Consider the following 576,716-nt stretch of genomic DNA (forward strand, 5'->3'; position numbering starts at 1 on the left):
TATTGATGTTACACGCCTATGCCTGGGGAGCATTTTAAGCTGTTGCCCCCGGTCATTATGATAGAGATTGTTAAATAGAACATTATTACCCACCCACCAACCCCGTTGGAGCTGCGTGGTGACTTTAAGCACTATATCCTCTCTCTTATAAAGAGGTAGGTCTGGCCCCGGAGTGTTAGAATAGACTGATGATGAAGAAACATTATTGACCTTAATTTTTTTGTATGTTTAGGGGGAGGAGGGGCACATAGATACACGGGGCACATTTGTACAGTATCTATATCTCAAAACCAATAAATGCTACACAGTCCGGCATATCACTAGAACGCACAAGGACATTCACAAGAACACAGTTGACACACAATTCACAAGAAGACAGTTGTGACACCGTTCGCCGTCAGTTAGCCGTTGGGCTTCAGCAGTCAAATATAATACTTTAAGGTCTTTAGAAAAAGAGAAACGACCAAAGTGCCCCCCCCCCTTTCCCCCTATTGTTTAGGTTCGCGTTCTCACTTTTTAAGAAAATGTACTTTTGCGACAGACGTCTATGTGATTCTCAAATAGACATTTACAGATTTATTGTGGCCAATTTAGGTTTACCGTGTTCTCGGCGGAGCACAAAGAGTGATAAGGGAATTACAATTAACAATTACCATAATCCCAGCGGGCGCAGGACAGATAGCAGTAAGATGCTTAGTTAAATTAACTGGCGTTTCGTAAGGAGTGCTACGAATCGTAGAGCTTGACGGCAGGTCTACGGATAGCGTAGCATTTTTAGATTTTAATTGCTGGTATATTATAATTATTATTTATGAATTTATAAGAGACTAGCGGACGCCCGCGACTTCGTCCGCGTTAATTTCGATGTCAACTTTACTACTACCCCTACCCAACCCCTACATCTACCCTACCCCTACCCTACCCTACCCCTACCCTACCCCTACCCCTACCCTACCCCTACCTTACCTACACACTACCCCTACCCTCCCCGTACCCTATCCCTTTCCTACCCCTATCCCACCCGTACCCCTATCCTACCCGTACCTCTACCCTACAACTACCCTACCACTACCCCTACCCTACCACTACCCTAAACCCGGCCCTAAACCTACCCTACCCGTACACTACCCCTACGCTTCCCTACCCGTACCCTACCCTATCCTGTAACTTTTCTATCTTACTCCTACCCTTAGCAAAATCTGTCCAGTGCTTCGAGAGTGGTGGTATGACCAAGAGAAATAGAGACTTCTATGCTAATAATATAAAGAGGTATAGTTCGTGTGGTTGTAGGAGGTAATCTCTGGATCTACTGGACCGATTTGGAAAATTGTTTTACCAATAGAAAGCTACGTTATTTGCGAGTGTCATAGGCTATGTTTGATCCCCATATTCACACGGGAACAGGAACTACGTAAATGAAAGCGCCGGGCGTCATATAGCGGAATTTCTGCGTCTTTTAGAAATTTTGTATTATCTCCGAAACTATTTAAGTAATTAACATATTGTAAAGGGCAAATCTTATCTCCATAATATCCTTGTGATTATTAAATAATTTATTTTAATAAGGATTGAAGTTTAGTTGTATAAATAATGACGTATACCTAAGTATATAAAATTAATAATTTTTAAAACACAAAAGGTACTATAACTGCTAATATATAGAAGATAGATATATGGTGTCGTGGACTTTTTTGTAGAACTTTTAAAGATACATAAAGTCTCCATACATTAATTTCAATTTTACACAATAGTTAAGGCAGCGCATGCGAATAAGTCTGTTTAAAAGGATTTTCAGTCCGACCTGTATGACAAAAACTGTGATAACTCGGCTAATATATATGATACCAATATAAAATATAGCCTATAGCACTCCCCGATAATGTAGCATTCTACTTGTGAAAGAATTTTTAAAATCGGACCAGTAGTTCCGAAGATTACCCCATTTAAAAAATGTGACAAACTTACAAACTTACAAACTTTACCTCTTTATAATATTAGTATAGATATAGATATAGATTATTTATTGATAATATATGAACAAGTATAAATATCATATTGTAAAATGATGTACAAAGTAAGTATCTAAACTGTTTTCTTCTTTTTTTTATTCTTTACAAATTAGTCCTTGACTACAATCTCACCTGATGGTAAGTGATGATGCAATCTAAGATGGAAACGGGCTAACTTGTTAGGAGGAGGATGAAAATCCACACTCTTTTCGGTTTCTACACGACATCGTACCGGAACGCTAAATCGTTTATTTAAGATAAAGTGTTTATTTAAGATATTAAAAGCTAAATCGACTAAAGTTCAAAAATTGGCTACACTAGCTAGATTATATAGATTTCAGCCTTATTTCACTGATTGACTTTGCTAAAAAATATAAATGTCACAGAATTATTATGTAATTAAGATTTGTGTGATGGTAATAATTATGATACCTAATGATAATTGTGATTTATTATTATTGATATAACTTCTTAATGTTCAAAGGGTTTTATTTGTGTTTAACTTAACAGTTTATTAATTTAACTTTAAAATTGAGGCATACGTATTTATGTATTTTTAATTTGCATCTAAGTTTTTAATGGCGAAATCTGATTACTATAGTACAAAACATAGGTAGCAAAATACTCAACCATCAGATTATAAATTACTTGAATTTGATTTAGTATTCGCGTAGTTCCAGTAAGAATATGGGAATAAAATATAGCCTATAGCACCCGGGGATAGTGTAGCTTCACAATAATGAAAGAATTTTTCAAATCAGTTCAGTACTTTCGGAACTTATTCAATGCAAACAGACGATCGAATCTATCCTCTTATAACATTAGTATAGATGAAACAAAATTACTCATAGCTATAGATCAGGTGTTCCCAGTTTTCGTCTAAGTATAGAAGGCAATGTAGGCGTGCAAGGAGACCAATAGCCGTGATTGGATTAGGTTCGCCGGCGTTGACGAGTCCCTTGAGAGTATCCCTAGCCCAAAGCGATGCAATGACAGGACATCTCAGCCACTGCAAAAAATGTCCTAATAAATGTTATTAGCTATTTGAACAGGCAACACTGTTTAGGATCGTATCGATTTTATACTTACAACTACTTATACTGATACTCGTAGTAGATATTTGAAATATACTTTGATTTACTTACTTTGTGTTGGATTTGCCTATCGTTATATTTTAATGTTAAGTTGTCTTTCAAATATCTCATCACATCACACTAATATATAAATGAGAAAGTTTGTGTGTAAGTGTGTATGTTTGTTACTCCTTTGTGCAGCGGTACTGAAGCAATTTGGCTGAAATTTGGAATGGAAATAGATTTTACTCACGATTAACACATAGGCTATTTTTCATCCCAGAAAAATCCATGGTTCCCGCGGGATTTGTGAAAAACTGAATACCATGCGGACGAAGTCACGGGCGTCCGATAGCTAAATATATTTGTTATTATTCATCATCGTTTGCATATTTTAAAGGAGTTTACCTTCATATACTTAGTCCCATAAATCCATCTTGAATCGATCCACCACTTCAATGCAGTCCAATGCAAAAAAATATTTCTTGAATGGAATTGGTCTTCCTAAAAGAAGTCGAACTTTCATAGAGTACTAGCGGACACCGCGACTTCGTCCGCGTGAAATTCAGTTTTTCACAAATCCCTCGGGTACCAGGGATTTTTCCGGGATGAAAACAGTGTTAATTCAGAGTAAAATCTATTTTCATTTCAAATTTCAGCCAAATCACTTCATTAGTAGCGGCGTTAAAGCGTAATAAATATCCATACAAACTTTTGCGTTTATAATTATCAAATTACATATTTGAAAAATGTAGGTAGATGAAATTAGATGAAAATGCAGTACTAGAAATGAAGCACTTCATTTAGTCTTTAGCGAGCAGGACTCAGGAGCTATTTAAAGAAATTATTAGCGTCAATTACGGAGCTTGTAGCGCGTGATTGGAATCCAAGACTGGTGTAGGGCGAGGGTCCGACGACAAATTCTTACAAATTAATACATCTATTTGGCCACCGCCTCGCGACCGATCGCGATACGTGCTGAATTCTTTATTTTTGTCTTAACAAAGTCCTCCGATACTCGAAATATTGACATAGAGTGCTTTTGCTCGAAGGAACGTAATTTCAGCCCGGAAGGATATAAGGATATACATTTTCATACCACGCTCCTGTACCTACAGATCTAATGGTGATGTTTGATAATGTGTTTGAAATTGAATTCCATCTTTCATTATCATATCATACTTATAGATACGTCTACTACGTTTTACCTTCTTCGTCTTAAAACCTGATGCTTTTTGAATGTTCAAGCATCTAGGGCAAACTATTTGATGTAATATCACATAAAACATATGTGATATTACATGGAAAGGATCAGCCTGGTTGTCCAGCGCGGAAATGCAGCCAGTATTCTTGCCACCATTCCACGTGGGCATGATTTGTATAGTTATTAGGATAAGTTAGCTTAAGTTCCATATTGTATTCTTTCTCAATAAAAAAAAAAACATATGTACAAGTATATATTCTAAATAGCGGACCCGCGACTGTGTCCGCGTAGAATTCATTTTCTGGGATGAAAAGTAGTCTGTGTTAATCCAGAGTAAAATCTATTTTCATTCTAAAATTCCACCAAATCGGTTTAGTAGTTGCGGCGTTAAAGAGTAACAAACATCCATACAAACTTTCGCGTTTTTAATATTAGTAATATATCAGTAAAAGTATGATTTAAAATTAGATAAAAGTTATTTTAGAATACTTTTTATGATTTGATGAATCATGCATGAAATGGATTTTCATTCGACATTCTCTGGATAGACTTCAAATGAAAGTTCCTTTATTTTGACGGCCTCCGTGGCGCAGTGGTATGCGCGGTGGATTTACAAGACGGAGGTCCTGGGTTCGATCCCCGGCTGGGCAGATTGAGATTTTCTTAATTTGTTCAGGTCTGGCTGGTGGGTGGGGAGGCTTCGGCCGTGACTAGTTACCACCCTACCGGCAAAGACGTACCGCCTTTTTAAGCGATTTAGCGTTCCGGTACGATGCCGTGTAGAAACCGAAAGGGGTGTGGATTTTCATTCTCCTACTAACAAGTTAGCCCGCTTCCATCTTAGACTGCATCATCACTTACCATCAGGTGAGATTGTAGTCAAGGGCTAACTTGTAAAGAATAAAAAAAAAACTGACATATTATTATCATTTTATGATAAGTTCAAATGAAAACTCCTTTAGTTTAACTGACGTATTATTAGCTTCATTTTATGATATGTTGTACATATTTGTCGAGATGCACAGGAGCGCTTGTTGATAATACACAGCGGGGAATTCGTTCTCTAATCTGTCGGTATAATCTGCGACATCAGCGTTGCAGCTCGCTTTACACTCGGCGTGTGGAGAGCAATCGAGGCGACAATAAAAAAGGCGATCGTCGCCCCGCGCGCCCCGGCGCGGCACCGACTACCGCCTTATTTACAGAACACCCCGCCGTCGCTATTTATTTTATTGACTGCCATTTGCTCTGACTTCTATAGCTACCTATTTTACGGATAAAAAAACATCAGGTAAAGATCACTGTCCAATAGCCATACCTGAAAATTAATCTCGAGAGCCTTCTAGATTGGATCGCTTTGTTTTGTAGCTATTGCCATCTGTGATGTAATGTTTGGAAGTAGTTATAAAAAGAGGCAGAGTCCAGTACTGGACGTCCATTGACTGGAAATGAGAGCTCGTCCGTAGAATTTAACTATCTAGATCGCTTTGTTAGACATTTGTTTTTTTAGCTTTTGCCATATTACGTTGCGGTTGAAAGTCCTATGCTCAGCAGTTGACGTCCTGCGACTGATATTGATGATGAAAATGATAAAATCTCTTTGTGACAGAACTCGTCCGGAGAAATCATGCACATTTCTGTTACCAAACAGCATTGCTGTTTCCACTCTGAAGAGTATAAGTTCACAAAACTATTTTTTTTTAAGAATATTTTCCATATGTTTAATTCGACCTTTTTTCTTTTCTTTCTTTTTTCCTCTTTTTTTTAATATGACCAGTATTCCCATTCCCCTCCAATTAGTCGGGAAGACTGTGTTAGGAGTGGGTACGACAATAGACGAATGGGGCGGGGATCGAACCACCACCCCTCGGTGATGGGTGCGACCGCTCTTACCGTTGAGCTATTGAGGGTATTGTAACGTAAAAGTATGAATTTATAAAAAAAAGAAGGAAAATCAAAGCTACCGCAGCGCTACTTAACACTTTTCACCAAATCCTGTCAACAAGATATAAATTTGCGAATTACAAATTAGTAAAGCTACGTTTTTTGTGTCCAATGCCACACAATAGATATCTAATAGTACAGGTAATACACAAGTCACCCCACACAGGTGAACAAGTCGGGTACGGGGCCAGCGCACCGGCAGCGATAGTACGCGGCAGACCCCATTCTCTACACATCATTGCATCGGTCCGCAGATTTATTTGCATGCGGGCCGCTGACCAGGATCCATTATTGCCATTACGGCTATATCAGATCAAGCGGCAAGATTTATTGCCTCTTTGTTTTTCTAACTACAAAAATGCCAACAAAGAAAAAAAACAATATTAGGAAGCAAGAGGACTGTGGGACGGGTTATGATTTCCGGGCTATAATTCTTTTTATTTGTTGGTATTAGGATAGCCGATACAATGACTGCCGACAGGCCATTTTTTAGGGAGGAACTAATAGACAATAGCTATAACATGGTAGGGAAATACTCGTAGAATATTATTTTTTTTAGGAATATTTCGGGAGGGATCCCCATGACCTCTTATTGCGTGTGTCCAGCCCCTTTACCGTGAAGTTAATTATACTTAAATTGATTTAAGCTTATCAATTTAAGTAGTCTCTCTTTTATGATCTATGCTATAAGCTATAGTTAATTACTTATAATATAAAGCATAGCTGATAAAAGAGAGACCTAAACAAGAATAACATAAACAAGATAGAAAAATAAATTACATAATTTAAAAATGGAATGTTAGGTTTTTGGGTTCCGGGAAAAGTAGTGCCCATTTTCTCCAATTTGGCACATTTATCACTCTCAGTGTGAAGTCAAACGGCGCGAAGTTCTGAAACTTATGTCAGAGTGGAGGAAAGTTTTCTCGGCGGGCTATTTATTAGTTGCATTCAGATTTATGCCACGCGTTTGGACGCCATCGCATGTAGTTCAATACCGATAATGAATGGGGCGGAAACTATAAATCTACTTAGTAGCAAAAGTTAGGCAATGGAGAATCAAACAAAGTGAAATAGCTATTGTTGACTATTAGCTCGTTTCCCAGTCGCTATTCACCCGTATTACGTAGCCGGTCTTCCGTGCCATTTGAACCTGCTTAGTGAGGTTTCCGCTTAAGCGTATTAATCTGAAATTAGGTCACAGTTTAACACCGGAGTGTTAAGTAAGGGTCAGTGCACGCTTTTGTGACGTTTTAAATGTCACGCTACGGTCGCCTGTGCTTTGTCTTCTTTAATCTACATGATATAGGAACGTCGCATGGACTTTGATTTGATAATTGTTTTGATAGTATAATTCCTTTTATCAAAGATTATCTCATAATTACTCTAGCAAATAAGACGCCCTTGCATATTTTAGCATTATTATTAACAATCCATATTCGGCTCACGTTTGCCCACGAGTCACCTCTCAGAATGAAAGGGTTTAGGCTAATAGTCCACCACGCTGGCCTAATGCGGATAGGCAGACTTCACACATGTAGAGAATTAAGAAAAATCTCCGGTATTCAGGTTTACTCACGAAGTTTTCCTTCAACGTTTGAAACACGTGATTAATTGAAAATGCACATAACGGAAAAGTTGGAGGTCAAGATTTGAACCTACGCCCTCTGAATTGAAGTCACAGATCATACGCACTGGGCAATCACGGCTCTCTGTTTTGTATATCTACTTTTGATGATAATTGATTAAACAAAACAAAATATTGTTAGAAATTGAATCGAAATAAATCGCAATGGCAAATGTTTTCATGTCACAAAACGATGTGATTATGCATGCGGACCTCAATAATAGTTAGAGATATTCTTGACCGTGTGGGGACAACTTTACTGAGCGACGCTTTATTGCTTGGCAATAAACGCCAATTTAGTGATGCGGGGCAACATCGTCGATGAATTTTTGTTAAGCTATTTTTAACATAGACCACAAGAAAAACAAGGTTTTAACACCCTTATTAATAGCAAAGTGTCCAAGCTTAAGGCATAGCTTTTAAATGTAGATAGTGCAACGTATTATTTAAGTAACCGTTTACATGCGTTTCGACTATTCTAACGTTTTTAATCTTTTATCTCCTTAAATATATCTGAACCAACAGATTTTATTACATTATTTACGAGTAGAGTGCAATTTTAAAAGTGATTAAAATAATAGAATACCGATATTGATGGAATTGATGCCTCGTTGGTCCAGTGATAGCCGTGATAGCCCAGTGGATATAACCTCTGCCTCTGATTCCGGACCGGATTGTGTGGATTCGAATCCGGTCCGAGGCATGCAGCTCCAACTTTTCAGTTGTGTGCATTTTAAGAAATTAAATATCATGTGTCTCAAACGGTGAAGGGAAAACATCGTGAGGAAACAATAGAATTTTCTTAATTTTCTGAATGTGTGAAGTCTGCCAATCCACATTGGGCCAGCATGGTGGACTATTGGCCTAGCCCCTGTCATTCTGAAAGGAGACTCGAGCTCAGCAGTGAGCCGAATATGGGTTGACAATGATGATGATGATGGCTCTGTGGTTAGCCTACGGGACTTCGCTTCTCTAGGTCCAGGGATCGAGTTCTGGGCTACGTAATATTGAGCTTTTCTTCAAAGAATTTTTTGTTAAGAAATTTGTACACACTCTCAAACTCTACAATCTCGTGTCTCGGAGAGCACATCATTAACGGTCATTATCAGTAGTCAGTCAGTCAGTGTAGTCAAGGGCTAACTTATAAATAATAAAAAAAACTGATAGGTTGTGGCAATTAAAGAATTTACCAATTATAAGCTCGATTTGGAGCAGTGTGGCATAAGCTCCATATCCCTCCCCTATAAGGAGGGAGGCCTTGTCCTGGGTCGTGTAAATAGGCTGATAACGATGATATCGATAGAAAAGTAACCTCACTAGTGGTTCATACATTGGCATAATGTGGACGCGACAAATCAGGCCGCGAGCTGCAATAGGGCGGCCCCACATCGACAGACCACTGATTTATAGCGGAGTCGCGTTATCGCACCCATGGCTATTTATTCTATTCTATAGTATTGTTGGGGATTATCCCTTAAGCAAATAATTACAGTTTACTTAAGTTTCTTATAAGATAGTTTGGTCAATTTAAGACAAAATATAGGGTTACTTAGTTCACAATTTTAGAATAATAGCTTAGTTCAGATTGACTCACTATAACCTTAAATTAATCAAGGTTTTTTACGCAGACGAAGACGCAGTCTTCCGCTAGTGTGTAGTTATACACTCACTGTGTGGGTTAGCCGATGACGGTTTTTATCAAACTTAACCTAAGAATGTTACTTGAAGTTACAATGGATTAAAACTACGTAAATGGATATTAGAAGAGCTAGTGGTGCCACAATTCTATCTGTCTGCACTCTGCAGACACACGCATTAGGTTGATGGATACTGGGCAGCAATTTGTACGACCTGAGCCTGTAGCCAAGCGGCACGTCGATTCTCTTTCTACGATCGCAAACGCTTCAAAAACTCTAAAATGTATAGGAATGACATTTGCTATCGACAGGTCACGTGATCAAGTTGTCGATCGGATCTGTCATTCCCATACATGTTTCTAGTTTTCGATAGCGTTAGCGTTTGTAGAAAGGGAATCGACGTGCCACTTGGCTACAGGCCATGTTCTTTGCATAGCCTGTGAAACGATGGCTTACACTTACCATCAGTTGTGCCATCTGTTTAATCCGTTTACAATGATATACTAAAAATGTCTTGCTCTGAAGAATGACATGCAAAACATCTCTCATCATTATCATAATAAACAAAATATTTGACTCACTTTTGAGCACGGGTCTCCTGACATAATGAGAGGGGTTAGGCTAATAGCCCTACGTGGATTAGCAGACTTGACACACTAAGAGAATCAAAAAAAATCTCAGGTAGATTTCCTCATGATGTTCTTCCTTCACCGTTTAAAGCTCGTGATATTTCATTTCTTAAAATGCACATAACTATAAGGTGCAGGCGCTTGCCCCGGACTGGATTCGAACCTACGCCCTCCGATATAATGGCTGAGGCCTCATATCTACTGGGCTATCACAGTACTTCTCTCACTATATCACTATCTTACACTAGGTACCTGTATATAATATGAACAGGGAAATAATTGTTTTGACGGCCTGCAATCTGTAATTACACGGAAACACGTGATAGAGGTTTATAAAGGTCACCAGCACATTAAATTTAAGTTCTCTTTACACAGGCTGCTAATCGGCAGTTAATGCGGCGTGACCGTGGTAAATCTCTAGTAATCCGGTGCAGAACAAATATCGTTGAGAGGTAGATAAGGTGCGTCCGGCCGCGGGGCTAATGCGCCATTTGTATGGTGATGCGAATGTCCCTCGGGAGCGCTCTGATACTTACAACCGCACTGCGATTGAAGGAGCGTTATTATACTATGTGCGCTGTAGTATGGTGCGGGTGACAGTTGCCTTATGACGTTCATAATACGTAATAATATCGGGAAACGCATCAAATTTTCAAGAGTGAAACGAACTGTCAATTGCACTATGCTATAGCGCATAAACTGTGAACAGAATAGGTATATGCTGGCAATTTTTTGATATATTTTTTAAATTCAATGACAAGTTAGCTCTTAACTGTGATCTCACCTGGGCCTGTAGCCAAGCGGCACGTCGATTCTCTTTCTACAAACGCTAACGCTTCGAAAATTAAAAAATGTATGGGTATGACATTCACTATCGACAGGTCACGTCATTCCCATACATTTTGTTACTTTTCGAAGCGTTAGCGTTTGTAGAAAGAGAATCGACGTGCCACTTGGTTAAGGCCCCAATTATTACATAAGTGATGATGATGTCTAAGATGGAAGCGGGCTAACTAGGAAGAGGTACAAGTTTATTAAACCAATACCTTTGACGGTTTCTAAGTGGCTTCGTACCGGGACGCTAAATCGTTTGGCAGTACGTCTTTGCCGGTAGGATTGTAGCCACGGCCGAAGCCTTCCATCAGACCTGAGCCATTTTAGAAAATATAAAATCCTAAATTGACCCGTGCTAGAAATCGAACGCTGGTCGTTCCTGTTGAGAACCACAGCACTACCAACTGTGCCAGAGATTTCATCAAAGGCCAAGGTCAAAATAAAGTATTTATTTTGAATATAAGGCCTTAATAGCTAGAGCGGTCTGACTGACGTACCCACTCCTAATACAGTCTTTTCCGACTAGTTGGGGAAGAATGGGAATGTTGGTTATATCTAACAAATATGACAAATTAAAAAAAATAATAATACTTAAATGCAACTGATAAAGAAAATTTTACAGAAAAAGGGATAACATACGTAAAATGTCAACAAACGCGCGTCCGAACTCTGGTTTCAGGCAGACAGTGCAAACAGCGGGCGCGATATGTGGTGTTTGTGCTAAAAAACGAGCGCGAACGTTCATTTATATGGTAAACGACTGGACGCTTAGAATGGACAGGCACGCGCCGTCACAAGACTGGGCTGAAAGACACGAATGTGGCATGTTTTGACTTGGGAACATTTATTTATTTTTATAGGGTACCAACAGGTTATAACAATTAAAATTGAGTTTTACAAAACATGGATTAGTCAAGTTGTTGTGTCATAGACCCACTTATAGGTTACTTCATCATGCGTAATTTAGTACTCGAATAGATACACTAAAAGAATAGTGTGTAAGTAGACAGTAGTCTGAGTGAAGACTCTAGGCCAACAGTGAACCGAATATGGATTAATGTTTTTTATAATGTGATATGAAATTAATATCTTCCCTACTTAATACCAAGTAGCGAAAAAAAAATGTTCCATTGATATCTATAGCTTGGAATGTTCGTAGCACTCTCAAAGGGCCACGCGCGAGGGGATAGCGATGTCCCGCGCGCACGACTTCATACCCGCGCAGTCCTTCCCTCTGCCCCGCACGTACGACTTCCCATCCGCGCAGTTCTTCCCCCCATCATCAACGAACTTGCCAAGCTTTAATATAACTTGATGTGTAGCAGCGACAGTGATTGTATCGTCTTGTGGTGGAAACACCTCGAGCAGGTCCCAGGACTTGTGACCTTGGGTTAGGTTTAAAGGATCCTTTGAAAATGCATTAACAGGACAACATGTCCTCCATGTCCACACTAAATAATTTATCAATAAATATCAATAACTACGACACAAAAACTATCGCACAATATCCAAACGCAACTAGCAGCGTGACGGCATTCACACAGCTTGACAAAGTTTACAATGCATCAAATATGATATATCATCTTATTTGTAACAAATTAATACAAATACCTCCTTTTTACAATAGTATATTTAATTAATGGATAAACCACCCGCGAGGAATGTGTAACACTAGGCAGTCCACTCTGAAGGGATAAGCCAGTCTGTCAATATCATTAAACCTGAGGCAGGCGAGTTCATTATACATGTTCTGTATTAAGGAGGTGAGAATTAATAAATCATTAATGCGCAAGCGAGTGGAGCCGGGGCTGTTGAAGATTTTTCACGCGGAATGAAGTGATAACCGCTAATGACGCCTGAAGCGCTAACTCATCCACTAATACCACTTCAATTTTATTAACATACAAGGTTTAGGTACGTACCTATTTACATTTTATAACCGCACTTCCTTTAAAAATTATGATGTATTTTTTCTTTTCCAATTGTTTTATACCACTGAATCACTAAAATTAAGAAGTCAAAAGCACTTACAACTAATCGAAGTCGTTTTTGATAAAAATTGCTTTTTATTTGTACTACTACGACTTACGAGTCATCGATATAAATCGTTAGATAGGCCCTTCCATATTAAAAAACGCAGAATGTTATGTCATATCTCATTTTAGTATACAACGAAACAGGCGCATGTGAGTGGTGAAAAATATTTTACTGTGTTTTCTTTCTTGTTTTTATTAATTATTATTATAATTCGTGTTCATTTTGGGAGTGTAAAAACACAAGCCGCAACACGAATAAAGATAAAGGTGTTACTTTCCATGCGTAAGTAATTGCGAAACCAATGACAATTCCGCGACTCTTCAGGGCCCATCTAACGAGATAAGATCGATGCTACGAGTATCTACTGCGACCTCGTATTGACCACGACTCGAGATAAACTTAAAAGTATTATGTAAGTAAGTTTAAAAAGAATATTTTAAACAAATGTATCTAGGTGATTTGAATATAAATTCTTAGTGTTTGAAACAGAATTTTCCACGTTTATAATGGACGACAATAGATGGCGTTACGTTTAGTTAAACTCGCGCTTCGCTTTCGCTTTGGTCAAAGGAACGAGTATGAAGTAAAGCTCCAAAGGAATTTACCATTTAGAATAATACATCATTTATTGCTAAGTTGAATTTTTGAAGACATCTCTTTCTAGAGATGTACTTAGAATAATAAAATATTTAAAGTAGGTACTAGGTAGTTAGGTACAATAAAATTGCTGCTTATAGTTTTAATCTATGCTAATATTATAAAGAGGTAAAGTTTGTAAGTTTGTAAGTTTGTCACATTTTTTAAATGGGGTAATCTTCGGAACTACTGGTCCGATTTCAAAAATTCTTTCACCAGTAGAATGCTACATTATCGGGGAGTGCTATAGGCTATTTTATATTAGTATGATATATATTCGCTGAGTTAACACAGTTTTTGTCATACAGGTCGGACCGAAAATCCTCTTAAGCAGACTTATTCGCATGCGCTGCCTTAACCATTGTGTAAAATTGAAATTAATGTATGGAGGCTTTATGTATCTTTAAAAGTTCTACAAAAAAGTCCGCGACACCATATATCTATCTTCTATATATTAGCAGATATAGTACCTTTTGTGTTTTAAAAACTATAAATTTTATATACTTAGGTTTGCGTCATTATTTATGCTACTTAACTTGAATCCTTATCAAAATAAATTATTTAATAATCACAAGCATATTATGGAGATAAGATTTGCCATTTATAGTATGTTAATTAGTTAAATAGTTTCGGAGATAATACAAAATTTCTAAAAGACGCAGAAATTCCGCTACATGACGCCCCGCGCTTTCAATTACGCAGTTCCCGTTCCTGTGTGAATATGGGAATCAAACATAGCCTATGACACTCGCAAATAACGTAGCTTTCTATTGGTAAAACAATCTTTCACATCGGTCCATTAGATCCAAAGATTATAATTTTAGCATAGAAGTCTCTATTTTCCTTTGTCATCGCACTACGCTCATAGGGCTGGACCGATTTTGCTAAGGGTAGGGGTAAGGTAGGGAAGGTATAGGGTAGGGTAGGGTAGGATACAGGTAGGGTAGGCGTTGTGTAAGGGTAGGGTAGGGGTAAAGGTAGGGTAGGGGTTGGGTGGGGTTGGGCAGGGTAGGGGAGTGTATGCCAAGGTTAGGGGTAGGGTAGGGGTAGGGAAAGGGAAGATTACGGGTACGGTAGGGTACGGGTAGGGTAGGGGTAGGATACAGTTAGGGTACGGGTAGGGTAGGAGTAGGGTAGAGGTAGGAGATCGATACTGAAGCCTATTTTCTATTTTTTGTCTGTCTGTTTGCCTTTTTTTTGAATCACGCTGAAACTACAGAATGAATTCAAATGATACTTAAAACGATTTGAGACCATAATAAGTAGAAGGATAATAGGATACTTTTTGTCGCGAAAACAAAATCAGAAATGGGTGAAGTAGTTGTAGGAAGTTTGTACGGAAAGTCCTTAATTTTAATAGGTTCATTTGTAAATGTAAAATGATAAGTGGACTATTTATTAGGTATAAGTTATAAAACTTGCAAAATAGAATGTGAAATAGGGGTTGAAAGTTGACATCGATTTTTACGCGGACGAAGTCGCGGGCGTCCGCTAGTATAATTATATAATATATAGTATAATCATTGGCGTATCTAGGATTATTTCCTGGGGTGCCCCTACATATCACTGAACAGAGTCGACATTCAATATAAAAATTTAGTTAGCAATATTTGTAGATGCCGACCTCTGAAACGGCTCGACTTATTTATTATTTTTTCTTTGTATCTATGGTAGGTATCAGAAAAGGTCTTAATATATTTTCAAAATATTTATTACTTATATATTTTCTTTATTATAAGTTGTAATTGTTATTGTTTGATATTTTTAAATGATATTTTCTGTAAAAATATTAGTATTTCGGCGTTCATCATAGAATTTCAAATCGGTAGCCCAGTATCTTAGGATGGACACTGGACTACTCTAGGGTGGGCCCGGCCCACCCGACCCACCCGCTATAATATACGCCCATGAGTATAATATATCATCATCATCAATATACTTATATTGATATAATAGCATAGAGAAATCAAGATGAAAGTAGAAGTCAGATCAAGCGACAATTGGGAAGTAGGTACCAGAAGTTTAGTTTAGTTTAATCTAGATTCTAGATGGTAAGCGCGCTTTATAATATTTTATTGTAAGAACCAAACCTAGGTCTTTTCAACAATAAATATATATTTTTATATGAAAGGGGTAGGTATATTATAACAGTTACTGTATAATTATAGAGACAAGTTGAAATTCTTACAAACTTTTATTTAAATACTATACATTATCTACCTGTTTTAAACCCCAACGCAAAAAGCGGGTTGTTATAAGTTTGATGTGTCTGTCTGTGAGTTTGTCTGTCTGTGGCACCATAGCTCCTGAACGGATAAAGCGATTTCATTTTTTTTTTTTAATGAAAGGTGATTTACGTGCGTGTTTTCTTAGATATGTTTGACGAAATCGGTTGAGCCGTTTAAAAGTTCTGGGGGTTGAAAGTGGGGAAGAATAACCGAACGTCTTCAAATATACTCGAGTGGGGTCTCAAATGAAAGCGCACTGAAAGAGAATATTGATGACTTGATCGAGAGTGTAATTAATAATTTCATGACCTACGAAGTTTTTTCAAACTTTTCAATTTTATTTTATCAATAAAGCGTACAATTAAGTTTGAAAATCGTATACATCAACAGTTTTCTTCCGTGACATTCGAAAACTTAAAATATACAGATAATATATTGAAATATATGTATAAAAATGTATCTAATATATAACATTCTATAAGTTTGTTACTAAACTCCTCCGAAATGTCTGGACCGATTTTCATGTGTGTCCATATCGGGTATCATATCTGAAAATCGGTCAACATCTATTTTTCATTTCCTTAAGTGAATAATTTGTAGACAAAACAACGTTTGCTACGAGTAAGTCTGCAACATATGTTAGGTATAGAGAATAGTAGATTGTTATACAAGGGGCTAAAAAGACCCATTATATACGAGGTATTTTTAGGGCCCGAGACGAAGGCGAGGGCCGCCTAAATAGAAACCGAGTTTATAATGGGTTTAGCCCCACGTGTTACACTCTGCTTTTCACTACGATTGCGATAAAATAAAATAATTTAGTACAATATTCAATGATTTATTTTAATTGAAAATTAAATGTACAAAGTCTACAATTTTGGATATTAAGGGAGATGCTTTTACCCGGTAACATAATTTCCGACTACTTTGAAGATGAATAATGAATATATGAGGTAAATGTAGGAGATAATAGTTTAAAAAACTCCTTTCGTAAGTGAATCCATTCGTTGTTGTTTTCTTCACTTATTAAATTTTTCGTAGGTATCGTAGGTAAGTATTTAAGTAAATGCGTCTCGACTTTGATGGTAACAGATTAAAAATTTCATCCATCTCCAAATTAGGATCACCATTCTTACTAGACGAAGACAACAATAACAAGTTGAAAAATATGTAAGTTACGGTCACAAATTTACAATGAATTTCGGAAAAAAATCAAGTGTGTATTATTCACGCCAATTGTTTTTTTAATTCTCGCTTTTAAATTTTATTTTTTTCACATGAGAAAAAGGCAAAGGTATTACACCGTAAAGGATGTCCCATGTCTTCAAATCTCGTTCTATTCTCAACTCAACAAAAATTAAATAAAAAAATAAACGCATTCCACAGACAAGAACGCTACATTTCATTACAATTTAAAGTTTTTTATTTATTTTTCAAAACAATCAGGGCCTTACTTATAATGATTCTATTTTCGAATAAAACCTCCTCCGTTTTATAGTAGGCTAGTACTTGGCTAGTACTCGTAACAGACAAGAATTAAAAAAAACAAAATTACTTTAGCCCCTAGAGGCTAATATGCTTGTTTAGCCCCGCTGTGGAGTGGTAATATAACAGTGTTTTTGAGCAAGAGTAGTGAAAAAATATTTTGTGCATACAAAATATATTCAATTTCAAACATAGGTATAGACCGGTGCGTATTTCACTCCCCGCCATAGTGAAGTGCGACTGCCGACTCAGCAACGATTCGATCGATACTCATCTCCGCTTACAGAATGCCTTTTGTCCTCACAAATTACTGACTTAACCACCAGACACCCCAGAGTTTGTTCATTTTCAAATTGTAACTATATACTTACAAATTATTAATTTAGCACAAAATAATGGATTTTATTAATGACTAGTCTACGCCTGTGAATTCGTCTGCGGAAAATCGGTTTAAACATTCATTTTACGTGACGATTGTTTTCAAAAGATGTAATGACTAACTGTTAGTAATTGTCTTTAAAACAAAGTTCTACGACGACTATATTATATTAATCTATCTTTAAACGTACATCGGCTGATGCCTCCGATTCCGGAGGGTGTGGGTTCAAATCCGGTCCGGGGCATGCACCTCCAACTTTTCTGTTGTGTGCATTTTAAGAAATTAAATATCACGTGTCTCAAACGGTGAAGGAAAACATAGTGATGAAACCTGCATACCAGAGAATTTTCTAATTCTCTGCGTGTGTCAGGTCTGCCAATCCACATTGGACCAGCGTGGTTGACTATTGGCCTAAACCAATCTGAGAGGAGACTCGAGCTCAGCAGTGAGCCGAATATGTATTGATAATGATGATGATGATGACATCGGCTGATAATTTGATGATTATGATGAGACGAAACATGCCAAATCACTTTATTTATTGGTGAAAACCGCGTGGAAATCCATTTAGTATTTATTGAGTTTATCGCGAACAGACAGACAGAGAGAAGTATTATTTGTGTCTACTGCCAATTTAATTATAAAAAATATTTTTTTAACTTAGCAAAGACAGAGGATTGTAGCAGCAAATAATAACAAATTAAAAACAATAGGCCAACAAAGGATGCGCCGAAATGCAGTCACCATTCTACGTGGGCACATAATTTGTATATATTATGTATAGTTCTTAGGAAAAGTCAGCTTAAGTTTTATATTGTATTCTATCTCAATAAAACAAATCCTACTATACGAAAAGAAGAAAGTATTATCATATGAACTCGGTGGGGTGGAAACTAATTTTTCATTTCTCATACTCGGAAAGTAGGTAGAGTTTAAAGTTTAAAGTAAATAACTCATACAAATTGCTTCTCACCCAAGGGCCGGAATGAACTTTAAAATTAGAACTGCTATCATCAGAGATCATCAGATGTGAAGAGTTTTATGTTTTTTTTTAATTTGTCCCCAACTAAATTCGGGGACAGGTAAAGATCGTTGACCATACAGCCTGTTCAGACGTCAATGAAGTTCTTGAGGAAAGTTTCATGTAAAAAATAAAGTAATTTAAAAAAAATGCTACGGCCTACGGCCACATGACTTTCTAAGCAGCCAGTGTAAACTTAGCGCAAACTTCTTAATCGGAATACGTCGCATCAATAACGTGTTGAGTTCCATAAATAAAATTTGAAAAGTCGACATAAATTGGCGGAATACCAATCTGTCACTTAACAGTGACGGAATTTAAAACAAAAATAGGTAATGACTAATATAACCAGTAGTTCCTGAGATTAACGCGTTCAATCAAACAAACTCTTCAGCTTTATAATATTAGTATAGATAAGATTATGATGGATGAAATTAATAAAATACCCCTTTTCTGCACTAAGGAATATATAATGTATCTAAGATAGGTAGTAACATTAAATTTCAATCTTAGCGCTTCAGAACTATTAGGAATTTTCCTCACGCCGCCAAAATAATAGTGGCGCCATCTTACAATATGATTTGTACTTCTCTAGTACACATAGACAGACCACAAACGGCTTTCGAGTAGTTCGTATAATTATGTTTTCTTACAAAGTAATTCAAATAATTCCGACTATTAATAGTCGGAATTATTTGAATTACTTTGTGTAACACACGCCTTTATCCTTGCGTTTTAAAATTTGTCAAACTTGGCTACGTCATAATTATAAGGATGTGCTAAGGGACACAGTGATCTATTTACTCCTAAAATCTTAATTTTAGAACACATGTTCCTTGAACATTTTGAATTAATTTTCGGTAACAAATATAACTCCAGAGATACGGGAAATACTCCCGAGTACCCTGTATAGTGCGACATAAATATAAGAGTAGAAATTATTAAAAATGAAACTAAAATTTTCGTGGCAACAACACATTTACTGTCATTATCAGAAGATCTGTCATTATAGAGAAACCAATCATTATTGATAGTTCTATTAGATTATTAAAATCATAGTGGAAATTCGGATAATTACCAGACGAATTTCAGTAAATATAACTTATTTATATGAGATTACTTGAATATATTGAAATTTAATAAATATAACACATTAAATCACCTATCTTAGTACCCATAACTCATAATGCTGACTTCCTGCCTAGATAGTAAGTATTTTAAACGTATATATTAATTTATTTATATTAGATAATAATATTATTTTCAAACCGATCATCTTAAAAAATAAGAACATAACATAATATTACCTACGTATAGAAAAAATGTCAAGTATCAAGGTAATTGCAATACCAAGTGGGTGTCAATACACACCCTATGAACGACAATAAGTGACTACAGCGCCCTCATTTATTTTCTACTTCTTTTGTGTCGCACTATATCTTTATTTGAGATCTGTGCATTGTATTCTTAATTTCTTACATAATCTGTGGTTTTAAATTTTTTGTCGCAAAATGTCAAAATACTGTGATGGACTTGATTGATTGTTTGTTTGTGGAAAACTCGTTAGAAAGTATTAATATGTCACTATTATTAGGGCTTTAAATATATTTTAAACAAATACATTATCATATAAAAGAGTCCAAGTCTTTACCGAGTCACTGTGGCAGTATCCACATTTTATAGTTGTTAGCCTTGAAGTAGATGTCATTTAAATGAGTGTTGTTTATTTAACATTTTAGTGATATTAGTCGTAATTTCATGATTATATGGCTCTGACGTTTGACTTATGTTTTGCGACAAACTGGAAGAGGCATGTTTCACCCACGCATTCGGGAGAAAGGCGCAAGTTTAGTAGTAGTCAGCTGGACTTGCCTGGCTGTGCTGTGCGCCGCGTCCACGGCCCCCTGCGACAAGACCCGCAGGGTGTTCACGGACCCGAGTGGCATCATTACCGACGGGCCTAGTAGTTCCAACTACACACAAGTTAGTGCAGTCAACACTGAGTATGTTTCCAATCAGATTGTATGGAAGTAACAACCTCATCTTTTTTAGGACTCACACTGTGAATGGCTAATTAAAGCAGCTAATACAAGTCAATACATAACCTTAAGTTTCCTTCGTATGGGCACAGAATGTTCATACGACTATGTTTTTGTGTATGACGGTGATTCTTTTCATGCACCACTGTTAGGAAGCTTTAGTGGCAAAACAGAGCCACAGAATGTCACAGCGTCTAGTGGATATGTATGTATAAATTTTGTTTATTTACTGCACTCATTCATTTTTACAATTGTTATCTCTCATACCTCATCTTTGTGTTGAAATGTTCTACTTCATTAACAGAAAATACTACAAAAGAGAACTTACAAAAGAGTCTTTTGGCCTCAATACACAGACCTATTATTATCATTATTACATTATCATATTATTAACAGTTTATTTATATTATGAATATAAATTGAGTTTGTCTGTCTGTGGCACCATAGCTCCTGAACGGATAAAGCGATTTCATTTTTTTTTTTAATGAAAGGTGATTTACGTGCGTGTGTTCTTAGATATGTTTGACGAAATCGGTTGAGCCGTTTAAAAGTTCTGGGGGTTGAAAGTGGGGAAGAATAACCGAACGTCTTCAAATATACTCGAGTGGGGTCTCAAATGAAAGCGCACTGAAAGAGAATATTGATGACTTGATCGAGAGTGTAATTAATAATTTCATGACCTACGAAGTTTTTTCAAACTTTTCAATTTTATTTTATCAATAAAGCGTACAATTAAGTTTGAAAATCGTATACATCAACAGTTTTCTTCCGTGACATTCGAAAACTTAAAATATACAGATAATATATTGAAATATATGTATAAAAATGTATCTAATATATAACATTCTATAAGTTTGTTACTAAACTCCTCCGAAATGTCTGGACCGATTTTCATGTGTGTCCATATCGGGTATCATATCTGAAAATCGGTCAACATCTATTTTTCATTTCCTTAAGTGAATAATTTGTAGACAAAACAACGTTTGCTACGAGTAAGTCTGCAACATATGTTAGGTATAGAGAATAGTAGATTGTTATACAAGGGGCTAAAAAGACCCATTATATACGAGGTATTTTTAGGGCCCGAGACGAAGGCGAGGGCCGCCTAAATAGAAACCGAGTTTATAATGGGTTTAGCCCCACGTGTTACACTCTGCTTTTCACTACGATTGCGATAAAATAAAATAATTTAGTACAATATTCAATGATTTATTTTAATTGAAAATTAAATGTACAAAGTCTACAATTTTGGATATTAAGGGAGATGCTTTTACCCGGTAACATAATTTCCGACTACTTTGAAGATGAATAATGAATATATGAGGTAAATGTAGGAGATAATAGTTTAAAAAACTCCTTTCGTAAGTGAATCCATTCGTTGTTGTTTTCTTCACTTATTAAATTTTTCGTAGGTATCGTAGGTAAGTATTTAAGTAAATGCGTCTCGACTTTGATGGTAACAGATTAAAAATTTCATCCATCTCCAAATTAGGATCACCATTCTTACTAGACGAAGACAACAATAACAAGTTGAAAAATATGTAAGTTACGGTCACAAATTTACAATGAATTTCGGAAAAAAATCAAGTGTGTATTATTCACGCCAATTGTTTTTTTAATTCTCGCTTTTAAATTTTATTTTTTTCACATGAGAAAAAGGCAAAGGTATTACACCGTAAAGGATGTCCCATGTCTTCAAATCTCGTTCTATTCTCAACTCAACAAAAATTAAATAAAAAAATAAACGCATTCCACAGACAAGAACGCTACATTTCATTACAATTTAAAGTTTTTTATTTATTTTTCAAAACAATCAGGGCCTTACTTATAATGATTCTATTTTCGAATAAAACCTCCTCCGTTTTATAGTAGGCTAGTACTTGGCTAGTACTCGTAACAGACAAGAATTAAAAAAAACAAAATTACTTTAGCCCCTAGAGGCTAATATGCTTGTTTAGCCCCGCTGTGGAGTGGTAATATGACAGTGTTTTTGAGCAAGAGTAGTGAAAAAATATTTTGTGCATACAAAATATATTCAATTTCAAACATAGGTATAGACCGGTGCGTATTTCACTCCCCGCCATAGTGAAGTGCGACTGCCGACTCAGCAACGATTCGATCGATACTCATCTCCGCTTACAGAATGCCTTTTGTCCTCACAAATTACTGACTTAACCACCAGACACCCCAGAGTTTGTTCATTTTCAAATTGTAACTATATACTTACAAATTATTAATTTAGCACAAAATAATGGATTTTATTAATGACTAGTCTACGCCTGTGAATTCGTCTGCGGAAAATCGGTTTAAACATTCATTTTACGTGACGATTGTTTTCAAAAGATGTAATGACTAACTGTTAGTAATTGTCTTTAAAACAAAGTTCTACGACGACTATATTATATTAATCTATCTTTAAACGTACATCGGCTGATGCCTCCGATTCCGGAGGGTGTGGGTTCAAATCCGGTCCGGGGCATGCACCTCCAACTTTTCTGTTGTGTGCATTTTAAGAAATTAAATATCACGTGTCTCAAACGGTGAAGGAAAACATAGTGATGAAACCTGCATACCAGAGAATTTTCTAATTCTCTGCGTGTGTCAGGTCTGCCAATCCACATTGGACCAGCGTGGTTGACTATTGGCCTAAACCAATCTGAGAGGAGACTCGAGCTCAGCAGTGAGCCGAATATGTATTGATAATGATGATGATGATGACATCGGCTGATAATTTGATGATTATGATGAGACGAAACATGCCAAATCACTTTATTTATTGGTGAAAACCGCGTGGAAATCCATTTAGTATTTATTGAGTTTATCGCGAACAGACAGACAGAGAGAAGTATTATTTGTGTCTACTGCCAATTTAATTATAAAAAATATTTTTTTAACTTAGCAAAGACAGAGGATTGTAGCAGCAAATAATAACAAATTAAAAACAATAGGCCAACAAAGGATGCGCCGAAATGCAGTCACCATTCTACGTGGGCACATAATTTGTATATATTATGTATAGTTCTTAGGAAAAGTCAGCTTAAGTTTTATATTGTATTCTATCTCAATAAAACAAATCCTACTATACGAAAAGAAGAAAGTATTATCATATGAACTCGGTGGGGTGGAAACTAATTTTTCATTTCTCATACTCGGAAAGTAGGTAGAGTTTAAAGTTTAAAGTAAATAACTCATACAAATTGCTTCTCACCCAAGGGCCGGAATGAACTTTAAAATTAGAACTGCTATCATCAGAGATCATCAGATGTGAAGAGTTTTATGTTTTTTTTTAATTTGTCCCCAACTAAATTCGGGGACAGGTAAAGATCGTTGACCATACAGCCTGTTCAGACGTCAATGAAGTTCTTGAGGAAAGTTTCATGTAAAAAATAAAGTAATTTAAAAAAAATGCTACGGCCTACGGCCACATGACTTTCTAAGCAGCCAGTGTAAACTTAGCGCAAACTTCTTAATCGGAATAAGTCGCATCAATAACGTGTTGAGTTCCATAAATAAAATTTGAAAAGTCGACATAAATTGGCGGAATACCAATCTGTCACTTAACAGTGACGGAATTTAAAACAAAAATAGGTAATGACTAATATAACCAGTAGTTCCTGAGATTAACGCGTTCAATCAAACAAACTCTTCAGCTTTATAATATTAGTATAGATAAGATTATGATGGATGAAATTAATAAAATACCCCTTTTCTGCACTAAGGAATATATAATGTATCTAAGATAGGTAGTAACATTAAATTTCAATCTTAGCGCTTCAGAACTATTAGGAATTTTCCTCACGCCGCCAAAATAATAGTGGCGCCATCTTACAATATGATTTGTACTTCTCTAGTACACATAGACAGACCACAAACGGCTTTCGAGTAGTTCGTATAATTATGTTTTCTTACAAAGTAATTCAAATAATTCCGACTATTAATAGTCGGAATTATTTGAATTACTTTGTGTAACACACGCCTTTATCCTTGCGTTTTAAAATTTGTCAAACTTGGCTACGTCATAATTATAAGGATGTGCTAAGGGACACAGTGATCTATTTACTCCTAAAATCTTAATTTTAGAACACATGTTCCTTGAACATTTTGAATTAATTTTCGGTAACAAATATAACTCCAGAGATACGGGAAATACTCCCGAGTACCCTGTATAGTGCGACATAAATATAAGAGTAGAAATTATTAAAAATGAAACTAAAATTTTCGTGGCAACAACACATTTACTGTCATTATCAGAAGATCTGTCATTATAGAGAAACCAATCATTATTGATTGAGGTGTAAATCGAACGAAGTTAGTGGAAGTTTGACAGCAGTATGCGATGACGATTTTACGTTAGTAAGAAATAAAAAACGCAAACACAAAATTAATAACATGCGAGGGACCCTGGAAAGTATGGGAAAGATACAGGTGGTGGAATCGCAATGTTCAATGTATGTCTCGAGATTATCGAAATCTGTCACTGAATCGGATATATTAGAGCATATTGCGGACAGAGGTGAAACATGTTCTAGCGTCGAATTACTTAAGCAGTTCAAAGAAACGTCGTTTAACTCATTTAAGGTTACTATACCGACGAGTAAAATAGAAAAATTTCTTGACTCGAACTTCTGGCCAGCGGGCCTTGTTTTCAGACGTTATCGAGAACGTAGATATCCAACAGTCGCTAGTCAACCCTTAAATGGACGGAGTCAATAAAAGATTAGTTAATATGGTGACGTTCAACTGTAGGAGTGTTAAAAAGTCTGTAGAACACGTAAGATCCCTATGTCGCTTTGCAGATATTGTAGCACTTCAGGAAACGTGGCTTCTACCTCACGACCTTGACTTCGTCAATGAAATTGATGACGACTTTGGATGTTACGCCAAATCTTCGGTCGATACGTCCCAACGCATTTTAAAAGGACGACCATACGGTGGTTTGGCGTTGCTGTGGAGGAAATCAGTGTTTCCAAATGTCACTTTCATAGATTGCCCAGGTGACAGATTGATTGCGGTTCAAATAAATATGGACTGTCGCCAATTTTTAATCCTGAGCGTCTATCTACCTACGGACTCTGTAGAGAATCTGGTCGCTTTCACAGACTGTCTGGCCAGTATGTCGGCATTAATAGATGATAGCAATGCAGAGGCCGTGTATATTCTTGGGGACTTCAACGCGCATCCTGGTGCCAGTTTTGGAGACGAACTCGAATCTTTTTGCGAAGAGCATTCTTTGCTATGGGTGGATAAGGAAATACTTCCTGCTGACACGTACACGTACGTCAGTGATGCTCATGGAACTAGGAGATGGCTTGATCATTGTGTGGTAACTAAAGCTGCTCGGCACACGGTTCATTCTGGGCATGTGGAGTATGGTGTTTACTGGTCGGACCATTTTCCAATGGTGATTACTTGTCAAATGGAATTAGTATTAAGTAAAGTTACCCTTACGAGTATGGACCCCTTACAGGGGATCAGGTGGGGTCATAGGAGTGACGAACAAATTGAACTATATGCTATGCACTGCTGTGATAAATTAAATTCATTATGTTTGAATGAATCTAGTCATTGTGATAATTGTTTAGTGTATAACTGTAAACAACATTTATATTTTATTGACGACTTTTACAGTAATATTGTAAATATTTTACAAACTAGCGCTAAGAAGAGCGCCGCTACTCCGAAAGGTGCACTGAAGAAGCCCAAAAAAGTATTTGGTTGGAACTATCACGTGAGGGACAGTTATGACACAGCTAAATTCTATTACGGGTGGTGGAGTTCATATGGCAAGCCAAGTTCAGGTGAACTTCATGACAATATGTTAGAAAGTCGTAAGATATTTAAAAATAAATTGAAGTGGTGTCAAAATAACGAAGAGAAAATAAAACTAGATGCGATGGCAATGCACAGGTCCGATAAAAACTTTGTAAAATTTTGGCAAACTACAAAATCTTTAAACCATAAAACGAGTGTTCCTCTTAGTGTGGAAGGTGTTAATGATAGAATAAAAATTGCAGAGTTATTTTCATACCACTTCAAGGTCAACCCCTTACCAGCTCGTACTACATGTATGCCTACTACAAAACCTATAGATAATACTGACAAGGTTTGTTATACTGCTGATGACGTGGCTGCTGTGGTTCATCAAATGAAAAAAGGCAAATCTCCAGGATTTGACGGATTAAGTTTAGAGCATATAATTTATGCTGGATATCCTATATTTCAGACTCTGGCTACTTTTTTTAATGCCTGCTTAAATTTTGGTTATTTGCCTAAAGAGCTTATGAATACCGTGGTAGTTCCAATACCAAAAATAAAAACAGGTGATCTTTCCAGTCTTAAAAACTATAGACCGATTTCTTTAGGGACTGTTTTAGGAAAAATACTGGAAAGGTTGTTACATCCAACCCTAAAACGTAGCATTAAAATAAGTGATGCACAGTTTGGTTTCCGTCCTGGTCTCTCGACGGATTCAGCGATTTTCAGCTTAAAAGCAACCGTAGACTACTATGTCAGACGAGATACATCGGTTTACGCGTGTTTCCTCGATTTGAGTCGTGCCTTCGATCTCGTAAATTATAATTTACTGTGGGAGAAATTACACGATTCGAACGTTCCTGTGAAAACGGTGAATCTGTTGAGATATTGGTATGGAAACCAAACAAACAGTGTGAGATGGGGCGACGCGACATCTAGCGAATACAAGCTAAAATGCGGTGTACGCCAAGGAGGGCTGACCTCTCCTGACCTCTTCAGCCTGTATGTGAATGATCTGATCGAGGAACTGAGAAGAGCCAAGGTGGGTTGTCATATCGGGCCCATCTGCATGAATAATTTTAGCTATGCGGACGATATGGTTCTTCTCAGTCCCTCAATCAGTGGACTTCGTAAACTAGTTGCAATCTGCGAACGTTACGCCTTAGATCATGGCTTAAAATATAACGTCAAGAAAACAGTTACGATGGTGTTCCGTGCAGGCAGAGGTCCAGAGAGTATCCCTGGGGTGTTCCTTGAAGGAAATTTACTTGAAAGGGTTGAGCGGTTCAGATATCTCGGACACGTTGTAACTGAGGATCTCAATGACAATGAAGATATAGAGAGGGAGCGACGTGCTCTGTCTGTCAGATGCAACATGCTCGCACGTCGGTTTGCAAAGTGCAGCGAACAGGTCAAAGTGACATTGTTTAGAGCATACTGTCTATGCTTCTACTCATGTCAACTTTGGACCAAGTACACCAGACGCGCAATCAACAACATCAGGGTACAATACAATGATGCGTATCGTATCCTGATGAAGTTGCCGCGGTACTGCAGCGCGTCGGGCATGTTCGCGATGGCCAGAGTACCAGACTTCTTCGCGATCATCCGATCGCGAATCGCAAATTTTTGGTACCGTTTGCGATCCTCAAAAAATGAGATTCTCACCACGCTGGCTGAGTGTCTGAACTGCTCAATCTATAAACATTGGCTTTCAGTGCACCAAGAGCCTAATAGAAAGTAGCAGAACATACGAATATGTATAGATAATACCTATACTAGTTAGACAATTAAATTAGTGTAATGTCAATTTTAATTACTATTTTTACTATTTTTGTATTGTTATTATTATTGTTTGTTTTACACTGGGTTTTTACCTTTAAATAAACTATTATTATTATTATTATTATTATTGATAGTTCTATTAGATTATTAAAATCATAGTGGAAATTCGGATAATTACCAGACGAATTTCAGTAAATATAACTTATTTATATGAGATTACTTGAATATATTGAAATTTAATAAATATAACACATTAAATCACCTATCTTAGTACCCATAACTCATAATGCTTACTTCCTGCCTAGATAGTAAGTATTTTAAACGTATATATTAATTTATTTATATTAGATAATAATATTATTTTCAAACCGATCATCTTAAAAAATAAGAACATAACATAATATTACCTACGTATAGAAAAAATGTCAAGTATCAAGGTAATTGCAATACCAAGTGGGTGTCAATACACACCCTATGAACGACAATAAGTGACTACAGCGCCCTCATTTATTTTCTACTTCTTTTGTGTCGCACTATATCTTTATTTGAGATCTGTGCATTGTATTCTTAATTTCTTACATAATCTGTGGTTTTAAATTTTTTGTCGCAAAATGTCAAAATACTGTGATGGACTTGATTGATTGTTTGTTTGTGGAAAACTCGTTAGAAAGTATTAATATGTCACTATTATTAGGGCTTTAAATATATTTTAAACAAATACATTATCATATAAAAGAGTCCAAGTCTTTACCGAGTCACTGTGGCAGTATCCACATTTTATAGTTGTTAGCCTTGAAGTAGATGTCATTTAAATGAGTGTTGTTTATTTAACATTTTAGTGATATTAGTCGTAATTTCATGATTATATGGCTCTGACGTTTGACTTATGTTTTGCGACAAACTGGAAGAGGCATGTTTCACCCACGCATTCGGGAGAAAGGCGCAAGTTTAGTAGTAGTCAGCTGGACTTGCCTGGCTGTGCTGTGCGCCGCGTCCACGGCCCCCTGCGACAAGACCCGCAGGGTGTTCACGGACCCGAGTGGCATCATTACCGACGGGCCTAGTAGTTCCAACTACACACAAGTTAGTGCAGTCAACACTGAGTATGTTTCCAATCAGATTGTATGGAAGTAACAACCTCATCTTTTTTAGGACTCACACTGTGAATGGCTAATTAAAGCAGCTAATACAAGTCAATACATAACCTTAAGTTTCCTTCGTATGGGCACAGAATGTTCATACGACTATGTTTTTGTGTATGACGGTGATTCTTTTCATGCACCACTGTTAGGAAGCTTTAGTGGCAAAACAGAGCCACAGAATGTCACAGCGTCTAGTGGATATGTATGTATAAATTTTGTTTATTTACTGCACTCATTCATTTTTACAATTGTTATCTCTCATACCTCATCTTTGTGTTGAAATGTTCTACTTCATTAACAGAAAATACTACAAAAGAGAACTTACAAAAGAGTCTTTTGGCCTCAATACACAGACCTATTATTATCATTATTACATTATCATATTATTAACAGTTTATTTATATTATGAATATAAATTGTACACTGTTGTTCATTACTTACTTTGCATATCTTGATAGTTTTTGTACCATGAAATTTTTCTAAAGTTCTATTCTAAGTTTATCAAATATTTAAATATTTCGTATTATTTTGAACTTGTTATGTACTTGAAAATTAACATTTTAGTGTGCCTTGCATGTTATGCTAGCTTAAACATATGATAAATTAATAAAACTAGAAAAAAAATTTGGTTTCTTGCTGAAAATCAAAATATTTACATGAATCTCCTAAATTTTCTGACTCTAAACAAGATTTGAATATCAAATCTAAATACATCATTATTTTAGAAATTCTTGTCAATATTGAATTTATTTTCAGATGCTCATATTACTATACAGTGACACAAACTATGTATTAGATGGGTTCAGAGCAACATATGCTATTCATAATTGCCCCAACAACTGCACAGGGCGAGGACTGTGTATGTCTAACAAATGTTTCTGCGGAGGCACTTGGGGAGGACCCGATTGTAGTGTGAAACTCTGCCCCAGTGGATGTTCAGGGAATGGGCAATGTGTGGGTGACAGGTGTATTTGTAAAAAGGGGTAAGTTTGATTCAATCAACAGTATATATTAAATTACTTTCATATTAATTCAGTTTCAAATTGCAAACAAACACTTTAACTTTATTTCATTGTTTAGATAGTATTAGCCTACAGCGGATCAAGCTTGCCTAAAAATTGCCTATTCATTGGTATGAAAAACAGAAGCTTATAAACATGAGCCTTTACCTCCTTAAAAAGGTCATCAAACTATTGTAAAATTACAGAAACCTCTAATATGATAAGAGAGGGTATCTTGGTATCCTGATTAACTTTAGACCACCTACAATTTGATTTGATTGTTAATTATTTTGACAACCTCTCTGACACTGTTAGTAAGATTGTATTTTTTAACAGATTTTGTCATATATATATACTATAGGGTTGGATTCTCTCTTGATCCATTAAGAAAATCAATGTAAACTTGCCCATATGGAAGTATGGTTGGATGTTTGTTACTGAAATGTGGATCTGAATGAAATTTGACACAGATATAAACATATTCTTTTAATCTTGATATTCCTACAGAAATAGAGTCTATATTTTGTTTATTACGTAAATAGATGTCAAAGAAAGTGGCACAATGTTAGCATATCACACACTCTTTCTTACAACTCTTGATATGACATAGACTCTGTACACATTTTACATTGACTCGACTTCATGCCAGTGCCATTACTTTAGCATACCACACAGTCTCTTTCGTTACATGTCAGTAACACAATGTTAATGTGCTTCATAAGTACATTATAACCCCACCATCAAAGAAAGCGGCACACATATCAGGACTCCACTCCCTTTGCTCATTACAGCTTGGTCAATTCTGAGCTTAACCAACAATTAGATGTAAATTATTTAAAACTGTTTATTTTTTTGTTATTTATATGTGGGCAAATACATTCTTTATCCCACTTCTGATATCATTACTAGCGGATTTAAAGAGAAAACACGATTATTGAAAGGAAGCCATCAGATCTAACAATTCCCACCAAGAATGTTACCAATAAACCCTTGAGTAGCAAAGAATAACCTTGAGTCCTGGACTTGTGATCAATGGGTACAGAGTTAAGAACCTCCATTAAAACTAGTTAACACTCTTCTTCTTCGGTTACGTTATTCTCTCAGGGAAGATCCCACCAGAACAGCCCTGGACACCCACTCTAATATAGAACTAAGCCATGTTATATAGCCAAACAACTTTTCTCTGAGAGATGTACATAAAATAAAAGTGTAATAATGCTTCAGATACTCAGGGGAGGCATGCTCCTTAAAAAATAATGACAAAGAAGGCAATAGCTGGCACTGGCTCTCTCACACAGAAAGTGGCATGACAAAGCGAGCTGCCCACACCGCAATATATGTTAACCAAACAGACTCTTTATATGTATTCGGAGGATATGATCTGAACAGGGTTTTAGGTTTATTGGAGATTTACAAGTAAGTATTATCAACATTTACATTAAAAATAATAATAAAAAGATTAATATAATTCCAAAATACAAGTCAGAATAAAAATATTTATAACTCACTATATTAATTTATAAATTGTTTCAAAGAGATGCATAAATAACTTAAATCATCATGAATTTGAATATATGAATAATTATATCAAATTATAATGAGAATTTTTGGTTAACAACACAGTAAAGATAGGTATTTTTTACCTGTTTTCATAAAAACAATACAATGCTATGATAAATACCTAATAAAATAAAACAATCAAATGGGGAAATATTCACTTATTGTAATAAATGGATTTGTTAATCACAATCAATTTAACTTTGTTACCACTTCCTTTTATATTTTTTTCCTATAGTTTTTCAACTAGTCAATGGTATGACGAAAACGGAAAAGTGTTACGTCGTTATCCTACCAATGAAGAGAATGATAAGTCTCTATTGACACTATTCACTAAGGTAAGTAAGTATAGTACAATATATACACTATTATATTGTACTTGTGACGTGTGTGCACATCTTCAAAATCCCTACCCTACCCTTACCCTACTCCTATTTTTGAGGGACTGAATGAGATTTAATGGGACTTTCACTGAAATATAGATTTATTGAGCAACCTGTATATCAGAAAAAGGAAACAAAGTGGATTAGATTCAAATCAGTTTTTGCAAAAATCGCGGATGATATACAAACATAGATACGTAATGATTTATTATTTTAGTGTTAGATAGCACATTTGAGAAAGACACAGCTAAAAATGCTGGAATGCAGTAATTAAAATAAATATGTAAAATATTAAATTACAAAGACCTTAACATAATTTGAGATGAATGCCAGCTTCCGATACGTTATCAAATCTAGGGTATGATTACTAAGTAACAAGTAGGTATGTTTGACTATACAATTACATAGTATATGAATTAAGTCATTGTAGCAAAAATTTACCGGATTTCAATTTACGTGCCTACATACATACATACACACTTTATCGACAATGTAAAATATTCTACAAGGGACTTAAGAAACGATTCCGCAAACATGTTGCGTGATGTATTATACATATCACATATATAACATATATCATATATGCAGTATTAAGATATAACACATGCTTGTAAATAAATAACTAAATGAAAAAATGTATGTAATTAACAAAATTCTTGAGTGAAGACGCCCCCCCGGTGACGCCGTAGTGGTTCCGCAGGGAGCTATCGGCACCTACTCAGACAGAAAAAAAAATGATGATTCATAATTAACAGAAATCTATAAGATATTTTACATGCCCTTACATATTTAACTACATTTCCAAGTAAGAACATGCATTCTAAACAGGCTTAATATGCGATGTAAGTATTTTTTGTTACTGTCACCTACCATCTACCTTGTACTACTGTTGATCAAAACTACTCATATAAATTACACCTGGAAATACAGGCCCAAGCCACGCGGACTATAATGGCAACTAGCCGGCGCCACCGTCCCCCCGCCCCGGTATTACCCACGTAGATCCTGTTCCCATGAGAATATGGGGTTATAAGCTTATAAGTTATAACACTCACAAATAACGTGGCTTCCTAATGCTTATAGAATTTTCCAAATCGGTTCAGTGGATCTAGAGATTACCCTCCCTACAACACCACAAACTTTTCCTCTTTATAATCTAGAAAATTTTCCTCTTTATAATGAAAGATATACGAGTGGGTAATGTATAAATACATAATATTGGATCCTGCACAATAGTCTGTATAATGTATTGTACATACATCTAAATGCGCTCTAAGTACGATCATCAAGTAAATAACTTTACAGGATAAATTGAGGACATTATGATACCTAACTCGAACTATTGTAAAGTTTAAAATATTAGGAAACATATTCAGTAGGTATATTTGGTTGGGTTTAATGAGCTTAATGGATTTCTGTGTCCACATATCAAGAATATCGCGGCATGAGTATTTTTAGCTTTGATTATTAATTTCGTCAGTTTACGTTCATCTTGTCGATTAGCGTCAGTCATTTCCAATGCTTCCGAAAAAAAATGCTTCCGATAAATGTCACAGCTTTTATTGTATGTAATGGCAAATGTTTTATATGATGTGCAAGTAGATAGACTTTAAGCGAGTCAAACATATAAAACCCGAACATTATCTAATGACCTACTTTATTTTACAGGGCAACACCGATGGCAACTGGCCAATAGGCAATCGGAGTTCACTCTTCAATTTACTTTTAACATCGTTCACACACCATGACAGAACCGCATTACCTCTCATGTATTCCCACCCCTCCACACCATACTCTGAAAGCTATTTACAATTTACTGATAGACCAGAATTTCTTAGTACGAATCTCAAGTCCAATAACACTCAACCTGAACCGCGATATGGACATTCGGCGTGTGCCTTTAACAATGGTTTCATATTGTACGGTGGAAAGCTGTCAGACGGAAGCTTATCTTCAGAATTGTGGTATTATGACGCGGTAGCTAAAATATGGACGCTAAGAGCAGCTAATTCCAGCTTTAACCCACCTGGGCTAACTCGCCATACATTGACGGCAGTCAAAGATGAATTGTATTTGTTTGGTGGCAGCACTGTAGACGGAGAGTTTTCTTCAAGGTCAGTATTTTTTTGCATATATTCATCGCTTGTCGTATATCATGACTTTAATTACACAGTAAACTACTTATATAATAGCGTAAAATTTGCTTAGCGTACCTTAAGCTATTAAATAACCTTGATCATTTGCTATGTACCTAGATAAGTAATAATTATAGTAGACTTGTAAACAGATTTCTGTGGAACAACTATGGTATGCAGAGCTATAGTCTTACAATTATGTAATTTCCCTTTCAGCCTTTACAGAATAAAATTGAGAGAGCCGGATACAGAAATTTGGGAGAAAGTCCAAGTACGAGGCGGCAAAGAGTTAGATGTGCGAGTGGTTGCACACACTGCAGTGTATCACGACCATTCCAACTCTATTTTAGTGTACGGTGGTGTCGTTGCTAGTGTAGCGAGGTAAGTTATTGTTATTCATATTTAGTTTTGAATTTATTGAATACTAAATATAGAGATTACGCGGTACAACCTCACAAACATTAATATTCAATGTTCAAGCTTCCTAATTTATTTGTCGAAACTTTTTGCCAAGACCAATGACTAAAACAACTATCGGAACAATAACAAAGAACAATAACATTAATAGATTTATACTACATATACCTACTAAACGACGCCCAGGATTTCATTCGCCTTTAGAGCTCCTTAATCTGGCCCTCTTACAAAGTCCATGCTTAACTAACTAAAAACTATCTCCCTGCCTAATTTTAACTTTGTACGTCAAATGGTTTCGATATTTTGTGATGTGTGACCTTTTGCTTTTATATATTTGGATAATAATATACTAAAACAATTTTTTACTTGAAGGTTTTCGAAGTTATCGGATCGTATGTTTGCGTTCGACCTAGACTACAAGCACTGGAGTGAAATCCACTATCCTCGGGCTCACTTGCGTGACACTTACGTTCCGCGCGAGCGAGCCTTTCACACTGCGACGATCATCGGTAATAACTAATTATTTATTAGCTGATACCCTCGACTATCCCTCCCCTTAAAGGTGAATTGAGTGAAAATCCAATTGATTATTTTTAATTTTATTAATAACTAGCGGACGCCCGCGACTTCGTCCGCGTGAAACTCGATGTAAACTTTCAACTACCCCTACCCTACCCCCTACCCTACCCCACCCTACCATACCCTACCTCACAATAAAGCTCAAATTGACTACGTTTTAGTTAGAAAACAATGGTATGGGAAAAAGAAAAGGGCTTATTTTTATGGTTTTTCCAGCAATTATTCGAATTTTCCTCGCCGTAATAACCATCCTAGAACTTCAACAAACATTTTAAAAAAAGAATTGACCAAATTGGTCCAGGCGTTGTTGAGTTATGCGCTTACCAAAGCATTTTGCGATTCATTTTTATATTATAGATTAATTTCACTTTTGTGCTCAGCTGGTTTTAAATAAAATTCTCTATATTTGAAATGAAATATTAAATAGTGGACGATCGGTCTCTCGGGACTTCATCTGCGTGTATTTAAAAGATCCTGCGGAAACCCTGTTTTTGGAAGGGAAAGTATCCTATGCCCTTCCATTTCCAGGATGCACTCTATCTTTGCAAATTTTTGTCAAGATGGGTTCATTGGTTCAGCCATAAATCTTAAACCAAAGAGTCAGGTTCAGTAATAATAGACTATGTATATATATATGTATATTATCTTTGCAAATTTTTGTCAAGATGGGTTCATTGGTTCAGCCATAAATCTTAAACCAAAGAGTCAGGTTCAGTAATAATAGACTATGTATATATATATGTATATGTACTACCGCTAAGCATTTTTTGTCACCAAGCAGTATTATCTGTGTTCCGGTCTAAAAGGCATGGTATTTGAGGCTTGATGGACACAGGCGGCGCCAGGACGTTTTCCTTGCATGACCAGTGAAGTGATGCGCTGTATGTTGCTGTAGTCAATGGTTTACACTGATCATCAGGTCATATGCTTCTGTCAATTTAATGGCCTATGGATAGGCACAGAGACAGAATATATAATTGTCATCAAACTTACTCACTTTCGCATTTTATAATATTAGTGATAACTGTTTTCAGGAAACTATTTAGTTGTGTTTGGTGGATATTCGCACAGACATAACCGGGAAGAAATATGCTACGACGGCCAAATGTATCTGTACCATCTAGGATGTCACTCCTGGATACCGTTGGACGTGTTGGGGAAAACTCGCAAGTTTTATCCAAAGAAGCAGGGAGTGTTTGCGCACGCCGCGTCCTTGAGACCGCCATCCACATTACTCATTGCTGGAGGATACCACGGAAATGTTAATGGTAAGACTAAGACATTGTATTTCTACTCAATACAATCTTATGCTTTTAAACATTATATCCGAAACCCTAAAGCGCTTGACCAATTTCAACATAATAGTGATGATGACGGTTTTTTAAATTGTATATAAATTAAGAGTATACTAATAGTAAAGCAATTTTGTAAAAGGAACAGGGTATCTGCGATCATTACTTTCGGAGCTACAGGGATTTAAAGAGTCAGATTTGCGGCGCTGCTGCGGATCCCTGAAAAACGCCCCATACAAAATGGCTCAAACTAATGACGTCATAGGCAATGTAATGATCATTAGATTTGTATGCGCGTTCAAACAAAATTACCAATATCTTTGTTATTTGTGCGTTTATGCTTATAGTTCATATATTAAAAAATGTCACATTTAACGTAAGTAAGCTAAAACTGTATGAATTTTCATCTAATTACGATAAAATATTTTTAATAGATTTTGAAATTTTATAATCTCATTTATTTTGCAAATATCCAGACAATTTTTGCTTTTTATGTATAAATTAATTAACATTGACCTTATTTACCCGAATGTATCATAAAAATCAATATATTCAAACCTAGTCATCATCCCCATTATGGATGTCATTAGATTTGTCTGTGGTAGTGACATACTGCTAGGTTTGCACCTGGACTTCCTGTTACTTTATATGCTGTTAAGCTTTTGGTTTTTATTACAGTACTTTTATATATTAATGTTGTTAGAATATCTCAACTTATACACTTTTAAGCTTGTAATAAATATGCATACCTAATATGAATCAGAAAAATACTGTTATATATGAAAAAGAAAACTATAATTATATCGTGGTCATAGTTGTTTTTATAACGTTTTCTTACTGAAGCCTCATTACATACACATAGGTTTACAATAATTACGTGAATTGTTTACATCTTTATCTTTTCAATAATTACAGTAAAAGCTCCATATTCGCGTTTCCTTTAATCGCGTTTTCACTATTCGCCAATTAAAAAATTGCGATACAATATCTTTTTTCGCGGCTCAAGATTTCGTTATTCGCTGATCTGACTGCCGTAAGCGACGCTTTTAAAAACTGTCCAGCAAGAATTACAAAATTTGGTTACAAACTTTAATTTTAATTGATTTTTTTCCATATCCATATTTGTTTTTAATTTTGTCACCCAAAAACATATCCCCTATATAATTCTATATACAATACCACGTTCTGTATTCACGGTTTCACACTTTTTATCATAAGTCGCCGGCGAATAAGCAATATTTCAGTTGATACATAGAATAGATCCAGGTGGTTTGCTTTGTGAAAAAATAATCAATGCAAACGTAATTGAAATAATTATTGGACGATCTAAGGTAAACATTGTCTATAAGCATATATTAAATTCATGCGACTCGCGGTGCGATGCATTTTGATGGACTTGAAGTAGAATATTTTAAATTATCCATTATAAGGCACAATAATGCTATTATGACAAAATTTTTACCTTTAAATGAGATTCAAATAAATTCAAGAATGGGATAGTAAGCCTTATATTATAATAGTCATTTATATACGCATTGAACTTAAGTAATACATTGTCAGATAGTGTAACATTTTATCGCATGGAAACGAATAAGGAAAGAATAATGAATATTGCACGACTGTTTCAAGGTTCGCATATTATGTCGCAATTTACTACGGAAATAGTTAATGTTGCACACCAGTTGTAAACTTATAACTAAATTACTCGTTTGCGCTAACGAATTCGCTTTTTTAGTTACTTTTTGACGTTCGATCTCAAGAATACAAAGCTAACGAACAAAAACAAAAAATATTTTTCTTGTGAAAACTATCTCCGCTTTTTCCTGATTCCTTGCTTAAAATTTTAAAATCAAGAACCCGGAAGTAAATCCATTAATGGTAGTTATAACTGATGATTATCGTAACACGCCTGAAAATAAATATTCTTAAAATTGATTTTATTATTTCTGTGTTAATTTTATTGTGCTGACAACCGATTTGAGGTTACACCTGTAGAGCAGAGATGATTTTTTTTTCATTTGGAACTGTTCCGAATAAAATATATCGTTAAGTTGGTTTTAAAATTTGTTGTCATAGAACATTATTGTAAACTATTAATGGTGAAAAGTAGCCGTAAAATTTAAACTAAATCTAAAGGCTTGCAAATGCATCTGTATTTGTTAATGTTAACACCATCACTATCTCACAATATTATTTAGAACAAAATGTGTCCAGCAAATAACTCAGATCCTTTACATAGGTAAAGTTTACACATAATATACATAGGCATATATAGTATAGGTACATATATTCTAGATATTATACCTAGGTAAAGTTTGTAAAGTTGTAGGGGATAATCTATTGAACGATTTTGCAATTTCTTTTATAGAAATCCATATTATTGGTGTCATAGGCTATATTATGTTATCCCCGTATTCCCTCGGAAACGGTAAGTACGCGAGCGAATCCACGGAGCGTCTGATATTCCTTTATAACGTGAATGTGTTTCTATTGTAGGCGATTTATTAGCGTATGTAGTTCCGAGTTGGCACGCTGGAATCACTGACAAGGACCCCGAGACTGCTTGCCCGCGACATCGCACGCAGCCGGAGTGTCTCGCTGACCCAGAGTGCGGATGGTGTTCGGCTGATGACGTATGTACAGCTCTATATCTTGTCAATAGGGAATTTGAATGTTTTTTTTTTTATTTTTCATCGATTTCTTACATAGGAAGACTATGACAAAAGTAAAATCCCGAGATAGAACATTAATCTATTGTACGAAATAAATACTTTTTTTTTTTTTTTTGGCGACCAGAGTTTATGCGCTTTGTATATTTTATATAATCTAAAACCTGTTTAACTTATTAATTATGCCATGCCTTAAAGGTCAAATTGTGTATAGGTTTTTTTTTCTCTTATAGGTATGCTACGGAAGAACGGGGTCAAATTGTACTACAAATTTACAATCAATCAGATGTGGTGGAATTTGCCCAGCTCTTGGTGACTGTCACTCGTGTCTTATCCACGGCCCTCCGCTTGGTAACAATAGTTCCCGCACACCGCTAACTTCGGTCAGCACGAAATTGGGCTTATACCAGTGCAATTGGTGCGTTCAAAATGCTCGATGCCACCTTAAGGATGGTAAGTGTAGTCTAGCTGCTAGCTGATTAGAGTTTAGCGTTTACAGCATTCAAATCTATTATATAAAATATTGAAGTTTTACTTTATTTTTAGACAGTTACGGTGTATGTGGTGAAGATACACCGTCTGAGAATCCCGGTTGGTGGGGCACAACTGGCACAGAAGTGACAATCCCAGATGAATGTAAAATTTTGGATAAACGCCCTGGACTAACGTTCCTGAGATACCAACAACCAGCAGATTGGAACCACCCAGACGGCGTTTCGGTCGTTAACGCAACGACCGTAGACTGGGGCACCGGTGGGGGGAGTAACCACATATTCAGTGGCGCGAGTGAAGCTAGGCTCAGGGGCTGGTTGCACATACCTCAATATTGGAACGGCTCAGGAGAAACGTTACACATGTGTGCGGGGTACTCCAATTTGTCGTTGAGCCTGGGGACCGGCACTGAACCGATCTCCAATCTAACGGCTCAGCCGTCTTCCTGTATGCTGATAGACTGGCCTGCCCTGCTCCCCGGTCGGCTCGCGATCGACATGCACGCTAACGATTCCTTGCACACGGGGCTGTATCCCTCTCATCATCACGCCAAAATGGAACTTCTGCACAACAAATCGCAAGAAAGCGCTAAGGTATAATATCCACGGATGTTGAAAATAATTCGCTTAAATACTTATATTTCCGACAATGATTCATTTTTTAACTGTTCTCTTACAGGTATTCACATTTGAGTTTTTAGAACCGTATTCGGACGGTCAATGTTCAAACTACGATAACTGTCTGTTGTGTCTGTCGGACGCGGCGTGCGGGTGGTGCGAAGTGACAAATCGCTGCGAACAGAGAAACGTAGACGAAAAAATGACGTGCGCAACCGACGGCGAATGGAGATATCTCACTTTGCAGCCGGCCGCTTGTCCGAACTGTTCCAACTACATCAGCTGTGAGCGCTGCGTGTCCGGAAACTACTGCGAGTGGTGGGCGGACGAGGCGCGCTGCGCTCGGCGCGGAAGGGCCAGCGGGGCCACAGTCGACGCGGCCGCGTGCCCGCAGCCTTGTAGCATGCGTCACGATTGCGAAAGTTGTCTCGACGAGCGCGGCCGGTGCGTCTGGTGCGAAGCGACTGGGCAGTGCTTCAGTTTCAGTGTCTACACGAGCGAGTACCAGTTCGGCTTGTGCCGCGAATGGCTCGATCGCGCTTCCACACCAGCCGAGGAAGCTAACAGAAAATCTAGTCAATGTAAATCTTGCAAGGCGCACACGCAGTGCTCGTCGTGTCTGCGGAGCATGGGCTGCGGTTGGTGCCATTCTCACGAAAACCCGATCAACGGTTTGTGCACGAAGGGCGATTTCACGCGGTCTCAGGCAGACTGTGCTACTCTTTTGAACGTCAGCTCGACGGACGCGGGGTGGGCGTACGCGCAGTGTCCCGATGTCGACGAGTGCGGCCTTCGCCTCCACGACTGTCACGAGAACGCCGTGTGCAACAACACGCACGGCTCTTACACGTGCAAGTGTAAACAGGGTTACATAGGAGATGGGAAGAAGAGCTGTGTGCGGACTTGTTACAACATTTGTGTACACGGATACTGCTTAGGCGCCCCACAGTACAAATGCCACTGTGATCTCGGTTGGACCGGAGCTGATTGTTCGATTAACTGTGGCTGTCATAATCACTCGACGTGTAGAACGGGCGTCGGTAGGTGTGACGAGTGTCAGGATTGGACGGAAGGTGAGTTCTGCGAGTCCTGTAAGCCCGGAAGCCATGGAAACGCGACTACGGGCCAAGGTTGTCGGCGCTGCGATTGTAACGACCACGGAGATGAAACGCAAGGCGTATGTGATGTCTCAACCGGTGAATGTATTTGCAAAGATAACACAGAGGGGCAGAATTGCGAACGCTGTAAACCCAAATTTTATGGAGATCCTCGACACGGAGGCAGATGTTACTATCAATGCGAACCCAGAGGAATGTTAAATGCGTCACAGACTGAAGGTATAGGTTCCTATAAGACCGATCCTGACATAAAAAGCATTGGGCCTATAAAGGAGTGTTTGTGGATTATATCGTCAGAAAATATCAAAGATGCAATTATACAGTTTACTGTGAACTCTTCTACCTTTAACGTGCCCTGCGATGAAAATGCTGTTTACGTGTATGATGGGTTGGGCGGTGTGCCCGATTTAACAAATAACCAACAGAGTCAACTTTTGGGTGTCTTTTGTAACGGTGCTAACTCAGGAGTTGTGGAAGCTCGAAGTGGCAATTTGACTGTTCATTACAAACAAAGTCAGCCGGAGCAAGGATTTGAAGGCGTATACAATGTTCTTGCCTGTGATGGATTTTGTTCTTCGCCAAGAGTGTGCAATAATAGGCATTGCGTATGCAAAGAGGGTTATGGAGGGTTCGATTGCTCTGTTGAAATTTGCCGTAACAATTGCAGTATACATCTCAAAGGTGGAGTTTGTGACACGAGCTACGGAAGATGTCTCTGTAACGACGGCTTCGGTGGCGATGACTGCTCACTAAAACTTGACAAATCGCAACTCGTTTTCACAGAGCTATTTAACTCCGATTTTCTTTCTGATGATCTCGACCATCTGAGAAAAACTCTACCGAGGTTTGGACATAGCTTGGTTGCCGACAGACGAGGTTTATGGATGTTCGGCGGATACTCGCTCTCGCATGGTCCATTAAATGACATAAGATATTATGATACAAAAAACAATACTTGGATGCTAGTTACGCTCGACGCTACGCCAGATCCAAAAATGCCAGACGGACGATACTTCCATGCTGCGGAGATTTACCATTCTAAACAAAATATCTACATATACGGCGGCTTAAGTTTGCAAGATAAAAGTGGCCAAAATAAAACATTAACTGATTTTTGGCAGTTTAGTTTGAAAGAAAAACGTTGGAGTCTCATTAAAAACAAGGAAGAGTATCCACCTCCGCTTGCTGGACACACATTGACATTTCAAAAATATCAAGACTATGAGAGTTTAGTCCTAATAGGAGGGTTTTCGCTGGAGGAAGGCTTCATGACAGATGTGTGGGAGTTTGACTTGGACAATGACAAATGGATAAAGTTGACGTGCGCCGGTGCAAAGCCAGTCGGTATAATTGGTCACAGCACAGTATATCATGCTCCTTCACAGAGTCTCTACGTATTTGGTGGAATATTGTACATTTACAATGGAACTATAATATCTAACAAATTGTTTTCATTCCACTATCCCACTAAAACTTGGAGCGAGCTGCCAACTTTCCCGAGTCTGAACAACGCTCACGATAACTTACCTCGGCCTACGTATCTCCATTCGGCGGTCACGACAAATGATTACATGATAGTATTCGGAGGGCGAACAGTTGATAACGATAAACGTTCCAACTCTCTCATCGCGTACATTTACAACTGCAATCAATGGGTGAAGCTTTCCAAAGGTTTGTTGAACTAATCCCAGGAAGTGTTGTTATATTTAAGTTGATAAAATTTGTAACTGACACTGACATATTTTTCAGGTTCAAGTGTACTAGATCACCCTCCACCTCGGACTATAGCTCACGCTATGACGATAGATATGGAATCTGAAAACGATTGGAACATATACATAGTGGGTGGTTGGACGGGCAGTGCGAATTGTCAGGTGACACGCATCACTTTGCCGGACGATTTGTGCTCGCTCTGGAGTGCGACTAAATTCGAATGTAGGAGCCACATGGGCTGCAGTTTCTGTAGTACTGGGGAGTATACCAAGTGTTATTCTGTGGATAACCCGGGGTGCGAGAGGAGTGACAGGATATCGACCAACGCGGGTGCAGCTTGTGACGCTGACTTGATAGCGCGGCGCCCGTGCGACAACTTTACGTCGTGCACTTCGTGCTTAGCGGCGTGGCCGTTGTATCCGGAGGAGAAACCCGTTTGCCGATGGTGCGAAACTTGTGCTGCTGGCGTTGGTAAGATATTTTTTGCCATACATTATTAATATGACCAATATTCCCGTTCCCCTCCAATCAGAGTTAAATAAAACTGTGCAAGGAGCGAGTCACTTTCTACAACCCTTATTTTCTTTTATCCTAAACACTGACATTTCGACATTTTGTAGAAACTCTAAAGTTCTAAACAATAGCGAAAGCAATACACCAATGTGGAGATCAAAACTCTAAAAAAATTGACATACATTTTTAAGATAATAACAAAACGTGCAACTTATTCCATTGTGTCATCTCACTTTTGGTGATATTTAATATAAATAATATTTGTATTTTAGGTGAATGCGTGCCGACAGATGAGTCTTGCACCAGCATGAAGTGCAACGCCGGCACCACGTACCTGACCGACTCGACCCAGTGCCCAGAGCTGCGGTGTGTAGCGCCCGATTGCGACAAATGTGTTTCTAATCAGTGCTCCTGGACACGACTCGCCAACAGAGGAGGTACTTATACAGTTTCTAACTTATTTGTATGTTAATAGGCTACTTGCCTCTTTTTTAAACAGTGTTTAAACTGAATTATGGATGTATTATAAGCTATGTTTTATTTTGTCCCGTCAATAATAACCAGTAAAAAAAATAATATAATTGAAAAAGTATCGACGTAAAATTTTAGCCGCTGAAACTGAACATTAGCAAGTGACGTCATTCATAGAGATAACAGCGTGATTGGCGTTTGCATCGATGTGATTATATCACGTCACCGCAAGCGCCAATCAGAAATCGATGCCTTGTAGCGAATGACGTTACAGTTTATGATTACTGTACTGCGGCGTCTGATAAAAATACAACTTTGTTTTATAAAAATATTACAATTACGAGATTATTTTCACAAATAAAAATGTGATTAAAGTTTCTAGGCATCTAAACTGCCTCTATGCAAAAAATCTTCGTAGTTTTCTACAGCAGGCGAGTAGCCTATTCGATCAGAAGACCGTGGTTTGACTTGCTTAGTTTCCATTTTCTTGTGAATACGGGGATAAAATATAGCATATGTACTGGCTGGTAACGTAGCTTTCCACACCCGACTGCTACAAATGTGTTTCTAATCGGTGCTCCTGGACACGAATTGCCAACAATTTCTAACTTACGAGTATACTTTTATTGGACAGACCCCCGTTGTTAGCTTAGTTTCCATTCCCGTGGGAATATTGGGATAAAATATAGCCTATTTTACTTTGGTGATTATGGAGCTTTCCATTTGTGAAACTATTTTTAAAATCGGTACAATAGTTTTAGAGCCTTTTTGTAACAAATAAAAACTTACCGAGGCATTAAAATTTAATTCTGTCATTGCTTTGTTCTGTTTCTGATGCTAAGTATATTATTAACTGTATTTATGTTCTTAAGAACATAAATTTAACTTCTGACTTGATACTTTAATAAATGACACGTACAATCTACAATGTTTACGTTTCAGCCCAAATAACAAGAATAACGGATGATCCAGCAGAGCTGTACAATTGGACATGCGCCACCACGGACGAACCCGGCCGCTCAAGTCTACGCGCTCTCTCCATTAAATTGGGCCACTCGTATTTCGGTGTCAATAAAGACGAATGTCCGAGCAGTTGTCACCTATACGACGACTGTCAATCTTGCTTAAGCTCGGAGGGCGCTGAGGGAGGCTTTTCAGAGTGTCACTGGGCGAGTTACCTCGGCACGTGCATATCTCCCGCCTACCAACCAGTGTACTGTGCAGGCGGAGTCTGTGGATTAGTTCTCACTAAAGCAGATAAGAACAAGTGTCCAGCCCCTTGTGGCACTTTCGAACAGTGTACCGAGTGTTTGCATCATTCTCACTGTGGATGGTGCGCTGTAGAGGGTGAGAATGGCGAAGGCGTGTGTACTGAAGGCTCTATAGATTCCCCGCTGGAGTACTCGACGCGTACCACGTGTGCGGCTGTGTATATGAACATGCATCAAAGCAACAACACTAATGACACATTCTCGTGGCACTACACGCGTTGTCCGCCGGAGAACGAGTGCGAGAATAACCACCATCAATGTAAAGCTGAATCTGAGGTGAGTGCTTCATATAAACCTCCACACCTTTGTTCATGTAAAATGCTTTAATAATCATTGTCATCATATCATCATATCGGCCGATGGACGCCCACTGCAGGACATAGGCCTTTTGTAGGGACTTCCAAAAATTTGTTTTTGCCGTTGATACAAAATTTTGTACAGTACTGACCACGCAGGGCATGCGGATTGGTCAGCGCAGAGCTAAATTACTCCCGCCGGTGTCTGTGCCTATGGGAATGGATATACCGTCATTGGTCGGGCGACAGAGCCTCGTCGTAACGTACAGTTTTTGTTAACATCGCAGGTGTGCCGCGACCTGCCCGAGGGCTACGAGTGCGCGTGCGGCGCGGGCCACAAGCGCGTGGGCGGCGCGTGCGCGGCCGTGTGCTCGCAGGGCTGCGTGCGCGGCGCGTGCGTGCAGCCCGACCGCTGCCGCTGCGACTTCGGCTACGTGGGCGCCAACTGCACCATCCAGTGTCAGTGCAACGGCCACTCGCACTGCGAGGGGCCCGACAAGCTGGACGTGTGCACCGAGTGCCACAACAACACTATGGTGAGTGCGCGTGCGCGGCCGTGTGCTCGCAGGGCTGCGTGCGCGGCGCGTGAAAATTTTATAAAAACAATCCATAAAGTAGTATTACATATCTCTCATTAAAATTATCTCGGTAATAGTGTAATTTGTACTTAATTATTGAATATTGTACTCTGAACATTACATAGAACATTTAGTATTAGTTCAAATTTTTGGTTGGTTGGTCCTCTGCCATTCGATTAGCTGTTGTAAATGGGAGGCTTTTGAGGCTAGGAGATCGGTCGCGCGATCGTTATCCTTCCAACTTGCCCACAAATAACTTAGACAACTAAAGTAATAGTTGTCGACAAATTGGAGTAAACATTAACAAAACATAATTTTTTTTTTTTTTCCCTCCAGGGTAGTCAATGTGAGAAATGTAAGCCTAATTTCGTGGGCGACCCCACTGACAACGGACAATGCATACCCTGCTCGGTGTACTGCCACGGCCACACGTCCGTGTGCACGAACGAGGCGGACGCGGCGCTCATAGCGCGCGACATTAGCAACGCGGACCTGGAGGAGTACTACCGGGAGGGCGGGGCCAAGGCGCGGTGCGTGCGCTGTGCGAACTTCACGGACGGGCCGCGCTGCGAGCGGTGCATTGAGGGATACTTCAGAGGATCGGAGGACTTCCGGGATCCATGTCGACCGTACGTACTGTATATAGTCGTTGGTCGTATGTAGATTATAGAGCAATAGTATTTAGAGCATAGTTGCATTTATTGATTAAGTAATAATGGTAAAGTAAGCAGCCTGCAAGTAGAACCAGTATTACATTTTCGTACGGTAAGATGTTCCACAAGTAACCATAGCAACACGTTGATGCCATTACAATAGCGAACTAAATTTTCAATTATTTGCCATCTTTAATGTACTGGGCATCCACGGTCCACTTTAATATTTACGGTATATGGTTTCAACCGTTATTTTGGTTCAACTTACTTACCGGTCTATACATATATTTGTTTTGATCAATAGTATAGGGAGAGCAAACAGAGAAGCTATATATTTTTTATTTTTGTAGCCAGTTAAAGTTAGCTTTGTACGTTACAATGACGGCCAGTGACACCAAATGCGTTGTGTTTGCAGTTGCGAGTGTCACGGCCACGGCGACACGTGCGACCCGGTGACGGGCGAGAAGTGCAACTGCGGCAACAACACGGAGAGCGACGCGTCGTGCCAGACGGCGTCCTCCAGCAAGAACTCGGCGCAGGAGTGCTGGCGGCACCAGTGCGTCAAGTGCCGCGACCTGTACATGGGCGACCCGCGCAACGGGCACCAGTGCTACAAGACCATCAACATCGAGAACAAACTCTGCTTCGACGGCAAGTCTATAGGTACGTGACCCACTCGCACTCGCTTGTAATACAGTTATTTATGCTATGATGGCCATTAGACATGATTTTTGACAATAGACAGCGTGAGTGCTACAGTGGCTATTAACATGACCATGATGGCGGTTTCTATTGGAGCATTCTAGACAAGACCGTAATAGCCAAGTTTGTATTTTCCAGGAATACCTAACAAACTAAAAATGAGTTTGTGGTCAGTCTATATGCCGTAGAAATAGGTGTGAGAAGTCCAGCAAAATCTCTCTTTATCTTGCTTAAAGACTATATGTTTTCCAGGGATACCTAACAAACTAAAAATGACATTGTGGTTAGTCTATATGCTGTAGAAGTAGGTGTGAGAAGTCCAGCAAAATCTCTCTTTATCTTGCTTAAAGACTTTGGCCGTTAAGCAAGATAAAGACGAAGAAGATGCAGCAAGTACTATATTAGAACGGGTATATAAAGCTACTCTAGTAGAATTTTTACCATATTTGGCTAGGCAGGGAGAAAAACACGAGCGGAGAAGGGAAGTGTTAATTGATTGTCAAGAAATTAACTTAACTTAACCCTACATACATTGGTCACAAGTCCAGGATCCCGCTCGGAATTTTTCTCTCTGCCAAGTGGTGTAATCGAAAAATATTTATTTCAAAACGTCTTTTCTCTTCAATAACATACTAAATGAGGTCATTTCAATTTCAGATGAGTGCAAAATCAAACCTCGCCCTTTGTACCCGGGCCAGACAGTATTCGTCGCAGTCAATCCGAGATACATGAACGTGGACATAAGAGTTATTGTGGATGTGACACAGGGCGCGGTGGATCTCTACATGAGTCCCAACGACAGCTCGTACGTGGTCTCTGTGAACTCCAGCACAGGATCCCACGCTGTAGCGATAGACCCGACTCATTACAAACATGACCCTTACCGAAAAATGCCCTCATTCGAAGACCACGGGACGGATGAGCCAGGAAAAGTTCTATGGTACTACGATAAGACGGGGTACGCTCTCGCAGATTACACAGCCAAAGACTTGGCCACTTACGTGACGGTCGACAAGAGGAATGTGTTGTTGAGAGTGAAGAATCTCCGCAATCGTCTGGTTTTAACGTTACCGCAGAACGTACACGACCTGACTCACACGAAGTTCTTTATAATAATTCGTGCGCGGCACACCGAAGACGGCTCCGCTGGTTTCGGCGTGACGTTCTTCAGACAGGATCAGCTGCACATAGATCTGTTTGTGTTCTTCTCCGTGTTCTTTTCGTGCTTCTTCCTGTTCCTGGCGGCGTGCGTCGTTGCGTGGAAGGCGAAGCAAGCGGCGGATGTGCGGAGGGCAAGAAGAAGACACGTCGTTGAGGTAAGAGATCATATTATAGTGTCTTTATAAATTAATGTGTTTGTTTGGATTACATCGATGGATTTAGAATTTAGAAATATAGATAAAGTATTTTCGGCGCGAGTAAGTTATTTGATCGGTCGGCTCGTGTCGTCATGAGTCGAGATAGTTCAAAGCTAGGTGGGGAGTAGTGGGAGGCCGAGTGCTGGCGATATACACCTTTGTTGGATAATAATCCTGGGTTGTTGTGGAATAGGCGGGGAGAGTGACTTGAGTGGAAAAGGGGAGTATTAGATATCCTTTATACCCTACACACATCGTTCACAAGTGCGTGACTCCACTCAAGGTCATTCTCTGCCACACAGGGTTTACTGGTCACATTCTTAGTGGGAATTGTTAGACCTTTTCTTATGACTGGGGAGGTGGGCAGTTTTCCAGGTAAAAGGGAATGCCCATCCCCGGCCCACGCCAGGCACAACCACACGGCTATTTACTTTTATCTAAAAATTCTTGATCATTCTACTTATCTAATGAAATCATCACTTTATCAAAAAAAGTTTGCTACGACATTTTTAATTTTGATTTTAAATTTTCTTGTTTTGTAAGCTTGTTGGTAACAGAAAACAATAATACAGCTTCAAATGTTTCTTTGCCACTTTGTTACACCGGCAAACATTTTGCCATGTTTCATTTTGATGAAAAAAAAATATTTTTCTTCAAGAAACATACTTTTATTAAAAGATAATACCTATACACTTTGACAAGGTTTAATTGCGACTGTCCTATTACAGCCATGAACGATACTAATAACTGTGCGTTTAAGCACTATATTAGACGAATGTTGGTCTTGTGACAGATTGAAGTATGAATGTTTTGTACATAATGATTTGTATAAGACACACCATATATTTGATTATATTTGATTATATGACCACATATAATCAAATATAATCTCAATTTCGTATATGTTACTAAACTAACATAAGTCTTGGTTAGTGAATTAGCCTGCTGAGCTAATTTAAAGATTATTAAATCCTAAAGAGAAATGTCCACAACACTAGCCCATACAACGTCAAAGGAACAAATGGAACCCAGGTGTAACCCCTGTTAAAAGTGTTTAGAGATAATAATATGATGTATAAATAGGGATCTGGTTGAAGAATTGGCTTAACCTCTCCACTGGTGGAATTCAAACTCAAAGCATTAATTAATTACATTATTTCGATTGTATGGGCAGATGCTGCACATGGCGAAGCGGCCGTTCGCCTGCGTGCGCGTGGTGCTGAACCCGGGCGCGTGGGTGCGGCGCCGGCGCGCCGAGCTGCGCCCCGTCGCCATCGAGCCCACGGCCGACACGCGCGCCGCTGTCACCACGCTACTCGTCAGGTATGCATTTTGATTTAGTATAATCAAGAAAGAGGTAGTTCGAAGAGCCGATGGGCGTTGGGGTCCCAAGGTGCAGGAATGGCGACCCCGCACCGGACAGCGCAGCGTTGATCGACCCCCCACTAGGTGGACCGAAGACATCAAGCTGGTTGCAGAGAGCCGTTGGATGCTGGCGGCTCGAGGCCGTTTTGTTTGGAAGTCCATGCAAGAGGCCTATGTCCAGCAGTGGACGTCCATCAGCTGACAATGACGATGATATCTAGGAGAATCCGTGATAGCCCAATGGATATGACCTCTGCCTTTGATTCCGGAGGATATGGGTTCGAACCCGGTCCAGGGCATTCCAACTTTTCAGTTGTGTGCATTTTAAGAAGTTAAATATCACGTCTCAAACGGTGAAGGAAAAACATCGTGAGGAAACCTCCATACCTGATCATTTTCTTAATTCACTTCGTGTGTGAAGTCTGCCAATCCGCATTGGGCCAGCGTGGTGGACTGTGACCTAACCCCTCTCATTCTGAGAGGAGACTTGAGCTCAGCAGTGAGCCGAATATGGATTGATAATAAATAATGATATCACGGAAGTTTACACAAACACAATAAAAGACAGTGAGTGTATGGGGATGGTACACTCACTGTCTTTTTATGTTTGAATATATTGATTTATATGATACATTCGGTAAATAAGGTTAATTTTAACTAATTTATGCATAAAACGCAAAAATTGTCTAGATATTTACCTCCAAGCACCGGATCAAACTGCACATGGTGTGCAAATTTGATCAAAAATTGGCTCAGTAGTTTATGAGTCCATCGACGACCAACAACGTGACACTTAATTTATATATATTAGTTTATTTATAGCCCATGGAAATGGGCAGGTCATATTGCACGCATGGACAATGAAAAATGGGCAAAGAGAGAGAGAAACTACATGGCACGGACCATCATACAAAAAAAGGAAAAGAGGTAGACCAAAAGATAAATGGAGGAGGCCTTCACCCGTCGAGGGGTCCGTAATGAATAACAAAGAAAAAAAAACAACTTTTGTAAATTCATTTTGTTATTGCATGCACATTATTTGTAACATTATTCTTTATGGAAATAAAAAGGCTATTATTATTATTATTTATTTATAGTTCATTGTTGGTTCAGGTTACCGGGCGGCTCCCGCGCGCCCGTCCGCATGGCGCTCGCGTCGGCGCTGGTGCTGGTGACGCGCGCGCAGGCGCAGAGGCCGCGCGCGCGCCGCGTCGTCACCTAGCAGCGCCGCCCGCCATACTACGGCATACGCTACGTGCCCGCCATGCCGCTCGAGGTACGACTCAACCAAAACTTCTTGCAACTCCAGTGAACATAGTGTTCGATATTGACAACCTATTCTAAAAGTGTAAATAATAATTAATTATTCAATAGAAAATACAGCTTTTTCGGTCTTGAAAATCAATATGTACATAAAAAACGGTAATTCAGAACTGTTACTGTTTAAAAATGCGCACTTTGGAGACTTTGAAAGGAATGTAAAACTGTCGCGGAATCTCAGCACTTATTGAAGTAAAACTTCTTTACGCTTGACTTGGGGAGTGAGTTGGTAAATGCGTTACGAAAAGTGTAATCAGGTGAGGCTTTTAAGATGGAAGCTGCTATCTAGTGGCATGGTGAAACAGTTGTTATTTTAAACTACCAGTAGATGACGTTCCTAGAAACCTTTAAAACAATCCCTTTTTGTTCAATTCAAGAACCTGTTGCCCTAGACTAATAGATGGCGCTTTGTTTTTTTTGTTTTGAAAGAAGTTTTACTTCAGTTGTGTGGTCTTCACCCCCTTTTTTATTTCACTCAATGTTAATAAATAAGGCAGCTCTATCCCATAGTTTGTAATAAATCTATATGTTTTTACATGAAAATGAACGTAAAGTACCAGAGAAACGTACAAACGCAGCTATATATCGTGAAAACACTAGTCTAAATTTGTTCGTACATATTCTAAGAACTGCTGTTGAATAATAACTTTAACATATGGCAGTCTTATTGAAAAGTATTATCTTTAACGTAACCATCCATGTTATACTGTTTATTTTAAATTTTAGTTATTTTGCCAAGATCTGATCTAAGTATATTGTATTTCACTCAACTGGAAGGTGAAGGTTTATTTATAAAAAAAAGATAATATTTAATAAATAATTATATAGTAGATATCAAAATTTATATACATTTAGTTAAACGGAGTTGGATTTACATAATGCACATTAGTATGGTTTTATTTAGTGTTAAGTTTGATAAATAAGTTAAAAAGCACAACTTGTAAGGTGAAAAAAAACATATTTGAAAATGAAAATGAATTTGAAAATGAATGAATTTTTTGTAATTTGGTTGGTGTTGCATTGCCATTTTATGAATTTGATTATGTTAAATTCTAATTTTGAACTTATGAATATTTAAAAAATAGCCTGTTCAGAAAAATAATGGAAAAACCGTGTTATGTTGCAAAAAAGGAACTAATTCCCTCCATTTTTTTAATGGCCTTACGTCTCTGAGTCCCCCTTTAGCCCTTTTGAGCCTATAATACCTTTTATTAGCATATTAGCATAGGCTGCTAAAAATACAAATCCAGGGTTTTATATTTCTGGTCAGGCTGTCTATACTCGTACATACCATAGCAGTGACTTTTAACCATAGACACTATTTAAAATAGTCTTATCTTATATTCGTATATCTATGCCATATCGATTCGAAGAGAGCCAAAGGAATCAAAATTAGCGTGAATTGACCACGGGTTGTGAATAGCCAATAGTCATTGAAGCTGTTGTGTTATTTATTTCCAAATTTTATTATGTGATGTTGTAAAGCAGAGTTATGTTATGGCTTGTTATTTATAAGACGAAGGCCACACCAACACGTCGAAACTTATCATGGTGACGTTTATTCTTCCGTCCGCGGTTCGACCATTTAGTATCAATAGTTTAACGAAAATATCTTAAAAACACGAGTATTTCTGATTATATATGAATCAATATCAGGTTAAAATATACTAATTTAAGGAACTGCTGTTTTAATTTTATAATTACTTCATGTGTAATTTCAAAAACTTGTTGCGGGATTGCGCATACTAGGTATAAAGCAGTGATATGGAGGAGGGGGCGCAGTTAAAAAATCATGAAATTCGTGTGACGTAATTTATAGATAATGAAACATAGGCCTGCCTCTCTACCTCCCCTTTGTCATGCTTATTCATCATCAATATTATCAGCCGATGGACGTCCACTGCTGGCCTCTTGGACTTCCGAGCACAACGGTCTCGAGCCGCCAGCATCCAGCAGCTTCCTGCAAACCGCTTGATGTCATTGGTCCAACTAGTGGGGGGGTCGACCAACATTGCGCTTTCCGGTGCGGGGTCGCTATTCCAGCACCTTTTGATACCAACGTCCATCGGCTCTTCGAACTATATGGCCTGCCCATTGCCACTTCAGCTTGGCGACTCCTTGAGCTATATCAGTGACTTTGGTTTGTCTGCGGAATTCCTCATTTCTGATTCGATCAAGCAGAGAAACTCTAAACATAGCTGTTTCCATCGCCCGCTCAGTGACTTAGAGCCTTCTAATAAGTCATACTTATGCACTTGAGAAAGTGTGAATAATTGTTGACACTTTCTCAACTTTGTATGACGCAATTGAGGACTGGTCATGGGTTTTTTTATAAATAAATAAGTATTAAGTACCTAAGTGTAAGTAAGTGATAATAGGTAGGTCTGAGGACGCAAATTTAAACGTCATCAGCGATCATTTTCGCTTAGATTTGGCCTTCGCTTAAATATGATTAGCAATCGATCGTTTTTTAAGATATATTATTTAGATAGATTAATATAATATGTTATTAAGCTACCGTAATAGTATTTCTCCTGAAAATACTAAATCATAATCTCATAAAATAGGCTATTCGCATTGTAATACTTAACTTGTTAATACTAAATCTTTTAAATTAAAAAGAAAATTATAAAACTTGGAATTTGCAAAATTATTGCCAACATTATTGACTTTCATGATTTGATTGATCAGAAACTTTTCTTTAATTTATATTTAAATATGTATTTGCAATGTGAAAAGGCCTGCTAACCTGAACGCTTATTATGGAATCTCTTCAAAGGTATAATTTATTATTATCATGATCTAAACAAATGATTTATTTGGAATCCGTAATTCCGTGAAAATATTTTTCATCCGTTTACTATCGTTTTTTTTATTTTATATTTTATTTTAGTTTTTTTAAATATCTTTAATGTGTGACCATTGAGGACCATTTCCCCATAGTACAAAATATTGAAACCGTTCAACGTTTTCTAGTCCGCTTTTACCTGTTTTTAGTTACATAGCTGCATAATTTGATGATATCTTGAAAGATAAATAAATGAACCAGTGAATAAATGTAAGTCTTGGTTGGTTTCTATAGATACTCATCATTGTACTAGATGTTTTATGTCCACTATTTCGCCGTATTTTCTTATCTTTAGTAGGTATTTTTTACATCAGTCTTTGAACTCAGTGAAATGAAATATCGACATTGAGAAAATTAAATTTAAGAAAATGCATAAATGAGCCTTCGCCTGCGCAGTATAGTAGGCCTAAGGTGCGCGCCAAGCTCAGACCAAATACTTTTCACGACGAAAACGGTTACAACAATTAAACAGAAACACATTCTATAGAAACAGTTTTTATAAACGTGTTAGATCGTTGATCTTGTACTTTGACAAAAGGGTATGTCTAGCGTCCCTACATAATTCGTCCGAGGCGCCAGGAGATAACGAAATAATTTTGTCTATATACATCATCGCTCTCTCTTTCGTTGCCATGAAACGAAAGAGAGATAGATATGTAATTGATTATCTTTTTATCTTTTGGTTACAAATTTTGGGCCAGGAGTGTAAGCTGTGGCTTGTACAAGGTTGGACAGCCAGAGTTAGCACGCTATAAATGAATGATGAATGAGCTTTCCGTCATGTTTCGTCATTCAAAAGTATGATAATTGTAATACTTATTATAAAGAGTTGGGCATTATAAAGAGTTTAATGCAATCTGTTACCTTGACTAAACTAAAAAATATTTTATTCTTAACCTATCATTCCTGATACTTATTCTGTTCTTAGGAACTTCCTTGCAATTTGCATTTCATAAAATGGTCCTAAATGGTATCGCGTCTCGTGGTATTATGGGTTTTATTAATCTTTTTTTATTATTGTAAGTTTTAACGTTTCTTGTACACTTATAAACGATTTCTTGATTATTATCATAAAATGCTCAAACAGTGATTTAAGCTGATTACTTGCATAATATTATGTTGTATACGTGTAATATTGTTGCCAAAATTTAAGAATGAAGTTATAACAATATTTTATATTGGTAGTTTTAGTACAAAACTTTGTGAAATTATTCGGCATATTTTATTATGATAGGGAAGCTTATGACTTGAAACTAAACCTAGGGTTTTGAAAAATTTGAATGCTTTCAGTTTTAAAGAACTCTCACAGAGTTCTTGCGTGAATGGATTGCTTTATATTCGTGATGTTTTGGGTTCGATTCCCAACTCAGATCAATTAAGATTTTTTTTTCTTAAAACTTGCTTAGTAAACAGATGTAATGCCAAGTGGTGTAGGCGCATGTTATACGTTCCCGTAAAATTTTTTATACCTAGAGTCCTAGAGGGCAATGAAGAGTATCAGTTGAATAAACTGAATAACCTCTTCAAAGTCAAAGCAGCTTACCACTTTGGCATATCATAAATTGTCACAGCATCAATTCAATTTAAATAAATCACTATATGTTAAGTATATAAGTACATATACTAAAATAAGTGATCAGTGAGGGTGTCTGTCATAGAGCTTTGTTGTAAATGTCAATCTCAGCTATTAGCCTATTAATGTCTTTGGCTATGTTGCTGCTCTTAACTTCAAGTAATATTCTCAAAACTACTAATTGCTCATTTTAATAATCAGCAGTATTGTGTAAAATTAATAATCAATTAGTCGACCTATAAGTAGAATCATGTTACGGTTTTAGTTGTAAGGAAAAAAATATAACTATTAGATATAACTAAATATATAAGAGAGTACTGATATTGTTATAAATACTTTATATAAGAGGATATATTGTGATCAAATACACCTTACCTGTGAAAGGTATAACAAGTCCATAAAAACATTCCATTTGTGTATTATGTTGTACATACAAAATTGAATTAAGCATACAAACTATGTATGAAATATAAGTCGAGCATCTAAGAGCTTTAAAGGATGTTATTCTAGGTAAACTGATTGCTCATTATCTCAACTAGGTAACTATGAAATTTCTTTGAAAATTGCATTTATTTATTCCCATATTATAATAATTGGTGTTAAATTTTGAAATTTAAGATAATTAATTAGCGTTTTTCTCCAGAAATCTAGAACTGGAGATATCAAGTTTCATGCCCATGTATGCACATTGCACATCTTATGCATTTTTTGTAATAAACACATCTATTTATCATTCCCAAAGATACTCTTGCTCAAGAGTATTTTTCGAATTAATACAATATCTTTTTAATTCCATATAATTTCTATTACCCGAATGTGTGTATTGTGTGTGAGTATAACTATTTATTTGCAATGTTTCAACAGAGATTATATTTTTAAGCATAAAATGTACATTGCATCTTGCTCAAATTTTTTTAATCAAAATTATTATAGATATTAGATAAAATATACCATGTAGAAAATTATGTAAAAATGTAAACTAAAAAGAATCTTAGAAACTGTCACTTTACCTTTGATATGGAATAGTATAAATACATATTTAATTATAATGGTTATAAATAAATATTTATAACATAATTTCAGCTATGTCTTTTTAGATGTTCATGTCCAAAAATCTAAAAACACAGCATAGAGTCATGACAGTCAGGTTAAATAGCATCTGAAGGCAGTATTATGTGTAAGTAAGCAATATATATATTATGTATTTTTGGTTAATGTAAATGTTTATAAATAAAATATACTGTTGGTTTAAACAAATTCATTTTATTTTATCCTTAACATAGTTTAAAAATGCATAATTTAGTAAATCAAAAGTAATTATCACAAAGTACTCAATTATTGAATGTCTAACCAAAAAACAAAAAAAAATATCATAATTTAGACATTCATAAAATGTATCAAACAATTTACAAGTTTTTCTGGGTTAAAAGGTGAGTTTTAATTTTCTGTAGCAATTCTTTCTTGACTGGATCTGGGACTAAAGCTCTAGCTCGAGGAGTTACTCTCGCCACCAACATATCAAGAGTAATAGAGTTTGAATCATGCTCCTTTACAATTTCACGACACACCATCCTGATTTGGTCCCTCCATCCACATTCAATTAGTCTCCTCCTGAGAAGTTCCTTGAACCTGCAAGTGCAATGTTCATAATTATAAATGTACAGCACCAAAGAAAATAATTTTCAAGTTGGTTTAGTTTGTTCTCCTATGTTTTAGGAACAATATTCTCTTCTAGATGGTATAGCACCAATGATGTTAGAAGAAAAAAGATGTAGATAGATTATACACAGACCGCAAGTGGCACATTAAAACTATGCTAATTAGCAAACCTGAGCTCTGTCGCCTAACTGTCATCTCACCATTGACAATGTCACTTAAATAATTTTTGTGTGCTAGTTGTAAATATTGAATGAGGTTTATATAACCTATCTACCTCTTTTTTTCTTCTAACATCTTTGTATAGCAAGCATCCTCTTTTCTTTTCTGACAACATAATCATGCTAATAGATGGTCAACAAAGATGTGAAAGTATAACAAAGTCATTAGGGCATTCAAGCATAACTAACTGACATTCACATTACTAGCAAACTGCATGACTATGTTTGATCTCTTTAGTGGTAAGCAAAAGGCTTGGGGGGCAGAATGTGGTACTTCCTCCATTCAGTTGATTGCCCCAGCACACCATGTTCACATCATACTGACTTATATAATTTATATGATAATGTTCATAGATGTTATTGTTTAGAATCTTTTACAGACTTCAAATAAAAATTCAAGTTCTTAATTCACATTTTTTTCATTTGAAAGAGTATCTATCACCTTCATTACTGATTTAGTTCATAGGTTTGGTGTTATTTTTTTTTCTTTTAGTGTAGAATTGTTTTATGATGTTGCCTAGCATTCGCTGGAACAACATTGATAAAGGGATAGGGGTTTATATAGGGATAGTGATATAGTAACTAGCTTTAGCTAGTGAATGGGGAAAATTATACCAAAACATTTAAACGGTTGAGGTTCAGTACATTGTCTCTATTAATTCATGGTAATTGCTAAGGATGAGACTGATGATGAATAATGATGAATAAACATAGAAGCGATGAGTAACATCAGTTTTACTTTTGCTAAACACTAAAGAATTAAGGATCAGAGTTCCTGGGCCTGATTAAGACGATCTGTTTTTTAAAAATACCTACGAATGTTGTACAGCTATGCAAGTATTCCTTTTTTTGCATGGTATCTATTTAAAGCTTGAAGTTTGCTGGCACCTGTGTTTAATATAATATACAAAAGCACGAATAAAGTAGTGTAAGTTATTCAACCGTTTGCACTGGAAAAGGCCCGGTTTAATCACAACAAACATTTATATATTTACCTTTCGCGATCTCCACTGAGGATCAAACGCTGATGAGCAATAGTATTATTTACAGTCATAATTGCTTAGATATACTTTTGCTTCAAAAAATATTAATCAAGATGTTAACTTTTAAATCGTTTTGTTTTGTAAATGTAAAGCAAACAAAACATAAATTTTTTAGAAAATTTTTAGTTGTTTGACAGTGATACTTGACATTGACTGACAGCTGACAGTTATTATCATATTAACATAGACAGAAAATAAAGCGTTAAGATTGCCACAGAGGGAAAAAATCACGATTCCCCTCAGACCAAATACTTATTCGTCTGAGCAGTTTCCCAAATGTAGAAAGAAAGAAATATTTTTATTATAACTATTAACTAATTACGTAATAACGTAAGATGGAAAGGCCCGTAAGTACCAATTGAATAAAGGATTAAGGAACAGCCTTGGTACTACAAGGATCTCACAACTTTTTACGGTAGAAGAACTGCGATAATTAATATATTTTTACTAGCTTTGTTTTTTGATATCATATTCTTAACTCTTTCATACACCTAATTGTATAACTTGTTAAAAAGTAAGAGAATCACAAAATAAACAGCTGTCCTTGACATTGTTACATTAGGATGCACTTGTATGTTTTCCTTAGGCCACAATTTTTTATCTAATTAAGTAACTCTTACAACGAAGTTTTTCAGACATACCTTTATAAGCGCTTAGGCTGGTGTTCTATTTGTTTAGTGATATAATATCAATATTTAAACAATCATGAATTTCTTTTTGTTCTTAGTAATATTTTCGCAGTTTGTGTTAAACCTTTCCGTGAGTATTTTCAGAAATATTGAAAGTGGTACGAGTATTTATTACTCAACAGTTAAGTTTAACACATAAAGTGCATTTGCTATAATATTTTTTCAGGCGCGTCAGTTTAGGGTCACGGATCAAGTTTACTTGGATGTTCATAGACAAGACAAGCCTTTGGGGCGAATCATTATTGGGCTTTTCGGAGATTTGGCACCAAAAGCTGTAAAAAATTTCAAAGTGTTAGCCACAAAAGGAGTGAAGGGAAAGTCGTACAAAGGGACTAGGTTCAGTCGCGTTATCAAACGGTTTATGATACAAGGTAGGTACTTTTGGGTTTGAGTTCCCCCTCCTTTTTCGTCGGGTTGATGTTTCCACTCTTAGCACTTAGCAGACTTCCCTTAGTTTGAAAAACAGGGAGATTATGTCTTTAGATTTGATATGAAATTAATTATATTCTGTGACATGACAAAAAAAAATATTCTTAGTGTGTATCTCGTGTAGCTAATAGCTATCACGTAAAAGCCCACTTCCATTAGAACGTAACTTATCAAGCCCATTAATAAGGCGATATCTACAATTCTGGGGATGTAAGAATTGTTATTACAGGTGGAGATGTCGTCGCAGATGATGGCTCAGGCTCGATCAGTATTTATGGGGAAACGTTCGCTGATGAAAACTTAGATACACATCACAGTGGTGCTGGTTTTGTATCTATGGCAAACAAAGGTAAGTACTTACCTTCCTACCTGCACCTGCTTACCTACTACAACTAAGTAGGTAGGTACTACTGTAGATTTAGAAGGGATAATTTTCACGGTACAACGTACTCGTAAACCCCGACAGTAAAAAATGGTATCGTCGTAAATCGGAACAGAAAGAATCGAAACCGCGACGGATTGTTGCGTGACTGCAACGGCTCCGTAAGTAGTTGATTACCTGCACTGAAGGGGTTCGAATTTCGAAACGTATAGACCAATAGGTACTCGGCTGTGATCAGCACAACTTCGTCGCTCGATGTCCATTCGTTGACGACAGGCAACGGCATCCGGCATACTGGTATTGTCAACCAGTGAACAAAAGGTGGTCTACGGGTGAACCCAGTGTTGATGTGGGTTCGTTCGTTAATCACGATATATTTTCTGAAACTTTTTAACCCACTCCCTTCATACGTGTAATTTTCGGAACAAAGTACCTAATTATCTGAATATTATCTTTCAATAGAATAAAAAATTTCAGACCAGAAATCGATAAATGTCATTGATGCATCGTCCTCGTCGTTTTTAAATAACTCGCGGACAGCGCGCGATCCATTCAAGTTTTCTCCGTGGGCAACGCAATGCAAGCAACGGGTGGTCACCGAATGATCTACTCGCCCGCCCGGTCAGCCAAAGAGTCTCGATTCGACGCTCCGAAGTTGATAGGTGTAGTGAGCGTACGCTTCTACTCCAATACAAAGTATACAAAGGATGCTTACCTCATTGATCGAGGCGAGGAGGTGCTGGTCAGACGCTGGGTTGGTCCAATGTGCTACTTTATGTTGATCTAGATTCAAGATTCATTCAATGGAGATTGGACCCATAGAGCATAACGATTATTATTATTAACAAATTGATATGTTGGTATCGCGAGATTATCGCGGCGTTCATTTCGTCCGTGGAGATGACGCCTTATTATTTAATCCATTGTTTCAGTAATTTTTAATACCAAAGTGACCAAAGTCGGTAGTTTTATTAGAGTGCAATCACACAGTAGGGCTGTCTCTTTGACGAGTAGGTAACTTTAGATTTATTATTTCAGGGAAGGATACGAATGGTTGTCAATTTATAATAACAACCAAGGGGACTCCGTGGTTGGATGGTCTACACACTGTTATAGGAAAGGTGGGTATAACAATGCAATCCTGGCCAAAATCTCAAGTCAACAATAGTAGATTGTTAACCGAGGGTGGAAAGAATCAATTCCCGAGGTATTTATATATCGGCTCGGCTATAGTCCGAGTAGGAATTGATTCTTTTACCCGTGTTAAACACTCTACTTTTCATTTCGAATATGAGGAAATAATTTCATTTCGATTACGAGGAAATTATAATTATGCTCTATTTATTTGGCCCGCTCTTGGAACGTCGGTAAAGCAGTCGACAAATTGGACGACTGCTTTACCGACGTTGTGACTACTCCCCGCTAGGCTCTCTCTAAGGAGAATGACTTACGTAAAAATCTCGTTACATCCTACTCGAAGAATCACTAATGCTATAGAATTCACTTTTCCTTTGGTGGAATACCTATATTGCTTATTGCAAGATAAAATTACTTGTTCACATTTATATGGTTTTTAAAATAAACCTTCAGATTGCAATATGCACCTTAAAAACGTCTTGTCTACTTCAACACTAAGTACTCCACCGTCTTGGGGAGAGAGAAAGAGGGAAAGCGCGAGAAGAAGTGAGTCGGCAAATAGTCGTTCGGTAATGAATATAACTTTAGACAAAATTCAGTTTAGATTTTTTTTTATATTAAATACTATATAATATTTAAAATTAATTGTCATTATATCTTTTAATCATTATCTATTTTTTTTTAAACTCCGTCACTGTTTATGTCGACGATTAAGTAACAGATTTATGTCGACTTTTCAAATTTAATTTAGGGAACTCAACACGTTATTGTTGCGGCTTATTCCGATTATGAAGTTTGCGCTAAATTTACACTGGCTCACATGGCCTTAACATTTTTTTTATAATTACTTTACTTTTTACTTTAGTTTTCCTCTAGAACTTCATTGACGTCTGAACAGGCTGTATGTCCAACGATCTTTGCCTGTCCCCGAATTTAGTTGGGGACAAATAAAAAAAAAACATAAAACTCTTCACAGCTAATGACAGCAGTTCTATTTTTAAATTTCATTTCGGCCCTTAGGTGGGAAGTAATTTGTATGAGTTATTCCCTCCCTGTGTAGGGAAGCAGCATTTTCCACCCAATACTCAGATTAAAACAACACTACTTTCCGAGTATGAGAAATGAAAAGTATAATTACATACTTGCCCCTGCATTCTGTAAAGTTACAGAGATGTGACATCGCTCAATTCCATGGCAATATTCTAATAAAACTTGTAGAAGTCGTAAAATACATCGATGAGTATTAAAATAGCGGAATCACACCCGTAAGAGCAAGGTAGGCTATGTAGCAGAAGCGTGAAATTCGGTTTTAAATAATACTTTCAAAATAGAGGAGGTTCTATGTTCAGGTGGTATATGTATACATATATGGTGGTGATGTATGTATATTTTTTTGTAGGTGCATCATGTTTCAAGCTTAAAGCCGTCAAACCTACCTACATAACCAAACACATCTCTTTATTAATACTAGCGGACGTCCGCGACTTCGTCCGCGTGAAAGTCGTTGTAAACTTTCAACTACCCCTATTCTACCCTACATCTACCCTACCCTATCCCAACCCTACCCATACCCTACCCTACCCCTACCCTAGGTACTCATTAAGGCTGCACTTCTTTATGTATTCCCCCCCCCCCCCCGCGAGTCGCATCGAGCGCGGTAACCGTTACACAAAAATAATCCATATAGCATGAATTAGTATTCACGCGCGATGGCTTAGCGTATTTCTTGTATAACTTTGGTGTTTCTTTGCCGATTTTTATGATTCTTTTTTTATTGAATAGGTAATAATGTTAACTTTTTTAGTTAGTGATGAGTGATGAGTGTTATAAACATAAGAGTAGATAAATATAATTAGAAAGCTTCGAACTGCTAAGCTATCGGGAGTTACACGTGTTATTGTGAGTCAACCATAAAAGATAGACATATATATGCTGTTGTGTTTTTATAGATAATTTTAAGGAAAACATTTCCGTCATACATGATTTCCATGTAGCTTTAACCATTAAGGCTGTACACGCGACGGAAGCTTAAACAATCGAGTAACATCTCCCGTTTTCTCAACATATCTCTTCACTGCTCTGCTCCTATTGATCGTAGCGTAATGAAAAGTATACTATAACCTGCCCAGGAGTATGGAGAATAATTGTATCAAGTTTCGTTAAATTCCGTCCAGTAGTTTTTGTTTCTATAAAGAACATACAGACAGACAGACAGACAGACAGACAGACAGACAGACAGACAGACAGACAGACAGACAGACAGACAGACAAAAATTTTACTGATTGCATTTTTGGCATCAGTATCGATCACTAATCACCCCCTGATAGTTATTTTGGAAATATATTTCATGTACAGAATTGACCTCTCTACAGATTTATTATAAGTATAGAAGATAAATTTAACTTTCTGATGTATTATCTACAGATTAAATGAAATATATTTTCTCTAAATTACCTAGATATTAAATCATCTAAGTAATTTAGATACACTATCAATATTTGATATTCATTCTAATTAATGCATAATAAAATTCATCCTTGTTTTACAGGTAGTTGAAGGCCAAAAGTTTGTTCATATGGTGGAGCAAACCCCAACAGACTCAGAAGACCGTCCATTAGAACACGTCTTCATCTTCAGAAGTGGCCTGCTTCCGACTGAGCCCTATTATATTTCTGACGAACTATACGAGTAATTATTCACTTACTTTAATTATAGCTAATCTATATTGGGAAGTTCGTTTGGCGTATCGGATTCACTTTAGTAGGTGTTGTGCCACGCGGTTTCACCCGCGTATAATTCTCAAATAACTTAGCGTTCTTTTGGTAAAAGTATTTTGAAAATTGAAATCTAATGGACCCAGAGATTACAAACTAAACCTCTTTATAATATTACTCGTAGTATATAGAAGTACTTATTAGGTATAACTTAACGACAATTGTCGCGCCGTTGAATGCCTAATAGTCCAGGGTCTGACTCTATATTGATGAGATTGATTAAACATCATAATTTCATTTGTTCCTTTGATTTTTCTTTAAACACTAAATGTAAACCATCATCATTATTATCGACTCATATTCGTCTCACTGTTAAGCACGAGTCTCCTCCCAGACAGAAAGAGGTTAGGCCTTAGTCTCCTTTATGCTGGCCAAATGCGGATTGGCAGACTTCACACACGCAGAGAATTAAGAAAATTCTCTGGTATGCAGGTTTCCTCACGATGTTTTTCCTTCACAGTTTGAGACACGTGATATTTAATTTCTTAAAATGCACACAACTGAAAAGTTGGAGGTGCATGCCCCGGACCGGGTTCGAATCTAATCCCTCCGAATCACGTCTCATTATTTTTCTATTATTAAACCCTAATTACCTACATAATAGGTACGTATTATTGTTTGTTTTCAGTTTATGGGGTTGGATCAAGGCTTCAGCAGTACCACTCACGATGTCTTTCTCTGTGCTGGGGTTCTTTCAGTGGATGATTAGTAAGATGAAAATTCAAGAAAACTATTGATTAATTTCGGTATTTATTTATTTTTATTATTGTGTTATTATTGTGAAATTTTTACTAAAGAAAGATAACAAGTAGGTAAACCTTCTTAATATATATAATATTTCAATGTTTGTGATGCTTTTCTTTGGACAATAATAGGTAATTCGGAATTTGGGTTACTTCGCTTCCGAAGTTCCCCAACTACCTTCCGAAAGTACCTACTAGACTTACCTATAGGTGTAGTTGTTCCTCGCGCTTAAGAGCGCGCAACGCGTCGGTACGATATGGATAAAATTCGAAGCGCAAACGAGACGCTGAATTATGACTTTTGACGTGAGTGAAAAGCACGGAGCGATTGACGCGCGACGCAAATTTTATGACGTGAGCGCCAAAACCATTTTTCCTAATTGCAAGTAAATTAAACAACATAACGAAAAACAAAATGGCCATGTTCAAGATATATACCAAATTACTATACAAAACAAAAATTTAAGAAAATAAGTTTGCTTTTCCTGAGATTGAAAGCAAAATGTGAGCAAAACATGTATTTTTCAAAAAAATAAACTATCGAGAAAAGTTTTACAAATTGTATATTTTGTATAGTCATAACGAAGCTGACACTTTGAAATTTCATTTACCCAAATATCAGGCTCCTAACTTTTCCAGAATCTGAGATCCAGAACCATTTGTAACCACCAAATTACATATTGCACACTCTTAAAGAATTGACAGGCAATGTGTTACAGCACATCTAGTATAATTTATTATCCGTATAAATAAATAATTTTACAATGGGTACCTAATTAAGTTTCTTTTATCGTATTAACAATATCACGATCATAGTTAATTAATATAAGCGCCAATTATCTTTGTTATTATTTTAATGTAATATGTCAAAAATATAGCTAAATATAATTTATTAATTCATTTAACAAAATTATTTTACAATGTACATAAGTTACAAAATTAAAGTTTATCGTATTAACAATATAACGGCGATAGTGAACATAAGGGCCAACGTAAACTGCGGGGCGGCGGCGTCGTTGGGTGGCTTGCGCGTGGTGGGGCTGAGCTGTCGCTCGGACGAGCCGCACGCGCCGGCGCACGACGGCCACTCGCGGCACACGTCGCACGCCGTGCTCGGCGGCACTTGGTAGAACACGCGCGCGCGGTGACCTATAGACAATATATTTTTTTTTATAGCAGCGGTTCTCAATTTTTTTTACACTACACTAGCTCATTGAGTAACGTGAAACTCCACGTCTCTTTTACTAACACAAATAATCCAAAAAATCTACTTTTTGAGAAGGCAGTGCTTTGTTACAGGCCTGTAACACTGTTGTCTGTTTACCTACTAACGAAAAAAAATAGTTCAATGTTTGAAAGATAGTCGTCTTATGATATATCCGGATTAGCCTTAGACCAATTATAGAAGGACCTGTATCGCGCTCATAGTCACGAACAAAATTGTCTGTCATTTTCTGAGGAAAACGAGCTTAGATTTGGTATATATCTTATACTAAATTGGAAGTTTTTGCCCGTTTTTTACACCATTAAATTACACAAAAAGGTATTTTTACGGAGCTCTAACACGATTACAACTATTTAACATCGATTATATAGAGACAGTTTTTATAATCGCATTAGATCGTTGATAATATACTTTGAAAGAAAAGTAACGTCTAGCGAGGCAGGTCCTATATAATAATGGGGATGATGACTAGGTTTGAATATATTGATTTTTATGATACATTCGGGTAAATAGGGTCAATGTTAACTAATTTATACATAAAAAGCAAAGATTGTCTGGATATTTGCAAAATAAATGAGATTATAAAACTTCAAAAACTACTAAATTTTTTTTATCGTAATTAGATGAAAATTCATACAGTTTTAGCTTCCTTTCATTAAATGTGACATTTTTTAATATATGAACTATAAAGATAAACGCACAAATAACAAAGATATTAGTAATTTTGTTTGAACGCGCATACAAATCTAACGATCATTACATGCCTATGACGTCATTTTTTCGAGCCATTTTGTATGGGGCGTTTTTCAGGGATCCGCGGCAGCGCCGCAAATCTGACTCTTTAAATCCCTGTAGCTCCGAAAGTAATGATCGCAGATACCCTGTTCCTTTTACAAAATTACTTTACTATTAGTATACTCTTAATTTATATACAATTTAAAAAACTGTCATCATCCCTATTGGTCTGAGGCATCAACCAAATTATTAAAATGAAAAGAAAAAAACTTTAAAACGTTAAGTAAGGAATTCCGCTTTGTATACTTAATACATAGCCGAGTTACAGTTTTCAACTTTTCAAAAATCAAACATAACATTGATTGTTGCTTAATCACTATCCTGCGGAACGGTGGCAAAACTGGTGGTGACGTCACGTAGTTTCGTTGCCGTAGGCGTCTAAAAATTCGAACTGAAGGAGCTCGCTTTTAACCCATAATTTTATGGGTTATTACATAAAAAAATTAAAATGCCGTGGTAAAAGAAAATTACCAGAGTATCGTGCCTACAATAACAATAAATTAGGAAACCCTGTATAAAATATACTGATAGACACAATTTGGGGGTAAATAAATATACTCACTAGAGTCGTAGAGGTCGACGAGTGTGACCCACGCAGGTCGCTGGCGGGCCACGGGCAGCGCGCGCGGCGCCGCTAGCGTGGCGCACCGCTCGGAGACGCTGGAGCGCAGCCACGCCGTCACTTGCGTGCCGCCCGCCATCACTCTAGCGCCCACCACGTGTCGCGCCGCCTGGTTTTAATTAAAACAATATTAGCGTGTTTTCTAATAGACTAAGAGCCCGTGAACGCCAAACCTTCGTCATTTTATAACAGCTGAAAGTTTGTCAGATCATGCTCCTATCTTATGTAAGTATGGTAGCCAATTATGTTTTAAGTATCCAGACCCTCAACCGTCTAAGTATAAAGTGTAATTTGATCATGTTTTCCTCGGCATAATTTGAGAAATTATATTTCTAGTCGCCAGTCCCTCAGCTTCGCAGCAACTCTTCGAAAAACACTATTTAATTTGAAGCTCCAAGGGTCTCTAGCGAAGGGTTGCCATGAAGCCAAGTGTCTGGCGAATGGGGATATCATATTTTCTCATATTATGCGCATAAAAATATCTGCGTCTATAAGGTTGTTATCGAGTTGTAATGTGAAGCCGTGATAGTCCTGGGGACCTCTGCCTTTGATTTGGTAGGTGTAGGTTCAAACGGTCCGGGGCATGCACTTCTAACTTTTTAGTTACGTGCATTTTAAGAAATTAAAAATCATCCGAACGCTGAATGCTACTTTAGCTTAATTTTCTGCACGTGTGATATCTACTCGTACCAATTCGCATAGGGCATTGAGGGCTATTAAGGTTATTATTAACTGAAGAATTGTATACAATCTTTAAAATGCGAAATGTACTCAAAGTTATAAAACAATTTTGTCAGGTAAATACATCGAGACTTTTCTCTAAACTATTGGCTTACATATCACGATAAGAGGCAATTAAGTGATTCACAAAAATATTATGGCATCCAACATATCTTCTATTTTGTCCGTGAAACGTGGATATTAGATGTCTAATTGTCTAAAAACCAACAACTTGTTCTTTATTAATATTGTACCTACTCACCGTTAATTCAGTGATCGTGTTCAAGTCTGCTAAATATCCTGATGGCAGTTGAACGGTGAGGAGTGCTAATCCACTTTCTGTTTCATTGGCAATTGGAACAAACCTAGAAGAGACCAGTAAAAATATTCAACTAAAGAAGACTTGATAAAAATTAAAGTGGTGACCACAGACCGTCATTGTTTGTGGTTACTAACTTTCGCTAAAGAAAGAACTCTTTCTAAAAAAAATTCCCGAAAAAAAAACACAGAATTATAGGTATAGAGTTTCGCTTCAGAAATGAAAAGTCAAACAATCCATCTCAATTTTCCTGGGATAAACGTGCGCCCAACAGTTGGAAACATCCTACATAGGTTAATTCACTTTCATATTTATTTTAAGTTGTGTTGTTGTTGTGTTAAGTATTTATTTCTATTATAAGGGTTATCTTAATTCCTTCATGGAAGAAACAGTCGAGCACTCGCTCGAGGTGCGGCAACCTATAACCTGGTTTATAATTTGGGCGAGTGTGTTATTTCTTTTGTAATACTAGGACTAGGGCTTACCCGATGCAAATGGAAAGTTGAAGTCTGTCTCTAGTGGACACCTGGTCGACCCTCGGGTCGAGCGTGTACCGCGGCCAGGCGGCTGTCACATTGGTACTGCCCTTTGCTGATAGCCCGAACATTGCGACTCCTCGACCCTCGGTTACTGCACTAGCGTTAATTGCATTGCGGACCTGCAAAGTCATCTTTTAACATCCCATTTTTAACTTGATAACTTTTAGTTACAACAAACAAGTCCTTGTTCAGACTACCTTTGTATGAATTCACTAATTACTAGGGAATGTTTTGTCTCGCCTTATTATTTATTTCTTGTTGTTCTATTTTAGTAAACATGCCGAGACCAATTTGATTCGGTCTGCATACTCTTGAGTTAAGGTAGGGAATGCTGTAAGTATTCGATGGATTCTGTTGTGTTTAGTAATTGAGATTTGAGATATGCATTATAAAATCATTATTTTCTATACTTATAATAAATCTTTAGAGAGGTCAATTCTGTACATGAAACATATTTCCAAAATAACTATCAGGGGGTGATTAGTGGTCGATACTGATGCCAAAAATGCAATCAGTAAAATTTTTGTCTGTCTGTCTGTCTGTCTGTCTGTCTGTCTGTATGTTCTTTATAGAAACAAAAACTACTCGACGGATTTTAACGAAACTTGGTACAATTATTCTTCATACTCCTGGGCAGGTTATAGTATACTTTTCATCACGCTACGATGAATAGGAGCAGAGTAGTGAAGGGAAATGTTGGGAAAACGGGAGAAGTTACTCAATTTTTTAAGCTTTCGCCGCGTGGTATGTTCGTTTTTGGAACAAAAACTACTCGACGGATTTTAACGAAACTTGGTACAATTATTTTTCACACTCCTGGGCAGGTTAAAGTATACTTTTCATCACGCTACGATCAAGCAGAAGCAGAGCAGTGAAGGGAAGTTTACAACTACCTTCACGCGGACGAAGTCGCGGGCGTCCGCTAGTTGTTTAATAAAGTTACTTACCAATTGCGTCTGTATAATGAGAGCGTTGTCGTTGTCAATATTAAACTGGCGTGGTTCTTCAAAGGTCGCTACTGTTACCGACACTCTCAGCTTATTTGTAGTCTTCAACATTTGAGCGAATTGCGCCAGTGCATCCAACTGTAACGAAAATAAAACTATTTTGGAAAATCGTTGCTTCTTTTAAGCTACCTTGGACATTTTATATTTAATTTTCATCTGTTTTGTCTATTCTCTAGAATAAAATTCTTACCACGTCAGGATCTTGATCTTTAGGGCCAAGAGCTTGAATTAGGTAACGAGCTACAGGAACAGCCTCCTCTAATAGACTGGAGGCCAACATAGAGCGAAGACCCCACGCTGCAGTGGAAGCTTCTAGGCTGTTTGCTTTTAACCATGGGTTTTTCCATTCTGCACCAGGAACTTTTCGAGACCAGTACAATGTAGAGACATCTGAGACAAAGCATTCGTTAAAACATAGATAAAGCCGATTCATTTTTGGGAGAGGGAGTTGAATTTTAAGCATTCATTATGTACTAAAGTATGTATGGAGTTTGCCTGTTTGACGGGAAAATCGTAAGAATTACACTCTTGTTTTATTTTCATTGATTTGCTATATATTAGAGGTTTATTGTTAACAGTAGAATGCATTATATTCAATCAAATCAAAATCAAAGTTCTGTAAAGGTGTACAAGTGAAGTGAAGTTGGATGATTAATTCACTGGACTCTAACAAAAGTTGGTAAGGATGCCTTCGCACTACTAAAACATGACATGACTAATTAACTACCTAATTGACGGACAGTGATGGACGATGGATGAATATAATATTTGACCGCTATCGTCCAAATAGGGCAAATTGTTTAATAAAAAAAAATACAAAAAACGAAACTATACGTAAATAAATTGTTGAATGTTTTTCCGACGCCAAATGACATCGCTATTACTCATCATTATATTACTTACCCGAAGTATTAGCATATTTGTCCATAATCTGCAAGGCCAGCGTGGCCTGTGGATGCCTGGCCGCGGCCAATGCGCTGCTTGTCAAGGCCAGGGAATATGCATCCAATTCAGGAGACAGATTCTTTGCGAGGAAGTCCAGAGCTTTGTTCATTGCGTTCTTGTATAGGATTTCGTTGCTCTGTTAGAAATAAGTTATATTATTGTTATTTTAGGTGGCTCATGGGTTACAGCAGTTAAAAATAGTAATCAATCTAACAATACGTATAAATAATATACGATTGAATTGAAAAACCTCCTCCTTTTTTTGAAGTCGGTTAAAAATAGAAATGTTTGTATGTGTCATTTAAAAATATGTAACAAGTGCATATAATTATTTACATAACATCAAAACAAATACAAGCTTTTTAAAATTTTCGTCTGTCTGTCTGGAAAAGGCTAGTCCGATTTTTAAGGGACTTTTACTTTAAAATAAAGGAGTTTATGGGCAACATACGAGTATTTTACAAGCTTTTTATCCCGAAAAATCCATAACTCTGGCGCGTAAATGTAATTCACTTAAACGACAAAGACATACAAGCATCCGTATTACAATAATGACTGCTCGAAAACATGATATTGATATCGGACGTTGAATCGCTAACAGTCACGGTTGATTGAATGTTTTAAAACCAAACTACTTACTATGAATGCCATACAATTTACTAGTAATACCTTGGTCTCCTGCAAGGCCAGTAAGGCGTAGGCAGTCAATGGAACAACAGATTGTGCTCGTGGATCATTTTTCTGCGAAGGGGACGGAGGTTGCCAACTGCCGTCGGACTTTTGGGCATTGATCAACCATCTTGCAGCAGCCATGGTGGCTTCGGGAGATACTTCCACATAGCGGGATGAGCGACTCAACCAACGTGCCGCCATTGATGTCATCCTGAACGAAGTAAAATTCGATCATATTATTTTGTGGAATTCGGATGTTTTACAATCTTATACCTATAGTATTGTTTTAGGAGATCTATATACTGGCCTTTATGTAAAATGTAAAAACAGGCACTCCTTGACGACTTTTGGATTGGTTTTACATATGAGTTACCTTCTAAGTATTCCGATACGATTTACATAGCATCCTGAAAGGGTATCTAAAAGTTGAAACACCCACCGCGCTAGCACCACTGTTTACTTCAAGTAAAGGTAGAAAAATTAGTTGAAGTAAGTTTTAGTTATAACATTTGCGGAAGATTATTTTTTGTTCCCGGAACTCAGGCATCAGGCGAGGCGATGGAACCTTGCTGGGTTTTAGTGAGTATTCTGGCTGACTCGCAGACCTTGAGTCCCACATACTCCCTCGAAAATAGTGCCAGCGTATGCCGCTCTATTTCCGAGGGAGATGCGTAAAAGCATTTTCCAGCGTGAAACAAAAAAGGTTTTAATTATAACATAAATATTTCGATCAACTCACCACACATCCGACACAGCATCATCACCGAATTCCGCTACAAAAGAACCATCTGGTCGACGGAAGGCCATCAGACGCTGATAACCCGTAGAAGCTTGTAGTCGCGCATCCTTTACTATCGACACTTCGTCGTCTTGATTTGTTGCCTGGAAAATATATGTATTCCTTTTGAGATCTAACTTATCTCTCAGCTCTATTTGAATAAAGCCAAGAAGAAACTGTGAAAGAAACTGATTAAGGAACAAAATGTCAATCCTACCAACTATTAAAAATTAAGGCGAAAATTAAATAACAACATTACTCTGACAGGCGACGAAGACATCGTAGCTAATAAATGTAAAACATGCAGCAACGCAATTGCTCGAGCAAGCGTGCATCCTCTATTGTATCCAATCTGTCAGTTGTGCAGAAATAAATTACCTGAAGATAGTCCAGTAAGATGCAAGCACGAGCCAATGGTCGCAATGCATATGTAGCATCTGCAGCGACAGTGGACGGCGATTTCATTGCTCTTAATGCGTTTGCTAATAAATCACCAGTAGCTTCTAAAGAAACTGCTCCAAGTTTAGTACCAGCTGCAGGGGTTAGGGTCACATTGGTTCGTGCCACGCCACGACGCGCATCTAGAAGAGCCCATGACCAAATCTTTTCTGTGTAACCATCCTATGAAGAAATATTAGTCAGAATTAACAAATTTGCATGAGTAAGTACCAAATTTTGTTGTAGTCACTTAAACCTAATAGCAGTTTTACTAAAATCGGTATATCACCGAATTCTTGTCATTATCATGACTAAGATGATAAATACACATTGATGAATCATTAAATGGATTGACATACAAAATACTAATATGTTTAGCAATTTAGAAGCAATCGATAAAACATGGATAAATTGATGAACGGGTATTCACTAACTGCAAAAGCAATGATCTTACTAAAATCGATAATTATGATTATATTAGTGGTAATACCTTAACATCAATAGTACGGAATAGAGATGCAGAGACGCCATTGCCGTTAGCTTCGATAATAATAGACGCTTCGCCACTTCGTACTGAAGTTACCAAGAATGCTGTACTACTGGAGCCTCGAGCTGGCACATTTACACGCAATCGACGGAATAATTCGATTTCTACAAGATATATTTTCATTAGAATAAAGATCATGCATAGGAAAAATCAATATTAGTAAAATTGTCGAAAACAACAACTGCTTATGTATTTGGAAAATAAAAAATACAAGTGAATTACTTGTAAAAACTCACTTTTAGCTGATTCGATGTTATTTTCCAGAGGTTCAAATTCGTAGTATTGATCAGAATTGTGGAAAGTCACTTCAACTGATGTGTCAACTGTAAGGGTGCTTTTCAATGTAACGACCACCGCTAGAGTTTCTCCTCTCTGTAAACTTTCTGGTAGTTCAGCGGTGAGGGACAGGGGAAGGGCGGTGGTCACTTTACGGGGTTCAGCAATACCCAATCCCAAGGTTGGATGTACAGCAAAAGCTCCCACAGTCCATTCTCCTGGTGTGACTGGTGACCAGCGCTCCCGAGTTCCAACACCATCATCACTGTTGGTATGATAATCAGGTTTATTAGGATTTGTAACGTCTGAGTTTGCGTAAGTTTTTTTTTTAAACTTTCTACTTTTATTGTGTAATTTAAAAAGCAGCAAATTTACTAACAGCTACTGAACAATTTAGCTTTAAAAATATCAATCAGGAAAATTTGCTTTAACATAACGGGCACCAAACTATGAAGACTATACTCAGGCCGATAATAAGGGTTGCATTATTGTAGATATTGTCATATTTTCCAGTTGTGGGAATCAAAACCTTGGATGCACTATGCCACTAAGGTCATCATAATTATAATAGTTCCCGTAATCGTTCAATTCGTAAATTTAAAGCTGGCGTATTAAATTGCATATAATCACAGCTATGTCATATCAAAGCCGTACCCAATGGTCAGATTGGTGAACATCCAGGTAGTATGCGGCGACATCGTGCGCGTGAGATAGTACCGTGGCGTTGGTGGCGGTGGTACTCTGCTGAATGCATATGGACCTGCTTCCGGTGCTCTAGTGCCTGTTTCTGGCTCTTCTAACACTGCTGTAGATAAAGAAATAAAATATTTAAAAAAGGTAGAAGCAGAAACAAATACTATAGATATAAAACATTACACTATGGTCAAGTAACCAAATGCCTTTAATATCAATTTTAAAAATGATCAAATACTAAATATTACAAAAGTTTTATTGTTGTCACTGCTGAAACTTGAATTTAATAAGAATGGTTAAAATGTGTGTTATTTACCTGGTTTATTACTTGCAATGACCAGACCATCTGTTAAAAGTACCATTCCTGCGTTCTGAAATGAAATGAAATGATGATTATCAAACTTCTCCAACTTTACCAATCAATCATAAAAATAAGCATGTACTTACACTGAACACATCTGAAGAATTGCGCCCTCCTAAATCAAGACCTAAGCTCGGTAGATGATCTTCGTTTTTAAACAACGAATATTTTAATCCAATAAAACTTTCCACTTCACGTTCGATCTAAAACATTATTAAACTTATAATTGCTTTTTTGAGGTCTCAAATAATATTTAATAGGTTATTTAATATATTTTCGTACCGTACGCATATCAAGTCCGCTGCCGAGTCCATTTTTTCTTGCTAGTCCTGTAAGGATAGCGTTTTGGTCACCGCCGAGCAAACCAGCCTGTGAACCTGCTTCGCCAGAAACCCGAAATTCCACTAAACCATTAGGCCGAAGAAGTGATCCTGATGAAGCTGAAGTGACTGATACCTAAGAGGTTATATTTTTAACTGAATGAAAACGAAAACAGAAGAGATAAACGAAAACAGTAGTATGATTAAAACATTTCTACAAATAATTTATTAAGATATTATAAGATCAAAAATACAGAAGACTAAGTTTTGTAGAAATAGTTACCTTGTGTTGCAATAAGTCTCTTTGGGGAGCATACACTGCAGCAGAAAGAACTGAGTCTCCAGCCAGCCGCGGGTACCATGCCAGTAATATACAACCCGGTGCCATCCCTGCCGTTACTGGTACTGATACATCTACCCTGCGACGCGCTGGACTCAACTGTAAATGTTAAATTTAGTTTAAGGATTTATGAAATCAAACTAGTATATTTTTCTAGTCTTTTAAATAATTACGAGTAGGTATATCTTTCTGGAGGGACATTGTCCGATTATATTATTATTAAAATTGTTATAATTTTTAATTAAAATTGTGTAAACATCATTTTAACTCGCAAGGCAGCTTAGTTTAAGTGAGGTATTTTTTTCTAAGATTCAAATTTTAAAAAATATCATCTGCGTTATTATTCTCTTTTACTTCTATAATATTATTTAGTAAGTACAAAACTAGGATAATTAACAGGTCATTGCTACATGAACTTACATGATACTTACTTCTAAAGTTTTCGCGATTAGTATGTCACCTCTTCCGATAACAACATAGTGAACAATGTCCATAGCCTCAGTTGCGGTAATCTGTGCACGCATTTCATCTCCAATACCAGTGTTACGAGTCAGCACTTCTATTGATAAGAATTGCTCACCCTTTTCCAAGCTTTTTTGTATATTCACGATCCTTTCTGATATTTCTTTATATTTCACCTGCGAAATTAAAGATTTGAAGACATATCTTGTTGTATATTTTTATGGCTATCCACTGGTAAAATTACTTACTACAAAATTAAGGGTGGAGTTTGTGTGAGCCACATCTGGTGTATAAGTATATTTTGCTATGCCTTTAATTAATTTTACTGTTGTTGTATTAACTGGAGCTCCGTCATCCCACAGTCTTTCGACAACAACATCACCAGCCGCATCAATTGTGTGTCCCGTTGAGTTTACTAATTCTATCTGAAAGAAAATAACAACAGTTTATCAATTGTGTAAATACATCGCGTGCAAGTTGAAATATATTATCTTGTTTATATTTAGTATAAAGTGCATAAATGTTGTGAATATTGATGAGATTGTTAGATTTTCTTGCATGATTTAAATAAATGCATAATTTATTAGTAAACTAGATTAAAATAAAGAGCGTGTGACGACATTGCTTCAATACATGATGTTTTCTGAGTCACGAGTATTTTACCTGGACATTGTAAGGCAAGGTGGGTTTGAATCGATCCGGAGCTGTGACCTTAAGTCTGTACGGTGTCCGTAGAAGTAAAATTCTAGATGAAATATTTTGTTTTATAAGCGTATTTTTTTCTTCTAACACAGCTTCCACAACCAATGGTCTCGCAGCGTCTTCGGCTAGATCTAGGTCTGTTTTGAGATCATATAATACATTCGCTTGTCCATTGAAGTCAACCACTTTTCGGGCGGGAGTAGAAAACACAGGTTGTAACAGTCCAGAGAAGAACACAGCGTACGCTGATATAGTCAGTTCACCTTTCACCGGGAGGCCATTAAAATGTCTGCAGATAAAATGATAATCGCGTAAAAAAACGCAGAATATTTTATTCTTAAGCTTTATTAGTACTATCCGCTTAGCATTGTAAAAGCGAAGTTATCAATGACGTGAACCTTCAAAGAAATCTATTTGAAAATTTTCCATCATTCAATGTAAATAGAAATACCACGCAATATTAGAAAGTTATTATTACTAGAATTAGGGATTTTCTTATCAAGGCTTTGTTTTCAATTGGAGCAATAACAAAAAGAATTTTCACAATCAAATTATTGTCGGCTTGTGTACGGTGAGTCGGTAATTATGTTCGACATTTGTGTTGAGATTAAATTATAGCTTTCTTTGTCTACTTTCTGAACATAAAGTGATGAGGAAAGGAAAGAATGCTTTATTAAAATATTGGATTAGATTTTCTGTTACTGATTAAAGTTTTTTTATATAGTTTTAAGAATATAAATTGAAAAATATTTATTGTGCCTTTTATTTGTTATTGTAGAGTTTATAGTTTACTTATTAGGTTTCTGAGGTTGGGTTATACGTTGAATGTTTATAAACAGGTTTAGCTATAATAATATCTATAACAGGTTATATCATGAAAAATAGAAATTAATTTAACTTATCTCATTCTAAATCTACCCGTCGTTCGTAACTCGATTTCCTCTAGTCAGATATTATCGCGATTCGCAGTTAGATATATAACGAAGTAGACCAGTTATACTCGTACACCGGGAACTAGAAATAGTTCTTACACATTCGTCACAGTTATTGCCTTTTGCGGTAACAGCTTAATGTTCTATTTCTTAATCAAAATTATGGTATCCTGGACATATTACGGCATCAACCCATATTCGTCTCACTGCTGAGCTCGAGTCTCCTCTCAGAATGAGAGGGGTTAGGCCAGTAGTCCACCACGCTGGCCCAATGCGGATTGGCAGACTTCACACACGCAGAGAGTTAAGATAATTCTCTAGTATGCAGGTTTCCTCACGATGTTTTCCTTCGCCGATTGAGACACGTGATATTTAATTTCTTAAAATGCACACAACTGAAAAGTTGGAGGTGCATGCCCCGGACCGGATTCGAACGCACACTCTCCGGAATCGGAGGCAGAGGTCATATCCACTGGGCTATCACAGCTCATCACAAAACATCACATCTTACCTGGCAGTAACATTTATGGAAAACCGTCCTTCGCTGAATAGTATCTCTTTTGGCATCTGAATGTCCATTTGAAACTTTGGTAACACATAATCAGCCACCGTTATTTCCCTGGAATACTTTTGACCACGGACCTCCACCTGCACCGAAAAAGGTTCATAGTTACCTAACTTAGGTATTTTTAATTTATCGTAAGGCCATCTGGTAAATAAAAATTCTTATTAACAGAGTTTAAATGAATGCTTCTGGTAATCCGGTTTAAAATTACAAACAGACCTTTCAACGGACATTCTCATCTTTCTGTTAAAGATTTTTGCATATCAATAATATAGAAATGCGCAGTCTTGATTGAACTTATTGCTTTTGATATTGAATTTTATTGTCTGATTTTTAATTTACTTTAATTTATACGTGTTGATATATTTAATGTTTTACATATTGGTCTACATTCATTAAAGATGGATGGTTAAATAAGAAATTTGCAACATTTTGTGCATTTCCTTCTTTAATTATAGCAATACTTGTAAGATTTACTTGAATAGTCCATTGGCCAAGCGCAGGTTCATCGGCCAGTAATAGCTCTTCAGCGAATAGACCTCTGTCCAGTGGAACGGATGCCCATTGCCGGACCGGAGATCCGCCGGTATCCAAGATGCTTATATCCACCGTCCCTGACAACGGTAGCAGGTATCTAAAAGGTTACCATATCATAAAAATAAAAACAAGGCTAAGCTTTTCCGCTGTGCAATACTTAAGTAAATTAGGAATGTTGTAGTTTGTTATGAATGTGTTGAACTTTATGAATCAACTAAAAAAACATTATATCTAATTTATTGTTAGGTTATAAGTGTTTTGTGATGCCAATACAACACGATTAGTCCAAATAAATCATCATCATAATCATCATTTTAAGCCGATGGACCTCCTCTGCTGGACATAGACCTCTTGCATGGACTTCAACAACGGTCTCGGGCCGCCGGCATCCAATATCAGGTAAGTTTAAATTATCTGATGATGAGTTATTGATTGAAGACATTTGTTTTATGATATAATGCAGCAAGTAAGTACTTATTTTAATGTAAGTACAGACAACAACAACAAGAAGAAAAATGGTTACGTATTTCTGTTTTAATAGCCTGAAGTATCGAGAATTTATTATGAACCCAATCATCGCAGGTCGACGAACTCGTCATCTCACGTAATCTCAGCGTGCGAACACTTTGTATTGCCACGCTTGTGGTGTTACAATCGAAAGTGTTTACAATGTGTGTTAATGTTCTAACTACGAGTAATAACTTTTATTTCTATGGACACGGATGCGGGTCTGATGGACAGTATTATACAGTGCGTTGTAAGTAAGAATTAAATGAATACATAATAATTATTATGTTATCTACAATTACAAGCAGGTAGGTAGGTTCGTATCATCTTTAGAATATAATTTTAATTGATTCGCAAAGCTATTAAGGACTGGGTTTTTCCATAGACCTTTAATGGACATATAATATTGAACGCAATATGAGAGGAATTTCAGTCTTTTTAGCCCACATTGTCTACACTGCCTAGTTAGTAGGTACTATATGTCAAAAGTAAATAATCTAAGCTTTACGTAAGCTGCATTTTAGTGATATATACTTAGCCAAATTTAGCTATTATATCATCATCAGCTTTATAGCATCTTCATTAGGATTTGAATCCTAATGAATTTCCTTACAGGACGCAAAGGCCTGGAATTGCAAACTCCACGATCTCGAGTCACCAGCATCCAGCAGTTCCCTGCAATCCGCTTCTCATCGGTCCATTTAGCCCATACGTACCTCGTATGTATAGGTAATATGTAAACATAAAGGCTAGACCGAAGAGACCTAGAGCTAGTAAAAAATCCTTCACTGCAATTTTGTTCTAATGACGTCATCCTTTGACGAAATCGATTTTAAACATTTTTCGCGTGTGATTTTCCTCAACTGTTAAGTGGCATCGATAAAGCAGCTAAGATTGAGCATTTGAATAACCACTAGATCTTGGAATAAAAGGGGTGATAACGAGTCATTAACTTACTTGTCTAAAGCTATCACTCTAAAGTTAACAGTATCACCAGGTTGGTACACTCGCTTGTCTGTCTGAACGAAGATGCAGAAACTCCTCGGCTGGTAGATAAGTGGAGCTGATGAAGCGAATAGCGGACCCGACGTTGACCGGGCAACCAGTTTATATTGACCAGGCCCTGGGTCGCCTATCTAGATAAAACATATTTTTAAAGATTAATATCCATTTTGGCAGAAACAACTAGTACATAAAAATACATAATTAGGCCAGACTGTTTGCAAGAAGGAGAGACAGAATTTTTATGGTAAAATTGTGCTATACTACATTACAATGCCTTTACGCTTTAGTCTCTGAGTCTCAACTTCTTGGTCAAATCAAAATTAAAACCCAAGAAGCAGAAGCATCAAAACACCAGTCTGTTGTTACACGCAGTTTATGCCTCACAAAGCCTTTTTTTATTATTTACAAGTTAGCCCTGACTACAATCTCACCTGATGGTAAGTGATGATGCAATCTAAGATGGAAGCGGGGTAACTTGTTAGGAGGAGGAATCCACACCCCTTTCGGTTTGTACACAACATCGTACCGGAAGCTAAATCGCTTGGCGGTACGTCTTTGTCGGTAGGGTGGTAACTAGCCATGGCCGAAGTCTCCTACCAGCCAGACCTGATCCAAATAAGAAAATCTCAATCGCCCGATTCTTCCTGAAAATGGTTCCTCATGATCCGTAACCAGACAAAATAACCAATGTACCGATAAGGCAGTATTGGTGGAGTACATAGAACTAAGTGATTCATTCAACATGATTCATGTGGCAGTTTAGTAAATGAGCAAAATATTTTTCTATTAGGTAAATCTTTTAAAACGTTTAGGTACCTACCTACCTGAGCTATTGTCTGTAAATACCAGTGAAATTTTATTTTATAGGAATTTTAATTATCAGTAGAGCACTTTCTAGTACATACTCGTACAGATATTCTATTTTAACTACCGTAATGCGACAATCTAATAAACTTTTCTTCATTTCCATTGCATTTCTGCCTTTGCAAATATTTTGAGAAACACACGTCGTTTCTTAAAATATTTGCAACAGATGTTGATAAGGTTTCTGTATGCTTTTAAACAAAGAAGTAGAAAGAAAAACTAAACATACCTCGAGGTCTACCACCCTAGAGGCGGCTGCTGGAACTTGCGCTACTCTTCCTTGAGAAAACTGTTCTCCCGTAGATCTTTTCCCCTCTATTGCTACGTACAAGTTGTACGCACGGGACCCTCCTGCTATGGATATTTTATAGTTTCCGTATGGCCTCAACAATTTTGGACCTAATATAGATACACTAAAACAATACATAATTGATTTTTTTAATTGTTTAATACAAAATGTTTTCTTGAGGATCGACTCGAATTATTTTGGGAAATATTGAGAAAATTTATTTTATAACCGGTTTTTGCAGAATAGATAAAGAATGATGAAAGCGCAAATGGTAACCTTGACAGACCGTTTTTGGGGTGCATATTGTTATTGGAGGCAGAGGTCATATCCACTGGGTTATCACGGCTTTTTTTTTTACCTCTACCTCCAATTCCGGAGGACGTGGGTTCGAATCCGGTACGGGGCATGCACCTCCAACTTTTCAGTTGTGTGCATTTTAAGAAATTAAATACCACGTGTCTCAATCGGTGAAGGAAAACATCGTGAGGAAACCTGCATACCAAAGAATTATCTTAATTCTCTGCGTGTGTGAAGTCTGCCAATCCGAATTGGGCCAGCGTGGTAGACTATTGGCCTAACCCCTCTCATTCTGAGAGGAGACTCGAGCTCAGCAGTGAGCCGAATATGGGTTGATGACGACGATATTGTTATTCGGAAATTTTGACTTTTGACGGAATTTGATTTTTTACCAAATTTTTAAAGATGGCGTAGAAGGAAAACGCCCGACCACCATGCTCCGCCTCGTCCATAGTTAGTCCGACTCAGTATCACACACAGTTCACAAAGTTTGAGCAGTAAGTATGTATGATCATTTGTTTCTGGACTTAAGCTTCGATATAATTCTTATTGTCAAAATAAAATGGTGATCTATATATCTAATTTCTTTAACAGGTATCTTGTTGACCTAGCCGCAAATTAGATCTGAACAAATTAAGAAAATTTAAATTTACCAAGCTATCCATCAAATATACCAGAGAGATAGTCATGGTCAGGATCAACGCAATATTTCGAAAAAATAGTAACTTACCTTTGTACAATGTCGGAAGCAATAAGAATGGCTACGCAGCATGTTAGTCCTATTTTGTGCATCATTTTACTGAAATGAAAAAATACTTTATGCAAAAAAAAATAGTATAAATACGCGAGAAGTGGTAAGAACTTTATCCGAGAATGTGCCTTCAGATTGAACTTTTTATTTTTATCGTAATTTTTTTCTACATCGTATATTATTAACACTACTGTTGTTAGTCAAACAGTATACAAATTAATATAGTTAAGCTACCTACTTACAGATAGATTAGAGATAAGCAATTAACTATTTAAGATTCTTATATGATTTATGTAATTAAGACTTTTATCGTTAATAATTTTGTGTATATTTTGTATGCTATAAGAATATCTTGTAAAGTATATTTCCCCTCTTACAATTAAAAAAAAAAGCCGTTTTAGCCCAGTGGATATGACCTCTGCCTCCGATTCCGGAGGGTGTGGGTTCGAATCCGGTCCGGGGCATGCACCTCCGACTTTTCAGTTGTGTGCATTTTAAGAAATTAAATATCACGTGTCTCAATCGGTGAAGGAAAACATCGTGAGGAAACCTGCATACCAGAGAATTGCCTTAATTCTCTGCGTGTGTGAAGTCTGCCAATCCGCATTGGGCTAGCGTGGTGGACTATCGGCCTAACCCCTCTCATTCTGAGAGGAGACTCGAGCTCAGCAGTGAGCCGAATATGGGTTGATGACGTATATTTCCCCTCTTACCCCAGCCTTCAACAGGGAATCGGTATTTTTAAAAGAAAATATGGCAAAAACCTATTTGCCGGATAAGCTAGTCTAAGTATAGAATTTTCCTTAAGTAATTGTGTTACAGTTGACACAACAGGCTTATTACGTAGGACGTTGTTTGTTCTGTAAAGGTAGATCTGTAATGATAATGAGCTCCACATGAAGACTCCATTGTCAATAGGAATGTTAATAGCACAGATGACAGGTGTCGTGGGTGAATTATTTTAATGTTGCTATTGAATTCACATGCTAACTGTTTCCACACGTTGAGCTCACCGTCCTTGTATCTCCTGGCTTCTGACTCACTGTTACAACACTGACTATACTGAGATATTCTATTTATTTGCGTTGGCGGAATCGGTTTTGACTTAATATGGATATGTTTCATCGATTATTTTTACTTCATTATTTGTTTTATGAAAAACAGATGTGCTAAGTACTACCATACTTTGTGCTACGAATTATTTCAGTTCAATTTTAATAATTAATATGAATGTATGCAAAGATTTTCTAGTTTTAATATATAATATGAATGTATGCAAAGATTTTCTAGATATGTTACGTGCCTACAAAATAATTGCAAAAATTTATCCGAAATTAACTATTCCACTGATTGTACACATGCACAATTTTGTGTTTATTAAAACATAGTTTTTACACTTATAAAACAAAAGTTAAATTAAGACAATTAGTTACTTTTGACCGCCCTAGTTTCTAGTTTTTCGCTAGTTTTTCGCTAGTGACATATCTATACACAGTAGCGTGCAAAGTTTTCAACTATATGAAATGTATGAACTGTAAAAATTGGATAACATGGAAAATTCCTCCAATACAGGTATCTAATGAATCCTCAGGGTATGCATTGCATTTATGCACCTATGATTGATATGCATTTACGCACGCCACTGTGTATACATAGTATCTTTGATTATATGGGAACTATACTTGTAAACTTACACTTACTTGAAGCAGAAAGTTCGTTATGATCTAACATAGTATTGTTATAAGCTTTAGTAGCTCATAACAAACTTTCTCTGTTTATTATATCTCTTACAAGACTGAATAATTGCTGGAATGCGATGTCACTTATTAGAAACACAATACAATTTATTAAGCCGAAGTGTTGCGTTGTATTCAGCATCGAAGAATTTTCCTGCACTACAACCTTACGTCTACGCGTATTCTACAATAAAACAAAAGCGCCAAAAGAAAGCTTACTGTGTTGTGCCGTTACAATATCCAACAGGTTTCACTTCATAAATGCTTTTCACTTTCAGTTATCGCATGTAACTTAACACTATATCACAGATCGCTTGTATATGATGTACAGTTTTGTTCCGATGTTGTTGTCGTCGGTCGATGTGACCGCGACATGCAATGTTTGATGACTGACTGACTGCACTGCGCCTACGCAGCGCGGAGGCGTGGGGCGCCGCGAAGCCTTGCGAAAACACCGCGTCACAGCCTGCGCCCACTCTACATCCAAGTGAGGAAACTCAAGCCACATAACATTGGACAACATTTCCTGTATGGCTGTCCAATTTATTTAATACTAGCGGACGCCCGCGACTAGACCTCACAGCCCTTACAGTAGCATCGCTGTAAAAATGGAGTAACTTCTTCCGTTTTTCTAACGTTTCCATTCACTGCTCTGCTCCTATTGATCGTAGCTTGATGAAAAGTATACTATAATCTGCCCAGGAGTATGAAGAATAATTGTACCAAGTTGCGTTACAATCCGTCGAGTAGTTTTTGTTTCTATAACGAAAATTCAGACAGACCGACAGACAAAAATTTTACTGATTGCATTTTTGACATCAGTATTGATTACCAATCACCCCCTAATATTTATTTTGGAAATATATTTCATGTACAGAATTGACCTCTCTACAGATTTATTATAAGTTAGATAGGATCACCGTTTTAAAGGCAATAAATTTTAAAAATCCATCGTTTTTATGCAACTTAATAGCATTCAAAATCAAACTAATTGTTGAATGCCTAGACAATCAATACCTAAGTGGACCTACTCCTTGCAAATCGTCTTGTTTTAGTTTAGTTAGTAGTCTCATGTAAATCTTTAGGTTTGTACAGAACAAAAGGCAGTTTTACTACTTACTCATCAAAGTTAAAGGTTTAAAAAAAAGTTCTATCGATTTAAGTTATGTTTGTTTTTTTTTATTTCTATTAATATTATCTTACAAGCTTAAAGCACAAGCACTTACTGGCGATTTATAAATTTCTTAAAATATTTCACTTGTAGATAAGATTTTTGATATAGGTTTAGATCTTGAAACTAGTTTACGAAACAGTACAAAAGGTCAAGCACCGGTATCTGTTGCGTTAAACGGTACATTTGACCAAATGATCTATTTGCAGAAGGCATTTATCCACAAAACCAATATAATAATTATGTAACCATTTTGCGACCTTACATACAAACACGGCAGGTATGTCGCGATTTGGAAACCGGTTTTGAATGTAAAAAGCATAACATCTAAGTAACAACTGGTTCTCCCACAACAATTTGTCGATTTCTGACTTTGAAATATTGATAAACGCGCCTGCGACTTCGTCAGAAAATCAGTGTGATCTAGAATAGTTAACTATTCTCGAAGGTGGTTCAATAACATACGTATGAGAATAAAATAAAGAGCCTCAATAGCTCAACGGTAATTTCGATCGTTGAAACCCGTTGGGCTATTGGTCCACTCCTAATACAGTCGTTCCCGACTAGTTGTAGGGAAATGGGAATATCGGTAGATATATATAAAAAAAAAATACTTAAAATACTTACGAGAAAAATATTTTTACACTTTTTTTCTTGATTGTTTCAAAGTATTCTGCTACTCTTTTAAAAATTGCCGTAGCATTATGATAGTGAGATGTGCTTACATCTCACCTCAACCTGACTTTATCTATAGGTACTTCTATCAATGTAAAGAGGTAGGTACAATTTGTGAGATTGTAGGGGGTCTGAATCTACAGAACTATTAAAATTTTTCTAAATTTTTTTTTTTAATCTATATTTTTGCCGTATTCCCCACGGCAACGATAAACTACGTGAGTGGAACCACGGGATGTCGTCTAGTTATTATGTTGGCCACAAAAGAAACAACACGTATAATGTTTTATTAATTATATTATAATCATCAACTTCAATCAACAGTTTATTCAGCAAGGAAAGAGTCTATGGGGCAGATGCTGCTTTTTTCTAGTGACAAACTGAGCTGAGTCTTGTCAACAGCTTCAGCCGACGAAGCCAAAGTAGCGTTGTCAGCCAAAGCTGCAGCCAACGCCTTCGCCAGTCTATCCGTTCCAGCTCTTTCTGACTCCAATGCTGCCTTTACTTCAATCAGAGTTTCGAATTCAGAATCAGCAAACTTTTTGTTTATGTCTTCGTGAGACTTGGCTAAGCGGCAATCCAACTCGCTTATCACAACTTTTTGGCGCGCTATTTCAGCTGAAAATAAAACTGTGATATATTTAAAGATTTAACATTTCTTAATTTTTATAGCTCAGATATGAGATAGAAATCGAACTTTAAATAAAATAAAATAACAAAAATCCAGTTGAGGCGATCCTAAATGAGCAACAGAATACAAAAAAAAAATCCCCGTCTGTCTGACCGTCTGCACGCTCTCTGGTGCTACTGAACGGATTTTCAGGTAGAATAAGCTAAATCTGGAGCAACTTATTGTTCTATTATGATCGGACGTAGTCTTACACCATTAAAAAGACGTAGGTATAGAAAAAAGTAATCTGAAATAAGATAAATATAAAATCTATGGTTCCTGCAAAATTTATTTTTGTAGGTACTCTGTCGGGCAAAAACTACTAAACAGATGTAAGTGAAATTTGGAATAAAGATACAATTTATTCCGAAAAAATCTATGGTTTCTGCGGGAACAAATTCAAAATTTGAAGCGGACCTCGCAAAGGCGTTCTCGCAGGAAACACACCCTAAAATAGGCTACACTTTGCCCGCAAAACTAAATTGTTAAGCATCATTAACCGGCAACCATACCGTAACATACCAATGCTGCTCGGCGACAGCACGAAGCATGACAGTTGTCAGCGTGGCATTTATTTTTATTATTATTATTATTGCTGTAGCTCAGCAGATATTCTGCAACGAAGAGCTACTACTACTATTAATCGATCATCCTTACCAAGAGCAGTATTTAGTTCCTGCGCAGTGTGCTGTTGTTCATTTGAGCTGCAGCAGATATTCTGCAACAAAGAGCTACTACTACTATAACTCGATCATCCTTACCAAGAGCAGTATTTAGTTCCTGTGCAGTGTGCTGTTGTTCATTTGAGCTGCAGCAGATATTCTGCAACGAAGAGCTACTACTACTATTACTCGATCATCCTTACCAAGAGCAGTATTTAGTTCCTGCGCAGTGTGCTGTTGTTCATTTGAGCTGCAGCAGATATTCTGCAACAAAGAGCTACTACTACTATAACTCGATCATCCTTACCAAGAGCAGTATTTAGTTCCTGTGCAGTGTGCTGTTGTTCATTTGAGCTGCAGGAGATATTCTGCAACAAAGAGCTACTACTAACTATAACTCGATCATCCTTGCCAAGAGCAGTATTTAGTTCCTTCGCAGTGTGCTGTAGTTCGGCGCTCGCGAGGCGCCGCTCCCGCGCGTGCGCCGCGGCCGCAAGACGTGCGCGCTCCCGAAGCTTGGAGCCTGCGCTTGCGCTGCTCTCCACTCTCCGTAACTCGTTTTCAAGACGTGATGCCTCACTTTGTATGAAAAAATCAGGTTTCAACTCGATTTCTGTTCGAATCCGTTCCGGCCTCCGGGGCATGCACCTCCAACTTTTCAGTTATTGTGTAATATAAAGTCATAAGAAATTAAATAACACGTGTCTCAAACGGTGAAGGAAGAACATCGTGAGGAAACCTGCATACCTGAGAATGTTCTTTATTGATGCGTGTGTGAAGTTTACCAATCCGCATTAGGCCAGCGTGTTGCCCTAACCAATCTCATTCTGAGAGGAGACTCGAGCTCAGCAGTGAGCCGAATATGGGTTGATAATAAATTAACACTAAATAGTAGCGGAGTTTTCGTAACCCGGGATCGACTGAAAATTCCAATAATGACTACGACGCTGATATTTAAGGGAAAATTTGTAAGCGTATTTCGAGCGCAGAGAAGAGACAACAAATAGTAGATTGTTATACAAGGGGCTAAAAAGACCCATTAAATACGAGGTATTTTACCGCCTAAATAGAAACCGAGTTTATAATGGGTTTAGCCCCACGTGTTACACTCTGCTTTTCACTATGATTGTGAGAAAATAAAATAGTTTAGTACAATATTCAATGGTATATTTTATTTGAAAATTAAAATGTAGGTACAAAATGCTACAACTTTGGATGTTTCGGGGAAATGCTTTTACCCGGTAACTTAATTTCCGACTACAGTGAAGTTGAATAATGAATATGAGGGGTAAACATGTTAGATAATTGTTTAAAAAACACCATGCGTAAGTTGTAAGTAAAAATGCACTTGTTGTTCTTTTCTCCACTTATTAAATTTTTCGTAAGTAGGTGTTTAATTTGTAAGTCTTTTTTGATCCATCTCCAAATTAGGGTCACCGTTCTCACTAGATGAAGACATAACAATTAATTAATGTTGCGAAATTTGTAAATTACGTTCACAAATTCACAATGAATTTATTTAAAAATATCAAGTAATTAAATTATTCACGACAATAATTGTTTTTAAATTTGCTCTTTAATTTTATTTTCTTTATTAATATAATTTTTTCCCATGAAGAAAAGGCAAAGGTATTACACCGTGCACCCTTGTCTTCAAATCTCGCTCTATAAATTCGCAACTCAATAAAAATCAAATAAAAAAAATAACCGCATTCCACAGACAAGAACGGTGCATTTTATTCCAATTCCAAGTTTTATTTTTATCAAACAGTCAGGACCTTTCAGGACCTTACCTCTGGCTCAATCGCTCGACGCGCGGAGCCATATAACCTCCTTCGATATAAAGTAGGCTATATAGTACTCGTAACAGACAATAATTAAAAAAACAAAATTACTTTAGCCCCTAGAGGCTAATATGCTTGTTTAGCCCCGCTGTGGAGTGGTAGTATGACAATGTTTTTGGGCAAGAGTAGTGAAAAAATTATTTACTAAACATATAGGTAATATATGAAAGTTCAATGTTGTTGTACGAGTATTATCTATTATTTATTAGACTAGCGGACGCCCGCGACTTCGTCCGCGTGCGGCTTTTCAAAAAACCGCATCAAAATCCGTTGCGTAGTTTTAAAGATTAAAGAATACAAAGGGACCAAAAAAACTACTGCTTTTTATGTAGTGATACTACACTTAATAGTTAGTTATATACATACAATATTATAACTGTATACAAATTCAAGCATTTTGTTATCTAAATCTAATAACAAATCGAAACAACTACGACGCTTTGCGGCAAAATAAATAGACTGTGGTGGTAATAAATCCTCGATTATAGGCATTTCATGGTGATATTACATCTATCCGAGCTATCTTACAAAATCCCTTAACCCGTATTACAATTTATAATTTAGTAGTTTCAATAATTTGATATAAATATACTCAGAAGCACAATTATGCGCCCACCTAATATGACGCGAGTAAATTAAAGTGGGCGTATAATGAATAATGTTAACTATTTTTTAAATGTTAGCTTTCTGTATTCTCCGTTGAAAACAAAAAATACTAGTGAAAGAATTATTTCGATACGTTAATTAATTCCCGAGATATAGAATTTTAAAGTGAGCGCGCGGTGATCAGCTCGCGTTTAACGCAGTGACGTCACCAAACAACAGTTGCTCGCCCGTTATAGGCAATTTCGTACTTCTGCCTTACCTACTGACGAACTAATGGTTAGAATTGAAAAATTCTTTTTGTGTTGAAAAGCCCGTTTAACGAGGAATGCTATAAGCGTAACATCATGCTACGATCAATAGGAGCAAAGCACCGATCAAAAATGTGGCCAAAACATGGAAAATAATGTTCGGCCTTCCTCGATAAATGGGCTTTTCAACACAAAAAAAAAATTCAATTTTAACCATTAGTTCGTCAGTAGGTAAGGCAGAAGTACGAAATTGCCTATAACAGGTGAGCAAATGTTGTGTGATGACGTCACGTACAATATCGCGACCGTTAGCGGGAGTCGATATTTTTGCGAAGTTTGAGTGCATGTAAAATAATAGCTATTTGGTATTTTTATTAAATAAAAACTAGTGTATCTGTAATCTGTATAAATAAAAACTCTAATGTAACGAAGTTTCAAATGATTTTGCGTAACTAGTAACATTATTCAGTTCAGTGCCTCTGAGTATACATTTAAACAAAAACGTTATAGAATCACCTACGCGCTTCTTCTGTCGCGATGCGAATACGCTCTTTTAGTTCCGCGTATTGTCGCTGATACGCTGAGTTTGCGGCCTGAAGAGGTCGTAGGGCTTCCAATTCTCTCTCCAGTGACGCTGCCTTGTTCACCATCTCGGAATATTTTTCTTCATACAGTTTGCATTGACGATCCTAAAGTAAAATAAGCATCTTATCTTAAAACAAGCTGACGCCGCACGGTTTCACCCGCGTGGTTCCCGTTCCCTTAGGAATACGGGAATAATATATAGCCTATAGCCTTCTTCGATAAATGGGCTATCTAACATTAAAAGAATATTTCAAATCGGACCAGTAGTTTCTGAGATTAGCGCGTTCAATCAAACATACTCTTCAGCTTTATAATACTAGTATAGATAAAGTATTTTTTATGTACTGTAAATTATCGGATCCGCTCAAGCTTCACTTTGACTTCTTCCCTAACCCTATCCTATTTTACTCCCACTATTCACCTACCTTACCATCAGGTGAGATTGTAGTCAAGGGCTAACTTGTAAAGAATAAAAAAAAACCCTACTCCAACCCAACCATTACCCTGCCCCCTAACCTACACACTACCCTATTCTTACCCTACCCCTACCCTACTTCTACCCTAAGTGTCCTATGTCCTACTCCTGGTGCTTATCTACCTCCCCATCAATTTTCAGCCAAATTGGTTCAGCCGTTCCTGGGTAGAGCGGCGACTACGCAACTTTTTTCTAATACTTACATTTTTAAAGTTTTGATATCTTTCTAATATCTGAATTGAATAATTCCCTTTTCAAACGGCGGCATTTGCTTTTTTTTAGTTACTTTAGTTTTTAGCTAGTTATCGGCAAAGACGTATCGCCGTAAGCGATTCAGCATTCCGGTACGATGTCGTATAGAAATCTAAAGAGTGTGGATTTTCATTCAACTCCTAACAAGTTAGTCCGCGATTGCATCATCACTTACCATCAGATGAGATTGTAGTCAAAAAAATTAACAATCATATTTGGCTCACTGTTGAGCATGAGTCTCCTCTCAGATTGATAGGGGTTAGCTAATAGTCCACCACTCTGACTCAACGCGGATTGTCAGACTTCACACACGAAAAAAATTAACAAATTACAGGTATGCAGGTTTCTTTACGATTTTTTTCCTTCATCGTTTGAGACACGTGTTTAATTTCTTAAAATGCATATATTTGAAAAGTTGGAGGTGCATGTCCCGGACCGGATTCGAACCCACATCCTCCGAAATCGGAGGCAGAAGTCACATGCATTGAGCTATATACTTGTTGACAATGAGTTATACCCTCGTAACTTTAATTTAAAGTTTTCGACTATTATTACCACCATTAGATTAAATTAAATTATGACAATCTTGACCTTTCAAAAGTGCTTGTAAACTAAGCCTAATTGATATAAATGAATTTTGAATTTTATAATTAGCGGGGATCCTCAAGGAAATTCGTACCGCAAAATCTAGTTGCATTTTCACCGTAGTGAGTTCGTCTTGTACGGCTGCGAGCGTCTTGACCCCCTGCGCGGTGCCGGCGGTCGCGGCCTGAGTGCTGGCGCGCGCGTCCTCGGTCGCGCGCTCACTCGCGTCGCGGGAAGCCTCCGCGGCCTCCGCGCGCGCCGCTTCCACCCGCAGCGCTTCTCGTAGCTTACACTCAGATATCTACAGTAGAACCCGTTTAATACGATTTCGCAGGGACCCAACTAAAAACGGGTCTTAGACGGGAAAGCGTAGGTATACGGGATATTGGTGGACGATAGTGTAAAATAATAACATAGTTATAAAATTATTATGTATTTGGTGTAAAGACTACCTAATTATGCTACTTAAAGTAATCACTTATTCTGGTATGACAAAAAGATTTTGATGCATTAGCAATTACGAAATTTTCAATTAAATTTTACTTTTGCAGCGCGTCTTCAAAATTTCGCATCATGTCAAGGGTAGTTTGCTGTCACGGTCTTTCAGTTTTTTAAGATATCATGATATCATATATTAGTCTTGTCCTGCAACCTTGCTAAAGGAATTTTATGATGTCCTGATCTATCTGTTGTAATTTATTTGTCGCATTTGGAATTACACGAATGTGAGATCTAGGCGTATTAAACTGGATGATGTATTAAGCTTTAGTAAATGTATGAAAACATGTCTGAAGTTGTAGGGACTGGCGTCAAATGACGTATTATGCGAGAAACCGTTTTCAGCGTAATCGTCTTAAGCGGGTTCTACTGTATTTAATATGAGAACTAGTGGTGGATTTAACCTAAAGCCCAGTAGGCTTTAAAATTAATATTTGTAATAAAACAAGGAATAAAACCAGTCATTGATCAAATATCTCTTTTACACTTCATGAGATGTCTTAGGTTGAATGCTTTTATGACAGGATTTGGAGTTTAGTAATTGGGATCTAGGACCAAATATAGGGGATATTTGGTGTTATTAAGATAGCACGGGTATGGTGACAGTTGCCTTATGACGTTCAGAATACGTACTATTATCGTGAATAGCGGGAAACTTTCAAGAGTGAAACGAACTGTCACCCTACCCATTGCTATTTGAAAAACACTTCAGTATTTGCTTAGGTCCCAATTACGGTACAATAAATATTTTAAAAGGAAGTAATACCCAAACACAACCAAAAACAAACAACAATGACTTACTACAACGAAGAAGCTAGGTCAATGAGAATAGTAGTAAGAAGATTAGGTATTTTTTAAATATATTTATAGGGAACTTACTGATAGTGACTGAAATTCGCCAATTAATTCAACAAATTGATGTTCAAAACAATCAAAATCTTTATTGTTCTCCATTATGATGAACCAATCAAAAGAAACACACCTAACTAAGTTCTGTTATAACCTAACAAAAAACGCGGGAACTGCTTTTTTTTTAATTTTTTCGGCAATGTCAAAGGTCGATGGGCAAACAGCCTAATAATCGTATAGAATTTTCAAGTATGATTTTACATCAAATAAGTATATTATTAATCTACAAACTCGTTACTGTTATCATTGATTCAAAATTTCATTACCTACTAAGAGCTTCAAACTGATAAATAATTTATAAATATATGAAAATAAAATTAGATTTGCTTTCTGGGATAAGCAGGTTGAAGTAACGAGATCAGTTCAGCTTGATAAAATAATTGAAAATTGAAATATGTCAATTACTACAGCCAAGGAAAGCCTGCGAGGAGAATATCAAAGAGGGGAGCGTTGTTTTCCACTTTCCGGGCTTAGTATAAAAATACAAGTTCCAAGTTTAGCAGCCCATTTCTAAACGAAGCTTTCAACAAGCAGTTGGTATGTCCTTGTTTATTTTTTTAAACTTATCTATCTTTAGAATATTTTATATTAGTATATATTTTTTAAATTTAAAATATTCTTTAAGTGCCGCTTAAAATGGGTGGTATTCATGGCTGTAAAATGTATTAAAAAAATAAAGCAAAATGTACTTTTTTCAAATTCAGTACTACATGTGGAGTGTTTAGATAGTATTTTTTTTTTCTATCATAATTTGTTAAAATTATTACTCGTAATTTGTTAAAATTATTTTAAACAATTTTAATAATTTTATTTAAAAAAATGTAATCTATTAGAGAAATTTTTACTAAAGTAGGTAGCAAAATTTGTCAAAATCGATATACAGCCGTTTCAGAATTATAGTAACAAATAAATTGTTCCGTTGTGAATTAATGAATTTAAATACAGCCAAAATCGATGTGAAATGTTTATAAACTTTTATCACTTAATTATTTAAAATATTAATTATTTAAAGTATTGCTTTTTTTAAATATTATTCAAAAGATATTAGAGACATTCATTTAGGAAACAGTTAAATATGATTATTTTTAGGTGTTAAATTATCTACTACTAAATAATAGAATTAAATAGCTAGTTATTTAATTCTTGCATTTTAATTTGATTGCTGTATAAACATTTATGAACATTTTGTAAGTAGGTATATAGTTTGTAGGGCCAAACTACGAATACGAACGAGTATAGTACGAATATTAAAAAAAGAGAATAATAATAATTAAATAATGATTTCAGATTATAATCCAAACAAAATGCGGGTTGAAACAATAATCGCGTTAGCACTGAGCGTGGCGCTAGTGATCTCTACTCGATCCTCCGAGGCAGCGCGTTCACGGAGCTTGTCCCTTGCGGAGGAGGAAGAAGACACTCAGCCGAGGCATTTCTACCGCGAGTATGGGTTGTTGAGGAGCCGGGCAGCACGGGCAGACGATTCTTTCGATGATTACGGACATTTAAGATTCGGCCGGCGCTCGGAAGACTGACGTTCATACAAAAAACGATCCAATGAACACGAGCATAGACTATGGATATAGTTTTTAGTTTTGGATGATTTATGTAAATTATTTATAATTTATTGACAAAATTTATATGATATCCTTGGCTGGTAGGATGTTTTATAAATTTCATGTTTTGTTTTTTTTTATTAAAATAATTCACTACATGACTTTATATGAAATTGTTTAATTATGACATATAGAGTAGATAATGAACTATTAATCTGTGATTTGTCATTAATAACTTGTACCCATGTATGTACCTACCTACTTCCTTATTAAAAATATTCTTCGTGTTTGTGAATATGGGAATTCTTCGCATTGGTTCCTTTCCTAAGTGTTGCCATGATAAATAAATAGTCAAGATGAAGTTTTGAATATTTATTAATTTAAGCACCTTAAATATTTTTTAATTTTCTAATAATATTAGTTAATTGACGGAGCAAGCTTTTCTACTGATGTTAAGTTAGAAAGCATTACCTTTAACAAGCAACACTTGGTATTAATCGCTGTAGCTTTTGTCATGTTTTATTCAATTGCCTAGTTAAATAATAGGCACTAGTAGATAAAGGTATGTGCTATTTAAATTGTTATAATAATTATTCAGAAAAATAAATACAGTATCTGGATTTTTACGGAAAATCCCTTCTTAAACTTAAAAAGAAAACAAAAAATAATATTTTAAATGATTTATTATAACCAATAAATACATTTGACAACAGTTATTTCTTACAATTTAAGTATATCCATTAGCTTTTAATTATTTTAACTGGGTACACTTTAACCATTAACTTATAATATTAATTCATAACATTTTTAGATCACTGGTAAGGCATTTTATTTTATACAGCTTTTTACTGAAATAATGTGTACCACATAATATTTCATTTTGTAAGCATACAAAATATATAATATAACACAAAATGTTACAATCTATACTATTCGTGGTGTTTTGTCTTAAAATTAAAAATAAAAAGTTTCAGTTATTTGGATTATTGTACCTACGAGTAGGTACTTTAGCAGCTTTTTGAAAGCTGCCTAAAATTGTTACGTTGTTCTTGTAATGAGTTTAATTTTAAAAGGCGTTCTAATGTTCTTTTTATTAGTTAATACATAGGTAAATAAAAAAGCTCAAAAAAAACATTTTTCAGAAGTGGGATAAATGTTTATTGCTTCTCTGCTTTATCTATGGTTGCAATATGTGTGTATTGTCACAAACTTACCTGACCCGGTGAGGGTGTTCCGATTGTCGCGCTTGTTTTTCAAAATGGCGACCGCCACGACGTTAGTTCCTATTCGTCTTTGCGTTAGTTCCAGTTTTGGACACCGGGTCAGATAAGTTTGTGGCATTATACCTAAGATAAGATTAGAAACACCGGCACAGTTAAATTTTATCTATTTACTCGTGTGGACGTATAAATACTATACCTATCTACACACATTGATGGTTACGTATACTTACTTACTGTATATTTAAAATTAGGCAATTTATAGTACTTTTTATTTGTTATTTCGTTGTACTATTTGGCAAAAAGCCCATTGTACTTCATTGATGCAAAATCTTCATGTCTAACTTATATTAATACCAACGTGTTAATAATTATATTATTTATATCTATTTAGAATGCTGTAGGGCCTTTTTTACAAAGTGATTTCTTACATTATTATTGACATAATTAATGTTAGGCACACATGACTCTATATTAATATACTAATAATGAGACTAGTTAGTTCCTCACTACCCTAAATTAATAATAATATATATTTCATTGTTATTAAAATTAATAAAATAGTACATTGTACTTGGTGAATGTGAAGCGTACTAGTAAATCTTTGAAAATAACTTATTCATAAAATTAAACTTACAATTTAAATCAATTTTCATCATTTCACAATATATTATTGTATCTTTATAATATGTGTACTTAGTGGAATAAAAATAGACAAAATCAAATATATTTTGATTGATGGAATCGATGTATGAATTCGTAGATTATTTTCGTGTTTTACACTTATCAGTGAGTATTGTTAATCCACTAAACCGAATGAAACTAGGAAACTACACGCTTATTTGGAATGAGCGTTTCATATAATATCCCTTTTCTGAGAGTTTCCGAGCAGAGCCTGTAACAATAACAAAAACTTCAGTAAATAAATTGGATATGTAGGTATCTAACTACCTATTCCGAATTTAAAAAAACATTTCTTAATTTTAGACATAAAAATAATGAAAACGAGAACCATTAATTGTGTCTACAAAAAAAGGCAAACTGCTCAAATTATACCTCGTCCGGTACAGGGTTGCCGCATGGGCATCATTATGGTTCAGATGATAAAAATCTAATCGCGTGCGGCTTTAAAAGTGATAGCGTGTCTAATAAATTATGTGTTGCCTCAGACGAATTATAGAAGGACCAGTATCGCACGCAAATTCACGAACAAAGTTGTCCGTCATTTTCTGAGGAAAACGAGCTTAGATTAATATACCTTATATTAAATTATAAGTTTTGCCTGTTTTTAGACCATTCAACTACGGAGCTCTTTAACCGACGAACACTATTACCATGAAACATTGATACTAGTATAGACAGTTTTTATAATCGCATTAGATCGTTGATCATATAGGTTCTTTGACAGAAATTAACGTCTACCGAGGCAGGTTCTATACAATAATAATTGTTCTGAACGTGCTGCAGATTATCATTTCTCATATGAACCTAGCCTTATTCACTGAAAGGCGTGTTGCTCTTCGATCCCATCATAATTATGGTGATATCCCGGGCATTTGTAACGCGCAAACAAGAACTGGATAATGTTATTTTGCTATAATAATCTTTATTATATAGAAGGACCTATAAATATACCTTATTGACAAAGTTGACGATAGCAGTAGCGGGCTGTTCAGGCTCCAGTTCAGCGAACACGTGGCACTGATTGTCAGCTCCTGAAGACGCGCGCGCCACGAATGCGAATATACGTCTGTGGAAAATAAACCTGTGAATCAATACCTATAACTTGTAGCTGAACTGAACGAGCTAGTGCTTAGAGCTGGCTGTTTAATACAAAAAAAAAAAAACAAAATAACATTGAGTTAAATTATAATAAAACATTCCGACATATTGAGAACCGAAGAGAGATACAATTGAAAGGCTAAGTTATTTAGGACATTATAATAAAAAAAGAGGTCGGAGTTATTGAAAGACTCCTGTAATAGAAAAAGAGAAGGTAAAATGGAAAATCTATCAGTTCGAAATATCTGACCCCTCGAACTCATAAAAGAACAATATTTAAATAAACCCTACGTCATGAATCGCAATCTAAAACCGCATAAATTTTCGTTCAGTAATTTTATAGTTTATAAAGTACAGAAGACAAACTCAGCGGAATACTCTGTTTTAAAGCATAAAATTTCGTTTAGTAATTATGTTTATAATTTATAGAAGACAAACTTAACGGAGGATTCTGTTTCAAATATTTGTTAGTAAATAGAACTTAAAACATGTATATCGTACTTTTCATGCTGAGTGCCGTTGTCGAGGTAGGTATATCTCCGCTCGTCAGGATCCAGGCCCGCGTAGGAGACGCCAGTGGCCGGGTAGTGTCTTCGGAAGAACAGCTTGCGCGTGGAGTCCGTCAGCGTGATACCGCCGCCAAACACTTTGAAGTGGACCACGTGGGCTGCAGCCTGGTGGTACATATTTATTATATTATTTAGCGTAGCCTAAAGCTCTATGACATAGACTTGATGACATCTTGGAGGCATTTGGTAGTAATTATATCCCACTACGTGGGCATTTAACATTTATATCCCTATTGGCAAAAGTGTACTATACCTTAATAAAGTTTAGCGATTGCTGCAATAAGGGCCAACAGAAACCAGTCGTGGGTTAGAATGAGCTATGCCTTCCAGGCATTAATTTTGATATGAAAGTTATTCTCGAGTCGTCGCAAGGTAATAAAATTATCTAAAATTTGATTTTCATAATCCATATTGAAAAATTGTATATGTATTAATTGAACCAAAACATCAGGAAATTTATCGTATTATATTGAATTGTTACCTTTTTCTGTAGAATGTTTTGGACGGCTCGTTTGACAGCAGCAGGGCCAGTCAGTGCCTCGGTGTTTTCAGACCCCAGTAGAAGCACATTACACGCAGCTCCTGTCGCCAACAGTGCGCGCGCGGCTGCACTCGCACTGCCTCCTATCCATGGGTCTCTGTATCGATATAAAAAGTAGTGTCAACAATCTTGCATCTGCTTATGAAATACTAGGACCTCTTGACAAGATCAATTAAATTTAGATCAAAATCAGTACAGCACTCTAAATATAAGACACTGTAATTTCACTCTAAAGACTGCTCCGAATTTTGTCTAACACTTCGTAAATATTTCATAGAAAAATATGAACCGAAGAAACCTAACTAACGAGGCTAACGAGGAAAATACACAAGTATTATAGAAGAAAAAAAGTTAGGTTAGGTTCCTCAAGTAACTAGATTTATAAAGCGCCAATAGGGATGATGACAGTTTTTTAACAATTCGAGCAATATATCAATTAAAATCACGCGAGTCCCTTCGTCAAAAGTTTAAAGAAATAGGTATACTAACAGTAGCCTGTCAATATATATATATAACAGTATAGTATATGTAAGACAAAATATTAATTTGTACAAACGAAAAGGAGATTTAAACCCACGTCTTACTAGACACGGGCATAAGTTAGTTATTTCTGCATATCGTCTCCAAAGAGTAAAAAAATCTTTTGTAGGTTTGGGTGTACTCTTCTATAATAAGATCCCCAAGACTGTGATGGACCTGCCAATGCATAGCTTTAAGCAATGTGTTAAAAAACATCTACTTAGTGGAGGGTACTACAACATTGATGAGTTCCTTAATGATAAAGATGCTTGGAGGTCGTTGGATCAGCTTCCACCTTCACACAGAAAGTAAAACTATAAAAAATGTAAACAGTAATTGTTATTAATTGTAAATTATAATACTGTATGACTTTTTCAAAAGAGCAACTGTTGAGTTTCTTGCCGGTATCTTCTCAGCAGAGCCTGCCTTCCGAACCGGTGGTAGAATCTTTACAAATAGTCAACTGACGTCTCAAAAGTGCTTGTAAACTGAGCCTACTTGAAATAAATGATTTTTGTTTTTTTTTTGATTTTTAAATTGTATATAAATTAAGAGTATGCTAATTAAACTAAAGTAAAGCAATTTTATAAAAATAACAGGGTATCTGCGATTTACTGCGAGCTACAGGTATTTAAAGAGTCAGATTTGCGGCGCTGCCGCGAATCCCTGAAAAACGCCCCATACAAAATGACACGAACTTATGACGTCGTAGGCAAATAATGGTTGTTAGATTTGTATGGGCGTTTAAACAAAATTACTAATATCTTTGTTATTTCTGCGTTTATGTTTATAGTTCAAATATTTAAAAAATGTCACATTTAATGTAAGGAAGCTAAAACTGTATGAATTTTCATCTAATTACGATAAAATATTTTTAATAGATTTTGAATTTTTATAATCTTATTTATTTTGCAAATATCCAGACAATCTTTGCTTTGTATGTATAAATTACTTAACATTGATCTTATTTACCCGAACGTATTATAAAAATCAATATATTCAAACCTAGTCATCATCCCCATTCTTTGAAACCAGTGTACCCGCGGGCGTTTTATTTAGTAAAAAAAAAAAGAAATATGTTACCCTTACTTTAGAGTTGAATATTATTTATTCCTTTTGTCACAGAACAAAATACAATGTCAGTAAACGAAACAAAATTCATGGTTATATCAAAAAGAAATATTGATAACCTTGAAATCGACGTAGCCGGCCAAAAAGTGGAGAGAGTGCGCAAATACAAATATTTGGGTACGTGGCTTAATGAAACCTGGAGTAGCGATCAGGAAGTTAAGACTCGCATTGAAATAGCACGAAGTACTTTTAACAAAATGAGAAAAGTTCTCTGCAATCGCAGTCTTAAGATTCCTCTGCGCATTCGACTCCAGCGTTGTTACATCTGGCCCATACTTCTATACGGATGTGAAGCCTGGACAGTAAAAGAGGACATCAGGAGATCAGGATTCACAGCGTAATGTCTTACGGTATTTTATTGTGGGGCAAGGCTGCCGATATACAATCTATATTTGTACTTCAAAAAAGAGCAATTCGAGCAATATATCAATTAAAATCACGCGAGTCCCTTCGTCAAAAGTTTAAAGAAATAGGTATACTAACAGTAGCCTGTCAATATATATATAACAGTATAGTATATGTAAGACAAAATATTAATTTGTACAAACGAAAAGGAGATTTAAACCCACGTCTTACTAGACACGGGCATAAGTTAGTTATTTCTGCATATCGTCTCCAAAGAGTAAAAAAATCTTTTGTAGGTTTGGGTGTACTCTTCTATAATAAGATCCCCAAGACTGTGATGGACATGCCAATGCATAGCTTTAAGCAATGTGTTAAAAAACATTTACTTAGTCGAGCGTACTACAACATTAATGAGTTCCTTAATGATAAAGATGCTTGGAGCCCGTTGGATCAGCTTCCACCTTCACACAGGAAGTAAAACTATAAGAAATGTAAACAGTAATTGTTATCAATTGTAAATTATAATACTGTATGACTTTTTCAAAAGAGCAACTGTTGAGTTTCTTGCCGGTATCTTCTCAGCAGAACCTGCCTTCCGAACCGGTGGTAGAATCTTTACAAATAGTCAACTGACGTGTCAAAAGTGCTTGTAAACTGAGCCTACTTGAAATAAATGATTTTTGATTTTTTTTTTTGAAAACGTATAGAAGCGTTCGAAATGTGGGTTTTTAGACGTATGCTGGCTATCAGTTGGACTCACAAAGTGACGAATGCCGAAGTTCTGCGACGCGTCAATCAGAAGCGTGAACTTTTGCAGACCGTCAAGACGAGAAAAGCCGCGTATCTAGGGCACGTGCTACGACACGAGAGATACGAGCTTCTACAGCTCATCTTGATGGGAAAGGTTGCTGGTAGAAGAGGCGTTGGTCGCAGAAAGAAGTCTTGGCTGAGAAACATCAGAGAGTGGACCGGGATCGCAAGCGCCGCACAATTATTTCGCCTCGCGAAGGATAGAGACGAGTTCAAGAATCTGACTGCCAACCTTCGCTAGTCGGAGAGGCACCTTAAGAAGAAGAAACAAAACAAGATTGCTAGAAGCGCGGATACGCTTGCGAAGTTCCGCACACCCGGGTGTAAGCGGGCCACGCCCCCGTGCTACTTCAGCTTTTAACGCTGTGTGTTCTGTGGTTACCTGTCAGGCAGTTTCAATGGCACCGGCAGAGCCAATGGCGTGACAGTGTGCTGATAGACCAGCGCAGACAGCGAGCTGAACACCGGCTCGTCGGGGCAGCCGCGCAGCCGCACGCCGCGCGCGGTCGGCTCGATGAGGAAGTGCCGCACGCCGCCCGCGCCGCCCGCGCGCACCGCCAGCCCGAAAGCGCCCGGGAACGAGTTCGAGTCGCGAACTATGAATGCGCCTTCTTCTAGTTGCTGTACTGCTGCTACCGCTGTAAGCATAATAATTTAATAAAACTTAACACAGAAACATTAAAACAGATAACAGTGTGCTTTAGACCACACAACTTAACTAAAATTTCTTTCAAAAGTAAAACTCAAATCACCATCTATGAGTTTCAGGAAAAACTGCGTCGCAACAGGTTTTTGAAGTGAACAAATGGTTTGTTTCAAAGTTCTGTAAGAGCGCCATCTACTGGAAGTTTAAAATAGCGGACACTGTTTCACTGTGCCTGTAGATGGCAGCACGCATCTTAAAAGCCTCGCCCGAGTACATTTTTCGTTACGCACGAGAGCAAGTCGGTGACTTACTCTCCAAGTCAAGAGTGCATAAAGAAGTTCTAATTAATTAAGAATATACAAGTAAAGGTTTTTAAGAAATAAAGAAATAAAATATCACGTGTTTCAAACGGTGAAGGAAAACATCGCGAGGAAACCTGCATACCAGAGAATTTCCTTAATTCTTTGCGTGCGTGAAGTCTGCCAATCCGCATTGGGGCAGCGTGGTGGACTATTGGCCTAACCTGTCTCATTCTGAGAGGAGACTCGAGCTCAGCAGTGAACCGAATAACGTTGATTTTTGAGTTGATAAAGTACGTAAAGGTTTTTAGATACTACAGTGAATATGATCATTGGAGATGCTTCTGACTACAATGTATAGGTATATCCAGCTCTGAATGCTCGGCGCCGCCGCTTGTGCACTGCGAGCCGCTGCTGTAGTACTTCGACTCGAGACTGCCTTCGGCTGAATTCTGTTGAGTTGATAACATTTCGTGATACGCACCGTCGTCACGCGAGATGTTGGGCTTGTACCAGTAGTGGCTGGTGTCGCGCGCGAACCGCACGCGGTCGGGCGCCACGTGCTGCGGCTCGGCGCCGCCGCTCACGCTGGAGCGCCGCGAGCCGCTGCTGCCGTTGTACGTGCGGTACTCCGACTCGGGGCTGCCTTCGCGCTCTTTTCTGTTCAAATTATTCTTTGTTAAAAACAATTATTAACACATCTATTGCTCATTGACTTGGTGAATTCAAGCCTAGCTTGATTTTTGATTTTTTTTGTTCAATTCGTTAAACAATATCTTCCATCTAATAAGGTTACTTGATGTAAGACCTTAAATGTGTAGCTTGTTTATGCTACATATCAAGGCTGTCTTGAGATTAGCTGAAGAGATAAATTTAGCAGAAGGAGATAAATCTAAGGGTTGCCAGTTTAGGGGAAGAATATATGCATCTCGGGGCTGCCTTGAGATTAGTTTAGCAGAAGGAGAAACATCTAAGGGCTACCTTGAGATCAGTTTAGGAGAAGAATATATGCATTTCGGGGCTGCCTTGAGATTAGTTTAGCAGAAGGAGAAACATCTAAGGGCTACCTTGAGATCAGTTTAGGAGAGGTATATATGCATCTCGGGGCTGCCTTGAGATTAGTTTAACAGAAGGAGAAACGTCTAGGTGCTACCTTGAGATCAGTTTAGGAGAAGTATACATGCATCTCGGGGCTGCCTTGAGATTAGTTTAACAGAAGGAGAAACGTCTAGGTGCTACCTTGAGATCAGTTTAGGAGAAGTATACATGCATCTCGAGGCTGCCTTGAGATTAGTTTAACAGAAGGAGAAACGTCTAGGTGCTACCTTGAGATCAGTTTAGGAGAAGAATATATGCATCTCGGGGCTGCCTTGAGATTAGTTTATCAGAAGGAGAAACATTTAGGTGCTACCTTGAGATCAGTTTAGGAGAAGAATATATACATCTCGGGGCTGCCTTGAGATTAGTTTAGCAGAAGGAGAAACATCTAAGGGCTACCTTGAGATCAGTTTACGAGAAGGATACACATCTCGGGTTTGCCTTGAGATTAGTTTAGCAGAAGGATATACATTTCGGGCCGGTCTTCAGACACTTTAGATTAGTTTAGCATTTACATTTAGTCACATCTCTGGGCTCGAGATTTGTTAAATGGCAGAAGGAATTAATGGAAAGGTAAATCAATATCTGAACTTTAGGAGGAGTCTTTTAATTATTATATAAATACAGAATCATGTTTTCTTTATATGAGGAGTTTACCTGGTGACTGTCGGCGACCGTGGCGGCCTGGCAGTGAGCGACGGGGTGGGCGTGGGCGGGTAGGGCGTGCGCGGGTGCGTGGGGAATGCGGGCGTGCCGGCGCGGGACTCTGTGCGGGACCAACTCTCGGACCTTTCTCGGATCTGGAAAACACATACATTGAGACACTTGCCGTATATTCATTGCGAATATAGAAGCGGTTGAGACTTGAACCTTCTTTCGGGGGGATATATAACCTTAGCCTAATTAGAGGAGTCTCACTTGTTTCAAGGCTATAGGGAAACATTGTGAGAACAACCTACCTAAGAAGTCTTCATAATATTTTCAACCTGTGTAGTTTGCCACTTAGTGTGACTATGGCAAATCCACAAAAACCATCTCATTCTGAAAAGACTTGTGCACATTCAGAAAAAGTAACAGAGTGTTGTTGTTTAAGATACGAGTAGGTTTATGCGGAGGATATTCTATGCAGATTTTGAGACTCCTGTCTCGATGTAACAAAGCCACTAAATATAATCTCTTGATATTTACGAGTTATAGGCGTCAGACGCTGAATAAAGGCGGCTGTCAACCGTGGTGTTTGTTCCTACCAATAGGGTAATGTCCAACAGAGGACGTCCATCGGCTGATAACTCAGACCAATTATTGTATAGGACCTGCCTCGCTAGACGTTACTTTTCTGTCAAAGTATATGATCAACGATCTAATGCGTTTATAAAAACTGTCTCTATAGAATCGATGTTAAATAGTTGTAATCGTGTTCGTCGGTTAAAGAGCTCCGTAAAATGCCTTTTTGTGTAATTGAATTGTGTAAAAAACGGGCAAAAACTTCTAGTTTAGTATAAGATATATACCAAATCTAAGCTCGTTTTCCTCAGAAAATGACAGACAATTTTGTTCGTGACTATGAGTGCGATACAGGTCCTTCTATAATTGGTCTGAGGCTGATAATGATAATGACGATACTTACAAGTGTGTCGTTGTTGTTGGGCTCCGCTAGCGACAATAAACCAGGCGCTTGAGTGCTCGTCGGCGTACTGTTCGCACTCCACTCGCGCATCGTCATCTTTTCATACATGAATTTCTTAGATGAGGTCCTATAAAACGTGAAATTATATATGAGCTCCCATTAAATAGCATGATTAGCATTAGCGTGATTAACGGAAAAAGATCTCATTTGTATCTAAACCAAAATTATAAAGGGGTAAGATTTGATTTTTGTTTGTGTTGTTTGTGGCTCCGAAACTCTTGGACCGATTTGAAATTTTTTTTCACCAAAAGAAAGCTTTATGGTCCCTGGTCCCTTGGTCCGGTCCCTGGTCGGATACTCTATACTATTAAAATGTCAAGTTTGTGAATTTGTCAGGTTGTAGGGTACAATCTCTGGATCTACTGAACCGAATTTCAATATTCTTTTAAATAAAAATAGGAAGCTACAATATTCGTGAAAGTCATATTTTGTCCCCGTAGTCCCGCGGGAATGGGAACTACGCGTGGGGTCTTCTAGTAATTTTACAAGAAGTTATACCTGTCTGGAGCCTGCGGACTGATGCTGTCAGTCCGGAGAGCAGTGCGCGTGTTGACGTGCAGGGGTACACTGAAGTCGTCGTCGTCATCTGCGAACGCTGTTGTGTCACTGGTGTACCCGTCCACACTACAAACAGAAGATACGAGTGTGATAATCTCATAATAGGATCAGTCTGTTTTCATAGAGGCTTGTTATCCCTCTTTAGTAATAAACAGCTTTTGACCTTAAATGGTATTTTCCATGCATACTCGTATTTAGCTTTACCGGAAGATTGGAATGAAATAAAATTGTGTTGTTTTTTAAGACACATTAAATTTTATTTTCTATAACTTTAAAAAAAGAGAAGTAAACTCGTTAACAATGTGCTACATTCCCGTGTGCTCGAAAAGCACATCAAGCCGCCGGTCGTGATCGTTATCATCAATATCTGATGGTGTTCGTTAAAGTTAAAAGTTAAAGATTATTTGTCATACTATTAAGCCTGCCAACCATTGGAACAGCGTAATGGGTCTAGGCTCCATATCCCCTCAGTTATTAGAATAATTAGCGAGTTCTACCCATGTAGCCACTTGACACGTCGATTCTCTTTCTATACGATCGCAAACGCTATAAAGTAGTATCGCTGTAAAAATGGAGTAACTCCTCCCGTTTTCCCAACATTTCCCTTCATTGCTCTGCTCCTATTGATCGTAGCGTGATGAAAAGTATACTATAACCTGCCCAGGAGTATGAACAATAATTGTATCAAGTTTCGTTAAAATCCGTCGAGAAGTTTTTGTTTCTATAACGAACAAACGAAATTCAGACAGACAAAAATTTTACTGATTGCATTTTTGACATCAGTATCGATCACTAATCACCCCTGATAGTTATTTTGGAAATATATTTCATGTACAGAATTGACCACTCTACAGATTTATTATAAGTATAGATAGATTAATGACCTAATTCGGGTAAATCCAGAACTAACAGTTATAAACTAGTAATTACCGGTGGCTAGCTGATCTGCGCACGTGTCGGGAAGGAGCGTCCCACTCGAGCGGCAGTCGAGCGACCCTCTCCCGTGCCTCTTTCCTCTCGCGCAGCTTCTGTTGCTGTCTCTGCAGCCATGTCAGGCCCGAACTCGTCTCAACGTTGTTGCCCTCCGAGCGGCGTGGTTCCCTGGATCTTGAGGATTCGTGCCATCCCAGAGTACTGTTAGATCGCCATGTTCCGTTTTCGCTCGCGGGTTTTCTTGCGCTACTTGGCGTACGTTCGATCCATTCGGCGTCACCATTCAGCCATCTGAAAAAAAAACAAATTAAAAAATAAGCTATTAGATAAACATTTGATTTTTAGACATTTAAAAAAAGAACACTGAAATAGACATCAGGATTAAGCGTAATTTATACTTTGACGATAGAGGGTCTGGTCTTTTGAGATCTACCTACTAAACCAAGGGTTCTCAACCTGTTACACTATGCGCCTCCCTAAAGTTTACACTTAAATACTACGCAAATCAACGACAATGAACAATAAAACAAACGATGAAAACTTTAATGGTCTTTATTAATTGTGTACAGCGTATAATATTGACCATTAGTGAGAACATTGGGTCTGCACTTTATTATCCAATTTATAAATTCTAGGCTTCATGTTGGTCAGTGCTCAGCATAGATCATTTCAACATGGTGTGAACTGCATAGTTGTCTATTCTATTGTACTAATCTATGGTTGGAGCAAGGGCAGATAGACTTTCAGCTATTATAAAATCGCAAGGGTCTGGTAACGATATTTTGAATCTTTATAACTTCTATAAATTAGTTTTGAATTACCAAACGATGTACACTGTACAAGTAGATCGAATAGAACATATGTAATATATTTCAACCTTGAATTAATTGTTCAAATACATTTATGGAAAGCTTCCGAGTCGCCCACGCTTAATTACATATTATTAATGATTTAAATAACTTAGGATTGTTTTGCAAAACTTTTTGTATACCCAACACACAGAAAAGGTTCTCATGCCTATCAATGGTGCAGAGCGGCCTACAAAGAGTCGTTTAGTAGAAAGTACATGTGACACAGTGTGTTTATGTGGCTGCGTCCTCAGACCAATTATTGTATAGGACCTGCCTCGCTAGACGTTCTTTTTCTGTCAAAGTATATGATCAACGATCTAATGCGATTATAGAAACTATTAATCGATTATAGTATCGATTTTAAATAGTCGTAATCGTGTTCGTCGGTTAAAGAGCTCCGTAAAAATACCTTTTTGTGTAATAACTTCTACTTTATTATAAGATATATACCAAATCTAAGCTCGTTTTCTTCTGAAATTGTCAGACAATTTTGTTCGTGACTATGAGTGCGATACAGGTCCTTCTAATATTGGTCTGAGGGCTTCGTCACAGCCGATACAATCTGCGATCAAACAGACCGTTTATGGTGTCGTTTATCTTAAAATAGTAACTTGTTTGGGTCACGACGGCGACGCTATGACACGCCGCCGCTGCCACAATCATTTCAAATCGCGAACTTACATGTCTCATTGACTACGTACCTACATGTAAGGCAGAATATCTGATTTCTTGGTTATAGGTTGCGTAAATGCACATAGTAAACAATGCATAGGTATCAGAATGACCTGGTTTAATCAAATAAAACATTACTTATATATATATATTCTTTGTTGTTGTAGCTCCACAGAACAAACCTTTAATGATGTAAAGAGGTAAAATTTGTGATAATCTGGATCTACTAAACTGATTTTGAAGGGCAAGATTTTGAAGGGCAAGCAATTTATGAGTGTCAATGGCTATATTTTAAATAGCTGTATATTTAAACTTGGTGATAGTTATGTGAACTATGAAAAGACCATCAAAAAGATACAATAATATTTTGTTTGTCACCATTTGTTTCACCGTAGGCGTATGATAAGCCGCCGTTACGTACAACCTACAATATTATAAAATACTACACTATTATCTAACTTACATATAAAAGCGAAAAGTCACCCATCACGAAATTTCGAAAACCTCTTAACGAAGAAAGTTGAAATTTAGCACGGACGTAGATAATAATAATAAGTAGACGTCTGCTAAGAACGGATTTTGCGAGGGCCAGACTAACGAGGTCTAAGGTCGGACGAAGTCACGGGCGTCCGCTAGTATACCTACGTATACCTACTACGTTGTTAGAAAAAGCTTATAGGTATTTGTCAACATTATCACAAGGTTCCAGGTAGGATTAGTGCGTGGGATTTGATCGGTATACATCCCGTGGGTGTTAATTGAATAACAACTAGTGATAACAATAAAACTCTATATTCTTTAAATGGAATTGACGACGTCTCGAAAATAGAACAATTGGTACACGTATTGTGTTACAAATTATGCTCCAGTGGCTAGCGTTGTAGTAATCGTATCTAGTCTGTGGTAATCTTAAGTTCCACATAATTAATAGGTACCTAAATATTTTGATCACATTCATTTATGCTAGGCTTTTTTCTTTAATTATTATTAATTAGTATCGTTAAATTATAGTTATATAGCATTTTAAGAAATTAAATATCACATGTCTCAAATGGTAAAGGAAAAACATCGTGAGGAATCAGGAAACCTGCTTGCACGAGAATTTTCTTAATTGTCTATGTGTGTGAAGTCTGCCAATCCCGCATTGGGCCAGCATGGTGGACTAGTAGCCTAACCACTCATTCTGAGAGGAGACTCGTGTTCAACAGTGAGCCGAATATGGGTTGTTAATAATGATAGATGGTTGGTTTATTATTAAACGAATTCTATTATTATTTCATTTGATTCTAAAATATGTATCTATAGGTACAATATACGCTAGTTAGGTAGGTGTTTATTCGAATGAACTATATTCTAATAAGCGAGTAGATATAGAATGACTTTATATAAAATTGAGTTTTATTTTTATCAAACAATTAGGACCTTACCTCTGGCTCAATAGTTCGACGCGCGGAGCCATATAACCAAAAGAAGAACAAGAAGGGCCTTACCTACGATGATTCTATTTACGAATAAAACCTCCTTCGTTATAAAGTAGGCTAGTACTTGTTTAGTACTTGTAACAGACAAAAATTAAAAAAAAAAAAAATTACTTTAGCCCCTAGAGGCATAAATACTTGTTTAGCCCTGCTGTGGAGTGGTAATATGACAATGTTTTTGAGCAAGAGTAGTGAAAATAAATATAGGTATTGCTTGTTTAAAAATTCATACCATAAACAAGCAATACAAAACTGTATAGATATGAATGTCGCGGCCATTCAAAAATAATATCATTTAAATGCATAACCTTATGATACAACTTCAATAAAAGCTGACATCGAAAAATGTTTATCATCGAAGGCACAGGACCGCCCGCAGCGTTGCAGTACAGATAAATAATCATGCGTGTCAACAGAACAAGGAGCAAATTACTGTTATTACCACAACGGGGCTACGACTTGGTCTTTGTTTCCCCACGTCGTGAGCTAACTGCGGCCATTTGATCTTATTATATCGATTTCATCAATGAAATCCATTTACGACTTGGGAATAAATTGTACTTACTTACTGCAGTATGTTTATGTAAATTGGACACTCTTTTGATGATTGCGTTATTTGTTTGGAAGACGATTTCGAATTTTAAATTTCTTTATGTTTATCCTTATTTACAAGTAGGTGTGTGATGACCAACGTTACATAGCATTGCTTTACAAACGGAAAGTTTTGGTTTCGATTTATAACATGGGTCAATAGGTGGTAAACGAAATGTAAAAACCAATTTTTTTAAATTATTAATATTGTAAATCGTGTTTATTATAAGAGCTTATCAAGAATATATAAATATTTATATTATTAAATATAAAAGCGAAAGGTCTTTTCAAACACTCGTCACGATATCTCGAAAATCCCTTGACGTACAAAATTAAAATTTGGCAGGCGGTAGTTCATAGAGCAGACTTCTTTTTGAACGGATTTTGCAAGAAGACCAGACAAAAGGAAATAAATGCTAACTCTTCTCAGTAGAATCTGACATTCGAACCGGAATTTGGCGTATTTGACGTTTCAAAACTGCCTATAAACTAAGCTCCTTGTAATAAACGAATTTGACTTGAATGAGACGATTATCTGTGTCTATTTCAGCCTTCAGCCTGAAGGTATAGGCTGAGAGTAATAGGCAGAGACCAGAGTCATATGACTCTGGTCTCTGCCTATAAAGCTAAGTTACGTTCAGCGGTCTAAGTCGTTAATAAAAAAAGAAAATCGTATGTCCTTACAACAATCTGCTTCATTATGATTCCACAGAACATTATTACATTAATATATTATGTCTAGTGCTACTGGTTTTCTTTCGTAGGAAATGAACGATCGTGTCATAATAAGTACTCGTAATAGGTACCTAGTTTAGTATATGCAAAAAAATGTTATACGTATCTTCGGACAGAAAACATAAAATTATTAAAAATACGAGTATTTATACCTCTACCTACCAATAAAGTTTATTTTCTTTAGCAGGAATATAAAATTTATGACCAGCGAGACGGCTGCCGTAATAGCCGAGATTGGTTATGGGATATTTCATTACCCATCTTCATTGACAGTGAAGTGGGTCGAGCGGAACGCGGCTAAATAAATTAGGCGAACGTTCACGACGTTATTGCCTCGTGATTCGTGTGTTAAGACTCAAGCGAGATGCGTATCGCAGTGTGTCGAAACTTTGCGGCGCCAATTGTGGACTACTAAACCCAACATTTTCGCAATGTTAACTATAGAAAACTAGCGGATACCCGCCCTTAGACTTCCTTAAGACGACACGCAGTCGCAAAATCCATTTTTAGCAGACATCTACTAACGATAAAGTTGGCAAATTTAGTCTTTGTACTCAAGCACCAATTGTGGACTACTAAACCTAACATTTTCGCAATTTTTATTATAGAAAACTTGCAGACGATCGCGACTTCGTCCGCAATTAGATCTCCTTAGGATTAAGGAGTTCTAATTGCGGGTCTATAGGTTATTAGTATAAGCATCTACCCTTAAAACCTATTTTAGAGACGCTACACCACTCAGCTTTTACAAATCTTACAGTACAAATACTTGCGTTATTTCACTGAGGTTAGAAATAGCGGCGTGATGGTGTTATATTAGAAAGCTTGTGTTGATAAGCGAATTTGTTGATTTTGCTAAAAATATAGATTCTTTTTGAGGTTTCCAAAGGTAAACAGTGCAGGCCGGCCGCTCTGTAGGCGGCGCGTGACCTTAACGCCTACAACCCAGGAACACATGAACACATGTTTAATGTTTATATCTCCCACCAAATCCCCCGACTTTTTTAGAGTTCCGTAGGTACTTCATAAGGTAGATTGGTCGTGTAGGTATGACGTAACGGCTACACTTCTATTTACACTTAGATACTTGGATACTCCAAGTCAATACTGCAGTGGTAGTCCTCTTAAATGACTGGTAGAAATTAGAGAATGGAGACGCATTGTCTAATGGATCACTAATCCTAAGTAAGTGCAACTAACGCTCTGCTACTAGTAAAACAATCAAGAAGAAGAGCCGCAAAAGGATAAACGGAACACTCTGTGAGTTTTTTTCTTTTTCTTATAATGTATGTGTACCTATGTACAATGATAGGTACGCGGAATTTACATCAAATACTCTGCAATCCCTTGGAGCTATGAAAAAGTTATATTTCGACACAATGAGGGAATGAAAACCTATGGATCACTTTCTGCTAACGTTTTGAATAAAAAAATAAACAGTGAATAAGAAATCATCAGGTACATATTTACAACTTTTTCTTGAATTGAGAACTCTGCACTCTATCTTATGAAAGAACTGTAGAGGCGCGGAACTTCTAAATGTACGAGAAGGTACCACTGACAACTAACTAGCAATTACGGGGGTTTTACGGAGTTAACCTCTTACTGAATTAATTTAGCTTGGTTGTAATCTAATTTGGTTTTGCTGTTTAAAACTGGTTAGTTACTGAAACTTTGACGTTTCATAAATTTTTTTTCGTTTCATTTCAGTTACGTTTCATTTCAGAAATACATTAAGTATTCTATTTTGTTGAAATTCTTTCAAGTTAGTTCTTTGGGTACTTATACTAAAATGGAAAGCAATAATATATTATCTCTCAATAACTAAGAACAATCGGTCTCTGTAAATGTTAAATTTAGTAAGCATTGCTACTAGTGGCGAAAGATGGAATTTTGACGAAGGCAAGCCGTCCCAAAGAAAAGGAAATTCATGCCACTTGATACGAACTTCGGTTTCTCATAGTTATGTATATATTCATTACAAAAATGAACCGGCCTGTAAGGACTCTTAGCCGCTGATTGTTACCTATTTACAATTTTAAAGACATTTAAAATTAAGATAATATTTTTGCTAACCTTCCATTGTGTAGAGGCGAAGACGGCGGAGCAACGGTGGTAGTGGTGGTGGTGGTGGTGGTGGTGACGTCGTCGTGCGTGAGCTTGCGGAGCGTGCGCGGCGACAGCGGGGTGCGTGGGGACGGCTCCGGGGTGGCGGTGCGCTCGTCGTCTTCGTCCTCGATGACCCGGTAGCCGCGGTCCCCGCCCAGCGCCCGCCGCACCAGCTCCGGGCTGGCCAGGCGGTTGGAGGCGCGTAGCATGCCGGGGCGCAGGCCGGGCGCGCCGTACGTGAAGGGCGCGGAGTCGGCGCGCGCGTGGTACGGTATGTCGGGCGCGCGGTCCGCGTGCGACTGCGCCGGCGGGTCGGGCAGCGCGCTCACGGTGCGCAGCATGTCCCCCAGCAGCGCGTCCAGCTCGTCCGGCGGGCTGGGGGCGGCGCGGCGGCCCGCCGACGATATCCCCGAGTCCATCGAGGCGCTGAGCGGAGACGAGGGCCCGCCGCCCGCGCGCACTACTGTCGCGTAGATGGACCCGTCGAGAGGCCCGAACGTGTGCGCGGCCTCCGCTCCCTCGCCCGCCTCCCCGCCCGAGCCGGAGCCCTCGGCGCTGCCGTTGTGGTCACCTGTCAACAAAATCCACACTAAATTGTACGAACTTCTAAGCATCAGATAGAAAACTGATCTGAATATTCAAACATTATTCAGCTTTCAATCTAAACTCTCTCACAATGCTATGTAGACTCTACATAAAATATTCAATATCCAAATAAAGCTCACCGAATGATTAATTACAGGCACATAATAAATTAGATTTGACTCGCACAAATAAACGAACGCAACGAAGTCGGGAACAGTGTCCACGTTGTCGCAACACATGTGAGTGTGAATTACTTGCTAGTAAATGCATTAACTGTTTACCGCCAGCATAGAGTAGCCGTATTCACGCAGTTATGGGCGGCCGGAGAGCCGGACAACATCCTTAAAAGGACTAAGTTCGCTTCCCGTTACCCGTATCCCGGTTGTCACCGTTGTCTCACGGAATGTCACATACAGCCCTTGTTATTCCTGTTGTTATTAGTGTGCACGACACATAACTAGACGTGTGTGTAAACAAACTACCAAATAGATTAAAAGAAGATTATAAATATGGGTTAAGAACTTAATTCACGCACTTTTATCATCTTTACGGCAGTCGGTAAACGTCCAGTGCCCGAAATGGGCCTTCAGTCTTCTTTAAACTGTGAACTTATAATGCAACTAGCTGACGCCGCGCGGTTTCGCCTGCGTGGTTCCTGTTCCCGTAGGAATACGGGGATAATATATATTTTATAGCCTTTCTCGATAAATGGGCTATCTAACACTGAGAGATTTTTTCAAATCGGACCAGTAGTTCCTGAGATTAGCGCGTTCATAAAACAAACAAACTCTTCAGCTTTATAATATTAGTATAGATTTGTACAGTAGAGTAGAGTTTGGTAGAGCAATTGCAGATTAAACGTTAGCAATTGGAATAAAGTTGCAACATAATTATACAAAGTTCATAAATCTAAATAGAAGCGTGTAGGCTGTAATTGTGTAAGAAAATTTGCACAGTAATTTGAAGGAGATCGAGTTTTAGCTAAAACGTTTTTTATCAACCCATTAAATATAACATTTGTTTATACAAATGTAATGGTACAGAAGCAAATATTTACAAATATGAGTACATATTTACTCATATTAGAATATGTGTCACATTTAAACAAAGGATTTATTGCGTGAAGTAGTAAAAGTACATAAAATAACAGGTAAGTTCTAAATACTGTAAGTAACAGATTTAGTAAAACATTTAGGTAATAAGTATAACTGTTTGTATCAAGACATGAAAAATTAATAGTACTAATCATATTTATAGATCAGTGGTGCTAACTTTAAGCAATAAATTCATAGGAAAACATAACATAATATGATAATGACGATATTATTATCGACAGTATGTATTTATCTTTTTATCGACAGTAACAGTAAAACAGTAAGAGTAAAAGATAGTTATCATGTCATATGGATTCAAGTGCATATTAAAAAAATCTGCGAGAAGCAGATTACATTGATTGCGACTCTATTTTATCGATCTATTTGTGATTTAGATATTTGCCTTTATCCTACAGCTGCTCAATAAAATATTGAGAGAGTCGTAAAGCTTTTAAAACTATCCTTGACAGCCGCGTGGCGCATTGATTGTGACCCACCTGCTTTCTGCATCCACGGCCGCAGGTTCGATTCCCACAACTGCATAATATTATTTGTGTGAGGAGCATGTTTTCGAATGTGTATTTATACATTATATAAAAACATTATAAAAAGTATATAAATTTATAATTGAGAAAATCAGCTTTCTTAGTACCCATGACACGGGCTTTACTTCGCTTACTTTGGATCTAACTAGTATTGTGTGTATTGTTTAAGTGTATTTATTTTATTTTATCCTTTTATATTACAGTCTTTTTACGTATTGTTCGTAAAGAGTAAGTAAGTTCTGGTAAAAGAAGCTGTACGAACGTACCTGAATCTTTTACGGCAACCATTTCAGAGTGAGGTCTAGATAGCCTCGTGTCGTCAAGCCAGTTCTGTACCCTACAGAAGACACCATTCACAGGTTTGTGGACCAAGGTGATTACGCCCAACAAGGAAGTGTCCTTACGACTTAGTACATGTACGTCTTTGTTAGCATAATCTATTCATTATAATCTCCGTACACATAACAAGTGATTTAAATATATGTAAAATACATGTATTTACCTCAATAACAATACTTATCTGCTTCTTTAGTTAATACATCTATACTAATATTATTAAAGCTGAAGTTTGTTTGCTAGAACGCGATAATCTCAGGAACTACTAGTCGGATTTGAAAAATTCTTTCATTGTTAGATAGCCCGTTTATCGAGGAAGGATAGGCTATATATTATCCCCGTATTCCTACGGGAACGGAAGTCACGTCAGCTTGTTTATTTTATAAATCAATTGAACATTAACTAAACTTAGGTAGGTACCAACTTCTTTTTTTTAATTCAAAACATTAAACTATGTTTAATGCAACTCAAAAGTAGTTACGTACTTTATTCAAATAAGCTCAAGCAACTTTGTCACACGATTTACTTACGTGAATTTGCATAACGAGTTTGTATTTTTAGAGAGATTTTTTAAGCTTCTTGTTAGAAAATTGAACTTAGGGGAAACAGTTTCTGATCAGAGATAATAAGAAACAAATGTCTTAGCAAGCTAAATTTGGCTAGACAGAGAGAAAAACTTCGAGCAGAGTCCTGGACTTGTGACCAAAGGACGTAGGGTTGAGGAATTCCTTGACAATCTTCTCCGCTCGTGTTGTTCTCCCTGCCTAGCCAAATTTGGTAAGATCCTATTCGAGCAGCTTTGGATACCCCTTCTAATATAGAACTTGCTGCTGTTCTAAAGAGGCCAAGGTCTTTAAGCAAGTTATAGAGAGATTTTGATGGTAATCCTCTCGCACCTTCTACGGCGTACAGACTAACCACATAGCCATTTTTAGTTAGTTAATTTGTTGAGTCATAATGTTTATTCACTTTTATACTGTGGTCCATCGGTATGTTGGTCTCCCACGGCACAGTAAGCTCTACAAGTATTATTGACTTAGTTTGTTTGGACAAAAGAAAAATGTACGGTCTAGACCTCGAAATAGCGACATCCGCTGAGATTTTTTAAAATCTCTGAAATATTGAACATCTAGTTGTTTAATTTACCAAGTAAAAATCTTGGACTGCCATCTGGTATTTTGAAACTGAACTAAATTTAAAGTTGTCAATAACGCAATTAGCGTAAAGTTTTCAACGTCTCCGTGACTGGCGCCGGCCTATTCATCGGAAATAACTATATTGACAGACAACACAGAGGATTTTACTTTGAACGTTAGACAATAAAAAATATAAAAAGACGTGAATTTTCTTGAGAATAGTCATGACTCCCAGTTATAGGATTATATTAATGAAAACAAGAGTAGGTAAGTACCTTTAAGTAGGTAAGTTCGCTGTTTCATCTTGACAAAAATGCTTAGGTGGAATTCAATTATTATTCTAGTAACTACCTGTAAAGCTGCAGGTTATAATGAGAATTAATCTCTTATCTATACAATCTATACTTTCTTCTATACTAAAATTGTAAAGAGGAAAGATTTGATTGTTTGTTTGTTTGCACTGAATAGGCTCCGAAACTACTGAACCTACACACCACCTACAGTTATCTTAATAAGTTCCTAAGCCTAATGTTGCCTGGAAGAGATCGCTACTAAGCGATAAAGCCGCCTTTTGTATTCTACTTTTTCTTATGTTTCTGTTTTACTTGTTTTCTTTTATTTTTTGTGGTGTACAAATAAAGAGTATTAAATAAATATTAAATAAACCGTTTTGAAAAATTCTTCACTGTTTTTAAGCTACACTATCTTCGAGTGCTATCATATCAAATCAACACTAGAAAACAATTTCCATCTGCAAGCATCTGGTATTTCGAAATTTATCCATTGATGTGATGTTGTCAATACAGCAATTAGCATAAAGTTATCAACGTCACTCCTTCTGTGTCGGTTGATGTTAAGGCAGATGCAGTTATTTCTGTGATGTCAACAAAAATAACCACTAGGCTAGACGGTGGTTAGTGTTACGAAACGTGCGGCGGGCGCCGCAGGAAGAGGATGCCACGCTCGACCTGCCAATTTCTGTGCGCCATTTACTTTTAATTAGAAACGTTAAGCTTAGAGATACTTAAACAAAAAAATACTATTGTTAAATAAAATCAAAATTCATTTATTTCAATTAGGCTTAGACCCGAGTTCACCGAATTTCATTTAAACGGCGTTTACAGAACCAGCCCGTCAAATATTAAACGTAGTTTGAACAAGGAGCGTTTTTTCCTGTTCACCAGACGCCTTTTGACACTGATTTGTAAACCGAGCGATGAAGAACCACGAGTGAACGATTTATGAACAATTTATTTATTATCTATAAAAGCATTGCCAACTTGCAAGGAATTCCCCAAACGGCGGGAATTTTTTGGGGAGTTGCGATATGTTCTTTCCCCAATTTGGGGAGTTTCCGTTTTGATTTGTAGGGATTTATAAAAATACGTATTGGCAACACTGATTTATTAAATGCCATCTCAAATTGACATATATTTGTCATTTTGTTACATTTTTTTTTTAAATCGAAGTTGGCAGCATCCAGTGCCATAAAACCTCAAAGCTAGGAAGTGATTTATTTATGAGAGAAAATGAATTATTTCTGAAATGAAAAATAAGCTCTTTTATAATTTTACGGGTCCTATGCAATTTTGTAGTTGAGAGAGTAATCTCCACGAAACTTGCGAGCGTAAAAAACATAACCTGCACTTATAACCGACGTCAAAGATGTCTTAACCGGGGTATGCACGCTCGGTTAAATAAACGCCCGATTTACATCCTCAACCGGCAGATGTGCTGTGGTGAACAGGAAATTTGGACTTAACGGCGTTTAACTTATTTAAACGGCTGATTATGTTTAAACGAATGTCGGTGAACTCGAACCTTAGTTTACGAGCAGTTATGGAACGTCAAGTTATGTCATGATTTAATTTAATGGTGGTAAGAAAAGTCGAGCCGTGATAGCCCAGTGGATATGACCTATGCCTCCGATTCCGGAGGGTGTGGGTTCGAATCCGGTTCGAGGTATGCACCTCCAACTTTTCAGTTGTGTGCATTTTAAGAAATTAAATATCACTGTCTCAAACGGTGAAGGAAAACATCGTGAGGAAACCTAGAGAATTATCTTAATTCTCTGCGTGTGTGAAGTCTGCCAATCCACATTGGGCCAGCGTGGTGGACTATCGGCCTAACTCGTCTCATTCTGAAAGGAGACTCGAGCTCAGCAGTGAGCCGAATATGGGTTGATGACGTAAGAAAAGTCGAAAACTTAAAATCAAAGTTAAAACGCGCCTTGATCCGAGAAGAGCCTACAATAACTCAGCCAAGGTAATTTTTTTTGTTTAACACGATTTTAGAAACTGAAAAATATTATTAATTTTGATTGTCATTTTAAACATATTATAAAAGTAGTTTAATAAACTGCAAATTAAACAACCGCCTGCTATATTAGCAAGTACACATTTCAAAGTCGAAGATATCTATATCTGTTCGTAAAAATCAGAAATTAGTTAATTAAAAATGTAATTTAGAAACTCAAGTAGGTAGGTAGTTACTTGACGGATCTTTTCAACAGAACCTGCATTGCAAACCGGTGCTATGGCTTGGCAACTTCGTTCGTAACACTCCCAAAGGTCCGCGAGGGTCGGGGGGCATGTAGCGATGAATGAAAAACCTACGACTGATACACTTTCCCGCACGCACGATTTCAGACCCGCGCAGTCTTTTCCCCCCGTCGCCCGTATATCATGAGAGATTTATGAACGAATTTGCGAGTTTTAGGTAATCAAATTAACCCGAACCAAGAAAATTATAAAATTTTTACTAAGTATAAATTAAAATTAACCTACTACATAACTCCCACATGAAACACCAAAAAGAGAGATCATCAAAAACAGCTTATGTAATTGTAACGTTGAGTAACTAATGTGAATTTCTAATTCATCGTCTAACTAAAGATTGAAAACATGTATTTCTTTTTATCGCAATCAATCAATCTAAGTGTATAGTTATTAAAATTATTAAACTACATATTATGCATCTGTCCACAATATATACCTAATAAGTATCTACTAGCAAAATCCCCGCGATTTCACCCGCGTAGTTTATATTCTTACGGAGATAAAATACAGCTTGGCAATTTCGTTCGTAACACTCCCAGTCCTTCCCTCTGCCCTGCGCGCACGACTTCACACCAGCGCAGTCCTTCCCCCGTCGCCCGCATATCATGGGAGTGTCATTAACGAACTTGCCGGCACTCACAAATCACGTGGCTTTCTATTGGTAAGAAGAATTTTCGAAATCGATTCACTGGATCTAGAGATTACTCCTACAATCTCACAAACGAACAAACATACAAACTTTACCACTTTATAATATTAGTACAGATACTTATCTATTATTGGAACACTAATACACTGTTACCAGTTACATATAGTACCTACCTGGTTAAAAACTAAAAAGCAATTTACTAACTACATAACTCTGTTTGTTTTAAATACTATCATAAATTATATTTTTTTAAATATTTTTATTTCAACGTATTTTTCAACGAATAATTAATCCCTATTAGATAACTGGTTCGATTGAGTAAAGTGCTTTTAAACAAGTTTTCAAAGCATTCAACCTACATAACGAGATCTACTGATTTATATCTGTAGCTATTTAGCGAAATGTAAAAAAATCGTTTATCGAAATTAAACGTTCCATGCTGTGTTAATAATGACCCTACTGTTATAAATGATAATGATAACCAGCTGGCTATTCATTCACTTTCAGTAACTTATGGGATATTCACGAACTTTACCAAGTAGCTATAGTATAACTACTTGGTAAAGTAAATTATAGTGAATCTTAAATTAATTGATTTCGTATTCGGTATTCATTTATCGCTAACTGATCAAAATTACTAATTATTAATTACTAACCAGTGTGATTTTCGTTAATTTATGGTATTTGAAAATTGTGGTTGTTATTGATTTGATGTTAACAATATAAGTTGGCTAATAGATCAAAGTTAGTGAATAGGCCAGCTAGTCATGGGTCGTATTCATAAATTAACGACACGGTTTGTTAGTTAACTAATGAAAATTAGCGTGACTTGATACCTATTCGGATCACTAGTTAAGTTGCCGGTCAGTGGTTTGTGACATATAACATTAATGACACCCGTTACTTCGTCCGCGCGGAAATGGGTGGACCTACTAAACTATACTTAAAATGTATAATTACTAGCAGACTCGGTCAAGCTTCGCTTTGACTCATTTTCTACCCCTTTCCTATTTTACTCCCACTCTACACCTAACTAAGCTACTGCTACCCAACCCTACCCCTACCCTACCCCTACTCTACATGGAACCAATCTGGAAGTAAATCTCTTCGAAAAAAAGAAATGGTACATAAATGTCAAAGTTATGAAATAACAAACATTAAAAAAAAATAATAAAAACATACGAGTCGAATTGAGAACCTCCTCTTTTTTTGAAGTCGGTTAATAAATTAAAAAATAAAGTAGAAAGACAAAATACCTTAATTTGCAAGTTTGCAGTGATATAAAATTCTTTTAAAATATTTGTTAAAAACGTACGTTATATTACGTACGTTTTTAACGATATCGTTTGGAAAATAATTGTAATACACGCTTCTATATAGTTTGTTAAATAAGTGAAACAGTCAAAAAGCTTCGCTGTCATTAAGAGTATTAAGTCATTCTTTCTTTTCCTTCCTTTTCATTTTGACCTTAGCCTTTGCTCTTCGCAGAAACAATGTACAGGACTGGGCGTTACATCGGACGTAAAGATTTAAACGAAATACCGGAGTTGCTTAAACGAAGGTGAACGTGCGTCCGTGACGGCTTCCAATGATGTCATCGAGTCGCTCCACCTTTATAGTACGAGATCCGGCATAAGAAATATATACCCGCATCTGTTATTTTTTAGGGATAACAAAAAAAAAATAGCGAATATTCACATATATAGAATAGACACATTGCAAATTAAATATCACGCGTCTCAAACGGTGAAGGAAAAACATTGTGAGGAAACCTGAGATTTTTTTTAATTATCTAACGTATGTGAAGTAAGCCAATCCGCATTGGGCCATTCGGAATGGAGACGCTTCAGTGCTTAGCAGTGAGCCGAATATGGGTTGGTAATGATGATTATGATGAAATTTGTTGCCTTTACTACAGCCCAACTCCATGTGTACTGTTTACTAACCAACAAATTTGACATAAAAGTAGGCATTTCCTGGCTTATTTATTTTAAATTATATTGATTGATTATAAAATGTTATTCAAAATATATTAACTATATCCAATTGTTCTATTATTAATCAAATTTGTTTTTATTAATTTAAGAACAAGTTAATTATTATTATTAGATGTGAAATGACTAGCGATTTATAATTTTTAATTTGCTGGTTGGTAAACAGTACACCGAGTATGGCTTAAGTATTAGGCAACCTATTTGTAATGTGTATTTTATCTTTCATTTATTTATTATCACTAAAAATAACAGATGAGGGTATATATTTCTAATGCCGGATCTTAGACTACTTGCGTTTCTACGAAACTAAGCTCTGTTTTATTACTCGTTATCCCATATCGCTGTATTTCTGTTGGTCCGAGTCCGAAACGGGTTTGGGTTTTTCCATTTTGGCAAATTATCATTTTTAGCGTATCTTCAAAATTTATGGCCACCATGTTACCATTTGTTTAATGGATATCGCCATTTTAAAACCAGTGTGCATTTTGTTGCAAATTTACTGCTATGGGAGAATATTTTCATTCTATAAGATACTTAACTACATTTTATATCCAGTAGCTATGTTACGCAAATCCCCTCAAAAGCAAGTTAACTCAAAAATTGTATTTGGTAGTTCGGAATTTATAATAATTATTTTTGGATATTCAGCGACCCCGCACTACGAAGATTGCGGTGATATTATTTCTGACACTGATGAGACGTAACTTAACTAATTAGTATTATTACCTACTTGATTTTTAAAAAGTTTTAGTAGATGATTGAGTAGATAGGCTCAGAACTTGCAAATCAATTTGCTATTTCGCCAATAAATGAAAACAAGCTTCGCGGTCTTATTGTAATAAATATTTTGCTAAAAACTTTAATTTTTTTAGTTAGCTCAAGTTCCTTCTCTGTATTTTTTGTCAATAAAAAAAATCAATTAAAAGAATTATTTGGATGTCTTTGAAAAACAATCAATATCCAAAGTGTATAAGCTATATAATATAGCAGTAGCAATATTCTGAAACTATGTTTTTTATAACTTGACAGTTAGAGTTTCAAATTCGTCTGCATATTTCTTTGTCTAACCTGAAACTATACATAGAGAGAGATAGAGACGAATTCAAAATACACTGTAGAGTTATAAAACATCGTCACAGAATAACAAATAATACCAGCAAAGTGTAATCGCACAAAAACTAACAGAACCTTACTACTGAGTTGATATTATCAGCTTTTAAGTGTACCTGCCTATTATCTGATATATTTTCACTTACCTCCATTTAGGGCAACTGTCATTGCAGATATTAATCATTGAACTTGTTAGACCAAATGTCCGGCAATTAGGCCGTATTTAGGTTTTTTGTTTCACAAAACAAATCCACTTTTGTAATGTATGCCATTTTGACGAGTTAAAGTATATTTTTCCTGATTACATATCGGCACGTGCACTATTATTGCACCGGTGTAATTGACTGAATAAATCGGTAAGTCTCAATGAAAAGTGAAGTCTATATTAGTCCTGTATTACTCAGTATATGGTTATCCGTAAAAGACTGGTTGTAGCATTACATAATTACAACTTATAGTCATTCTGTACAAGTGACAACAGTGCGTCAACTGTTTTTGTTATTGTAATTAAGTGAATGACGAATAAGTTTAGAGCATACAATTAAATAGAATTAATTACACATAAGTTACATCAATGAATAGGCAATGCCTTTATATTATAAGACTCAAAAGGTGATTACAAATATAAGAAAACTAATGTCGAACAAAGGTTATATTCACAACACTTGTCAGGACAACTTAATTAACCAATCAAACTGTAACCAAAGTAAGACCCTAGAATAGCAGAGAATGACCTTGAGTGGAGTCACGTACTTGTGAACGATGTGTGTAGGGTTAAAGGATCCTTTGACTGATATCAAACACTCCCCTTTTCCACTCAAGTCACTCTCCCCGCCTATCCCAAGTAACCCATAAAGAATTACACAACAAGAGATGTGGACGGCTCGAACGCCACGAGCACACTGAAGCCAACACGAGATCGAGCGACGTCATATCCGTCACAGACTACTATTTCCAACACTAAACGGCGATAACATTTATTTTTTTAAAGTAGCCAATTCCATCACAAATCGTGTAATTTCGAATAACTATTGAGGGTAGGTACTTAATTGTTTTCAAAAATACTTTTTACGTTCTTTATTGTACCAACTCAACATTTTAGGTATTTTGCCTTATTTGCATTTAAATATGTTGTTAAGTACATTTAAATAAATAATGTAGTTACCTACCTAAAATAATAAAAGCAAAAATTTTATCACATAAAATTCGGGCACTTAAAAACGAATTGATAACAGGTTTTCAACTCCAACAGAGGTCGATATACAGACGATCGTAACACACAAATTATACAACACACTGTCTTTGTGAGATCCAAAATAATTTTAAAGTAAAAAATCCTATTCCCATGTGCTAGATATGTTTGTAAAATGGTGGTAAACAAAAAAAAAAACCTTGGCTGAGTTTGTTGTGGGCTCTTTTCGGACCAAGGCGCTTTGAAACCCTCGTAACTTTAATTTTAAGTTTTCGACTATAATTACCACCATTAAATTAAAAGATGACACAATTTGTCGTTTCAAAAGTGCTTGTAAACTAAGCCTAATTGAATGAATAAAATTGAATTGTAAAAACTCTTTCACCATTACCTACTCCGTAATGATGTATTACCGAGTAATATGTACCAGCTATATTTTATCCCAATGTTCCCACTGGAACGAGAACTAAGTGTGTGTCTGCTAGTGGAATAAGTAGAAGTAATAACATGACAAGTAGAATTGCTTTTCAATATAAATGTGGTACAATTCTATTCGATTAGCGATAGCTAATTAAGTTAGTTAACCCGTAACGGCTTAAATTATAAACATTAGCTACACTGTACATTGAAATGATCTACTTAATGTGATTATCAGTTTGACCCGGTGTTATGATTCTAATCAAGATGAAGTGTGTGTGACGAATGGGGCAATGGGGACCCGACTGTGACGGTTGTCAGGTCGTCCGTCAGTGATTCGTCACGGAGGTCGATTGAGAGCCTCCGTCACACGGCTCGTGTCCGTTCGACACATAATACACTACATTACTAACACTATTGACACATAATACACTGCAACCAACACTATTGTACGAGTGAAACACAATTGTAACTAATTTCGTTACGTCTTTCATCTCTTACACGACCGGTCGTTTATTTTTGACAGAATCAACTCGGCACTCAAAAACACAATTGGGTTGAAAGAACTCAAATAGTCGTACACATTAATTACATATAAAACCTGCAAATACATTAATATTTGGCAAACATCAAAGCGAAGATAATAATGTTTAACTTACCTCAGATCTAGCGGAAGATCGGACACTTTTGGAAATTGTTAGAAAAACAAATATACATGTTGATTTATTTCGATTATTATGTTTAAATTAATTATATTATTGTGTTAAAAACGTTGTTTTTAGTTAGTTAAACTTCTGGCACTGATAAAATGGGAGAGATACTCGTGTCTCGTCGCTAGGCTCGCGCGAGACTGGGCGGGCGGCGCGGCCGGGCGGGCGGACGCGACCAGAAATAGCTTCGCACCTGCAGCACACCGGCTCACCGACACCGCTAACTGCTTTGTCAACTACTAATGATATGTCACCACCATGCTTTTTAAGTAATTTAAATGTAGGTCGCGGCATTTACATAATTATCTTTTTTGACTACTTTAATTACCTACAAAACCCCAATAGCGTAGCAGTTAAGGAATTAGACTCTTAGAAGTCTATTTGACTCTCATTATTTCTGTCATTGTACCTCTAGGCTTTCCTCATATTTAAAGGAGGAAAGGGAATATTGATAATGTTTTACAAAATTACACATTTTGTTTACAAATCACATTATTATTTTTTTTCATAGAAAATTAAAAATGTACGTTCGTAATTCATTAATTAAGTGGTTTATTTGCATGTCTATAACTGAGATGAGTGTAGTCGCGTCCTAAAAGATGGCTTGCACTAAGTTTTCTAATCAGCCAGGCTATTCTGTAACGATACATTGTATAACTCGCAAGTGCGAGTTTCGAATTCACCTCTATCTTTCTCATTCTATAGTATCGTGTTAGACTGAGAGAGAAAGAGGTGAATTTGAAACTCGCACTTGCAAATTATAACAAACGTCGTTACATATTAGCCCTGCAGATAAGCAAAGGCAAGAGAGATCATCGATTTCCTTTTCCCTTGGTCATTAAATATTTAGAAGGCCTCTTTCAGAAGCACTTTTACTCTTATGTGGTTTAATAAAAAAAAATAAGAAAAATAAAGGAAAGTAGCGAGTATTTAATAAAAAACAATAAAAAATAATAAAGGAAAATAACGAGTATTTAATAAAAAACAATAAAAATAATAAAGGAAAGTAACGAGTACTGTCCTTTATTATTGTTATTGCTTTTTTTTTAATTTTGCCTATTGTTTTATTCTAAAACGAATAAAATACCTGCATCTATACAATATATACACAAAGAAGACAAATCGTACATGTGAATTTAATAAGTGTGAATATACCATTATGTTATCTATTTCAATTTCTAATTACACACATAATATAACTTTAAATCAATCGTAATTAGAATTCAAGGCTTTAAAACTGATAAACTAGGTAGGTTAATTTATTTTAATAATAATACATATCTATATCTATACTAATGTTATAAAGAGGTAAAATTTGTAAGTTTGTAAGTTTGTCACATTTTTTAAATGGGGTAATCTTCGGAACTACTGGTCCGATTTTAAAAATTCTTTCACCAGTAGAATGCTACATTATCGAGGAGTGCTATAGGCTATATTTTATATTAGTATCATATATATTAGCCGAGTTATCACAGTTTTTGTCATACAGGTCGGACTGAAAATCCTCTTAAACAGACTTATTCGCATGCGCTGCCTTAACTATTGTGTAAAATTGAAATTAATGTATAGAGACTTTATGTATCTTTAAAAGTTCTACAAAAAAGTCCGCGGCACCATATATCTATCTTCTATATATTAGCAGATATAGTACCTTTTGTGTTTTAAAAATTATTAATTTTATATACTTAGGTTTACGTCATTATTTATACAACTAAACTTTAATCCTTATTAAAATAAATTATTTAATAATCACAAGGATATTATGGAGATAAGATTTGCCCTTTACAGTATGTTAATTACTTAAATAGTTTCGGAGATAATACAAAATTTCTAAAAGACGCAGAAATTCCGCTATATGACGCCTGGCGCTTTCATTTACGTAGTTCCCGTTCCCGTGTGAATATGGGGATCAAACATAGCCTATGACATTTGCAAATAACGTAGCCTTCTTTTGGTAAAACAATTTTCCAAATCGGTCCAGTAGATCCAGAGATTACCTCCTACAACCACACGAACTTTACCTCTTTATATTATTAGCATAGAATTTCTCTTGGTCATACCACCACTCTCGAAGGACTGGACCGATTTTGCTAAGTAAGATAGAGAAGTTACAGGGTAGGGTAGGGTACGGGTAGGGAAGCGTAGGGGTAGTGTAGGGATACGGTAGGTTTAGGGCCGGGTTTAGGGTTGTGGTAGGGTAGGGGTAGAGGTAGGGCAGTGGTAGGGTAGAGGTACGGGTAGGATAGGGTAGGGATAGGATAGGCGTGAGATTGGGGTACTGGTGGGATATGGGTAGGAAAGGGATAGGGTACGGGGAGGGTAGGGGTAGAATGGGGGTAGTGTGTAGGTAAGGTAGGGATAGGGTAGGGGTAGGTTTGGGGTAGGGTGGGGGTAGGTATAGGGTAGGGTAGGTTTGGGGTAGGGTGGGGGTAGGTATAGGGTAGGGTAGGGGTAGGGTAGATGTAGGGGTTGGGTAGGGTAGGGTTGGGGTAGTTGTAGGGTAGGGGTAGTAGTAAAGTTGACATCGAAATTTACGCGGACGAAGTCGCGGGCGTCCGCTAGTATTATATAAAATTAAAACCCACTTGAATGACGATTTTTTTATCAAACATTCTTTTAACCCTACTATGGCGAAGCCGGAAGGATAATTAATGTTTTTGGGAGCCTATGTATATATGTATGTATCTTCCACCGTAGAGCTTAAACTACTGAACCAATTTTTTGTACCTATTCATTTCCCAATTTCTATCAGAAATATTTTCTTGTTACGTCCTTTTTAGACCACTTTTTTACGTAGTATGTCTTGTTGACACCACTGAATGCAACACTGCCTGTTGTCACAATCCTTTTACATCCCAATTGAGACGCAGGTAGCTTCACTTGGTTACAGTGGGTATTCTGTTTTAAGCCACTAAGTCCCACATATCCGAACTAGAAAGTCTCTGGGCAAGATTCGTAAAAGCATTTCCCAGCGAAAAAAGAGAATAAACTGTCAAATTTCAGCCTTTAAAAAATTACCAAGGTCTAGCGATTACACGCACTTTATCCAGCTTATGTAATGATACGAGTATACACAAATAGGCACTAAACGCAGACTATTACTTACCAATTGCATACACATGGGCTCTTGCAATGCCCTACGTTCAACGACTCGCACCCCAACCAAAATAAACAGCAAATAACGGATGTGAAGCTAATAAAATGAAACTTTACTACCGCCTACCTAAATATAGTAAATGCTACAAAATAATTCATATTTTGAATAGAAATTTGTGGATATGTACATTAACAGACTAACTGGTTAACATATAATTGAGTTACCTATTAGAAATTACTCAAGCTAGTTTTAGTTACAACGGCAATAAGGAGTAATGTGTGTATACATATTATTATACAATGGCAGAACTATTAACATTAGCAAAGAGTTTTTGCGAGCTTCGAGCAGCTTTGATTTTATTACAACTAAAAGTTTACAAACGCTTTGGCGCAGTTGAGAATTCTTTATATCCAAGATGCCTCTTTCGATAACTGCTTGTGAAGACGTACGACGTATTATCGTTAAACGATTTAGTGTGTGAATGAATTCATTAATCAGGGCGAAAAATTTACATCTTTCGGTCTAGTTCATTGTTATGTTTAGGACAACTCTAGTAAAATTACGTTACGCAGTAATTTGGGCAAAAAATTAATGCAAGCAATAATGTTTGTGGTAAGAGTCGACTGCAGTCGTCGGTAGCAGTTGCCTCTGCCGTTGGCAACGTGCTGCTTGTGTAAATGAACCCTAAATGGGCGGTAGGCGGTAGGTAGTATGGCCGTAGTATATGAATAACTTACCCAGCTTACGAGGCATCCGTGCGCGCCGAGTGCGGGCTGCTCTGGTCTTCGCCTCGAGTGCAGGGAAAATGATGAAGCAGTGGTGTTAACAGCAAGAGTGACTTACCCAATTCATCATCGGTGAGTGTGGAGAGCGATCGTATCGTAGGTGTTCGGGCGAGTCGACGCGTGCGAGAGCGTATGGTGTTGTGCGCAATGGCGCTGTCCGCTGCGGACGCGGGCGCGACGTCGTCTAAGCCCTCGCCATGAGTGAAATGAGAGTGATGATGCATTCAAGTTACCAACTAGAATGACTTACCAGGTTCATCATCGGTGAGTGTGGAGAGTGGTCGTAGGTGTTCGAGCGAGTCAGCGCGGGCGAGCGCGTCGGGTGCGGCGCGCAGTGGCGCTGCGGGCGTCGGTGCGGGCGCGGCGCCGCCTGAGCCGTCTCCACGAGCGAACACTAGCTCCACTGCACCATCACTTGGGAACGATGGATCTGAAACATTTTTGATGGTAAACCTAATGCATTACATGCAAGAGGCTTACTTGCAATGTTTGAAACTTGACAGTGTGAGTTCCGAATTCTCTCAGTCTATCTCTCGTCTCTCTCTCAGTCTATTAATACGTACGATACTACAGAGAGAGTGGTAGAGAGGAATACGAAACTCACAATTTTTTTATGCAATTTTAATTATTAATAAAATTTATAGGTTAGCGCTTGACCTATAATTAAGCCTGGCGGTGAGCATAATTGCGGTCTAAGTTTGAGCGCGCTTACCTAGAAGAAGCTTATTCACTCTTGCTTTGAAAGTGTTTAAATTATAAGTGTCAGAAAACACAAACGCCGGAAGGGCATTCCAAATTTTGCTGTACGAATTAGAAATTTGGATGCAAATAGTTTCAGTACGTGTTGCCTGTACATTCACAATTTATGAATGCCACCGTTCGCGACGTCTTGTTTTTCAGTGGTAGAAAGGAGAAAGGAGAAAGAGGAAGTAGATGGTGAAGTTCCTGAGCACACTGTCGTGTTATAAAAATCGCTACAGAATAGCGCTGCTGAATAGAAGCAAACTCATGCGCTATTACAAATGGCATAGACTCATTGAAAATACCAATACATTCTTAAGGGTATATTTTTGAGAAAGGAATGCTAGACAATAAAATCCGCCATGCCACATCAAAGGTATTTCTTATCTTCAATCTGGTCTATCTTATAATCATATTGTTACTACTTTATATAGGCTTGTTTTGAAAGCTTTCCATAATATCTCTCTCTTATATCGGCAATAATTTTTATACTGAACATCATTAACTTATAAATAGTTATGTTAGTATTTCTAGGTAAAGACTCGATTTATATTATGTAATATTATGTAATCTATTTATGTAATAAGGACTTTTTGGTTAGGAGCTAAGCGATAAACATGTAGATATTTGCAGTTGAAATAAAAGCTTTGTGCAGTTAAGTGCCTACTTAAGAAGGATTATTCAAAATTTTCTTTATTAATAAAATGTACTTGTTAGGACCAGATAAGTGAATATAGTGTAAGTACTTCTAGGGAATTAGTGGTCAAAAAAAGTTCAAGCGTTCCTTGCAAAATGACAATTCGGCATAACCGTTAATTTAACGTTTGTTTATTTTGAAAATTACACAGTGGGTACTTTAACAATAGACGCCACAAGATTAAATACCAGTCCATTAAATTTAATTTTGTGTTCATAGCGTGCGTTTGTCAGAGAACGCAATTTTATTTTTTAAGGTAACTTTTAGATGGACAAAATTACATTTTATTGCTTTTATTAAATTTTTTGTTGTCAGGTAACTATATAAAATTATCTAAATTATTTAAGGAGACCGACCTTTTTGGGCCTAGCACCTTACACAAAACAAAAAAATTATGAAGAAAATCATTTATTTTGTATTAATAAAGAATCACCACATAAATACCTATAATTCACATTTGTAAATATTTGAAAATTTATATTTGAAATTGCATTGTGCATTTTAACCGACTTTAAAAAGGAGGAGGTTTGACTCGATTGATTTAATGTAGGTACTTGGCTATATCTTGATCATGTCAACGAAATTAAACCAGTCTAAAACTGATATTATTATTTTATTTTTATAAATTATATTATAGGACTCAAAAGTGATTAGAAATATAAGAAAACTAATGTCGAACAAAGGTTATGATTCACAACACTTGTCAGGACAACTTAATTAACAAATCAAACTGTAACCAAAATAAGACCCTAGAATGGCAGAGAATGACCTTGAGTGAAGTCACGTACTTGTGAACGATGTGAGTAGGGTTAAAGGCGCCTTTGACAGATATCTAACACTCCCCTTTTCCACTCAAGTCACTCTCCCCGCCTATCAACCAAGTAACCCATAAAGAATTACACAACAAGAGATGTGGACGCCTCGAACGCCACGAGCACACTAAAGCCAACACGAGATCGAGGGACGTCATATCCGTCACAGACTATTATTTCCAACACTAAACGGCGATAACATTTGCACTAATTTGGAACGGTTCATTCATCTAATTTGGGCCGAGTAATGTATGAAAAATGGTCAGTCTCCTTTAATAGTCTGAAAGTGAAGCAGTACGGTGACAGCGAGCCTTGAAAAGCTAAGAAATTACCGTGCACAGCGTGGTCAAGCTGCTGCTTAGTGAAGGAGAGCGTGTGGTCGGCCACGGCGCACGTGTGGAACTGACAGGCGAACACCAGGTGGCGCTGCGCGTGGTGCGCCGCGTGCGCCGGCCGCCGGTACGCGCGCACCAGCACGTCGCCGCGCAGCGCCAGCCGCCCCACGCCCACCGTCCAGCCGCCGCCGTTCACCATGTACAGACCTGGACAAACGATATTTTTATACTCCCATTTCGTAATCTACTCTTACAAACCATATTAAGAGCACGCAGCACGTCGGTACGATATGGATAAAATTCGAAGCGCAAGCGAGACGCCGAATTATGACTTTCACGTGAGTGAAAAGCACGGAGCGATTGACGCGCGATGCAGATTTATGACGTGAGCGCCAAAACCATTTTTACCTAATCGCAAGTAAATTAAACAACATAACGAACATAACAAAATGGCCATGTTCAAGATAAATACCTAATTTTCTATACAAAACAAAAATTTAAGAAAATAAGTTTGCTTTTCCTTAGATTGAAAGCAAAATGTGAGCAAAACATGTATTTTTCAAAAAAATAAACTATCGAGAAAAGTTTTACAAATTGTGTATTTTGTATAGTCATAACGAAGCTAATACTTTGAAATATCATTTACCCAAATATAACTTTTCCAGAATCTGAGATCCAGAACTATTTGTAACCACCAAATTACTTACATATTGCACACTCTTAACACAAAGCTATTCTATTCATACCGACCGAGCCGTGATAGCCCTTTATGGATATGACCTCTGCCTCAGATTCCGAAGGACGCAGGTTCGAGTCCGGTCCGGGGCATGCACCTCCAAGTTTTCAGTTGTGTGCATTATAAGAAATTAAATATAACGTGTCTCAACGTATGGTGAAGGAAAAACATCGCGAGGAAACCTGCATACCAGAGAATTATCTTAATTCTCTGCGTGTGTGAAGTCTGCCAATCCGCATTGGGCCAGCGTGGTGGACTATTGGCCTAACCCCTCTCATTCTGAGAGGAGACTCGAGCTCAGCAGTGAGCCGAATATGGGTCTATAATGATGATGATGATGATTCATTCCTAAATGCCGCTTGATAATGTTCATTACCACACGAGTAAACCGTGCTGCAATGATAAATTCAGGCTTCCTTATAAGAAACAAGTCTAGGAAGCCAAGCCGAGACTAAATCTAGGTGGCCATGCCGATACAAAAATCGAGGAGGCTCGTGGACGAATTGCATTTAATTATTACCGGATGTATAGACGCAGGTATAGTTCTCGTAGATCTTCAGAAAGGCGATGGTGGGCGCGGTGGGCGCGGCGAGCGAGCCGGCTACGCTCACGTGCGTGAGCTGCAGCGGCGCCGCGTTCACGCGTATCTGACCCGCCAGCAACCCGGCGAACGTGTCGATATATCTGCAACCAAGGAAACATTTGTTATTGTATCTGTAGAAAAACCTCAACAGTATGGTTAATACATTTTACTTTTTTACTTAGCGATGTTAGAGCTCCCGCAAAACGCCGCTATCGGCATGTTTAATGTAGTTTTTATACATTTTATATGGACTCGCCGCACACGGTTGACGCAGGTGGCCGCCACACGCTACAATCGTCTCTGCTCGCTTCTTGTGGCCCGCACCGGCCACTAAACGCCGACACAAAACACCGCAACACGCCACTCACACGATTATGATGATTGATCATGCCATACTGCATGTATGGGTTAAAAACGTAGCAGCCACCGACCACAAGTGTCGACCAATGGCCACAATTAATGGCTGTCGCGCGCTTCAGCTACTTTTGTGGCCCCTTCTTGCTTCTTGTACTCATCCATAAGAAGGTAGGTAGGAGGAAGGTCGACCCCCCACTTAGTGGACTGAGGACAACAAGCCGGTTGCAGGGAGCTGCTGGATGTTGGCGGACCGTGTTGTTTGGAAGTCCATGCAAGAGCATAAGTCCATCGGCTGTTAATGATGATAAAATGATGATACAGCACTTGGCTGCAATCATAAGTGATGATAAGTGATGATACACGAACCAGCTATGATCGGAGCATCTCTGCGTGATGAATCAGAAATGAGGATATCCGCAGAAGAACCAAAGTCAGCGATATAGTTCAACGAGTCGTTAAGCTGTAGTGGCAATGGGCGGGGCACATATTTGGAAGAGCCGATAGACGTTAGGGTCCCCAGGTGCTAGAATGGCAACCTCGCACTAGAAAACTCAGTGTTGATAAACCACGTGGACTGACGACATCAAGCGAGTCGCAGGGATTAGCTGGACGCAAGCGGCTCAGGATCGTGATGTTTCGAAGTCCATACAAAAGGTCATGCCTGCACTCGACGTCTGATGCAGCCTATGGTGATCTTGCCTAGACGATGTCTATTCACTCTTCAATTGAAGTTACCCATGCGATGGTAGGGAAAAAGGTAGGGTAAGATTACCTGAATAGGTAAATACTTGGCGGAGTTACGGCGCTGTTAGACGTCTTACAAAATACAATTTACACTGCTTTATTGTCAATAATATGTGTAAAGCACATGAGAAATTTTGTTTTGTTCTTTTATACATATATAGAGGGTAGGTAGACATCAAGCTAACGACTAAGAACTTATATATGGCCATAATTGAAGAATAGTAGAAAATAGAAAACCATCTTAGGAATATAAATATAAAATTATAATTGGAAGGATATCGACACAAACACAAACTCTCTGATTTTATGTCACATTTCATATTTTCTTCTGTGATAAAAGGAAAGATTTTCTATACACAACCAATATGACTTTGTTAACATGCTTTCTTTATACCCCTTATTCGTTTGAGCTTCCGTCATTATTCGTATCGGGACAATAAATAAAGTACTCAAAAGGGTAAAGTAGAAACATATAATATGGGAATAAATATCAGCATAACCTTATTGGGAATCTTTGCGAGTACAGAAGGGCACATTCACATATTCCACATTATGACGTATAAGTAATGTTGGAAACGACACCTCATTAGGAGCACCGGTGAAGCAAAGACTTGAATACTGATTTGTCGGGAATGGTTCAGGCTTTAGATGTTCTTATTCGCTTTGACTTTAAAGGTTATTATTACTTCAAAGGTATGTTGAATAATTCGTCGCGGTATTTGAATTACTGATTATACGACAGCAATTGTTATCTATAGGTCCTGTTTAATTTTCTTGTATGTCAATCTCATTGAGTACTTTAAAAACTAAACTAATAGAAAAGTTACTTGAATTTTTTTTAATTATAAAATATAGATATATATTTTCTGAAAATAATGTTATTAGTGAGTGACTCCTTATTTATAGGATATAATCTTCTTCTTCTTCATAATTCTTTATGGTATAGTCCAAGCTTGGACCCACCACGCTCAAATGTATGTAATGTACTTTGTAACGATCGTTATCAGATGTAAGTAATTATAGTTTTGGCAAGTTCGTAAGTAATCATGGGAAGGGGGGGGGGGGGGTTTGTTACGGAGTGGGGGTTACATGTGGGTGTAACACCACCAATACGTTTTCAATTACTCAAAATAAACAAACGTAACCAATGAACCAACTAGGCAGTAAAATGTTAAATGTAGTTACCGTTTATTAGAAGGCAGTTGAAACATGGGAACCCGGTCGTCGAGGTATCGCCGCATGGCGTACCGATCGAGTGCGTGCTCGGGGGCGCCACATATCGCTGAGTAGTGCATATATGCTGCTACCAACACGCCGAGCCTTTCGCGGTTACCCCTGTGGAAATATACAAAGGAGTAAATTAAAAAAAAAACCTAGGTAGATGGTAGGTAGTAGTAAACAACTAAAAAAAATTGAATCAACTTCAAAAACATAAATCGTACCGACTAAACTAAAAGCGATAAATAACATCATATTATGGTCCTGCTGCTTTGTTGTTCCCTATAAATCAATTTGAAGACAGTGCTAACCCGATGATATTAATTAAATCCATGTAACTAAAGATATCAAGATTTAGGTTATCAGAAAGTGTTCTTTCAGAAACGGCTTAAATTAACACGACACGGGCTTAGCACCGCCTTCAACTTAATCAGTAGGTAATCAACAGCAGCCACCGTTCGAGACACCCAAAATGCACATAACTGAAAAGTTGGTTCGCACGTTTCTACGCTTCGGAATCAAAAGGCAATAGCTCAAGGAGTATTCATCAGCGAAATTCAAAAGCGAATTAGTCTTAGCCTTTCCCGACTAGAGAGGGGAATGAGAATATTGGTCATAGTCATAAGATAATTGTTTATGAAAAAAAATGACTAATATTCTGAGCAACTTTCGCCCTGACGCCCTAAAGTAAAGCTGATCCGCAGCGAAATTAATTCATACGAGTTAATTGCAGATATTTATTCTCATAAATCGTAAATCACAGATATAAGAGGTAACTTTTAGCGATGTCTGTTTTGTGCATAAAACAATATAATTAATAGATTTTCGTATGGTTTTCCTAGCTATAGGCATGTATTGATATTGTAAGTATATTTTATGATGTATATTAGAATCATAAGGAGAATATAGCTATTTATTCAACGCGGACTAACAGACACGCACTTATTTGAATATGATGTGTATTTGAGGCGGTTATCTCGACATTCTCTGAAGTGTTCTTGTTTATGTATGATTCACGCATCTTGTGGAAATCTTTCGAGAGCCGGAGCCTGAATCAAGGCATGACTCATTGTTATAATCATTAACAGTCCATTTTAACAGCCCAGGGCCCTAATAGGGCCTCCTCATCATGGAGCTTAGACCCACCACCCTACTGTTATGCTGGTTGGCGGGATTAGGATACACACGGCCACTATGTATTGATGATGACCGGGATTGACGGCTTAACGTGCTCTCTGAGGTGTGGGAATGTAATACCACCAACTTTCCAAATCTGGGCCGAGAATTTACTTGAAAAATTTCTTATAAGAAAGAAAAGTTCTATAGGTAAGTTTTATATGACCCGACCTAGAGACCTCATGATTTGAAGCCACATAGACTAACTCTATAGTTAGGCTGAGTAAGTCTGAGTTAAGGTTAGGATCCGACGACGACGAGCGACGACTGCAGTCGTGTTTAGGCGGCAGTCAACGGCGTTTTGGCGACTGCAGTGTCGTCGGTAGCAGTTGCCTCTGTTGTTGGCAACGTGCTGCTCGCGTAAATGAACCCTTAGTTATAGTATGCGCGTTATCATCTGAGTCGTCCGGTCATAAAAGTCAAAAAAGATAGGAATGTGCAGCGCGCCTACCTGCGCACCCTAATTATCGATAAACGGCTACCTGCGCACGTGCTAATGATGAGTCAATAATGATTTGGACGATTCTGATTGGTCGGTTTCTAATGTAATTGCATTGCGTATTTTTTTTGCTATAAATGTGTTTACTGCAATTAAATAAATACATTCATGTGTTACTCGTTGCGCACTATGGATACTTTATTTTCTAACGTTGATCTGAAGAAATTACATGGCGATATTAGCCCTCAAGCTCGAACACTGATTCACAACGTATTCCTGTTTCTCAATGAATTGAAAAGTGATCCGAATAAAGTGGCTTCTCTAAATTTCAACAAACCACGTGAAATGGCCGCATTTGTTTGTGGTGTGAGCAGAGCGACAGTGGACCGAATCAAGACGGAAGTATCACAATCAGGCAGTACCTGTATACCAAGAACAAATTTTAAGAAACCACAAACCGTCACTAATATTGACGATTTTGATAAAAGTGTGTTGAAGCGAACTGTAGCTTCATTTTATGAGAATGGAGAGTATCCATCCGTGGCGAAAATTTTAGAAAAATTCCGTGAACAATTACCCGATTTTAAATGCGGCAACACTTCAATGAGAATACTACTGAAGGAGGTTGGGTTCCAGTATAAGAAAAATAGCGAAGGACGTAAATATTTAATGGAAAGAACTGATATTGTTTGTGCTAGAATGGACTTTTTAAGGAAATTGGATTTACTTAGAAGAACTAACGATCAGCGACCACGTTTCTATCTAGACGAAACATGGATTAATCAAAACCATGCAAGAAAGAGGATGTGGCTTGGAAGCAACGATGAAGGAGGTTTCAAGAATCAGCCTGTGGGAAAAGGCCAAAGATTAATAGTTTGCCATGCGGGTTCTGCAAGGACTGGCTTCGTTCCAGATGCGAAGCTAATATTTAAAGCGGTGAAATCAAAGGATGCTGATTACCACACAGAAATGGATGGCGAAACATATATGGCATGGTTTTCCGAATTCCTGAATCTACTTGAAGAGCCCTCAGTTATAATTGTCGATAACGCAAGCTATCATTCGATACAGTTGGAAAAGATACCCACAAGAAACACGAGGAAAGCTGAAATTCAAGAATGGTTGACAAAGAAAAAGATTCCATATTCCAGCAACGAAATTATTGAAGAATTAATAAGAAAAGTAAAAGCCAGTAACCCGCAGAAGGTCTACGCTTTAGACCATCTGGCAAATGAACGAGGTCATGAAGTAATAAGGCTCCCTCCATATCACTGTCAATATAACCCAATAGAATTAATTTGGGCACAAGTAAAGGGAGAAGTTGCGAAGAATAATAATACCTTCAAGATAGCAGATGTCGAAAATCACCTCCACCGAGCCATAGAAAATGTCACACGAGAAGACTGGGCCAAATGTGTTAGGCATGCCGAAGAACTTCAAAACAAAGATTTACAAAAAGCTCTAATTAGAGATCACGCGCCGCTTATAATAAATTTGGCAGAAGACGAAGATTCTGATGATGAAGACTCAGATGAAGATTAATTTTATTTAGTTAATAATTATATAATATGAAATATGTATTATATTAAATCAAATATTGTTAATTTTTTTAATTTTGTGAACAAGATACGATAATAAACTTTACTTATCGATAATATGTCTTTCATTGTTACACCCTTCACTAGACGGCTCCATAAGACCCATAAGTGCAAGCGAGATAGATATAGAGAAATGATTTATGGCCCTAAGACTCAGTTGTTAACGCGCGTACTATAGCCTATATGGCTTCGGTATCTACTGGATCAACAAGGCAGAAGACAAGCTATGCTTTGTCCTAAGGCATGACTAATTGTAATCATTAAGTTAGTCACTGCACTTACCAGGCTAATAGTATGGCGACGTTCTTCGGATGAGCTGCGAGCCAACTCTCGATGTGTTTGCAGGCGGCACAGAGTCGCTCGAGCGGCGGGGCCAGATCTCCGGGCCAGCCCAAAGATCTGGCGCGTCCGAACACGTTTCTTGCAGCATGCCCATCATTGCTTCCGTCACCCGCGCTCACTTCGAACACCTAGAATGAACAAACAAGATTCACTAGAGTTAAAAGAAACACGCGAAGTTTTTGGTGAATAAGCTGTGCCATGGATTTTACTAATTTGGGACTTGGGGTCATGGTCATGATCATGAATTTCTTTATCTACACATCCAGAAGTTCTACACAATCCAATTCTTTATAAACATAATGAAACCTCTGTAATAAACGTTTTATGTATACAAGCGTCTTGTTCAATCATCAATTTCAGTCGGTCTATGATGAAGTATAAGTACCTTCCTAAAATTAAAACCACTAAAAATATGGGTTGTGATTATTGAGTTAATATTCTATATTGGAGACAACCGCATTATTGTTGAAGTCTAGCACGACCCTATCTTGTCTTTGATTTAAAAAACTGGTAAATGTCGAAATCCACAGCTGGACATAGGCCTCTTGCATACCAAAGACGGTTTCGAGCCGCCAGCATCCAGCAGCTCCCTGCAACCCGCTTTATGTCCTCAGTTCACCTACTGATCGACCAACACCGCGCCAGTGCGGACTCGCCATTCCAGCTTGGGACCCCAACGTCCATCGGCTCTTCGAACTACAAGATGGCAAGATACATTAACCATCTACATCTACCGACCACCTGTATATATATAATGCATGTATCTGTAAATAAATAAATTGATTGATTGATTGATTAATTGACTTAATCAATCAATGAACGATCAGTGGCCTGGCCATTGCCACTACAGCGTCGCGACTAGCTGAGCTATGTAAGTGACTTTGGTTCGTCTGCGGATCTCCTCATTTCTTATTCGGTCACACAGAAACTCCAAGCATAACATATTAATACTGACCATGTAATGTTCTCCATGTTTGTTGTTCAGCATATGAGCCGCCTGAGCTTCCGCATGCGCGTCTCTATCAGGCAGATGCAGCGCCAGCATACGCTCCGCCACGTAGCACAGGTCCAGTCGCGAGCCTGCGCCGCCCGGCCCGGGGTAACTCACTGATCGGACTCCACCCTGGAAATAGCACAGACAGTTTAACATCTTCATAGGCCCCATCTTACCACATCTCAAGTCCCAATATAAGGGTGTCTCCTCTGAGACTCGGACCTCTGCTTAGAAGGCCGTTCGGGAAGTGTGTTTTGGCCATGAGTGTATCAGCCCGGGCGCCCCCGAGATTGTGAGTTAAAAAGCTCGGGTGACCTCGTCAAGATGTCGGAGACCTCGTCTTCGCCGGCGAAGACGCTGTGTAGTTTGTGTTGCCTGCGAATATTGGCGTAGACGTCATACTTTGTCCAGGCTGAGAACTGATGTTATAAAGTACCTACTCGTTTTCAACTCATATTCGGCTCACTGCTGAGGTCGAGTCTCCTCTCAGAATGAGAAGGGTTAGGCCAATAATCCACCACGCTGGCCCAATGCGGATTTGCAGACTTCACACACGCAGAGAATTAAGAAAATTCTCTGGTATGCAGGTTTCCTCACGATGTTTTCCTTCACCGTTTGAGACACGTGATATTTAATTTCTTAAAATGCACACAACTGAAAACTTGGAGGTGCATGCCCCGGACCGGATTCGAGCCCACACCCTTTGGAATCGGAGACAGACGTCATATCCACTGGGCTATCACAGCTTTCAGCAGAAAAGTAAAATGTAATAATACCAACAGTAAAAACTATACCCAATGAAACAAGAAGAGCTGAACATAATCGTAAGTCTGTGCATGTAAGAAGAAAGAGACCTTCAAAGATGTTACTAAATTTCCTAAACTGGAGTAAACTGTTAAATATCGGACTAAATTCAACAAACTGTAGTAGAACGAAAACACGACCTTTTAAGTACAACGTATAAAGCCAATGAATAGCTGAAATAAATCTCAGACTATCGACAGTAAAAGTAAAACATCGTTTAGTAGATCGCGTGGGATGAATTTTATTTGAAACTTGCGCTATAACCATCAACCAAAATCTTAAATCACGTTTAGAAGAAAACTTGGCACTTTAATTTTTTATGTCCCAGACTGGGTTGTTTAACTAAATAGGTACGAAGGATAGTGGATGATATAGTTTTAGCATATCTTTTACGATATGTTCTGTAAAGCGCTAAAAAAAATAACAATAACGTCTGCTTCTTTTTGTAGAACGATAGTTTGTAATGACCAGATCTTCGTCGTGAATGCTAAAAGTAGGTATATCAAACCAAGTCCTGCTGCTTGACGACGATAACCGCCAAATGTATAAACTTCTAACTTAACGCAGCCAGTATTCTTGCCACCATTCCACGTGGGCATGATTTGTAAGGTTATTAGTTTAAGTTCGCTATTATATTATTTCTCAATAAACTGCAAAATGAGCATTTTGCAGTTACGGTTTTATGCTCCGGGAACGGCGCTCTGTCTTAGTGTGATCTGCACGTCTATTCTCTAACGATGTTTTGTATAACTTGCAAGTGCGAGTTTAGAATTCAGCGCTATCTTTCTATAGTATTGTATTATTTATCTTTCATTCTATAGTATTGTGTTAAACAGAGAGGTGAATTCGAAACTCGCACTTACGAGTTATAAAAATATCGTTACAGAATAGCCTAGCAGCTCAAGCTGACTAGCTACGCGCTGCCAGCGCCGATTGTCAGTGTGACAAAAGCAGCCTTACTGTGATTTCTAGACTACAATAGGTAATAACCGTAACTAAAGCGGTAGTAAAATAATTTACAAGGGCTTGAATTAGAAGTTTCAAATGTAGAACGGTAAACTGAAAGGGCATGATTAACTCAAGTGTGTTTATGTGAGATCAAATACAGACGTAGGCGCGACATAACTCTGTGAAAGTGACACAAACAGTGCGTAGGCGCAGGCAGCGGGAGCGGGCAATTGCATTGCGTTCATAACTTTATCATACAACTAATCCAGTTAAAATGTTGAGACTACTAATTTATTATACAGAGTATAGTACATCTCATCACTATATTACCTACACTAAATCTCATCAGCCTATTTCATAATGAAAGAAAGAAAGAAAATTATTTTATTCAGCATCATCATCAGCATCATATCAGTCGATGGACGTTCACTGCAGGACAAAGGCCTTTTGTAGAGACGTCCAAACATCACAATCCTAAGCCGCATGCATCCAGCGAAACCCTGCGACTCGCTTGATGTCGTCAGTCCACTCGGTGGGGGATCGACCAACACTGCGCTTTCTAGTGCGGGGTCGCCATTCTAGAAACTTGACCCCAACGTCCATCGGCTCTTCGAAATATGTGCCCTGCCCATTGCCACTTCAGCTTCGCGACTCGTTGAGCTATGTCAGTGACTTTGGTTCTTCCGATTCGATCACGCAGAAATAGAATAGATCTATAAAGAAATTATTTCATTGGACAAATTATTTTATTAGTCTAAAGGCTAAACTCCTATAAGGTTTAGTTTAGAATGATAGTCTTTAACTCTGAAATGATTAGGCGCTATCTGATGTTAATGATAACGACTTGGGACGGTTTCATGTGCTCCCTATAACAACACCGACTTTACTAGTCACCTTGTGATGCAGATAAGCACATTATTTCATAGCCCGAACTATGATCAGGATCGGACTGAATTTCAGGACCGTGATTTGAGGCAGTTAAGGCTTCCGATACAGTCACAAAAATCTTAATAAATTCGAAAGGTCATCATGATATTTCTAGAAAACTGCTTAAAGAACAATGTTAAAATTTGGCAGGGAGTAAATTCGTAGGTAGTGGACGTCCACTAAGAACGGATTCTGCGACAGGGCCGGATTAAGGAGGTCTAGGGGCGGAAGAAGTGGGCGTCCGCTGATAACGATGCTTGAGATTTTCTACTCGTTATATAACTTTCAGATTGATCCTAATAAGTTAAAAGTAAAATAAAATATATTGTACTCGTAAATGGAAGATAATTTATTGTAAACTTACATATTCTCTCGCGAAAGAAGGCGTCGCAGATGTTGCCGGGGCGCTGACTGCTCGGGTCTGAAACAATACAAACAAAACATAAGATGTATTCGTGTATTATTCTTTTATTCAATTTTGTATCAGCATTCAGCTCAACCAATATCTCTAAGCTACTAGTGTAGTAAAAAGAGCCGTGATATCCTAGTGGATATGACCTCTGCCTCCAATTCTGGAGGGTGTGGGTCCGAATCCGGTCCGGGGCATGCACCTCCAACTTTTCAGTTGTGTGCATTTAAAAAAAAAATATTACGTGTCTCAAACGGTGAAGAAAAACATCGTGAGGAAACCTGCATACCAGAGAATTTTCTTAATTCTCTGCGTGTGTGAAGTCTGCCAATCCGCATTGGGCCAGCGTGGTGGACTATTGACCTAACCCCTCTCATTCTGAGAGGAGACTCGAGCTCAGCAGTGAGCCGAATATGGGTTGATAACGACGACTAGTGTAGTAGTAGTCACTACTTTACTAGTTTAGATATATTCTGTCTACAAAATAAGCGTAATCCTAAAATCAAAGCTAAATGTACTTATGTGCATTGAATCATTCCCATTGGCCAATCGTTTGAATTTGCGGCGTGCGTACCGAATTACGGTGGACCCAGAATTGCCCATACGCCAAAATAATTAATTCCCCTAACTGCGGGTGCAATAAAATTTTCGGCGTAGAAGCCACTAAAAATTTATTGACCACGAAGGAATCGTAAAAGGAAATGGGGAAGACCTAATTTAATTTACAGACCGCGGTATAATTTCTTAATAATCTGCTTATTGCAGGACCCGGAGACGTTAATTTTCTATACTACGTTATATTTTTGAAGTTTCATTTCAAAGTGGTTGAAGGTTGATGTTATCTTAATGTCTTGTCCAATATGGTTGATAAATGATCGCTTGAGGCGAGGCGTGGCTAAGTGATTACTGCAGCTTTTACTGAGGGTTACCGTGCTAATTGACGTTGGCTGCATTATCATTACTTAACGCACCGACCGACGTCAACTGATTCTCAGAACGGTTGTAGTAGGTTGACTTTCGTACAAAAACACTTAGAAACATAGCAGTCATCTTGTACGTATAGAAAACTTTTGAGAAATTGCTGAGTTGATAAAACACGAAGTTCAGCTAAAGAGTGACCCAAACTATATGTAACGAGCAAATAGATGACCCTTATGATGGTAAGTGGTCATGATCATCATCATTATCAACCCATATTCGGCTCACTACTGAGCTTGAGTCTCCTCTCAGACTAAGAGGGGTTAGGCCAATAGTCCACCGCGCTGGCGCAATGAGGATTGGCAGAAATCACACACGCAAAATATTAAGAAAATTATTTTCTCCGTCTAAGACACGTGATATTTAATTTCTTAAAATGCACACGACTGAGAAGTTGGAGGTACATGCCCCGGACCGGATTCGAACCCACACCCTCAGGAAACTGAGGCAGAGGTCATATCTCTTATGTGGTCTTGGGTCTCTCAAGTAAACTTGAAAGGGGTACAAGTTTATTCAACCATAAAAAATCTAAAATAATACAAAAAATAATAATATAGTTTCAAACGTTACTTCGCCGGTTTGGTACATTTTGCCCTAGAAGAGTGATAAAAAACGTTTTTTTTTTTTCTTCAAGAAACATACTTTTATTAAGCAAATTAACTAACCAGATCCGTATTTATACAACATACTATCATCTCCATATACTTTTATACGAGGGTATACCTTCCCGGGGCTGAAGTTGAATTGGCTGGTGGGCATTCTCCTGTAGAAAATAAAAAATCCTAAACCAACCCGTGCTGGGAATCAAACCCGGGACCTCTCTGTTGAGAACCACAGCAGTACCAACTGCGCTAGAAAAGTCATCAGAGACCACATATGTATAATGTATATAGAGAGGTATTGTATGTTAGGTTATACTGCACGTATAAGTAAATATAGACTTACACAATACGTTTGCAATGCGAAGAGCTAAGCCTCGCCAGTGTTAAATTACCTCCCTACATTGTAAATTCAGCTTGTATGACATAAAACAAACGTAGGTATAACTATACATATACCTACTTTATTTATTTTGAATTTATATATATCTACGAGTTAAAGGTATTGTGTAAGTCCCATAATCAACATATCAGCCGGTGGACGTCTACTGCAGGACATAGGCCTTTTGTAGGGACTTCCAAGCATCACGACTCAGAGCCGCCTGCATCCAGCGCCTGCAACTCCTCTTGATGTCATCAGTCCACTTGGTGGGGTGTCGACCAACACTGCGCTTTCTAGTGCGGGGTCGTCATTCCAGTACCTTGGAACCCCAACGTCCATCGGCTCTTCGAGCTATGTGCCTGCCCATTGCCACTTCAGCTTCGCGACTCGTTGAGCTATGTCGGCGACTTTGGTTCTTCTGCGGATCTCCTCATTTCTGATGTAAGTCTATCTACTTCTTTACTATGTACCTATTAGGTACAATAGGTAGGCAATATGAGAAATATAAACAACAAAAAAAGCAGGACTTATCGGAAATCCTATCCTAACCCCATAGACGGCATACAATTATTTTAATAGTTTTCGATATTAGACCGATAGACGGACGCGGTGGAAGGGTTTATATTAGGTAACATGTAAGGAAAAATTCATATATCTATGCTAAGTTCTCTCTCTGGGTCGTGCTCTCATACCGTGGGTAAGTAAGCAATTAGTACCTACCTACCTGAAGATTCAATATTTTTTTTTAATTTGAGCTTTGAGTTTTTTACGGGCTCCTGTTACGAACTTGTATTGTATCTAACACTAACTTCATAGATAAGTACATTTTGTAAAGCAATTACGAGTAGCTTATCCGATACGCGACGAAGTGGATAAGCCAATCGTTCTTATCTAATCATTTGGTGAATCAAATTAGGCAAGTCGAGCTTAGCGCCGCCCATTTATACTTTTTTTCTCATTAGATCACATCAATCAAAGGCTGACATTTTCATCGACATTCGGAATCAGCATCGGCGATAAAACAGACCACCGATGAGTTTTCATCCGAATTAGTATACCATTAATGTAGGGTAGGTCTCTCCCCTTTAAACACCTTTAAACCTATAACAATATTTGTATATATTCCACGCTAACAAAATAATTTTCATATAAATTTTCTTTGATTAACAACCCATAGTCTCGCTCATTGTTGAGCTCTCAGAATGAAAGGCGTTAGGCTAATAGTCCACCACGCTGGCCCGATGCGCTGCAGACTTCACACACGTAGAGAATCAAGAAAATTCTCAGGTGTGCAGGTTTCCTCACGATGTTTTTCCTGCACCGTTTGAGACACGTGATATTTAATTCTCAAAATTCTTAAAATGCACACAATTTTTCTCTAATTATATGGAATTAGGACACCACATATGAGAGTGGATTAGACTCGACTATCCACAAGCGAGCGAGTAGTGAAAAACAGAAGCGAGTAGTGAAAAACAGAAACGCTTTTCGCAACTGACCGTCATACTTTGTAGAGGCATAGTATGAAATTAACTGAAGCTATTGAAATTTTATGAATGAAATTATGATTGAAATGTTACTTTTACGGAAGTTCTTTGTAAACAGTGACTAATTGATTTATTTTTGGTATTATTTGCGAGAAATCGCGAACAAAATAATTTTCAGCATTCTCAGGAGATGTTGTCTGTAATAATTTAAAAAAAAATACGTGTATCAGTCGGGACTGCCGCGATAAAGCGACATAACATTTTTTATCAACTTATGCAATCAAATAATTATTTATTTATTTTATTTATGCAGTATTTTATTTTTATTCAGAAAATAATAAAAAGTAAAAGAATAAATAAATAAAAAAGTGTGTGTTAGCTACGACGGACTTTCAGATCGAATACAGAGTAAAGATACTGCCCCCCTAGAAAACTAGAAAAATATATGGAACTGACATTTGCTATTGACAGGTCACGTGATCAAGATCTGTCATTCCCATACATTTTTCTAGTTTTCTAAGCGTTAGCGATTGTAGAAAGAGAATCGACGTCCCACTTGGCGAGAGGACTGTTTCGACTGTCTAAATATGTTGCCCCTCAGCTTAAACTATGTACGTCTCAAATCTCAATACTCACGTCTGAAAGATGCGCAGAATAGGTTGCGCACAAAAAACGTAATTTTTTTTCACTATATATATGAAAAATCGATTCTTAAGGATTCCAATAAACTTAAAAAAAATGTCTTTACGGTAAGTTGGGATCGAACTCTGTTTTAATAAGTTTTTCCACTTGTCCAGTTGACTCGATATGATAACGTCGAAATGTGTTGACTTGATGCGCGGCTTGGGTGTTAGATTTATTTTCGTTACGGAATTTCTTGATTCGCCACGCTCAAAGCCCGCGATAAAAGCTATGCAATAGCTTACAAATAAGTTTATTATAATCAAATATAAGCACACACCATCGCCTTCTTATCCTGTTTGCCAGCTCTCCCCACGCGTCGAGGTCCTCGCTGCAGATAGAAGGCCGCGCGCCACAGAGCGAAGGCTAGACGGTGGAGGGCCCTTGCGGCCTCCGCCTCGCGCCCACTCGGCGGCACTTTGGGCCTCATCCTCACCTCACTTCACCCACTTTTACTTTGGTATTGTTTAGCAACATCGTCGCGACGTTTGTTGCGTCGCTATTCATTTTACGTTTAGGCGCATTTGGTTTTGCAAATTCTGATCACATGGTACGGTGAATATAACTTAGCACTTATCTAAACATACACAATATTCCTGCAGATGTTATGCATAAAATTTGACTGTAATAGAGAATCGCGTCATGTGGCATGCATACTAGGAAGTCGGGATAAGCTGAAATGTTTCTCCCTTTCAATTTGAGGTGTTCTGATTCATACTAATGTGCTACTAGCTTTGCTGACAACACCCATTTAAACTATAAACATAAGATGTTCTATGATGGCAGAAATAATCATTGTGATATTACATCTCCAAGAAAAGAACTTTACTATTCTTTAAAATTTTAAATGGTTTGGGATTATTCGGCTAAGAAAAAAATGACAACTAGATTCTAACTAAAAAAAAAACGCGCTTACTTATCTTAAATGGCGAGTACAGAAAATCCGGAAGATAAGATCATCAAAATAATTTATCATTAATAACGCTTAAATTTACTTTATTAACTGATGGGATACTACCTCGAAGACGTAATAGTTGAAAGTATTTAACAATTTGTATATAACAGCCATGGCCTAATAGCTATTTTCTATTTTCCTCACATACGGTATTTGTTAATACGTACTTGCGAAATTTCACCTTGAGCAAGAACACAATGTATTCCACTACCGTTTCATATGAAAACAATAGCGGTGCAGTCAAAAGCTCTTTACAGCCGGATATTCATAAGTGTGTACTGTACCGGTTGTAAATTGAGCGCTGCTAAAGCGCTTGAACGTGAAGGACAAAAAGGAGGTCTAATGGCAGCGCTGTAAAGCGGTGGATGCTGTAGACAGAGCATACGCATGCAGGCGGCGGCCTGGCGCCCCCGGGGGCATGCGCTCCTGCATTGCGGAATCCCAAACGTGACATGGATTGCGTTGCACATTGACAAATTGTCCGTAGTGACTAGTGATGTAACCACATATGACAACTTTGGGGCACAAGCGAATATTTTTTTAAATTTTCCGCAATATTTTTAAGTTTTGTAAATTTTATCTATTTTAAAATATTGAAAGTACTTGAAACTGAAAAATTTCCAGTAATATTTTACACATGATTATTATCCTACAATTTTTTTTTATGATATTTTTCCGGTTTTTGTAACTCCTTGGTATTAAACAATTAGGTTGTTTAAAATCTGTAAAACAAAAGCGCTTCACCAGCAGCAAAGCAATGCTTTAAAAACAAACGAAGTGTTTTAATGGGATGTCATAAATACCACACGTATTAATAGAAGTTAATTTTAACCCCGCTATAACCCTGACCTTCCAAACGCGTGCCGAATGTTAGGGGGTGAATAACCTCAGGGGGTGAGCTCCATCTAAATAAGAGACCGTCACATAAGGAGTGAGCGGTCACCGACTGCCGACAATCTTCGCCCTTTTATTTTGATTACAGCTTTTTTTGTTTACTTTACTTTTTCTAGACGTATGAATGCTCACGCCCTGACGCGCTGAATAGAGATTGCCTTTTACTTCGTGTTATTATTTATTTTCTCGCCGTATATGTAATTATGAATGACATTAAAAATAATTAACCTAAGTTAATGCTTTTATATGAAACAAACTCGAAATATAATAGTTACTATAGTTGCGTGTATTACATAAAAATCCTTTGATCTATGTCGTGACTCTCCGTAAATGATATCTAAAAGTATATCGAAAGTATGTTTTTTTCGGTAGGTTATTTTAGTAAGGTACAAAACGAAGTACAAAGATAAAAGAAATTAGGTAGAAGGTTAGAAAATCACAGGTTCTCATTTTGCGCATTGTCCGCAGACTACAGATGTAAGAGTAAACATATAATAACTGTAAACTAACGTGTTTTTTTTTCTTAGGTACCATTCCTTCTAGAAACCTAACTCTTATTTAATTTACCTGTTTTCTTAAATGCTTGATTACTTATTCAATTACATTGCAGACTTATCAAGTTGTTCCTTTATCTTATCTCGAATAAAGTAACGCTAGAGTTTGTATTCGTTTATCTCACTACGATATCATAAGATTGTACGACATTTGCATAACCAACGTTCGAGATTTTGAACTATTTTTAATTAACTATTACATAGATAGACACCACACCTTACATTGATATGTAATTTTACGGCTTCTGTTAATTTCTTTACAGGAGTACGTAATTTTAATTTTAATTTTAATTAGATTTAGAAATTACTTTTACGATACTTGGCTATTATGCTGCACCATACAAACGCATCCCTTATATGCACTTCTACACGTAAATTAAAATTAAGTCACATTTTGAGCACTGCACATGTTTAGAAAACTGCACACACGTATTTCAAAGTTTAATTAAAAAGGATTTTATACAGGGTGTTCGGTAGACATCGCGCGGCGCCGAGAGTAGCACTGGCAGTCGGCACCCCAGCGTCTCGGCGCTCGCCGGGCCGACGCCGCCGCGTTGCTAGGCAACGCGCATCTCGTGGTGCCATAGCTCAGATCTGCTGATAGTACACGCCTTACTAACTAGCTTTTCTTCTTAACACTAGATCTCCTTGAGGAACTTGTTTCGTTTGCTTAGCATATTCAAGTAGGACAACATACTGTCGATATCAGATATCAATTTTATATTCTTGTACAAGGGCACTGAATAGATAACAGTCTACTTATGACAAGGATTATAATAAATAAACTATAATGGTACTGGTAAATTAACGATCTGAATATGGGCGATTTTCATTAAGTAAATGTATATACGCCATAGCGTAACGAATAAAGTAGTTCTACCACAGAATACATATTATTAGTTCAAGGTTCTACTTGCGTAGTTACGTTAATATTATGTGTAGTATTCGAAGAAAATAAATAGGACGAGTCAATTCGAAGATTAGCGTTTTTTCATTATGATGAAAGGGTATAGTGATAAGGTTATGGTAACTACTCGTAATATTATGAATCAAAGGTCCTACCTTTTTGTTTATTTTTTAGTCTATGACAAGTTAGCCCTTGACTGCTATGTAATGATGATGCAGTCTTAGATGTAAGTGGACTCACTTAGGACACTATTGGTTTGTTCGATCTGGCATCGTACTGAAATGCTTATTCGCTGGACGATACTCTTTGTTAGTCAATTTAGGAAATATAAAATCCTAAACTGACCCGAGCTTGAAATCGAGCCCAATCTCTTTTGAGAACCGCAGCACTACCAACAGGACCAGAGAGGTTATCTGGAATTAACACAGATCAGACATCGCTAAAAGCTAACGCTTTTGTAATATAGATAGGAACACGTCTGATCATCTAGTAGTGCACAAAACTCGCTATTGAAAAACAGATCGTTACGCAAGAACAGTCCATTCATAGTTTCATCTCAAGACGCGGGTTCACCGTTTGTTTGACCAAGAGCGCGTACGTGGACCAAGATATGCGCTTCCGTAAACAAAGGCCTGTAAACGAAGACATGGTAGGTGAGGCTATTACCTTGTATAAAAATATAGTAGCGATTAACGTGACGTGTATTGCTCACGAAAGGGTAATGCATGTGCGTTCATTTATTTTTGTCTATGCTTTATGGTATTCGGTAGACATCACTCGAACGTTGTATCTACGTACATAATTTAGTATCTATACCTGAAATACATATCAGTTTGATGTAATAAGTGATAGGGCCTGTAGCCATTTGGCACGTCGATTCTCTTTCTACAATCGTAAACGCTTCAAAAATTATAAGATGTAATGATAAAGTTATCGATCGGATCTGTCGTTGGCATACTTTTATTTAGTTTTAGAAGCCGAAGCGTTAGCATTTGTAGAAAGAGGATCGACGAGTCACATGATTACAGGCCCTGGGTCGTCTAACTACGAGTCATGATCAATGATCATAAGACCCTGACTTGGATTTATTTTTTTTACAATAATTTCTAAATATTATATCAGATCTAAATAGGGAAGTTAGTGGTGTGACTTCCTCGTATCTCGAAGAGCACGTTAAATCGTCGGTGTTGGTTTTTATCGTTACTGATAGTGATTAACAGTCACATCAAATATTACACTATGTTCGTAAACCCAGCGACCAACCAATGGGCCCCAAAATTCTCTCTCTTATAAGAGATAGAAGAGTTTTGGTTACAATAGGCGAATAATCACGATAACCATGACTTGTACCATAAAGTAATTTTACCAAGACGAGGAATTCTTTTATAATCTCCAGAATTACCAAATGGATTCTAATGTGAGTGTCACTGAGAGATTCTCGTCTAAATAACTAAACATAGAAATACATGGCTTTATTTCATTACAAGAATAAAAAGTTAGCGGATAATAGATAGATAGAGTTCCACGTGTAACAACTTGTTATTCTAGAAATACTAGCAAGTGACCTTTAGTTCAAAGTTCAGTTTCTTGCGACAAATCGATAGATTAAAATGAAAAATATAGGTAAACAATATTTCATTTCACACGTAATAAAATTCTGATAAAGCCAAAATTCCAACTGATTAATTTGCTAGACATTTTAACATTTACTAGATACAGTAAAACACGAATCTTTTTAAGCGTTACTAACTGATTCAGATTAGAAAATGGTCATGTATTTAACTTAATACTTCATATATATTATAAAGTGCATACATTTCTGTGTATTAATTACTAAGAATGTGAAAAAAACACTTTTTCCTTAATGGTCTTAAATCGATCTTAATTGTTCTACTAGATTGAAAAAAACGTATCAAATTTTTTTGAAACGCGATTACATGAAAATTTTAATCTTTAAAAATTTTTTTGTCAGTACGAGTCAAAACGCTTGTCGGCCATGATGGTCTATACTTATTTCAATTTTTGCTTCATGACGTCACTTTAACGAATTCTTTAAAAACGGAACGTTTGAAAAAGATATTAGTCAACAATTAATTATTAAACTTTTGATGTACTAAACGTCTAATAATTAATTTTTGATTAATACTAATATACTAATAGTAACATTGTGATGTCACAAAATGGACGACAGCGTGTTTGACGTTTGGAAAATTTGAAAAAATACATCATTATTAAATTAAGTTTTCTAGGAAATCCTTAACTTTTATTAATAGTGTTAGGTTCTGTTAGAGATGGCCACAAACCCACAGCCAATACTCCGTAAATTTGGAAGTAGATAAATTATTTAGGCTAATCTCTTTCAGTTATTTAAATTTGACTATGTAATTATTTGTTAGATTTTTAAACGTAAGGTTACTGTAATCAGCCAATAGCGTCGACGCAGAGAAACATTGACCAATCAGCGCAGAGTGAGGCGCGACGAGTTGGAGGGAAATGGGATATGGTACAGAAAGGACAAAAGAGAGATCGGTGTGAGAAAAAGTCAATAATTAGATGTAAAAGTGCAAAATACCCATGTATTATCATTGATTATTATTATATATTATAAATACAATAGATTATATTCGATAATTCTGGTGAAAAAGGCAGTTGTGTTTTTATTCCCGCTGGCCCGGCTAATAGTTCAGTAGTGGGATAGTCGAGAAAATCTCATATTTTCTTGTCACGCCCTCAATTTGAAAAGAAAAGAAACTTTCAGCAAAGGCGATAATGGAAAATAATGAGGAGTATGCCCTTGGTGATGGGTGTAAAAAAAAAACCCTAGGTGGAGGGTTACGTGGAAGGAAAGTAACCCTAGGTGGAGGGTTGCGTCCAAGTAAAGTAACCCTAGGTGGAGGGTCTAAGGATAAAATGGAAACCCTAGGTGGAGGGTCTAAGCAAAGGAATAAAACCCTAGGTGGAGGGTATAAGGATAAAAAAAAAACCCTAGGTGGAGGGTCTAAGCAAAGGAATAAAACCCTAGGTGGAGGGTTGTTGCTTACTGGGAGTGGGTCTAAGGATAGGAAGAAAGCCCTAGGTGGAGGGTCTAAGCAAAGGAATGAAACCCTAGGTGGAGGGTTGTTGCTTAGTGGGAGTAGGTCTAAGGATGGGAAGAAAACCCTAGGTGGAGGGTCTAAGCAAAGCAATGAAACCCTAGGTGGAGGGTTGTTGCTTAATGGGAGTGAATCTGAGGAAATGAGTTTAGTGGGAGATATGGCTGGTCTGGATGAATATGAAACATACTCGGAACAAGAGTCTATACAAGGTAGTGTGAACAAAAGAAAACGTCTAAGTGAAAGAAAAAGGACATGTCGATCAAAAGTACGGAAGCAACAATATCCTTCATCGTCTGGTACCGAGGACGATTCGTCTTCACCGCAACTTAAAAGGGACGAAAATTCACGGAAAAGATTTGGTGTAGAAGGCTTACGAAAGAGAAAATGTGCGGCTTACAGTTCGTTAGAATCGACAAGCGAAACACCATCTCCGAAAAGAGCAAAATCGTCTAAATTTACAGAAGAAGGAAGGGATGCAAGGCTAATGGACAAGTTTTTATCTATTTTAGAAAAAATTAAGGGTTCGGATAGACCAAAACTAACATTCACAACGACGAATGTGGTACCAGAGTTCGACCCTCTATCAAAAGATCAAACAGTTTTAACATGGATCAACAAGGTGGAAGAATGCGCTGAAATTTACGGTTGGGAAGAAAGAGAGATTATACATTACTCTCTGCCAAAATTAAGCGGTGTTGCCAAGGCTTGGTATCAGGGTCTAACTTCGGTACTGCATACGTGGTCCGAATGGAAAAAGAAACTATTGGAATCTTTTCCTTGTAGGGAGGATTATGCTGAACTTTTAATCGAAATGCTAGCTAAAAAAGTTAAATTTGGCGAGTCATTAGAGCATTATTACTATGCGAAGATTAACTTACTAAATAGATGTAGAATCACCGGAAAACAGGCGGTAGATTGTCTTCTGAATGGTGTAGAGGAACGTGCGGTGAAAGTTGGCGCCCAAGCGGCTCAACTTCAAGACCCGGAACGGGTACTTAAATATTTCAAATCTATAAAAATAGGTCAAATCAGAAATAACCCAGACAACATGAGGAGAGGGAGATTTGGGAGGCGAGTCGAGTCCAGTATACTTCGAACCGATTCTTATAAATCAGGTAACGCTACCAATCCTTTAATAAGGTGCTACAACTGCCAGGAAATAGGACATCCCAGTTTCCGATGTGAAAAATCAATGTCCTCGGTAAAGTGCCATAACTGTGATGCGATAGGTCACCATAGTTCCAGTTGTGAAAAACCTCGTGTCAGGTGTGGAACTTGTGACCGAGTTGGACATCTTACTTCTAACTGTTACCGGAACGCTGGAAGACCGGTGACTTCAACAGGTAATGATCCAAAACAGAAACAGGTATCCGAAGTAGTCGCTGAAGACAGTGGAATAGACAAATATGTGATGGACATAAAAGTAAACGGCTCCACAATTTCCTGTCATGTAGATCTGGGAAGTCAATGTTCTCTTATCAAGGTAAGTGCTGTCAAGTTTCTAGGCCTTCAAATGTCTAAAGGAACAAATCTGCCGACCCTCAGGGGTATAGGAGCCAGCCTAGTAAGCCCTTTAGGAATAGTCGTTGCTTCTGTAGTGGTGCAAGGTGTAGCAGAAACGATTGATTTGTATGTCGTGGATGATTATGTACTGATGCATCCTGTACTTCTGGGGCATTCTTTCACAGAAAAACCTGACATACTGATAATCAAGACTCCAAACGCGATTATATTTCAAAAGATGCCTCCAAATAAAATTAAATTAGTTGCGACATATGATTCCGAGATTCCCTGCAACACAATGCGAGCAGTACAGGTTATGACTGACACCCAAGTATTAGACGGTGAAGTGCATGTAAAAGGTACTATGCGAGGCCCAGAAGGTAAAGAATATTATTTACTTCCCGGCCAATATGAGATTAAGGATGGTCATAGTGCAATTTTGATTTTTAATATTTCGGCAAAACCCATGAGCATCGTTAAAGGAACACTGTTGACTAGGTCGTTGAAAAGGAACCAACCTTCAACAGCTAACATTAAAAACTCGTTTAGTGTATTTTTCGATGATGAGCTAATGGATACTTCTGTAAATTGTAACCCGAATTTAGACACAGAACAGCGACAAGAACTCAAAGATCTATTGACAAGGTACGCTGACTGTTTCTCTAATGGACTGCATGACTTAGGTTATACAACGGTTACCGAAATGACTATAGAACTAATTGACAGGGATCCAGTCGTATATCGTCCATACCGTATGTCGCATGCCGAAAGACTGATGGTAAATAATATGGTTCAAGAGATGTTAGACAGCAAAATAATAAGGGAGTCATCGTCACCTTATGCAAGTCCGATCGTTATGGTGCAGAAGAAAACGGGTGACAAACGTTTATGCATAGACTATAGGGCTCTAAATAGGAAAACGAAAAAAGACCATTATCCGATGCCTCGAGTAGAAGATCAGTTGGATTTACTTGCAGGTAATACTTTATTTACTTCTTTAGACTTGGCATCAGGCTATTACCAAATCCCCATATCGGAAGAATCAAGACCCAAAACAGCTTTTGTCACGCCTGATGGTCAGTTCGAATTTAACCGCATGCCCTTCGGTCTTGTCAATGCGCCTTCAGTCTTCCAAAGGACGATGAACAAAATACTTATGGAAGCCAAAATTAAATATGCCATTGTGTACATGGATGACGTATTAATTCCATCAAAAACCTTCATGGAAGGGATACAACGATTGGAAGAGGTGTTACAATTGTTAAAAAAAGGTGGATTAACGTTGAAGCTAAGTAAGTGCCATTTCTTTCTCGATTGTATAGATTTTTTGGGATTCGACGTTAGCTCTGATGGCATCCGACCCGGCAGTAGGAAAAGCGAAGCGGTTTCCAAATTCCCACGACCCAATAATCAACATGAAGTGCGCCAATTTCTAGGTCTATCTGGTTTCTTTAGGCGTTTCATCAAAGGTTACGCAATAATTACTGCCCCACTAACAAATTTGTTGAAGAAAAATGTCGGGTGGTCTTGGAGTAACGAGCAAGAAATAGCGTTCGAGAAGGTAAAAGAATTACTCACAAGCCGACCTTTACTCGCACTATATGATCCAAAGAGGGAAGTAGAACTGCATACGGATGCCTGCAAAGAAGGTCTGGCGGGGATACTTCTCCAGCGAAACTCCAGTGGGACACTACAGCCAATCTCATACTTTAGTCGTAAGACAACAAGTGATGAACGGAAGTTACACTCTTATGAACTAGAGACCCTAGCGGTCATTGCCTCTCTAAGCCGGTTCAGAGTATACCTTATTGGAATACCATTTAAGATTTTGACAGACTGCAATGCTCTCAGGGCAACGTTAGTCAAAAGAGACCTTATACCCCGTATATCTCGCTGGTGGATACAGCTGCAGGAATACGACTGCACAATTGAGTACCGACCAGGCGCACGAATGACTCATGCAGATGCGCTCAGTAGGAATCCTGTGAACAATGCGGTAAGTGAACACCATATTTTAGACGTTTTACCGATACAGGAATTTAACCAGGATTGGATATCCACAGTGCAGTCTGCTGATGAAGAGGTTAAGAAAATTAAACAAATCCTTTTAGATCCATCTGTTGAAGAAGCTATGGATATACACAAAAACTATAAGCTAAAAAACGAAAAAGTTTATAGAGTTATAGGAGATGAAATAAAGTGGCTCGTACCTAGAGGCGTGAGATGGCAAATTCTTAAAATGAACCACGATGACTTGGGACACTGCGGATTCGAGAAAACTCTACAACGCATAAAAGAGAATTATTGGTTCCCAAAGATGCGCAGGTTTGTGAAGAAGTACGTAACATCGTGTCTAGAGTGTGCACACCATAAAGCTCCTGGTGGAAAACGTGAAGGTGAGTTACATCCTATTGAAAAGGTAAGCACACCCTTCCACACTGTACATGCGGATCACCTGGGACCGTTCATCAGAAGCAAAAAAGGTAACTGCTTTTTACTGGTAATTGTGGACGGATTCACCAAGTATGTAAGTATAAATGCAGTTAAGAACACAAAATCTTCTACTTCAGTACATGTGTTGAAAGAGTATATTAGCTATTTTGGAGTTCCAACACGTTTAATTACAGATAAGGGTACGAGCTTCACGAGTAAGATATTTCAGGACTTCATTGGGTCATACGGTATAAAGCATATTCAAAACGCTGTAGCGACCCCAAGGGCTAATGGCCAAGTTGAACGATTTAATAGAACCATTTTAGATGCACTTTCTACGTCTAATCACGGCGGGGATGAAAAATCTTGGGACGACCACATTACAGATATACAGGTTGGTATCAACACTACCAAACACAAAACAACTCAAAAGAGTCCTTCAGAATTGCTGTTTGGATTCAACATTATTAGCAGGACAGAAGGTAAGCTGAGCGAAGTTATTATAGATACACTAAACAGAATTCCAGCAGCAGAGTTGGACAATCTAAGGCAGGAAGCTAAGGAGAAGATGAAAAAACAACAAATAAAAGATACCATTAATTATAATAAGCACAGGAAGACGGCGACCCAATACCAACAAGGAGACCTAGTGCGAGTAGAAAGACAAGTAGCCCACGATGGTAAATCACAGAAACTTGCTGTAAAATTTCAAGGTCCCTATCGCATAGTAAAATTGCTCGATAATGACAGATTTTTGATTGAGGACACACCTCTTACTCGAAAAGGAGGTCGAAGATACGAAGGTATTGTGGCTGTAGACAAAATCCAACCTTGGATGAATTTCACTAGAAACTTTGAATCTGAATCGTCTGAATATGATATCGACGAAGAGTAGATCTAGCTGTGTCCTCATTCAAATTTAGCCATACGTATCTAAAATGTACAGTGAGGTAGTTGCGTGCGAATAATATTCAGACTTACTTACCTGTATATATATATTTTTTAATATATTATAATGTAGTATGATTTATTATCCAATCCAAAGAAAATTGTATACTTTGGTAATTAATAATAATGTTTTGGTAAAGCTATGGATTAATAAGCTTATTAAAGTCTAGTTTACGGTAATACGATATATGATTTGGTATAGAGAAAACATGTATTCAGAATGTTAATAATTAATGTATTAAATTGATGTAAAAGCGATGGGACTCGCTTAAGGTAGGATGGCCGAGCTGTTAGGTTCTGTTAGAGATGGCCACAAACCCACAGCCAATACTCCGTAAATTTGGAAGTAGATAAATTATTTAGGCTAATCTCTTTCAGTTATTTAAATTTGACTATGTAATTATTTGTTAGATTTTTAAACGTAAGGTTACTGTAATCAGCCAATAGCGTCGACGCAGAGAAACATTGACCAATCAGCGCAGAGTGAGGCGCGACGAGTTGGAGGGAAATGGGATATGGTACAGAAAGGACAAAAGAGAGATCGGTGTGAGAAAAAGTCAATAATTAGATGTAAAAGTGCAAAATACCCATGTATTATCATTGATTATTATTATATATTATAAATACAATAGATTATATTCGATAATTCTGGTGAAAAAGGCAGTTGTGTTTTTATTCCCGCTGGCCCGGCTAATAATAGTTAATAGCGATATATTTCGGACCCTTATTCCATATAGTACACGAAATTGATATTGTTTATATTTAGTTTGATATGAGTCAACTACCTACCCTATTACACTAATTAGTAAAGTATCTAGTAGTCTATCACGACACCTGCCTGAACATTAACGGGAAGGGCCAACTCGTGCGTACTAATCACACATCAATGCTCTACAATAGAGTGGACCGTTTCAATATACGGATGGACAGACAGACAGACATCAACGTAATAACTGAATAATTTTATGTTATTAATGTTATTATCAGTCTATCTTCTCTTCTTCTTGTTCCTTTTGGGCCGTTTTCTTTCATAAAAATAAAAGAAATAAAAGCCTTAAACGTTTTTGTAATATGACGAGTATGATTATGTCAATTTGGTTGTATAAATGTATACAAAACAAACTACAGAGGGAATCGGTTAGTAAGTATTAATTTACCAAGAGTGTGATTTCACAGGTTTTCATAGAACTAATTGCCAATTCATTCATCAATTTTCAAAGTGTAACATGAAGTAAGCTGAAGTTGATATAGTTAAACGTATTCATACCACGGAATCTTTTTCGGTTCACTTAGAGCCCCCGCTCACTTACAACTTTTAGCTGGCCGACTTAGTCGGCCGATTACATATATAGCGATATATGACAGCCCGCACATCTGTCCAACTAAATCGTCCAATTAAATCAGGCACAATTAAAAAGTCGGCCAACGGTCGGTTAAAAATTGTCAATGAGCGGTCAGCCGGTCACCCTTATTAAAAAGGAAACGGCACATTACAAAGCAGTGCAACATTTTTGATAGGAATTCTCAGAATCGCAGTAACAAGCATCGTGCCCGCGGCTCAGTCGTATCGCATCGACCATCGTGAGAAGTTTCGCGATTCGCCTTCACTCAATCAGCTATCTCGACTCGAACAAGACTCCGCGGCCTCTTTGATGCCCAGTTACAGCCGAAGGCAATTTGTTTTAATCGCACTCCCATCAATCCATATCGAATAGGCAAATTAATTTTGAAAAGCATCAAACCAATCAAGACTTTATTTATGCCTTTTTAAAACTTTTTATGCTAACATTTTAGGCACGAACGAATTTGAAGACAACACTGTGTCTCTGTGATGACAAGGTGCAGGATTTATTTGCAAATTTTGGGGTAGAGTAGGTACTTTTTATTTATAATTGATCTGACCAACTTTTATGAAGGAAATAGAAGATAAAATGATGATTCTATAGGAATTTGTTCAATAGTGCGGTTTTGCTGGTAAAGTGCTAATAAAGCACAAACGAAGCGAAGAGAAAATACTTTAACGGTGAGCCAATTTAGACAGAATTAATTAAATTCCTTAAGACTACAGCTGAGTTAGAAATCTTATTTAATTTAATGAGCGCTGTGCTTTTATAATCACTTTAGATGTATGTTGTATTGTGTATGTATGAGGTAAATCAAGTTCAATAACATATCCTTTATTGAAGAAACCTAGGCAAATTACAGAATTTTATGATAAACAAATTCCTAGCTATTTAATAATTTATGATATTATGATGGATATATATAAATAGAAAACCGCAACACTTGTGCCTATTCATAACCACATTATAAATCATGAATTTGTTATTTACACACATTGCATTAATTAATTTTGCTTATTGGCAATACATGCAGAAAGTTTAATCAACATTATTAGCCTATTTCAACGACCTACTAAAGGGCTAGGCCTTTCTTACCTAAAGGAGGGCGACTATGGAGCTAAGACAACTACAACACTGCTCCAATATGGGAATGATAATGTTGAAATTGTTAACTTATGACCACTATCAAATGTTAATGATAATGAGCGTGACCGACTGATTAACGCAATCTCCAAGAAGGACCAAACCACCAACCAACTTCCCAAATCCGGGCTAACTGAAAATTTCATAGAAGAAAGAAAAGCTTAATTACATAGCCCGACACATGACCTCGTGCTGCTAAGCCAAACAGCCAAACTACTGGATCATCGGGACAGAAGAATGTCAGTGTTTAAAATAACAAAAACTTTCACGTACCGTTAGACAAAGTTACTATTGCATATCGCATTACAGAAGCAGAAACAGTATGTCCAATTCAAAACGTTTTGATTATTTATGTACTCGTCCGTCGGCTTATCGCAACATCTAAGTGAAGGGGCGGCGCAACATCTATTGTCTAAACGTCGAATTGTATTTACGATGACACCGTCTGGACGTTCAATGGTGTGTGTTTGCTTGACACTGTGACACCGACACCTGATGGATATCTCACTCCGGGTGGTCCCTTCAACGATTGCGTCACAAACTCTCAAAAGGTCCTTAATAGTTCTCCATTCTATCGATAACTTGAAATCTTGCCTAACCCATATTAACTACTGTTATTGTACATTGTACATTATATTCCATCATCATAATATCAGTTCAAGGTGACATTACAATAATGGAAATTATTGTAATGTCACATTGAAATTTAATTTGTTTATACTAAATGTCGGCAGTTAGCTTATTTTGTATTTCCACTGTTTTTCCATCAATGTTAACAGATCGGCACAGAAATTCAATAAATACAGGATGTGCAATGGTGAATGTTTGCTTGACACTGACACCGACACCTGATGGATATCTCACTCCGGGTGGTACCTTCAGCAAAGACTTCTAACCATCTTGCGAGATATATGCCTTACTTATTGCAAATTTTCAAGCCGATAAAGCTACGGTAGCTAGTTTTCCAAGGATCCATCAGTATTGCTTTTCTAGAATAGTGGAGGAAAGTATTTAAGGATATTAATAAAGCTCATTGCTCAGCATGACAAGTCCACTTAAAATAAAAATTTATTAACAAAATCTAAACAGAACATCGTTAACTTATCCTTATTTTAGTACGTATTCACCTAATATGAATAAAAATGTAATTCTTGTGTATAGGTTGTTCATGTGTGCCCAAAATGTACAGAAACTTGTGTTTTATGATCCAACTAGAAACAAGATCCGTCAAGAATCTCGAATGAATGACATCATACAAAAACAATTTTAACATTCCAAGGTCTTGTTAGGTCTTGTATGATTTTCTATATACATCACAAGTTGTCTAAATATTTGAAGCCACTTGACGGGTCATCATCCTCAACGGTTGCATTGTTTGTGTCTCTCCATATTTATTTAACATCATATAAATACACCAATTATAATAAATATTTGCTAGCTAATATTAATTAACTAAATAATTAATACCAGTGTGAAGTTTTTATCTTACTTTGTGTATTTTCTATTTCGTTGTGTTCTATGCGGCATTCGATCATAAGGTTCCGGGTTCGAATCTTCGGGTCGGGATAGGAAACATAGGAGCATACCGTAGAACAATGGACGTCTATCGGCTGATGATGATGATATACAACAAAAACGGACGCTTTATAGGAATTCTTTGTTGTCTGTTGTTTGAATGTGTAATTTTTTTTATCAATAATGTACCTTAGTTTTTATTAAGGTACATTATTGATAAAAACTTACCTACTAGCCATATCTTAATGACTATCACTCTTTTTATTAACCGTTATCTTTAAGTAAGATTCAAGTTCACTCTTAGCACAGGCAGTCTATCTATCTAAGACCGTACAATAGTCTAACGCCAGCAAGCTAGGGATTAAACCTAAAACTTGATAGAGTTTCAATGTTGTAAAATACACGCTATGAATTTGTAGACAAGTTTCAGTTCAAAAAGCATTTTAGTAGGTCTTCTAAGAAAGGAAATGCTCGTTGTGCCTCGGCCAACCGACAGCTTCCACGTCGTACGGACGAAAGATTTTCCTTTGAAGCAGTACCGCCTTCCACAAAAGGTGGACGTACGTTAATTTGTGATACATGAAAATACACAGAAAATTCAGTGAAATTAGAATTTCTCAGTAAGAATCTGCATCTGCCTTTTGAACCGGAGATAGAGTTAGACAAACGCTTCAAAAAAGTCTACTTACAATAAACGAATTTAAACTTTATAGTAAGGAAATGCTTAAAAAAGCGGCCAATTGTGAGTCACTTTTGCAGAGCGAAGTTTACCAACTACAAATGAGTTTCCTGATTATTTTGGGAGTAACTAATTATATACGGATTTCCGTTTTTTTCCCTTAACTGTGCGGTATACATACTCGACACTCGTATATGTAATATTGCCTCTTGTCAAATATGGCAATAATAGTCTGACTTCGTTTGAAATTATATTTATTACTACATGTATGACTTAGTATATTTGATTGATTTATTCACTGCTCCAGACCACAGTTTTTTTCTAATAATTTCAACTTAACACTTTTTCTTGCAGAAAAGGTCCTGACCAAGTCTTACAAGACAGATGAAAAGTAATCCTTATAAGGGCTATAAGGGACTTTCGTATCGATCAAGTATAAGCTTATAAGATTATTTATCTGAATGGTTTTTATCAATGGCGACAATTGATTTTCCTTTATTCGTGATTTACTCTGTTCATCTTTTTATTAATCTTTAAAATTCAAATTATTTAATGTACGTGCTAATATTATAAAGTTGTGTGTTTGTTTGTAAGTTTGCTTGAACGCGCTAATCTTAAGAACTACTGGTCCGATTTGAAAAATTATTTCAGTGTTAGATAGCCCATTTACCGAGGAAGGCCCTCGGTAAATAGGTTATATATGATCAGGCTAAAGCCAATAGGAGCGGAGCACCAATGAAAAATGTTTCAAAATCAGGGGTTTTTTTCCTATTTAGAGCTTAACAGTTAAAGTTTCGCAATAATTATGTGTGACAGAATTATTACCCTTTAAAAGTTCTAAAACAAAGTCCGCAAAAGTTTCCGCGGGATTTGTAAAAACTTAAATCCACGCGGATGAAGTCGCAGGCGTCCGGTAGTTATTTCATACAATTTAAAAACGGCAACAGAAGTAGGTATTACTTCATTGTACTCACTATCACATTGTAATCAGAGATTCGGTATAAACCTAAATTATTCATTCACGACTTCAGGAGCTAAAGCACATTCTCATCTGCGTACAATCTTTTCCTTGAACGCATCTTTTATTCATGACGACCGTGTGATTTTCTTCGAGATTTAATTTTGTAGCTCAAAGAAATGGCCTGTTATTTATTGGATAAGGGTCGCTTTCGCTTATATTAGGGTTGACTTGAAATTATATTCTTGGGTGCGAAAAAGCTACTTTTCATGTCACGGCATTATATGAACGTCAATTTTGTCTTAAATTCTGAACCCAATGAAAATTCGTAGACCTACTATTTGAACAGCAAGTTCATTACGGGTCATGCGATGTTCAGTGGAAAATAATAATCACCAATAATAAAATACCACGTTGCAGAGTAAGCTAAGAATACTTCCTTACTACTCCCTGGTCTGTAGTCTGAACCCGTCAAACTGAAGCGTAAATATATAATCCTAAGCATTTCTAGCATGCCTACTTATAACAAATTGTAATTTATAAAATGTTACACATATATACCTACTCGTACTCGTTTTTATCGAATCCTTTATCCGTATTCGAATGTTTCAGTTTTAACATTAACTTATTTAATTCTCAAAAGAATTTATTACATATTCACATATAACTACCAAGGCCAATATTACGAGTTATAAATATCAAAGGATTTAAATAATTGAATAGTTACTTATAGTTTGTTATTGTCGACGTCAGCTTATTCTAATCTAACGATTGCGAATGTCACAAACAAGATGGCCTTAGCAAGTTATTCCTTATTGTCATACTGATATTAGCCAAGGAGAATGTAGAGACGAAGACACGAAGACACGATACATGATTCTGACTGCTGATTGTCACATCATGGACGTAATGACAACTAGGGTCGATAAGTGAATTTTAATGACCGCATGTACTAAGCCGGTTCGTGCAAAGATTGCTTAACTCTTGTCTTGTTAAACACTGTCACGGCTGTGTAATCTACTGCCGCACCTAAACGACAATGGTATGCGTCTATTGTTGTTATGGTGGTGATAGTTTTGTTTAATTTTCATTCACGGCCTACAGTAATCGCTACTTTCGTGAGAGAGCTCGGGGTACTACGTATCTCCGCTATGCTTTTCTCTGCTGCCAAGTAGTACTTCTGGGTTCTGATCTGAGGTGTTGAGTAATTTTTACACGAACTAAGGGAAGTCTATTTTGAACCTTCTAACATAGTAGTACGGTAGCAAATTATGGAGTTCGGACCGTGGAGGTTTGGAATGTAGCACGTATTTTTTTTTCTTTTTTAAAAATAATATTTGCCATATCTTTTAAATAATAACAATATTCCCGTTTCCTGTTTTCAATTAGTCGTAAAAGACTGTGTTCTGAAATTCATAAAACATCGGCTCATTATCAAAAACCTCAGAGCCCCGAAATTAGTGGAATATTTTCCGTTAAGTAATTGAAGACTTAGGTACTTATTTCATACTAGCAGACGCCCCTCGGTTTTACCAGCGTAATTCCCGTTCCCATGAGAATACGGGTATAAAATATAGCCTAGGACACTCGCAAACAACGTGGCTTTCTAGTGGTAAAAGAATTTTCAAAACCGATTTAGAAGATCCAGCGATTACCCCTTACAACTCCACAATCTCCTTTTAATACAAATAGATTAATAGAAGATACATACTCATTTCATAGTTGTTATTAATAATGAATTTTATACCATGGTAGGCCTGTCTACCTAACTTTTAAAGACATTTATGTATAACATTTCTTCGCAGTCCATTAACCTAAGAGGTAGTTCAGGTATGAATAGGCGTGCTAATCGAGGCATTAGCTGCAGCTCCGATCGAGGCATCAATACCGATAGCACAATCACCCTATTACCACCGGACGAGGGGTTATCACAGGGCCCTTTCAATTCGGAAATTGTTACACGATTATACAGCTTTTGTATGTTCACTTTGTATATTTAAAAGCTTTCCTTTATGCCTTAACTTTAACGACACTACTATGATATTGAGTGCCTACTTACTAAGCTATGAAAGTTAATGAATGGTATCAAAACAAAACAAAAACAGCAACTTTTAGGAAATTGTTTTGTAGGTATATTTTAAGAATCACAGATTATTATTATTTATATCTTATCTATAATTTCCGGTTAAATCTTATCTTAAATCGCAGATTGCTATGGCACATGTGATAAGCAAAAGAAAGCGAAGTTTGATAAGCCAAATGAGGAAGTTCACCAGTCATCATCATCTCCATTCCCTCTCGTCTCATATGTATTAATAACTCGTAGTACCTACAGGTAGTACACAGGAAATTCACCTGTATACACCTGTAATAAATTATACGACTCGCATCTAAATGTTTGAAAAAAAATCAAGAAGTAGTCACATATTTTTTGTTTTTTTTTTCAATGGTTCGTCAATAATAAAAAGTTAGCGATGTCTATAGACAGTATACAACGACAAACGAGTCGCGAAGCTGAAGTGGCAATGGGCGGGATGGACGTTGGGGTCCCAAAGTGCTAGAACGGCGATCCCGCTGTAGAAAGCATAGTGTTGGTCGACTCCCCCCCCCCCCCCCCTGGAAGACTGACGACATCCAGCGAGTCGCAGGGATTCGCTGGATGCAGGCGACTCAGGTTTGTAATGTTTGGAAGTCCCTACAAAAGGCCTATGTCCTGCAGTGGACGTCCATCGGCTGATATTATGATGATAGACAGTATGACTAATGTCTTACTTGATATCTTAACTCAACAACTAATGCCAGTAGATAACCAATTAAAAGTAATACAACCACTACTGCTAACCAATTAAAAGTAATAGATATCCGAGGACAGTTTCGTTAAATTTGTATTGTATTTCCTTTGCTATTTATAATGGTAATATAATATATTAAGTATTGGAAGCGATCGAGTACACTTAGAAGTGCGCTACGAGAAGAATTTACTCGTAGGTAAACACAATCATCAATCACTCAATGTTTCATCGAAGTTGCTGAAGATAGAAACTTCGATGAAACATTGTTTAGTTCATATTTTGTACAGTTATACTCCAAGGTCCCGAACTTATTCTTTCTTATTTTTAAAAACATAAAGAGGATAATGGAACCCACAACACATCAAAAACAGTTTTGATTAATTGGGTTCCGTAGGATAAAATAAATCAGTAATAATTACTTTCAGGGTGAATTTTAACATAAAGAACTCAGACCTCCTCTACTATCTTTACCTGCCTGCCAAATATCTTTGTACCTCTAGCGAATAAGTGAATTTTAACTTTAACGTGAATCGAAAAATCCTCTATGAATTTGCGTTGGGACGATATAGAGAGATATTTCAATTCCGCCGCTATAGGTCGAATAAAATAAATCTTCACGAGTCGTTGTCGCATGCTAGACCTACAAAATCAAATCAAGTGTAAGCTTAAAGCTAAGAAAAAACCCTTAGGTTCATTCGCAACTCGAAATAGTTTCCGGGCACTAAGTCACTAACCCTCAGTTTACGAGCGTGTGCACAAAGGTGCATTAGCCGGACAACAGCATGGTAAGTGGAGAATGCAGTTAATGCTGCAGTGCTAACCCGCGGCCCGACGGCGTTTATGATTTATAATCACCATTTGCAAATCTATGGCTGAATGTTACTTGACCGCTTCTACGTGAAAAACAACCGCACACACTTTTACTTAGTAGTAAAATTAATCATATTATTAAATAATTTTGGAGTAAAACTTCTTTACGCACGCTTGACTTTTTTTTTTTGTTTTATTCTTTACAAGTTAGCTCTTGACTACAATCTCACCTGATGGTAAGTGATGATGCAGTCTAAGATGGAAGCGGGCTAACTTGTTAGGAGGAGGATGAAAATCAAACCCCTTTCGGTTTCTACACGGCATCGTACCGGAACGCTAAATCGCTTGGCGGTACGTCTTTGCCGGTAGCGTGGTAACTAGCCATGGCCGAAGCCTCCCACCAGCCAGACCTGGACAAATTAAGAAAATCTCAGTCTGCCCAGCCGGGGATCGAACCCAGGACCTACGTCTTGTAAATCCACCGCGCATACCACGGAGGCCGTCAAACTTGTGACTTGGGGAATGAGACGGTGAATGCGTTACGAAAAGTGTAACCGAGCAAACGAATGTTGAAAGGGAGAGTTACAGAAGGCTGAAGCTAGTACGGTAACTGTATGAGTTATATACGAGTATAATTTAATTATTCATCCGAGTATATTATTAGATAATTTTTCAAGGTATAAATAGTTCCGTCAAGAAGTTACAATTCAGACCAATGAGGGGGAACCATTTTTTACCAATAATCCCTCTTCTCCAACTTTTGGTACCAAAAGCCTGAGCTTGGACAGCCCAACCATGGCTACCTATTAACCAAAAATGTACTTTCAATGCATTTGATTAAATGGAAGTCTTTGCTCTTTGTAGGTAGAACTTTATATATTTTTAAATCATATATAAACAATGACACATTTAAGATTTTTCATACATCCGCATTTTGTAAAATAGGAATTGCATTAAAACATACATAAAGTGTAGAACATCATTCATCATTAATTCTTTTGTATACCACTTGCGTTTTATATTGCTTATTTTTTTAGTCTAAACTATCAACATAACCAGATAGGAATTGCAAGTACCTAAATCTAAGGTTTTATCTATTGAAATAATATCAAAGTACCTCAAACATATACTAAATACATAGTCATGATATGACTGAGTATTTTCGACGCTTAAGGTCTTCGAAGTGCGCGTGAGATGAGACGCTAAAGCACGCCCTATAGATCACGATACTATCTTTAGTATTTAACATCCCTGAACAAACCGGGAGGTTCTAACTGCGCAGGTATAGTGACAGTGACCAGTGCGCGACAAACTATATCGTTATTAGTACCGTGGCGATACAAACGAGCGGCCCTTCTTCTGCAACTGAGTCCATGATAAATATAATAATACCTACATAACATAACAAGATGGACTCTACAATGGTGCGCGTGCGCCGTTCTGACAGGCTGACGGGAACATGACGTCCCACTACCGACATGGTCGTTTCATTCAATTTTCCACCCACTACGTTCTAAATTATTATTATCACATCCATCAACGTAACTGGCAATTTATTTGTGCTCTCGCTAACATTGTAGATAACCTCGGGCTAAGTTATATTTACCGATGGGTGACCACATCCGTAATTATACACTCGATTAGTATAATAAATACAAAGTAGCTGTTAATCACAACTTCGCGTACATGTTAATTAGGTATTTGTTCTGATAAGAAAAATATACAGTAAAAGTTTCCGATTTTTCTCCAATTTTTCTAATATATTAATATTTTATGAACATTGAATATTCATGTTTTACTAAAATGAGGCCGTGATAGCCCAGTGGATATGACATCTGCCTTCCGGGCGATCTTACATTTTAATAAATTAAATATCACATGCCTCAAACAGTGAAGGAAATACATTGTGATACCTGCATACCTGAGAATTTTCTTAATTCTGTACGTGTGTGAAGTCTCCCAATCCGGATTGGGCCGGCGTGGTGGACTATTAGCTCTCATTCTGGAGGAGATACGTGCTAAAAACTGCACGGCTATTTTATTTATTAACGATGTTTTGTATAACTCGCAAATGCGAGTTTCGAATTCACCGCTATCTTTCTCATTCTATAGTATCATGTTAAACAGAGAGAGATAGAGGTGAGTTTAAAACTCGCATTTGCGAGTTATTAAAATGTCGTTACAGAATAGCCTAGCTGAGCTGAATATAGCCAACATTCAGCTCTATTTTGTCCCGACCAGTCCACAAGTTAATGATAAAAACTAAAGGTACAGCAATTTTTCAAGAAAAATCATTTTCCTATCTCAAACACAACCGAATGGGTTTTTCCTAAAAACTAGTACTTCCTAAAATATTAGCCATTTATTTAATAGCCAATAATATTCCTTCCCTTTCAGCTCAGGGAAATGCTTGTACTATTAGCATGTACGACAAAGTCCAAGGACATCTATGGACTTTGGATCTCTCGAATTCAGGACTGAGGCTCTAAAACATTAAAAAAACAGACAGATACTTCCATATTTTAACACATTATTATACCTATACCGACGTTATAACTTAAAATATGTAAGTCATAATACTTAGAGAAATATGTACTTAATTATACAGAGGCATTTTCATTAGTGTAGAAGAAAATTGTGTTTACCTTTTTCTCAAAGAAATAACCAGTTACGTAACCACAAGAAACAGAGGCGGAAAAATCTCATTTGACATTATGGGATCCTTTGTGTTTCTGGCGCGTATAAAAAAACGAGGAAAACGATGTGCAAAGCTCGTCTTTGGGATACTTATTTTATACTTGTCTAAGCTGACCTACCGAATTCACTTTTAAAATTTCATCAAAGTCGGTCAAGCCATTTCAGAGAAGTATGGCACTAACACTGTGGCACGAGAATTTTATAAGATAACGAATGGCGCCTGTTTTTTTTTAATTATTGCCTACCACAGAAAACATATATATACAAGTATGCTACTACTAACTACTAAAGAAATGCGATAAAAAAAGATTTGTTTATTTTATTCAAGTTGGTACCCAATGCGATGACGTCATGAATTTTAATCTACGGTCAGATAACTTTACGACCCTATGTAAAATCCCCTCATAAATACCTACACACATACATTCGCTCGAAAAACATTACCCTCCTTCTGACGCAGTCGGGTAAATAGCACAGTAGAGTGAATTTGTAATTTCCCTGTTACAACAGAACAACAGGTGTTAGCCTTCTGCTTGTTATATCTACTGTGCCTTCTGGGTTCCAATATTGTTTTCATAGCCGCCCAAAGTTGGATAGTTTATGCTGTTACACCCCCCTACCCCGAAAAGGACGCAAAGGTTCGGTCCCGGTGATACCTTTATTTGGTTACCTACCTTTGGTTAATCATCATCACCATCCTAAATTATAACGCGAAGAATATTGTTAGAGCCACAGAATAGAGAATGAGTCTTTACAAGCAGCATGGTGATGCCGGTGAAACCCACAAAAAATACGTCATGCGTCCCCTTGACATCCGCATATACAAAGATTTTCCATAATTTGTATTACTAAATTTAACGTTAACAATAATAACGTAAATGAATATAAAATCAATAAATTATCAATAAAAAAATACTCCATCTTATTTCTTTAGTTTTGTAAACAGTTTATAAAATATTTAAAAAGTAATTTTCAATATTATACAAGAAAAATTTCTTGAATAATATTGAAAATTACTGACGCGACATTTCGCGTGTCGTACTTACTCGAAAATGTATTAGTTTATAAATTTTGTATTCGAAACGGCTACGATACCGTCGTGTTCCGTGCGCTCTATCCGCCTATTATTCTTTTATCTGTGTTTAGAACCATAAAGTTACAATAAGTAGGTACGATACTTTTTAATAATAATCGCTCGGCCGTTTATTTATTCAAATAGATGCATATACGCATGACATGATGACTTCACTTACCGTGATGGTGTCATAGATGCCGTTCTGGTCGTTGCGAAGGGGCGAGGCCACAGTGTCGGCGGACGCGGGGAGCGAGTGCTCAGTCCTCGGCGGCGGCGGCGAGATGTGGAGCGGATCGCCATTGCGGGCCCAGGTTCGATGAATCTGCCAACTCGTGTCGGAGAATCGTGCCTTGTCCTGAACGGATAGAAAATTCTATATTATTTTCGAGTATATGGAAATAAATTATTGATTGATTAATAGATAATAATTTATTTATTTTGCTATCTAATCGTAAAAGACGACGAATCCATGCGACGTCACCCAAGTCCGACAAAATAGTTACGTACGTTTCACCCCGAAACCGGAGCATCCTCAGGAGATGTTGACTAAACGATGATAGCAAAAAAATTTTGGAAAATATTTTTAAACGTGGCTTATGTACGTTATTTCTTCTCAAATTAAGCTAATATCCTGAACTACGAGTAAGTTAATTAAATATTTAACTTTATTTCACCGAGTGGAAATCGAACCCATGCCCTATAAATAAATAGGCTTTTTAGAAGTTTCGTATCTCTAGCGGATTTTATAATTAACGTCTTCTAATTTATTAGGTAGTAGGTAATAGAAACGTTATCATAAACCTACTTTTTCTATTAATTATAATATACCTACTCACTTAATTTTAACAAATGAAATTCCCATTTTTGATAACGTCCTTATTACTTAAGGTAAATACAAAATTACCTAATTAGTAAAAAGTTTACATTACGATAAAAACTTATCAAACTATATATAACCATTACACCTACTGAACTTAGGTACTTGTTCATAATATGTATTCTGTGACTTATGAAAGATAGTGGCTTGCATTCTAGCGACGCATACCCTTCGATATTATTCACAACCTGTGTCCTGTATGTATTTGAAGTCTATAAGCTAAGGGTTTTCAGTTTTCACCATACGCAGTAAATATCTGCGTATGGTGAAAACTGAAAACCCTTTTTCGCCCCTTGAATTGAGTTTTGGTACCACTTGGAAAGTGGTTGAGAATTATATCTATGAGAAAAAGGAGTATTAGTAGATATGTATTATTTAAAAATATCTTACTGATCTTATAAATGTGTAGATTGAATCGAAATTGCTTAAAGTATTTACTTCGTATTAGTACCTACTGCAAAGGGGAAAAGTTTGCTATTATTGGAACTACCAATCGGTTTTCAATTTTGTTTTGTCTATGATACTCTTGTTGAGTGAAATGCGTCTATTTTCAGTAGGTCCGGGGTTATATGAATGTTTGTTCATTAAAATCCTTTTCCACACGACCAAAGTCTGCTGATGTTAGGTTTTAGGTTTATCTCGTATATATCCTACTTCCTACTAATATTATAAACGCGAAAGTTTGGTTAGTTGTTTGGATGTATGTTTGGATGTTTGTTACTCCTTAACGCCGCTACTACTGAAGCGATTTGGCTAAAACTTGGAATGGAAATGGATTTTACTCTGGATTAACACATAGGCTACTTTTTATCCCGAAAAAATCCATGGTTTCCTGAGATTTGCGAAACCTGATGATTTTAATGATATGAATGTTTGTTACTCTTTCACGCCTCGACTACTTAACCGAATTAGCTGAAATTTGGTATTGAGATATATTATAGCATGGATTAAAAAATCCATGGTTCCCGAGGGATTTGTGAAAAACTAAATTCCACGCGGGCGAAGTCGCGGGCGTCCGCTAGTTTAGATATATGCCGTCGACATCGTTTAGCTATCGCAAATTGAATTAGTACCAAAAGTAAGGTGTTAGACATGCTATTAGCGACTGCACGGAGCTGTGGGTCATTTGGAAAAAGTTCACGGCTAACAAAAGCTCTCAGATCCGTGTCAAAATGATAATGAACACCATTCATGGCACCACTTTAATGGGGCACGCGATGTTGTTCCTGACACACCTATATACCATTAGCTTGTATGCAATTTGTATTCAAAATATCTTTTAATTTGTTTTTGACAACAAATAATAAGTAACAGATTCTAATATTTATGGATAAAAGTATTAAAATTAATATTTTCAAAAATAGCGTATTTAATTTCTGATTGTGTAAGTGCCGTAGGTTCCATAATGGGACCTTAGCGGCGTCACCGGGGGATCGTCTGTCCAATCGCATTTTTTTTTTAATTTTTACTTTTAGCCCTTGACTACAATCTCACCTGATGGTAAGTGATGATGCAATCTAAGATGGAAGCGGGCTAACTTGTTAGGAGGAGGATGAAAATCCACACCCCTTTCGGTTTCTACACGACATCGAACCGGAACGCTAAGTCTTTGCCGGTAGGGTGGTAACTAGCCACGGCCGAAGCCCCCCACCAGCCAGACCTGGACCAACCATCCACCGCGCATACCAGTTCGCCACGGAGGTAGTCAAATATTATATTTATAATAATAAGTATTACAAAATATAATACCACTTAAAAAACATCTAAATCGATCCGCTGACAAGGACTTTAATGCGGTTTTTGCATTTTTCTTAAAGCATTTAGGTAGGTACATTAAATTATCGGAGGTATTTTGTTTCACTTTTACATATTTACCTAATTCATACAAAACGTTTTAGAGCAGTACTCATATGAATAAATAATTGGCGTACGCGTACGTAGAGCTTCCAAGCATTATAAATTAAATAACTCTCGGTAACTTGGTCGTCCCTTCAAGAATTCTATGGTATTGGTAGGCACCACAATCACACTAGTATTATAAAGGCGAAAGTTTGTGTGTAAGTGTGAAAGTAAGTGTGTAAGTATGTTTGTTCCTCTTTTACGCCGCGTCTATTAAAGAAATTTGGCTGAAATTTGGAATGGAAATAGATTTTACTCTGGATTAACACATAGGCACTTTTTATTCCCGAAAAATCCATGGTCCCCTTCTTTCTTTCTTTCTTCTGGGCCGTTTCGGCACTTAGCCAGTGATTGGCCGTTGTGCGTATCCATGGTCCCCGCCGGATTTGTGAAAAACTGAATTCCACGCGGACAAAGTCGCGAACATCCGCTAGTATAAAATAATGCTGAGAGGAATCGATGGAACATTCATATCATGATGACTTGATATCCACCTCACGTTCGATACATCTAAGCTGAACATCTTTGTAATACAAACCACGCTTAGCACTCTGCACTCATTCCTTACAGGACGTGTGTGTAAACTAAAAAGGCGCTAGGCACGTTGCAGCCAGGTAACCTAATAGCATAGTTCTCTCATAATATGAGCCTCGAACTGACAATGAATGTATTATTTAAAGATTACAGTGTCCTTTGGAAGATTATTCAACTGCGCACAACAATAGTAAGCCGATTTGTGTTACACAAATTATTGTGAAACATATTATTAAACAATGAAGTCTTTATTAACAATCTTACAATTTAGATTTCATCTTAATCTAACACATGAAATATACAAACAGGTTTATGTAAATTAATGCTATATTGTTTTTTTAGACATCGGTTTTAGGATTGTCTTGCTTTCCGGCATAGAATTCCCTGCTAGTGCTTAACCAGTGGGCTATTAAAATAGGATGACGACGATGATGATGATGATGATGATGATGATGATGATTATGATGATGATGATAATCTACAGAATGCTTCCGATCTTATAATGTTACTATGTTTGTTGATTACAAAAAAAAATCAATTACATTACAAATACAGACTCAATAATTACCGAACAACGAGAAGATAGAACTTTCTCTTCTAGCAATTGTTTTACATAAATAATATAAAAGAATTGCTAGTAAGTACAATAACTTTAAAATGAATGAAGATAATGCAAAAAGAAAAAACTGATTAATATTGAGATCATTCAAAGACCCTTGAGAAATATACATTCGTACTTAGTTGATAAATCAAAGTGGTACTGGCATTAAGATAATATTATTATTTATCTTATCAGATAAGTATAGTAAACATATTACGTATAGATATACAAGTATACGTCGAATATTTTTGCGTTTGACCTTATTTTACATTGTGTCTAAACACTACACTAAATAAAGAGTTGTGCCAGAATAAATACTAAGGCACTATTTATTTTTGCTTCCAAGCAGAGGCAAGAAACTCCGAAAAATGGCATCCCTTTATTTTTAACCGACTTCCAAAACGGAGGAGGTTCTACGTTCGACTGTATGTATGTTTTTTTTTTTTTATGTATGTCCAGCGATAATTCCGTCATTTGTGGACCGATTTTGAAAATTCTTTATTTTTATTTATATATATATTTTTTTTTTATGTATGTCCAGCGATAATTCCGTCATTTGTGGACCGATTTTGAAAATTCTTTTTTTTTATTTATATATTTTTTTAAGCGCAAGCTAACCCCAAACATTAAAATGTCTTACAATCCACAATAATCATCCAATTATTGTGGATTATAAATTCATTGGTGAATTGTAAGATAATTGTAACAGTTATATTGCGATCCAGATAGACTAGATAGTCTATCTGGATCGCAATAACCAACCAGGTAACTAACAAACCGGAAATAACAAAGCTTAAATAAGTATCTATCCAATGGTCGCAAATGTTTATCGAGATACCACCGAGATAGAGGGCTAGTGAAATTGACTAATGATCGTACGTACATGGACCTTAGCCCGACCGCCGGTACACTGCACAGAGGAAACCTATTCCTGAACGTAATTGCATTTAAGAGTAATAAATTTTGAATGAACATAACTTCTAGTAAATCTTATCAATACATAATTCATAGTATTATTGGTACCACTTCCACGACTATTTACTCCCTCTATTCAAAGCTTTAATGGAACTTTTATTGAAATTGTCATATTCATACAAATATTTTAAATAATATTTATATAAATGATATAACTTCGCTATATGTCATAATTCAAATTGTTTGATTCAAAGGTTAAGGAGTAATTATCTTCTCGACTTTTAGAACTGTTTTACCAGCTGATGATAAGTGTTGGAATAGTCTAACCGGTTTTCTCACTTTCTTACTTTTTGACAATTAATGACAAAGAAAAAGACTTGTAAATAAACAATTCCACATTTATCGGACGGTGGAAACCGGCAGTTACTCTTTGAACTTTAGCAAGTAATCAGGATGTATCTGTTTTAACCAACACGATTTATACACAAATCTCTCCATCATCACTGCAGCAAATACTTTTTTTGATATAAACCATTTCAGACCTGATTCGCTCATTACGTAAACACCGTAAACCAGATACAGTTGTTATGAAAAAGACGTATAAAGATTAAAGGTGTTAACAGCAAGTTTGTTTTAAAGTTCGCTCTACATATGGAAATAGGGCAGCGGATAGACTAGTAGTATTTATTGGACCGATAAGATAATAAACATCCCACGTGTTTGATGCATCGAATTCTGTGTAAGTAATCAGAAATGTGTGTGGGTGCCTGCACTTCACATTTCGTTACCACTTTCAACATGTATGGGCGAGAACTAATAAAACCATTCACTCCAGTATGCCGGTATACATCGCTGACATTTGACACCTATTGCGTTGTTTGTTTTTCAAAATTGTGAATTACGACTTGAGAACTAGTTATGGAATGCACAACTTGAGGCCAACAGAAAATAGAAACAGTTCTCTAATTACACTTATGGGTTTTCGAAGTACCTACATTCGTTAGGATATAATATGTTGCATTTAGAAATTCGTTTCGAAAAACAAAACGTAGACAAACCACTTTGATATCAGAGAATACTAAAGTTTCTGTGCTAGAAATGAGTTTTAATTGAATACTTTCATGATATGAAATGAAATACACTAATAAAGTACATGACTGCAGACAAAAGAGTCATGGTAACAAAAGTATGAGTAATAAATGTAAAAAAAGAATATGCATCTTATAGTCTATCCACTGATGCGGGGTACATAAATAAATAATCTAAGACTATACCTTATAATTCTTTACCTAAGTATAAATAATATACCTTTGAAAACAAATGTAAAGGTAGGTAAATTTTAAGTAAAGATAAAATTTTAATACCTAAATAAATAGGTATTAAAAATCAAATGTACATATACTGGTAGTAGCGTTTAGTTTCAATTACTAATTGATTGAAAGGAATGGGAATAAGCCTTAAAAAGCAATAATAATTGGAAAAAATAGTAAGTAGTGATCCTGACTACTATATTCATACAACTAAACAGCACTTACAAAGAACGTCAACAGATTAGAGAACCAAAATAAGTTTTAAACTTATATTCTTAATTATCTCTCAAGAAACAAATAAACCCCCAAAAACATAAACAAATATACGACAAAGTAGTACACAAATTCCTCGTATACTTTATATAATTGCAGTTACCCAAGTCGGTGTAACACTAAACATTATAATAATTGAGGACATGTAAGTGATTTAGTCGTATTTACGTAAAGCAAACAAATACAGTCACTTATTAGCATGTAATATTTGAGCAAGTAATATCGGAAATCGGAATGCACGTGTGTGTTTACATGCTTTTCATCTCAGAGAAATCGTTAGTCTTGGAGAGAGCAGGAATACTAATAACTTAGCTACTTTGGCGTAAGTATACTTAACAAATGCAAATTATGTAAAATGACTATAATCACCTGTCTCACATTACTTAAGAAGAGATTTAAAATAATGAAGAGACAACATCATCTAAGTGAGTGAAGATAGAATAGACAAAACTTACTATATAAAAGTTTGTTTTTTACGATTTTCTAAGTTCTTATTAAGCCAATTTGTGCTTAATCATGATTGGATAAACTTGTAAATTATTATTTATGTTCGATTGAGCAAAATTACCTTCCCTTAAAACGATTTTGTTGATACATTCTTTTATTATAAAATCGACAAATAAAAATTGAGATCCGTGATAGCCCAGTGGATGTGACCTCTGCCTCCGATTCCGGAGGGCGTAAGTTCGAATCCAATTTGGATCATGCACCTCCAACTTTTCAGTTATATACATTTTAATAAATTAAATATCACGTGCTCAAACAGTGAAGGAAAAACTTAGTAAGGAATCCTGCATAGCTGAGAATTTTCTTAATTCTCTACGCATTGGTCCAGCTTGGTGGACTATTATTGGCCTAACCCCTCTCATTCTGAGAGGAGACTCGTGTTCACGAACACTCTTATGGGTTGAATTATGAGACAAATAAACTCAATAATTACGTATCGTACATAGGTATAACCTATGACAGGAACATGGGCTAAGAAGTTTTCAACTCTATTAAAGACAAAGTTTATCTTTTAGTTTAGAACGAAAACGTGTTGGATAAATATACATATATAATTGTTCGTATTTATTGACGAAGGCAAAAAGGCTTTAATAAAACATATGGTTCCTACGAAAAGATTTTACGCGATAGAAACCACAGGAAACAGCAATAACAGTAATAATATAAATCTACAAAAGTACGTAGAAATACTTAATCATAATACTAGTAGTAGACGTAGATAAGCATTTTCTTTGAAACGTTAATTAATAGTGTTTCCATGTTATCGTCGTGGAGGCCCTTATAATGAAACGATCCTTTGATATATTTTTCTGTAACTCTGATAAACGTTATCGCGTATATCATTTAAAGCAGTGTACACTATGTGCACGTTGTACAAACAGAGGCCAAGGACATTTGAAGCACGTATTAGCGAAACGATTGCCACCAACAGATAACTAACGACCTAACGGACCCCGTGTTTTTATTTCCCGTCCATTACGTTCTATTGTTCTTGCCTATTTGTCTATTTTCGTTTCAGGACACAAGCATTTAACCGATGTTGTTCACCGTTGGCTTACCCGCCCACAGTTGCAAATTCTCGCATATTAATCTCGTGCAACGCGTTTTGTTACGAACGCATCAATCAGATAAAGTAGTATTAAGGTCACTAGAGAGAAAAGATAAAATATTATGAATTGATCAGAATAACGTAACATCACATATCTCATACGTAACAGTATGGAAAATACCTTATTAGCGACGCGAAAGTAAAATACTTATAACGAATAAGAATGTAACATAATATATTGTATTTATATAAGCGAACATAGACTATAGCGGCGGCTATATCTTGACGGCCTCCGTGGCGCAGTGGTATGCGCGGTGGATTTACAAGACGGAGGTCCTGGGTTCGATCCCCGGCTGGGCAGATTGAGATTTTCTTAATTTGTCCAGTTCTGGCTGGTGGGACGCTTCGGCCGTGGCTAGTTACCACCCTACCGGCAAAGCCGTACCGCCAAGCGATTTAGCGTTCCGGTACGATGCCGTGTAGAAACCGAAAGGGGTGTGGATTTTCATCCTCCTCCTAACAAGTTAGCTCGCTTCCATCTTAGACTGCATCATCACTTACCATCAGGTGAGATTGTAGTCAAGGGCTAACTTGTAAAGAATAAAAAAAAAAAAAATATAGCAAGATTTAAATAAAACTGAGTCTTATATATTTAACGTTGATTCTATATCTTTTCACTGAAATTTTTAAAACTTTTCTGACAAATATGTTGTGGTGACAACGTTGGTAGTTATATAATTATAGATATACTTTGGTATAGAATAATTACGTAATGTAATGTAATAATTCGTTTACTGTGTAGAGTCGTGTTAAGAATATATATAAAGATATGAAGAACCTTCATGCATAATAACTAGTGGTAAGTAATCATATGAGCCAATTTTATATTTCCTTAATTTATCTAATCTGTATGAAGTTTTGTGAGTTAGTCTCACAAAATATTGAAAGTTACTTGAAAGAAATTATAAAACACTTAAAGAACATCACATTTTTTTAAAATATAACACTACTAACTGACGACCGCGTGAAATTTAGTTTTTCACAAATATCTCGGGAATCATGGATTTTACCAGGATAAAAAGCCTATGTGTTAATCCAGAGTAAAATCTATTTCCATTCCAAATTTCAGCTAAATCGGTTCAGTAGTAGCGGCGCTAAAGAGTAACAAACATCCATACAAACTTTCGCGTTTATAATATTAGTAGGATTGCTATAACAAAGGCTGACGATAAATGAAGCACTTAAATGCTCAACTGGTGTCACAGATAGCCAACGACCCTCAAGATTGCGTGTTTTAATTTTCTGACAATTACTTCTAATGTTTCAGCGATTTGTCTTGTTGATTACAGGTTATACAAATTTGTAAGACCGCAATGTCTTTACACTTCAATTTGAAACAAATAAGACTGTAATAATCATAATCAAGATGATAAATCGTAATATGATGAAAAATATGATGAAGTATTTTTGTAACACAATAAGTATTATATATTACACAGGCAATTAACAAACAAAAAAAACCATTATTATCAATAATAATAATTAAAGAGTAACAAGATACTAATTTCAAATTTTACGACTATCAAGCAAAAACTGAAATGACAAACAGTGATATTAGTGATAACAACTTTTTAACCGACGCCAAAAAAGGAGGAGGTTTCTAAATTCGACCGTATATAATTTTAGAACTCTTCCTGTTGTAGAATTTATTATAAATAAAATGTCTTAACAAATTTATATCATGCATTCCAAATTGAAAATCAATTTCGGATCTTAAACTAGACGACATGCTTGAATATGTTCAAGTCAAATCCAAATATCATTACTGTACTATTTGTCAAATTTATGTAAGTAACTACTATCTTTATAGTTATTGTTTTCATTTAATATTTTTGTCTATATGCTTCCTGTCAAACTAACTCACTATCGTATCGTATCGTATCGTATCGTATGGCGACGGATAGTGAGTTAGTGAACTACCACCACACCTAAATGACGAACACGACCACTCTATCAAGAGTGTAGTGACAAAGAAGAAGTAACTAACTATATGAAAGGTAGATGCAGTAACTGGTGATTAAATGCTATGCTATACAACACTGTATAAAGCATTAATACAGGTAAAACGCGTAGATAATCCTGTTCCCGTACATTCCTAAGGCTTCTATTCAATACATTGACATACAATTGGCACCAACAGTAATCTATTGAAAGGGGCTCGGGACAGGTAAGTAATAACTTGTCTGACGTCGAGGAAAGTAAGACAAAAATGGTTACAGTGACACTTTCTAGAGTTGCGTAAAAGTAATTACAGAAATTAGGTAGGTACTCTAATATTGCGTGGGTTTGTTCTTAGAGGGAAACGCTTTCCAAAAGAAGGCCGATGATCCATAAAACCTGATTTCCCTTGTTAATTCACAGATTTACTGATGTTCCGGTAATTATCTGTCGTAATACTTTTATCTTAAGGCTTCAAGGATTCCTAATCCTCGGATCGATAAGCTATTAGACTTCTGATGTTCCACTTGCAATACAACCTCTCCAAATTTATTGAAGAGGTTTTTTAGCGTTAGTTAGAGGTCAAGGAAATATTAGTCGATTTTAATAATACAATATAACTTTTAAAATCTTACAGTTATCTATCCTAATTCTGCAGCGTTTAAGATAGTGTGTCGTCCTATTATCTGAAGATTAAGAAATCTTTAGCATCATCCATAGGCTTTTAAGTTATTTAGTATGTGACGCAGACAATAGGTATGTAACAATCGTCGACTGCCTTAAAACTATAAGTTCCTGAAGGTTACGTTAAAATTTTGGTTATTAAGTGATTTTTTCGAGTAGTTCTAGCTAGCACCAATATTCCTCCAATAAGTTGAAAAGATTTTATTTGGTGTGCATACGACAATGGTCCAACGGGCGGGGATCCAACCCATTTGTGATACACCTCGTCCGTGTAATACCAACATGTTTATTTTTGCCGCCAATCATCACTATGTTCCTCTCTGAAGTATATGTATGGTTATTGGAGAGTTGAAAATTTTATGCCTTGATGTCCTACGAAGTCTTAAAGACTATTATAGCAACTTGTACTATAATAAAGTTACAAGGTACTCTAAAATATTCATCTTCTACATTAAAGAGGTACGTACCTACTTGCAATTCATTCTAACGTCACAGTTGTTATGTTCTTGTCAGATACTTAACTAATTAAGATCCAGTACATACAGTAGATATTATCATTGTTTGGCTAACCTACCTACCTATGTAAATTTTCATTCGACTTGCAATAAAACTGTTTGCGTTACACGTGCGCAGTACGAATGAGTAAACACTACTAATACATACTCGTAACATCGATAGGTGATCTTGGCTTGATTTATTCTTGCAGCGAATACTCGAGGACATACTTTAAAATTCTAAGTACCTTCACATGCTTGCAAATTAATCTATTTAAGTTTGCTTTGATAAAATGATTGTAAAAAGTCACTAATAAATAGGTACGATTCCAATACCATAGTATTAATAGCTATAGTCAATCAATAAACCAAATGTTACGGTAAGAAATCGGATGTAGTCTAAAGTAAGTTCGATATTGAAGCCAAACCTTCATTAGATAAGATAACCTTGCCTTCCAATTTATTTCGCACAGCGATCGCCGAGGCACACCGAGGTAGAAAAAACCAATAAAACGCTTATCAAATGCTGACGTTATACGGTAATATGAAGATTACCTACGATGTAATATATTCAAAAACTTCAAGGACATCATAGCTTCGCTACTATTTATAAGAAAAGTATCTAAGTTAGATAAAAAAGAGAAAACATTTATTGCACCTTGGAATCCAATTTGTAACACTAATTTTATGATAATTACTATGTAGGTACCTCATCTTTAAAAGGGTCGTCAGATTGTGAGACGCGTCTCTGTTTATCTCCGCTGAACGACAGCCTCCTCTTGAACAACTTCATCTTACGGCGCCGCTTTGCAAATCACCTCTCGCTTCAAACCCGCGTCATTCATTAGTAGCGAATGAACTTTGTACAGAACGTTATTAAAATTTAAAGAGACTTCCGAATTAGTATGTCCATCACATGTGTTATATAATTTAAGTTTATTAACGGTTAGTTGATTTAAAATAAGCGGGTGTATGTTATTTCGCGCCATCTAGTTGTGCACTCGGAAGGTGCGAAGGTCGCCCGTGGCGCATGCCCGGTGCGCGGTCGAGTGCGGTTAGGTCGCGCGCCGGCCGCGCACTGGCCGAGTCGCCGAGTCTTGAATACTCGCGACACAATGAGTGTCGCGGGCAGTCCGCCGGTAGACCGCGCGACCGCTGTCACCTTCATAACCCGAGCCCCAACAGTTCCTACCCACTCCCCCATACTTTAACAAATCGACGAATACCATTAGACTCTTACAATACATTGTGTCGTCTGTATTGTGTACATGTATGCATACAGGGACATACGAAGTGTGACATTAGGTGGGGGAGGTCCTAAGTAACGTTACATTTTAAATGCTAATAAATATATTATCATAACGCTAAATTAGACCTATTAGACTTGAAATCTCTGATACTATTTTGATGAATACGTAGAGATAGGGTCAACAAAAACTTGTCAATTCAACATTGTCTCTATTCTTTAATAATGTCATGCGTCGACCACCAAAGAGCCTTTTGAATAATTACGACTTATTTTTCATTAATAGTGTATTACTTTATTATTATAAGTAGTTTTTTTTAAAGTTAAATGAAAATAAATGTATGAACATGACGAATGTGACGGTGTGTTACGAGATAGAGAAAATCAAGAATCTATACAAGCGATGATGATGACCACGAGACACCAATTATATCTAATTACAATATTGAAATAATGAAAATCGGTCAAAATAACGCTTAAGGAGGAAATCATTATTTATTATTATAATTAATTCCAACATAAAAATTTTAATTACCAACATGCCATGTTTTAGACACTTAACTGCAAATATAAAAGCCTATCGATGTTAAAATTATAATATCATCGTCTTATCTAAGAGTAAGTTGTCAAACGCGTTATTAAAATCATCTGCAGCAAATAAGTATTACAAATTACTTGCATATCATTTAAATATATAATTATTTTTAATGAAACCAGTTCGCTGAACTGTGTCACATTATATAGCTTTTCCCAGTGGAGAGAGTGAATTACAGCTTTGAATTACGCGTTTGAGATTAGGTGTGCATGGAATAACATCCGTTGTTACCATAAACAATATTCTAAAATTGGACAAGTCGACAGGTCTGCGTTTGACATTTATGTCAATTACGGGGATTTAAAGGGAGCGTATGTTATAACAGTAATGGGAGTTCGGTCACCGTATATAAACATTTACTGCTTTGGTTTGGTTTTATGTTATGGATTTTGTTTCAATGCTTGTGTAGGCTTGGAACCACACGTTTAACGCCTTTGAATAATAAAATTTATTTCATAAGTAATAACATTAATATTATCTACAATAAGATTTATATCTTAACATAACATTTTTTTAAATTTCGAACGCTAAGATTATTAAACAAATTCTGAGTTCGAACGATAAACGTTACGCTTTTGATATAAAAGTGAATTTCATCATTTCACAAGTATTAAAATTAATATAATAAACTTATATAATGTATAATGAATATTGTAAAGAATGATTATTTTGGTGAGTTCAGTTCAAATTAGAGTCGATGAACCGATGGTAGATGATAGTCTCTACAAATATTCAAACATGACATTTAAAAGTGCTTGTAAACTAAGCTTAATTGAAAAAAAGGAATTTCGAATTTGAATTTAAAATGATAATATACAACTACTACGTGTATAACAAAAAATTGTTAAAGTCAAAATAATGATTTAAATTAGCAACAAAACAGATTCGCAGCAGGTATATAAATATTGTAATCAATCATTTCATTATACTCAATTTGTTATACTAGTTGGGAAAGTGAACAATTTATCTCGCAGTAAGCAGACAGATGAAAACGCATTTAAGGCTAAACGACGATAAAGCAAATTGCTTGGCTAGTTTTAGGCAATTTTCTAGACACCGCAGCCTAAGTCATTAACATCAACACTCTAACTCGCGAAACAGGTTTGCAATACCGGAGTGTACAATACCTTCTGCATTCGGTATTACAAACAGAAATTATGTTTACGAGTATTAGGTTAAAATATAACTTCTAAGCCAAAGAATTGCTACTACTAGTAAAAGCTAATGAGAAGAGCTTTATAATTATTAAACTAACTGAATTTAAATATAACAATACTAATACCTATAATGTTTGTTTTGAGTAACTGTCTTATTTTATCTAATTGTTTCGTTTCGGGGTTATATATTATGATATACAGCGATCCATTTAAATTCAATTTAAGTCAAATTCGTTTACTTAATGTAACTATAAGTTTACAAGCACTTTTGAAACGTCATGTTTGTTTGTAATAGCTTCAGGATTCAGAATTTTATAAGTCTTATTATTATCAACAAATAATCCGTCTAGCATTGACTTTATATTTTAAGAAATAGCAGTCGCTGTTTGGAGATTAATAAACGCTCTTTCTTCACTTACAGCAGGTAAAGCCATCTTCCACAGATGTCTTTAGATCGCGTCGGTATATCGTACCCTCATGAATCACACGCCCGTACTTCAAGAAGAGCATTTGAAGCTGCCTGCTACTGTTGTCTATCGAAAACTACTTCGATTTCCAGTTTCTTATATCAGATTTGCCGTTTCTTATATCTAATACGAAAAGTGGTGCAGAGAAAACTAAACAAGTTAAAGATATGTTCATGGTTAGAGTAAATTGCCCTAACGTAGAGTAATGCATATCTTAGTTCTGGTCATCAATCAAGTGGCATTGTTTTGTGTAGTAACAAAATGCTTTCACTGTATCATTCGGTACGCGACGGTTCATACCATGACATTTGTTGGATGGATGCGAATATATCATTGTACGCAATAAAGCACAATATATTACATTGTCTGGAACTCAGACCTACGTTAGCAATTTGTTTCAATGATATGAGACAATTGTTTATACATCTTGATCAATATTGAATCGATGATAATAATTGAATACATTTCAAGTGGGTATTGTTATACTTGTAACGTGACAATAAAAATATCCTCAATCACTTTATTAAAACACTAGTGGACGCCTCACGGTTTTACGCGGTTAGTTTAGCGGAATATTAATATAGCAAACATTATTTAACCGACTTCCAAAAAGGAGGAGGTTCTACGTTCGGCTGTATGTATGTTTTTTTTTTTTTTTTTTTTTTTTTTTTTATGTATGTCCAGCGATAATTCCGTCATTTGTGGACCGATTTTGAAAATTCTTTTTTTGTTTTGAAGGGTTTGATTCCAGGGTGGTCCCATTTTTTTCATGTCAGGATCTGATGATGGCATCCTGGAGAAATCGAGGGGAACTTTCGAAAATTGTAGGGACGGCTAGTGCGTTTGTTAGTGTTTCCATAAGGTATTTTAAATAACTACACTTTTATGAAGGTCTGGAGTTGGTCTGATGATGGAGCCGAAACACAGACGATGGAACTCGTCAACGATTTACAGCAGGTACCTTTTGTTTGGGCTTCATTTATTTGTATTGATGAGAACTTTCCACCTAGATGGGTTGTGACTGTATTAAGGGTCTGATGATGAAGGGTCTAACATCATTGATGTCATTGCTCCCCACTTAGCTATTATTTTTAATGAATGCGTGGATTTGGGTATCTTTCCGAACCTAATGAAACATGGCAAACTGTTACCACTTTTTAAATCAGGTGACAAAACTGATGTTAATAATTATAGACCAATTACAATACTGCCAACACTTAGTAAGGTTTTTGAAAAAATCATTTTAAATCAACTTTTAAGTCATTTTAATTTAAATAATTTATTTCACCCTGAACAGTATGGTTTTACTAAAGGTCGCAGTACAACTGATGCAGGTGCTAAACTTTTAAAACATATATATGATGCATGGGAAAATGCTAAGAATGCTATTGGTGTATTTTGTGATTTGTCCAAAGCATTCGATTGTGTTGACCATAACATTCTTTTACTTAAGTTAAGCCACTATGGCATAAAAAGTGTTGCACTCGATCTCATCGCCTCTTATCTTAGTGATAGAACACAAAAGGTATGCATAAATGATTCAAAGTCTCGCGGTTTTTCTAACACAATGGGCGTCCCACAGGGTTCAATTCTGGGTCCTTTTCTATTCCTAGTGTACATAAACGATTTACCACACCATGTTAGCGGCATCTGTGAGATAGTACTGTTTGCTGACGACACATCCCTAATTTTTAAGAGTGACAGAAGTAAAGATAATTCCGACGATGTAAACCGTGCCATATCGCATGTGTCGCATTGGTTCACTGTTAACAACTTACTTTTAAATGCAAAGAAAACTAAATGTATTGAGTTTTCATTACCAAATGTTATAAAATTAGATAAGTCTATAATGATCAATGGTGAAACACTAGAAATAGAGAATTCCACAGTTTTCCTGGGAGTGACCTTGGATTCTAAACTTCAGTGGGGTGCTCATATAGAAAAACTGTCAGGTAAACTCAGCTCAGCTGCTTTTGCAGTGAGAAAAATAAGACAGTTTACTGATGTTGATACAGCTAGACTTGTTTATTTTGCGTACTTTCACAGCGTAATGTCTTACGGTATTTTGTTGTGGGGCAAGGCTGCTGATATACATTCTATATTTGTACTTCAAAAAAGAGCAATTCGAGCAATATATCAACTAAAATCACGCGAGTCCCTTCGTCAAAAGTTTAAAGAAATAGGCATTTTAACAGTAGCCTGTCAGTATATATATAACAGTATAGTTTATGTGAGACAAAATATTAATTTGTACAAACGAAAAGGAGATGTAAACCCACGTCTTACTAGACACGGGCATAAGTTAGTTATTTCTGCATATCGTCTCCAAAGAGTTAAAAAATCTTTTGTGGGTTTGGGTGTACTCTTCTATAACAAGATCCCCAAGACTGTGATGGACTTGCCAATGCACAACTTTAAGCAATGTGTTAAAAAACATTTACTTAGTCGAGGTTACTACACTATTGATGAGTTCCTTAACGACAAAGGTGCTTGGAGGCCATTGGATCAGCTTCCACCTTTACACAGGAAATAAAACTATAAGAAATTGTAATTTAATTGTTATCAAATGTAAATTGTAATACTGTATGACTTTTTCAAAAGAGCAACTGTTGAGTTTCTTGCCGGTATCTTCTCAGCAGAACCTGCCTTCCGAACCGGTGGTAGAATCTTTACAAATAGTCAACTGACGTGTCAAAAGTGCTTGTAAACTGAGCCTACTTGAAATAAATGAATTTTGAATTTTTTGAATTTTTTGAAGACGAATGACAGTTAAGAGAACTCCTCAACGGTTCACAGTGGCTACCTTGTGTTTGGACTAGATAAATTTGTATTGATGAGAACTTTCCACCTAGATGGGTTGTGACTGTATTAGGGGTCTAGTGATGAAGACGAAGGATAGTTAAGGGAACTCCTCAACGGTTCACAGTAGCTACCTTGTGTTTTGACTTGATAATTTTGTATTGATGAGAAATTTCCACCTAGATGGGTTGTGACTGTATCAGAGGTCTGGTGACGAAGATGAAGGAGAGTTAAGGGAACTCCTCGACGGTTCACAGTAGCTACCTTGTGTTTGGACTTGATAAATTTTATATTGATGAGAATGTGACTGCATAGGGGGTCTGGTGATGAAGACGGAGGACAGTCACCTTTCACGATTTTCTGAATATTCATATTACGGGTGGATAAAGGGGGAGTGAAATTTTGTATATGAGTTAGGGTAGTATTTTTAAAATTGGGATTGTAGGACTTAGATACTTATCAAAAGAAAATAACGTTTCAACTAATTGCTTATTAATTTTTGTTCACACTCAGTAGGTGTGCTAACACTAAAAATTAAAAAATAAAAATTTTAATAAAAAAAATTCAACCGACTTCCAACTAAATAATTAACTTAAACTAAAAAGCAAAAAATAACATCTTACCTATGTGCTACTTTCTGATCAGTTTGAAGGCGGTTAGTTTAGCGGAATATTAATATAGCAAACATTATTTTTATTAAAAAAATATAATATAATAAGTATAGAACTCCAGTCCTTTCAAAATTTAATTCTACCTCATAACTGCAGAGCAAATGAAGCTTATATAGATTAACCTTTTCTTTTAATTTATCTCTATTTTTATTATTATCATTATCTCTTTTTATCATCTTGGATTATGTGTTATATGTTTTCCTTGCGAGCTTGCTATCCAGTAAAATTTATTTGTGAAAACTTGTAATTGGCTATATTCTGTTTTCTATGTTGTTATTTCTATTATTTTTGTATTTAGCTGTAAGTTTTCCTTTCAAAATAAATAAAATTAAAACTGTGATGTTCACAATCACATCATCACGTATTCGTTGTTTAAAGGATCACCGTTGGTTATTTCATATAAGAAATCCTATTCTATGACCATTGGTAGTAAAATAGGATTTCTTGGTAAGAAAAAAGATAAGTTGGTTAGTGTTTACTATTTGTTCAAGCCCACAGGAAAGGAAGCGTGGAGTCTGGAATGCAATGCCACGTCAGTGTGAACTCGTTAATGTTTGGATTGTGTTTATCGTATCTAAATCCTTGTTTTAGTTTCTCTCGGATTACGTACAATGCTTAACAATCTAAATATACATATATAACTAAAAGGTAACTGACTGACATAGTGATCTATCAACGCACAGCCCAAACCACTGGACGGCTCGGGCTGAAATTTGGCATGCAGGTAGATGTTATGACGTAAGCATCCGCTAAGAAAGGGTTTTGATCAATTCTACACCTAAGGGGATAAAATGGGGCATGCAAGTTTGTATGAAAATTTGTCAATTTTGCGGCGAATTGGTTAAAATAATGAAAATATATTTTACTCTGGATTAACACATATTACTTTCATCCCGGAAAATTCTCGGTTCCCGCGGTATTTGTAAAAAACTGAATTCCACGCGGACGAAGTCGCGGGCGCCCGCTAGTCATAGATATATATATTGGACACATTTAAACCGAATTTAGATATAATTTAAACTTAGTATATTTCTTTTTTTTATATAATATGCACTTAGTAATTACGAGTATAATAGCTGTAAGTAGCTATTATATAATAGCAGTTTCAAATTATTGTAAAATTATATTTATGTATTGTTTCAATATTAAATTAATATGGTACAAAAATATAATAATACTACCGCAAGCTAAAAAAAAAAACATTGCGTTACATAGAGGTTTGGAATTAAGCTTATTTCGAATAAATACTAATATTATAAAGCTGAAGAGTTTGTTTGGTTGAACGCGCTAATCTCAGGAACTACTGATCCGATTTGAAAAATTCTTTCAGTGCTGGATAGCCCATTTATCGGCTATAGGCTATATTTTATCCCCGTATTCCTACGGGAACGGGAACTACGCGGGTGAAACCGCGCGGCGTCAGCTAGTGTTTGACATAAGTCTTCGTCGTTGTTTATAATATTGATCTTCTTTAAACATAATAACAATGGGAGTGCATCGTGGCCCGTCGACACTCACGATTTTGATATTTACATTGTACCTTTCAAAATGCATTCTGCAAATTAAGATACATTACATGCGAAGTGAGAGTAGATATACGACAGAAAGGAAATGTAACCTTAACGGTCACGTTCTTACCGTTCAACAAAGATATCTAATCAAGTGACAAAAACAAAAAATGAACATTTATCCCATAAAATGCACTATCTTCCTATTTTGCTCTAGTGTGGTAATTCTGTAGCTTTTCTCAACAAAAGTACTTAACTTACTTCCGCTTTGTGTCAAATATGTCGCTTTTGCTCTTTGGTACGTTTAATTGTACAATTAAAAATTAATATACATAAAATATCTTATATAATTATTATAATAATGATAATCAAATAATTATCGCGCATATAATGGAACGTAAACGTAACCTTCCCTTCCCGCACTTCGTCACTTCCCCGCACCTATCAATCTTCCTATTACTTCCGCGTCCTGTGACCAATCAACACAAGAAAATTCAAGAACGCTTAAAACTATACTGTTTTTTGGTGTGCTCAAAGTGTCCGTGACAATAAACTGCAGCTCATCATCATCAAGTTAATCAATAAAACCGCTTGGAATGTGAGAGCGTATTTGGAGAACGAAGAAGAAAGAAAACAGAAGCCATTATAGGTCAGTCCTTTCAATTCATTCTTCATATCCTATCCGAGAAGTTTCTACAGTCCACTGCTCTTAAAAAACAATTAAAATTAATTATTTACGCTCCACTCTTTTTAACATTCATAGATTTTGTTTAACAAACTACTTAAAAATCTATAGATAAACTAGAGAAACGAAGGTTTCAAAATCAAGTTGGGACCGTTTCTTAATGTATTTTATCTATACTTACACAACAGAAGTCCATAAGTATATCTAACTAAATAATATCTACTTAAAGAAGAATGCCACCACATGGATCCTTTTGACTTTACATGTGCCTGAACCAAACATTAGGTTACAAAAATCTTAATAAAAAACAATACAACCGACTTCAAAATATAAAAACGTATCCACTAAACTAAAAAGCAAAAACTTAAATCAGAACATTATTATTTTCTACCTGCTGAAGGTGGTTAAGCCTCTATTAATTCAAGCCATGTAAGAATATCATGGCTTATTAGGCGTCTTCTGAGCCCGCCACGAGATATTGTGTTTGTGAAGTTAGCAACAAATGACTGCGCAATGAATCAATAACGGTAAAAACGAAACGGGCGGAGAGCTGGCTAGACGCGACCGGGCATCTATAATTCTATACTCATTCCGCAGCTAACTTCACAAACATAAAGATCCGTGGCGAGCACTATATTCCGTGTACCTACACAAAAAAAACATACCAGTCAACTAGAGAACCTCGTCGCTTTTGAAGTCGGTTAAAAATTAAAGTGACTAATTCTCATTTGTTACTAAAACAATGTCTCTGGAATTTCTTAAACGTGCTACCAAACGTCATCAACCTTTGGAGTTTATTGCTCACAAAGTAACCAACGCCACCGAAGTAAATTGTATGAATATAAATTAAGGCCACTTGTCGCAAACAAACATTTCTGTCTGTTTGCAAATTGAGCGTACAAATATCAATTAAATACGATATAATGAAACCACAATCAATTTAATTTAATCTTAGGTGTAATGTTAAAATTAATTGAAATTTCCGACAAGCACAATTCTGTATTGCACCCTCTTGGCCAGTTTTCAAACCGCGCATATCATTTTAGTAATTTTTATAGATAAATGAAATATTTTGACGGCCTCCGTGGCGCAGTGGTTTGCGCGGTGGACTTACAAGACGGAGGTCCTGGGTTCGATCCCCGGCTGGGCAGATTAAGATTTTCTTAATTTGTCCAGGTCTGGCTGGTGGGAGGCTTCGGCCGTGGCTAGTTACCACCCTACCGGCAAAGACGTACCGCCAAGCGATCTAGCGTTCCGGTACGATGCCGTGTAGAAACCGAAAGGGGTGTGGATTTTCATCCTCCACCTAACAAGTTAGCCCGCTTCCATCTTAGACTGCATCATCACTTACCATCAGGTGAGATTGTAGTCAAGGGCTAACACGTAAAGAATAAAAAAAAAACAGTTTCTGATTCAAAGAACGAAATATTTAGAAAATGATTCCAATCTTAAGCAACTATTTCAATCCTGTGATTCATCAACGTTCTTCGTGGAACATGGAGATGGACATAGGTCCAATAAACATTATAAGAAAGAAATAAATACTTTTCTTAGAGATAGATTGATAGCTGATAGTTTCTACAATAGGGTATAATTTCCGGAAATACATAAGCGTCTTAATAGGTCTTAATACCTATATAAGTATTAATAAGTTAATTTAGACTTTTTTACTCTACTAGCAGTAAGTACTACCAATTAGCAACTGAAATATTTTCCCATAAAAATGATCTTTTATCGATTGTATGTTACGTTGAAAGCCCAGTGGATACGACCTCTGCCTCCGATGCCGGAGGGTGTGGGTTCGAATCCGGTCGGGACATGCACCTCCAACTTTTCAGTTGTGTGTATTTTAAGAAATTAAATATGACGTGGCTCAAACAGTGAAGGAAAACATCGTGAGGAAACCTGCATACCAGGGAATTTCCTTAATTCTCTGCGTGTGTGAAGTCTGCCAATCCGCATTGGGCCAGCGTGGTGGACTATTGGCCTAACCCCTCTCATTCTGCGAGAAGACTCGAGCTCAGCAGTGAGCCGACTATGGGTTGATAATGTTATGTTAATTGCAAATACACACAGTACTGGACTGTTATTATGCATCAAACATTAAGGGTCAACAAAAAATAAATACAATACTAAAATAAAAGACCCACTAAAAACTAATCCTAACGTCTTTGTTTGCTAACAAAACGAGACAAACAACCGGAATATAAACGAACGTTGGTTGTGAACACTGGGCGTAATAAAATTTTAATAAAAAAAATTCAACCGACTTCCAACTCAAAAAATAACTTTAACTAAAAAGCAAAAAATAACATCCTACCTATGTGCTACCTACTGATCAGTTTGAAGGCGGTGCCAAGCCAGTGATGTATAAATTAAATACGTTTAAACTAAATTTCTGTGATTATTCCAGAAACAGCTTTAATTAAAACAAGACACTGGCTTGGCACCGCCTTCAAACTGTTCAGTAGGTAGCACATAGGTAGGATGTTATTTTTTGCTTTTTAGTTAAAGTTATTTTTTGAGTTGGAAGTCGGTTGAATTTTTTTTATTAAAATTTTAATTTTTTTATTTTTAGTGTTAGCATACCCACTGCGTGTGTACAGTCACAACCTATCTAAGTGGAAAGTTCTTATAAATACAAAATTATCAAGTCCAAACACAAGGTAGCTACTGTGAGCCGTCGAGGAGTTCTCTTCACTGTGCTTCGTCTTCATCACCAGACCCTTAATACAGTCACAACCCATATAGATGGAAAGTACTCATCAATACAAATTAATCAAGCCCAAACAAAAGGCGACTGCTGTAAATCCTTGACGAGTTCCATCGTCTGTGTTTCGGCTCCATCATCAGACCACCTCCAAACCTTCATAAAATTGTAGTGGTTTAAAATACCTTATGGAAACACTAACAAACGTACTAGCCGTCTCTACAACTTTCGAAAGTTCCCCTCAATTTCTCCAGAATGCCATCATCAGATCCTGACATGAAAAAAATGGGACCACCCTGGAAGTAAACCCTACAAAACAAAAAAAGAATTTTCAAAATCGGTCCATAATTGACGAAATTATCGCTGGACATACATAAAAAAAAAAAAAAAACATACATACAGCCGAACGTAGAACCTCCTCCTTTTTGGAAGTCGGTTAACAACATAAAAGCGTTTTCAAGTGAAACTTAAAATTACCACAAGTCAAAAATAATAAGTATAAAAAATATTTACGTTAGAAGTTGAGTTTTACTTTGTGCCTATAAAAATCGCCATTGAAAGATTTCCATTATCAAGGACTTATTACTGTGGCATCGAGATTGAGGGGTAGAAAGTGAAAAAACTGGCGAACAATAAAAATAATAACTATTTTAAAAGATAAAATGGTGGTGTTTCTTATACACAATTATTTAGGAACTATATACAATATACTTATAATATCTTAACATTCATATGATAGTTAATAATCAAATCTGATTGATTTATAGGTATATCCAAGCCCTTTAGTCTTCCGTAGTACACTCTCGTAGAATAAGCTTACTTGGAGGTGAAAGAGTAATATTAATATTAGTTAAAAAATCTTAAAAACTAATGCCATTACATAAATGGTATGAATTTCATATATATATTTTAATATAAAAATAAGCTAATATGTTTTCATTAAATTCACGACGGTGAAATTATACCGAGAGCGCTATCTAATATCCGCGGCGAATCGTTAAGCCGATTATGCAGAAAGTAAACCGACACGCAAAGGTTTTGTTTGTTTTATGTTGAAAACGTCTATCCGGGTACATCCATGTTAACATTCATTATGGTATTAGTAAAAGAAATTTAAAATTTGATGGCATCATCACCCGTGAGCGCGTTCCAAAAGAAACATTCAATGAAGAATAAATAGCGAATAAATGTGGTCAGTCATAAAGCTGAATCTGCAGTATAAATTATCAGTGTACAGTGATTCAATCAAAAATTTAAATTAAATTCCTACAAATTACAAAAGAAAAGAACTTTTATATTTCAGTAAATTCCATACTATTTTATAAAATAGCAATTAAAAAAGTGTTGTTTTGGTCATGTTTTGAAATTTTGCTCCAAAATTCCTTAGACGTCAAAGAAATGTTTAAAAATAGGTTACTTTTGCAACAAATGTTCCTGATCAGTGTTTGAAAAAGTTATAGGTACTCGTAAAACTTACAGAAAAACCACAAAAATTAACGATAAACGACGAACGAAATTAACGATTAACGATGACTGACAAAAATTATTGTTTAAGATAAGTGGCAATAAAGCAGTCTTCATTCCCGACGCCCTTATCACAGTAGATATATTACAAGCAGTAGTTGGACTTCATAGTAAAGGTCGAAACGCGAGCTATACCTACGCAGCTCGTACGTGGGGTGATCGTGGGGTGAAGACCGTTGCGACTGTGCCGCGGTGACGAACGCAGTGTATTGGATTTTTTTATTATGACGACTAGGAAAAAAGTTATTATTTTTATAAAGTTTGATTAATATTTTGTATTCTAAAGGCATAATTTAATAAATATATATATAAATAAATGCTTAAATGATAAAATTGTGTAAATAGGTAAATGACGTAAACGTTAATATAATATTATTAAATAATTATTTATTAACTTCTTCATTTAGGTTGTTTTCTTTGATTATTATGTAATACATAGATTTAAATCTTATGACATGTATGTTTTGTATACCTGTATAAGTAAAGAGCCAGTTGATATCGATATACCTATCCAGATTTTTTTATTAAACTACTAGCGAACCCGGTCAATCTCAATTTGTTTTTTGTAGTAGTGTGGGGGTATCGTTATCGGTATTTTTGTACATTACATAAGGGGTTAAAGTGCTAACATAATCTACGGAACCCTACACTGCGCGTGGCCCGACACGCACTTGACCGATTTTTTATTATTTGCTCACCTAGTGTGGTGGTAATAGATAGATGGCATCACCAAAATAAATATATGAAGGTCCTTCAAGATCATTGATTAGTATCAGCCTTATTTAAATCTACCAATCAAAAAACAACACGCATTTTATTGATCACTTCCTATTTTACTACAATTTACAAAGTATTTTATTATGCTGTAGGTATTTATTTCAAAAATATGGCCGAGTTATTATACTGCTTGTAATATATCTACTGTGCCCTTATTTTGTAGTATTTGCTAGACTTTTTCTATGTATAAGAAAGCATCAACATTTTTTTTGATGTTTTCACCAATTCGCCATTAGAGACAGACATAATTCTTTCAAGGATTATTATTATCTGGGAAAATGGCTATTATTTATGCTCAACAACCCGTGTGACGCTGAAACAGGTAAACTGGGAAAAATATGTTATTATAGAAATGAGAAATTATTTCTTTGTTCCTTATAAATCTCCGAGTCTCACAAATCGAAATGATATTTCAACACTTGCTGGAACAGCTTTAAACTACAGAATTAGATACGATAATATACTCGTATGATGACTTTTTATGGATAATCATCATCAGCATATCAGCCGATGGACGTAGGCCTAAGACCTTTGCAGGGACTTCCAAACATCACGAACCTGAGCCGCCTGCATCCACCGAATCTCTGCGACTCGCTGGATGTATAGTCAGTCCACCTGGTAGGGGTCGACCAACACTGCATTTTCCACTGCGGAGCCGCCATTTCAGCATCTTGTGACCTCAATGTCGTCAACGTTAATGGATAATTTCAAAATTAAATTTTCCATCAGCAAATTACAATTTTCATTTAGCATTAACGTAGAAGCATTTTGTTATTGGAATATTATAATGTTGATATTAATTGGATTTTCTGGTGAACGTTAACCGCATTCTGACACCGCGTCACATTCGCCACTTTCTTGGGCACGCTGCACTCATAATGATAATGGATGTAGGTACATGAAACCAGCAATTTCCAACCGCGAACCCTTCGTATCAGATCACTCGCTCGTATTTAAGATTCACTGAACCGAATTCTCGAAAGTTATCTACGGTCGAAATCCTTTGACGGCGAGTGGAAAACTGCAATAATAATTATAAAATGTATGCAATTATTTATGCCTACATTCCGTTATCGTTATTTTTTCCATTCTATACAAGTTAGCCCTCGACTACAATCTCACCCGATGGTAAGTGGCGAATCACTCTAAAATGGAAGGGGTTTCTACACAACTTCGTACCGGAAGACTAAATCTAAGGTACTAATGTATGGTAGCTTGGCGGTACGTCTTTGTCGGTAGGATGGTAACTAGCCATGGCCGAAGTGCAAAACTTTTTTCTCAAGAAAACATGTAGAATCTTTCAATATTTTTAATAATCTTATAATAAATTGTTGTATAGTAGGCGTGACCTTCGTTTGTATAACTACAAAAACGCAAAGCTACGGCGATATTCCTACAGCGATAAACTTTAATGATTATTACATTTTTCTGGTTATTAATTAATGTTCGTAACCCCAATATTCGGAGTTGAACCGGAAAAACAAAATGGAAATTGCTTGCTCACCGAATTCTGCAGCCGTTGTAATATCTCCGCAGAATTGGCCGGGTCCGACAGCTCAATAGCACCCGACACCTGAAACAAATATTGCCTTGTTTATTTTGCCTTTCGTGATATGTTTTTTCGGTAAATCTTCTAATATTTATTAAAAGATTTGTTTCTTTGTTTGTAAGTTTTGCGTGTTTATACTTGTGTTATATATTTTATATAGGTACATAAATACAGTTTTGAGGTATTCAGTTTCATCTCAATGGGATAAATGGTATCTTTTACCCGTATAATGAATGTTAGGTCGATAGTTTTCTTTAAGACCGTGTCATCTGATAATATATTTTATAGCTTACTTAAGGTGTTCATTTAGAATTTCTTGAAACTTTTGTAGACTCGTAACGAGAAAACTTCTTGTACTTTATAAGAAAAAATGTAGTGTAAAAAACGAGTCGTCTCGGGACGCTCGACATAAGTGATAACTAAAACCTGCTGTCGTATGCGTGAAAGAAGGAAAGACAGACACATAGAGTGGCGTTGTAACGCGTTACGTTACGAAACGATTTTCCCTCCCATAAGAAGTTATCATTTAAAAATTACATCTTTCTAGTCCGGATATCTTTCTAATCCGTAATTATAAGGCTACAGGGTAATGAAGTAGACTGTTTAACTAGATGCGAGTGTGAAGTTCGGGATCACCATGTCAAAAACTTTTTAACGAAAGATCAGAATACCTTAAGCCAATAACTAGGTCAATAGAGCCCGAGAGAGAAAAGCGCAATATCCAAGTCTGTATTATATTTCTCGGGCACGAAGATATTAGATAAACTCAAAAAATTTTAAGAAACATTTATTCCTTGATCCTTGAAAGTCCATAACAAACAATCATGTGGAATTATAGGGCCCTAAAGTTTACCGTTTACTATTCAGGGAAATTCATAGAGACGGTGTAAATTTGTAAAGGTAGACTTGCACTTACGGTATAGGTTAATTAGGTACTTTTAGCACTTTATGTTTGTCTCTCACAATTGCATTGCTACCTATTGGTGTATTACTCAAGTCAGTAATCAAATGCATTAAACCTTTGGCCTACAGTTAGTGGCGAGCACAGAATTTAGGCCTAGAGTATGCATTTTACGAATTAGGACGCAATTTACTAACTAAAATAAATATGTACATATTTTTTTCGATTAAAAACAAATCAAAACTACGTAACAGTTCAATACATAAAAATAAGGTTTTTTTATAGAAACACGCACATTTTCAAATTTCGTAAGGTAAAGGACATTGTTCGTCTCTGGAACATTCAGTTGCAAATCATCATCATCATATCAGCCGATGGACGTCCACTGCAGGACATAGGCCTTTTGTAGGGACTTCCAAACATCACGATCCTGAGCCGCCTGCATCCGTCGAATCACTGCGACTCGCTTGATGTCGTCAGTCCACCTGGTGGGGGGTCGACCAACACTACGTCCGTCTGCTCTTCGAACTGTGTGCCCTGCCCATTGCACTTAAACTCCGCGAGTCGTGAGTTATGTAGGTGACTTTGGTTCTTCTGCGGATCTCCTAATTTCCTCAGTTGCAAATATTATTGAGAATCTAGGTATTGTTAGAACTTCTAATTTAAGTTTATTGCATAGAAAACGTCGCTCCAAGCAAAACCTTCTTGTTACGTAACTATAAAACGTTTATGGTTGACCGAACCATTCAAACATCCGGGACTATCCCGGTATCTAACAGTCGGGTTCGTCGTTTTTATTTATTTACAAGCTCGTGCTCGGGAAATTCGTTAGCGCAGATAAAGGTTTTTGGAATTCGTGGAATCTCTTTGTTGAAATGTAAAGAATTCGTATCTATGATGCATGCTGAGCCAACTTTCTGTGATTGAGAGATAAAAGTATCATCATCATTAACAACCCATAATCGGCTCACTGTCGAGCACGAGTCTCTTCTTAGAATGAGAGGGGTTTGGCTAATAGACCACCACGCGCAATGGGGATTGTAAGACCTTAAACACAACTTCACAATGTTGTTTCTTCACCATTTGAGACAGTTTATATTTATGAATATTATTTATTTAAACGGGTACATACCACGATAAAATGACGAGATTTTTTTATGTCGATCCATGCAACTGGGTCGAAATATCGACATTAAAAATCTCGTCATTTTATCGTGGTATGTACCCGTTTAAATAAATAATATTCATAATGAACAACCACGAAATAAGTTTAAAATCATTACGTTATATTTAAGTTCTTAAAATGCACATAACTGAAAACTTAGAGGGAGAATGATAAAAGTATTAATTCGAGTGATTACGTGACCAAACAGTGGTACATACAGATGTATTCCAATTAAAATGTATGGTACAAATGTTTACGTTAGCGACGCTGTAATATTCGGCGCAATAAGGTCGCTTTAAACCGACCCTGGCCGCCAGCCAGGGTGAAACTAGGCTACGGACAGTTTATCTATGTTTTATTAGTTCAATGTTGTATCATGCATTTAATTTTATTATCGTGAATTTGTTCACAGAAGTTATTTCAAGTTAAACAGGACATGTATAAGCATTTATGATAAGTTGCACGAGACATTTTCAACCATTTATTTTCTCACATGTACCTACTAAAATGTAGTAGTAGTGAGTTTGTTTGTGTATTACACTTTCATACTTTAAACACTCATGCACATGCACATCGCGATCAACGATCAGTTTCATCGGATGTCCTGCCATTAGCGCTGCAGGCGCGAGAACTTATTGGGTGGTGAGTGGCTAGCATAAGAGGGGTTCATCGTTTAGAAAACAACGTAGGGTAAAAGTACCTATATTTTAATCAGGATTTCTTACTCGTGATTTAAATATAGATACCCTATGTTGTTTTTTGTAGCCGTTATCACGGGTACAAAAAACAACATAAAACTGACCGTTGGTCGCGATGTGCATGACATCATGCATATCGCGATACACGATCAGTTTTATCGGATGTCCTGCTTTATACGCCTACGCCCTCCGAATCAAAGGCAGAGGTCATGTCCACTGGGCTATCACGTCTCTATCCACACAGGTAATAACAAATGGCCTGTGTTTTCAGTTACTGTACTGCTTAATACTATTCTTCGATGTTTTATTTTTATTCTTTACAAGTTAGCCCTTGACCACAATCTCACCTGATGGTAAGTGATGATGCAATTTGAGATGGAAGCGGACTAACTTTTAATAATAATACTTAGTATATAAATTAGACATAGATTATTAATAACGAGATAGAAAAACCATTATTACGTTTTAGTACACTATTTCCACTGTTATCTGATATAGCTTATGTATTTCATCATAAAAGGTATAAAACTATGATTCAAATAAGATGTTGACTTTCTCTACCATTTAACAATTCACTACGCTTTCCTATTTGTGTACCTTTATAAACGATAAAAAAATATTTAAATTACTTTAGTAAGTCTTAGTTAGGGCAAGGTATAGGTAATAATAAGAATTATTACTATCTACTAGCCACTTTGTGGTTTCACCCGCGTAGTTCTCGTTCCCATAGTAATACGGGGATCAAATATAGTCTCCGTTCGCGTAAAATTTTATTTAAAAAAAAACCGCGGGAATCCCCGAAAATAAGCCTATGTGCTTTTCTGAAAAGCTTACTTTGGCGTTATGTAGGTACTATTAGTATTGATGACACCAAATAAAATAGTTTTCAAAATCGTTTCAGTAGATCCATATATTTGTTACCGTTAAATTGTAAAATACGTTAGTTTATAATCTCACTCGTGTATTGTAATCTGTCGATATATTGTAAACTGAACATACTGTTTACAATGTAAAGTGTTATTTTTTCGGTCTAAATTGACGTATTTTATTTGACTGACATATGTGTTTCATTCCTAACTCTATGGACACAGAACGGTCTTATATAGTTGACGTTTTAAGATTGCAATTTAACGGTTTCACTTCGATGGATTATAATATACCGAAAAATAACACGTCAAATTGTAATCAGTATGTTCAGTTCACGATACATCGACAGATTACAATACCGCGAGTGGGATTATAAACTAACGTATTATACAATTTAACGGCGACATACTCACTAAAACCCCTACAACCTCACAAACTTTATAAGTAGTATTGGTATAAATTTTTTACATATTATTTTACACATTTGTAGTAACTGATGAAATTCTAGACAGCAAAGTAGAGAAAGTGATAAACGGACCATATAAGACAATAAATTGTAATCAGAATGTTCAGTTCACAATATATCGACAGATTACAATATCGCGAGTGAGATTATAAACTAACGTATTTTACAATATAACGGCGACATATTCACTAAAACTTCTACAACCTCACAAACTTAATAAGTAGTATTTGTATTACATATTTATTTTACACATTTGTAGTAACAAATGAAATTCTAGACAGCAAAGCAGAGAAAGTGATAAACGGACCATATAAGACAGGATCAGGTTTATCAGTTAAGTTGCGGCTTTTATGCGAAATACGAATCAACCTGAGGGCAGTAATTTGTGGTTATTGTCTGTCGTGGTATCTCGCCACGTTCGCCGCACCATTGTGGTGTTCTATGGTTGTCCTACAAATTGTCGTTCGAAAGTCCGTATTTACCTGTAATCTGTTCACATGTATGGATTTGAACTTCGTGAAAGCGAAATACCTTAGCCGATATTAGGAGTAGATAAACAAAAGTAACGGACTTGGTAGTGGTGTTTATGGGGCAGATCTTCCTATCTTACTCGTAAGTATCACTTAAATATTTATTTAGATATGCGGTATTTAGACGCTGTGTATATTATTGTATCCAGTGTGTGGTTCTTATGTGACTCATCGCTAGTAAACTGTAGTTGCATTGCATACTTTAAAGCCTCAATAGCTCAACGGTAAGAGCGGTTGGACTCATCACCGAGGGGTGGTGGTTCAATCCTCACCCCGTTAGTCTATTGTCGTACCCACTCCTAGCACAGTATTTCCCGACTAGTTGGAGGGGAATATGATCAATGGTCATATTATAAAAGATATGGCAAATATTTAAAAAAAAACTTATGCTTCTTGTCTTGCTGTATGTCAAAACATAATTTATTTTAACGAAATCTATTAAACTAATTGCTTCGGTGACCCTCCTAGGCAACTACGATGTGTAGAGGTAGATAAAAGTTTACAAGGATTCATCCTTCTAAGTATAAAACACTAGCAGACGCCACGCGGTTTCACCCGCTCTGTTCCCGTCGCCGTAGGCATACGGGTATAAAATATACACACGAGGATAATGTAGCTTCCCAACAAATATTTTTTCAAATAGTTTCGGAGGCTTTATACAATGCAAACAATCAAATCTTCCATCTTTATAATACAGTATGGAAGTATAGACAAACCATTTAAACGTTATTATTATTTTTTATTATAATAATTCCAACTTGTTAAGCTTGACTGGTTAATAATATGTGACGTTCTGTCATGTTACTTGAAGTGTGTACATAGAGGAGGAAAAAAGTGCGAACATTGGAATCCACCATAGGCGGTCTACTTGCGGCATTAGAATTTTTTATCAGACATCTAATGGACATCAGACCACCATGACGGAAATATGTTTTCCTATTGTTTTTATTTTTATTTAATACAAAGTTTCTTTTTAAAAAAAAATTTTTTGTAATTTTTAATTCTTTACAAGTTAGCGCTTGACTACAATCGCACCTGATGGTTAGTGATGATGCAATCTAAGATGGAAGCGGGCTAACTTGTTAGGAGGATAAAAATTCAAACCCCTTTCGGTTTCTACACGGCATCGTTCCAGATGCTAAATCGCTTGGCGGTACGTCTTTGCCGGTTGGGTGGTAACTAGTCACGGCCGAAGCCTCCCACCAGTTAGACCGGAACCAATTAAGAAAACCTCAATCAGCGCAGCCAGGAATCGAACCCAGGACCTCAGTCTTGTAAATCCACCGCGCTTACCATTGCGCCACGGAGGCCTTCAAAGGTTGTGTGTACTGCTAGCAATACTTTTAAAAAGAAAGTTTGCCTGATTGTAGTGAATCTACTACTGGTTTGAAAGTCAGAATCTAATAAGAGAAGTCAATAGAAACGCAGTAGTTACTCTTTAACTCATCTGACTATCATTATCACAAAAATTATTATTTTAATATCGGTATTCAAAATTCAAATACAAGGTTAAATTTCATTTGTTCAAAGGCCTTTATAATCGCAAAAAGCTAATTAGGTAATAATAGGATTTAAAAATTATAAAATTATACAGCACTAGCGGACGCCCGCGACTTCGTCCGCATTAATCCCTACCCCTACACTACCCTACTCCCAACCCACACCTACCCTTCCATACCCCACAAAACCCTCCCTCACCCTATCCCTACCCTACCCATACCCTACCCCAAGTATCCTTTGTCCGTCTCCTTGTTCTAAACTACCTTTTCACCAATTTTCAGCCAAATCGGTCCAGCCGTTCTTGTGTAAGTAGGTATAATTAGTGTAGCTAACACGACTTTCTTCTTATATATATAAAATATTCGTCCGCGTAAAATTAGTTTTCACAAATCCCTCGGAATAAGGAAAGAAAGATTAAAGAAAAGAAAAAAATATTAAAGCTCAGCCTTTAAGTTAAGAGTTCACACCAAGTTCTTATTACAAATTTCTTCGAAGGCACTAGAACTTACATGACGTCAAATTTCTCCGAAGGCAAGCCGTAGCTTCGATGAAACGTGTTCTATCTCAGAGCTATATTGTTGAACATAGCAAATTATTAAATTATATCTCACCATTATTACTCATCGCGTCACTGACACTCATTTCATCTTGCCATAAGTGTTTTACTAACTGACTGCGCCTCGGTTTCGCCCGCCTTATATTACAAATTAATGTATCATCATCATCATCATCATCATCATCATTATTAACCCATATGCGGCTCACTGTTGGTCTCGAGTGTCCTCTCAGAATAAGAGGGGTTAGGCCAATAGTCCACCACCCTGGCTCAATGCGGATTGGCAGACTTCACACTCGTAGAGAATTGAGAAATTTCTCAGGTGTGCAGGTTTCCTCACGATGTTTTTCCTTCATCGTTTGAGACAAGTGATATTTAATTTCTTAAAATGCACATATGTATAATATATACTATAAATCTACCTAAATAGAATAAAAGTCGGAAAGTACCAAGTATGATCAAATTACAGTATGATCAGGGGTAGGTAAATTCAACGACCGGTATACTCGCCGTGCGTGTAGAAGATGAAATTTTTGCGAGGTTAAGATGTGACCACTATATGAGAACAAACCGCAGTTGTCGCGCTTTTAGTATAATGTTTTGCAAAATATCGACCTCCGTGATGCTAGTTCCAGTTTTGGCCACCGGATCAGAAATGTTTGTTGCACTATACTCGTACACCACATAGGGATGATGACAAGGTTTCAATATATATATTGATATAATGAGATTTTACGAGATATCCGGTTAAATAAGGTATTTGTTTATATTATTACAATATGAACTAATTAATACATAAAAAACTAAAATTGTCATGATGTTCACAAAATAAATAAAATATGGTATAAAATTTCAAAATCAATAAAAATATTTTAATGTAATAATTCTAATAAAAAAATATAATTAAAAAAATTTAATTCATATAATTTTTTTATAAACGCACAAATAACAACGATATATTATGTAATTTTGTATGAACGCCCATACAAATATAACGATCTAACTCAACGACGACGTCATTCTTTCATGTCATTTAGTATGAAGCGGTTTCTGCGATCCATGGCAACGCAGCATTGACCCTTTAAATCCCAGTAGCTCCGAAAGTAATTATCGCTGATACCCTGTTACTTCTACAAAATTGCTTTTATTAGCATACTCTTAACTTATATACAATTAAAAAAAAACTGTCAACATCCCTATTGCCGCAAAAATAACCACGCTACCTGGTCGATTGGCCCCATTCTTGTTGATGGTCTGCAGACCCCCACTTATCCGTGCCTGTTTATTAGGTCGATCAGGAAATCACGCACTTGATCTGTTTAGGTTTATTTTCATAGATTTTATTCTTGATGCTCTTACGCAAGGAAATGTTTAAATCTTTAAAATTCGGAGGAAGATCGATATAATATTTAGTATAGTATTTTATGTACAAAAATACAATTTCTAAATATTAATACAATTAAATCTAACTAATTAGTAATTTAAATACGGAATTGTGGTGAGGAAACCTGCATACCCAAGAATTTTCTTAATTCTCTGCTTGCTCTGCCAATCTGCATTGGGCTAGCGTGGTGAACTATTGACCTAACCCCTATCATTCTGAGAGGAGACTCAGCAGTGAGCCAAATATGGGTTGATAATGATGATGATGACAGAACATTGAAAAGGCTAAAGCTATTTTGTCACTATAAATAATGACAAAATCGTCGTTTTTTTTTTCTTTCGAAAACAAAAGCAGACTTTAATCTATGTGTAATTATAATTACTAATTAGATATGCCATGTTTTTTAAATGCTTGTTTAAATCGCAGTTCACATCAAAATACATTCATTCATGTAACCACACCAATTATTTTTACATTACATTTGTGTTATGCTTTTGTCAGAATAAACTATGTGAATCAGAGTTTTTGTATACCCTCTACTTTCAAAGAAAAAAAACAATTATTGAGTTCGATTTTTTTTTTAAATTTTCCTGTGTTAAGCCTAAATATATAAGTGGTTTATCCGCTTCAGCAAAACTTCTACTTTCTTCACTGGAGACTTTAAAATAAATATTTTGTTGAAACCATGGAATTAACGTAAAAATATTCTGCTTCCCAAGGTTTATCTCTACATTAAAATTTATTAAAATTGGTGTAGTGTTTAGCCATGAAAACCTACGGATGTCTTAGAAACTCTTCCTTTCCATTGTGATATAAGTTTGTCCACTACTACCACTAAAATATACTAGTACAGTAGTACTCATTACATTATATCCATTACTACTAACTAAAATATGTTATGTTACTAATAGGTAAAATTTTTTTGTTGTTTGTTTTAGTAGTGCATACTTTTAGGTATGTACACTTTGATAAGTTAAACAAACGTGCTAATAAATATATTCTGCAGTCTTAATTTCGAACATCAAAACAGTTAAAATTCTATAATCCGATGGAAAACATTATACCGACCCGAATTCTTTGGACGTCAATCACATCGTATAGAGGACGTCAGCAAGCCTGTAATTTGAATGTCCTGTGGTGGATTCTCCAGACTATTAACTGTCAGTCAGTCAAAGCTGCTGCAATTTGTAATAATGTGCTTCTTAATTATACCTAAGGCATGGTGGTCTCCAGTCAACTTTGGTTAGCTGTTACCGGTACTGACGAATTGATTTTGCAAAGCATTTTTTAAATTGTGTAAATATTTAAGAAGCTATTATGTAGAGTTTGTAGCAACACAATTTAATCTTGACTAAAATTATAGGAATCGTACTTAATATTGCGATATTTTAATACATCAACTTCAAATATTAGATTACCTGAATATTGTAAATGAAACACAAATGAAAGTACTTTGAAATCAAAATATGCAGACCATGAATATTTTGTAGGTTCAGTAAATAGTCTTACAAATTAAATAAATTAAAATAAAATACCAAAATGATTGAGCCATTGAGTGGCAACATATATTACGAATAAACAGCCTGTAAAAGGTAATCGCTATAAAGCTGCCTTTATTTATTGCTTTACTTAAATGAAAGTAAGTATTTTTTATACAAAATGAAATAAGACGTTAAAGAATTAAAGATCTTTGTCAGAATGCCGCCGTGAACGGCTTAATTCCCTAAGATGACATCGGACGTGTGGACATAATATAAAAAGACACGAACATTCTCTTAATATGAGAAATGCAATGAATTGTGAAGGGTTTGGCCAAAATATTTTAGGTGAAATGGACACGGCGTCTCCAAAATTGCTCGCACGATACGCATTTGTTGTGCCACCAGGATGTTTATATTGAGAAGACTTACCAAACTGGATCATTTATATAATTTAAAAAATTAAATGTTATTAACATTTTTGCGTCAAGAACATTTTTGGTCAATGTAGAGGCTCCGATTGACGTAAATTAAAATAAGTAGCATGTGTTTAAACTATATGCAGTCAACATCGTAATGTGAAACGCAGAATTATTTCCTGTAGAGATACTGTAATTTCAATCTGTAGCTATTAAAAGTTAGTTAAAGAAAAACACAGACCCATAAATTTTTATCTTTAGCGTTTTCTTCGTTTCTAACGTTCACGTTTACACTCGTATTTAAAAAAAAAAATTATGTATTTGTGGTTTCAGTTTAGGTATCATGATAAACGTCAACGATTTGCTTAAAATAAGTACCCGCGTAGTTTCTGTTCCCGTGAGAATTCGGGGATAAAATATAGCATTATGACTCAAATACCTAGGCTTCCTAGTAGTAAATTTAGGAAATCTGTCAGTAGATCTAGAGATCGACCACCATAAACTTTACTTCTTTATAATATTAGAATAATAAAGAGTTTCACCACTTTGTAATTAAAATAAACAGAGATTAACTTGCAGAATGTCTTAACAAGAAATCTATTAAGCATAGATTTTTTTCACGATCAATCTGTCTCGTTATAATCACAAATCAACCAGAAAAAAATTGGTTGTCAGATAACGATTAGTACATTGAGTCAGCTCTCTACGAAATGTTACGCCAAACGAATAACAAGAACGGTTTGCCTATGTTCCGCTTTATGAAACACCTAATACAAAAACGAAATGTGTTCAGTTCCGGGTCAAATGACCTTATAAAGTGTAATGAAATCATGCGGAATAATTAATAAATAGCCTATCAATGGCTCTATTGCTTGACGTTTAAACACATTTACTGATTATTTACACTTTTAACTGATTGACTAGTCTATACTAATATTATAAAGCGGTAAAGTTTGTGACATTGTAATGTAGGGGTAATCTCTGGTTCTACTGAATCGTTTTTAAAAATTTATACCACTATAAAGCCACGTTATTTGTGAGTGGCATAGGCTATATTTTATTCCCGTAGTTTTAAGGGAACGTGAACTACGAGGGTGAAACCACAGGGCGTCGCCTAGTAAATAATAATATTTCGTTTCTAGATCTAATTATTTAGAGATAGAGAATTATCTAAACTGTTCGCGTCAAAATGTTGTAATAGGTATATCCGTAGCAAATTATGTTTAATTACCAGTTATCACTATTACGATTGAATAATGTGTCCTTTAGTTACTATAATTTTTGCATCTCTAATTCTATTCTACAATAATAATTTGAAATTCATGTGATACCTACCAGTTCACAAGCGTTTGTTTTCTTAGTGAAAGTTGTAGTATTTCTGTAATAATAAATTTTGTAAGTTTATGCATGAAATATCGAAATAACTTTAATGTTATGCATTGCAAACAAAGTACCACGATCGCAGAATACCGAGGATACCATACAACATAGCGACAGAAATAAATGCCGCCTGTCTCGATCTTGGATTTATCTTGCAAAATCTCCGTTATTCTCTTCAACAAATTTAAATCCCTATTTCATTACTTAACGCTGTGTTCAAATAATGCTATGATTAATACATCCTTTCAGAAAATATATTTGTAGTAAAACTGACCATTCAACTTTAGTATTATTATCAATGGTTTGGAAGGTTATGTCTATTTATATTATCCTGTCTTATGTTTTGAGAGAAAATGCCAGGCTTCAGCAAGAATTAAAAGATTTTTTTTTTATTATTCTATTTTTATATGGACTTAAAAACAAAACGGTCTTGAGTCGCCAGCATCCAGCGGCGCTTGATGTCTTCGGTCCACCTAGTGGGGGATCGACCAACACTGCGCTTTCCGGTGTGGGGTCGCCATTCCAGCACCTTGGGACCCCAACGTCCATCGGCTCTTCGAACTATGTGGCCTGCCCATTGCCACTTCAGTCAGTGACTTTGGTTCGTCCGCGGCGTTAACAACCGTTATCAAATCCAAATAGGTTGTAGCCGACATCTCCGTAATGTAATACAAAATTTCAAAATAAATATTACAAAGTATTGTATGTTTTCTTGAATATAATTTAATTACACTGTCCGGATCTCAAACCCGGAGCCGGATTATGTTCCGTCAGAGAAGTCCTCAAAAACCCGTTGTTCGAATGACCCAATTCTGTTGAACTGAATTCCGCAAACTGCCAGATCGACCTTGCATTGTTTCCTGCCATTCGTGACTGTCTTTGTCAGAAATATGCTTCAGCTTTTGTACTGTCTCATAAAGTATTTAGCCCGTTCGTAGCTACTCGTACACTGGACGACAATAAACAGTGTATAGTCAGCTAAGAAATAATTTGAACTTTTTAAAAAAGATTCAGGGATTCGCTGGAAGCAGGCGGCTCAGGATCGTGATGTTTGGAAGTCCTGCAGTGGACGTCCATCGGCTGATATGATGATGATGATGATGAAGAGTCTGCGATACTCACACATCACGTCATTTTATAAAGGCTGAAAGTTCGTCAGCCTATGCTCCTAACCTAAATACGTACGGTACGTACGAAGTAGTAAGTAAAGAGTTTGAACTGTGGTGGCTTTGGAACGTAGCCGATATCAAGGGTCCAAACCCTCAACTGTTGAATTTTATATATAACTAGCGGACGCCCGCGACTTCGTCCGCGTAAATTTCGATGTCAACTTTACTACTACCCCTACCCTACCCTACCCCTACCACTACCCTACCACTACCCCAACCCTACTCTACCCAACCCCTACATGTACCCTACCCCTACCCTACCCTACCCCTACTCCCACCCTACCCCAAACCTACCCCAAACCTACCCCTACCCTACCCCTACCCTACCCCTACCTTACCTACATACACCCGGCCCCCATCCTACCCCTACCCTCCCCGTACCCTATCCCTTTCCTACCCCTATCCCACCCGTACCCCTATCTCACGCCTATCCTACCCCTACCCTACCACTTCCCTATCCTGCCCGTACCTCTATCCTACCACTACCCTACCTCTACCCCTACCCTACCACTACCCTTAACCTGACCCTAAACCTACCCTACCCCTACACTACCCCTACGCTTCCCTACCCGTATCCTACCCTACCCTGTAACTTCTCTATCTTACTCCTACCCTTAGCAAAATCGGTCCAGTCCTTCGAGAGTGGTGGTATGACCAAGAGAAATAGAGACTTCTATGCTAATAATATAAAGAGGTAAAGTTCGTGTGGTTGTAGGAGGTAATCTCTGGATCTACTGGACCGATTTGGAAAATTGTTTTACCAATAGAAAGCTACGTTATTTGCGAGTGTCATAGGCTATGTTTGATCCCCATATTCACACGGGAACGGGAACTACGTAAATGAAAGCGCCGGGCGTCATATAGCGGAATTTCTGCGTCTTTTAGAAATTTTAGTATTATCTCCGAAACTATTTAAGTAATTAACATGCTGTAATGGGCAAATCTTATCTCCATAATATCCTTGTGATTATTAAATAATTTATTTTAATAAGGATTAAAGTTTAGTTGTATAAATAATGACGTAAACCTAAGTATATAAAATTAATAATTTTTAAAACACAAAAGGTACTATATCTGCTAATATATAGAAGATAGATATATGTTGTCGCGGACTTTTTTGTAGAACTTTTAAAGATACATAAAGTCTCCATACATTAATTTCAATTTTACACAATGGTTAAGGCAGCGCATGCGAATAAGTCTGTTTAAGAGGATTTTTAGTCCGACCTGTATGACAAAAACTGTGATAACTCGGCAAATACATATATATGATACCAACATAAAATATGCAGCCTATAGCACTCCCCGATAATGTAGCATTCTACTGGTGAAAGAATTTTTAAAATCGGACCAGTAGTTCCGAAGATTACCCCATTTAAAAAATGTGACAAACTTACAAACTTACAAACTTTACCTCTTTATAATATTAGTATAGATATTTTCCTCGGCGTAATATGAAAAAAATGACCCTTAAAACCTGCTACCGTTCAAAGCCACCAAGGTCCAAACTCCATAATTAGCTACCGTACTTATCTATAACTTTGTTTGCTAACTTTCCTTCATAAAATAAGGTAATTCTGGGTATCGCAGCTTGCAGTGATATTGTGATACTCGATTCGTGACATTTCACTAGCCAGAACCTTCATTCAAAAATGTCCAACCACTTTCTTAGTGGTCTCAACAAAGATTTTGAGGTTATGAGTCAGTAGCAAATAGCGAAGTTTGACACGAACGTGCGGTCAGAAGCCGCGCTCGTGGTATGTCAAGTCAGTGTATTTTGCGGACCAGTTAACGGGGCTAAGCAAAGCAAAAGTTATATTTATCTTGCAAAGCAAACAAACCATCTCTCAGAAGCTCTACAGACCAATATAACACTAAATTGCTTTTGTTCAAAGACATGGATGTATCAAGTTTAATGAAAAAAGTTTGTGCGCATATAAAAAGCAAGCACTTCAAAATGCTGGGAACGATTGCCAAACGGTTGCCTGGCAAGAATTTATGACGAGCGAACAGTCATCTGGTGGATCGCTATCTAATCACCAATGCCAAACACCAATAGAATCCTTATCTATATACTTTTTCATGGATAAATTTGCGAAGTCAATAATATGAAATCCAGTAGGCACGTAATAATAAGGTCATCTAAAGGTCTAACAAAATAAAATGTAACTTTTGCTCAATACATTGTATATAAAAAAAACTGGTTTGTTACAACACTTATAACTCAAAAACGGCTGGACCGATTTGGCTGAAAATTGGAGGAGAGGTAGCCTAAAACCTGGAGACGGACATAGGATACTTAGGGTAGGGATAGGGTAGGGGTAGGGTTTCAGACGGGCGAAGACGCGGGCGTCCGCTAATTTCAAATAATTGCCATTACTTAAGTGACTGGAAGACGAATAAGAAATAATTACTTTTAAATCAGTTGTCTTTCTCATCTCATTGTGGTTTCCAGAAAATTCTATCACTACTAGATTTATATAAAGTACGAAAATTAGCTTCGAGAAAGTTTGTTAGACGCTGAAATACTAATTAGGTTAGGTACACAAAAGGTGACATCCTTTCTCGAACGTTCCCAGTGTAAAAAGATTACGGGACGTTCTTAAAGACTGCTCATTAATTTCATTTTAAGATAAAGAGATTGTTTGTAAGTGAATTACTATATTATATTATCACCAATATTATAAAATAGTAGATTGTTATACAAGGGGCTAAAAAGACCAATTATATACGAGGTATTTTACGCCTAAATAGAAACCGAGTTTATAATGGGTTTAGCCCCACGTGTTACACTCTGCTTTTCACTACGATTGCGAGAAAATAATATAGTTTAGTATAATATTCAATGATTTATTTTAATTGAAAATTAAACGTACAAAGTCTACAATTTTGGATATTAAGGGAGATGCTTTTACCCGGTAACATAATTTCCGACTACTGTGAAGATGAATAATGAGTAAACGTGGGAGACTTAAATTAACTTTAATAGTTTAAAAAAACTCCTTTCGTAAGTGAATCCATTCGTTGTTGTTTTCTCCACCAATTATATTTTTCTTAGGTATTTGTAGGTATCGTAGGTAAGTATTTAAGTAAATGCGTATACCTACTTTGATGGTAACAGATTGAAAATTTCATCCATCTCCAAATTAGGATCACCATTCTCACTAGATGAAGACAAGAATAACAATTATTGTTGAAAAATATGTAAGTTACGGTCACAAATTTACAATGAATTTCTGAAAAAAATCAAGTGTGTATTATTCACGCCAATTGTTTTTTAAATTCTCTCTTTTTAATTTTATTTTTTCACATGAGAAAGAGGCAAAGGTATTACACCGTAAAGGATGTCCCATATCTTCAAATCTCGCTCTATTCGCAACTCAATAAAAATTAAATAAAAAAATAAACGCATTCCACAGACAAGAACGAATTTCATTCCAATTTAAAGTTATTTTATTTATTTTTAAAACAATTAGGGCCTTACCAATAATTATTCTATTTTCGAATAAAACCTCCTCCGTTTTATAGTAGTAGGCTAGTACTTGGCTAGTACTCGTAACAGACAAGAATTAAAAAAACAAAACTACTTTAGCCCCTAGAGGTTCAAATGCTTGTTTAGCCCCGCTGTGGAGTGGTAATATGACAGTGTTTTTGAGCAAGAGTTGTGAAAATAATATTTTTATCTTGTAATTTTCCGCCTTTATTACTTTTTGTTCGTATTGTTTTCACCACAGAACATGGAAAATACTAAAGCTGACGCTTATCTAAACTAATAGGAACTTTAGAATACTTAAGAGGTAAGATTTTTTTTTTTGTTGAATTGAGCTTTCAAGTTACTATGGTCCAATAAAAACTCCATAATTCACATTAGTAGGTATGTAATGAAATTTTTGGTGATTTTATCTTATAAGGTAAAATCACCAAAAATTTCATGTTCTTCATAAGGGAATGCCCATCCCCGGCCCAGCCCTGGTGGGCAATTTACTTATATGTAAAAAAACTTGATAATTCTAATTTACTATTGAAATCATTACTTTATCAAAGAAAGTTTGCTACAATGTTTCACATCTTTAATTAGTCCCCAACGGGGACAATGTTAAGATCGTTGACCATGCAGCCTGAGTTTTAGGAAATTTTTCGAAGACATTTGACGGCCTCCGTGACGCAGTGGTAAACGCGGTGGATTTACAAGGCGGAGGTCCTGGGTTCGATCCCCGGCTGGGCCGATTGAGATTTTCTTAATTGGTCCAAGGTCTGGCTGGTGGGAGGCTTCGGCCGTGGTTAATTACCACCCTACCGACAAAGACGTACCGCCAAGCGATTTAACGTTCCGGTAGGATGTCGTGTAGAAACCGAAAGGGGTGTGGATTTTCATCCTCCTCTTAACAAGTTAGCCAGCTTCCAACTTAGATCGCATCGTCACTTACCATCAAGTGAAATTGCAGTCAAGGGCTAACTTGTAAAGAATATAAAAAAAAACCCATTTCATTGATTTGCGATGTTATTTTTACCGAGACTAGTGACTCCTCTGCCGCGGGCTGGTAGCTAGCTATCTAGATAAACAAAGATGGAAGAGGACTCATTTCCATGTTAGCTTTATCTTAACGCTCCAAGAGTTTCACACATCAGCGTATCCTGATGGCACCTAAACCAGTTTCAGTAATTAATCTCCCAAGAGACGCCCACCGTTCCCGGAAACTAGGTGACATTTTTAATTTCCTCCCGTCTATTACAAACCGTCTTAAGGTATGTTTAGACATGTGATTATTATAATAATCGATATAAACTTTTAGTTAAGTAGGTAGATACATGCTCGATTGAAGAATGTATAGAAGTTATTAAGTTATTAAGTTTATTAAGTTCTGAAATATAAAATTATTAAGTTCTGAAATATGAAACAGTGCTGTAAAATTTCACGTTAAGTCACTCGTAAACTAATTTTTGCTCGTTTCTTAAGTTATGCTTAAACTTAACTTTTTATTTATATTATAAAATTTTTAATAGCTTCCAGAAATAATATTTTGAGTCTTTTAATTGAAATACATAGATGGTAACTGAAAAATAGATATGTTTATTTTATCAACTATTGAAACCCTATCCAAAACTTAATGGTATTGAGCTTCAAATGTTTATAATAATAATAGGTAATTAATTACTTTACTGTTTTCAGCTTCCAAGCAACTTTACTAGCTGATTCAACGGCCTCGATCGACAAAACCTGTAAAAAGAACATTGCGCCATTTTTTTCTCCTTCATAGTCCTTCATTTGTATGCGAGCTACATCTCCATTGTTGTACCGCTCCACTTCGCTTTGTCGCTCACGCTGTGGCAACGAAAATTAGAGCAAACCGCGCCGCTGTATAATCCGCTACTTAAGCTTTCTTCTAAGGAACTCCGTGCCTTATTGTTTTTCAACTTTGTTGAAAGTCGACTATAACAAGACACGTTCCTTCACCGTAAGTCTTGTACGAACCGAAAGACACATCTGTGACTATTTATTGCAAAATTATATTTCAAATGCGAAGCAAAGAGCTGCATTACATTCAAATTGACGGAAATAAGCTACACTTTATACATATAGGATCCACCGCAGGCGGTGCCTTCTGAATACAAACGCGCTAAAATTTTGTGACTCGTGATTCATGCCTCCTCTCACATTTCAATCGGGTATAGCCCTCGACAAATAAGTCGAACCAAAATGACAATTGTCTTCGCTGGTACAATTATAAACAAAAATGTTAAGACGCGTGCTTCGTAGAAGGGCGGTACAATAAAGATGTCAAATAATTGAAAATATCGTACGCGATTGTGATGATGTCTATATGTTGATATGGTTACTCGTGGCACTTCTTACGTACGAGTACGTCACTACCACCCATTGATCTGTTATTAAAAAGAGGATACACAAACAGCGACAAAAACGTCCTCACTAAATTAGTGCTAAGGAAATCAAACAACTTTTGGGTGGACTTTTCAAGAAGAAGGAACCTTACGACTAAATTTGTATACTAAATTTGTATTTTTTAGGTAATTACTTACTTATTCTAGGGTTAATTTTGATCTGAATTTGGGGTTTTATTTGAAACTAAAGCGAAAGTATTTAATTTTTGTTAGGTAATTATTCTAAAACTGCCAAAACACAAATGTGGACAGTTATATGACATTTTCTATTTCATTGTGTCTGCAATAATTTAATAAAATCTCGATGGTTTAACCGCATATTTCAACTTACAGGCTGCTACCTATACTACTATAAAATCTATACTAATATTATAAAGCTGAAGAGTTTGTTTGTTTGATAGATTGAACGCGCTAATCTCAGGAACTACTGGTCCGATTTGAAAAATTCTTTCAGTGTTAGATAGCCCATTTATCGAGGAAGGCTATAGGCTATATATTATCCCTGTATTCCTACGAGAACGTGAACCACGCGGGTAAAACCGCGCGGCGTCAGCTAGTGTCTAATAAAATGGGTTTCAAAAATGAATTTGCAAGTCCTACATAGCCGATCCTGTTACGTAAACGATGTCGAGGCTGATCGCGTCACCCTATCTGGGCAAATAGGCAATCAAGTGTTAAACATGTTCAATCATTCCGTTCATTGCAGCTAGGAAGCAATTAACAATTTATTTATAGGCGTGTAAATAATTAATTGACTTTATAACCACAGGATTCATTATCCCGTGTTATGGCAAGTTACAGTTTTTGTAAAAGAACTTAGAGCCGTGATAGCCCAGTGGATATGACCTCTGCCTCCGATTCCGGACGGAGGGAGTGGGTTCGAATACGGTCCGGGGTATGCACCTCCAACTTTACAGTTGTGTGTATTTTAAGAAATTAAATATCACGTGTCTCAAACGGTGAAGGAAAACATCGTGAGGAAACCTGTATACCAGGGAATTTTCTTAATTCTCTGCGTGTGTGAAGTCTGCCAATCCGCATTGGGCCAGCGTGGTGGACTATTGGCCTAACCTCTCTCATTCTGACAGGAGACTCGAGCTCAGCAGTGAGCCGAATATGGGTTGATAATGATGAAAAGAACTTAAACGTAATCTAATAAGGTAAAATAAAAGGCATGTTGAAAGATCGATGTAACTATAGCTTGACAAATTCTTTCGTAACACTGCCTATGGTCCGCACAGGGCCGGGTAGGGGTTTGCGAGGCCCCGCTCGCACGACTTACCCGCGCAGTTATTTCCCCCCGTCGCCCACATATCATAGGACTGTCATCAACGAACTTGCCAAGCTATATACCTAATCCTATTAGGTATACCTATTAATTTTAGAAGATACAGAGACAAGTAATCAATGGTCTTACCTACCTATCAACATAACTAAAATGATTTTAATGAAAATTTTTAGGCACTAGAAGTGAAGAAAACATTAGAAACTATTTTTTAACTAAGTAGTTTCAGTCCATGATCTGTTCACAAAATATTCATCATTAAACTTGGTTAATCTAAAAAGTAGATTTGAATTTTAGTTTAACGTCAAAATATTAAAGCTTTGGACAATAAAAATTGTATAAAAAATATATTGGTATGTTTTATCAATCAGACAGACATAAAATACAGTATATATTTTTTCAATTTTTTAATTTATTTTGCCAATTTTGTATTAATAAAAATGTAATGCGATGTAATCCAGAAATACAATAACATGACGGTGTTAAAATATCAGAATATTTCCCGGAAAATTAGATTGGCAAATGACCCTTTTTGTACCAAAACAAGCTGTAATAACATGCCAAAATGATGGCCCACCGGTTTGGCCGGTCAGGCTATAAGGGTCAGGGCAGACAGCAAACACGGCAAAGCAATTTTATAAAGTGTCTTTATTAAGACTATTAAATATTTTATGTTTGTATTTTGTATTGGAACAAAGTTCTTTTTTGTTTTTTGCTGCTATGTCATCTCTTGTGTCATGTAAAGCATAGTGAATTTAGTTATCTTTTAAGAATCGTCCTTTTTAGTACCAAATAGAGTAGGCAGTGCATATTATAAAAGTCCCCCAACCAGACTCTCAGTCTGAACGTAATATACTTAAAAGTTCTTAAATGTCTAAAATCTTACGATTGTTAGTAACGAAGTGATTCAAAAAGGTTTACACGTATTTTTTATCTAGGTATATGAAATAATGTTTTGTATAAATTGATGATTGCTATAAATGTCGCGAAAAATCATGCTATATTATCATCGGGAATTCGGGAGTGTTTTAACCTAGATCGTTATCATCTCCTTTCCCTTATCCCACTTAAATCGGGTTGGAAAAATATTTCAATCTTTTCCATTTATCTCTATTACTCGTCAACTCATCGTCCACTCCCTTTACACACGTCTTCTTCTACTATCCGTCCCTTTTACCACCCAACATTCTGATCCATACAGCACAATCGCTTTTGTAAATACCCTTAAGTCTAAGAGGCATTTAAGGGTAACATAGTAGGTACACCTGCAATTAACCACTAGATAATTATAAAAAATACATTATAAATTGAATTAGACCATCCTTTTCAAATGTAAAAAAAAATATTTGCGTAATGCTTATTTGAAGACGAGACGGGTTTTACACGGTATTCACGTAATTTTAATTCATGATACCTTTTTTTTTTGGCTAATATTTCATGCAGTTTGTACGTCGGTCTGCGCTGCCCCTTAGACTAAGAGAAAGATGAATTCAGCCGGGAACATGTTAATACATTATATACATATCATAAACGAAACAAGTTCTTACGTTTGTGTTCAGCTTTTGAACGGATTCTTTGAAATGATTTTAAACTGTAATTACTTTGTAATTATTTTCTGGAGCATAGGCAGTCTACAGATTGCCTAAGTATTTAGACTACTCGTCTAATATTTAAGAAAACAATGATGTAAGAAGGAAACAGAGGTAGATATTATATACACGGACCGCAAGTGGCACGTTGAAACTATGCTAATTAGCAAACTTGAGCTTAACCGCCGCACTGTCATCGCGCCATTGACAACGCCGCTGAAATATTTTTTGTGTGCCAGTTGTAAACATCGAATATGGTCTATGTAACCTCTCTACCTCTTTTTTTTCTAAATTCAATGTGTATAAAGGTATATTTTAAAAAACTAACTTCAACGTAAAAGCTGTAACATGTAAAACTAGAACAATTAGGCGAACAATTGCGCATTTTAACCTACAGAGCCTTCGAAAAAGGAAGCATTTCTCACAAAAAAACAGTTATTAATTGCTTTACTGAACGTATTCTGTTAATCACTTTGTTATATAACAGATACATAATTAATTCTTATTGAGGCGTGTGCAGCAAACACGTCACCTCTTATCATTAATTTTAGGTATATTTGTTTTCTTATTTATCACATAATGCAATTTAATTTATATTACTAATCAATGTAATTCAATCGGTATGCGATGTTTAATCACTTGCTAACATAATTTGTAATGTATATTTTAGGTAATACTTAAAATAAACAATTAAATCGAAATGAAAATACAGCTATAGAAGTAGAGATGTAAAGTGGTACATAGAAATCCTAAAAAAAAATACCTAGGTAAGTACTTACTACCGGGCTAGGTAACTACTTGTAAACACTTCATAAAAAGCAAGTAAATATGCGTGAATATAATTATAAGATAACTTATTATATACCTACTTACTTGTGTTAACGGGAAACAATTGGCAAATATATTATGTACCTACCTAAATAAAAATTAATGTCTTTAGATATGTTTATCTTATATGCTCAACTAAACCAGTCCAAAGATTGGTATGAGAAACTTTGGCATACCTAATTATTGTTCACAGAAAGATAAGTACGATTATGAAAAAGTTCCTGAAATCAAATAATAAAGCTAGGTACACACCTACACTACCTACTTGAAAATAGGTGGCACTTAAAGTAGCACTACTACGCATTCCGGGAAATCTATATCTATACTAATATTATAAAGCTGAAGAGTTTGTTTGTTTGATTGAACGCGCTAATCTCAGGAACTACTGGTCCGATTTGAAAAATTCTTTCAGTGTTAGATAGCCCATTTATCGGGGAAGGCTATAAGCTATATATTATCCCCATATTCCTATAGGAACGGAAACCACGCGGGTGAAACCGCGCGGCGTCAGCTAGTACATAATACCTGCATAAGCTCGACGTTGCATTTCATTTCCCAAAGCTCTATCTAAGCTTTCGAGCGGACCTACACCTACGCCGGTGAATACAATTCAGATTATTATTGTCCAACCGATGTAGGTGTGTGTTCAGCCATTTGGAAAGCCAATAATTATTCAAATTGCGAGTTAAACCGCTTATTAGTAGTGCGGTGTATTCTATCATTCGTAAAAGATCGCTCCCGCCCGGCCCGTGGCCCAACGAGTAGGGTTGCCAGGTCGCCAAGCCCAATAGCCGGACATTCTTATTAGTTTGTCCGGATATTAGGGTAAAAAGGCCGGACACTCAATTACGGACACATTATTGAGGATTCCGTGTCCCTGTAAGTATAGTACGACAAAAAAATATTGTTAAATTCTAATGAAACATAAATTATATCGAACCAGTTTTAGTAATTTATTATTAATAATTATTAATCATTTAAATAAAGTTATTCGATTCCGGAGGGTGTGGGTTCGAATCCGGTCCGTGGCATACACCTCCAACTTTTCAGTAGTGTGAGGAAACCTGCATAACAGAGAATTATCTTAATTCTCTGTGTATGTGAAGTCTGCCAATCCGCATTGGGCCAGCGTGGAGGACTAATGGCCTTGGCCCTCTCATTCTGAGAGGAGACTCGAGCTCAGCAGTGAGCCGAATATGGGTTGAATAAAGTCATTAGTAAAAATTAAGTTTTAGAAATTTAATAAAAAGCCTAGCAAAAGCCGGACGCCGTTCGTTTTTGCCGGACACGCAATCGAAAAGCCTAACTATGTCCGGCTTTATCCGGACGCCTGGCAACGCTACTTGCGAGGGATTAAGCAACGCAGACGCATTCCAGCCAAGCGTGCTCTTTGTCTGATTCCGATCTGATTCACACTGCCCACTATTGATATATTTATTCGATAGCTATATATTTATTTTTTATTTTACTAGCGGTCGTCCGCGCCTGCGTCAGTGAAAAAATCAGTATAAGCATCTTTGAACGAAGTTGACTCTACCATGTAGATTCACACAATTTATTCTTCCTCTCATTTATGTTTGTCCTTTTTTAATTTTAACAAAGTTAATGGAATTCAAAAAATACAATAATATAAAACATAGAAAACAAGAAATGGTCTAATGCAAACAAAATAAATTCAAATAGCTCACTTGTTATTACAAGTTGTTGGCGTAGATTGAAAAATTCTATAGATGCAAAAGACCTTTGACTCTAAAACCTCTAACTCTATTAAACAAATGTATTTTCCACACACGCGTATTCTAACATGCATTTAAAGTGTTAGCTTTAGAGTTTTCTATGTTCTGGGCCTGTAGCCATCTGGCACGTCGATTCTCGTTCTACCAACGCTAACGCTTCGAAAACTAACAAAATGTATGGGAATGACAGATCCGATCGACAATTTGATCACGTGACATGTCCGTAGAGAATGTCATTACCATACATTTTGTTAGTTTTCTAAGCGTTAACGTTCACTGAAAAAAATAAGCTACTTAAATGAGCTACTTACGTAAGGAGCTAGCACATCACTATTTACTACAGGTGCAGGATACGTACAATAGATACCGTATACTTAGTAATGACGTAGCTTAACTGTACCGTTTAGAAGCAACATCATGTTACATATGGAGGATGTGTACACCATAGTGCCGGTTATGAGCATAATAGTGGCTGGTTTGCTACGTACTTTAAGTATCGCGCACCAGGAATTTTTTCTCAGTGTGTAGAAAGAGAATCGACGTGACTACAGACTCTGTACATGGCTAGTTATGACTATGAATTACCATCCAATTTTATGAATCGATTCATAACGTAAACAATATGTAAATGAGATGTTTACCGATATGCCGGCTGTGACGCTTGAGCTCTGACATTTGCTCACCGGTGGGAACCTGACGCGCGTGAAACCCTCCCGGTGTCAGTGTCATATGACCCGAGTATTTCAAAGCCAAGTCGTGTTCTTGCCATTTTATTTGTTCGCTGAGTGAAATACCTTCGCTTGTGCCAGGATGTTGAACTTAGCTCGCCTGTGAGCTCGAAATAGGGTCGTGTTGGACAAATACTAAACCATTTACATTGTCTTTTGTTTAATAGATATTGGTAAAATTATTAAGACGTTCTTTATTTGAAAATCTATAAGGTAACTTATATACATTAGTAATGATATTCAGTTTTGAAACTATCTTGATAGCCCTGAGCAATATGAAGCAGTAAATCAAGCATGGCAGTTGCTTGGCTTTATCGGCTATAGTTTCATTTGACCTGCGTTCCCCATGTTATATTGTTAACTTACGACTATTTCATGGTGCATAAAATATTTATATAAAACATAAAATAGTGTTTAAAAATATAAATCAGCCATTTTTCAAGTTATATTTTTTAAAGTTTTATATGAGACACATTGTGTTTCAAAAATTTTGAAAACTATTATAGGCTAGGAACATAGGCTGTGTATATGATAAGTGTGTACTAGTATTTTCACAAATGGCTACATTTACAAATTTTTTACTTTTGTTTTGTTTTTGTCGTGTAACGTTCGTATTAGGTTATTGACTTGAACTTTTGTTGTATTTTATTGGTCCTAATACCACTGACTCCTTATGTTTATATATTTATGACTTCTTAAGTTTATATTAATAGCGGACTCCCGCGACTTCGTCCGCGTTTAATTCAGTTTTTTATAAATCCCGCTGGAACCATGAATTTTTCCGGAATGAAAACTATGTGCTAATCCAGGGTGTTATCAATCTTCGTTTCAAACTTCAGCCAAATCGGTCCATTATTTGCGTCGTTAAAGAGTAACAAACATTCATACATACTTTCGCGTTTACAATATTATAGTTAGCGATACCAGTTACCTAGAGTTATTACCAAAACACAACTAAACAGTTTAGATAAATAGAGACTATGTAGATAAATAGGTGTCTATTGTATTAAGATAAGATTAAAAAATGTAGCGACTTACTGTTTAAGAAAATACAAGTGTTAATGTTAGTCCATTTTAATATACCCTACTTTTTATAGCTCCAGATCCAATGATATAGAAGAATAATTGCAAATATTAGTTTTCTATTAATTTTATATTAATATTATCTTAGGAAATATTGTTTGTTTGTTTCATGCAAGCTCCGAAACTAGTGGAACGATTTTTAAAGTTTTTGCACCATTGGAAAGCTCCATTTCAAGCTACTTACAAAAGCTATATTTTATACCCCGATTTGTTACAGGACGGAAACAACACGGGCGAAACAGCGGGAAGTCTAATGAAAGATCATCAGCCTGTATCCGTCCACTGCTGGACATAGGCCTTTCCACCACACACGGTCCTCCGTCTTCCTCATCCAGCACTGCGCTTGCTGGTACGTGGTCTCCATTACAGGACACGTCTGCCCCAGCGGCCATTTATTCTGCGACACATATGGCCTGCCCAGTGCCCACTGCCACTTCAGTTTGCTAATCCTACAGTTCGTTTCATGTAGGATGGTGCGGGTCACAGTTCGTTTCACTCTTGAAAGCTTGCCGCGATTTACGATAATAGTACGTATTATAAACGTAATAAAGGCGACTGTCTACGTACCCATGCTATCTGAAAAACACTTTAGTCTAGCATTAAGATAAAATTATTGTCGTACCCTCAGATCAGAACTGCCCGATGACGTAGACGTGCTGCTGCCGTGGCGGCCGTTGTGATACATTTTCAACAAAAAGTTACTGTCACTTCACTTTTGACACTTTCTACAAAGTGTCACTTCCCGATTAGAGTTTGTACACTTTGTTCATTCCTACACTTCTCACGATCGTTTCACTAATAACTATTGTATGGTCGCTTAATATATCTTAAGCTTCCCGGAGTTTGCAGTTAGGAGAACCCATTAAATAGCGTTTTAGTTTAACTGCCAGAAATTAGTTTTGATCATGCTCCTAACGTTAATACACTGTTGACCCTCTTTCGTTCCCGTGAATGAGAATAACATCGCATTCAAGAATACAAGAAATTGTTATTAGGCGATTCATTTCAGTCAAGTATTCATTTAATAGGTAGGTATAACGTCAGGGTTCCTCATTATTAGAAAATTATGTTAGTGCTATTTACTGTTTACGGGTTATTTATTAATTTAAAGGTAACAGCGAACTGATTTAACACTTTTTATTTCTATTCAATAAAATAAAGTACCTATTCCATTTACGCGCGAAAAATTTTCACACATTTTACTTTAATAAAACACGTGTTAATGAACTGTTTGTAAACACTCCTTGATATTTCTCGTTAAATTCTAATTATTAATGAGTAAACTTTGAACACTGCAATACAACATGTTATTGTTAATTCACAAGTCACACACCTGTTACTCAGTTATGAAATGGCATACGTGACTCAAAAAGGCGACTTATCGATAAAACTCCGAAAACATAACATGCTTATCGCGCACAATCGCCATTCGCGATTACTCGTACATATACTCGTAAATACTTTACAATATCGATTTACTTCGAAGTTTTGCTTTATACTCACAGATTAAAGAATAATAGACACCGTCGACGGAAAACGATGGCGTCGTAGCCGTTCCAAATACAAAATTCAAAAACGAATACTTTCTCGAGTCAGTACGACACGAAGCGTCGCAGTAATTTTCAACATTATTAACGAAAAATGGCGTTTTTAAATATTTTAAAAACTATTCACAAAAACTAAAGAAATAAGATGGAGTATTTTTTTATTAGTAATTATTGATTATTATATTAATTTACGTAATTGTTGTTAGTGTTAAATTTTTAAATACAAATTATGAAAAAAGTTTGTATATGCGGATATCAAGGAGACGCGTGACGTTTGTTTTATTTTATGCGTTTCAACGGCTTCACCACGCTGGATCTCTACTTATTTTGGATCATTCTTTATTCTGTGTTGATACTAATATATCGCCGTCACCTTGAAAGCTAGCCATTGCTATTTTGCATAAATTTCCATAAGTAAAGCGTTAGGCGAACTGAACAAGGCGGAAGGAATTATTTATTGCATGTGCCGGTAAAGTCTATAATTATATTCGTTACTAAACGTAAGTTACCTTAAGTTCCGTAAATCTAAGCTTAAGCGGCGACAGCTCTAAATAGGTTGCAGTTTTTTAAGTTACGAAAGTTCAATGACTTTGTGAAGGTTGCCGAAATAGTTGTTCGTTTTAATATTATAGGTTTTAACGCTTGAGATTTGTTTATTATTAATTTTAAGGTAAGAAAAAGCTTTTATATATTTATTTGCTTTTAATTATGTACAGTAAAGCTTTGCAAGATTAAAAAGAAAAAATATAATGTAAACAAAACCAAACCATATAGCGCAGAAATACACTCTTTTCATTCATGTAAATATGTAGTCCCGAATACATAATCTAATTCGCGCACGTCCTGTTTACAATTTAGGAACGGGATCTGCACTGATTTCGTGATAGCTGCGAGTAGATCACCGGCGGCACAAAGGCGGACATACAGATTTATTTATAGACCGACCGTTAAGGCGCTCTAAAAGGATTTTGTGTGAAAATGGGTATCCGCAAATCCGTACGGTTAACGCGAGCGATATTCGCGTGCGCGTAGGCCGGTCGGCGCTCGCGTCGGCACTGCCCCGCTGCTTGATTCGCGACTTCGCCGTTCGCGAGACTGGCCAAGTCAACATCGACAAGCCCGAAAGCCGCAGCCTCTACTCCGACTCACTGCGAACGTTGCACCTGATTCGGCCCGCGCCCGCAGTTCCTAAAGCCGCTATCCCACTGGTGATTGTCCAACATTGGCGTATCTCCTACGACTGTACAGCGTCGATGTTAAGTAGATGCAGACTTTAACGTAGCATAGATACGATAATAACGCCGCTATTGGCGCAGAAGAAGCAAATTCAATATTAGTGCTGTATTGGCATACATTCATACATTTAATTAATGAAAAAGAAAGAATTAAGTAGGTATGCTTCTTTCCCATTTTTAGACTATTTCTGTGAAGTAAATATTTTATTTATTATTTTTAAAGAATCTTTGCCATATCTTTTTTATTTTTAACGTGACAACGTCTTATAATTCGATGGAGCCGGCATCACACTCGAAAAAAGATGACGTCATGCGTCGTTGTCTCGCTCTAGGGTTACCAACTTTTTTTACAAGAAATAAAGTATATTCTGGTCTATGAAGATTATTAAACAGTATTTTAGAAAAACGAACATTTTCTTTTGAAAAATGCAACCATTCCATCAGTATCTTTTTATGACGTTATCACATTCAACTATGGACAGTGAACCGACTTTACAGACAACCGATTTTCTTAAATATGACCAACATTCCCGTTCGCCTTTAACTAGTCGGAAAAGACCGTGTCCCTGGGGCAACAAAGTTACTTGCAAAGATATTGAATAATTTGAATAACAAGAGAAAATCGTTTCATGTCAAAAATAGGCAAAATATACTTACATAAACAAATTATAGTCCAAGATCGTTGGCTTAGTAATGCGTGTAGTCAGTCGCTGGTCTGCACAAAATAGGGTGCCAAAGCGCGCCAGTGGAATAGCGGCCTAACCTACCCTCCTGCCAAAGAAGCAATCCTATCGTTTTTGCATACCGGCACGCTTCTCGGTCACCCAAGTTATCTCTAACTCTGCTCCGCTATAAGCTCGCCACACGACCGCGCACGACACTTTAACGTAAACACAGCGCACTTTATAGTTATTACTTTTCAGTTTTCCCAATTAGAATCATTTACCTAATAGGTATGTGTGTTACACTTTCCTTACGCTAGTTAACTTTAATTAGCGCCTTTCTAGTAACTTTCGTTTGGACATGAAACTAAGTATTTAATAGTGAGTTTGTTTAATATTTTCTACGCTATCTACTTAGTAATAGCAGCAGAATATAACATTAACATAGCATAGCTGCCTTCCGAACCGGTGGTAGAGTTTTTACAAATAGACAACATTGACGTTTCAAAAGTGCTTGTAAACTAAGCCTACTTAAATAAATGAATTTTAATTTGATTTAATCATCATCATCATTATTAACCCATATTCGGCTCACTGCTGAACTCGAGTCTCCTTTCACAATGAGAGGGATTAGGCCAATAGTCCACCACGCTGGACCAATGCGTATTGGCAGACTTCACATACGCAGAAAATTAAGAAAATTCTATAGTATGCAGGTTTCCTCACGATGTTTTCCTTCACCGTTTGAGACACGTGATATTTAATTTCTTAAAATGCACACAATGAAAAAATTGGAGGTGCATGGCCCGGACCGGATTCAAACCGGAGCATGCGCCTCCAAGGTCATATCCACTGGGCTATCACAGTAACTATTTGATTTAATACCTATAAGTAAAAGATAATATCCATCATCTATAAACTAATATTGTAAAGAAGTAAAGTTCGTATTGTAGCGGGTTCTATCTATCTCTAAATAAATAAATAAATGATTTATTGAGCAAAAAACATTTTTATACAGAATAGGTTGAAACGGCAGTTGTGCTAAAATCTATAAAAGTTTTTGTGTTACAACCACCATCTCTTCACGAACGAAGATTACAATATTTTTAGCTGTTGTACAAGTAATTAAAAACTTAGTATTAAATTGCGATTTAGTTTATAAGGTAGCTTATATAATCAAATTTATACATAACTTATAATCTCTGGATCTACTGAATTGATTTTACTTTTACCGCCAAATAGCCTCGTTATTTGTGAGTGTCATAGACTATATTTTATTCCCGTATTCTCACGGGAACGCGAACTACATGGATGAAACCGCGGGGGGGGAAAAATCTATAACAATATTGTCAAGTGCCGAATCATAATTAGACTCAAAGTTTCCATTATTTTTCCACTTCAAATACAAACTAAATGAATATATCAATAATTGTGACGATGGTATCAATTATTTTTTTTTAATTGGCGTTCTTAATAAATAGGGGAAAAGTTATTCAATTTGAAACTCTCACTATGTGATTATTTCAGAACTGATGTTCATTAGTTCATTGCTTGCCGTGTACAGAAGTCTTTCCCTGCTATGTATAGAATAGGTATAAACAAGGCTTCAACGCTCTTCATTATTATCATTTCGCACCCGCATGCTACTTCACTCACTCGTTGGTACATTACTGTTACCAAGTCTCACTGTAATATCTGGAAAATCCCGAAAAAATTCCTTTTCTAGTCCTGCCAGGATTTCAATTTGAATTATTGGCTGTAACTAAAAATAAATAATCAAATTCGTTTATCTATATTAATATTATTAAGAGGGTTGATTTGATTTGATTGTTTGTTTGTTTGCATTGAATAGGCTCTTTAAGCTATTGAACCGATTTGAGAAATTCTTTCACTGTTTGGAAGCTATACTATCCCCGGGTGCTATAGGCTATATTTTATACTCATATTCCTACGGGAACGAAAGCCTCGCGAGTGAAACCGTGCGGCGTCTGCTAGTTTGAAATATGCATCTTTAAAACACCAAGTTTGTTTGTAGTAACTCTACTACCGGTTCGGAAAGAAGACATAACAGATATCTGAGAATGAGAAAATGTGCATTTAATTTTATTACTCGTGTTTATAACTACTTGGGCTTCATACAGGCTTCGTAATGACTTTTTAACTCAAATGAACAGCAATTCTGTTACGTTTAACTACACATCCTAATCGTAAAACTTAGTAATTTCAAACTTCGTGATCCCGATCGGCATTCTGGTTAGACTTTCCTTAGAGGTCAAATCGGTTCATAGTGCTAACTAACAATTGATGCCTCGTTTTGACTTAGCGTTAATATTATGTCAGTCAGTCATAATTTTAACGCTAAGATAGCATAGCATAGCTTTAAGCAATGTGTTAAAAATCATTTACTTAGTCGAGGTTACTACACCATTGATGATTTCCTTAATTATGGAGGCCAGAGGATCAGCTTCACACAAGGAGTAAAACTATAAGAAATAATGTTGTCATCAATTGTAAATTATAATTCTGTATATTTTTTTTAAAGAGCATCTGTTGAGTTTCTTGCCGGTTTCTTCTCAGCAGAACCTGCCTTCCGAACCAGCGGTAGAAAACAAACAGTTAACTGACGTATCAAAAGTGCTTGTAAACTGAGCCTACTTGAGATAAATGAATTTTGATTTTATATTTAACACAAATCAGAACTGTCCCGAAAAATCTAGATTAGTAAGCTACCTATGCGTGTGATATAGCTATGGGGCTAGTCAAAAGCTCTGCGACCTCCCACACACCGTGTTGCAGCAATGATTCACGATAATATTGCTGCAACTGTTAACTTATTGCTCGAACGCAACTGCCTGCGTTTTAATATCAGAATGCTTTTCTGGTTTAATTTTTGGCAATATTCAACATACAGTTATTATTAACTTTCTATATTTCTAATCCATACAAATATCATCATCATCATCATCATGTCAGCCGATGGACGTCCACTGCAGGACATAGGCCTTTTGTAGGGACTTCCAAACATCACGATACTGAGCCACCTGCATCCAGCGAATCCCTGCGACTCGCTTGATGTCGTCAGTCCACCTGGTGGGGGGTCGGCCAACACTGCGCTTACTAGTGCGGGGTCGCCATTCCAGCACTTTGAGACCCCAACGTCCATTGGCTCTTCGAACTATATGCCCCGCCCATTGCCACTTCAGCTTTGAAACTCGTTGAGCTATGTCGGTGACTTTGGTTCTTCTGCGGATCTCCTCATTTCTGATTCGATCACGCAGAGATACTCCTAACAGGCCCATAGTTAGTGACCTATGGTTCCGAGACTTGGTCGCTAACTATACAAATATATAATAAGATAAAGTTCGTGCTATTGTAGGGGGAATTTCTGGATCTATTGAACCGATTTTGTAAATTCTTTTACTACCAGAAAACCACGTTGTTTGTGAGTGTCATAGGCTATATTTTATCCCCGTATACTCAAGGGAACGGTAACTACGTGAGTGAAACTTCGGAGCGTCGTCTAGAACATAGTATTAATAGGTATATAAGGGCCTCATTATCCTAATGTGCAAAGGAGTCGATATAGGTTGAAGACAGCTCAGCCTCACTAGATAAAAGCCTTTTAATTCGACTCGTTTCAATGGGCAATGACGTCATCGGATCGTTGACTTTGTCTATGGCTGACGCTACTTAACGGCACTCTCGTATCGCTCAATGACACTATAGTAAATATGCTTTGGGTACATTTAGCTCTGCAAACAGCTTTATTTACTTTACAATAATAATATGTGTTATTTTCTTTGCAAACTCTAGTACGTATGCAGCAGATGGTCAGAAAATTCTTAGGTGCGGGAAAATTTGTGCGATAGAGTTATTTAAACGAAAACATAGAAGGTAAGTCGAATGTCGGCCTAATTCTGTACATTTTTTTTTTCAAGTAAATAAATAGTGAGTGTATATTTTTGTTTCTGATTGTGTAAGTGCCGTTGGCAATGGGACCTCAGAGGTGTCACCAAGAGATTTAAGCGAGCACAGAAGCAACGCCTGATGGTGTCTGAAGGCAAACTATGGCTTAGAGGGCTCTTCTGGAAGGGTGTTAGGCCTGAGTGTATCAGTCACTTTTGCTGGTGGGACGTTTCAGCCGTGGCTAGTTACCACCCTACCGACAAAGACGTACCGCCAAGTAATTTAGCGTTCCGGTACGATGTCGTGTAAAAACCGAAAGAAGTGTGGATTTTCATCCTCCTCCTAACAAGTTAGCCCGCTTCCATCTTAGATTGCATCATCACTTACCATCAGGTGAGATTGTAGTCAAGGGCTAACTTGGAAAGAATAAAAAAAAACGTCCGGGCGTCCCTGAGATCGTGAGATAAAAAACCCACTTCCGGATGACGTCAGATATCGGGAACCTCTTTAAACATCATAATATGCGAGTAGGTACCACCTCTATTCTTTAGTAGGTGCAAAAATATATCAAAGCATTTTCAGTCTGCTTGTCTGCAGTTCTGTATGTGAATCTATCCTATAACCTATCTAGTTGTTAAGGTCATACTTACATAGATTAAAGATACGTAGAGGTTACCTACATTGCCAGTTATAAATACGCGAGTAAAAAATCATGAAAATATTAATCACCCAAAAGCCTGTTCTGTACGTATTCGATATATTTTACCAGATTAAAACATATCCCACATTTTTTTTTTTCATTTTCGCTGATACTTATACGTTGGCTCGAAATTCATTCCGGTTAATCTTATCAGATTTATCGAATTCCCATTAATCAAAGTCGCCGGATTCACAGTAGGTACCGACGAGTGCTCCGCGAAACAAGAATACCTTAACAACGAACGTACGAAGTAAATATTGATGGAATGTATTCAGTTGTATTTGCATTCGCTTTTACCAACAGTATAAAAACTTTTTTGCGTATTCACCTCGGACAAATCCCAGTTCTGTACTAGTTATGTAATATTGTATCGAAATAAAAGTAGCGTAGACATAGAAAACATATGTACAAGGTAGGTAAGTATACATATATATTTTAGACTATTATTACAAAATACATCTGCTATCGTCTATCTCTATGCTAAATTTTACCCAGAAATGTTCAGCCGTCTATACTAATATTATAAAGCTGAAGAGTTTGTTTGTTTGTTTGGTTTAACGCACTAATCTCGACTACTGGTCCGAACTCCGATTTGGAAAAATTCTTTCAGTGTTAGCCCATTTATCGAGGAAGGATATTACAATCCTAAAGGACTACAATCTCACCTGATGGTAAGTGACGATGCAGTCTAAGATGGAAGCGGGCTAACTTGTTAGGAGGAGGATGAAAATCCACACTCCTTTCGGTTTCTACACGACATCGTACCGGAACGCTAAATCATTTGGCGGTACATCTTTGTCGGTAGGGTGGTAACTAGCCACGGCCGAGCCCTCCCACCAACCAGGCCTGGACCAATTATGAAAATCTCAATCTACCCACTTGGAGATCGAACCCCGGAGGTCCTGGATTCGATTTTGTAAATTCACCGCGCATACCACTGCGCCACGGAGGCCTTAAAAAATTAAATTAATATACTATAATAATTGAGCAATTGCTTATTCGATTTTGTATCGACGTGATTTTATATCTTTTATGGAAGCCTGAATTTCTATAGCCAATGCCATGGAACTATTTAAAATTAATTGTAGCACCGTTTACCGTTGTGGTAATGAACAATGAACATTACCAAACGACCTGCAAGAATAAATAGGTTTGTGATATGGTTTGAGGTTTTATATTGAGTAGACTACGAAATGGAAGTAGAAAAAAAAATATTACGCAGCAGTGTAAAGTTAGTTTAAAAATTCTTGCTTTTAATAATGATATGCAATTTCGCACTTTTTTGGCTATTAAGTTTGGAGCCCTGCGGCGTTATCCATTTATTTTTACGTGAAAAAACGTTTCGATCGTGTTCGATTTAAGTTACATTCCGGTAAAATGTAAAATAATCGCGAAACTCCGCGCAAATTTTCTCAGCGCTTTATATTCTTTAGTGATTATTTATTGCAATACATATTTTTTTATCGGGGAATAAGCGTAAAACACAATGCTTGCATGTCGTCCTCCTACACTCCGTGTAAAATTTACGAGCGTTTTACGACCCAATTTCCATTTAAAAAGCGGGTAACGGTCTTCTAAGCGATGTTCGTGATATCAAACTATCAATTGATACAAAAATGTGTTCGGGAACTTTATTAATCGGAACGAAACTAATAAAGCTTGACGGGGAGCTTTTAGTGCATATACTTACTAACATTGCCCAGTCTAAAACTATAGTAACTTAGGTATTAGTGAAAATACGTATAGGTAGTTACGATGCCATACCACGACTATGACCGCGAGTCGAGTAAAATTAAATCGTAAGAAACGAATAAAAAACCAAATCTTACCTCATAATAATATGAATATCCTTACCTTATATGAATGAAACGACCGCATTTCCGACGTAGTGAAAATATAATATTAAATATATACTCGATGTATACTGTTTACAAACAAACAAATTAAAAATTTTAGTAAAAAAATACAAAAAATCACAAAAATGTTACTAAACTAAAAAGCGAAAAATTACATCATTTTATGTGCTACCTTCTTATCAGCTTGTACCTTGAATTAATCACCAGATCCCTAAGTCACAACCCATCTAGATGTAAAGTTTTCATTAATACAAATTAATCAAGCCCAAACACAAGGTAGCTACTGTAAACTGACGAATTGATAACCTCCTCTTTTTTTTTTAAGTCGGTTAAAAATGAGGGCATAAATCACTAGTCATTTGACACCTGATTAATAATTCTTTATTTTATTCAAAAAAATTAAAATAAATTTGTTTGTTGTTAAACAGTACTTATTACACATTAAGTAGGGCAGTGTAATCTAAACAGTAATTCCCATTTCTTGAATCATTTAATAAAAACTGTTTACAATATACATTACTCCCGTGACGTTATTTGACGATCTAACAAAGTCGACCGTCTCATTGGAAATGCTAATTCGGTTCTCGAAATATTCCAAAGTCCGACCCAAGTTTAACGAAAGTCAACCTAAGCCCCACAGGCCATTACTTATTTTACTAAAGTTTCTACGGAGTTTTGCTGTCAAGCAACGAGATACGGTTCGAAATATCAAAACCAGCTTCGCTAATATTGCCGTAAATCGGACATTCTATTTTATTGACAGATCTCTTCAACCAAGAAAGACGGTATCATATCTCACTGAATAATACAGTGTCAATTAAAATTTGATAGATTTATAATTATCTCATAAAGATGAAAACGAAAACGCACTGTAATAATGGCGGCTTGATGACGTTTTCAATGCAGTAATCGATTTGACGTTTGCTGTCAATTGTCATGTCATAGTTGCTTTATGGGCGCCATCTTGTTATAACTCAAAGACTTGTTTTTTAATTTTATTTAGGTATTTATTTTTATTTAGTCAGATTTATTCACTTTAATAAATTTGAACAAAATCCTTGTGTTTTTTTAATTTCAATGATACAAGTACAAGAGTGAACCTGAAATGGACCATCTCCTTTGAATTATAATGATCTCAATTTTTGACAATATGCAAAACAAGGTCAAGACTATCCGCATAATCAAAATGCTGATGCTAATCAAACTAAACGTCTAGTGCAGAAAAATCTCTTACACCCTCGGGCATAAAAGTTAATTTTCCAAGAATTTCAGATTGGCTCTGGTATTGTCCAATTTCGAGTCTAGTTAACGAACAAAGGCATTGGTAGAGGCGCGTCTGATTGCCATCTCAACGTTGCAGCCCCCGTAGCCCAGTGGCACGTCGACTCTCTTTCGACGATCGCAAACGCTTTGAAAACTAGAAAAATGTATAGGAATTACATTTGCTGTCGACAGGTCACGTGATCAAATCTGTCATTCCCGTACATTTTTCTAGTTTTCGAAGCGTTTGCGATCGTAGAAGGAGAATCGACGTGCCACTTGGCTACAGGGGCTGGTTAGGAGCGCTGTAGACCGCTGGCAATATTCGTTGGCAATATTATGATCTACAATATTTATAATGAATTAGTTAACGCCTACGACTTTATCCGCGCGGAATTCGGGCGACGATGTTTGTAACTTTCCAGAATACAGGGGCTCGTCGTTAAGAAAAATCTCGTTATTCTATTATGAGTAGTATTTATTATGGAAAGGTAGGAGGTTCCCAATACTTAAGAACTGCTAAGATGTGGAATGTCCTTCCGGCGTCTGTGTTTCGTGACACGTACAATTTGAGCACTTTCAAGGCAAGAGTGAATAGGAATCTTCTAGGCAAGCGCGCTTCATCTTAGACCTCATCATTGCTTACCATCAGGCAAAGATTACAATGTTTAAATTATTGGAATGGAATGGAATGCCATCAGGCATGATTGTAGTCAAGCGCAAGCCTATACAATATTTAATAAACCGTGATTTTATCTCCACAAATATAGCATTAATTTATCTAATAAGTAATAAAATTGACTACCATTTTAAAATTATTAATTAAATTAAAAAGAAAAATACATTTAGGCTTACATTATTCTGTACAGCGCCATCTATCATAATCATCATAAACCAGGGCGGAATATACATGTGAATGAGCGGCGCAGGCGCATGAGTCACGTCAGTTTCGTCTAGATGGCGCATGGTAGTATCACACTAATATTAAAAATGCGAAAGTTTTTTGTGTGTAAGTATGTATGTCGGTTTATCTCTTGTGCTGCGGCCATTCAAGGAATTTGGCTGAAATTTGGAATGACAATAGATTTTACCCTGAATTAACACATACTCTATTTTTCATCGCGGAAAAATCCAAGGTTCCTGTGGGATTTGTAAAAAACTGAATTCCACGCAAATGAAGTCGTGGGCGTCCGCTAGTCTACAATAAAAAAACTTACCTTGCTTTCGCAGCCTGTGTGACAGACATACTTGCAAACTGAAACAAATGAAAATGATTTATATTTATTAATTTCATACTTAATAATTTTTTAACGCAATCATCAATCAATCACCATAATGATGATGGTACGGGTAGTGATGGTAAGATTGTTTGATGACTCATATTTTTAGTTCACTAGTGGACGATCCACAGGTTCACCCTCGTGGTGCCCTTCCTGTGGATGTACGGGGATAAAATATAACCCATGACACTCACAAATAACGTGACTTTCTATTAGTAAAAGAATTTCCAAAATCGGTTCAGTAGATCCAGAGATTACCCCCTACAACCGACCTATAGGTCGGTAGGTATATTATATGAGCCCGATAAGTGTGCTAGACATTCAGGCTGTACCTACATGGGTACATCATCACCCAATAAAAGCTGAAACATCGATATGACATTTAGTGTAAATATTCATCTGGGAGTTCTAGCAACTCCGTAGTCATCGACCTTTGAATGTCAGCTCCGTGTAATAAAAGCGGTGCAACATTTTAACACTTAAAAAGCACTTTTACAAAGAGCACTTTGACGACAAATCAAATTACTTAAGTGTCAAGAGCTTTTACATTTCCACGCTTTACCTCAAGCTTTATTTTACATTGTGAAATTGTAATTTTTACGATAACTGCTTCCGTAATCATTCAATCATGCATACCTACATATTTTATTTATGATTTCTTCATCTTTTAATACAAGCTTTTATTTTACTGTACATAGGTAGGTACACATCAAATTTGAACCACATTTTCTAAACTTAGGACTTTGAAATGTTGCTTGCTTGGTTAATTCTGGTGACAATACATCAAAACTGGTCTGGGGACTGGTCCTTACATAAAGAAGAAACTCTCATTCCCATGACTCATCATGCTAATTCGTAGCGTGTTGGTGTGAAGCGGCGTTATTAACATCTAACTAAATAACGCATTGCTCTCAAGCATTGCTACCGTTTCGGTAGCCCTAATTTCAAAATATGTGACATCTTACTAAGTAATGCATTCTTCTTGGCAGAATTATTCTTAGTTTCGGTAATTCGGTAGCCTTTTAGCATCGTGCGTATCGCAGCAAACGGATTTTCAATTTTACCATAGACAAAATCCGTTGCGATTCGTACGATGCGGATCAGTGGACGCTTCTATACTAATCTATACTAATATTATAAAGCTAAAGAGTTTGTTTGTTTGTTTGTTCGTTTGTTTGATTGAGCGCGCTAATCTCAGGAACTACTGGTCCGATTTGAAAAATTCTTTCTTTGTTAGATAGCCCATTTATCGAGGAAGGCTATATATTATCCCTATATTCCTACGGGAAGGGGAACCACGCGAGTAAAACTGCGCGGCGTCAGCTAGTTAGTAGTTATATAAAGAGGAAAGCTTTGAATGTTTGTTTGCATTGAATAGGCTCAAAAATCGATTTGAAAAATTCACTGTTGGGAAGCTTGACAGTGGTCCCCGGTTGCTATATTTTATCCCCGTATTCCTACGGAACGGAAACTACACAGGTCAAAAACGCGTGGCGTGGTAGTATAACAATATAGTGAACGATCACTATGTTCTTGTGATCACTTACCTCTGCAAGTGCTGCCCTGGTTCTGAACAGGCTGGTGACACCACTGGCAGGCGCGCGGTTTCTTGAACGCCTTGCTACGGAACACGTGCGCTTGACCGACTCCTTCTTTCTGCAACAATACAATTTTAATATAAAATTCAAAATTCATTTATTTCAGTTAGGCTTAGTTTAAAGTACTTTTGAAAAGTCAGGATTATGTCATAATTTAATTTAATCTAATGGTGGTAATAATATTCGAAAACTTAAAATCAAAGTTACGATGGTTCCAAACGCACCTTGGTCCGGATAAAGATATAATAAAAAGTCCAATTATAGCATTTTTCGTTGCTGTAATTTGGGGAACGCTTGATTAGAAATTGCCATTAAAAATATTATTTTAAAAACAAAAAAAAACGACTGCTTCAGCGTAATGAACTGAAAAGAGAATAACTAAGTACGCACAATATCTATTTAAAATTTTCACATTAAAAGCTCACGTTTTTTTTATATTTTGTATATACCTACCATTTTTTTTCTTGGAATCCAAGATATCTGTCTAAATAAAAGCTTTCAAGGCAGTGTATTCTTATTGAAATTGTATTAACAATGAATGTTCAAGGTAAATTGTATTGTAGAAATGAATATACGTGAGCTCAAGAAAGGCACGCACAATTTTTACGGCAAATGACCACAGGCCATCTCGCCCTTACCTGCTACACTGGCCTGTCCCTTGCACGGCTCATAAGGGCCATAATGGGCATCATGGGGTCTGCCCGGCGAACCTATTCATGATGGACGCGTTTTGCGTTCGCTTTTATTGTACCTTCCTGGTTTTTATTCCGGGATAAAATATTTGGCACGTTGCAAGCAATGATATTTTATACTAGAGATACACACAGAGGACAAATGTGCATAATTGTCATCATTTTATTTAGTCGCTTATTGAACAACGAAAGTTATTTAAACTAATAATACCTAAATATTGTCTACAATATCGAGTTGTGTGTTTAGAAAATATAAAAACTATATACTTATACATGAATATATTGTGTGCGCATAGTGGAGTCGCTAAATTCGGATCACGTTTTGCGGTGATTTTATAGGGACGTATATCTATAAAATAATCATTGGTTGCAAGGGAATCTTTAGATTTTATTCAAGATTGTCAGTTCTTTTGCAAAAATTTTTGATTATTCGAATCATCTAACTGGTTGAATTTGTACTAACCTAACATAACCGATTTTTTTTTTAATTTTGAGGAAATCGTAATGAATTTGTACCTATATGTTTCAACACTTTTCTATCTACTTAGTAGGTTTTATAGACACATTTTCAGGAGAGTACTTAGGTTATTGTTAGTTTATTTATTTACAGATATTTAATCTGAACACTAACCCAATTAACTATTTAAGAATTAGTTAATCAAGTCAATAACAATAACATATCAAATAACAATTGACACAACAATGACTAGTTCTGTAATACGAATTAATTATCAAATTTAATTCTGTCAACTTCTATCGACAACTTTGTTACGCGTTAAATTTGCATTCAATATCATTTCAACCATGATCTTTATCGCATTCCTGTACTGACATATACGTACAATACTTGTTTGCAAATTATAAATGGGTCAGCATTATAATAAGAACTTTATTGGTAATAGCAACGATAGTTTATACTTTCATTTATTTATGTCTCCTTTTTTTTTAAATTTTAAGAATTTCAATATAAATATAAATAACACTATTAAGAATTTATAAAAAAAAATCAACCCTCCCCGCTGCGGACATTTCAATGCCCAAGCAATCGGTGGTCAGCGCTCCAGAGTGAGGAACCTCCTCACAATACGCGCCGTCTCAAGAATCACTGCCTTTTGTATCCGACTCTTGATCCATCATCCAACAGATAAGCGAAATCTTATTATGGGGTTGGTCGAAGCTTTTCGCTATAAGACCTTTGACAGATACAACTATCGGAACAATAATAGTGGACTCAACTATATATAATTATCGTTTGAAAGAAGAGCACTTTCGGGCAAAGATCGCCCAGCTCTTATTTATGCAGTCAAACGGCATTGCTTTGTTCCGGTCTGGAAGGGTATAGATGACGGTCAAACTACAGGCATAGGATATGAGAAGTGACGAGCGTGTGGCAACGCATTGTACGTCTTTACTAATGATAATTTTATACTATAGATCGGTTACGTCCCTAAAAAATCACCGCAAAAATAATAGGCTACAACACTAAGCGCACACAAGCGCAATTCTGTCTTTAATTCCACTATATATTTATTTCATTTCCTGGACACACAACTCGACATTGTAGACGATATTTAAGTATGTTTTGTTTAAATAACGTTCATTGTTGGCCACAACTAACATTGAGATGCATATAAATTTCCTCTTTTGAGCGCCTCATTTTTCACGCGCTAGTAACACATCTAACAGTATTTAATATCATTGTTTACTATTCAAAGTGTAGGTCTGATACATACGATGGTTTCACACTTTTCAATCAGTTTGCCAAAGGGTTTGTTCATTGAATAATAAAATGGTCTGTTTATTATTAATGATTTGAATAGAGTTAGGTTATCCTATGACGTATGCTACCAGAGCATTTACTTACAAAGGGAGTAACCAGAGCATTTACTTACAAAGGGAGTAATGTTTATTCAATCTGTTATTTCTTCAATCCATCAGATGTAAAATGTTACACGCTAAAATGGATGTAGATTAAGAGTCTTTGTGTATGGAGGGCTTCCAGACACCGCTCTCATGGTACCAATTATAGTACAATGACGTCATAACGCAGCGCAGGCGCCGGCGCCGCAGATAACGACGCCATTTGCAGCCCAGATGATACGAACATTGTGCTTCTTATTGAAAATATTACATCTAAAATAATTTGTAATGAGTCAGAGCGTCGGCCTATTTCATCTAATTACACCTATGATTCTTGGGAGCCGTTGGCAAAGACCGCTTAGTGTACGAGGTACACTAAATATAGGTTCTATAGTCGTAAAGTTACGCGCTTTTTTTGTTCTGTTATTCTTTCATCTTTGTTCGTTTTAAATTGATATCCGACCTGAAAAAGATGTTCAATAAAAAGTTCTAAATACAATACGTAGGTAATAAATAGTCTATAACTAAACTAAATTTTTTATCAAACGCTCCGTTTGTAAGGGATTTGTTGACGTCATGAAACAGTTGAAATATAAACCATCATGGCCGATAGCGTTTTGGCTCGTATTGTCAAAATCACAATATTTAAAAAATAATAAGTAATTTCATGTAATTACGTGTCAAAAAAATATGAAAAAAAATGTAATCTGAAAAAATAAACTATTTAAGACGTATTAAAAAAAAATGTCAACTAGCCTATTATGCACCAACCCCAACCACCACAAATTATTCACTTAGTCATGTTTAGAAATCTATACCAATATTATTAAGAGCAAAGATTGATTGTTCGTTTGTATGTTTTGAATAGGCTCTGGAACCAATTTGAAAAATTCTTTCACTGTTGGGAAGCTACACTATCCCCGAGTGCTATAGGCTAGATTTTATATATATATATTCCCGTATTCCTAAGGAAACGAGAACCACGCGGCATCTGCTATCATTTATAAAATTCTTCAATAAAAAAATATACAGGAGCTAAGTCTTTCAAACAATCTACAATAAATCGCTAACCATATAGATAATGTTGAACACACGTGCATGCTGCTATTTTGTTGCACCTGCCGGCTGCTCTTCCTATTCGAGCCCGCCCGTGCCAACCGACATACGACAAAAACACCTATCTGGTAGATATCTGAGATATCGTACATGGAGGTTCCGTATAGAAGTATTTGGGTCAACCAAAACCAGGCTTTGAGGCCGTAGATAGGTTAACCTACCTACAATGTTTGCTATTATCTATACTAATATTATAAAGAGGTAAAGTTTGTGGTGTTGTAGGACGTAATCTCTGGATCTACTGCACCGATTTCGAAAATTGTTTAACTAATAGAAAGCCACGTTATTTGTGAATGTCATAGGCTATATTTTATCCCCTATTTTCATGGGAACGGAAACTACGCGGTTGAAACCACGCGGCGTCGGCTAGTCTCAGATAACTTATATGGAGGTTCTGTATAGAAGTATTTAGGTCAACCAAAGCTATGTTTGCTACTACGAAATATAATTGTTATGTGGAAGCTAGTCCTATTGTATTTTATTTTAAATTACCTATTAAGTATTAATATAGAAGTCCTAGCTACGAAATATAAGGGCGTGGACGGGTTTAAAGATAGTTGATGAACTTTTCCGAATAGCCATGGACAAGGAAAAATTTAGGAAGCTGATCGCCGACGATCAGTAATGGATAGGCACTTTAATAAGTTTATTATAATTACACTATTTCCTTTTTATATTGAGAAAAATTTATGTGTATGTTAGTGAAACTCTTCCCAAAAGGTACCTACCTGCTGAACGGATTTTAATGAAACTTTACATTAAAATCCACGCGATAGGAGCAGGGAGTACCTGTCTCTAGGTACCTACAGTTATAAAAATAAAAACGGATAGATTGCGTAATTTAATTAAAATAATCAACAAGGGTGGCAGTATTAGCGTGTCTATATCGTAATGGTTCTTGCTTTTAAATCAGCACTAATTTTTTACATTAACGGCCAGTTTCTTCATCGCAAGTAACAGTCAAAGTAACGTCATAAATCAAAAGTGACGGTCTTATTCACTGAAAAATAAGTCTTCTTTACTACTTACTACTTTTACTGTTACTTTAGCTTTAGATGAAGAAACCGGCTGTAAGAAACGTTAATTTTTTTCAATTCCATAGGATCCTAACAATGCCTTGTATAATTTAATACTTAATTAACATGACTAGTTGACTACTTACTTATTTATACACAAATAATAATAAAGTCTGCCTTTTTAAACCATTTTAAGTGAAGGAACTCTAAAATCATCCTAAACTGTATAGTCTGCAGGGACAAATGAAGATGTAGCGCGGTGGCTAGGGTTGCCAGGCCGAAATTAAAAGCCGGACAGTCCAGTCAGTTTGGCCTGACATTTGGGTAAAAATGCCAGACTACTTACATTATTGAGGAAAAGCTGACGCCGCGCGGTTTCACCCGCGTGGTTCCCGTTCCCGTAGGAATACAGGGATAATATATAGCCTATAGCCTTCCTCGATAAATGGGCTATCTAACACTGAAAGAATTTTTCAAATCGGACCAATAGTTCCAGAGATTAGCGCGTTCAATCAAACAAACTCTTCAGCTTTATTATATTAGTATAGATTTCGTGTACATCAGTATTAGTAGGTATGACGATTTTTTCATGTAAAATCAAGCATTCATGTTTGTTACCGCAAATGTTCCCACATACGCTCGTTTGCTAAATGTAAAGCCTAACAAAAGCTAGTCACCGTTTATTTTGGCCGGAAACGAAATATAAAAACCTAACTATGTCCGGCTTTATCCGGACACCTGGCAACACTAGCGGTGGCACATGCCCCATTAGGCGAATGAATCAAATTTCATCGAACAGCTGGTTTCTACACGTATACAATAAACCAAATGTCTATACAACAATACAAACGAGTCGGCTACATTGATTTTCATATAGGTACGAGTAGCATCTTTTAGGATTATGTTAAGGGTGAACACAAACATCTCCTTTTGACGGCCTCCGTGGCGCAGTGGTATGCGCGGTGGATTTACAAAACGGAGGTCCTGGGTTCGATCCCCGGCTGGGCAGATTGAGATTTTCATAATTTGTCCAGGTCTGGCTGGTGGGAGGCTTCCTACCGGCAAAGCCGTACCGCCAAGCGATTTAGCGTTCCGGTACGATGCCGTGTAGAAACCGAAAGGGGTGTGGATTTTCATCCTCCTCCTAACAAGTTAGCCCGCTTCCTTCTTAGACTGCATCATCACTTACCATCAGGTGAGATTGTAGTCAAGGACTAACTTGTAAAGAATAAAAAAAGAAAAAAAAAAATCTCATATCCTTCGGTAGACTAGGTACCAGTGGCGAAGACTCCATACAGGCCAATTCCCGCCGGGTTACTTTTTAAAAATCCATACATAAATATTCATTAATGTACTGAATATTATGTAAGGATGTATGAGTAACCAGAGTTTGTATCGAGCGGTATGAGTTTCCTTTTCTTTGGAACGTCTAACCAAAGTCTTACCTTCATCAAAATTCCATCCTTCGCCACTGTAATAGGTACTACGAATTTCTCGAAAGGACGAGAAAGCTCAATATTTCATATTTCAACATAACCGCGAAGGATTTCAGGATCTGAAGCCACATGAGCAGTGGAGAAGGAAAATAGAGTTTAAGCCCGCCACGCTGTTTTGATGCTGGTTAGCTGGCTTAGGGCGATAATGTTAATTTATTTAAGAGCCACTATCATAATATGTTAATGATATTGACCGGGACCGACAGCTTAATGTGCTCTCCGAGGCACGGGGGTGATTACTCCGAGCTAGTTTTTACTGAAAATTTCTTAGAAGAAGACCACAATCTCACCTGATGGTAAGTGATAATGAAATCAAAGATGGAAGCAGACCAACTTGTTAGGAGTAGGATAAATATCCCTTTCGAACGCTAAATCGCTTGGCGGTAGGTACGTCTTTGCCGGTAACTAGCCACGGTCGAAGTGTCTGAAGCCAGACCTGGACCAATTAAGAAAACCTCAATCGACCCCGCCATGGATCGAACCTTGGACCTCTGTCTTGTAAATCCACCACGCATACCACTGCGCCACGGAGACCGTCAAAATACATAGGTACAATGTACAAGCATTGCATAGCCCGATTCAGGACTCGAACCCAGGACCTCATGATCAGAAGCTACATAGGTTAAACACTGGACCAACGTAGTGTCAGTTATCTAATTTTTTTTTAAATTAATATTTGCCATATTTTTTCTGAATTAAGTCTGAAAAGGCTGTGTTAGGAATGGGTACGGCAATAGTCGAGGCGGGCATCGAACCACCACCTCTCTGTGATGAGTCCGGCCTCTTTACCACTGAGTTACAGAGGATTCGAAGCTATATGTATATGTATAGTTTTAATTATTCACATGCATGAGCCTGATACCGGCGACTACCCCTGCGTGACAATAGGCATTAATGGGGATGATCGCATTATTATCAGTACTAAATTGGAAAGCAGTACAAGTATAGGTGCTGTCACGCGAAGCCAGGGGAGAGTGGTAGTAAATCAAATGCGATGCATTGTATACTGCACGAAGCTGGCATAAGTTAACAAATTAGTGATTGCCTTTTTGTTTGTAAAATACAAAATTAAGCCGGTTTGTCTGTGTGATACCGTTTAGTAAAAAGTTAAATTTATTCTGTGGTAAAGTCAAGCTTACAGAATAATATGAAGTAGAATAAATAACACTTTAGGGTTCTGCAGGCGGGAACAAACAATACATTCTTACCAACAATACATTTTTTTTTTCATTTCATTTACCCAAGGGCAAATAATGATCTACTAAAACCGACCATAATTTTATAATAATGACTAAAACTAGGTTTGTCACCGCATATGTTTGGCACCATAAGGAATTTAGTTAGAATTTTATATAGGTACTAGCTGATGCCGCGCGTTTTACCCGCGTGGTTCTAGTTCCCGTAGGAATACGGGGATAACATATAGCCTATAGCCTTCCTCGATAAATAGGCTATCTAACACTGACAGAATTTTTCAAATCATACCAGTAGTTCCTGAGATTAGCGCGTTCAATCAAACAAACAAACTCTTCAGCTTTATATATTAGTATAGAATATAGATATAGATTGTGATACTTGTTTTTATCCGACTTCAAAAAAGGAGGAGGTTCTCAGTTCGAGTCTATGTTTTATAAGCAGTCGGGATTTCTGCATTTTTATAATATTAGTATAGATTGTTGAACAAAAACAGAATTTTTTAAATTGGTTAAGAAATGACGAATTTATGTTATAACAAACATAAAAAAAAACATACGCGTCACATTAACAACCTCGTCCTTTTTTTGAAGTAGGTTAAAAATCTCTGAAATAATAAAGCAATGGGTAGATACGAGTATGTTTTATTAAAGGGGAAGTTATATTTATTTCGACGCCATTTTGTTTACACAGTATTGTTGTTTTAATAAATATTGTGCCGTCTAGCGCCTGTATGGCAGCCGTTACGTATATCTATTGCTACCAGAGAAGTATCTTCAATGTATCTTTATAGTAGAACTGAGAAATAAGATGACAGTTTTTTTTAATTGTATATGCATTAGGAGTATGCTAATAGTAAAGCAATTTTGTAAAAGTAACAGGGTATCTGCGATCATTACTTTCGGAGCTACAGAGATTTAAAGGGTCAGATTTGCGGCGCTGCCACGGATCCCAGAAAAACGCCCCACACAAAATGGTACGAATTAATGACGTCGTAGGTACATAGTGATCGTTAGATTTGTATGGGCTATGGGATTTCAAACAAAATTACTAATATCTTTGTTACTTGTGCGTTTATAGTTCAATATTAAAAAATGTCACATTTAATGTAAGGAAGCAAAAACGGTATGAATTTTCATCTAATTACGATAAAAGATTTTTAATAGATATTGAAATTTTACAATCTTATTTATTTTGTAAATATCCAGACAATCTTTGCTTTTTATGTATAAATTATTAAGAATTAACCTTATTTACTCGAATGTTTCATAAAAACATTATATTCAAACCTAGTTATCATCCCCATTCCAATAAAATGTAGTATTTATTACTTGCTTTGAAGTAGCTACCTAGGAATTTAATTTTGCAAAGTTGCTGAAAGCTCTAAAGGTAAATGAAGTTTTGTAAGCGTGGTAGATATGAAGTTGTGGAAAATTTAGGATAGAATTTGTAAAAAAACATTATTATATGCGAAAGTAAGTCTGTCTGTCTGTTACCTTTTCACGGCTAAACGGATGAACTGATCAGAATGAATGTTGGTATAAATGGGACCTTGGAAGCAGAACATAGGTAACTTTTTATCCCTAAAATAATAAGAAAAGGGGTTAAAAGTTTCTATGGAAATTCCTTCATTTTTAAATTTACAGTTTTAAAAATACGAGGAAATCATGAAAAATATACGAAGTGTAATGTGATTCAAGTGTAATGTATTTAATATATACTAACGGACGTCCTTAGATCTCTTTAATCCAGCCCTTACAGTAGTATCGCTGTAAAAATGGAGTAACTTCTCCCGTTTTTCCAACATTTCCCTTCACTGCTCCGCTCCTATTGATCGTAGCGTAATGAAATGTATACTATAACCTGCCCAGGAGTATGAAGAATAATTGTACAAAGTTTTGTTAAAATCCGTTGAGTAGTTTTTGTTTCTAAAACGAACATACAGACAGACAGACAAAAATTTTACTAATTGCATTTTTGGCATCCGTATCGAACACTAATCACCCCCTGATTGTTATTATGGAAATATATTTCATGTTCAGAATGGACCTCTCTACAGATTTATTATAAGTATAGATGTAGGTTGTTATTATTATTATCTGCTACAAAATATTCAACCTGTACCTACATTCTACATTTACGTAATAAGCACCTATGTATACTAAATTTCACCTTACGCAGTTCCTCATTACACTGGCCTGAATCAATAAGATTTCCCTAAAATAGAATGTATATCTTTCCGAAGATTGATAAACAAGAAGGTATTCTACCGCGCGTAAACCGGAAGACAAGATCTCTTGAAAAAACATTTTCCCTCTGGAAATTGCCAATAAGTAGATTACTTTTCGCCCCTTTTAGAATACATTGTTTTTATCATATAACAATACAAGCTAACTCCGCGCGGTTTCACCCGCGTATTCCCGTTCTTGTAGGAATACGCGGATAATAATAATATAGCCCATAACCTTCCTCGATAAATAGGCTATCTAACACTGAAATAATTTTTCAAATCGGTCCAGCAGTTATTGAGATTAGCGCGTTCAAACAAACAAACAAACTCTTCAGCTTTATAATATTAGTATAGATTTACCTACTGCAATTTTCCCACGAGATCGACTAACGAATAATCAAATCTTGCCTCGAAAAATTAAGAAATTCAATTAAGTCAGACATGCTTACTTGTGAAGAATAATTTCGAGTATGTAGTACATAGTAATTGTACAAGAAGTACCTTTGAATAGATCATCATCATCATATCAGCCGGTGGATGTCCACTGCAAGACTTTTGTAGGGACTTCCAAACATAACGATACTGAGCCACCTGCATCCAGCGAATCCCTGCGACTCGCTTGATGTCGTCAGTCCACTTGGTGGGGGGTCGACCAACACTGCGCTTACTAGTGCGGGGTCGCCATTCTAGCACTTTGGGACCCCAACGTCCATCGGCTCTTCGAACTATGTGCCCCGCCCATTGCCACTTCAGCTTCGCAAGTCGTTGAGCTATGTCGGTGACTTTGGTTCTTCTGCGGATCTCCTCATTTCTGATTCGATCATGCAGAGATACTCTTAACATAGCTCGTTCCATCGCCCGCTGTGTGAGTGAGCCTTCTTATGAGGCCTATAGTTAGTTTGAATAGATATTTAAATGAAACTTATGCGATACAAATAGTGTCGTAAGCGGTAGACAAGAGACTCTTGATCAAGGAACAAGTAAACGATCAACGACTCAGGATGAAAACAAAAGGTCCAATGGCGGAAAACGATAAATCAACGGAAGCGGCGCGCTTTGATATTAACCTCCATTGTTTCGTAATCACTACACAGCCGTTGCTATTATTTTGTAATTTATATAAGAATTTATATTGATTAAATTACTGGCTTTTGACTTAAACGTGCTCTGGGCGTCTATTGCATAACAATTAACTACTTTTATTTATTCTTGCCCGATCGCCCGATTAATTAATTATTTATTAGATGCTGACAGATGTGCGGTACTTTATCTGATTCCTCATAAATTAATCCACAGCTTTTAAAGTATGTGTAGCTATATACAGTATGTTCAACGCACGATCTATCCCTTCATTAGGAAAGTCATGCAAATGTACTCGTATTTTTTGTTTATTGGTGGAGAAATGATTTCTGACAGTATAAAGGACAATGGTCTATTTCCAAACAAATTTTTGCTGACATTTTTTTCAAGCGTCTATGAATGAAAAAAATATAAAATGATAGATAATTATTTTCTTAACAATTTATTCTTATGGTTTAATATTATGTGAAGCCTGGAATTCGAGATATTTATGTTTGAAGTTTTAGAGGTTATGTTTTGTCAACAACGAATAGAGACCTACTTTTTAAATTGAAGTCTTAATTATTCCATGATTATGAAGCCGGGTATTTAGGTTCGATCGAAGAACATAAAAAGTAGGTTTGATCCCCATTTTTCTCTTAGACATGGATAATATACATACTTTATAAAAATTAACCTTCCTAACTAAATCTTAAAACCAACGTGGAATTTAAAACAATAGTGTTTTAAGTCAGTAGTTTAGCGGGAGAATCGGTGTCCATAAACATGAGCGGTCGTTAAAAAATAATGTAGGTACAGAAAATCATTTGATAAGTATCGGAAAAATGCAACAAGATTTACAAGACACTTATGTACGCAAACAACGAAATTACGACGCGATGTGACAACTGACTGACAGTTCACAGTTGAATTGTTAGTGCATGACTTGTCATAGGAACACGTAAAAGTATCGATACTTTATAGTATCGATTAATGATTATCGATCTCCTGTCGATAATGTTATTTTTGTAATCAATAAGTAATCTTCAGGAAATTACTTACTATTTTTACTTACGTTTTACCTTTATTTAAAATCATGTCGAACATACTTAAACAATAAATAAGTTTGTAAACACTTGTTCCTTTCCTTTGATTATTAAAATATATCATATGGCTTACTGTTGGTAATAATTGTTATTAACATGTTTGACTATTATATTTTGTTTATTTTATTATTTAAATGTAAAATGCCGCCAAGTAAGAGTGAACTTTAGCAGTATTTTGTAATTATTAGAAATAAGTAATTTAAATTAAATAGGTGTACCTATTGCATTTAAATTAATTACTATTACTTGTTTGCAAATAAAAATATTTCAAAATAATTATATTAATTCGTCATAAATATTAGTTTATATGTTTGTTCTACTGAAATTAAACTAATGTCATTGAATACGTGTAGTTCAATGACGATATTTTATTCGATTCGATACTGGCTTTTCGGTAACGTGCTCGTCCCTAGTTGTCCGATATATGCAATATTCGTATAAATAGTATGGTTGCCATACTCAATTATTTAAATGTAATTGATGTGAATATATTTTAGTTTTTGGACTTAATTAGACCTTTTGCTCTGTTTCAAAAAATTAAATAAATTATTTTCTACAAACTGTAATAGTTTACATTAGTAGACGCTTATGAATTCTATCAACAAACACCAGACCATTGTCCTTTAACATAATATACCCTTGTCACTGCCAGCACGTAGCAGCGTCAAGTAACAAAATCACAGTATTACAATATTTCTTCGTTAAGATTCAAAAATAGAATCATTTGAATCCATTTCAGTTTTCTGTCTGATCTGCGTTATCTTGACGTATTTGGTAGTTGTTATTGTTGAAGTTGCGAGGCAAACGTTCTCATTGGTCAAGAGATTACAGCGCAAATGTTTTATTAACGAAAGAGATGAGAGCTGTCACTTTCGTTTACATAGACCAAAGAGTCATTTCCAACGCTATCCACAGAACAAAACTAAAAGCAACACCCCTCAAGAATCATGGCAATAGGTATACTATAAGACGAACTTTAGCAAAATGCTACTTGGCGTTAGGAACGTGATGACAACAGCCCTAAGTCTAAGTCCTAAGTCCTACCTACGAGTACTACGTAAGAGCTCGAACTTAAGATTATATAATGATTTATTTATTTTGCTATCATCCGCGAAAATTCGGCGAACCCATGCGACAACGTCACCCAGGTCCGACAAAATACTCTCTACGTACGTTTCACCCCGAAACCGGAGCATCCTCAGGAGATGTTGACTCTACAACGTGCAATTGCAAAGGACTTTGCAATTGCACGTATGATAGCAAAATAAATAAATCATTATATAATCATGATGAACTTCCGCAAAGTAACGCCTGCTTCTATCCAATATCGAACTTAAGACTCCACTTAGTGACTTTACCATATTTTAATAGCAAATATGTAAAACAAAGGTAAAAATAACCATCATCAATTGGCCATGGTGGTTATTTTCTTTCAATAAAATATTATATGGGTACTCTGTGGTTAGTATGTAACATGTACTCTCTTTGATTTGAATATGTACCTACTTATCATTCCCAGACGCCTTATCAATTGTCTAACATTATTTATGAGCAATTTATACAACAATAGAAAGCATACAGCTTTCATTTCACAATTACTCTTCCCTTTATCTAAATTTGGGTGAAATAATGCCACTCCGCTGATAAACGATGACACTATTACTCTATTTTACTAGCAGTGATCCTGCTCCAGATATTCCTTATCTAGAAAAGACAATTTCTTTCGTAAGCTCTTACACGTGTGTGGCAAGTTAGTGTTTACAGCCCAATAAACGTGATGTCGTGTTCGGAATTGGGCTCGAATTCTTCACAAAAAACATGAGAACTTGTAGAACAATTGAGATATCCAGCAGCGGCAATTTCCAAAGGTGTACCGTCGAACGTGACGGGCATTATGTTAAAGGGCCTATGATGTAAGCCAAATAAAAATTGTCTCACGCATCGAGCATCGCGCGAACACGCTGTTGCATCGCCAATCGCCATTCACATTGTAATCATGTACGATTCCTAGTAACATATACAAAACAAATTAATCCATGAGTGTACGTGAATGTACTGGTAATACTCGTTCCCGGGTAGTTTTTATTTTTGATAGAACATGATGATAATACTCGACTCTAATCGACTCTAATTAATATAAATATCGAGTTTGTCGAATATAATAGATACACTTCTGTTAAGTCATATTATAATGATAATAATGGATCCTCCATGCAAACTGTAAGTAATGCAAATCATAATTTACGAGTACTAAAAAACAACTGTTAAGCTATTTGGATCTGGCTTGAATTTGATTTGATTTGAACTAGTAAAGATTAAGTAAAGGCTGACATATTTATCAATCTGTCTATCAATTGTTAAAAGTTCCTGTGTATTTTTAATAATTGTCATCGCCGCGTTGCAGCGGCTTCAGTTCAGTGTGCTCACTGCTCGTGGCGTTCGAGCCGTCCACATCTCTTGTTATACATATATGCCTCTGCCATTCTAGGGTATTATTTTGATTATAGTTTGATTTGTTAATTAAGGTGTCCTGACAAATGTTGTGATACCTTTTTTCAACATTAGTTTTCTTATTTTTGTAATCACTTCTGAGTCTGCTAAAATAATTAGTGTTATAATTATACTTAACTGTGTAATAAATCTTCTCCTGGTTATGAAACCAGGAGAAGATTGGGATAATCTACCTAAAATGACATTACAACTGTCACTCAACTCAGTGCAATCAAAGTAACTATATACTAATATCTGCTAATCATTTATGAAATTGTTCGTAATGTTGTTGCAAAGTACAAGTTAGTGCATTGTAACAATTTGATAGGAATTTTGAATGTTCTAACTTCTATGAAAGGTCAATAATGTAACCACAGTTAAACTTAGCAATTTAAGCGGATGAATTACATTAATATAGCTATTTCAGAAGAGTCACAAAATACTCCTACTTTAACGTATATTTCATTGTTTCTTTGCATTAAATAGGCTCCGAAACTACTGAGCCGATTTCGAAAATTCTTTCACTGTTGGAAGGCTACACTATCCCAGGGTGCTATAGGCTATATTTCATCCCCATATTCCTACGGGAACGGGAACTACAAAGGGTAAAACCGCTTGTCATCTGCTAGTACTATATTTATAACATCGTAAAGGTTATATTTATTGTAATAATAACTTACAAGACATTATGGTAGTTCCACACTGTATTTTATTCTTATCTATATGCAGTTATTTGTTACGCGTGCTCGCTGCACTTCTATACTTAGATTATGATAATAATGCAATAAATTGCTATGAACGTTTAGTTTTTACTGCGAACGGAGACTATTATGGCTCTTTAGATCATGACTTTATAAGAGGTATGACAGTTATAAAAATAGCAATGATTTTCATAAACAAGTTTACACTGACAGCAAGCAAATTTAGTACGTGCATTTTGAATAATCAAGGACCTAGATTTCTATTAAATTTATACCAGAAGGTAATATGTAACTTAAACGAAATTTACGGAATTAAAATCGTTAATTTGCAAGAAACATTATACAAAAATGTTCTTATCTTTGAACTTTTGAAATTTTCAAACTAACTAAAACTCTAATTCTCAGATAACTGAATTAATTAACTAATTAGTGACTATCTATATATACTATGTCTCGAACGACATACATTTTAAATCTTACTTGTAGATACAATTCTGCAATTGATGATTAGTCCGATTCATATTTATCAAGAAGATCGTCCTTAATCGTTTATTTCTTCATTGCAACTTGTTTTTCACAGTACAGTAGGTACAGTTATAAGAGTAATCAGCAAGAAAACTCAAATCTATACGAAAATATGTTCGGTCATATATTATTCAGTTTAAAGTTAGGTTTATTGAGACATTGTTTTCGTTTAGTCTGCATTCTACAAAGGGTAAGTAAGAGTACATACCTACGAACAAGATAGCAATAATTTATAGCTCAGTTATGCAAAGTTCTCTGAATTTCCAGAGATATTTCAATGACACATGCATTATGCATGAACAATAGGTAATATCTTCCTGTCAGCAATCTTAATTGCTGCTTCCAATTAGGTGTCCCTCGAACTATAAATTACGCCTCGACTGAAAGTACCGTGTACTTGGCCGGTGAATCGTTAGTTGAATAAGCAATTATTTGCAAATGTTCTCTCTACTTTCTTTGATATTGTCCGTAGATACGAAGGGATTTATTCATCAATAGAAAGTCGATGTCTGCTGATAATTGCCCAAGATAGGAATTAACTGTTAATTTTAAATGAAATCTGAATCGCCAACGTGATTTTTAGGTCATAGGTATCTTTGCTCTATTGACGTCATTTTGCGAAGTACCTCCATCGACGATGTCCTACGTAATCATAACTATATGGCGTAGATTCTAATACAGATACCCATCAGTCTATCTATCTATCTAGCTGTCATCAGTCTATCTAGTATCTATATAGTAGTAGTTATCAGTAGAAAATAATGATATTTGGTCAGATGTTACTGAAAATCAGCACTGTAATAGCGTAAAAGCGTATACAATGCTGAGCTTAAACCTATCTACCCTTTTCAACGCTGTTCCATACGTCTTAATGCTAGAAATACCTACCTACTTGAGATTTGGTCTTGCTACGATTATAGTACTAAAATGGCATAGTAATTGACACCAGAGTTGAATTATACGGTTTCTCTTTTTTTTTAATACAAGCTATTAAAATCCCTATAGTTGTGTTTACATGAAACCATAGCAAGTGTAAGCATGTATTTACAGAATGTCTAATGATAGCAAACCCGCCGTCGAGGCTTATAAGTTTGTGCCATCTGCAAAGTTTTCCAACTTGTTTATAAGAAGCAAAGCTGCCAACTAAACCGCTCAAAATAGTTGATATTTTTTACGTTGTATGATTTGATACTTTTAATACGTGATACACTAACTAGGTGAATATTTTAGGTGCGTTTTAGTTTCGTTTTATAATACTTACGTAGATAGCTACCCCCGTGTACGGGGTGGATAGGGACATACCCTCGTCTAATCATAAAGTAGGGTGTGCCCGCAATCATCATCATTTAAACGTCAGGGTCGTGGCGTTTCAAACCGAAAAAATATGACAGTCATAAAGCTATAACCCTAATGTTGTGTTAAATTACATAACAGACAAAACAGTAACATTTAGTAGGTGTTTTTAAGGAGAAATATTAAAATGAATATTATAAATGATGAAAAAAAATTAAAAAAAGTATATAGCAGAGCGTGGTTTCGATCCACGGACCTCTGGGTTATGGGCCCAGCACGCTTCCACTGCGCCACTCTGCTACGTAGGCGAATGGTGAAATTATACATTCGTTTGTTGTGTATGAAGTAAATAGTTAAGTACAGAAAATTACAAAGTAAAAAATGCAACTATTAAAAAAAAAGCAATTGTCTATTTAATTTGTTAGTTTCAAACTATATATATCATGCTATAACTGAAGGTTACAATTTTGCAAATTATATATGTATGAGCTAGAACGACTAATTTTATATTGGGAATTTTTTCTATCATAATAGTTCAGATTGATTTATTGCATTGTCATCAGATTGACCACATCACCTTTTAAAAAAAAACGTATCATAATAATCGGTGCACATACGTTTAGAAGCTACGATACCACAGTCCCACATACATAGACAGACATAAAAATTATAACACCCCTCTTATTGAGTTCGGGATACGTTTTAACATAGTATTACGTCGGGGGTCGCAACAGTCATGCAATCGCTGCACTAATGAATTTGAGGCTCGTCATGCACCCCCTCGTACTTTTATATCTTCTTAATTAACATTAGCATTTAACAATTTTAGCTAAGTAATTTGGTTTACGAATTTTATAATTAACTAGCCGACGCACCGCGGTTTCACTTGTGTAGTTCCCGTTCCTTTAAGTATACGGAGGTAAATTAAAGCGAAATAACACTCAAACAAACGTGGCTTTCTAGTAATAAAAGAATTTGCTAAATCGGTTCAGTAGATCCCTTACAATACTACAAACTACCTTATACTATACTATTGCCTCCTTTTATAATATTAGTAGGAAAGTAGGTAGGTATAGATAATATTTTTATTCAGGACTAGCGGACGCCTGCGACTTCGTCCGCGTGGTTTTCTGTTTTTCACAAATCCCATGGGAACTGTCGCGGACTTTTTAGAACTTTTCAAGGGGAACAATTCTGTTATACATGATTTTTGCGAAACTTTAACCGTTTACGCAGCGCACGCAGCGTAAGCTCTCAATAGGAAAACAACCCCCGATTTTGAAATATTCTTCATAGGTGCCCCGCTCCTATTGGTCTTAGCGTGATAATATAGTTATAGCCTATAGCCTTCCTCGATAAATGGGCTATCTAACACTGAAAGAATTTTTCAAATCGGGCCAGTAGTTCCTAAGATTAGCGCGTTAAACCAAACAAACAAACTCTTCAGCTTTATAATATTAGTATGGATAGGTGGTATGATAAATATAGGTACCTACGAATACGTATATGCACAGTTAGGTAGGTATATTAAAAATGATTACTGCCGACTAATGTTTTTCAATATTAGTATAGTCAACATACATAGAAGATTATAAAATCTATACCTACCCACATATCTCAGTAGAAAAAGCTGGCTATAGCAGAATGTAGACAAAACAGATGATAATAGGTGGTATTTTATGATTTATCCTCGGATCTCAAACGAGGAGAAAAATTAAAGTCCCTTAGCCATAATTTTTTTTTTTAATTTCAAGATGTCATCCTTAGACTAAGGAGATGACAATCCCGAACCGCGCAAAAGCGCCTTTTGTTTGAAAATAAATTTGCAGGCTTTGTACTTGGATTAATGAGAAGAATTTATGCATGTTAAAGCAGTAAGAAGTTGTAATAAAGAAAACAGAACGATATCTCACTATCAGCCTATTTTAAAAGCCCACTAGGGTGCCAGGCTTCCCTACTTATGGGAGCCCTCTCCGATATAGAGTTTTTACCCACCAATCGTTATCAAGATGTTAATGATAACAACGGTACTCTGTACCTTAAATCTATGACGGCTTAATTTGGCGGCTGTGAGGCAAAGGTATGTATTTAATTAATAATTAAATGCATACCTTTTAACTCGACTTTTTACCACTGGTATTAAGAATATTATGGAATGAAGAAAAGTCCCTGTAACCTCATTATCTTAATAGGACCTCATTTTCCTCCCCATTGTCCTCATTGCCGTTAGACAAACGAAGCAGACGTTTGAACAAGTGAAATTGCTGTTAAGCCGCGGTTTTCTTGTGCGACACTTTAAGAGGGATGTGTGAAGGCATTTCCCAAGAAAGAGAAGGAGGAAAACAGGGAACGTGAGGCCAATGGCATGCACCATAAGTAGAAATTGGAAAATACCTTGTCCAACTATGTATTATGTGGTCCACAGGTTTGCATTGAGTCCTTAGGGTAGGCAGTGCTTTTTGCATCTATGAAGCACGTCACTGCGTGAGGCAGTTTTACAAATAAACTTACTATACTTAGTTGTTGGAATGGTAAGTATGTGATAGCCTCAAAAGAAGCTTTCTTACTTATACAAAATTCGATAACAAAATAAATGACAGGAGGTCAGTAAGGGTGCTCTGATATTGTTTCCAGATACATGGCGTGACTAAATATTTTCGAGTACATTACAATACCTACTGTTATGTAGTGCAGTAGAGATAGAATAAACCTACTAGATATATAGATGATAAATAAGAAGAAGGTGATTATTAGGCTTAGACTAATAACCTATAGACCCGCCACATCTAACAATTTTTCACTCCAAACTTCTGTAACTATGTGAGCGTAAGCTTTAAGCTTCGCTGATACGCACACATGTATACTTATCGTAGCGTAGCGATGCATCAAGGGCTCCCATTTCGGGGCACATAAAACGGCTTACGAATCCTGCGACTACACACTATCTATGTGTTATAAATATATGTTGTTAAGCTTAGCATAATATACAGAACATACAAAACGCTATCGTAGCCACTAGCCGTCTAAGCCTTAGGTCGTTATTTGTTCTTACGACTGGACACACGATTTATGTTCTGAATTCAGTGACGCTATTCGGTATATCTAAGACCTGTGAGCGATATTTACGGCCGTGAATATGGCAGCTGAGTCCATCATCGTAATCAGAAAACGCGTTGTAATGTCTTCTTGCCCATTTAAGTGCTGCGGGAACACTCTACGCGTTAAATGACAATAGATTACTGTTCACATCTATGTAGGTCCCACCTATAAGCAAACAGTGTCAGCACACGCATATTTTTTTTTTTTAATTTTTAAATCGAGCCTAACATACAACCTACATGTTATAACCCTGAGTTAAATATACATATTTCTACATATATAGGTGAATTATATGTTATTTATACAATGCTTACATTTTCGATGTTTATAATAAGTAGGTACTTGCCACGGTGAATGCGCGGTTGGATTTGAAAGACGGAAGTCCTGGGTTCGATCCCCAGCTGGGCCGATTAAGATTTTCTTTATTGGTCTAGGTCAGGTTGGTAGGAGGCTTCGGCCGTGGCTAGTTACCACCCTACCGATAAGGACGTACCAAGCAATTTAGCGTTCCGGTACGATGGCGATTAGAAACCGAAATGGGTGTGGATTTTCATCCTACTCCTAAGAAGTTAGCTCGCTTCCATCTTAGATTGCATCATCACTTACCATCAGGTGAGACTGTAGTCAAAGGCTAACTTGTAAAGAATAAAAAAAAGACTGCACTTTCCATACTTTTGTTGAAGTCGTCTCATACCAGCTTATATAAAAGAGGCCATCATCACGTATCCAGTGGCGTGCACTTCATAGATGCATAAACGCAATGCATACCCTGAGGATTCATTAAGTACCTCTATTGAAGGAGGAATTGTCCATTTTGTACAATTTGTACCTATAGTGCGTACCCTAATTAAAAATCTTGTGCACGCCACTGCACGTATCATCAGGTATGCCAACGACGACGGCGCCTATCATAAATTAAGCAAGGACTTGCTTATAGTGGATGCCACACCTTCTATGGTGAGAATTGAAGAGAAATCTAGGTTTGTATGACAACAAAGGTTTATGCGCTAACAAAACGTGCTTAGACATATTGATGAAACACTTGACACTATTGTCAAAATAATAATTTAACGGACAATTAATTATGTGCAAATAAAATAACATAATTATTCTCTACAAATAACTTTTTAGAAAACGGAAAGATTATTAACATTTAGTACAACGGTACCAACCATAGATAAAGAATTTATCGATGCCTCGATACATTTTTTAAAATCTTATTACAACTGTAATCAAATAGATATAAAATACATCTGTCGGTACAGATGTTGAAAGTTGAAACACATCTGTTTGCGAAATAATAAATGTAAAATACGACGTGAGTATTTTTAGTGCTCGGTTATGGTTAACTCATTTTTGTTGCTTACATTAAAGCCGCTAAGAAATATTCGTTGGCGAAGCAAAATTATTTCTGGCAATTCCGGGACCACCCGTATCTTAATAAAGCATCGGTGTAAGAATATGTCGAAAGCTTGTGAAATATTTATATCTACTAATCTACTATACTGCATTTCATTATCAACCCATATTCGGCTCACTGAGCACGAGTCTCCTGTAAGAATGAGAGGGGATAGGCCAATAGTCTACCACACTGGCCCAATGCGGATTGGCATACTTGAGACTTCACACACGTACTTGTGAGAATTGAGAAAATTCTCAGTTATGCAGGTTTCCTCACAATGTTTTTCCTTCACCGCTTGAGACACTTGATATTTAATTCCCTAAAATGCACATAACTGAAAAGTTGGAGATGCATGCCCCGAACCGGATTAGAACCTACGCCCTCCGGAAACGGAGGCAGAGGTCATATCCACTGGGCTATTAAGTCTCAAACTGCGTTAGTATAACTAAAACTTCACAATTTGACTACCAAGTAGTTGACATAATTAAAGTTGATATCTGTAAATAGAACAATCTATGCCAGTAGACAAATATGTTTTAATTTCTGATCTTAGACACCATTTTTTGACCTAACTAAAAAAAAACAAACAAAAAACAATAATTGTGTCAAATAGTTTTCTTCAAGTAGCCCTGAAACGCATATAAATATGAACGACTTCTCCATGTTACAAACAAAAGAAATAACCGTAAAATATCCGTAAAGTTCAAATAGTTCAAATGTTGCAAGGTACCTTGAAACTCTAGTACATCATAAGTAGATTTGCATATCTGCATTACACGAAAATGAAAACATAGTTTTATATTTCGCTAGTTAAAATTTAGTTTAGAAATAACAATAAATAACTTAGATCCATGATTAACACATACATGTATGAGTTAACATCAAAAGTTTTAATCAAAATTCTATTTATCTTCGTTAAGAGTTGCATTTCATGGCGTGTTTCAATTAAATTAAATCTTGACTAGTTATTTATAGGGGCCGAATGAAAGACGGTCCACTACTTAATGGCGATTAGAGATGTACTTGTAAGTTAAGCCATATCGATAAATATGACGATTCATGGAGCATGGTTTTTGCGATGCCGATTGTAAAAATAATCATTATGTTAAAATCAGATTGAGGTAAATTAACATGTAGAGAATAAAAGTACATTCTTTATTATTTAGGTATGTTAGACTAAAGTTAAGTGGACCCGAAATTTATATTTAGACGCCGGAGACAACATTATGCGTTAGCATGATTCATGAGACCTGTTAGGCGTCTCATAACTTATAATAATTAAGTATAGGTCTATTTTACATATTCCATTATTCTATGGGTGAGTAGGTATTTAGGTAGCATGAACTGGAAATGTAAAAAAATAAAATAATCTGATATTTTTTCTTGTATTGCTTCAAACAGTTATGTTTATGTACTGATATTTACGATTCGATAATTATTATCAAAGTCTTATTGGTTTCCTTGGTAGTAAAAACTACATTTTGAATTTAAAATAGAGTACTATATCGATAACTATTTATCGATATAGTAGGATCGACATACCGTTGCAAGCATAATGACCGTCGATTGTTAAGAAAAATGTAGGACGATATGTTCAGCGATTTGAATGAAAAATTCGAGTTAGTTACGGTAAATTTGGGAGCCCAAATGTTGTTACATTAATTGTTTGCTCTCGAAATGAGAGCACAATGGCAATGTGCGAGGTTGCCTTTGTTAGTACGGTGTTGAAACCTCCGTGTGACGTCATGCATGCTCATGAAGGTATAGCAACTACACTACTTGCGCAATTTTATAGAGAAGCTCACTTTAAATACGTTTAAGATTCATCACAATGTTTACGACGATGTACTGAACCTAGATAGAGCGGAATTTAATTCTATTTTATTGTGTCTGAATTATTTATCAGTTCACGTAAAGGACACGCACTGGAGTGTTTACATTGAAATAATTGAATTTATTTATTTACTGCATTCACAGTGAAAACACTTTGTCCCTTTGTAAAGTGTTTAGTTCCTGACCTCTTCTATATGGAGCCTGGAGTAATTAATTGCATACAATTAAAAAAAAATATATTTATTTATCACACAGTAAGATAGAAGAGAACAATAGATAGGCTAGGTATCTACTGGATACCTATCTGTACTAAAGTTGAAGAGTTTGTTTGTTTGTTTATTTATTTAAGAGCTCTAATGTCATCAACTACTAGTCAGAGTTTTTATATTCTTTAAATGTAATTTTTTATAAATTTAAAGGGGAAAGGGGATGGTGAACGAACTTCTTAGTATTGTTAATGTATTAGTATAACGTAGTGTATTATTAGGTATTCTGATTTATATGCTAGGTATTAAGTAAATAAATAAGTGTTTACTTATTAAAAAATACAATATTACCGATGCTTTAGAGACCTACATAATTATGATATTAATTAGCAAAGAATGCTAGTTAGGTACTTTAAATAAAAATAACAACATACACTGTACCTAATGTAAAGTATAATTCTATATCAGTGAAATAGATTATATTTTTAAAATAGTAAGAAACATGTCAGAAAATTCTTCTAAAAGTTGTTTCGCAGTTGTTAATTGCATGTAATTCCAAGTAAAGGCCAAAAAAATTAGACATTACGCGTGCCAAGAAATAGGAACTCTGATAATGTATACTGCTAATTATTATCCGCTATGTGCTAATTTTAATTATTTTGTATTTCCTAACTTGGGTTTCAATTTATGGAGAACATTTATTTTAACATATTTTTAGGCTATAATTTTATTTTTCGGTTTTTAGCAAGTTTACTTATACCTTTTCGAGATATTTTATTGTGTTTCTTTATTTTATTATGATTTTTAGTAGTTTTTTGTTCTGCCACTTTACTTATATTGTAATACTTATAGTAGTAGGTATATTGTTATATACATAGGTATAAGTATATAGTATAACTCTGATTCTTCTTACTAGGTACTTATTATGTATTCTGGGATTTTATCACAGAAGAGAATACATAATACTGCCTTTCTATGGATACGCTAATCACAGATACCCATCTTAGATAGGTAACTAGTAATACTTATACTATAGGTGTTAGTATTCTGTGTCTAGTAAAGATGTTCTAATTACCTAAACTAAATAAATAAACTATCAAACCTTATCTTTACCGATAATTCGATATTTTTTTTACCGCTCACATCCCTAAGCGTTATGCAGACTTTACGACACTTATTCTTGAGGTTGCTTTTTTCTAAATAACTAAAACAAATTCAAATTTGGTAATTCCTAAAATTGAATACCTACTTTCGGCATTGCCTAAATCTGTTTTCTCCTAATCTGGTTTTATGATAACGCCTCGATGCCATATGAGTAAAAGACAATGGCTTTTTCATGCAAACGTAAACGTAGCTTCAAAGATCTTTACGGTCTACGGTCTGCTGGGAACCGCTTTTTTGTTGTTTGGTCAAAGCTGTTTTGTTTTTATAGTCCGAAGTAATTACTTATACAATACACAGCTATTTATTCTAGAACAAGTAGTTATATAACCATAACAATTTGTTTGAATTAAAATGAGCAGAACTTTTAATTACACGCAGTAGTAAATGATTCATTATTGCATTGCATTAATAGTTAATGCAATTCCTCTTTGGCCCTGTGTTAAGCCTATGTGTGTTCGGATCAATAGGTCCAGGGTTTGAGTCTTATATTGTCTTTAAATATTGAATTTTTCTTTCTTCCAGGAATTGGAATTAAAAAAAATCAACCCTTAGTTGAGAACTTTGTGGTCTCGTCACTGTCATTTTAGTTAACCCTGTTTCTTTAAGCCCTGTAATATAGGTTGACAATTTAATTATTTTTATTTTTAAATGAAGTAACGGTATATTTATGAAGGTAGATTAGTTAGTGACTAACTGACTAGCCATAATCTTTGCCACTAGATAAGACAATGAGTAAATTTTTAATCAGATTGTAAGACGAATCGAGCTTGAAATATAACCTACGACCTCCCTGTAAACACAACTGAGTCAATGGAACTGTGTCGACAGATAAGAGCAGAATTTCGATTTTCGAATTTTGTTTATAAGTGCTTGTAAATTGTTTGTAGCCGCTAGAAACAGGTTTAAGTTCAGAATTTAAAAGGATCAGCTGACAAAAGCCTGCAATAAACTCCACAGTTGCCCTTTGAAAAATAGTTCTAAAATACTCATAGTTTTGCGGTTTTATTGTTTCAGTAATGTTTCATTCACTTTCTAAAATACCTCGTAGCTACCTCCGAGGTATTATAATTCATCAGAGCCTTTCAAATCTTTTTGTGCTAGTTGATTATTTCGCATGAAAAGACTGCTTCGTAGAATTGACGATAAAAACAGTCGCAAAATGTTCTTGCACGGATAAACACTGTGTCTTAGCGGAAGTTCAATTGTATTTTATATTAACAACAGGTAAATGGGTACCCCAAAGAGTGACTTTTATAAAGAGACCCCTTGCTGTTACACCACCATAATAATAATAATAATAAAGCAGTGCATTGCTCTACTAGGACCGAACGATTATCACTGACAGGTATATTGTAGCCAATAGACCTGATATAGTGCTAGTCGATCGGTCAGTGCGTCGTGCAATAATTGTTGATATTGCAGTTCCACATGACGATAATCTGGTTAAAGCCGAAAAGGAAAAAGTATCAAAATATGTACTTGGGCCTTGCTCACGAGATTACCGCCATGTGGAATGTTGAGTCAACTATTATTGTTCCGATAGTTGTTTCAGTCAATGGTCTTATAGCGAAAAGCTTCGACCAACACCTTAAGAAGCTTTCGCTTAACTCTTGGATCAAGAGTCGGATACAAAAGGCAGTGATTCTTGAGACGGCGCGTATTGTGAGGAGGTTCCTAACTCTGGAGCCCTGACCACCGGTTGCTTGGGCACTCAAATGTCCCGCAGCGGGAGGGTGAATTTTTTTTTTTATAAATTTTTAATAATGTTTTGTATTTTATACTTATATTGTTAAAAATTTTTAAAAAAAGAAGTAATAAATAAATGAGAGATTAGTTTATTCCAAGGATTCAACATATTAGTACATTATTTTCAAACATAGCAGTAATATTGTGATTGGAACCATCCCATTAAGTTTGCAGTATTACTACTGTAACTTGTGACGGGCGGCCCCGCTCTTCCATAATATATAGTAGACTAATACATTTGATATAAATAATCATTAATACTAAATTACTAATAATATACTACTAATATACAAAAGTGCATGTGTTTGTGTTAGTGAGTGGTTTGTGTGTGTTGTGTTTGAGTGGTGTGACCATAGAAGTTAAAACCGTATGTACTCGTAAAGAGCCTATAGATTTGATATATCTACATTCTATACACGTAAAAGTTACATTACAAATAACAAAATAAATAGCCTCACTATTGCGTAAAACTGTCCAGCAATCCATAGCAATGTTAAAAAAATATATACGGTCGAATTGAGAAACCTCCTTTTTTTTGAAGTCGGTTAAAAATACAAAAGAGATAAAATGAAAGTGAGGTTGTTTGTTATACTTCTAAATAAGTCTAGTCTAGTCTAGTCTACATAGGTTCAACACTATATGGGTCAATGGCCTGAAATAAACAGATTTTATTTTATTTTATTTTTATTTTATATATTTTTTATTTTTTTTATTTATAGGTAATAGGTATGCATTTTCTTTTTTACCTTCTTTTATGAAAAAATATTTCTGCACCTGAGCAAAGCAGCGGGATACAACTATTTTCTAATACTTAAAGGTTTAGTCAACAAAAACAAGTAGGTCTACCTACTTGTGATTATTACATCAATTAGTAGTCAAAAGTCATTGAGAACTTTTGTTCATTTGGAGTAGTTATGATATATTTGTTATTTTTAAATTATAAAGAAGTCGGTTAAAAAGTTAATATTATCAAAACAGAAAACTACACTAAGGAACTTAGCTAACTTACCCTAATAACTATACATGCCCACGTGGAATAGTTGCAAAAATATTGGCTGCATTTTCGCGCTGGACAGCCTGGCTAAAAATGTTAAGGGGTAATTTAAATCGCACGAGTTTTCCAGAACATTACATCACTCTTGTATAGGTACCTACATAGTGTATAGTGTAGCCAATATTTTACGATGTTCGTAACGCTTGCCAGTGACAAGTTAATTGCTCACAATGTCAACGACTTGGACGAGAGGAGTGCTGACGATGGGACCGTGCATTAAGTCACGCCTGTCAGCCCTCGAGGGGAGAGCCGTGTGCTCTCAATATACCGCTATTTGAGGTTAAGAATATTACTTTTTTGCTCTTTACAGCTTTTGTGATCTATTAGTCTTTGTTTGTGTTAATAAGAAAATAGGGTACATAAATAGGTCAAGCTTTTTACAAATTCAAATTCAAAATTCATTTATTTCAAGTAGGCTCAGTTTACAAGCACTTTTGACACGTCAGTTGACTATTTGTAAAGATTCTACCACCGGTTCGGAAGGCAGGTTCTGCTGAGAAGATACCGGCAAGAAACTCAACAGTTGCTCTTTTGAAAAAGTCATACAGTATTACAATTTACATTTGATAACAATTAAATTACAATTTCTTATAGTTTTATTTCCTGTGTGAAGGTGGAAGCTGATCCAATGGCCTCCAAGCACCTTTGTCGTTAAGGAACTCATCAATAGTGTAGTAACCTCGTTTTCTGTTCTTACCATTTATCTGTTCATTGCTACTGGCCTTATTTATGGAACTTGTAGATAAAAGTCAAGTTGAGAAAGAGTCCTTTCCTATGTTATTCCAATTCGGAAAGAAAGGATGTATCCAGGGCCGGCCCGTCCATACGGCGAACGGAGCAGTCGCTCCAGGCGCCAAATCCTAGAGAGCGCCTAAATGATAATCCTAGTCAAACGTAGACGGTACTGCGCCTGATTTTCAATTGGTCACCCCAGAGTATGGTCAACATCTTCGCGTTCCATTCTTACTTTACACTCATAATTTGCTATAGGTATCTGCATATTATTAGGAGCAAACAGGAGAGGCGCCATAATTGGATCTCGCTCCATTTTAAAATTTACTTCTGGCCGGCGCTGGATGTATCTTTAAGTAAATCTTTAAGCGTTCAAATAGAACAAATGCATTTCTAAGTATGTTCACACGACAACTTTTTTAAAACACGGTGCTTTTTTTCGAGCGGTGTTGCATTTTTAATTTTGGGAGTTGGAAATAGACCTTCATTTAACTTCATACTATAATTGAACGTTCAAATATAGAACTAATAAATACATATAATATATTCAAACTCTCGTGAGAATGAGGGCTTAGGATTAAGGATTAAGGTCTCGTTCCGCCTATACTACGAGTATATCCTTTATAATACTGCGGGTCAATTTTAAAGCAAAAATCTTGTGAAATGACAAAAGTGGAACCTACGAAGTGTCGTAGTCCAGCTAGCTTGTAGTAGTTGAGCTAGTGTGGCGCTAAACATACAAAAAGGAAACTTTTAAAGAGAAAAATCTTAACTTCATACTACAATTGAACGTTCAAATATAGAACTAATAAATACATATAATATATGCAAACTCTCGTGCGAATGAGGGCTTAGAATTAAGGATTTAGGTCTCGTGCCGCCGGTACTACGATTATATCCTATAAAAATGCAAAAAGCTTGTGAAATGACAAAAGTGGAACCTAGGAAGTGTCGTAGTCCAGCTAGCTTGTAGTAGTCGAGCTACTGGCGCAAAAAAATACAAAAAGGAAACTTTTAAAGGGAAAAATTTTACGCGGAAAAACAACAATATCAATATTAGGTAGAGTTAGGTACTTAGTTCATACCGGTGGGAATTAATCGGTGCCGCATGCTATCCGCGCAATCTACTAAAGTAGTTTGTTTCAATTTGTCGGCCATTTTATTTATGCAGCGTAATCCGCGGGTTTTGCCTTTATGTAATCAAGTAAAGCGCTCTTGCGAAAAAAAGGTTATCGCGTTGTTTAATTTAAGCGAAACGCTCGACCGGATTAAATTGATCTATCTTAGAAGATAAATTGGTGTATTTATAGTATCATTCGTTATCAACCCATATTCGGCTTACTGCTGAGCTCGAGTCTTCTCTCAGAATGAGAGGGGTTATGCCAATAGTCCACCACGCTGGCCCAATGCAGATTTGCAGACTTCATACACACAGAGAATGAAGAAAATTCTCTGGTATGTAGGTTTCCTCACGATGTTTTACTTCATCATTTGAGATACGTGACATTTAATTTCTTTAAAATACACACAACTGAAAAGTTGGAGGTGCATGCCCCGGACCGGATTCGAACCCACACCCTCCGGAATCGGAGGCAGAGGTCATATCCACTGGGCTACCACGACTCATATCTTATAGTATACCGATAGTGAATTAACATTCAAAATGTTTAACGTCACCCATAAGCAGTTAAAACTTTAAACAAAGTACATAATATGTATAATACAGGTATAAACGTCGAATGGCACCTCAGTACTATTTGCGGCCTTGAATTCCTTCCATTATTCTATAATGGAAGGAATTCAAGTTAATGGAAATAATAGTTATTATAGTTTGATATTTTCGATTATTCAACGTACCTATATAGTCGATTCTTTCGATTAGTCAAGTGAAATACACTTTTCAAATCGTGATTAAAATACCAGCAAAAAACTTAATAGTTTTCTCTTCAAAAAGACTGTCTACAGCCTCCATCATCTGATTATACAAAGAAAAAGAAACAAGACAACACACATTTATAGATCTAGTAGCGGACTCTTGCTACTTTTTCTTAGCCCCCACATTCGCACGAGAGTTTTTTAACGGACGTTAAAAAAGCGTTCAAATACAACAAACGCATTCCCAAGCATATAATCACACGACAGTGTTTTTAAAACTCGACGTTTTTTTCGTACTATATCCGAACGCTTTATTTAACGTCCGTTAAAAAAACGCTCATGCGAATGGGGACTTACCTCGTAATGAAATAAAATAAAACCTTCTCCAGTGTTAGCTTGATCTCCCCGTGAAAACCACAAGAACCTTTTTATGGCTATTTTCTGATTTTCATTTATTTAGAAATTTATTAAACCGGCATTTTAAAGGAGTCTTCATCAAGTCAGGTTATTATTATAGTCGAAAGAGAACTTGAAAATATTTAACTCTTAAATAAAACAATCAACAAATCAATATATGCCCGCCAGAAGTTTGAATAGATTCCTCCAAGTATCAATCAGATTAAACTGAATTGGAATGCTCCTTTAATGCATTTTAGTTTTTTGACTCGTTAACAACGGAGGGATAAACTCTTTCTGTCAATATAGCCAAATGGAGAGATATTATCGAGCAACTTAATTCATACGGAAACTCCGATACGCATCTCCAAGGCCTCCCACGAGGTTTTACTGCTGTAAAACTTTATATTGTTTACGAATATAATACAACAATTCATTTTACGTAAAGCTTAATTTACCTACTTTTGACTATTTTCTAAACTCAATTACCAATAAATATATATATTTTTAATTCTTTACATGTTAGCCCTTGACTGCAATTCACCTGATGGCAAGTTATGATGCAATCTAAGATGGAAGCGCGCTAACTTAATAGGCGTAGTATCATCCACACCCATGACATCATACCGGGACGCTAAATCGCTTGGCGGTACGTCTTTGCCGGTAGAGTGGCAATTATATAGCCACGACCGAAGCCTCCCACCAGCCAATGTTCTTTTGCAAAATAATAATAATAATAATAATACAAGATTATTTGACAGTTTCGCAATAATTACTTTTTACTGAAATAAAACGTTGCGGATATTGAAAGTTTTTGTTTCAACTCCTCAATCTTATGTTGCAATAAAATAAGTAAAGTTTAAACTAACAAATAAATTGTAAAATTGTCTTCTGACATTTTGTTTGTCCATAACACACAGGTAACACGTGTATGTTCAATGGAGATAAACCGATGTGGGAATCTTATACGAGAAGCTTTTATCTACGTTAGAATTTATACTCGTAATCAAACAAAACCGTTTTATTCGAGCCAGTAACTAGCGGTTTACAATAATTATTAGATGTCTAAATAAAATATGGCCCTACAAATTAAATTAAGTTCCATTTGTATTCACGAAAGCTTTTCTTCATTTCTCTGAGGTGAAATATTTAGCGTAATTACATTTTATTGTTGCTCCTTTTCTGTAGTCTGTTGCTTGTCTGTCCAGCTCCACTCCCTAGCCAAGCGGCACGTCGATTCTCTTTCTACGATCGCTAACGCTTCGAAAACTAAAAAAATGTATGAGAATGACAGATCTTGGTCACGTGACCTATCGATAGCAAATGTCATTCCCATACATCTTTGTAGTTTTCGAAGCGTTAGCGATCGTAGAAAAAGAATCGACGTGCCACTTGGCTAGGGGGGCAGAGGTTTTCAATGAACATTTGTCAAAAAGACAAGTTAATAATGATAAAGAAGTTATTATCATTTACTAAAATGTTGTCACAATCTGAGGTGGACATACAAAGATTCATTTACCAAATTATGTTAAAGTTCGTGTTATGGAGAAATACTTTTTTTTTATTCTTAACAAGTTACTTTTTGAGTAGTACATCTCACCTGATGGTAAGTGATGATGCAATCTAAGATGAAAGCTAACTTGTTAGGAGGAGGATGAAAATCCACCTTTCGGTTTCTACACGACATCGTACCGGAACGCTAAATCGCTTGGCACAACAATAAAATGTCAAATCTTTGAAGTCTCCACGAAGGACTTACTTTGCTCAAATGAAGTGCCCGTGTAACTAGTTTGTAACTATTTCTAGTTAGTAGATTATGTATGTCAACTTTTTTGTTACATTTATCACCAGTATCAATAGAAACAAGTTGAGTTGTCCATATCGACCAGTTTTAATTTCAGACAGGTAGAATGTTGTATATTACATACTTACAGACTACATCTCTACAGTAAATACCAGTAGTTTAACTTCATACTAGAAGACGAAACGCTAACAGTTTTTAGACGACATCGTACCAAATGGAACGTTAAACCGCTTTTTAACCGACTTCCAAAAAGGAGGAGGTTCTACGTTCGGCTGTATGTATGTTTTTTTTTTTTTTTTTTTTTTTTTTTTTATGTATGTCCAGCGATAATTCCGTCAATTATGGACCGATTTTAAAAATTCTTTTTTTGTTTTGAAGGGTTTACTTCCAGGGTGGTCCCATTTTTTTCATGTCAGGATCTGATGGTGGCATCCTGGAGAAATTGAGGGGAACTTTCGAAAGTTGTAGAGACGGCTAGTGCGTTTGTTAGTGTTTCCATAAGGTATTTTAAACCACTACAACTTTATGAAGGTTTGGAGTTGGTCTGATGATGGAGCCGAAACACAGACGATGGAACTCGTCAACGATTTACAGCAGTCACCTTTTGTTTGGGCTTGATTAATTTGTATTGATGAGTACTTTCCACCTGTATGGGTTGTGACTGTATTAAGGGTCTGGTGATGAAGACGAGGGACAGTGAAGAGAACTCCTCGACGGTTCACAGTAGCTACCTCGTGTTTGGACTTGATAAATTTGTATTGATGAGAACTTTCCACCTAGATGGATTGTGACTGTATTAAGGGTCTGGTGATGAAGACGATGGACAGTGAAGAGAACTCCTCGACGGATCACAGTAGCTACCTTGTGTTTGGACTTGATAAATTTGTGTTGATGAGAACTTTCCACCTAGATGGATTGTGACTGTATTAAGGGTCTGATGATGAAGACGAGGGACAGTGAAGAGAACTCCTCGACGGTTCACAGTAGCTACCTTGTGTTTGGACTTGATAAATTTGTATTGATGAGAACTTTCCACCTAGATGGATTGTGACTGTATTAAGGGTCTGGTGATGAAGACGAAGCACAGTGAAGAGAACTCCTCGACGGCTCACAGTAGCTACCTTGGGTTTGGACTTGATAATTTTGTATTGATAGGAACTTTCCACTTAGATAGGTTGTGACATGTGTACACACGCAGTAGGTATGCTAACACTAAAAATAAAAAAATAAAAATTTTAATAAAAAAATTCAACCGACTTCCAAGTCAAAAAATAACTAACTAAAAAGCAAAAAATAACATCTTACCTATGTGCTACCTTCTGATCAGTTTGAAGGCGGTGCCAAGCCAGTGTTGTGTTTTAATTAAAGCTGTTTCTGAAAGAACCACAGAAATTTTGTAGTTAAATGGTGTTTAATTAAAACATCACTGGCTTGGCACCGCCTTCAAGCTGATCAGAAGGTAGCACATAGGTAAGATGTTATTTTTTGCTTTTTAGTTAGTTATTTTTTGACTTGGAAGTCGGTTGAATTTTTTTATTAAAAAATGCATGCTTTTTCATACATGCATTAAAGCTCTGCATACCCTAACCAATGATTTGTTATTGTAGTTAATCATCCAGTAGTACACTCTTTCTTAGTTTGTATAAAATGTCTAACTAGTGCATACCCTGATCAACAACCTTATGCACGCCACTGGCGGTACGTCATTGCCGGTAGAGTGGTAACCAGCCAAAGCTGATGCTAACCACTTTAGCCAATATAGAAATTGTAAAATACCAAAATGGAAATCGAATCCAGGAGCTGTTTGTTGATAACCACAGCACTAACAAATGCGATAGAGAGGGTTCGATAATTAAATGATTTATTTCCCTTGTGTTTTCACAAGGGGAGCGTCAAAACGCGTGTAATAATCCCCTTTGAAAGTAAAACATTTCTTTGTAGTTGCGCGATGTCGCTCTTGACATCGTCGAGTCGGGACAATTTGTTCGCTAGAAAAAATAGTCAAGGGTTATTTTGCGGTTGCATTGTGTAGACTGTTGACTGTTGAGCTTCGAGTCTCATAAATTATGTTGCACTCTAAGTTAGGAGCAGTGCCAGGTGGTCCCAAGTTATTTTAGTCGCCTGCTTATGCACCAATAATAAGGGAGTAAATATTTTATGGCTTCCATTCAAACGTTTGATTCATGGTAAGGAACAATTCGAGTTTTATGTAGCATTTTAAGTAGTACCCTATTCACAGTCAAATGTTCGAGAACAACGATATTTTTTTACTATAGACATGGCACTAGCGCGTCGAAACTGAGGCGAACAAAGGCGCCTAATTGACTAAAAGTAGGTAAACAAAGAAAGTTATTTAAATAAATAATACCTAAATATTTTCTAAAATGTCTAAAGTGTTCAGAAAGTGTAATAAAAACTATACAGAGTGTTCGGGAGTATATGTTCTTTAAGGAAAATTAATTTAAAATGTCTAAGGAACATGGTGTTCTAAAATGAATATTTTCGGAGTAAAACATATTTCTTTTATAAACAGATCTTATATGGCATCCTTATATTATGACCTAGCCAAACATAATCATTGATAAATATCATGAAGTAGCTTTCTAGTGCAGTACGGAGTGCTAGTTGTAATATCTCGTCGATATCGACAGTCAATAGACAATTACGTATTTTAAAACGCAAGGATAGATAAAGGCGTGTGATACATGAATAGTCGGAATTATTTGAATTACTATGCATGAAAATATAAAAAACTTTTTTTACTTAAAAAAAAAAGTTGTGCAGTTCGGCTCCTATAAGTGGACTTTGAAGTTATGGAAAATACTCCGCAACACTCTGTACATCTATACTTCTATACTAATATTATAAAGAGGTAAAGTTTGTAAGTTTGTAAGTTTGTCACATTTTTTAAATGGGGTAATCTTCGGAACTACTGGTCCGATTTTAAAAATTCTTTCACCAGTAGAATGCTACATTATCGGGGAGTGCTATAGGCTATATTTTATATTGGTATCATATATATTAGCCGAGTTATCACAGTTTTTGTCATACAGGTCGGACTGAAAATCCTCTTAAACAGACTTATTCGCATGCGCTGCCTTAACTATTGTGTAAAATTGAAATTAATGTACGGAGACTTTATGTATCTTTAAAAGTTCTACAAAAAAGTCCGCGACACCATATATCTATCTTCTATATATTAGCAGATATAGTACCTTTTGTGTTTTAAACATTATTAATTTTATATACTTAGGTTTACGTCATTATTTATACAACTAAACTTTAATCCTTATTAAAATAAATTATTTAATAATCACAAGGATATTATGGAGATAAGATTTGCCCTTTACAGCATGTTAATTACTTAAATAGTTTCGGAGATAATACAAAATTTCTAAAAGACGCAGAAATTCCGCTATATGACGCCCGGCGCTTTCATTTACGTAGTTCCCGTTCCCGTGTGAATATGGGGATCAAACATAGCCTATGACACACGCAAATAATGTTGCTTTTTATTGCTAAAACAATTTTCCAAATCGGTCCAGTAGATCCAGAGATTACCTCCTACAACCACACGAACTTTACCTCTTTATATTATTAGCATAGAAGTCTCTATTTCTCTTGGTCATACCATCACTCTCGAAGGACGGGACCGATTTTGCTAAAGGTAGGAGTAAGATAGAGAAGTTACAGTTTAGGGTAGGGTACAGGTAGGGAAGCGTAGGGGTAGTGTAGGGGTAGGGTAGTTTTAGGGCCGGGTTTAGGGTAGTGGTAGGGTAGGGGTAGAGTTAGGGTAGTGGTAGAGTAGAGGTACGAGTAGGATAGGGAAGTGGTAGGGTAGGGGTAGGATAGGCGTGAGATAGGGGTAGGAAAGGGATAGGGTACGGGGAGGGTAGGGGTAGGATGGGGGTAGGGGTAGGATGGGGGTAGGGTGTAGGTAAGGTAGGGGTAGGGTAGGAGTAGGTTTGGTTTAGGGTAGGGGTAGGGTGGGGGTAGGAGTAGGGTAGGGGTAGGGTGGGGGTAGGGGTAGGGTAGGGTAGGGTAGGGGTAGGGTAAATGTAGGGGTTGGGTGGGGTTGAGGTAGTGGTAGGGTAGGGTAGGGGTAGTAGAATCGAAATTTACGCGGACGAAGTCGCGGGCGTCCGCTAGTAAATATATAATGTAAGTAAACACAATGTGCGCTCAATAGAGTAGCTGAGTTCGGATCACTTCTTGCGATGATTTTGTGGGTACATAACATATCTAATAGTATAACATATCGTTGTTCGAGAAAACTTCTGGAATGTCTGTATTTTGTGGTGGTTGAAAGCAGGTTTTGTTCGTCGGCGAAGCAAAAGCAGCCAGCTGGTGCGCATGTTACGCGAAGCGTGATATTTTTTTGCAAACACCATGTTTTGTGGCCGCAGTTAAAATTTCAGCGATGTAACTAAATACAACTCGGTAATATTATACATAATTACGTACCATGAATAGAATTGCGTAACAAAACTATCCCAATGTAATTTATACGGTTTACCTCTATTTTAAGCTTCAATTACGAGCTTAATCTCGAGCTTGCTCATGCTTGAAATTTCGATCGCTTGCTGTAATAGTAAATTATGCTAATAAGTAAATTCCCCTAGGCAACACAAGTATTCTTTAGTGCTGCGTAAAGTCGGTATTTCTCGTATCGTAATATCAAATCACATCAAATCAAAATTCTTGATTGCGAACAATATTTTCCGGTAAATAGCGCCAAGTGAAAGGCATCTTATTACAAAATCACTGGAGTAAAACAAAATTTGGCAGAGAGGCAGTTTATAGTTGGTAGGTGTCCGCTAAAAACGGATTTTGTGATAGAGAGATAATCCGGATTAAGGAGGTCTAAGGGCGGGCGTCAGCTAGTTAGGCGATAAAGTTAAAAACTATCCCACATTTCTATTTTTTCAAAAATCAAACGTTTTTTTAAATCAGTGCAAATAATTAAATGCGATGTAAATTAATGTTAGTTAGTAAAGTTAAATAATATTCATAACGCATTACTCATAATGAAACAACGCCGCTCCTGTTGTGTTCATTAGAAGCATCGCTAAGTACCTGCGAGCTGCGCGGTGCCCCTCTCGACTTCCGGTCAACACTCGACTCTCGACTCGCTTTAGGCAGTTCCTGTACCATGCAACATCCGGTGGCAATAACAATTACGCATTTAGATCGGAAAATAGCACGCACATTCACACACGTACCTGAACCTAGAAAAAAGGGGTCAGTGTTTGTTGAATCAGTGTTTGATGTGTTTTTTTTTATTGTTTTCTATTGAGGTTACAAAAAGATTTATCGAGAAATACAAATACACGGGTACATTTGTATCGCGTTCAAAGATTTTCATACATTGTGCAAGTGCCTTTAAATTAAAAAAGTTATCATTGTAAGTATTGGAAATTGAAATAATATTTTCTAAGGAAGTTTTTATAGTTTTTATTTACTTGTACATATGTTATCTGTGACACAAGTAATAATAGTATGTTAGTAGGTACATTGTCTCCACATGTTTCTATATTGTACTTACATATATTAAGATTAAAGTCTTTAGTCTTGTAATGAATGATGTCAGATGTTCAAATATTAATTCCGTACAAGATTTTTGGTGGTTTAGGCAAATCAATTCATTTAAGTATAGGTAATTCCTAGACCTTCAGATTTTGATTAAAACATTATAATGAAGCAAATTGCAACTCATACATAGCAAACATTTATGCAAGTTGTAATCTCAATTAGATTAACATAGCAAATATTTATGAAAATCCAATGTATCCAACCTTCATTCAGGCCGTGATAGCCCAGTGGATATGACCTCTGCCTCCGATTTCGGAGGGTGTGAGTTCAAATCCGGTCCGGGGCATGCACATTCAACTTTTCAAATTAAATATCACGTGTTTAAAACGGTGAAGGAAAACATCGCGAGGAAACCTTGAATTGAAGAAAATTTTCTTGATTCTCTGCGTGTGTAAAGTCTACCAATCCGCATTGGGCCAGCATGGTGGACTATTGGCCTAACCCCTCTCAATTTGACAAGACACTCGAGCTCAGCAGTGAGCCGAATATGGGTTGATAATGATGATGATGATTCAGACCAAACATCGTAAATATGCTGTAAAACGCATTAAAAGAAAAGATCGACTTAAAAATTTGCATCATCACGCATCAATCTCAGATTAATTTCAAAATGGTTACGTCATTACTTTCTTTTTTTTTTATTCTTTACAAGTTAGCCCTTGACTACAATCACACCTGATGGTAAGTGATGATGGAGTCTAAGATGGAAGCGGGTTAACTTGTTAGGAGGAGGATGAAAATCCACACCCCTTTCGGTTTCTACACGACATCGTACCGGAACGCTAAATCGCTTGGAGGTACGTCTTTGTCGGTAGGGTGGTAACTAGCCACGGCCGAAGCCTCCCACCAGCCAGACCTGGAAAAATTAAGAAAACCTCAATCGGCCCAGCCGGGGATCGAACCCAGGTCCTCCGTCTTGTAAATCCACCGCGCATACCACTGCGCCACGGAGGCCGTCAAAAATCCGTCTTTCAGGCGTAAAACACGATGATAACGTTGAGATAGCGAGCATATGTTCGTAGTAATGTAACAATAAATCTTTGGCTCATATTGTAAGCTTTTTTGGTAAGCGACAAAGCTCTTTATGAGTACATATGAATAAGACGTGATTCCACGCAGGGGGTCTGCTATGGTATTAAATCAATTTAGATCTTAACCGACTACTGGTTATTACTTTTTATTATGATAACACCTAATGCCTACCTACCTACCAATATTTATTAAGGCTAGGAAAAACGTAGAGAGGAAAAACCAGTTGTATGTATTGCTCAGGTATGTTTTTTATAATTATAGTTAACATTATCACTTTCGATACATAGTTAACGGACTATAAAATATCAATTCATTATTAATCACACCGCAGACCATAAGTCCTTAAGCAATAATTTGGTACAATAAAGTAATGCTTAAAATGTGAATGAAAAAAAAATATTCAGACTCAGAGGTACCAATTAATTTATATTTAAGTACAATTTATTTTTGAAAATTATTTAAGACCGCAAAATTTACAGTAATTGCATTTGTCACACTTGCCATTTGTCGTTGAATTAAAATTTTATTTTTCGAGGTATTTATTATTTATGTAGTTATATATTATATTTTTTTAGTTGTAATATATTATGTAATACATATGTAAATTTTAATATTATATTTACGTATATATTATATTTATTTAATTATTTATATATATAATTACATATACCATTGCACCTTCCCACTCTTTCTTTCGCAAGTTCTCTCGTCAGGGGTTGCCTAGTAGAGATTACTTTTAGTAATAAGGCCGCCTTTGCGAGCTATGTTTAATTTATCTTTTTATTGTTTTAATTTATAATTGTATTTTTGTGTGCAATAAAGTTTTTCTTCTTCTTCTTCTTCTTCTTAAGACCCTATGGATAAACTTTGGCGTTTACTTTCTACCACATTATAAAGATATCTTTTAAGAGCTTATTTTTTATCCACTTTATCTATTAGCACTCTATGGTATCTTACTGTATTTATATCTACAAGCAATAGTATTTTCAAATAAGGCTCTCTAACATTAGTGGCGAATAGCCAAAGTGGCTCAGGTTCTTAATGTAAGTGTATACGACCATATAAATTCAGACATTTGAATGCCCATAGAAATCGTTATGAGAACTTATGTACCTATTTCTTCTCTCAATAAGAAAAATCGTAAAGATACCTATAGCTACCAGTATAATATCATTATATCATTAAAACCGGCGTAAATACTAATGTAACAAAAAACAGACAATGCGGTTTAACATTCAATATAATAATAAAAACTAAATAGATTAAAACCACAATACTATATTATACCTATTTATCTGGCGCCAACGCGACAATGTACTTTGCACTATTTTATTATTCTGTATCACTCCTTCTATTTAGTTACTTTTGTAAGTATTTTAAGTATACATATTTTGTTTTATTCAATGACCATCCTACGTACAAAGACCTACAAAGCCTGATCGCGACTAATAACATCTATTTACAACAAAAGTATACAAATAGGTTATTGTTTGAGTGGTGAGACAAAAGGGTTCGTCAATCGTTAAACGAACGTGAGTTGCTCTCAGTTCCTGAGAAGTCGATCATTATTCAGCGAATTATTAATTTATTCGTTAATCATGGCTAGATCTATTTTGTCATGTTATTATGCCCAGATTTTTATTTTCGATTTGAATTTGTGACAACGCTCTCAAGTGGAACTCCACCTGGACTGGAACTGCACTGGAATGAAATGGACCCTAAAAAAATATCTAGGTTTCAAGTTCAATTAATTGCCTGTTTAAGTAATTAGTAAGTTAACCTTAGGTTGGGTACGCGTATTTTTATTTCGAACAATATTTTTTATTAACCTCCTTTCACTAAGTTTGTAAAAACCTTGTGTTTAAAGTGGGACGATTAGATGAACCTGTGGCTTCAACCTAGAATTCAGTTTAGAAAAGTTGAGCTGTTGAGGTTTCTGTTATTGTTATTATTAGTAAGTACTATGTAAGTACCTTTTTTAAAAACTATTCAGAAAAATATCAGAAAAGTTTTGGTTCAAATGTTTTGCTAATCCATGGAATGCTAATATATTGTCTCATTGGTAAACTGCGATTTAGTTTAATAGTTAATTTGACCAGCATCTCAGAAACCGGGAGTTAATCTCATTCACATCGACACAAGCGCGCCATTGGAACTTCGAAGGCTCACTCCCCAAAGGAATGTGCCATAAATCATCGTATATCCCATGTATATCCTCTCTCAAAGAAACCGACATGCCTGAACCGTACCACTACCCACAATTCATTGTTATCAATAGAATGTTCGTAATAAAGGTAAATGTGTAGCTTGCACGATACAATTATTGAGTGAGTGAGTAATATAAGTGCTTAAATAACTTACTAACTTCATTTAAGCTGTTCACAATAGGTATTATTTTGGTGTATTAATATACAATACCACATAAAACATATGTACAAGTACTATAACAAATGACAATACTAACTTAAGTATGTACACAAGTACCTATACAAACAGGATCGCGTAACAATGACTGAGCAATTTTATAACTGAAACAACGTCGAACAATAAAAAATAAACAGGTACAAATAGTAACTATATAAATCGTATTGTAATTTGCAATCTTCAAACACTTGTAAAAGCTTCAAACTATAGTACCTTATGCGTTATCAAATGAGTTGTCGCACCATCAGTCATTTCCCTATGTGTATCATAACTTGCTATTAATGGCCCCACTAAACAAGTCCGCCTACAAGCCATCCTATTATCTAGCTGACTAGTAGGTCTTAAATAGATTTAGTTACCTACAAACGAAAATAATTGATGGCCCGAGGACTCAAATGATAACGCGCTTTATAATGTTAAAACATACATAAAACGTTTCCAGAAGACAATTTCGATTTTGATAGTCTACCTATTTATTCCTTAAGTTTCCTTAGTTAATACTATGTACCACAACGATCAATAAATATTATCTATGTACCATAACTCATAATTGCTAATTTTTAGGAATCGAATATTACGAACTATCACAACAAACTAAATGACGGTTTAATACACACAATCATAATTATACATATCATCTTTGTAGGATAACATAAGACTGTGCCCGCATTGGCTAATTAAATGGAGACGTCAAAAGCACCGCCATTGAAAGGCCTTTTGTGAAACACTGCACTGATGCACTCAGCGCACGCGCAACCTCACATGACATGCTTCATAACACCACAGACAACACAACGCATACGTGGATATATAAACAATGACTACAGATTATACGGATTCATTCATTCATAAAAACTTAAACGCGTTACTGCTTTCCAATGAGAATAAGTCATTGAAACGCTTATTATATGCGTATTATGACTGCGTCGTTGGAAAAACAAGCAACGTCTATGAATACTAATCCATACCCCATTTTGCATAAAGGTCAAAGACAATAACTGCTTTTTGACCTAAAAACGCCACAATGTTTTCTAATCACAGATGCGTCCAGTAATGAGTGTGGACTGCGAGATAAGAGCGAATCAACGAAATTCCGACGTGTGTTTTTACAATTTTTAAAATGACACATGTTGTTATTCGGAAAACTCTAAAACTTCATTATTAAGTAAAGAATTAGAACAGCTGCAACATGTGACTTCTCGCGTATTTTAAATTATATTTTTATTCGCGTTTTATTTGAAATTATAAATTTTCATAAATTTTTTTACGCCCCAAAAATATTTCTTAGTGCTAGACTATTGTGTAAAATAGTTGTTTGGGCTGTGACATATCAGTCAGTTAGCGATGCTTTCATTAGGTATATAGAAATGAATTCCATCTACGCTAGGTACTAGCCCGTAATAATGCTTTATCAGATACTAACAAACTTAACTCAAGATGATACGTCCTTCCTGGGGAAGCATCCTCACTACAATCTACACATAATAGGTAATTATGAGAAAAGAATTTATTAATATACGAGCACTCAGCATACTCCTTAACGCTTCTCTATTGCTCCATGCATTTCTACTCTTTTAGGGTTTTATATAAATAAATACATACTTCATATGTATATTGTGATAAATAAGTATTGTGATAGTGAGGTAAGTAACCTATTTTTGAAGTCGTTGCTATTCAAATGCTTGAAATTCCAGAAAATTGTAATCAATAAAATATCTCATTTAGGTATTAAAGTTCTAAGTAACTCTTTATAACTCATACACACACGAGTTTAAAATCATGTTTTATAATTTTTAGTTAATAACAAAAATGTTTGTTCAAATGCTAGCATTAGACCGTTCACACGCTCTTGTAGTACATTGTACGAGGTTTGTATTGGGTGACAGTGAACTTGGCTCGCTGCAGCGTCGGCGGGTGGCAGCGGCGCCGACCAGCCCCGTGGGCGGTGCACTTGTTCTTGCGCAACTATTTGGGAACTTCGGCTCTTGTGCGAGCCATGTGGACTGCGGACGCGCATCGCCACATTAGCATTCTACCGTTAACTCCACTTACCAAGGCAAACTTATGACGACACACACCATAGAACAACAACACAACATCTACTTCATATTATTTGCATAGGAGCAGAACCTTATATGCATTGAGAAGCTATTTTAGATACTGAAACATAAGCTGTTTTTGAGTGTGATTTATTCGAGTTGAGATTTATTTACGTACTTTTTAATATAACGTATGTATGTTGTAGGAGTGCCGTGTTAGCCCAGTGAATATTACCTCTGCCTCCGAAGGGTGTGGGTTCGAATCCTGTCCGGGGAATGCAAATCCAACTTTTCAGTTGAGTGCATTTTATGAAATTAAATACCACGTGTCCAATGGCCAGAGCCCAATGGTTCTATAGCCCAATATACATATAGGCCAATGGCTATATAGGCCAATGCCTAACCCCTCTCATTTTGAGAAGGGACTCGAACTCAGCAGTGAGCCGAATATGGGTTGACAACGACTGCTATAGGTACTATAATGTATTCTGTTGTATTTATTACTACGCTATTCTAATAGTACTTATCTATAGATACATTTCTTTTCGTTTCCTCCGACTGTTACCTAGTTATCGTTAAGTAAAGGTTTATAACATTAAAGTATCCGTGTAATTAAAAAGTAATTAAAAATTAACAAGTATTTAAGATAACATAGTGTAAGTAAAGACATAGATAAAATAATCACAATTTTAATGTAAATATTTTAAATGATTATCTAAATATATAAAACTCAAAGGTGACTGACTAACATAGTAATCTATCAACACCCAGCCCAAACCACTGGACGGATCGGGTTGAAATTCGACATATAGATAGATGTTATGACGTAGGCATCCGCTAAAAAAGGATTTTGACCAATTCTACCCCCAAGGGGATAAAATAGGAAATGAAAGTTAGTATGAAACTCTGTCAATTTTGCGGCCATTTGGCTGAAATTTGGAATGAAAATAGATACTCAGGATTAACACAGGCTACTTTTCATCTAGGAAAAATCCATGGTTCCCGCGGGATTAATGTAAAAGTGAATTCCTCGCGGACAAAGAAGCGGGCGCCCGCTAGTTATGAATATGTTAGGAAATTTTGAAATGCCTGTTATATTTTTTAAGTAGATAAATAACTATGGAGATATTGAACACTATCAGATGGCAACTTCGTCCATGAGGACAACTCTGAACATCTATGAACAGACGTTTCTTAACTAGTTTTTAACATTCCGTTACTTTCTTAATTAGTGGTAGTGTCAAAAAGAAACTACAAGTACTTAGTACAATAGTTTCAAAATTTCAGCTTGCGAACGTAAGTAGTTTTAGTTGTTTTTTTAAGTGTTATTCAGTGTGTCAGCTATTGTTTTATATAAAAACTAACTGTTACACACGTCTTCGTCCGTTAAATAAGAGTTAAGCAATCCTTATGACATCAGCTATTTCCCAGTAATATATGTAGTATGGCAAAATCGGTTCAGTAATTTTAGAGATCGAAAGAACAGATAGACAGACAATGAAAATTGTTCTATCGAATACTTATAGACTAAGAGCCCGTGAACCTCAGACCTTCATCATTTTACAAAAGCTGAAAGTTTGTCAGCTCTTGCTCCTACCATAAATAAGTACGGTAGCCAAATATTGAGTTTGGAACGTGGTGGCTTAGAAGAGATGAAGCCAAGTGTCTGGCGAATGGGGGTATCATTTCATGATGAGCTGACAAACTTTAGCTTTTATAAAATGACGAAGGTCTGGGCTTCACGGGCTCTCCGTCTATTAACTAGGTATACAGTATGCATTTAGTGGTATTTAAGTATACAAAAAACAGACACAAATTTATTTATTTGTATTATACCATTACATAAGGCCATTGTAATTAAATCTAATAATGATTGATTATGTAAAAGATATGTACAGAATATAGATACCTCGTAGTCTGCGATAAATGCACTCGTGATAACCCGCGGGTTACTTTTGTTGATAATGCGATTCAATGATGCATTTTTCTCATTCATATTATCACATTTATTTAGGGTCACAAAATACCGTAACTTTTTAAAAGGGGTAGGTAAATTTAGAAAAATGTACCACTCTAAAAAAAATTATACGAATATTCAAATAGAATCTCAGTAGCAATACCAGAGTTAGAAAATTGGTGGTGGCAAAGCGTTAGATTTAGCGTTTTTATTCTGTGGTGCCACTGGGAGAGCACGTTAAATCGTCGGTCCGAGTACTTGTACATATGTTTTCTGTGTCATTAGTATGATAGTGGTACTGGTCAAAACACCCGAAACCAGCTAACCAGCATTGGAACAGCATGGTGAGTCATGATGAGTGAACAAGCCCCTTTCCTTTGCGAATTGGATTTGATTTGATTACAATGTTTAAACAGCGTTTTATAGAAATAAATGAATTTTGAATTCTACTTTTTTTTTATTTTGTCTGAGTAGGTACTTACTAGTTAATCCTACTTAAGATTTTTTCACTAACGTGCTGGGTCTTAAATGTTCGGTCTCCTTATTAAACAACTTTTAATGTACCACGTTCAGAAGGAAGATACCGATGATGGACATACACAATAATCGGAAAATTATCCTCCGAGTCAATTGAAGGAACGTATCCGGCTCTACCCGTTTAGGAGCGCGGCCGATCAATTATCCGTCATTGGCTTCGTTAGTGCCGGGAGCTGGCGGCATGTGGGAAAACTGGGATATCCTTTCACATGTTCAGCGTTTAACAATGAACTAACATTTTAGGACATAAGCGGTTTAGCCTCACGGTTAAATCACGGTATTCATTCACATCGGAATACTTACAAGTTAAAAGTAAAATTTTTAAATAGCCCCATATTGTCATGAAATTAACTGAATATGCAATTTCGAAATGGGCACATGTCTGAAAATTTAAACTGTACACGAATATTTTTTTTTTTTATTGAGAAAGAATACATAATGGAACTTAAGTTAACTTATCCTAATAACTATACAAATCATGCCCACGTGGAATGGTGGCAAGAATACTGGCTGTATTTCCGCGTTGGACAGCGCAAAAATGAGCCAGCTCTTCTGTCACCAGTCGAGGCAACTAGCCGCGGTGAAATGATTCGGTAAAATAATTATTTTCCAAATCAGTGTATAATTTCTAAGTAACTATTATGTTACATTTTGGTGTTAATTACCCTTCGAAAATTACTAAAATTATTTATTATAGAAAGTTAGCTTAAGTTCCTTAGTGTATTCTTTCTCAAAAAAAATATATTTAAAATTCATCTAAATATGTGCTATTAGCTATTAGATATTTTACATTTGTGAGATGTATGTACAGAGTATCCGACATGTGCCCTTTTCGAAATTGCATATTCAATTAGAATGACGATTTTTGTGTCAGATTTTAATACGATTCCATTTGAAAGAGACACAAGTTGCAGGTCAAACACATTAAAGCCTTTTCACTTTTCAGTACCTAACTTCAAATATACGCTATTGCTGAAATGTTCATTGGAAAGTTCTCAATTTTCAGTTCTGACGGAACTAACTAACCGGTAAAACTGACCTAAATTCAACGTTTACAATACCTATCAATATTTTTATTGTTTTATACATAGAAGGGCCCATAACCTTGCTGTTGGGTTAAGAATTTTATTAATAGTTACTAGGTTTTGTAGGTAAGTTGTACTTATGTACGTACACAAAGAGTACGTACGTATGATTATAATATGTAGGTACATATACACCTGTTACCTAGTTATTCTGTTATGTACATAACATACAATTATTATTGAAATGAGTATGTACATAACACTGAAGGTGAACCATATTGAAATAAGTAGGTAAGTATGTTGATAGTAAGTACTTAATGGAAAAATTGAATTTTGATACATTTACTAAAACTATTTTATTTTTCGTAGGTACAAAATCCTTTATCTCTTTCGAAAATTCAAAAACGGCTTGACCGGTTTAAATAATTTTCAAGTACATATTTACTTAGCTACTCCTAACACAGGGGTGGTTTAGAAAAATAAATTAAGACCATAAACAAATAAGTAGTCGAAAAAAAATTAAAAATAAATTTATATAAGTACGGGATCTAAGGAATTGCTATCTTTTGGTTCATACTTAATAATTCGAATTTACCGATTCAGGCAGTATACTAGGATGTAAGTAAACAAAGTATAACTTCATCGTATTAGCAATCGATGTATTTATATTCTACGATGACGAAAATCAAATACCTACCTGAAGTGCTAACTGCAACGGTCCACTGACGCGGCAAGCTGCCGGCGGAGATTCGTATCCCCAGAAACAGTTCCAAGGCATTTTGATTCATTTTCGAAAACCGGACAAATACGTTAATTTCGCCTCCATTTCACACTTTCCACATTTCCAATCATTGTTATAATATTTTATTATTAGACATAGATGTAGCCGGAGTTTTTAATACAAGTTATTGGTGTTTTATGGGCAAAATTACGTTTTTACGTGATACAACGGGATGCGTACGGCGTAGAAAGATATGAAAGTGGTACGGGCGTCCTAGAACACGACCGCGGCCCAACTGCGCCGAGCGCTCTACCGATAGCGGCACCCGGCCCAGCTGATCCGCTCTCGTCAACGATCATCACCCGGGTAAAGGCTGTATTATAAAAAAAATGTTAAGAGCCCCGCTTACTTACAACTTTTAGATGACAGTCCGCACATCTGTCCAACTAATTCACGCACAATTAAAAAGTCGGCCAACTAAAAACTAGCTAATACGAGTAGAATAGAAAATTGTCGCCGATGGCACAGTAGATACCGATGGTTTGTAAGTCTTAATACTCACTAACTTTAGTTGAACTTTAGACAGTATGTTGTATTTACTTAATTAAAACTTTTCAAGTGTAACTATTTACGCGCCTTGGTAGTAATTTATTAAGATCTAAAAGTTCTTTAAGTAAATACCTGAGTAGGTGCTTATACTTACAGACATATCAGACGCGCACTCCATACTATCGAATAGCGCTGCTTATCCTCTAAGATTAGTTACGTTTGAAAATTCTCTTGAATTTCTGTAAATTAGATAGCTGCATAATGCACAAATCAAAAACCTACAAAATCTATCATTATGGATTTTGTAGGTTTTTGATTTGTACTCTACTAAAATAAGACTGTTTTGTTGCTCTAGACGACGACTCTATGACCCTTGTCAATATAAGGATGATAAAGTCGTCTTTTTTAGAAAAGCAACAAACAGTAACAATTTGCGTGTAGACGTAGACGGTATGTGACACTTTACCGTAATAATATTTTTCAAGGAAAAATCAAACACCTTTAAATAATTATTCTAGGCAAGATTTTTAGTAGAATAATTCCTACTTTCCCAAAAATAATTATGTTGCTTAATCAATAACGAATGCCCCCATTAAACCAAAATAATAGTTTTTACTACTGTTTCGACTATAAGAACACCGAACATAAATATTCATTACATTCGGAACCTCCTTTTTTGAAGTGGGATAAAAATAACTTAACACTTAGTCACCATGACAGCGTTGTAGAGCAGAGTACTCTAATGGGTAATCAAAACAGTTTTATGGTTAAATCATTAACATGCATACAACACTCTAAATGCATTAAAACCAATCTACAGAATTGTGTGACCGAGATTATCCTGATGATACGAATAACAAATAAGTACAAAGTATTATGGTATTTTATGATTTTTAACCGACTTTTAAAAACGAGGAGGTTCTATATTCTACAAGTCTAGTTGTACCTACTTGTATAAATTTCATTATGTCTTTGGAATTATGTCTTTGAATTTTAACAAAACGTAGCCTAAGTACTAATTGTGTTAATTTGTCAACAGGTACACCAATTGGTTACAATAGCGAAAGTTGGTAATTGATTTACAACAGAGAGTTTCTGGTTTCAAAATCCAGCTCGAGTTAGGATTTTTTAGTTTATTGACTTAGGTCTTTAACTTAGGACGTAGGGATCGTCAAAGACGTCTCGGTACAGCTCGGCGGTAAAACTGCCTGTTAAGTGAAAAATACTGTAGTACCAATATTAGCCCATTTAAAAAAATAAAAATCATAAATTGCATAGAGCTAGCTAATAAAACCTGGCAGCTCGTGTCTGAAAAGCAAGTCATTCCCGATAGCCCAAGAGATGTCACCATAATCAACGAACTGTAAAAGACGAAAGAGAAAGACGAATATTTAGTTAGTTATTGAACCTGCTTTGACGAAGTTAATTTGTCTTTTATTTGTAGTCAATCCTTTTTGTGCTCTAGCTACTGAAAGGCTTATAGCTTCACGTATAATTTGGAGTACTCTATCATGACGACGTGAGTAAAGACCCCTATCCAGGAGCACCTTGCATCCAACCAACAAGTGCCTTGCTGTTCCTATTGCCTCACCATACGTATAGCAAGATTGTTCGGTGAAAAATTCCGTAGTTAAAGATTACAGGCAGTGGCGTGCACAAGATCTTTAACTAGGGTATGCATTACCATTAATAGGTAATATAAATCATTTAATAAAGAAATAAAATTTTATTTAGGTAAGTACTAATTAATGTTAAATATTAAAATATTTAACATTAATTAGTTTATGTATGTATAAACAAACTGTTATTATTGTGGAAACGGCACATCTTTTATTAACCCTCTGTCATCTAGTACCTATACTAGTACCTATGTATGTAATAAACAAACTGTTATTATTGTGGAAACGGCACATCTTGCAGAGCAAAGTTACATACACACGATAACATGAGCAATAAATTGTACCGGCACCCGCATCCAAGTTCATAAGTACGATAGTATATTTAGAGTTCAGCCACAAACCTGAGGTAGAACAATCGGCGGAGGTGGACTGACCACAAGCGGTCTGCGGTCGCGCGACCACGGACATCTCCAGGGCATTCTTCTGTTATTGCTACACAGTACGAACTATACGAGCGAAAAAAACAATAAAATACATAGAAAAAATTACATCGCGTCTATAAAATACAATTTTTATATTAATCTCGAATTATTCGGACACGTATTGCTTGTTGAATGTAATAGTTGCATTTCGATTTTTGTGCGTACAATTTACGTGCAACAGGATAACGGGAGTACGCAACACGCATGCGTGCGAACTGCGAGCCGCGCGACTCGGGACTAGACGACAGGCGGTGAGATCTCTCCCGGCGCTCCAGAGCCCTAGCCAGTGCCCACTGGAATACAAAATTGCCCCCGACATCGCACGAGTGAATTACTCAAAATAAACCAACTGTAACAAGTGCAACTGAGTTTCTAGCCTCTTCTCAGTTAGCTTACATGCCTGCAGTGGCTAAGGGCTTGAGAGCCGATAAAACTGATAGTGTTGGTCGTGATCGGCATGATGTCATGTACATCGCTACCAATCAGTTTTATCGGCTGTGAAGCCGTTAGTGCTGCATGCTTGTGAGCTTACTTGATCGTCAGTGGCTGACATAATAGTCATGATCAATAGACAAACTTGACAATTCAATTGATCAATTTACATTTTTATTCGTTCGTTAATCTACCGACCTCTGACACAGAATGTACTAGCGCGTAATACTTATCCCTTAAATACCTATATCTTTATAATACCTATATCTTTACATATTTATTTATTTATTAGTTCTCCATCAAAATTAGTTCATTACATAGGCAGATTTAATAGCAGGCTAAGTAGGCTGGAGCCTAGGGCGGCAGATTTGTGGAGGCGACAAATTACGCCCATAAAGCTTTGGCTTACAGGAAAGAAGTAAATGAACGACATTATACACGTAACAGCCTAGTAGATATGACCTCTGCCCTCGATTCGGTAGGCGTAGGTTAGAATCCGATACAGTGTATGCACCTTCAACTTTTCAGTTATGTGCATTTTGAGAAATTAAATATTACGTGTCTCAAACGGTGAAGGTAAAACGTCGTGACGAAACCTGCATACCTGAAAATTTACTTAATTCTCTGGTGTGGTGGACTAAGGCCAAACCCCTCTCATTCTGTGAGGAGACTCATGCTCAAGACTGAGCCAAATATTGGTTGTTAATGATGGCGGTAAACTTGTAAATTCGCCTCTTGTTTATTATCGACCTACTTATTTTAACGGCCAATTACAGGGTCAGACCTTCTTTCTTGTAGGAGAGGGGATATAGAATTTCGACTCACCACGCTGCTGCAATGCGGGTTGGTGGGCTCAGCGTGATAATGTTAAATATATTATACATTAACGACCACTATCGGATGATAATGATCGGGACCGATGGCTAATCGTACTCTCCGAGACACGGGCATGCAACACCACCAAAAATTCTTAAAAGTAATCTAATAAGGCCCATAGTTAGCTAACTATGGGCCTTATTAGAAGGCCTAAAGTCATTGAGCGGGCGACCGAGCGAGCTATGCTTGGAGTTTCTCTGCGTGATCGAATCAGCAATGAGGAGATCAGCAGACAAAACCAAACATAGCTCAACGAGTCACGAAGCTGAAATGGCAATGGGCGGGCCACTTATCGCTGATGACAAAGGACGTTGGAGTCCCAAGGTGCTAGAATGGCGACCCCGCACCGGAAAGCGCAGCGTTGGTCAACCTCCCACTAGGTGGACCGAAGACATCAAGCGGGTTGCAGGGAACCGCTGGATGCTGGCGTCTCGAGACCGTTTTGTTTGGAAGTCCATCGACTGATAATGGATGGATGGAAGAAATCTCAGGAAGGATCCAAACCCAGGATCTCGTGATTTGAAACCACACTAACCACTAGATCATGAGGCAGAGCATATTTTTTAAATCAAAATTAAAACACCACAAAAACCTAGCCCACCTACTCATTTGCTCATCCACATCATAAACATACATTTTGTATGGTTTTGCAGATACCTGTTTAATAACCACTTTACACAATTTAGAGCAATTACTGACCGTTTCGGTTGGCCTCGTAGATTAATTTACCTTACCTATTGATGTTATATTCTCTAATTAAACCCAATTAATCTTTGCGCATACATCAAATGAGTATTCAAAGGCTAAAATAACTGAAGACGTAATTTTGACAAATCCTCTAATAAGTGAGTTTATCTGAACTAACCCGCTCATCATATGTAGTAAGATTTGGGCGCGGCTAGTGGCTACCTTATTAATAAAGCTTACCGCCATTACGCCAGCTACCCACTATCAAGTTTAACCCTTTCCCAGTCTTTTGCAGCGCGCTTAGGGATTGGAGCAGTGAACAAAAATCCCCTATCCCTTAGCGTGCTGCACTCTGGACTGTAAACTTGATCGTGTATTCCCGCTGTTACGTTTCCATTTTATACCTACACTAGCTGACGCTGCGCAGTTTCACCCGCGTGGTTCCCGTTCCCGTAGGGATATGGGGATAATATATAGCCTAACACTGAAAGATTTTTTCAAATCGGACCAGTAGTTCCTGATATTAGCGCGTTCAAACGCGTTCAAATTAGTATAGATAGGATAAAAGCCGATTTGCTGACCTCCGTGATGCCGTTATGTGCGCGGCGGGTTAACAAGACGGACGGTCCTGCGTTCGATCCCGGTTGGGCCGATTGAGGTCCTCTTAATTGGTTCAGGTCTGGCTGGCTTCGGGCGTGGCTAATTACGACCCTACCGGCAAAGACGTACCGCCAAGCGATTTAGCGTTCCGGTACGATGTCGTGTAGAAACCGAAAGGGGGATGTGGATTTTTATCCTCCTCCTAACAAGTTAGTCTGCTTCCATCGCAGATTGCATCATCACATACCATCAGGAGTGATTGTAATCAAGGGCTAACATGTAAAGAACAAAAAAAAAGGGTGCACCCGGGCGCCGTGATCCCAGGGGCGTCTCAGCGTCACTCGCCGGTATAACTTAACGTAGGTAATCTCACGTAAAAAGTACTCCAGTTTGCATAGCATCTTGAGATCTTCTTATAATTATAAATGTGTCTAGTTTGAGCAATGAGAGGCAAATAGGTTACTCCTTACGAAGTGCTAGTTTGCTACACAGACAGTTTGTACATATTACATTTGACCAGTGCTCAGCATGCTAAGGTACTAAAGGGCGCTACGTGAGCTAGAGACGCCTCTGACCTACCTCCCTACACATGACTGTTAGTTATGATTAAAAAAACAAGATCAGACCGCTGACAACAAGTTTAAAAATTCAATTTTTAAGCTTAGTTTACAAGCACTTTTAAAACGTCAAGTTACGTCATGATTTAATTTAATGGTGGTAAGTAAAGTCGAAAACTTAAAATTAAAGTTACGAGGTTACCAAATACTTCCTTTTACCACCAGGGTACCACACAGATTGCTTTATATTTACAAACCATCCAGGGACTATAACTTCATCGAAATCGGTTCAGCGTTTTATGAAGTCGGTGACAAGCTCATGTAGATATAGTACATGTAGCTGTAATAATTGCACAAAGGATTTAACCTTACTACATATATAGACGTACTTATAATAATAAATTACCTATAGAGAGTCAAAATATTATCAAACAATTTAAGTAAGTACTTTACTAAACTAAGTTGTAATATAAATAAGTGCAATGATGGTTTACTTACCTTATCTTGCAGTCTTCCAAAATGTAAAAGCGGATACAACAGCTTCTTTATACACTTTAAAATAAAGCATTTGACTCTCTTACACAATATAATGACACTAACAGTAATTATTACAATCATTATGACCAAGGAACACATTTCAGAGTCACTTTAAAAAGTTTCAGGCAACATTGCCTACGTCCTAACGCTCCCGCTTGCAACGAACGTTATAAACTGAAACGGAACGCAAATTGACCTTTCTGAACCAGAGTTCGGGTTCAGATTGTTCATGAAATTTACATACCTAATAAAACTGTTTATGATTAACCGGTTAGATGGCGGTAATTGTTCTATTGTGTACAGAATTGGCAAAAATAAAATGTAAACGATGATCTCATAGGTGTAGAGGTCGCAAAACGACGTCACTTTACTAAAAGTATATACTATTTTCTAATATTTTACTCCTGACTTCAACAATTCTAACAGTAAAGCAAATATACATCAAGAAGTATATAAGTACTTCAATAAAAACTGTTAAATATGCGATCACTTGATTATACACAAATAAATGCTTTTCTAATAAAATGCAATTTAGAATTTCTCTCTAACTAACTTAAAATACAAAGGGTAAAGAATAAAACTACTTATCATTTAGATATAATTATATTTTCGAATCTAAAATGTACAAAAAAATACAACTTAATAGTAATGTACTCTTAACGCCTGCTTTTGTCGATGGATAAAAATATTACAATCTGAATACCTCAGAGGTACCATAAATGTCGGCTTCATTAATTGACAACGACCGTATCGTGGTAAGTTTTGGAGCAAGCTATTAGGAACAGAAACAGTAAGCTACTCGTATCTATCATCAGTTTACAGCTTAATTTTATATCTGTTTTGAATTATTCGAATTTTTCACCTCAAAACAATAAATTCGTTTTTACTAATATCAGGGCGGTTATGTAAAAAGGCTTTGACGAGACATCGGTGTGCCACCCAACTGCGTGCGCAGCTGAATGCCCACTAAAAGATAAACATAACGACCTTATTAATATTATCATTTAATCAACCATATTTTTATAACAACTTTGGTTGTGTATTCTAGTCGTAAAAATATATGTTTAGCTATTTACAACATATAAACATACATACATACAATGCGTAGAAATGCACAGCAACACAAAAAGAGCTCTAAATCTAACATTTTGAAGAACTCAATAACACCGACTTAACGGCCATCCGCAAAAAAGATTACGGCTCACGATAAGACTAGGTTAGTTCTATTCAACATTAAACGAAGTTTGAGTCCGTTCTAGACTGCGATATCATATACTTAGTTCTTAAAGCTGAAAAACATTACCCAACCGTAAACGATGTGTCAAACACATTCGCGTCTAATATTACAATAGTAGAAATAAACACTAGCGATAATCCTTTCTGCCGCTGGCCAAAAAACACGTAATCGTTTTTTAGAAAAAACATAATTAGGTTCAATGAAGCCCTCTAAAACTGAATTTTACCTCTAAAATATACACAATACCCCTTTTCGCAGACGACAGGCCAAGACAAGAGGCGCGATTTTATACAAAAAATAAAATCAATTTTGTACGGGAGTATAACTACCTCGTTGTGTTAGCGACTGTCATCTCACTATAAATATATTATCACACGTTATCATCTACAGAGGAATCACATAACACTATGTCTGAATTACATTATAGTATTTAAAAAATATACAGAAAATTAATTTCGCTGGATTGTAAAGTGAACATTACAAACGGTCGGGTGTACTAATTATGTTTTCCCTTTGAAACAAAGATTCCCGTACCCATCAATGTTTCATCGATTCATTGCGACATGTACTCGCGAGTCCCTGGTCACAGAGTAAGTGATCATTCACAAGAGCGGCAACTGCTACCGACGACTGCAGTCAGCGACGTCTCGGCGGTAGCCAATGGCAGTCGACTTCAGTCGGCGACCGCCATCGACCGCCGCCGAGAGTCGACTGCAGTCGTCGGTAGAGATGCCCCTCGTGTAAATGAACCCTAAGTAGACAGTAACAAATAAACCTCGACATATTATTATCACATACCTAAAACAGTCCAACTCGCAAATCTGCTGTAGCATTGGATGGAAATATTGGACCCTATTATTTTGTAGTCTTTAATTTTTTTTTACTCTGTGATACGGAACTGAAATCTCCTATTGCATATATAATGATTACTTTGATCATATTACATAGAATTTCAAATTATACATAACATTTCCAATCATCTGACCAAACATCATTATTTAAAATTTTATCAAGTTCTTACAATATGATTTCTCAATATAATGTCTAATAGTTCTGAAATTACAATAAACCTTACAATAATATATCCGAATAGCAGCCTAATGTAAAATATAATATAAAACATTACTTTGAAAAAGAAACATTAATAATGAGGGTCGATATTTTAAAGATTTTTATTGAAGCTTTTTAGTTTTAATATCAAATACGACCTTAATGATACGAACATTAAAATGGGGTACAAACTATTACACCGAGATGTTTGCATTATCCTAAGATTTCTATATAATATAGATGATTTGCGTATGAGTAATAATATTCGATAAGCCCAATTCAACAATTTAATGTCCATTTATCAAAATATGCAATATATCTTTTATTAGGAATATTTTTCGTTGATTATTTTCTTTACCAAAATATTGGTGTTACTCACGAGACATACTAAAAAGAAAGACTTGAGAATGAGATGTAATAAATGATAACAAAATTGACATACGAACATCGATACAATTAATTGAAGGATATCGAATATTGATTTATTCAATATATGAAGACAATCGCCGATTAATGTAAAGCAAAAATGTTTTACGAATGACAACAACATCCTTGTGTTGTGGATCAACAATAATAATAATTAATAAGTGTTCTTTGGAAGACTAAAATTCAGAAATGAGGACCAGATACATGATCCTGAATCCAAGGCAATTCTTAATAAAAAAAATTCAATGTGTTTCATGATCGCCAGTCCTGGATTAGCCTATAAGCTATTTAAGCAATTTCTTAGGGTATCCCGTCTAGGGGGGCACCAGAATTGACCGAGTATAAAATAAGCACACGAAAATTTATGCAATTTGAAAATCTGGATGTTTTTTTCTTTACTTCTTTGTAAGATAAGAAGGTAAGATGGGGGAAATTGCTTAGGACATCAACTTTCCTTAATCCAGCACTGATGATCGCAACAACTGTAATCAACTCTTAGCGAATAGTTAGTGGTGGTAATATTTTTGGTTCCAGGTTGCATGTATACTAGTTCTCCTGATTTTTGTTTAGGCAGTTTCCAGACATCACTCTTATTATAACAGTGTAACCTTATTAGAATCGGTTACTAAATACATTGACAAATATTATGAGCAAAGGCGATGCATTTATATAAAACTTTATAATTTATTAGATTTGAATTCGCTTCCAACTTTCGCTATGAATATTTTACAAGACAACAGGTGATTTAGCCGGTAACAATTACAACAGAAACAATAGATTCCCATTATGAAAGTTATCAATCTTTTACAACTATTAATTTATTAATCGTATGTTATTTCTATTACATATAATTACATAGTCTCTTTATAAAGATGGTATTGAAAAATATCTTCTATCTTTAATATCAGGCACGCATGCGTCGTAACTGCTTCGCATTTTACAGAGCTGTTTCGGAAAACCAATTTTTTTTTAACCCGTGCAATGGACGTGTTGTCGAAAAAACGAGTCTTTTATTCCTTTTGTACACTATATAAAACTGTAAAAAATATAGCCTTCTTCGGGTACATCTCGTCCACGTGGGGACTTCAAAAACTATGTGACGGCATTAAATGCTCTCCAATCTAACAATCCAATAAATATGCTTCCAATATTTTCAATAAGATACTAAACATCACTAATTGTCAACTATGTGTTCGTTTACACGAGCGGCAGCTGCTACCGACGACTGCAGTCAGCGACGTCTCGGCGGCAGCCATCGGGTGTCGACTGCAGTCGGCGACGCCGTTGCCAGCCACCGAGACGTCGACTGCGGTCGTCGGTAGAGTTGCAGCTCGTGTAAATGAACCCTATGTGTTTTACGTTGTCGTGTACCTAACAAGGCCATCTGTTGTACTTTACGGAATCGGTATTCGCTCGGAGTCGGCGCCGCTCGTCCCTTCGTAACCTCCTAAATGGAATGAAGTGTTGTATCGCTAGTCTTTGTCGGATATTGTAAAGCTTCATCTCACTATTAACGATGGTTTCATATTGACGAGTTGATCGATCGCATTGGTCAGTTGTCTAGTCATCAGTTGTGCATCTTTAGGGTATAAAAATATTAATATAACTCTTTAAACCGTTTGAATTTGCATTATTTATAATTTTACGGGTACACCCTACTTTATTATTTGTACGTTGTTTAGGTAGGTTATTATAACATCACAATATACATTTACACGCTATGTCTAAGGTTGGTATCTATATCATTTTGATGTAGATGGATAATGTTGTTTATACGCTTCGGTAAATTGCACGTCGAAACATTACTTCCACAGAGATCTGTCCCAAATGAGACGAATTATTGTTCATAATAAATAATTAATCAACGAAGAAGTAGGAAATTGTGAAAATGTGAATATTGCGCGTCGGGCTTAGGGAAACAGTGAATGGTTGTTAAGTACCGAACACAAAACTTAAGTAATTGCCCTTATTCAACTTTTACAAGCCAATTTATAAACAAAGATACTTAATTAACAGTATCCTTAGTTAGAGTTTGAAAATCTCGACACTGCTCATGTTTTTGTGGGTTTGGAAATTGGATACTATGACGAGTAAAACCTCCTCATGATAAAATCACAGAGGAATAGAAAGTTTAATGAATCAATCAATTTAAAGTTATTAATGAAGGAACTGGATATGTCGAGTTGTGCAACTTGTTCTAAATAAACTGAATCGAGAATTTAAATATTTGCAACTCATGTCATCTACGACAAAGTATGAATCAATAGACACTAAGTAAGCTATGCGCTATTCTTGTTGAAGATGTAACGAAGAACTGTCTACAATACTATTTTAAAACAGCAGTTTTTATCACATACTATCATTGACCTCTTATAATAAAAGGATGCACAATCATGTAGAAAATTTCACTTAAAAACTGACCAATTTTGTTTGACAGTTTAAGAAATATTGGTAAAGAAAATTATACCTAAAGGGCTTCAAATATAGTTGAATATTAAATACAATACGAAATTCAGAGCAAATTTAACCTTAAGCATTGAGTTTAAGGTTGAATTTGCAAATGCGACTACTTGAATTGAGTGCCAAGAAGTTGTGTTTGGCACTCATTAAGTTTGGTAATTTTTTGGTCGCTGATTGTGCATCCACTTTTTAATAGGAGATCGACGCATACCATATATGAATGGACATTATGATACTGGATCATTACAATAGGCGATCGTTTAACGTCTTTATAAATATTCAACAGGGTGTCGGTAAACTTCAATGCTTTGTGGTCCCGAAAGCAACAGGTCTATTCGATGAGTTACTTATACTACGTATGATCAAATCACACATCCTCACACACACGGTCATATGTTAATACTATTTTAAATTTAACACATATAATTTAAACATCGTATTGTGCGATTTAAAAGTCTCTTTCACAAAGTTTCATTGAATTATACTGAATAAAGTTACAAAAGAAACAATAGTTATTATCATAATTTTGACCTTGTGAAAGAGAGACGTACCAGATAAATTGAAAATTGTCAAAGTTTTCGTAATTTAATGAATGATTTTACTCGAATAAGTTATTCGCAAAGTGATATTGGTTTTGCATTTACATACCAATATTGGTGCACAAAGTTATACAAAGCTACAAGTTAAATGACGCATAACATTGAGGTTATTAATATTTTTTTCGAAAAAACGCCGAATCGAGACCACAGAAATTACCTTAACGCCTAATTTATAAATTGAGATTATAGTAACACATTCATACTGCTGCAAAACTAATGGCAAATACCACACGTTCTCCCAAACACTGATTAAGAAAAAATACTTTTAATCCAATTGTGCTTTTATAAATGTTTTTGTTCGAAATCGATCCGTTCACTTTGTGGTATTTATTTATGCTTACAGTACACATAAAGTGGAGACATTTATTAACGAATGTCGTTTTTGTAAGGTAAAGTGTGGCAACTGGCATTGCGCATTATTCTACTTACAAAAACGCTACACATCTCGTTCATTCTCACAAATTTTCGCTGAAATATACTTATAAATTGGACAAGTATTATAAAGTAGCAACACATTTAAGATCGTGACCGACGTTAGGCCACCCCACGCCGCGGTTCGTGTATTTGAACTTTATGGGATGCCAAAATTAAAATGTCACTAACAACGAAGTTGCTATGGAAACGAACGATGCGACAGCGCTGTAACTCTACAGAATGCAGAGGCAGAGCTTTAGAAACGATCGCCGCACTTTAAAATCTTTATTGCAAATGATTATACAGCATCATTGGCGAGTGGAGCGAGCGCACAAACGCCATACCAAGTGAGAAGTATGTCGAACGTTCTCTTACAGGAAGGAGGGGGACTCTCCGTCTTTGAAGAATTTCAGCTTATAGAGTGACATTGGATCCGAAGGGAAATATTGTCAAGAACCAGAACCAGAAATATATGCAAAGCCTACATGGTCAATAAAGTTATCATGATTGTTCTAGTCATGGTGCTTTACGCATCGCTTTCCAATGTTTCTAGGCATCTTGCACACAGAACAAATTCAACGCAGCGTGGGGTAGCTCGTCGTCAATGTGTGTCTACCGTAAGTCATCAAAAACATCTAGCTTCGCACTATAGTATAAAAATATTAATTACAACTTATTTTTACGCGCGTCGCAACATTCGACAACAGTTTTTTTTTTTTAAGTTTCACTTACATTTAGTCGACGGTGTATACAAAGGGTATAAACGGAAGAAAGACAAGCACCGGCAGTGTCAGACCTGACGGGCATTGAATCTTAATAACTATACACGTAAGCTAACAGTTCAGAGCAGCCGACTTTAAGCTGAAAAGCCGACAGTTCTCTGCATTTCATTTTCATTTCTTTGAGAAACCCGTTTATAAATCAAACATGAATGTCAATATCTTGTTTACAAAACACTAAATAAAATGAAAATCATTCTCTGCCTCCTTGTAGAAAGCGCAACCATCTCTCAACACATTAGCAATCCGCTTAATTAATTAACCCTTATGGGGTCCAACCTATCGACACCAATCGTTGCATTTTTTTTTTAACATTAATTTAATAAACTGTAAACCTTAAAAATTTTGCGAGTCATACATTACAATGTAACATTTCATTCAATATTTAATTCACATCAATTGAGCATACATATTATAAATTGCGACATCTATTAACGAAACATACACCTACATGATTACCGTCTACAGAACTTTCTCTCGTACTCCAAACAAAGTTATTATAGACGAACAAAATATAGTACAAAACAAACTTTAAATAATTAAAAATATTAATAATGTTTACATAATATCACATTGATAATAATGAAATAACGAAAATAGAACAAAACATGGAAATTATTGTAGTCGTTAGCTAAAAATGTTTATAAGGGTACTATTAGGTCTCCTTAAACAATATCCATATACGACACAATGAAGATTCAGTGTTCTCAAACCCTTAGCATTCCCAACGTTTACTAAGGACAACAGGTTTTAATATAATTAAATGTTATTGTCCATTAATACAAATAGAAAAGCTACATTTTCGAAGATTTGCTGGCTTTGATCGCTCAATTTCGTACTTGTCTATGATTTAATTGGTTGTGTAAATCACAAAAACAATCAAACCTTTAGCCAACAACATCAAAAATATTAAATTAATTTTGTTCGAATTGATATTGAATTGAGTATTTCAAGTATATATGAAAAACATTAATCATGAAAGTTTCTAAAACAAGAAATAGACGAAGATTTTGAAAATATTGATAAGTATATTATCTCGTTCCAATCAACAAGCAAGTATCATAAGGGCACATCTTAACACTGACTTTTAGGCTTAAATCGTTCGCATAGAACGACTTGCCTAAAATAGTTTCCAAACATAGAATCGAATCATCAAAAGAAGTAAAATAACTAGGTATACAGGCGAATAAAATAAAGATAAAAATATTTTGTAAAATTAAAGTAGTTATAAAAAAAACTTTAATAAAATCAATAAATGGTTTTTAATATTACAAGAAAAATTAATATACCATAAAAGAAACACAAAAATAGTGTTAACAAAATATTTACACAAAAGCAATAATTGCTATAATTTAACAACACTTTATACATTTACATATTTAATAACCCGACGCCAAACATCTCAATTTATATGATAGAAAACTATTTTTAGAAATTTCAAGTCAAATATTGTTCTTTTTAATGATTTACATAAAAATTAAATCGGAATATTGAATATTTATTAATTAAAATGTGAAAACAAACAAGATATTATTTTTGTAATAATATCGATACATTTAAAATTCTTAGCAGGTATCTCAAAATATGACCTGCTAACTAGTGATGTGCAGTATCGGGTTATCGATACATACGCCCCCATACAATACTACAGTACAACTTAACTTTGTCATAACAGGTAACATCTGACTTTCACACTATAATACAGAACGTTCACAACGCCAAAAAAAAGTGTTTATTTTCTATACAATATTGCACGTGGTATGTCTCTATTGTATATAACGTATGTAAACTAGGCGTATCGCGCCAATCATATAGCGAATCACATATTTTTTTATTCCCTCGCAGGAAGCTACCGTCGTTCCTCGGACCTCGTTAAAACTATACATAGATACATATATCTACGACTCGTATGATAAACAGAGTTCTCAAAGAACCCAAGGGATACATACGATCGGCCGCCGATCTTCATTACACGAAAATATCACTAGCACTACTAGACTATCGTACTACTATCCACATAGAGACGCTATATAAATACGTGTACTACTTCACTCACGGAGCGAGTGAGGTTTACAGCCGCAGAGGTAGCGCTCGCGAGCCCGCAGCCGGGCGGGCCTCGGGCCTCGGGCGGGATAAATGCAAAGTGGGACCCGGGCCGCGGTCACTGCGACAGCAGCTTCTGCAGCAGCGAGGCTTTAGCGGGCGCGCCAGTCGCCCCCGCCGCCCCCGCGACCCCCGCCGCGCCCGTCTCATCACCGCCCGCCGCCCCCGCCGAGCCCTCCTCCGTAGTACTCTGTCGACACCAAACACAATAGACTTAGCACAGGACTACCACGCACGTCACTAGAGAGACGAAGTGATGGACTCATCGATATCGATCATAGGCTTCTTGTTCTTTTTAGTAAATATTCTTGGATTTTGTTTTAATGTTTAAGGGGTTATGTCAGTCGGAGATTGTTTGATTTTGTATACTTAGTGAGTAGTCGTGTCCGTTGAAAAGTCACACTAATGCGATAAACAGTTTATTGGAGACTTAGGATAGTTTGCTCTAGTAAAGCATTTTAAAAGGTAAGTAATGAAATGACATAGCTCAAGCTCCCTCTATGTTTGCTTCGTTAACAGTTGTGGGATAAAGAATATAATCAAAGCGACAAAGATGCCTTATAATTTTTAAAAACCTATTGAAGGATATATAAAATGTTACCACTACGCGGTGATTGTTTTAGTACAATGAAGTAAAATTATTCTAAAGTGAAATTTCGTGCCACGATAAAGCTGCTTTTCGAAGACAAAGCGAGTTTATTAAATTTTACCTTGATTAGCGTTTGTTTATGTACGTCGATTAGTGTCGTTCTCTCTTACAAAACATTGGGTATGTCTTGTAGTACATTGAACGGTGGTTTTAATAGTAATTTACTAAAATATGTACAGCGAGGATAGATCAAAATAGTTATTCGCTAGATAAGAGCACATTCGAACTATTAAAAACCTGTAATATAATTAAAATCAAACGTTAAACTAAACCTTCTGCTTATTCTAAATACAAGCAGTGGCAGATTTTCCCTAAGATCCTACGACAGCCTGATGTAGGGGCGGCCATTTGTGACAAAAAATTGTGGGATTATTTCACCAATTACAATCATTTTGAATTTTATCACTTTTTTTCATTCATCCTAAACCTCGAAATATACTATAGAAACGATTTTGATCAAAGGTTACAAAAAAGTTTCTCTAAATAGTCATATTGCATTAAATGCAAACGCAATGCAATTACATTATATTATTATGATACCGAGAGAAGGGCGGCTGGTACTTTGGGGTCTAGGATGGCAAATCCGCCATGAATACAAGACTGATTGTCAGATAAAATAATAAAAAACATAATATAATGACCAATAAATAGTGGATTCCAGTAGGCTAACATGTATCACCAACATAATCCGTGATGAGAGAGATCATTGCAATAGGACAAAGAGAGCGCGACATTTTCGATTCGATCGCTATTTGTCGACAATATGACTCTCACGTCATGAGACATGTCGTTGACGCATCTTAGCCTACTGGAATCCACTATTTATTGGTCGTTAAATTACATTTCTTAGTATTTTATAATAGTATACTTCATATAGATTTAAAAAATAATTCGAACCATCATCTTGCAGAACACATTGCTGCTCTTTGCATTATTTTTTGTCTACTAAGGCTACCTATGTATTAAGGTTTTGAAGAAAGTTCGTAGAGTTTCATATTTTTTAGTATTTCACAAAGCTATTTAAAAGTGTAAATATATTCGGTAGAGATTTTACTGCTCTACAAAACTGTGTTATTTGTCATAATTTTTCATAACTTTTCTGGCTCTGAAATGAACCAGGTGACAAAAATCAGCATTTTCGACAACTGTTTTTCTTCGCTTTTCATTGAGGTCTTAAAGCTGCTCAAGCTGCTCGCGACAGGCTAGGCTTGTCTACTGTACAAAAATGATTTGAAAAGTTCAAAAATGGCGACCTCGAAGACACGCCTCGCAGCGGACGAACTTTTGGAATCGAATAAACACTCTATGAACTTTCTTTACCACCCAATATATATAGAATCATGGTTATGATTTTATTTTCACCAACAGAACGACAAAAAAAAGCATAGGTAGTTCTTCCTCGAACTAGCTTTATCCTAAATATCCACTGTTAATAAATCTATAATCTATAATAATATTATAAAGAGAAATAATGTGATTGTTTATTTGTTTGCATTGAATTGGCTCCGAAACTATTGAACGAATTGGAAAAATGTTTTCACTGTTGAAAAGCTACACTTAATAATAATCGTGTCGTTTAATCGTAAGCACATCAACATGCTTAATATTTCGACTCGGTTTATCTAAGGTCGTTTTAGAAACCTATGAGGAGCAGTATTTTTAATATAAAGGTGATTGGCTCACCATCGTAATGACTAAATGAACTTTAACAAATTATACATCTGAATCTTGTGAAGAATCAGGCTGACATAGCCAAGAAACTGAAAATATTTTGTTCCTACTTCTGAAATACTTCTAAATCTTAGTATCGAACTGACATTTTAATCAATTGATAATTTAGAATAATTATTGTCGAAGATAAACGCTTTGATCACACCTCACTTATAGCTGGAAGTAAAAGAATCATCATGCACTCATTTTAATGGTTTTAAGTACGCCACTCGATAAACGAAATAATTCGTATGCTACGACATCGTACAAGCAAAACAATAAGCAATCTAGTTGCAAAATTATAAAATTTTCCATAAAAAAAACTCTACATTTCCATGAAAAAAAACCGTCACCACAAATTATACCGCTTGCGCATGCGAATTACCCCATTTCTCTGTAAAAAGCTGAAATATCACAGGTACGAGAGACCTAGAAGCGATGAATTAAATTCACGTGTCCATGAATTTCATTTATCTAAAGATAATTATCTTAAATGCAAATTATGTAATTATTAAATAATTTCCTCTACGAAATATTATTAGACATCACATCACATAAGCTTTATTGAAAATAATCTCAGGAATGCACCAATGTATTTAAAACGAATAATTCAGATTCGACAAATCGATAAAATATCAAAAATACCGGACGATATTTATACAATTATCACTGGAAAATCTAAGCGGGCGAAAATGCATAAATATCAGTCATCTTAATGATAATGTAATTGGCACATTTCTTTCAATCAGCCTCTAATTAATCAAGATGATTGACTCGACAACACACGCAGCAGAGCAGACTCAATACGTAATAATCAGAGATGTAGTCTACGAAAAATAATGAAAACCGATACAGAAGTGGTGTAAAGTGACTAGATGGTTTGGTATCACCGGTCGCGTGCCAGGCTTACCGGCGTGCTCTGTCGCGACTCCCAGTGCGTCGGCGCGCACGCGCCGCGGCCCCCCACCACAGCGCCGCCACCTACGTACGTACACACGGATACATTGCCAGTGACCAAGTGACCACGCCACCTACGTACGTACACACGGATACATTGCCAGTGACCAAGTGACCACGCCACCTACGTACGTACACACGGATACATTGCCAGTGACCAAGTGACCACGCCACCTACGTACGTACACACGGATACATTGCCAGTGACCAAGTGACCACGCCACCTACGTACGTACACACGGATACATTGCCGGTGACCAAGTGATCACGCCACCTACGTACGTACACGCGGATACATTGCCAGTGACCAAGTGACCACGCCACCTACGTACGTACACACGGATACATTGCCAGAGACCAAGTGACCACGCCACCTACGTACGTACACACGGATACATTGCCAGTGAGCAAGTGATCACGCCACCTACGTACGTACACACGGATACATTGCCAGTGACCAAGTGACCACGCCACCTACGTACGTACACACGGATACATTGCCACTGACCAAGTGACCACGCCACCTACGTACGTACACACGGATACATTGCCAGTGACCAAGTGACCACGCCACCTACGTACGTACACACGGATACATTGCCAGTGACCAAGTGACCACGCCACCTACGTACGTACACACGGATACATTGCCAGTGACCAAGTGACCACGCCACCTACGTACGTACACACGGATACATTGCCAGTGACCAAGTGACCACGCCACCTACGTACGTACACACGGATACATTGCCAGTGACCAAGTGACCACGACACCTACGTACGTACACACGGATACATTGCCACTGACCAACATTCAGACTGACAATGTCTTAGTTTTGCTTTGTTTGTAAAATGTCCACTGTCCGGTTTTAGTTTTATACATGCGACGGTCACTCGTACCCTACAATTAACCATCTTTAAATCAAATTAACTTAAAAAACTATCCAATTTGTCAATGTATAGGTAATTTATAGTTTTAAATTTTAATTAATCAGCGGATTGGTCTATTTTTTCCACTACCAGTAAATAAAACGACGGCATCCGGTCCGTTCAACTTTACACCAGGATCGAGTTTGCTCTGATAATGAGCCTAAACCTTTGCGTCCATATTTATAAACATGAATCAAGATTTAGACGTCAATTGTATTCAAAGTAAAGTCTACCTTAAAGTTCACTTTACTTAGCAGAAAATTGAGATTTATAACTTAATCCATGTTTATGAATACGGTAGTTGGAGATATGATATGGCAATACTGACCAGGCGCGGACATGTCGAAGTTGAGCAAGGGGTCGAGGTCAGGCGCGTGAAGAGTGTGCATGTCGGGGCGGGCCGAGCGCGCGCCCACGACGGCACGCAGCTCGTTGCGCACGTACTCCGACGTGCCGCCGCCCACCGCGCCCGCCGCGCCGCCGCCCGCCACGCCACTAACACCGCCCACGCCACCTGCTCGCAATAACAATCGATCACCGTCACACGAGTCCACACCAACTTTCGGAAAACTCCGACTTGAGCACGTGTTGCGCCAGACTGATCCAATTATATTATTAAAAGTACAGTGCTAATGTATAGAGACGTCGTCCAATAACGCTATAATATATAAAGAAGTTAATAATAGAAGCGGAAGTAGATTCGGCGGAAAAGTATTCGATATCATGCACGACAGACGGCTGGCGATTTTTTTTCAAGCGATCTACTGTTTACCTCGAGCTGTCTCGGCGGTCGTGCGTTGCGGTGGAGCGAGGAGTGTTTAATCTCATTAGACAAATGTAATACAAATTAGTTATACTTATACAATATTATATTAGAAACCGGAGTCGAAATCTCATTCGACTATGCAGTCAAACGGTATACCGTCGCGCTGAAGATACTTACATGAGAGCTGATGGTTGTGCGGCGAAGGATGCGGGGTATGCGGGGGATGCGGGGTGTGCGGCGGATGCGGTGGATGCGGCGGATGCGGCGGGTGCGGCGGATGCGTCGCGTGCGGCGGGTGCGGCACGCGACGCGCGAACTCGCCGCAGTACGCGCCCGCGCCCGCCTCGCCCTCGTCATAGTAGCCGCCCACTGCCACACACGCCTCATATAGTACCGGCCGAGAGCCGCCGTCGAAACCTACCTACAGTGTGCCTTTCTGAACCGGTAGAGCAGCACAAGGCGCTCTCACGACGTTGCGTCGACATTGCGACGTTGCGTCGTCTTTGCGACGATGCGTCGACTTTGCGACGAGCTGCCCCCTAATTGAAATTCGGTAATCAGCCGCTACCGGGACATGCGAATTATCGACAAGCTCTCACTATCTAGTTCGCTATCTCTACCCGTCGCTTTAAGGTCGACTGTCGAATACTGAAGCCAAATTTTTATCATGCAATTAGTTTTAGAACGTTTTTAAAACTTCATCTCGTATAAATTACATATTTTACTGAAATGTATCTACAGGGCATGCGGAAAGATTTCCTAATAGACCTTAAAATATCATGCTTCGATTTGAATAAAAATTAATAATAGAATAATAATATCTATATATATCTACCTCAACGTAAATTAGTATAATAATATAAATAAGCAGACCATAAAACCTTGGATCAGACTGAATATTTAAACTTAAAAACTATGTTTCACGTGGCATTGATTAATATACATACCTTTAGTTTTATGTACACTATTATGGGATAGACAAAATAATATTCGCGTAGACCGATTAAAAAACATTAATTTATTATTATAAAATTTTGTACAATAAAAACTTTAAAAAACAGGGCTCTGGATATGTGGAAAGTGGAATCATATTATAAATATGTAGGTTAAAAATTCTATTTATTGTATTTGAAACTATAAATATACTAAAATGTGTTAACTGAATTAGCACTAATAACAAGTGCATGCTATGAATAAATATTGAAATAATGCAATCACAAACTGGACATTATTAAAAAAAATATATAAAGAGATATACTTTGTGGTGTTGTAGGAACTAATCTCTTAATCTACTGAACCGATTTTGAAAATTCTTTTACCACTAGAAAATTCACGTTATTTGTAAGGCATGTTATATCTCACAGGAATGTTTAAATCGCTTAAAACGTACTTAATAAAATGATTATACAAACCGTTTCTGTACATAATTATAATAATTATTATGTTAAAAAAAATTATATGTATTGAATGTATTGATGAGACCATTCACAATAATTACTAGTCAGTGTAAAGGATAACAAATCAAACAGTATGGTTATAAAAATATCCCTCAACACATACTATCACACCATTTGTAGGCATATTATATTTACAGTAATAATTACTGTAAATATATTTATATAATTGCCAGCCTGTTTCGGGAATTATTCATAATATAGCCTAGGATTCACATAAAAATACGACGGCCGCGTGGCACAGTGGTGATAACTTAAACCTGCTGCCGTATGCGTGAGAGACAGAAAAGCCAGACAGAATGGCGCCGTAACCCGTTACGTTTCGAAGCGATCTACCCTCTCATAAGAAATTGTCAGTTATCACTTCAAAAAATTATATAAGTAACTATAATTATATTTACTATACTTGAGTTTTGTTTTAAACTGGTGCGTACACACTTTAATACAGTGCAGTTTCATGTTGTATTGAAAATGTTATTAGTAAGTAAGTAGTATTTAATATAAATGCAAGTCTCTCATGAACTTATGCATGTGTTCCCGTGTATTTGTTTATTTAAAATATACTTGTTCATGTATGTGTGTGCGTGTGTGTTCGCAGCAGTACGTACCGTGGTGCGGGCGCGGCGCGCGGTGGTACGGCTGCGGCGCCACCGGCGTGTGGAGGGCCGCCCCGTAACCGCCGGCGCCACTAGCTCCTCCGCCCTGTACAATGAAATGGATACTATACAGGATGTCCCGTAATTAATAGATAAAACGCAAATGGTAGATACACCACCTAATTATCTAAAACTAATTTTAATAGTTTTCCAAAAATCCCTAGGGTGACCAAGTTATTTTTTTTTTTCGGATTAATAAAATTTTTCAATTTTCAAATTTAGTTACATCAGCAGCTACAGCATTGAATAAACTGATTCAAAATAGAAAGTTTGAAAAAAAAAATAGGTGAATATCATATATTATGAAGACATCAATAGCAGACTAATGATTTTACTTTGAAAAAAAAAAACATCTTACGTGATGTGAAATTTTCAAATTTATTAACCATCCAATCAAAATATTCTTTGTAGCGTTTTGTAATAAAAGATACCCTACTAATATAGATAAACTAGCGGACGCCTGTAACTTCGTAAGACCTTACATTGACGGCCTCCGTAGGGCAGTGGTATGCGCGGTGGATTTACAAGACGGAAGTTTTGGGTTCGATCCCCGGCTGGGCAGATTGAGGTTTTCTTAATTGGTAAAGGTCTGGCTGGTGGAAGGCTTAGGTCGTGGCTAGTTACCACCCTACCGGCAGAGACGTACCGCCAAGCGATTTAGCGTTCCGGTACGATATCGTGTAGAAACCGAAAGGGGTGTGGATTTTCATCCCACTTCCATCTTAGATTGCATCATCACTTGATGAGATTGTAATGAAGGGCTAAATTGTAAAGAATAAAAAAACTAAAGCTCCTTAATCCGTCCCTGTTAAAAAATCAGTTCTTTTCTTTTACTAACTATAAACTACCCTCCTTGCCAAATTTTATCTTTGTACTTCAAGCGTTTTTCAATATAGCGCGATCGACCTTTCGCTTGCAAATAGATACGTATATATAATATAGATTACAAAACAGGACCTTATCGACACGGGTTTTCGAGAGAAACGAAAATATAATAAATATAAAAGAATTGTTCATTCAAATATACAATGGTTGCATTGTATACATTAACGAATATCTTCATTGTCACTCGTAAACTGGTTCTACTGTACAAGGCTACTAAATAAAACACAAATTGACAAATATTGTGCAACATCCGGTTTGGGTCACTGACCCTGGGAAGTCAGTATCTAAAATTATACATAGCAGTGATACAGGGAAAATGTTAAACAATATATATTATATACTTAAATACAATTAAAAAAAACCTAAAAGCAATCCCATTTCTGATACTATTATATCAGAACTTTGTGAATTTTCAAAAAAAAAAAAAACAACGGAAACTAAAGTACATAGTAGTATTCAATAAAAAAAAATTAAAACAAACATCTACAATACTTACACAAATTTGCCGACTGAGCATCGGATTTTGTTGAGGTGGCTGAATTTTATTTGTACCATAATTTGAACCCATTTGATCTGTAAGAATAATAGGAAAATGACAATCATAATACGAGAATTTCCATACTCGTACATTCTGTATTATAAAATATCGTTTTGCTATTTCTAATGAAAATTTTGTCTATGCTTTGATTTTTTTTTTCATTTTCAACAATTTCAAGAAACAGTAGTAAAAAAAGGAAATAAATATATACTTTTTAATCTCTAGTTGACGCCCAATCTATTCGTATACGTCACAGGATGCACATTGTGTGAAAAGTTTTGACACATAATAATAATAATATTGAGTATAATTTACATCATTTATTTTTTAAAATTTAAATGACGTATATAATTAGGTAAACATGGCTCGTCAACACAGACACACACTGTTCCTGTGTCCGGATAAAAACCAAAACAGTGAATAGGCCAGCTGGTCTAGCTATAGCTTGGCAACAACTTCGTTCGTAACACTCCCTATAGTCCGGGCGGGCCGAGGGGCGTGTAGCGATGAATGAAAACCCCACGACTGATGGACCTCACTAACCGCACGCACGATTTCACACCCGCGCAGTCTTTCCCCCCGGCGGCCACTTATCATGGGAGTTTCATCAACAAACTTGCCAGACTATATACAAATGTTCGCTGAAAAATATTTATTGCAAGACATCCTTTTATTTAGGGAATTTAGACATTTTTTTTTTTTTATTTTTTATTATAAGCTAGCGATAATGATACTTACTCGTCGGGTGATAGAGATGATGGAAGTCCGTCCGCGTGAGGGCCACGTTAGGCGGAGTCTCGGTAACCAAAGCATTGATCGTTGAGCCGAGATCCGTCTGCGGTTGCTCGGCCGCCTAAAATGAGAGCACAGGAATTCAGTGGCGTGCATAAGGTTTTTAACTAGGGTATAAGTAAAAATTGGAAAATTCCTTGTCCAACTATGTATTCTGTGGTCCAACATAGGATTGTGTTGAGTCCTATGGGTAGGCATTGCATTTTTGCATCTATGAAGTGCACTTCACTGCAGGAAGTGGAATTCATAGACGTTGCAGGAACACCCCCAGGGGACCATTCACCCGATGCGTGTCAAATTCCACACAAACAAATAGTTTAAATTCGACACTCAGCGGGTGAACGATCCCCTGGGGGGGGGGGGGGCACCCCCACAATGTCTATGAATCCCACTGTTAGTCTGTTTTACTTGTTTTTTTTTCATGTACAAATAAAATGTAAAGGATAAGTTGGCACAAGCGGTATGGCTGCCCTTTGTATTCTTACGTATTTAGCCCATTTTGTTTTTATTATTGTGATAATATGAATAAAATGTAAAAGATGAATAACATAACCTTCAGCCACAAAACATGTGATGCATTTTCCCCATTTGAACCAGTATAAAGGATGACATAGATACTAAACTATGAAGCGGAAACACGAAAAAGGCAAGTGAATCATATTCTATTGGAAATCAGTGTGCACAAAAAACAGTGCCTTCGAATGACCCAAGGCCACCTAATCAAACGTCTCAACACAATACTTTATAGCAAGAGTATCTATTTCAACATATCGATTATTATTATTATATTAAGATGTTATTTATTTGATTTTCAACTTATGTATTGTCAGCCACTGACAATCCAATAAGTTCATGAGTTTGCAGCGTTAACAGCAGGACATCCGACAAAACTGACCGTGTGTTGGTCGCGATCTGCATGATGTCATGGACAATGGTAACTGCCTTTTTGTTCTAATGTTATCCTATACTAGTGGACGCCTCCGCGGTTTCACCCGCGTGGTTCCCGTTCCCGTAGGAATACAGGGATAAAATATAGCCTTCCTCGATAAATGGGCTATCTAACACTGAAAGAATTTTTTTCAAATCGGACCAGTAGTTCCTGAGATTAGCGCGTTCAATCAAACAAACAAACTCTTCAGCTTTATAATATTAGTATAGATACCTGCCTCGCTAGGTGTTACTTTTCTGTCAAAGTATATGATCAATGATATAATGTGATTATAAAAGCTGTCTCTATAGAATCGATGTTAAATAGTTGTTATCGTGTTCGTCGGTTAAGGAGCTCTAAAACTTCTAGTTTAATATAAGATATATACCAAATCTTAGCTCGTTTTCCTCAGAAAATGACAGACAATTTTGTTTGTGACTAAGAGTGCGATACAGGTCCTTCTATAATTGGTCTGAGGACGATGATGATGATGAATACAACAGACCTCGGGGGACACGAGAAGCTGCTGCTGCCGCTGCATCTGCAGCAGCCGCACGCGCTGCTCGGCGATGGCCCGCGCGCGCGCCGTCTCCTGCTCGCTGCGCGCCACCATGCTGTACATCGAGCCGCCAACGCTGCCGCCGCTCATTGTGCACGTCCCCTGCGCAACCACTCAGCGTCAACAACATGTTCTATGCGGTACGGGGTCGTTTAGACCCTGTACTACAGATATAGACTTTAGGCATTTTATATGGTTTAAACACTTACTATACTTTGAACGGGATAGACAGGCGGCGCGCCAGGGCTCGAAGCCACAGGACTTTTGGTAGCAGTCTCGCACTGCATTAGACTCTGCGTTATGGCATTTATAGCAGCATTCTTCTCTTTGGCGCCCTGAAAAGGATATAATTTTATAAAACTATCATAATAGTTAGGTGTACCACTGTTATGTAATCGGGGCCATTGTAACGCGAGTGCAACAATCGCTAATTACATACAGTGGCATACAATACTTTTTCTACGATTATGATTAAAGAAATAAAAAAATAACAAAACTTGGTAATTAATATCTAATTGGTGGCCCATCAGATTTGTCTCTTTAAGGACTTTTGGTCCCGGATTTTTTGTAGAATGACATGGAATGGGTCCGTCCGCCGTGTGGGACATATTTCTAAAAAACTCAATTAATTTCCCGTTTGTTCCAAGATAAAACATGTCGACCCACTACGGAGGACCAGACCTCCCTCTTTACAGGAGAGTATTTTTAGCAGACTCAGAGCTGATTATAAAAATAAGAAAACTAATGTCGAACAAAGGTTATGATTCACAACATTTGTCAGGACAACTTAATTATCAAATCAAACTGTAACCAAAATAAGACCCTAGAGTCCCAGAGAATGACATTGAGTGGAATCACGCACTTGTGACAGTTGTATGTAGGGTTAAGGGATCCCTTTCGTCATGCCAACACTTAACATTCACTGCTCTATAGCTATTATCCCCGCCTATCCCGAGTAACCCATAAACAATTACAGAACAATATATGTGGATGGCCCGAACGCCACCACAAGTCGTTGCAACGCGGCGATAACAATACGTAGTAACTCACAACATAGTCGGAGCGCAGCAGCTGTCGGTTGGTCTCCAAGTCCATGAGCACGCTGACGTCGGGCGCGGGCCGGTCGGCGTACGGCATGCTCTCGATGACCTCGTCCAGGATGTCCGACAGCGCCTGGTCGCTCGGCACCTCGCTGTCGCCGCCCCCGCCGCTCGGCCGCGGGTTGCCGCTTCTGTAAACACGCTCCGATAAGCCTTGGCCTAAATAATCACTTATTAGCATCTAGTGGGCATTTCACACTTTAACGGCAGGCGTCCACAGATGCGTATCGGACGCATCGTATCAAATGGTATTTAGTATTGTTTGTATATAAAGTCATACAAGTGACTCCACTGATCGGTATCGTACGGATTTTATCTACCGTAGAACCCATTCGACGCGATGCGTCTGATACGTACGATGCGTCCACAGATAGAGCAGACTTGAAGTTTGGCGCACTATACAAAGATCACACCTATATAGGCTTCATATAAATTTGGAGCATCACCTTCATTGCTTAAACAACAATATCCGCTAAAATCCGGCCGCTCAGAGATTGCGTTTCTGACAGTTTGTGATCGAATGGGAGAAACATTCAATTACTATTGCCTCGTTATTTTGTCTCATCACTACAAAGACAAACAGTTGGCATAGCCTTGAAACAGCGCAGTTCAACAACCTAGTACGCCAGTTCAAAGTTACATCGCATCATCGACCTGTCAGAAACGCAATCTCTGAGCGGCCGGACTTTACAATATAACAAAAACTCACTGATTGTTGTAGGTGTGGTGGGTGCTGGCTGTGGCGTAGAGCGGCGGCGCGGCGGGGTAGGTGGGCCGGGAGCCGCCCTGCAGCACCATCTGCAGGTGGCTCTGCCCCAGGCCCGCCTGTGACGTCTGCGCCTGCATGCTGGTGCAGTCCGCGCTCGACGCCGACGACACGGGCCCGGCCCCGCCGTTCATGTTGCTGCCACGGTTACTGGATAAACGGAAGCAGGCCTTAATTACGCCTTGTTCTTATTATTAATTATTATTTAGTAAAACTTCTTCTTGTTATTTCCGCCCGGAACATGGCTCCACGGAAGACCTGCGCTGCGCTGGTGCATACATCACTAGCGTAGCACATGCTGAGTGGTACCACACATATAATTTTTTTGGATTTATTTAATATCTTTAAATAGGCTAGTTGATACTTTTTTTTAAATGGACATTATCGTTGTATTAGACTGAAATGAATTTCTCAAGTAAGTTCATACCTGATGTTAGAGAGCGCGTGATGGAAGGAGTGCAACTGCTGCAGCTGGTGGTGTTGGTGCGGCAGGCCGTGCGGCTGCGGTTGCGGTTGCGGCTGCGCGTGTTGCGGCTGCGGCTGCGGCGGACGCGCGCGCGTCGGGTACCGCATGATGGGGTTGGGTAACGGCAGCGGAGTGGGCGGCGTGGTCTGCTGCTTGGCGAGCAGCGATACGAGGATCTGATTCTTCTGGCACAGCTGGCTCATGCCGCTGCTGGTGGCCGTGCTCGACATCGCTATCGATGTAGCCATGCTGGCGCTAGCGGCGCTGGACGACACCTGCTGATGGTTCAAAAAAAATCTTAGATTTATTTTTTGTAGGTATATTACTATTAAAGAAGAAACAAAGAAACCAATAAATATAAATTATTTTATTATTTTTTATTATTAAATTAAAATGACTTCCTATCAAATATTTTAAAATATCTATGTAATGTAGCCTGTCGTCAGACTTATTTTTGAATATGAATATAGTGTGCGTTTTGTTCTGGCGGCTCATAAATACGAGTTGTCGTCGACAGCGACTGTCCACGACTGATGTGGCCTGACTTATGGCCAGTGCCCCGTGTGTACGATTTCTCACCCCCGCAGTCATACGACCCCCGTCACCCGCATATCATGGGAGTGTCACCAACGAACATGGCAATTACAGATCGACAGAACAGTCTATAGGTACTGCGCTGACTCAGACTTCAACATCCACATTCCAAGTCAGCTAGTAATTTATAAAACAATTCTACTCAGTAACATACCTGCTGATTTTCAGGCGTAGCTCGTTTAGTGTTATTTGGTGAAGCTTTGGACTCTTCGAACTTTCGTTTCATGCCAGCGATCCTGTCCAGATACATGTCGCCGGCCTCCTGCGAGCGCCCGTTGCTGGCAGGCCCGTTGGTGTTGGACAGCAGTTGCGACAGCACGCTAGTCTGCGCCGACCCGCGCCCGTTGTCCGACGAGTTCCTTCTGCTCTCTTCCCCGTCCTCGTCGGACTTATCGTTCAATATCTATAAACGAGAAGGAATGTATCAATCAATCAATATACATTTATTTCAAATAGGCTTAGTTTACAAGATCTTTTTACTGTTAGTTTTTGTCACCATGCATTTAAATATACAGGAGTATTTCCCATAACTTCCAGGTGTTGACAAGTCGAGATATTGCAACTGGCACTCTGCACTTCACTAGTAAGCAACTTCATGACATTTATCAATGAATAAGTTTGGCCAGGTTATGATATAAGGATGCGATATAAGGGACACAATTTAAGATCTATTTACAAAAGAAATATTTTTCACTCCGAAAATATTAATTTTAGAACACATGCTCCATATATAGACATTTTAATTAATTTTCCTTAAAGAATATAACCCTAGAGTTATGGAAAATAGGTCCGAGCATCCTATATATTTTTTTCAAATTATCATTCTCGCGCGATTTAAGGGTGAAAAGCTGCTATTTTCAACTTTAAAATCTGGTATTTCAAATTAAAATATAAGTAAGTGCTGACCCTGAGCAGTTGGTTGTTCTGCGGGCCGGAGCGCGCGTGCGCCTGCGCCGAGTAGAGCGGCGACAGCGCGGAGCCGGGCGTGAGCGGCGTGTGCGGCGTGTGCGGAGTGTGCGGCGTGTGCGGCGTCAGCGGCGTGTGCGGCGCCGACGTCTCGCTGCCCGTCGCCTCCTCGTCCTCTTGCTTGAGCAAGTCCTTGAGGATGCGGTTATTCGAATTGACGTCCGCGGCGTTGGGCCCAGTCTTCTTGCTGAGGAGCGTCCGCAGGCGGTTGGGCTCCTCGTGCGCGGGCGTGGGCGGCTTGACGTCCGCGGGCGTGGGCGGCTTCACGTCCGGGGGCGACGTGAGCGGCGAGGCCGCGTCTTCGTTGCCGCTCTCCTTGCGCTCCTTCGCCTCCTCGGTGTCCATCTCGCTCATCGGAAAGCTCGGGGGCCAGGGCTCGTCGAGATCGAACACGTTTATGGTGTACTGATGCTCGGGGGGAATCGGACTGTTCCCGGGGGAGTGGTACCGCTGCTCCGAACTGGAGGACTCGCCGTTGGCGACGGACGTCATCAGAGGGCCTCCGTGGGACCCTCCCGCCTCCAGCATCTCCTCCTCGTCGGTGACCAGGGTGTTCGTGGACATGATGAAGTCCGGCTCGCCGATCGCCGGGAAAAATCGGGTCTTCGCTTTGACGCGAAACCGAGGACCGCCTTTCCCGAGTTGTAAGCCGAATGTGTCACTGGCGACCAGTAGGCCGTCACTGATCACCTCTTGAATGTTAGACGCTATGCGCGACCGATCCTCGCGGTCGATACAATCCAAGTAATTGGTCCCCGCAAGAGAAATAGAGGAAGTGTTTATACAGTTTTCTACACCCGTCAAATCGCAAGCTGAAAGATAATAATATTGTTACGGAAAATTGCTCAAAGCGAATATAAATCACGACAGTGTAACAAGTTTTCGACGTCTTACATCGGATGTCAAGGTTGCTTTCCAAGCGGAAGATGATGACGGGTCCGCGCTCGTTGGAGGGGGGGGCCGGCTCACAGCGCCGAATGACGCACATGACGGAGCCGGCCTCCTCCGCCGACGCGGGGCGTACTGGCGCAGCGTGGATCACTGTGTCTGCAAACCTGAACATACAAATATCATATCATTGAAGCCTCAATAGCTCAAAAGTAAAGGTCATCTCAAGGAGACTCATCACCGAGAGGTCGTGGTCGATACCCGCTCGCTGGACAGTCGTACCCAGTCCTAACACAATCTTTTCCGAGCAGGAAAAAATCCAGACGTAGTCGCGAGTTACTTCGCGTCCGCCAGTAACATAGGCTCATAGGTAATCATATTGATTCTGTTAATGATAATGATTAGGCCCGGCAGTTTAATGAGGTCCTAGTTTTGACACCATCAACTTCCCAACTCTAAGCAGAGGAAGCTCAATATTTTATAGCCCGATTCAAAATTGTAATTCAGGACACGTAGCACTAACATGCGACCAACAAGGTAATCTCGTGAAAAGAAATAGCCAATACTCAAGTGTAACAACTCAAGCAGTGCAACCCGGAATACAGCTATCTCTTTCATTGCGTTGGGACAAAGGAGATGGATCTGCGACAACTCCGTCGCCAGTGGACGATATTTTCTCTATTTCTCTTCACTTGGTCGCATGTTAGCACCATTGATCGCATGCAGTGGCGTAGCTAGGTAACCAAGGGCCCTAGTGCAAATAAAAAATGGGGGGTAAACATTTTAAATATATACAAATACATAAAAATGCTAAGCTACTCGTACTTTATCATCAGCTGTCAAGTTCTACCGATTTTCTGGTAAGGATTCGAGAGCCTGAGCTCAAGGACCCGGGGCATTGCAACCCCTAGCTCTTGGGTAGCTACACCATTGATCGCATGCTAGCACCACTAAAAATCTGAAGCCACATAGGCTAAACATTGGACCAACTAAGCAAATTATTTACCGCTCACATGTTACGGGTATAGTAATACATTTGCTTCAATCATCATAATCGAAAGTTGATCGTAGACTTTAAAAATAATGCACATAAAATAGAATCGATAAGCGCACATTTTTATGTGTATGTGTGTGTGTTGAGACTGCGTAAATGTTTTAATACTTAGAAACAAATAGGTATTGTAACGATTTATGGTTGGTCGTAATTTTCGTCACGGTTACGCTTCGAAAAAAATTCAATATTATAGACATAAAAATTGACTGCCTAGTTGGTACAATGGTTAGGCTATATGGATGGCTTCGTATGACGAGGTCCTGGGTACGAGATCTGGGTCGGGTTATATAATACTAGGGGACGCCCGCTATTTCGTTCGCCCTTAGACCTCCTTAATCCGGCCCTATGGCGAAATCCGTCCTTAGCGGATATCTACTAACTATAGACTTGCCAAATTTCATTTTAGTGCGTCAAGCGGTTTTCGAGATTGTGTGTGTGTGATTGTGCGTTTTCAGGCCATTCATGATTTAAGTACACAAACCGGCATTTTTAACGTCCGTAAAAAAAACTGTCATGCGAATGGGGGCTTAGGAAGCTATTTACACTCCGAAAACGATTACAACAATCAAATATCGATTCTATAGAAACTTTTCAGTTGTGTGCATTTTTTAAGAAATTAACTATCACGTGTCTCAAACGGTGAAGAAAGAGAATTTTATTAATTCTCTGTATGTGCGAAGTCTGCCAATTCGCATTGGGACAGCGTAGTGGACTATTGGCCTAACCCCTCTCATTCTGAGAGGAGACTCGAGCTCAGCCAGTGGCTGAGCTCTACGGCTCACTAGCCGAATATGTGTTGATAATGATGAATGACATGTTCATGAATATGAGAGTAAGAGTATAATACTTACTTAGGAGTATCATTTGAGTCATGTATGAGTAGGCGAGCTTGGAGATACTTGAACTTTTCCGGTTCTGTAGAATTCCAGGCGATGTTTTGTGCTCTCCTCAGCAAGGGTTTCAAATTCGCATGGTCTGCGGCGTGCAGGATAGAGAATATCGATTTCTTGTACAACTCTGTTCTCTCCACGAGGACGAGATCTTTTATATTTTCAGAGACACACTCAATTTCGCCTTTCGGGTTAAGTTCCATTAATACTATACCCAGAAAGTGAGAGTAATGATTGATTGCCTGAAATAGGATAACACGTTGAAAAATTGTAGAGAAATGGCAAGCGCCCACAGATCCGCATTGTACGTATCTGACGCATCGCATCAAACGGATTTTAGTATTCTTTTTTTTAATTCTCTATACAAGTTAGCCCTTTACTACAATCTCACCTGATGGTAAGTGGTGATGCAACTAAGATGAAAGCGGGCTAACTTGTTAGGAGTAAAATGAAATCCACACCCCTTTCGGCGTTTCCAAATTCTTTGTATACAAGTGCGTCCACTATTCCGCGGATCCACGGATCGTATCGAACGCATTTTATCTACCGTAAAATTAAAAATCCTTTTGATAGATCTGTGAACGCCTGCCACAATAAACCTCGTCATACGTTATTTATAATTTTATCAAATACTAGCAGACGTCCCGCGTAGTTCCCGTTCCCGTGGAAATAGGGAGATCAAATATAGCCTATGACACTCGCAAATAACGTGGATTTCTATTGGTAAAAGAATTTTTAAAATCGTTTCTGTAGATCCAAGGATTACCCTCTATACAACAGCCCTAATATTAGTATAGTTGCGCAATTGTGTTACAGTTTTGAGACTGAATTAAATATTGACGGCCTTCGTGGCGCAGTGGTATGCGCGGTGGATTACAAGACGTAGGTCCTGGATTCGAATCTCGGATGGGCCGATTGAGGTTTTCTTAATTGATCCAGGTCTGGCTGGTTACCACCCTACCGACGAAGATTTAGCGTTCCGGTATGATGTCGATGTGAAAACTGCAATGAGTGTGGATTTTCATCCTCCTCCAAGTCTAATAGCTCGCTATCTTAGATTGCATCATCACTTAAGTGAGATTGTAGTCAAAGACTAACTTGTAAAGAATAAATACTATATGTGTAAGCTTTTGATACACTTTCCATTTCAACCACAGTTGAAATACTTCTCGTTGTTGAAAAGCTTCTAATTAAAACACCGTTTGTAAGTGCAGACAGGTATCGTTCAATTATTGATAACCGGATAATGACCAGGTCAATAGCACTTACACTGAACGAGCAATATCAACAGATATCGATTTCTTTCATTATTATATTAATTCATAATCAAATCAGCATACCCCTTATCCTATGAAGCAACTACCACAACGTAATCTTGATTGGCTCGTGATAAGCCAATCAACGGACCATGTATCCTAATACCATGAAGCAACTCCCACATTTGCAATCTTGACAAGCTGATGATAAACAGGTTAACAATAGGGTCTTTAACATTATTGTGCAATTTCAACACATATAACTGAACTCAAGTTGAGCCGATCGACTACCCCTGAATCCTTAGCAATATGAAGCAATAACCCCCAAAGGGCAACAACCTTTTGATCCATCAACTCAAAACTTTCAAGGGCTTGACTATTTAATATATGTACCTATTTCAATAACACGTTTCTACAAGACTAATAATTTAGCCTATAAACAATATTGGGTTCTACATACTAATACTATCGGACGCCCAGCGATTTTATCAGCGTAGTTCCCGTGGGAATAAGAGAATAAAATATGGACTATGTTACTCGCTGATAATGTAACGTACCATTAGAGGTATAGGCGTGAAAGCGTAACAAACAAAAAAACTCAGTTTCGCATCTCTTATAATAGAGAGGTATATATTTAACATAACTTCCCAGTTGTGTGCATTTTAAGAAATGAAATATCACGTGTCTTGAACGGTTAAGGAAAAACATCGTGAGGAAACCTGCATACCAGAGAATTTTCTTAATTCTCTAGGAGTGTGAAGTCTGCCAATTCACATTGGGCCAGCGTGGCTGACTAAGGCCAAACCCCTCTCACTCTGAGTGAAGACTCGTGCTCAACAGTGAGCTGAATATAGGTTGAGAATTATGATATTGATGAAAATTTTACTTTAAGTTTGTTTCTTTTTTCGTTATTAGAAAGTTACATCTTCAATCAGTAACATTCGCTATTTTTTATCCCCATATGCCCATAGGAATGGAAACTAAACGGTTGCTAGTTTACAATATAAGTAAGTAGAAAATACGGATTTAATCACCTCAATAAGAGTGCTGAACTTGGAATATTGGAACTCAGGTTCAGTTAAAAGTTCGCTCTGGTCAATTAGATGCTCGGGCACTCCCTCCGATGGGTCCGGCGAGAGGCAATCAGCTATGCTGATGGGGCACTCCCCAGGGCAGCCCCTCCGCTGTTCTAGGACGTCCTCGATCAGCCGCGTGGCTACGCGGACTATCCCGTTCTTGTCCGGCTGCTTCACGTCCGCTATACAAGACCCGAGCAGCTCTTCGAGTTGGTTTATCACTTCGTTTTCGTGCTCACGGCGTATCTTCTCGTTTTCACACTTGTTTCTGAAAATTAATACACACTGATCAGTCAACTGTATAGACGGAGAGCCAGCGACATTAATATCGTAGTTCATAGAAAGGGTCGATTGGTTAATTGGACAACATATGAGTAGCAGTATAAAGTGTATCACGATTACGATTAGATCACTAAATCAGCGAATGAAATTATAAAAACTGGTATCTAATCATAGTCAGCTAAAAAGTTTTTAATATCGCGATTCATTTAGAGTATGATCATGTGGCTTTGCTAGTGTATCATATTTTTTTAATTTATTTATTAAAAATACAAATTCTACATAAAAACGTGAATTACACGGACAACCACAAAAATCACAGAGATTTGACCTTGGTGTCCATCTGCAACTAAACTTAAAACTAACTAACTATAATAATATTCTTATCAGTAAGTAGTCGAAGTTGATGTTCCGGATGACCACTTAAAAGTTATTTTTCTGCCCCTCGACAGCATAAACTACTTATTTCCCTAAATGAAAGGTACACAGAGTACTTTTCATACAGAAAAAGACACATTTATGATATTAGTGACAATCACTAATCAGTACTTATCACGTCGCGAACACGTATTTGGAACAACGTGGTGGGTCGAGCTCTATATCCTCTCTTTTATAGAATGGGGAGGCCTGGCTCTATAGTGGGCCATTAAATAGGATAATGACTTGCTGTATCTCGCGGTTTCGTCCGCTTAGGTTTTACTCATTTGAGAATATCAGAAAAAAGTGCGATGACTATCTATATCTTTGCCACATTTATGCAGATCCGTCTATCTGTGACTGTGTGACTGACTAAGAAACGCCCATAAAATACTAGTTTTCTTAAATTTACAATTTTTTTGATAATCTTCTTAATTTTCGTTCCGTAAAAACTTCTTCAACGTAATTATTATAATGATTTATTTATTTTGCTTCCTCCGCGAAAAGCCGACGAACCAATGCGACAAAAACACCCAGGTCCGACAAAATACTCTCAACGTACGTTTCACCCCGAAACCGGAGCATCCTCAGGAGAGGTTGACTCTACAACGTGCAATTGCAAAAAGTCTATCTTCTATCCAATATTCTTCAACGTACTTATTATAAAGTACAAGTTACAGCGTGATCAAAGGAAATAGCGATTAATTTTTATATAAATGGATAAAACAATCAACTTTTATTTACTCGTAAAGTAAACGTTGCAGAAGATCCAACAGATAAAAGGCCACTATACGCCGATAACCTTTAAGTTTGAGAGCAGGAGTGAAAACACTATAGAATTCGATAACATGTAAACGTAATTAATGAATTTATATAACTAGATGATCTTTAAATTACAATATGTACCTAAAGTTATTCAAATAAAAAATTATATTATGGCTGTTAAAAACGTCCAAGTCGCGTTTCACGTTTTAAAAGGTTCCATCAATTCTTATTTAAGACTAGCGGACGCCCGCGACTTCGTCCGCGTAAATTTCGATGTCAACTTTACTACTACCCCTACCCTACCTTACCACTACCCCAACCCTACCCTACCACTACCCTAACCCTACCCTACCCAACCCCTACATCTACCCTACCCCTACCCTACCCTACCCTACCCCCACCCTACCCCTACCCTACCCCAAACCTACCACTACCTTACCTACACCCTACCCCCACCCTACCCCCATCCTACCCCTACCCTCCCCGTACCCCTATCTCACGCCTATCCTACCCCTACCCTACCACTTCCCTATCCTACCCTACCTCTACCCCTACCCTACCATTACCCTAAACCCGGCCCTAAACCTACCCTACCCCTACTCTACCCCTACGCTTCCCTACCCGTACCCTACCCTACCCTGTAACTTCTCTATCTTACTCCTACCCTAAGCAAAATCGGTCCAGTCATTCGAGAGTGGTGGTATGACCAAGAGAAATAGAGACTTCTATGCTAATAATATAAAGAGGTAAAGTTCGTGTGGTTGTAGGAGGTAATCTCTGGATCTACTGGACCGATTTGGAAAACTGTTTTACCAATAGAAAGCTACGTTATTTGCGAGTGTCATAGGCTATGTTTGATCCCCATATTCACACGGGAACGGGAACTACGTAAATGAAAGCGCCGGGCGTCATATAGCGGAATTTCTGCGTCTTTTAGAAATTTTGTATTATCTCCGAAACTATTTAAGTAATTAACATACTGTAAAGGGCAAATCTTATCTCCATAATATTTTTGTGATTATTAAATAATTTATTTTGATAAGGATTAAAGTTTAGTTGTATAAATAATGACGTAAACCTAAGTATATAAAATTAATAATTTTTAAAACACAAAAGGTACTATATCTGCTAATATATAGAAGATAGATATATGGTGTCGCGGACTTTTTTGTAAAACTTTTAAAGATACATAAAGCCTCCATACATTAATTTCAATTTTACACAATAGTTAAGGCAGCGCATGCGAATAAGTCTGTTTAAGAGGATTTTCAGTCCGACCTGTATGACAAAAACTGTGATAACTCGGCTAATATATATGATACCAATATAAAATATAGCCTATAGCACTCCCCGATAATGTAGCATTCTACTGGTGAAAGAATTTTTAAAATCGGTCCAGTAGTTCCGAAGATTACCCCATTTAAAAAATGTGACAAACTTACAAACTTACAAACTTTACCTCTTTATAATATTAGTATAGACGTAAAGGCTTTTATGGCCATAAAAAAGTAATTAGATAACAAAATTCGCTCAAAGCTTTAAGTCATTTTTAATGTTTACTAATGTAGAGATTTTCAGAACTTTAAACAATGAAACGAAGATGTATATAAACATATATGTACCTACGTCTACTTTCACGGGACTTCCTTGCTATTATTAGTTTGAAAAGCAATTAGCAATATTTATTATACGTTGATTGCCAAAAATGTACCAGTAGTATTGGGCGAGTATTAAGAGTAAAATTATAACATTAAGTGATACATAATTATCTCTTTTACGCCGTAACGGAGCTTAATTTCGTCGTAATTTAGCCCATAAGTACAAGATTTACTTCAATTGATTTATTTCACGTAGGAAAAATAGGAGGTACCGTATATATTTGAGTGTTATCATTTACGATAGCACTAAGCTAGTGTTTTTTATGCTTTATAGGCTAGCGCTTGACTAAAATTAAGCCTGATTTGGGTCTAAGTTGGGCGCGCTTAGCTAGAAGATGTCTATTCACTCTTGCTTTGAAGTTGTTCTAATTATAGGTGTCAGGAAAAACAAAGTAAAGCTACTAGTAATTTCTGCTTGTAATAATATTACCTATAATATACTTATTAAATCCATGTGAAACTTAATGCGTTTGTTTATGGATGTGTATTCATGATAAGAAATGTGTTTATTTATACACGAGCAGCATGTATGGATGCTTCATCACTTGCCCTGAATGACTGCCGAGTGCCGACATCGACAATAGTCCTGCTAAAGCGATACATTGTAAGTTTAGGGAACATTCATTAATTACGTGAGGTGTTTGGGGGACGAGTCGAATTTAATCTCACCCAACCGCACGCAGGGAAAGGGAGGTCTCGACAAATATCACGTAGTTTTCCCCCGAAGAGAAAGAGTGTAAACTTGCAAGAAAAATAGGTGAAATGAAAGAATTCCTTTTATTAACTGAAATATGGGAAAGTCTAACACAAAAATATCAGTTAGTCGTATAGAAGAAAGATTTAATTGTTTATTTGTTATTGAATAGGCTCTGAAACAACTGAAACGATTTGAAAAAATGTTTTAGTGTTGGGAAGCTACGCCGGTTGTTGTAGGCTTTATTTTATCCCCGTATTCCTACGAGAACAAGAACTACGCGGGTGAAACCGCATGGCGTCTGTTAGTCTTTAATAAAATAAATTATGCAAATTGTTTCAATAGGGCAGTTGACTCATGAAATTTAATATAAACAATATTAATTTCGTGTAGTTACTTAATAAAATTTAAGGATTTCTTATAAAACTTAATTTAAAAAAAAAACGCTGTCGTCCATTTTGTAACGTCACAATGTTACTTGATGTACTAAACTTCACGTCGTCTTTGTTGACGGTCTCATTGTCAAAAACATATTTAAAAACTAAAATTTTCATGTAATCATGTCTCATAAAAGATATGTTTTTTTTATCTAGTAGAACGATAATGAACTATTTAAGACCATTTAAAAAAAAGTGTCAACTAGCCTTTTGTGAGAGTTGAACCAAATCTCACATCTGACAGTTAGGGTTCCGAAAATTGACAACACTCTAGACATAATTAATCAATGTCCCCTCATTGAAGTTCTAACACAAAGCGTTTGCGCTGAAATGGTGATGATGACGTGACATATGCAGATGTTTTGAATGCTCTAATGATAAGCTCTAATAAACGAGCAGCTCAGGGTTCATAAGTCGCATGTACGAGTAAGTATATTGATTTAACAAGTTGTATCGGGTCTGAGTCCGTACATTATTCATTATTTTGTCTGCACATTGCTGATCTGTTGGGCTATTGGTTTTCTTTTTGATAAATGTCAATGACTTAGTTCCAATATTGCTCCAATGGATGAACATTTAAGTAAAAAACTCGGTAGCTTTCAAAACGCATGAATAGGCTAGTTGACACTTTTTTTTTAATGATCTTAAATAGTTCATTATTGTTCTCTTGATGATTAAATGCAAAATTTTAATTTTAAATATATTTTTTACAATTTTTCGGCCATATTTCAACTGTTTCATGACGTCACTATAACAAATCCCTTACAAAAAAGGCGTATGACAAAAATATCAGCTAACGATTAATTTTATGTTTAGTACATTATGACGTCACGAAATAGGCAGCAGCGTTTTTGATGTTTGGAAAATTTGAAAAAATAAGTGATTTTTAAATTAAGTAATTATAAGAAGTCTTTAACTTTTACTTTATTGTTTAATATTAAATTTGACATGAGTCCACTACCCTATTAGAGAATGAGCTGTTCACTAACTTCGTCAAACAATCACAAATAACGTGCCTTTTTAGTGCTAAAAGAATTTATAGATAGAATAGTGATCAACCCTTCCACAGGAATAAAAACAAACAATAAAGTACATGTATTTTTTAATGTAATAATATAATAGTAGTAGTAGTAATCATTGACAGAACAAGAAAGTGGTGCACCTGAAGTTGAATGGAAAAACCATTGCGTATGATGACCACAAGTCAGTGTCAGTCAAGTCAAGTGGTCAGGCCACATGACCACACGACGCTTTAGACATAACCTTCTATACGCTGTCGTGTGTCAATCTTAGGCACAAGTTTTAAAGTCTTGTCTGCCCCGTATTATTACTACTAGGCCAGTCTATTAAGGAAAATAAAGAGATCAACCTCGGAATGAGAGATAATAAGATGTAAATTGGTAAACACTTTTATTTCGGTGTTCTAATAGTTTTTTCAAAAATCTCATAAAATCTGTGCTGTAGTAGGTAAGTTATTCAAGGTTTTTCATCATTAAGTCGGTTTGTTTAGCGCTAATGATGTAGGTGTATACGAGTTTACAGATGGTTATATCTCATTCTGGGGTATGATTAACACATACAGCGAAAACCAGTAGCGCTAACATGCGACCAACGAGATAATCCCCTGAAGAGAAGTGGAGAATATTCAACTAACGGTAAATAACGCTATATCTTTTTTTTTTTAATTATTCTTTACAAAGTTAGCTCTTGACTACAATTTCACCGCTAAATCGCTAGGCGGTACTTCTTTGCCGGTAGGGTGGTAACTAGCCACGGCCAAAGACCAATTAAGAAAATCTCAATCGGCCCAGCCGGGGATCGAACCCAGAACCTCCGTCTTGTAAATCCACCGCTCATACCACTGCACCACGGAGGTCGTCAATTCATCAATATTTCATTGCGTTGATACATAAGAGATGAGACTGGGACATCTCTGCCACTATTGGACATTTTCTCTATTTTCTCTTGACTTGGTCGCATGTTAGCATCAAGCAGCAAGTTGTCACAGGAATACTTCAAATAGAATCCTACATTTACAAGAAATTAAAATACTAACACCCAAACATTCATTGCATCATTTCAGTTAAGCATTCGTGTGTTTTTCCAAGACTCGATCAAGGGTGAACTTACTAATTTATCAGGAAATTTACTAGTTTACTGAAACAGGTAGGCACATATTAAGTTTTATTAATTACTTAACTTAATATGTTAAAATTTAACCACAACTGTGAGAATAACAAAAAAATTGATATGAATTTTACAAGAGTTATATATTCAATGTCATTCGGTTTATTCAATAAACCATAGAAACCGATATATGCCATGTACGAGTATGTTATCACACTAATCTATACTAATATTATAAAGGTGAAGAGTTTGTTTGTTTGTTTGATTGATTGAACGTGCTAATCTCTGGAACTACTGGTCCGATTTGAAACATTATTTCAGTGTTAGATAGCCCTTTTATCGAGGAAGGCTATAGGCTATATATTATCTCTGTATTCCTACGGGAACGGGAACCACGCGGGTGAAACCGCGCGGCGTCAGCTAGTATACCTATATACCTAAGTGCGAAAGTTTGTGTGTAAATATGTATGTTTGTTCCTCCTTTGTGCAGCGGCTTCTGAAGCAATTTGGCTGAAATTTGGAATAGAAATGAATTTTACTCTGGATTAACACATAGGCTACTTTTCATCCAGGAAAATTCCATGGTTCCCGCGGGATTTGTGAACAACAGAATTCTGAAAAAACTGATTTCTAAATCCGTAACAATACAACTGAAGCAATCTCGTCATGACGGTCACTATCCCGATCACAAATCACTAAATTGTTCGCGCCAAAATATAGATATTTTGTGACCAAATGCATCATTATAATTTGCACGTGATCGATTTGGTTTGCGCTCAATGATTAAAATCTCCGATTGCAATCGAGATCGCCAGCCCATTGTTAACATCATGTTGATGAGTTGTTAATTAGTGTTCTCTCAAATATACAGACGAAATGCCGCGGCTTGCATAACAACTTGTCCCAGAATGTATAATGACAAGTCCTAATTCAGTGCAAACTCCGGGAAAACTGATATCCTGTATAACACCTGGATACTTTACCAAAGCAATCATATTAATTACATAACTCTTTTGGAACTGGGTCAAATGACCCTTATTATATTGGCACTGATAGTACGTACGGAAGTCGATCTCGGTCAAGTCGCTTACAGAAGCAAGGACATGCCAAAATAGGAAATCGTTTTCGACAACTATACAAGTAGGTAATTTGTAAAGTTATGTTTAATGAAAAACAAGTGACTTTAAATAAAAATTAAAAATTATTTTCGGCTTTGCTATAGCTTAATTACGTATTCCATAAAAATTACAGAATTTTTAAAATACAATAAAAATCCAGTTTAAATAAATATTATATGAAAGTAGCAAGTTTTTATCACTAGAGTTAACGTGTTTTAATTTAAAGGCGAATAGTCTTTTATTGATATGGCTTTTCGATGCAGTCTTGATTTTTTATGTCTGCGGTAAGGCATGGAAAATAACCTTAGACTCCGCGCCACAAAACAAGTCCCGTAGACGCAGCGCTAATGTCTTAATGGCGGTCTGATTGTCATTTGTGAAAGCCCCTGTCAATTTTAGTTCAGGTTTTAGCCGCGGGACTTCTTTCGTGGCGTGGAGTCTCATATGCCGTTTACAATGGAACCCGTTGTCAACTGGGTGGAGCAAAAAGTCTGTTCTAGTACGAAAATATTGAGAAAAAATTAAAGTAAATAGAAAAAGCTTGGGAATATCTGTGGAAACGTATTTCCAATGTTCCGTGCAAGCATGTTAAGCATAAGCATATGACAACATCACATCATTAACAAGTAAATGTACATTAAAAAAAAATTAAGTCGTCGGCTTCTCGGGTCGGCAGTTCCATCAATTTACACGTTGGAGATTTTGGATAAAAGCAGGCGTTACTTTGCGGAAGTTCATCATGAATATACAATAATTAATTTATTTTGCTATCATCCGCGAAAAGCCGACGAACCCATGCGACAACGTCACCCAGGTCCGACAAAATACTCTCTACATACGTTTCACCCTGAAACCGGAGCATCCTCAGGAGATGTTGACTCTTGACTGTTGCAAAGTCTTTGCAATTGCACGTTGTAAAGATACGGATGATAGCTAAATAAATAAATTATACATTCACGTTGGAGATTATCAAGCATCCCGATTAATGCGTAAAGGATTTAAGACACTAAACATATTCAAATTCAAATTCCATTTATTTCAATTAGGGTTAGTTTACAAGCACTGTTGAAACGTCAAGTTATGTCATTATTTAATTAATGGTGATGGTGGATGGTGGTAATTAAAATCGAAAACTTAAATTTAAAGTTACATAGTGCTTTCAACAACAAACTTTTAGGTCCGATAGGTCAATCGATATCGATATCGACAATGATGCTGGTGAATACAGAATACATGTAGACTATGTATATTATGTATTATACACAGCGAGCCGTGTCTAGAAATAGAAATAAAAACTGCGCATAAATAATAATTGTCGATAAAAAAATATTACGAAACCATATAACAATAATAAAGAGACGTCGGAAGCAAGTTCACATTGATGCATATTTAGTATTTATACTTTATAATTATATTTAGGCTTAATTTTATTTAACTAAAATATATAAAGTAACCCTATATGCTATTCGCGTAGGCAAGAAAGAGGGCACAAAACATATTTGACATGCCGTCATAAAGTAAAGTGGTATGGACTAATTTAGTAAAATATACAAGATATATATCGGAAATTTTTCATTTCTGTATCTTTTTGAAAAGTGGGCCCAATTTCGGACATCTCGTTCTTCTTTTAGTCGTTTTGTGAAATAATGAACAACCTTTATCCTGCAGTGCCATGACAAAATACTATCTACAAAACATCAATTGTTGTCAATCAATCAAATCGCAGGTCTTTGTTTTTAATCCCATAGTTGTTTTGTTAGAAATTATGCATATTATTAATGCGTTTTGCGTTTCAGAATTAAAAAAATAATTAAATGCCATTATATGTAACCACGTGCGAGAAACTCATTTAAGGGTGTTGCCGCAGAACACTGTGTCAATATCAATATCAACGTCGTCAAAAATTCATTTTTTTTAATTCTTCACAAGTTAGCCCTACAATCTCACCTGATGGTAAGTGATGATGCAATCTAAGAAAACTTGATAGGAGAAGGATGTAAATCTACACCCCTTTCGGTTTCTACACGGCATCGTACCGGAACGCTTAATCGCTTGGCGGTACGTCTTTGCCAGTAGGATGGTAACTAGCCACGGCGAATTTAATTAAGCAACAGATGTAACTTAATTTACTGTAGGAAATTAATTATAATAAGTGAAGTGTAACCCAAATTTTAAAAAAAATAAAACATTCACCCCCATATTCGTAAAAATGGATTGAGATTGAAACCTCAATTTTGAAAATGAATTCTTTGGGTTTCATGGCAAAAGTGGGAATACCTACATCAGCAGGACGGGTACCACTAGCACAAGAATGGAGAACCCAGCTCCGCTTGCGTGTCACTCTTACTCCCTTCGTTTTTTGACTAAAGCAAACCCTAGCGAAGATGGAGTTTTATAAGATTTGTCAACTTTTTGATAATATGTAATTTAAAGGTTTAATTAATTTACTAGTTGTTAATACGATAATCCTATGCCAATTATACATTTCTAGTAGACTCGTATGCAACAGAACAACAGAAGAATTAATTCTGACATACCTGACTGAGTATCAACGCACAGGCACCTACTGTGGCACCGTGAAACGAATTCTTTTGCTCGTCGTAAATGAATATTGGTCAATTTAGCGAGTTTTGTTTTCAAAAGCTATAAAGTTGCTGCAGAAAATGTGAGGTTTTATAATAGGCGTGTAATTAAAAGTCAGACGTACTCACGAACAGTATTTTTGGTGAATAGCGTGTCAGAACAAGTTATTAATCTAGAATCACAGAAATAATTGTTTCCTGCCATATAACCGCGTCTGCCGAGACGGTTCTATGTGGATACATATACGTAAGCTTACATCAATTTGGTAATCATTCCAGTTAGCTGGATATAACACAAACGCTTAAATAATTTAGTTCATTTCAATGTCTTTTTGTAAAACCTTGGTTTAAGGAAGTTTTCGTTTCAGTATAACAAGTCTTAAATAAGTCAAAATTGTACATGTAACTATTAGTTTTAATTACATGTAAAATTTTCGACTAAGTATACATAAATTAAAATATGTATGGTGTAATAAATGTCATCTTTCAAAACCTGTTGATAATTAAATAATTTAAGAAGACGAATTATATAACAAATCTCAAAATAAAAACGTTCATATATTATATCTCTTAAATACCTACTGTTGAGATTTATTGTCTGATGACTTTTTTCTTATCTTCTTACCCGGCGAGGTCACGCTCATCTTGTCTTGCGTCCCCCTCCATGTGTCTCCCAGTTGGAGGTCACAGGATTCGAGTCTACAGAAGCAGCAAACAAAACGTATTGTTATTATAGGTTTTAACTGACGGGATTATACTAACGCTTCACTATCAAGATAACGTTTATAACATCCACATACAAACTGTTCATTAATGCAGGTATTGTTGAAAGTATATAATTCCTAAGGACATCACAAAGTACGCATTTGCAGTAAGATCCGAACCGACCAATATTTTCGCCGCTATTAATCGACATTTGTTTTTACGAGATAATGTCGTTGACACATATGCTAGGCCTACAATAGAAAGAAAATGGACTAAAGTGATGACCAGACTTCCGTCATTCAAAAAAAATTGAAAGTTTGTCAGCTCACGCCCTATAATATAACTAGTCACTTTTCAAACTCCTACAGAGGGTAGATGGTGTCTTCGGAACTCACGATTCACTCAATACGACCCACTCACGTTCCCCTTAATTTTTATAGTATATAGTTTTATGGTAAATCCTATTTTGCATTTAACCTTTATCGAGTCAACGTCCAGTTTTTAGTAAAAAAATATATGTAAAGTGCTTTTGACAAACACTTTGAGAAATACATGTATTTTTTGGCGTAGTTGCAAAAGTCTTGCTTATTCTTGAGGTCCACGGACTAGTTTCCCAGCTAGATTTTTAATACCCATATTCTAAATTGGTTTAGATCATCTGGCGATAAATCTGGTGGTAGATTCCAGTCTCAGGCAAATGTACGAGTACGTAGATATGTAGTGATTTCAGTATGATGCCGTGAAGCCGTTTTTTCATTTACAATTTCGCAATTAACAGTGTGTTAAATTTTAACTAATAATAATAATTAATTAGTTGATGAAAGAAACGGATGGCCCATCTGATGTTAACTGGAAGACTACCTCCTAAACTCCTAACAAGGTTATCCAGGGTTTCTGGACTGACTGGAACCTTGTTCTACCAACCTGAAGGTTAGGTTAGCCTCTACTTTACCGGCAACCATACTCTGCAGACCCAAATACAATAACGCTGCTTGGTATTTGTAGCATGGTGATAGTAATGGCTTGAATGAGCAGTCACAAAGAGTAGAGCTCTTTGTGAGCCCTATTCTTTGACTATCAAATATTAATAGTAAATCGACGGCAACGCTGCGTATTTGTAACCTTAGTATAGGATTTACGAGGAGTATTTTCAAAAAAAATATATGTATACACATGCTCATTTTTTTGAACGTCTGTTTTAGGGTTCATTTACACGAGCAGCAACTGCTACCGACTGCAATCGACTGCCGTTGATTGCCGCCGAGACTTTTATCACTATCATAATAGTGATAGAAGAGAAAAGAGAGAACTACACAGTTTCAACACTCCTTTATACCTACTCCTTTTTTTAAACTAAAACATAATTTAAGTATTTTTTTAAAGAATTCCAAATTGACTTTAGAGGTTCAGAAACCCTAATCTTACATTATGTTAATTTACGCTCTTCGTATTAGTTAATATAAATACGTACTCAGCCGTTGAAAATATCAAGTGAAGGTACTTCATACTCGTATATAAGTAACGATTAATGAGACAACACCGGAAGAATGTTTACCGTAATTACCGCGATATGTTAAGTAGGTAGATACGTATACCTATTTTGTGAGTCTCGTTAGCAAGATATTATTTTCGTAAAAAATATTTCTCTCGATGGAAATTATTGCGTGCGGGAGACCATTGCCTATGCTCTCCCGCACGCAATAATCACCAAGTGGACAATAATAAAAATGGCTATAATTAAAAATAATATTAATAATTATTATGCTAACGGCTAATAATTGCACATGCATAATCAGATAGTGGGGATAATCTTCAGTGTGACCACAGATACCTTAATAGTAAGGTATTTTCGTCGTTTTTGAGAGGTACAACTAGGGTTGCCAACTTTTTTTACAAGAAATAAAGTATATTCTGATCTGTGAAGATTATTAAACTGTATTTTAAAAACCAAACAGTATTTTATTAATTTATTGTTATAGAGCATACATACATAACTTTAAGACAACTTACTAATTTACAATTTTTTTTTAAACTTCATACACCTCATCACAATAATAAATCACTGTTTAAAACAGTATAGTTGGCAACCCTAGGTACAACCCAGTGTCAAATGAAAAAATAACGAAAGAAAAAATATTTACGGAGTTTCGTATTGATCTTTATAGTTTAGTTGCATCTAAGAAGAAATAGATTCTACCGAAATAGTAATGTAGCTTCAATTTTCTGACGCCTTGTGCTTTAAAAAGACCCAAAAGCTTTGTATAAGCGCTAGACTCAACACCAGCAGGTCGTAGGTTTCTCTCTAGTATAGGATTTAAGTACCTATTATCATTATTCCAGATATCCATACTAATATTATAAATACGAAAGTGAGTCTGTCTATCCTTTTCACGGTTAAACGGCTAAAGTTGCTTTCTTATTATATTATGATAAATGGGACCATGGAGCAGAATAGTATATAGAAAACCCCGTTTTGAGGTTGAATTTAAAAATTTCTGAAATCACATTTTTTTCATGATTTATGTACAATCTTAATATATAAATGCGAAAGGTCTTTCATCACGAAATCTCGAAAACCGCTTGATGTACAAAGCTGAAATTTGGCAGGGAGGTAGTTTATACTTAGTAGGTATCCATTAAGAACGGATTTTGCGATAGGACCGGCTTAAAGAGGTCTAAGGGTGAACGAAGTCGCGGGCGTCCGGTAGTTGATAATATTTTAAAGATTTAAAAAAACAGGGCTTAAGCCCTAATGTACTAAAGCCGCAAATTGTTACGTTTCCGGCTTTGATTGGCGAAGTAGACACCTGAATGCGATAGGATACGTATTATAATAAAAAAAATAAAACCGATACGATAAATTCATCAAATTACTGTGCCATTCGTAATACCAACCAAAGAGTTATGAGTCATTGTTTTACAATGGCCAGCTATTTGCCGATTCTCTTTGTTTTGCATAACGTTTAGTAAAGTTAAGCATAACTAAGTACAATCAATTATTTCGTTTACAACAATTAAGGAGCAGCAATCAAGAAAGAGGTTTTAACGATACAAGTTCTGATACAAAGGTACTTAATAGCTTGATTAATTCAAAATTCATTTATTTTATAACAAGCACTTGACGTTTCAAATGTCAAGTTATGTCACGATCTAATGGTGGTAAGTAAAGTGGAATACTTGAAAAAAAAAAATAAAGTCACTAGGGTTCCAAACACGTCTTGGTCCGAGAAGAGCCCACAAAAACTCAGCCAAGGTTCATGCGAAAAAGGGACAGACGTACACACGATGCCTATCGAGGAGCCCCACAACGCAACTGTGACGGGCGACCGCGCAACCTTGAAATAATAATGTTCGGAATAACAACGCGTTGTAAGACAGGCCAAAAACAATAATAATATAATAATCAAGCAAAAAATTACTATACAAATCCATTTGTATAATGACCCCTGACCTAACAAGGGATCAAAACTTTTTTTTTTATTCTTTACAAGTTAGCCCTTGATTACAATCTCACCTGAGTAAGTAATGATGTTGTAATCTAAGATGATAGCGGGTTAACTTGTTAGGAGTAGGAAGACAGTCCACACCCCTTTCGGTTTCTACACGGCATCGCACCGGAACGCTAAATCGCTTGGCGGCACGTCTTTGCTGGTAGGGTGGTAACTAGCTACGGCTGAAGCCTCCCACCAGCCAGACCTGGACTAATTAAGAAAACCTCAATCGGCCCAGCCAGGGATCGAACCCAGGACCTACGTCTTGTAAATCCACCGCGCATACCACTGCGCCACAGAGGCCGTCAAAACTATTAAAGTAAAACGATATAAGTTAAGAACTTCAGATAAAGTTTTACACACTGCCCCCATTTTAAGGTTAGGCATACTATACACGTATTTACAGCCTCAATAGCTCAACGGTAAGAGCGGTCGGACTCATGACCGAGGGATGGTGGTTCGATCCCCGCCCCGTTGGTCTATTGACGTACCCACTCCTAATACAGTATTTCCCGATTAGTTGGAGGGGAATAGGAATATTGGTCATATTTAAAAGATATGGCAAACATTCTTTTTAAAAAAATCCCCAAGGCCTAAATCTTTTCATAGTCAAATTTACTAAAATCGTATTGTTAATGACGATGATATTATTTATATAATATAATAATTAAACAAGCTATTTTTAGGGTACCGTACCTCAAAAGAAATAAAAAGAACCCTTAAAAACGATCATTTGTCAAAAATACCGGATAAGTGCGTGTCGAGCCACGCGCTGAGTAGGGTTCCGTAAATTAAGTAAGTCACTTTAATCCCTTACACAATACACAAAAATACCGATAATAATATCCCACACCATGGCCCATGGGATAGACGATAACAAATTCATCCTCACTTGGCATTTTTTTTTATCACTCCATAGACGTAATGGGGATGATGACTAGGTTTGAATATATTGATTTTTATGATACATTTCGGATAAATTTATACATAAAAAGCAATGATTGGATATTTGCAAAATAAATAAGATTATAAAGTTACAAAATCTATTGAAAATTTTATCGTAATTAGACGAAAATTCATACAGTTTTAGCTTCCTTACATTAAATGTGACATTTTTCAATAAATGAACTATAACCATAAACGCACAAATAACAAAGATATTAGTAATTTTGTTTGAACTCCCACACAAATCTAACGATCATTATGACCTACTACGTTAAATCGTACCATTTTATATGTCGCGTTTTTCAGCAGCGCCGCAAATCTGACCCTTTAAATCCCTGTAGCTCCGAAAGTAATGATTGCACATATCCAAGTTACCTTTACAAAATTGATTTATTAGCATACTCCTGAGTTATATACAATTTAAAAAACTGTCATTAATATACATACCCCTGTAAAATTATATCTTTCTAGTTTTAACAGACTGAGTTATCTTACTAACAACTTTATTTTTTTAATTGATAAAAACGGAATTAGTATGCAATTTTCGATTTCCAATTACGTTTTTTAAGTTGCTCGACTATTCCTCTTTAAATAGCAATTGCTACTGCTAATTGCTGTTATAGTTTTCCTTGTAATTTTATTATTATATACTTCTATCGTGCATTTTTTCACGTATTCATAAACAGCCGGTAGAGGGTGGGGACATTTGACTCTAACAAAAGTTCGCTCTTAAAACCTCTTAAAAAAGGATCCCTAAATCGAAAAATATTGGTAGAAGATCCCTCAAAACAAACGAATAAAAAATAAATCATTTCCACTTTACATGTAGGGGAGGTACTCTAAAAAATAATATTTTTCAAGATTTTCTAGAAGACTCGTGCTAAATTAGTTTTCTAGTAGTAATAGTCTCTGCGCTAAACCGCGGACAGACGGACGGACGGACAGACAGACAGACATGGTGAAACTGTAAGGGTTCCTTGTGGACTACGAAACCTAAAAAAGATATGGCCGTCCTTGGGTGTAGAGCAGCATTTCTATCGAAAGCCATGATTTATTACTTTTAATAAGAAAATAATATATATTATTAGTACAAAGAGTGGCGTGCATTTCGTAGACGCAAAAACGCTCTGCCTACCCTGACGAGTCAATCTCAGTACGAACCCTGTATTGGAGAAGCAATATTCCATTTCGTATAATCTGTACACTCACTTTAGTTAATTACCTTGTGCACACCACTGAGTATAGGTATACGGTTTACACCTTGTTAATTATACATTAAGTATCAAAATTATTATTACTCAGTACCCTTTGAATTCGAAGGCTATACTTATAAACGCCCCTTCGTCATAGTGATTCAACTGTGTATACTTGTTCACATCGGAAGTAATTCAGCTTTTGATGTTGCGTAATTTCGTCGGCCCCCATTATCGCTCATATATGTATGTTTCACATAAAAATACACCTTGGACGGTTTTAAATTTTGACAACAAGCTATATTAAAACATTATTTCTTGTAAATTCATTAATATTAATATTAATAATTATTCGTATTCGAATGTTTCTTATTAGCATTCAATCAGACAATTGCCTCATTGGTCCATTGATTAGTCAGACCACGAGTCCCTTAAGTATACGTTTATAAGTTCTATCATTTTACCATTAACGTCTGATTGAGGGTCTTAACAGAATTAACATTATTATCAGCCTTTTATTATGTGGGGAAATCCCATGCCTAAGAAAGAGCGTACTTCGATTCTTCGCCTGATGACAGCGTATGGCAACTCGGATTGGAGCACCGTTGACCTCCAAATTCTATAAGGAAGCGATCTGTTCAAACAGGCTGATAATGAAGATGTAAAGGTAGCCTTCCGTTCTTGAAGACCGCGACCTGCGACCGCGCGACCCACTGCTTAGTATGAATAAATATGGAGCACCAAACAAAGCCCGAGACCGCGTCGCGCGACTACTTTTGTTTAGTGCTCCATATAAATTCATACTAAGCGGTCGTGCGACCCTGTCGCGGTCGCAGGTCCCGGTCGCCAAGATCGGAATTTACCGCTACCTTTAAAATGAATAATATTTCATCTAATATTGTACTCGTAAGTATAAGATCTAAACCAGTTGTGAAAATTCTTTTTAACAACAGAATGCCACGTTATTTGTGTCTATGTTTTACCCCCCTATTCCTACGGGAAAGCAAACTGAGCGGGAGAAACCGCGGAAATCTGGTAGACGGAACGTCCGTACATGGACCGTTTTTTCAATCAGCAGTAGATCCTGACGTGTTTCATTTAGTGTAACATCATAAGCACCCCTATTCGGCTCACTGTTGAGCACGAGTCTCCTCTCAGAATGAGAAGGGTTAGGCCAATATTCCACCACGCTGGCCCAATGCGGATTGGCAAATTAAGAAAATTCTCTGGTATACAGTTTCCCTCACGATGTTTTTCTTTCACCGTTTGAGACACGTGATATTTAGTTTCTTAAAATGCACATAGCTGAAAAGTTGGCGGTGCGTGCCCCGGAGCGGATTCCAACCTACGGCCTCCGAATCGAAGGCAGAGATCATATCCACTGGGCTATCACGTGTTCGTGTTTGCCCGGCCTAAATTGCTGAGCGCTGTAATAATTTTATATTATACTATTCAATAAGTTAGTATTCAAGTAGTGTCTATTCAGTGTTATCTGCTTACTTGATGTTAAAATCAGTGAAAGTTGATAAGCATTGAAAGCGTTACGCGAAGATATCAGTTTCGTTTATTGCACAATAGCTATTCGTCATCCATTACGCTATGGTCGTGGAAGCGAACTTTTACAAACAGGTACGTAGGTTCCAAGATATCTACCTATAGTAGACATATTGGAACCAATTTTAATACAATATGATAAAACAATATTTAACATATTATTATAACTTTTTGATTATTTAACTACGAACTAATTTGAAATTTTTATGCAATTAAATTAACCAATTCTGGAAAGCAAAAAATATGTGAACAGTAAAAATTTTCAATTAGAATATTTAACAATTAATATTTTTTTATTAATCGACGAACTGTGGTTTTGTAAGTTAAATGTAACTTTTCCAAAACCATAGTAATTTTAAAAACCATGCAGTTTTTAATGTTGTCCTAAGCCTAAGGTGCCTGGTAGCGATCGCTAAGCGAGCGATAAGGCCACCTTTTGTATACTACTTCTTTTTATATTTGCTTCTATTTTAATTGTGGTGTAAAAATATGTACAACATATGCACAAAATAGTTGTCAAAAGTTTTTTATGACAAGAGTAGGTAATACCTGAAATCATTTGAAAAACTTCACATCTGATTCCGGTAACATTTCCGGATCCGAGATAAAATCCCTACACTATTGTTATGTACATACATTTTTGAATATTATGTAGATCGTGTGAAACCTATCCATCATACAACGTAACGGGGCTAATCTAGTAGATCACAGTTTTTTTACAATTGGAATCATCCAGTTACGAGTAGAAAGATTTGAGCTCGAAACAATAATCATAACAAATCATGTCTGTCTATCTCAACATCACGCAAGACCTCCTATAATGTCAGCCACTGACGATCAAGTAATTTTACATGCCTGCAGCGTTATAAGGGCTTGACGGCTTGTCATGCATATCGCGATCAACACACGATCAGTTTCATCGGCTGACAAGCCGTTAGCGCTGCACGCATGTGAGATTACGTGATCGTCTAAAAGACCCGAAGACATAATCGTATAGTTCAAAAATAGTACAATAGTATGAAAATGTATTAACTGTAAATCAGTTTATATTCATCGATGTACCTACTGTTATATTATATAAATATATACGAAACTAACCAACAGCCCGCGGTTTCACCCGAGTTCCCGGGTTCTCATTACCGAGAGAATACGGGGATAAAATAACCTATAACACTCACAAATAACGTGGCTTTTTAGTGGTAAAAAAATTATCAAAATCGGTTCAGTATATCTAGGGATTTCATCCTACAACACCACACACTTTACCTATTTATAAAATTAGTACAAATTAAATGTCAATATGAAAGTGATTGGTACGATCTTGGTTTCTCCAGAAACAACCTTGCTGTGAATGCCAGGAATGTTGTGTGTGGTCAGTTTTAAATAACGTAAACAAGCAATAAGTTGACTTTAGGAATCCAAGGTACTCCAACCTTATCGATGTAGTACAACCACGTAATAAGTATGTTTATATTTACTATCACAGTTAACACTTGCTACAAAGCGTATCTACCAGTGTTAACCAATACCGATTCACGTAAGTGGTTTGCATTATCATCATCATTATCAGCCGATGGACGTCCAGAGCTGGACATAGGCCTCTTGCATGGATCCTTTTGTATCCATGAAAGCAGTGGCGTAGCGTGCCTTGGCCTATCCCTGAATCAAAATAAGTGGGGGGGGGGGGGGGGTAAATTAAGTTTGCTCACATAAAGTCAATATTATAGTGACTTAACCTTCGTAGGATGTTTGCAACTTTTGGGCACACGTTTAACCGGGGGAAAAAACAGATTGTGGATTACCTACCTACATTTTACTAATTTTTGCTCTCACAAGGGGTCCCTGTAGTCCTGAGGGCCCCGTATCATTGATACGGCTGATATGGCGGTAGCCTCTGATACACCTCTGCATGAAAGGATAATGCCCAAAGAATGACGCTAGGCATGCGGGTTGGTCATACCGCCATTCATTGGTCGCCAGATCCTAGTCGGTCAGTCTGCAGGGTGCACCACGAGCAGATGAGGTTGCCACTTGGGAAATCTGACTAGTACTACCCTCCCCCTTACACCGTTGCGAGTAAATAATTTTCAAAGAGATTAAACGCTTTTGGGTAGGTAATGAAATCAATGCAAACTGTAAATAGAAGATTAAACAGGTTTATAGAAACTCTACAAAAGTTAAGTTTGTTAGATTACAAACTTTTGTCAGCTTCTTTCCTATTTTAAGATTATTATGTACCTACTCCATGAGATAAGGAGACAGATAACTCCTAAAAATAAAGCTTCCAATTAGAATTGGTATGTAGTTATGTACCCATTGAATGATAAAATCGTGTGAAATATTATTGTTAATTACCCACTAAAAGTCCAGCGACCAATAACTAAATTTATTACTTTTTAAATACCGTGTACAACCTTGACTTTCGTTATATCTAGGCTAGTGTGTAAAATTGAATAATAATTTACATTTAATACATAATGTTAATGATAATGAAGAAATACTGGCACGCCAGCGTAAAAACCGCTCGTGCAGCCACTTTCGCTGTTTATACTGCTGAGAACCACAATAACACGATGTTTTACCCAAGTTTCACTTACCAGTTATCTATACACACGGATTGGTCAAATCAGACTCACAGACAGACCGCTTAACAATTCATCAAGTGTATTTGATAGGAGTGACTACGACAACAGTCGTAGATTCAGAAATCGAGCCCTAGAATTGCCGAGTCCGATCCCTTAACCGTGAAGCTTTGAAGATTTTATAGAGTAGCATTGAAATTTAATTCTAAGAGGATCATCACCATTTGCAATATATTCGTAATATTAGATACGTACTTCGACTTTATCGCTTAATTGAAGAAAGCAATATTATTTCTATCAAATGATAGAAACTTAAAACAATCCGAAGTAAATACACCTACCTACTGGTTCGAATTGTAAAACTCTTTTTGTTTTGTATAGTACATTAACCGAGAAAGGCTATAATAGGCTATATTAAGACTTACAAGAGCTGACTCTCAATGAAAAATGTGGCAAAAATGGGAGAACATATTCTTTTAAAGAACTACCATTGCGTGCGCTGCGTAAACGGAAAGAGTTATGTAAAATCACGTGTCACGGAATTGTTCCCCTTTAAAACTACTAAACGGGTTTACACGCGGACAAAGTCGCAAGCGTCTGCTAGTTATTGAATAACTAGGCAACAAGTGATTATATAATCATGAATAATAATAGAAACTTTTAAGCAACTAGAAAAGATAAAATGTCAATTTTTGGCTGGGCTTGTATAAAGATTACGTTACGCAACGTATTGAAAATATTAACGCACACAATCGAGTCAATTTATCAGTTTAATTAATTAATAACTGAACTGTATAATAATAATATATAGTACCGATGTATGCACTTTGCCTTTGTTGAATCATAACATTATCAATGTAAGCTCAGACGAAACCAATCACATTGTAGTGTCACACGATGATCACACAAATAAGATAATAATTATGTACTCTACATCTGGGAAAATTACAATACCAGTAGCTAAAGAAATATAAAATTTGCAGTATACTTGAATAAGTACTTGATTGATTTTTTCCTCAGCGGCGTCACCGGGGATTTGGGCGAGCGCAAAAGCATCAGCTGATGGCGCCCGAAGGCAGAAGCAGTAGATGGGCGGAACGACTAAGGGCGTCTCTTTTGAGACTCGGGCTTAGGCCGTCCGGGAAGGGTGTTTTGGCCTGAGTGTATCAATCACTCCGGGCGCCCCCAAGATCGTGAGTTAAAAGCTCACGTCTGGGTGACGTCAGATATTGGGGACCTCGTCTTCGCCGGCGAAAGCTTGTGTTTGGGTTTGCCTGGGAAACATTGTCGTTCGTTATGTCATCGTCAGGATCGTAAAGAACGTTTTGACGACCTGCTTGAACTTACTTGATTATAATTATGGTCAGAAACGATGCTCAAAATCTTATTATAATGGTAAATTAAAGTCTTCCGCTGAATTTTTTTTCGTACTTTGATTTCGATATGATTTTAACCAATAGCAGTTGGATTTTTTTATGATGGTTATTATTTATCATGATTAAAAGAGACCGACCTTTTAACATACATTGGGGGGCCCAGATTTTATGCATGAACCGTTACAGTTTCAAAATTACAAAGTAGGCTCAGTATCAAAATTATTGTCGTTTATTAATCAGTTTTATTGACAGTTACATTACATAATCAAGATATGGGCAAATACCTATATCACGTTTTAATAAACAATCGAATTCAACTACGATGCGATTTTACGTCTGACTCTTACGAATGTTACATAATCTAAATGTAATTAAATAATGTCACAGCTGACTACACATGACCACCTGATTCGGTTCTTGTAGCCACAGATAAAGAAATCTCAAAGAAACTCGACCATTTGAGGCCCAGAATGTTACAGAAAAAAAATGACAAAAACATAAAATGAAACCTTTATTTCATAATAAACTAAATTATCAAAATGAGAATTTGCAATTGTTAACATTTTTTGAAATACGAGTGTTATTGTTAAAATCTTGTATTTTATAATGTTGATTTAGAAATCGATTAATGAAAAATATTTTTGTATTATATCCAATAGCCGCTTATACAATTCTACTCGTAATGTATATTGACAGACATTAAATTAAAGTGAATGGCTGATGTTTAAATACATCAAGCCGCTTAGTTAACACGTTTTATAACGACAAATACCTACCTACTTACCTTACAGTCACGTGTTTGTACATTTTGTATCAGAAAAGATACCGAACAACATCAATACAAGATATACAAGATATGAGAATTATTAATACCGAAAGGAACCTTCAAACATACTTTGACCTGCTTGATGATTCTGATGAACCTCTTTTTCGTAATCCTGATGCTTTAGAGGATTTAACGCCATGGAATCTTCTCAGTTTTGCAGTGTCAAATTCTTCTTTGTTTTGCGCGACTATATTGCCATGTGATGTGGACTATCTTCTTCTTGTTCCATAAATTAATAGTCTAAAGATATTGTTTCTACAAAAACAAACTGATACAATAATAATAATCGATGCCTTTTCGTCGATGACGAATTTCCTTTCAAGTTTTTTAATTGACAAAAATTAATGTTGGTCTAAAGTTAGATTTCAAGCCTCTCGTTCTCCACTTCTAGTAGTAGAGCTAGACAGAACAAGGACAATATCTGTAATATGAAATTACAGTACTTAAGTACTTAGTTATAACTGTTTGTAGTATTAAGGCATCTTGTTTTAAATTCAAAAGTTCAATGGCAATAATGTCTCGACTCTTTCCTACTCTATAGGGATAAAGAACAACAACACGGTAAAAAAAAACACAAGTCACGGACTGGTAGACGCCGTAAGCAATAATATTATGCAAGGCTGTGAAAAACTGAAAGTAAAGAAAATATCTCGAATGGAGATAGGTTTTCAAAATAACTAGAAAAAAATGCTTCTCCGATCCTAAAATACTTCGTATTTTTTTGCAATACGGTATACCGTCTATTGGTTTTGTTTAATACTTAATTAATATAAAAAAGAGGGACGAAGATGAAGACAATTTTCAGCTCGCTCACATAAAAACAGATAACTTGGCAGAGTGATTGATTAGCAAATTAATCAACGTCGATCCCGAACTACTCAAGCTAGAACCATTAAATTAAGGATAGAATATTTCCTTAAGGCAGATTAAGCTCAAAACCTCTTTACTAAAATAATAAAATAATAAGAGTTTGTCCTAAAACATATTCGTCTCAAACTAGAGGACATGGCTATTTAAATTAAATACACGTTAATCCACTTAAAAGCATTTTAATTGTGGAGAATTTTAAATTTTGTAATACTATCAAATACTGTTTTTGTAATCATCTTTTTCTATTTATAATATTAACTCGTTACTTCCACATTCCATCGGTCAAGTGATTCTTATTAAAGAGGAACAATGGAAAATTAGTAAAAACCCGTTTAAGAAATGCCGAGTAGCAAACATTCTGAAAACAATGAGGATTAACAATTCTCACAAGTAAAATAACAAATTTCACTGACAAAGATTATTGATTACATTTCTAAAAACATAAAATACAAAATAGAATATATTAGACAAATCAAAAAAAGAAAAGAAAATAAATGAAGAACAACTTCGAAAAACAAAATAAGGAGTATTAAAAAGTCAATTAACTAAATCTATTAAGGCACAGGCGCCACAAGGCGTGATTTAAGATCCAATAATAAAGACTGGACAATTAGTTTGCGAGATTGTGAAATTGAAAAGCCGTTTTATAGAAAGAAAATTTTACAAGCCATTTTACAATTCTATTCCAATGTTCGCTCGATATCGCGATTAGCGTTATTGTATTATCCAGAAGTACCAATAACGTAATACTAATAGTAACTAAAGCTAAGTTACCTCCTATCCTTGAACGAATAAAACGCAGTAAAATGGAATTGGATAGTTCGCTATTTACGTCGAACATCGGGTGTTGTCCTTCAAATGGTATCCTAAAGGAGGCAAGCGAAGACGTGGCAAACTAAAGGCTACTTGGAAGCAGAGTTGAAGGCTGCTAATCTGTCCTGGAGTGTATTAATGCAGCCTTGGGATTGAGCTGGTTGGAATAAATTAGTTCCAGCCCTATGCTAAGTGGGAAAGACTTAAAGAAGAACTAGAAAATATAAATTGTAGCATAAAGTTATGATCGATTACTTTACATTTATTTTGTGCGTGCTACGTTCCAAGTATTATAAAGAAAACTGTTTGTGAATGAGTTTGTGTTTGATCATCAACTAGGCTGTTCGCGTGACGCCTAGAAAATTCAAAGGAAAATTTTTCAATATGACTAAATCGGTCAATTGAATCTGTTTATCGAAGAAAGGATTCTATTGTTTTATGAAATGTTTTAATACATAATAAAGAAATGTAGATCGTTATTATTAATGTTGTTTAACTAATAAAAGCCAAAATAACTATACCTGTATAAATATGCTTTAAGACAATCCTTTAGTGAAAACGAGTCAAATCAGAAAAAATAAGTGAACAATATGTTGATCTCGATACAGATTCAACTAGATTCAAAGTATGTTTATAAGACACATAAACAAGACATCGTATTGCTAATATTGTTATTCGATCCAACACAAAATAAAACACGCCAGCAATTTTCATCATTATAGACAAATTGTGCTCCTGATTACCTTGAAAAAGTATTGACCGCCACATCAATATCGTATAAGAATTCCGCCAGTCCGTCAACCTCCGAATCCGGTGTCAGCGAGGGAGGCAACGTAGCCGTCGGCGAGGCCCCATCGGCCGAGTGAGCCGCGCAATTAAACAGCACAGGTTCTGTCTGCACCATGGGCAACATGATTACAGATTGCACCAAATTCTGACACTTGCACCCCTATCGAAACGAAAATATCCATGGGAAAACTTCAAACACAATTTATATCTGCATCCAAACACACACTGCATTGCGCCACGCTCGCTGCGACGCTATTTTCAAGCAGATCTTTTTCCAATGTCTTATTACAATTCAAACAGTAACCGAGATGTCGAAGCGTCACAGTACGTAGCCGTACAGAATTGAATAATCAGAACATGCACCGACTTTATTACGCAGCTAATAAAGTAATGTAATTTCCTATCGACGCTCGTGCGAAACGTTCGCTACAAAACGACGATGAAAGTCAACTGAAAGACGAGACATACATATACATACATCCTTGTCTACTTCACAAATTATCAACACGGTGCGGCGGCAGCGCGATACGACACGCAGTGCCGGCGGCGCGGGGCGGCCGCTCCGGCTCAGCCGTATCGCCGCGCCACTCACTCCCACGCCATTTGCGGCCGCGCGATCGTGCGTCCCTTTCAGTCGCCGGCTCCAGGCGACGGCCCTACGCTTCGACGAGGCGAGCCGATCGCGCACGAAAGAATATTATTGGAATTATGATAAACAAATTTATTTATTAACCGAACAATCTATTAAAATTTATTAACTATTTAATTTGTTTACTAAAGGTCGAACTTGACGTACATATAAATAGTACAATGTTTCTTTCGTTACTTTTATTAATTTATCATGTTGGCACTTAGCTACTTTAATATTCAACACATTGTCAAGAGTAAATTTTTCTCCCTTCCAACAGTTTATCACACAACATACGTCAGAAGACGAGGCTAGCAATGAGTAGTTAGATATCTATAGACATGAAAGTGAAATGGAACAGTATTCGTGTCAAGTGCACAATTTAGATAACAAGGTCAACGAATTGCATAACTTATTTTAGTTTTAATGCCTATTTGAGAATAATAATCATTTCTTGTTACAGAAAACGCTAAATGTAACATCAGAACACTAAGATATTATGTTAAAAAGGGATATTAATAATATATTTATATATCAAATATCTTGTATTAATTAGTTCAAACTGCAGACCGTGACTTACTTTTGACTCAACATAATTTAAATATGTCATGATTACACAACGATTTTCATTAATTATACTATATCAACAAAGTGGAAAGATAACTTTTTGTGTTTTCATAAACAGCGACGATACAGATCGGCCGTACAGCACAATGGCGTTGGCAGATTAAATAATTTCGAAACACACATTGTTCAGTGAAGTACATAATACAAATCGAAGTATTACGAATAAAGGAGCAGTAGAGGAAGAGCAGGCGGCGAAGCACGCGCGGCGTGTGCAGATATCGGTGCAAGCGGCCCCGCGGATGTGTGTCAGTGGGTCACGGCAATGACGTGGCACACGGCCGCGCCGAGCCGCGCACTTCATTCTAATTCCGCTTCGCCGGTGTCTTCGCATCTACTGGCCATTTATGCCCTAATATGTTAACCTGTCAAATTCACACATCGTTCGCATACCATTTTTAAATAGATACCGATACTTCGAGCCATATTACAGATGACATTGACCGACTGAGGAGCTGCGTTGTTATCACGTGACAAACTACATGCCTAATGAATTCAATTAAGATTATTTTAAATAATTAGATATATTAAATACCATAACGAGGACCAATACAAGTTTAGTAGGTCACGAGATAATTTTATGAGGAAGTATTAATTTTTATAGTAAAGTTCTCCAAAGTAATTATTAACATATTGACATTCCAAATATTAGGATAGCAAACATGTCAATTTATATTTAAAAGTAAAACCAAAAAAGTTAAAATCAATCAATTACTTCTTCTATAAAACACATACAATTGTACAAGATTCGCGAAACCAATTTTAACAAGATTGAGTTATAGTAGTTGAAATTAAACATAATATTCTTTATAAATATTCAAAGAACGAAAGGCCTTGCGTTTTCGATATTAACGCCTATTAGGTCACTGATGCAAAAGGACACATTCCGTCTCGGGGGAAATCTTTAATATAACGAAATGAAATGAGTAATGAGATCTAAAGTGGTAAATATATTGCTGTGGGACCAAGTGTATACCGTAACACAATATTGAGAATCAATGAAGACAATATGTTTTGATCTAGATAGGGCGTAGGTCTTCAGCGACATATAGCGAGGCTCAAAGCAAATTACATCTGCGCTGTCAGCGCTCAGCAATGAAAACAAATGAATTGACTTGACTACTATTCAACTACGACCAAAAACATAGCGCTGGAAACTTTAGGAATAATATTATTTACTATGAGTAACGTCTTTGCATGTTCCGACGTGCATTATTAAAATGTTCAGAAAAGTTTTTGAAAAGCTACGCATCATTAATTATTATCATCAGAAGTTTCTGATGTTGTTTATGATAAGCAATATGCAAAGAAGCTTCTAGCGAACTATTCTAAAAAATTCTCTAGCGAGGCGATCGCGACCATGCATTAGAAGTATCAAACGTACAGGTTTCCTTAACGAGGAAATCCTTGTACAAATCCTTTTGTCTAAGTCGTTAAGTCAAGTGTCGTAAAGTCTTATTTGTATCGGGCGCTACTGTGGGCCTGTCAATAAAGTTTCACAATTCATGAGAGCGTTTGCGACGATCACTTGCTAAGTTGTAACGGTCAGTTCCATAAATGACACAACTATATTCCTAGGTAAACATTACTCATCGGTATTCCTAAAAACCTCCGCCAAATACAACACTTCATGGTTTTTGTAACTATTTGTTGGCTTAAGGATAATATTCAATGACTGCAATAGATCTATAATCATTTTGTGGATTTTATAATCTTTTAATCTGATACCGTTAAGGGGTGGAAGATTTACTTTTTTTATAAATTGATAAAATTTTAGATCAGATTAGACAATTGAAAGGTAACAAGATTTCTTTTAGATATTAAATTTATAAGTTTGGGTATTGTTTTGTATTGAATACTCAAAAGAACCATTGTCTACTTGGAATATTTTTGACTGTAATTTAAATGATAAATGTTTAATATACAGAACATTTTCAATATTCTAACTTAAAATTAAATAAGTGTACCACGTACATCGTATAAGTGAGTACACCTATTTTTATTTCGCATACATTTCATTGATTCAGTGATTATTTCTGCAGTTTGGAGAAATTTTGACCTCTCGAGAATTTTCAAAATGTGCTAATTTTTACCCACAATATTGAACTAGTAGCACTAGTAGTAATCCGCACTTTCGACCTTGTGCATGAAGCGTATAATATCGTCGTATTCTAGAGACAAACATGGGGACGTCTCGAGAATACGACGGCAAATCTGGAGTTACCATTTTTTAATTTGTTCACTGGCCATTTTGCTAGGTTAACTTGGTATGGTATGTGATGAGGAGGAATGAAATTCATATTACCAGACGAATGTTGAAATGTATAAGAACGAGAAAGAGGAGAGGAAGAGCAAAGAAAAGATGGTTGAAGTGTGTGAAAGAAGGTACGTTTAAAGGAACAAATTTTAGAAGCCAATGGAAGAGATTGAAATACCTATGTATTTTGCCGACACCGCTCAAGTGAGATAAGCAATAGAAAGATGATGATGACTGGTCATTTTGCATTTGTATGATAAATATCGCCTCTTTGCTTCAATATCGTTATACTTCAAAATTATTACTATCAAGTTTATTTCTTTCATTTTTCATTTTTTCAATTTTAAGTTTTCGACTTTACTTATTACTACAACATCATAACCTGACGTTTCTCAAAATGAATGAGCGGATTTGAATTTGCAGTCTACGGCATAAAATTTTGGGGAGGGAGATGTTTAATTTTTCATACTTGAGTATATAAATTTATCCATTATACCTCCACTAACTTGACAACAGACAAAGGGACAGCCTACCTTTTTCCCTCTCGAGGTACGGAATCCTAAGATTGTTTTATTTTTAATAAATGATTTTCTGGACAATATCACCTAAAAAAGTTTTATTCATAAATAAATATTGTTTTCCATTTTCAATTTCGACATCTGTAAATTCAAGTCTTGCAAAAATAATACGCAAAAGCGTTATTTAAATATTTGTTGTGATAAGTGCTTATGTATTGTTTACGTATTCATTAGGAAAGTAAAAGGCGAGTTTGCCGAGAGGAATCCTCGCAAATGCGTTGCTGCGTCACGTGGGCGGGCAGATCGATTGGGCGGGCGGCGGACGAGGCGCGTGCGCGGACGCGATCTTAAATATCGACCACAAACTTTTCACCCAACACTTTTGGGGCAGGTTAGGCCTATGCTCCCAGGGTCAAGGTCACGATTCTTCTTCCCTCTGAAATGCTGCTCATACCACGAGGACATACCATATGTTGATATACACGTTTCCAAAAAATATACAACGATGTTGAAAGATACGACTTATCTTTAGAGTAAGCAATGGTAAGAAAGTTACTAAACATACAAAACATCTAACAATCTCGTAGACAACTCCAAACGTGTACGTGGAAAATTACTTGATTTAAAAAGATTTATGCTACTTAAACAGAACCTTTCTTCCTTCGGTTAATCTTTTTTGCTTTATTTTCCTGCCTGAACGAAATCGAAGAACTTATGGAAATTTCCGACACAGGAAAATAGAAAAAATAAACGAAAAGTAAAACATCATTTTAACATTAAAAGCAATACTAAACGTGAAATGACACAGACCACTTATTAATTTTTATGAAGATAAATATAATTATTTACCAAATTACTATTAAAATTGAAATGTCCTAAATCTATTGTCATATTACTAAAAAAATGTTGAATTTGCAAATGGAAGAACACAAGAGGAGAGGAAGGCCAAAGAAGATATGATTGGAGTGTGTGGAAGAGGACATGTGTGCAAAGAAAGTGGATGATGAGTCGACGAGTAATAGAGACGAATGGAGAAGATTGACATATTTTGCCGATCCCACTTAAGTGGGATAATGGAAAGGAGATGATAACGATCATTAATAAATTATTAACTATAGGTAAACATTATTCGTCTTCTGATGACGATTAAATATTGAAATTAGATACCTTATTGTGTAGAGAATATTGAAAGATAATAGCAGATGATATCGCAATTGCCAATGAAAGTAGACGTCATGCTGTGTAATTGTAATTGAATTGAGCATTATAGGTATAACATTTCAAATGAAAAATCATAACATAATGATATTAAACGAGATGTTATTCACATTGGGAGCAGTGGGTAGGGGGTAGGTACCTACATACGTAATTATGAGAAAAGTCAGCGTGGCTCTACCCTCACAGCTCCGAGTCTCGCTCATGTACTACTAGTTCATTGACCTAATGCTGACGTTTTATCTATAGGTACATACAATAAGGGGAGGGAAAGAGTACTGCCTGTACATAATTATTTCATGAAAGCCCCTTAAGCAGTATTACTAAACTTTTAGTTTATCCTAGTTTTATAGTTCTTAGTATAACTTTTGTACGTACATCAAATGCAATCTTTTTTATACCAATAATTGACGGAATAAGCAGAAAATTTATATTAAATAAGAAACAATCGCCTGTAACAGAGTAAAACTTCGTAGTGTACCTAAGGTGTCCTTTAAATCCTGAGAGCACTGCTCTCGGCTCGTCAATCAAAGCGTAGACTATTAAAATATATTTTAAAGACTTTATTACTTAAATGCATTAACCTATACTAATATTATTAAGGTGTAATATTATTTAGGATTTAGGATAACCTCTGGATCTATTAAATCAATTATGCTACCGAACAGAAAGCCACGATATTTGCGAGTGTCGTAGTATGTTTTATCCCCGTATTTACACGGGGACGGGAACTACGCGGGTGAAACTGCGGGGCGTCTGCTAGTAAATCCCTAGATTTTTAACTATATTCAAACAAGGCGTTCATAATATGTATTCATATATTAAAGAGCAGTAATCTTTAGAACTAGGAGTCGGACTCAAAAAACTTATTACTAATTAGTTAAGTTATTGAGAAAAGATAATAAATAAAATAATAATCTAAGCTTTTAAAGCTGTTAAACTGATTCTCATGCGGTTTTAAAAGATTGAACATATCATAAAACATATATTAGACAACGTACTCTTGGTTTTATTTAAAACGGACCATAGAGGAATTAGATATGGAGATGCGTCGCACCCAAATTCACCAACAAAATTGTCTGTAATTTTTTTGAGGGGGACGAGGTACTAACTCACACATCGGAATTATTTTAAATTTCATTACACATCTATTAATTTGATTCGCAATATCTGAGAAATCGCCAATCTAAAAATCTAATATAAATCAAATTCCTTTATTTCAAGTCATAGTTTACAATCACTTTTGAATCGTAAAGTTTGTATGTCTCTAGGAGCTCAACTACCGGTTAGGGACGAAAGTTATTCGACGAATCTGAATTCTTTGCATACGAGTTCCCCTGTAAGTTAATGAAATGCTTGACAATATTTTTACGAACCGTAAATCAATTTTACAATCACATACATCTGCGATATTGACAGACTAAAAAATGTTTTGACAAATTAGTTTTATTTTTTTTAGTAAACATTCCTCACCGAATTTGGCTCGCAAATAGCTTCGACCAGCTCCTCGGCAGAAACGCAGCTACATCCAATAAAAAAGCCACACTCAAAGAATTTAATTTTTTGTTATAATAATAAGAAATAAGATTTTTGGTATTTCTAGATAATTTATTCTTATTGTAAAAAAAATAGTAAAGCTGTATTGTTTCACTTGTCGTGAAGAATAATCCCATTAAAACATTGTCATGTCATATACATTGTCAAGTAAAGCTAATGCGAATGCTTGCACTGTATTAAACATTTATCAGGTCTCATGGAAAGCCAATTCTATACAAGCCCTTACACTATGCTCTCCGATTCTATCATAGCGTATAGCGTTTTGCGTGAATCCTTGTTCTATATTCTCTACAAATCCTACAATTTAGTCTCAGTGTATGGCATAACATGACCGGTCTCATTACTCAAGGATCTAATACAGCGTTTCCCATCAGGTGGGTCGCGACCCGGCACCAGATCGCCAAAAAAAAATACCGGGTCGCAGCATTATGGAGGCAATGCTGTGACTTTAAAAAAGTATCTACTCGCACTAGGAGATTTTATCTCTTGACTAACGAGACAATAATGATCGCTCGACGGGCGGATTGTAAGTATAATGGGTCCAAAAAGCCAAAAACTCAAATGGATCACGAAGGAGGAGTATGAAATTTACCAGGTCACAGTAGAACAAAGTTTGGGAAACGCTGATCTAATAGAATATAGATCCTGAACAGTGTAACGAGTGGCAAATTAAAGAAACCGTGCCCCCAGATAAATAATCTTTTGGATTAACAAAAGAATTTTGCGTTAAGAGCCGTGATAGCCCAGTGGACATGACCTTTGCCTCCGATTCCGGAGGGCGTAGGTTCGAATTCGATCCGGGGCGTGCACCACCAACTTTCAGTTATGTGCATTTTAAGAAATTAAATATTAAGTGTGTCAAACAGTGAAGGAAAAACATCGTGAGGAAACCTGCATATCTGTGAATTTTCTTAATTCTCTGCGCGTACGAAGTCTGCCAATCCGCATTGGGCCAGCGTGGTGGACAATCCTAACTCCTCTCTTTCTGAGAGGAGACACGAGCTCAGCAGTGTGACTAAAGGAATCAAGCACAAGACCAACTCTTGCTTGCTTGATTCCTTTATTAAAATATAAAGGATAGAGTTCTAATAAAACGTGTATCTTTTCGCGTGAATGCCTTATTGTCATAAAATAAATGAAAGCTCCATATTCGCAATAAGTAGTTCGCTAACAATTTATTTATAAACTGAACTGGGTGTTGAAGACTACTACGGACAATGGTGCCTCTTATGATTATTTTATACTATAGATATGTTACGTGCCTACAAAATCACCGCAAAAAAGTGTTCTGAACTCCACTAAGCGCGCAAAATTATTTTGTGTAATGTAGTATACCATTATATACTACATTACACTTCCTAAATACACAACTCGACATTGTAGACAATATTTAGTATTATGTGTTTATATGCCTATGGTTGTATAATAAGCGACAAAATGAAATCAAGACAATTATGCACATTTGCCCGCCTCAGTTTTGATGAGCTAGTGTTTTTCAGATAGCAAAATCGTTCGATTCGTTCGATAGCAAAGTCGATAGTGAATCGCGGAAAACTTTCAACTGTGAAACGAACTGTCACCTGCACCATCCTACATTTTTTTAAAAAGAATATTTGCCATATCTTTTTAAATATGACCAATATTCCCATTCCCCTCCAACTAGTCGGGAAATACTGTATTAGGAGTGGGTACGACAATAGTCCGACGGGGCGGCGATTGAACCACCACCCCTCGGTGATGAATCCGACCGCTCTTACCGTTGAGCTATTGAGGCTCTACTATATGAAACGAACTTCAGTGCCATATCTGTAGTATAAAATATCGTTGGGCGCCTCGTGTTTCTCTGGGCGCGAACGAATGCGCAGCACGAATGCGCGGAGACAAGCAATACGGGCGAGGGCTTCCTTGGCTCGCAATTGATCGCAATCTCGCCGTTCATTCAAAGTACGCAGCGCCACCGTCGTCATGGCGACCGCCTCTGCTGCCGTCCCAGCGCCGCCATGATAACTGATACGACTGTATAGCTACTCGCCAGCTCTAACATTATCAATAACATGTGTATCATTTAATATTATTAAAATATTTACTCGACAAATAATAGAGTGAGACTCATTTCAAATCTAATAGATAAACAATAATAATTTCGCATAGTATATGGATAAAGGTCCGAAATTTGTCATTATTAATTAAAAAAATTAAGAATTTCTTAAAAAACCTTAATTTTAAAAATCATGTTTTTTCAAATTTCCCAAACGTCAAATACGCTGTCGTCATTTTGTGACGTCACAACGTCACTTGATGTACTAAACGTCAAACTAATTGTTGACTTCTAGATACTCAGGTACTATTGATAACTAATATTTTTGACATACGCTCCGTTTGAAAGTTGAAATATAGACCATCATGGTCGACATTAGATGAAAAACATATTTAAAAACCAAAACTTTCACGTCTCGAAAAAATATGAAAAATGTTTTTCAATCTAGTAGTACGATAATGATCTATTTAAGACCATTTAAAGAAGTGTCAAATGGCCTATTATGAGAGTACTCTGAATATAGAAGCCTGCGACTCCGTTTGTTTGTTATCTGTTTTTTGAAAATATCAAGGAAACCATGGATTTTTCTGGGATAAAAAGTAATCTATATTTTGCTACAAGGTGCACTTTATCTCTAAGCCAAAATTTATCCAAATCGGTTCACTGGTTCAAGCGTGAAAAGGTAACAGACAAACTAACTTACATTCGCATTTATAACTTTTTTTTTTATATTTTTTATATAAAAGAATATTTGCCATATCTTTTTTTTTAATATGACCAATATTCTATTCCCCTCCAACTAGTCGGGAAAGACTGTATTAGGAATGGGTACGACAATAGACCAACGGGGCGGGGATCGAACCACCACCCCTCGGTGATGAGTCCGACTGCTCTTACCGTTGATCTATTGAGGCTCTAATTGGATAGTATTTAAAATATCTTTGCTCAAATTGCTCATACAGGTATAAATAACAGTTATAGAAATAACAAAACGCGTAAACTAGAAAACGTACTATAGAAAATATAGTTAAGAAGAGCATTTGAAATACAACATAAAATCTTTTTAACAAAAAAAAAAATTAACCGGCTTCAAAGAAGCATTACTCTGAAAAGCGAAAAATAACATCGTACCTAACGTATGTTTTTCTATTGATCGGTTTAAAGGCGGCGCTATGACAAACAGGCTCTTAAAGTTCATATTGTTTTTTGGCACCGCCTTTAAACCGATGAATAGAAAGTATATAAATACGATTTTATTTTTCACTTTTTAAAGCAAAAGATTTTATTTTTCTGTTTTTAGTGTGTCCAAAAAAAACCGAACCGATTTTCGTGTAAATTAAATGGGACCAATCTGCAAGTATTCTCTTTCAAACAAAAAATGATTTTTAAAATAAATGACGAAGTTATGAGGTAACAAACATTAAAAAAACATACGGGTCGCATTAAGAACGCCTTCCTTTTTTTGAAGTCGGTTGAAAACACCACATTTTATCAAATATGGAGAGTACAGTCTTATAACACTCACTAAAACCGCCGCCGGAAGGGCGTCAATGGCGAATTTAAATTTCAGAAATAGTATTACCTTTGTCTGAATAGAATTTAATGGTATTGCATTTAAACAATGCGACTGATATCGGAAACACAGTTTATTGTCTAAGTAATGGGAAATTTATATTTTAAAATATTCACTACACGAAAACGCTTTGTATACAGGTATCGGACTAGAGAAAATATTCAATTATACTAATATTGTCACGAATATTTAGTATCCACCCAACTTTACGAGTAACTTCAACAGCACAACTCATCACCGAGAGTGGTGGTTCGATCCCCGCCCCGTTGGTCTATTGTCGTACCCACTCCTAATACAGTCTTTCACGACTAGTTGGAGGGGAATGGGAATATTGGTCATATTTAAAAGATAAGATAAATATTCTTTTAAAAAAAAAAGTAAAAGAAACCCAAAATTGCACCACACCCTGTTTTGACAACCCTGAATCTACATTTAGGTCTACAAGCTGAGATGTCCGTAGAAATAACACCATAGTTCATTTAATACTGATAAGTAGTCCAGGATCTGAGGAGCAAGCTACTCAAGCGTCTGGTCAAGATTAAATTGATAGTAATCAATTGTAAAAATGCTCCCGGGTCTTGGACTAATAGTAGCAGTAAGTAGGAAATATGTAGAATAAGCATAATGAGCACCAACTCGCCAACAGTACTTGTACAGTGTGGCGAGAGTTCACTGAGATTACTCGTATTTTCCATAAAAAGTGATAGCCCAATGATTATGACCTCTGCCTTGGATCCGGACGGCGTAGGTTCGAATTCGGTCCGGGGCATGCAACTCCAACTTTTCAGTTACGTGCATTTTAAGAAATTAAATATCGCTCGTCTCAAACGGTGAAGGAAAAACATCATGAGGAAACCTGCATACCTGAGTTTTTTTTTGATTCTCTACGTATGCCTCAATAGCTCAACGGTAAGGGCGGTCGGACTCATCACCGAAGGGTAGTGGTTCGATCCCCGCCCCGTTGGTCTATTGTCGTACCCACTCCTAACACAGTCTTCCCCGACTAGTTGGAGGGGAATGGGAATATTGGTCATATTATAAAAAATATGGCAAATATTCTTTTTTAAAAAAAAAAAGAAAAGGAAAGTATGGTGGACTATTAACCTAATCCCTCTCATTGTGAGAGGAGACTCGTGCTCAACAGTCACTGTGGATTTAGTTAAAGAATGAATTTCACGCGAACGAAGTCGCTGTCGTCTGCTAGTTAAAATCAATTTCAAATCTCATGATACAGCTCCGCAATAAAGTTAAGTTGGGGAAAAAGTAAATCATTATGTTTTCCTTAAATCGCTGTAGCGATCGATATATTTGGTAAAGTTCCCTATTTGTTAAAAAATTTCAGATTTATCTATTCATCTCCTCAAAACGTTTATATCGAAATTCTCAACACTTTTCACATGAAACAATGCAATTTACGAGTATATTTATGCAAGCCTTTTTTAGAGAGAAGTGAGAATACTTTTATATTATACATCCATATTTGTAAACATAAATCTTGCAAAACTTAACTTTTGAAAAAAGCATTCCTAAAACCTATCTATATAATCATAAGACGATATAAACCTTTTTTTTTATTCTCTACAAGTTAGCCCTTGACTACAATCTCACCTGATGGTAAGTGATGATGCAGTCTAAGATGCAAGCGGGCTAACTTGTTAGGAGGAAGATGAAAATCCACACCCCTTTCGGTTTCTACACGGCATCGTACCGGAACACTTAATCGCTTGGCAGTACGTCTATGCCAGTAGGATGGGAACCAGCCAGACCTGGACCAATTAAGAAAATCTCAATCTGCCCATCCCGGGATCGAACCCAGGATCTCCGTTTTGTAAATCCACCGCGCATACCACTGCGCCACGGAGGGCGTCAAAAGTCTTTTGAAAGTTTGCCGCGGTTCACGATAATAGTACGTATTATAAAAGCCATAAGGCAACTGTCACCATACCAATGCTATCTGAAAAACACTTTAACAGCCAAACAGCCCACAATCACAAAAGCAAGGCCTCCATATTTTGCCTTATACCTTTACGAGGAATACTAATTATCATTAGTCATTGCCCAAATCGGTTTGTAATATTTACTGCGGTAAACGTGATACCTTTCGCAGTAGAACAACGATTTTCGAGTATCATAACTAGGTCAGTTTCAACGTCACCTCTAGACTTGAAGCTGGATTATCCCAATTAAAATGAGCATCACGAGAACAATCATACAATAAATACATTACATTTCAATACACATTGTTTCTGATAATGCCAAGTCCACATAGTTACTTATTCAATAACTACTTTAGTACTGAGCACTATAACAAAATACATATTATATATTAATTATATTACAATTATAGGCTAAGCTTTTGCTGGTGCGCCTATATCTTTGTTTTTTTTTTTGCGTGTTGAGTAAGTGCCGATGGCTCCATGTGTGACCACTACGGCGACACCGGGGGGTTTGGGCGAGCGCAGAAGCATCGCCTGATGAGACCCGAAGGCTGAAATAAAGATAGAGGACGGAATGACTCTCTAAGGGCGTCTCCTATGAGACTCGGACCTCGGCTTAGAGGGCCATTCGGGAGGGTGTAACCGTGATCTGAGTGAATCAGTCCGGACGTCCCCGAGATCGTGAGTTAAAAAACCCACGTCCGGGTGACTTTAGATATCGGGGACCTCGTCTTCGCGCCGGCGAAGATTGCTTGTGATTGTGTTACCCGGGAAGCATTGTCGGTCGTCATGTCTGGATCGTAAAGGACGTTTTTGGGTCGCCTCTGCTTGAAGTTAGCGTTAAGGTTGGGAGTGTAGTTGCAGGCCTCAACCACTAGTTGGTTAGGATGGATGGCAGCTCTGTCGAAATAGTTTCGAGATATAACTAGCTATTGAAGGTAAATCTAAGTCTCTATGAAAGTCGTTATTGCGTACAAACCACGGTGCGCCCGTGATTTGTCGCAGAAACCGGTTTTGCAATGTTTGAAGTGGCTTAAGGGTAGTTTTGGGACGGTGGGCAAACACTACACTAGCGTAGGTCAAGATCGGACGGGTCGTGGTTTTATAAAGCGTTAGCTTAGAACGGAGAGACAATTTGCTTTTCTTGTTAATCATCGCATAAAGGTGCATTACGTATGCAGCCTTTTTCTTCGCTTTATTGATGTGCATGGAGAAGCTCATGCTATTGTCAAAGGTTACACCTAGGTACTTGGCAGTACATTGCCAGGGGATGGGAGCTCCGTAAAGGAAGACTTCTTTGAGTCCGGGTTTGTTTCGGGGGACCGGTTTGCCAGTGAAAAGCACGGCTGCGCTTTTCTCTGGGTTGATTGCTATCCGCCAGAGGCGGAACCATTTGCCTATAATGGTAACTGCCTTCTGGAGGCGGACTATAATGGAACGCCGGTCTACGGCCGTCGTGTACAGTGCGGTGTCATCCGCGAACTGTGCGACGTGTACGTCCGGGTGGTCGGTGGGATATCTTTGTGCTTCTCATTGCTTCATATATCTATCCAGGCAGTTTTTAAACATATTTGGTGATTTTGCGGTTATCACGTCATTCTCAGGCAATTCTTTCCACAATTTAACTACTCTGTTTCTGAGGAAGTTGATGCCAAAGGGCGTAAGGGAAGCTTCCCTTACGTCCTTTGGCATCTGAGTCTATTATTATTATGTCATATTTAGGCAGCCATCAAACTCAATAATAACTTAAAGCAGTGTAGATTATATCAAGGCAGGAAACTCAGCAGTTAATGTTATTCAAACAATCAATATCTTTTACGACATATATGCTTTGTGCAGATAAACGCAGAACTGATTGCCATCAAGCATCTTTGTCACAAAGAAATTTCTCAATTTTATAAGCCGCCTTTGCATGCTAATTTTAAGTTTAAATTATTCATGTTTAATTTTTTTTAATATCCTATCACTGTCAGAGGCTCCTTGCTTATAACTAAACTAGCCGGCACTCCGCGTTCTGCATAGTTCCCGTTCCCGTGAGAATAAAGAGACAAAATAGATTTCAAAATAACGTGGCTTTTTAGAGGTAAAAGAATTTTAAAAATTGGTTTAGTAGATCCTGAGAGTGCCCTCTACAATACCACAGACTTTAACTCTTTATAATATTAGTATAGATAGTATAGGATTATAGATAAATAGCTACAGTTTAACTATGGTACACATGACTTCTCTGACATAGCATGGCTGACATCAGAATATAGAGCACACTTACTGGCATATATCACAGACCAGGTATCAGGTAGTAACGGTTGGATTCAGTGAAATGAACTTGTCACACAACAAATTGAACTGCCTGAAGAATTGATCATGAGGTTACGGGTCACAGACTTAGGGTTAACTAGGAAATATAAATTCCCACAACCAACCTGGGATTGGGAAGTTCTTGGCGGTATCAGTGGCGTAGCTAGGTAAACAAGGGTCCTGGTGCAAAAAAAAAATGGGCCCCACTACCTTCTTAACTAGTTAGGTTTTAACAAGTAAAAATATTCATCAACTTTTTTAGTTTTCAAAATTTTCTAAGTTCAGTTCATGATCATGATTGTCTGGTAAGGATTGGAGAGCCCCCTGAGCATGAGGGCCCCATTGCATTGCTCCTAGGTAGCTAAGCCATTGGGTGGTACACACCCATGCCTTAGAAAGCTTGTTTATCTGTCAACCTCAGTCATCATTATTTACGTATATACTCCCATAAGGCTAACAATTATTTCAATGACCACACACCATGTTCAATCTGACATTACCTACTACTATTGTGTGCTGTGTACCAACAAACAAATTAAAAATGAGGGTATAAAGTCATTTCATACCTAACAATAATTATGATTAACTTCATTTTTTAATTAATTAATTCATTCATTCATAAATTAATGAAAATAAATTCATAGGCTTAAAACAATTAGATATAGTTAATATATTTTGAATAACATTTTATAATCATACAATAAACAATTTAAAATAAATAAGTTATGAAAAGACATGCATTTTCTGTCTTCATTTCTAATTTGTTTGTTGGTAAACAATACACATCGAGTAAGGCTGTAGCATAGGATTTAATATTCAGGACCAGACCAGGATTCTACTAGTTTCTAATTCATCTGTACTAAAGAAAGATTAAGAAATATAACAAATCTCAGATATCTGTTTAAATTTCATCACAATCATCATTACTATTCAAAAAATACCAAAACGCTGATAGTGATATTATATTATATATCTTATCAAAACTTGAGAAAAATTTAATATCATTGATTGCTAAAGTGTATTTTGCCACTAGCTTGTTTCCCTATGACTAGAGTACTAAAGGAATAAATTAAAAATACATTACCTTGCATTTTCCCCGGGCAGGAATTGCATAAATGTGGCATGGATGCGATAGGCGCCATTCAGCGCCGTATCCTGACCCTCCGTGGCTATTTCTTATTTTTTCACGTACTCTTCGCAAAACTGTAACAATATAATAGTTCCCTTATTATCAAATTCAAAGTACTAAAGTTACTGATATAGCGATATATGTTAGGGTCCCAAGATATAGAAATGCCAGCCCATTATGTGAAATTATCGGCACAATACAGGTAGAAATGCCAGCCCATTATGAGAAATTATCGGCTAACCAAACCTGTATGAGACACACTATAACATATCTCAAGACAAGAAAAAGACAATAGTTGGCCATGGCCTAATAGTGGAAGTATCAAAGACATAGCTCTCTCTTTTGTTGCGTTAGGACGTAAGAGATAGGGACAGGGACAACTCTGCTCTTAGCGGTCAAAAATACATCTTTTTCACATCACAAGATACGTTGCCAAGCACAAGAAATGGAGTATCAGTGGCAACTTCTGCTGAAGAGACACCATTGCTTGTTGTTGTGAATGTTATAAGAGCATCAAAAATCCTGCAATAAAGTCTGCAAAGAACCCAGAGATGGATGGGCCGATGGATTCAAGCTATGGCTCCAATAATCACATTAACTTTGAGAATATGTGAATATCCAGTTAGCTTTGGTAACAACTCACTACCCTATACTAAATGCACCAGATACATTGAAAGATGATCTAGCGACAACATATTACAGCAAAAGGGAGAAATTAAAGAGGCTGTAGCAGCTTTGTAGATGACAAACTTGTTTTCTACAAAGCTACACTAAACCAGTTTGCGATATGGAATCCAACTCTGGGGTTCTGCATGTGACTTCATTATCAAAATAATACCAAAAAGGATTAATATACTCAAGCAAATACAAGCAATGTACCAAGGGTTTTTCAAATACAGTGAGATTGATGAACAAACAGAATAGCAGGAATTACAAACTGTAGTATAAGCATCATCACAATCCACTTGCAACTCAGCTAACTGTACCAGACTACCTGAAACATCTGAGAAGAAAAAGAACCTTGGAGCTTCTTTATCTTTCTTTGACATTTACATCAATTTCTTAATCTTGTTTCAATCAAAAATATGAATATGGGAAATATTCATATCACATATTATCATAACTGACTTAAACTCCATCTGCTCATAGTCATTATATTTGACTTATTGCACAATATAACATGGGGAAAAGAAAAGTAATTGAACAAGAGTATAGACAGAGTAAAACATCTAAAAATCAGAGATATAGGTAGATTGATTCAACCTGACACACATAAGTTTAGTGGATAACTTGGTGCTGTTTGCCAAAGATCCAGACACTCTACAAGAAATGCTAAATCAACTAGCAAAAAACAGGTTTCACCAAGAACACCTCCACAACTAAGAATATGACAAATAGACATATAAATAAAATTGAAGTGTGTGTTTTCTATAAAAATATGTTTTAAAATAACTATGTTTCCTCAAGTGCTAATAGCTAATTACACAATACTAAAACATAAAAAAGCCTTCTTAAAATTCCATGGTCCCTGCAGGACTTGTGAAAAACTGAATTTCAAGCATACAAAATTGCAGGCGTCAGCTAATAAACAATAACAAAAGAAAAGATAGAATGTTTTTTCCTGGGATCTGCAATAAGTCATTACAGGAGAGAAACTCTACCGTTGACTATTGTTAAGCACATCAGCTCACTTCAGGTTGACTGGCGAGAGATTGATATTATAACTAAATTGACAAAAACCTGGCTAAGTTTGTTGTGGGCTCTTCTTGGACCAAGGTGTCTTTGGAACCCTTGTAGATTTAATTTTAAGTTTTCGACTAATTATTATCACCATTATCTTATAATATTAATACCTGACATTTCAAAAGTGCTTGTAAAGTAAGCCTAATTGAAATAAATGAATTATGCCTATGGACGAAAATGTCTGAGGAGAAAAAATAGTTTTAACCTGCAGACTGACATGGAACTGCTGAGATAAATGAAATATAGCTCATACATTCATAAATTAAATAATTCTTAAATTAATAGAGCCTCAATAGCTCAACAGTAAAGAGGTTGGACTCACTACCGAGGGGTGGTGATTCAATCCCTGCACCTCTGAACTATTGTCGTACCCACTCCTAATACACTTTTTCCTAACTAGAGTAGGAGGGGGACATCTTATTGATGTAGTGGCTCTGCAGGCCTTCACAAGGGGAATGGAAATATTGCTTATATTTAAAAGATATGGCAAATATTTTTTTCAAAAAAAAACAAAAAAAAATATTCTTATATCATAATATCAAAATATCTTCTATACAAATTAATAATCATCAATACTTTATAACATTGGTTGTATCTCATTACTGAAACACATATTATGCATGTGATTATGATATGATAAAATGAGAGAGCTAAACTATTATCAACAAATTTTACTGCAAACAATTAATATAATTATTGTTTGAAGTAACAAATGCCAAATGGGACAAATCTATCCCGTTTAGCTTCAAGACAATGGTGGCATCCTTGGGGCCGAGATGATTAGCAAGGTCTACCTCAGCTTCACTATGCTCGTTAGGACGGCAACAGGCAATCTCGAGCAACAACTTTTAATTGCAATTCAGTGCTGCATACATGATGAGTGCACTTCAGGTGCTAAATTTTGGCAAGTTTGATTCTTAGTTTTAATTATTTATAGTTGATTTTAGTTTTGTCTCTTATTAGTTTAAATTGCTTGTTTCTAAGGTGTATTAAATAATTAAATGTATTCCCATACTAACAATACTAACATCACTGTGAAATGTAATGAGATTTGAGGATAAATGGCTTTGTTATTTTATTTATTTATTTAAGAAAAACCTTAATATTGTTACCACTATAGGATTCCTATACAATAATTATTTGATAAGAAAAATCATATATCTATTGGAATTCTATAAATCTGCACACATAGTACATGTAATAATTTGGAGTCCCCATGTAATGGATTGTGGACATCTCGCAGAATGACGTCATTACATTGACAGTCAATAAAACACAGTAAACAAAACCATCTCACTAGAGAGTTAGTAGGTAGGTACTAGTAGAAAACAACAGCTGATAACAGTCAATTCTAATGTAATTCTCCGTACATACGTTCACGAGTTTTAGAACAAAGATAAATACCCAAGTGTATCAGGGCTATCCGCGAGCACTCGAGCAGTAGTTGACAGCAAAACTTAAATAACATGGCGGCATCTTGCTGCAGCCGGTGTTAAAGGGCATAAAAATATTTTGATCATAAAACACTTACATAAATTTTCGGCTATTGCAAATTTGCTCGTTGTAAAATCCACACTTGGTACTATTTTTGAAAAAACAAATATGTTCCTATCAGACACCACTAGTGTTAAAATGACGTAACATTCTCAACCTTCACGGTCGCACAGTACCTACGAAAGTTGATTTACACAAAACACAGTGACCACCTATTCACAAACTTTTCACAAACCACTTATATTTTATAAAATGCACTTCGGACAATATAAACAAGCCACTAAGGGTAAACAAAATAAACTAACGCGTTTTATTATTCCGCCAAAGAACAAACGTGACACGCAGTCAAGCAACCTCGTTCATAATTTTTTAATTTTTCACAATCCGCGGCGTGTTATCTTCATTACGATCGTTTGGATACTCGTACTGTACATATCCTTATCCTTGAAGTAATATTTCTTTGGTACAAAACTGTACTGTTTTAATCTCCTTTACCTTGAATTTAATTAAATACTACTATCAAACAATTTATTGTCAATAATATAAATAATTAAAATAAAAGGGAACGTACCCACCTTCGATTAATTAAATTTAAAAGTGCTACGATGTCTCCGTAAAGAAAATGAAATTCCTCTAAGTTATAGTATTTAATGGTCTGTGTGTCTGTTAATTTACTCTGTGTTCACGCCACAGAGCATAGAGTAGAATGTATATGGAATATAGAGTCATCGCTCTGGACAGTCAAACGAACAAAGAAAGTAGCGCCCCCTGGCAATCTGTGACAGAACTACTTCTTCGTCATCAACCCATATTCGGCTCACTGCTAAGCTCGAGTCTCCTCTCAGAATGAGAGGGTATAGGCCAATAGTCCACCACGCTGGCCCAATGCGGATTGGCAGACTTAACACACGCAGAGAATTAAGATAATTCTCTGCGTGTGGTAAGGTTTCCTTCACCGATTGAGACACGTGATATTTAATTTCTTAAAATGCACACAACTGAAAAGTTGGAGGTGCATACCTACTTCTTAGCAATTTATAACTAAAGCGTGTTTTTTCTTTATAGAGACAAAAATGACGTTTCAAGTGTTGCCTGATTTTTATATGATGTAAATAGGGACGTCACAAAATCGATATTCAGGAATTAAATGATTGCATAATATCGATTTGTCAGATATGGACCAAAAACTTTAATAAAATAATTATCATTTAATTGAAATAATTATTATCGACGAAAATATTTAACTAATTCACGATTTTATCAATGTATTCAACAAAATGTATCTGTAATTCAATTACAATGTAAAGTATTTTTCGCAAAATATTAATCAATGGATAGTATAAAGTAAATTGTTAATTTATAATATTATGTAAAAAACGTATAATTCGATTTTTTGTTATTGTACTTTTTAATTTCTTTTAGTGTCATTTAAGTTAAGTTTACATTTTTTGTAACAAATAGATGACCATGGGCAATGGGGCAATTGGGCATTCAAGGTAATGAAAAAAAAATGTCATTAGCTATCATAATGTGACAGAACTGTCATTATTTTAAAAAAGGAATAATTGAATCTCTTTGGTAAATTTTGTCTTTTTTTAATTATTAATAATGTTAATAAATTACAAAATATGATAAAAAATACTAAGTATTAATAATTTACAAAAAGAATATAATTATATTATATGATTTATGCAACATTTGATATCATAATTACACATTAAAAAAAAATATTTTACTTCATATGTATCATTGTATATTTTTTATCGATTTTAATCGAATCAGAATCGTTAGGACAACCTTATTCTTTATATGCTTGTCACATTATTTTTATGTTTGACGTTTCTAATTGTCATTTCAGTCTCTGCTTTAAAAAAATAGACTATATACCTGAGTATAAAGCTATACTATAAATAACCTACCCATAATTTTTACTTTTATTTTCGATGTAAAGGGATTAAAGGATAATAATTTGACATAAATTGTATTCCTCTTTCATTGATATTTAAAATAATGATAAGTAAATAAATGAAAGAGTGTATAAAACTTATATCAAACCAAAAATAAAAAACGTTACTTAATTATTTTTTACTTTTATTATCATTTAAAGTGATTTGGCATACCTAGTAACATTATTCATTACCACTGTTACCTATACTAAATAAAATAGGCTAATACTTGCTAATACAATAATAATTTAAGAAAAATGATTGTGTCAAAGTAGACATTTACACAGATACAATTTTTATATATCTGTATGAATGTTTTTATTATTTTGTGAAAAGCTTCTTGGCTTAGGTATTGCTTGAATTAGATAAACTTACTTATTTACGATAATTAGATCAATTTTAGAAACTACGCGTTTTTTTAGTAACGTACAAATATGTCCTTACCTTGGCACATTCCTCTTGAGTCTTTACCAAGCTTAAAAGAGAAGGAAGGCCCAATAGAAACAACACAATTGAAACATTATTGCAACTTAAACATACATGAAAATCCGAGTGAAGAGGTTCAAACAGGTCTTATGTGCGAAATTGGCATGAATAATCGAGAACCAGCCGTCTTACAGAGACTTATAGCTTCGGGTATGACTGTAGCGCGTTTAAATTTGCGTGACTTAGAACCGGATTCATGTGATCACTTGATCCAGAGCATCCGACAAGCTGTGTATAATTACAGCGCTGAATTAGAATATGTTTACCCTTTGGCTTTAATTGTAGATGTAAGAGGGCCTGACATAGTCACTGGTGATCTTAAAGGTGGCCCAAAAACAATGATTGAACTCATTGAACACGAAACTATAAGACTAACAACTGATCCGAGTTGGCGAGAATGTGGAACTGCCGAATGCCTTTTTGTTGGCTACGATCATTTAACAGATTTACAACCGGGAGATATTTTGTTTATTGACAGTCTCATGTCAGGAAAAGTTAAATTAGTTATTTTAGCCGTTGGCGATGATTCTATTGAATGCAAAATTGTTATAGGAGGTGCGGTTGGACCAAAAATGGCAGTAAGGTTGTCAAAAGTTCCTCGTGAAAACGATAGTAGCAATAAAAAAGGACGTGAGAGTCTCGATTCCGTATCATGTGATTCTTTACCACAACCTTTTGAATATATGGAAAATCAAATAGCATGGGCCGTTGCTTCTGATATAGATGGAGTTTTGGTTCCAAATTCGCAAACTGCTCAAGATATTCGACACGTAAGAATCATTCTTTCCGAAAAAGGAAAGCATATTCTTGTATTTGCATGTATTGATTCCGTATTAGGATTGGACAATATAGATCAGTTAGTTTCAGAAGCTGATGGTATATTTATTGACAGATGCATTCTAAGTACAGATTTACCGGTTGAGAAAATTTTTATAGCTCAAAAAGTTATAGTGTCTAAGTGCAATAACGCTGGAAAGCCATGTATATGTAAGGCTGTTTTAAATGAACAAATACCAACTTTATGTGTCACTGACATTGCTAATTTAGTTTTGGATGGAGCTGATGTCCTTTCGTTAGAATTACATTATGATTCACCTTTGACAAAATTTTCGCCATCTTACGATGTGGTTCGAATGGCTGAACATTGTGTAGCAGCAGCCGCTGTTATATGCAGACAAGCAGAGAGAATATTATGGCAACCAAAAGTTTATGGCAATCTGGAATTGATGCAGAGCCCTCTTGAAGAGCCTACAAAGGCCATTTGTGTTAGCGCAGTAGAATTAGCTACGCGATCTCGGTCTGCTGTAATAATTTGCTTAACTAATTCTGGCCGTACAGCAAAAATGCTATCGCATGCTAAACCTGTTTGCTCAATCGTCGCAGTCACCAGAACGTGTCACACGGCTAGACAACTTCGTTTCTGGAGAGGGGTGCGGGCGGTGCATTATTTTGAAGTTCCTAAGAATAGTTGGATATTGGAAGTTGAAGCACGTATACACGCTGCTCTCGATTACTGTAAAGCTAAAAGAATATTGCGTGCAGGCGATGCCTATGTTGTAGTAACAAGTTTACGTCGAGGAGTTGGATACTGTGACTCAGTTAGGCTTTTGTATGCCAGTGCTCGTGATACTGTATTAGTAGAATAGTATTTTGTAGTAATTTGTTTTTAATCTTATTAAATATCTTGATATCTTCTCGATTATATTAAAAACTAGCGGACCGCGTCCGCGTGGAAATTAATGTAAACTTTCAAGCCCTATTTCACTACTTTAGGGGTTGAAATTTTGAATTACATTATATTTCGTTTTTTTTTATGATTTATGAACAAATTTTTGAAAATGTAACTAAAATGAAGGACTTTCCGTACAAACTTTCAACCTCTATTTCACCCCCGTCTCATTTTATTTTCGCAATAAAAAGTGTCCTGTAACCTTCTCCATATTATGGTCTCAAACCGAGACGACACGGACAGACCGACAAAAATCGAAAAAATATATTTTTAACCGACTTCAAAAAAAAGGAGGAGGTTTCTCAATTCGACCGTATATATATATATATATATATTTTATTATTAGGTTTAATATCGATATACATATAATGCCCCCGACAAAAAAAAATTTAAAATATCTTCAATGTATAGAATGTACCTGTTACAGTTTTAATATAAGTTCTAGATTGCGCTAGTAGTACCTTATGCCATGGTAACTTTTGGTGTTGCAAATGGTATAAATACGTAAAATCTCAAATTGTGAAATGTGAACTAATGTATAGATAGAATGTATAGCATTTGACCAGTTTTATTATAAGTATCTATATATATATAAATGAATTGCTGTTCGTTAGTCTCGCTAAAACTCGAGAACGGCTTAACGGATTTATCTTATCTTGGTCTTGAAGTGTTCGTGGAGGTACAGGGAAGGTTTAAAAGGTGAGAAAAAATCAGATAATTTCCGGGAAAACCCTAAAAACTGGCCTTTTCTATTTCCCAAACAAACGTTTAAGAGTCAAGCGGTAGGGGTAGGGTAGGGGTAGGGTAGGGTGGGGATAGGGTATGGGTAGGGTAGGGGTAGGGCTAGGGTAGGGTAGGGGTAGGGGTAGGGTAGGGTAGGGTAGGGGTAGGGTAGGGGTAGGGTAGGGGTAGGGTAGGGGTAGGGTAGGGGTAGAGGTATAGAGGGGTAGAGTAGGGATAGAGAATAAGTGCACTTATGCCAAAACGAAGCTTGACCGGGTCCGCTAGTTGATTAATAAATATATTTGGACTATACAGTTTGTCAAAAAAGAGATGGAAATTAATGAGGTCGCTACTGTCGCTTACATGTTATCCCTGTTTATTTCAACCAAAAAGGTTTGATACTTTAAATTTATTAATTATTTACACTCAACAATTTTATACAAAATAACATAACGCCTTTTGTCGCGTACAAAACAAAAACAAAAGGCCTATGTCCTGCAGTGAAACTCAAATTAATCAGAATCTGTAAAATTAACATCTAAATATTCATCATTTTCTGAGTGTTGGAACTTAGTGTAAAAAAGTGCAATTTTTGCCGAATTGCACACGGGTGGAAATCATCCAATACTTTTCATGGGCGACCAATTCTATGTTTTACAGGTGTTTCAATTAATCCACCATTTGACGTCCCTTTATTAACAATACGACGAATAGTAGTTTTTGATATTCCTGAAAGTGTTAAATTGAACTTAAATTAAAAGACATGTCCCAAAATGGGCTTTTATCACACACTTCACACTAATATTAAAAAGGCAAAAGTTTGTGTGTAAGTGTGTAAGTATGTTTGTTTCTCTTTTACGTTTTCGTTACTGAAGCGATTTGACTGAAATTTGGAATGGAAATATATTTTACTCTGAATTAACATATAGGCTACTTTTCATCCCGGAAAATACCATGGTTTCCGCCAGATTTGTAAAATACTGAAATCCACGCGGATGAAGTCGCGGGAGTCCGCTAATTATTTTAATTTTTTAAGCAGGTCAATAGATATTTTAAGGATAGAAGATACAAATTGCTGTTGATAAACTAATTTTTAGAAATTTTGGAACCCGCATTGATTAGATAAATATTTTTTTGTTTCGCTCAAATTAAACATTAAACATAGACAATACAGTAAAGGTGTTCAAAACAGCCAATTTAAACACCTGAAATTGAACAGGAACAAAGGCTTAGTCTCCATACAAAATTGGGATACTTTAAAGTAAACAAAAGTGTAGACATAATGTAACTTTTTCAAAAGTAGGTATCAAAACGTACTGATTAGACAGTAAACATCCATCATTTCAATACGACATGTAAACAATGCAACATTTTAGTGTTACCAGCAAGAAAATTATTTAGTTCCCTTTTAATAAACTTCATGACTTTTTTGACAGACTGTATTTACTATATAGCTCCAAAGTAAACATCACGTGGTATGGGTGCTAAGATAGCTGATTTTTATGATTTACATGATTGAATTTAAATAAATTCAAGCCAATATCATCTAAATAAATTATATTTATTGTAATTCGTTTGGTAATTATCTGAATTACCACTACGATTTTAAAAACTTATCAATATTGATTGGTTGCACTTTATTGACAGATCTTTGTGGTTTAGTAAATTTGGTGCTGCCACACAACAAGTTTATTAGTTCCATTTTTATTTAACTTCTACTCTTCTATGTCAGCGTAGTGTACATAGTTGTAGTCTTTGACACCTATATATAATGTAGTCCTGTACTCTGTGGTTGCAGTCACAAAATATGATGTAGAACACTAGAACCTAGGGCCAGAACTTTAAAGACAGATAGAGAAAAATATAAAGACTGAAGTTTCCATGGTAACCAATAGTACAAATAAACAACAATGCTTGGCTGGTGTCAGAGCACTATGGATATGGATTTTCAAGATTTCGATGGCAGAAATACACATTTTAGGTCAATTACAGCGCTCTTACAATTTTAATGAACCATATTCCCTGTTCTGTCGTTATTCCTTTCAGGCTGGTAAGCAAAGTTGTCTGGAATTGAATCTACTAAATAGTCGTCATGTTTATAATATTTTATTTATTATAGGTCCTAACTGGAGTCTGATATCAGGATATTCCGAAGGACAAACCATTTCGGCTAAGGCAGATTATAAAAAGAACGTAATTTGGAACCAACCTATTGATTTACATTACGTCAGTAAAGGAATTCAAGGTAGGTGGATTTATAATATAGGTTTACAATTCTTACATTGTGACAGCCAGGCTTTAAAAATGATACATCATTCAACGTAATAACTAATAACGTATCCCATAGTCTGGAGATGTATGACTACTATTCTAATTGTATTTAATAAAATGCCGCGTTCCCGTACCCATAAAGGTGATAAAATAGCCTGATCTCAAGGAATAATATAGGATTCTAATGGCGAAAGAATGTTTCAAGTAGTTCCAGTAGTTTCAAAGCTTATACAATGCAAACAAACACAATCGAATCTTTCCTAAATAATATTAGTACAGATTGAGTACCTAATTTATTGAATGACCCTGAAATCTGATCTCATACTTTACAAGTGCTTGGCAGCAGGCTGCAACTTATGGTAAGTGGAAGCAAAAATAGTCTTATGGTAGAATAGTAGTGATGTCATTGACTTGTGCAAATCATATACAATAAATAACAAAGCAATACACTAACTGCATTGTTGCTATTAAGTCAGGTCAGGCATTCATTAATTGCTGGGTTGCAGTAGTTTACGAAATGTTCCCGAGGCTCAGTCATCAAGCATCAAGTCAAACACCATGTTAGTTAGTTAGTTGGTTGAAGTCCAACATAACCTTTTTGCCTCCCCATGGTAAGAAGATATTATCCATGAGGATTTCACCACATTAAAAAAAAATTTACAGAACTACAGTATTAAATCAGGTGTTCATTTAAACTAATATAGAGATGTAAGATTTGATGTTTTGTTTGTTCGGTACAGGTAATCTCAGAAACTACATTAATATCTATATTGAACATAATAATACCTTTAATCCCACAGAGACAACACCACACAAACAGAAACTGAAATAAGCCCTGATAGCCCAGTGGATATGACCTTTGTCTCCGATACCGGAGGGTGTGGGTTCAAATCCGGTCTGAGGCATGCACCTCCAGCTTTGCAGTTGTGTGCATTTTAAGAAATTAAATATCACGTGTCTCAAACGGTGAAGGAAAACATTGTGAGGAAACCTACATATCAGAGAATTTTCTTAATAATTCTCTGTGTGTGTGAAGTCTGCCAATCCGTATTGGGCCAGCGTGGTGGACTATTGGCCTAACCCCTCCTATTCTTAGAGGAGAACCACAGAAACGAGAACTATATAGGTGTAACTGCAGGGTTTCTCTCCTGTCATTTACTATTAATTTTTATGTTCCAGGATGGCCAAAGATAGTACTGCAGGTTAACTGTCTAGATTCACTTGGACGTTCATGGATTGTGGGGTACGGCTCCTGTAACATACCAGCAGCTCCGGGACAGCATCTCATCAAAGTACCATGCTGGGTTCCTGCTGCTACAACTGTGACTGATAAACTAAGGCAGATGTTTATTGGAGGAGCACATGAGCTATCTCAAACAGATATTGTCAACTTGGGCTGTGACAGGTTTTCATATACATCTGTATCTAATATTAAAGCAAAAGAACTTTGTTTAAATAAGTTAAATTCCTTCTAGTCTGATAGTAAAACTCACTCTTGTATATTATGATAGCCGTTTATGAGGAGTGACATAGGCTATACCTTAAAGTCTGCTTTTTAAATTTCAAAGGGTAGGAGTTATTAGAGACAGAAAGATAGAATAAATGTGATTAGTAGTTATGAAGATTAGAGCTAATAGATACAGATTTTGTTACCAATACCCTATACAATTAACGAGAATAAAAACTATATTTTTGCTTAGCTCCATCCAAATCCATTCAGCCATTTTACATAATGAGTAACAAATATATAAACACAAAATATGAAATCCTACCTATGTTATGAAAGTACAGATGGATGTTATCTTCTGTTTTATTTTACTCATAGCTATTACCATTATTAACTTGTTTTAATAACCAACTACGGGAGCCAGGTCTCTCTCGCTAAAGGAGAAAAAGAGGATAGAGATATTACTTAAAATTTGTGCACTATTAGAATGTGATAGAACCATTTCAAAGTAAACTACACATGTTACATAGTTTTATTAAACAAGGTTCAATCCCATTCTAATTGCGCTTGAATTATAAGAGTACCTATGATAAACCCATAATTTATATACTGGAAACAAAGTTGTCATCTTCTGGACTTGGGTATACCCAGTATCTATAAACTAATTTAAAAATCAGAAATTTTACTTACCTATTCCTTAAATTGTGTAATTTATTACAGATTTAAGCTGAACACTCAATCTAAAGGAGATATAGAACTAAGGATTTACATTATTTTAAGAAACTTTAACCAGTTTGGTGTAGAATATAAATAAAAAAAAATGAATCCCATCACCTACCTGTGTTTCACACTACTGTCTATAGTTATACAATTCTGTCTTATGGACTTTATAAATGAACAAATTAGAGTAGACAACACTGTAATTAATTCAAACAGCACCGTTGTGAAGAATTCGAGTGACATATTTGATACCATAAAACAAAAACCTCATGCTTTATATTACCGCAAAGATAAAAATGAATTACAAATAAAGAGGTCTCCAGTTAAGTATGAAAATGAGTCTTTAAGTGAAACTTCATTAACAAGCTCAACAGAATTAGTAAGCACAGTATTTGACTTGCTGTATGATGAGAATGTATCAGTGACGGAGAGTGATTTAGTAACAGATGCATATTTTACCAGTTCAGAGTTCGATAATGTGACGGAGATCACATTTTTTGACAAAAAGCCTTCAACTGAAAAGCCAACAGTTAAACCAAAGAAAATAAGCACAAATGAATGTTACTGTAATCTCTTGGTAAGTAATAATGATTATTACTATTATATTTTGACGACCTCCGTGGCGCAGTCCTATGCGCGGTGGATTTACAAGACGGAGGTCCTGGGTTCGATCCCCGGCAGAGCCGATTGAGGTCTTGTTAATTGGTCCAGGTCTGGCTGGTGGAAGGCTTCGGCCGTGGCTAATTACCAGCCTAACGGCAAAGGCGTACCGCCAAGCGATTTAGCGTTCCGGTACGATGTGTAGAATCGATACTCTTACATATAATACTTCTATTTACTTAAATTTTAACGAACTTTTATATTTATTTTTTTATAAGTCACTAAAATGTCTCTTCATTTTCAGTATAAAACTTGTGATATCAATTGCTGTTGTGATAATGATTGCTCGGATCTGGAAAAGAGTGTGTTGAAGAGCTGTGAAGGGATTGGAAAAGATAAATGTGAGATCCATAAGAAAGATAATCTGTACATGTGTTCTTCACACTTTTCTTGTAGTACACAATTGCAGAGTGACATATTTGGATATCTTTTTTGTATTGGAAAAGTTAATTTACCTGATATAAGAAAAACAATAAAACATATGGTATGTACCTTTGTATTAACCTATTAATTATATATCTACATCATATTTTGATAGATAATAAATCTAGAGAGAGTTTGGAATATAATACTTAAATATGTACCTTCATCTTGTTTATTTTTATTATTTAATGTTTTTTTTGCAGCCTTACGCTTTGGATGTCGATAACCACCTAAAATGGCACATTTCTGAGAAAAATAGGACAAATAATATGCAGCTTACTAAAAATCGTTACACTACCGGTCAACCAGTATTGTTGGTGACAAAGGACGGTATTCATTCTTTAGGTCAGTATACAATTTTACTTGGATAAAAATATTGGAAGTACCTTCCAAGTGAAATGAAAATATTGTGCTATGGCGTTGGAGAATAGTATTCCAATGGGTGGGGATCAAACTCTAGACATCTCCGATTAGAATCCAGCCTTTGTAACGCGAGGCAGATGGCGCTCTATCTATCTTAAAACATCTTACGCTCAAGATATTATTTCATGAAGATGCATTGTAACGAAAGGAGAGCGATATTTTCGATTCTGCCACTCGCTGTCGATTAATTTAACTCATTATGCTTACGATGGATTTTCAGAGCTCCCAATGACACTGACCAACGAGTACTGCAATAGCAAGAAGACTCTAAAATTTCTAAGAAATGATAACATTAAATGTTATGTTAAGTTGAAAGACCTTCACATGTTGGATGTTATTAAAAGTTACGGCCACACAAAAGTTGCAAGCCCCAAAGAAAGTACGATAAACAGCACAAAACTGGTAATTTGTGAATGATATTACTTAATAAGTAAATAAGTATACTATATAAAATCTGAAGTCATGCGTTTGTTGTCGCACGCCTTCGAAAAGGCCCGGGGTAGGTTTAAGACTGGGAAAAAATAGTAAAGTATTTTTCATGTAGGCCTATCAGTCTTTTTCACCTTCTCATCTCATACTTAACAAATATTAAAAAAAAATCAATGTCAATAATAAAATCAGTCACGCCGTTCTGAAATGATGTGCGTACAACATATTTTTATTGATACCATATATTATACTACATATCATCTCATTCGTCTGTTTTATTTACAACTAGTTGTGCCCCGCGGTTTAATACGATTTCTGTGATTTATAATTTATGACTATAATAATCAATTTGTGGCAAATTTCATCCAGATCCGTTATCCAGTCGTTGAGCTGTTTGTAACAGACATCAATATAACTTTTCTAAAATTTTCTGCGTAATTAGTCCAATTGACTATGATTATTGATTAGAAAAAAGGAAAACATTTAGTTAATCCGTTCTTAAATTATGGCGTGACTCGTGACCAAGCGAAAAAGTCTCGTAAAATATTTTATTAATAATGCTTTTGGTTACAGGATTGCACAACACTACATTGCGTTAACAGGACGTTTCTTATATGCGACGAACATAGATGTACTGAATATAATAATGAACTGCATGAGCCATCATGTTCAGACAGCCATTGCAATAATATTGGTGTCAAAGTTGAATATGAATTCTATTGCAATGCGTCTTTAATAACAAGAGTTATCGTCAAATTCCATGTACAAATAATCTCTATGGATCTTGAATATGTATCCCAGGAGATTACTGTCAAATTTTACATGGGGAATAATTCCATAGAGAGTATTATAAAATTTAGTGGAAATCCTGGTTATATTAAAGGTCTGCCCATTATAGTAACGTCATTGGAAAGCAATCGTACGGAAAATTTTTACAACACCAGTATTGGCAAATATAATAATCACATTTTATTGCCCTCCAACAAAGACGGTGAGTGTGTGCTCACAAATTTAACACACAACATTCTAAAGTTTGGCCATAATAAAAGAATAAAGTGTCGCACACATTTCAAACATAATTTCACAATAAACAATGGGACAGACGGATGTATGAACATTCAGACCAAAATCGATGGTTTATATGGGTTTAGTAAAAATATATATATCTCTCCATACGGAAACCCACAAGGCGTTAGTGATGAAAACTGGATAAGTTTGCAAAATCATCATAAAAGGGACATACATGGGGAATACCATCGTAAGGATGCCAATTTGATTTGCTATAACTTGGTCACCCGGATTGCTTTCACAATAGCTTACACAGATACAAATGAAGCTAATAAAGAAATAAATAAAATTATTAGCGCAAGAGTCGACAGCACAACAAAAAATATATCATTCAGTATTGAAGATTTATCAATCGTCATAACAATTGACACAAATTTTATCGACGCTAGTAAAACAACTGTACACGAATATATTGAAGCACACTTTAATTTTCACTTACCAAAGGATTTCTTCTATCCTTCATCCTCTAGCAAAGGAAGCTTTGTCACATACCAAAATATTGTATTATTTTTGTGTTATTTCGTATTGCAAATAAAATAACTTGTGTATTAACTAATAATTTTTATTTTTGAAATAATTTAAATACTTTTAGTACCTTCAATCACTTTAACTTGGCGGTTCAATCTTCAAAGACTTGTAACTGTATAGCCTGAAAATAAACACCGTTATACCTGTAACCTCGACATTGGAATAATGTGAAGGTTACAAATGTTTAAATATCCTAGAATATTCTAATGATGATCGCAGACTGTCGGTAAGACCAGCTTTTTACAAGACTGCAGTCTTCTAGATTTTCATGACAAGTGAGATTGTATCTTTTCTACATGAAATAATAGAGTAAATGCATTATAATGCGTTTCGTTTGAACGAAGCATCACAACATGCGGCAAATTAAGCCGTCGTCTGTTAATAAGGTCACTTTCCTACCTAGTGTGTAAAGTAGAGACAAAATCCATTTGAAACTGCTCTTCAGCGTAAGTCAGCCAACGTTCGCGAATATCATAGTTTCGACTTGGTATGAACACGTTGCGTTTGTAATACGTTTACATAGACATTATTGTCTATACTTACATGAACGCTAGGTGACATTTTAAGTCACTTTATTGTTGTCCTTCGCCTTGTAAATAAAATGTTGAGGTGCTAGGTCAAAATAATTTACACATGGTATCGTAACTAACGTAACGTTACGTCACATTTGCGGCTAGCTCTGTCTTAAAAATGGGGTCCCTAAAGTGTCTGACGGCAGTCTGCAATCGACGTAATGATGCAGTAAATAATGAAGCCTATGATATTATAAATATTAATATTATGTTATTACTAAACATATTAATTAAATTGATACAATGTTCAAAGACACTTAGACGACACCGCTCTCGCTCTACAAAATAATGATCTAATAATTATGAGCTTATTATATTAAGGTATAGTCTAACTGGTCAATAGTTGACTTCTATCATACCTCGTCTTCAAACAAACCGCTTTAGGCTGTAGCAATATTTTAAATTATGAGTAATGTTATGGCATGACTTTAAATACGATTCATATTTCACTTTTCTCTCCAAGTTAAATAAGTCTGGGTTAGGTTACGAAAATAGCTCAACTGTTTGAGATCAAATAGAATCCGGTAACACAATCAATGGATCCAAATGCGACCTCAAAGGTCACAATACACTTACCTAACAATACCAACGTAATAAAGTGATATCACAAATCCTACTAATAATTTAAACGCGAAAGTTTGTATGGATGTTTGGCATCCTAGTATTAAATAAGAGAAAATTGTGTTTTTTAAATCAGAGTCATATGTCAATTTCAAGTATCTTTTTATCATAAAACTGAATTTTCAAAACAGAGAATATTCATGGTCAGATCCATCCAAAGACATACGCAATACAGCGCAGGAGAGGCGTCGCTTAAATGAGTTATGACTTGTCTTATGTATGTCACCGTAGAATTGTAACTACCGTTAAATTATAATCTATCTCGCGAGATTGTGAACTGTAGATAGATTGTAAACTGCAACAAACTCCTAAGAACCGGACCTTGAGTGGCTCAAAAACCAATGGTTAAATTACATATTTTTTATTGTGGACTTACAAATAAAAATATTCCTTACAATCTACCGAATAATAACACGTTAAATTGTAAGCATTATGTTGTGGTTCACAATGTATCAACAGTTTACAATCTCGTGAGATATATTATAACCTAGAGGTTTACAATTTTACGGTGACATGTATAACTCCACTCTTTTGGTACCAGTGGAAGCCAAAGAAGAATTGTAATAGAATAAGCCAAATTATCTAACTGATGGAAAATTCAAAATAAAACAATAATCCTAGGAGGGGTCAACAGAGAATGTAATGAAACAGTTTTTATAAAAGAGAATTTAATTTAACATAACTACTCTATCAAATTATAAGGAACACTTATAGTACACATTGAAAAGATCAGACTAAAGCTGCAATATTTTTTTTTTTTTGTAAATATATACAATATTTTTTACAGCGATTACAAACCAATCTGTACTTATGTTTAATTTGTCATTTATTTAAGAAAAATATTCGTTTACATTCATGAGCATTTACGTGACGAACGCATAACTTAATGAATCTTAGGATAATATGGTGAAATACTCTGCAAGTTTATATTAAGCTCATTTAAATACAATGGGCCAACTATTCATTTAAAATCATATCATAAATATAATTAAAAATACAGGTACGTAATAACCAAATGTATTCAATCTATTATTATATGGTTATTGATATTGTTCGGAACATAAAATTGTAATTCATATATATTTTTATGATAGTCTGTACACAACTCATAGGCTAAAGGGAACTAGAGGAGTGAACTTTTAGGTTTACATACACGATTATCCTCCTTTAGTGCTAACATGCGACCAAGTGAAGAGAAATAGACAAAATGTCGTTCAACGGCGGCTGAGTTGTTCCTGTCCCAGCTCTTTTGTCCCAACGCAACGAACAAGATTATTGCGGTATTTCCGGTTGGTTTGGACATGTTTCAAAATGGGCCTTTATTTTTTATAATTTATAAGCAGGTCGATAGTATTTTTTACGTATAGAAGATACAAATTGCTGTTGAGAAGTTAATTTTCAGAATTTTATTAACCCGCATTAATTAGATATTTTTTTTTTGTTTTGCTCCCTTGTCTACAAATTAAACATAGACAATACAGTAAAATTGTTCAAAACAGCCAATAAAACACCTGGAATTGAATTCATATTCAGTGTAAGCTGTCAATGTCATGTAATATTGTCAAATGTCATTAAGACACAAGTTAAAATGAAACATTAAATCTTAGACTGTGACGCATTAAACAAAAAAGTCCGTAATTGCTTTAAAAACGCCACGAACGTAACGTTTGTACGCGAAGATAACTGACAGTCTGTCTGGGTTTGAGTTATAAGCATGTTGCCATGGTAAAAAATTTAATTAATTTTTTCAACTAATGAAAAAAATACATTTTATTTAATTAATTAAAAAAAAATGCGGGTTCCAATATTTTTTCTTTTTTTGGGTTTCAAGCCCTTTATTTTATGTTCTTTTAAAATAAAAATAATTTGTTCTGCTTAGTTGACACTCTGAATAAAGGCCCAGCCCCCATACAACATTTGGACATGTCCTTTGTCTATTTCTCTTGAAGAGATAATATCGTTTGTCGCACTACTTGTCTGTAATTTAGAAGTCAGCCTAAAAGTTGTGCACAAAACTATCTCGCTGCATCTACTACTATATTTTAATGGACACATGTAATGTAAAATCGTTTGGGGAAAACCTATTTTTAGCACTAGTAAATGAAATGCATTTGCTTTTTTCATAATTCATGAAATGAAATTTGGGGACCTGTTCCATGTTCAGTTCATGAAATGTAAGATCTGTGGAGAGTTGATCTTTAGGAGGGGTCACCAACCTATACGACGTAGATGTAGAAGTTCTGAAGAACCGCGCGAATGTAAATGAGTGTCGATCATTAAGAGCATAGCACAGGGGTTACCAACCTATGCGACGAATGTGTAGAACTGTAGGCCTTGTGGAGTCGGGGTATTGAACGACGCAAATGTAAATGGGTGTTGATCTTTATAAAAAGGTGTTACAAACCTATGCGACATAGTTGTAGACTTTCGTGTGGGTTTGAAGAACAGCGTTAATGTTAACAGAAACCATGGGGAGTTTTAAACAACGTATGTGTTTTTCTTCTGCAAATGTATTGATCTTTAGGAGCACAGGTCAGGGTTACCAACTTACGCGACGTAGATATAATATCTTGTGGGGTTTGGAGTTCTGAACCACACAATTATAAATGGAGTCATGAGAAGTTTATCTTTATGAGCATTACAGGGCACGGTAGGAGTTACCAACCTTAGCGATGTACGTGTAAACCTTGTGGGGTCGTGGGTGCTGAACTGCGCAAACGTGAATGGTGTCATGATTAGTTGATCTTTATGAGCATAGAGCAGGTGTTGCCAACCTATGCGATATAGATGTGGACTTTTTCGGGGTAAGAGGTCTAAGGAACCGCGCAAATGTAAATGGAGGTCGTGAGCACAATATATTGGACGTATATGTAGACTTTTTTGGCGTCAGAGGTGTGAAGAACCGCGTACATGTAAAAGGAGGTCGTAAGCACAGGGCAGGTGTTACCAACCTATGCGACGGTTGTGTAGACTTTTTCGGGGTCAAAAGAGACGCGCAAATGCAAATGTAGGTAGTGAGCATAAGGCAGGTGTTACCAACCTATACAACATATGTGTAGACCTTGTAGGGTCGGGGGTACTGAACCGCGTAAATGTGAATGGTGCCATGATTAGTTGATCTTTATGAGCACAGGGCAGGTGTTACCAACCTATGCAACGTATGTGTAGACCTTGCGGTCGTCGGGCGTGCGCGCCAGGTACTCTCGCTCGATGAGCCCCTCGATACGCTTCTTGATGATGACGGGCGACGGCAGGAAGCGCGCGCGCAGCTGCTCCGTAACCTCCGCCACTAGCAAAGTGTGCTGAAACATTTACAAGGTTTTTCTTGGAGTTTATTCCTTAAGAATCGATTTTGCATATATATCCCCTGGTATGACAAAAATATGGGCAGTAAAATTCGTGGTACCGAAAACGCTAAATAGCTTGGCGGTACGTCTTTGCCGGTAGGGTGGTAACTAGCCACGGCCGAAGCCTCCCACCAGCCAGACTTACGCCAATTAAGAAAATCTCAATCAGCGTCTTGTAAATCCACCGCGCATACCACTGCGCCACAGAGGTCGTCGAGTTATTGAGGCTAATATAATGTTAAATATTATAACAAAATATTACCGCCATCTTCTTGCGGGCCTTCATACTGTTAAATAATATAACAAAATATTACCGCCATCTTCTTGCGGGCCTTCATATTGTTAAATACTATAACAAAATATTACCGCCATCTTCTTGCGGGCTTTCATAATGTTAAATATTATAACAAAATATTACCGCCATCTTCTTGCGGGCCTACATAATGTTAAATATTATAACAAAATATTACCGCCATCTTCTTGCGGGCCTTCATAATGCGCACGATGGCCGCCTCGATCTCGTGCTTGCGGTCCTCGTCCACCTTGTTGCGAGTCTCGCGTCGCTCTGGCTCTGACTCTCCCTTGGCCGCTACTGTCTGTATTTTAACCCTGAAATAGACAAATCATTATTACTATTGCGCCCCAGTACCCAAGCAACTGTTGATCAAGGCTCCAGAATGAAGAACCTCCTCAAATCTCGCACCGTCTTAAGGATTACTGTCTTCTATATCCAACTGATAGCCCAGTGGATATAACCTCTGCCTCCGATTCCGGAGGGTGTGGGCTTTTTAAGAAATTAAATATCACGTGTCTCAAACGGTGAAGGAAAAACATCGTGAAGAAACCTGCATACCAGAGACTTTTCTTAAATCTCTGCGTATGTGAAGTCTGCAAATCCGCATTGGGCCAGCGTGGTGGACTATTGGCCTAATCCCTCTCATTCTAAGAGAAGACTCGAGCTCAGCAGTGAGCCGAATATGGGTTGATAATGATAATGATGATGATATCCGACTCTTGATTCAACAGTCAAGCGAATGATTCTCAAGATGCTGGTCACGTGTATCAAGTAGTGAGGGTGTTTTAAAACAATCATTATGAAAATACTTATGAAAATAAGTTTGATTAATAAGCTTAAAACAATTAGATATAGTTAATATATTTTGAATAATATTTTATAAAACAACAACACAGAATTTAAAATTAAAAAGTTATGAAATGACATGAGTTTTCTACCCTCATTTATAATTTGTTTGTTAGTAAACAGTACTCTTTGAATGTGGCTTTAGTAAAGTACTTAATCTCGTAAGCAAAGTACAAGTATTTTTATACATTTTCCCCTTCAAACACTTAAGTTGTGTTATGTATCGTACCTATGTAACTTAGAAGTGAACGCGTCGTTGACGTAGAACTGGTGCGAAGGCTCAATCTCCTTGGTCTTGGGTTGTTTGATGAGCACCCGCTGCGTGGGCTTGCCCATGGCGAGCGACTGCAGCGCGCGCACCAGGTCCTTCTCGGGGATGTCAGTCTCATTCAATATTTCCTAGAAACAACGTATCAATGAAATCAATATACATGTTACCGTTAAATTGTAGAATACGTTAGTTTATAATCTCACGTATTATAATCTGCCGTCATATTGTGAACTGAAAATACTGATTACAATTTAACGTGTTATTTTCGGTATATTATAATCTATCGGAAGTGAATCCGTCAAATTGACAATCAGGATAAATTTACCATAGAGTTACAAAAATATTACAGCATAATAAAAATAGTAAAAAATTACAATGGACAAATCAAATAAAAAAGAAATAAAATCGGAGGGATGGCCAGTGCGTTTAAATTTTTTTAAACACTGATACAATGATAACCTTGGAAAATGATTATACACTAATAGAGATTACTAGTCAACAAACCAGTATTCAAATTATGTATTAGTTCAGTTTTATATAAATAATATAATGTTTTATTATTAATAAGTATACAAATTATAGTACCTCATAGGTGAACTTCTCGCGCTTGTTGAACAGCAACAGCACACACATCTGGAAGGTGGACACCTGTATGATGTGGCGGCGCACGGCAGAGGCGGCGGCGGAGGCGGCGGCGGGCGCGGGCGCGGACGCGTCGGGCGGCGAGGGCGACGCTGACGCCGTGTGCGCGCGGAAAGTGGCGTGCAGGTCCGCGCTGCCGAGCTGCGGCTGTAGGGATAGCTGGCGTCCAGAGTGTTTCGCTAGGTAGAATCTAAAATAAAATATATAATTATTAACATGACGACCCCGTCCGAAATTCCTCAGTGCCTTCGGACAGCGCGTGTTGCCAGTGATGACCTATGGTTCCGAGACTTGGTCGTTAACTATGAGCCTCATAAGAAAGTCACAAAGCGGGCGATGGAACGAGTTATGCTTGGAGTATCCCTGCGTGATCGAATCATGTGAAATGACAATATCCGCAGACGAACCTAACGCATACGAACACATACTCTAAATCAGCGAGTCGCGAAACTGAATTGACAATAGGCAAGCCACATAGCTCAAAGAGCCTATGGACGTGGGTCAAGCACCATGAGGTGCTTGAATGGCGACCCTGCACCGGAAAGCGCAGTGTTGGTTGACCCTCCCACTAGGTGGACTGAGGACATCAAGCGGGTTGCAGGGAGCCACTGGATGCTGGCTTCTTGAAACCGTTGTGCTTGGAAGTGCATGCTAGCAGTGATGATGATGGTGGTGGTGGTGGTGATGATGGATGATGATGATGATGATGATGATAATGATGGTGGTGGTGGTGGTGATGATGATGATGATGATGATGATGATGATGATGATGATGATGATGATGATGATGATGATGATGATGATGATGATGATGATGATGATGATGATGATGATGATGATGATGATGATGATGATGATGATGATGATGATGATGATGATGATGATGATGATGATGGTGGTGGTGGTGGTGACAATGATGATGATGGTGGTGGTGACGATGACGACGATGATGATGATGATGATGATGGCGGTGCTGATGATGATGGTGATGATGATGATGATGATGATGTTGGTGGTGGTGGTGACGATGATGATGATGGTGGTGGTGGTAACAATGATGATGATGATGATGATGATGATGATGATGATGATGATGATGATGATGGTGATGATGATGGTGGTGGTGGTGGTGGTGACGATAATGATGATGGTGGTGATACTCACGATCTAAACACTTCGAAGGCAGTGCGCGGCGCGGTGGGTATGTTACACTTGGGCGTGGCGCTCTGCGTGGGCCAGAAGCCGGTGGTGAGCACGCGCACCGACAGGTCCACGCCGTGCAGGTTGCTCTGTCAACACATGACTATTTGAAGACGCGGATCGCAATGATGACGCGTTGCGCGCCAAACGACCAATCAAATTGTTGGGTGATGACGTGATATCTATCTGTAAGGTGATTGGTCAGTAACTTCAGTGGAATTTCAACCTTAGCGGAGATATTGTTGAATCCAATTTCCTATAATTGTCTTTTTATTGCATACATATATCTAAATTAATTTTTTTGATCTCAATAGTATTGATACCTCAATAATCAACAGTAAAGGGACCGGACCATTCATCAATCATTACCAAGGGGTTGTGGTTCGATCCCTTACTGTGTTAGGAGTGAATGTACTTTTGTCAAATTCTTAACTAAGACAGTTAGCCCAAATAGTTGGAGGGGAGTGGGAATATTGGTCATATTTTAAAACATAGCAAATATTATTTAAAATATTGACAACCATTTGATGCACTGGGTGGGCAACCAAATGACCTGAATGAATGCCTATTGCGGTCGTATTTTGTTGCCAAGTTTTTATTTATGTTTAAAGTAAACTACCAGTTAAAAGTAAACTGTTTCTCAATAAACTTCAAACCATAATTATCACAAAGCTAGAGAATATATAGTGTGCCATTGCACGTAATTAGCCATTGTGTCACCCGTGCTGTGTATTGTGCAATGAGCATATAATGCAAAATGACTCCTGCCATAATAGCCCTCATTACATGACAGTGGCAATATTACATATTTATTGTGCCTTTGAATCTACTACTAAGGATTCTACAACAAACAAACATTTTAGTGTAATAAAATAATTGCACAGAGATTATCGGATTAATAAATAAAAAATTACCCCAGACGACAGCACATGTTCTTTAAACTCCTCCATGATTGTGTTGGATACCGTCATGTCTTTGAACATGCCCTCCAGCTTCGATGTGAACTGACACCCACATTCAGTCTGGAAATCAAAGATCAAAAATATAACAATTTATTAAGAAAAACCGACACACAATTATTATATATACAGGGTGCTCGAGAGTATTTCCCATAACTTCAAGGTCCCCTTATAGGAGCCGTACTGCATAACTAATATGTTTTTAACTAACAAATAAAAATATTTTATGTTTGGATATCTATTGTAACACACGCCTTTATCTATCTTTGCATAACAAAACAAAAAATACGCAACATTTGGCTTCGTCATAATTATAAGGATGCGTATAAGACACATTTAAAAATCTATCTACAAAAGAAATATTATTTACCTTGACAATATTAATTATTATTATAAATTAAAATTTAATTATATTGAACATATTTAATTAATTTTCGGTAACAAAAATAATAAACCCAGAGTTATGGGAAATACTCCCGAGTAACCTGTATAATAGTCTTAAGTATTTCTTATTGTACTTTATATATATGTATTATGTATACAAAATAAACTTAATAAAATAATTAAATACTGTAAAAGTAAAGTAAAAAGACAGAGTATTAATAATAAATTACAAAATTGTACATACATCTAAACACATTACATACTACACAAAACCTTTTAGTGCAACAACTATTAAAACAAATTACGAAATATCCTGCTTAAAGTCTTGCTAAAATCTGCAAAATTCTTTACTTGATTTTCTATGCAATTGATGTAAAAGTGACTTTAAGCAAGATATCTGAATGATATACTGCAAATATTTTTAATAAACTTCAAGGACACTCACAAGATAATGTCCAATATTACTGGTAAAGAATTTTGCAGAAATGTATGGAGGAAGAGGAATGTAACATGACTAAACAGTTATCCTGTTTTCTATTTGCGAGACATCACCAATAATACAGTGAAAGTCTCGCGGCTCCACGTCTTTTAACAGGCATTCGCTCTGGGGAATGTTGTAAAGCAAAATAATATATTCGGTATTTAAGTTAGTGTTTAAAAAATAACGCGGTCTTAAGATCACATCACATTAGACCCACTCGGCACGTGATCAGAACTACGTGTGATTAATTGGTTGCCCGCTTTCCTTGCGTTGCGAATTGCCCACTTATACTCGGTCCCCAATGGATCATCATCAATTGATCAGACTCTTAAAGCTTAGGCAAAACCAACACCACCACCTCTGCACGCAAGATGCTACAGCCATGCACAGTGGCGACCAGTAGACCCAATATGCGAGGATATCAAATGACGTATCTCGTGAAGAGATATGGACTTACGCCAACCAATAGCAGCGCAACCGGAAATTCTCTATTCAGTAGGGTCGAAAGAAATGGGACTAGGTCTGCTCCGCCGCCATAGGTTAACATTTTGTTTATTTCTCTTACGAGATATGTCGAACGAACGAAAAGTGTACGAACGTGTAGAAACGCCTTTGTACATTATATCTGATCGCCACCGTGCACGCTGCCGCCGACGCGAGCTGAACGCCGCGGTTTGGCCTTAGCTTCTGGTTAACTAAACATTGGTCTACGGGTCTGATCATACGCCGGGCGCGGGTGGCTCTAATGAGTTATGATCTTTAATCTGAAGCACGCTAACCTATACTAAAGCCAAACTTAATGTGGAATGTTAATCAACAAACAAATTAAGAATGAGAGTAAAAATCGCTAATCATTTTATACCTAATAATAATTTTAGATAATATGCTTAGAACAGTTAGATATTATAGTTAATAACTTTTGAATAACATTTCATAAAAAAACAAGAAAATTTGATATGAAATGATATGTAATAATGTCGTTTTTATTTAAAAAAACGTTTTTATAATAAACTACCACATGAAAGTTCAAAGTGTTTATTAAACGCAAGCTTTTAGGAAAGTCTTATTATAGTGTTAATGAATGATAAAAAAGCTTAGTGTTAAACTGCATTATATGACTGTGTGCTTAGTAAGTAAGTATGTAAAATGATGGTAAATAAAAAAAAACCTTGGCGGAGTTCGCTGAGGGGTCTTCTTGGACCAAGGCGAGTTTGAAATCCTCGTAACTTTAATTTCAAGTTTTCGACTAATATTACCACCATTGCATTAAATCAAATTATGACATAACTTGGCATTTCAAAAGTGCTACTACTACTACTACTACTCTCATTTATTTATTACTTCTTTTTTTTTTAATTTTTAACAATATAAGTATAAAATACAAAACATACTACTACTACTACTACTACTGCTATTAGTAAACTAAAGCTAATTGAAATAAATAAATTTTGAATTATGCGTTTTCTACCTTCATTTCTAATTAGTTTGTTGATAAACATTCTACATTGATTTAGGCTTTAGTTATAGAATAGAATTTTATTTTATTTTATAGATTATTTGATGGCATTTATAGCTTTCAGTTTACCTTGAGTTTGGAGATCATGTTCTTCTCGCTGTCATCTGAGACAGATTTGTTGAGCAGGAGGCGTTTGGCGAGGTGCTGTTTGTAGTAGCGTTCAAATACGTCTTTCTCTTGCAGGAAACGGAACAAAACCATGGTCTTGTCCAGGACCGCTTCAATTTCTTGTTCGCTCATCTAAAATGTAGTGTAGTACATAGAATAAGGGTCCGAAATATATCGATATCAATTAATAAATGTTAAGAATTTCTTATACAACTTAATTTAAATATCACGATTTTTTTTTAAATTTTCCAAACGTCAAAAACGCTGTCGTCCATTTTGTGACGTCACTAACAAACTTGGTGTACTAAACTTCGAACTAATTGTTAAGTAATATTTTGTCAAACGCTCCATTTGTATGGGATTTATTATAGTGATGTCATAAAACAGTTGAAATTTAGACTGTCATGGCCGACAGGCGTTTTGGCTCGTATTGTCAAAAACATATTTTTTAAAAACTAAAATTTTCATGTAATCTCAAAAAACTATGCATATTTTTTTTTCTGTCTAGTAGAACGATAATGAACTATTTAAGACCATTAAAAAAAAAGTGTCAACTTTATTAACAGATTGAGTTGCCTTTTTTAAATATTAGCTTTATATCCACTACATTGTGTACGAGCTAGGAGTCGGTTTTGCCATCAAGCGAGGATTTAACACAAAGACTTCCAGATTTAATTCCAAATTATATTTAGAACCTCTTTTAGTAGAACCACTCTTTAAATAATCAATCTTTTAGTGTTTCTAGAAAATATGGTGTTTATTGTAAATAATAATTCAGTATGATCATATAAATAAATTGGCTGCTTACCCCTTTTTCGCCTTTTTTCAGTTTTCCATCGATAAATAGTGAAAGAAACTCTGGGGATTTATTGTTAAGATTAAGGAAGTATTCGAAGTCTGAAGCAATCATTTGTTTGAATATTTTATCATTGTTAAATGAGTTGTGGAGGAAATGGTCGAACCTATCTTTCAGATCAAGGAGATTCTGTAACAAAGGAAAAAATGTTATTAATAAACTATATCACTTTTGACAACCTTGTAAGTAAAGTTCGTCTAGATTGAATTGATCGAAAACCTGAACAAATATGGCCGTACTGATGACGCCACAACACCTCTAGGGATGGGCCTTCAATGAACGAAATCGGTAACGAATTATTGAATTATTGAGTTTATGGTGGACGGAAGTCCTGGGTTCGATTCCCGGTGGGGCCGATTGGTCAGGAACATACATGCACTCAGGTGATGGCATACGTGTTGTGGTGCGTGTAGAATAAATTGCCTCCTTGTGCTTGTGTTAATGGAATAAATGTAGGGCTAATTGTTCCCTGGATGAGCCAGAATACGATTGCGAGCTTCAGTCGATTAATTGTGAGGAACAATGATTTTTTGTCCAAACTAAGCGAATAGTACTTGTAGAGCTTACTGTGCCGTGGGAGACTAACATTCCGAAGGACCACAGTATAAAAGTGAATAAATATTATGACCTAACAAATGAAGTAACTAAAAATGGCTATGTAGTTAGTCTGTACGCCGTAGAAGTAGGTGCGAGAGGATTACCAGCAAAATCTCTCTATAACTTGCTTAAAGACCTTGGCCTCTCTAGAAGTGCAGCTAGTTCCATATCAGAACAAGTATCCAAAGGTGCTCTAATAGGATCTTACCAAATTTGGCTAGACAGGGCAACAACACGAGCAGAGAACGGAGAGTGTAATCGTCAAGGAATTCCTTAACCCTACGTCCTGTAGTCACAAGTTCAGGACTCTGCTCGCGAGATTTTCTCTCTACCACGCGATGGGCGCGCACCCGCACGGTGAATCCATGGAATGCTAAGATATTGGTCTCAAACGCTAGATATCCCTTGGCTGAGATGATGCAGTCAGGGTCGTACTTGCACGTAGGCGATGGCGTTGGTGTTGTGGTGCGTGTCGGTGACGAGCGCGCGGCCCTGCTCGCGCAGGTTGGCGGACACGGCGTCGGCCACGGTGCGCAGCCCCTCGCTGACGCGCGACAGCAGCTTGTACACGCACGCCAGCTCCACGGTGCGCGTGTGCATCAGCATGTGCACCACGCCAGAGTTCTCCATCTTTAAATAATGCAATAATAATAAAATAAAGCATCAATTTTCATAACATTTAATTATTATAAATACACGTAAACACGTACGCATGTACGCAAACCGTATGTTGGTACGCAAACAATCGTATTCATTCACTCACGCTCATACGCAAATCAACTGAAATCAAAACATAATTATTGCGAATTCAGGTTACAGACAGATCTTCTTTAAATCCAAATTCCACCTTCCAGCTTGCAATATCAAAACACCTTACATTATAATTTACAATAACTAATTCACACATCATATTAGAAAAGTAATTAATTGTAAACACGCACGCACGTACGCAAACCGTATGCTGGTACGCAAACAATCGCGTCTATACGCAAACACGCACGCGCGTTCATACACGCCCACGCAGTGGTTAGCGAACTTCGACGATGGTCTTTTGGTCTTTATGTGCCGCTCGATGAGCTCGAGCACGAGCACGGCCACGACACACACTTACGCTCATACGCAAACACGTACGCACATCCGTACACTCGCACGCAGTGGTGTGCGTACCTCGACGATGGTCTTCATGTGCCGCTCGATGAGCTCGTGCTCCAGCACGGCCACGACGCGCGGCTCGGTGCTCTCGTCGAGGTAGTGCCGCGCGCGCTCCGCCTCCTCGCTGATGCGCGCCTCCACGCGGGCGATGTACACCGCCGCGCTGTTCTCCGCCAAGAACTTCTGAGATTCCATCTGGATATACAAACTCTTTGTTAACCAACTTTTTTTTATTTAGACATGTACTTCAACTGCAATCATACTGTATGGTAAGCAATGATGCAGCATATGATGAAGCACAACTTGCCTCATATTCTTAGATTATAACTTTTCAAGATAATAAATATTGACTTTATAGATAGCAATGCTAAAAATACTGGTCCACCTACTTGGATTCAGAATGACGTAACCTACATAAACCAAGCATTGTTCAAATAAAATGTATACGAAAAGCTGCAGTTTAATCAATTGGGGTCAGCTAATCTCAGGTTCAGATTGAAAAAATATTATATACATGTTGAATAGTCCAGTTTTCGAAGAAATTAATTGCTAAAGAAATATAATTTTACGCGACCTTAAAAGTGGAGCGTTAATATAAAATGTGGCAAAACCGGGATGAGTTTGAGAGGATAAAATCTACTAATTATTCACAAAACTTGAAATTTTTTGTAGTTGTGGCGTTCGCTAGTTTAAAAAAAACGAGATAAAACAAATATAGTAAAACTTCCTTAGCTCTCAACGTCAGTTCGCTTAACTAGATTATACTTTTCGTAACGCATTCACCAGCATACTCTCCAAGTCTTGACGAGAGGAGTTTGGGGAGTTGGGGAGAAAGGGTGTAAAACTAGTTACCCTATAAAATTCAGCAGATTGCAGCAGGAAGGGCTTCTCGAAGTCCTCCTCGTAGACGGAGCGCGAGTTGATGCCCAGCACCATGAGCATCTGGCACACGTTGCGGATGGCCAGCCGGTCCACCACCTCGCCGCGCCGCTCGCGCGCCACCAGCTCCAGCAGCGACTGCCGCAGGTGGTCGCGGATGCAGCCGTAGCGAACCACCTGATGGTTTCAAAACAATGGGGATGATGACTAGGTTTGAATATATTGATTTTTATGATACATTCGGGTAAATAAAGACAATTTCAACTAATTTATACATATTTGCAAAATAAATAAGATTATACAATTTCAAAAACTATTAAAAATCTTTTATCGTAATTAGATGAAAATTCATAGTTTAAGCTTCCTTCGTCCATTAATTGTGACATTTTTTAATATACGAACTATAAAGTTTATAGTATAAACATAAACGTCCATACAAATCTAACGATCATTATGTAACTACGACGTCATTAATTCGTACCATTTTGTATGGGGCGTTTTTCAGGGATACGTAGCAGTGCCGCAAATCTGACCCTTTAAATCACTGTAGCTCCGAAAATAATGATCGCAGATACCCAGTTATTTTCACAAAATTGCTTTACTATTAGCGTACTCTTAATTTATATACAATTTAAAAACTGTCATCATCCCCATACTGCTATACTAGTGGCGTAGCGTCCCTTGGAGCGGCCCTGTATCAAAATTAGTTGAAGGGGCCCAATTAATGAAGGGTAGATTTCTCACAAAATGCTCGCTTAAAATAAATATGACGATGATATGTGTAGGATGTTTACATCTTTTGGATACACCCTTAAGCAAGGAATTAAGCGAGATTGTTGATTGAAATTTCCTACTTTTTGCTTTTACACGTAAGGGGCCCCTGTAGCCCGGGGGTCCCGAATCATTGATATGGCTAGTACAGCGGTAGCTACGCCCCTGGCCTAGCTATCTGATATGATAGGCAAACTATTTGGTTTCTGTTTTAAACAGTGTCTATTTGCTAAGCTTACCTGATCTCTAAATATAATGAGTCCTAAGTTGTATACATTGTCTACATCGTTCTGTAGCACAAACACTCTATCCATATACATGAGTATGTCTCGTATCATCACCATGCTAGTCTGGTGATCTGTCCACGCATTGTTTAAAGTTTGCAAGAAACCATTGTGCAAAGAGTTCAGAACATCTTCACGCACCTGAAAATAATATCCAGGTTATTAATTTAATAATCATAACTAACATAGCCCTAATATAATTGATATATTAGAGCAATGTAAGGAGTTTCTCTGAAGGACAAAATCTAGAACGAGGAAGTCGTAGGAGAACTAAATTAATCGACGTAGCCCAAAGGGCATATTTGTCGCAGTACAGATGGCCGCTGGAGCAGTCGTGTTCTGGAGTGGAGACCACGTACCAGCAAGCACAGAGTAGCACGCCCTCCAGCTAAATGGTCCTACAACATTAAGAAGGTAGTAAGAAGTGGTTGGATGAGGAATATGGAGGATTGTATGTGGTGTCGGTGTAGTCACAAGTCCTGGACTTTGTTAGGCGTTTTTCTCTCTACCACGCGATGGACCCGGCACCTGCACGGTGAATCCATGGAATGCTAAGATATTCGTCACTGTCTCTCGGAAAGGCCTATGTCCAGCAATGGATGTTTACAGGCTGATGGTGAATCGACGACGACCGGGTCTTCCTCGGTAACCCTCACGGGTCACGGGGTTACAGTGATTGGGGCGTTGGCCCCTCTCTGTAGAGTTCAACGCCGCCTGCAACGACAGGCGGGGCGCTGGGTGGGGCCTATTTAGGGTAGGTGGGGTCTATTTAGGGGTGGGGCATATTTAGGTCTGGTTGGATGGTGAATCTTCATTATCAGCCTACTTTTATGGTCCACTACAGGGGCAGGACTCCCTCCTTATAGGAGAGGGGATATGACCCACGCTGGTCCAATGTGGGTTGGAGGGATTAGGGTGATAATGTTAGGAAGGAAAAAAACGAAGGCATATTGACGGGCATATAAAACTCAGTATGTCATATAGCCTAACCTGGGATTCCAACCCAGGATATCATTATCCGCAACCACAAGTCAAGGGTAAATATTCACCTTCTAGGCAAGCATGTTCCCCTATAGGCTACATCATCCCTTACCATCAAGCATGATTGCAATCAAGCCTAAACAATGTAGAGAAGCCTCATCATCATAATTAACCGACTCGTTGCTGATCTCCCACCAAACCAGATTTGCATCATTATAGAAATTATTAAATTCCTTAACTATTCTGAGCTTGAAATCATACCAAGAACCAAACAGTAATAAGGAGATACACAGTCATAGTGTGTTTCTAATCGAGAAGTGATAATCAAAAATTGGTCGCACTACAACTCTCTTGACAAATAAGGCTACGCCCTAACTGGGCATCCATGTTGTGCATTACATAATAAAAATGTGACTAGTATTATTATATTATATAATGTCAAATATATAAGGTATTGCTTAAACAATAAATGTAATGAAATGAACATCCTTGTGAAATTTTAATGCAAATTCTTTCTATTCAATAATAATTGCAAACAATTTGTTATTGTTACAGCAAACAATAACTGTTCTAAATGTATTATATTAATACTTGAAAAAACAAAATAACCAACTTCAACAATTGAGAAGGGCTAAGCCATTGTATGAAAGAGAGAATAGAGAGAGAGAGAAAAAAAATATGCCTCACTAAGAAACATGATATATGTTCATTCATCATCATTCTCAATCCATATTCGGCTCACTGCTGAGCTCGAGTCTCAGAATGAGAGGGGTTAGGCCAATAGTCTACCACGCTGTCCCCATAAGGATTGGCAGACGTCAAACACACAGAGAATTAAGAAAATTCTCTGGTATGCAGGATTCCTCATGATGTTTTCCTTCACCGTTTTTTGAGACACGTGATATTTAATTTCTTAAATATATGTTATTTTTTACATTTACATGATCTTTTAGAAGGAAACACTATGTAAATGTAAAAAAATAAATATGAATTGCATTAAATATGTTAGCTATTTCTTTGATTCAAAAAACCAGTGTGCTTTAGACCACACAACTGAAGTAAAACTTCTTAAGCTCTTCCTCTCAACGTCTGTTCGTCTCGCGCGATTACAGTTTTCGTAACGCATTCACCAGCTAATCCCCAAGGTAAGCGTAGGTAAAGGAAGTTTTTACATTTTTTTTTATCTTGGAGAGGCTGGTGCTTCACTACAATAATGCCTGATGGTAAGCAAAGATGAGGTATAAGATGAAGCGCGCTTGCCTAGAAGATGCCTATTCACTCTTGCCTGAAGGTGCACAAATTATAGGTGTCAGGAAACACAGACGCCAGAAGGGTCCTTACACCTACTCCTACACCTTAGCAGTTCTAATTAGAAACATTAACACAAAACGTTTCATGCAGGTTGACTAATAGACAATTGCCATGCCACAGATGCCATTTTCCAAAATGTCTCTGTTGTGTGGTAGAATGGGGATGGAGGAACAAGATTATAAAGTTTCTGTGCACACTCTCCGAACACAATGATAAAACCAGTCATGATATATTGATAAAACTTCCAGTCTATTTATTCTGTAACATTGATAGATAAGTTAGGAAAACAGTGAGTAATTTCCATACTAGTATTTTTAGCGTACATGTCATATAAGCAAACATTGATTTATTATTTCAAGTACAATTACAAAAATGCAATGAAAACTTGATATGTTATTACAATCAAATCTGTGCTATAATAGGAGAGTAGAAACGAAATATCTTCACTCACTTCAAAAATGACCAATAGTTCAGAACTCTACAAAATTAGAGTTACCAAAACTAATCTATCCTAACAAAATTCCAGGACGAATTAGTTTTGTTACTCCCAAAAGACCAGAGAGTATCAGAGAATTTAATTCAAGGCTTCCACAATTACAAAAAATAAGAGGGGTAGTACATAATAAAAAATAAATCTTAAAATTGTTTTCTCTATCTGTTGATACTAATCAACTAATTTTATCAACAGATATTCATGCAACTGGTCAAAGTATGCAGCAATGGTTGGATTTATCAATACAAGATGTTTTTTTTAAATTATCTAAATAATTTAATTGCAGGCGTCTATTATTGGTAAATAAATATTGCTCATACCTTAGTTTCCAAATGTTGTGTGACAACTTCCTTCAAACCTGTGTACAGTCTTTCCCCATACTTGTGGAGGACCATGGTATATGCATTTCTATACAACTCTTCAAATGAGAGGCCAGAATTGTTCTTCTTTTGTATTTCTTGTATTGCATTTTTTAGTAAACTCCATATACTCTCCACATACTTTGAGTCCATAGTCATCTGAAACAATTATGTCAATTACTAACAGACCTGATCAAGCTTCGCTTTGACTTACGTGTGCTTCTTCCCTACTCCCACCATACGCCTACCCTACCTCTGTGTCCAATTTTTAGCTTCCTATGTTGAAAACTGTGAAAAGTCCCATATAAAATTTCAACCCCTCTTTAGAAGGTCTGGGGAAGATTTTCAAAAAAAAAAAGATATGCACAGTGATCCATTCAACTATCTCCACTTTAAAAATCACTGTCAATTCGTCACTGCATTTTGCTGTGAAAGACAGACAGACACACACACTTTCACATTTATAATATTAGTATGGATAATTGGATGTTTATTGTAAACAATAATTTCTATCAAGAAGACACAAATCACCTTCCAATTATATTTGAATATAATTGGAAGGTCTAATAAATGTATTAGTATTCTAGTACTAAGAACCCTATCCAAGTTCAATCAGTTGGTCAATTTCTGAGATACAAAAGTTGCATACATTCAAACAAGTCAAATACAGAGCCATCTTTTTGAATTCATATAACAAAAACATAATAAATTCAGGTTGAGCTAAAACTAGACTCGACAAAAATTTTGACAAGAGTTTCTTTGTGTTTTACTCATAGTATCATGTAAATAACTATGAGCACTTTAGAAAACACAGTTATTTTTAAAACACAGACAGGCACTTTTTTATATACATATTGATATTGACATATTGATTACACACCCAACTGTCTGGATACATTTGGTAATAGGGCTCTGAATAGTTCCATACTTGAAATTTCCTGGTCATGTTGAAAAGATAACATAAGGTGTCATATAAACATTGTACAAATAAAAGTATATAAAACACAAATACAACAAGTTACAAAATGTTATGCTTGTACAATATTATCTTTTGTCAAATAAAACTGTAATTATGACATACTGAATACAAAAAATTTCATTCCAAACAAACTGAATTTATATTTCTAATTTTGAATCAATCTATCAAATTGATTTTGTGTGACATTGACAGATATATTAATTTGAGGTGCAATGAAAAAGGTACTATAATAAATACATGGAATAAATAAATACATTAAGCTTTGCCTGAACTAAATATAAATCTGTACCATGTGTGGGTAATCCAACCTCAGTCTGTGCGTAGCACATATTATATCAACCGGAGTGACTAAAGTACTGTTTATCATTCACATCCACCTAACTGAATGGCGAATGACAGTATGGTGCATCACTTCAGTTACAGCCATATGGATGTGTATAATGAAACAATTGAAATTATATCATGGTCAAAGAAATTTTTAGTAGAATATTTTGTTCTAAACATGAGACCTTCTGTGTCCTTCTCACACTAATTACATAAGGGCCTGCCTCGCTAGATGTTATTATTTTATTTATATAATCATAAATCTAATGTGCTTATAAAAACATAGAATCTATGATTATAGACCTCTCTCTCAGTTATAGACCTCTGTAAAAATACCTCTTTATGTAGTTGATGGGAAAAAAACAGGGATTATAAAATCCAATCACAATAATAATTTAAAATCCTTTGTTAAAGAACATAATAATTCAGTGTTTTTTAATGATGACCACCAATTCCAGCAGGATGTACTAATGTGGTTGTTTCAAGTGTGCACACATATACAAGCTGGACTGACACATGTTTGTCTGTTTCAGATTGGCCTAGTATGGAAAACTTTAATCTTTCAAAATTCAATACATGTACTAATACACATAATATCACACACATAAAAATAACTTCCTGACATTTGGTAAAGCTTATATTTTGCTTATAATCAGTGATAATGCAAACATATGGTTCCAAGGTGCTGGTCTATTGATGGAGTAGGGACTATATCAATATTAGTAGTCCATACTATAAATAATATATAATTATAAATTTAGTATGTTTATTTATTTGTGTGGATCCCTGAGCGCTTTAAAAATACAATTCAACTATAATGAGGTAAACCTCAAAATCATCTACAAATTTAGTTTCCAGGAAAAAACAGATTTGCCAAAGTTAGGACATCTTGGTTTTGCTAGGTTCTCAGCATTTAGGATAATTTACATGGATAAAAATTAAATTTTTGCAACATTCTATAACATAATTGTAGGGTATGGTGATAGCTTATTGATTTATACACTTCATAGTACACCTTAACAAAAAACAACAACAATAAACAGATAATCTGTCAGATTTCACTATCAGGCATTTTGGCAACACCAATTATTAAAAATGATAGAGAAAAAAATCTATAATTTGTCAGTGAATAAACGAGACCACTAGATCTCAAATATTTTTATACCTATTGATATTTTTGGTAGATGTAAAACTTACGGGAAACGCTCGAATCCTCATTTTGCCAGGTTTGTCTTTAGGCAATGTACTTTTCATCATTACGGCCAAGAACTTGACTACTAATGTAATAAATATTCCACTATTTTAAATATTTCATTCAGTCACAAGAATACTTCATTGTTACACTCACGTTCCATCTGTAATTAAAAAAGGGTGTCTTTTATCACATTCATTAAACGTCATTAAATTTGCGGCATAGGCTACTCTAGTAAACATCGATGAAAATTGTCCATATACTGATGTTTTATTTTAGGACCATACCTACTGGTTTAACTAGATTCAATGCGGCAATCTGAAAAATGGAAACCAATCCCAAACCATTTGCCAAGACCGAAGGCAAAATATGTCACAGCGCCACTTCACGCTATGACGTTTTTTATACCTTGAATCTGGTAAAAATGTTTCAACTTACACACGTGTGAATATTTACTGATCAATCCTACGATTAGTCAGTCACTTTGATATTTATTTATAATTTCCTTTTTAATCTAAAACAATTAAATTCTTGATTGTTTAATGTTTTTTATTTGATTGAGTTTGAGTACTTCATTTTTTACCATAGACCAGAGAGACAGATACACAGACTAAAATTCTTCTGCGTATAAATCGTCATTGATCTTTGATATGCATCAAATATATAATTCATCTGAGGCATCAAATCCAAGACTTGCCTATAAGGACTGGACCCTTAATGGTCTAAGACTGGACCTCTGGCCGGTTTGGCCTTAAGCCTAGTTCGGACTACTTTAGTATTTTAGTCAAGTAAGAACGATTTTTGGGCGGTAACAAGTAGTCTAGTATGCTACTCGACTAAAATGCTAAATAGTTCGAACTAGGTAACGCCTAGTTGGTAAAGTAGTGATTGTTAGTCTGTGTAAAAACTACACTTGTGAGTCTGGCGATTCATACTGTTGTGTGTAGTCCAATGAAAAAAAGAAAGGAAAAAACAATAAAAAGATAGAAAGCTTCTTTCATTGGTAGTCTAGACTATTTAAATAACAGGACCTGCTTCGCTAACCGTTACCCCTCTGGCAAAGATAAAAAATCTATGATCTAACGCGTTTATGAGACCTGTTGCTATAAAATCGATGTTTCATTGTTGTAATCGTTTTATATATATCGTTAAAGAGCTCCCTAAAAATGCCGGCTTGTGTAGTTAAATGGTATAAAAAAACGGCCAAAAACTTGTAATTTAGTAAAAGATGGAGTAAAGTTTCATTTGTAAGTGTTTAAACCTTAATTTTATCAAATTTGTAGTAAAAAGAATCGATTCTTTTGACGAAACAGCCAAACATCGATCAGTAATCGAATATTCTATGTATTTAATCTGTGGATAGTCTAAGCAATGTGTTTGTTAGTGTGGAGTCAAATTTATAGTTGTGTGTGTATGGACCACAAACGGCTAAACATAGAATATTTTTAATGGTGTTAAATATTTTCGATGTGTGAGTTTACCTCGTCCCCCCGCAAAAAACGACAGACAATTTTGTTCGTGAATTTGAGTGCGATGCATCTCCATTTTCTAATACCTCTATGTTGGTAGTGCAATGAACAAGAGCGTGTTATGTAAGGACACAGATTATATAATAATGGTGTTACATATTTCCGCGTGATAGTTTACATTGTCACGTCATTATACTAAGAACTTAGAGCCGTGAAGTCTGTAAAAAAATATTGTCAAATTTCGTGCGCGAACTTTTAAACTGGAACTTTTTCGGCTAAGATATTTTGAACATCGAAAATGTTTTAAAAGATTGCACGAGTATATTCATATGTATGTTCATATTAACTTATTTAAGTAGATATTCTTAATGAAAGTCGAAGAAAAAGAAGTAGTTTTGTTGAATCTTTTTATTTTAAAATTACAAAAACCATATACATATTTAGATCCTTAGATCTCTTATCTTATCCTTCCTTAGATCTCTTTTATTTGATATTCCCCACGATGCAATTTGCATTTTTTATTTGCTATCTTTACCCCTAAGCAAAGGTATTTTATAATATAATCCGATTTCATCTATTCACGCTACACTTCGGCGTTGGTCACAGGAAGTTTATTATTAATAAATAGATGAATTGTTAGAACCATTTTAGGTAATCTTTTCAGTAGATTCGAAAAAAAATATCTACGGTGATATGCGAGTGATCTAGTTTCTGTTGTATTCGGATGTAAAATATTGTTAATATCAATTTAAACTAGTTATTCGTAGCTAATATTTTCATTTGGCATTGGGAAACAGGGAAAAATTAAACCAAGTAAACAAACAGGAATCATTTATATATTTTTAACTATTTAAATAAATTAATTTATAGACTTACGAACTAATATACTTATATATTATATCTTAATACTTTCAAAAGGTAAAACCTCAAATACTATAGTACCATTTTAATTCATTTTTAATTGACTTTTACTTACCAAGTAGGTGTAACATAAATCTTGGCACAATTTATAATTATAATATGGACTCTCGTGACTCGAGAAATAAAATTTAACGTGAAAAAAGCACCCCAATTCTGCCGTTTCGCATATAATATAGATATTATTCCTACGTGATGACCTAAGGATCTGAGACTTGGTCGCTAAATATGGCGATGGGGCGAGTTAAACTTGGAGTTTATCTGCGTTCACATAGTACCTGTACATATTATGTTTCTATGACATAGTTCAAAGGTGAGGTCTCAAGGTGCTGGAATGGCGACCTTACACAGGAAAGATAGATGGACCGAGGACATCAAGTGGGTTGCAGGGAGCCGCTGGATGCTGGCAGCCCGAGACCGTGAAGTGTGGAAGTCTATACAAGAGGCCATGTCCAGTAGTGAACGTCCATCGGCTGATAATGATGATAGATAATATACCTACGTAATCATACACGTCGACACGCACACCGTTGCACATAATATTATGAAGACTATTAATTTCCTATAACTGGCAATACATTTCACACACGTAATGATACTCGGTGCCAATATGTTGCTTCAGATGTTAGACAGATACCGTCTGCCTATTTTATTAAACTATGTACACACGATCAAGTTTGCACGATACAGCAGAGTTGATCAAGTCGGCAGAGTGGAAATCCAATTTTTGCTTCATGTATACAATAGCCACACATGTTCTAGTTAAGGAGTGCGCTGCAGATTTGACAGTTATCCCCCCTAGGCCTACTTGAGCTTGTATGGCTAACTGCTACTGGCGCACTTGATGTTCCGTGACTTGACCTTTACTGACTAAACTACACTTTATACTGAAATAAAATACGTACTTTATTTACTTAAACAACTGACAATAGATGAATCTAAGTAATCTAAGTGACAACCTTTATGCTTTAAATTTGTACTATTACTGATAAAAATAAATCTATGGCCAACTTTATAGGCGTAATCAAAAACTTGATAGCTTTCGAAGCACGGACTTAACTTTATCTAGACACCTCTTTTTCATTTCATAGTATAAAATTCGACGGTATAAATACTTTTTTTATCAAAAATATTAAGCGCCATTAAAATTATTATTTAACACTTTGTTTACCCGCGATGAACTTCTCTAGTCTTACCTAATATACTGTTCTAATGAATGTTTGCAGTGTTCAGTTGAGTTCATCTTGAGAGATAGGATAGTACTTTTTGCGGGATTATATTAGGACGGGTTTTGTGTTGTTTGATTTTTTAATAAAAAAAAAAACATAGGTACGCCTCGAATTGAAAACCTTTCACTTTTTTTGAGATCGGTTAAAAATATTTACGGTACTGCCACGGTAGGTCAGCTATGAGCGAGCTACATATAAAAAAAACATGTGTGCCATTCTCTGACACTCTTTCTAGCTCACTCAAAAGTTGTGTCGTTTAACTTTTTGTTAGGTTCCCATCCTAAACGCGCGTATAGACACGTCGTCGATTTGTTCTAAAAATCTAAGAAACATGGCAAATATTATGCAAGTACAAAATATATTGTTCGGCGGACGGTATCTAGTTAATTACAAGTCCGTGATTCGAAGTACTTTTCACGTTACGACCACACCCATCGCAATAATAGAAGTATAAGGCAACTCGATACAAAGAATGAGACCAACACTCGGAGCGTCTTCTCGGTTCTCTGATCTCGATCACTGGCGCGTAGACGATCGATGAGCCCATTCTGAAAAAAAATTGTTTTCAGTTACTACGAGTATATCATGTAACGTTAACTTAGGCACATTGGAAGGACTTCTTCAGACGAAAGACGAAAGTCTTGGATCAGTTCGTGTTGCCAGTGATGACCTACGGATCCGAGACTTGGTCGCTGACTATCGGCCTTATTAGAAGGCTCAAAGTCACTCAGCGTGCGATGAAGCGAGCTATGCTTGGAGTTTTTCTGCGTGATCGAATCAGAAATGAGGAGATCCGCAGACGAACCAAAGTCCTACTGATTTAGCTTAGCGAGTCGCGAAGCTACTGGCGGCTCGAGACCGTTGTGCTTGGAGATCCATGCAAGAGCCAAGAGGCCTATATCCAGCAGTGGACGTCTATTAGATGTTAAGGTATATTGTATTGGAAGGTGGTAAGGTTAAGGTAAGGCTAGCGTTGTCAGGTTTTTTGAAGTCGGGATTTAGGAACTTTTTGAGTGAAAAAAAAAGCGGGATTCTTTCGTCGAGAGCGAGACTTCGTAAAAAACCTATATAATTAAAAGTTTTGTAACATTTATCTTTTTATTTGAGTTCAGATTACGTGTAGTCTATTGTCACGTAAACGTAATTTGAACGTAAAAATATCCATAGAAAATGTATTTTAATAAAAATACGATATTGTAAATCAGATTTAGCATATTCTTATATAAATGAGTCTAATTCATCTAAACAGAATTCATGTATAAAGAAAAAAAAACAGAAATCAAAATCGAAAAAGTTTTATTCATTGCAATAATATGGCGTTTCAAATAATAGTCTGAGACGTGAATGCCACCTTTCCGCCCTTTCTCAGTACGCTGCACGCACGGTCGAGTAATTCCCGAAAAGCGGGACTGTGCCTGTCCCACGCGGGAAATTTTGATTTAAAAATCGGGACTTCCCACCAAAATCAATCAATCGCCTATGTACTCGTACTTATCTAGTTAAAGCGTGAAGGTTTGGCGAAGAAATAAAACTCACCTTTGTAGTTATAATAACAGTAGCGTAAACCCCGCGGTTTCACCCACGGGAAGACGGGGATAGAATATAGCCTATGTTGCTTGTTAATAATGTAGCTTTTGGTGTAAGATTTTTTTAAACGATCCAGTAGTTTCAGGGCCTAATCGCCACAAACAAACAAACAAAAAATATTTTTGTTTATATTAGTGTATTTATATTTTAATAGTTTCGTGATACGTAGCGCAACAATTTTACCTAAATTCCATTTGGAATTATGTACATTAAATTAAATGCTTACATAGATTGTGCTTGAAGTTTAAAGGCCTGTTATGGCCAGAACTTCGTCATTTTATACAAGCTGCAAGTTTGTCTGCTCCGCAGCAGCTGTCAGTGCCAAAAGTACTTGTAAATATCTACCACGTTAAAATGTATAAGCTAGATAAAGTTAAAAGTTCAAAAGAATCCGTTTAGCGGCCTCCGTGGCGCAGTGGTATGCGCGGTGGACTTACATGACGTAGGTCCTGGGTTCGATCCCTAGCTGGGCCGATTGAGGTTTTCTTAATTGGTTCAGGTCTAGCTGGTGGGAGGCTTCGGCAGTGGCTAGTTACCACCCTACCGAAAAAGACGATTCCGGTACCATGTCGTGTAGAAACTGAAAGGGGTGTGGATTTTCATCCTCCTCCTAACAAGTTAGCCCACTTCCATCTTAGATTGCATCAATATCTACTTGCCATCAAGTGAGATTGTAGTCACGGGCTAACTTGTAAAGAATAAAAAAAAAAGCTAGGCACGGTAGGGAACCACAAAAGTGAATTAAACTTAAAAATAGTTAGTGAAAAGTAAGCCTAAGATTAAGATTAAGTTATTGGAAGTTTTTGGTTATTTTAGTATAATAAGAATATATTGTAAGTTTAGGTTCTAGTCAAACTACTAATTAGTCACTAAAGTAGGCCAGATCGAAATCTTATGAAATGGAACTTCTGTTGAAATAAGTCTATTACAACAGAAACAATAAATAAAAAAAAACACGAAGGTCTGGCTATTATAGGCTCATCTAAGTGTGTGTTATGCTTGTACACGGAGATATCATCTGGGTAAATTGCTTTACTTCGAGAATCCACTTAAAGGCTTAATAACATCATAATCATCATTCCACAAACATTCTAGGTAAGCACATTTTGTAATATAGCACATTTAATTTAAAATATTAATTTCCAAGATTATCAACACAAAAAACCTTGTGTGCAATTTAATATTACTTAATAAGTACCTAATGTTGACGAAGTATTTATATTACAGCCCTACTCGACGTGTATACCCTCAATTTTAATTTAAGGGTACAAATGAGTAGTCTTTTCATAACTTACAATAATAATAATTAACTTGGTACTGCGCAGTCACGGTCACTGTTGGCTAAAGAGTCTGAAACATAGACAACATCCTTGACCGGTACGCAGTAAGGTTAGTTCCCCCCTCTGTCGCCCCACAGTACGCTCGCATGACGCTCTCATTGAGTGGACGAGACCATCTCATGCGACGCACTACACCACCGGTAGCGGGAGCACTCACAGGAGCCCGCAGCCCCTCTTGATCCAAGCTCTCCGGTAGTGGTATCTCGTCGACGTCCTGCTGGTGTTGTTGCTGTTGTTGTTGGTGTTGCCGTCGTCGTGTGGTGACACCCCGATGAGTCGTCCGCACGGGTGTCTCATCCCCCGCAGATGTTGGCGGGGTCTTAAATTCCTCAGACGACGACGGCGACGTCGACGACGATATGAAGATGTTATTTCGTGCGCTGGTGCTCTGGCCGCCAACTCGTCGCATATTTTCCATGGTTTATAATGTTCTTCAAATTCATTTTACTGTTTCTATTTGATTTGGCTTATTTGTAGCGTATATATTTAAATTAACTTGGTAAATAATTAAATTAATTAAAAGTTTAAAAAAGTTTGTAAACAGTACACATCGAGTAGGGCTGTAATATAATAGGGTACTTGCCTGCAATAGGTTCTAAAACAAGAAGATTTTTTGCATATAGACAGTTTAGATGCCTAGAAAATCGAATCACATTTTTATTTGTGAAAATAATCCCGAACTTGTAATATTTTTATTAAACTCAATTATTGTATTTATATCGCGTCACCGGAAACGCCAATCATAAATTGTGACGTCATGTGCTTAATGACATCGGTTTGTGATTGGCGTTTACGGTGACGTGATAATATTACGCTGCTATCCATAGCTTGTTATATCTATTGTGTCCATAGTCTGTTCCTAACGATCACACTCACAACTGCAGTCGTACCTACCTTGCTTGCGAACATTGCAATCTTAATGATGTAAAAATACAAAATAATATATTATAGCGCCTTACGATGAGCGGAAAAGTAACAACGTTACGACTTCTGAGTTCTAAACTTTTTATTTAGAACGAAAAGTATAGAGCTACCTTCATACTGTAAATATAAACATTTCGGATTTGGAACGGAGTCTTTATGAATGATGTCCCTTGTCCATTTATTGTGTTTTGTTGGCAAAAATTTTACGTATACATATTTTTTTATTTATATTATAATTTTGTACTAGTTATTATTGACGGGATAAATTAAAATATAGCTTAAAATACTTCAATAATTAAGTTTAAAAACTACCTATTTAAAATACCCTATTTGATAGGTACCTCTACTCAGGTAATATTTGCTATCACGAATAATCCTTTTCTTGATACGATTAATGAAATAGAAACATGACATAGATGTTGTTATTATGCATCATCATCTCGCCGAGTGGTCGAAATTCGATCACATTATTTTCATAGTTTGAACATTATTAAAACATTACCCATCCACCATTATTAGCTATCCAAGAGCCCGGACTGTCGTGAAGAAGATCCGCAAGCGCCGCCGCAGGAGCTGCCACCAGCTCGAGCGCCGGCTCGCCGTCCGCTGACTCAGCTGCTTCTTTGGCTAATGCACCACATATGCAAAACACGGCTGCGATCTGTGAAATCAATTGTAGGAAACAAATTGTAGTAAGTACTTTCAATATTTTTTGTTACCGATACGAAATCATGTCTAATATGAATGTGTTTCTGAGATTTTTGTAAACTGTGACGATATTAGACTTCGTGCGTGTAAGACACACTCTCCATAATATCCTGCCCTGAGTCTGTCTAGTGTCTACCTATTTGTGGCTTAGGTGTGGCTTAATGTGTCTGTAATTACTGCTTGACTGCAAAATTAACAAGGTGGTACTCTCCCGGACGAACGCTTTAGTTTACAATAATGCTTCATTAAATTAATAGAGTTTTAAATGAAGTCAATAGGCATTAGATACCACCAAATTATCTCTAGTGATGCGACGAGCTAGCGTCAGTGTAAGCTCTGCAAGAGCGGTGTCAGAGCGAAGCATAGCGAAAGGGGCTTGCGTAGCCCTACGGACGACGTGTCTGAATGCTTCCGGTCGTTTCTTCTCCAAGGCAGCACAAAGAGCTTGCAGCGCAGTCAGTACGCCAGGTACCACATAGTTGCTTCATTAAAAAACTAATGATGTGTTTTAATGCATAATGTTACCATACCTTGGACCAAGTGACGTTATCCCTTGTGATGCGGCGAGCTAGTGCCAGTGTAAGTTCTGCTAGAGCAGTGTCAGAGCGTAGCATGGCAGACGGTGCTCGCGTAGCCTGACGGGCGACGTGTCTAAATGCGTCCGGTCGTTTCCTCTCCAAAGCAGCACACAGAGCTCTCAGCGCAGTGAACACGCCAGTTTCCACATTGTTCACAGCTTCCTCCCCGCATTCGGTTTCGAGCATTCTTTGTAAACGTTTCATTACTATTTGCTGAAAGGAATTAATTCGTTTCTATAATGTTGTCAGAAATCTTGTCTCTGAACTTTAACAAAGTTCTGTTTGGATATGATTGTCTTCTGTTAAAAACAAGGTAAGGTTATGTTTTAACTGACTTTAAAGAAAAGCAATGTATGTATTGTATGTCCGCATGATCAGTGTTTTGTCTATGTTTTTGCTTCCCCAAAATTAGATGATGCCTTGCTCATTGTTTGTTGTTCCGTGAAAAAAGTTGGCTAAAAGAGCACTTGTGAATCAGACTATTAAACAGCGCTTTCGATGAAATTCGATGATCTCGTCAGGTTGATTTTTTCTGATATCTTTACCAAATATAGTCATCTTTCAACAAATTAACAAAATACATTATTATAGAACACCTTCCTCTTGAATTAATTAATTTATTGGTGAAAATCGCATTAAAATCCGTTGCGTAGATTGAAGCGTACTTGTTATACTTACAAAGAAATGACTGGGAAGCGATTTTGCTATGATATAATTTTATACTACGTTAAGATGAGAATCTAGACACCTGTAAGAGATGAAAAGAATACGCAAGTAAGTACGCGTCTTATGGAGATTTTCCTTGTTTAATTTCTTATAAATGTCAAGGTCTTATATTGAAAATCAAAGGATCGTTTTCAAAGTACTTACTCGCATATCTTTTATAATACAAATGAGGCATTTGAGGCCAGACAGTACTGTACAAGATGATGTACGATTACAAATTAACATACTACTAGAAGACACTATCAGATGTAACTAGGTAAAGGATAGGATGGCGTCAGGGAAATTACAATTTCAAATTAGAGCGTTGTTATATTGTAAGTGAATATTTAACACGTGTTACCTAATCACTGCACTCTGCGTCTATTGTTAGCAACCTGCTTCAAGATAGATAGGATCATATCTAATTATAATACCTATTATTAGCAGAATTTCATTACGTTTCCTATTCCTCCTGCCTTAATCTTATAAAGAAAGCTAGTACCCACTCCTCATAAATCTGTATATGAATTGAACATGCTTTCAAGTTAGATGTACAACTTTACCTGCTACTTTTTTTCCAACAAACAATAGTTAAACATAAAACATATACTTAGACCCGAGTTCACCGACTTTCATATGAACGGTGTTTTCAGAACCGGCCCGTCAAATATTAAATGTAGTTTGAACAAGGAGCGTTTTTCCCTGTTCATTATTAGTCCCGTTTTTTGGAAAAAACTTAATTTGCAGTTGAAAAAATTAAACTTTCATTATGTACAATCATTTCATAAAATCATGTTTCATAAAATCAATGCTTAAGTAATTTTTCGGGATGACTAAACGGCACTAAAGGTAAGGATTTTTTGTATTTTGTACAAAGTCAATATAATTTTAAAATTGTAAAATTTTTGCTAATATTACGTTATTTTAGTAGTAGAGATGTAGTACTATTTACGGGACATCCTGTATAGATCTGATACGAAATTTTTACTATCTGACTTGACAGTCAGATCTTGTACGGAATACGGAGGAGATCTATTTCAGAGATTAGCCAGTTTGTAACAAATAAACAAACGAAAAATCTCTCATGCTTTATAATATTCCTTAGTAGGTGTTGGTACTAGCAGAAAATTAGGTACAACCATACAAATACCAGTCCTGTAGCCAAGTGGCACGATCGCAAACGCTTCGATAACTAGAAAAATGTATGAGAATGACAGATCTTGATCACGTGACCTGTCTATAGCAAATATCATTCCCATACTTTTTCTAGTTTTCGAAGCTATTGCGATCGTAGAAAGAGAATCGACGTGCCACTTGGCTACAGGGGCAGCTGTTTTATATTTTCTAATAGTAGTATATTTTAAAATGATTGATTTCCGTCGACTCATTAACGCGATAGCATAATGATGAGATGAGAATTTGCTAAGTAATTAATATGTCAATTTCTGTTAATCGGTGGCGACAGTATTTCCTATCATATATTTAGAAAATGTAAAAAGTAAAAATGTTGGGAAAGGCTTATTATAGTGTTGATGATTATATTAATGATAAAAAAGCTTGGTGTTAAACTGAATTATACGACTGTGTGCTTAGTGTTAAATAAGTTTGTAAAATGGTGGTAAACAAAAAAAAAAACCTTGGCTGAGTTTGTTGTGGGCTCTTCTCGGACCAACGCGCGTTTAGAACCCTCGTAACTTTAATTTTAAGGATTCGACTATTATTACCACCATTAGATTAAAATAAATTATGACATAATCTTGACCTTTCAAAAGTGCTTGTAAACTAAGCCTAATTGAAATAAATGAATTATTAGTTTTTGTATACAACCGTTGCTGTTAAAACACGTGTCTGTATGGAGACCATTTGTTGGCAACTTGTCAAACACAACACCTACGGCACCTTTTTGGTTGACTGGTATTTACAATAAAACAGAGAAGGGGTTATCTCATTTACATTTCGGGATGTTGACATTAAACGCACATACATCGTAAACGACAGGGGATTACGAAGGAATTAAAGCAATTTACCTTTTTGGGGCAGGTCGATGACCTTCGTATTTGAGTTTTTATGTATTGTAGGCAGAGAGCGCGCCCCTGGCGAACGATTTGCGGTTTGACGTCCGAAGGGGTGGCCAGGCACCAGCCTATAGTGGCAGAGAAGCGACGGGAGACGGCGGCTGCTGCGGCACTCGAGACCATAGTGCTGAATCGACGCTTGGTTCTGTCGAAGGGAGAGAGGGTCCGCGTCGGCGACGTACGGAGGAGATCTGCAGATAATAAATGGTATTAATAAACTATATTGTTACCTCGTTGGTCCAGTGGTCACGAGGTCACGAGGTCTTGCGTTCGAGTGGCTCGGGCTATGAAAGAAATTCTAAGGTCGGAGTTAGGAACTCGGTGAGTTTCAACGGCCTCCGTTTACTAGATGGAGATCCTGGGTTTTTATCTCGGCTGAGCCGATGAAGGTTTTCTTAATTGGTTCAGATCTGGCTGGTGGTAGGCTTCGGCCGTGGCTAGTTACCTACCGGCAAAGAGTACTTGGCAAGCGATTTAGCGTTCCAGTACGATGTCGTGTAGAAACCGGAAAGGGTGTGGATTTTCTTCCTCATCTGTATCTCCTTCCGTATAAGAGAGGAAATAAGGACTAGACCCACCTCGTTGCTTCAAAACGGGTTAGCGGGCTTTGGGTGACAATATAATGTTAAATTCATTAACGACCATTATCAGATGTTAATGATAGTAACCGGGAGTGCTTTCTTAGGCATATAGCATTCCCAGTTATAACCCAACGAAAAAAAAAAATTTAATTGAAAATTTCTTACATTATAGAAAAGCTTGTAAGAAATACCAGGACCTCATAATCCACAAAAGCTGTATCAACGGAGAGCAGCAGTTAAGCTCGCTCTAATTAGTATGAACGTATCCATAAAAGTTTCTATTAAATAAACATTAGTGTACACCTTATCATCATCATCATCATTATCAACCCACATTCGGCTCACAGCTCGAGTCTCCTCTCAGAACGAGATGGGTTAGGCCAAAAGTTCACCACGCTGGCCCAATGCGGCTTGGCAGACTTCACATACGCAGAGAATTAAGAAAAGTCTCTGATATGCAGTTTTTCTTACGATGTTGTTCCTTCACCGTTTGAGACACGTGATATTTAATTTCTTAAAATTCACACAACTGAAAAGTTGGAGGTGCATGCCCCGGACCGGATTCGAATCTAAACCCTCCGGAATCGGAGGCAGAGGTCATATCCACTGGGCTATCACGGCTTCGTGTACACCTACCTGGTGACAATCCGTCCACGGCGCCCGGCAGAGCGCTGAGCGGCGTGCTGAGCTTGCGCCGCGGCCGCAGCGGCGGCACGAACTCGTCATCTTCCTCTCCATCGGGTGGAATCACATGAATTGCAATGTTGTTGTTCTCTGTAGTCCTCTTGACAGTTGTCTGCCATCTTATGTCCGCTATTGGCCCTATCTGAAAATAATAAGAATATGAAAGATTTTTTTAAGAAATACTAGCGGATTCCTGCAATTTCGTTCACGTGAAATTGTGTTTTAGTTAATTTATTTTAATGTATTAATCGTTTTTAACATTAAATCCATTTTATCTATTTATCTATATACAATTTCATTCAAATCGGTTCAGTGGCTTAGCAGTAAAAATAAAACAGACAGACTTAATCCGCATTTATAGCAGGATTGTCACCTGAAGTGAAAAAGCATGCAACTTTTCTAAATCCTTTTGTTTAGAGAAAGTGGTTTATTTTGCTTCCAATATAGCTATACTAGGTAGCTAAAGTGTAGTCCGATTAGCGTTTTATACAATCGCGTATTCCATGTTGATGTTTTAGGCTTTGATTTGATTATATTATTTTTTATATGACATTCGAATAAATACGATCAATATAAAGTAACTAATTAAAAGATAAAGCACAAAGTCGGTCGGTGTCGATGTCGGGATGTTTGTAATATAAATAAGATTATAAAATTTTAAAATTAATTAAAAATCTCATGTCGTTATTAGATGAAAATTCATACATTTTTAGCTTCCTTATTCAGTGTGACATTTTTTATAGAATGAAGTATAATAAACCAACAAATAACAAAGATATTAGTAATTTTGTTTGAACGCCCATACAAATCTAATAATCTCACGAAGCAGCGATGTCATTCTTTCGTGTGGAACGGTTTTGCGACTGTGGCAGCGCCGCAAATATGACCCTTTAAATCTCTGTAGCTCCGAAAGTAATGATCACAGATACCCTGTTCCTTTTTCAAAATTGCTTTACTATTAGCATACTCTGAATTTACTCGTTTATATAACAATTTAAAAACTGTCATCATCCCTATTGTAAGCGTGCAAGTCAAAACGTGATGCCAGTGATGACCTATGGTTCCGAGACTTGGTCGTTAACTATGGGCCTCATAAGAAGGCTCAGAGTCACACAGCGGGCGATGGAACGAGCTATGTTAGGAGTATCTCTGCGTGATCGAATCAGAAATGAGGAGATCCGCAGAAGAACCAAAGTCACCGACATAACTCAACGAGTTGCGAAGCTGAAGTGGCAATGAGCGGGGCACATAGTTCGAAGAGCCGATGGACGTTGGGGTCCCTAAAGTGCTGAAATGGCGACCCCGCACTAGTAAGCGCAGTGTTGGCCGACCCCACGAGGTGGACTGACGACATCAAGCGAGTCGCAGGGATCCGCTGGATGCAGGTGGCTCAGTATCGTGATGTTTGGATGTCCCTACAAAAGGCCTATGTCCTACAGGGGACGTCCATCGGCTGATATGATGATGATGATGATGAAGTCAAAAGTAGTTATACGCGTAGAAAAAACGCTAGTTTGCAACCGCACTAAGAGGTCGAAAGGGCTTCGTCAAATTAGTGGTTTACTGAGTTTGCTTATTAATATCGGGTAAGCCACACACGAAACAATCATTCTGTATCAATATAATAGTCTGGAACGGAAACCTCAATGCCCAGAATACTGATTGTTCGTTATCTCTACCAATCTCTACGTCACACAATTTTCTTTGAGATAACTTTTATTAGTACACTCGTATGTACGATGTACACAAAGTATTAACTGTCCAATCTTTATGTATCCACTTTTCTAGTTTTATGTGTCCATAGGATAAATATCTACAGGTAGGTAGGTACATAATGAAATCAAAATCTACACTGTATAATATACCTCCTTCTAAGACTGTTAAACAATTCTGAGAAATACTTACAATGTTGTACGTGTACATGGTTTTTTTTAATTAGCTTGTCTTTTTCAGAAAACACTTCCGAAAATTTCATCATAGTTTGAGCCAAATCTCAACAAATTATACACATTCCTGATGACTCACTCAATCTATTGGTGAAAATCGCATGAAAATCTATGTGTATTAGTCAAGTAAAATTAGCGGAAGAAGAAAAGCATAAACAGATCAGTTTTCAAAGAAAAAAAACGCCGCGTCAAAATTATTGGTCACTTCGTTTAGAAACTACGATACCAGAAATGGACACAGAGACAGATATATCCAAGCTATACTATAATACGGCTCTTTAATGGTTGATGGTTGGGGTATACCTATGCCAGGGTACATCTGTCAGTCTGAGCTACTCGTAATGTCTGAACGGATTTTTTTACGATTTTCAGCAATTTTTAACCAACTTCCAAAAAGGACGAGGTTCTGTATTCGGCTTTATGTGTGTTTTTTATTTATTAATGTTTTGTATAAATAGGCTGATGTAGGGCAAAATGACAAAATGTTTAAGTTTTTCATAAATATTTTCTATGCAACTAGAAACATCGTAGAAACTCATTACAATGATTTTATTGTAGTTATGTGCATATAACGTCTTGATTACGTACATTTAGTTATAAATGGCTAGCGTGATGACTGCAAAACAATCTGCATAAAGATTTATCTTTGAGATAGGTATAAAAGCAGATAACAAATGAATATTTATGTGTTTTTCTGTCTTTGCATGATTATCATCATCTTTTATATAAAATTCTCGTGTTACAATGTTTGTTTCCATACTTCTCCGAAACGGCTTGACCGATTCTTATTACATTTTGTTTGCATATTCAGTAGGCCTGAGAATCGGCTAACATCTACCCCTTAACCCTAGAGGTAAGGTAGGGGTAGGTTAGGGGTAGAGCAAGAGTAGGGTAGAAAATTTCTTTTTTTTTATAAAGAATATTTGTCATATCTTTTTTTAATATGACCAATATTCCCATTCCCCTCCAACTAGTCGGGAAAGACTGTGTGTACGAAAGAGTGGGTACGACAATAGTCCAGCGGAGCGGGGATCGAACCGCCACCTCGGTGATGAGTCCGACCGCCCTAAACGTTGAGCTATTGAGGCTCTAAATTAAATTAACCTTAAGGTTATTCAAGCCAAGGTAAATGTCGTACTCTTAGTTTAGTAATAACACACAATTATTTCTACCTGTAAAATATTTAAGTCACATTATTTATAACCAGTATGTTATGAAATAGATTGAACAATTCACCAACTAAGGAACTTGAGTGATATTTGTTCAGTTTTCGAAGAGTTTCATTCTATATTACCTCTGAAGATCTTTGAAATTGTTTTTGATATGACGGTGAGTGACATGGAGTGCTTAATATCGCCAAAAAAAGAAATAAAATACGCGACGAGTAAACTCGTCGGGTGATTTCAGACTAGCGTATTTTTTTGCTTTTATACGCGCGCTACGCGCTTAACGCGCTTCAAAAAACCGGACTCGCGTAAATGGGCATATTTCGGCTAGGTCGCTCGAACTGGTGGTGTCGTTTTAGTACCTCTTGGAGGTATCTCTCGCGGCTCGCGCTTAGATGCGAAGGCTGGAATATATTGTTCCAACAATCTTTAACGATTTTCCGGATACAGACAAAAATCTTTTAAAAGATACTAATATATTTACGAACGCACAAAAGCGGAAACTAAAGCAATACTTTTTGGGACAGCCTGTGTAGCTTTGCAGCAGCGGTTTACTCACACTTTTACGATATTTATTTAACTACCCGCTAATGATTGTTCTTCTCTTCTTTTCTTCTCTTTTGTTTGTTAATTATTTTTGTTCTCAAATATTGTATTATGTAATAATAACCAGTGCATAGTAAAACCAACTGTGGTTTGTGTTGCACTATGGTTAGACTTAATTTAAATGTGTTTTTTGTAGAATTATAAATAAATAAAAAATAAGAAGCACGTCAACGATCGTACGAGTCGAGATTTTGCCAAAAGGCGCGCCTATACGCGCCCACTTGCGCTTCCAAAAACGAGCTCATACGCACGTATAAAACGCTAGTCTGAAACGCTTACCTTTTGGAAGTCGTATAACTGAACGGCTCTGAGGCAATTTGTACGAGTAGGTACAGACAGAATATATCTGTGGTAGATCGAACTCGTAGACACGAGATCTCGAACTTGTAAGGAGTTGCGATTGCTTCTGGAACTTGTGAAAGTAAGCAAAGAAACTTTAGATCAAGACGTACTTAATCAAAAGTCACAAATGTACCCCAAGTTTCGAGAAATTGAATCCTTATTGCAATAAGTATCATTTTATTTTATGTATGACATAAATTTTACATGGGAAAAGTTATTTTCACGTTGGGATCAATATTGAAGTCGTTAGGTGAATATCAGAAACATTGTAATTCTTTTGATATTGACACTCGTACACGAGTAGGTACCTATCGATATCAAAAGAATTGCGATATTTTATTAACATATTTATTTATTTAAAATATTATTTACATAATAAATTATTGTCTTTATTCTTTACACTGTTTTATAGGCATCAACCTGATGCAGCAAGCATGCACGTTACGATAGAAAACACTTTCCTAGAACTTATACGTCGTACAGACTACTTTAGTATTTTAGTCGAGTACGAACAATTTTTGGGCAGTAAATCCAAAAGTTGTTCGTACTCGACTAAAATACTAAAGTAGCCCGAACTAGGCATGTTTACTCTTGTCTTACAGATACATAGTAAGTGGTAGAGAAAGTAAAAGCTGCGAAAGGGAATTCCATATAATCTTCATACTCGTAGTGTAAAAAGAACAAGGAACCAATCCGTTGTATAAGCGTCCAATTTTAATATTGGTAATGTATTGTATAGTGTGTAAGGAACTAATAAATAATGAAACTGTAAGTTTGTTAAAAAAAGCTTTTTTTAACAAAGTTACACGTGGTTATGAGACACTCACTAAGATCTGTAAGTATGTGTCATAACTTGATTACTGATTTCGGTATAGTTTAATTTATTTTGATAATAATTGATTTTTTGCGTGGTATATAGGAATTAGACACACAACTTCGATAAGAGCGCGTTCAAAATTGATTTATAATTGATTTCTAGGTATATAGATTTGGAAAGAAAAGTCTCCTACATTCTCGCACCAATATGTTCGTCCAGTGTTTATATGCGCTAAGTGTCCCGAACTCCCTAAATCATGCTGAAACTTCAGCGAATTCACAGGTGCGATAAGTTTTCTATATAAGTACAACCATTTTACTATCAATTAGGTACTCGTGAACAGCGGAATAGTTATTATTTTTTAATATTTCTCACATGAGGTAGGTACATCTATACTTATAATAAATCTGTAGAGAGGTCAATTCTGTACACGAAATATATTTCCAAAATAACTATCAGGGGGTGATTAGTGATTGATACTGATGCCAAAAATGCAATCAGTAAAATTTTTGTCTGTCTGTCTGTCTGTATGTTCTTTATAGAAACAAAAACTACTGGACGGATTTTAACAAAATTTGGCACAATTATTCAACATACTCCTGGGCAGGTTATAGTATACTTTTCATTACGCTACCATCAATAGGAGCAGAGCAGTGAAGAGAAATGTTGAGAAAACGGGAGAAGTTACTCAATTTTTCAAGATTCCGTCGCGTGTACAGCCTTAATGGTTAAAGCTACATAGAAATCATGTATGACGAAAATGTTCTCCTTAAAATTATGTATAAAAACACAACAGCATATATATGTCTATCTTTTATGGTTGACTCACAATAACACGTGTAACTCCCGATAGCTTAGCAGTTCGGAGTTTTCTAGTTATATTTGTCTACTCTTATGTTTATATCACTCATCAGTCATCCCTAATAAGAAAGTTAACATTATTACCTATTCAATAAAAAAAGAATCGTAAAAATCGGTAAAGAAACACCAAAGTTATACATGAAATACGCTAATCCATCGCGCGTGAATACTAATTCATGCTGTAAGGATTATTTTTGTGTAACCGTTGCCGCGCTCGACGCGACTCGCGGTGGGAGGAATAAATAAAGAAGTACAGCCTTAATGAGTAGGGTAGGGGTAGGGTAGGGTAGGGTAGGGGTAGGGGTAGGGTAGGGGTAGGGCAGGGGTAGTGTAGGGTAGGGGTAGGGTAGTGGTAAGGTAGGGGTAGGGTTGGGATAGGGTAGGGTAGAGGTTGGGTAGAGGTAGGTTAGGGTAGGGGTAGTTGAAAGTTTACAACGACTTTCACGCGGACGAAGTCGCGGGCGTCAGCTAGTAATACTATAAAAGAAAGACCTCGGGCGCGTCTGTCTGTCTTTACTACTTTTTCTTTGATAACATTAAATCTAAAGAACAGATTTTTGTGCAGTTTACAACAATACATAAAGTGAATGTGAATTTAAATTTGAAATTAGAAGGGTCAGAGTTTTCGCCTCGTGTCGCGAGCTCCTGCTAGTATATATAAAACGCAGACAATTTATTATTATTAATTTTTTTTATTTGAAATTAGTTTAGCTTGCTTGCTTCATGAGGTTTAAGTTGAAACTCGCTTGCCCAAAAGATGCCTATGTACTCGTCTTGAAGGTGCACAAATTATCAGGAAAAACAGAATCCGAAAGGGCATTCCACATCTTCGCTGTTCTTATTAGAAACGTCGATGCGAAACGTTTCGTGCGAGTCGACTAGGTATCAACAATAAAAGAATGCCACTGTTCACGGCGTCTCGCTGTTCTATTTATTGCAAATCAACGTGTCTTGAGGATTTCGATGCGAACTGCGAATAACTGCCATGTTTATTCAGTCGCCAAGTCAAAATTATAACAGTTGCGGGATAAAGAGCGTAGTTGCTGGTGAACCAAATGCAGGTGTCGGCGCGAGTGAGTCATTCGATCGGTCGTCATGAGCCGAGATAGTACGAAATGATTAGTGAGTTAGGTGGGGAGTAGTGGTAAGCCGCTTCGGCGGAATAGCTCATTCTTGTTGTGACGTTTGATCTGTCCACACCTTTTGTTGGATAATCCTTCATTAATTATTTTGGGAAAGGCAGGAAGAATGACTTGAGTGGAGAAGGGAAGTGTTAATTAGTTTTAAAATATGTCTTTAACCCTACAACCTTCGGTCACAAGTCCGGGACTTCACTCAAGGTTATTCTCTGCTATTCAAGGGTTTATTGGTAACATTCTTGGTGGGAATCATTCTATAATAGTGTTTTACCCTTTTAATTCGCTTCTGATGTCAACTCGTTTTCGACACAGGCATATATATAGAAGGCTTAACACCTGTTAATGTTGAAGGATGCGGGGCGGCATAGGCATAATAAGCAAGGTTCTTAAGCGTTGCTCTGTTATTATAGATGGTTTTCAGCTGTTTACATCTTTATAATCGGCGACATAAACTTGCGAAGCCTATGTAATTACCCAGACAAATCAACCACTTGTTGAATATTCGATTTTCTTTTCTTTTAATTTACATTGTCAGGTATTTCTTTGTTGTGTGTTGTCGGACTACGCTAATGGCTTAGGATAAATAGTTAGGTACTACGCGTGCAAAAACTTTGAATAACTTTCTAAACATTTTTCCGCCGGCTGTTGTCGTACGGTGTCATTGTTTCTATATAAACATCAGAAGGGCCATCTGCGTGTTGCATGAATTCAAAAGTCTTTAGAAGTTAAGCCATAAATGGCTTTACCTCCCTTGTCAGGTTGACAAAGTCGCGTGTATCTGCTAGTCTTGCCAATAAAACAGTTAATGTGCGCAAATTGTATTGCTATTTCTAATCTCGTATTAACTTACGAGTAAGCACTTCACAAATTGGTCACGATTGTTCGAACGTCGCATCGCGGTGCCTGTAGTTTTAACTTCTAACAATGTGTGGCAACTGGAGACATTTCCGCAGTATATCTGCAGTGTAAAACTAAATAGCTCTTTAATATCTTCTAATAGATACATTTTGCAATGTGATAAAGTACAATCAAAGTTTAAGATGGTGGCACAGTAATTTGAAAAGGGTGCTTTATGCATCCCTAAGCACTCCGCGCTTTTTCTGGAACTGTATCTCACTAAGCCAGCCAGGGAAAAAAATCCATAAATAATTAAATTAGAAACTGGGGGATCACACCTTACTAAGCTTATTTTACAAGCACTTTTGACGGCCTCCGTGGCGCAGTGGTATGCGCGGTGGATTTATAAAACGGAGGTCCTAGATTCGATCCCCAGCTGGGCAGATTGAGATTTTCTTAGTTGGTCAAGGTCTGGCTGGTGGGAGGCTTCGGCCGTGGCAGTTACCACTCTACCGGCAAAGAAGTACCGCCAAACGATTTAGCGGTCCGGAAAAAATGTCGTGTATATAGAAACCGAAAGGGGTGTGAATTGTCATCCTCCGTCTTACAAGTTAGTCCGCTTCCCTCTTAGATGGCATCATCACTTATCATCAGGTGAGATTGTAGTCAAGGGATTACTTGTAAATAATACAGAATATACAGAAAAAACGTCAGATTTGTCTGTTTGTAACAACGTAACGAACAGTAATATTTTGTACCATAATTTTCTAAAGCAAGTCCAAACCAAAGTGAAGTTTAGCGGATTTTCTTTTTGTTTCATTGCTCAAATGTAAACATTTGTAAGCAAATCCTGTCGTTAAACTAATTGTCTGGAAGATAGTTGGCAACTCTCCATGAATATTTTTGTCAATATCCTTCCATTATTCAATTTGGAAAGGATGAAGGTTGGGCGAATACCTCGTTAAAAATAATGCGAGGACCCAAGATTCGATTTGAGTATTACACAAAACGCTTCACGCTAAGATGCTACATAAAACGGTAGGATTATAGTATGTACTTTGTAAGATAAGAATGTCAGCTTGTACTGACGTACCACTAGTAGGTACATCGATATCTCAACACATTCCCATAATTTTTCTTATGTTTTAAAGTTGCCGGGTCACCTAGTAAAAACCCTACTCCCTACCATACACCTACCCTACCCAACCTCTATTGCCTTACAGTTCTAAAGAGACAAACCTTAGAGTGATAATATACGCCTATATGTGTGTTCATTTATCGGTCACTTAAAAATCTATAAAACTAACGCACCCGGCCAAGCGTCGCTATGACTTATGTGCACTTCTTTCCTGTCCCTACCCTACCCTACCCCTACCCTAAACTTAAATTGGTCATCATCGGCATTATACTTAATTAAATTTAATGATTTTCCGCGCTAGTTTTTTGATATTTTCTTTAAAAAGAGAGAAGAAAATAAAAAATACAACAAAAAAGAATTAACTAAATTGGTATTGCCGCAAAAACCAAGGGGCATTTTTAAGTCACACTAATTCCAATAAACGTCGGATCTGAAGTCGAAAATTCAACAAACTATTTTCGAAATAATTAACTAAACCGAAGTGGACCAGTAATGAATGCCAATACAGTATTTGGCCAATTCAATTGAATATTTCATCTGCTCAATTCCATTCCCGTTACATTTCCATCGGATTGTACAGGCACTAGGGAGGTTCATATTATGTGCAATGTTTTTGTAAAGTTCAAAATTGGTAATTTAAATTAATATATCACTAGCAGTTGGCCGTGATTAGGTTGTCGCTTTAGGCATTTATATTATTATAGAAATTATGTTGCTGTATTTTCATATGTAGGTATACCCTTCTCCTTTCCTAGTTCATTATATTCGTAGTAATTGCTAAAATCGTGCAAAGCTTTTTACCTGAGTGTTCGAAATAATCTTTGGCCAATTTTTTTTTTGGTAAAACGGTTTGATTTATTCGGTAAAAGTAGTCCAAATTTTTTTACGTCGCTATCACGGATGCTACCTGAGTTTTAGGTAGGTAGTAGGTACGTACCATCCATCTACATGTCACAGCGAGTGACATGTTGGAGGTATCTATTCAACAAATCCATGTCTGACATACATTACACGCGCGTCAGTATTTTTCGTACATCGAAAAAGATTTAAAAAAATATATTTATATTTTAACCTTTTTAGTGTTAGTAGATTAATAAAGTTACAGTAGAATAAAATGATTCGTAATATATTATCTGTAACTCAGTGGCGTGGAGTGGCTAATGGGGGCCCTGTATCAAAATTAGTTTGGGGGCCCATTGATAGACGAGCGGCAAATCTAGTATTTAACCGACTTCCAAAAAGGAGGAGGTTCTACGTTCGACTGTATGTATGTTTTTTTTTTATTTTATCCTCTTTAACCACAGTGTAAAATTGGTACCAAAATGTTCGTTGTAACGTACTTACACACGATGTTATGAGTTCTATTGTGGAACACTGAAATAAACTATTTCCGGGAAACACCAGATTAAGTGAGATTGTGGATTACATTTTACTAATTTCATTCGTAAGGTGCCCCTGTAGTTCGGGGGGCCCTTACTCAACAGATAGATAAAGGCGTGTGTTCGTTGAATAGTCGGAATTAATCGAATTACTTTGTATGAAAACACTTACAAACAAGTTTTTATTTTTTAGTTAATAAAATATTAGTCATGTAGTTTGGCTCCTATAAGTGGACTCGTAAATATCTTGAAGTTATGGGAAATGCGCCCGAGCACCCTGTGTATGAGGGGATATGGAGCTTGGACCCGCCGATTGAACAGAACGAAACGAATTGCCGCTTGACGGTTGATAATGTTAAATTTATTAGCAACCATTATCAGATGTTATTTAGATATGTGATGGCCCAGTGGATATGACCCTCTCTCTTGAAGATGTTGATATGACTCTCTCGTGTGAAGTCTGCCAATCCGCATTGGGCCAGCGTGGTGGACTATTGGCCTAACCCCACTCATTCTGAGAGGAGACTTGAGCTCAGCAGTGAGCCGATTATAGGTTGATAACGACGATAACAATCTCACCTGATGGTAAGTGATGATGCAATCTAAAATGCTAACTTGTAAGGAGGAGGATCCACACTTTGGTTTCTACACGACATCGCACCGGAACGCTAAATCGCTTGGCGGTATCTCTTTGCCGGTAGGTAACTAACCACGGCTGAAGGCTTCCACCAGCCAGACCAGCCAGGGTTCGAAGCTAGAACCTCTGTCTTGTAAATCCATAACATACCACTGCGCCACGTCAGTCTTATAATATTTATATGGATATAGATGTTATTATGATGAATATTCATGATGATAAATGCAATAATGATTAATATTGTGGCTGGAACATTAGCTATGCTGCGCCAGGACTCATGTAATCCGAGACACGGTGACGAGCGACGACCGTGGCCGCCGCTGCGTTGGCAATGTTAATTCAACATTTCAATGTTGCAGATAACCACAGCGCTACCAGAATAGCTAATAAGCATACAGAACGTTGTAATTTCACCTTGCACAGGATATGTTTACTGTTTGGAACCTAGTTAAGTTAAGATTAATGTGCTAGTTTGTTTTATAGTTAACTAACTGTGCCACATGGCTGCACTCGCTTAAAATGTACCAGAAGACCCAGTAAAGCTTCGCTTGCACAGTTATGCTAGCAAACAAGAGCAAAAAAACTATGATGATTGATGGTGAACAGTGGCGTGCACTTCATAGATGCATTAAAATACTGCATACCCTAAGAGTTGTCTTCTTAGTGCTTATTAAATACAGATTTTTCCAGTTTGCTTAATTTTATTACTAGTGCATACCCTGGTCGACAACCTTATGCACGCCACTGATGATGAATGATAATTCTGCAATGTTTAAAGATTTAAATGAGCGAGGTATTAAATAACAATGATAAAAGGGAATCCTATCGAAAGCAAAAAAATGTATTGTTAGTATTATTATTTAAACTTAATTACCCATACATTTGTGATATTTCTTTTTCTACTTTATTGGTTTTTATTTCTGTATTTTATTTTTCTTACTTAAGATTATTTATTTTTAATACTAATATTAAAAGCTGAAGAGTTTGTTTGTTCGTTTTTCTTGATCGCGCTTATCTCAGGAACTACTGGTCGGATTTGAAAAATTCTTTCAGTGTTAAATAGCCCATTTATCGAGGAAGTCTATATATTATCCTCGTATTCTTACGGGAACGGGAACCACGTACGTGAAACCGCGCGGCGTTAGCTAGTTTTAATATATTTTTACATTTCACTAGTATAGTTCTAGCGTGTCGTACTATACTGCAAATCAATTATGTATTATTGCATTTATATTTGGACTCGAAGGTATGTTTATTTATACATTCGAGCAATAAAACGATCTTCTAAACGTTCAAGCATTAAACAAGAGCTAAACTTTATAGTTGTTAAATATTTGCGAACTACGACGAAATATCATGAAATATTTTGACTGACTGACATGACCCTATAACATGTTGTATAAACACGTATTTGAATTTATGAATTTTCATATAGTACAAGTATAGAAAATATTGTAACTATTAATATGTGCATTCCTCTCTCAAATATCAACTGCTCTCGAATTAAAGAGGAATCGACCCTCACTCGTCAAACAATCGTCATATGTACGACGTGGATGAGAATAGTTACAGGTCATATCAAAAAAGAAAATCTATAGGTACCTAATAAATCTGGTCAATTCTGTACATGAAAAACCAAAATAACTATCAGGGGGTGACTAGATATTGATACTGATGCCAAAAATACAATCAGTAAAATTTTTGTCTGTCTGTCTGTCTGTATGTTCGTTACAGAAACAAAAACTACTCGATGGATTTTAACGAAACTTGGTACAATTATTCTTCATACTCGTGGGCAGGTTATAGTGTACTTTTCATCACGCTACGATCAATAAGAGCCGTGGTAGCCCAGTGGATATGACCTCTGCCTCTGATTTCGGAGGGTGTGGGTTCGAATCCGGTCCGGGGCATGCACTTCCAACTTTTCAGTTGTGTGCATTTTATGGAAATAAATATCAGGTGTCTCAATCGGTGAAGGAAAACATCGTGAGGAAACCTGCATACCAGAGAATTTCTTAATTCTCTGCGTATGTGAAGTCTGTCAATCCGTATTGGGCCAGCGTGGTGGACTATTGGCCTAACCCCTCTCATTCTGAGAGGAGACTCGAGCTCAGCAGTGAGCCGTATATGGGTTGATAAGGACGATCAATAGGAGCAGAGCAGTAAAGGGAAATGTTGAGAAAACGGGAGAAGTTAATCCATTTTTAAAGCGATTCTACTGTAAGGGCTGGATTAAAGAGGTCTAAGGGCGGACGAAGTCACGGCCACGTCCACTAGTTACAAATAAAATCTTTCTTTTATGAACTATTACTAATACCAGTAAGTACCTACTTCTAGAACAGTGTTCGTGTCGGAACTTCGATTACGAAAACATTACGTAGTAGATAAGAGCAATTTAAACAATCAAAGATATTATGTGACGTCGATGTAGCGAATGAGACTCAATGGCTTGCCGGTGCTAAATCGTTCGAACCAGTTTTTTCGAACTACTATACTTCCAAAAGAGGAAAAGTTTGCGGTGTTTTAGTGGATAATCTCTGGATCTACTGAACCGATTTTGAAAATTCTTTTACCATTAGAAAGCCACATTATTTGTTAGTGTCGTGGGTTATATTTTACCCCCTTATTCTCATGGGCATGGGAACTACGCCGGTGAAAACGCGCGTCCGCTGAAATAAAATGGTATATTTGAAGCTTTCGTGCGTATATAAACACTTATCAAGTGTTTTGTTAGATAAACGGTATTAAGGCCACTCAAAATGGACTGATACCGCATAATAATGTGAAAGCTAATAAACCGTGAAACGTGAGTTTGTTGGTCGGTCTGGAAAAGTGGATAATTTGCGCCAATCGAGTTGAGAGAACATGCTTCATTGACGTTTTTAAATACGTAAGCCCAAGTTTTTTTATTATTTTATGTGCTAGCTCGTTTTAACTTTAAAGTTAAAGCAGTAGAGAGTATCCCGATGTACATCTCTATCTACAATTTTTCCGATTGGAGCAGTTTATAATCAACAACCTCTCACATCAGTGTTTGAGATAACTATACTTATGTTGTTAAAATTACACACATATACGTACATAATGAGTTGTAATGTAATGTATGGAAGAAGAGCCTTGTATGGGTTCCCAACTGCACTTCTCATCCCTTACTGGAATGCGTACTGTTGGTCGACCCCCCAATATGTGGACTGATGACATTAAGCAGGTCGCAGAGAGCCGCTGAATACGCGGCTAAAGACCATGGTGTTTCAAAGTCCATAGAAGATGTCATGTCCAACACTGCAAACTATCGGCTAATAGTGTGATGTTGATGATGAATGATATTACCTAAAGCTTGGCAAGTTCGTCGATGACTGGTCCATGATATGCGGGTGACGGGAGGGAACAGACTGAGCAGGTATGCAGTCGTGCGCGCGGGGCATCGCTACCCCCCTCCCATCTCCCGCAGACGATTGGGAGTGTTATGAACGAATTTGCCAAGCTATATTGGATGACATTTTTTTAAATATATGTATAATATTGCGCCTAGCGTAGATCCAGTCCTGGCTTTAAGAAAGGAAATACTCATTTTATTAGGCAAGGTATAATACAGACCCAGAGAAGTTTACGAGCCAAATGCCTATTACTATCGTACCGAGAGACGTCGTTAAATAAGTCGCCTTTCGCATTTTACAGACACCAGGAGTTATTAAATTGAAACAAATACGTATTATACAAGATATCCCAGTAAACTGGAGACGCAAGAGAATGAACTGCTTCGGACAGGTTATTACTTGAGAAATCGCAAGGGATTGTAAAATGAAATCTGCCGCAGTCAAGTAGGTATATGTATAGAGTTGCCAGGTGTCCGGATAAAGCCGGACATAGTTAGGCTTTTCAGTTCCGTGTCCAGCCAAAATAAACGGTGTCCGGCTTCTCCGGTAGGAAACAAAATTTACATTGATAATCGTAAATGCTTGATATTACATAAAAAAATTTTGTCGTACCTATTATTACTGATGTACTTACACAAATATCCTCAATAATGTAGGCTGTCCGTCTTTTTACTTTTTTTTACTCAAATGTCAGACCAAAGTGGCTGGACTGTCCGGCTTTTAATTTCTGCCACATGGCAACCCTATACATGTACCTATATACCTCTATCTTGGCAAAGCTTTCAGGTAATGGCTGTGATATCCTAATTCCAATTATTATTTATGTTCAGAAGGCGATCGAAGCATTAACGTAATAAGTATAAATGTTCTAAAGCATTATTAAAATTCGCTTGCCTACGAAATCATAATTAAAGAATACAGTTATTCAAATTCTGAACTTATAATTCAAAATCTTAAATTATATTCTCAGCAGTATATTACGAGTATATTTTGACTTATTGTAAGTGCTGGCTTTGCGGAACGAAAAGGCGAATCTAACAATATCCTCTTTGATAGTTGAATCTATACCACAGTTTCCGTTGAGTGATTTCAATACATTGTACTTTGTCACTTACATTAACCTAATGGCCTAATACGCATAATACTTTTATTTCTGGCGTAATTGTCACAATGCATTTCTTTATGTCCAAGACATTATGATCTTGGATTTAATTTCCAGCTCGAGTCAACGTAGGATTCTAATCTATACTAATATTATAAAGCTGAAGAGTTTGTTTGTCTCATTGATTGATTGATTGAACGCGCTAATCTCAGGAACTACTGGTCCGATTTGAAAAATTCTTTCAGTGTTAGATAGCCCATTTATCGAGCAAGGCTATAGGCTATATATTATCCCCGTACTCCTATAGGAACGGGAACCACGCGGGTGAAACCGCGCGGCGTCAGCTAGTTTTTTTATAAATTGCTTCCAGTCTGGTCAGGCATTCACGCAGCACCTAGCCTGTGTTAGGTGAAATGGGTTGGTGGTTAGCCGGTCCAACATAACATGTATCACTATTTTGTTACGATGTTTGAGTGATAGTCTCGAGTTTGTCTTTTTCACTTTCTTTTCAACACACGTTTTGTCTTTGAAAACGTAGCTTAAGGCTTTCAAGGTCAAAGTCAAACAAACTCAGACTGTCGAGTTATTAAAACATATTTATTATGTACCGAACACTGCTGCTGCTCGCCTTGTCGTGATGATTTCTATAAGGATTTTCCCCACATAAAACGAGCCTACTAGGCTTCCGTGACTTGTCTACACCGACAAATTAGTTTAAATTTAGCCCGTTATACATCATCGTTACACTTAACATTGTATGATATCGCAAGGTCCAACGTGTTCTAAAGTCATCATCGCCATCATCATTAACAACCCATATTCGTTTCACTGTTGAGCACGAGTCTCCTCTCAGAATGAGACGGGTTAGGCTATAGTCCAATACGCTGACCCAATGCGGATTGGAAGACTTCACAAAGAAAATTCTCAGATATGCAGTTTTCCTAACGATGTTTTTTCTTTCACCGTTTGAGACACGTGATATTTAATTTCTTAAAATGCACACAACTGAAAAGTTGGAGGTGTATGCCCTGGACCAGATTCGAACCTACGCCCTCCGAATCGAAAGCAGAGGTCATATCTACTACGCTATCAAGTTTATCAAGTAAAGTTTAATAATAATTTTCTAAGAGCTCATGTTATATTTGGAATGATAGTCATTTTTAGGGCTCTCAGCGTTCCCGCGATCACGGGTCATCAACTTAACAAACTGCTTATGGAATGTGTCGCTCTAAGAGCTGAGCTTTTAATGGGCCAATGGTCTTTACCCCGTTACATGAGAGTATTACACACCGTCTACCGACAGCGTCACCGACATTACCGCTTTAGCTTGATAACAATGTCTCTACTAACGACCGAACCGAATTATCTCCACAGTTAAAGCAATCGTACCTTGCTTGAACGGACAACCTTTGTAAGTGTGAGTAATAAATGTTGACTATTTTCGTAATACTGTTCTTTGTTTAAAGTGGCTCCAGAGATTGTAGCTTTAAAAAGTAAGATCTGAGGTTCGAGTCCTGGGCGGGTTTATGAAATATGGAGTTTGTTTCTTTGAAGGAATACAGTAGTATCCTTGAGTAAGAAGGATTGATGGTAGTAGGTATCTACACAACTGTGCCTCCTAGAACCTTATGGCCTATTCAGTATCTTTGGTCTGTTACCCACCCACTATCATTAAAAAACGCATTTTTCAAATTCCAAGACCATTGTAACAAAAGTCACAATGTCACACACACACACACACACACACAACAGGTTAGTAATTTTAATCGGACAATAAATTTATAATGAGTACGAAATAGGTTGATTATTTATGACTAGCTGACGCCGCGCTGTTTCACCCGCTTATTTCCGTTCCCGTAAGAATACGGGGATAATATATAGCCTATAGTCTTCCTCGATAAATGGGCTATCTAACACTGAAATAATTTTTCAAATCGGACCAGTAGTTCCTGAGATTAGCGCGTTCAATCAAACAAACAAAGAAACTCTTCAGCTTTATAATAATATAGATAGTATAGATATAAATTCACTGGACTGTGTGTAGTTAAACTCGTCTACAATTTCGAGCGCAGGGTCCTTAACAATAATTGGGTGAATCAGTACATGATATTATGCTCCTTAACTTATTGAACATGAATAAGGACCACCTGTTGAGGGACTCTGCTGTTAAAATGACCACGCCGTCCGCAAATCGGAGTTGAGTATTTCATGTAAATAATTTTATTATCACTAGATGACGCCGCGCGGTTTCACCCGCGTTGTTCCCGTTCCCGTAGGAATACGGGGATAATATATAGCCTATAGCCTTCCTCGATAAATGAGCTATCTAACACTGAAAGAATTTTTCAAATCGGACCAGTAGTTCCTGAGATTAGCGCGTTCAAACAAACAAACAAACAAACAAACAAACAAACAAACAAACAAACAAACAAACAAACAAACAAACAAACAAACAAACAAACAAACAAACAAACAAACAAACAAACAAACTCTTCAGCTTTATAATATTAGTATAGATTAACAACCCATATGCAATTGCATCTCACTGTTGAGCACATAGATTTAAGATTTGGTACAAGCTATCAAAATAAAAGGGGTTAGGCTAATAGTACACCCACTCTCCTGATGAGGATTGGCAAACTTTACACACAATTTTCCTCACGATGTTTTTCCTTCGCGGTTTGAGACACGTGATATTTAATTTCTTAAAATGTACATAACAGAAAGTTGGAGGTGCATACGTCGGACCAGATGAACCTACGCCTGAAATGAAGGCAAAGGTCATATGCAATGCGTTATCACGGCTCTAAAGGCGGTAAATAATATAAAAATGGATAATTTAGTTTTCCGCCGTGCAATCGATTATGATAGATCGACTGTGGTGCTGCACTGCGGTGTGACGCAGCTGTTGCGAACTTCAAATGAAATCTGCATATTTAGATCGTTTGTCACCTTAGTTTATTTATCACAGTCATTGTTTGGGGTGTAGTGGAGTATTAGCGCCTGTATTAAATGCGTTGATACCCCACAAACTCTCTCCAGTGGCTCCAAGCAGCCGTATTGCACGCGGCGGCCACACCCCGGTAAACCGCGCTGATGCGCGGGCTAAACCTGGAAGAGGGGGCCTGACACTTCAGTGAAAGGCTTTCAGCGGATCCCTCCCGCAAAAGTGCATAAAGTCTGCCCTGGCGAGAAAGGCAACCCAACGCAGACATGCAACGGAATTGGCGGACTCGGCGAGGCAGCAAGGCAAGGTGGATGGCCTAGGGCGGCGGTAGAGGGCGATAGAAACCGTCGGCCAGACACAACATCTGATCTTCTCTCCAATCGTAGCGGATTTCCGTTCCACTGGACCCAGAGAAGTGAAGACGAGTGTGTGCATCTGTGTCCTGCGCAAACACTGCTGCACCCTAATATATCCTGCGCACCTGACTGCTTCCGAAATTTGGACTCCGATTAAATTAAGTCCTGTGGCGATGGGTTGAAGTAGAGAAGTTCGGTATGATGTTTACTGGATTTTGTCTGATGCCTACACACAGGCGGCTCCGGGGGTGTGTGATGCACCGTGGTCGCTTTTGCACTGCGCTTGGGGTGACAGTGTGAACTCGGCAACACCCGGGGTGACAAAGCAGCCCTATTTAGGGAGGCACTGCTTTCCCTGCGCCGCCAGGGAGGGAGCTAGAAAAGGTGCTCCAAACAAATGCTCACTCCACTATATAGGGAAGGTAGTAACCACGGCTGCCTCTACATCTGAAATATCGTGGTCGACGCTACAAACGTAACAATAGATCTATAACTTCTAGCATAACCTTAGGCGCATGGAATGTCCGTACGCTTCTTGATCACGATAATAATGCCTGTCCTGAAAGAAAGACGGCTATCGTAGCTCGAGAGCTCCGCCGCTTTGACATAGATGTGGCTGCTATCAGTGAAACGCATCTTCCTGATGAAGGAGAGTTAACGGAGCATGGTGGTGGTTATACTTTCTTTTGGAAAGGCACTCCGGAGACTGAAACAAGAAGGTCAGGCGTAGGGTTTGCTATTAGGAATAACTTAGTAAAGCGCCTCTGGGAGTACCCCATACATATATCTGATCGCATGAGCACTCTGCGCCTTCACTTAGAAAATGACAACTTTCTGAATATCATCAGTGTATATGCACCTACGCTTGACAAACCTATTGAGATTAGGGAAAAATTCTATGAGGACTTAACTCGCTATGTCCAAAGTATCCGCTCTAGAGAGCAAATGATAATTCTAGGGGACTTCAACGCCAGAGTGGGGAAAGATTATACAGCGTGGCCGAAAGTGCTAGGAAGACATGGTGTTGGTAACATAAATAGTAACGGCCAACTGTTACTAAGTTTCTGTGCTGAATTCGACCTAGCAATTACTAATACCATGTTTCGGTTAGCTGCCAAGTATAAAACAACTTGGATGCACCCAAGATCCAAGCACTGGCATCTAATTGACTATGCAATAGTAAGACATCGCGATCTATCCCAAGTGCAAATCACGCGCGTAATGCGTAGTGCGCACTGCTGGACTGACCACCGCCTGGTTATTACTAAATTGAAGCTCTGTTTACGTGCTCCTCGAAGATCTTGCAACGCTAAGTCCTTACGTTTGGATTTAGAAAAGCTTAGAAACCCAGGAGTGAGAGAGGAGTATCGGCAATCCCTGGAACAAACGTTTTCAATACTCGGATCAGATACTGTAGGTATTGATTGGACGATCTTCTCTTCTCACCTTCTGGACACAGCTGAATCCATAATAGGGCGTAAAGCGGCTAAGAACATAGACTGGTTTGACGTAAATGATGAATGCCTAAAGGCTGCTATTAGTAGGCACCGATCTCTTCTACAACAACATACAGGCAAGCGGCAAGGGGAGTTACCTGCTAACATCAAGATGAGTGGTGTGGAGCTGCGCAAGCTCTGTCGTGAAACGAAGAACAGATGGTGGCAGGACAGAGCACGTCACATACAGTGGCTTTCTGATACAAATCAGTTCGGAGAGTTTTACTACAATGTTCGTAGGCTGATTGGTACCACCCCTCGCATCAGAGTACCGTTGAGGACTGTCAACGGTGACCACCTACTAAAGACCAAGGAAGAGGTACTGAACAGATGGGCAAGTCATTTTAAAACGCTGCTCAATGTTGATTGAGGAGTGGATCTTCAGCATATTGCAATGTTGCCACAGCTTCCCGTATTTACAAATTTGGACGAGCCGCTGTCATTGTCTGAGGTCGTCATTGCCATTAATCAACAAAGGAATGGTCGAGCGGTGGGTACGGACCTTTTATCAGGGGAGCTTCTAAAATACTGTGGCGAGGAGATTCACAAAGTCATCTGGAATCTTTTTGGGCGTATGTGGGACGAGGAACTTGTTCCAGATACATTCAAGACATCACAGATTATTCCTCTCTACAAAAACAAAGGTAACCGCTCTGAATGCAATTCCTATCGGGGTATATCTCTCTTATCTTCTCCTGGTAAAATCTTTGCCAGGTTGCTTTTGAACCGCCTAAAGCCATTGTCAGAAAGATTGCTACCAGAAACTCAGTTTGGCTTCCGGCCTGAACGTGGTACATGTGAAGCTATTTTCTGTGTCCGTCAACTGCAAGAAAAAAGCAGAGAACAAGGGCAATCCATCTACTTGTGTTTCGTAGACCTTGAGAAGGCTTTCGATAGTGTACCAAGAACTGCGTTGTGGATGCTGTTAGAAAAACTGGGCTGCACAGAGAAGTTCGTGAAACTTTTGCGCCTCCTCCATGACAATATGACGTGTTGTGTAGCAGTTGATGGCGAGCAGTCGGACTTTTTTCATGTTACGTGCGGGGTCAAGCAAGGGTGTGTTCTGGCACCCACCATGTTCGCTTTGTATTTCGCAGCCGTAGTACGCGAAGTTTTGCAAATTGTGAATGAAGGTGTCAGAATTCGCTTTCGGACAGATAGTGCACTCTTTAATCCAGCTAGGCTTAAAGCAAAAACTAAAGTATCTTACGCCATGATTACTGACATTATGTATGCAGATGACCTCTGCTTCGTGGCAGATTCTTTAGATGGCCTACAACAGCTTGTATCCGTCTTGGATACTTATTGCTGTAAGTATGGCCTTAAAGTTAGCACAACAAAGACAGAGGTAATGTATGGTGTGGGACACGAAGACCTGTCCATACAACTTGACAACAAGATTCTCAATCAAGTTGATAAGTTTCGATACCTTGGGAGCACCGTAACAACAAAGTGTGATCTCGATATTGAAATCAGTAGCAGAATTAGCGCGGCGGCAGCAGCATTCGGTAAGCTGAACGCCAAGGTCTTCAGCTCACACGACCTTAAACTGTCTACGAAAGTGTCAGTATATATGGCTGTTGTATTGCCTAACCTTTTATATTCGGCTGAGACGTGGTGCTTATATCGTCATCACATACGCACACTCGACCGTTTCCACCTTCGGTGTCTCAGGAGCATAATGAGGATCCGATGGCTCGATCAAGTGCGCAATACTGAAGTGCTACGAAGGGCCGGTGTGGATGGAATTGAGGCTTACCTTATTAAGCGACAACTACGTTGGTGTGGGCATGTCCTGCGAATGCCGGATGAGCGGGTAGCTAAACGCATCTTCTTTTCAGAACTCCAGAATGGCGAGCGCAAGTCTGGCGGCCAGTACCTTCGGTACAAAGATGTTCTGAAAAGACACTTAAAACGTTGTAATATAAATCCCTCGCGTTGGGAGGACATGACTACAAATCGTGCAAAGTGGAGACAAACGGTGAAAGACAAGACAAAGGAGTTTGAACAACAACGTCGACTCGACTTAGATCGGCAGCGAGATGATCTTAAGCTTCGTCCACCTGCCGCAATTCCATACAATTACTGTGATGGTGTGCTAACCTGTGCCCTATGTAGTCGCACTTTTAAGGCCAAAATAGGGTACATTAGTCACTGGAAAGCACACCAGAGAACTATACATCCGAGTTCCTTACCCTGATTTGAGGAGTCTGAAGCGTCGCTGTAGCCGAAATCGGCTTTGAGGCATCATCATTGGTTTAGAGCGGTCATAGACAAATTCATCATACTTCTATAATAAAGCTATATATGGCTAGATGTTTGTTACGTTGATTGTAGCACGAGAGATTTTATTCAAGCAGAATTGCACAATAGACATTACGAGTGATACGATCGCTAATTACGGTAGTGGCATACAATACAATGACCATGACAAAAGAAATAAAATAATTAACAAGACTTGGTAAAAAAATATAATTGGCGTTGGGCATGGCTTCCTCGATTTTGTAAAGTGCTTAATGAAAAAAGTCCTCCTTTTCTTGAAGTCGGTTAAAAGACATGACGTTAATGAAGGGTTTTGATGGTATGTACCTGGTAGGTTTGGCTGAAAAATGGATTTGAAGAAGCATTCGTTGCACGCTTAATTTGTTTTATATTTGCAAAAATAGGAGAAAATTATATACTAAAGCGAAATGTCACGCGAAAACAAACAGCTTTTCATATGAAGATTTTCCTTTTTATGTGTAGCGTTTTATTACCTTTTTTAAGATTCTACCTCTGCAAAAGGCTAATGTATTCATAAGGTAATATAGCCTAAAGCAATGAATTTAAAAATTCTAATTATGTAGGTAGGTATAATAAGTACAAATGCACGCACATTAATTAAAAAAAAAATAAGCCTATATATACAGTACATATGGTATTTAATTATGGATACGTTTAAAGAAAAATGTTTATTAGAGCCTCTAAAAGCAAAAATTACAGTTAAATTTTCAGTATTACTGCTTGATATTTATCATCATTAAAGTGTTTTGAACATAATATATATGATATTATTTTTAAAACACTTTAATGTGATAAAAAAATTGAATTCTTGTTATTTGATAGATATTCTTTGTTGAAATCGGCTTCCATTTACACTATAATATCAAGAAAAAACACTGATAGTCATGGATCCGTAAAATATTTCTTTACGTCTGATTAGTAACAAGTTAATTTTTCGTGAGTAGCTTCAACTCGATGAGACGATCAACTTTTTTATTTACGAAAATTCTTGATTCTGGTAGCTAACTGAGTTACCAGGAAATTAAAATTTCTAAGCATCGGAACGATATAATATACCACGCAATTTGTAGGAAATTGTAGCTGTTAAGTTGTATAATTAATGATTAAACGAACTTACCTGTAAGTGAAGTTCTATCATAATTATATGAGCGCCGAGTCCGAAGAGATTAGTAGCAGATATTACACATGTAGTTACGCATAGACGTCACCACTCATCACTTAGTTGAGAAAAAAGTATTTTACCCTCTCCCTTTTGTGTCGTCCACTTGTTGGTTGGACGGTTGTCGCCAGTCATTTAGTTTAGAGTAAGATATTCTTGACTCATTGATGTATTTCCGTGACACCTGGGGCATATACTCGTATATCACTGGGAGGGCGGGATACTAATCTCTTCGGACTCGGCGCTCATATAATTATGATAGAACTTCACTTACAGGTAAGTTCGTTTAATCATTAATTATATTCGCGCCTCGTCCTCGAGATTAGTAGCAGATATTACACATGTAGACTTTGAGAGTATTGCGGAAATAACATCAATGAACAATCTGTAAATATAATTTCATTATTCTATTATTAAATTATATTATCCATATCTACTTGAGATTTTAATAACAAAGATTTCTCTTCTTCTTGCTCTTAAGAGCTTGTCTGTCTTAGCCCTATGGGACAAGTTTACCATTCTAGGATAATTAAAATTAATTCGAATCATAAATGGACATTAATTATGTTTATAATAGCTATGTTAGCTAGTTGTAAGTATTTTTATATTAGGTAAAAAAGTATGCCTTACTTCACTTGAATTTATGTAATTGAGTGATCATTGTTATAATATTTTTTTATTATTATTATTAGTTCACCTAAAGTAGTATCATTATTATCAGTATGATCTTTCTTTGATAAAATTTAGCGAACGTTGTGGAAATCCTACTCCAGCCTGCCGTTTTACGGATCTTATCTAGGCTAACACCGAGCTACGTGCCGCGACGTGGCCTGTCTCATGTTGTGAGCACTGAACCGCTCGAGTTGACCCCACACTCACTGAGTGTTTCCATCCCTCTGGTTCATGAGGTTTCCTAATTCTAATGAATAGGTCATCACACTTCCTTGATGTTGAGGTGTGTTCTAGATAACAGTATGGTAGTGGCTGGACATACGGCTATTTCTACAAAGAAATGTAAATTAATAATGGGTTGTTGAAACCCAGGTTTTTGGAGTCTTAGTTACGTCGGGAATATTAATTGTGCCGAGATAGGTTTTGAATATTACATTTACCTTTACCTTGGACATAACGAATAAAGTAATAGTTTTGTTTGTAAGATAATCTAAGGTTATTTCTTCATTGGGGTGCTATGTACCTACTCAGTTTATCTGAAACTAGATTGGCAGGCAACAACATATTTGGGTTCTTGGCGGTTTTAATCGACAAAACGTAGGAACTTTAAGAAGTTTTTGCGACATCATTAAATAGGTCTAGGCTCAGTTTCCGTGAAAAAACAAATTTATAACTAATTACCAATTCTGTGGGTACAGATGCATCTTAAATATTAATCAATTTAGTTTGACAGAAATACCACCATTTCTTCTTTAAATAAACGTCGCAACATTATTTCAAGAAGTGATTCTAGTGTGCATCACGTCTTCTTAAGTCTTCTTCTCGAATAATTCAGATTTGTATACGACAAGAGTTGGACTGAGACATTAACCCCTGGCCTTTAGGTGAAAATCTTACCACGGAGGTACCACGGCTGAGTAAGCCAATAGGGTACAACCATGATGCTCGTGCCTTGTCTGTAAATATTCAAAAAGCAGTAATGCGTTGAGATCATAATTTAAACTGTAAATGTATAGGTTCATTTGAAAGCGTCTGGGTTCCTGTGCCCAGGATAAGTGTGTCACATTTGTTGTTTATGCGACTTCCAAATGTTATTTATTTATGACTAGCTCCTACATATTTTAAATTACACAAAAATACAGACAGACATCATGGATATCAAACAATTACATGCCCACTGTACTTATATTATATGAATTAAAGAAGATTAAAGATAAATCAATTCACACACTATTACTTTCACGAAAGTACATCAGGTGCAGGATCCAATTAGTCGTAGAAAAAAAAGACCACATTTTGCTACCTCATCAAAGGACTTGTCTCGGTAAGAGACTTACAATTTGAAGGCGTGCAAATTTATAATAAATTATCTGCGTATGCGAAGAATGCCAAATCCAAATCGTTAATCACATTTAAAACGAAACTAAGAAAATATATACAGTGGTAATTACCACTAACGCTTACACTGAGGTAATGCTTCCGTACCGCATCGGACGTGTCTGTAGGTAGAACGAAAAAACAAAGAAATGTTTATTTCGAGCTGATTGTAAAATAATTAATAAGATATATTTACGATTGTGAGAAGTATTTATATTATTTATAACAGTGAAATTTTGTAAATTCCTTAAGAGAAATGAAAATTCTTTGACTACAAGCCAATCAATATTTAGATGTCCGAATTTATGAGCGAGATCGTAAAAAGTAAAATCAGACAGTTGGATGATATATGTTCTACGGAATTCATAGTCTGCAATTATATTGCGGATAGATTTTATGTTAAAGGCGCAAATGAAAAAACGTTTGCCTTCGTACTTCTATATAATATATGTAATATTATCACGAGAAGTTTCGTGAGGTGAGGGTCCAGTATATAGATACCTCTCATTTTATTAGTGTATGCTACTGCCGTTGAATAGTCAACACGTAGCAAGCTTTGAAGAAGAATAGTCTTTAGAGCAACAAATGGAGCTATCAGCTCTTTATTCATTTATGTTCTATTTCAGTATTACACCGCGGTACACCTGCCGACCTACCTTCACATGCGGCCCCCATCCCGTCGTTGAGGCGTCAGAAAATATTTCTACTTTGTAGACATTAATTAATCTTTATTCAATGGACAGAATGTTCTATGTTATTATTAATCCACCAGTCGAAATCAGGTTGACTTGATTTAGGTGAATTCATAACGCTGTTAAAATCATCATGATTTTTCAAGTTGAGATATTTAGGTACATAATTCCATATTTTGAGAACATTTGGAGCTGCGTTTTAATTCGTAATTAATAATTTGTTGGTAAGATAATACAAAAATTGTGTGATCATCACTAAGTATTATTTTATTATTATAATTTTTTTTTTTTTTTTGTCGAAATTTACTTTAACTTGAGTCTTATGAGTACTCTTTAGAGTACGCTTTTTACTTCGTTAATAATTAATTAAACCAAGTGATACTAATAGACTTTTAGTGAGATCGATATTAGCTTAAACATTCTGAACAGAAATAACCAAACAATAGTCAATCGTCTAAATAGACGGCGGACTAGACATCCTTGGAGCACAAAAACATAGCCACATTTTTTTTTTTTTATCTTAGTAAAAACGAATAGGGCCGTGCTCCCATAAAAAAGGAATCTCAAATATTTCATGATTCTTTATGATTTTGATTAAAAAATATGCATCTTTTAAGTCAATTGTCGCCACTTGACGTGTTACAACTTTCAGTGTTGTTCTTAAATACTCTCATTTTAAATGATTCGTTTTAACAAACAAATTAGTATTTTATAATTCAAAGTATATCACTTCCACATGGTTTTGGTACCAGGAAGGTACTTGAAGCATATAGATTTATACAAGGAAAAAACATAGTGATTTATGTTTCATATATTGAGTAGGTTATTGATAGCCATAGCGCAATGAGGACGTTGGCCCAAGGTAAACATTTGGGATAGCTATCTTTACAACAGGATATGTAATGGTATTTCATAATGTTCTATCCAGGATGGAATAGTATTATCGTTTGTATTTAGGAGCGGCGACGTAGACACGCCGCCTGGTGACCCCGCGACGGCCTCCTCCAGGAGTGCGCGTGCGGTGGTCGCAGACAGTGCGTCAGCGGCGAGTTGCGGGCTCGCGGCTCATTGAGCGCCCGCGCGCCTTATGGTTTAAATTTTTTGAAGCTGGCACTTTATTATTGGTGTTTACTGTCTTGTTATCAGAATCTTATTCTCGTTTGAGCCTGGATTTGTTAACTGCTTTCATTAATGACCGCTTTAATTTCCAAATTTTGTAATGGTCTTTGTTAATATTAAATAAATGATTTGCAAGTTAGTTGCATACTTCTGGCCAATACTTGTCATTAATGTTCTTCTAAGGTTCTGTATCAGTTCAGGGACGTTTGTATTATGAGCAATTATAAATCTGCCGGAGTACTATGGCCTGGCTGAGGCTCACAGATGTAATTCAAGCTCTGAAGAGTGTTATTAGTCTGCCGTTCTGGTAGACAACTATCTGGCCCCAGTGCGGGAGTGTTTGAAATTTATCATAAATAGGTATGATATGTAAATTCATAAACTTAATTACTTAAGTGCCTAAAAAGTGGACTTTTAGAAGCCCCTGACAAATTTTAGTAGTTTATGATGTTGTACATTATAACCGAGCTAGGTAAAAAGATTTGTCATATCTACGAGTATATTAGGTTACAGTCCCCAGTGGAAGGAACGGCAGCCGTACTTCCGTGCTTCGATACAGTCCCAACTGTTGTAGCTGTGCGGCTATTCAGGTTACTTTAATAATATATTATTTACGTTGATACGTAGGTAAGTACAGAAAAGCGGGTAGATACCTGCTTCAGTTTCGTGGTGTAGAACACCAACGTCGTATAAATGCGTTGAACAGCCCCAATGACTGCTCCGGTTGCATTACTAATGTATTATTTACATAGATACGTAAGTATAAAAAAGCGAAAAAATACCTGCTTCAATTTCGTGGTGTAGAACATCAACGGCCTATTAATGCGTTGAACAGCCCCAATGACTGCTCTGGTTGCATTAATAATATACTATTTACGTAGATACGTAAGTATAGAAAAGCGGGTGGATACCTGCTCCGATTTCGTGGTGTAGAACACCAACGGCGTATTAATGCGTTGAACAGCCCCAATGACTGCTCTGGTTGCATTAATAATATACTTTTTACGTAGATACCTACGTAAGTATAGATAAGCGAGTAGACACCTGCTTCAATTTCGCCTTGTAAAACGCCAACCGTCTATTAATGCGTTGAACAGCCCCAATGACTGTCCCGGGTGCATTAATAATGTATTATTTACGCTATATACGTAAGTACAATAAAACGGTGCTTCAATTTCGTCGTGTAGAACGTCCTCAGTTTCTTCTGAACTTGATACACTTTCACTTAAAACACTTTGTCGTTTGTGAATTTTTCGTATTTTAAATAAACTTTATTATAATAACACACACTGCGAAAGAACGCTTACAATGTATTGAGTGGTTGAGCACTAAAATGCGAATGACTGGCGACAACCGTCCAACCAACAAGTGGACGACACAAAAGGGAGAGGGTAAAATACTTTTTTCTCAACTAAGTGATGAGTGGTGACGTCTATGCGTAACTACATGTGTAATATCTGCTACTAATCTCGAGGACGAGGCGCGAATATAACTATTAATTTAATCATCAGTAAAAATAACATCGCTTTGTAACAACTTTTGATACACTACCCTCATCCCAACTTGTATCAATAACGAGGTATATAAGTGACGTAATAGCCCAGTGGATATGACCTCTGCCTTCGATTCGGAAGGCGTTGATTCGAATCCGCTCCAGGGCATGCACCTCCAACTTTTCAGTTATGTGCATTTTAAGAAATGAAATATCACGTATCTTTTCTTTTTCTTAATTCTCTAAGTGTGTGAAGTATGCCAATCCGCAATTGACCAGCGTGGTGGACTATTGTCAGAGTATAAGGGGTTTCACATCAGAAGCGGTTGTCTGCAAACACAATTATTGAATGAAAGTCTGTCAGGTTTAACAATTCCCACTAAGAATGTTACCAATAAACCATGAGTGGCAGAGAATGACCTTGAGTGGAGTCACTCACTTGTGAACGATGTGTTTAGGGTTAAAGGTACCTTTGACTGATATCAAACACACCCCTTTTCCACTCAAGTCACTCTCCCCGCCTATCCCAAGTAATCCTTAAAGAATTACACAACAAGAGATGTGGACGGCTCGAACGCCACGAGCACACTGAAGCGGTCCGTACCGCAATTCGTTGGATCGCGTCGATAACACTATTGGCATAACCCATCCTATTCTGAGAGAAGACTCGTGCTCAACAGTGAGCCAAATATTGGTTGTTAATGATGATGTATAGAGTCCTTCCGCGACTTCAAAGTTGAAATTTCCACGAAATCCTCAACAAAGTATTTTTTTTTTTATTCTTTACAAGTTAGCCCTTGACTACAATCTCACCTGATGGTAAGTGATGATGCAGTCTAAGATGGAAGCGGGCTAACTTGTTAGGAGGAGGATGAAAATCCACACCCCTTTCGGTTTCTACACGGCATCGTACCGGAACGCTAAATCGCTTGGCGGTACGTCTTTGCCGGTAGGGTGGTAACTAGCCACGGCCGAAGCCTCCCACCAGCCAGACCTGGACAAATTAAGAAAATCTCAATCTGCCCAGCCGGGGATCGAACCCAGGACCTCCGTCTTGTAAATCCACCGCGCATACCACTGCACCACGGAGGCCGTCAAAAATGATATAATATGATAGTTGCCTTACAACTTTCATTCAAATATTCTAATAAAGGGTATTGTACTACGAGTATGTTATCAACAACACTGCACCGGTTGCGTCCTGCATAATTAGATAACTCATGTGCATTTTACTAAATGTTCCGTAATGGCCGGCTTTTAAGTATACTAGATACGTAGTTATTAACATAACAATGGTAAATTATGTTGGCTATTATAAACATGAATTCTATTAGCAAAATGGCCGTAGAATAGACATTTTCCGTTGTATCCTACGATATAGTATCTGTATTCTTTGGGCTATAAAATAACGGAATTTCGATACGTTTAGATTACGTCAAGTAAGGCTCTAAGAAAATACAATCTGTTCTAGAAAGTGGCGTGGAAAGCATCACGTTTTCTTCTTTGTTATTTGTATTCAAATAGAGTTAACAAAATCATTTTTCATTTATAATAATGCTGTATTTATATTGTTGTATCAATAGAGCATCTTAATGGATGAAAATCTCCTAACAACCTCACCATTCAAAGTAAAAAATACTTGTCTATAGTATGCGCATTATCATCTGAGTCGTCCGGTCATAAAAGTCAAAAAAGATAGGAATGTGCAGCGCGCCTACCTGCGCACCCTAATTATCGATAAACGGCTACCTGCGCACGTGCTAATGATGAGTCAATAATGATTTGGACGATTCTGATTGGTCGGTTTCTAATGTAATTGCATTGCGTATTTTTTTTGCTATAAATGTGTTTACTGCAATTAAATAAATACATTCATGTGTTACTCGTTGCGCACTATGGATACTAATATATAATAAATTTGGCAGAAGACGAAGATTCTGATGATGAAGACTCAGATGAAGATTAATTTTATTTAGTTAATAATTATATAATATGAAATATGTATTATATTAAATCAAATATTGTTAATTTTTTTAATTTTGTGAACAAGATACGATAATAAACTTTACTTATCGATAATATGTCTTTCATTGTTACACCCTTCACTAGACGGCTCCATAAGACCCATAAGTGCAAGCGAGATAGATATAGAGAAATGATTTATGGCCCTAAGACTCAGTTGTTAATGCTATTAGTATAGTTTTTAAAATAAAAATAATATAATGAATATTTTATTGAATGTATTTGATCAATTTTTCTTTACGAATTTATGAAATTGTTTCGATAATTTCCAGACAACCTCTTTGTCAATAAAGAACGTTTCTTATAAAATTCAGTAACAATAAAGAATAATATACTTAAATTCGGCTAGTTCTTGTATTGCAAGTGATGCTGTTATCCACTTAGCATCAGAACACAGAATTTTACAGCATAGCACATAATGTAAATTAAAAAAATAAATTGTTTTTATAACTTGACAGTATGAGAATTTGACTTCGTCTTTGTTTCCGTTTCATATGATATTGATAAAGAGACAGAGACATATTAAACACACTCACACATACGAGTTTTAGAAAATACGTTATTGTAAAAAATCGGTACTCTGGTAGGTAGGTATACGAGTACAAGCTGTCAATTGTCTCATTTCGATTGTGTGGATTTCATGACACGGGTCAATGATCCTGTATTCAAACACAAATAAATAAACATGAAAGCGTTTGCTTCGTATATTTGCTCCGGGCCAGTGAGTATGGGTATAGCGACATTTTGAAAATATTGTGAGTACCTACAGCTGATATTTTAGTAACATTGCTACAATTCGTCATTATCGACTTATTTAAGCCTACTACAGGGCCAGCTGGCCTATTCACTAATTAAGTCTTTATTACTAACTTATTAATATAAACATCAAATCATCTGACAAATTTCATCTACCTACTGTATGATATCCACGAAGGGTTGTCAGTTGGCACCGAATGACATTTGTTATATAGAATCACAATTTCGTACCTACATATTTGTCTACCGTACATGGACCGTACGTATGGTAGTTTGTACCGTATATACCATAAGCTTACATATTTGAGTTTTTATACATAGTCTAAGATATGTATTAGACACGACCTTCACCCATCTGTTTAACGAATGATAAATGTTTAATATCAAACTACCGGATGCCCGCGACTTCGTCCGCGTGAAACCCTACCCTACCCGTACCCTAGGTATCCTATGTCCGTCTCCGGGTTCTGAGCTACCTCTGCACCAATATTCAGCCAAATTAGTCCAGGCGTTCGTGACTTATAAATAGTGTAACTAAATTCTAATTTGGAACTTCTATTTGCTTCTACAATAAATTGAGGCTGGCAATTGGTATCTGAAGTGTGTCTTGTCTATAATTGGGAGTTGGGACGTATTTCAATGACGACTTTACTAACAAGGTAAACTACAACCTAACTGCGGCTTAAGTCTTCCCAAAACCAAATCTGTGCCAGTTTTGAAATTGTAAATTACTTTATTGACTAGCCTAGATTTGAACCCGGCAAATAGCATCGCTTAGCCCCAGAGTTCAATAAACCCTTTCACACATTGTGTGTCTATGCAGTTATTAATAATATTTATTTTTGGCCATACTTTTCAAACATTTTTAAAGAAAGATATTTAAAAATTAAATGCTATGTCATGTCGTCCAATTGCATCACCACCAAGGTTCGTTACAGTCAGAATTTTGTCCGACTCGCCATGATTACCATGTAGTTTGAGGTAGCAGTACCGAGGGCTGAAATTTTCTAATAGGTATCCCGATCATGTGTTTTGTTAGTCTGAAATTGAGTACCTGCCTACGTTAAATTATTATTTACGTCCTTATAAGTGGAGTTAAAGAATAACAAAAAAGAAAAAGAATTCTAAGTTTATTTGATATTTTTACTCACGTAAGAATTAAAGTTTACCTTAATAGATCTTCTTAGATTAATCAAAATCACAGCAGCACAAGGAATCAGGTTGTATAGACTTCTCGATGCCTAGTTAGGTAATATGTCATGAACAAATATATTTGCTATGGGCCCAAGGACTGTAAAGACGTGAGGTTGCACTGCAAAGTGATTAGAAATTAAGTCTTGTGTCCATTCATAGACAAGTGTCATTTTATTGTACACCACAACATAAGTACGTGATGATTTACTAGGTAAAAGTAACACACATGTTACACAAAATATTTTAATTTTAGGTGAATAAATTCCATCCATCCAGCTACAATTCACGCTGGCGATTTATTTTGAATGGATGTTGGATGACCATTGTTAAATCTGCATACCCCTAGAGCGTCCTCAAAGCAATTATTATTTTTGTTTTGGTTTAGTTTATATTTTTGAACGAGGAGAATTTATCGAAATTTTACTCCTATCCCAAACAGTCGGTAATATTGTAATTTTTTGTCAATACCATATACAGGATGCTCGGGAGTATCACCCATAACTTCAAGGTGTTGACGAGACCATTTATAGGAATCGAACCGCATAACTAATTTTTTCTTAACTAAAGAAAAAGGTTTTTATGTTCTCATACAAAGGAATTCAAATAATTTCGACTATCCATAACACACGTCTTTATCTACCGTTGCATTTTAAAATTCATAAAATAATAAGACAAAAGGCTTCCTTGGGGAATTGGGGAATTTTTCTACAAATGATGCAAGGGCTGTCACAAAAAATAATTAATGAGAAAGATAAAAAAAAAATTATCGACCATATGTAACATTTTTAATACTTGAATTTGCAAGATAACAACATAAGTTAGGATAGCAGCAATTGAAATAACATTTACCGTCTATTCTATATACATCATCAGTCAATCTATATTAGGGTTGCTAACAGTTTTCAGAAAAATATAGTATTTTTCATATTTAAGCTGTAAAAAATATAGTAGGTACACTAAAATATACGAAGATTCGTAGTCTATTTATTTTTAAAATATACATTTATTATCACTTCTTGCATTTTTTAAAGATTTATTTTTCTAAAATAAGAGTGTCACATGGATTTTCACATTTAATTTTAAAATTAATTCTTTTGCTTCAAAAAATACAGAATTTTTGCGTACTATAAATTTCTTCAACAGTATACAGTCCGTAGACGTAGACCTAAAATATAGTAAAATACTATATTTTATAGCACGGCTGACAACCCTATACCCTTATTATATTGTCACAATAATATTATTGAGTGTGTGCGGGTGTATAATCGACCATTCGACGCGATGTGCCGATAGATGGCAGTGTATGTGAAGTCCGCAACTTTGTATCGCGATATCGAGTGGTTCGTACAAAAGGTATATATTGTGAAGTTTTTTACAATAAACAAGATTCGCATTGGAGCGGCCGAGTGCCTTGGTTGTTTTAATTTCTCTCCGGTGCGGATCCCGACTTTGTACATGGTCCTTCGAGCCGGATAATTTGGAGGAGGAGCCAGTGTGCATCCTGATCGGCTGGTGGTTTGGAGCAGCCATCAGGCCCAGGCAGTTGTGACGTCAGCGGCAGCCAACTACGTCACGCGGATACGTCAGCGGCAGGAGTGAGCGAGAGGGAGAATAGCCGTCTGCGCAGCGCAGTGACGTCAGTGAGTGAGCGAGAGGGAGAGCAACCGACTACGTCAACTGTCAAGTAAGAAGTATTGTGTCAATTTGGACCTTCTGTCAAAGTCAGCTGTCAATGTCAAGATTTGGACCTTCTGTCAAAGTCAGCTGTCAATGTCAAGATTTGGACCTTCTGTCAACGTCAGCTGTCAGTGTCAAGATTGGACCTTCTGTCAACGTCAGCTGTCAAAGTCAAGAAGACATTTAACTTAGAAAATTAAAGTAGTGCATGGACATAGACTAATAAACGAAGAAAAGTGAAGTGACGGGGAATCCATGCCAAATTTCGTCTGTTTCACAATTGTCAAACACTTAGAAAATATTCGTTGTTTACATTGACTTAGAATATTTCGCATCAAAAAAGACTTGTAAAATTTTCGTGTGTTACCTCAGGACTTAGAAAATATTTTAGTATTTTACATTGTCTTTGTTATTTTGCATACGTTTGCACTGTAAAATGTTTGCGTTTTATATAGACTTTGATTATTGTGTGAACAGTAAATTGGATTGTTTGAATTTAACCTAGAAGTTTGTGACTTTGTTACAATTTCATGATTGCGGATAGTTTTTTGGCTTGTTTGAATTGAATGTGATTGTTGCGTTTAATTTGTAGGTAGGTAGTTTACGAACTTTAATGTGAATATTTGGTTAAATTATATAGTTGTTTCTTCTCTTTTTGTGATTTAGTTATTTGGTAAGTAGTTGTATTATTTTAATATAAAATGGAAGGACTGATTAGAGTACAAAATAATTCTAAGAATCTAATAGAAAAGCATTATGTTAATTTTAAAAAATCTCCTAAGGATCGTTTAACAGTAATTTACATTAAGGCTAGATTAGAGTCATTGGAACAGTTATGGAAAACATTTTTTGTCAATCATCAGAAAATAATACAACTAGCTTCAGATTCGGATCTAACAACTAATGAGTATATTTCAGATGATATGTTTTCGGTAGTTGAAGAAATTTGGATTAAGTATAAGTGCGATCTCAATGATGCATTATCTAAATTGAACGTTTCTGTATCAAGTCCAAAGGAATGTAATAGTAGTAGCAGTAATATTAAACTGCCAAAAATAGAAATCCAAAAATTTACTGGAAACTATTTGGAGTGGACCACATTTAATGATTTATATACATCCCTAATTCATAATAACGCGTGTTTAGATAATGTTCAAAAAATGCAATATTTAAAGAGTTATCTGGACGGGGAGGCAGCCCAACTTCTCAGGCATGTTGCTGTGTCTGCCGACAACTATGAGTCTGCATGGGCCACCTTAAAGTCTAGATACTCAAACAAGAAACATTTGGCTACTTGTTTATTAGATAAATTGTTAAGACAATCAAATGCTACCGAAACAGCTAGATCAATAAAAAATCTTTTAGACACTACTTCAGAATGTCTAAACGGTTTAAGAAATATGGGAATCGCAGTAGAGCACTGGGATATAATTATTATACATATTATAAGTTCTAAGTTACCTAGTGATAGTAGACTTAAATGGGAGTCTTTAATTAGTACAGTGGATGAGTTACCTACCTTAGATCAATTTAGAGAATATTTACATAGTAGATTCAGGTCATTGGAGTTTTTAAACAATCAAACAAAATCTACTACGAATGTATCAAAAAGGTACGCAAATGTTAATTCTGTTAGTACAACAAATCTAGTTTGTCAATTTTGTAAAGAAAATCACAAATTAATAAATTGCAAAGAGTTTGCGAGGTCGGATTATGATACAAAATTGAATTTTGTCCGAGCCAGTAGGTTATGTTTTAATTGCTTGTCGGATCATTATGTTTTTAAGTGCCGTCAATCCTCGAGATGTAAAATATGTGGAGCAAAACACCATTCTATCCTCCACCGCCACAAAGTGTTAGGTGATGGTGATTCCAATGGTGATGGTGTAGTTGTATCTCCGCCAACCAAATCAGAGACCAATGTGGTTACCTGTTTCTCTAATTTTCATAGCCAAGTGCTCCTGGCTACGGCAGAGGTTCCGATTGAGTCAAGAACAGGTGCGCTTCTGCCATATAGATGTTTATTGGATCAAGGTTCAACGGCTTCGCTTATCACGGAGGCCGCTGTCCAAGCTCTTGGACTGAAGAAGATACCCAACAAGGTCTATATTTCTGGAATCGGAGGTCGAAATGAGTCTTTAGCTTCTTTATGGGTAGTGGAATTAAAGCTAAAGTCATTTTATGACCCTACGTTTACTTTGGTTGTCAAAGCCCACGTGCTTACCAAATTAACGTCATTTATTCCTGCAAAACGGGTTGACGTTCCGTTTTGGCCAGAACTTTCTAGTCTGAAGTTAGCCGATACGAGGTTTGGCATACCAAATAAAATAGATTTGTTGCTTGGTGCAGAGGTATATAGCCAGATATTAGTTGAAGGTCTTATCAAAGGCCCGCCCGGGTGGCCTGTAGCGCAGAAAACCCTACTAGGTTGGATCTTATCTGGTAAAATTCAATCAGATGAGTCTGAATCGCACCAGGTTACGAACGTCATCGTCAGCATGCACGCCCAGTCTAAAGAGGACAATACGGTAAGAAAATTCTGGGAATTAGAATCGGATGAGGTTTCTGACAAGAAGAAAATGCTGACTGGCGATGAAGTTATGTGTGGAAACAATTTTGAGAAAACGGTTTCTAGAAATAATGGTGGTCGATACGTGGTGAAGAGTCCTTTTTGTGAAGACAACCCAACCGGTATACATCGGAAGTTTGGAGAAATTGCCATAAATAAATTGCCGGAGTTGATTCCCGATGAGCAAAGCAATGACGTAGTATATTTACAGTCGCACGACGTAGTTCGTAAAGATAAAGCAACTACTAAAGAAAGAGTTGTCTTTGATGCGTCTTGCTCTGGCATTGCAGATGTAAGCTTAAACAATGATCTTCCTGTAGGTCCACCACTGCAGCCTTTTCTGAGGCATGTCATTATGCGATGGCGAAAACATCCACTCCGTTTGGTATCGGATATTGTTAAGACATATCGACAAGTTAAAGTTACACTAGAGGATGCAGACCAGTTTCAGCGTATTTTGTGGAGAGATGAATTTAAAACAACACAACAGGACATAATGTCACGTGGTACGTTTGGGAAAGCATATGCACCCTGCCCTGCTGCTAATGTCCTGCAGCAACTAGCCACAAATGAAGATATATACAACGCTGCTGCTGTAGAGAAAATCCTGCAAGACATTTACACGAATGACATCATGACGGGCTATCAAACAGTAGAAGAGTGCATGCAATTAAAAAATGAAATAAGTTATATCTTAGAAAAGGGAGGAATAGTGGTACAGAAAGGAGCTAGCAGTAGTAAAGCAACTATGGAGAAATTAGAAAAGGGAAGAGGAAACAAGCAGGCAGAGTTAGAAATAGGAACTGAAAAAGAACTTGAAGTTACACAGAAAGTATTAGGACTTACTTGGGATAGCAGTACCTACCAGTTTAAATATAGTATTCGTCTCCCTCCTATACAACTTCTAGTAACGAAGAAGAAGGTTATTCCGGGCATTTCACGTTGGTTCGATCCTTTAGGATGGATCGCCCCAACTATCTTGTCTTCAATGTTTGCTCACGTACGATCAAGGATAAAAGATATCTGCCGATGGTGATAGGATTTAAGTAGAACATGGAATCTTGGCTGAGCGAAGAAGTTATTAATTACAGTCCACATCAAGAATGCCAAGATACCAATTTAGAAAGAAAGTTTGATAGAATTGAGCTATTGGTAAAGTTAATGAAAGAAGAGTAGTTTATTCAGGATTCTCATTGCAAAACGTAATAGAAAAGTACGAGTAGTAAGCAGTTTAGCAAGGGTTCTTTCATGTGAAATAGAATATATCATTAAAATCGGATCCTCTTCGGTAAGAAGAGTATAGTCGTGGTTTTCTCAATCCCTTTTTAGACAGCGATGGTTTATTACGAGTTAGAGGAGGTTTGAATGGCACAACTCATCATCGCTGAAGCACATAAAAGAAAACAAGGAAGACCTTAACTAGTGTAAAATTCATTTGGTCGAAGTATTGGATTTTGATTCACAGGTTTACGTCATTCTTTTCAATTAATTTAGTAACTTATGAGTTAGTTACTTGCATCTCGTTAAAGAAACGCAAAGTATCTGTGTAGGACGCTGCTTGGTTGAGATAAAATGGAATTATCCGGTATCGAATCCCACCCTACACTCTGTACTTCGATGGATCATAGGAAGCTGAGATCCAGTCAACCAAGCATCATCTCAAAGCAAGATTGAAAGATGACGCTCAAGATCCATACGTCAATTATCAAACATTAGTGTACGAGATTCGCATTGGAGCGGCCTCGTGCCTTGGTTGTTTTATTTCGCTTCGGTGCGGATCCTCCTTAGATGGCAGCTCATTCATAGAATGACGCAAGACTTTCACGACGATGGTCAAATAAATGATATAATTTAGTTTCCACACCATTGCCGTTGGAATCGTCATTTTCTTGAAAGTTGGAGACGTGGTCTTATTCAAGGAAAATAATCTTCCTCCAGGTTGATGGTTTAATTATTAAAAGCATACTGGTTCGGACAATGTCACCCGCGGTGTGAGTTTAAGATGCAATGGCATTGTAATTAAAGACTCGTTTCCAAATATTGTATCTGTCAGTTAATGATTTCGGTTATTTTGTCTTCAAGAGTCATTATTATTCCTTTGAAGTTTTTTTGAACTTTCTTTAGAGTTTAGTTTTGCATTGAGCGTTTCTGTAGAATTGTTAATTGTGTTAGTTATTTAGTTAGTTCAGATTTCACATTTGTTATACTTGTAGTTTGAAATGTTGTGAGTTCATTATACATTTTTTTCATATTGAACCAAACCTTTGTCAAATTATTTAAAGGTGTAAAGTTTTTTAAAGTGTTTAAAGTTAATGGTGTATTATGAACCGTTGGTTCATGGTGGGCGGAATGTATAATCGACCATTCGACGCGATGTGCCGATAGATGGCAGTGTATGTGAAGTCCGCAACTTTGTATCGCGATATCGAGTGGTTCGTACAAAAGGTATATATTGTGAAGTTTTTTACAATAAACAAGATTCGCATTGGAGCGGCCGAGTGCCTTGGTTGTTTTAATTTCTCTCCGGTGCGGATCCCGACTTTGTACAGCGGGTACCCTTAAGGTTAACGTAATCCGGCTTTCCGGTTTTATTTTCCTCCGACCTTAAAATTTAGTGCTCCGATGCTCATAAATCCTCGAGGTGTGCAATCTTCTACTAAGGGCAGGTAAGCTCGCTTTATAGTGAAATAGGTACCTCTTTGGATGCCAGCCATATAACAATAGGTATACATATAAGTACACTTATCTAACCCTATTAAGTTGTATAAACTACTCGTAAAATCAGATGAATTTATCATGTCTACCGCTGTATCAGCCATATCTATAGGGCCCCTTACGTGTGAAATAAAAAAAGAATAAAATGTAACCTCGCTTTAAAGAGTTTCATTTCAGAAAATACAAAGTCACAAAAGGAATCTTTTTTCACAGTGTCAAAATTTCACTAAATTTGAAAATTAGAAATTCAGGCATTTTCTTTGTTTATTTCAATGTTCCTAAAAAAAAAAAAAACCAACAGCATCGTGTGTTGTGTGTTACAACAAACATTTTGGTACCAAATTTACTTGGTGGTGAAAGAGTTAGGGTAAATCAAAAGATTTGCCGCTCGTCTACTGGGCCCCCCAACTAATTTTGATACAGGACCTCTGCAAGGCACGTTACGCCCCTGCTTGTCGCTATACTATATGACTGTTATTCGTTTGTAGTAATTGTAAAAGTATTTTGCAGGCCTTTTAGCAATTAATTAATTAATAATACAAAGTAAATTCTCCTGAGTGTTGTAACTCATGTTTTAATTTGGATATTCTTGTTCAACTTTGTTCTCTTCTTGATTAAGTAACTTTGTTTTAATGTTGGGAAAGTCTTATTTGTAGAAGACGATTTGTATTTTAGTAAGTATCTACCCTATTTATTTTAACTCCTTAAAATAATTAAGAGTGGTTCTTTGTATATCATTCTAAAAGTATGGAATTTTTGGTTTCAAAACGTTGAATATCTGTCAACCGTTGCGTAGCTCGAGAAAAAGAAAATTAATTGTTATGAGCTTAGCCAAGAATAATATAAGGTCTATTATGACCAATTTAGACTTTGATAGACTCACCTACCAAATACCAAATTAATTTGCCCCAAGATATTCCATGGATGTAGGTGTTAATACTTAGAAAACATTTTTATAAATAGTAGCAAGCCATTTCAAATAACATAATTTACGCAGTAAAACGGAACAAACATCCACAATTATTAAAACGTGAATACAACACGTAAAAATACGTGAAACATTTTTTTTATAGGAGAATCACACAAAATACACTAAACATACAATGAACATCAAAGAATGTTTAAAGTAACATTGCAATGGTTTCCCGAATGGTGTTATAAAGGTCACATTTAACTTGTATTTTCTGAAATTAGGTAGTCGTTTCTTTGAAAATACCTTGTACTGTACTCGCTTGTACTAATTTTCATAAACTGCTATCTGTTATGTGCTGTTTTACGCTTAAGTCATTAGTATAGATTTAGGTAAAGGTAAAAATATCATCAATTGTAAATTATAATACTGTATGATTTTTTAAAAAGAGCAACTGTTGAGTTTCTTGCCGGTTTCTTCTCAGCAGAACCTGCCTTCCGAACCGGTGGTAGAATCTTTACAAACAGGCAACTGACGTGTCAAAAGTGCTTGTAAACTGAACATAATTGAAATAAACGATTTTTGATTTTGATTTTAAAGTCACAATAACAGCTATTTCTTAAAGTTATGTTTGATGACTTGTAAAGACACGATGTATTTAGTACATACAAATAAATCAGTAAAATAAAAGTAATATTAATATAATACTTTTTTAATTAGTTTTTTGAAGTTCCTGAAAAGTTTGACTTTTTGACTTATGTACTTTAGTCTGACTGGTCGTAAACTAATGCTCTGGCCTATCATTATGTACCGCGATAAGGAAATGCGTTAACAACGGTACTGCTATCTGCTCACATGGATTTCGTTTTAAGCTCTTTGTAGTCTCCTTGTAAGTTTCAACATATCTCTTGATAAGTCATCTGTTAAATTAGAATTCTCTCTCAAATAATTCTATTCCATTCAAATCATGAACTTGATTAAAACGACAATCGATTCTACCATTGTATTGGAATTTATTTGCGGACTTAAAAGCTGTATTGTAATTAAAAAGCCTGTGACTTTGCACGCACGGAAAACTATGCACAAAGTTAAAATGGGAAATTTGCCTCTCCCACAAAACGTGGAAATCAAAATAACTTAATACGCATCATTTCTTATTAGATTTTCCGCAGCTGTTAATAAAATTTTCATGTTGATCCAAGAACAAAGACTTTCACACAAAGTTCCTCACTTAAAGGTAATTTTTTCAAAAGCTCTTGCGAGGTGGATAATTATATTATAATATAAACCTACTCGTTTGCATTTTAGACTCAGTATTCTTAGAATTGATGTATCAGCTTTTGCCTGCCTTACTCCATGGACTTTTCTTCATCATCATCATTATCAACCTTTATTCGGCTCACTGCTGAGCTCGAGTCTCCTCGCAGAATGAGAGGGGTTAGGCCAATAGTCCACCACGCTGGCCCAATGCGGATTAGCAGACTTCACACACGCAGAGAATTGGGAAAATTCTCTGGTATGCAGGTTTCCTCACAATGTTTTCCTTCACCGTTTGAGACACGTGATATTTAATTTCTTAAAATGCACACAACTGTAAAATTAGAGGTGCATGCCCCGGACCGGATTCCAACCCACGCCTTCCGGAATCGGAGACAGAGGTCCTATTCACTGGGCTATCACGGCGGACTTTTCTTCACATTTGATTGATTAATAGATATTGATAGGGGATCAGTACGTTGGTTTGTCGGAAATTAAAACGTGGTTTAATTAGACAAACCACATAGTTTCCAATCGAGTAACGATCTAACGCGATTCTGATTTTCGCTGTTAAACAGTAGAAGCTATTTAGACTTAGAATTTAGATCTATTATTCCGAAAACTGGTAGCGGTGTGCTACGTAATATCCTTTGTTCTTTGTTTGATGTGATAATTACTGATGTTTACTTGCGCTCATAAACGGAAATTGAAGATGCGCTGTGTAGCGTGTATGTTTATGGCCTACATGTAGCTTACACTATTACTAGAATTTTTTTGCTACTTTATGTTGATTTTTTGATGACCGATTTTTGCAGTGCAGATTTTTGCAGTGAGTTGAGTGTGAGTGGGTTCGATTCCCACACCAACCTATAAAATATTTGTTTGATGATTTTATATTTTTTTGGCTTTGCCGGCGTTTTTAATGTATATTTATTACCAGCGGACGCCTGCGACTTCGTCCGTGTGGAATTCAGTTTTTCTCAAATCTCGCGGGAACCATGGATTTTTCCGGTATGAAAAGTAGCCTATGTGTTAATCCAGAGTAAAATATATTTCCATTCCAAATTTCAGCCAAATTACTTTAGTAGTAGTTACACACTTTCACACTTACACACACTCAAACTTACGCCTTTATAATATTAGTGTGAAGTGTGCTTCTCTGAGCTGCGAGATAAACGGACAAACGGACTAGTCGAATTTATAAAGTTTCCTTGTTTTTACTACGAATCCCCAAAATACGGCCTTTTATGCCGCAAAAAATGGCATACTCACAAGGGAATCATCTCAAGATAATCTCAATTCCGATACTCTCAAGAGAATCAAAATTTGTAGGGTACTTTTCGTTGACTTAAAGCTACGCAAGACACTATTAGGTCGTATTACTACGTAATACGACCTAATAGTGTCTTAATTATACTACAAATATACAGGGAAAAATCTAAACGATTTGTAATTAAATCATAAAAAATAGATGTACCATTCACAGAGGTTAAAAAAATAGGTACTGATTTGTACAGAACCATCAGAGTACGACTCTGAATTGCACTTTTCCGGTATTTTCCTAAATAACCGCGTTCACGACTAAACGGATACGTACGGGTTCAATTTTAACTCTTGACTTGAAGCGTAATATATTATGTCTTTTAAGATAAACCTTACTCTTAACACGATTTATATCTAAAAGAAAAGGGTCTAGCGACTTAATTAATGTGGGAGGTTCGAGTTTTATTCGTACCCAACCTTAACACGTCTGATCAGGAAGACTTTGTTGTTGAAGCAATTACGATTTAGATAGATGTATATTCCAAATATCGAAGGACTGAGTTCTATAGGGGGTGGGGGAGCTTTTGAATTGGCTTAGAAACCAGGCTTAGGAAATGAAACCTCATTCTATTTATCTAGTCTATTGCAGGCTATTAGTCCATGTACCTTCCATCAACAAATAACGGACTTAGTCAATCTTACGAGATTTCGAAAATATTTAAAAATCTATAGAGTAGTTCGCACTTGTAAATATAATAATTATGTTTGTACTGTCGACCCCTCTGCCACAGTTATTGCCAACTGTTGGCAGATGGTTTACATGTGACCGTCAGTTCTGATAACAATTATCACAGTGCAGGCTGTATCACATGAAGGGGTGGGTAGATTTTATGGACGTACGAATATTGCTGATATTTGTAAGCCATATATGTCTACAAAAAACGTATTTTGAGTTCCAGAGTGAAATCTATCTTCTTCTCAAATTTAAGTAAAATTTATGCAGTATTTTCGGAGTGAAGGAGTAACAAACTTGCACATTTACAAAGTTTCGTGAGTATATATTTAATTCGTATCTAACAGGTAATATTTATTTTGTATACTTGAAATTTTCTTAGATGTCAATTTTAAACAACAATAATGGCTGACTATGAACCAAAGACAATCAGTAGGGTTGAGAAGTTAACCGCGGGCATCGTAACGATATCAAGTAGGTATCGTTATATCTGAAATAACTAAACTAAAATATCCGTTACTATACGTCATCTTAAAAAACGAATACGTTCCATATTCGTTTCGTTTTCCAACTTTTCAGTTGTGTGCATTTTAGGAAATTAAATATAATTTTAAGAATATATACTCCAAGGAGAAGAAGTGAATCATGAAATACATGAAAATGTTGGATATAGTAATAATAATAATAATAATAATATAGCCTTTATTTCCAAGTACATAAATTACAAAAATTTTACAGTTTACATTTTTAAAAATTACAAAAGATACAAAAGTTACAAAAGTTAAAAAACATTAACATTTCATTTCATTTTGTTGGATATAGTAGCGACATTATTTCCGCATACGAATATTTTTGAAATAAAGTCAGTGGCAATTTATAATGGAAATTTTTAATTTTTAAATTGTTGAAGAAAACAATTGAGAAAAACAAAAAAGCGACAAAAATATTTTTCTATTGAATTAAAGATTATTAATTCTTTCTTTTTTTACCTTGGTTATACACCACTAGTCCAAATGACTATGTAGAACATAATTGGAATTAATGTACACTTACTGTCTGTCTCTAATTATAATTCGTAACATTTTTCTAGCTCTAGAACCTACTAAATTTATTACCGCATAATGTCATATATTCAAAAATCTTTGTACTAAAGTTTCGGCCCCTTGTACATCACTATCTCTCAAACTTCTTTATATAATATCCTAATAACTCTGACTATCACGATTTACGTATACCAGAAAAATAAAAATCTCACCATGTTGCGAAACAAAAGTAATAATTTTTTTTCCATTAGTATTTCAAATCTTTTATTTATTTTTCTGATCCAGCAATCATAATATTCAAGTCGTATTTGTGTATTGTTTTCTTTATTCTTAATTTAAAAAATTTGCAAGTGATTGAAGAATCGGTTTATCGGTTTTTAATAATTTTTGATCGTGCTATATAATTACAAACATTCGGGAGCACTCGCGCCGCGATCGGTTAAGCTCGGTTTAGGATGAGTTAACTGCGAGCAAAAAGTGCCACATTGTCGCTTCCATGCTCACAGTGAGGTCGTGTCAATGTTTGTTCCATATCATCATTACTTATTTGTTTCGTTTGCAATTGTTAGTCTTGTTATTTATTTGTTGTTTGGTTGTTATATTATTGCTGATTGCTGAGTAGTGTATGACTAACAATAATATAACTAACCGAAAATTCCGACTTTCAGATGGGTGGATTTTAGGTTGAATTTCATATGGATTGATTTATTTATTAGGTATATTAAAAATATAAAAAAAAAATATTATGAAAAAATACAACCGACTTCAAAATGTTAACGTACCCACGAAACTAAAAAGGGAAAGATAACATTATTATATTTTCTACTTATTGATCATTTTGAAGTCGCTGCCAAGCCCGTCTGATGTTGACTTAAGTCGTTACTGAAAAAAACACATGACAGACAAAAATAATGTCTGAGAAACAAAAATCTTTACGATAGGGTACACCTTGAATTAATAGATTGAATACACTGGCTTGGCAGAAAATATAATGATATTATTTTTCCCTTTTTTAATTTCGTGGGTACGTTAATATTTTGAAGTCGGTTGTATATATTTTTTTAAATCATTATTTGTTTTTTCTCAATTAGGTCCTTCAACTATTTTAAAATCAAAAATCTCCATTTAAAATTGCCACTGACTTTATGAAAAAATATTCGTATGCGGAAATAATGTCGCTGCTATGTCCAACGTTTTCATGTATGTAGATTTACTTCTTCTCCATGGAGTATAATATATTCTTTGGTGCTGTGTTAATAAAGATACACATTTATTTTATTTATAAGCCACAAAGGACACAAATATTAAAATTAAAAAATATGTACATAATTATCGACAAGTTATAATTTCATGTATCTTTCCCGTCTCTTCAATTCATAGACAATCTAGCATTACGAAATGTCAAATTCGCAACATTTTCGTTAATCTGTAGAAATAAAACTTGTTGTGATTTCGTTTTTAGTGAAATAAATGTGATATAATAGTTAATTACAAGCAGTTTTTATGTAATTCGCGGTGTGCGCGTTAAATGAAGTGATGTGTATATAAATGATTTAGTTTAAACGGACGGTTTGTGAGAAATATGTGAATGTCGTGACGACGGATCTTTGTTTACCTTTTTTGCCATGTAAGGAAAAAAATGGTATATCTAACTTATCAAAACTCCGCTAAATACGTCGCTCAAACGAAGCTGATCATCTATAAAAATTTTAATAAAAAAATTCAACCGACTTCCAAGTCAAAAAATAACGAACTAAAAAGCAAAAAATAACATCTTACCTATGTGCTACCTTCTGATCAGTTTGAAGGCGGTGCCAAGCCAGTGATGTTTTAATTAAACACCATTTAACTACAAAATTTCTGTGGTTCTTTCAGAAACAGCTTTAATTAAAACACAACACTGGCTTGGCACCGCCTTCAAACTGATCAGAAGGTAGCACATAGGTAAGATGTTATTTTTTGCTTTTTAGTTCGTTATTTTTTGACTTGGAAGTCGGTTGAATTTTTTTATTAAAATTTTTATTTTTTTATTTTTAGTGTTAGCATACCTACTGCGTGTGCACAGTCACAACCTATCTAAGTGGAAAGTTCTTATCAATACAAAATTATCAAGTCCAAACCCAAGGTAGCTACTGTGAGCCGTCGAGGAGTTCTCTTCACTGTGTTTCGTCTTCATCACCAGACCCTTAATACAGTCACAATCCATCTAGGTGGAAAGTTCTCATCAATACAAATTTATCAAGTCCAAACAAAAGGTAGCTACTGTGAACCGTCGAGGAGTTCTCTTCACTGTCCCTCGTCTTCATCATCAGACCCTTAATACAGTCACAATCCATCTAGGTGGAAAGTTCTCATCAACACAAATTTATCAAGTCCAAACACAAGGTAGCTACTGTGAACCGTCGAGGAGTTCTCTTCACTGTCCATCGTCTTCATCACCAGACCCTTAATACAGTCACAATCCATCTAGGTGGAAAGTTCTCATCAATACAAATTTATCAAGTCCAAACACGAGGTAGCTACTGTGAACCGTCGAGGAGTTCTCTTCACTGTCCCTCGTCTTCATCACCAGACCCTTAATACAGTCACAACCCATACAGGTGGAAAGTACTCATCAATACAAATTAATCAAGCCCAAACAAAAGATGACTGCTGTAAATCGTTGACGAGTTCCATCGTCTGTGTTTCGGCTCCATCATCAGACCAACACCAAACCTTCATAAAGTTGTAGTGGTTTAAAATACCTTATGGAAACACTAACAAACGCACTAGCCGTCTCTACAACTTTCGAAAGTTCCCCTCAATTTCTCCAGGATGCCACCATCAGATCCTGACATGAAAAAAATGGGACCACCCTGGAAGTAAACCCTTAAAAACAAAAAAAGAATTTTTAAAATCGGTCCATAATTGACGGAATTATCGCTGGACATACATAAAAAAAAAAAAAAAAAAACATACATACAGCCGAACGTAGAACCTCCTCCTTTTTGGAAGTCGGTTAAAAATCCAATGCTTCCACACGTTTTCAATCTGCGTGAAAATAACTTACGTACAAGCTCCACTTGTTCCACATACATTAGTATCAAGAGCTTAGCAAACAGTTCATAGCGTCTGTACTGTTAACAATGCAAATCCATTAACACAATGTGCACTACACTGTGGAGCGGACAGCAAGTGTACAACTGAAGGAGCAAAGGCGCAGAGCTATGACTTATACAGGGTACTCGGGAGTATTTCCCATAACTCTAGGGTTATATTCTTTAAGGAAAATTTATTTAATATGTTCAAGGAACGTGTGTTCTAAAATGAATATTTTCGGAGTAAATAATATATCTTTTGTAAATAGATCTTAAAATGTGTCCCTTGTATCCTTATAATATTGACCTAGCGAATGTTATTCATTGATAAATATCACGAAGTAGCTAGTGATGTGCGGAATGCCAGTTGCAACTATTTCGTCGATATCGACTAAGTCAGATACAGGTTGCTTCCATACCACTATCAGAAAGTGCAAGGCCTTATATTAGGCCTGTCCAGAAGTCATCAAGAAAATCACTGCACCACAGAGGTCTGTCGCTCTCGTAAAAATGTAGTCTAGTACTGTCATCATCATCTTCTTCATCATCAACTTGTCATTAAATAAAAAAAACATTTCTTTTCATTTAACCTAAATTCGTTAAATGGATAGTCGGAATTATTTGAATTACTCTATATGACACAACTGCATAACTTTTTTTTTTACTAAAAAAAAAAGTTATGCAGTTCGGCTCCTATAAGTGGATTCGTCAACACTTTTAAGTTATGGGAAATACTCCCGAGCACCCTGTATAATATGTCACCGTAGTAGATACCGTTAGATTATAATCTATCTCGCGAGATTGTGAACTGTCGAGACATCGTGAACCGCAACATACTGCTTACAATTTAACATGTTATTTTTTATATTATTATTCGGTAGATTGTAAGAAAGATCGTACAAATAAAAAAATAACCTAACCTAACCTAACCATTGGTTTCTGAGTCACTAAAGTTCCGGTTCTTTGGAGTATCGACTGTTTTCAATCTCGCGAGATGTATTATAATCTAACGGTATCTACAATTTTACGGTGTTATATATGATCTTCACATAATGAGTATAGCCGATCTACCAGATCAAACTACGCTGAAATTAGTTGTTTCTATGAATAATAGATTCGTAGATCAGTATATGAACATAAATTTAAACAGTTTATGAGTGTTGAGCTTTGAATGTTGTACATAAATCACAGTTTAGTAAAACAAAGTCCTTCCTTGCGTCTGTTTGTCTGTTTAAAGGAGAAACCCAGTCTCCATACAAACTCTGGCCCAAAATTTTAAAATTACTTATTGAATGGATTATTATGTGGTTTTCACCAGTAGATAGTGATTGATGATGAAGGTTTGGGTGTAGTTTAGTTTGGGTAGTTGTGGTTAAGGTTTTGTGTTAAAATACGACAATAACAGTTGAAAGTGTCGGAAAAAGTGAAACGACCAGAAGTTTTCTTCGAAAACGCTGCCAACGCATTCTGCTTTTTGTTATTTTTATGAAGATGTTATTTTTATTATAAACGAAATGAAATTAATATAAGCCGTTTTATTGTAAAAATAAAAGTTAGTGAAATAGGGAATGAAATGGGGGATGATTTCTCATTATTGTCTGTAAATTTTATATAAATTTTCAACAAAGTCTGAACAAGAACTGACAGAACAAGCTGTACCTAATAATTGTCGTTATAATTAAAATTAAATGAGGATCTAATTGTAAGGTACGAGTTGAAGTGGATTACACACATGTACGCCCTCAAAGGTCCTTCAAGCGTCGAGTTGCCACATTAAGACAAAATTAAGAGCTCTATTGCGTCGAGAAACTCCCCAATGACATCCAAGATTTCCCTTGATAAATTCAAAGTTGTTATAAAATGGAAGCTCACGGCACTCGTGCTATGGAATTGATGGCCCGAATTTCGTTCGGCCTCTGTAAGTCTATTCTATAAAGATATTTTGGAAACTTGACGTCAGACATAAAACAGTGTCGTGTCATGTCAGACTGGGTGATTTACAGCCGTCTTCAGTTAAATTCTATAGCCTGTCGGTTATATCCTTATATAAGCTACGTTATTGTACGGAGTTTCTAATTTAATTATAAATATTAAAAGGTAGTTAACACGAATTTAAAACCAACACGATCATATTAACAAAGGAGCCTTATAGAACCTTAAAATAGACCTTAACCATCCTTGATACTTGATGATATAGACTGCATTTGCTTTTCATAAAAGCTCACAAAACTTGTTCCCAATGCGAATGACAGTGATCATCGAGTATATGTACCGTAGGTACAATGTATGTTGGCTTATTCATTTTAATCATGTACTGATTTTTCCCAAGATTTCGAGACAAGTAGTTTATTTGTTAATCCAGGGTAAAATCTACCTCTACCTTTATTCTTAACAATAAAGCGTTTTGCGTCCAGCAAGCATCCACCGGCTGAGACGAACAATGACAATGATGGTACACATTATATTGTACATAGTGTAACTAACACGGCTTGCTTTTATATATGCCGGCAAGTGAGTTATTTGATTGGTTAGCAAAATCTACGTTAATTATTGAGATAATAGTGAGTGAGTTATCGTCCGGTCCGGTTAGTACCTATTGCATTGTTAGTTACTTGGCTGAGAGCCAACACAAGCGGAGAAGGGGAGCGTTTACATGTTGTAACCCCTCAACCCTACTGGAATCGGTTGCAAGTCCGAGATCCGCTGGTGGCTGACTCCTTGCCATACGCTAGTTAATCTTTACATCTGATAGTAATAGCGCTGTACTTGATCAATATTGTAGTTAGAGGGTAGAACTGTAGTTGTAAGTGAAACGATCGATTCGGTGATGATTGATAGTGTTACTTTGTGTATCTGACATCCTTGACACGTCAATCTTAGAACGTGCTCTTTTATACGGCTTCTCCGTTATCAGAACTGAAATTTAGCCTATTTCCCGTTATATATATAGATATTTACACAAATTTTACACATAAATCGTTAAAGATTGTATGAAAACGTTGTGTCTAAGTGGAGCAAAAGCAACGAGTTAGATGTAAAATTCACCACGTCCGCTGTAGCCCTGAACTTAATGAACCATTTTCTTGACTTTGCAAACTTATAGTAATTAGTTTAAAAGGCTTCATTCATCTTAACAATAGAAACACTGTTTTATAATTAACTTCTCGCTTTTGTACCATATCCTGTTTATATATTAATTAATACTTCGTCATTAGTTAGATGCTTTAATGAAGATATTGGTATTAGTATAGGTACACTAATATAATGCTAGCCGCTCTCCATCCGACCACGTGCCTGCAGCGCTAACGGCTTGATGATGACAGCCGATGAAACTGTAGACTAATATCGCTATCTTTGACGTAGGTATGGTATACGAAATTGAGATTCTATGTTAAAATGTCATCCGGTGCTTACTGGTGGATATGACCAATGTTTAAAAAGTCGGTTGTATTTTTTTTCGTTATTATAGAATGCCCCCCGGAATTGACCTTCATATTCAAAAATTTCAGAGTTTCAAAGTTAGCTTTTTACTTGAAGATGAAATCTTCAAGTAAAAAGCTAACTTTAACTTTTAACTTCTATATTTTTTTGAAAATCTTACATACAGTAGTTTCGAAGAATAAGGGCATGATTAATTGTCGTCTATTTGTATAGACGATATACCATTTCGAAATCCTCTTGATTAATTTGATACCCAAAATGCAAAATTCGAAAAAAATATTTTTTTTTCACCTCGAATCATAATAAACATTTTTCCATATTTTAAAATATATAAAACATGCAAAAATGTTTACAGGAGGGGGTGAAATAGGGGTGGAAAGTTTACATCGATTTTCATGAGGTCACGCGGAGGAAGTCACGGGCGTTTGCTAACTTATTACATTTATAATACGAGTTATAGTATAGTAGGGGAGTCCGAAATGTACTAAAGCGTCATGGGGGACCGATTAGATTTGATTGATTAGTTGTTAGGAAGAATAAATAGTGATTGGTTATTAGATAGAATTATGCTTTCGTACGTGACTGCCCAATGGATATGACCTCTGGCTTCGATTTGAAGGGCGTAGGTTCGAATCCGGTCCAGTGTCCATTTTAAGAAATCAAATAACACGTGTCACAAACGGTGGAGGAAAAACATCGTAAGGAAACCTACATACCTGAGAATTTTCTTTATTTTCTACTTGTGTCTAATCCGCATTAGGCCAGCGTGGTGCCTCCTGAGAGGAGACTCGTGCTCAACTGTGAGCCTACTACGGGTTGATAATGATGATTAAAATGATGATACTTCCGAAAATAGGTAAGCTGACGATGACATTCACATAAACATCAAAAATCTATACTAATAATATAAGGCTGAAGAGTTTGTTTGTTTGTTTGATTGAACGCGCTAATCTCAGGAACTACTGGTCCGATTTGAAAAATTCTTTCAGTGTTAGATAGCCCCTTTATCGAGAAAGGCTATATATTATTCCTACGGGAACGGTAACCACGCGAATGAAACCGCGCGGCGTCAGCTAGTCTATACTAATATTATAAAGAGGTAAAGTTTGTAAGTTTGTAAGTTTGTCACATTTTTTAAATGGGGTAATCTTCGGAACTACTGGTCCGATTTTAAAAATTCTTTCACCAGTAGAATGCTACATTATCGGGGAGTGCTATAGGCTATATTTTATATTAGTATCATATATATTAGCCGAGTTATCACAGTTTTTGTCATACAGGTCGGACTGAAAATCCTCTTAAACAGACTTATTCGCATGCGCTGCCTTAACTATTGTGTAAAATTGAAATTAATGTATAGAGACTTTATGTATCTTTAAAAGTTCTACAAAAAAGTTCCCGACACCATATATATATCTTCTATATATTAGCAGATATAGTACCTTTTGTGTTTTAAAAATTATTAATTTTATATACTTAGGTTTACGTCATTATTTATACAACTAAAATTTAATCCTTATTAAAATAAATTATTTAATAATCACAAGGATATTATGGAGATAAGATTTGCCCTTTACAGTATGTTAATTACTTAAATAGTTTCGGAGATAATACAAAATTTCTAAAAGACGCAGAAATTCTGCTATATGACGCCCGGCGCTTTCATTTACGTAGTTCCCGTTCCCGTGTGAATATGGGGATCAAACATAGCCTATGACACTCGCAAATAACGTAGCTTTCTATTGGTAAAACAATTTTCCAAATCGGTCCAGTGGATCCAGAGATTACCTCCTACAACCACACGTACTTTACCTCTTTATATTATTAGCATAGAAGTCTCTATTTCACTTGGTCATATCACCACTCTCGAAGGACTGGACCGATTTTGCTAAGGGTAGGAGTAAGATAGAGAAGTTATAGGGTAGGGTAGGGTACGGATAGGGAAGCCTAGGGGTAGTGTAGGGGTAGGGTAGGGCCGGGGTAGGGTAGTGGTAGGGGTAGGGTAGTGGTAGGGTAGGGGTACGGGTAAGATAGGGAAGTGGTAGGGTAGGGGTAGGATAGGCGTGAGATAGGGGTACGGGTGGGATAGGAGTAGGAAAGGGATAGGGTACGGGGAGGGTAGGGGTAGGATGGGGGTAGGGTGTAGGTAAGGTAGGGGTAGGTTAGGGGTAGGTTTGGGATAGGGTGGGGGTAGGGGTAGGGTAGGGTAGGGGTAGGGTAGATGTAAGGGTTGGGTAGGGTAGGGTTGGGGTAGTGGTAGGGTAGGGGTAGGGTAGGGTAGGGGTAGGGTAGGGGTAGTAGTAAAGTTGACATCGAAATTTACGCGGACGAAGTCGCGGGCGTCCGCTAGTCTTATATAAAGTGGTGTCTTGCACAAACAAACATATTAGTTTATGTGATCCCATATCGTTCGCACCGCGTTGATATATGACCCGAGCTCCATCCAATACCTATAGAGCGTGATAATTTCCCGCAAACATACGTGATGTTAAAAGCTTTTCAAAAGCATGGTCTTATCTCAGTTTTTTACAAAAAAGCAGCATACCACATATTCTAGCTAATATTACAAATGCGAAAGTGAGTCTGTTAAATTTCTATTAAAATTCATCAGCGAATAATATTAAAAACATAGGCGTTTTATAATTCTCACAATAACGGGAACTACGCGGGTAATGCCACACGGCGTCCCATACAATATATTTTATGCCACGACAAACATTTTTCTTCTTATAATTTTACTCTGTACCTGTATAGAGTAATAATTGCGAAAATTATCTATGTATCTAAGTGCGAAAATATGTTAACTGCCCATAGACTAGTTGTTAATAACCAATTAGATTAGAACACAGATTAAAGAATAAGTAGGCAGATAGACCGCACGGAATACGGCAGTGATGCAGCCATCCCAAATACAAATACCAAAACTGATACATTCTCAAGTTAGTACAACAGTAGGATACAAAGCGTCGCGTCAGTAATTTTCAATATTATTCAAGAAAAATGGCGCCTTATGTTTTAAATATGTAAGTCAAAGTCAAAATTCAAAGTAAAAATTCATTTATTTAAAATAGGCTTAGTTTACAAGCTCTTTCGAAACGTCAGGTAATAATATTAAACTTAAGATAATGGTGATAATAATCATTCGAAAACTTAAAATTAAAGTTATGAGGGTTCCAAACGCTCCGAGAAGAGTCTGTATTTTAAAAACTGTTTACAAAACCTAAAAAAAATAAAATGGAGTATTTTTAAAGATTGATTATTATTTGTTTAACATGATATTAATTTACGTAATTGTTGTTGGTGATATATAAATTATGAAAAAAGTTTGTAGATATGTCATATATGGTAGATATCAACATTATGCGGAAGTCAAGGAGAACGCAATCGTGACGTTTGTTTTTTATGGATTTCACCGGCTTCACTGCGCGACTTGCGAGGACTCATTCTGTATCATTCTCTATTCTGTGGCTTAGAACTAGAGAATTATTGTCGTCGAAAATGACAGATGGGTCATAAGTGCTAGTTTTACAATATTAGAACCAGTATAAAGACGCCTCGTCAGACGACTTGAAAGTAAATTAACCAATATATAATTCTGTTTCATCCGCCCGAGCATTCTCATGGTATTTAAAAGTTCAGTCCTTAATGACTAAGTAGGTACTCGTTACAATGCCGTTGCTGTTAAATTGGATGGATACAGATGTCGGCTCGTTTCTATCCTAATTTACTGTGAAATTGCTTTTCCTTAAAATAAATATAGAGGAAATTGCCTGAGAGCGATACTGTTGGTTTATTTTACAAATAAATACAAAACTAATCTTCATTATTTTATAAATATATATTTGAGAGAATGTATTGGATACAAGCAGGCGTTACTTTGCAGAAGTTCATCATGCATAGATAAAAATTTATTTATTTTGCTATCATCCGCGAAAAGCCGACGAACCCATGCGACAACGTCACCTAGGTCAAAAGTTCCTTCGTCAAAAGTTTAAAGAAATAGGTATACTAACAGTAGCCTGTCAAGCCTGTCAATATATATATAACAGTATAATCTATGTAAGACAAAATATTAATTTGTACAGACGAAAAGGAGATTTAAACCCACGTCTCAGTAGACACGGGCGTAAGTTAGTTATTTCTGCATATCGTCTCCAAAGAGTAAAAAAATCTTTAGTAGGTTTGAGTGTCCTCTTCTATAATAAGATCTCCAAGACTGTGATGGACCTGCCAATGCATAGCTTTAAGCAATGTGTTAAAAAACATAGTCGAGGTTACTACAACATTGATGAGTTCCTTAAAGATAAAAGCGCTTGGAGACCATTCGATCAGCTTCCACCTTCACACAAAAAGTAAAACTATTAAGAAATTGTAATGTTATCATCAATTGTTAATACTGTATGATTTTTTAAAAAGAGCGACTGTTGAGTTTCTTGTCGGTTTCTTCTCAGCAAAACCTGCCTTCCGAACCGGTGGTAGAATCTTTAAAAATAGTCAACTGACGTGTCAAAAGTGCTTTTATTAGGTCCGACAAAATACTTGTATTTTGTCATATTGTAAAATACGTGCAATTACACGTTGAAGAGTCAACATCTCCTGAGGATGCTCCGGTTTCGGGGTGAAACGTAGGTAGAGAGTATTTTGTCGGAACTGGGTGACATTGTTGCATGTGTTCGTCGGCTTTTCGCTGGTGATAATAAAATAAATATTTTTTTATCTATTCAGAGAAGGTATTGTTTAAAGTATTATGCAAGCGCTATCTTCGTTCATTCCAAAAGAGAATCACTACGTTTTCGACTTTTCGTTTAGCTCCTCACTTTGTGTGACACTATGCTAAAAGACGGACGTTGGTATTATCTACCTTGCTAGAATAATAATAATTTTGGATACTTTTTTCTTTTTTATTCTTTACAAGTTAGCCTTGATGATGTAGTCTTAGATGGAAGCGGGCTAACTTGTTAGGAGGAGGATGAAAATCCACACCCCTTTCGGCTTCTACACGGCATCATACCGGAACGCTAAATCGCTTGGCGGAACGTCTTTGCCGGTAGGATGGTAACTCGCCACGGCCGAAGCCTCCCACCAGCCAGACCTGGACCAATCAAGAAAATCTCAATCTGCCCAGCCGGGGATCAAACCCAGGACCTCCGTTTTGTAAATCCACCGCGCATACCACTGCGCCACGGAGGCCGTCAAATACTTTTATGATTAGCTATCCATCTTATTAAAAGCCACAGCCGAAGCCTCCCACCAGCCAGACCTGGACCAATTAAGGAAACCTCAATCGACCCAACCGGGAATCGAACCCAGGACCTCCGTCTTGTAAATCCACAGAACACCACTGCGCCACGGAGATCGTCGAAATTTAGCAGCAGTTGAATTCAAATCAGCCTTTGTCTCCGATCGAAAGACTAACCTATTTTACATGAACCAGATGTTCGCAATAACATGTCATAAAACGCTTTTTAAGGTGACGGTGCATGCTTTCATGTACTAACAGTAAGACGAGTAGATAAGTTAAACTTTGAGACATTACTGTCCCTACTTAGTCATTTGCCTCATTGTTCCCATAAAGGAATTGCTCTCAATGCTTATTCCTATCTAAAGTTATGACCCGTGATATAATGAAGAGTATGTATGGTGAAGAGCCGTGATAGCCCAGTGGATATGACCTCTGCCTCAGATTCCGGAGGGTGTGGGTTCGAATTTCAGTTGTGTGCATCGAAACGAATCGAAACTTTTCAGTTGTGTGCATCAATTTAAAAAAATAAATATCTTGTGTCTCAAAAGGTGAAGGAAAACATCGTGAGGAAACCTGCATACCAGAGAATTTTCTTAATTCTCTGCGTGTGTGAAGTCTGCCAATCCGCATTGGGCCAGCGTGGTGGACTATTGGCCTAACCCCTCTCATTCTGAGAGGAGACTCGAGCTCAGCAGTGAGCCGAATATGGGTTGATAATGATGAAAGTTATGACTATATAAAGTATGCATTGACGTATGAAAGTTTTTTTAATTAGGTTTGCACAGAATGTAAAAATTAAAAAAAAATATATATTATTATTAATTGTATAGATTAGGTTTTAGATTAATTGTTTTTTATCTAACTATTGATTACTAAGTTAGGCTCCAAAGTTAGACAACATATTATACAGACTTACGGCCAGTTCCTTCATCGCAAGTAACAGTCAAAGTAACGTCATAAATCAAAAGTCACGGTCTTATTCACTGAAAAATAAAGTCTTCTTTACTACTTACTACTTTTACTGTTACTTTAGCTTTACATGAAGAAACTGTTAGTAAATTACATGATTGGTCAAATAATGATTTCGGTAAGTTTTATTTATCATCAGTAGGTATCATCTAGACTGCAATTTAAAGTCGTAATAAGTAGTAATTCTAGATTATTATGAACATAAAGTATTACACTAAAAAACATCCAAAACCATTGTTCCGATAGTAATCATAGAATATAAATAACAACATTATATTATATAATTATATAACCTATGACTCGGGTTATTTAAAATAACAATTGGAAATAAATAACGATGTTTTGTGATATAAGAACTAATTGCTAACGCGGGGATTGACTCGACTTTTTTCTTAACTAAGTACCTATTAGTTAGGGTCGACAATCGGTATGCATGTATTCAGTATTTAATCCTACTAATATTAAAAACGCGAAAGTTTGTATGGATGTTTGTCTTTAACGCCGCAACTAACGAACCGATTTGGCTGAAATTTAGTATAGTTATAGGCATAGGATTTGTGAAAAACTAATTTTCACTCGGACGAAGTCGCGGGCGTCCGCTAGTATTTAATAATTTCGACTCTAGTGCAATACAATTTTACGACCAAGTACACGTGGGTACCTAAGTATGTAAGGGTTTAAGAATTTTTGCGCAATATATTTTTAACTAAGTTGCACTGTTTATGTGTCTGCACACACTGTAATGTATGGAAAACCGTAGAAAATTATAAAACACTATTTTAAAGAACTGCATAGTTTTTCTGTACTTTATATAGTTTGAAGTGCCCCACGCCATTAATTCTATTCACGTCATATTTGTATGGATAAATCGAATACGCCTGGAATGTCATCTTCATCATTATCAGCCCATATTCGTCTCACTGCTGAGCTTGAGTCTCCTCTCAGAAAGAAAGAGGTTAGGCCAAATAGTCCACAACGCTGGCCAGATGCGAATTGGCAGACTTCACACACGCTGGGAATTAAGAAAATTCTCAGGTATGCAGATTGCAGGTCTCCTCAAGACATTTTTCCTTCACCGTTTGAGACACGTGATATTTAATTTCTTAAAATGCACATAACTGAAAAGTTGGAGGTGCATGCCCAGGACCGGATTCGAATCTACCCCCTGGAATGTAATAGGCAGCAAAATTTGTGCCTATCTATTCTGAATGAAATAAAAGAATAAAGCAGAATGAATGATGGATTTTTAAATAGGCTTTGTCATTTTTTAAAAAAAAGTTTGATTTATGAACAAGACCTTGTTTGAATTTTGTTCAGTTTTATTCGTAGGATTCCGTGATCTAACAATTAAATGTCAAAGAAACCGGCGGAAGGGTCGGCACGGAATCACAATAAATCTTCGAGATTTCAGAACAATACTTGAATAACTCTAAGTAATGAAAGTGTCTTAAGGGATCAAAGGGTATACGGTCACTGACACAAGTTGTGAGTAGTTTATGACAAAAGGCTTTCTAAGATATTTATGGGGGATCTAATATAATTTAATCTAAGTTGATCGGTTATTTTGTACTAACAAAGATATCATAAAAATTGTAGATATACGGGAATTGAATTTGGAACATCGGAGGGAAAAGTATATTGCATGATATACCTAAGTAAGGTCTAAAAGTTTTCGACCTAACCAATAAAATGAAGAGTAAATCTCAAAGCAGTCTTTTATTTCAATACATCTATCCCCACGGAATATTGCTCTGAAAATGAGCCATTTCAGACTCATTCTTAAAAGTCGGATTTCAATATAAAGAATAATGATAGTCACTAAAGGAAAACAAGGTTTTATCACCAGTAACAATTGAAGCCAGAATTTCTCTGTGCAGGTACCTATACATATGTTTTCTGTGATCCAGGCTTCACGATAATTTTAGGGCTTCTTTACTTTACTACGGACTTTAATTCTTGGAAAGCTGTCCTAAGAATTGAATATAAATTATTGTTTCCATTTTTTACAATAAAATACAAAGGGGAAGTAGGTATGTCCATGTACACAGCATCAAAATGATTAATTTCCAACAGTGTTTCTTCTTTGGTCAAAAGTGTATTCACAGTTCGATGCGCATCAACGAGAAAACTAAACACATGTTTAAAATATATAAATAAAGCTAAACATTTAAATACCTCATTACTTACTTAAACTACATGCTTTGTGCAATTTCATCATCCACTCATATTTTTTGCAATAAAACATCTTGAATCTTAAGTCCATTAACCGTAAAAAAAAACTCAATAGGTAGGTAGTTACATGGGTAATTACGAACAAATTCTATTCTGTAGCGTTTGAGGAAATAACTAATTCAAAAAATATTCTAATACCTACATAAATTAACTTAGATTTATCGTAGGTGTGATAACAAAAATTTTCATAAAACCATATGTCGAGTTAAACAACGAGTACCTACTATAGCATTAGCCCATAACGACTACCTACCTTACTTTTAACCTTAGCGAGTCATTTGCATTCACGGCAGGGATTTAACGATACCTTAAATCGTAAACAAAAGATCGAACAGGTAGATCACACTATTGGGATTGATTGTAATCAATAGTGTTTCTATTTTATAAACGTGTTAAATTGGATTTGCAACTGTAACATCTATGAAACTAGGAAGTAAAATACTCGTACCTTGATCAAAATATTGCTATCAGCAGCGCTTAAAATTTCGTCCGGCGGCTGTTTATATTGAATCTGTTAATCTGTTGAGCCAGTATCAGTGAGGGGTGAGCTGTGAGCACAAATGGTCTCGAACAATGTAAGCGGCTATACGGGAGATTACGCGGCGAAAATGGGTCAAAGAACTAACGTTTGTCAACTCATGCGACTCGGATTTGGGCACGAGCGCGGCGCACGGCACGCGGTTATCAACTAACAACCAAGCACAATAAAAACGCCGGTTGCTATAACCGACCAATGCTTTTCTCGTGCATCGTAAACATCAACACGTATTGTTGAATCTAGATGGGATCGATATATTTCCAGCGCATTAATGTGTAGCATGCAGAATTGATTTATGTGTTGTTTCGTAATGAGTATGCACGTATACTAGTTGGTTACATAGGTACAAGGTACATATAGGTATACTATTTACAGCTTCGTTGGTTCAGTGATTTATCTATGTAACATAGGACAATGACTGGATTCAAGGCCTGGGTTGGGCTACGAAATATTGTAGATTTCTTTCTTCCAAGACATTCTCTATTCATAGTTGAGAGGTTTGTGGTTTAATACTCCAGTGCCTCAGAAATTAGTCATCAGTTTCGGAGCTTTTTTTAACTCTTATGATGTGCATAAGAGTTATCACATTATCAACCTTAGCGTACCAACACTTATTGGATAGCGGAAGTGACGGGTCTAAGGCTCTAAGCTCTATATCCCCTCTCCAATGAGGAAGAAAGCCTGAGCCTGACTATGTCATAGACAGTTATAAAAGGTTGATAATGATGATGATAAGGAGATATAGGTAACGTCAATTTGAGACGTGATAGCCTAGTAGATATTACCTCAGCCTTCCACCTCCACCTTTTCAGGAATGTGCATTTTAAGAAATTAAATATCACCTGAAACCTTACCATACATACCTGAGAATTTTCTTAATAGTCTATGTGTGTGAAGTCTGCCAATCCGCATAAGGCCAACATGGTGGACTAAGGTCTAACCCCTCATTCTGAAAGGAGACTCGTGCTCAGCAGTGAGCCGAATATGTGTTGTTAATAGTGTGTGCCTACAGATGCATTTCAACATGATGAAATCTGCAATACCAAAAAAAAACACACAAAACCACGTAGTTTCAAACAATTATTACATGTATTTTTCATTGTCTCGCTCGTATGTGTTAATCACTACTCGAGTAGTGTTTACACTAAGTAAACACAAAGTTGTGCATGTGTGCGTTTAGTGGAGTAGTTAAATTCGGATCACTTTTTGCGGTAATCTTTGGTTATCGCCATAGTATTTTTTATTGAGATTTATAGTAATAATGTTGATACTTCAATGCCCAGAAATTATAGCATTTGAGAACCTTTGCTTGTGTAACTTAGCCTTAATTAAGATGGCTTCAAATCTAATTTATATTCTAATAGGAATAAAAATATTTGAGGATTTCATATTCAAATCCGTGGAGATCAGTTACCTGCGGGCTGTCTATGATTTCATTATTCAATACTTAACAGCTATAATTTTGAAAATTAATCTTCTACTTTTACATGGTATTTATTGATCTTGATAGTCTAGGTACTAAATACTACTACTAGTACTATTACACATTTTGTTAATACTATTTATTTGAAATCTATAAAAAAAAGTTGCTTAGTCAAATATTTCATTTTATATTAAAAACATACTCGTACCTTATACGGTTAGTACATAATTACACACCCAAATGATATTTTGAAGTAGGTATCTATTATATACTTGGTTCAAATATGTGTATGTTAAGTTTTTTTTCTATACCAAATTAATTATTTTCACCTCCTCCGTGACGCAGTGGTAGTCCCGAGTTCGATCCCCGGCTGGACCGATTGAGGTTTTATTAATTGGTCCACGTCGGGCTGGTTATCACCCTACCGGCAAAGACGTACCGGTTCCGGTACGATGTCGGGTAGAAAACGAAAGGGGTGTGTATTTTCATCCTTTTCCTAATAAGTTAGCCCGCTTTCATCTTAGATTACTAACCATCAGGTGAGATTGTAGTTAAGGACTAACTTAACTTAAAATATTAAAAAAAAATGTACTTAGTTAAAAACAAATACGAATGAAAGGTGCTACTAGAAGATAATAAACAATCTACTCAGAATATAATACAATGTAAGGTTGTTTATGCCCCTCACATAAGCAGGTGGTTTACAGGAACTTCGGTAATATTTTTGAAGGCCTTGTAATCAAATTGTGTTGAAAAACTCAGGAGTAATTTACTGTACGAGGAAAACTGGGTTTCCTTGGAGGGAACGCACGCACGCTCCAACTGAAACACTTTCAGTTCTGCATACTTTATATTCCACAAAGTGACAGGGAAGGAATCGTGTTATCCGTATCGCTACACTCCCCTTACAAAATATTTATATTTGTTGGATATACTCGGATGTGGGAATTTAGATTACATCGGAGATATGCCTATCGCTCACCCAGGCTTTCTACTCTTCTCGCTCACATATTGCTGACACTTACCAGTTTGTAAATGTAATTTTATTTGAAATGTGGCTCTAAGTCACACCACGTCGAACTTTTTACTGAATATAGTGTATTATCTATGCTGATCGCGTAGCGTCGAGAATATTTTTTTAACCGATCTTAAAAAAAGGAGGAGGTCAATTCGGCGCGTATATTTTTTTTCTTTAAATGTTTGTGAAAATTATTTTTTTGCTTGAAAGAGTATACTTCCAGATTGGTCCCATTTAATTTTTATGAAAAATAATTTTTATGAGTAACGTGGCGCTTTCGTTACTTATGCTAGGACACACTAAAAACAGAAAAATTAATCTTTTTAACACAAAAATCAAGTAGGTATACAATATCTTTCATCATCATTTAAGGTAAAACGTACCTGCCTGAGTTCCTATTTCCTGTTCAATTTTGACTAACGGCCCCAAAATACGTACGGTTTTTGCGTGAAACGCTGCGTATCTATACTAATATTATAAAGCTGAAGAGATTGTTTGATTGAACGCGCTAATATCAGGAACTACTGGTCGGATTTGAAAAGTTCTTTCAGTGTTAGATAGCCCATTTACCGAGGAAAGCTATAGGCTATATATTATCCTATTATATTCCTACAGGAACGGGAACCACGCGGGTGAAACCGCGCGGCGTTAGCTATTTGATAAATATTTTTTGCTTCCGTCATGCACATCGCGACCAACACACGATCAGTTTTATCGGATGTCCGTTTGCGTTGCAAGCCCGTTAGCTTTGGATGGTGAGTGGCTAACATAATAGTTTATGCTATAGAACTTATAGCAATTATGGTGGCGTTATACTCGAAGGTGGAAGCAGAAACGGGAGCTACGAAGTCATTTTAGATCTTTCCAGTGCTTGGGTAAAAACTTTTTATCAACGTTACTGATTCAGTTTTCTCAAATCAGACATATTAACTATTAGTACATATGTTTTCTGTGCTACAAGCTTAAACCATTGGTCTAAGGCTAAAAGTATGCCCTAAGCTTTATAAAATATTGTTATACATAAAGGGTAAAATCGTAACAAAATATTTAGGTGAGGATGAAAGCGGAAAATAGACTAGGCATATCAAAACCCTTGTTAATTTTTTTTATCCAATGCATCATCAATCATCCAGATCGTATATTCAACAGAGGCATATAACCGCTCAACAAACAGATCTCCCAATGTTTGTTGTGCAAATAACGTTTTTGGGTAGATCAATCATTATTATAGGTTGCTAATTTGGCAAAAATACCCTTCCCTTGTGTCACTCATGATACGAAGTCGCATCGTGGAAATCTACCACGCGCTTATGTGCATATTATGTGTATTTGTTTGTATATGGAGATTTTTTGCAAGAAAGATAAGCTCAATCTATACTTATATTATAAAGCTGAAGAGTTTGTTTGTTTGAACGCGCTTATCTCAGGAACTACTGGTCCGATTTGAAAAATACTTTCAGTGGTAGATAGCCCATTTATCAAGGAAGGCTATAGGCTATATTTTATCTCCGTATTCTTACGGGAACGGGAACCACGCGGGTGAAACCGCGTGGCGTCAGCTAGTATTACAATATACGTCTTAGGAATCAAGCTCAGGACGGTATGATACACAAGTCGCAACATATAGACAACGACTGCCTCGTTGTTAATAATAAAAGAAGTATAAATTCTTTAGAGAGAACTTTAAGAGAGAATCAGAGACTTTTCTCTTATTTGTTAGAGAGAAAAGTTTGTAAAACTATGCCGAGAAAAATACATACCTAGGTACCTAGGCTTTGTACTCGGATGTTTGAGGGTATTGATTTATTAGTAATTATTTGCAAAATACCAACATAGTGTCATTGCGTATTTATAAATAAGAAAAGAAAAATATAATGTCATAATTTATTGATAGGTTGAACGCGAAGCATCTAAACTCAAAGCCAAAGCAACAATTTGTAATATTGCCAGTGAATGACTTTAGGCGCTCCGCTTATTCATCGGATCTGGCTGACAATGTCTAATCTCCGAACAACAAATATTGTGCTAAAGAATAAACTTTAAACTCTTTTGTGCTATCGATAATAACCTTTTGAAATTTCATAGTAAAAATAGTCTAGTTAAACGAAAGGTACAGCTGTTGAAAGTTGCAAGTTAGGATGGAAAGGAAAAATAGATCGCACGGACTAGTATTAGGGCGGTTCAAATATGATGGAAACAAACGCTGTTAATTGCGCGCATGTATATTTTGAAGGTCGTAGCTTGAGTATGTGATAGCTGGGTCTCTATAGAGAAGTGTGGCATAGTTTTCGTCGAAAGCGCACGTTTCACGTGCATGTTACCACTATGACTGAACGTCAAGGCCGACCACCGTTTCTCAACGTATTGTCATTCGTTTTTTAATATAGGAAGCCGTAAACAGAATACAGCGTTAGCGAAATCAGTTCGGTATTGAGTGCCTGAATAAACCGATGCGAACCAGTATCACACCAAAGAATATTCGCTGCTTAGAACAACTCATGTTACATGCGGCATGCTGTACTTACGTCGATTTCCTGAGCACCCAATGTTCTTTCAACGCCGCAAAACCGCGTCTCACGCTCATGCCCAAGGAATTCTTCGATACCGGCAGCAAAAAGTTTCCAGAAAGGTGGGCAAAATGCGAAACCAGTGATTTTCCGATAACGTCTCCCAATGAGTACCAGGGTATTGGTGTATTATAAACACAGACTTTTCAACTTGGGCTCTACCAGCTCAGTATCAGCACACAGGCTGTTAAGTCAAAGAGACTTTATTAGACTGACAAAGTTTTAGCACATACAAAATCCCAAAGGTCTATCACAGGCACATCTGCAAAGTATAGGACACAAAAATAGTAAATGTATAAATGCAACACAACCGCGAGTGATTTCAATAAAGGACGTAATGACGATATTTACTTTGACGAGGATTGTTAAATACCAGATGCCAATTATTGTTCTCGTAGTTGCCGTATAACAATATTGGGCTTTTATCGACTGCGATAAAATTGGCTGGTAAATAAATATAGGTATATTGAAAGAACATAATATGAGTATCGATGAATCTATTATTTACCTACATTTATTTTTTTTACAAATTTGAAAAATACAATTGCCTGGTAAATAAATATATATTGAAAGAACATAATATGAGTACCTATCGATGAATGTCTATTATTTACCTACATTTATTTTTTTACAAATATGAACACTCTAATTGTATTGTAAGTAATACTAGCGGATGCCCGCGTGAAATTCTGTTCTTCATAAATCCAGCGGGACCCCTGTATTTTTGGGATAAAAGTAGTCTATCTGTTATAAGCTCCTCTATTTTTCAGTGAAAGTACCATTAAAATAGGTTCAACCGTTCCAGAGACAAGCAGAAAGATCGACAGACAGACGATAATTTATAAAGGTTGTTTGTGGTAAATAACTATAAACACTTGATAAATCATACTTATTTGAAATCTCAGACGGATACTTTAATTTTATTTATGTGTATTAATTAATATTGACACAAATGATTCACCAAAATACCTATTGTTGTTATTAAAGAGAATAGTCGGTGAAAACTTTCATTACACGTGACGAATTTTTTTAGTAGGTATAATGCTATTCTTAAGACATAGCCAATCTATTGCTGAATCTAGTTTCATAATTATTTAGTTTTTAAAAGACTTAGGAAATATGAAAGATACGAATATGTATTATGTAACATCTTTAGTAACGGATTTTAAGTAAATTATTAACTTTCATATTTTAACTTTCTTTCGTGTAATATTTTTTGCACTAGGTATTGTGACTGGCTGACTGCTGACGCTGATTTTAAAATCACGAAGTGGATTTTCTTAGTGATAAAAGAGTCATTTCACATTACATTAACCTGTAAAATATTCACAGTGGTCCGTACGATCGACTCGAATTAGATAATTCTCAGATGTAACGAATTTCTCGAAAGTATTGCCGTGAAAAGTGCGATTTATCGATGCCTTGAGTGCATTTCCTTCATGAATAAACCATTTTCAAGTAAAACATTTTCGCGTCGCAATCTAAGCCAAATTCTAGAGATTTTTCCATTTGAAGCGTTCACGTTGTCAGTTTGTATAATGTATTTTATGATTGAATTTATGCCTCTATTTCATATAACCATACCTTCCTTCGTCCCACGTATTCCTTTATATCGTACAGATATGCTAGGATTAGGAACGTCAATAATGCTACGAGTGCGACTTGCCGTTACGACTTAATGGATTTCGTTCTATATAAGCCGTTGAGTTATTTGGGGATTCAGAATTTACGAGTATATCTCACTCAACTTGGATTTGGCTGAGTGAAAGATTTTAGCTGGACTACCACCCCAAATTCACAATTTTGCGCATTTTTCGGTCTTCTCTTCGATCACACTCGGAATATACTAACACCAACTAAAATTAAAAATACGATAGTAAGTTTGTTTGATTGTTACACTTCTACATAAAAACCCTAGTTTATTAATTTTCTGTTTTGTCATAATATGTACCGTATTTAGCTAGTGTAATAATGAGATGAATCTTAGCATTCCATGCATTGGATCTCTCGTTTATCAGAAAGTTTTAGACGGAAGTCTATCGTTTGGCAGAAAAAAAAGAAAATCTGTAAGCAGAACTTGGTACTTGTGACCCGGGGGAAGGTTAAGGAGCCATATTAGTTGAGTTTTTATGGTACGTACTCGTAAAAAGGTTCCCTAACTTAATCGCCTCATCATCATTAGCAACGCATATTCGGCCGACTGTTGAGCACGAGTCTCCCATCAGAATGAGAGGGGTTAGGCCAATAGTTCACCACACGGATTGGCAGACTTCACACAACTAGAGAATTAAGAAAATTCTTAGGTTTGCAGATTTCCTCACGATGTTTTCCTTCACCGTTTGAGACACGTGATACTCAATTAACCTGAAAAGTGCATGCCCCGGACCGGATTCAAACCTACGCGCTCCGAATCGAAGGAAGATGTCATATCCACTGGGCTATTCTGGCTTTTTAATCACCTATTACGGGTTAAATACAGTGAAATGATAGACATCGGAAGTTTGATAATGGGTGAGACTCCTTTACAAGATCTTGAGTGATGTATGCGAGAAGTTCCGCTTGTTCAATTAGGTACAGGAAATGTCACATGGCCACTACGATGATGCGGTAATTCTTGTTGCCAAGTTTACACTACTACTTACTATTAGTACCTACTACCTACTTAGTTGAACGGTTCAATACAATCGTTATATCTAATTACCTACAGCCAAAAAGCAGTGATAGCCCAGTGGATATGACCTCTGTCTCCGATTCCGGAGGGTGTAGGTTCGAATCCGATCTCAAACGGTGAAGGACAAACAGCGTGAGGAAACCTGCATACCTGAGAATTTTCTTAATTATGTGCGTGTGTGACGTCTGCCAATCCGCATTGAGCCAGCGTGGCCTAACCCTTGTCATTCTGAGAGGAGACTCGAGCTCAGTAGTGAGCCGAATATGGGTTGATAATGATGATGACCTACATCCATGTTCCATATTATAAATGCGAAATGTAAAGGTTTGTTTGTTCCGTTTTCTTATCCTAACCGCTAAAACCAATCATCATAAATTTTTTCATACATATTGTCAGGGGTGCAAAAATACCGGTACATTTCATCAATGAAAACACGTACGAACCCGAGGGACAGAAGAAAAAAATACACGACTGCTCTATACTGAGGATGACCTATAAGATAAATAATCGAATCTCGCAGTAATAACGGATTAATGTCGTTATTCGCTAACGTTATGTTATCTTTTTCTGTAATTGAATACCTAGGTACCTACTAGCAAAAATAGAAATTTATTTCTTATTTTGTTTCATGACAACTAATTGAAAGATATCCTATAAAAATGTAATGTACTCTTTATTTATTTATATATTTATTTATTTGGTCCACTAGTGATTGTTACAGTATTTACATAATTACAATCTTATCTAGTTTACACTTGGATAGTAAACCAGATATCCTATCTATGTATAGCATCGTATGCCATGTATCAGAAGTATTTAGGGGAAAGTCGCACCCTTCGTACGTGGGGCACCTTCGTACGGTGCCTATAACAAAGAATCTAAACGGACTAAAACACGCTTTTGCATGTGTGTATACCGGCCACCATGTTGCTGATGATATTTCTGCTGACAAGGCGTCGTGTTTCCGAGCACGTTGAGTAAATTAATAATGAAAGTGAGATTCTTGTGTTTTTTACAAAACAGAGGTGACAGATGATTGACCAGTAATTCATTGATGTTAATGTTTTTTATTTTAAGCTTTAATTATGATATTTCTTAATACTAACTTAGAATTTATATAAAGTTGTTATGCTCACTAAAACTATTTTGACCACCAATTCAGCAAAATTCGATGTTTATGAAAAAAATATACGCAAACTATAAATAGGCCAAACTTGTTAGAAATTGAAGTAGAATAGAAATGGTTGAAAAAACATAACAAGATAAGAAAGCGAGATTTAAAGCAGTAAACGTAGTTTAGAGGAACTTAATGCAGCGATGAAGTTTCAGAAGAATCTGAAGAATCGTAAATGAGCTTGAGGGAGTTCTCAACGTCGATGTACACAAGCTCATGACCATTTTTATTAACCGACTTCCAAAAAGGAGGAGGTTCTACGTTCGGCTGTATGGATGGTTTATTTTTTTTTTTTTTATGTATGTCCAGCGATAATTCCGTCAATTATGGACCGATTTTAAAAATTCTTTTTTTGTTTTGAAGGGTTTACTTCCAGGGTGGTCCCATTTTTTTCATGTCAGGATCTGATGGTGGCATCCTGGAGAAATTGAGGGGAACTTTCGAAAATTGTAGAGACGGCTAGTGCGTTTGTTAGTGTTTCCATAAGGTATTTTAAACCACTACAACTTTATGAAGGTTTGGAGTTGGTCTGATGATGGAGCCGAAACACAGACGATGGAACTCGTCAACGATTTACAGCAGTCACCTTTTGTTTGGGCTTGATTAATTTGTATTGATGAGTACTTTCCACCTGTATGGGTTGTGACTGTATTAAGGGTCTGGTGATGAAGACGAGGGACAGTGAAGAGAACTCCTCGACGGTTCACAGTAGCTACCTCGTATTTGGACTTGATAAATTTGTATTGATGAGAACTTTCCACCTAAATGGATTGTGACTGTATTAAGGGGCTGATGATGAAGACGAGGTACAGTGAAGAGAACTCCTCGACGGTTCATAGTAGCTACCTTGTGTTTGGACTTGATAAATTTGTATTGATGAGAACTTTCCACCTAGATGGATTGTGACTGTATTAAGGGTCTGGTGATGAAGACGAAGCACAGTGAAGAGAACTCCTCGACGGCTCACAGTAGCTACCTTGGGTTTGGACTTGATAATTTTGTATTGATAAGAACTTTCCACTTAGATAGGTTGTGACTGTACACACGCAGTAGGTATGCTAACACTAAAAATAAAAAAATAAAAATTTTAATAAAAAAAATTCAACCGACTTCCAAGTCAAAAAATAACTAACTAAAAAGCAAAAAATAACATCTTACCTATGTGCTACCTTCTGATCAGTTTGAAGGCGGTGCCAAGCCAGTGTTGTGTTTTAATTAAAGCTGTTTCTGAAAGAACCACAGAAATTTTGTAGTTAAACGGTGTTTAATTAAAACATCACTGGCTTGGCACCGCCTTCAAACTGATCAGAAGGTAGCCATAGGTAAGATGTTATTTTTTGCTTTTTAGTTAGTTATTTTTTGACTTGGGAGTCGGTTGAATTTTTTTTATTAAAATTTTTTAAGATAAGAATTGTACGAATGCGTAAGTACCCTACGTGTGGGGAGCATTCATACAAATCTTATTTTAGAAAAATGGTCATGAGCCTGTGACCATTTGACATAATTACCCGACTGCGTCAGAAGGAGGGAATCTTTAATAGAGTCCATAATACAAATAAACCTAATCCAGTTTCCGCCTAAACAATAATTCGTGTCCTGAATAAATAGAAAATACACTTAACAGTTTCCTAAATCTGTATACTTACATCAGTTTCCTGTAATTATTATAGGACTCCAAAAGGTGATTACAAATATAAGAAAACTAATGTCGAACAAAGGTTATGATTCACAACACTTGTCAGGACAACTTAATTAACAAATCAAACTGTAACAAAATAAGACCCTAGAATGGCAGAGAATGACCTTGAGTGGAGTCACGTACTTGTGAACGATGTGTGTAGGGTTAAAGGATCCTTTGACAGTCGACTAACACTCCCCTTTTCCACTCAAGACACTCTCCCTGCCTATCCTAAGTAATGTATAAAGAATTCCACAACAAGAGATGTAGACGCCTCGAACGCCACGAGCACACTGAAGCCGACACTAGATCGAGCGACGTCACTGTCACAGACTAGTATTTCCTACACTATTTATTAACAACATGTAAATTTAAAAGCGGCAAACGCGGCGATAACATTCGGCCATCCTGGTAACGCATCCGTCCCTGGATTGCGTCCGTCCTTGGTGCAGTTGCGTTTATGAAAACTTGAGCGTGTACAAACCACTATTGAAGGTCGTGTATGACTCATTTTTAATCGAATGAGTGTGTATGGGCCTTGTGTATCTAGGGTTATGTATAGTTCAAGTCACCATTGTATTTAAGGTCGTGTATGACTTATTTTTATCGAAAAATGGCAGTAGGGTTACTTCAATCCGGTAACCAAAATTCATAAATTTCAAATAGTTATAAATTGCAATTAAATTAACACAAAATCTATACGGCAACATTTCGCGTCTTGTCATAATATTAAAACGCAAAATTTCATCGAGAACACCGTGAAACACAATTTCTGCCTATACCGTCAATACTTAAAACTTGAAATCACGATTCACACACTATTAACTTTCAAATTTAACAATACCGTAATGTAAAACTCATCGGTGTACTATACTAAATTAATTTGTTACCCTCTTTTTATAAAAAATGCTCTCATGCCATATTAACAAAGAAATGAAAAACGATTGGCCTGATTTAGGGTAGTTTTAAATTACGTCGATCTCTTTATTCACTATGTGGGCACAAGTTCTTTATCCCACTTCTGATATTATAGGACTCCAAAAGGTGATTACAAATATAAGAAAACTAATGTCGAACAAAGGTTATGATTCACAACACTTGTCAGGACAACTTAATTAACAAATCAAACTGTAACAAAATAAGACCCTAGAATGGCAGAGAATGACCTTGAGTGGAGTCACGTACTTGTGAACGATGTGTGTAGGGTTAAAGGATCCTTTGACAGTCGACTAACACTCCCCTTTTCCACTCAAGACACTCTCCCTGCCTATCCTAAGTAATGTATAAAGAATTCCACAACAAGAGATGTAGACGCCTCGAACGCCACGAGCACACTGAAGCCGACACTAGATCGAGCGACGTCACTGTCACAGACTAGTATTTCCTACACTATTTATTAACAACATGTAAATTTAAAAGCGGCAAACGCGGCGATAACATAATAGCTAATAGATTAATGCATAGAAATAGGTATTAATTAAACGTAACGTATTTAATTAAAATTTCCTTCATTCACCTTTATTGTCTCAGTGGGATAATGGGCTTCTGTGCAAAGGGCTGATTACACGATACCCGATAGGTAATCCCGACCGGGCTGACTCGATAATGTTCATTATATATTTAGTCATTAGCACTACGGTACGGTAGAGACTTCAAACAATGTACCTACTTACAAGTCTTGTATTTTAGGTTTATTACTTCCTTTTCCACTATGTTTTGAAAGGACTGTACTTTTTATATCAAGATTCATAATTATGTTGAGACGGGCTAAAACATCTAAAGATTCGTATCTAAACATCTAAATTTAAAGGTCCCATCGTCACACAACAAAATGGGACTTAACATCGATATACTGCGGTTAGATGGGTCCCTCCATATTAAAGAACGCACAATATTATGTCATTACTCAAAGACGTGCACGCACATTTTGACTTAGTACAAGACAAAGACAAGACAAATACAAGACAAGACAAGCGCATGCTGTGACTTAAAAAAATATTTTACTGCTTTTTTTTCTTGTTTAATCTCTTAATTATGCCTTCGTGGTCATTTTGGAAGTGTAAAATCACAAACTACAACACGAATATAATGAAAAAGTTGTTACTTTTAATTCGTAAGTATTTGTGAAACCAATGACAATTCCGCGACGCTTCGGGGCACATCTAACGATCTACGATCGATGGGACTTAAGAAGTATTATTCTGTAGAAAAATGCGACAGTTTTGAAGCCCACCTAAAGAATGGTATGGATATTCAGGCACGGGCCCAATAAAAAAATTTAATAAAAAAAATTCAACCGATTTCAAAAACATAAAAGATACTGACTAAACTAAAAAGCGAAAAATAATATCATTCTAAGTTCTATATATCATATTATGTACTAATCGATGATCATTTTGAAGGCCCTGCTAAGCCGGTGTTGTGTTATTTAAGCCGTTTCTGAAAGAACTACATGAAAGAACACTGGATGAAAAATCTAAATCTTTATGATATTCTTACATGGTTTGAATCATCATCGGGCTAGCACCGCCTTTAAACTGATAATCAGTTAGTACATAATATGATATATAGAACTCAGAATGGTATTATTTTTCGCTTTTTAGTTTAGTCAGTATGTTTTATGTTTATGATGTCGGTTGAATTTTTTTTATTAACATTTTTTATTGTTATATGTTACTTTATCTGGTGTTAAGTTAAACTTCCGTTAAACCGTCTTAAATGTACATATAATTATTTACATATCATACCTATTAAAATATGTAATTATGTATTCTCTTAGATTCTTTGGACAACTCTTTCACTGCCTATACTACAAGTACTTTTAGTAGGTACCTATATTTAGACGTAGTATTTGCTTCATCTACGTAATACTTTAAAGCGTTATAACTTAAAAGTTTCATCACTAAGCCAAGTGGAACACTTGAGCGTTTGAACATATGTTTTTTAGTTGGAAACTCTTACAAAACTTTTTCAATATAAAATATTACTATATCGGCCATTTCAGCGCCAACATTTGTTCTGATCGAAAGTTGAGAACCCTGAGAAAAATAGTTACAACAGAAAGAAAATTGAACGCGTTAATTTTACTATGACTTTTGGATAGTATAATGATACAAAAACAGTAACGAATATTATAAATCTGAACAGAGATTAAAGAAGAGAAAATTGATTTTGAGAGAAAACTCTGACTCAGCAATTTTAATAGGTAAGTAATAAGTATACAAATACGGCTCAGGATCGTGATGTTTGGAAGTCCCTACAAAAGGCCTATGTCCTGCAGTGATGTCCTGATGATGATGATGATATAAATATTGCCGTGGTGATGTTTTCCATAATAATCCTGTCAATATTTTACTTTGGTATATACCTACTCGTAGTAAGTGAAAATTCTAAATAAATATTTTAAAAATGAAAACTATAGATAGAAACCTAACCGTTACATTTTGGCTTTTCGCCAATTTTCTTAGCTCAAAACTATATTTCATGACTGCTGAGATGTTATTACCTCTCAACTGTGCAATCCTGCAAGTGTCTATCGACTTTACTTGAACAATTACGAGCTTTGAAATCGACGAATTCTGAGTGACATGTTAAGTTTTCAACTTTACTAACACCATATAGCTTAACACAACCTGAAGTTTCAAAAGTGCTTATAAACTAAATACTTAATTTTGATCTCTCATTTGTTTTTTTTTAATTTTTAACAATGTTAAACATACCAAATATTCAAAACACTAATAAAAAAATATAAAAAAAATAACCCTCCCGCTACGGGACATTTGAGTGCCCAAGCAACCGGTGGTCAGGGCTCCAGAGTGAGAAATCTCCTCACAATACGCACCTTCTCAAGCATCACTGCCTTCTGTATCCGACTCTTGATCCAACAGTTAAGCGAAAGCTTGAAATAATTGAATTTTGACATTGACCTAATTCTAATAAGTATTGATATCAAAAAAGTTCAATTTTCATGGCATATCGTATTCGGTGCATTTGGCGTCTTTTTTCGCTTCTGATGGTATTATTCCAGAGGATCAGTAGTAGAACGCTAAATCGCTTGGCGGTACGTATTTGTCGGTAAACTATGTATTTTACTCAATATAGCCTGCATCGTAGGTGAGCGATTATTTCAGTAGGAGTATTTATAGTGTAATGTGGTTAGGAGTGAAACTAACTCAATATAGCCTGCATCAGTGTTAGTGTGGTAAGTGTTAGCCTGCATTAAAGGTAAGTGTTTTTGTTCAGTATGAGTATTTATTACTGGTATAAGTATACCATAGGGTTAAATACAGTTTTTACTTTGTAGTAAAAACTGTGTTTATACTATCTGCTTCTGTGTATACTAATTGTTCAGAAAGTAAATTCTTCTGTAAAAAGTTTAAAAACTGTCGGCAGTGTATAGTTGCTAAGGCCAAAATAATCAATTGATATTTAAAATTATGTGTCGTAGAGTATCTTTTACAAGTTCTCATTAAAACCAAGGAACAGGATTATTATTTAGGACCCTTATTTTTGTTCATTTGAGGAAAAAAGGTCAACCGTAAACAAGCGCCTTGATTTCATTTAAATAATCCTGTAAATCCTTAAAGCTGTACATTTAAATGTAATCAAGCTTAACAACTCTCGAGATGATACTTTTCATTTTTTATGATATTTTAAAGAAAATAAGAAAATAAATCCTTCCAGTTTCTCTGAATATAGACCCATTTCCATCCTCCCGTTTCTTTCTAAAGTGTTTGAGCGAATAGTTCACCGTCAATTAAGCCTTTTCCTAACTAGACAAAATCTTTCGAACCCATTTCAATCGGGTTTCCGGACTGGTCATAGTACGACTACTGCATTAATCAAAATTACTGAAGATATTCGCCTTGGTATGGATAATCAATGTGTTACGGTGTTGGCCTTACTTGATTTTAGTAATGCATTTAATAATGTTGATTTTGATCTTCTATTGGCTAAACTAGGTTCTCTCAACATATCTCCTGAAGTGATTGACTGGTTTCGTAGTTACTTGTTTGGTCGCCGGCAGTGTGTGCGAGTCAATGACTCTGTATCTAACTGGTGCACGATTTCTGCCGGTGTTCCACAAGGTGGCGTGTTGTCTCCTCTCCTTTTTTCAATTTTCATTAGTTCTATCACTCTTCAGCTTTCTTCTCTCTACCACCTGTATGCGGATGATCTCCAAATATACGTTCAAGCCAAACTGTCTGATTTGCCTAATGCAATAAATGTTATAAATAAGGATTTAGATTCGATAGTACAATGGAGCAATTCATACGGTCTGAAAGTGAATCCTTCTAAAACTCAAGTTATAGTTATAGGTAGTCATAATTTGGTAGCACGCATTGATTGGGCTTCTATTCCTAGTGTAGTTTTTGATGGAACGCATGTGCCATTTAGTGACACGGTTAAAAACCTCGGTGTTACTTTCGATAAGTATTTTACTTGGGCACCCCAGGTAAGTGAGGTCAGTAGGAAGGTGTTTGCATCTATAGGGTCACTTCGAAGATTAAGAAATTTCCTTCCAGTATCTACTAAAATTGCGCTTGCACAATCACTCCTATTACCAATTCTCGATTATGCTGACACGTGTTATCTTAATTTGAGTGAGGAACTGCTTGATAAGCTTGAGCGCATTCAGAACATTTGTATAAGATTCATATTTGGACTTCGCAAATATGATCATATTTCCGAATTTCGCGATAAACTCAAGTGGCCTTCAATTCGCCTTCGCAGGAATACTCACATTCTTTTTATTTTATATAACGTCCTTTTTAACCCTACTACTCCCCCATATCTAAAGGAGCGATTTAACTTTCTCAGTGATTCTCATTGTCGCTCACTTCGATCTGAGGATAATTTCATTCTAAAAATTCCTTCCCATAATACTTCCTATTATTCTAAATCATTCTCTGTAAAAGCTGCTCGAGTCTGGAATTCCTTACCTCTCGAGGCTCGGCGTGCGCAATCTCTAGCTTCTTTCAAACAACTGGTAAATATGCACTTCTTTCCTCCTTGACCTTTTTATCATTCCGTATTTATTTTCGTTTAAATGATTTTATTTATTTGTTCATGTTTAAAAATTGTTGATGTTGTCTTGTTTCTTACTTTTTACATCTAAATTATTTAAGTAAAATTTTCGTATGTATGCTTATGTTATATATATACTTATTTGTATGTATCCTTATTTATGTAGGAATATATGTAATTGTTGATAGGTATGTATGTATATTCGTATGTGTTTATATATATATATATATATATATATATATATATATATATATATAAATATATTGATTTTGATTTAATATATTATTATCTAAGTGTAATATATCTTCTACTTCTCTTTTTATGTGTACACCCGTCTTTATGCATTATTCCTTGTATTTATTTTCTCTTTTTCGATTGGTTGTCTGGAAGAGATCGCTCATTAGCGATAAGGCCGCCAATTGTACATTAGTTTTTAAGTTAATTTCTTGTCTGTTATTATTATTTTTGGTGTACAATAAAGTATATTTCATTCATTCATTCATTCATATTTTCTATATTTTAAGCTTTACTGAAAAAATACCTTTGTGAGGATCCCAAAGTTATTTCGTTGATGAATTTTCTAACGCGGCTTTACAATTTTCTTAGCTCAAAACTATATTTCATGACTGCTGAGATGTTGTGACCTCTCAACTGCGCTATCCTGCCAGTGTCTATAGACTTTACTTGAACAATTACGAGCTTTGAAATCGGCGAATTCTGAGTGACATGTTAAGTTTTCAACTTTACTAACACCATATAGCTTAACACAACCTGAAGATTCAAAAGTGCTTATAAACTAAATACTTAATTTTGATCTCTCATTTGTTTTTTTTTAATTTTTAACAATGTTAAACATACCAAATATTCAAAACACTAATAAAAAAATATAAAAAAATAACCCTCCCGCTACGGGACATTTGAGTGCCCAAGCAACCGGTGGTCAGGGCTCCAGAGTGAGAAACCTCCTCACAATACGCACCTTCTCAAGCATCACTGCCTTCTGTATCCGACTCTTGATCCAACAGTTAAGCGAAAGCTTGAAATAATTGAATTTTGACATTGATCTAATTCTAATAAGTATTGATATCAAAAAAGTTCAATTTTCATGGCATATCGTATTCGGTGCATTTGGCGTCTTTTTTCGCTTCTGATGGTATTATTCCAGAGGATCAGTAGTAGTGGCGGTAAAGAATAACAAACATCCAAACAAACATCCATACAAACTTTCGCGTTTATAATATTAGTAGGGTAGTGACTAAACTGTTTTTCAAATAGTTACGATTTCCAAATGAATATACCACTTTTTTAGGGTTAATAACATCTCATTAAATACTAACCGTATTTTGAAGTATGCGTGCGCCGCTGCATTTACCAAACATAATTAAACCAAGGAGACAAATTACAGTACCACAAGCGTAGACTATCTAACTAGAGAAAATGTATTACAGCAGTATAACATTACACATACACTATACCGTATTACGTTATAGCGTAATTAATCTTATACTATAGATACTTAGTATTATAGGACTCTAAAGGTGATTACAAATATAAGAAAACTAGTGTAGAACAAAGGTTATGATTCACAACACTTGTCAGGACAACTTAATTAACAAATCAAACTGTAACCAAAATAAGACCCTAGAATGGCAGAGAATGACCTTGAGTGGAGTCACGTACTTGTGATATCAAACACTCCCCTTTTCCACTCAAGTCACTCTCCCCGCCTATTCCAAGTAACCCATAAAGACATACACAACAATAGATGTGGACGGTTCGAACGCCACGAGCACACTGAAGCCAACACCCAACACGAGATCGTGCGACGTCATATCCGTTTTAGACTACTATTTCCAACACTAAACGGCGATAACATTAGTAGGTAAAACTATGTTTTTTTTTATTCTTTACAAGTTAGCCCTTGACTACAATCTCACCTGATGATAAGTGATGATGAAATGTAATCACATAAAGCGGGCCAACTTGTTAGGAGGAGGTTGAAAATCCACACCTCTTTCGGTTTCTACACGACGTTGTACCGGAACGCTAAATCGCTTGGCGGTACGTATTTGTGGGTAAACTATGTATTTTACTCAATATAGCCTGCATCGTAGGTGAGCGATTATTTCAGTAGGAGTATTTATAGTGTAATGTAGTTAGGAGTGAAACTAACTCAATATAGCCTGCATCAGTGTTAGTGTGGTAAGTGTTAGCCTGCATTAAATGTAAGTGTTTTTGTTCAGTAGGAGTATTTATTACTGGTATAAGTATACCATAGAGTTAAATACAGTTTTTACTTTGTAGTAAAAACTGTGTTTATACTATCTGCATCTGTGTATACTAATTGTTCAGAAAGTAAATTCTTCTGTAAAAAGTTTAAAAACTGTCGGCAGTGTATAGTTGGGCTAAGGCCAAAATAATCAATTGATATTTAAAATTATGTGTCGTAGAGTATCTTTTACAAGTTCTCATTAAAACAAACGAACAAGATTATTATTTAGGACCCTTATTTTTGTTCATTTGAGGAAAAAAGGTCAACCGTAAACAAGCGTTTCAACTTGATTTCATTTAAATAATCCTGCTGTACATTTAAATGTAATCAAGCTTAACAACTCTCGAGATGACACTTTTCATTTTTCATACTATTTTCTATATTTTAAGCTTTACTGAAAACAAATAAAAATACCTTTGTGAGTATCCCAAAGTTATTTCGTTGATGAATTTTCTAACGCGGCTTTACGAAGGTATTTTTTTATTCGATGATTGTATAGAGCTTTATACTGCCGTAACAATATCGAGTTTTTATTTTAATCATAAATATTGCATTCCTATAGGTTTTAGTATTTTTGTTAGTAATCTGAAAATGAAAGTTCTTGTCTGGTCTGCTCCAGACAAGAGCGAGGCAGAAAAAGATGTATGCTCCATAACGAGCACATCATATGATGACATGTCGTAATATAAGTAATGACGCCGCGTGGTTTCACCCGCGTGGTTCTTGTTCCCCTACGAATACGGGGATAATATTTACTCTATAGCCTTCCTCGATAAGTAGGCTATCTAACACTGAAAGAATTTTTCAAATCGGACTAGAAGTTCCTGAGATTACATATTAAATAGAGACAAAGGAAGATGACAATTTTTAAAAAGAATATATTTTTAAAAAGAATATTTGCTAAATCTTTTAAAATATTACCAATATTCCCATTCCCCTCCAATTAGTCGAGAAAGACTGTATTAGGAGTGGGTACGACAATATTCCAGCGGCGGGTATCGAACCACCGCCTTTGGTGACCCTTTTACGGTTGAGCTATTGATGTTCAAATTGTTTTTTCAATTATATGCAGATGGCTTAAGTAGCAGGAGTCTAAGTTCTGAGGTGGGTCTACGTTCCATATCTCCTCTATTCCCTAGCGAAGGATGTTGAATATACCTACGGCTGACTGGAAATCGTTATCGGTTACTGTCTGCGCTAGTACTTATCGCTGGTTAAATACATTTTGTCCGTTAAGTCCGTTAAGGCTTGGGATGTACGAGTACTTAGTTGTAATGGTCAAAACTCATTATTACGCCTGGGATACGTAACTGAAATGCCTTTCCATTCGCCTATTAGTCTAAGATCCGTATTAGAAACGACCTTCTAATATATTGTATTGTATATTGTATTGAGAACTAGAAACCTGTATGGGGAGTAGTTTGAATTGTTTCGTTTTGTTGAAAAATATCATTCGGGATTTATATAGAATATGCTTTAGGCAATCTGTAATTTTTAAAGCTTAAAATTGAACGTTTTAATAATTTTACGTTTAAAAAATTGATATTAATATTTCAGATTGCTTCAAGGATATTTTTGCAAAAAAAAATCCTACTACTCCTAAACCCGTTTTACCTATTTAAAAATGTCCACTAGCTCTCGGACATTCGAAGTGAAGTAAAACGTTGCTGGCGAGTGGATGGGAGGGTGACGGCGGAGTGATACGTATCCGTAACGCGTCCGTGGCGTAATAGTGACTTTAGAGCTTTGGATGACACGCCAAGCGTGTTTGTGTGTATAAGCTGAAGATTCATTTCGTGAAAGAAAGTTTCTTTAGATACTAATTAACGCGTTGTCCACCTTATCACAACATCTAAAGCTTTATTTACTTCCAAAAATATACAAACTATACATTACATTCTGATTGTACAGTTAAATTAAATTCGTTAAAAATGTCAAATTTGTAATGTTAGCTGGGTTGCTGAGATTCGTCGGAGAAACCTTGTTATACAAAATCTACTTTGGGCGCTAGTTTTCCAACTAGGTAAAAGTGTACAACCAAGTTTTTATCAGGTAATTTACTTGCAACTACGAATAAAGCGGACTTAGTTTTTCACGTAAATAAAACTCTGTTTATAAATACTAGTTTTTTACTCATTGTAAAGTTGATAAAATATAATAAAAACATTTATACATATAGGTAAAATATGATAAAAGTGTGGTAAGTTTACTGAAGTTTTGCGCTTGTATTAATATAATATCTGGCAAATAATTTTCCTTTATATATGTATACTAGCGGATGCCCGCGACTTCGTTCGCGTGGAATTAAAATTTTCACAAATCCCGCGGGAACCATGGATTTTTCCGGGATGAGAAGTAGCCTACGTGTTAATCCAGAGTAAAATCTATTTCCATTTCAAATTTCAGTCAAATCACTTCAGTAGTAACGGCGTTAACAAACATCCATACAAACTGTCGCGTTTATAACATTAGTAGGTGTGCTTGACGTTTTTGCGCTATTGTGTTGTGATAATAATCCTGATGTCATACAGTTTTTATAGCAACTTTCTTTAATATTGAAAGAAGAAGAAAGAGAACATTCGTCATTAACCCATATTCGGCTTACTGCTGAGCTCGAGTCTCCTCTCAGAATGAGAGGGTTAGGCCAATAGTCCACCACGCTGGCCCAATGCGGATTGGCAGACTTCACACACGCAGAGAATTAACATAATTCTCTGGTATGCAGGTTTCCTCACGTTGTTTTCCTTCACCGATTGAGACACGTGATATTTAATTTCTTAAAACGCACACAACTGAAAAGTTTTAGGTGCATGCCCCGGACCGGATTCGAACCCACACCCTCCGGAATCGGAGGCAGAGGTCATATCCACTGGGCTATCACGGCTCTATATAAACAAGCAAGGTTCTTCTGATCATACACTACTATACATATAGGTTTTATAGAAAAATCTATACTAATATTATAAAGCTGAAGATAAATCTATACTAATATTAGAAATCGTATCGGAACGCTAAATCGCTTGGTACGTCTTTGCTGGTAGGGTGGTAACAAGTCTCGGCCGAAACCTCCCACCAGCCAAAAAGTGTTTACAGTGCTGGGTAAGATATATTTCAGTGCGCTTAAAATAGTTAACAGTATTAATTAATTAATTAATAGGCCTTGTTTGATATCTTGATGATAAACATATTATATTCGTAATAATGAATAGGATAGCCATGGGAAATACTGCTATTAATTACCACTTAATTGGAAATTGCGGAAAATTTGTATTGGTGTTATTAAGTAAATGTTATGATAAAATCATGGTTCAGAATTTCGTTGGATACCTATATTAATGGAGAAGATATAAAAGAAGTTTATTAAATTTTTAGTTTTCTTTACTTAAACTAGCCTTGTAATACTTATTTTTTTTTATTCTTTACAAGTTAGCCCTTGACTACAACATCACCTGATGGTAAGTGATGATTTAGTCTTAGATGGAAGCGGGCTAACTTGTTAGGAGGAGGACGAAAATCCACACCCCTTTCGGTTTCTACACGGCATCGTACCGGAACACTAAATCGCTTGGCGGTACGTCTTAGCCGGTAGGATGGTAACTAGCCACGGCCGAAGCCTCCCACCAGTCAGACCTGGACTAATTAAGAAAATCTCAATCTGCCCAGCCGGGGATCGAACCCAGGACCTCCGATTTATAAATCCACCGCGCCACGGAGGCCGTAAAAAAAATTATATATTAGGTATATATTAGGTTTTTCGGTAGGGATTCCTAATTTGCAAGCTTACCTCTACATTATAGTTAACTGAATTATATTTGCCTAAATGTGTACATTATGATTTATGGGCGCTAAGTTGAAAACTACAGCTGAGGTAATACTGCTGGCCCGAGGCCTAAGGCGAGTAAGCAGAGGCTGTAATTAATTATTATCAAAGCGCACGTATGCCATACGACGCTTATAACACATATGCGACGAAACACACTTTGAACACACTTTCTGAGAATGAATTTGCATCTTTGTCTGTTTTCCATATTAAGATGACATTTTGATACCCATGTAAGTATCTATCGGTCGATTTTTTGGGCACGAGGTTTAGAGTAGCCTTTTTATGCTACCTAAGGATCTTCTAACGGTGTCGAATCAATAAATTCATCATTACTTGATATTTTAAAATTAAAACAATACGACGAAAAGAAAAAGTGAACAGAATAAGTTTTACTTTTTCACAGATAGGGAAGTGCGCGCTACAGCGTTTTTTTAGGCAAATGCACCAAAAACAGGCAGTACATACTACATACTATCATAAAGTAAATAAATATTCTTTGTTTCTGTTAAAGATAAATGGTATTCATTTATTGTCAAAACTATTAAAATTAATTAATTAAATATTTATTTATTATATTTTATCTCACAAAGTAAATCACTTTTCTGACTTAAAAACTCTATGCTAAGATTTAAAAAAGTACCATTCGTCGATAAACGTTTTTCACAGCACATGTGCGTTTTACATTATATTACGGCACATGTGCGTAATGATACATTACGATATTGAAATTGGTGAAATGAGAGATACATTACGAGCAAATGTGTTTTAAAAATTAATACCTACAACTTACAATAGCAAATAGATCACTGAGCAGTCCTTGTAAGTTCACTCAGAGTACAAGAAAATATGTCTGCGAAGTTCGCACGTCAACGGAGCTTTCCGCACGTCAATGGAGCTTTCCGCACGTCAACAGCACTTTCCGCACGTCAACGGAGCTTTCCACACGTCAACGGAGCTTTCCGCACGTCAACGGAAGCTGTATATGCAGCATATGAGGCTTAAGTTAATCATAATAATTAATGTTTCCCATGCATGTACTTGTTTATATTTTGTATTAGTAACACGTTCTTGTCAATCAAGGCCATGGATATGATCAATCAAAGCATATTCTTGAAGGTTAAGAAGAAATGCAATAAAACATAAGTAGTACACTTTTATAAGTGGTACAGCGACACGTTGTCCTGGCGTCATTTGTATTTCTACTGCTGAAGTTTTGTTTCAGTGTGAATTCGCGGCATAGAATTGATGACCATATCTAACAGTACTACCATATAACAATATTTCAGCATTAGGTACATTCAGAACAATGATATATCAAACTAAGTAGCGGCCGCCTTGGCTTCCCGGTTTTCCGCGACAGTTTATCTTCGTGTTCAATATTCTGTCGAGCTTTTTCATGAATTATATTGATATCACTGGTGTTGCAGGTTTATCGCAGCAAATAGCATAATTATGATTTTACACGCTGTTTAGATACAGCGCGGAATTATAAAAGCGTCATCTTTCTATCTTCTGTATATATTTTATTTTTATTTATTTACCCGCGGACGCCCGCGACTTCGTCCGCGTGGAAATCAATGTAAACTTTCAAGCCCTATTTCACAACTTTAGGGGATGAATTTTAAAAAATTTTTAATCACATTGTATTTTGTATTTTTTTTAATGAATTATGAACAAATTTTTTAAATTATAACTTTGAAAATGAAGGACTTTCCATACAGACTTTCAAATCCTATTTCACCCCCTTCTTATTTTATTTTCGCAATAAAAAGTTTGCAATTTCGCAAAAAAAAAAAACCTTTTCCGTATTATGGTTTTAAACCGTGCCAAGTTTCATTTGAATTCATTCCGTAGTTTCAGCGTGATGCCCGAATAACTAAAAAACACGGAAAGACAGACAGACAGACAGACAAAAAATCGAAAAAAAAATATTTTTAACTTAAGTATCGATTATATAATAACCCGCAACAAAAATTTTCAAAAAATCTTCAATGTACAGAATTGGAACTGCTACAGCTGTTTTATTATAAGTATAGATAGATAGATAGATATTACACACAAAGAAAAGAAAATAACACAGAAAACAATCAAAAACATAGTAGATATACAACCTAAGTAATGTAAAGTATGCAAAACCGTCTTTGCATACTTTACATTACATGTAGGTGGGTACTATTTTTACTGCCTATTTTCGGTAATCTCATATAAATTTAATGATTACATTATAACGTTTGTGGGCCCTACCTTCAAAAATCTCGCATAGAATATTAAAAAACAAAGTATTTTGGAAGTACATTTTTACAAGCTAAACGTGTACCCTTCGCCAGTGTTTTTCTCGGAAAACACGTGTCACTAATGGTTTTCCCGGGAAGAGAAATAGCCCTCACTCCTTGTTGCTGAGGTTAAACAATATAAAAAGGTTTCAAAATTATGTGCACATCATTTTGCAAGAAGTTAATATATTATTTATTTCAAAGATATATTGTAGATATATAATAAAAGAATATACTGAACCGACTACGATACAAATAGGCAGATTAACATTAATTTCGATATGAGGATATAATATATTAAAATGTCGAGCGTATTATTTATCTTTGATTAACCGCATGGTATCTATCTTACCTTACCTTATCGGCCGATGGACGTCCACTTCTGGACATAGGCTGAGGAATTTTGGACGCAAAGATGTCGCGGAGTTTGCGATTCACCTCTTTCTCCAAATTGGACGCACCTAACTGGACTGTGGTGTCCTGGGTATATATTGTATTCGTCTACAATTCCTTGTAGACTATGGAATTCCCAAAAAAAGGTACAAAACTGTGTACATTACCAAAGTTTAACACAATTTGAACACCTAGACAAGCGCGCTCCAACATATACCGCATTATTGCTTTCTGTGAGGCGTTATTATAGTCTATAATATATAATAATAATATATACGCCTATCTTTTATGAAAGTGTACCTATTATTTACATATACAGTACAGTGTACAACAAGATCCATCCAACTTGCACATTAACTACGCAAAAAAAATGAAAATGTACACAGTAGTTTTTACGTGATGCCTTAAGAAACGGCAAATTTATTACATTCAGGTATCCTCTATAAATGCGACACGTTTACTTGGCTCGTAAAATAAACTTTAAATATCCATTTACTTGGTAAGTAAACTGCGTCGCTCCATTCATTTCAGAGCTTGGTCCCGCATAAATTAAATTTTATCATCCACGCAAACCCTAGATATCTAATAAAACGCTAAGTATTCTTAGTGATAACTTACCCTTTTTCCGTCATTGAAGAAATGACACGGTAAAACTGATGCATTATATCTAGAAGAAGCCATTTTCGCCTGAAACCTTATTGAATTTTTATCATCTACGCAGTCCCCTGGGAATCTAATAAAACGCTAAGTATAGTGGTGAGATTGACGCACTGTATCTAGAAACCATTTTTTACGTGGGAAACCTTTTTAAAATATTTATCGACTCCACAAGCCCTAGATATCCACTTAATAAAAACGCAAAAAGTATAGCTTAGTCATAACCACAGAATATAGATATTTTTACTGTGTCATAAATCTGACCAACTTCTCTTTTTTCGTCATTGTTCTTTACGTTTCGATAGCCGTGATAGCTCAGTGGATATGACCTTTGCTTCCGAATCCGGAGGGTGTGGGTTCCACCAGAGAATTTTCTTAATTCTCTGCGTGTGTGAAGTCTGCCAATCTGCATTGGGCCAGCGTGGTGGACCATTGGCGTAACCTCTGTCATTCTGAGAGGAGACTCGTGCTCAGCAGTGAGCCGAATGTGGGTTGATAACGATGACCTTACGATTACGCACAAGTCAGTAATGTGATACATTAAGATATTGCAAATGGTGAAATAAGAGATCTTTTACGAGCAAATGTGTTATAAATATTTATTTCATGAATTCTTAGAACAATATAGTACTTATGTTATTTATTTATAGTCTATCAATGTAGACCATAAAACAAGACAAAGAACAAAAAAATAAAGAGGCAGGATACAAAAATACGGCCTTATTGCTTCACTGCTATCTCTTCCAGGCAACCTTAAATTTAGGAAAATATTACAGTGAAATATAGCCATTAAATCAATTTCAGAGAATAAATAATGTGACAGATGCTTCCTTGCTTGCTTTCTTACCTTTTGCGCTTTTAGTAGATAGTTTCCTTTGTAGTGCACTACGGAATATGCCTAGGCACAGCTGAAAGGAAATCATTTGAGTGTGTTACCCAAAATGCATCCACTCACTCATGTGACACACATGAAAGTGTTCACTCGACAAGAATAGCGGAAAGTGAAAATTTATTTCACACCATTACACGGACGAAAATATTCGCATATCTGCTTTCCGCCATAATTGAGAATATTTGGCAGCGACTCAAAATAATATAATGGTAAAAATATGGTTTTAAAAGCAAATAAGCATAATGAGATTGGTAGAGACGACTGCCACGCCGCTAATTAATTTAAAATTACGAATACAATTTATTAAAAGCTGGTTAAATGCACGTCAGATAAGGTCGGGAAAGCCAGGAATTTTAATGAAAACCTATAAGTAAATACGCATGGTTGAGTAAGTAATTTGTTTTATATATCTTCTTTGGAGGTGTGATTCAATATAATCGGATAGAATCAGATATTTTTAGGGTTCTGTGGTGAACAAAGAAGTCCTATTTCATGTCCGTCTGTTGTAAACTGTCTTTGCACTAGAACGCTGAAATTTGGCATAGCATAATAAGGTAAGAAATGACAGAAAGAAAAATAAATGCCTTCATTTGAGATGGATCTGTCGTAATAGATAAAGACTGATTAATAATAAAGACAGAGAAGTTTCACCCGCGGTTTCACCCGCATGGTTCCCGTTCCCGTATATATATAGTCTATATACGGAGATAATATGTAGCCTATAGCCTTCCTCGATAAATGGGCTATCTAACACTGAAATATTTTTTCAAATCGGACCAGTTCCTGAGATTAGCGCGATCAAACAAACATACTCTTCAGCTTTATAATATTAGTATAGATTTAAGAAAATACGATAATTAAGAAGAAAAACAAAGTTTTTACTTTGAACAAGCTATATTACCTACTCAATAGCTGAAAAAGACCCCTCTACGATAGATACGTTGAGCCCCACGTAAGCGGATATTCACGACCTTTTTTGATATTTCACGTAATTCCCTTGATGACCGTAACGAGATACAGTTTTATACAAATTATATGTGGAAGTAAGTGGAACCTTTTTTATATACGAGCATGGCTACGGCTATTTTAATAACGTTGCTAATAATTAACTAATGACGTTTCACGGTGTAAAATTTTGTTCATAACGTAGTCCATTGGAAAGTTTCATTTGGGGTTGCGTTTTTTAGAGATGTGTAGGGGTAATTAGTTATTAATCTTGCAGTATTATTAATAATTAGTTATTGATCTGTCACTCCATTACAGAATTTTACATTTTTTTTCGAAAAGACTCAGGACGGAGTAGTTGAGACTTAGAAAATCACCGTGGATTATGCCTATTGGGGATACCATGTAAAAAAAACGCGCCTCCAGACTCTACCTCGTGGGCGGTGGGGAATAAGAGTCAATAATAATTAATGATTAATAGATAATAAAATGATTATAATAAAAAAATAAAATAACAATAACTTATGATAAATTATTATTACACAATTATAATATAATATATATTTAGCAGTGTCACAAGTGGATTACAATAATAAGAAAACCAATGTCGAACAAAGGTTATGTACAATATTTGTCAGGACAACTTATTTAACAAATCAAATTGTAACCAAAATACGACCCTAGAATGGCAGACCTTGAGTGGAGTCACGTACTTGTGAACGTTGTGTTTAGGGTTAAAAGCGCTTTTGTTATCTAACATTTTCCAATCAAGTAATTCTTCCTGCCTATTCCAAGTAACCCATAAATAAATTACGCAAGAAGAAATGTAGACAGCTTGACCGCCACTAGCATATAGAAGCCGACCGTACGACGAGTGCCTTATAACGCAAGTCGTTCCCACCAATCGCAACCCCTGTCTAACGCCACCTAGCGTCGGCACCAGCTAATAAGAGATCGAGTGACGTCATATCCGTCTCAGACTACCATTTCCTACAATATGTATAGTTTTGAGTACAGTAAAATAGTACTCAATTCTGAGCTTTGTAAAACCGCAATTGACTTGATGAAGAAAATGTTGTTTGAGAATTTAATTTACAACAAAAAGTATGAACAATTCTTTTTTATCAGACAAATAGTTTAAGATATTCGTAAAAACCATTTCAACTCCTATTTTCAAGATAGCGGCCATGGGACAAGGGTGGCGACCACACAAACTTGGTTTTAGCTTTCTACTGACCCCCCCTACACATTAAAAAAATTAAATGGTGCCCTCTATAAAACGCAGGGTAAGGCCTAAAAATGTAACATTTCAATGGATTAGTTGTAAAATTTAATAAAAATCCGAGATTTACAGATTTTAGACTTAAAACAAAAAGCTACTTTTCATGTCGTATTCGTGAAAAACATGGTAGGTGAAGAAAAACATCGTGTCTGTAATATATAACATAAGAATAATAATCGAAGAGAAATCTTAAAAGCTATGTATATATTATACTTATAACGGCATTTATTCTTTATTTATTTTTAGCAGGCAATGTATTAAATTTACTGAGATATTCGACGTGTCTTGTAGACTTGAGGCAACTCAAATAATTTAAAAGACGTGTTTAATTTCGGCTGCGTGCCGTGATTGTGGCCACAAAATGGGCGATGGAAACGGCGACGCTGTGAATAGGAGGGCATTTCGTGCAATTAACATCAAGTCGCAATTAGAATCACCGCCTCAGCCTAAGAAATGATTTTGGTTTCTGTTTTATTCGCTCTGTAGTTTATCTAGCGTTTAACACTGATGCTTCCAAACATTGTTGTTGGCATACTTATCTCGTAATCGACTGTTTATTTGTTGTATAAGAATTGATTTAACTGATAAGTTTATATTATAATATCGTAGGTATTATTGCCTGTGTGTCTGTGTCCTTAAAGCAACTGAAGTTGTGGCCACGAAACGAGCGATGGAAACGACGGTACGGCAAATACGACGGCATTTCGTGCAGTGCGAATTTCGTAGTTAGTATAACCTTAACCTTCAGCGTCTGAAAGAGACATGTAGTATTTTAATTTCTATTTTATTTCGTCTGCAGCTTAACTCAAATTACTTTGTGGTGATAAGTTAACATAGCCGGCTTGTAAAACCGTCTCATCGCAGTACAAAAAGTTACTATACAAAGTCTTAAAAGTATGTAAGGACATTATTAATGACAACTTTCAGACGAATACTGACTATTATTCAGGATTTAACTGGCAAGCTCATCCATTTTTAACTACGTGCGCTTATCGCGGCGTGCAGCTCTACGTTTTACGGCACGTGGCCAAGCCGCGTGGAACTTTTCACAATGTACTTTACTGGCACGATAGAATGTTAAGGAATATGCTAAGTCAGTATCGTGATTGCTTTTAAAACACCTTTTTTACTTTAGAAGTACTTACCTTTAGTTTACTAAAATAAAGGTATTTTCTTTTGTTTCGGATGTATAAATAATTATTACATTACTAATTTTTAAATTAAACAGGTATTTCCTTGAGCACATTACCTATTTATAAAGAAACAATTGATGCATGCTTGCGATGTATGGTTTGCTATAATATTCATCCTTACCAGCCTACGGCCATTATAGGATAAATAGACGTTTATATAGCCAGGACTAACTGGGCTCAACGTGCTCTCCGGGGGTTTAACACCATTAACTTCTTAACTTGTGTGGGAATTTGTACTGAAAGGTTTTTAAATTTAAATAGCCATGTAGCATGTCGATTCTCTTTCTACAAACGCTTCCAAAATTAAAAATTTGCTACATGATCAAGTTGTCGATCGGATCTGTCATTCCCATATATTTTTTAGGTTTAGTCAGCTTTAGGCTCGAACCCAGGACCTCGTGATCCGAAGTCACACCTAGGTTAACTACTGAACCAAGGCGTCAGTAATGCCTATTGTTGCTTTCATTATCAACCCATATTCAGCTCACTGCTGACACTGCTGAGCTAGAATCTACTCTCAGAATGCCAATGGGTTAGGCCAATAGTCAACCACGCTCGCGTAATGCGGATTAGAAGATTTCACACACGCAGAGAATTAAGAAAATTCTCCGGTATGCAGGTATCCCTTACGATGTTTTTCCTTCAACGTTTGAGTCACGTTATATTTAATTTCTTAAAATGCACACAATTGAAAAGTTAGAGGTGGATTCTAAACCAACCCTTTCGGATTCGAACCCACACCCTCCGGAGTCGGAGGCAGAGGTCATATCCACTGGGCTATCACGGCTCTTACTGTACATAGGTGACAGTTGACGGTTTCAAACAGTTCAGTTTAATAATGTTGCTTTAGTTTTTTTTTTATTGAGAAAGAATACAATAAGGAACTTGCTTTAGTTCAATTAAATTCGTCATGTAACGATAAAACCAAACGAGGCAGAACAGTGTTCGTTCCTTCCACTTCAGTTAAAAGTTTCCCGTGCGGAAAAATACGAAAAAACCCGAGTAATAAAGATATCATTATAACGTGTAAATGGGGCAATTCATTACCATGTCTTTACTACGTCTATTTATGAAATCAAAATAATTTTGTGGAAAAGTATATGTCGGAGATAACGTGTTTGACATCAGAAGCGGTTGTCTGCAAAACACAATTATTGAATGAAAATCAGGTCTAACAATTCCTACTAAGAATATTACAAATAAACCTTAAGATAATGATCTTGAGTGGAGTCACGCACTTGTGAACGATGTGTGTAGGGTTAAAGGCGCATTTGACAGATATCTAACACTCCCCTTTTCCAATCAAGTCACTCTCCACGCCTATCCCATAACAACCCAGGATTATTAACCATCAAAGGTGTGAACGGATGGAACGCCACGGCAAGAATGATCTAGACCGCCCGAGCGGTCTCTTATATCGTCAGCATATATGATTACACATACTGTACGAAATATTTTGGGTGTCAGGACTCAGGAGTAACACATTGTTTCTGAATCATTTTTCCATTCAAATAAATATAGAAAATTAAAACGAATATATAAAACGTTACTTAATTTATTTTGTTGGCTCAAAAACATGGTAAGAAGTTAGACAGATACTTTTTACAGTTCGATGATCCGAAGGATGTTGGACTTCTAAGGTGCTGGAATGGCGACCAACGAAAACCACAGTGTTGGTCGACCACTAGATGGACGGACAACATCAAGTCAGATGAAAGGAGTCGATGGACGCAGGGAGTCGCTAGATCTAGAAGCATGCTCGGGACCGTGGTGTCTGGAAGTCCCTATTCCCTGATGATGATGATTACATTGTAATTAAAGTCTCAATGTCTCAGTAGTAAAGAGGCGGGACTCATCACCGAGAGGTGGTGGTTCAATACTCGCTCGCAGGAATATTGTCGTACCTCCTCCTATCAGAACGAACACAGGTTTTTCCGACTAGTTGGAGAGGAACGGGAATATTGGTCATATTTAAAAGATGCCATAACTTTCTTTTTAACAAAAAAAAACCCAAGTTGTACAAGGAAAATTAAGAGGATGGTTGGTCACAACCCGCACATTATTAAACAAGTAACAGAACTATATCTGAGTGACAATTATTTAACGTATTGCTTAGAAGATGAAAAAGCTTGAAAAGGAAGGTTCCACAGTTTTCCATATTATGGTGTAAAGCTTGGAGTATTTATACACACTTATACAGTAAGAATATCCAGGACGTTACAACCGAAAATAATACTATACTAATATTTTATAGAGGTAAAGTGTGTGGTGTTGTAAAAGATAATCTCTGGATCTACTAAACCGATTTTGAAAATTCTTTCAGCACTAGAAAGCCACGTTATTTGTGATTGTTATAAGCTATATTTTATCCCCGTATTCAGTTGGTAAACTATAAACAAACAATAATAATTAGAATAACAATAGGAACAAGAGACTAAGACTAGTATAAAGTATAACTTTTTTATATTTCTATCGACATATGATAATTATTATCCCCATTCGCCAGACACTTGACTTCGTGGCAATCCTTCGCTAGAGACCCTTGAAGTTTCATATTAAATATTGTTTTTCGAAGGGTTGCCTAGAGGTACCTACGTCATTCCAAGAATTCTTATCAACGTAAATCGTCATCAGGTGAGATCGGAATCTACTTATATGTTTTTACTTAACGCAAATAATGTTTTACGAAATTCGTAATTTGCGTTGTATGCCCATTCAAGGAGCGTGAACGAACGTTTCTGGTTGTTTTGTGTAATGTGCCCGCACCCGCTCCGATTAGTGCGGTGAGGCGTGTAGAGCCTACAATGGTACCTACCTACCTACCAGGGGCGTAGCTACCGCCGTATCAATGAAATGGGGCCCGGACTACAGAGGCCCCTTACGTGTGATAGCAAAAATGTGCAAAACGTAATCCAGAATTACACTAAATCTGCTGCTTTCCGATATAAACTGCATTTAGAGTTTCTCTCCAGAAATGATAAAAGTAAAAAAGCAATCTCTTTTGTTTGCGGGTTAAGCGAGCCCCAAAAATGGATACATCCCATTTAAAAAGTCACTGTAAAATAATGAAATTTTAAGCAAGTATTTTTGTTTGTTTTATGAGAAATTTACCCTACTTTTGGACCCCCCAAACTAATTTTGATACGCTACTGCTACCTACTCGTACCTACCTACCTACTCATAATAGCAGACGTGATTGATGGGGATGGAGTGAGTAATTATCCTCCTAAGCATAAAGTCTGTCAAAATTCATTTATATCAATTAAAATTAGTTTACAAGCACTTTCGAAACGTCAATTATTTAAAAAAAAACTGCCTCGTTGCTCAAATGATGCTCGGATCACGAGGCTTTGATATCGAGTTCTATGCTAGTCTCTGAAGTATTGGAGTTTTTTCTAAAACTTCTCACTCAGTCAATAATAATACTTCCTCTACCTATACTGAACTTATACTCGTAGGTATATAAGGGAGCTTTATTAGTCCCTAATGATCACAAAAGATCGAGAGTCAAAGCGATACTAGGTCATCCGAATCCGTACTTTTTTAGCCTTAAATCAATAGATTAACTGAAAGTTTTATTGTTAAACTAGCGGACGCCCGCGACTTCGTCCGCGTGAAACCCTACTACTACCCCTACCCCTACCCTACCCCGACCCTACCCCTTCCCTACCCTACCGCTACCCTATCCTACCCCTTACCTTACCCCTACCCTACCTCTACCCTATCTTTACCCTACCACTACCCTACCACGCGACGGTGACGGAAACTTAAAAAAATGGAGTAAATTCTCCCGTTTTCTCAACATTTCCCTTCACTGCTCTGCTCCTATTGATCGTAGCGTGATGAAAAGTATACTATAATCTGCCCAGGAGTATGAAGAATAATTGTACCAATCTTTGTTAAAATCCGTCGAGTAGTTTTTATTTCTATAACGAACATACCACGCCACGGAAGCTTTAAAAATTGAGTAAATTCTCCCGTTTTCCCAACATTTTCCTTCACTGCTCTGCTCCTATTGATCATAGCATGATGAAAAGTATACTATAACCTGCCCAGGATTATGAAGAATAATCATACCAAGTTTCGTTAAAATCCGTCGAGTAGTTTTTGTTTCTATAAAGAACATACAGACAGACAGACAGACAGACAGACAGACAGACAGACAGACAGACAAAAATTTTACTGATTGCCTTTTTGGCATCAGTATCGACCACTAATCACCCCCAGATAGTTATTTTGGAAAAATATTTCATGTACAGAATTGACCTCTCTACAGATTTATTATAAGTATAGATTTAACTCTAAGCAATTATATCATCATCATCATCATCAATTCATCACTAATATATTTTGCTCACTGTTGAGCACGAGTCTTCTCTCACCATGAGATGGTTAGGCCCTCCACCTCGCTGGCCCAATTGGCAGGATTCACGCACGTAAAGAATTAAGAAGGTTTCCCACTATGTTTTTCCTTTACCGTTTGAGACACGTAGTATTTAATTTCCTAAAATGCATATTGCAACTGAAAAGTCCCCGGATCGAATCCGAACCAACGAACTCCGAATCGAAGGTAAAAGTCATATGCACTGGACTATCACGACTCTTTAAGACATATAACTACAAGTATTTTATTTTTTAAATCCCTAGCAAGCAATTGTTGATTCCTATTCTTCAGTTTTTGCTACCATCGACTTTTAAGTAAATCTGGCTGGCTGCCAGACTCATGTCGAAATCAGTTGCAAAGTGACTTTGATAGCTGCTGTAAGCCTGAGAAGTGTATCTTGCGAAAGAAATATCTTCGCTTGTACTTCAATAACAAAGAATATATTTTTCAAATTGAAAGTTTTTCAAAGTTGAGGACTGAAAATAATTGTCTGAAACCTAAATATCTGATAATTGTTTAAAACCTAAGTATATTTAAAAGTTTGTGGTGTGGTAATTTTTATATATTTTATAATATTACTAGTGGACGATTGCAACTTCGTTCTCGTTATTAAATTGTATTTTTTACAAAACCCGCGGGATACTTAGACTTTTCTGGGATAAAAAGTGTCATAAGTTCTTCTACAAAGTCCAATTTAACTCTACCAATACCAAATTTCATCTAAATCGGTTGAGTGGAATGGCAGACAGGCAGACATACAGACTTTCGAATTTATAATATTACTTAGATTATGTATGACATGGTTAAAAAGAAAATAAATGCGTGCGTACAAAGTACACATGTCAGAAGTGAAACTTCTTTTGACTTTCTTATTTCTTTAATATTTACATTGCGCGATTTCTCTCTCTCGTTCAATCTTTCTCACTAAAGCTCTCTCCCACCTCTCACTCCATAGCACTGTGCGTGATACGACGTTCACTCTGTCTCACTTTTTCTCTCAATCTTTCTCACTTTCTTGCTCCCTACTATCACTTCACGGCTAGTTGCTTCATGCTACGTTCGCCCTGTCTTACTCTCTCTCAATCGGTCTCGATCGCTCCCTCTCTCTTTTTCGACACTTCCGCTGCATACCGGCGTGACGTTACATCTGTAAAAATTTTACCCTCATTCGCCTAAAGAAGTTTCACTTCAAAAGTTGCAATAAATATATTATAAGAGAAAATAACTGTACATACGAGTAGTTAATGTACCTATTACCCGTGAAATATTTATCAATACTTTATCACTAGCGTTATTATTTTCGTTTGTCGTGTTTGGCATTGGTCGTGCGATATTAGACCATGTAGGAATTTTTCCGTCTCTTTTAATAAACGTTCGTAATTAAGATAAACAAGTGGAAATGTAAGCTTTAATAAAGGCTGTATTTATTTATTTACATATATTTGTACATTACACCACAATAAATAATACATAGAACGGAAATATACTAAAGTAGCGGACGCCCGCGACTTCGTCCGCGTGGAAATTAATGTAAACTTTTAAGTCCTATTTCACCACTTTAGAGTTTGAATTTTAAAAAATTTTGAATCCGAATTATATTTCGTATTTTTTTTTATGATTTATGAACATATTTTTAGCTTCAGTATCGAATAAATAATGCCCCCCAACAAAAATTTTCAAAATATCTTCAATGTACAGAATGTACAAAATGTACAGAATTCGTATTATAAGTATAAATTCTAGATGGCGCTAGTAGTACTCTATGTCATGGTAACGTTTGCTGTTACAAATGGTATAAGTAAAATCTCAAATTGCGTATAAATGTATAGAATTCGACCAGTTTTATTATAAGTATAGATAAGTAATACACAAAAGGCGGCCTAATCGCATAAAAGCGATCTGTACCAGGCAACATTAGCAGTCAACAGCCCTTGACTACAATATTACCTTATGGTAAGTGATGATACAATCTAAGATGTAAGCGGACTAACTTGTTAGGAGGAGGATGAAAATCCACACCCTTTCGGTTTCTACACGGCATCGTACCGGAACGCTAAATCGCTTGGCGGTACGTCTTTGCCGGTAGGGTGGTAACTAGCCACGGACGAAGCCTCCCACCAGCCAGACCTGGACAAATTAAGAAAATCTCAATCTGCCCAGCCGGGGATCGAACCCCGGACCTCCGTCTTGTAAATCCACCGCGCATACCACTGCGCCACGGAGGCCGTCAAATTTGATTTTCATTTATTTTAAAATTATGAACTCTCTAAACGATCGTAGCCAACAACTTTATCAAAATTATGCGAAAATGACCTATTAAATTTAAAGTTTTGATTCTAAATTAGGTAACATAATATTGAAAGTTAAAAGTTACAAATTCAAAGCCGTTTGACAGAAAGTAAATTATCAACTTTCTGTTCACAGTTTTCGCAAAAGGCCCCCAGCCGTTATACTCCTGAACAAAAATTATCAAAATGCTTCAAATATATAACTTTCTAAAATTTTTGACGCGAAATCGTATTAAATTTTCTATATACACTCCAAACTAATGACAGAGTAGGTAAGATAAGCGAATTTATATCCACAAAAAGATTTAATCATAACTTATTTTGTTGTGTATAATATAAATAATAAACTCTAGGTTCCAGCCCCCCTAGCCAAGCGGCACGTCGATTCTCTTTCTACGATTGCTAACGCTTCGAAAACTAGAAAGATGTACGGGAACAGTGGCGTGCACTTCATATATGCATGACGGCATGACGGCCTCCGTGGCGCAGTGGTATGCGCAGTGGATTTACAAGACGGAGGTCCTGGGTTCGATCCCCGGCTGGGCAGATTGAGATTTTCTTAATTTGTCCAGGTCTGGCTGGTGGGAGGCTTCGTCCGTGGCTAGTTACCACCCTACCGGCAAAGACGTACCGCCAAGCGATTTAGCGTTCCGGTACGATGCCGTGTAGAAACCGAAAGGGGTGTGGATTTTCATCCTCCTCCTAACAAGTTAGCCCGCTTCCATCTTAGACTGTATCATCACTTACCATCAGGTGAGATTGTAGTCAAGGGCTAACTTGTGAAGAATAAAAAAAAAAAAAAAAAAGTGCACGCCACTGTTCCCATACATCTTTACCCTATTACCCTAAAAGTTGTCTTCTTGACCCTTATTCAATGAAGATTTTCCCATTTTGCTTAATTTTCTTACCTGTGCATACCCTGATTGACAACCTTATGCACGCCACTGTATGGAAATGACATTTGCTATCGACAGGTCACGTGAGCAAGATCTGTCATTCCCATACATTTTTCTAGTTTTCGAAGCGTTAGCGATCGTAGAAAGAGAATTGACTTGCCACTTGGCTAGGGGGCTGTATCTATAAAATTAATAATACTTGGGACTCTCAGAATCCTGAGAGGGATTCTGATCGTATTAATTTATCCATCAAACATCGCGGGGCTTACTAAGAAGACACAACTATGCGTATTAAATTATAATTTATTTATCTTATATAACTTTTTAGAATTAATATTTTCAATCATGTCTCATCGGCGATGGAGCGAGCAGCAGCTATCTAGGAGTTTCTTGGAGACAAACCAAAGTCACTGAAATAACTCAGGAAGTCTCAAAGCTGAAGTGGATGAAGTGGAAAAGGTCACATACTTGTAGTTCGAAGAGCCGATGGCCGTTGGGTTCTCAAGGTGCTGGAATGGCGACCCCGCACCGGAAAGCGCAGTGTTTTGTGGGTTGCAGGCGAGATCGTTGCAGCAGTAGACGTCCATCGGCTGATAATGATGATGATATTATAGGCAATTACTCGTATGTTCGTGATAGCCCAGTGGATAAGACCTCTGCCTCCGATTCGGGAGGGTGTGGGTTCGAATTCGTTCCAGGGCATGCACCTCCAACTTTTTAGTTATGTGCATTTTAAAAAATTAAATATCACATGTCTCAAACGGTGAAGGAAAAACATCGTGAGGAAGCCTGTACATACCAGAGAGTTTTCTTAATTATCCTCGTGTATGAATTCTGCCAATCCGGCCTAACCCCTCTTATTCTGACAGGAGACTCGAGCTCAGTAGTGAGCTGAATATGGCTTGATAATAATGACTCGTATGTTCAAAAATTTTTCAACGTAATACCGTTTTTATAATATCAATTTCTCACGAGACTGTGTGGGCTGCGAATTAATCAATCCTCAATTACTCAAGTTATTTCGAAAATATTTTTTTTGCGTAAATTATAAATATTTATGAAACATCTGTGAAATTGTTTTTCTGAGAAATCTAAACAAAGAAAACGTGTGTATGGAATAGGGATAGATTAATTAGGATAGTAGGTAGGTATCAAATACGCAGATGTCGGTTTATTTTTGCTTATTTCTCGTAGTTATGGTGTATGACTGAGAATGTTTGATCCAATATTCTTGAAAAGCGTTACGATATTGACTTGGAAAGCTATTTAACATTCTGTTGCACCTCAAAGTAAGCTATATCAAAGATACTGTAGAAATTTAGCTTGCCTGGGTAACGCTTTTAGATTACCTTGATAACGCTTGAAGTATCTGTAAAATGTAGCCACTGACGATCAAGTATACCCACGTTTCTGCAGCAGCCACGGCTATAACTGATCGTGTGTTGGTCGCTGCGTGCATGACGGCTCGACTTGACGCGTACATGAATACACTGCGGGTATACTTGATTGTCAATGGCTAGCAGCGGACCGCGGGCGTGGCTCATGCCAATTCCATGCGTCTGTTATTAATAATAGCATTACTATGAAACGTGTTCGCTGCGGGTAGCGCTGCAGAAACGTGGGTATACTTGATCGTCAATGGCTAGCATTAGATGTAAAATAGGTAATAATAATAATAATATGCTCTCGACCAACTTTTTTTTTTTATTTTTTTTTTCGGTCACGGCGGCTAATTTCATGGTGAGATTAACCATGTACGCAGGAGATATGCACAAGTGTATGCGCAAGCACAGGTGCACTCTCTCTTCCCTCACTCTCGAAATCCGATGGGACGGCAGACCGACACGACCGGTGAGAGATCAGGCGCAGGACCGACGGCTTTACGTGCTCTCCGAGGCACGGGGGTGTACTAACACCGCCAACTTCCCAACTCCAGGCTGCTATTAAGATTTTCCTTGTAAGAAAAATCTCAATTTGTTTTTGTTGGCCTGACCCGGGATTCGAACCCTGGACCTCATGGTCCGTAGCTGAACCAGCTAACCACGGGACCAATGAGGCAGTTAATACGAAAATAGGTAATACGAAAGTAGTAAGAAGTAGGTATATGAAGCATAAATTGAGTACCAGGCGTGTTGCGACACGGCGCGGTATGAGTTCTTAAGTAACAGTCAAGAATGACGCCCTTCAAATATTACAGACATCCTAATATTAAAGCAGAAAGATTTAAATTCTTATGTGGTGTTACAGATGTAAGACTACAGGGTAAGAAAATTACAGGGCTCAATGTCATTACTTTCAGAAATATTGGTCCTTAATTATCTACCTAGTTAGCGGTGAAGATGAATACTAAAGGAGTATTTAAAACAACAGTCAGGATTTAAGTGCAAGTAACGTCCTGAAAGACTTTCTTTTTTTATCGCCGCGATAGCCGCTTTTAAATTTACATGTTCTTAATAAATAGTGGAAATAGTAGTCTGTGACGGATATTATGACGTCGCTGGATCTCGTTTTGGTTTTAGTGTGCTTGTGACGTTCGAGCCGTCCACATCTCTTGTTGTGTAATTCTTTATGGGTTACTTGGGATAGGCGGGGAGAGTGACTTGAGCGAGAGAGGGTGATTGAAAAAGGGGAGTATTTGATATGAGTCAAAGGCTCCTTTAACCCTACACACATCGTTCACAAGTGCGTGACTTCACTCAAGGTCATTCTCTGCCATTCTAGAGTCTTATTTTGGTTACAGTTTGATTTGTTAATTAAGTTGTCCTGAGAAGAGGTGTTGTGAATCATCACCTTTGTTCGACATTAGTTTTCTTATATTTGTAATCACTTTTGAGTCCTATAATACTTTCTATACAAATAAAGTGCTAAATTTATATAAATGTACATAAAGTAAAGTCGAGTTTCTAAATTTTCATTTTATTAATTAAATTAAATATAAATTGTGTTACTAACAATTTACAATTCCAAATCAATATGAATAAACTAGATTTATGTGTAGTGAATAGTATGGTGAAGTTAATCTTAAGTATTTACACAGATGAAAGCACGAATCACGGCTAGTACACACCATGTGGCACGTCGATTCTATTTCTACAATCGTTAACGCTTCAAAAATTTTATATATTTTTTGGGAATGACGTTCCCTATTCCCAGGTCGCTTTTCTCACATAATATAGTATATAATAGAAACCCTAATATCTAACTGTGACCCTGATATGTATCTAATGGAACAGGACAGGACAGGATTATTTGATTTATTAATGAAAAAGTTGTACTATAGCGTCAATGATTACATGAGTCAAAAATAGAAATAGGGACATTAACCATAAAAGTGACATTTATATTGACATTTTTTATTGACATTTATATTAACATTAATTAATTCGAACTTTGTTTTATTTTTATTATTTGTAAATTTGTAATTTGTAAATTAATTTGTAAGATCTGTTAACTTTTGCACGCCAACTATGGCAGGCTATGTGTTTAAATATAATATAAGACCTATGTAAATGTACCATATTCTGGCGAAATAAAAATTGATTGATTGATTGATTGGACCTACGCGGCTAAAAAAAACCTTATATACTTCGTCAAATGTACAACATTTGACGAAGTATATAAGATTGTTGTAACGCGCGCGCCTTTGTTGTTCTATAACAAACAATCCCATAATTTTCCAATTGGAAAAGAAAACAGTACCGAAATGTTATGAAAAGAAAAACGGATTTCGAAAGTTTTTATTTGTTAATGTTTTGAAGGTGTTTGTAACGTTTGAGAACAAAATTTATATTGCGGTTTTATTAATTACGTAATATCGGGCAACTTTGTTGGCAATGTTGTAATACTCCCTTTGATAAATAAGCTCGAGGAATTTTGGGGAAGCCTCGAAAAGAAAATTCCTCTTTTAGCTAACCACGGGCGTGTAGGTATTATAAGAGATTGGTTTAGAAGTGAGGGTAATGTTTTCATACGCAATATTTTAAGAAATTGTATTTTTGAAACATTATTATTATTATCATCAATAATTATAATATTTATAATACTAATTATGATACGATTATGACTGCCTCCGTGGCGCAGTGGTATGCGTGATGGATTTACAAGATGGAGGCCCTGAATTCGATCCCCGGCTGAACCGATTTGGCTGAAATTTAAATCGAAGATAGATAATACCCGGGATTAACACATAAGCTACCTTTTATCCCAAAAAAAATATGGATCTTTCGAGGTTTGCGAAAAATTTAATTTCACGCGGGAGAAGTCGCGGGCGTCCGCTATAGTATGCGCATTATCATCTGAGTCGTCCGGTCATAAAAGTCAAAAAAGATAGGAATGTGCAGCGCGCCTACCTGCGCACCCTAATTATCGATAAACGGCTACCTGCGCACGTGCTAATGATGAGTCAATAATGATTTGGACGATTCTGATTGGTCGGTTTCTAATGTAATTGCATTGCGTATTTTTTTTGCTATAAATGTGTTTACTGCAATTAAATAAATACATTCATGTGTTACTCGTTGCGCACTATGGATACTAATATATAATAAATTTGGCAGAAGACGAAGATTCTGATGATGAAGACTCAGATGAAGATTAATTTTATTTAGTTAATAATTATATAATATGAAATATGTATTATATTAAATCAAATATTGTTAATTTTTTTAATTTTGTGAACAAGATACGATAATAAACTTTACTTATCGATAATATGTCTTTCATTGTTACACCCTTCACTAGACGGCTCCATAAGACCCATAAGTGCAAGCGAGATAGATATAGAGAAATGATTTATGGCCCTAAGACTCAGTTGTTAATGCTATTAGTATAGTGTTCTATAAAATCATTCATCATTCATCATTTTATAAGTATATTTATAGTTAGAATTTATAATAGACGCGATCTATTGTAAATTCTAACTATAAATATTCTTATAAAATGTGGTATGTACAATAGCCCGAATAATTTCATGGCTGCATTTCAGTCTGAGACTGTAGAACATCAATCAATCAGATCAATATGAATAAAATAGATTCAAATCTGGTGAAGTTGAGACGGTACTTTTTATCCTGATCTTACGTATTTACACAGATGAAACCATGAGTCATGGCTAGTATTGCTAAATACAAGGCCTGTAGCCATGTGGCTAGATTCTCTTTCTACAATCGCAAACGCTTCGAAAATTACATAATGTATGGGATTGACATTCATTATCGACAGGTCACCTGATCAAGTTATCGATCGGATCTATCATCTGTCTGATACATTTTTTAGTTATAGAAGCGTTAGCGTTTGTAGAAAGGGAATCTTCGTGCCACATGGCTATAGTCCCAGGTCGCCATTCTCACATATCTATATATTATATTTATAGTTAATAGAAACCCTGATATCTAAATCGTTAAGTCGTTAGTATTCTATAAGAACTTAGTATTCTATTAAGAGATGGGATAGCCCAGTGGATATGACCTGTCTCCGATTCCGGTTTCGGTCCTATTCAGTTGTGTGCATTTTAAGAAATTAAATATCACGTGTCTCTAACGGTGAAGGAAAAACATCGTGAGGAAACCGGCTATACCAGAGAATTTTCTTAATTCTCTGCGTGTGTGAAGTCTGGCAAACCCCATTGGGCTAGCGTGGTGGACTAATGGCCAAACCCCTCTCATTCTGAGAGGAGACTCGTTCTCAGCAGTGAGCCGTTAATGGGTTGATAATGATGATAATGATGATGATGATGAATCTATAAAAACGCCTTTATTGTAAATTCTAACTATAAATGTTTTTACAAAATTTGTAGTATTTCAATTGCCCGAATAATTTCATGGCTGCATTTCAGTCTGAGACTGTAGAACGCCCGGCACCTGTTACGGGAGTTTTGTGGTTAGTGCGATAAATTCACCCCCTAGAGGAGCTATTTAAACAAGGTCAAGTTATGCATGCATGCGCAGTATCTTGACAGTTTGTGGTTGTAATTTAGTGATACCCTAATAGAAAATGAGAATTACCTCGCTATTTAGCATATCGTATACGAGCACCTTGCCTATACGCGAACCAAATTATTAATATACTCTGAATTTGTCGAAAATTGCGATTTAAGCAATTTTACCTATGTATACACAGACCTATGGCTATAATTATTCGGTAACTTCGGCTTTCACATAAAATATATTCTACAAATGTGATTAAGTTACGAGTACTATATAATACATTATGATATAAGAGCGATAAGTTGAAAATTACAGCCGAGGCGATATTGCAGCTCCAGCTTTGGTAAGGAAGGAAGCAGAGCCTGTAATTATCAAATCGCACGTATGTCATACGACGTTTTATAACACATTTGCGAGGATACACACTTTGAACACACTTTGAAAATGAGTTTGCATCTTTGCCTGTTTTCCTTACGATGACATTTTGATACGCCAGTCATTTTTACACAGATAACGAAGTGCGCACACCAGCGTTTGTTGACAAACGCACCAAAAACGGCCAGTATTACTAATAAAGTAAATTAATATTTTAGTGTTTCTGATAAAGATAAATGGTTGACATTTATGGTCAAAATTATTAAAATTATAGAATTATTTTTATTTATTATAGATTTTTTATTACATTTTATCTCACAAAGTTAATTTTATTTATAAAATATTGAGCATTTTTCTGACATAAAAACTCTTTGCCAAGATTTAAAAAAGTACCGTTCGTTATTATACAAGTGATAAAGGTTTTATATTACATTACTGCAAATGTGCATTTTTCTTTATATTACGGCACATGTGCGTAATGAATGCATGTGCATTACGATATTGAAATTGGTGCAATAAGCGATACTTTACGAGCAAGTGTGTTATAAAAAGTATTTTAACATATTGCAATTCATAATAATATCCACAAGAGTAGGTACCTACCGATAGTTTAGCATAGGTATAGACAGGACTCTATTTCAAAGAACAGAATCGATACCTTACTTGTAGCTTATTACATTTCACAAGTTTCTAAAGTTACAAACAAATCCGAAAGCAGATGAAAATAAAAATCTACTGGGACAAAATTCAAAGTAACAAAATATCTTCAGGTCTCACTGCTAACTTAAGTCCTTGGGGTCGTAACTACGTTTAGTATCAACTGGTCTGACATTTCCATTGAAATAAAATAAAAGGATGTTCCACATCTATTTGATCAATGGTATGGGTTGAGGTCATCTAAAGGCTTAAGAGTGAGAGATCTTTGTTCTGTGCACATAAAGTAACTTCACAATGCACTTGAGTGCATGCAAACACTTATTGAACAATGTAAAGTTCACTCAAACTTATTTAATTTGAATTCCAATATGATATAACTTGCGATTTCTGAGGTCTAGATATTCTGTAAGCGGCGTATAACTTTTGCACTTCAAATTGTTGTGTCTTTATACATTTACTTGTATTTCATGTACTACAAACTTTTCCACTGATCCTAAAGTCCACTGACCTGAGCGCCTAGCCATGTGGCACGTCGATTCTCTTTCTACGATCGCTGACGCTTCGAACACTAGAAAAATGTATGGGAATGACAGACCTTGATCACGTGACCTGTCGATAGCAAATGTCATTCCCATACATCTTTCTAGTTTTCGAAGCGTTAGCGATTGTAGAAAGAGAATCAACATGCCACTTGGCTAGGGGGCAGTAGTATTATTCTGTAATGATATTTTGTATGGGTAACGATAATATTTTAATTCGCTAGTGCGAGTTTCGAATTCACCTATATCTTTCTCTTCTTTATTGTATTGTGTGTGACAGAGAGAGATAGGTGAATTCGAAACTCGTACTAAACGTGAGTTAAAAAAACCTCATTACAGAAATATATATATCCTACGAAATTAAACTTAGTGTTGTTTGTAACTTAGATTTTAATTGTTATTATTTGTCCTTATAATAATATTCCTGCATTCATCGAATATCCACTGGGCTATCACGGCTCTATTTTCCGGAGGGCGTAGATTCGAATCCGGGGCATGCACCTCCAAATTTTCAGTTGTGTGCATTTTAAGAAATTAAATATCACGTCAAACTGTGAAGGAAAACATCTGCACATCAGAGAACTTTCTTAATTCTCTGCGTGTGTGAAGTCTGCCAATCCGCATTAGGCCAGCGAGGTGGACTATTGACCTAACCCCTCTCATTCTGAGAGGAGACTCGAGCTCAGAAGTTGATGATAACGATTATTTGTTGACAATTTAATTCTCTGCATCATAATAATCCAAAAAAAAATTAATCAAAAAAATTATACATTATTGAAGTCGGTTCAGACTTCAATAATTCAACATACTGACTAAACTAAAAAGCGAAAAATAACATCATACTAAGTTCTATATATCATATTATGTTCTAACTGATGATCAGTTTGAAGGCGGTGCTGTGCCCGATGATGTATTAATTCATGCCATGTAATAATATCATAAACAATTAGGTTTTTTAGACAGTGTTCTTTCAGAAACGGCTTAAATTAACACTGTACGAGCTTTTCAAACAAAAAAAGAATTAATCAAATCGGTCCAGGCGTCTTCGAGTAATAAGGAATACTTACAATAAAAACATACAGACGAATTGAAAACCTCCTCCTTTTTTTGAAGTTGGTTAAAAACCAACCTTTTTAATTCGAAATCGATTTTTATTGGCATTCAATACATTAATTACTAAGCTTAATATGAATAACGTTATAAATATAGAGAGTATTAGTTACTGAAAATGCATTTCCTATAAAAGTCGGCACGTCCATGATTCTCAAACAAACAATATTGGCTTCGGGCTATTTTAATAATACTGATAAAATATTTAATAAAAGAGACTAGCAAAGCTTTGCTTTGTTTTGTGATGATAAAATTACGATACTTTGCTAAGTTTTATTATTTTACAAGCAAATGGATATCGATATATCAACAATGTATGTCTTTGTTTATATATGGCATTTTTCTATAAAATCTATTGTACAGTAGTGCATGATCAGTAGAACCTTGTTTTTATTTTAAAGAGCTGTAATAGCGCAGTGGATATGACCTCCGCCTCCGATTTCAGAGGGTGTAGGTTCGAATCCGGTCTGGGGTATGTACCTTCAGATATGTACATTTTAACAAATTAAATCTTTTCATCCCGGAAAAATCCATGATTCCCGCGGGATTTGTGAAAAACTGAATTCCTCGCGGACGAAGTCGCGGGTGTCCGCTAGTATCGATATAAACTTTCAACCTTTATTTCACCCCCCTCCATTAATCAAGGTTTTTAAAATCTTCCCCTAAACGGTTAAAAAGGGGTTGAAGGTTTTTTTAATATAAATCGTTCATGTTTTGAGTTATATTTTGTAAAATAATTACCCAGTGCACTATTTATTATACATAACACATGAAAAAATATAAATAAAATGGGGTGAAATAGGGGTTGGAAGTTTACATCGATTTCCACGCAGACGAAGTCGCGAGCGTCTGCTAGTATTCAATAAATAGTCTACTAACTTAAAATATGAACACTTTATATTAAAAAAACTTCAAAGAAAACAAAATTTAGAAAAATCTTAAATGACAATTATTTTTAGTATATTTCTGGTAGTACACATACCTACAAATGTTTACAAATGTAACTTGAAAACTTACAATACAAACTTTTAACCCCAGTTTCACCTTCTTCTAATTTAATTTTCGCGACAAAAGTATTTTATTGCCTTTGTCGTATTATGGTCCCAAATTGTGCCAAGTGTCATCTGAATTAATTTAGTAGTTTCAGCGTGATGGCCGGTCAACATACAATATTGTTGTTACCTCATAATGACGTTTGTTACATCATAACTTCGTCATTTACTAACCAATAATGAAAAGTATTTGTTTGAAAGAGATTGCTCCCATTTTATTTTCATGAAAATAGGTTTAGTAATTTTGTGTTAAAAACAAAATAACTGCCTAATCGAATCAGAAATGAGGAGATCCGCAGAAGAACCAAAGTCACCGACATAGCTCAACGAGTTGCGAAGCTGAAGTGGCGGGGCACATAGTTCGAAGAGCCGATGGATGTTGGGGTCCCAAAGTGCTGGAATGGCGACCCGGCACTAGTAAGCGCAGTGTTGGTCGACCTCCCACCGGGTGGACTGACGACATCAAGCGAGTCGCAAGTATTCGCTGGATGCAGATTGTTCAGTATCGTGATGTTTGGAAGTCCCTACAAAAGGCTTATGTCCTGCAGTGGACGTCCATCGGCTGACATGATGATGATGATGATAATGATGACGTCTTTGAAGTCGGTTCCATTTTAATGTTAATAAGATTATATTATTCCTGAAGTGATACCGCGACCGCACACTTAATAATATACTCGTAAGAACGAGAAGCGTTTAAGCTCTTTTTTGTGAAGTAGTAGGTACCTAACGTCCTTATGTTAACGGCTTTAGTTCAAAATGAAACTCCATTAACGAGCTATTCTGCCGGTTTGTTTGGACAAAATAAAAGAGCGCTAAGCTGATTGATCCGCATTTCGGGATATGGACGCAGCGAGCAGCTTTGTGTGTCAAAAAACATGGAATCCGAATAAAAACAAAAGCTCAATGCTTTATGCAACGCTCACTTTTTAAAACTGTGTTCTCTCTGTGATTCCAAATATGGTAAGTGAGCCTGCGCTAGCTACAGTTACCGCACTTTATGAAGGCTTACAGTATGTTGGCCTATACTCTTCCTCCACCTCCTTAGGTAAGCACGATAAACATAGGGTAGTTGACTGACATACAATATAAACAATAAAACCTGCAATTTTTTTGCGTGTGTGAAGTCCGCCAATCCGCATGCCAGTGTGGCGGACTATTGGCCTAAGCCCTCTCATTCTGATAAGAGACTCGAGCTCAGCAGTGAACCGAATAAGGGTTGATAATGATGATGATGATGATTTTTAGCTGGTGGGAGGCTTTGGCCGTGGCTAGTTACCACCCTACCGGCAAAGACGTACCGCCAAGCGATTTAACGTTCCGGTACGATGCCGTGTAGAAACCGAAAGGAGTGTTGATTTTCATCCTCCTCCTAGCTAGCCCGCTTCCATCTTAGACTGCATCATCACTTACCATCAGGTGAGATTGTAGTCAAGGGCTAACTTGTAAAGAATAAAAAAAAAATGATGATGAAGCTCCAGGGTCTTCTTGTTCCAAGTCTCCCAGACACGGGTGTTCTGGGAGACTTGATAGCTAGCGATAGCGATTATAGCTATAGCAAACTTTGTTCCATCCGGGTGACCCTTGACACCTCTCGAGTTTTTTTTCTCTCTAGTAGAGGGATAATGAACAATTTAAAAAAGTGTTTACTAGCCTATTGTGTAGTTTTGGATCATATTGACTTTAAGGTAGGTTTCAAGAGTGCAGCCCCTAAACCGTCCGACTAACGATAAAATATAGCACTAAAATGGACTTAATATGCACTATAAGACCTCTTTAGCTGTAGAATATGTGCAGTGGCTGCACATTGAGATAATAATTATTCTCTGAAGTTCTTACTACGCCGGACTTTGCAGATTATAAATTCCGCTGACTCTATTGTTGTGATCGAGAATACGTAAATTAAAGTTGTGTAATATCTTGACTTCGTAGTCTGGAAAACTTTTTGCCTATGTATAAATTTGTGTATAACGTTGTCTATAACAATATATATCTCTTGATGTAATGAAACGATTTTGAAATTCTATTACCAAATTGATAGTGTGATAGGCTATATTTTATCCCCGTATTTAGACGGTAACGGAAAAAAACGCATGTTAAGCCGCAGGGCGTCCGCTAGTCAATATTTTAGTAAGATACGATGGCAGGCATATCATAACACTACAGGACGCTTGCGACTTCGTCCACATGCATATGCAGTTTTTCACAAATCCGCGGAAACCATGAATTTTTCTGCTAATGTGTTAATCTATTTTAATTCCAAGTTCATGCTAGTTTTCGTGTGAAAGAGTAACGAACATTTAAACAAATAGTCACGTTTAAGGTATTAGTCAATGATATTTTAAACTTACAATATTTATCATTGATATTCGTAGCAGTAGTACTCTGCTACGAATATGATAGCACTTTATAGGCATACCTATTCACCTAAATATGCCTATAAAGTGTTATCATATTACCTTGGATATCCCTTAAGCTAGCAGGTGCTTAAGGGATATTCAAGCTAATAACATTGATAATAATGTGCCTACTTTTAGAATATTTGCAATATTTTCAATATTCTGCCTATTGCACTTTCAATATCGACGCAGTAGGTATTGTAACGATCACTAGCTCAATTGGGTCAAAACGCTGATATTAAAATCGGTATAGCATTCGGATATCGTTTTTATGTTTTGAGAAGTAGGTAATCATGGATTATTGCTGTACTTGCTGATTAAACTTGAATAAACTAGTAATTATATACTTGATGAAACTAGTAATTATATATTGTCGCGAAGTTACTTAAAGGAGGTCCTAAGTATCCATTTTATATTCAATAAAAAAAACCAAAAGTTCTATTGATAATGTTCGCCAAATTTATTGATTATGAATTATTTTTGTTGCATATTTCAATGGGCAACAGGCACAACGGAAGCGAATTGTGGAAAATACGAGCTAATCGCGTACGACCTCTACTTTCTTTCACGCAGTGATGAATAAATGTCATTGAAAATTTACAAATAATATCAATATAGATACCAATGAAAATCAAAGGACATCAAATCAAATCAAATATTTTTTAATTTTCGTTTGTCAGTCCGTGTATTTGTTGATCGGGCATGACACCGAAACTAGTGAATGAATTCAGATGAAACTTGACACGATTTGAGGCCATAATATGAAAAAAATAAAGGATACATTTTGTCGCGAAAAAAAAAATCAGAAGTGGTGAAATGGGGGTCAAGTTACATTTTGTAAAAATTGGTATGTGTATCCAAATAATATTAATAAATAATAATAAAAAAATAGGAAAGTAATCTAATAAAGGATCCTTGGCTTGCAGCAGCGAATAATGAGCATTATAGCGCTAACTAAAAAGTTTTTGGGTTATTTTCACTCCCCGAGAGATTTAACGTTAAGGAGAAAATAGAGAAAAACTGCAAGCTTTTATGATGGTCTACTGTATCACAATTATTAAATACCGCAGCATCGTACCGCAAACCAGTACGTCTTTGCAGGTAGGGCGGTAAATAGCCACAGCCGAAGTCTCTCTACAGTCGGACCTGAACCAATTAAGAAAACCTTCCAGGGGTCCCAGGACCCCCATTTTGTAAATCCACCGCGCATACCACTGCGCCACGGAGGCCGTCAAACTAAAAGTTGCTGACCGTTTTTTATTCCATTTATTTATTTATTGGCAAATTTCGATGGTGAAATGACGATTTCACACCAGTGCAGTCTTTCCCCCTGTCGCCCGCATATCATGGGAGTGTCATCAACGAATTTGCCAAGATATACTCTCGTTGGTTCTTGATCTTTGACAGAGGGGCAACATCTAGCGAGGCAGGCCCTTTTATAATTCATCTGAGGGTATTTCGTATTCTAATAGAAAACATCTGGCAACGTTATCGGTATTTTTATATTGATGAGACATTGTATATGCAAATAATATAATACACGTACTGAAATGTCTATATAATGAATACTTTATGCTACATTCCTCAGTACGTATCTTCCAGCTGTATAGCTGAATGTATTTTTAATATTTTTAGGGTTCCGTAGTCAACTAGGAAACCTTATAGATTCGCCATGTCTGACTGTACGTCTGTCGGCGGTTTGGCGCAGAGACTATTACTACTAGAAAGATGTTAATTAGCATGAGTATGAACAAAGTCGTAGAATAAAATCTTAAAAAATATATTTTTTAGGGTACCTCCCCTGAATGTAAAGTGGGGATAAATTTTTTTACTTGTTTATATCATGTTAGTGGGGTATCGTTGTATAGGTCTTTGAAAGATATAAGGAGTCTTCTACCAAATTTTTCGATTTAGGGACCCGTTTGTAAAATATTAAGCATTAATGAGCAAATCTTTGTTAGAGTCAAGTGTCCGCACCCTCTACCGGCTAAAAGGTTATTTATGGATACGTGAAAAAATTTACAAGAGTATTATACATATATGTATAATGAAATTACAAGGAAAACTATAACAGCTAAGCAGCAATTGCTATTTAAAGAGTTGTAGGCGACCACCTTAAAAAACGTAATTGGAAATAGAAAATTGCATACTATTTCTGTTGTCAGTAAGATAACTCAGAGTTTGATAAAACTAGAAAGCTGAAATTTGGTACAGATATGTACATACGTTATATCTATAAAGCGGTAAAAAGAAAGTTTGAAAAAATAAATTTTTGGGTTCCTTCGCTAAATGCAAAGTGAGGATGACTTTTTTATGGTCTATTCCATGTTGTGGGGTATCGTTATCGGTATTTTTGTGCATTAAATATTATGGGATCAAAGTTCTAACGTAATCTACGGAACTCTACATGCGCGTGGCCCTACACGCACTTGGTCGGTTTTTTGTATTACAGAATTTACTTATTATATATTAACAACACTATTTATTCAATATAATTTCTTAAGTCAATATTGATCATGGGTAAAATACGCATAATCTTGAAACAGTTGTCTTGTAAAGAGTTTTATACTTTACCTGCAGAACTTCGTGGACTTCATATTCACCTAAAACTGCCGAAGTTCCTAATATTTCTTTTGTTTAATATCTTTTTTTAGGGTTCCGTATTCCTACAGGAAAAATGGAATCTTATATGTATCACTTTGTCGTCGGTCTGTATGTCTGTCTGTCAAGAACGTTCCTTTACCTCGGGATCACGAGGAGATATCGAGTTGATATTAAAACCATCTATTATGTACTCAGCAGGCTTATTCTATCTTTGACGTCTGCTAGTTGACATATACGCAATTGAGATTATATCTAACAAATGTTATCTGGTGCTTACTAGTGGATATCATACAGTAGACAGATGGCACTTTTTAATTGATTTGATGTTTATTTTAATGAAAATGTCCTTTAAAAGCTGTTGTGAAATAAATCAAATTCCAAGATATGGCAAATTATGCCACAAAAATGTATATTTTGACACTGTCAATCTATTTGGCAAGAAATATCGCCTTATACTATAAAGAGCCGTGATAGCCCCGTGGATATGACCTCTGCCTCCGATTCCGGAGGGTGAGGGTTCGAATCCGGTCCGGGGCATGCACCTCCAACTTTTTAGTTGTGTGCATTTTAAGAAATTAAATATCAAACGGTGAAGGAAAAACATCGTGTAGAAACCGGCATACCAGAGATTTTCTTAATTCTCTGCGTGTGTAAAGTCAAGTCAATCCGCATTGGGCCAGCTTGGTGTTGGCCTAATCCCTCTCATTCTGAGAGGAGACTTGATCTCAGCAGTGAGCCGAATATGGGTTGACGATAATGATGATGATGATGATGATGATGATGATGATATTTTAAACTAGCAAAATTCCCATAAATTATGGGGATAAAACAAACATGTTCTATTGATAAAGTATTTATTATAATGAAAATTTTAATAAAAATAATACAACCGACTTCAAAACCAAAAAACGTACCCAGTAAACTAAAAAGCGAAAAATAACATCATAATATGTTCTACCTGCTGATCAGTATAAAGGCGGTGCTAAGCCGGTGATGTATTAATTCAAGCCATTTAGATTTTGCAGACAGTGTTGTTTCATGTGGTCCTGTCAGAAATGGCTTAAATCAAGACAACACCGGCTAAGCACCGCCTTCATACTGATCAGCAGGTAGAACATATTATGATGTTATTTTTCGCTTTTTAGTTTACTGGGTACGTTTTTTGGTTTTGAAGTCGGTTGTATTTTTTTTATTAAAATTTTCATTATTTTTCCATTTTTAGTGTAAAATTTCATCTCAAACGAACACATCAGACCCCTAATGACAGTCACAACCCATCTTGGTACAAAATTCTCAGCAATACAAATTAATCAAGCCCAAGCACAAGGTAGCTACCGTACACGGTTAAGGGGTTCCCTTAATTGACCTTGGTCTTCATCATCAGACCCCTAATGAGTCACAACCCATCTTGGTACAAAGTTCTCAGCAATACGAATTAATCAAGGCCAAACACAAGGTAGTTACTGTAAACTGTTAAGGAGTTCCCTTAATTGTCCTTGGTCTTCATCACCAAACCCCTAAATGACAGTCACAACCTATCTATGTGTATAGTTCTCATTAATACAAATTAATCAAGCCCAAACACAAGGTAACTACTGTAAATCGCCGAGGAGTTCCCTCGTCTGTTTTATGGCTCCATAATCAGATCGATTTTAAACCTTAATGAAATTGTAGTGCTTAACAGTACTAAATGGAAAAGTTTACGAACACACTAGACACCCATATAATTTTCGAAAGTTCCCCTCAATTTCTCCAAGATTCCATCATCTGATCTTGACATGATGGCAATGGGACCAAATGGGGACTATACCGTTTCAAACAAAAAAAGAATTTTTGAAATCGGTCCAGGCGTCTTTGAGTAATCGGTGTACATACATAAAAAAAAAAAAAAAAAATACCGACCGAATTGAGAACCTCCTCCTTTTTGAAGTCGGTTAAAAATCGTTTCAGTAGATCCAGAGTTTACCCCATACAACTTTACAAACTTTGTAAATTATATTTGTACATATCTATATCGATACAGGGAAAAATCTACAAACTATAAAAAGATGGAAATAAACCTTCACTTACTATATATTCAAGTCTAATTAAAATTCAAGCATCCTTTTTCGAATAAAAGGAAGTGTTCTTAAAACAGAGAACTCTTTGTCTTAAATGACACTTTGATGTGGCGGCTACGTAGGACGTAGGTACATATAAAACTACGCATATAAGTACCTTGTGAGCTGTTGAAAGTTTCGCAAAACATCAAGTATTGTTTGATGTGGCGACAGGGTCTTGTGAGAATGGGTGACATATAAAGCTACATGAGTAGTTTTAAACACCTTTTTAATAAAACATTTGTTAAACAAATGAAGATGTTCCTTTTTTACCCTATTGCAAGAAGGGTTATGTTTTTCGCGCGTATCTTGTATGTATGTTTGTATGTTATATTCTTGAATGTATGTTATAATGGAGGAGGAGGATGAATAGGGTGGTAACTAGCCACTTGAAGTAAAATAAAACATGCTGCATGTATTAACTTTCAAGCTGTAACGTTATGAAACTCCGTCTTTATGTATAAGCCGGCTATGCCGCACAAAGCTCGTTTGAAGCTGTTTTTAATAAACGGCTGTTCATTAAGTAGCTTGTAAATTGAGCTTACCTGAAGGCTTTTTCGCTTGGGGGATGATGAAGCGGATAACACTTGTTATCTCTGAAGGATAAAATCCGGATAAAATGAATGAGGAAATCGTAGACGTAGCCAAAGGATTAGCAAACTGAAGTGGCAGTGGACGGGCATATCTGTCTCAGAGCAGATGGCCGTTGGGGCAGACGTGTTCTGGAGTGGAGACCACGTACCAGTAAGCGCAGTGTAGGACGCCCTCCAGCCAGATGGTTCGGCGACATCGAGAAGGTAGTGGGAAGTGGCTGGATGGGGAAGGCGGAGGATCAGTGGACGATGATGATGATGATGATGATGAACCTATATTCACCTCTGCCTTCAAAACGAAGGACGTAAGTTCAATTCCGGTCCGGGACATGCACCTCCAACTTTTCAGTTAAGTGCATTTTAAGAAATCAAATATCATGTGCGGTGATGAAAGAACATCGACAGCCTCCGTGGCGCAGTGGTATGCGCGGTAGATTTTCAAAACGGAGGTCCTGGGTTCGATCCCCGGCTGGGCAGATTGAGATTTTCTAAATTGGTCCAGGTCTGGTTGGTGGGAGGCTTCGGCCGTGGCTAGTTACCACCCTACCGGCAAAGACGTACCGACAAGCGATTTAGCGTTCCGGTACGATGTCGTGTAGAAACCGAAAGGTGTATGGATCCTACTCCTAACAAGTTAGCCCGCTTCCATCTTAGACTGCATCTTCACTTACCATCAGGTGAGATTGAAAAAACATCGTGAGGAAACCTACATACTTGAGATTTTTTTCAAATCTCTACGTGTGTGGAGTCTGCTAATCCGCATTGGGTCTGCGTGGTGGACTATTAGCCTGACCCTACTCATTCTGAGAGGAGACTCATGCGCAACAGTCAGCCGAATATGGGTTGTTAATGATAATAATATAGGCACGTTAGTTGTTTCTAGAATATTTTTCCTGTTTTTCTTTTACCTTTATTGTTTGCACAGCTTTATATAAACTGGATATACTTATGTTGTAGTTCTAAGTTATACAAATATTGAATTTTCTTAATAAAGCACATACTAAACACTTGAGTTAACATCACTTTCACTATTTAAGGAGGCCGTTTTGAAAAACAATTACATATTGCATTGAAGAATTACGTAGACATGAAGCTTGCGGTGGCAGTGATTTTTTTGGCAGTGAGTAATATTAATTACTTTTTTCATTTTAATTTCCTTACAGGGCCAGGAGAGCCTAGCTAAATAGCTTATTGACATTTTTGCGTAGGTAACTGAGAGCCGCGATAAGCCAGTGATCACGGGTCATTATGACCCAACTTAGCAGACGCCGGGTTGAAATTAAATATCACGTGTTTCAAACGGTGAAGGTAAGGAAACCTGCATACCTGAGAATTTTCTCAAATCTTTACGTGTGTGAAGTTTGTCAATCCGCATTGGGCCAGGATAGTGGACTATTAACCTAAACCCTCTCTGAATATGAGTTGTTAATGATGAATATTATAAAATGATGTTAAATGATATATAACAGAATTTTTCAGTTGCTTTTGTTTTATTACAGATCCTTCTGGCTGTGGACGCTTTCCCCCAACGTAAGTATAAATAAATAAAAAATAGTTCCACAAAATAATATAAAAACAAAAACGTATTTTTTACTACCGATGATATTGAAAAAAAATTAATTTATTTTTTTTCAAAAATAATATTTAAATAAGAACAATATTGCCGCTTTTAATAGTTACTAGTGGACTTTTATTATATCTATCTTTTTAAAGGTAAATCATAGGTATATTTATTAAAACTACTTATGTAAAATTTACCTACTATAGAGTTTCTCGGTAGAAAGCAATATATTATAGCCCGACCCGGGACTCGAACCCACGACCTCAAGTTCTTTATTGTTTGGTCGATTTATTTCCATAAAATAAATAAGGCCTTGCACCCTTGTATAAATAAAAAAAATATTAATAATTCTTTTTTTGTTTTCAGTCCTAACGCAGCGATTACTTGCTTTGGCTACGAGTAAGTGCTTAAATTTTTTATTCAATGACCTGATGTTAAATGGGCTAACTTGAAAGGGATACAAGTTTATTATCCTCATAACTCTCACGGTTAAGCTTAGCAATACGCCTTTGCCGGGAGAGTGGTAACTAGCCTCGTCCAATGCGTCCGCCAAACCAGACCAAGCCAATTTAGAAAATATAAATTCCCACATTCACTTGAGCTGGGAATCAAACCCAGGACCTCTGACGAGAACCACAGCACTACCAACTGCGACAAAGAGATCGTCACAATGACAGCATGACGTGGGGCTAAATTCTAACAACTTCCCAAATCCGGGCTGATAATTTTCATTGATAATTTCTCGGAAGAAAAAGCTCAATATATTATAGCCCAACCCGGGACTCGATCCCACGACCCCGTGATCCGAAGCTACGTAGTCTGACCACTGCACCAACTGTCATTCATTACAACAAAACAAACAAGTATTGAAAACAAATGATTATTATTTTTATAAACATATTAATTTAATTCTTTTTTGTTTTCAGGTACCCTTCCAGGTTAGTTCCTAATTTATTTTTATTCCACGATCTGATTTTGAGTGACAGTGGAGTCTAAAATACAAGCGGGCTTACTTGGAAGACGTACTAGTAAGTTTATTCTACCCATACCTTTGACGGTTTCTAAATCGCTTGGTGGTACGTTTTTGGCGATAGAGTAATAACTAGCCACTGGCGAAGTCTACCACCAGACCAGACCACAGCCAATTTAGAGAATATGAATTCCTAAACTGACCCGAGCTGGGAACCGAACCCAGGACCTCTGACGAGAACTACAGCACTACAAACTGCGCTAGAGAGATCATCACAATGACATATGTTAATAAATATAATATGGACAGGACTTACCAACTCTGGGCAGAGAATTGTCACTGAGAATTTATCGGAAGAAAAAGCTCAATATATAATAGCCCAACCCGGGCCTCGAACCCACGACCCCGTGATCCGAAGCCGTAGTCTGACTGCTGCTTGAACTGTCACTTATTAGACAGACAAAGACGCCCGCGACTTTGTAACTAAATGACAGGTTCCAATTGTGAAAATTATGTTACAATTTATTGCTTGGCAAAAATAATTATGGATAAAATTGGAACAGTTATGGCGTGTCTACACATAGCGCGACAATCGTGAGCGGCACGCTGCGCACGAATGTTTCTGGTATGTGTACACTAGTCGCGCGCAGGGCTGTGTGTTGCGATTGCCGCGTCAACGATATTTATACTGTAAAATTATCGTTGTGGTGCGCTATGTTTGGATACGCCCTTAGTAGAGAAATATTAAAAAATAAAATGCAGAAATAATTTCAGCGATATTATTTCAAACACGTCTACGTATATTTTCATATTGAAATGTTATGGACACATAATGTGAAATACATATAGTTGGGATTTTTCATCATCATCATTATCATCATATCAGAAGATGGACTTCCACTGCAAGACATGCCTTTTGTAGGGAATTCCAAACATCACGATCCTGAACCGCCTGCATCCAGCGATTCCCTGCGACACGCTTGATGTCACCAGTCCACCTGCCATTCCAGTACCTTGGGACCCCAAAGTTCATTGGCTTTTCGAACTATGTTCCCCGCCTATTGCCACTTCATCTTCGCGACTCATTGAGCTATGTTGGAATATTGTTCCGTAAACAAAGGGTAAAACGGGACCTTATTACTAAGACTACAATGACTGGCTGTCACCAGGCTGCATTTCATAAACCATGATAGTTAGACAGTTAAAATTGTCACATACTGCGTACTTATGTTGCCGTTATTACAACAAATACTAGGAAAACAGAATAATAAGAAATACATTAGGGGTTCTACAAAAAAAAACGTTTTTTTGTCGTTTTTATACTCGTAGATAATGGCACGGAACACATCGTGCGCGGGTCCGACTCGCACTTAGCTTATTTACTTTCTTAAAATTAAGGTCTTAAGTGTAATATTTTTTTCTAAAACTTATTAATTCAAGTTGTTATTAATTCAAATTCAACTTTTTGTTTCCAGTTGACGATTTGGTATCTGCCGATGGAGGTTAGTGCTTTTTTTTATTCCACGACCTGCTGGCCTTTTCACTGTTTTGGTCATTAATATCAACTTATTAAAACAAACAACAAATCAATTGACAAAATTTCATCTACATAATAAATGATATCCTCCAGAGCACCGGATTACATTTTGTATTTTGTATCACAGTATGTAGATGACATTTTATCAATTGGTTTGTTGTTTATTTTAATAGGTTTTCTAATAAAGACCAAAATAGGAAATAGGCATAGAAGCAGGCTTACTTGTACCCATACCTCTGAAGGTTTCTACGTGGTATTGTACCGGAACGCTAAATTGGTTGGCGGCAATATAATAGTAACTAGCCTCGGCCGAAGCCTACAACCAGACCAGGATGATGGACCAGGAGACCTAGAACCTCACACTACAACAACAAGAACCAAAGCACTACAAACAAAATATAATAAATTTCAAGGGATTCCATAAAACAACCTTTTTTGCCCTATGGATTCGTGCGCAAGTACGACTCGACCTTGGCCAAATAAATAATAAATGTTTAATTATTTTTGTAAAACTTTTTATTTTTTTTTGTTTTCAGTCTTACGGCAGCCAATACTCGCTTTAGGTTAGTGCTAAATTATTTTATTTAATACGCAGTTTAGGTCAATGCTAAATTATTTTATTTAATACGCAGTTGAGGTCAGTGCTAAATTATTTTATTTAATACGCAGTTTAGGTCAGTGCTAAATTATTTTATTTAATACGCAGTTTAGGTCAGTGCTAAATTATTTTATTTAATACGCAGTTTAGGTCAGTGCTAAATTATTTTATTTAATACGCAGTTTAGGTCAGTGCTAAATTATTTTATTTAATAACCTGATGGTAAATGGCAATACAGTCTAAACTTGAAACAGGCTAACTAGAAAGAGATAAAAATATAAAATTTATTCTACCCATGCCTCTGACGGTTTCTACGCGGCATCTTACTAGAACGCTAAATCGCTTGGCTGTTCGTCATAGCCAGTAAAATTCAATATTCATTTATTTTAATAAGGCTTAGTTTACAAGTACTTTTTAAACGTCAAGAGAGATCGTCATAATGACAGATGTTATTAAAATTTAATATGAGCAGGACTGACGGCTTGACGTGGGATAAAACTCCACCAACTTCCCAATTCCGGGCTGAGAATTTTCACTGAGAATTTTTCAGAAGATAAGCTTAATATATTATACAATGACTTGGAACTCGAAACCACGACTCTGCGATCCGAAGGTACATAGTCTGACCACTGCACCAACTGTCATTGTGGACTATTACTAGCGACGCCTGCGACTTCGTAACTAAATGATAGGTTTCAATTTTGAAAATTGTGTAACAATTTGTTGCTTGACAATTGCTTGACAATAATATATATGCCGTGTCCAAACATAGCGCGACAATCATGAGAGGCACGCCGTTTATAAATAAACTAGCAGACGCCGCGTGGTTTCACCCTAGCACTCGGGGTTAGTGTAGCTTCCCAACTTGAAAAAATTTTTCCAATCGGTTTGGTAGTTTTGGAACCTATTCAATGCAAACAAACAAACAATCAAATATTTCTTCTTTCTAATATTAGTAGGTATAGAAGTATGAATAATAATATTTTTATAAAATTTATTAATTAAAGTTCTTTTTTGTTTTCAGATGCCCTTCCAGGTTAGTGCTTAATTTTTTTATTCCACGACCAGATGTTAATGGGCTACTTGGATGAGATAACGCATGCCTCTAAAGGCTTTTACGCAGCATCATACCGGAATGCTAAATCACTTGGCGGTTCGTCTCTGCCGATAGAGCAGTAACTAGCCAAGACCGAAGCCTACCACCAGACCAGCCAATTAAGAAATTATAAATTCCTAAACTAACCCGAGCTGGGAATCGAACCCAGGATCACTGACGAGAACCACAGCACTACCAACTGCGACAGAGAGATCGTCCCAATGGCAGATGGTAATAAATATAATATGGACTGGACTGACGGCTTGAGATAACCTCTACCAACTTTCCAACTCCGGGCTGAGAATTTTCCCTGAAAATTTCTCGGAAGAGAAATGTTATATTTTATATTATCGATTATACCCCCACCTGGGACTCGAATACATGACACCGTGATCCGAAGTCACATAGTCGGTCCATTGCAACAACTGTCATTTATTAGTATCGAATGTAGTAACCAAATGATAGGCATATATCACACGGGGATAGTGTAGCTTCCCAACAGTGAAGGAATTTCACGAATCAGTTTAGTAGTTTCAGAGCCTATTCAATGCAAACAAACAAACAATTAAATCTTTCTTCTTTATACTACAAGAAGATACAGAAGTACGAGTATAGATAATGAATGTTTATCACCTAATAAAACTTATTAATTCAATTTTTTTTTTGTTTTCAGTTAGATCATCCCTTCCAGGTTAGTGCTTATTTTTTTATTCAATGACCTGATTTTTAAGCGACATTTAACCGCTACACTAAATCACTTGGCGGTACGTCGTTGCAGGTAGTGTGGTAACTAGCCAAGGCCAAAGCCTACCTGCGACTCGCTTGATGGCTTTAGCTCACCTGGTGGGTGGTCGACCAACACTGCGTTTTCTAATGTGGCAGCAATTTGCGACAGCAATGTCTATCGGTTATGTGCCTCGCTCATTGCCACTTTAGCTTCGCGACTCGTTGAGCTATGTTGAGATTTTTAGACTTCCGTAAACAAAGGGTAAAATGGGACCTTATTACTACAGTGTTTTTCTGTCACCAGGCTTCATTTCATGAACCATGATATTTAGACAATTGAAATTGTCACACATTGCGTATTTATGTTGCCGCTATTATAACAAACTAGCGGACGCCCACGACTTCGCCCGCCCTTAGACCTCCTTAATCCGGCCCTATCGCAAAATCTGTTCTTAGCGGATACCTACTAACTATAGATACCTATACCTACCCGCCAAACTTTATCTTTGTACGTTAAGCGATTTTAGATATTTCGTGATGCATTTATATATCAAGACTAGCGGACGCCCGCTTCTGTTTTTAAAAAATCGCACGGGAACCATGGATTTTTCCGGGATGAAAAATAGCCTATGTGCTAAAACTTTTGTACACCTTGGGTTACATTATTAGAGTTTAAGGAAGGATCCCTAATTTTTTGAAAATATCATATAGCCTATAGGGTTCCTCGATAAATGGGCTATCTATCACTGAAAGTATTTTTCAAATCGGACCTTGAGATTAGCGCGTTCAATCAAAAAAACAAACAAACTCTTCAGCTTTATAATATGAGTATAGATGTTACAAAAAACAGAATAAAAAATAAACTGAGGGGTTCCAAAAAACACACTTTTTCTCGTACTTAGCCAATTTATTTCTTAAAAATAGGAAATGTCAATTAGTTTTGTAAAACTTATTAGGTAATTAAAGTTCTTTCTTTTGTTTTCAGATGAAGGGTTGGTATCATCCGATGGAGGTTAGTGCTTATTTTGTTTTATTACACGACCTGATTTTGAGTAACGATGGAGTCTAAGATAGAAGCGGGCTTACTTTTTTAGAGTTTCTATACTAAAAAACAATAAAATAAACATTCTAACAAACGTTATTCTTTTCGTTTTTATACTCGTAGGTAATGGTACGGAACCCTTCTTGCGCGAGTCCTACTCGCACTTGGCCGATTTATTTCCTTAAAATTAGCTCTCTGGTACATATGTTTTCTGTGCTCTCGCACCCTTTTATGAATAAATGTTTAATTAATTTTGTAAAACCTGTTAATCAATTTTTTTTTGTTTTCAGTTTTAGCGCAGCCATTACTCGGTTTACTTTAGTGGTGCAGTGGAGCAGCATACCTCGGCGGGGCTATGTATCAAAATTTGTTGTAGGAAGGGCCTTAATAAACGAGCGGCAAATCCCGAAAAATCTCTTTACTATCTGATTTATCCCTAACTTTTTCACTACAAAGCAAAATTGGTACCAAAATATTTATTGTGACATGCTACTCAAGATGTAATGACAGACGCATTAGAGTTAAAGACAGCAAGAGAAACGAATAAGATCTTAAAGTTAGCAGCGGAGTGCCCCAAGGGTTAATTCACGGAGCAGTAAAATATTTCATAATTTACGCTTATATAGATTTCAATAGGTAGAAAAACTTCAACATCATGTAAATAATGAACTGGCTTCTAGCTATATATAAGTCTGTGACCTAAGCAAACAGTGCCATTAAAAAGCATTTAAACGTGTGGTTTATGCTTCGTCGTTCGAAATTTATTACCGCGAATATGAAAATTTCTCGTATTCATGCTATTTCATACTTTACAGGAGAAACAAAAAATTGATTTAGGTGCAACTTTCACTGAGCATACAAACTTATATTTACCTACTTGACATTAACTTTGTCATAACTCTTATGTGAAACTGGAGACGGCCACGACTCCGTTCGCGTAAACTTTTTTTTTTAAATCCCGAGGAAGCCGTGGATTTTTCGGGAAAAAAAAATTTGCGTATGTCCTGCTCCAAGGTTCAATTTATCTCTATATTACATAAATTACAGGGAAGGTACACATAACGTACAACTCTCTGTCTGCGTAGGTACTATTATCTGTGTTAAAAGTATAAAATTTTATTAAATTAACTGTTATCATCGCTTGAATATATAGTCTACATATAGTATAATTATCCTGACTCGAATTTAACTCGGTGGATTAGAATTAGATCTGGTTTCAAATTACCGTCTAATTACATGTTTGGTCCGACTTTTCGTTTTGATTGTTTTACTTTGAATTAACTACAAGTTCAAGCCACTTTAATTAGTTTGGTTCCATTTACTTTCTAATTTATTCTATTTATTTACATGTTGGCTATCACCACTTTTGTTTAAAAAATAAGTTTCTGTCTCTATTTGGTAATACTGGCATATTGTTTACTTACGTATTTACTTAGTCCTAGCTGTAAACAGCGGTTCAACTGCGTTCCTGGGGTAATCATCATAATCATCATCATTATCAACCCATATTTGGCTCACTGCTGAGCTGGAGTCTCCTCTCAGAATGAGAGGGGTTAGGCCATAAGTTCACCACGCTGGCCCAATGCGGATTGGCAGACTTCACTCAGGCGGTGTGCAGGTTTCCGCACGATGTTTTTCCTTCACCGTTTGAGACACGTGTTATTTAATTTCTTAAAATTTACACAACTGAAAAGTTGGAGATGCATGCCCCGGACCGGATTCGAACCGACACCCTCCGGAATCGGAGGCAGAGGTCTTATCCACTGGGCTATCATCCATTTATCCTTACTTTCGTATTTAATTAAAATCATGGTTAAAATCAAAGCGTTTCTGTATCACAAGTGAATATAGGGAGCACAAAGCTTATGGCTCATCGTCGTAAGAAGAAAAAGAAAGTATAAATGTAATTAAGACAATTAGCCACCTTTGTACACCTCATTTTCGACGCACAAGTGACTTGTCTAATAGTATATAAAATCTTTGGTAGTAATAACAATTATATTCATGGTAAATAGATGAGTATTAAACTTGGAAGAAATGGGGTGCCGTTAAATATAATGTTGACGTCATAACACTTTAAAAGTTCCTTATCTTGTAACTGTTCAATAATAACCTTTAGAATTTCAAATATTAATCGTTTTTCGATAATTCAGCAATAGTTAGTAAGTAGAAACAGCATCTGAACTTGCGTAGTCTGTCTAGGAAGTTAAATACTATACAACATATCACTAACAAATGAACAACCAGGGCCACGACGTGCCACTTGGTGTAGCCAAGTGATTTTCTTTCTACGATCGCAAACGCTTCGAAAATTTAAAAATGTATAGGAATGACATTTGTTATCGATAGGTCACGTGATCAAGTTGTCGATCGGATCTGTCATTCCCATACATTTTTGTAGTTTTTGAAACGTTAGCGTTTGTAGACAGAGAATCGACGTGTTACTAAACTAGTAAACTTTTTCAAATTTATTTTAGAATTAAAGATTTCAACAAAAGTTTGTCCGGTAAATCGAAAAGCATTTTCCGTAAAGTGCTCATTGCTATTTCAGACAGCTGTATGGAGTACCAACAAACAAGTTAGTAAATATACGCTAAAATCAAATAGAGAGGTTAAATTTATTTTGCTGTAGAGCTTATTTCCAAAGTGAATCCAGGCAGTATCTACCAACACAAATTAATTACACTGCTCGGCCGTGTTATGTTGCGTTTGGGAATAGAGTGTAAAACAATTTCAGAATTTGTGAATTGTTTTTTTAACATTATAATTTGTATTTATATACAAAAATCAAATTATAAAAAAAAATACAGTTACAACATGACTAATGAAAACCTGTCATGTAGTATGTCCTGTAAGCTCGCGATTTCGTCCGCGTGGCTATCACCACTTCTGTTTAAAGAATAAGTTTCTGCCTCTATTAGGTAATACTGGCATATTGTATACCTATTTACTTAGTCCTAGCTGTAAAAAGCGATTTTGTTTGTTTGTTTGTTTATTTGTTCGTTCGTTCGTTCGTTCTGTAGAGCTTATTTCCTAAGTGAATCCAGGCAGTATCTACCAACATAAATCACACTGCTCGGCCGTGTTATGTTGCGTTTGGGAGTACAGTGTAAAACAATTTCAGAATTTGTGAACTGTATTTTTAATATTATAATTTGAATTGATATACAAAAATCAAATTATAAAAAAAAATACAGTTACGACATGACTAATGAAAACCTAGTATGTCCTGTAATCTCGCAACTTCGTCCGCGAAAACATTATTTTCATCCCCTTTATCAGTATACCTTAGTGGGTAAGTATTGGTACCCTTGCTTGGGTAAGCAGGAAAATAATTCAGTAAGCACGTGTTTATGTTTAAATACATAAATAACACCCTCGATTTGGTCAAACAACGTAGGGTAAATATTTGATAGTGATAAATTGTATTAAATTCTCTAATAAATATCGATTATCGACTTTATTAGAGGACATCATGCCATTGGTGATGTTGGTCAACCCCCCACCAGGTGGACTGACGACATCAAGCGAGTCGCAGGGATTCGCTGGATGCAAGTGGCTCAGTATCGTGATGTTTGGAAGTCCCTACAAAAGGCCTATGTGCTGCAGCGGACGTCCATCGGCTGATATGATGAGGCCATCAGAATAAGATTGGTTAGGTCAAAAGCCGCTGCCACTTGTTTAACAAATTCTTACAACATTATTTTAATAATCGATACCCATACCTAAATTAACTACTGGGCCAACGTGGGCGATGGTCCAGTAGTTAATTTATGTTGCTTTGGATCACGAGGTCCAAGATTCGAGTCCTGGGTCGGGCTATAAATGACTAAGTTTTTCCTTCTTCTAAGTTTCAGTATAAATTTTCAGCCTGAAGTTAGGAAGTTGGTGGTGTGCACACTCCCGTGCTTTAGAGAGCATGATAAGTCTTCGATTTAGTAACAAAACTAACAAATCTATACCTACTAATATTTTAAACAGTTAAAGTGTTGTAGGGGGTAATTTTTGGATCTACTATCTATGGATTTTGAAAATTACCACAAGAAAGCCACGTTACTTGTGAATGTGATAGGCTATATTTTATTTCCGTATTCTTACGGGAACGGGAACTACGCGGGCGAAACCGCGGGACGGGCTTATACGCAACTAAAGTGAGAAACAAACAAATTTTCACATTTATTCTATTTGTAGAACAAATCGAGAGTGTAATAGTGTTGGACAGAGCGCCTTGAAGTGTCCATTGCAATTACATAATCCAATGCATGGAAAGAAAATAGCGTGGAATAAATAAGCTTTGGAAGAAGAAATATTTATTTCCTTTTTACTGGTACTATTTACAGATATCGGTGGAAGATTACTCATGATATGGTTAACATTTTGCCAAATATAGGAATAAACTACACATTATTGTATCATTTATATATAAGTGTATACATTTCCGTAGGTTTATTGTTGTAAAAATACCTACTAAAATAGTATTCCCTTGAAATTATAAAGTAATTTTTTTTCTCGATAGGTAGGTATGTGAATATAAACAGTTTTGTACAAACACATAAAAATTTAAAAAGCAAAGAGAAATATTATTAATCTATACTAATATTATAAAGGGGTAAAGTTTGTGGTGTTGTAGGGGTTAATCTCTGAATCTACTAAATTCCGATATTGAAAATTCTTTTTTCATAGGGTATATTTCATCCCCGTACTCTCAATGGAACGGGAACTACGCGAGTTAAAGTAATGTTTGACATGTTACGTTTTCACCAAGAAGGCACGAGGGTGTAACGCCACCAGTTTCACAACTCCGGGCTACTACGAGTTCTTGGCATAAGAAAATTATGATTCCGAGGCCCGAGCCAGGTCTCGAACCCACGACTTCATGATCCCCAACCGGCAACCACACAGGCTAACCGCCTGACCTATACAAGTACAATAAAATCATCATTAACAACCCAATTTCGGCTCACAGTTGAACACTAGTCTCCTCTCAGAATGAGAGGCGGTTAGGTCAATAGTCTACCACACTGACCGATTCGAACCTACGTCCTCCGAATCTAAGGCAGACGTCATATCCACTGGGCTATCACAAGTTTCAAGTACAGTACAAAAACAAAATTATAAATCACATAGATACGTAAGAGAGTGAAAAGTTATTGAACGTATCTACGAATAGAGTCAAAATTTATGGCGTTCAATTGATCACGTATAACACATCTCCACATTTCCATGACGTATTTCCCACTAGAGCTCTGTCAATAAACTAGGCATTGGATAAAGGAACATGTGAGTTAAATTGACGGAAAATCGCCTACCAGTTTACTCTGGAAATTGTCGGCATGGTAAATACCATTTACAGAAAAATTTAGTCTTTGTTTTATCTATGACATCGTGTTACATCCAAGGTTCTGTGTTGTTTTAGGTTTCCAAACGTAAGTACATACAAAACGAATCACTTATTTTACTATTTATAAATAACTAGCTGACGCCGCGCGGTTTCACCCGCGTGGTTCCCGTTCCATTAGGAATATGAATAATAAATAGCCTATAGCTTCCTCGATAAATGAGCTATCTAACACTGAAAGAATTTTTTAAATCGGATCAGTACTTTCTGAGATTAGCGCAATCAAACCAACTCTTCAGCTTTATAATATTAGTATAGATAGCTCATTTCACTACTGCCATTTTTAACTTGGCAAGCGTATGTGATTTTAAAGACGAAATCAATTAATAATAATTAATTTCGTAAAATGTAACTACATAACACCTGAGTTCGGCTATAATACTTAAAAACTACTTCATAATTTTATAAACAACCACAACGAAACTAGGTAAGTAAGCGCCAGGTGGGTACTAGTCGACGACGAAAACAAGGTGCATAAGTGTAATTTATGATTTTTGTTTATTTTAAGTTTTCTTTTTGGCACGAAACAAGTACGACACAGCACCAGTTATTTTAAATTATCTTACGTATAATACCGCAACGAAGAGGTTGAAACTAAAGGTCACAATAACATTTATAAAATTTGCGTTTTTCAATTTCTAGCAACGCAACTCGGCATTGTATTCACAGGCATCGTTCTACAGAAAGCAATTCAATTTTGTCTCAAGTGTAGCTGTCAGTTATCGGGTGTAGAAAACCCCGACATTGTGATGTTATTAAGGTGCTGATAGACTTGAGCATTCACTTGTAATGAGCATTCGTGCGAATTACATCACAGAAAAATACAAGAAATTTTTAGCGAGCATTCTAGCGAGATTTTCTTGAAATGGAAACATCGTATAGAGCGCTCGCTAGAATTTTGCTGCTGTTACACGTGCTTATTTCAAGCACGAAAGCATGCTACTATTGAGCAGTTGCTACTTATTAGCATGTGTATCGCAACATTGCTAATAATGAGCATGCTTATTTCGAGCTTGCTCAGGAATAAACAGTCATGCGATTTATGAGCTTGCTACATGCTGCGCGGGTGGAAGGGGGCGTGCTTCTTTGCTTTGCGTTTGCTTATTGAGTATGCTAGTCGATCAGCATTGCATTTATTCTGTATTCTCTTCACCTTCATCTCTCCCTGTCTAACACGATACTATAGACAGAGAGCGATAGATACAAATTAGCATGTGTAATTGGAATGTTTGCTTTGAGCATGCTTATATGGAGCGTGCTTAATAGCACGTTTTAGCATGCTATTTTAGAACATGTGTAACAGTTCTTTATGTCAAGATGCGTAGCAATATTTGGCTCGACTCGTTGCGATACACATGCTAATAAGTAGCAACTGCTTAATAGTAGCATGCTTTCGAACTTGAAATAAGCATGTGTAACAGTAGCTTTAGTGAGATGAAAGTTTACACTGATCTCAAATATACGAGTAGCAACTTGAATAATTAGCTGGAATACTTACAAAGTAAGGCCATTATGAGTATATGCGAACTTATTAAAATTACGATCCTATATTTTAGAACGAACCAACCATTGAATAACTTGATGCTGAAATTGAGAGACGAGATTAATTAAAAAATGTCCGTAGGTAGTAGGTAAGCCAAAAAGTTAATTAATAAAGAATGATTCAGAATTTCTTCTCTTGTAATATTAAATTTATAGTAGATTTTATTTATGCAGCTGTACTAACACCACAAACTTTTGGGGGGAATTTTAAATATATTTATACTTACTTTCGAAGATACGATGGGCGTTGGGGTCTCATGATGCTGGAATGTCGACCCCTCCAGGTGGACTGACGACATCAAGCGAGTCGCAGGAATTTGCTGGATGCAGGCGGCTCAGAATCGTGATGTTTGGAAGTCCCTACAAAGGAAGGCCTTTGTCCTGCAGTGTACTCCATCGGCTGATAAATATATAAATATTATTCTCTTATTATTTTCTTTAAAAGAAAATTTGCTTTGTGTTTTTAAACACATACAATATTCATTTCCCCCTAAATTTATACGAAACTTCATTATTCGAAATTTATTATTGAGTACCCCTCAATGAGTGGCTTAGGCTACGGCGCAGAACTTTTGATGATAATTAGTTATAAAGTGGCACTGGTTGGTAGCGCATTAACAATCAAGTTTGGGCAAACGCCAATCAACACTTTTAATGTAGAGTGACACATGGCCCATTTGTGGCTCCTATAGAATGTTTCATTCGCTTTTTATCAACGAAGAGTTTTGATACGATAAATACAACAGTATCATATTATATTAGGCTGAAAGTTGTGTTAGCTGAAACCGAATTTTCTCGATAATGGGAATGGAAGATCTTTTATCTAGCAATGGGTTTATTCTCAAACAACACCTAACAGAGTTTTGTGTTACAAACTTTCATTCCAGTGTTCATGTAACGAAATGATTATTACGTTTAATAAAAAGAGAAACAAATAACTGCCTGTAGGTATCCTTTCTATTGTATCGAAGGTTCTGAGTCGCCCAATTTTTACTTTTATGTGCGAATATTCAGTTGTCAGCTTTTGTGTTCCGAATAAACGGGAACCTTGTTAGTACAATGTCTGTTTGCAATACATACCTATTATCAGGCAAGAATATGCACTTATTTTGCATATATACGATATTCTTTGTCGGCGAATATGGGTCGTACTTACTCGGTATAAGTACTTAGCTCGTATTGAACACTTAAAACGAACCTGCGATAACTTTGCGTACTTTTCGCTTCGATACGAAAGCTTTTCGTGAATTTTCTAACAATTTTTCGAAATTTCCCATGATATACATATTGGTAACTACAGAATGGTATAAAGTTGAAAAGTTATATTCTGGTACGAAGTGCCGCTTCACTTAATTTTGTCTCTATAACTTTGTTATAAGAATTTGCTTTTTTTTGCTTTTCAAGGTTTTGCCCTAAAACTTGAACTCAATATTAGAATAAAAAACTGAGCTTAAGCAATAATAATCAGAAACTTGAATAAAAAGCCATATAAATATGATTTTGGACTTGATCAAATTAAATTTGGATTGGAAATAAGTGTTTGATTTCCTCCTTAGATTATATACGTATTTAAATATAATTTATGCGTTCAATTAGAGCCTGCCTTTGCTCAAAGACCTCAATTCGACTGACACTGGACAAAGGCGTAATAAATATTATACTTTACCTTACTGTTACTCTGTAGTCTGCTCACTCAATTACACCCGGTTTCATTATATTGTTTGTATTGATACGGAACAAGTAAAATGTAACAGAGAGGACGGAACTTCGTCATTGATTACCATTTTATCTGTACATCTACGACAACTCCTTAAGATCGTTCGCTCGACTACCCAACAATAAAGGCTTGAGGGTAGGTATGCATTAGGCAGAAAGCGTCCTTTTACGCTCTCATACTAAAACAGTAAGCATTCAGTGAACCAATAAGCAAGGCATTGAGTTTCTCAATAGATTCAGACGTGATCGCTTCATGTATATACAAGGCATTATTCATAAAATATTGTACACAGAATAGAAAAATAAAACAGAATTGAATGGAGAAGCTTCAAAAGATAAAATATTTTAATATATTTATTTTTATTTATAAAATATTGATATTTTATATTTACAAAATATTTTAAAAGTAAACTTCATTATTTTAGGTATAGGTTGGAGCATGTATTCACAAATACACAGCTATCGATTTAGCGATTCCTAACTATAAAGTGAAATGGTATTGGTACTTTTAACCTTAACTTTAGCGTAGCTACACGTAATAAATATTTACCGTTCGCCGTGGTTAGGACACGCGAAGCCACTGCGAATCGGAAATTAAATGTACCACATGTTCCCATCTGTGATGTATTCTATAAACTACTCGTAGGTACTGAAGTATGTAACGTTAGAGATAAAAATTTAAAAAAAGACTTAGAGAAAGGTTATCGAAATCGATAAAATAGATATAGTTATATAGACAGAGGGGATAACTTTATTGTAAATCTATGTAGGTTCTAATAAACTTTATACAAACTATAATACATTTTGTACAGATTGTTTGCACTAATACTTTATTTTTTATGTACAAATTGTATGAAAACTAGAAATATTATTCGAACAACTTTTCAATATGCGTAATTAAAACTATTAATAATAAAACGTTGCAATGTTAGCTTACATTAATTACAACATTAGGTACAAAGTTTGTCACATTTTATACTATGAAAAAAAATGCTCAACGATTTCATTATATTACAATCATACATTCCTATTGTTTATTTATCTTTGCACATGAACAGCGTATAGATAAATAGTCCAATACATCATTTTATGCACTATGGTAAGCTCATGAGATCACTATTCTTAACAATGTCCACACTACACATCATTTCCAATTAACCAGAAATCAACGGCTCGTTCGATGTCACGGTTCAATCATACAGATCTTTCCTTGATATGGTGGAGACAGTGTAAAAGCCGCTGCTGTCGGTTACCTCGTCGGTGCTGTCCGTTAATCAGGAAATGTCCGTGTTCTCGATTTTGTAGAGATACCGTCGTCGCTGCAAACCTCATGACTCTCCATTTGGCGCAGTGGTCACCGTGCTGCAGTTAGCTCGCGTAGATCGGGTCGAACTTCTCCGTAGTCCCCCACCGCCGACCCGGTTCAACAATATCAAGTTATCGCTCTTCCTTTTCCCAGAAAAGTTACAGAAGAGCAATTCCCGCATACCCTTCCTGAAGTTCTTGGATAGGAACGCGTACAATAACGGATTTATGCCAGAGTTGAAGTACGTTATTAGAAACGTGAGCGGTGTCAGTAAAGCGCTGAAGTTGCTGTTGCCTTCGTAGCCGCTGGACCAATATTGCCACATCTTACGCGCGTGGAACGGCAGATTGCATATGGCGAAGGTCAGCACCACCACAATCAGCATTCGTACTACGCCGCGTCGAGCACGCAGCACGTTGCGGGAGAGATGACTCAAATGGTGGCAACTTCTGGTCTCGCGACAGGACTTTGTTCTTGACGGTGTCGACAATTTTCCCTGTGAACAAAGAAATATTATTACCTCTTGCAACATGTTTCTTGTAAGAAACATAGGTGGCTAATTAGAATATAACTAGATCGCAACATATATCCTTACAATACTGCTATTGAAGTATTTAAACGCGAACGTTTACTAATTTACATAAACGTGATACAATGCCTTCAATTCTATTATGTACGTAGTTGGACTATTGCTACGACGTAATTAGGCATTATTATATTAAATGAGGTAATCTTAAACGCTAAAATACTCAAGTAAGCGGGTATTTAATTGAATTCCATGAATTTTCTTGACTTGTAAAGTCAAACGGATAGGTACAAAGTAGAAGTAGTGTCAGGTTGGTTATGACTCTATGGTTATGACGGACTCGAAAATAAATTCAAATTATTATACTTAATTCAAATTCCTTTATATCAAGCAGGCTTAATTTACAACCCTTTTGAAACGTTTACAGCAACTTTGCCACAGGTTTGGAAGGCGAAGGTCGAGTAGATCCGGAGAGAAACTCAACAGTTGCTCTATTAAAGTAATCTCTCCATACAATAAAATTATTAATATTAAATTTACTTTTGTAAAGATGAAAGTTCATTTAATTTCCTTCAAATTATTAATGAATTTATCAAGGACAGATGTCATTGATAAATTCATTAATACGTTTGTTGTGTTTTAGCAAATTCATTCAAAAAATATTTCGATGATTTCGCTGATCGTTGGCTATAATATTTTAAATTATTTTAATGAGACACAAGTTATTTTACATAGACTTTTCATCCGAGAAAGGAGATATGGATATCGCCAAGCGCTTAGTAGGTATTATAGCAAGTAAAGTTGTGTGTCCATCGATAAGTCAATATGGCTCTAACAAATTACATTCCATCCCATCTTATTGCCGCTTTCAATGTATATACGTAAATAAAAATGAATGCTCGTTTATTGTTATCTATATTCTGATAAGCCATTCGATTGTGATATAACTTTGTCCACACGGAAGGTTTCTGAATTATATACAACTAAGTCCTTAATTATTTTATAAATGCTGAAGTGTGCCAGCTTATGCTGCTACCCACAAGAACATGAAGCACTTAAGCGGCTGCATACGTATGTACGGTATGCAACTGTGGATTTTGGATCATGTTGTGGCTTTATCAATATTTCCTTGGACGTGCTCTGTTCCAAACCTCTACTAAGTATAACTGCTACAAGGTGCCATGTGCGAGTGTTACAAGCTCCTCGATTGCGGGTGATATTAACATTAATTATTTATATTTTTTTGGATCAGTATAAATAAGAGAGTATTTGGTGACTTGAGCTCATTTGTTTGTTAGGCAGCGTGGACGCCGTCACGCTGCCAGTTGCGTTAGTGACTCTGTGCAATAAAGTTTTGTGTTGTAATTATTGATCATAAATTCTTTAGTGTGGGGCATGGAGAACATGTCGGGCAGGAAAGGTGAGTGTTGATCCCTTAAGCCCACCCTCAAGGTCACAAGTCCTGGTACCTGCTCGAGGTATGCCTGCAAAGACGTACCACCAAGGAATTTAGCGTTCCGGCACGATGCCGCCTAGAAACTGTTAGAGGTACAATAAACTTGTACCTCTTCCAAGTTAGCCCACTTCCATCTTAGACTGCATTGTCACTTAACATCAGCTGAGATAGCAGTCAAGGACTACAAAAAAATTCTCAAATAACAAAATCGGGACTACTTATAGGTCCACACCAGCTGAATGGATGGCTATTAGGAATATAGATTGTAGTCTGGAAACGCACAGGGGCTACTGCTAGCCGATTTTCTCACGGGAAATGGATCTACGCCAGTGAAGCCGCTGGACACAGTAAATAACAAAACATATAACTACTACTATAACCACTATATCCACTAATCCATACACTAATCCATAAATCTACTATAACCACTATATACACTAATCCATACGAATAAATAATATTATAGAAATGTCTGTTCGTAATTTTAAATTAACAGGCTTTCACTTTCAAAAAATATTTGTCTGTTTATTCCAGGTAATCACTTTAATGGATTGAGTGATTTGGACGGGACTTTCACATAGCTTATATTTTGGCAGATAGCTTATATTATAATCACTAGCAGACGTCCGCGACTTTGTCAATCCTTAGACCTCTTTAATCCGACCTTGTCGCAAAATCCTTTCTTAGCGGTCGTCTACTAACTATAAGGCCGGCTGCATACAGTTGTTTTCCGTATTCGTTTTCCTAATGCGTAATTTCGATTTCAAATTCCGTGAGACTACCGCAGACTTTACGTTTTTCTTCTTTCGGAATGTATATTGTCGCCAGGGCTCGCATTCGTTACGTACGCGCGGTATTTACTCCGTTCGAAAAAACCATACATTTTTAATGTATTTTATATTGATTTCATGCATTCCGTATTCGGGAAACGAATACGGAAAACGAGTGTATGCGGCTGGCCTAAACTACCTTTCTGTCAAATTTTATATTTCTACGTCGAGCAGTTTTCGCGATTTCGTGATTTTCGTTTCAACCTTTTATTTATTTAGATTAAACAGTAACTGAGATCATTTTCCATTCATACGAAGTCGTGGACGTCAGTATCTTTTAAATAAGACAATATACAACAATTTCTCATGGGCATTCATAAAATACAGGCAATTAGATGTCACTTTTTCATATTCATTTACAGATTATTTGTAAGTATATCTTGAAATGAATAGAAAACACTGTTGAATAATTTATCAGCCTGCTTGGCAGCGAATGCGACCAACAGCTAATCCTCTCTCTTATACGATATAATGAAATGAATATTCAGACTAATGTCGTTGAGTCTCTTCACACTTGTGCATATATAGGTTAGCTACAAGTCATGTTATAAATGTCCTACTCTATATTTATGTCTCGTATGTCACTGCCTCGCTGGTCTAGTGGTTAGCCTCAGTGGTGTTCACAAGGTTTTTAGCTAGGGTATGCATAGAAGATACAAAAAGGAAAATGACTTCTACTTTACAGGTTCGTAATGACTTCTCTTCTTTTAATGTGAGAAGTGCACGCCACTGGTTAGCCTATGTGCTGCAAATTGTAAGGTTCTGGATTAGAATCGAGAGTCGGGTCATGACCCTCAAGAATAGTAGGTATTCAACGGAATACCTACTATATTCCTTATATTAGTATTTAAAAGAAAGAAAGAAAGAAAGAACGATAAGAAATTTCTTTCTTCTAACAAATTTTCATTTAAAATTCTCGGTCCAGAGTTAGAAGATGGTATTAATAAATATAAGTACTTTGGTTTTGTAATATTCAAAATGATCGGTTTGAGAGTAATTGAATGCTTTTATATTCGTAAAAAGTTTGCCGTCTGGTTGGTTATTAGTTCTTTAAATAATCTTGTGACTACAACTGAACTTAGCTTTTCTATAAAATTGTTTTCTCAGATAAGAGAGGAATTAATTCAGAATTTGATCAAACTATATTATTAGAATTATCAGACCATATTTTAAGTAAACATTTATCGACATACGCAAATATTTCTTTCTGTTTTCATACCAAGAAACTTCACCAAATTCAAATTTGTTTATTTTAAGTAACCTTTGAAAAGTCAAGCCTGGATGTTTCAGAAGGCATATTCTACTGAAAAGAGTTAATTGTAACAACAACAAGTGCTCTTAATATATTTTTTATATTTAAGTTTTCAAATTAGGTATATAATTTAAAATTGAAGAAAATAATGAGGATGATGATGCTAGTAGCCTTCATTGTTTCGGAAGCAGGTTTTGTTTAGTTTTGAATTATCTTTTGTATTATGTACCTATAAAACATACAAAATTATTTTGGCTTTAAACATAGAATGGTAGCAGTAGAACTTTTTGTACCAGAATTCGTCCGATGTAGTACTAGTTATTTTTTTTTTATTTTGACGCTCATTCGAGTATGTTCCAGTCTAAATATGGTGTCCGGTAAAGGCATTGAGGGTCAACGCCTACACCTCAAGTTCACGGGCTAAGACGAGTTGTACGACCTGTAAACGTGTTCCTATAAAGTCGTGCGAAGTGTTGAATCTGTTATTGGTACTCGTAGAAAATGGTTTTCCACAAACAAAGTCATCATTTAGAGTAATTTTCTGTCTTTTTTTATTTTGCAAACATACAGACAATCTTTGCTTTATAATTATAGATTAGTTAACATTGACCTTATTTAACCGAATAAATCATAAAAATCAATTTAATCAAACCTAGTCATCATCCCCGTTTGAAAACCATTTTAGAATTTAAACCATGGTAAGTACAATAGAAAAACGGCCAAGTTTAGTCAATCGAATTTAAAATCTTCACGTGCGTTTACCCGTTTCTATTACAGTATTTGAAAAAATGATTTGTATTATGTAGCTCTATTTTCTCTGAATCATTTCACTGCGGCAAGTTGCTTCGACTGGTGACAGAAGGGCTGGCTCATTTTTTGCGCTAAGCCTGGCTGTCCATTGCGGAAATGGAGCCAGTGTTCTTACCACTATTAAAGTTATCTTAGGTTCCTTATTGTATTTTTTTGTACCTTAGTTTCCGATGTGCCGAGTGGCCTTTGGGCGTCGTTGGCGGGGGAGGGTTTGTCCGCTCGTGGACATTGCGAGGAGCAGCACTGGCCCTGGCCCATCTGGCCTAGCCCGTGGGAACTCTGCCACAACCCTACTGCGATTCTTGTGTACAGCACCTGTATAACAGTTGCCAATTTTATGCATCAATGTATTAATAATTCGTTGGGACGAAAGAAATATGGTCGACCGCGTTATTGGTCGACCATATTTTCTCTTTAGAAGATAATTATGTTGTTGACGCACGGTAGGTTGCCCTAGGTCTAAGATCGGGGCCCACAATGCGTTGCGGCGGCGGTACGGGGTCGGAGCGGTGTCGCTGCGTCGTCTTACATATAAATATCTGTGGCATGTCACACAAGCGCTCCGGCACCGTACCGGACTTGCAACCACCGAGACGAGGCGGGGAGGGGTGAATGCGTTGCACCGCTCAATTGTCTATGTATCACAATATTATTTTATTAACAGACTGTTCGACGACGACGCTGCGATGTAACAACGTTGCGACGCCGCACCGCTCGTGTGCCCGCTGATACGGTGAAATCATTGCGATGCGGCGCCGCAACGCATCGTGTGCCCTCGGTCTAAGACGTGCGCCACGACATATGACGTCAAAACAAAATGATATATTACTGTCGACCAGTAGCGTCGAAACAAAATTATGGCTATCTATTTCGTTACGATTGGACGAAATAAAGAGCGAAGTGTGACAGTCTTTTTCTTTTTATGAGATATCATATCGTGGTTATCATAGACCTACAGGTCAGTTACAGTGTCAAAGAATGTATTCGTTTTACGTATTCGTGGCTACGACACCGTCGTGATCCGCACGCTCTATGAAACAAGTATAACTTTTTACGTGTTAAAGTCCGTTGCAACAGTTCTTTCATCATTATTAATTCATTCATGCAATCGTGCTATTACCAAAATCCAGAAAAAGTTTCAAAAATGTAACAGGGTTATAAATAAATGAAACTTGAACTAGAGCGATTTCAGTACAAAGGTAAGTGGTTATCTCAATGAAACAAGGTCAGGTGAGAAATGTTTTATTGAAATCTGTTATCGACTCTTGGCTAATACCGCGAAATAAATGTTGGATATTTGTAGACCGGAAGCGAGTTTTCGTTGAAAAATGTTGTTGAACACTGCCTACGTCGGGATGTAATTTTAGGTTTTAGCGTCATTTGTACTTTGGGTAGGAACATATAATGATATAATGGGGGAAGGGGGGGGGGGCCCGATCCCACCTTCGAAAGGACCTGTGCCTAGCCTAGGATTCTGGGCAACCAATATGGAATTCTATGAAGATACTAATATAGACTTGATGTCTGGGGCCAGACCCACCCTAGGAAATGATCCTAGATACGCTAATGGGTAGGAAATACTATAGCTTTACTCATCTTAAGTTCTGTGGCTTTACTGTTAGAAAGAGAACCTGCGATCGCTAGACAAACCTCGTTTTATGAATGCTGAGTTTGTCTGTCCATGCTCCTACCACAGGTAAGTGCATGGCAGTAAGTGCATTATTTTATTTATGCAGTATATTCTTTTCTTTAGAAAAGAATAAAAAAAGTGTCTTTACGTTAAGCTGGAATCTAACTCTGGTTTAATAACTTTGCTCCTCAGTTTTTCACACCACATGTCCTGTTGAGTCGTTAATGACAACGTCGAAATGTGTTAACTTGATGCACGGTTTGGGTGTTAGGTTTATTTTCGTTACAGAATTTCTTGATTCGCTCGCCGTGCGAACCCTCGATTAAATCTACGCTATAATAGCTTAAAATGAGCTTTACACTTGGACAGTTAAGGGTCTAGACAAGAATCTTGAAACCTGCTACCTACCAAAGCCGCAGTCCAAACTCTATAATTTGTTTCTGTACTTGCTCATGGAAGGTTAATACAAATACCTTCACATTCCTTCATACCTAAATATACTGTATTAACTGAGGTATGTCTAACCATCGCAGACTTTCAGTTCATGTCATATTATGCCTTTTATACCTAACAACAATGATGATAAAGTCCTTCAACTAAATGGCACCTTCTAATTAGCGTTATTTTCCTCAGTATAAACTCCTTAAGAGCAGATTCTCCTCAAGTCCCTTGTCACACGTTTCTCTTTCAAGAAACTTGTCTAAAATTACAAACTTTGTGTTTACAATAAACACGAAAGTTTTAAAGTTAAAAAAAAGTCTATTTTTATTTTCTAATTGTTAATATTATAAAGAGCTAAAATTCGTGGTGTGGTGGGGGATAATAACTGTATTCTACTTAACCGAGTTTGAAATTTCTTATATCAATAGAAAACCATGTTATCTGTGAGTGTCTTAGGGTTATATCTTATCCCCATATATCCACGGGAACGGTAACTACGCGGGTGAAACCGCGAGGCGCGGCTACGTATTACTGAGACGGGCAGCGTGACGTCAGGAATGTGTATTCAGCAATGAAAATCTTCGTATAGTTCCAACAAAGTGTATTATCACCAACAAAGATCGCGCTCGACTGACTACCAGACGACAAAATAATTACCGACTATGACTCAAACAGTTTTACAATTCAAAATGGTTTCTGTATCTTACGGCTTAGTCTAACATTATGAAATTAATATCATTATAATATTTAAATTAATTATAAAATGTAAATAGTTTACTTTAATCTGAGTTTTAATAATAAAGCTAAAGATAGAATCTTTAGGTTTAGTCAAATCAGTATCTTAAAAACGAAAAACTGTAATCATGACATTGAAGAATTATTATCAGCAAATAACATATAGATAGTTTAGTATATTTATAGTTTGTTAGATGGAACTCGTAGGCCCTCGTAACATACGCTAATTCATAGGCTAATTTATATACCGGTACGAAGTTACAAGCGTCAGCTAGTTAATAAATTTACACGTTATTTCAAATCATACTGCACATACTAATTATGTGTTGACAAAATTAACGAGCTCATTTCAGGTAATTGTACTGTTTGGCAATTTAGGTTTAATTTACAAAACGAACTTAATTCGTACAGCGGAAGCTCATAAATATTGCGCGTAAAACATAATGACATTGCTATGTAATTCACCATGTGACGCTTTGTTAGGCTGCTTCAATTTAAAGTATAAATATACAATTTATTTATGTGTATTAATCCCTAAGCTCGGAACCGAAGCAAATGCACGAATAAAAATAACATAATCACATCTACCTATATAGCGTGGCTGTAAAATTAGAAAAGTTCGCTCGATTACTCCAGGATCATTAATCAGATCTTGACATGATGACTAACTAGGTACTCTGCGAGTTTCACCTTTCAAGTAAAAAAAGAATTTCTAAAATCGGGCCACAAATGACGAAAATATTGCTATCCATGACCATACATGAAAAAAACGAACGAGACCGAACCGAACATAGAACTTCCGCTGTTTTAGAAGTCTTTAGAAACAACATCAATCGTTGTACGATTTATAATCCTGGATGAGTACCAAAATAAATTTATTGTCATGCAATCAGTTATTTCTCGAAAATTAATACTTACTCAAATTAATGTTTAGCTACTTATGTCTGAAGCTAGATAGCGATGTCCAAACACATTTATTAATATTTGTTATTTATTTAGATTTCTTATGATCTTTAACTTCAATTTAAGACTAGCTGACGCCGCGCGGTTTCACCTGCGTGGTTCCGTTCCCATAGGAATACAGGGATAATATATAGCCTATAGCCTTCCTCGATAAATGGGCTATCTAACACTGAAAAAATTTTTCAAATCGGACCTGAGATTAGCGCGTTCAATCAATTATTTTCCTAAAAACATCTCAGTCTGCACATAAGAATAAATAAAAACATATTAAATAAATACTCTTACCTCATACTACTATCTATTAATGGAGCAAGACCGGAAACCAAATTCCATTTCGCAAAGCAAATAGCAAACATTTCAGTTATTCACGGACCTTAGAGTAAAATTCAAGGACTGTCGGAAGTGTCAGAATCATTCCTCCCACAGGGAATTCAGCGTTGATGTGGCCATTCATTTTAATCTACAATCGGACTTGTTCTTCGCTTATAGACTATAAAGCGAGGTAATATTTATATTTGTTTAGAATTAACTTTAAACATAATTGTCTAAGTAACTAAACTTTTAATTGTTATATTTTCTTCTTTATAGGCTTGCAAAATGAGATCGGATATTAAAAATACGAATAGATAATTCTAGAAAAACTGGATTAAAAAAGATAAGAAAAACCAATGTTAGAACAAAGGTTCACATTCACAATATGTGTCAGGACAATTTAACTAACTAGTCAAACCGCAACCAAAATACAACAGAGTTCACTGTTCGAGACAGAGAGAGATTTTCCCTGCCTAGCCCAGAGTAATCCTAGAAAGATTACTCCACGAGAGATGTTGACGGATCCATCGCCACCGGAACACTGCAAGTCTGCATCGGACTCCACGGCGAGCACTATTCCACACTCGTCACGGAAACAACTAGCGCCATCTAGCGTCATCACAAGCCGACCGAATGATTCCGACAATAGTCGAGTGACGTCATATCGTTCTTAGACTATTTTTCCTAACTACAAAATGTTCTTATCAACTAGGGGCTAGCCAAAAGATACAAGAAGCGACTCCTTATTCATCCTAATATCTTGCAAACAGACTCTTGACTGATGACTGTCCGAGGCGTCTTAAACGTAAACGCATACTCGACCTGGACATTTGAAAAACAGGACCCTCCAAATGAGCGCCGACTCCTAATGAGGATCGACCTCCACAAGACAAAGACACTCGCAACATATTTGTTTATAGTCTGACTGATCGCAGATTGGCCGTACAAGAAAAAAAAAACCTAGAGCTAGAGCCTGGTATGGCTGAAAGTAGAAACCATACCTAGATCTAATAGGTAAATACTGCACTGCACATTTACTCAAACCTGAGAAATTGGGCTGACAAAGTTTCTGCTTTTATAATCTGGCGAAGGTCTCGCAATCACGGGCTGATAGGCCATAATCATCATCATCATCATATCAGCCGATGGACGTCCACTGCAGGACATAGGCCTTTTGTAGGGACTTCCAAACATCACGATACTGAACCGCCTGCTTTCAGAGAATCCCTGTGACTCGCTTGATCGCTGACCATAACACTATAAGTTAATAAGATAACATATTACCTATTTGTTAAGATAACAATGCAAAATAAACTTTTAAACATAAAGTTCATCGGGCACAAAAGTGTTGCTTAAAGCGATTGCGGTTCATGTATTTTGAAATACGACAATGTTAGTTTCGCTTACGGAGCGAAATTTTATACAGTAGAAACAGAGTTACTGCCAAGATATTTAGGTTTCTAGATTAGGTGAATAGGTGGGTTATGCTATCGCTTAGTAGACACAAAATAATAACTTGTGTTTTCAGTTTAAATCTACACGATATCGTACCGGAACGTTAAATCGCTTGGCAGTATGTCTTTGTCGGTAGGGTGGTAACTAGCCACGGCCGAAGCCTCCCATTAGCTGAAATCTATTAATAATAGTTGCGCAGTTCGGCGTGTTGCAATATCAGGATGGACTTGAAATTTGGCGTGACCTATTACTAATCTATAAAATGGATTTATAGTATTTGACATCTATACAATATGTCACCTGGCCTATTCACTAATTTGATATTTATGAACAATCTACTAAAATAAACTCCAAATCAAATAGGCGCATTTTTCGTATTACGTAAAGCCTATTTTAACAATAATCACAATGTACCTACTCCACGTAGGATTGTCAGTAAGTAGGCACCGGATGACATTTTTTGGAGTTTACTCCTTAAAAATCGATTTTTTTATTTTTTATTCTTGACAAGTTAGCCCTTGACTACAATCTCACCTGATGGTAAGTGATGATGCAGTCTAAGATCGAAGCCGGCTAACTTGTTAGGAGAAGGATGAAAATCCACACTCTTTTCGGTTTCTACACGACATCGTACCGGAACACTAAATCGCTTGGCGATACGTCTTTGCCGGTAGGGTGGTAACTAGCCACGGCCGAAGCCGTGCCACCAGCCAGACCTGGACCAATTAAGAAAATCTCAATCTGCCCAGCTGGGGATCGAACCCAGGACCTCCGTTTTGTAAATCCACCGCGCATACCACTGCGCCACGGAGGCCGTCGAAATTTTCATATGTATAGCACCAGGTATGAAAAAAATATGGGCAGTAAAATTCGATAAACGAATTTCACCGTTCGCTGCCGCCAACAGCGTGCACATGCGTGTTGGCGGGCGCGCACGCCGCGGCCTGCCGCTCCTCGTTTGCGCACCTTTCACTTTGCAGGCGTTAGTATTGAGACATACGTAATGTATGTAAAGAGTAAACTCCATTCGTGCGTCGGAGCTGACGGAGCTTTTTTAATTTTAGGCTCAATTTCGATCAGTTAGTATTAAATAAATAGTGAATACGAAATCACGTGTTTTAAGAATGACTAACTAAAGTTAAAATTAAAGTTAGCTAGTTGCTAAATTAGTATATGTCATCTAACATACGTTAAAGTTAAATAAATGAAAAAAGTTAGTGAATTGGCCTGCTGTATTTTCATTTCGACCGACTACCGAACACAGCGATTTTGTATGCCACTGACTAGCCTACCGCCAATCAGTGGTTCCATCTCTTTTGAATAATTTGAAAAGTTTTGTCAGCGGACCGGAAGCTAAACCTCCTTGGTGCCGGTGGGCATAACCGTCTTTACAATAAAAATACCAGATGTACGTTCCCAAAGCCCCCGGGCTAATACAGACATTTTGGTACACGGAATGGGGAAAAGTTTATTTTTTAACAAATTGTAATTTAAAAAAAAATAACTTTGACCCTCATAAAAAGTTCAGTCATTATTAAAAAGTACATAGAACGAGCGATGGAGTTTCTCTGCGTGATCGAATCAGAAATGAGGAAATTCGGAGAAGATTCAATGTCACTGATATAGCTCAGCGAGTCGCGAAGCTGAAGTGGCTTGCAGGGCACATAGTAGCCGAAGCACGTTGGGGTCCCAAGAAGTTAGAATGGCGACCCCGCATCGGAAAGCACAGTGTTGGTCGACCTCCCACTACGTGTACCGAGGACATCAAGCGGGTTGCAGGGACTTGTTGGGTGCTGGTGGCTCGAGACCGTTTTGTTTGGAAGTCCAAGCAAAAAGCCTATGTCCAGCTGTGCGCTGTTCTTCTAAAAAATTGGTTCTTTAACATAACTAATACACCACTTGCCTTTTAGGAGTATGTGTAACAATAATTCAATACAACTCATAACAATAGTAGAGCTTTTGGATTTCAATTCCGGCTGACAAGTTTGGAAGCGAGGGTTAAGAAATCAATAGCTCAAACTATTTTATATACTTTTTAGAAATTGATTTTTATCCCCTGACGCAAAAAGAGGGGTATTAGAATTTCAACCGCTAATATGGGTTTGTGTGTCTGTCTGTGGTCGCTATATGCACCTAAACAGGTGAAGTGATTTCAGCCAATGATTCTTAGATGTATTTCGTTGTTATGCGTGCAAAGCCAGGGTTACTAGCATATAACTTAGACGAATTTGTCATTATACAAATAATAGGATAATGGCAGTGTAGTAATTTGCCAAGTTGGACAATTTGCGGAAACGCAGAAGTCTGCACATTTGTGGACATCGTTACTAATTACAGTTTGCTGCTACCAGTACCTAGCGATAAAACGCGAGCTGGCTTATAGCCAGAACTTCAGAGCATAATGCTCTTTCAATGTTCAAAGGGTTAAAAGTATACGGAATACTTCAGACTACTTTAACCGAAGCGTGATCTTAGCTAGGACTAAAAACAATGCGCTTCTTTGTTTTTAGTCCTAGTTTTTTGTATATAATACACAAAAGTAAGCATAATTTATCCCAAGGATGTTGTATCGATGAATCTCGTAAATTGAATTATATCTTTGCATCTTTATGGAGCTGTGGAAAATACCATATAGGATACTTTTTGTAGGCAATGTATTACTTACGTTTGTATAAAAAGTGAAACTTGAACCATCTGTAACTTCAAGCAATTCGACAGCCAAAGGGAAAGGATTTCTTTTTCTTAAAAAAGTCATTTTGGAATATTGTCGTCATAAATCTTGTAACTCATGTGTTAACGTAAAATATTCAGAATTGCTTGAGCTTGGTAAAATTTACCTACTGGTTTCTAATAAGAAAATTTTTCTCTTCAGTATTTTACGTTTAATATTCGTTTTTCCAATGAGTAAAATTGAGGTGCTTTTCTATAACTCGTATATCAAACGTAATACAAAAATGCTATTATGCTATATATGTCATATTTATGTCTAAAAGTTTGTCTCAAATGGAAAAAATATGGGAATATAGAAGAAATTTGAGCTGATGTGTTCGCATTTTCAATTATTTCGACGTCTTGAAGGGATCAACATATCACGAATTCTCGGAAGTAGACACCATGATTAATAACGTAGGTAACAAAGTAAAAGAGTAGCATAAATTATTATTATTGTTATGAAATCACAAACTTCTTGACCACAAAAACATCTAGGCTATTCTGTAACTATATTTTTATAACTCGCAAGTGCGAGTTCGAATTCACCTCTAATTCTCTCTGTTTAACACTATACTATGGAATGAGAAAGATAGTGGTTAATTCGAAACTCGCACTTGCGAGTTATACGAAACATCGTTAGAGAATAGCCGTGCTGTATGTCAGTAGTATGATAATTATTCAGCTGAAAAGCGTACTTCCTATTTGTAAAAATGACATTTTGGCCATTCAAATTTTGCCTTCACAAATATTATGTATTTACAAAAGAGAGAATTAGGTAAATTCAATTTGTAAACCAAAATTTTTTCCGCTGGAGACCGGCGGGTTCGGGCGCTTAATTTGTATTATTCATTCAATTGTGTTCCCCGGAATCTGTTTGAGTGGGAAATGAAATTTTGCTTTCTTTTTCTGCAAACTCAGTGTAGTTTTGCGGTGTGCACAAAGGAATTATAAGCTTACCGTCATTACGCAGAGCGGGGTTACGTAGAGGAGGCCGAAGTTAACCATGTCGAATATTTCTGAGTTGTATTTCATTCGGTGTTGAATGCATATTGTCTCCACGTGGCCATCACCGAATTCGTTTGTGATAGTCTCTACCCATATGAACTTGGGAGCGCTGTAGGCGGCACTTGTTATCCACACACCGAGTATCACCAACTGTAAAAAGAACATTATTGTTATCTCTTATCGCGATATTATTATTAGGGTCCCGTGCCTCAAAAGGAAAACCGGAACCGGAAAAAAAAGGCTTTTTACTCAAAAATTTACTCCACCTACGTATATAGGTAAGGTACCTACTAAATTTTATATTTTACTAAATATTATTTAAAGTATTTATTTGATCTACGGAATTCTAAATCTTTTAAAGATATTACAAGATTTGCATGACTAATGATCGTAAAACTTATAGGTAAGTATATAAATTATACTATATATAATTGATTGGAATAGGCAGGGAGAGTGACTTGAGTGGAAAAGGGGAGTGTTTGTTAACAGTCAAAGGATCCTTTAACCCTACACACATCGTTCACAAGTGCGTGACTCTACTCAAGGTCATTATCTGCCACTTAGGGTTTATTGGTAATATTCTTAGTGGGAATTGTTAGACCTGACAGACTTTCATTCAATAAATGTGTTTTGCAGACAACCGTTCTGATGTGAAACCGGTTATACTATTACATAACATACATAAGATATGTATAATACTCCCAACCGAATTGTTATTTTTTTCGGCCACGGCGGTCAATCTCATATTGAGATTAACCAACGCAAGAGATATTAGTACATGTGTGTGGGCAAGCACAGGTAAACTCTTTTTTCCCTCACTCTCAAAGTCCGATGGGACGGCAGACCGAGACGACCGCTGAAAGATCATGCGCTGGACCGATGGCTTTACGTGCTCTCCGAGGTATGGGAGTGTACTAACAATGTCAACTTCCCAACTCCAGACCGCTATTAAGATTTGTTTTCTTGTAAGGAAAATCCCAATAACGTACTTTTTTACGTTAAACATACACACAAGATACCGTTACATTAGATGTATAACCTATAAAACCTAGTCAAATAATGAAATATAATTCAATTTTATCTAAAAACTTCTTATCGGCAATGCTTTTCATTATTTGCGACATCTGCTCTGCGAAATTAAATAAAATTGATCAATAAAAAGTCAAAAAGCATTTAATATCGCGAGCGCCGATTGTTGGCAATTGAACAAAATAATTCAATAATTTCCAGTGCCACTACAAAGGCTCTATAGAAGCTCTATGTTTAAACCTAACACATAGTACTCTATTCAACTCCAATGTATTAATATTAAACTGTGGTAAAGTATAATAAAGATATCCTTTTGAATCAAACGATCAGTTAAAATTAATTATTATAGTGCAACTTAAGTGCTTAATATGCTGTGATTATATACCTACCTAAACATAACATAAAATTGAAAATTAAAAAAATCCCCGAAGGTCGTGAAGTTATTAATTACACTCTTGATCAAGTCATCCATATTTTCTTTCATTTGAGACCCAATTTGACATTCCGTTCAGAAACTATGGTGCCCCAGACAGACCCGTCAAACTTATAACACCCACCTCTTTGCGTAGGGGGTTAAAAATATTGAGAAAAAGAGGGAGAAGTTCTCAAAAGTAATTATTTAAATTACTTTAATTCCTACGTCGATCAAGTAAAACCTAGAACTATATTATGTCATTATACATGGTGTCCCCTAATTAATGGATAATATGAAAATGGTAGATACACCACCTATTTATCTAAAACTAATTTGAATAGTTTTCCAAAAATCCCTAGTGTGACTGAGCAACTGAGCCGTGATAGCCCAGTGAGCCGTGATAGCCCAGTGGATATGACCTCTGCCTCCGATTCCGGAGGGTGTGGGTTCGAATCCGGTCCAGGGCATGCACCTCCAACTGTTCAGTTGTGTGCATTTTAAGAAATTAAATATCATGTGTCTCAATCGGTGAAGGAAAACTTCGTGAGGAAACCTGCATACCAGAGAATTATCTTAATTCTTAAGCGTGTGTGAAGTCTGCCAATCCGCATTGGGCCAGCGTGGTGGACTATTGGCCTAACCCCTCTCATTCTGAGAGGAGACTCGGGCTCAGCAGTGAGCCGAATATGGGTTGATGACGACGAAAGTTGTAAAATGTACCTACTGGTGTCAGTACATTTAACAACTAAGGCCTCAAGTTTGCATTTTTTAAGTTTTTACCATTCTATCTTATAATCTGGAAAAACCCTGGCTTGTTAATTGTAACGACCGTTTAAAATAAAAACCTTATTAATAAAACTCGGTAATCTTAATTATTCGTACTTAAGCGAATAAAGAACCGCGGCGTTCTAGATTTATATACTGGTAATGTCTCACACAAAGTCAACCGAAGCTATAATAGTCCACTAATAGTCAGGAATATTTATTTACTACTAGCTGCCGCAGCGCGGTTTCACCCGCGTGGTTCCCGTTCCCGTAAGAATACGGGGATAATATATAGCCTATAGCCTTCCTCGATAAATGGGCTATCTTACACTGAAAGAATTTTTCAAATCGGACTTGTAGTTCCTGAGATTAGCGCGTTTAATCAATCAATACTTCAAACATAATCAAATCAATCTTCAGCTTCATAATATTAAGTATAGATTTAGCACACAAAAAAAAACGAAGAAAATATAGTACAAGCACATGAATGTGCAAAGGCGTTTTTATTGCTTTTAGCAATTTCTGCCATAAGTACAAATAAATGTATTAAAATGGGTCAATTACTAAAAAATATATCGTTCTAAATTCCTTTATTTCAAGAAGGCTTAGTTTTCAAGCCCTTCTGAAACGTTAGGTCTGTCCATTGTAGTGACACCACTGCCCGTTCGGAAGGCAGAACTAATTAGTACAGGTTAGGTAGGTTGCGTACCAATAAGGTTGCCATCTCTAAAATCCAAGAAGTAGGACAAGAAACATTAAATACCCCGGATTTTGGGGCTTGGAATCCTGACGTATCAACAGATTATTAAACTTGTCATCAACCCATATTCGGCTCACTGCTGAGCTCGAGTCTCCTCTCAGAATAAGAGGGGTTAGGCCAATAGTCCACCACGCTGGCCCAATGCGGATTGGCAGACTTCACACACGCAGAGAATTAAGATAATTCTCTGGTATGCAGGTTTCCTCACGATGTTTTCCTTCACCGATTGAGACACGTGATATTTAATTTCTTAAAACGCACACAACTGAAAAGTTGGAGGTGCATGCCCCGGTCCGGATTCGAACCCACACCCTCCGGCATCGGAGGCAGAGGTCATATCCACTGGGTTATCACAGCTCAAACTAAATTAAAATTTAAACTAAATTAAATATTAAACTTACTGTAATGAAAATAAGACCGAAGCAATGATTTTATAAAATTAAATACTAGCGGACGCCCGTGACTTCGTCTGCGTGAAATTTAGTTTTTCACAAATCCCTAAAGAACCATGGATTTTTCCGCAATTTCATTTAGTTGCATAGATAAAAAAGTGTGAATGTAACTGGGACTTGTACATAGTAGACAATTTGTTACTTGAGCATAATAATTTTGTCCTAATTATTGTCTACTATAATAAGACATTAATTGTAGATGATAATGTGTTCTACATTTTTATCAAATAAACTTTAACGTTAAACTCATAGATTAGGAGAAAAACGCTATCTAAAAACTTTTTGAGTTTCTGAGCTTCCCTAAGGGAGAGGGGGGGAGGGGGTCAATGTACTCAAGTTAAGCTTGTTGGGTTGCTCCCTACCGATGGTTAAAAAACCTCGAGTATGTAATTCTTTTAGTCATATTTCCTAAATTTCCTGTACTACGAGTTGAGTGTTCAGAAAATGTTAAAACTATACATATATCCATTGATAAATTGTGTATATGTGCGCCCAGTGAAATAACTAATGCGGTGATTTCCCACGTAACGTATCTAATAGTTTAAAATTGTTGATCCGGATTACAAATTAAACTCAGCTCAGAAACTAACCAGTTGTCCTGTAAACTAAGACAAATTCGAAAAAACTCAGACGGATGGCAACCCTACGTACAAACCATGCCAAAGCTTTGCGGTCGCACGTATTTCGGAAAAAGACTGTTAGTAGCCGAAATTCTAGCCAACATGCTTAATTTCTGTAAACAAGCTACATTGTAGGTATATACAGCGCCGGCCCGAAGCAAATTTTAAAATGGAGTGAGATCTAATTATGGCGCCTCTCCTGTTTGCTCCTAATAATATGTCGATATGAGACCTATACCAAATTATAAGCGTAAAGGAAAAGTGGAACACGATGATCTCAATCATACTCTGGGGTGACCAATTAAAAAACAGTCGCAGTACCGTCTAGGGTTGACTAGGATTATCATTTAGGCGCTCTCTAGGATTTGGCGCCTGGAGCGACTGCTCCGTTTGCTATATGGACGGGCCGGCCCTGGGTATATAGTATATAGTAGGTAGTCAGACCTAGATGAAGATGTTTGAATTCGTGGAAATAAAATTGCTACAGACTACAGCTAAAAAGTTCAGTTTTGAAATAAAGCCTTCATTCATCCTTCAACTTCGCAAACTTTATCATAGTTGTAATAGTTGATTGTAGTTTGCAAACTAATAACTGGAAAGGAATTTTCAAACGCTAACGACGAGTAATAACAATATCAGCCTATTATATTCAAACGATCTATTATGATACTTTTTGATAAAATAAGTTTGTAATATTTTATTAATGCCTTGAATATACAAGCCTCTGTGTATTTTTAGATACTAAATTTATTTGACCTTTGAACACTTAATTCGTAAAGAAAAAGTAAATTACAAAATTAAGTGAAACTATCTATATCATCATCATCATCATCATCATCATCATATTAGCCGATGGACGTCCACTGCAGGACATAGGCCTTTTGTAGGGACTTCCAAACATCACGATACTGAGCCACCTGCATCCAGCGAATCCCTGTGACTCGCTTGATGTCGTCAGTCCACCTGGTGGGGGATCGGCCAACATTGCGCTTACTAGTGCGGAATCGTTATTCCAGCACTTTGGGACCCCAACGTCCATCGGCTCTTCGAACTAAGGAGGGTGTAAGAGGGAGGCTAGTACTATCTATATATATGTATATATAATTATTACACACTACTTTAAGCAGTCTCAGAAGTGGTTGACAATCGATAAGAAAATCATTATTGAACAAGAGTTATGATTCACAATATTTGCCAGGACAACTTAATTAACAAATCATACTGTAACCAAAATAAGACCTTAGAATGGCAGAGAATGACCTTGAGTGGAGTCACGCACTTGTGAACGTTGTGTGTAGGGTTAAAGACGTCTTTGATAGTTAACTACTCTTTACGAAACAAGTCGCGCTACCCAGCGTCGGCACGAGCCAACACGAGGTAGAGCGACGTCATATCCTTCCCAGACTACTATTTCCAACAATACATATTATTTATTTTATTTGACCGAGGTCCAATGTTTGGTCCCCGGCTGGACCGATTAAGGTTTTCTTAATTGGTTTAACTGGCTGGTAGGAGGCTTCGGCCGTGGTTAGTTACTACCCTACCGGCAAAAACGCCAAGAAATGTAACGTCCCAGTACGATGTAAAAACCGAAAGGAGTGTGAATTACGAGTAGATTGCACAATCACTCATCATCAGATGAGATTGTAGTCAAGAGCTAACTTGTAAAGATTAAAAATAAATAATAAATATAAAATTTAAGTAAAAAATTTACACAGTAAGTTGCCTACATAAAAATAAAATGTAAATTAACAATCTACTTTGTATGCATTGCGGTACACGGAATATTATTCCTACTTTAGCTGTCAGCCAACTTCTATTGTATTATTACAAACTTTGTGAAGTAAAGAGTTTGTATAAATTAGTTTTCATCAGTGTGTTAAAGCCAATAATAATGAAATAGTGGAATTTATATACCCAACTTAATTAAATACATCCTTTATAAGTTACGTATGTGTAAGTTTTATGCTTAGATTATGTTGGACTTTTGTGATCTTATCTATACTCGTAATTTAACTGAAACTATTTGGACAAAAAATATTTTTAACCTAAGTTAAACATGGATTTTTTTCCCTACAAACTAACTTAATTTTTCGAAAGGCCCGACTTCGCGGCGTTATCTAATCTTTTGGCATCCGAGCTACGAACATAACCCTTTGTGTACTTGTATATATGTATTATATGGTAGTGGCTAAGCATTAATTTTCTGCAAGTAAATATTTAATGTAAAATGACGCTTAGTTCACACACAGCGAGACATGCACACACACTTCTTCATTAAGTAAATAAGTAGGTACAACATATCTACCTTAATCATCATCATCATCATTATCAATCTATATTCAGCTCACTGCTGAGCTCGAGTCTCTTCTCAGAATGAGAAGAGTTAGGTCAATAGTCCATCACGCTGGCCCAATGCGGATTGGCAGTCTTCACACACGTAGAGAATTAAGAAAATTCTATGGTATGCAGGTTTCTACACGATGTTTTCCTTCACCGTTTGAGACACGTAATATTTAATTTCTTAAAATGCACACAATTGCAAAGTTGGAGGCCGGATTTGAACCCACACCCTCCGGAATCGGGGACAGAGGTCATATCCACTGGGCTATCACGGCTTAGTCTACCTTATTGTCAATCATAAATTACAAAAATTATAATTTTACAAAACAAAACACCGACCAAGTTACACACTGAACCACATACATTATGTAAGTTGCAAATTGGAACTATCTACGACCTTTATATAAGATCAACGAGATGTAGCTGGTATTTTTATTTCCACGAAAACGACATCTCTGTTACATAAATCTATGCTAAAGAAAATAAAAATAAATTCTTACCCTCAACCTCGTCGAAGTTAGAATCTGTTTGCAGGTGATAGGGTGAATAATGGCAAAGTATCTCTCAGTGCATATCACAACCAATATGAAAATCGAAGCTGTATAACTCAAGGAATGCACAAACTGGTACATCTTGCAGAGGAAGTCTCCGAACACCCAACTGAAAGTAGACAAACAATCAGAATCCACACAAAATAATCTTTATATACTCTATTAAAATTATATAAATTTTATTAAAAAAAAACTATGGAATATATATAGATCTTATTCGCATGCATATTGTAATATATGACCACATGAAAACCTTCTTAATTTTTCATAAAGCATGGTTTTGGTCAAGCGCAAGCCTACTTTGTTTATAGAAATGGTTAGGTTAAAATCTTCAAAATCAAAATTAATAAATTGAAATTTTGGTACCTTATTATTATTTTTTCTTTTGGTATAAAGTACAATTGATATTCACAGATAAATGAATCTATTCTGTGTTGTTGTTATAATATCTATTGTACGACATTTAAAAAATAGAGTATCAAACGGTGCATAGCTTGGTAGTAAAAGCTTGTTATATCTACTGTGGTAAAAGTCTTCTCAACGACAGTCGTAATTGCAAAATTCAAAACGCATTTTACTAACCAGTAACAATCCTGTTCACATTAATCTACTTCTACTTTTATAATATTATCTGTCTATTTTAACGGCTAACTATACACAGGGGTTTTCTTGCTTTATTCATATCGCATTATACTCGTACATAAAGTGCGTGGGAGTTTGTAAAGATTTGTGTCGTATGATGGATGTTGCTACTCAATCACGCTTGAACGGCTGAATGGGTTTGAATGAAATTTGGGATAGATAGGTCGTTTCCTGAAGCTCGAAGGGTTTTATGACAACAAATTATTTTTTTCTACGCAGATAGTGTATTTTTGACTAATAAAAATAGAAAATAAACTAGGTCTAGGTCTATTTACTAATAAAATGTGCCAATTAGAATATTGTAATTGTTGTACGTTATTATTTAATTGGTATAAATTTAAATTGACAAAAAAAAGTCAATTTCAGTTGCTACTCATCTAAAAACAAGAAATTCAACCACTAAATACATAAGTTTTTTAAATTCCACTTTAAGTAACCCTCATTTTAACAAAAAAAAAGAGTAAATGTTTTTTTTCGAAATCGGTACATTTTTGCCCTGTGCAATTTGATAGTTAATGATCCCAACTTTCACCCCTTAAAGGGATCGCTTTATATTTCCAGTGACCCTGTAGAAAAAATAAAACTCGGAATTTAGTAAGCGGCACTTAGCCGTGTTTTAAAAGTGAAGGAAGGCGCAAATAACGTGGGGAATATTTAATAGAAACTACGAAAGACGTGACCCGACCGCCCACTTGGATAAGTATTTTCAATGAAAATAAATGTCTTCCGAAGAAATACCGAGATTTGTATGAGAAAACGAAACTCTTGAAGATAGAAGCATTCAACATCTTTTACCCGGATATTATTAGGTAAGTATATACCTTAATAAACTTTCTAGATTGTTGCGCCAAGCCCAGCGGGCTTATTCACTATCTTTGACATATGCTACTTGACATATACGTAATTGAGATTCTATGTAAAAATGTCATCCGGTGCTTTCTGGTGTATACACAGTAGGTAGATGATATTTTGTCAATTGATTTGATGTATATTTTAATAGGTTGATAATAAAGACCAAAATAGTGAATAGGTCATCAGTCAATTCAACATTCGGTATCTCATGTTGTAAGCGTTGTTGAGTGTTTTATTAATTTTAACCCACTACGTATAAAATATCATTTGTAAGTCTTATCTGTCTGAGTTTTTGTGTATCTATGTGTTTCAGTGTCTGTCTGTCTTTGATCGATTATGATGCGGTATTTTTTAAAAGCTGAAATCATCATTCTGATCCCTAGCTGAATGTATGTTATAGATCCAAGCTATTCGAAAATATCGGATTTTTCTGTTATGATGGAAATAATTTCTGATATAAAATCGTTATAGATACTATATATAATCTCTAGCTAAATTCATAAGTGTCGAGGTAGGTTCAAAAGGAGAATGCCAGATCCTGACCCAGTCCTAACTCGGAATTTTGCGGAAAATGTAGATGTACTAAATATATTAAATTTTTAAATAATTGTTTTTTAAAAAACCATTTTTACTGTTAAACTCCGGAATAAAAATCTGCCCCGGAAAAAAAAGTAATTATATCCATTACGTTATTTCCTCGTAGCTGACATTGTTTACTTATTTTTTAAAACCTTATTTCGACCTTGGGTTCGAGCCCTTTAGAGCGTTTTTAGTGCATTCTAATTATTTTATGTTCAAAATGGCTAGAATCCAGAGCTGCGAAGTCAGATCAAAATGTAAAAATAAACTGTCATAACACTGTCAAACTATCAAAACTCGTAATAATTTGAAAATAATACCTCGGAGTAATTTGAAAATAATAAAATCACGTTTTTTTAAATGTATTGCATGTGCTAAGTGCTTCTGTATTTACAAAAAACCAATCACGACGCTTTATCGTTATCTATTTCATAATAAACTGCACATATACTTAACCTTAAAATCAAACTTCAACTTGGATTTATTTTTATACCCCTAGTTATAAAGGGTTAAAAGGTAATATTTGTTTAATAGTACAAAAAATCCAATAATATGATATATAATATATTGTCGCAAATTATTTTTTTTAGTGGGTCAAACTTCTATACATTGTCTGGCATTGTCCTTTAATTAATTACTAGCTGTTCTGCTTTAAATTGTATCACGCACACCGTAAACTTTTGAGTATTTACCTACTTTTTCTAAATTCATAACTTTTTCTAATATAAATTTCGTCCTTCATTGTTACTTTGGAGTTGAAACAATAAGTTTTTATTTTATGTAGTCAAATTGTTCACACGAGGTACGAAACTAAAAGTGGAAATGTGCCAAATAATAATTAGTGATACCAACATGGGTGATAGTTACCTACGAGCTTAATGTTTTGCGGTTGATAGCACGTTTGTCCTAATTAAAACTTCTGTTTTATACCAATTTCCACGGATTTTGACTAACACAACGACATCGTGTCGCAGGGATATATTATAGTAGCTGACGCCGCGGGGTTTTACGCGCGTGGTTCCCGTTCCCGTAGGAAAACGGGGTATCTTAGTAACTACTGGTCCGATTTGAAAAATTCTTTCATTGTTTTTGTTATGAACATATTAAAATAAACATCAAATCAATTGACAAGATGTCAATTATGTGTAATATCCACCAGTAAGCACCCGATAACTATTTTTAAATAGAATCTCAATTCGTTGATGTCAACTAGCATACGTCAAAGATAGTGAATTAGCCTAATATCGATTTTGACTGTAATCGGTGCCGTAAAAACAAAAACAGAACTAGAAAAAGCAATTTGTAACATTGGTACTGTTATTTTGTCTGTATGACTTTCAGTGCTGGAGGCACGCGCCAAACAACAGTTTTGGTTTAAACTTTTGTTGGTGTAATTTTCGTTTCAAATTCGGAAAAAATTCAACGTTCACAACACAAAGCTCTTGCGAGCGTAAAGCGTCGTTTGTCAAGTTCCTCTGTATATTGCGTGTTCTGGAGCATCGTTTAAACGTCGTCGTAAAATACTTTTGTCGCGCTTTGGTTGGAGTTCTAAACTACTCACTGGTAAACATTCCAATTAGGTACTATTTCTGGTAGCAGCTATCGCTATTACGTAAGAGTATACTAAATACTCTCATTTGTAGAAATCCATTTGTCCAGTTGTTCTCATTTGTAGAAATGAGAGTAACTGGACAAATCGTTAATTATAGGAACATAATATATAAATATTATAGGTGCATTCTCTATTCCCTCACTCTTGTACTTTGAAGTGACGGCAAACGGATGCTATGACGGGAGAAAAAGAAGCAGATTTACGTGCTCTCCGAAGCACGGACGTGCTACGGATAATTTCTTAGAAGAAATCTCTATCATCTCTTATTAATGGACTCACACGGCACTTGAACCTTGTATCTTTATTCATATGTAGTCAAACTAGCAGTCCACTGCATCAACAAAGCGGTTAAACGGATAATTTACGTATAACGTCATTATGTAATCAATACGAACTGTTAATCAACCGCCTCAAATGACTGTATAAATTAAGTGGTTTAACATATTAACATGTTTCCTCAGAACGTACGTATAATGAAAACTCACACAGATTGGATGAAAAGGGAGCTTACGGACGGATTTACGTATGTGTGTTGACGTCTCGTCGCGTCCGTGTCGTTTTTCTTTGACTTTAATATCTCATTCTTATAGAGCATCGCTTCCGTTCGCGTGAGCATTCAATACTGCGTAGATAAATTGGAACCGTAATACCTTAACAATGTGGAAGACAGATTAAATCCATACTCATCCGTACTGGTACGTTACGCTTCATTTCATTAACGTATACATTATGTCTGGTATTTTGTAACGGAGCATTTTTATGAGGCTTACTAGACTGATCTGGCAGAAATATCTTTACTGTGGCAAAAGCGTCTAACAAAGTACCAGGATAACAGAGAGTATTAGAGCGTTGATTTATAAATTTACTATAACGTTATTTTAGTTAAATACGTTAGACACACACAATCTCAAAGTAGCAGACTAACAGAAAATATAGGAGGTTGTTTTATACACTCACTGCAGTGTAATATGTATACCTATTGTATAAGTAAGAAAGAAAATTATTTTTTAAATTTAAATAAAAAAGTATAAATTATTACTTTAGCAAACTGGAGCTTATAGGAATTTACTTTTTAGTGTAGGTACGCCCCAAAGAACCAGGCAGGTTAGAAGAAACTTTTAGAAGGTTGATTACTCACTCTTACATTGATGTCTCGCACTTGTCACGTTTTTTTTTTAATTTTTATCAAAATAAACTGTTTTCTCTCGAAGTTTTACTGTTTTTTTTTGTCTATGTAAAAGACATTGAAGAAAAAATTCAATATAAAAGACATTGAAGAAAAAATTTACGAAGTTTTTTTTGTTATCATCTACACGAGACTTTTTTTATACTAGCGGACGCCCGCTACTTCGTCCGCGTGGAATTCAGGTATTTTCACAAATACCGCGGGAACATGGATTTTACCGGGATGAAAAGTAGCCTACTTGTTAATCCAGAGTAAAATCTATTCCATTCCAAATTTCAACTAAATCGCTACTGCAGCCGCAGCGTAAAGGAGAAACAAACATATAATACACACACGCACAAACTTTCGCCTATATAATACATATTAACTGTGTGATGTGATAAAATTTCTATATGACGCTTATACATATATAGAAAAAGAAGAAATTCGTTCGAACGTGGGTTTGACCCACAGAACATGAAAAACGCTAAAGCTAATGCTTTTGGCCGCACATTTTTTCATATTTCAAGTAGGTAGACCTTTTATTCGTTTACTAACCTATGGGCTTCATAAGAAATCTCCGAATCATAAGTACTACATTGTTTATTTTATTACGGACACATTCTATTATAATGTGTCAAACAGGAAAGTAGCCTTCCTTCGGCCACTTGAACTGTACAGGCAAAGTGAAAGCAAATATATTCATTGAAACGTTTTTATTATTATCTTCATAGAAAATATTTTTTCATGTTTATTGAACTACAGTACGAGTATCTGACAGGGCAGAGACCTTTTGTTAAACATTGTCTGTGTTTGAGACCTGTACACATCGATGTAATATCAAAGCCTGTAAAGGTTAAAATTATTGAAATTGAATATTGTTATATATCTATCTATCTATAACTAACGGACGCTCGCAACTTCGTCCACGTGAAATTTAGTTTTTCACAAATCCCTCGGGAACCATGGATGTTTCCGGGATAAAAAGTAGCCTATGTGTTAATCCAGGCTATAATGTATGTAAATACCAAATTTCAGCTAATTCCGTTCAGTAGTCGAAGCGTGAAAAAGTAACAAACATTCATATCATCAAAATCATCAGTTTTCGCAAATCTCGGGATACCATGGATTTTTCAGAATAATAAGTAGTCTATGTGTTAATCCAGAGTAAAATCTATTTCCATCCCGAATTTCAGTTAAATCGCTTCAGTAGTAGCGGCGTTAAAGAGTAACAAACATCCAATCATCCATACAAACTTTCGCGTTTATAATATTAGTAGAATTGTTAATGAATTACTCCCCGATTTTTGAGTGGCAACTTCTGAAGTAGGCACCTAACATGATAACAAGTTTAATAAAAGTCCCTTATAACATATTTAAGTTCTTGATTTTATTGGCTTAAACTCACGGGAATTCTCATCGAAGAAAGCTCGAAATCATGTTCGTATACTAAATAATTCTATTAATAATGCTTTTGACATAAAAATAAGCTACTGTCTGTAATTCTCGAAAAAAGTTGAGTACAATTTCGGTTCGACGATCTTTTTGAAGTAGATTTAAACGATGTTTATTTTAGATGGTGCGAACTGTACCAGGTAAGCTAGCACCTTATGATAGTATTACTAATCATTTAGCTTTGTACATACTAAATATTTTGTAAACAATATAAAAATATACTGAAAGTAAATACTTACATAGAATAAAAAAGATGTTAATGCAGATTGATTTTAATGAATTAGTGAATGATTTGTTTGAAATAACGCATGCAATAAAATGTATATTGTAAATTGTTAAACCATTTACTTACCTTGGAATGAGATAAATTGTTAAATTTTGGAAAACGCAAAACACTCCAACGCATAAATCAGCCACAGCCAAGTTGGCGAGGAAAAAGTTTGTAATGGAGCGCAGTCGCCTCGACAGAGTCACTACGAGGATGACGAGAAGGTTGCCTGCAAAATGAACAGATTATTCACATCCCTGGAGAAAAAGCTTTTCTGAGAATAAAAGATTCTTTTTGCTTTTACTATAAATTCCATTTCTCTGGAGACACGTGTAAGATCGTTTCGGGTAAACGCTTATTAGACCTCTGTACTATGTTGCCTTTATATTTTAAACTAGCCAATGCCCTGCGGTTTCACTCGCGTAGTTCCCGTTCCCGTAGAACAATGGGGATAAAATATAGGTACTCAGGGATAGAGTTGCTTCCCAACAGTGCAAGAATTTTCAAACCGGTTCAGTAGTTTCAGTGTATTCTATGCAAACAAACGAACCATCAAAACTTTCCTCCTTATCATATTAGTATAGACTAGCTAACGCCTCGCGGTTTTACCCGCGTAGCTTCCTGCAGATTAAGAGAATAAAATATAGCGTATGTTAATTCAATGTAAATTTCAATATCAGTTTAGTAGATCGACACCCAATGACCTTAAACTCAAAACTAATATTCTAAAGACTATGTAACAAATAAACCCAATAATTACTTGACCGATTTGAAAAATTCTTTCATCATTGTAAAACTACATTACCAGAGAAGTAACATAATCTTTAATTTATTCCCGTAGTGAAACCGCCAGGTTCTGCTAATCTTTACATTTATAAGAAAGTTGTGCCTGTCCAGCCTGTTCTTGAGTTATAACTAGTGTAACTAACACTATAACTCAAGAACGGCTGGACCGATTTAGATGAAAATTGGTGGAGAGGTAGCTTAGAACCAGAAGATGGACATAGAATACTTTGGGTAGGGGTTGGATAGAGAAAGGGTAGAAGTAAGGTGGTAGTAGGAAAGGCGCAGGATATAGTAGGTTAGTGGGAAGGTAGGAGAAGGGTAGGGGTAGGGTTGGTGTAGAGTTTTATGCGGACAAAGTCGCCGGCGTCCGCTATTATAATATTTTAAATAATTAATCTACCAAATTAGGTAATAACATAGCACGGTCCATTATTTTAAATTACACGTATCAATGGCTCGTAAATTGTTTCCAAACGATTGGGTATTGAATTTAGTTGCCGTATGCAGTATAACTAATTCCAAACCTAAGTTGGATAGGTAGTTTTGCGCGTGTCAACCGTAGCGAGATAATTTATAGAACTTTTATGTAATTTACTAGCTGGTGCCGCGCGGTTTCATCTGCGTGGTTCCCGTTCCCGTAGGAATAACGGGATAATATATAGCCTATAGCCTTCCTCGGTAAATGGGCTATCTAACACTGAAAGAGTTTTTAAATCGGTCTGGTAGTTCCTGAGATTAGTGCGTTCAATCAAACAAACAAGCTTTATAATATTAGTATAGATATTTAAAGAAAATGATATAAACTTACTCATGAAACATACGTATGATTACCAAATACTTAATAAGTGTAAAACAATTAAATTTACTTATTAAGTAAGGTTAATTACCTGTAGTCGTAATCATAAAAATTACACTAGTCGTAATCCAAGTCATGAAATAAAGTGGCATTTATTTCAATAAATTATTGTGTATTGAGCCTAAATCAACATAAATAGACAAAAACAACTCACTTTGAATTAAAATTAATGTAAAATAAATAAGAAGACAATATTCTTTAACCAGTAGCAATAATTAACAGTTACCCTGAAGATAGCCTAAATTCAAAGCTACAATAATGATAAATTTAAATTAGAAGTAATTCTAAGAATTCTTCGCAATGATAAAATAAACAAGTGAGACAATTATTATGAGTAGAATTTTAATTTATTTTATTCTTTAATGAGAAACAATCGTGAATATTTAATTAAAGAGCTTAATAATTGCTTTCTTCGACAGTAAGCTGTTTTCTGTATTAGTTACTTACTAATTAATTTCATTTTTATTTTAGTAATTTGAAGTATCTCTTATGACCTTATCTGTAGTACGAACTCGAATCGTACGAAGATTCAGTTGAATTCATCCAGTAGTTTTGGAGTGATACATTTAAAAAAAAATATCGTTTATAACTTTCTAGTTTTTTTTTTGTATTATTATATTAGCTATCAGTGAAAAAACGTAATGATAAAAATTGGATATTCTTATATTAATAAAACTGTTACAAAGATAAGTCCGTATACCCGGCACAAAAGGGGGTAGGATATAACATAAGAATGGCCCAACAACCCTCCTGGCAACATACAGAATCGTAATCTGCATGCTTATCTGAGTATAAAACTGTATACAAAATGCGGTCCTCGAATTATGCACACTCAATGCCTCACAGCGCCTGGTCTAAATTGATAAATTTCATGTACGAATTTTGGACGTTCATTATTCACTAATGATATTTTCATTCGCCGCATGTCACATTATCGCGACCGTTATCTGCTGATTCCGTGGAGCAAGCTTATATATTAATAATAAGTGTAGCCAAAAATTAACATTTAATAAAATGGTTTGCGGTTAAATTAACAAACAACCGCCCTTGATCAAAATGATAATGAATCAACCGATTCAGCGTGTTTGTAATATAATATTATGATGATGCATAA

General features: G+C 36.5%; 12 protein-coding genes and 1 non-coding gene across 32 annotated transcripts in view; 4 read left to right on the forward strand and 9 right to left on the reverse strand.

Annotated features, from left to right (window-relative positions):
* The first annotated feature begins 28,897 nt into the window (after positions 1 to 28,897).
* Positions 28,898 to 57,638, forward strand: LOC112044100 (multiple epidermal growth factor-like domains protein 8). The gene is made up of 22 exons (XM_052891398.1): positions 28,898 to 29,401; positions 29,471 to 29,662; positions 30,217 to 30,443; positions 31,686 to 31,877; positions 32,257 to 32,356; positions 34,070 to 34,515; positions 34,753 to 34,917; positions 35,326 to 35,462; positions 36,567 to 36,800; positions 39,321 to 39,457; positions 39,727 to 39,946; positions 40,040 to 40,578; positions 40,664 to 43,391; positions 43,470 to 43,904; positions 44,219 to 44,383; positions 45,360 to 45,964; positions 46,272 to 46,520; positions 46,899 to 47,191; positions 47,631 to 47,878; positions 48,575 to 49,233; positions 50,450 to 50,598; positions 51,754 to 57,638. The coding sequence occupies exons 1-22, from the start codon at positions 29,231 to 29,233 to the stop codon at positions 51,860 to 51,862; spliced, it is 8,400 nt and encodes a 2,799-aa protein (XP_052747358.1). The 5' UTR covers positions 28,898 to 29,230; the 3' UTR covers positions 51,863 to 57,638.
* LOC112044099 (enhancer of yellow 2 transcription factor) lies at positions 57,625 to 59,418 on the reverse strand. The gene is made up of 2 exons (XM_024079841.2): positions 59,254 to 59,418; positions 57,625 to 58,010 (listed from the first exon to the last, which is right to left on the reverse strand). Exons 1-2 carry the CDS (start codon positions 59,310 to 59,312, stop codon positions 57,788 to 57,790), a joined length of 282 nt encoding a protein of 93 aa, XP_023935609.1. The 5' UTR covers positions 59,313 to 59,418; the 3' UTR covers positions 57,625 to 57,787.
* Positions 59,419 to 59,906: 488 nt separating this feature from the next.
* Positions 59,907 to 65,560, forward strand: LOC112044109 (peptidyl-prolyl cis-trans isomerase, rhodopsin-specific isozyme-like). The gene is made up of 6 exons (XM_052891401.1): positions 59,907 to 60,060; positions 60,157 to 60,361; positions 60,649 to 60,768; positions 61,840 to 61,922; positions 64,488 to 64,627; positions 65,342 to 65,560. Exons 1-6 carry the CDS (start codon positions 60,007 to 60,009, stop codon positions 65,448 to 65,450), a joined length of 711 nt encoding a protein of 236 aa, XP_052747361.1. The 5' UTR covers positions 59,907 to 60,006; the 3' UTR covers positions 65,451 to 65,560.
* LOC112044097 (C3 and PZP-like alpha-2-macroglobulin domain-containing protein 8) lies at positions 65,451 to 85,112 on the reverse strand. Of its 3 annotated transcripts, none has more exons than XM_024079840.2 (26): positions 84,920 to 85,112; positions 82,944 to 83,012; positions 81,857 to 82,040; positions 80,716 to 80,894; positions 79,192 to 79,348; positions 78,661 to 78,797; positions 77,179 to 77,506; positions 76,764 to 76,940; positions 76,485 to 76,691; positions 75,997 to 76,152; positions 75,676 to 75,849; positions 75,480 to 75,596; positions 75,349 to 75,403; positions 74,994 to 75,141; positions 74,300 to 74,604; positions 74,007 to 74,167; positions 73,457 to 73,699; positions 73,040 to 73,182; positions 72,298 to 72,511; positions 71,587 to 71,764; positions 70,874 to 71,073; positions 70,624 to 70,761; positions 69,623 to 69,795; positions 69,081 to 69,183; positions 68,039 to 68,207; positions 65,451 to 66,605 (listed from the first exon to the last, which is right to left on the reverse strand). In XM_024079840.2, exons 2-26 carry the CDS (start codon positions 83,006 to 83,008, stop codon positions 66,403 to 66,405), a joined length of 4,314 nt encoding a protein of 1,437 aa, XP_023935608.2. In that variant the 5' UTR covers positions 83,009 to 83,012; positions 84,920 to 85,112; the 3' UTR covers positions 65,451 to 66,402. The 3 variants fall into 3 exon arrangements, with proteins under 3 accessions (XP_023935608.2, XP_023935607.2, XP_052747360.1); XM_024079839.2 differs by having other exon boundaries at positions 74,994 to 75,144; XM_052891400.1 differs by lacking the exon at positions 84,920 to 85,112 and adding an exon at positions 84,665 to 84,683 and having other exon boundaries at positions 74,994 to 75,144.
* A 1,713-nt stretch (positions 85,113 to 86,825) lies between these two features.
* LOC112044072 (uncharacterized abhydrolase domain-containing protein DDB_G0269086-like) lies at positions 86,826 to 93,925 on the reverse strand. Its single transcript, XM_052891169.1, has 5 exons — positions 93,851 to 93,925; positions 92,568 to 92,774; positions 91,093 to 91,265; positions 88,291 to 88,457; positions 86,826 to 87,164 (listed from the first exon to the last, which is right to left on the reverse strand). The coding sequence occupies exons 1-5, from the start codon at positions 93,923 to 93,925 to the stop codon at positions 86,872 to 86,874; spliced, it is 915 nt and encodes a 304-aa protein (XP_052747129.1). The 3' UTR covers positions 86,826 to 86,871.
* A 2,176-nt stretch (positions 93,926 to 96,101) lies between these two features.
* On the reverse strand, positions 96,102 to 289,300 carry LOC112044096 (tensin-1). Of its 7 annotated transcripts, none has more exons than XM_052890502.1 (23): positions 289,027 to 289,300; positions 238,991 to 239,099; positions 237,381 to 237,418; positions 199,290 to 199,358; positions 172,685 to 172,861; positions 144,034 to 144,090; positions 140,952 to 141,119; positions 139,937 to 140,124; positions 136,409 to 136,558; positions 134,060 to 134,223; positions 132,801 to 133,010; positions 130,469 to 130,648; positions 113,978 to 114,581; positions 107,572 to 107,865; positions 106,582 to 106,707; positions 106,024 to 106,150; positions 105,054 to 105,196; positions 103,783 to 103,958; positions 102,736 to 102,991; positions 99,489 to 99,645; positions 98,940 to 99,112; positions 98,292 to 98,406; positions 96,102 to 97,551 (listed from the first exon to the last, which is right to left on the reverse strand). In XM_052890502.1, exons 1-23 carry the CDS (start codon positions 289,102 to 289,104, stop codon positions 97,513 to 97,515), a joined length of 3,798 nt encoding a protein of 1,265 aa, XP_052746462.1. In that variant the 5' UTR covers positions 289,105 to 289,300; the 3' UTR covers positions 96,102 to 97,512. The 7 variants fall into 7 exon arrangements, with proteins under 7 accessions (XP_052746462.1, XP_052746458.1, XP_052746469.1 ...); XM_052890498.1 differs by lacking the exon at positions 289,027 to 289,300 and adding an exon at positions 286,434 to 286,761; XM_052890509.1 differs by lacking the exons at positions 237,381 to 237,418; positions 238,991 to 239,099; positions 289,027 to 289,300 and adding exons at positions 225,620 to 225,792; positions 227,312 to 227,625.
* Positions 256,048 to 256,119, reverse strand: Trnam-cau (transfer RNA methionine (anticodon CAU)). Its single transcript has one exon. It is a non-coding gene; the product is annotated as a tRNA-Met (tRNA).
* Positions 289,301 to 293,380: 4,080 nt separating the features above from the next.
* On the reverse strand, positions 293,381 to 366,393 carry LOC112054767 (uncharacterized). Of its 8 annotated transcripts, XM_052889898.1 has the most exons (20): positions 366,014 to 366,393; positions 362,695 to 362,813; positions 332,404 to 332,520; positions 321,703 to 322,012; positions 319,374 to 319,654; positions 317,475 to 317,635; positions 316,521 to 317,392; positions 315,769 to 316,017; positions 314,982 to 315,298; positions 314,498 to 314,704; positions 313,739 to 313,919; positions 312,898 to 313,023; positions 312,635 to 312,790; positions 311,148 to 311,262; positions 310,368 to 310,444; positions 308,939 to 309,032; positions 307,054 to 307,245; positions 306,439 to 306,624; positions 305,134 to 305,204; positions 293,381 to 302,054 (listed from the first exon to the last, which is right to left on the reverse strand). In XM_052889898.1, the coding sequence occupies exons 2-20, from the start codon at positions 362,721 to 362,723 to the stop codon at positions 301,923 to 301,925; spliced, it is 3,873 nt and encodes a 1,290-aa protein (XP_052745858.1). In that variant the 5' UTR covers positions 362,724 to 362,813; positions 366,014 to 366,393; the 3' UTR covers positions 293,381 to 301,922. The 8 variants fall into 8 exon arrangements, with proteins under 8 accessions (XP_052745858.1, XP_052745894.1, XP_052745879.1 ...); XM_052889934.1 differs by lacking the exon at positions 332,404 to 332,520 and having other exon boundaries at positions 366,014 to 366,392; XM_052889919.1 differs by lacking the exon at positions 366,014 to 366,393 and having other exon boundaries at positions 332,447 to 332,520; positions 362,695 to 362,808.
* A 1,477-nt stretch (positions 366,394 to 367,870) lies between these two features.
* On the forward strand, positions 367,871 to 378,860 carry LOC112054770 (pyruvate kinase). Of its 3 annotated transcripts, XM_024094666.2 has the most exons (6): positions 374,396 to 374,536; positions 375,299 to 375,875; positions 376,203 to 376,442; positions 376,585 to 376,726; positions 377,025 to 377,206; positions 377,807 to 378,860. In XM_024094666.2, the coding sequence occupies exons 2-6, from the start codon at positions 375,399 to 375,401 to the stop codon at positions 378,839 to 378,841; spliced, it is 2,076 nt and encodes a 691-aa protein (XP_023950434.2). In that variant the 5' UTR covers positions 374,396 to 374,536; positions 375,299 to 375,398; the 3' UTR covers positions 378,842 to 378,860. The 3 variants fall into 3 exon arrangements, with proteins under 3 accessions (XP_052747363.1, XP_052747362.1, XP_023950434.2); XM_052891402.1 differs by lacking the exons at positions 376,203 to 376,442; positions 376,585 to 376,726; positions 377,025 to 377,206; positions 377,807 to 378,860 and adding exons at positions 368,278 to 369,062; positions 372,980 to 373,105 and having other exon boundaries at positions 374,311 to 374,536; positions 375,299 to 375,532; XM_052891403.1 differs by lacking the exons at positions 374,396 to 374,536; positions 375,299 to 375,875; positions 376,203 to 376,442; ... (1 more) ...; positions 377,025 to 377,206; positions 377,807 to 378,860 and adding exons at positions 367,871 to 369,062; positions 369,792 to 370,930.
* Positions 378,843 to 400,856, reverse strand: LOC112054769 (cullin-3). 2 transcript variants are annotated; one of them, XM_024094663.2, is made up of 16 exons: positions 400,688 to 400,856; positions 400,255 to 400,412; positions 397,716 to 397,913; positions 394,566 to 394,751; positions 393,529 to 393,732; positions 392,692 to 392,871; positions 391,960 to 392,154; positions 390,880 to 391,056; positions 390,033 to 390,203; positions 387,538 to 387,645; positions 386,588 to 386,712; positions 385,367 to 385,613; positions 384,740 to 384,909; positions 383,840 to 383,978; positions 383,172 to 383,324; positions 378,843 to 378,950 (listed from the first exon to the last, which is right to left on the reverse strand). In XM_024094663.2, exons 2-15 carry the CDS (start codon positions 400,312 to 400,314, stop codon positions 383,172 to 383,174), a joined length of 2,313 nt encoding a protein of 770 aa, XP_023950431.1. In that variant the 5' UTR covers positions 400,315 to 400,412; positions 400,688 to 400,856; the 3' UTR covers positions 378,843 to 378,950. The 2 variants fall into 2 exon arrangements, with proteins under 2 accessions (XP_023950431.1, XP_023950432.1); XM_024094664.2 differs by lacking the exon at positions 400,688 to 400,856 and adding an exon at positions 400,537 to 400,681.
* Positions 400,857 to 402,536: 1,680 nt separating this feature from the next.
* Positions 402,537 to 473,776, reverse strand: LOC112054771 (bcl-2-related ovarian killer protein homolog A-like). Of its 2 annotated transcripts, none has more exons than XM_052891405.1 (6): positions 473,536 to 473,776; positions 413,000 to 413,189; positions 411,735 to 411,973; positions 408,955 to 409,215; positions 408,227 to 408,377; positions 402,537 to 404,413 (listed from the first exon to the last, which is right to left on the reverse strand). In XM_052891405.1, exons 3-6 carry the CDS (start codon positions 411,903 to 411,905, stop codon positions 404,382 to 404,384), a joined length of 615 nt encoding a protein of 204 aa, XP_052747365.1. In that variant the 5' UTR covers positions 411,906 to 411,973; positions 413,000 to 413,189; positions 473,536 to 473,776; the 3' UTR covers positions 402,537 to 404,381. The 2 variants fall into 2 exon arrangements, with proteins under 2 accessions (XP_052747365.1, XP_052747364.1); XM_052891404.1 differs by having other exon boundaries at positions 408,219 to 408,377.
* Positions 431,391 to 433,563, forward strand: LOC128199913 (uncharacterized). The gene has a single exon (XM_052891406.1). The coding sequence runs from the start codon at positions 432,493 to 432,495 to the stop codon at positions 433,561 to 433,563; it is 1,071 nt and encodes a 356-aa protein (XP_052747366.1). The 5' UTR covers positions 431,391 to 432,492.
* A 71,561-nt stretch (positions 473,777 to 545,337) lies between the features above and the next one.
* LOC112043188 (trissin receptor-like) overlaps positions 545,338 to 576,716 on the reverse strand; it is a 112,895-nt gene continuing 81,516 nt past the window's right edge. Inside the window, exons 3-7 of the mRNA XM_052891231.1 lie at positions 574,045 to 574,189; positions 567,337 to 567,496; positions 560,405 to 560,602; positions 551,359 to 551,514; positions 545,338 to 546,821 (exon numbers count right to left, since the gene is read on the reverse strand). Of these exons, the coding sequence (XP_052747191.1) occupies positions 546,348 to 546,821; positions 551,359 to 551,514; positions 560,405 to 560,602; positions 567,337 to 567,496; positions 574,045 to 574,189 (1,133 nt within the window). The 3' untranslated portion in view covers positions 545,338 to 546,347. The remainder of the gene's footprint in view (positions 546,822 to 551,358; positions 551,515 to 560,404; positions 560,603 to 567,336; positions 567,497 to 574,044; positions 574,190 to 576,716) is intronic.

Source organism: Bicyclus anynana, chromosome 3, assembly GCF_947172395.1.
Source record: "Bicyclus anynana chromosome 3, ilBicAnyn1.1, whole genome shotgun sequence".
Lineage (NCBI taxonomy): Eukaryota > Metazoa > Arthropoda > Insecta > Lepidoptera > Nymphalidae > Bicyclus > Bicyclus anynana.

What these genes read in the sequence shown, in the direction of transcription:
- LOC112044100 (XM_052891398.1), top strand. Translation starts at nt 29,231, where the DNA reads ATGTTTCACCCACGCATTCGGGAGAAAGGCGCAAGTTTAGTAGTAGTC. An exon ending in AGGTGTATTTGTAAAAAGGG is followed by an intron (nt 30,444 to 31,685) that starts GTAAGTTTGATT and finishes ATAATGCTTCAG; the next exon opens with ATACTCAGGGGAGGCATGCT. An exon ending in GTCACCACGCTACTCGTCAG is followed by an intron (nt 50,599 to 51,753) that starts GTATGCATTTTG and finishes TTGTTGGTTCAG; the next exon opens with GTTACCGGGCGGCTCCCGCG.
- LOC112044099 (XM_024079841.2), bottom strand. Translation starts at nt 59,312, where the DNA reads ATGACTGTAAATAATACTATTGCTCATCAGCGTTTGATCCTCAGTGGA. An exon ending in CTCAGTGGAGATCGCGAAAG is followed by an intron (nt 58,011 to 59,253) that starts GTAAATATATAA and finishes TTGCACTTGCAG; the next exon opens with GTTCAAGGAACTTCTCAGGA.
- LOC112044109 (XM_052891401.1), top strand. Translation starts at nt 60,007, where the DNA reads ATGAATTTCTTTTTGTTCTTAGTAATATTTTCGCAGTTTGTGTTAAAC. An exon ending in TACACACTGTTATAGGAAAG is followed by an intron (nt 61,923 to 64,487) that starts GTGGGTATAACA and finishes CTTGTTTTACAG; the next exon opens with GTAGTTGAAGGCCAAAAGTT. An exon ending in ATTTCTGACGAACTATACGA is followed by an intron (nt 64,628 to 65,341) that starts GTAATTATTCAC and finishes GTTTGTTTTCAG; the next exon opens with TTTATGGGGTTGGATCAAGG.
- LOC112044097 (XM_024079839.2), bottom strand. Translation starts at nt 83,008, where the DNA reads ATGATGCACAAAATAGGACTAACATGCTGCGTAGCCATTCTTATTGCT. An exon ending in TAACATCGAATCAGCTAAAA is followed by an intron (nt 74,168 to 74,299) that starts GTGAGTTTTTAC and finishes TATATCTTGTAG; the next exon opens with AAATCGAATTATTCCGTCGA. An exon ending in GATGCTGTGTCGGATGTGTG is followed by an intron (nt 72,512 to 73,039) that starts GTGAGTTGATCG and finishes TACTTCGTTCAG; the next exon opens with GATGACATCAATGGCGGCAC.
- LOC112044072 (XM_052891169.1), bottom strand. Translation starts at nt 93,925, where the DNA reads ATGGAGAACAATAAAGATTTTGATTGTTTTGAACATCAATTTGTTGAA. An exon ending in AAATGCAACTAGATTTTGCG is followed by an intron (nt 91,266 to 92,567) that starts GTACGAATTTCC and finishes ATTTTACTTTAG; the next exon opens with GATCGTCAATGCAAACTGTA. An exon ending in GGAACTAAATACTGCTCTTG is followed by an intron (nt 87,165 to 88,290) that starts GCAAGGATGATC and finishes TTTTATTTTCAG; the next exon opens with CTGAAATAGCGCGCCAAAAA.
- LOC112044096 (XM_052890498.1), bottom strand. Translation starts at nt 286,514, where the DNA reads ATGCCTTGGAACTGTTTCTGGGGATACGAATCTCCGCCGGCAGCTTGC. An exon ending in GCATCTATGACACCATCACG is followed by an intron (nt 144,091 to 172,684) that starts GTAAGTGAAGTC and finishes GTATTGTTTCAG; the next exon opens with ACCCGAGCAGTCAGCGCCCC. An exon ending in CGGTCGCCGACAGTCACCAG is followed by an intron (nt 103,959 to 105,053) that starts GTAAACTCCTCA and finishes TAATTTGAACAG; the next exon opens with AAAAGAGCGCGAAGGCAGCC.
- LOC112054767 (XM_052889882.1), bottom strand. Translation starts at nt 347,089, where the DNA reads ATGTTGCCCATGGTGCAGACAGAACCTGTGCTGTTTAATTGCGCGGCT. An exon ending in GACTCAAATGATACTCCTAA is followed by an intron (nt 317,636 to 319,373) that starts GTAAGTATTATA and finishes TTGTATGTTCAG; the next exon opens with GTTTGCAGACACAGTGATCC. An exon ending in GCACAACCATCAGCTCTCAT is followed by an intron (nt 306,625 to 307,053) that starts GTAAGTATCTTC and finishes TATTGCGAGCAG; the next exon opens with GTGGCGTGGGCGGTGTTAGT.
- LOC112054770 (XM_024094666.2), top strand. Translation starts at nt 375,399, where the DNA reads ATGAATCCCATCACCTACCTGTGTTTCACACTACTGTCTATAGTTATA. An exon ending in AATGTTACTGTAATCTCTTG is followed by an intron (nt 375,876 to 376,202) that starts GTAAGTAATAAT and finishes CTTCATTTTCAG; the next exon opens with TATAAAACTTGTGATATCAA. An exon ending in GGACGGTATTCATTCTTTAG is followed by an intron (nt 376,727 to 377,024) that starts GTCAGTATACAA and finishes ATGGATTTTCAG; the next exon opens with AGCTCCCAATGACACTGACC.
- LOC112054769 (XM_024094663.2), bottom strand. Translation starts at nt 400,314, where the DNA reads ATGATGAAAAGTACATTGCCTAAAGACAAACCTGGCAAAATGAGGATT. An exon ending in ACATGAAGACCATCGTCGAG is followed by an intron (nt 392,155 to 392,691) that starts GTACGCACACCA and finishes CATTATTTAAAG; the next exon opens with ATGGAGAACTCTGGCGTGGT. An exon ending in AACATGTGCTGTCGTCTGGG is followed by an intron (nt 386,713 to 387,537) that starts GTAATTTTTTAT and finishes ATGTGTTGACAG; the next exon opens with AGCAACCTGCACGGCGTGGA.
- LOC112054771 (XM_052891404.1), bottom strand. Translation starts at nt 411,905, where the DNA reads ATGGTCTCGAGTGCCGCAGCAGCCGCCGTCTCCCGTCGCTTCTCTGCC. An exon ending in CATCGACCTGCCCCAAAAAG is followed by an intron (nt 409,216 to 411,734) that starts GTAAATTGCTTT and finishes AATTCCTTTCAG; the next exon opens with CAAATAGTAATGAAACGTTT. An exon ending in TAGCTAATAATGGTGGATGG is followed by an intron (nt 404,414 to 408,218) that starts GTAATGTTTTAA and finishes ATTTTTTTTCAG; the next exon opens with AATGGGCTCATCGATCGTCT.
- LOC128199913 (XM_052891406.1), top strand. Translation starts at nt 432,493, where the DNA reads ATGAGCACTCTGCGCCTTCACTTAGAAAATGACAACTTTCTGAATATC.